The sequence below is a fragment of the Diceros bicornis genome, chromosome 5, assembly GCF_020826845.1.
Source record: "Diceros bicornis minor isolate mBicDic1 chromosome 5, mDicBic1.mat.cur, whole genome shotgun sequence".
In the NCBI taxonomy this organism is placed as follows: Eukaryota; Metazoa; Chordata; class Mammalia; order Perissodactyla; family Rhinocerotidae; genus Diceros; species Diceros bicornis.
In genome coordinates, this window is record NC_080744.1 from 56,967,464 (window position 1) to 57,544,179 (window position 576,716).

Sequence of the window (576,716 nt, forward strand, 5' to 3'; positions counted from 1 at the left end):
CAAGTCTCTGGCATCCAACTAACTTGGGTTCTAATCTAAACTCTCCAGCTGTGTGGTTTGGGCAATGTAATCTCTGAGAGTCTTCATTTCCTCTTCCATAAAATGAGACCACACATACTTGTAACATCCTCATGAGCAATTCAGAGATATAAAGACTTTAAAGCACCTCCTTTGGGGTCGGCAATAATGTCATTGTAGCAAGTGTGAATACCTTTCTCAGACCTAGTGTTTTAGGGAGCCTCAACACAATGAAGGCCCCCATCCCAGCCCCATTCCTATTTGCTTTGTGAACAGTGGCTTGACAAACACATATTGAGTGCCTTGGGTGAGCCAAGCAAATGAATGCATAACAGAGCCTTCTCTGGGACAGCTTCATTCAATAAGAGGTTCCTATGGAGTTCAATGATTCTGAGACGGTCAGATTTGACAAGTCATTAAAATTTCAAAAATAATTTAGGGCACTGATGTAGGGTTGCCAACTTTTTTTTTTCTTGCTACTGCTATGAAAATAGTTTTTAAAATTTCATTGTTTCTAAAAGAAAAACCTATTTTAACATCAAAAGATAGGACATTATGAAAAACAATCCTTTTACAGTGAATACGTTTAACTCTGAAAAATCTTGCATTGTCCTTTTGTTTTCACCTCACTATGAACAGCTGAAACCTCTGCATGGACCTGTAGTATTTGGTAACCACTCTGTTGTAAAACCCCAGAAGGCTAAGGGGATAGGTTTTGTCCCAAAGTTACTCAAAGTTGCCAGAAAATCCTGAGGTTTGCTGACCTTACTTGAAGCCCTACCTCCACCCCCTGGCCAATCACAGGATTGTACTTGAGGAGCACGTGACAGGATATGACAACTGAAAGGCTGGACTCTCACCATCCCAGGCATCCTCAATCCAAATGTTGTTTTACTTGCACGAAACAAAGCCTTCTCTGGGCCCTGGCTCTGGTTGGCTTTAGGAGGAGGCTGAAGTGGCTAAGAGATGGGAGTAGAAATGCAATTAGTTAATGCAATTGTGCGATTTAATGCACTTAGCAAATGTATGTGTTTTTAAAAGAGCTGAAAGGAACCACATCCAAATGTAGGCAGATGTTATCGCTAGTTGGCTGGAATTACAGATTATTTTTACATGCTTTGGACTTTCCAGTATTTTCCACATGCCCCCAAGAAGATATATTGTTTATATAATAAGGAAAAAGAGTTTATCCTGAAAAAATAAATACATAAAAATTTTAAACTATGGGAAAAGGCTTCCCTGGAGTTGTGCATATACTACCTGCATAGCCATATGCAGTGTGCTTATATGAATTACACTTGGCACCACTGTATATTCTTTTGTGCATTTTGAATTTTGTGCCTCATGTGTGTATTATCTATTCAAAAAATAATTAATTTTGAAAATGTTCAGAAAGCTAGAAGGGGATTTTCTACACAGTAAGGTTTATGTCATTTTCTAGCCCCGCTTCCCCGGACTGCTCCAACCCCACCCCACCCCTATCCCATCTTTGGGCCTTGGGAGGTGGGGGCGCCTCCTGTGACCATGTGACCAGTTAGCAGATGCCACCCAATTAGGTATGGTAGAAGATGTGATCATTCTCATCTGACAGCGTGGCATTGCCTGGCTTGATTGTTACAATAAGGATCACAAACCATGAATCAAAACAAAGATGACTTGGAAAATCCAGTACTTACCAGAACATGATGATGCTATATGAGAAATTTAAATGAAAAAGAAAAAGAAGAGCTTTGTGAAAGCAGACTTTGGGTGGACAGAACCTGTGGTCTTCTGGGGCCTGTCTCAGGTCTTTGAGCTAAGGTGAACATTCTTACTCATTAGTAAATATTTGAGATGGGAGGTTTTTTTGCTCATTTCCTAATTATTATTTTTCCAAAGCTGCCTTTGGAGAGAAGATTAATTAGTTGGCTATTCCTAAAGGATGGATTTGAGGAGATCAAAATGTAATGGAGAGAGAACTAAACTGTGGAAATTTTCTCTTTGGAAGAATAAAGATCAAAATTCGTTTGGGGAGTGTCACAGTGAACATGATTTGCTCTGTTTTTCCTTTTTTTCTTTCAGAAAATAAAAGATCCTGCCAGGATACAAATATTTAACTTATACTGCATTTCATTAGCCTTCTCTTTGAAGGGCTACCACTTAAAATTTTTCTCTCTCCTCCTCATTGGGTAAACACATCAAAGACATGTTTTATCTAAGACTATATGCGGAGACCTGTGAGAAAATTTGTAGTGAAAAATGGAGGTAAAGACTCAAGGATGGTTTCCTTATGTGCATCTTAGACATTTCTTCATATGATTTTTTTGTCTTATAGACTTAAACAAGTCAACCAAAAAATAGATATTGATAAATTGTGCAAGTTTATCTTATGTCTATACAAAGATACTTTGGCTTGGGGACTCGGCTTGCCAAAGTCCTTGTGCCCACCCCACATGAGACTGCTTCTCCAAAGCTTCTCCTTTCCTTTTTAAAAAGTCATTGTTATAAACTGAATGTTTGTGTCCTCTCCAAATTCACACATTGAAACCTGGCCCCCAGAGGTCATGGTATTAGGAGGTGGGGACTTTGGGGGGTGATTAAGTCATGAAGGCAGAGCCCTCATGAACGGGATTAGTGCCCTTATGAAAGAGACTCCAGAGAACTCCCTTGCCCCTACCACCATGTGAGGACACAGTGAGAAGACAGCCATCTATGAACCAGGAAGCTGGCTCTCACCAGGCGGTGAATCTGTGGGCACCTTGATTTTGGACTTCCCAGCCTCCAGAACTGTGAGAAATAAGTGTTTGTTTTATATAAGCGACCCAGTCTGTGGTATTCTGTTATAGCACAAGAACAGACTAAGACAGTCATCCTTCCTTTTGTGTTTTAATTTGACACTAAATATATTTGGAAGAAATTTTAGAAAATATAGATTAACAAAGAGGAAATTTTAAGTTATTCATAGGTCCCACAAAGATAACTGCTATTAGCATTTCATTATTTAATCTATCCATCCAGCCTTTTTCTAGTCATAAAAATACTTTTCTATACAAATGGAATCTTACAGTACATACTATTTTCTAATTTGTTTTTTTCCCCTCTTTGCTTTTCCACACACTGGTCCATGAGACAGAGAAGAAAACAATTCTATTCTGACTGAGGTGAGTGTTGAAATGGTTCTGATAACACATGCCAATCACATTTCATCCAAAAATTGCTCTACACTTAGTTGAGTGTTTTCATATACGTTGGCCTTCAAAATGACCAACTGAGCCCACCCTGTGGGTCTTCAGGACCCCTGGTGGTGAACTCCACTGTGGAGTTGCTTTGTTCTACACCCAACACAGACATGTGCCTAGAGGTGATCTGGACACTATATATAGGCCTCCACCTATAGGCCCGTGGGGCCATATCTGCAGCAGTCTCTGGCCTGGAATTGCCTTGGTGTAGTTAACTTGATCAATTTGGGCAACAATGTCTTTTGTCCCTTCCCCCACTAATGAATAAAGGCACAGCTGGGCTGTTGGCCTCTTGGATCAGAGGACTGAGATTGCCTCATCCTTCCCCTCCTCAGCCCTACCTCCGCGCCTCCCCCAAACAAGGTCATTTTCCAGCACTGCACTGTTGGTTGTTCAAGTCATCAGACCCTGTACCTAACCCTCAGCACTTGCAGTTAGGAACAAATGGGAGGCCCTGAAGAGCTGAAATCTGCTCTAACTCTTTCAACCTCAGGTTGTGGGCAAAGGCCACCACAGACATGTTTCCTTTAGTGAAGTGTGCACAGCCTGCAATTGTGAAAAGCTACAGGAATTTTGAAGTCAAAGGGACCTTGTGTCACCGACTAATTGCCCCGAGGAACTCAAAGGAGGTTTCGGAAGCATTTAACTGTTCCTCCAAATTGTTTTTTCTTTCTTGTTATATTAAGAGATGCAATCACCAGCCACCCTGAACCAGTCCAAACCCGCAAGAGTGATGCCTACACAGATGGGCTGAAAAGTGCCCAAGAGATGACTTTTGCCTCATTTTAATACTAAGATCTCTCCCCAGGAGGAGCTTAAGCCTTATTACCATAACATGCGATGTATGTGGAAGCATGTTTTCCAACTGAGCCTGTGCAAGCGAATACCCATCTCTCTCTTTTGAATATTCATTCACCATCTGAAATAAAAGGCTCCTGCTGTCTCGTGCTCGGGGAGCCACAGCTTTGTGAAATAATTTCCCTGTGGGCTCCTTATTTGCGGCAAATAAACCTTACTTTGTGTGACAACTACTTCTGGTAAAGCCTCCGATTTCAACTTACCAAGAAGCAGACCCACTTTGGTTCAGTCACACTTGGGCAAGCCTAGGGCTGATCTGCTGCAGAGATGCAGGGTGCGTTGGGAAGACGTATTCTAATAAAGCCTGGATGCAATATTAGGGTGAGTTAAGCCAAGATTGATATTAACATCAAGAAGAATTTTTGAAAAGTTAATGAATTCTACTTTACTTTCAGGGTATTCCACCCCAGCTGATCATCAGAATCACCTAGGTGCTTTTTAAAACTCCAGATTTCCAACCTGATTGCCAAGATTCTAATTCAGTAGATCTGGGGAAGGGCATTTAGTGTTTACTCACTTCTTACTTTGAGCTGTATTAGTAAGATGTTTCATCCTTTTTCTTCAGTTTTTTCCTTTTTCTTAAGTTAACAAAATTTACCCATTATCAACTATTTCTTTATTAAGCTGATCATTTTTTAAAAATTGAATTGATGTGTTAATTCAGATAACTCCCATTCGAGTTGATTTGTTTGTATAGACCAGCGGTTCTGAAACCTGGTTGCACCTCCGAATCACCTGGGGAACTTTTAGAAATCCTGATGCCCAGCCCTCCCACCCCCATCAATTGCATCAGAATCTCCAGGGATGGAGCTGGGCATCCCCAGCTCCCCTGGCAATTCCAATGTCAGCTCAGGCTGAGAATCACTGGGTGAGACCCAGACTAAGTGCTGACCCTGGCGAGACCTCCCAGTGAGGGAAATAGAGCAGCCCTTGCCCAGCAAGGGTGGCGGTGCTGAGGGAAGGAGGCTGGCACACTGGTCTGCCAGGTGTGCTCGCAGCCAAGCTCTCGGGGTATCCTGGAGAACCCATAACTGATACCCCTAGTCACCCTACTCAAAGAATGCTCAGCTTCGCCTCTGCTAGGTGCTAGGTAACCAATGTACCCAAAATGTGCAAACAAGATAGAATCACTATTCCCAGACTTAGGCAGTTTTTCCCCTTCTCCTATCCCCTCTCCTCTCCTCCACTCCCCTCCCCTCCTTTTCCTCCTCTCCCCTACCAACTGACTCATTCACACTTGAGTAAACAATTTGCATGTAAAATAAATGTCTTAATTATTCTTTGACACTGATTTCATTGCCATATGTCTTGACCTTAATGTGATTTATTAACAGTAAGCCAGCCAAAATGAGCACTGCTAATTGCCAGACACTGGGCTGAGCACTTTAGAGTCATTATCTCATTTAATCCTCATAACGAGCTTTTGAGGTAAGTACTCTTCTCATTTCTAATTCATTGTTGAAGAAGCTGAAGCTGAGAGAGGGAGGCAGGCTACACAGCCACCGTCTACACTGCTTTGTGACTCTGGGCCCTGGGACTCTGCAAACCTCATTTCTGCTGTGCCTTGTCAGGCTCTGCCAATGGGGCGCCAGCAGGAGGGAGAAGGGACTTGCCCCTTCCTTTGCTTTCTGCTCCCGTCAACATCCTCCCAGCAATGGCCCTTCACTTCAAAGATCTGGGGCTCCTGCTCCACAAGGCCCCTCCTCCCATCTTCTAGATTCTGAGAACCCCAGCTTCTTCTCTTTGCCCTGCAGCCTCCAGCCCTGGGGGTGGCAGCTGCTGCCTGCAGTTCTGTGCTGTGTTGCTTTTTTTGCCTTGCTCTCCTCCAGCACCCATTTAACCAATTCCCGCTATTAAATTCTCTCTGGTAAAATAGCCAGTGGGTTTCTATTTTCCTGACTGATAAAGAAATTAAGTAATTTACTCAAGGACACACAGCAAGAAATGGCAGAATTGGGATTCAAACCTACCCCATCTGACTCCAGAGCCTGCTCTCACCTACCCCTAATTGCTGCTCTGTACCCGGCTTACAGCCACTGAGGGAAGAGAGACTTGTATGACCCTAGCTTTCTTCAAAAATGCCAGTTTCAAAAAATAAAAAATATCCTTATACTCATTAAAAACAAATAACTTTAAAGAAAAAAATGACGACTGGCATGTGAAATGGAAAAATTTATGGTACATTCCAAAAGTGCTTGAGGGTGATTACTTTTAATGCTAATTAAAGTCCTGGATCCTTGACATAAGAGTATTTCTTATAGGCGAGTACAGTCATTAGCATGAAGTTAAATTTCAATATTTTAAGGGACAATTCATAATTTCATACTAATATATGTATTTGTAATATATACCAGGTTGTAATTAGTTGCCTGAAGGGGAAGTAGCTTCATGAAATATGTAATGGATATCATCCAGCTCATCCAGTCGACACCCAGTTTCCGCACTTTAGAATGTGGGGAAACTGGTGCAGCCCAAGCTTTATTATCATCTGGATCTGGACTGGGAGCCCAGTTCCCAGCAAGGCCAGAGCCTGTCTCCTCATCCGTAAATACCTGCTTCGTAGTATTAAAGTGAGGCCTAAGAATAAACAACAGTTAACACAGAAAAGGCACTTGGTATATTTTACTCTGTTTTTAATACACACACGCGTGCGCGAGCACACACACACACACATATACCAGGATAACCAAATGTTATTGGAAAGTATAAAAGTAACATTCAATAACATGTACTGGTTGAAGAGATGAACTATTCTAGAGCTGACAACTGTTTATCCAGTTAATATAGAGATTTAACGCAATTCAAATAAAAATTTCAAGGGGTTTCTGTAGTACTCAATAATATCATTTTTGTGATTATAAAAATAGGATAAGAATTTTTAAATCATTAACCAAGATGGAAATATACAAAATAGAAAGAGAAAGGTCCTCTCTAATCTCGTCTGCCAGAGGTCTCCACTGTTAAGAGATTGGCATATTCCCTTTTGGACTTTTCTCTGTGCGTGTACAAATATACCTGTAACCTCAGCACTCTGTGGCTAGTACTGTGGGAGGGAGAGTTTGTTTCATCTATAACCAAAGACTTACTGCTAGGCATTAAGCACATATGCAGCATCCAGAACTATGTGTGAAGAGTCTTGGATCTGAGCAGGGAACCCATGAACCTGGAAAAATCTGCACCCTCCCCTCCAACACACACACACAAACGGCACAGTGGCAGCTTTCTGGTCCCAGTGGGACACGCCTGGACACTGGGAATAAAGTAATGAGTCCCAGTGTAGGGCCAGGTTTCAGCCTTCCTGTTCTACTGATAAAAGCCAATTCTCACTAAGTCTACAGGTTCATTTGCACAGTCTCCAGGTAAGAAGTTTTGGGGGTAATATTTTCTCTAAATGCATTGGGTGCCAGTGTCACATGTGGTCCCAATAACCGTTAGCACTGTCTAGGTCAAGGTCCTGGCAAGGAACAAAAGGCATAGTGCAAAGGGTGACTAAAGAGCACTAATGAAAGGACTACTAATGAAAGGACTATCTTCAAAGGTGTGGCCGAGGTAAAGGACACAACAAGGGGTGGTGGAGCCCCCAGGTCTTTGTTTTCTTTTTCTCTCACACTGGCTCTTGCTCTCCCTCTCTTCTCCATCTCACTCCTCTTTGTCCCTCTGCCCTCTACTGCAGCCTCTGGCACAGAAATTGAATTTGTTGAGTTAAATACACACCTGATGTAACTCCAGTGCACCTTATGGCTACCTTATTGCTGTCCTTTTAACCTCTCCCTCCACTCCTTGGGTTCTGGAGAAGCTATGAATTTGAGCTATGTAGACTCAATTCCTTGACCCCTCCCTCACAGGGGAGATGACTAATGGTTGTCTGAAGCTGCCTCTCTTAGCCTCCTGGAACCCAAATGTGCCAGCACCTCTGACTCGGCTTAGGAACTTGATGCAATGTTGCTCTCGGCCTGCTGGACACAGTAACAAGCTAACACTTGGGCACCAGGCACGGTTGGCTAGGGTAAGAGCCTGGAGCTGCCTCTCAAGGTTTGAACCTAGTGAAGCCCGTAGACCATAGACTCTTGTCCCACCAGTCCCCTGCTCACCTGCATCTCCCCCAGCACCAAAAAAGGTTTCCTCAGGAAGGAGCCATGGGCTGTCACCTGCCTCTCCTGCCCACATCCATGCAGAAGGTTGGAGCAGCCTGGGAGTTTGGCCTGGATCTTCATGATCTCTGGTGCCTCAGTGCACGGCCAACATTTCATCTGTCCAATTACAGCCTCTTCTGGATTGGCTTTAGATATGTTATCCCAGGTCCAAGAGCAGCCAGCCTGCCTTTTATCATCCTCCAGCTGAGCTAACTAACTTGGCGGAGAGGATACCACTGGAGGAGAGGCAGCTGAGCAACCTGTACAGGCCTCCTGCCAACAGTCTAGGCCACAATCAGTTTTCCCCTCTGAGCCCCCCTCTCCCTTTCCTTGCTTGTTCACCTCTCTTTAAATAATTAGAAATTGTTCCATCCATTACTTGCCAAGTGATCAAGAACTTGGGACCCTCCTTCTTTGTTCTTTATCCTCCCAAACATCCCACTCAAAGCCATTCCCAGACACACACTATGTCAATGAACTCTCTTTTCTCAACCCAAACACCACTCAGCAGAAGCCTGTGAAATTTCCACAGTCCTCAGATCCATTCCATTTCTGTAACTTTTCCTTAATTAAATCTAATTCTTGCCACCTTCCCCTGCCCACCCCATGCCAACTCTGCATCAACCACAGAAGCTTTTCATTCCTGGGAGCATCTACCACGAGCCCCATCACCTATGCTATCCCCAATCTCGGTACCTCAAAGTGGCTGCCACTGTAGCTTTTGTCCATTTTGGCCCTCCTACCAGTTCTGACACATTGCTCACGGATCTGCCTCCCCTCTCTAAGAGCAAGCCAACTTTCCCATATAGCCTTTGCCTAGAGTCACCAATTGTCAACATTTTGTCTCATTTTGCGTAATTTATACATATGTAAATTTATGTTTCTATATATATAAACAAACTTTTTGCTGAACCACTTGAGAGTCAGTCGAAGACATCTCACTTCTTTACCTTGAAATACCTCTGTGTGTATCTTAACAACGAGGATATTTTCCTACATAATCACAATATAATTAACAAATCGAGGAAATTTAATATCGCTGTAATACCATTATATAATGTATAGAGAATATTCAAATTTTAACAATTGTCTCAATAATGTCCTTTGTAGCATCTTTTTTTCTGATCCTGATTCCAATTCAAGACCACCACTGCCTTTAGGTGTCATGTCTTTCTGAGTCTCCTTTACTCTGGAGCAGTGCCTGGCCTTTTTCCTTCATGGTAAGGACATTTTTGAAGAGCATAGACTTTTGTTTTGTAAACTGTTCCTCAATTTGCATTTGTATGATTGATTGTTTCTTGATGATTCAATTCAGATTAGGGCATATTGGCAGAAATGCTACTGAAGTGACTAGCTTATCAACGTTTTCATCTCTGGCAGGAGAATTTTTAAAGAAATTAATTTATATTTTTCTCCCTATTGTTCCCCTTATCCTCCCCCATTTGAGCAAGTAGGAGACTCTGATTCCTTACCTCAGTGGAGATGTGGGCAGGGCAGGAAAAGGTAGTTACTCAAGGCACCTCTTCCTGGCTTTTATTTCCAAAAGTATAGGCCTATTGGGAAAAGATAAAGAGATTTGAAGGAAGCAGCAAGCAAGAAGGAGAGAGGAATTGCCTCAGATCCAAAGGAAATTCAGGAGCAAGGGGTCCGGGATTCCCAGTAAGAGACAGGACCAGTGTCCTGCTCCCTGGCAGAGCCCAAGGGGGTGGCAGGACCTCAGAGGGAAGCATTGCATGGTGCCCAGCGAGGCTGGATCCTAGGCCTGAGCCTGGCTTGCCAGACTCCCATGCTCCAAGCAGCGAAAGGACCAGCAGAGCCAGCAGAATTGAAGGCACGATGCAGACAAAGAGAGCAAGTGCCTGCTGACAATACCTGGAGGGGCCTCACCCCAAGAATGACCCAGAACCTTTGTCCTACCCTGGGAAAGTGGCACAGCCCTAGGAATGGCTGCCCAGCAGGAGGTAGATTTGGAGGTACAATTAATTTTACTTAAGAAAAGCAAAGGAAATGCAGTATTTCTCCTACACCCAAGTTTGTGGATGAGATTCAGGCCTGACGAACACTCATCCCCACCCAACCCCTCTAACAGATGTGGCCCTAGCTCTCAGCTGAAGGACCTTTCCTCTTGAAAGTTTCCACCACCTCCCCCCTAACCGCCCCCGCTCCCTCTTAGTTTATTTATCACCTATGCTCCTCTTCCTTTCAAAGGATCCTGCCTCTCCTTTTAGGTCAGTCTCCAAGTGGGTCATTGGTCATTCATCTGTATCCATCCACTGAATGCGGCCCATGCTCTGGATCTGCAGATGGAGGGAGAAGGGGAAAGAAGCCCTCATCTTGGCTGGCTCAGGGTAGAGTATCTGTATTAGCTATCTATTCTGTGTAACAAATTACCCCCAAACTCAGAAGCTTACAACATTTATTATCTCACAGTTTCTATACATGAGGAATCTGGGTGTGCCTTGCTGGGTCCTCTGCAGTCAAGGTGTCAGCCAGGGCTGCAGACATCTCAAGACTCAACTGAGAAGGTATCTGCACCCCAGCTCACACATGAGGCTGTTGGCAAGATTCAGTTCCTCGTGGGCTGTTGACTGATGGCCACCTTCAGTTTCCTGCCATGTGGGCCTCTCCATAGGGCAGCTCACAGATGGTATCATCAGAGCCAGCCAGTGAGAAGAGTCAGAGAGAGGGCCCTAGCAAGACGCAAGTCACAGTTTTGTGTGACCTGTTCTTGGAAGTGACATCCCACCACTTTTACAGTATGCTATTTGCTAGAAGCAAGTCCAGCCTAGTGACTGAGAAAGAAAAGAACTTCTATTTGAGTAACACCAAACTTACAGCCCAAACAAAATCTGAATTTTTTAAAGTCTCATCAAATCCATCTTAACTCTAAGATATTTTCAAATTAGAGTGTATTATCAAATCCATCTTAATTCCAACATGCATTCTTAAGCTATAGCCTGAAATCCAGTTTTCTCATCCCTCCATGCTACAAGGCCAGCCCTAAGCCAAATAGTGACATGGTGGTGTGTCTTTGGGAATCTGGCCACTCCTTTGCATCTCAGTGGGCCCTCTCTTCCACCCACTGTCTCTGTATCCTCTCCATTCCTCCCTCCTCCTTCTGAACCTCATCTCAGGTTAGGCCCTGATACATTCCTTCACACTGGGGCTGACCTGACACCCTGCCTGGCCTCTTGCTGGCCCTCGTGTCTTCACTCATTGGCCTGTGAACAGCAGAGGAAATTTCCTGCAGGTGGCTGTCCTCCTGGTCCACCCTGCATTTCCTCACTTTTCTACCTAGATTGAATCTATACCTGGGCCCTTTGTTCTGTCCACAGCATCCAGGTTTAATCTGGCACCTGTATTAGTGAGGTCCAGTTAGGAAATCAGCACTCACTCTGCATATTTCATGCAGAGAGGGATTTAATGCAGAGAACTGGTTGCAAAGGTGTTGAGGGGGCTGGGGGAAGCACAGGAACAAGGGGATGACCCAGATGTCAGGATGCTGGAGCACGCCAGCCTCACTACACTGGCCTACCGGAGGCTTTGCCACTGTCACTGATGGGGCTTCTCACTGCCCTGGGCAGGAACCAAGACCCCATACTCCTGCGGCTGCTGCCACTGCCAGAGGCCTGCCAGGGGCAGGAGATGGTATAGGCTGGTTCTTTCTTCCTGCTTTTGGCTCCTGCCGGCGCCTCTCAGAGGCAGACTCCTACGAGAAGGAGCTGGCAGGAGAGTCTGGGGAATGGAGTCTGGACACTGGAGGCCTAGGACACTGTGGAAGGGCAGGACTGGAACTGACAGCCCCAAGCAAAACCACACAGCACCCCTCCAGACACAGGACCTGCTCTGGTCCCTGGCTCCTGGGAGAGCCCTCTCCAGTCAGCTTCTCACCTGCAGAGGGTTTAAATGTTAACAGAAACAAAACAAAGAATGGAATGAGAAGCCACATCTGCACAGGTATGGGCAGGCTCCAGGCTCATCTGGTGCTCCACACATGGAACAGCTGGCCTTACTCTGTGACTTGTCACCTGTTGGGGTCTACGGCTAGGACAGCTTGTGCTTTATTTTTGCTTCCTTAGCAGCCATTCAGTTTTTTTGCTGTACATTTTTCAATTTTGATTCATTCTATATTTCCTAGGAGATATGGTAGAAATATTTGACTCTGGCAATACACAAAACAGGAAATTGCATTTCACAAGGTTTTATTATTTCTGGTTCCCATTTGCTCCTGGTGCATTTCTAAGTCAAATGTCTGCCTTCGAAAAGGGGGCAAATTTAGCAGTGATTCAGAGATATTTATTGAAAGTCTGCTACTGGCCTGACCCTAATAAAAGAATTAAAAAAGAAAAGGAAAGAAAAATAATGGCCTAGTTCTCATCTTTAAGAAGCTTATGGTTTTATTAAGGAATGAGGCTTATGTACATGAATCCTCAGAAAACAAATAGAGAGTATTCTACAGAGTTAAGGTCTGCGGTGTAGATTCTGAGGATTACAGTTCAGAAAAGCAATGTTTCTCTGTGAAGAAGCAATCATATTTGGAAGGCAAAGGAGAAAGTGGGGTGAGGTCCTAGCATGGAGAACGGTGACAGCAAAAGCAAGACGTGAACAGGCGTACGTGGGTAGGCAGTAAGGTTGCTTAGCTGGATAGAAAAACACAGGTAATATTGAGAGTCTTGAACATTAGTTTGAGGAAATTGAACTCAATTCTATAATAGCCAAAATGTAGCCATGAAAACAATGACAATTGTAAACCATATTGTCACCATTCTGGTTTTATAGAATAAAACATGTAAGCAGCCTAAAAGATGCAATGTTTCAATAAACATGACTCTTAATAGATTGATTCTGTAAGCCTAATAATTATATTTTAATAAAATACTGACTCATGAGGTATAAGATAGAAAATATTTTATTATATTACATCTCAATGTATTTTTTTCTCCTAAAATATAAAGTATAAATATCTCTCACTGTCCTAGGCCATTTGGTTCCTGAGTTTGGAATGTGAGTTTAGATAGAGAGGGATACTGTGATATCTGAATCTACTTGGTTCCTGAGTTAGGAAAGCAAAGGATTTGAGCCCAACTCAAAAAATGTATTCCAATCTACTCAGTCCCTGAATTTGTGTAGAGAGTGTTAGGAGAGAAGGCAGGTCTGGACCAGATTTTCCAGTGCTCCCTCTCCTGTATCCACCCCTACTCTCCGCCGGCTCTCAGGGCCTCATCTAACCTGCCTGAGTAAACACCCAAGGCCCCAATTCAGGTCAGCATCTTCTACCACCTGCTCTTGGATGAGGAAGCTGGTAATTAAGCCTTGAAACTCACCTCCCTACCCAGACACACACACACACACACACACACACACACACACACACACACACACACACACTTTCTCTCTCCCTCTCTCTCTCCCTCCCTTCCTCTCTCTCTGTCTCTCTCTCTGTCTCTCTGTCTCTCTCTCTGTCTCTCTCTCTGTCTCTCTCTGTCTCTCTCTCTCTCTCTCTCTCGCTCGCTCGCTCTAGTTTTTAACTTTGAGAAGGGTCCCTCTAGTGGCCAACCCCACGATACCCTGTGGGAACAGGATGCCTCTGCAAGGCTGCCATCCACAGATACCTCGCGGTAGCTGCACTTTTGGTTTTCTGAGAAAGGTAGGAGAGGAAATGAAGAGATTGGCTTCAGCCACGTTGTGAAGGGGTTTGTGGCTGGACTTAGGATGTTGGTCTTTGCTTTCCAGAAAAAGTAAGATGTTGGGTAACAAAAGTTTTAAAGTAGAGGGGGAAGTGACCAGTTCTCAATTTTATGAAGGCAATGCTTGCCTTCAGTACTTGGGTAACCATCAGAGGATAAATGATGATGATACTGAAAATAGCTAGCTTAAGAAATAAAAAATAAAACTAGATTAAAACCTCTTCTTGTATGCCCAGCTTGGTGCTAAGCTGAGAGAAGGAACTGCCACCACTTTGCCAGGCTGAGGGACGCAAGAACAGAGATGGGCCTCAGTGCCCTCAGCAAGCCTGTGCTCCTCACTGCCCTCCGGCACCACCTCTTCAATCACCAAGGGTGGTGGTCCCTCCCACCCCAGCTCCCCCACATTTTGATACAGGGAAAGTCTATTAAAACAAAGGTCAAGGACAACTGGGGGGGAAGAAAAGAAGACATTATCACCAGAAGATGCCATGAGGACTCTATCAGTTAGGATTAAGTTTGACTCAGAATAAGAATTCCAAAATAACAGTGACTTCAACAGACAGAAGGGTTTTTTCTCTCTCTTTCTCGTGTAAAAGTCTGGAGGTAAGCAGTTCAGGCCTGGAGTAGTGGCTCTGTTCCTCAGAGTCCTTGGAATCCAGCCTACTTCCAGATCAGTGATCTGCCATCCCTAGGAAGTGGTTCTTATCTTCATGGTCCAAAGCGGATGCTAGAACTCCAGCCATCTTCCAGGCAACAGGGTAAAGGAGAAAGCCAAGACAGAGTGAAGAACACATGCTAGCTATTTCTAAGGAAGTGTTCTGGACGCTGGTGCAACTCTTCTTCTTACAGGTCTTTGTCCGGGACTTAATCACATGGCCCCACTAGATGCAAGGCAGGCTGGGAAGTTCTGGAAGCCAGGTGATGAAGTGCATCTGCTGGGAGAGGATGGTGGGTCTCTTTGAGTCCCAGCTAAGGACCTTATCTCTTTTTACCTTTTCTGCCCCAACTCCCTTTGTCTGCTGCCTCACTGTGTCCAAAACCCACACTGTGGCAACACTCCATAACCCACCCCTGCCAAGGAGGTCTGCAGTTACATGGGAACTTTGCTGCTCTCTTACTGCCAGGGGCTCAGGTTTAGAGGGTTCCTCATGACTTACAGCCCAGGCCAGGGCTGTGCAGAAGCCTTTAGAATAAGCCCTTTATGCCCTAGAACAGGGAATGGCAAACATTTTCTGTAAAGGATCAGATAGTAAATATTTTTGGCTTTGCCGGCCAGGCAGTCTCTGTTGCAATACTCAACTCTGCCGCTGTAAAGTGAAAGTAACCACAAACAATATGTAAATGAATGAGCATGGTGGACTTCAATAAGACTTTATTTTTGGACATCGAAATTTGAATTACATATAATTTTCACATGTCATGAAACATTATTCTTTTGATATTTTTTAAACCATTTAAAAATGTAAAAACTGTTCCCATCTCACTGGCCATACACAACATGTGGTGGGGCAGATTTGGCCCAGAGACTGTAGTTTACCAACTTCTGCCCTAAAAGATGAAGGTGTAGGATAATCATTATAAATTACTATATAGACGTCACATATAAATATCTAGTGCTGGCACTGAGCTGAGCCCTGTACATAATCCTCACAATGACCCCATGAGTAGGTTACATTATGAGTCTGATTCTATAGATGAGGAAACTGAGGCCCAGAGAGGTTAACTAACTTGCCCAAGATCACACAGCTAGCACGAGATTCAGCCTCACTCAGAGTCTGTGTCAAATCACAGTGCTATGTCAAACTGACAAGCCTGTGGCACCTGCATGAGGAGACATCCTGCAGCACAGCTCACTGGCCAGTTGCTTCAGGGGGACACAGAGACAGGTGGCTGCCCAGAGGACCATGGTGGTTACGAGTAGACTCTGGGGTCAGAAACACAGGTTCAGATCCTCACTATACCATCTGTTAGCTGTGTGGACTTAAGCAAGTGACAGGACTTCCCTGAACTTTATTTCTCTCAGCTGAAAATGGGGATAATGATCAGTTTCGTGGGGTTGCTGGGAGGACAAACATGAAGGGCTGAGCCTGTGCCAGGCACAGGGTCACATTATCATCAAATACAGGTCTGGGAGTTTACTGTGGGTTGAGGGATGAGCAGTGTCTGGACCATAAGGAGGCAGGAGAAAAGGGGCTTTGGGGATGGTGTTGCTACTTCAGAAAGTATTCAGATACTGAGAGAGAAACACTTTGGCCTGGGCTGGCTGGAAGGAAAGGGCCAGGGCATCTGAACTAGCTTTCTTGAGCTCCCACCCCACACCCTCTGCTAGGGGTCGGGACGGTGGCAGAGGAGCAGAGCAAGACCCTGCCCAGAGGAGCTGCCTGTCTGTAAAAGAATAAAATACATAGTTTTAAAAGCTTAGAGATAAGCATAAAGTGGTATTTCATCGCCTCCTGCCTCCAGCCCAGCTCAGCCACAATCACAAAGACCCTGTTCTGGAGATGGAACTCCCTAACCGTAGCAGGGAGGACCTGGGAGTCCTGCTCCACTAGTTGGGGGCTTGACAATAATTCTGTTAAGCACTTACTGTGTGAAGGCACTGTTCTAGAAGTGATTTGCACACGTTTCCTTGTTCATTCCTTTCAACAATCCCCCAGGGAGGTACTATCAGCTCAATTTACAGATGAGAAAACTGAGACAGAGTAATTAAGTAACTCTCCCAAAGTCATTCAGCAGAGCCAGAATTCTAGCCCAGGCTTCCTCCTCAGAGCCCACATTTTCCCCCTCTATAAGTCAATAGTTTGAGCTTGGTTACACAAGAGAGCCTCCTGGGGCTTGTTAAAAAGTATACACACCTGGAAATTTTGATTCAGCAGGTGTGGGGAGCAGCCCAGGAATATGTGTGTGTGACAAACACCCCAGGTGATTCTGGTGCATGTCAGAGTTTGAAGATTACCCTTCTAGAAACACTGTGGTGGTGGAGACCCCACAACCCTAGTGCAGACAGGAGCCAGCTGCAGCGGCTTAAACTGTGACCTGGCTACAGGAGAATCACAAAGCAGATGTTGACTTTATTTTTAAACATCCAAACCTTAGTTAAATTCAACGAAACGGAGAGTAAAAGCATCTATAACAGAAAGAAAACCTGATCTGAACAGGCTTTTGAGCCAGAGGCGGGTGCAAGGAGGCCAACAAGACAGCTGTTTGGGCAGGAAGAGGTGCTATTCATTTTCTGCTGTGGGTGCCCCAAAGCTCTGAAGATGTCACTGTCCTTATCTGCAGGGGAGAGGTGAGGCGAGGGCGTGGGACTACAGATGGCCCTGGGAGCCCCTGCCTCTGCAGGTGGGGGGTGACCGGAGCACAGCAGGCCCTTCACCCCCCGCAGGAGGACCTGATGAGGTTTCTCTTAACCAGCTCATTTTTCTATAGACGTGCTCACTACATCCGGACTGAAATTGTGAGGATCACCAGAGATTCTGAGCCACAGATCGCGATTCACTGGATGCCATCAGATTCCTCGCCCTTCCTCAGAAACAGCCCGCCCCCTTCCTCCTCCAGAATCTGCTCCAGGCCTGGGCTGAAAGAACCCCATTTGACTCCATCCCATGTGCCTCGTTTCTTAGACTCAGCCCTGACTCATCCATTCTTTTTTTTTGTGAGGAAGATTGGCCCTGAGCTAACATCTGCCAAGGCGGCAGCGGAGCGTGCGCACTTAACCACTTGCGCCACCGGGGCGGCCCCTGACTCAACTATTCTTTACCTCATATGTGCTGAAATATGATTTAAGAAAAAACATTTTAAAAAGTTGGCACCATAAGGAAAGTCAGCTTTCCTCTGAGGAAGATAGAGGTACTTGTCTTGATAAAGATTTATCTGACAAACTTCTGAAGTTTCTTATCTAGGAAGGCCAGCTTCCAGGGTGCTATATGACTGATATCCTGAAAAACCCTGGACTCTGTGTGGCATCCAGGCAGAGAACCGGGCAGTCCTGGTCTTTCTGGAACCGGGGTGGGGATGGAGAAGCAGGTGTGGTGGCTGAAGGTCCCCAAACGGGGGATGCTCAGGGGCAAAGGTCCTTTCAGCTGGTTTCAATGGGGCCAAGAGCCGCCTCAGGGTAACGTGAGAGCAGGGACACGGGTGATGGCTGCTCGGGGGGAGGACGTGGACTCCTGAAGATGAGAGGCCCAACTTATGGTGATGGATGAGCCTCAGGGCCAGTGGGCACTGGTCTGGGGGAGGTGGAGGTGGGGTCCCACCTGGATTTGCTTGCTTATCCCGAAAGACAGAGCAAGGGAAAGTCACAGTTGTTTTCCGCCCTCATGGAGGATCTGGTGGGGCCCTTCCCCTCCTGCCTCCTTCTTGAGCCCCTGAGATCCTATTCTCTCTGGGGGGAAGCAAGAAGGCAATTAAATGACTGAGACCAGAAAACAGTGACAGAAAAACAGAAGGGAAAACATGGAGGACGAAAGGCTACGAAGTAGGGAACGCAGAGGCAAGGGAGATGTGCAGAGATATAGAGAAAAGGAGAAGGGGCCAGCCGGGGTTAGGAAGAGAAAGAAGGGCGGTCCGAGTCAGGGAGAGACCACGGATCACAGGTCGATCCTGAATTCTTGGTAGAAGGGGCTTTGCCGCAGGCTCTCTGACCTCGCAAGGGCTTCCTTGGGGTCCAGGAAGGTTTGAAGTGGGCCTGCAGAAGGTGGAGGGATGTAGGCAGGTCTTTGGAACAAGGAAACAAGAAGGCAAGGGGAGGGAGCCATTGGGGGCAATGGATAAGGGGCTGAGGACATTCCTCGCCTCTCACAGTGGGGGTGGAGGCGAGGGGCACATGTATGATACGTGAAAGAACCCACCTCTAAGGGTACTGCGGATGACATGGGACAAGGCCCGTGCAGTAGTTCCCCAGCAGCAGTGCCCAAGGACTGTTGCAAGAATGGTGACGAGGGATGCACGCCCAGGGAGGCCCAGGGGACAGCACAGAGGAGTCCATCCTAGGGGCATTCATGAGGCAGAGTCCACGCAACTGGATGGACCAACTGTAGAGGGAAAGGGAAAAGGAAGAACCACAGTCTATTCCCGGGTTTCTAATTTGAGTAACTGGTGGATGATCATACCATCAACTAATAGGGAATAAAAGAAATGCAGATTTTGTGGGGAAAATCACTTCTGTTTTGTACTACTAACGTTTAAATCTGCACAGAAAATTATAACTGGCCAGTAAACATGAAAATATACTCAAACTCACTATTAACTAAAGAATAGAAGTTAAAACAAGATCATTTATTTATCAAGTTGACAAAGATATAAGATTGAAAATATCTGGTATTGGCAAGGACGTTGGTCAACAGGTGCTCTTATCCCTCATTGATGGGGGTATAATTTGTACAATCATTTTTGTGGGCAATTTGGAAAGATTTATTAAGATGTTTTATGTGCTTTCTGTTTGACCCCATCATTTCACTTCAAATAATTTATTTGACAGCTTATAAAAATAAAAGCACAAGGCTATGCACTGGAGCATTGTTTATATTAGCAAGAACACACCAGTTCCTCCATTTTCCAACTGTGTGATTAGGGGCAAATTACTTAACCAGCCTGTGCATCAGTTTCTTCACTTGTAAAATTGGTGATAATAGTACCTACATCATTAGTTTGTTGGGAGGATTAAATGAAATAATCCAAGCCAAGCACTTTGAGCATGGTCCCTGAGCTGTGGTCAGTGCCCAGCTAAGGTTAGCAGGAGTCTTCCCATTAGAGTGGGGATTCTGATGGCACATTAGTGGAAGGCCCCCTAGCATGGAAAGGAGTGTCTGGGCATTGGGAGAGCACTGCTGGGAGAAGCTGGAAGTCCAGAGCAGACAGGAAAGAAGATGAGTCTGTTTCTGAAGCGTACACTTCAATTACAGGAGAGAAGGAAGCCGGAGGCGCAGAGATGGTCTGGAAAGACATGTAACAGTGGTTGATGGAGAGGACAAGGAGTCTGAGGACTCTTAGTTTTGTGATTGGGGTAATATGTAAACCAACGAGCCCCAAGATTCCTGCTGAAAAGTTAGCAGCCTGGCTCGAGCCCCAGAGTCTCGGAGTGGATTCCCTAGTGCTCTCTTGCTGCAGAAGTGTTGCTGGGCTTCCAGAACAAGCAGGGCTTGGGAGTGGGAGCAGCAGAGGACAGGAGCGCAGACTCACCACCTTAGTTGGCACAGTCCTGGGAACATGGTTCTAGGATGACTCAGCAATGTGCAGAGCCTCAGGCTCATCAATAGAAACTGGTCTTCAGTGTCATGCACCTGACTTTGTTCTCAGCAACAGTGTCTCAGAGGTTAATTCATTGTCTGAACTTGAATCAGTCACAGCTCTTTTGCATCACTGCATCATTTTTGTACTATCATTGCTCGTGGGCTCAGAGCTTAAATAATGTCCTGGGCCTGAGAACCTCCTCTTCCCAGGCCCACCCAGGCATCCACACTGTGGGGCATCTAGAATGGAGTTTAAGCGGTAAGCAGACACCTTCCAATGTATTTTGTGTACCCAAAAATAGCTCTTGAAATTCCACCCTTCAAGAGGCCTATGTTTGGGGATTCCAAAGTACCCCTGACATGCACATTTAATAATTACTCATTAATTCATATCTGTATGCAAATACATTGAGTCCCATTATTTTCCCCTTTGAGCTGTGATCCGTTTAGAAAGACAGTGAGAGATTTGCTGCGGTGGATGGAGAACAGGGCAATTTCAGAACTCGTGCCTTTCACCAGGGGAAGACAAGTCTTAGCTTGATGAGGAGGTAGGGGTTTACTGGCTGGCTGCTGAAGTGCACTGGATCACCAAAAGGGCAGAGAAAGTCTCCAAGAGAAACCTGACCAGCTCTACACAGTGGTCTAAGGCTGATAGAATGTGCTGATCACAGGACCTGGTGTTGGGAGATCTGCATTCCCGTCTCTACTTTGCAACTTAATAGCTCCATGAACCCTGAGTGCCATCCCTCATCCTCCCTTCACTCAGTCATGCCTATCGCAACCTGATTGTTTGAGTCTGGCTGTGCTTTGAAAAATATTCCCACTGCTGTAAATAAAATACATCAAACAAGCACATTTTATTATTATTACTATTGGAAATGTCCCGAGGGGGCTGGCCTCAGGAGGGTCAGCACCTGGACTACCGAGGTGAGGGGCTGGCCCTGCAGCCTTGGCTGCATGTCTCTCAGAGCCACACACAGAAGCACTTAAAGCGACCCATTCATCTTTGCGGAGATCAAAACCTTAAAGAGAACAAGTTCAGCTGATAACAAGCTTCCTCTAGGGAGTTTCAAATGGACAATTCAGGGCCTGCTGATGCTGGGATAATGCAGACAAAGGACTCTGGGGTCCTGCTTCCGGCCTGGGGAACAGAGTTGCCAGGGCAGGCCCTAGGAAACAGGCAAGCAGGAGCATTTTTTAACTGCCTACTCTTAGGCCTGTCCACAGAGCCCTGATCCACCCAAGAGCTTCCCAGTCCAGCCAAACAGATATGGGACGTGGCCTGCACCAGAGCGAAGCAGATGTCTGCTGGGTGTGGACAGGATGTTGTGGGCACAATAGAGAAAACAAGAAGGACTCACCCTGCCTAGGAGGAAGGGAGGGAAGACTTGGACACACAGCAGGGACAATGCCCAACAGCATATCATAAGCGGGTGGTGGTGTGGGTGGAAAGAGCCCTCACCGGAAGTCAGACCTGGTTCAAGTCCCTGTTCTGCCACCTTAACATTTCTCAGCCCCAGTCTCCTTATCTGTAAAAATAGGGATGAGAGTACCAGTGCTCTCTGACCTGCAGTTGTTGCGCAGAGTTCTTGGTATTACGGAGTGCTGTACAAATAGCACATTGTTATTACTGATATGCTATTACTGTTAATGAACGTTGTTAATGATTCAAGTGCTAGAGGAAGCACTGTCAAGCGGATGGGATTTTGGTAGCAATTTGATCATCATGAAGGCTATTGATAAGTATTTCTGAAGAATTTTTGGTTGCAAATGATTGCTTGGTTTTACGTCAATATCACGGGACTCACAGAACCAGAGCTGGGAAAAGATGGATTAATCATCTAATTCAAGTATCTTATTTTACAGACAAGCTAACAGAGGCAGAGACTCCATCTGATTTCTCTGCTTTTTATGCAAGGCTGCTGGCACAGACTAGCTGCTCAGTAAGTACTTGAGAGATGGAACTGAATGCATTCTCCTGACTAAAGTTTTGTCAGTGCAGGGCTGGGACCCTACTGAGCCACATCGTGAGACAGAGGGAAAAAAATAATGGACCTGGGATTCAAGCCTGCAGGTGCTTTTTCACCAGTCCTCAAGTCTCTGAAATATTTAAAGTGCCTTTTAGATAACAAAATTCAATATTCTGTAAGTAAATTAATACATATATGAATATGTGTGTGTATATGTATATATATATATACACACATATATACTGTATACATATACAGTAGTCCCCCCTTATCTGCGGTTTCACTTTCCATGGTTTCAGTTACCCAAGTCAACCACAGTCCAAAAATATTAAATGGAAAATTCCAGAAATAAACAATTCATAAGTTTTAAATTGCATGCCATTCTGAGTATCATAAGGAAATCTCACACCATCCTGCTCCATCCCACTTGGGATGTGAATCATCCCTTTGTTGGATCCCCAACCATCTACTTCGTCTGCTCCTGACATCCAACCATCAACATCGTCATAACTTGGTGATTTTCCTTCTAACACTCTGTCAGAAGGTCAATAGTAGCCTAATGCTACATCACAATGCCTACATCCTTCACTTCACTTCATCTCATCACATAGGCATTGTATCATCTCACATCATCACAAGACAAAGAAGAGTGAGTACAGCACAATAAGATAATTTTGAGAGAGAGAGAGAGACCACATTCACATAACTTTTATTACAGTATGTTGTTATAATTGTTCTTTTTTATTATTGGTTATTTTTGTTAATTCTTACTGTGCCTAATTTATAAATTAAACTTTATCATAGGTATGTATGTAGAGGAAAAAACATAGCATATACAGGGTTTGGTACTATCTGTGGTTTCAGGCATCCATTGGGGTCTTGGAACGCATCCCCAGTTCCAAAATACATATATATATATTTTTTTTAGCAATGGGGTAGTGGTGAGGAAAGAGTAAGGCAATGATAAGTCTTGCTGGTTACATATCCTAACTCGGAATTTTCAGATATTTTGGTTTAGAGGTAGTTCCTTCTCTTGCTGTTGGGAAAAAAATCCCTCAATTGAAAATTAGATAATTTCTTTCTGAAATATGGCCTATATATGTAGGTATGTATGCATGAATGTATATATATATCCCATATAATTTGCATTTTTTAATGGTAAAATACCATCCTTATTAGCTACAAAATTAACATCATTTTATTGCAGTGCTTCAACATCCTCTTGCCCAGCTACTTCCTCAAATGACCTAGATACATTTTGCTTCCTGATAGGGATAGCATGCTGCCCTGGGGAAGATTCTGTATTAGAAATTATTCAGGAGGTCTGGGCTGCTTGTCGAGAGTCTGCTGTTCTTTACTTACAGACTTTGGTTTTCTCATTGGGGCTAGGGCAGGCAGGAGACATGTGAGTTAGGGTTGTTTCATGAACATGGATGTAAAGCTTGTTATTTGACAGAAACTTTTCTAACTGCTGGTAAATATTAACTTATTTAATCCTCACAACAACTGTATGAGTTACTGTTATTATCCACATTTTGTAGATGAGGCTGAATAATATGTGCAAATTCTACAAAAATTTAGGAACTCTTGGAAGAGTCCTCTGCCAAGATTAACATCACTCTTAAACAAAAATGAAACTTACCTGATAGCATCTCTGTTTTTGTGGGTGCCCCTAACTTTTAGGGGTCATACATCCTTTTGAGAATCTGATGAAAGCTACAGACCCCTTCCTTGGAAAATACACATATGTAGATAAATTAATCTGTGTTCCGAAGCCATCCACGGAGCCCAGGTTAAAAACCCTTAACATAGTAGAGGAATTCATTGGTACTCTCTGGTAGCTTCTCTTCCATAGGATCCCCAAACCGTAGACGGAGAGATTCTGGATCTACTGTCTGCTTTTTGTGCCAATATTCCTTCTTTTTCAGTTACTCTAGATTAGAAATCATCTGGGCAAACTAATAGTCATAGTGGTTATTTATGGAGGGTGGAATTCTTGGGTACTTTCACATTCTGCATGATGTATTTCTGCAATGTTTAACTATTTCCCTAGAAGCATTTATCACTTTTGTAATCAAAAATGATATGAAAAATTTTTTTAAAGAAAAAGACAAAAATTTGCATTACAGATATACTCAAAAATGTGCAAAATTATGTACATACAGGGATATTCATTGCTGCATTGCTTGCAATCCTCCCAAATGTCTTCAGGAAAGTGGTGCCTCCTTCAGTGGATTGCTGTGTGGCTACTAAAAAAAATACAAGGTAGCTCTAAATGTACTGGCAGAACCTCAAGATCTACCACTTGGAGAATAAAGCAAGATGCGGAATGGCGTATGGCATGCCACAATGTTGTGGAGGCAAGAAAAAGGAAGATTGATTGATGCATCTAATACCTGCAGAATAATCAGAAAACCCTGATGAGTTACTGTCTCTGGAAAGTCAGAGCAAAAAGGGAGACTAACTTTCACCCTGTGCCTGTTCATACCTTGGAATTTTGTTCCGTTTATATATTACCTATTCAATAAATAAATAAAATTTTTAAAAAGAAAAGGACCTTAAAGATCATTGAGAAACACTATTATCTGAGAGGTTTCTTCCCACCACAGGACCTTGGACTTTCTGTCCTTCTGCCTGGAGCGAACTTCTCTACCCCTGCTCATCCGTTGGATCTCAGCTCAGTTGAGCATTCCTCGTCAAAGTCTTCCCTGACCTTCCCAACAAGGTCAAAGCCCTTTTATCCGTTCTTGTAATACCATGTGCCTCTCCATCCAAACACTTTTCCCAGTTGCAGTTTTGCATATATTTCTGTGACTGTTCGATTCACGTTTGTCTCTTTCCACAAATCACAAGCTCCTTGAGAGAAGAGTCTTGGTTTTGCTCATAGTATGCCCACAAAATGGGGGACATAGTGGTGCACCTGGTGTGCTGGTACATGGTAGGGTAAATATGTGAGTATGTGAGTATGATGAGTATGTGAGTCTATGTCCCCATCACTACCTCCACTACCCCTGAATTCCTGCCAATGGGTCATCAGTCCTGTTCTTAAACATCTAAGAATCTGGACCTCACAATTCTTCAAGCTGTCTGTTTTACCTTTAGACACCTCTCACTGTTGGAAATTTCAACCTCATATTGTCATACTGAGCTACAATGAGTCTTGTGGCTTCCACCCATTGGATTTAATTCTACCCTTAGTAACACACAGAACAGGACTAATCTCTCTTCTATGTGATGATTTTTCAAGTATTTGAGCACCTAGAGTCTTCTTTTTACCCAGCTACGAATCTTCAGTTTTTTCAGCCAATGCTGGCTATGACCTCCTTGAGGGTAGGGAGGGTGTTATATTTATCTCTGCATCTCCAGCCCCCAGCTCAGGGCTTGTCTTAGCATATGTTATTTAAATAGAAGCAATTTTATATTTTATATTTATATTTTATATTTTATATGGCATCTCTTATATTATTCAATTCTGAACATGCTCCACTTTGTCTATGTACCTCTTACAGTACTTGCCAAAATTCTGGACAAATATCATAGCTTTGGTCTTTCCAGTGCACCTCCTTCCTTCCCTTGTTTATATCTCTAGTAATGCCAATTAAGATCCTATGAGCTTTGGGGGCAGCCATTGAGGACACATAATGAGTCCTGTTTATGTTGGTTTCCATTTTTTCTTCTTTGCAGAGCTCCTGTCTCTACTCTAGAGCATCACTGTATGTATGACATTATTTATTAAAACACTGCACCCAACTGCTAATGTTATAATGTTGATTTGTTTCTCAGACTTTCCAAAGTCAGACCAACAGCTTCATGAAACACCCTGAGTTCTACGCTAAGAAGAATAAAGCTTTTTAAAAGTAGGTCCATTTGTTATGGCAAATAGTATCTGAGGCAGACCTACAATGTTCCCCTCTGTACCACCTTTACTCAATGAGTGTCTTCAGGGAGGAAGGGGAGAGTGTTTCAGCTTCAGGTGAGAATTCTTTAAAAGGCCAACCTCTTTAATCATCAACTCTGATACTCAGAACTATCACCAGATCCATTCTTGAAGGCTGTCGCAGTGCTGAATCTAAGCTCTTAGCACTAGACAACTCCTGGGTGAATGTGAGCATGGGCACATCATTGCTAATGTGCACAATGCTTGGCAGAATGCCATAAAGCCAATACATTGAGTGTAGCTTCTCGGTCTTTTAGCCAAGATCAAGAGGAGAACCAGTCAATTTCTAACATCGTAATAATTCCTCTATGGGGAACATGTCCTGACCTGATAAAGGGATGGAGGCAATGATTTAGTTTCTTTTCTCCATATTCAGCTTTCATGAGCTATATGACAAATGGGTAAAGGATCAGAGCATGCTGAGAACTAATGAACCAGAGGGAGAATTCGTTTAATGACTTAAGTGTGCTTTAGCTAATGTGAAATGTAGGTCAATTCACTGTAAATTTATTCATGAGGATTATTTATCCTTAGCCTGATTACATGGCGTGTATTGTAAGATTTCAGCCCTGTGTAAAACAGAACAGACCCTGCTTGTCCCTCCACATCCCCACTCATCCCCACCCCCACCCCCGACACAGCGTGGCAGGAATCTAGCAACATCCATCAATGCTTGTCTCAATAGAAAAGATCTCGTTTCAAACTATTCAAAAAATTGATTTGGGGTTCTTTATTACATTTTTGGAGACACTCGGAAAAATCTAAAAGCTGAACACCTACTCAGAAATTCAGATCTATTGCTGAGTTAGCAGCCAAAACGAAGATCAGGCAAGAAGAGGGGTATTTCATCACTCTATGGGTCCAGCCACATATATGTCACCAGAGAGACAAATTTGTCAAATGTGGCAACCAGGGGACAAATTTTATGAAGTTTGGCTAGCAACTCTTTCTCAATTCTAATTTGAGAAACCTAAGACAGCATCTTATGGGGCTTATCATCAACATTATTTTGTAAAGTGGAAATCAGTAACTGAACAGGCCAACTTGTATTAGTGTCCATTAGCTTCTTTATCTCTTAGAATCAAAAAGAATGTTCAGTCCTTGGTCCTAAAAGATAGGCCAGTAAAGCAAGTTGATTGACGATTTGAACAAAGACTTAAGAAAAGACGTTTACTTGTTCAAAATAGATGCCCACGAGATCCATATTTTGAAAGAAATAAATTTGTGGGGGCTTAATTCACATGAAAATAATTTGTGGTTTAGTGCAGCAATGTGAATATCCTATGGTTGTCAAAAATCACCTTTCTGACTTGGAGAAGAAAAAAATGGAATTTAAACTTATTTTCCTTTTCTAACTTAAACTTAGGGTTGATTTTAGAAAGAAGATGTAGGGAAAGACCAAGAAACATTAACCTGACATGGAGCACTTAGCAAGTAAAGCCAAAAATGTCATACTTTCCCCTAAACCAATTTCATCTCCAAGACAAAGAACGATGTGGCCTTTTTATGATCCTGTAAATTCCAATGAATTTTATAGAAAAGAAAAGAACATCACGTTTTGTTTTTTTCTCTCTCTAGTAGAACAAAACTGTTAACTTAGGTTAAATGCTCTCTCTTTGTCTCCCTTATGGAACATTAGTATAAAACAATAGAGAATACTAGAAAAATCTCCAAAGTAACTTCTTAAGCCCCATAAAAAGATGATATTAAATTGCATTGTTCCTGGAAGACTTGGCCTTGGAAAATAAGTATTAATAATGCTCTATATTTATTTGAAACTTTACAGTTTATAATGTGCTTTTACTCATCCTATTTTATCTGATCCTCACATCGTCTTGTGATTCTCAGCAGAGCTTTCTCCTGCATGAGGGGTTGGGTTCTGTAGTCACCAGGAAAGGTCAAACCACATTTACTGAACATTTCCTGACCACAAAGAACAGAAAACATGGTTTGGTGTCTATGTAAATAAGTTAGGATGTCTTTAGAGACCTGGATATACCAAAACCCTCCACATGTTTAAGCCCAATGAGAAGCACTAAGACCTGAGACTAACTGAGGGTCTTGGGTCTCCCACTTCACCTTCACTCCAGAGCACAGGCTCATTGAGACGAATGGCTAGTGGAGTTGCCCAACCTGTTTAGATTCTTATTCTCTCCTTCTCTGTTTTGGCTGAGAGTTTAATTGCATCTGTCACAGTCTAACCAGGAAACAGAAACCACTCTAGGTATTCAAATCCAGGGGCTTTAATACAAGGAATTGGTTACATAGGTAACAGAAATGTTCAGAAGAAGAGAGTTGAGAAACCAAACAAAAGACAGTGAAGCAACCTACAGGTTCCCAATTTCTGGAAGCCTCTACTGTCCCTTGGCTGAAGAAAAACAGAAAAAGGAGGTGTAACCAGAACCCAGGGGCTGGGATCACTGGAGTTAAACTGGAACAAGGTGGGCCAGTTCATCAGGAAGTGGAGCCATAAAGGAGATGCCATCTAAGAAGAAGGGAGGGAGAAATACCTAGCCTCACCTTCTTCCTGCCCTCTAGTCTCCCTCTAGCGCCTCCCATTGGTGGAATACAGCTGGAAGCCAGTGGACAAGGGAGCCTGTTAGATGCAACCTGTGGGGGTCAGCCCCCTTGTCAGAGACACAGAGCAGGTAAGGGGTGAGGATTGGAGCTGAGAGCAAATACAACCAGGGCCAGCATCGTAACTAAATTTCTCTTCGTGCCAATCGTAGCCTTGAATTCCTGTATGTTAAATGTGAATATGATGTGACATCGTATACATTACCACTTCTAATTTACAGATGAGGAAAGCAAGATTCAGGTTAAATAATTTGCTCAAGATTACACAGGTAAAAAGTGTTAGAGCCAGGTCTTCTGATTCTTATGTCTAGTGCTTTTGCCACTACCCCTAGTTCCTTCCATATGAATATGTTGGAAAAGGGCTAGGATAGTCTGAGGTTTTAAAACCACTTTTATGGACTCTTAGAATGGAACTAGCCCAGGGCATTTCAAGCTGTGTACTCTAGAGCTCTGAGGCCCACAGAACATCCCCAGGACAGAGTCAACAGGATCCCAAACTCCACCTACCACATCATACTTTGTGGCAATTTACTCTGTTATGCATTGGGATTCTACTAAGATTTTATTTTAAGAAAATAACTCTGCTAAAAGAATAAAGTAAAAGTACTCTAGTCTATCTCCCTCAAATGAAGTAACTAAGGCTCAGAAAATGTCTAGCCACCAACAGACTCAAACCCGGACTTATACCCAGGTGTTCTGGCTTGTCACTCAGGGCTCATGCCAGTAAAGCATGCTGCGTGTCTTATGACCAGCTAAGAGGAGAGCGACAGTGAGGCAAGGAAAAGAGGGAGAAGTGACAGGGAAAGGTGGGAGAAAGATAGAGAACACACAAAGATGACCTAAGAAAAGAACAGAGAAAGAAATCCACACTCTCTTGAGGATGCTGCTGAAAGGCTGTAATGCCATTTTGTTTTTGCACTTGGGGCAAAAACAAGGATAACTCTGTTAGAAATCTGACCCATTCACAGACGGTCATAAGAGAAATCAAGGGTAATAGCCAAAAAGTGGAAACAATCCAAATGCCCACCAGCTGGTGAGTGGATAAAGTATGGAATAGCCATACAATGGAATACTATTCAGCAGTAAAGGTGCAGATCCACGCTACGACATGGATATACCTCAAAAACATTATGCCAAGGGAAAGAAGCCAGACACAAACAAACACATATTGTTTGATTCCTCTTATATGAAATGTCCAAAATAGGCAAATCTATCAAGATGGAAAATAGATTGGTCATTGCCTGGGGCTAAGGGTGGGAACAGGGAATGACTGCCAACGGGCATGAGGTTCCTTCTAGGGGTGATGGAAAATGTTCTCAAACTAGATTGTGGTGATGGTTGCACAACTCTATAAATTTACTAAAAATCATTGAATTGTACACTTAAAACGAGTGAATTTAATGGTGTGTGAATTTTACTTCAATAAGCTGATTTTTTTGTTTAAAAAAGGAAAATTGAAGGCTGACTCTAGTCTGTGGTCTTGAGGGCACAAAAACTAACTCCCAAAAATCTGATGAGTGAAAAAGATCTTGAGTGGCTGCACAGGTGTGTGCGGTGTGGCCATTCTACCATTCCTGGGTTGGGTCACAGAGGGCACCAACCATTACTTCGAGCCCAGTAACAGGTCTGCCATGTAGTACAGTCCTGCCCTGCGATTGCTCAGCACTTCCCTTTCATGGGTTTCCAGATTATGAAAGCTACATAGCTGCAGATTTGGGATGAATAGGATATAAGCATAAAAATTCTCACTGCATAGCACTTGGCACCCCTCATTATAACTACCTGCCTTCTAGTCTGTATTCCTCTCTAGACTGTAAACTCCAAAGAGTTTTTGAGAGCAAAGAGCACAACCATCTCTCCAGCACGGAGCACAGGCCTGGCTCATGGTCCGTTCTAAATAACCACTTGTTAAAAGAATTTGAAAATTATTGGGAAGCCTCTAAAAAAAATAGAGACACTGATTCAATGGCCATGAATTAATCCAACAACCATGTATTGGGAACATGCCAGGTACATTCCTGTATGTGATTGTAGTTAGTCCTCACAACATCCCTGTTAGGTAGATGTTATAATTCCATCTTTCAGTTGAGGAGATGAAGCTCAGAAAGGTCAAGTGCTAGTTCAAGGTGGCAGAGAGGGTTTTCACACCGAGGTTTCCTGATGCTAAGTCTAGGGCAGTTTCCTTACACCTGAGTTTCACAAGGGCAGAGTTGGGGCCCTAATTTTCCATCACATATTCCTTTAGATTTCTCTGATGATTTGTATCAGACATACACAAAAGGACTATGTGGGAAAAGTTCAATACTTTTTATCAAGAAATGCCCATAACTTCTTAGTGATAAAATGTGCATAGAGGGGATTGGCCCCGTGGCCTAATGGTTAAGTTCGTGCACTCCACATCAGCGGCCTGGGTTTGCGGGTTCAGATCCAGGGGCAGGGACCTACACCATTCGTCAGCCATGCTGAGGTGGCTACCCACATACAAAATGGAGGAAGATTGGCACAGATGTTGTCTCAGGGCTAATCTTCCTCAAGAAAAAAAGAGAAAGATTGGCAATGGATGTTAGCTCAGGGCAAGTCTTCCTCACAAAAAGAAAAAAAAAACGCATAGATAAATAGAGTCAAAAGGTGGAGTGTACCTCAAAGGTCTCAGGTGAGTACCTGTCAAATGAAAGATAGTTTTCATATGTCAGAAGTCTGTTCTAGAATAGATTGATCTAAGAATGACTGTATGTGAAAGCCTGAGCTTTTCTTAATACCCCCAAAGTCTTATTGAGTTCTCCTATGGAAAGAAAATAAACTACACTGGATACTTTACTGACCAACTTTTAGTAAAAGTATGTGATAAACCTTGCATTGACCACAGACACTGGTAAAGAAATGAAGGCTTCCAAAGGGAGCTGTAATTGCTTTGTACCTTATTCCTTATGATTGTCCCCTCTTGGTGTGTGATCATCACCATGCTGAGGGAGCAGAAGCGTCTTTCTTTAGCTCCTTCCAGATTCTCACTTCCCAGAGTTAGCTGCTTACTCACAGCCAGTGGCTGGAACATTTCTATAATCTCTTACTTTCCTCCCCACCACCTTCTTCTCTTTGTCTACTGATTCACTTAAGAGCCTAAAATGGGCCTATTCTTTAATCTCTGGGTAAGCTATTCAGCAATAATGGGACCCTTGGATATTATTACTCTTACTCGATACAGCAGAAGAGAAGTACAATTAACCATGTGTTCCCATGGGAAGAGCGAGGTCCAGGGTGTCATCCATAGTATTAGGGGCCACATCAGATTAGAGCTCAGGTCCAGGGTTTCATTTCCTGCCATGTTCATTCTTAGCTAAAGTGAACAGTTTATTAAAAGTCTACATGCCCAGGGTTGAGGAAAACTTACAAATATAGTTCGGATCCATTTCAAAATATATTTCCAATATGATAATCCCTACCTCCTGTGCCTCCAATCCCAAAAAGCCTCCAGGAAAATTACTCTGACAGCCAATCAATCTTGGACATGAAAACATTTAGGTAAGCCTGGGGGATAGTTTATCCAAACCCAGATATACTATATTGCATTTTTACATGTAATCTGTGTTTCTCTAGAGAAATCAAAAATTTTACTTTCCTCTTTTGCCATCAGCCTTCTGTCACAGAGTCAAAAAGGGAGGAAAAAAGAAGTAACTTTTCCTGATTTGACTTTCCTTTCTTTTTTCTTTTAAATATTCCCAATAGCTTTCTAGTGTGACTGTTTGTAAAAGGTTAAAACAACACTATAAATTACCTCAGACCAAGAAATGGAAAACAAGAGTCTGAGAAAACTTCCCAAAGCTCCTCCACGTCCCTGATGCTCCCTTCACACCTCTCTGAATGGGCCCTTCCTACTTGTTGCCTGGCCCAGCACCAACCCCACATAACAAAGGAGCCTTTCCCTTCTGATTCTTTTATTTCCAGTGTTCATACCCTCCCACACTGAATAGGGAGTTGAGGAAATGATGGAGTGTGACTTCAGAGGTTACACTATAAAAAGCACTGTGGCTTCTGTCTTTCTCTCACTCGCTCTGGGGGAAGCCAGCTGCCATTTTGTGAGGATGCTCAAGAAGTCCTTTGGAGAGGTCCACGTGGGATGGAACTGAGGTCTCCTGCCAACAACCAGCTCTAACTTGCCAGGAATATGAATGAACCACTTTGGAAGCAAATCCTTCAGCTACCATCAAGCCCTCTATAAGCCCTGCAGCTCTGACTGACATCTTAACAGCAGCCTCACAAGAGACCTTGAGCCAGACCACCCAGCTAAGCTGCTCCTGGATTCCTGACCCACAGAAACTGTGAGATAATATTTATTGTTTATTCCACTAAATTTAGGATAACTTGTTTATAACAATAGGTGACTAATAATAAGATAGATTCGGTCAGAAAATTAACCACGAGATTCTAGTTGCTAAACTCACCCAGAGTAGGGAGATGGGAGATTGGGGTGTGAGGGAAAAGACCTGTGTATTTTTTTTTTTTTTTTTTAAAGACTGTGAATCTGTTCTTTGACTTCAGGTATTATTCCTCTCTTTTCTCTCATCTGCTTTCTTTCCATAAATAGGATCTGAGCAGGCTGATGGTGGTGAGGGGCATACCTCATTTGGACTTACAGCTACTGAGACATCCCTGGAGAAGCACATGACTGTGAATGAGGGGCAGAGTCATTTTCTTTCTTTTGACATAAAAAAAGACATTCTAATTCCAGAAACTACAACAGAATAAAGTCAGCATTGTCTTCATAAGGACCATAGTGTCTTAAAAAAAAAGTTCAAATAGTAACAGTGGAGAGAAATGAGATCCTGTCATGGGATCCTCCTGGATAAAACTAGATACACACACAAACACACTCATAGAGGAAATTAATAGCCAATTTTCCAGGAGGAAAGGTTAATTGTGGAGACTATTTCAAAAATCAGTACTGGGAATTATGATATATTGGACAAAAAGGAAAATGGGGTTACAAGTGAGAAAATATTTGAGAGTAGCTAATTTTAATCATAAAATAATAAAGTTCAGGGGTTCTCAAATTTTAGTGCACATAAGAATCACTGGGTGGGGGAGGCTGGTCTAAAATTCAGATCCCAAGGCCTGAACCCCAGAGATTCTGATTTAGTAAGTCTAGGATTGAGTACAGGAATCTGTGTTTTTAATGCGTATAAAGATATGTTTCTACTCTCAAAGGTCTGCAGACTATACTTTTAGAAAAATTGAGTTAATATACATAAGATGCTGTGATCAAATATTGTATTGGTTAACATTTTGAATGGTCAAGAAGTCCAGAAATACTGGGCACAGGTTGGGCAACAAAGAAGCAAGTGAAATGTCACACTGACAAGCACCCATCAGACATTTCCGCCAGATATTTCAGTTGCTCTGAACTCCCCTGTGTACTGTCCACCTCCTAAAATGGAATGATATTTGATTTTTAACAGTTCAAAGTCTAATCATTGTACAGTGACAATCAGAAAAGGTGTTTTAAAATAATTTTATGATAAAGGAAGATGATAATAAATGTTTCTGTGGGTTTTAATGGAATAATATACCCTTACTTGGAAATAGCATTTGACTTGCTAAGTCTAAAATAAAAAGGAGGAACTTTAAAGTGTAGTTTTAGAAGAAAGTTAACGTTTTTAATAGGAAGAAAATGTGCGATATAACTATGAAAATCTCGACTGTTTGGTGTGTGATTGGCAGAATCACTATTTATTAAATCATTACTATTTATTAGTAACACGTAATTTGGAGAAGAAAACCCTAAGGACATACAGGTACGCACAGCTTCACTGTTCTCAGCATGGGCCGTCAAGTATTTCCAGTCATTTCCACAGGCGACACACTGACAATTGGATTCGTGGAGCAGTGACCCAATTCAGTCATTCAGAGAGTTAAAAAAAAAAACAAACGTGTCACAACACAGGCAAAAACAGGAAAACCACAGTATGTGGAATACAGTCATGAGAAAAGGAAGAACTTTAGGACAGAAGGAGATCGCCGGGGGCCCCAGTCCAATACCTTCATTTTACAGGTGGGAAATGGAGTCACGAACAGATGGAAGATTGTCTTTGACCTCACGATGTCCTAGCTGGAACTCAGACCTCCAACTCCCAGCTCAGCGGCCCGAGGATTACTTGGCTCATACTGATGGAGTCAGTGCTCACTTGCCCCAAGGACAGCAGCCTCTGGGCATCATTACTGTCTCCAAGGGTGGTCCTGCTGCTCCGCTGACAAAGTGCTGCCTTGAGTAATTATTTTTAAAAAATCATATCTGCTATTTTGTACTTAACTTGTAGGAAAACCTTTGCTATTTTTTGAATAACATTCTATGATTATAAATCTAAAAATAAAACACGTACATTGTAATAATCATGTTTTTTTCTAATAACCTGCTTTTATCATTTATTATATCATAAGTGTTCCCAGTGCATCAGGTATCATTGCTCACTGCTTTCCAGGATGAGACCTTGTCTATTTTGATCCTCCTTATATCCCCAGCCTGGCACATGGCAGGAACTCAATAAATATGTGTTGAATGAATGAATTAGTAGAATATATCATAGTTCAACTTATTCTCTATTGTGGCACATTGAGATTGATTTCAGTCTTTTCACAATTACAAATAATGCTGCAGTGAATATTCTTTGATGAATCTTTGCACCGCTCCTTATTATTGCCTCATGATACATTCCTAGAGGTGGAATTACTAGATCAAAGGCTTTGGTACATGTTGCCAAATGGCCCTTCAGAAAAATGGTTCATTCCCCCATCCTCCTGCCAACTGTCTTTTCTTTTCTTTGTTTAACAATGAAGATGTTTTTCTCTAGAGAACTGAAATTAGTGCTGGCAAACACTTTAAAAGCACTCTGCCCATTTTGATGGAATAAAAACAGCTTTTGAACACTTTCCGTCTGTATTGTATTAAATCATACCAGTAATTTATCTAGAGGTGAAAGGTTACCGCAGCCACTGCTAAATCGCTTATATTCCTTGGACTTGTTCTGCCATATAAGTTTAATAGGGGGAAAAATGTGGCTTTTTCTCGAGAGAGAGCAAGTGAGCCAAGATTGGCTATCATAGAACCACTGTGGGATGAAGTGACATGGAGGTAGAGTGACATGGTGGGAAAAGCTGTGGCCTTGGAGAACTCTGCTGTGGTCCCAGGCTGTGGGCTAGATGCATATACACATAACAACGTGGGAGGATTTCAAAGCATAGATTTCAAAGTCAAGGTTGGGGGTGGGGGAAATACATACGGTTCAAGATTCATAAAAATAAAAATGATGCACATTAAACACATGAATCGTTGCCCATATGGGAGGAAAGAATTAGTCCATGGGGATCCAATGGGAGAGGGACCACGCCCAGACCAACAACGCTGCTAACATTCCACAAACTGAGAAATATAAGGAAGCTGAGTCCATACAAAGAGAAGCAAGAAAGAAGGAAGGAAGTAGAAAGAGAGAGAATGGGGGGGAGGGAGTGAGGGTGGGCTGTATCACCCTCTGAGCCCTAACTCTGTCACTAACACTGGGTAAACTGCACTTGAGTCCCTCACCTCTTCTGGGCCTCAGTTTTACCATACTGGGGAAGGACTAGATGATTTCCAAGGTTTCAGCCATATCACGCTGTAATTCCAAGCAGAAGTAGGCCTCAAATGCTGTAGCCTAGACTCTTACATGTAAATACAGGTGTAGTGTTTCTCCTGCACGCCCTGACAAATCCCACAAACAGAAAGCATTGATCGATTTGTAAAATAAACCATGCGCTTTATGCAAGAAGTACTTTTAGCATAGACTTCCATAATATTATAAGCAGATGTGAGCTATTTATTAAATTTACAAACAGCAAAGTCCCATAATGATGGACCTCCCCAGGATGGCCAGCTATTCCTTGGCAGCATTCCAGCAGGAAATTTTCTAGTGTCAACTGTTCTTCTTCCCTCTTGGAACCACACAGTATCAGACAATGTTTGAATTATTGAAATATGCCCCAAGTCTGCAGTTCATTGTCTTATCATTTCAAAGGACTATGCTTCTATAAATCATATCAAATGTCTAATATTCTAACGAAAAAAACAAGGGAAAAAAATCAAGCACAGATACCCCTGGCTATCCAAGGAAAGTATACAGCGGAAAGGAAATGATATTGTGTAGGAAAAGCAAGTATCTGTTTGAAAGGTTTATGTGAACACAAGATGATATAATGCAGTCAATTGGCTCCAAAGGTAAAGAAGTGTGTGTGGCTGTGTGTGTAGATTCCAAATTAATCTAGTTAAAATGACACAAATGCTCATAAGAGCAACAACAAAGTAAATGTATTAGAACACGTGGGGAGCCAGGGGTTGCCTAAAGCAATTTCCTCCTTATTATGGAAGGGAATAACTTCAAGCTCTGCTGAACACCTTGACACCATCCATGCTGATGGATCCCAGACCATCACTGTGTGATTGGTTTCCTCCTGGTTTTCATTTGAAAGAGGAAGCAGTTTGAAAACCAAGATTTTTCTCTGGCTTTAGAAGCACAAGGAGATGGGCCAACTTTTAAATATTCTGTTGGTCTTATTCAAGTTATGTAGGACTCAGTCCCTCCACTCTAGCTGCTGCCAGGAATTAGGCATACACATGAAAAGAGATGAGCAGGAAGAAATCCCTCCTGGTGCCTTACCGATGGAGAACATTTCCTCTATTCTTGGCTCTGCTAGTGGAGACTTGGATCCCGGGAGAAACACTGTCAGTTTCAGTATTTGTGGAGACAAAGAACAGGGCTTCTCCCAGGATGGGCTTCTTGCCCAACCTGCTGCGGCCCCTACGCACTTCAGTTCATTTTAGCCCACTTTGTGCAGAGGGTGTGGTGCATATGTGGGAAGAGACAGGAAGGTATTGAGGAACAGTTACGACTCCCAGAAAACAGACTCTGAGATTTGCATGCAGGAGGCCAACTGGGGAATGCTCTCAGGAACCACACCTGGAGGGAGTGAGGAAAGCAGGATAAACAGAGGAAGAGGTTGGACTGCAATGCAGTCACAAACAGACCTCAGGGATCCCCAGGGAAGCGCTGCCATTGGAGCAGCTCTTCAGAGTTGTCCCCTCTCGGCCATTATTACCGGGACCCCCACGTCAACGATCTAGTCATGAGGTACTGGCTGTCTCCTAGCCTCCTCCACACATACACCTCCCTTACACTGGGAGGGTGGAGAGGGACTCAGATGAGAGCCATCAGCCACCAATACTCCCAGCAGCTGCGGGAAGGAGCACCTCAGTGGATGTGCCACAGCAACCACTACAAAGTATAATATGCATTTCAGCCACTAAGGGATGAATACTCGCATTGAGGGAAAAAGACATGTGCATTAACTACAGTACAAGGCAATAGATTATAAGTGTCAGATGAATGGCACTGATTATATGTTTTACAGATGTGTACAGAAATACAGAATGCTAGAAGTGGAATTATGGATTATTTGACTTAACCTGCTCAATGTACAAATGAGAACACTCTGATGTTAAAAGTGAAGGAACATGTCCAAGGTCACATATCTACTGTGGGAGCCACCTGGGTTTCCAGATTCTCATTTCAATCCTCATTCTTCTCCTCTGTAAATTACCCCCATTGGAAGTAATTACTTTTGCTAGGACTGATCTGTGTAATCTTGAATAGAACGAGGTAAGGTAGAAAACAGAGCCCTCAAAATAGGTCCTCACCTGCAGAAAAATTAAATTCAAATAACTTTGGTCTTAATTTTAAAAACTGTCAGTCAAAACATGGGACTAAAAAGATTCCCCTCAGCTTATAAGTAATTTCATGTTTTATCACTTGTCTGTTTGTGGTAATATGGGAGGCCACTATCTTTTCTGAAGGAACGGCCTGCCCACGCTATGCTCATTTTGTGGAAATGAGAAATGGTTTCTGAGTCTGTTCCCAAAAAACACCAAAGAACATATGCGTAAGAAACCACCAGAGTCAACAGCAGACCACACTGGTGACATCCAGCTTCTGTCAGGGTTATTTGGTAAACCATAACTGTAGTCTACAGTAGGGCTCACTGTCTTCCAAACTACAGCATGGCCTGTTAAGGGTCTCCTTTCCTTCTAGAACCTTCCAGTTCATTTTTTCCCCATCTGTATAAGTTACTTCTTCAAACATGTGGGGTGCATTGTGGGAGGGACAAAAAAGGCAGCTTAGATGACACGGAACTGAGTCAATACTAAAGATCTGAGTCCTTTGATAAGTTACTAGTTGTTCATTCCTTTAGTCATTCCTGCAACAGATATTTGCTCAGCACCTACTTTGTACTAAGTACTATTGTAAAAACTGAGGACTTGAAGTTGAGTGAGACATGACCCCCCGGGAACCAAGCCATCAGGAAGCTTGATCTTGTGGACAAGACAGATATGTGCATGTGAGTCAAGTATAAGTGCTATGATTAAAAACACGGAGGAAACATCGGTGGTGGGATGGTACTAGAGACGTCTGTGGTACAAAGAGTTCCAGTCATTATTTCATTTGGCATAACACATCATTTGGCTTGAACTCCAAACATCATTTTTTTATTCATTCAGGAATTTTATTGAGAACTGTCCACGTGCCTAACGCAATGCTGGATACTAGAAATACATCTAATTGAATGACCCAGCACTGTTTGCTAGGAATTTCTTAATATTGAAGAGTTTTAATTAATTAAAACATCTCTCTATCTGCTTTGTCTTACTTTGTTTCTGGAAGCATACATATGTCAAGGAAACCCAAGCATCCCACCCATTACATATCACGTTCCATTCTAGCTCACTCAAGTAGATTGGAGCTTGGCTTCTTCCTGATCTCAGGTCCCTGCATCTCTTGCTTCAACATTTCATCTGCCCCTTAACTCTTCTGAGTCAGAACACTCTCCCAGTTTTTTGCTATTGAGTCATTCTAGTGGTTCTTCTGAGTTCCTCAATACACCCTGGAAACAAACAAAAATATTCCATCCTGGACAGTTTTTCTCTCCAGCCCTCCTCCCTGGCTTAGTCACAAGTTTGGTCACCCTAGCCCACTCTAGGGGACACTGCTATTCCAAGCCCCTTCCGTGTTTCTGCCTGGTACCTGGTTTCTGCAGAGATCATGAAGGTAGCATGGATAGGCACACACACATACACACCTTCGACACTTTGGAGCTTTTTCCATCATAAATGGTTCATTCTGCAGCCCCAAGACCAATACAGGAGTAGGCTGTTGGGTGGAGAAACGGAGGTGAACTTGGATGAAGTTGTCTCACTAACTCAGCGCTGAATGAAGCTGTTATCACGGTCCCTGTGGAGATAGATGTTCCCAACCTCGTGCACTGGTGGGCGCTCCTCACTTCTCTTCTGATCTCCTCTGAAATCTCGGGCCGCCCCTCTAGTTTCTTGTTGAGCATCCATCCTGTTGCTATACCTCTCAATACCCTTCATCCTCCAGAAAGTCTCCCTCCACCAGTCTGTAATTTCCCACTGCTCTTTACCCTCCATTTTCTCAGCCACTTCCCAGGAGGCCCTTGAGCCCCTGGACAGCATGCATTCTCACGCCCACATTGGCTCTGCCTTTACTCCTCCATGATGGGTCTTGTGCTATCACTGGCACATTTTGTCAGCTACTAGGGGTCAAAACTTCTCCAGAACACAAAAAGAATGGCAGCAAGGCCGGCACAGTGGAGAATAAAGCAGTCATTGCAGGACACACTCTATTCAACAGCAGGGAGAGTGCTGTTTGGCATGGACCAGCCCTGCTGCATGGTGCACTGATGCTCACTGCCAAGAGGGTGCTCTCTTTGACTTGCATGAGGAGTGTGGAGAAATGCACACATCTTTACAGTGTAGCGTAATGGACTACAACTCTTAAGGCAACACTTCAGGGACAAACAGTGTTATAATGCATCAGCTCTACTAGGTATTGTTCAACAGGCACAGGTGTGAGACTCAGAAAGCATTTATGATGGGGTTTTCCCAAATGTGGTCTCTGGACCAACTGTATCATTCTCACCTGGGATGCTTTTGAAGGAAGAGACTTTCTAAATCTGGATCTCTTGGAGCAGGGCCCAGGCATTTGAATGAGCAGCTCAGCAAGTCTAGGTTTGAATGAGAGACACACCTCATTTTAGAGAAATGCCCAATGTTTAGAAAGCCTCCCTCTCTCTGGCCTCCCAGCCACACAGTTGTTCTCTGCTTGGCCTTATCTTCAATTCTGGGAATATTCATCTCCCTGGAGATTTCCTCCCCAGAGAGGATTTTTTTTTTTCATCTTTCTAGCATTCTATAAAGGGAATAAATCTATAATTAATTTCAGAATACTCTGAGAATATTTCCTCATATAGATATGATGGGCTCTATTATGTAAATGGGAAAAATTCCCAATAGATTATATTTGTAATGTTATATAAGTGTAGAACACCCTCCTTGCCCAAGTGACAATATCAGCTGCTCCTAAATGGACCTAGACTGTTTAAAACTTAAAAAATAAACAAACAAAGCTTTGAAACCACAAGTTTTCAATTTTCTTTCGAATGGAATTTAGAGGGACTTGGAGCCTTCTTAGTGCTAATTCTTATGAAGTATTTCCATGAACTTTTTTGTAAATATTCCAATTCAATGAATTCTAACATCTTGTGAACCTTTTCAGGGAAAGAAGGTGCTTGTCACCAAGTATATTCTTTTACACACTAGTTTTAGAACTAGAATACCCCCATTTTGCAGCCATTATGAATCATAAATTCAGGCAACAATCAATGGTGAACCCCCTTGATAAAAGGCTTATAGGAACTTTACAAAGTCAGGACCAGGCTGGCGCCTCCTGAACCCGCTGGTCAATCTCAGCTTCACTGAAGTGTGGACAACCTGACATTATGCGCCCCTGATGTGATGCAGTGTGAGACACACGGTACCAGCTATGAGCTATGCTTGTCCCAAAGTTAAACCCGAACCTAACGAAGTTGATAGAAACAGCTTCCAGTTTACAAGAAATTGGAGGATAGAGGACCAAGTTAAACAATGCCACAAAGGAGTAACAGATCCAGGGTGTGGAACATTCCATAGGACAGTTGAGCAGTTTTCTTCAATTCACTGCCATAGGAAAAATAAGGATGGGCCACTCTAGATGTCTAGGTGAAAAGAGACTTAAGAAACACAGAAAACAAATCTAATGTTTGTCATTTTAAAGACAATTAGGGAAATCTGAGTATAGACTGGGCACTGGGTGATACCAAGGAATTAATATTAATCTTATTAGGTGTGATAATGGCATTGTGTTTATGTAAGAAAATGTCTGCATGATTTAGAGAGTAGAATGTATTTAGGGAGTGGGGATGAAATGACATGATGTCTGAGATTTGCTTTAAAATATGCATATACAAATAAAGGATAGATGAAGCAAGTGGTAATATCTTGAGATTGTTGAAGTTCGGTGATGGAGTATATGGGGCTCATTATACAATTCTCTCTACTTTTATGTTTTAAAATTTTCACAACAGCATATTAAAATTAAAAAAAATTCTATCTACAAAGAATAACAAAGAAAGCAAGTAGCAGAATAGTATGCTAGTATTTGTGGACAAAAGCGAACATATGTTTATCCTTGTATAGACATAGAATATCCTGGAAAGATATTTTCTGGCAAACTGGCAAAAATGATTGCCTCTGGAGAGAGGAGCTGGGTGCCATTTTGCCAAGAAACTGGCAAAAATGATTGCCTCTGGAGAGAGGAGCTGAGTGACTGGGAGACAGAGATGAAAGAGAGACTATTCAAATAATTTTTTGAAGAGAGGATGCAGACATCACAAAAGGAGAGGAATTAGTTTTTACACACTTGGCCCTCATGAATTTGGTCCCAATGCCCTAGTCATCTGTTGGTTGTAAACTGGGCATTTGTGGGCCACATTCAGCTGAAAGAGTTAATTTATCTCAATGACAGTAGAGAAATTTATTTAATAAATATATATTCAGTGCCTGCTGCTATGGGTGCTGGGTTTTAGGGGACAAAAAGATGAGGCAGACACTTGTCATTGTCAAAATGATAGGGTTTAACACCAATTCATTAATGCTTTATTTTTTATTTTAAGCATAAAAAGAAGGAACCTCAGAATAATCAATTCTTTTATTTTGACTGTCTTTCTGATTCTTTAAGAAATCTATTTAGCCGTGTCAAGTGATATGGGTAATGAAGGAAAAGATTCGTCAGTCAGTAGTATGAATGAAGCCAGTGAATGTAGAAAGTTTATGTGTTGGGGTCTCTGTACTTAGGTACTATAGTAAAAAGGATCACTGAACAAAAGTTAGAATGGGATGGAGAACAACTAGAGAGCTAAGTGATATTCAAATACCACTTCATCCCACTGATTATTGTAAAGAGACCTATATTTTAATAGCAGCCTTGTGGTTCTGAGCTACATATGAATATGTTTATAAAAAAGATAAAAACCCTTTAATTTCATAGGAGACCAAAATGGTGTTTTTGCAAATAATCTTTCTGGTGTTAGGAAAGATGAAATGTTATCCCCTTATTTCTATTTTATCTGTGGATAGAAAAAATTAAGCTAATTGAGTTGCTGCTGGAGGTTTTTGTTTTGTTTTGATCTTATTCAGCTTGCACTGGGAAACTACTTAAAGAATAATGTTAAGAGCTGATGCATTACAAATCATCTGAATGGATATTTCCTTCTTTTTCCTTCTTTCCAGCTCCCTTCCAACTTATTTATCTTTTACATGACTCTGTGTCATGCCAACTTTACAGTCTTTGCAAAGGTGGTTCTGACTAATGCTGAAAAGTTTGAGTTTATTAAAATAAAGATAGAATAAAATGATAATGTCAAAAGTCTGACAAATCTCAATGGAATCACCTTTTAAGGCAAAGTGAGGACAATCAAAACGTCATAATCTGATGGAGCTCCAGGAGATGGATCTGGCAGGAAGTAAATGTATATTCAAAATGGCGAGACAAATCCTGTATGAGCCAGTCCATCAGAACTCCTGCATTGTTGTCGACCTTAAAGGTTCAACTGGGCACTTGATGACACCAAGCTGATATCCTAAAACACCTGCTTTGGACTGCTCTGGGCAGCAGAACATAGGGCTACAAGGACTACAGCTATTCCTCTGTGCCTAGGACTGGTCTTGTCAGGAAATAACATCTTTTTTGGTGCATTCTAAACCTCTGAAGCTTGTAACTCTGAGGGAGGTGACTAGATTAAAGGAGACCTTTAAAGACCTCTTATCAACAGAATCAATTTAAATATCTGGTGTGGCCTTTCTAATCTTTCCAACCCTCCTGAAAGGCAAGGGTTGTATTTTATTCAGTTGGATTCTGCACAGCTGGGAGGGAGAGTGTTTTGCTTATAATGGGTCCTGGCACTAACCCAACAAATATTTGTTACATTGATTTAAGAAACAGGCAAGTAACAATTGTGCTGGTTTTGTTTATTTTGTCTTTGATGTAGACCCAAAGTCATCACTTACCTCTCTGAAATTACATTAAAAATATATAAGTAATTTCTACCCACATTTACTTACACATGATCTAATCATCTTGTTTAGAACAAATCTATTCCATTTGAGGTAGATTTAGAATGATATTTCCTACATGACAATAAATATATTATTTTTAAATTAAAGTTGGTCTGATGCCTAAACAAAATGTTTTAAAAGAGTTTTGTGGCACCTATAAATAAATACACCTTCAGAGCCAAAGAAGCCAATCATGTTCAACATATGTTAATGATAGAGCGGCAATGTGCTATGATCACAGATTAAAAAACGAAGTTTTTTTTTTTTGGTTTAAAAGTCTTTCCAAAATACCTTGATATTATAGAACATTTCATGAAAACGTGTTTATATATATAACACTTTAAAAAATCCCAAATGAGTAGAGACTGAAAAGTTAGATAATAAGAGTTTTGATGGTCCACAATAAAAATATTTTAAAATGTTTTTAACCACAGTATCACAACCCCAAACATGTCTTAAATCAGTGAGCAACCAAAATAGAAACATCATGCCTCACATACTGTTTATATTAACCATTTGATTTGGATTAAAGATAAATCCAATTTAGCATAATAATTATTGGTATTCTTCTAGACAGCAAGTTTCTTCAGAGACATTTAAGGAACCTTCCACAGTGTGTTTTATATACCATAGGAAAAGAAAAATTAATCTCAAGCACATCCTGTGTTGGGTACAACAATAACCATTGTTTCCTGAATCTATGTGAGCAATTTCCTCTTTAAAAAAAAGACACTTAAATCTGCATCTATCACTCCATTCTGAATAGTCAGGAACGAGGTGAGGCCCCATGCTTAGAGATAGCTAAAAAACTAAAATATATTAATTCTTGCAAATTGCCAAATATCTATCTTTCAAATAAAATGAAAGTAACTTATCAACTATATGCTGTATTGAAATTCAGATAATATTCCCTCTATAATTATTAGGTAATATTCTTTCCTAGGATTTATAATTAGAAAAGAGAAGGAGAGATTTCTATAAACTTATTCTCAAGTGAGAATAGAAGTCTAAGTACCTTGTTTTCATTTCTGATTCTGAGTAATAGGCAATTTTTAGAAAATGTGGTTCCCAAGTCCATCTTGCTCCTGGGAGTGGATACAAACAATTTTGAAAGGGGGAAAAATATCATGAATTGTTGGTTATTGTATCAAGGAAGCCCCAGAAGATATCTTAACATAGCACAAAATATGATCTTATAAACAAAAGCACAACAAAATATTTGGTGGAACTTCTTTTTGCTCTTCAATATGGACACAGTTAGATTTGCTCAGGTATATACATGTGCAGACAGAAGTCAGGAGGTTAAGGCTAGTAATGCAATGGTGGGGGAGGGGAGCAATTGCTTAGCATCTGGCTCTTTAGCACTAAGGAACGTCTGGTTTGGTATTTACAGCTCTAGCTTGTGGAAAAAAATGAGTTTTAGTTCCAGGTGTATTTATAAGTGACTTGGAAGCTATCTCTTTGATTTACTTCCCCAAATGCTGTACCTTTTATTCACACAAATTAATATTTTTTCAGTTCCTAATGATTTGCTTAGCAGCGATCAGAACAATATGAAGGCTTGGTAAACTGCTTAAATGGAATGAGTTTTACTGCAGGTCCTAGATAGTCTAAGATAAACTGCTAGCATGTTTTCCTCTGCTGGGTGGAGACAAAGCCCAAGAAAGTGAACTTGTTAACTCAGATTTTTTGCTAGTCTACAATGAACTATGATCGCTGTGACTAGCAAAGAGAGAGACTCCTAATAGCTGACTCTAAATTTAGAAATGACCATCTTTTCAGGTCTAGAGGAGGAGTCTCAATTTCAGAGCAGTTACTAGAGGTTATTGGAAAAATCAATTTTACTTCTATTGGGGAAGCTGATGAAAAATATACTGCTATGCAATAGAACGGTTAGAGCCGGTTTTCCTCAAGAAACAGTAAATAGCTTTGAGGTCATAAGAGGTTAGGTAAACTGAGACACTATAAAAATAAGTGGTGTCCAAAGTCAGTTGGTTAGAAGCCAGGACTAAAGCAAAGAATTCTAGGATTGGTGTTCTCTCTCACTGGGGAAAGGGGTTTGATTGATCTCAGAGAGCCAGAAAATAGTGCTAATTGGATTAGTAATGTACAGATATTCAAACACCTGTACCTCATTGCTCTGAATGCCTTAGGACTTGGCTGCTATTTTGAAAAGAGTAAAATTACTGGACTAAATCAAGGGTATAACTCTAGAAGATGTTAGCATCCCAGGATAATAGGAGAGACAACTTTTCAAATCTCTCAGGAACTAGCCAAGCAGACAATGAACAAATAGCTACTTCCATGAAACAAGTCTTTATTGTGTATCCACTATATGCCAGGCCCTCTTTTAGGCACAGAGACGCAGACAAGATCCTTGCTCTCATAGAGCTCACCTTCTAATATTAAACGGCATCTCATTGGCAGGCAGTGGAAGAGCATGGGGATACTTTGAGAAGGGTGAATTAAGTGACAGAAAATCTTGAAATCCAAGTTGGGGGAAAAAACCTGAGTTTGAGACGCTTGATGGGGAGCCGTTGGGCCCTGTGAACCCAGGATTAAGTGGAAGGGAAAAATGACTGTTGCAATCAATTTTTCTCTTCATCTTGATGGGTTTCTTACATAAACCTGGCATTTGAGCTATGAAAATATGGTTGCTCTTTGTCAGTAAACCAAGAGACAATTTAGGTGGCATTAATTTAACGAGCTTATTACCAATCTCTCACAGAAATCAATAAACATTTACTTTTCAACCATCCCTGAGGTGGCTCGCTGCCACCACCAGTTACTCTGTTAGAGTGGTGAACGTTTAAAAAGATGTGAACAGAAACATTTTTCCTGTGCAATTAGAAACAGTGTGTGCCCTGCAACTTTTAGGACTTTCTCAAGTTGCCAATTAATTGGTTCTCTGACTGTGCTTGTTTTTTTTTTTTTTTTGCAAGGAGTACTAGCCCTGAGCTAACATCCGATGCCAATCCTCCCCTTTTTTCTTGAGGAAGACTGGCCCTGGGCTAACATCCGTGCCTGTCTTCCTCTACTTTATATGGGACGCCGCCACAGCATGGCTTAGCTAGCCGTGTGTCAGTACACGCCTGGGGTTCCAGGCCTGCGAACCCCGGGCCGCCGCAGCGGAGCGCGCGCACTTAACCGCTCTGCCACCAGGCCGGCCCCTCTGACTGTGCTTTTTGATTTATAAAGTTTATTCTCCGCAATAAGTCAGAAAGCTGTACTCTAAGGTTATAAACATCTCTGTGGTCATAATAAAATCAAGTTCATCAACTCGGACAAGGACATGCTATTGTTCTTACAGTGTCCAGCCTTATCCAATGTTCCAGTGATATCCTTCCAGTTTCAATTTACATAATCAACTCACTATCCAGTTTATAACGACAGCAGTTGCATGCTCTGGAAACACTAAAAGGTTGCAGTAGTTTCAATTATGCGTAATTGAAGAGATTTGCTACCTATTTCTTGGAAAAAGGGGTCTATCCTGGTCATTTTGTATTGGGATGGAAAAAAATTTCAGATCTTTTCTTAAAAAAAAATTTTTTTTTTGAAATTACAAAAGTAATGTGTCCCCTACAAAAAAATCAGAAATTAGAAGCAGAAAAAGAAGTCACCCACAATTCCACCAATCACCGAGACCTAGTTAACATCTTGGGGTTTATCTGTTCAGTCTTTTCTGCTTCTCTCTATACATCATAGTTTTTAAGATTGGGATCATATGGTACACAGCGTTTTGTGATTTGTCTCCTCACCTCCTTAATAACCGTCACATTGTCTCACATCATCCTACATTTCCTAATGACTGTAAATGTAAGAGGTATATAATTGACTTTAAAGGCGTAGTAGGCAGGAAAACATTTTTTTCTTAATAGAGTACGTCCCCCTATTCCTAAAGCTGTTCTCTAAATCCCCAAGTGACCTCTGACCAGCAGAGTTTCGGTGCCTGCGTGTGCAACGCGTGCAGAGAGGGACAGGCTGCCGCGGGTTCCCGCCGACGGCGCCGCAGCAGGACCCCACCCCCCGCCACGGTCCACTCATCGAAACCACACCTCGCTTCCTCCAGGGCCTGGCTGGCGGTCCGGGGGGAGCGTTCTGCGTTCGCTTCCACGAGACGCCGTGTCCCACCCTCCCATCTCCCTTACATTGCAGAACCCCAATTCTAGGCAGCCGGGGTTGCGCCCCCCTCTCTCCGCAACAGCTCGGCCGGCGTGTCGCCTTCCCTCGCGGACCCCTTCAGCACCGAGCCGCGGGGCACAGACCCAGGAGGGGCCGGCTGACGCCTGTGTTGGCCCAGCCCGGGTGCCGCGCCGCGCCGCTACCGGACCGGAGCCGCGCGGGGCCGCGCCGTCCCCGAGTGATGACGCGCTTCCTGCCCTCCCAGCGCTCGCGGGCCGTGCGCTCGCGCTCGCCCTCGGCTCTTGTTCCGCGCTCGGAGCCAGCGGCGGCGGCAGCGGCTGAGGCGGCTGCGGGAGCGGAGCGGTCGCCCGGCGCGCAGGGGGACGCCGGCTGCACTCCGAGGCAGGCGCTCTGCAATGAGACAGTAAATGCATCCCCCGGTAAGACGCACGGCTCACTCGGGTTGTCCTCTTTCTCCAGCTGCATGCACGTTGCATGAATTTCTCGTGTCTTTTCCCTCCCATCTACAGAAGGAAAATGTGGGTGGTTTTTTCCTTCCTTTTGCATCTCGTGAGTGATGCCAATGCAGGAAAAAACCCCGCAACGCTCCCAGATTTGATGTTCTAGGAAGGCTTTTTGCAGGAAAAAAAAAATAAAATAAAATTAATGCACCTGTCTATTGCATATGTATCTTTCACTGGACTCGACCCGGGCGCAGCGGTTTGCAAACAGCCTCGCAGCCGGCGCCCGAGAGCGGATTCCTGGCCGTGAGCAGCCGGTCCCCTCCGGGGCACCCGCTGGGTTTCCGGTAACTGGGCTTTGAAAAGCGGTCCCGCCTGCATGGAGTGTCCCCTCGGCCCCGGCCGGGCCCCCCGCGCCAGGAGAGTTGGCGCGGGCGGAGCGGCTTCATTCCAGCACTGGCCGCCCCGACTCCAGCGCCACTTTGCAAACAAGTCGCCGGCCGAGGCTCCGGGCAAAGACAGCCCGCCGGTGTGGAGCTCCTTCCCCAGTCCCGGACTCTCAGACCTGCCGATTCCACGACTCCCTTTACTTGGCAATCTCGCCCCCAGCAAACAGCGGCCGCTCAGGGATGGGGGCAGCGCCCGGCCGAGAGCGAGAGCAGGATTTGGGTTCAGTGCCGCTGGCCTCGCGCTAGACGAGCGGCGCCCTCTCCTTCCTCGGCCCCACGAGCTGCAATTTCGCGCCCACTGGGAGCCGGGGGTCCTGGAGACTGGCATTTCGGGATTCCCTGAGGGGACTGAGGAACGACGTTCGAGGGGCGCCATATTTTCAGTGGGTCTTGGCTGCGGAGGGGAGGGGGCGAACAGTTTCTGCGCCCCGGGGATAGCGCGGCGCCCCCGCAGGAGAGGCAGGAGCGGTTTTCCCCGAGAAAGTTTGCGCGTCGAGGCCGGCGCGGAGGCGGCCGCGCAGGGCGCGCACGGCGGCTGTCCCCGCAAGGGCGCGCGGGCTGCAGCGCGTCGGCAGGGCGGCCCCGCCGGGGTTGAGGGCCGAGAGCCGCCGTCAGGGACTGCGCGCTCGGCTCACCCCTTTCCCCTGTCCTGCCGAGACGCGGCGTTCCGGCTGGGAGGCGCAAGGAACACGCCCCTCTCCCCGCCGCCACGGCTGCCCGGGCGCTCCGCCGGAGCGGTTCGCTTGGCGGCGTCCCCCGGCCGGGCGCCGGTGCAGAGCGTTTTCCCGGCGCCAGGGTTCGCCTGGACGCCCCGCAAGGCGCGGGAGCTCACTCCCTGCGGCGAGGAGGCGCCCGGGGTAGCGGATCAGGGCCGAGGGCCTGGCTGTCGGTCGCCCCGGGGGCCGAAGACCAGTCGGAGCCTCCTGTCGCCTCCGTGGCTGCGGCGGCGGTAGCAGCAGCGCCGGCGGCTGCGTGGTCGGCTCTCGCCGAGTGCCAGCTCGTTGAGGCGAGGTAAGGGGGTGTTTAAAGAAGTTGGGGGTTCAGGTGACGCGTGGAGGAACTTGGATTTTTGCTGCCGGTGAAGAGCCGAGATGACTTGGGGAAAGGGAGTTGATTCAGAATCCCTGTGTCTCGTGGTGAAAACTAACCTCTGGATATTCCTGAAGATGAGAGGGGAATGAGCTGAAATGTTGGCGTTGTCCAAGACACGATTAAAGACGGGAGGGTAGGGACGATGTTCTGAGAAATGGACCCCAAAATATACGTAAAGCAAGCACTCTGGTGCTGTAAGTACCACTTACTTTGGCTTCTAATAGTACCTGGGTGTGCTGAGTTGTGGCACTCGTCAGGTTGCGCGCTGTCATCCTTTCTCCAGAGCTTGGAGGTGGCGACTTCTCAGGAGTGGGGCGGTGGGGAATCTTTACTTTTGAAATAGACTGGGATCTCTGCTTTGTGAAGGGGCAGGGGTAGGGCGTGTTTGCTGACCTACAATCAGCTGGCAGGAACGTGCCACCCTTTCTCCTTGGCGTTTTATTGAAATGATGCCATAAGTATTGAGGTCATGTCAGCACGTTGGGGCTTCATCATTGGAGAAGCTTCAAGGGATCACAGAGAGGGCGGGGGAGGAGGGAAGGCTTTCATCTTGGAGATGTGTCCTGTGATGTCAGGGATTAGGCTGCTCTTTCTGATGTCTGGTTCATTAAGTGCCCCCAGTGTGAATGTCAGCCATTGAGTTTCCAAGATTTTATCTTCCTTAATTGCTGATTTAGGATATCTATGCAAAAACCGAGGAGGGCTGGTGGATGTGACTAGACAAGTGGCCTTGAGAGAGAAGGAATATCTGTGTGAGTGCTATTTTTTTCATTGAGCCCTAGAATTGTGGAAAACACCCAGAGCCCAAGATAGATTTATCTAAAATTAGCATAACTAATTTAGGAGAAAATCAAATCAGTTGCAGAAAGCCTCCATCCGTTTTGTAAAGTTTCCAGTCTTAGAGGTGATACCATGAATCACAGAAACACGGGGCTCCTCAGATTGGAGAAGTCACTGGTTTCTCTCTGCCTTTGTACCCACTCAGGTTATCAGGTTATATTCCCTTATGCTTCTGCCTCCTAAGGGAAAGTGGATTTTTTGAACTTGACTCTGTTGAATGAGTTACTGGGGATATTCTTTACAGGCATAGGCTTATATGGGTGTCTTGAATTCACCTACTGCTAAACCCACTTGTTCAGGGTTTTGTAAACACTGTTCCCTAGAATATTTTTAAATGAAATCAAATTTTAGAGAGGGCTGTGTGTGTGTTATTTTCTAGTCCAGTTTTTCTTTTATATCTCACAATTATACTGATTCTCCCACTCACTCCCAGCAAATCATTAGTTCCCAAGAGCAGTTAAGGATGGGTTACAGGTGGTGAACAATCTAATTTTTTACCAGCTATGCTCAGGAAAAAAAAACTATATATCTAAGGATATATTTATTCATTTTAGTATTATGCTTTATAACTGCATTTATGTCAAATATTTTTCTGCCTGTGCTAAACATAATATAATAAAAATTTAAAAAGGGAAGTTTTCTCAAGAAAGCTGAAATAAAAAATTAAAAGAGAAAAGTTTTATTGCAAACCCTTCAATCTTCATTCCCAAGTTTACTACCCTAATATTTATCTATTTTTTATGCCTCTCTTAACAAAGTGTTATAAATTGTGCTTTGTGGCCTTTTGCCTGATTCTTATTATAACTTCATGGCTTGATCAAAGTCCCTGCATTTTTTTCCTATTAAGAAGATTTTGTAACTTCAAAAGGTTAGAAAACGCCTATGTGTGTTGCAGAGTTGCCTGTCAATTTGCCAGGCCGTGTGGTATGTGTGTTGTGGTGTGTGTGTGGCATGCCCAGACTCTGGGGACAGTGTCTTAAACTTGTGATCTGTGACATTATTGCTCCAGAACTCTTGAGTCATGATGTTTTCTTGGAGATTGGGTGGTGTTTGTCCAATACAGGAAGTACTAAAAAAGAGTTAAATAATTCAGTTATTTTTATTGGGTACGAAAAATTTTAAGGACAAGAAGGAAAACTTAATAAGCAGGGCTAGAATTACAGCTTAACATACCCAGCTGGTGCCTTTTTAATTACAGCACTTTCCCCAGAACTTTTTAATCCTATTATTTTTATATTTAATAAGAAGACTAGTTAACACATAAGCCAAACAAAACTATTACAAAGAATGAGGATAAATGGTGGGTATCACCAGATGTTTTGCCTAAAGTTAAAAGAGTTAAGGAATCTGAACTCTGTCAAACTCCCCCTGCAGGCCCTTCCCACACCCCCCTCCCCAATAAGCAGGAGATTTTGAAAGGCAAAAAAATCTCGGAGTGGGTGGAGACAAAAAAAGAAAAGAGAAAGAAAATGCTTAAGGTGGGCTTCCCCTGTTCCTTAACCATCGTAACAACCTGTGGCTCAGTGGCAGGTGCCATATGAATGACAAGGCTGTGTACAAAATGCTTTGATTATGAGAGCCTTTATTTATGTGTCACCCAGAGCTATGAATTAAGACTGGGCTCATTTGCCACCCATTTCACCGTGGATTGTCAGAGTCAGTGCCAGGACCACGGTTTTGTTTTTCCCTTAACCGACAATTTAATTTCAGCCAAAGTGATGCTGTTCTGAATATGTAGAACAAGTAATGAATATTTATATTTCCTTTTTACTCTTCTAGCTGCAATCTTAAATAAAATTCTCTAAGTCTGCTATCACTTATTCAGCAATTGTTTTCGAGGGCTTACCATGTACTTCATGCTAAGAAGGCATCCCCTGCCCTCATCCCACATGCTGAGTTCCTAGAGGGTGATTTTTTTTGTACTTTATGTATCTAGTTGATTGTCGGGGGGAGATGAAAGTGTGATTAAATAGTACTTGAAGGACAACACAGTAGAAAGATGAGCAAAGGATGTGAACAGGCAATTCCCCAAAGAAGAGATGCAAATGGTCAATAAATGTGAAAGAAGTCTCAACCTCCATAATGGTCGGGGAAATGCAAATTAAAAAACAAAGGGCCGGCCCGGTGGTGCAAGCGGTTAAGTGCTGGCGCTCCGCTGCGGTGGCCCGGGGTTCGCCGGTTCGGATCCCGGGTGCGCACCGACGCACTGCTTGGCAAGCCATGCTGTGGCGACGTCCCATATAAAGTGGAGGAAGATGGGCATGGATGTTAGCCCAGAGCCAGTCTTCCTCAGCAAAAAAAAGAGGAGGATTGGCAGATGTTAGCACAGGGCTGATCTCCTCACACACACAAAAAAACAAAACAGAGATATTAGTTTTCTGTCCATCCAGTTGCTTCACATTTAAAGGTTGATAACATCCCCTGTGAGATATGTGGGGGGCAATTATCAGACTCTTGGGAATATGAATTGCTGCAACCTTTTGGGAAAGCAGACAGTTTCCATGAAAATTTGGAACGTGTATGCCATGTAACCCAGCAATCCCATATTTGGAGTCCTGTCTTACAGAAATAAAAACCTCAGTATGTAAGGATCTGTGAGGATGTTTATTGCAGGATTATTACAGTAAATAAACTAGAAGCAACATGAATGTCCACCAGTAGGATGAATAAAATAGGGTACAGCCATACTGTGGATTGTTTTGTGAGGCATGTCCATGATATCCAGAGTATCATACGCAGTGTGATCCTATTTCTGATTTAAAAAAGAAGCTCTATTTGTATGACCTTGGAGAAAGATGTGGAAGGACACATAAAACTTAAATTGTTTAAAATTGGCAATTTAAAAGGATGCGGTGATTAACTTGCTCGGCATACACCTTGAATGGTTTACTTGCTCAAGCACTTGGGCTTTTCTGTATGAAAACACTTCAAAATGGTATTTGGTTAATGAATAGGAATCTCGTCTGGAACCGTTTTGTTAACGAAAGCTGGGCAATATCTTGCCTGTTTTCTCTGATGCCTTCTGCAGCAATCTCTTATCTCTTTGGAAACTTTCAGTTAATTATCTTCTAAAATCCTGAGATTTCCCAACTTTTAGTAAATTCCTTCAGTGTGAAGGATGACTTCAGGAAAAGCTGTTTACCTCGATACCCCGGGAGAGTAGTGAAAATAGGAGGTTGTGAAAGCTCTTAGCAAGCACTCCTTTTCCTTGACTTTCTCTGATCCCATTCTGAGGGATGGGATCGGTCCTTGAAGGGGATTCTCTGGCCAGCTGAAGAGTCTTCCTAGATAGCAGCAGCATCTCCTCAAAGCTGGTTTTCCTATCTGAGGCCCAGAGAGGTGCTGTTTAGTGGCTGTGCTGGTGTTTGAAGCTAGGTCCCCTTCCATACTATCCCTGGTTTAGCTGATTGCTCCACCTGTACCATTTTCAATCCTGCCTCTTAATGTGATTTTTTTTTTTTTTGCTTGTGTGTGTGTGTGTGTGTGAGTGTGTGAGAGAGAGGAAGATTAGCCCTGAGCTAACATCTGTTGCTAATCCTCCTCTTTTTGCTGAGGAATATTAGCCCTGGGCTAACATCTGTGCCCATCTTCCTCTGCTTTATATGGGATGCTGCCACAGCATGGCTTGACAAGCGGTGCGTAGGTCCGTGCCCAGGATCTGAACCTGTGAACCCCGGGCTGCCGAAGTGGAGCATGCGAACTTAACTGCTATGCCACTGGGCCAGGCCCCCTTAATGTGATTTTTGAAACTTGGCAGAATTTATGAGTTCTTGGTAGTTACTGCTAAAACCAGACTTTCAAAAGCGGTGGAACCTCCATCCACATTTTAAAAAGTACGTACCACGTGACGCTGTGAATCCTGGTGGGAAACTCAGAATCTCAAACCACTGGAGGCCAGGGCTCTGTCACACAATTTGAAAACCATGGTTTAGATTTGAGCACTGGTTCCCAAACTAGAATGCATCAGAATCACCTGGAGGGCTTGTTAAAACCCAGAGTTGGGCCAGAGTTTCAGATTCTGTAAGTCTTGGGTGGGGTCTGATAATTTGCATTTTTAACGAGTTCCTATATAATGCTGATCTTGTTGGTCACGGGACCGAACTTTGAGAACCAGTGGTGTAGAGTAGCAGCTTCCTCTGTTTTGCAGAGTGTGTTCTTGTCCAGCCAGTGCTCTCTCCTGTCATGGATGAAAGTTAGAAAGCCAAGAAGGCAAGTTAACTCAGTTTTATCAATTTCACCAACCTGGGAAAAATAAACATTTGGGTTATATTACTTAACTGTTGTCTGTTTCTTTTGTATGTGTTTGGGGATTTAGTGATGTTTTATAGATGGATGTTTGTGTTTAATCAACAGTTAAAGTCAGAGTTCACGGATATAGTTTTAAATATTCTATAATGGATTCTCATGGGAAAGCGGAGAGGACTGTTAGAGATTCTCTGGTTCCTGTTTTTTTGTTTTTCATCATACATATATACATATTTAAGATTTAATGTCATTGATTTCTGTTAATAAAAAGTTGGCTACATGTGAAGGGTATTGTGAAGAAAATGGTGACCAGATGATAAATGTTTCTTTCTTTTTCTTTTGCTGAGGAAGATTAGCCCTGAGCTAACATCTTCCTCTATTTTGTATATGGGACATTGCCACAGCATGGCTTGATGAGCGGTGCGTAGGGATGAGCGGTGCGTAAGTCTGTGCCCGGGATCCAAACCAGTGAACCCTGGGCTGCCGAAGTGGAGCGCGTGAACTTAATCACTATGCCACTGGGCTGGCCCCTAAATGTTTCTTAAATTGTGTTGTAATCTGATCAATGGTGCATTTTTTTTTGGAGGAAATTAAGTGCAATGGCCATTACAGTCATGCACCACTTAATGGTATTTTGGTCAACAACAGGCTGCACATATGATGGTGGTCCCATAAGATTAGTACCATATAGCCTAGGTGTGTAGTAGGCTATACCACCTAGGTGTTACATTCTATGGTGTTCACACAACGACGAAATCGCCTAACGACGCATTTCTCAGAACGTATCCCTGTCAAGTGACACATGACTGTAATTTCAACATATGTTTATTACAGTGTCGCCAAAGGGACACATTTCTAACGATGCATATCAGTAACATATGAAGTGCTTGGTTGCCCTCGGGGACCATCACTTGTCTGGACATCCTTGAGAGGCTTGGATGACTCGAAGCTCAAGAAGAAGTTTCCCTGAAAGGCTCCTCTCCTCACTGGTGGGTCCCCTAATCTAAAATTCTTTAGCAGATAAACATTTAAATTTTGTGCTTTTTATTCTTTTCTAATGATTTCACATGTAAGTTATAAGCAAAACAAAATTGGTAGTGCGGTATATGAAAAAAACAAAATGGGAGAGAAATTTTCATAAAGGAAGTCATACTTAAGCTGGGCCTTGTAGGATGGGTCTCTTCTATAGGATTCTCTACCCTGGCTGCACATTGGAATATCCTGGAGATTTTGATTTAGTTGCTTTGGGTGGGGCCTGAGATTGGTGGGCAAGTGCTCCAGGTAATTCTAATGTGTAGCCGGGGTAGAGAACACTCATGTGCAGTCCTCTGGGTCACTTTGCCTCATTCTTGGAAGATTTTGTTCATCTGGGCCACAGTCCTTCCTCTCATCAATACTTTTGGTGACTTGAACATCTATATCGATTGGTTCACCCAACTCAATCCCTTGACCAACTCTCTTTCGGTTATCTTCCTCTATCCTAGTTTAGCCATCCCTCTCATGGTTATCTCTGGACCACTGGTTCTCAGCAGTTTTGCCACCCAGAGGATATTTGGCAATGTCTAGAGACATTTTTGTCACAACTTGAGAGAAGGAAAGGATGCTACTGGTATTTAGTGACTAGAGGTCAGAGATGGTGCTAAACACTCTACATTGCACGGGAGAACCCCCACAACAAAGAATTCTGTGGTGTAAAATGCCAGCAGTGCTAAGATTGAGAATCCTTGTCCTAGTGTCCTGGAAGTTTATTTTAACCCCAATCTATGGGAGAAATACATCGTATGTGATGATCCAGTACACACACACTTGAATCAAGCTTCACAGAATGGTATTTACCTTTATTAGGTATAATGTACTCTCATACTTTTTATTCTTTTTCTTTAAAAAAATACCGGTAATGACCCACTAAATTGATTTTACTAATCCACAAAACTTGCAACCCATCATTTGAAAAACCCAGTTGTAGTCTGTATTACCAGTAACTGCACCTCCGCCAAAGTCTTGACAAGCATTCCAGGCTGACCCTTGTCTTTTTTCTTTCATCTTATTCCCTTTAGTACCCAATTCCATGTAGCCTTCACCCTAGGAGGGCCTCTGACCTGGTGACCCTTCTACTTTTTTCATTGTCCATCATCTCTCTCTCTTGTTCTCATCATCCCCCCACCCCCAGCTCAGGTGCTTGCCTACCCCTTCAACTCCCTTGACCCTTTCTCCCTTCGTCTTACTTTGTTGGGAAAACCCCACCCTCTGCTCACCCTGGTCCTGCCCCCCCGGCTGATGAACCTGGCTGGAGAAAACACGCAGCCATCTGCATTGTCTTGCTTTTGATTTATGACCACAAACCTCAAGAGGGACTCTTGGCACTGCTGAGTCCACTGTGTTTCTGTCCCCATCCCACTCTCAGCTGATGATCTGGCTTATTTCACTGAGAAAAAGGAAACAATCAGAAACTAGTTTCGTCATCTTCCCATGCTAATTCTACTAGCCTCCCTACACTGAACCACACAGCATGGTAACCATGTGTGCATTGGAGCCTGTTCTCTGTTGGCATTCAAGGCTTTCACTCATGCGTGTATCTGCTTTCTTTTCTGCATCCTCAGTTTTCCCTTGATGGATAATCCCCATGAGAGAAATATTGTAGGATCTCTCATCTTGAGGGAAAAAGCAGCAGCAACGACACACTCTTGACCTTAGATCCCAGTCAGCTGTTCTCCCATCCTCTCCCCTCCCTTATAGTAAATGTTTCCAGGAGAATTGTCATATATTCTGTTCCATTTCTTCCCCTCTGATTCTGTCTTGAACCCACTCCAATTGGGCTTCTGCTGCACCTCTTAGCCAAAACCATACTTCTTCAGGTACTGGTGATGTTCGGGGCCAACCCTTAGTTGCCATCTCTTGCAGCCTCTCAGCAGCACTTAGCTGCTGATCCCTCTCTCTTCGGGACCCTTTCTTCACCTGGCTTCCATGCCACGATCCTCACCTGGTTCTCCTTCGACTCCCTGGCCACTCCAACTCCACCTCTCCTGCTGGATCTTCTCACCCTGACTCCTGAAGGTTTGAGGTGCTCTCTTACACTTCACTTCATTTAGGAGTCTGCTCCCATGTCACCTCCTGCAGTCTCCCTGGCATCCCTTAGTCCCTGCTCTCAAACATCTTCCTCTTTTGTTTTCATATCATTTATCATTCCCTGGTATTACGTATGTGATTCATTTATTGTCTGTCTCGTGGCACTAGAATGTAAGCTCCATGAGAGAAGCCGTCTCTGGCACTGTGTCCCCTAGTGTCTAGAAACAATGCGCGGCACACAGTAGGTACTCAACCAAAAATGTTTTTGTGTGTGTGTGAGGAAGATTGGCCCTGAGCTAACATCTGTGCCAATCTTCCTCTGTTTTGTATGAGGGATGCTGCCATAGCAAGCCTTGATGAGCCCTGCATATGTCCGCACCCAGAATCCGAACTCACGAACCCCAGGCCGCTGAAGCAGAGCACACGAACTTAACTATGCCACTGGGCTGGTCCCAACAACCAAAAAATTTTTAATGAGTAATTGATGAAGAAAACTTACTGGTTACAGAGGTTAGCCTTGGTTAAGGAAAAAGAAATCTTTCCCAGATTCATGCTAAGGAAGAGAATATGTTGAGGTAGAAAAGCCGTGTCTCATGGGAGCAATATGTTTTAGGTCACTTGTTAGGAGTTAGGGGTTCAAGTGTTGAATGAATGAAGCACATCGTTGCTAAATACTTGAGTGATAGAAGGCATCTGCAGAGGACAGCTAGACAGAGACAAATGGTTGCCTCTCGTGTTGATCTCTGAAGAGGGGCACTTAAGCAGTCTACTAATGACTTTTGTCACTGGGTTGAAGATGGTAAATTCACTTGTCTCAAGTGTTTGTCATTGACCTCTGTGTTCCGGTGAGTTGTTTTGGTGCATCACTCATCCCCAGAGACCACTTGACCACATGGAGAGATGTCTCCTTTTTCTCATGGTGTTTGAGCCCATGGCGGAGTGAATTCCTTCTGATGAGTGGGGATGTTCTCTGGTTCCCTCAGTGCTGCTCTCTCAAGCACCCAGGTTAGAGACCCCCAAAGCTTTGTGGGTTTGAATTAAAACTGCTCTCTTCTCTTTCTGTTTGCATTGCTTCAAGACTGCCCCTTTAATTACTTGACACCCATGTCTAGGACCTAGTTTGATGTAAGTGAAGATACTTCCTGAGTGTGGCGTGAGGTCATGCGTGGCAAATCTTCCAAGGGGAGTGTGAATTATTCCTGGGTTTAAGAGATTACATTTAGGGCACTTTAAGAGGCTTAATTTTCTCTCTACTGGGCCTAGCACCTGTCACTCCTGGCCTTCCCTCCCCCCCACACACACACAGGGTTAAAGGGTAAGATGTCGGCCAAGGGCAGCCTGAGGTGCAGCCACAAAGGAGTTGGGTTTAGTACCTCCAAGAAGAAAGGGCAGGTGTCTTTGTGGGACATCTTAGAGTGATTTCAGGGAAGTTCTTTTTGAAAAAGAGAGGCCCGAGTGGTTCTAGGTTAGCCTCTCCTTTTGACAGGGAAAGAACTGAGGCCCAGGAGGATGAGACTTACTGGGGCCACTTGGCAAAGCTGGCAGTGGAATCCCACTGTCCTGACCACCAGTGGGGCTTTGGACTTTCTCCTTTTCTTGGGACATCCTGTTGGACCCTGACTTTAATTCACGGTTGTGGTGCTCAGCCCTGGGTGTGCATCAGAAGCACCAGGGAAGCTCCTTAAAATCGCTGGTTCCTAAACCCTACCTGGCTTGCTGAATTGGAATCTCTGAGAGAGGTTCCTGGACACCTGTTTTTTATAAATTACCTTAGGGAGGCTCTTAGGACAGGATGCTCAAGAAGGGTGTGTAGGGAGTAAAGGCAGCCAGGGCACTGGGGACATTCTCCCTGCAGGGGAAGGGCCTGCTGGCCTTGCACACTGGACAGACGCAGCTCCTGTCTGATGCAGGACGACCGTCTCAGTAGGGTTAGTCTGCTCCTCGGTCTCCCATACTCCTTCTGGTAACTGAACAAGACCCTGCGGGGTTCCAGTTTTAATGTTTATCGAAAGGACCTTTTAATTTTCTTTGGGGGCATTTTCCCAATGTGTTTTTTTCTACTTATGTGAGAATGAAAGCTGCATTCAGTTGGAGAAAATCATCTCCCTGAGGGCTTTTGTGGGCTCTTGATTAGGATCCCTAGGTGCCTGAGTGCTGAGGCTGGCTCACCAGTTCTCAGACCAGCTGGTGGCTGGAAGCTGACCGTGAATGCCACTCTGACAGGAGTAAAAAGGGAGTGTGAGTTAGCTGTGCAGGGATGGGTTTAGACAGTTTTATAAGGCTGGTAAATCACTTGCTGGTTCTTGCTGGTGAACTTGCAGAAGTTTTGGTGCTCTGATTTTGTGACAGTTGCGACAGGCTCAGGACTGCACAGCAGAGCCTGCAGTGATGCCCTGTCCCCCCCGAGCTGGCCTCTGACTAACCTGACAAGTAGTTTATACAGACCTTTATGACCGTACCTGGTGAAGATATTAGAACAAACCCTGTGGAATCCGAGAAGCATCAGGTGCCCAGGTGTCCCTCACAAAAGGAATAGGAGAAGGGCACTTTCCTATTGAATGGGAAGCTGACAGATTGTATGAGTTTGTTAGGGCTGCTGTAACACAGTACCACCAACTGGTGGCTTAAACAACAGAAAGTTATTGTCTCAGTCCGAGATCAAGGCAGCAGCAGGGTTGTTCTGAGGGCTGTGAGGGGAGCATCTGTGCCAGGCTTGTCTCCTTGGCATGTAGATGGCCGTCTTCTTCCTATATGTGTCTGTTTCTATGTCCAAATCTCTCCTTTTTATAAGGACACCAGTCCTAATGGATTAGGGCCCACCCTCAAGTCCTCATTTTAACTTGATTACCTCTGTAGACTGTATTTCCAAATAAGGTCACATTCTGAAGTACTGGGGAGTTAGAACTTCAAATATCATTTTTGAGGGGATATAATTCAACACATAACACAGATCGTCAAAGTAACTTGTGTCTCAGAATCTGAATCTGACATGGAATGCTTGTTAGTGAAGTTAGCTTTTAGGCTAAGGGGACCCTAGTTGGTAATAGTTGTGGTATTCTGCACCTGCCCGTTTTACTGACCTGTATTTGGCACTTAGCATTTTAGTAAGGCCTTGCATATATATTGCCGTCATCACAGTCCTTGAGGCAGGTAGTATTATTTTTACATTGAGGAAGCTGGGGTATACCAAGGTTTATACGCTAAATACTGGGTAAGTTTGACTCAAGTTCAGATTTTCTGCTCCATACCACGGGTTTCTCCCATAACACCAGTGATTCGCAAACCTAGATATGCATAAGAATCTCTTGGGAAATTTGTTAAAAATACAGATTTGGGAGACTCTGGAATATTACTGAATCAGAAGCTAAGGTTACAACCAAGCTAAGGTTACAAACTGTATTTTTATTAAGTTTCCCCTGGTATTTTGATGCACTCCAAAACATGAGAATGAGTGCACGCTACTGTGGACGTAGTATTTTAGGGAGAAAAACCCACCACCACCAAGTTCCCCTTTGATTTTTTGTCAGCTGGCTTGCCTGGAGGCCCTTGGAGGCGTTATGGAAGGTGCCCACTGGAATCAGGGCACTTAGAGCCTGAGAGGATTGCCTTCTTATACATAGTCCTGCCCCCAGACCGATGGGCAGGGTCTGAACTCTTTGGCTGCCCAGGCCATGCAAATTGTCTCTCAGCTAGTGAAAAATGAATCTGTCTTGGACTTTCTGTGCTACAAGTTGCAGTTTGCACCACCGTGGGGAGAGGGTAGAGATAAGTTGAGAGAGTGTGGTAGCAAATAAACATCCCATCCTTTATCAAAGCAAAAATAAAACCAGTAAGAGGACAAGGCAAGAAGAAACATTGTGATTATTATTGTCATAAAATGTATTTGCATTAACTAAAACATGTGAGAGCATGCACAGTGCAGAAGAATCACAGGGAGAAATTTTAAAACATGGATTCCTGGGCCCCACCCGCCAGAGATTTTCTTCTAAAGTAGGACTCAAAAGTTCTGAAGTGCTGGTCTGGGGATCACACTTAAAGCAGGCAACTGAACATTAATGAAAGATTGTAACTGTGGAGTTTTATCTGTTGATACTACAATGACAATGTCTCTGAATAGTGAAAATATTTCTAAGCCTTGGCCATTAGTTTATAGATTATAATCTATACTCGGGATCAATGTCCAAGTTACGTCACCGTCTTGACTTTATTTTAGTGATTATGTAACAAAACACGTGCTCTCTTAGCTAGGGCTGCGTTTCTTAGAGTGTGATCCTTAGTCACCACCATCAGAGTTACCTGGGATTCAGGTTAAACACTGTAGCTGCCCAATCCCCAGAGATTCTAATTTGGTAGGTCTGTGTGGATCCAAGAATGTGTAGTTTTCATAATCAGAAGATTCTTAGGAATACTAAAGTTTGAGTGCCACTGAGCTAGGGCTTGGAAAAATCTTTTTACCAGAAGCCAGCTACATAGTAAGGTTAGAAACACCATTAGGTTGATTGTTTACATTTGTTCCCATTTTCTGGCTTAGAATGCTGTTGTCTAGTCTGAAGTTACCAGGACCTCATTCTGCAGTGGAGATGTAATTTTAACAGATTGAGTTCTATTTGAATAATCATCCCCTCCTTTTTTTTACATAAGCTCATGCAATAGATTTTAAGATAAGTCTTAAAACAAAAGTTATATTCCTTGTCCAGGTAAATTCCTTTGGAGCATTGTTAGTATGTGAAATTTATTAGAGATTTTTGCAGTTAATTCAAGGAGGCTTTGTGGTTTTAAACTGTGCAAGTTGTTAAGGATGACCTTTGGTAGAAATATGTTTGTGCTCTTGGGCTCTGTGTGCATATTTAAAAAAAAATTGGTAAATGCTTTCATATGAGAGGGGGAGGGCTGGGATGAGGGGCTTTCTCCTATTAGTAAAGGAGATTCAATTGCGTTGACCAATAGATCTTGGTACTTATGCTCCATGCCTTGCAGATGTGTCTGCAAATTGATTTTTTTCCCCCTGGAGACAAGATTTTTGGTTCTGTGTTCTTCCTTCTGGCAGAATGACGACCCTCACTTTTAGAAAGAGGAGCTAAAATTAATTTTATGTCATTGGGCCATACATGCCCATGTCACTTTATGTAACCTGTTCCTGAAAAGTTAGATAAATAAACTATTGTTAACATTGCAGCAGGACTGCATGTGTTTGTCTAAATCGATAGAACTGTACACTTAAAAAGGATGAAATTTAATGTACATCATAATACTTCAATAAATCTGACTCAAAAAACGCATCAGGGGAGCTTGTCACTTTAGCCATCCTTTTGGTGGATGTTTGCTAAGTCAAGATTCCTTTTGTGATGCAAATGATCCCCCTAGGACCTTCTTTGTTTCCTACTTGTTTGAAAACTGTTCTGTGTGCTTTAGCTTGGCTGGTGCTCAGTGGGGTGGGAGGAGTGGAGTTGGCACAAGGCTACCGAGGGATGGAATTGGCCTCTCATCCATTTAGCACCACATCTAGTACGTCGTGGGAGTTCACAAAGGTTTGGGTGACGAATTAAACCATCATGTTGATGGAGAAACTGAGGTGCAGAGAGGCCAAGTGGCTTGTTCAGATCTCAGGGCAGCATGGCAGAAGTGTGAGAAGAATCCTTCAGGCCTTGTGACTCCCAGGCCACTGCCCTTTCACCCTCCTTTCTCCAACTTATGTCTTGTAAATTCATATCTAATCAGTTGGGAGTCTTTTAAACCACAGTGCATCTGTATGCTTGTTATGGTTTTGGAGGCAGCCTGTTTCCGTGGAGGAGCTGTGGCTTTGGAGTCATTCATCAGTTTGGCAAATCTTTTTCTGAGTGTCTGCGAGGTGCATGATGGATACAGCCTGGAACAAAACAGGTGCGTGGGCAGGAGGCATTACAACAAACCAGAAGAGGGATGGGTGTTGCAAAGGGTCGCATGTAGGAGCCTATCACACAGTGGCCACCCTTCATAGTGTGACCTTGGGCAAGTCACCTAACCTCTGTAAGCTTTGGGGTCCTCGTCAGTAAAATGGACAAATCATCCCTGTGTGGTGGAGTTGTTGCAAGGATTCAATGATAAGATGGATGTAAAGCAGACTGTGCATGCTCCTGGGCACATGGTAATTAGCTGTAATTTGTTAGAGAGGGCGAGTCAAGTGACGTATGTGTTTTTCACCTTTGTGCTGCATTAGCCCTTGTGGACAACCTCAGGACGGGAGTTGGGTATGTTTATTTTTTATTCTCTGGTTTGGATCATCTAAGAACAATGGGGAGATGTACTGGAGGGTTGTGCTGGTTGATTTTGCTCACCAACTAATGGGGCTGAGGTATGAGCAGGGCTGTCTAGCCATGGAGCTGGGTTATGGTTATAGGCGTGCTGAGATGGTGATGTTCCTGTCCGTTCTCAGGCCATCAGGGGCTGCCAGAGCTCAGGCCTTACATTTTCCAAGTGTGCCAGGACTTGGAAAAGTTTGGGAGAGCCTTCAGCTCTCTTCAGCTCTCTACTCTACAGGGCCCCCGAAACAGGAGCTAGGTTACTAGATTTTAAGTTAAAAAGAACATGGTAAGGAAGGTAACAAATCTTTAAGTTAAAGATTTAAAGCTAAAGAGAACAATGGTAAGGAAGTAAGAGTGCCCACAGGCTGTGTGGGAGCTTTGAATGAGAGATGTGGGTGAGTTGGACCAGGGTTCCCACACTTCTCTGATAATAAGACTCACCTGAATACTTGTTAGATTGACAGCTCACCAGGCCTGCCCTGGTCTGGGTTGCGGCCCTGGTATGAATGTATTTAACAGTTACCCCATGTGATTCTTACCAAGGATGTTTGGGAAACACTGAATTAGATCATAAATCTCTTTATCCTTGCTGTTTAAAGTTGGCCCATGGACCAGCAGCATCAGTATCACCTGGAACTTGTTGGGAATGCAGAACCTCGGGCTCTACCCAGACCTATTGACTCAGAGTCAGAATTTTAATAAGATCCTGAGGCGCATGTGTATGCACAGTAAATTTGGGGCAGGGCTTGCCAAGAAGGCAGGGACACCTGTCAATATTTTAAATCAGTGAGGTGGTAGTTACAAGGTCTGATAACCTCTTCTGAGGACCTGGAAGAGATGGTAGGCCACGGATTTGAACTCAGGTTTCAAAACTTGACTCCAAATTGAGTGCTCATCCCACATCCTCTTGACTGTGGTTCTTACTGACTCTCAGGGTCTCTCTCCAATCTGATGTGAGGCCCTCACCACTCTGTGAATGTTGCACCTGGGGACGGGGGAACACTGCTGGGACCATCCAAGTGTGTCATAATTCTTGTCATCCATTAACCCTGCCAGGACAACTCCTCTCTGTCCCTGGGAGAAGACTTTGGTCCAAATATACAAGTCGGCAATTTTGAGTTCTTGGAGACCTGTGGGGGTTCGCATCATACCAGTGGTGGGTCCTTGAAAAAGTGGTTTTATCTCCATCTGAGGAAAGGATCAGTTGGAGTGCGATTTTTCTGATGCTCCTCCAGACTCTTAAATCCTCCTTCTCCAAGCACAATGTCAGAGGAAATACCCTGGGAGGCACTTGCCAAATGGCTTGAAATAAGTGTCCACGCACATTTCCGAAAAGACAATTAGAAGCTTATTTGAGGAACTATAGGCCTGCTGTGCTAGACATTAGTCGGGAGAGCTCAGTGCCAATTTGGGAAGCTCTCCCAGGTGGCTCTTTCTCATCACAGCCTCTGCTGCAAGAAGCTGAACTGGGGAAGTGGAGAGACTGCCAGGCTTGGGAGGAGGAGAAAAGAGAGCAACATGCCCCAGAGAGAAAGGAACAATGGCTGTGTCTCCTCCCAGGAGAATTGGAATCTTTGCAGGTATAATCAAGCAGAAAAGTGAAAGTCATTATAAATTCATCAACACGTGAATCATATTACTAGTTAGCACTGGTGTTGTGGCCAGGAAGCCTCTTTAGGAAACTGAGCCCTACAGAGGTCAGGGACTCTGCCCAAGGTCACACGTCGGGCTAGTGGCAAAGCCTGGATCAGGGTACCAGGGATCTTAGTTCATCCTGTGCTCTGTCGCTGTGCTCTGCTGCCTTCCTTCCGGGAGGGAAGACGCTAAGAATGTGAAACTTTACAATGATCGGATCCAGATGTGTTGGCCCTCCCCCCCTTTAAAGCTAACATAGTGATTTTTTTTTTTAAATGAAATAGAATATTTTAATCTGCTGGTTTCATTTGCTAGTCTACCTTATGCATTCAAGGAATAAAGGTCGTGAAAGAAAAATCACAAGGCAGTAAATATCCCTGTTGTTGGGGATGCTACACCAGGCTATTTCTCCCGGTTTGAGGCACCAGATCGAGTGACCTGAGGCACATGGGACAGGGGAAGACTCTGCACTGGATGTGGGCAGAATGTTGGTGTTCGAAGTCAGGGTTTATATGTTCTTGCCAAGGTCCTCAGGGACAGATGTATATTAAATTTTTAAAATTAAATTGTGGGAAGGCTGGAACTTCACGATGATTCTTTTAGCTTGAGTAGGGGATCCTAAAGGGCTCCAGTGCCGAGGCGTGGGGAGGATGTAGCCGTTTCAGTGATGCCAAATTGCTTGTGTGGAAAATCTGAAGCCTGGAATGTTTATGCCGCACAATTTAGCAATAGATTACGCATTGCCTTGGTTAAAATGGCTTAACATGTGTGCCCGTTTTATTTTGTCCACTAGATTGAGTTTTGAGCACAACCAAGCCCTTCTTTTGTCCAGCGGTCCAGCGGCATGTTGTTAAATGATAAGAGCATCCGCTGTAGTGGTCAAAGGAGATGCCTTGGGGAAGTTGGACTTGAGCTGGAGGCCAAGTGCACTGAATTTTGGTGTCCTTCCATGTGGTATTGGCTGTGTCAGCCAAGCCATTAAAACTTCTTCTCAATTGTATGTCATATTGGTTGAAATCAATGAAGTATTAACAAAAAATGTATAATTTGTTGAGAAATTAAACCCTTTTAGATTATAATAGAAGGAAGTAGTCAGTGGTGCCAGAGGTTTAATTTGCTTTGAAAACTGGTAGGAAATCTGTTCTTTGATTTCAGTGGGAGAATACCAATCTGTTCTTTGACTTCAGTGGGAGAATACCAGTGTTGCAGGGGAACTGGGTTTGAGAACCACTATACTTGGCCTTGCCTCTAGGTCAGTCTGGGAAGAAGCCAGGATCTGGCTCTGCCGTTCAACTGGTGGCTGTGGTGCTGTGTTCGGCATGGCTGCTCAAAGTGTGGTCCTGGGTCCAGCAGCCTCAGCATCACCTGGGAACTTATTAAAAAGGCAGTCCTGTCCCTCCGACTGAACTATAACTCTGGGAGTGGGGCCCAGGAGCTTGTGTTTAACAAGTTCTCCAGGGTATTCTGATGCACACCAAGATTTGAGAACTGCTGCTGTATGGTTCTTAAGCAGCAAACGCTGTTTGGACGTGCAGTCTGGTGGGTTGTTTTCCAAAGCATTTCACGTTGGGTTGGTTTCTTGTTCTGGTAACCCAAGCCAAGTTGATGGGGTAAATAAAGTTAGATTTCCATTAGTGCTCAGTAATAATTAATGACAGCCCCACAGTCTAGATGGATAGGACAGTCCAGCTTACCTCAGACTGGGCTCTGCTAAAAGCACACTCTGGTTGTGACTTTAGAAGGAGTCAATTTAAGAACACTACTTCTCAAGGATGCCTTTTACAGTCATGTTCCTGTCAGGATAGACAGAGATGGATGGATCTCAGGGAGGAAAGGGTGGGAGAGGTGCCAGAACCGGCTGAGAGCCTTGCAGAGAGACAGATTTCCACGAGGAAATATCATAGCAAGTGGCAGGGCTAGGACGTGGATGTTTGTCACCTGTGTTTCTGCTGGCTGTGTGAGAGCAAAATGTTTAATGAGCGTGTTCTTCTCTTGAAAGGATTTTGTCGTTGCAACAGTAGAAACAGCGCTCTCTGAGAAACATTTCCTGGTGGAACAAATGTTTCCAAATGAAACAAACTGAATGTTGAGATAGTACAGTGGTTCCCCCTTATCTGCGGAGGATAGGTTCCAAGACCCCCAATGGATGCCTGAAACTGCACAATGTATATACTGTGTTTTTTCCTATACACACATACCTGTGATTAAGTTTAATTTATAAATTAGGACAGTAAGAGATTAACAACAATAACTCGTAATAAAATAGAATAATTATAACATTATGCTGTAATAAATGTTACCCTAGATCTTAGCAACCTCAGTATATGATTTTTTTCTTTCCTTATTAAGTTGAGAACTTTCACCTTTTCACTTGAAGGAAGCATTTGATGGCTTCTCTTTGGCACATCCAATTGCCAGCATCACTCCTATTGCACTTTGGGGCCATTATTAAGTAAAATAAGGGTTACTTGAACACAAGCACTGCCATACTGCAACAGTCAATGTGGTAATTGAGGCGGCTACTAAGTGACTAACAGGCAAGTAGCGTATACAGCGTGGATACGCAGGACAAAGGGATGATTCATGTCCAGGGCAGGACAGAGCAGGAAGCATGAGATTTCATCACACTACTTAGAACAGCACGCAATTTAAAACTTAGGAATTGTTTATTTCTGGAATTTTCCATTTAATATTTTCATACCACGGACCACGTCTGACCACAGGTAACTGAAACCTCAGAAGGTGAAACTGTGGATAAGGGGGAACTGTTGTATTGACTTGGAGAGAAAAGAGGAGGGTTAAAGGTTTCCATTCATTCACGCCTTGCTCTGTGCTGGGAACATACTGAGCAGAATAAGACAGGATTCCTGCTCTGATAGGGGTTATCCAGAGGCAGGGGCGGCTGCAAGGCTTTCCTTGCAGAGGGCACAGTGTGTACTAAGGGCTGGACCCAGCCAGCTGAGGGGCTATGTGACCCGCTTGGGAGTGTTTCCCTGGTGGGAATTTGTGGTCCTTGGGGGACGTGGGGACTGATCTGAGAGACTGTCCCCAAGTTACATTCAGAGGACCAAGTTCCATCTTTGAGGATCTCTGAGTGTTGTGGGGGTGCCCTTCCCCATCCATAGGGTAAATCACATCATAAAATCATAATTGTACCCCATTTAGTTGAGCATGTAATTGGCTTAAAAATAACTTCAAGGAGGTCAGGTCTGAGTGGAGGTTGGGGTAATTCTGTGAGGAGTGTTGGGGAAATACAATTAAAAACAAAATCTCCTCCCAACACAGAACACCTCTCCACAAAGGTAGAAAAGACAGAAAATTTTATTATTGAATAAACATTAAACCATGTGTGGTGCACATCACAGGCAGCCTGCTGCAAGGATTGCAAAACTAGAGATTGCAAAGATGGAAAGAAATCTTACTCTTTTATATAGCTAAGTGGATACAATGCATAATATTCATGTCTTCAAGATAAAATTGCTAAATTTATTATGTCTTTACCACTGGAGGTAGGGTTTGCAGTTTGTAGTCTAATGACAGCTGAAGTGAGGCCCACGTCCTCTCAGGAAACTGGCAAATAGAGTGTTCTCTTCCTTGATGATTACATTTCAGAGGTAACTCGCAGGTCATTGTGAGAGAGGCTTATTATCATTTGACCTTGCAGGAGCAGCCCTGCCCCTTTGCCCTGGTGAGGGTGCCTTAAGTATCCTGGAATCAGGACTTGCCCTTAGCTCCTAGGGCTCCTAGAAGATGGGGCTCTGCTTCCCATGTGGACATTGGCCTTAGACCAATTATCTCTCCTCTCTGGCCACAGGATCCTCGTCTGAAAAAAGAGGTCGGACTCGAGTTTTCTGATCCCATGACTTTGAGGCTCTGCTTCCCTCACCTGCCATTTCTTCTCACCGCACACCCAGAACACCCTGCCCAGGCAGCAATTGCAGCCTGGCTCAGAAATCTAACCAATCTATATATACACAGATCGAGTTACAAAACAGCTTTTGGAGTTCAAATTGGGAAATGTCTCGGAAATGGCCAGCAAGGTCACCTCCTTCTCCCCCAAAGCAGGAAGGTCTCAGGGGATAACTCTGCATCTGACAGTTGCTATCTAATCCTTGCTATTTGTATCTCTTTCACTCTGCCTGTATAAATTAATTAAAATCACTTATTTTGTCTCCCTCCTGACTTGCTTCCTTCAATACCTTTGTTTCTTCTTTCCCTTCCAGTCAAATCAGGAAGAACTTATAAGTTTCCTCATCAGCTTAGTTTCTGGGCTTTCTCTAGAGGAAGTGGTAAGGCTTTATGTGCCTTTTAGACCAAACATATTATGCTTGCTCTAATGCCCAAAGAAGCTTAGAAAATTGTTTTACCATGGTCTTATTAAGGACTCCCCAAGAAACTTTGAGTTCAATGACAGTATTCATATATAGATATTTCCTCTTGGATGTTGCTTCAATTACTTGATAACCCTTCAATTGCTGGATCAGAAAATTGTTTTCCCTGCCTGGGGACCTCAGACTTGGCATCTGTGTTCTGGAAGAACTGAATCAAGTCTGAATGGAGGTTTGTGAATTTAGAGCTAAGAAAAGCTTCTGAGGGCTCCAAGCCTTGGCAGTAGAAATTGAACACCTGACTCATGGCCACGATAGTTCGGTAGCCAGTGGGCAGTGAGGTGGCATCATTGGGAGAATTATGTATGTAGTGGGACAAAGATGTAAAAACTAAGGTTATCAGACCTTTCCCACCCTTTTAGCCTTCTGGTTCCCCTTCCCATCCACTTTCATTTTCAGACCAGTGTGTGGTTGACCAAGAGCCCTGGCTTTGTCATCTCTGATTACCTGCCTTCTGGCGTGTCTTGGATTCTACCTGGTATTAAATGTAGAGAGGCGAGAACATGCCTTTTTGTGTGTGTCTGTGTGAGGAAGATCAGCCCTGAGCTAACATCTGCCAATCCTCCTCTTTTTGCTGAGGAAGACTGGCCCTGGGCTAACATCTGTGCCCATCTTCCTCCACTTTATATGGGATGCCACCAGAGCATGGCTGGACAAGCGGTGCGTCGCTGTGCACCCGGGATCTGAACCGGCGAACCCCGGGCCCCCGCAGTGGAGCGTGCGCACTTAACCACTTGCGCCACCGGGCAGACCCCACAACATGTCTCTCTCTCTTTCATTCTTGGATCTTAATGTGGCATGATGAGAAAGGAAGGATCTCCCTGGGAAGTTACGGCGCCTTGGGCAGGTTCCCCATTGTGGCCAATCTTGGATTCCTTATCTGTTAATTCCACTTGATGATATGTCACCTACAAGATGATGGGGATCAAGTACAGCAGTGGCTCTTCTATACTCAGGCAGTGCTCGGCCTCCAGTAGGTGCTCCAGGAATCTGCTTCCATTCCCTTTCTCTGGGAGAGCCCTCTCCTCTCCTGGTTGTATCTAGCTGACTCCCACTCACCCTCACCCTTAAGGAAGGGCATTACAGTGATACACTGTTTGACAATCAAAAAGCCCTTCAGCTGTCACAGCAACAACAGATCCTTTATGCTTTTGTCCTTTGAGCAGCCTTCATACCCTCTGATGATTAAGAAAAGAAAGCTTTTGGTAGGTACTAATTTAGAAAGAAGGCACCTTAGACCTGGCCTGTCCGATTATGGTGGCCACTGGCCACCTGTGGCTGTTGAACACTTGAAATGTGGCTAGCGGGACTAAGGAACTGAATTTCTGATTTGATTTAATTCATTTAAATTTAAAACCAGGTCTCAGTTTGCTTGTTGGAAAACTTTTAAGTGCGTTTGGAATAACTTGGGTATGTGAATCAGCCTTTTCAGCTGTAAATGTTATGAAATCAAAATATAGATCAAGCATTTCCAATGAAAATTTAGCATCTAAATGGAGATGTGTGCTGTAAACACACCAGAGTTCACAGACTTGGCATAAAAAAGTAAACTATCTCATTAATGATTTTTTATATTGATTACATGTTGAAATGATAATATTTTGGATATATTGGATTAAATAAAATATATTACTAAAAGCAGGTTCACCTCTTTCTATTGACTTGTATGTGTGTGTGTGTGTGTGTGTGTGTGTGTGAGAGAGAGAGAGAGAGAGAGAGGAAGATTAGCCCTGAGCTAACATCTGTTGCCAATCTTCCTCTTTTTGCTGAGGAAGATTGGCTCTGGGCTAATATCCGTGCCCATCTTCCTCTACTTTGTATGGGGGATGCCTGCCACAACATGGCTTGATAAACGGTGCACTTGTCCGTGCCTGGGATCCGAGCCCACGAACCCCAGGCTGCTGGAGCAGAAAGCGTGGTCTTAACCACTATGCCACCGGGTCGGCCCCTCTATTGATTTTTTAGAATGTGGCTACTAGAAAATTTAAAATCACATATATGACTTGCACTGTATTTCTCTTGGGCGGCACTGACTTAGACCTTGGCGTATCTGAAACTAGCTTGAGGGCCACAAAGAACCTGCTGGTGCCAGAAGGTCCTGGAGAGAGTGATGCTTTCTGGAGTCTTCCTCAGTGGCTTGCCTACATAAGGAACAGAGCTGGCCATTCACAATACCAAACCATTGGAGCACTCCTGATCTTAGTATAGTGTCTGCCTGGGGCGAGTTGGAGAGAGCATCCTTTTCCTTAAAGGCTGCACTCTTCCAGGAGGAAGCCTGAATTCTTTATTTCCTGACAACTCCAGGGGCTCCTCATCTCCCAGGTCTACTTCCCAAAAGATGGGCCTCCACCAGGCCTCTTTGAGGTTCCTTGTTGATCCAACTTTGCTTCGTTCTGATTTTTTATGTTAGGCCCTCAGTTGAAGAACAGTAAAACCAATCAGTTTTATAAAACTGGGAATTCAGAAAGCTGACTCACTTTCTAGCAGACAAGCTGAAAGCCATGTGGTCCAGAATTTAATGTGTTCGTAGTCAAGTCTTGGGCCAGGGGAGTATCCTGCCAACTAGTTGAATTGTATTTAAAATTTTTTAAATGCTTAAGAGGTAATGAAGTTGGAGTTGAATAAATGTTTTCGATAGAATTTCATATCACTTTGGATGATAATGGTTAACCAGTCCTGACTTTTAACAGTCAGTTGAGTGTGTGTTAATTGATCATTCAGAAAGCATCCTTTGAGCACCCCTGTGTGTGGGAAATCCTGCTTGGTGTTTTCTGAGCATAAAGAGGGGTATAAAGTGTCACCTTGCTGGTTGGCAAGGTTAACACACTTATACCTATATCTGCACATGAAGGAAAGCAGCATAAAGTTGTATATAAAACATAAAATGAGTGTTACTCATTTTAGAGGTTTAGAAGAAGGAGTGATCACCGTGGTCAAGAAGGTTTTAGGAACTCATTCTTTGTATCAGACTTGCCCTCCGGGGGTTTGGGGTTTCTCAGAGTAGAGTCCAGGCATCTCCTGCATCAGAGGTGAGTCACCTGAGGTGATTGTTCAAAGTGCAGATGTCTGGGGTAGAGGTCTGGGAATGAGAATTTTTAAAACCTTCCTGTTCCCCAGATGTATGCACTAATGAGTACATGACTTCAGATTTTTTCTTGTCCATAAGATTGAAAGCAGTTAGTTGCTGTTAGTTTAAAATTGCAGTTTTCACTGTGTTGCAGTAATGGTCTCCTCTCAGATTATCTGAGCTGTAGGTCATTCACTCCACAGCTTTTCAGAGCATGATAACTGGAGTTAGGAGGAGCTCTGGAGGTCTCCAAATTGAAGGTACCGGGAATTCCTTCTCTTAAGCATTGCTGTTGCCCTCCCGCTGTTGTCTACCCATTGGGCCTCATCCTGTCCCCAGGCAGTAGCAATGTAGAAATGCCTTCCACAGGAAGCCCCCACGTCCCATTCCTATTCTTCATGCCGTCTTTTATCCAGGCTAAATGCAGTTGCTTTTATTCAACCCATCTTCAACAGTTCCTCATGTGTGTGGTGTCTGGATTTTTCACCTTCTTGGTTCCATCTTTTGGCCACTAGTTCTCAACCCAGCTGTAGAGACTTGTAAGCTGCAGGCAGTACCTGGACTCTCCTAGAGATTGATTTGGAGGGTCTAGAGTGGAGCATGGGCACTGTTCTTTAAAACCAATATCGAATAACCACACAGTCAGTCAGACAAGCCCACAAACAGCTGCTTTTGGAGGCCCCCCCATGTGATCTGTCCAGTGCAGAGCAGTGTAGGGCTGGCTTCTCCTGTGAGGAGGAGGTTGTCCTGACACAGCCTACGATCACATTAGCTGGCAGAAAGTCATCCAGAGGGTGTGGCCTGTGTCTCCATGTCCCCAGCACCTGACCTGTAATAGGTGCCCTGCAAAACAGATGGTCCCTGAAACCACAATCTTTTCCACACAAATTGTCAGTAAAAATCAGATTTTCCCCTTCTATACTGATGAAGTTGATTTTTAAGACATCAGATTCAGACCTTTAATGGACTCTCTGCTTTCACTTGGTACCTTTCCATCTCTGCCACAGCTGACCTTCTGTCATTTGTAAGTAGATGTTATCTGAGTAGCAGAATGGTTAGAAGCAAAGACTTAGAGCCCCACCACCTGGATTTGAATCCTACTGACACTACTTGCTGTGAGACATTGGGTAAGTTCTTAACTATCTGTGCCTCAATTTTCTCATCTGTAAAGTGGGGATAATAACAGTAATGGCCTCAGTGGGTTGTGGTGGGATTATGTGAGATGATGCATCTAAGGCACTTAGTGCTCGGCCTGGCATAGAATAAGTACCCACTGAATATCTCTTTTAAGTCTAAAGATGGTAGTGACAGGGTGGTTGTGGGGAGCCCACTTACGTTGTGATTTGCTGTGTGCTATACCTTCCAACTGGTGGCTGTGGATTGGGCTTGTCAGGGAGGCAGCTGGAATGGTGAGTGGCTGTAGGAAGGAGAGATGGATGGGAAGCTGAATGGTGAGGCCTCAGACGGGCTTTGTCCTGTCTTCCTTGAGGTCTGCAGGGGGTGGGAGGAGTGGACTCTGATGCTGGCAGAAGATGGCAGGAGAGCTGTCCTCGGACCAGCCACACCAGCTATCTTGGTCTACTCCTATGCTCCTCTAGCCGCAGAGCTGGCTTCCTCCTGGGGACTAGCCAGTGAGTCTCAAGTTTGACTGCTCATTAGGCTCACCTGGGAGCTTTTAAGCCACACTGTACCCTGCCCCACCTGAGAGTGGTTTAATCTGTAACACCGTGGCTGCAGCCCAGGCATCCCTGTTTGTCCTCAAACATCCCCAGGTGGTTCTGATGTGCAGCCAGGGATAAGTACTCGTGGGTCAGACTGAATGCTGATGATCTCCAGCATGGTCTCCTCGTGTGCTTTGAGCTCTCTCTTTTTTTTTTTTTTTATGAGGAAGATCAGCCCTGAGCTAACATCCATGCTAATCCTCCTCTTTTTGCTGAGGAAGACCGGCTCTGAGCTAACATCTATTGCCAATCCTCCGCCTTTTTTATTTTTTCCCCCCCAAATCCCCAGTAGATAGTTGTATGTCATAGTTGCACATCCTTCTAGTTGCTGTATGTGGGACGCGGCCTTAGCATGGCCGGAGAAGCGGTGCGTCGGTGCATGCCCAGGATCCGAACCCGTGCTGCCAGTAGTGGAGCGCGTGCACCCAACCGCTAAGCCACAGGGCCGGCCCTCTGAGCTCTCTGCCTGGGATGTGTGTCCACCCTGCAGCCTGGTAAGTCCCCTTCCCTCCTGGGGACCCTTGGCCTCACCTTATGGTGGAGCTAAGTGGTGTTGGCTTCAGTGGAATTCAGTCCTGAGACAGACCCTTAGCATCCCAGGGGCTGGGTGGATTTTTATAGGAGAGGATTGGATTTCACAAGAGACTTTTCCTAAGAGGACTGGGAAAAACTAGCATACAGTTGTATCAATTCTTTAGTACTGTGGTTTAGGGACTAAATCTTCCTGCTTTGGCATTCCTCTCCTTCTGTAGAAGGAAAAACATAACTGTGTTTTGTTGTATAAGAATATTTGGATAGGTTATGTCCTTCCTGGGTTTAATTAAACTTCGTGAAAGTGCTGGTAACCAAGGTTGGTGTCTCAGTATGCCTTCCTTCCTTCCTCCTGCAGGACCCACTTGGTGTGTAGCTTTTGCGTCGTTGCTTTTAGTACAGTTGCTGCAGGTAACTTGCCATCACCGTTTTTGGGGAGAACTTACACATAAAATAAATCATCGTTTGTAGAGATTCTTTAGCCCAGACTTGTGTTATAACTGTTTGGAGGCATTAAAACCGCCAGCTTTTTGTTTGTGGTCTTCAGTTTCTAAGTCCTCTTGACCAGTTAACTATATCTTTACTGGTGAGGGTGGGGAGAGTTGGTTATGGGTATTGCCTTTCTCCAGTGCTTGGAAGCCTCTACTAAAACATCACCCAGCCAGCTACGTTTACGTAAAAGTGTTTATCCTAGGGCCCTGCCTGGCTAAGGCCCTGGAGGAGCCTGTGGTGTGGTGTCTTAGAAGTGACTCCTGCGGCCACTTGCTCCTTCGACGCTTTTATGTGGGGCTGCTACATGCCCATGTCGTGGCTTAAAGTATGAGAAAGGTACAACCTGAGATGGTTCATCCTTCCCCTCCGCCACGTTTCTTTTGCCATTTTAGCAAATCTTTATTAGGCCCTGTACCAGTAACCTCAGGACATACAGAGGAACAAAGCGGTTGCTGCCCTCCTGGGCCTATGACCTGCTCTGGCAGCCTGGTATGTACTTCAGTGCCTTGGCTCTGTCTGGGACGGGAGGTGCGTGGGATCTGGGGGAGGGAGGGACACCCCTGTGGATGATGATGGGAGGAGAAGAGGGAATGTGGACAAGAGCCTTTCAGACCCGGATACACCTCAGCCTGGACTGGCTGCTGAATTCTTTCTGTGATAATGGGGACTGGGCCTCAAATGTGGAAATTTGTGTAAACTCACTCCTAGTCAGACCACTGGCCTCACTGGAGTTGGGTGCTGGGAGTGAGCTGGCCGTTCAGTCCTGTCTTTCTTCTGTGGTTGCCAGTTGGTCTGCAACTTCATTTTTTTTTTTTTTTTTTTTTTTTTAATTCCCTCAGTAAACATTTTTCTAGGAGGCGCCCTGCCTTGTGGTGAGTGCAGGGGACACAGAGCTGACCACAGTGCCAGCTCTCTAGGGACTGAAATTCCAAAGCCTCCTGGGCCGAGTGTGGTCTGGGAGCATCTGGGTTTAGAACCACCTTGTGTGCTTGGTAAAATGGCACATTCTTTTGCCCTATCTCGAGCTACTAAATCTGCGTTTTTAACAAGCCTCCTCAACACCTCCTCACCATTCATACTTGACCATAAAAGTTTGAAAAGCTTTCCTCTGGAGGTGTTGCCACCACTTGGGTGAGATAATGGGGACCTGGATTAGTGGTGGTGAAAGGGCTAGAGAGGGGAGAGAAGGGGCTGGTTGAGGGGGTTCTTTATGAGGCATAACCAATGGAATGTGTGAGTAATTGGAGGATCGGAGGCTCTTGGCTTGGGTGCTTCCGTGGGCAGTATCAGTGATGGGAGGGGAGGGTTCTGTGCATGTTGATCTTGAGGTTTGTGCATGATAGCCCACTGTTGTCCACAGGTGATAGGAATTATGAGTCTGAAGAGGAGGCCTGGGGTAGTGTGTATCTCCCATGAACTGTGTGTTGGGGAGTAATTTGTGGGCTTAGCTCAGATTTATGGCCAGGGGCATAAAGAAAGTCTATCCACATGGAGTTCTCTTGCTTTCATCTTCCTTGGCCAAGCTTCTAATTCCTCGGCCTTGCTGTAGCCTCCGTTCTGAGATGCCCTCCACTTCCTGAGTGACTTGAGGTGAGCCCTCAAAGTGGGACTTGAAGGTGGCAGAAAGAGGCAGCAAAGGGGGAAAGTAGGGGTGAGAGTTTGGCAGAACTTGGTCATGTCCAACATTGCCAGGTTGGAGGTGGGTGAGATCCGCCCGGCACACCTGCTCCCCTCTCCTCCGCTGCAGCAGGCCCAGCCCTCTGGGTGCCAAGGCCCAGCCTCCTGGGTGTCCCAGAGGTGCCTGCCCCGCTGCTCACACTGAGCCAGCTGCCACCAGTCTTCTTAATTTGATTTAACGTAGGGTTTTTCTTGGCCCCTTTGACATTTTGGGCTGACTAATTCTATTTGGAGGGGAGGGAGGCTATCCTGTGCATTGTAACAAGTTTAGCAGCATCCATGGCCTCCACTCACTAGATGCTAGTAGCACCCTCCTCCCTTAGTTGTGACAACCAAAAATATCTGCAGACATTGCCAAATGTCCCATGGGGGGCAAAATCACCTCACTTGAGAACCACTGATTTAAACAACAGTGACTCTGGGCACTAGGGGGAGAGCGGTGAGCAGACCCAGCCTTGCTTACTTGCTAGTGGAACGCGGAAGTCTGGTCTGCAGAGATATTGTCAGTGAGCCGAATTGTAGACTCCCAGGAGAGACGTGATGATTTGGGGGGGTCTTAGTATAATGGGTGTGGGTCTGTCTTCGCCATCTTGGAATTGGGAACGGTGTTGCTGTTGAGCTTGGGTGTTCTTTGCTGCCTATGCTAACTTTTCAGGGAACAGCCTTCTTGCTACACTCACAAAACAAGTCCTGCCTCCCTTCTTCACTGCTAGGTCCTATATTCTCCTCTCTCTCTTCTTTTGTAATGTGGCCAAACAAGTCTGCACCAAGCCTTTGGGGCTCTTTCCTGGCAGAATCCCACCCTCAGTGACCCCTCAGGTACAGCCTTTGTGTGCCTGAAGTACCCTGGCGCCTCCACTGGCTGCGCTGCTTCATTCCCCAGACCGTGATCAGAGACTCCTCTCTGCAGATTGGGTCAGACCATCCCTTTGAGACCTCCAGCCCCTCCTTTGCCTCTGGACAACTTGGGATCCGGATCCCTGGTGGACCCTGCCCTGCCTCCATGCCCACATCCTGGCAGTTTCCTTTCCCTACCCACTTCACCTGGCCAACGATCACGTAAATGGGATCTTGGCTTTGGGGCCTCTTCCTTGGGACGTCTTCCCGACTCCCTGTCTTGTTGATAACTCTCACTGTTGCCCTTGAAACACTGTTAAAATTGCCAGTTCCTCACCTCAAAGCTTTGAGAATTGTTCCCAGGGCCAGGCCTGGTGCTGCATACTTGTAAAGCATCAAATCCTTGTCAAATGATGTATGTTATTTCCTCACTGCAGCATGAGCTTGCCTCTCGGAAGGGAAAGTCCATGGGGCCCATAAGTGGGGGGACATGAGAACCCTCAGCCTCCCTTTCTTGGACTTTCATCACCTTCCCCTCCCCCCTTTCCATTCTGATGGACTCTGCTTTTCTCAGGCTCGTTTTCATAGCCTATTCCCAAGAAAGGATGGGAGATTTTTATTTATTAGAAGACAAATAATGTTTAATAATTCAAAACATTACCTTTCCTAGGGAGATTTGCATTTTTACAGAGCATTTCAAGAATTAGGTGGAGGAATGATGGGAGGGGGATAGAGGGAGTCACATCTGGCCGTGGTGGCTCGAGTGACGACTGACTTGCAGCATGAGTTAGGTTAATGGGAAGAGTCAAGGTTTACAACCAGAAACGTTTTTTATTTGTTTGTTTTCATGGATGCACAGACATTTCCTTCTTTTTTGGTTTTTGTGGTTGTCTAATATAGACATTTTTGTGTCTCTAGAATTTATTTTAAGAATAACAGTAGGAGGAGGCTTGTAAACTTGGTTCAAGGAAAAAAGGATGGGAAGCCGACCTGCCTTGACCACTGGCCATTTCAAGGGCAATTTCAGCCCTTGCCCATTATATCTCGACTGCACTGATTAAGTTTGGCTTTCCACATTCACAGGAGAATCTCTTAGGTTCTTTCCAATTGCTGAATGTGGGAAATGCTTCTGAGAAGAGAAAAGCTCTTTTTAAAAACGACTTATGCTTATTTCTCTAAAAGGACGGCATATGGAAGCTGGCAGGTACCTCTGGGAAAGGTGGTTACATATTGATGAACGTGCTAGATGTTATAGGTCCTGTGTTAAGTTGCAAATATGGGAATTCTGAGAGTGCTACTAACACTTGCTGTAGGTAAGGTTATAATGTGTCCTTGGGGTTGTTAGTAATATGAATTTGGTTAGTGCCATTGGGTCAATTCCAACTCATAGCAACCCTGTGTACAGCAGAGCAGAGCCCTGCCCAGTCTTTTTGCACCATCCTCTTACCTTCTGGTGCTATATCAGACAATGCTCTGCTGCTATTCATAGAGATTTCGTGGCTGATTCTTTTCAGAAGTGGGTAGCCAGGTCCTTCTTCCTAGTCTGTCTCAGTCGGGAAGCTCTGCTGAAAGCTGTCCACCATGGGGGTGACCCTGCTGGTATTTGAAATACTGGTGGCATAGTATTCAGCATTACAGCAACATGCAGCCACCGCAGTATGACAACCAACAGACGGGTGGTGTGGTTCCTTGACTGGGAAACGAACCCAGGCCACGGCAGTGAGAGCACTGAATCTTAACCACTAGACCACCAGGGCTGGCCATATATGAATTTAGGATTAGATTTCCTGATCCTGGCTGATCTTCAGAAATCACCTGGGGGAGGTTTGAAAATGGAGACTTCTGAAACCCACCGGGACTCACTGAATCAGAGCCTCTCAGGGTGGGACCTGGGGACCCTGTTTTTTTTAAAGCTTCCCAAGGAAGACTGATGCCTTCCCAGGGGAGACTTTTGTCTGAAGACTGGCACTGGAACAGCTTACTAATTTTGATGGGTCCCAGGCTACCTGCCCTTGTTGCTCTGCCTGAGGATCAGGGTGAATTCTAAGCATCCACTCTGGAGGCGTAGTGATCTCCTGATGGCGCTGTTTTAGGTGGGAGGTGGAGAGGATGCCTGGTAGCAGCCCTCTCCTCAGTGTGCTGTGTGGTTGTGGTGGTCTCACCTGGGATATCCCACCTGGCTGTACTGGGGAGCCAGGAGGATGAATTGAGTCATAGGCTTGTGAAAACGCCTGAATCTTTCCCTTGAGCTGCTTTAAAACCTAAAGTCTTATAGTTTATGAGAAGTACATGTATTACGATTGTGTATAGCCAACTCTGCGTTGTGGTTTCTGGCACGTGTGGCTTTATTAAGAACTTCCTCTTACCCCAACCCTACTCGAGACCTATCTGGACTGTCCAGGGCTTAGTTATCTTTTAATTTTTCTGGCTATGCCAGGTTCATAGTTCAGCGGGTAACTTGACTCTGGTCAGTGTATTGAATTACCGGTGATTTTCAGAGAAGATGCAGAAAGCAAGCAGCTTGGGTGTTTTCTGGAGGCACTCCAACAAATCTGGGTAAGTTTTTGGGGTGGAAGCTGGAAGGTGTTCTGGCTGCCTGCTGGTTAAGATGCACAGCATGTCTTGGTCACTTTTAACTGTGAATTCCTAAGACATTGGGCACAGCAATGCTAGAAACACTTGAAACAGACATAACTAAATGCAACAGACATAACTAAATGCTGGGGTATTTGCATCTCTGTCCATTTTCCCTGGCAAGGATGGTTCAGGCAATTAATTCTAATTTTTTCCTGAGAAGTATCATTTCATCCTAGAAGTGACTTATCTAAGATCACTGGTTAGGATATTTACTAATTAATATAAATGCAGAGATTTCCTGAAACCTGGTCCCAACTGATAAGAAAAAAGGCTTTTGGTTTCTAATTTAGTGACATTTTAAATTTACTCTAGTCTTTGAGCTTTTTTGGAATACATAGAAGTATACAAAGACCTAATATTTCTCTTTAAACATGTTTTCATATTCATCTACTTTTAGATTTCTAGCATAAGCAATGACTTATACTATTGGTGTTTCAGAGGGAGAAAATTTCATTACAGTTTGACTTTGGGGAACATACCATTGTCTGGAAAGTTAAGTAACTATTTTGTCTCTGAAGTGGAAAGCAAATTTGTATGCATCTGAAAATAGTATATCTGTCTTATTGGGTCATTCATGGTTCGATTTAAAACACAGAAAAAGTAACTGGCAAAACCAACTCTACAACTGCCCTTTCCTGTCCAAGCTCTCCCTGCTTAGAGGATGTGAGCCCCAATTAGGACTTGAGCTTCTCTCTTTATTCCTAGACTTTTATCTTCTAAATGGCACTTAATCTGGATAACTTGGGGTTTTGTCTTGGGGGAAGCTTAGCACTTGTTTGAGTTAATGACTTGTACCCACATTTTTGGGCACGGTGGCTTTGCTTCTGCAGGAGTTCTCATGTGTACTGGAAAGAACCCATCCCTGTTCTTTGAGACTTAGTCAACTGAAATAAGTATTTATTGAGCATCTAATGGTGCCCTGCGTTGTATTTAAACTCACGTGGATCATGAACAAAGTATAAAACATGGTTCAATACTTAAAATCAAGCAGTGAAGTAGTTAGAGGGGACAATTTCAAGGTAATGTAAGAACATGAATAATTCAGGGTAAATGGCTTGGGACAGTTATTGAGTGATATTCAGTTTTAGCCATTGGAGAGAGAAATTTGGTCTAGAAGTCTCAAAGGCTTCCTGGAGGATATGGGAAAGGTTCTAAGTCAGGAAAATCAAAACAAATTTAAATTTTCTTTTTTTAAACTCTTCCCAGGATGATGGTGGAAATTTGTAATATAGCACAAGGGAGGAGCTGAGAGACTGACTACTTTGCTCTGGATTCTTGTTGAGAAATAATGACCTTGAGCTGCCTGTTGGACTCCAGGCCCACCAAGTGAGGCTTGAGGGGACGCAACCTCTTCAATACGTAGAACGTCTCTCTGTGGGGCTCTCTGGGATTAAGCAGAGGACTGGGCCTATCCAGAGTCTCTCCAAGGCTCGGTCACAGCCTGGTGGGACGTGTGGCAGTGTGTGTGCAGCTTTCCTTCTTGGAGGAGGGAAGTATGTTTATTCGTATGTATATGTAGGTTAAAGTGAACATTAAAAAGACCTAGTTGAATAGCATTAGGTTTTTTTTTTTTTTTTTTTTTTTTTGTGAGGAGATCAGCCCTGAGCTAACATCCGCCAATCCTCCTCTTTTTTTGCTGAGGAAGACGGCCCTGGGCTAACATCTGTGCCTATCTTCCTCCACTTTATATGGGACGCCGCCACAGCATGGCTTACCAAGCAGTGCGTCGGTGCGCGCCCGGGATCCGAACCAGCGAACCCCGGGCCGCCGCAGCGGAGCGCGCACACTTAACCGCTTGCGCCACTGGGCCGGCCCCAGCATTAGGTTTTTGAATCTGAGATCAGAGCAGCACAGCCCTAGGGGCAAACACCTAATTAAGCCCCAACACTCTCATCTACATATTTGTTGATATAATTTGACTGCACACTGATGACATATTAAACATGAAACTAGATAATTACATAATTAGGCAATTGAAACGTGTCATATCCCCAGGACACCAGAACAGCCCCTCTGAGGTTGAGTAACTACAACTGTGACTGTACTTTTGTGTTTGGTTTCTTAGGGTTTGTGCCCAGAAGGACCACATGTAGTCGCAGACTCTGGAATTTGGAAACCAAATATCGACAAGTGGCTTGAGTTTGGTTTAAGTTTGGATGCTGAAGGAATCTTTAGAGCTCAGCAAATAAGGATTTGTACAGCTTTCTTTAGCTTTGCCCATTTGGAAAAATTTTCTGAGGGGAGAAAGGGAAAATTGCATCAGTTGGTCCTTAAGTAAATTTAAGTAAGAAATTTCTAGAAATGGAAGACCTAAAACTTGTGCGTATCCAATTTTATACCGTCACCAGCTTTGGTGTTAATGTTTTCTGGATTTGATCTTTACTGAACAAAATGCCAGGGATAGGAGTGTACAGAGGGTGAACTTACCCAGGCCTCATGCCTGTCCCTTGCTGTGGGTCAGCAGGACACATCGGGAGCACCTTCAGGAAGAGACACATTGCTCTTTTAGCTACGGATATGCTGATGACAAGTTCCCTTGTGATTGACAATCATAGCAGGCCTCATCCTGATATAATAGCTGCAGGGCTGTATTCACTCGGTGTCTATATGTGTATGGCTAATTGAAAATTCAAAAAATTTTTAATAATGTGTTTTTATTAGGTTTTTCATAAGAGAATCAGCATTATAGGAAAGTGATCCTCAATTTGAAGAGAAAATGATTGTGTGACAGTGGGGAAAATAAGTAACACCGAGTTAGAAGTTTCTAAGAGTCTCTAATGTTTCTGAGCTGTGGAGGGCTAGAATACACTCTGTGAATCTGTGAGTGAATTTTATAATCTAACCATCCTGTATGAAAACAGGTATGAGATGTTTATCTTTCTTGTCTTCTCATATTTCTGGAAAACTTGCATTTTTCAAAGAAATGTATTTTTTTATTTTATTCATCCACCATTTATGAGTATGAGCAACTATGTACCATGCACCATACTTCAGCCTCCCTTGTGTGGAGCTAGAAGTATACAGGGTACCATATACATGTACGGTATATGTATGAGATAAGGTGTGTAAGAGCACTTTGAAAAGATGCAGAGGCATGCTAATGTGTGTGTTTTAATTTAATTTGTTTTATTCTTCAATATTTGGAGCTTTAGGCTCTTAGATGCCAAGAAACTGCAGGAGTGTTTTATTGAGCTTTTACTCTGCTGGCAGCTTATTAGAAGTTGTTTAGCGAATTGAAATACTTGTATTTAAAATCATTACTTGGCCATGACTAATTGAAGTTCCTTTTGGTATATGCACTAGAAGGTGTGTTGACAGAATTCTTGAGCTTCTTGTGAAACTCGCTGACTCCAGAGATCCCTCACACTGCTGGCAGGGGAGAGAGAAGTGTCTGTGCTCTGTTTTACCAAGCGCTGAGGAGAAGCCCTTGCCAGGCAGGCATTTCGGAGTTCTCGTCCAGATGTTTGACATGATTTCTGAAATAGACCACAGCTTATGTCACTTGCTTTCTATTTTCAGATAGTTATGTCGAAAGAGGTGTCGGGAAACAGGCCCCAAATAAAGGGGCAGAAGTGGTGAGATGAGTACTCCTGGGGTGAGGAAGGCAGTGTCTCCACCTGGTCCTGTGAGTCTAAACTTCAAGGATGAATAGTGGGGTTTTCTGAGAAAAAGGCTGCAGCCCTGACAAGGCTCTGGCCTGGGCAGTTGGTTCAAAGGCTATCACCTGTAGATGTTGGCTGCAGGGCCCCAGGGGATACCCTAACACAGAAGCCTGAGGCTTTCTGCTTTGTAACTTCTTGTTATAATTTTATTAAACCAAATCCCAGGCTGTGGTAACCCTCTGGACTAATCTTTTTCTGTGCTCCAGGAGGAGCGACTCCTCAAAGTTGTAAAACTTGATAGGGCCTGTTGAGAAGCAGAGGACAAATTCCCTCTGCCAGGTGACGTCACCAGTGTGGATCTGTGGGGCATGACCTCTATTTCTAGTCGTGGTGTTAGCAGATCTCAGGTATTTGAATGTTACATTTAAGTCCTCTTATCTGTGGACTGTGAATGTGTTACCTGCTTGTTTGGGGTCTACTTATAGGGTGGGTTGTGTTCTGCTTTTGAGTCAAGGTTATCACCTAGGATCTTTCCTTACCAGTAGCCTCTGTATGTAAGGGCCCCTGTTCTGGTATAAGGGATATTTTCTCATCGTACCCTTCTCAGTTCTAGCCCTGGTTATTTGAAACTTCAGTGACTTAGGTCTCCTGTCTAGTTTCTCTTCTTTTCTCAGTAATTTGTACTTTAGGTTCATCTGTCCTGTTTGCCTGTTTTTAATATAATTTAAATTTTTTCAAAGACAAATTTCACACGTGGTAAAAATTTCAAACAATAGAAAGGGATGTGCACCGACAAGTAAGTCTACCTCAAACCCTTGTCCCCTAGAAGCCAGCATCTCTTCCTCAAGACAGCCACTGTTAGCAGTGTCTTGTGTATTTTTCCAGAAATAGTCCGTTTACATGAATATATATTTATATTCCTGCTCCCTTCCCTTCACCTCATCTTTCCATCTCCTGCATGAATGGAGTACTCTGTACACTGTTGGGACCTTACTTTTTTTTTAACTTAACATTGTAATTCATTTTTTATCAGATGATATAGATCAGCCACATTCTTTTTTAATAGCAGTATTTCATTTGGTTTCTTAACTGACTTTCTATTGATTGACATTAAGTTCATTTCTAGTCCTCCTGTTTTACACAGTGCTGTTGATGCAAACACACATTTATATACAAGATGAATACATCTGTGATAAATTCCTAGAAGTGCAATGGTTGAGTCGAAGAGTGTGCTCATGTTTGATATTGCCAAACTGTCCTCCAAAGAAGTTGTATAGATCTTAATTGTCTAACCAGCAATGTATGAGAATGGCTGTTTCCCTACGTACTTATCAACACAGTGTATTAAACTTTTTCATGTTTGCCTATCCTCTAGGTAAAAACGGTATCTTCTGTCATTTATTGTGTGTGAGGTTGAGCATCTTTTAATATGTTTAAGTCATTTGTATTTTTCTGTTAATTGTCTCTTCATGTCCTTTGCCCATTTGTCTATCATGTTGGGACTTTCTTATTGATTTTTATTGGCTTTTTATTTATTATGGAAATTAGCATTCTGTTACATGCTGCAAATACATTCCCCCTTTTGACTTTGCTTGTGTTAACTTTTTGCCTGTAGAAAATTTGATCTTTGTAGTCAAATTTATTTTCTTTTAACTTCTGGATTTTGTATCATGCTCCATGGTGTTGTTGTTGTCTGCCTTCTCCACTTTAATGGGATATTTCTTGTGCCTAGTTGTTTCAAACTCATGTCACAGACACACCTCTCTCCTGACTTCCCATCACCCTCTGCATCACAAATCTACTGAACTGCTGTTTGACCTTTAATTCTAATTCGTCTGCCTTGTCATTCATTCATCCATTGACCTATCAGTTCACTGCTTCCTACAAGTTCCAGGCACTGCGCCATGTATTGGGGGTGCAGTGGTGGACACAGCGGACGTCTGCTTTGCCCTCGCAGAGCTCATTGAAAGCATAGCAGGATGTGGGATTCACTCCGAGCGTCATTGAAAACTGGGGTGAGGACTGAAAGTCCTACCCTGGTCTGGGGTGGGTGGGTCATGAGGGTGATCAGGGAAGGCTTCCTTGAGAGAATGCATCTAAGTGGAAACCTGTAGCCTGAGTGGGAGTCGACCAGGCTGTAGGGAGTGGGCAGCAGGGTGTCAATGGAGAGGGACCAGGGAGCCTTCCATGTCAAGGAAGCTGCCTGGGGAAGGCCCTAGGGTGGGAAGGAGCTTGTTGAGAAATGAGCAAACGCCATGTGGGTAGAGCAAGCCCCTGAGAAGGAGGCTCGAGGGGCTTAGAGGAGCCAGCTTGTTTGGGGAGGGTCTCCTTGGCTGTGTTATGGGTTTGGTCGTTTGCTCCATGATTCTTTGATTCCACGACTTCTTTTATGTATATTCTGTAACATTTCAATAAAATCCCCAACACATTTGTTCAGCGGACTTTTATCACTTTTGGCTTTTTGTTATTTGTACAGTTCTGTTTCATCTCTTATTGATTGTAAACTGCTTTAGGAAAAATACCATCAAGACTTCTTAAAAGAGCATCTCCCATGTTAGTGTGCAGCCTGTCAGAGATCTCGGAATTGTTTCTGATGAGTACATTTGTCAATAGCAGCATTAGGAGTCAAGCAGGTAAACAAATGGGTTTTAGCTTCAGTTTTACCTCATGGTGATTAGAGTGGCTGCTGAGAGGATAGAAGTGAGAGAGATCAGGAGGCCAAATCAGCTTCTGTCGTGAAGAGTACAGTGATGGATTAGTAATGTCTGCCACAGCACTGGGAGTGGGAGTCATTGCCATGTTGCTATTTGCCATCTGTGACCTGGAATATTAATTATAAAGGTGCTCTTTTGCCCTGCCCCTATTTGTCTGTTGGTACAGACAAAGTAAACTTGGACAAATTCATGGTCGTGGCACTGTTGCTTTGTGGGTGTGTGGAGCCATCTCCTTACTGACATGAATTTTTAACCCTAGCCCCTGCCTAAGGATACTAATGCCTCTGTTTTAGGTCAGGTTCACTTTTTTCCCTGATATAATTGTCTACTTTCAAAAAGCACCAGGATTTGTACACATTTCTGTGGCCACCAACTTGGCGCAGTGATCTCTGCATCCCGAGCTATATTTCCCTCCTGAAATGATCAGAGTTAATAGCAGCGTCTGCAAAAATGTATTGATTAACACAGCTATGAATCATTTATGCTACAATTGGCAGTGCAACAAATTGATTTGCAGACTTTAGGGTGTAGGAGGAGCCCCAGATGCCTGTAGTCTATCGCCTTTCTCACCCCTGCTTCTGGCGGGAGCTGCCCCGCCCGACAGCTCATGGGGAAGGCACACATTAGAGAGGATGAGCTCTGGGCCAAAAAAGCATTCAGAGAGCCGTTGCAAGCAGCCTTGATCAGAAAGTCAAACTTACTCGCAGGATGTCTGGCGCTAAGCCATGTTTGCTGCTCTAGAAATAGTCGACAACATGACCTAATCCAGTAGTGGTTAATTCATGGAAAACAGGGGGCTCTGGGGAGCGGCCAGACCACCTCCTTGCTTTTTTGTGCATTTGGCAGGATATTTAAATGGAGGTTATTTTACTCTACCCTGTGGAAATATGTGTATCCTTGCAAGTTAAAGACAGACTTTGCTTTATAGTCAAGGTTATCTGAAAGATCCTTTCCTGTACAAATTCTGTTCAGCCTCATTCCCCTCTGTAGAAGGAAGCACAGCTTTATGTGCTAAAGTTTTGCTCTAAACACGTGCCATCCGTTTAAACATCGAGGAGCTGGTGATCTCCTCACCTCTGGGCTCTTGCAGCGTTTATTACTTGTCCCACACAGTTTGGCACATAATCGATCAGCCCCGTGTTGTTCACATTGTTTCGGAAGCAAGAGGGAAGTTGGGAGTTAGGTGGAGCCAGCATCCGCCCTCTTTAGGTCTGAGCCTGGAATAAGGCTCACTACAAGGCTAGTGAGACCACATAAAGCCCCCAGACAGTGCCGCGAGCAGTAAAGGGCTGCTCAGCAGGGTCAGTCCTCCTGGTCCTGCTGAGCTCCCCTGTGAAACTCTTGAGCCAAGAAAGGTGCTCAGGTGATCCTGAGGGCCAGGAACAGAAAGTGGCTCCCTGGAAAATCTTCTCTTCATCATGGGACTTTCCCCTCTAGGGAGGCAAGGGCCCCTGGCTGGCCAGGCCTGAACAGTCGGATCCTCCCACCAACAGCTGTGCTAGCACATGGTGGACTCAGATTGAAGTCGTGCTTCCTTCTCTCCATCGTCTCTTTTTTTTTTTGTTCTTTGTATATAGTAGAATTTAACAGTATGGTTGCAATGTAGATGTAGTTGTTTGTAATATGGCTTTTATTTTTTAAAGTTTAATTAGAGAAAAAGAATTATGGTATACAGTTCTGCGCCCTATAACGAAGTTTTGGTCACTGGCAGGCCACATGTATGACGATGGTCCCATCAGATTAGTACCGTACAGCCTAGATGTGTAGTAGGCTATACCGTCTAGGCTTGTGTAAATACACTCTATAGTGTTCACACAATGACAAAATCACCTAACGACACATTGGTCAGACCATATGCCTGTCATTAACTGATGCATGAGTGTATATTATGTGTATGCATATATGTACATATATTTATACATAAAATGTAAATGTACAACCTAATTGAATTATAATCAAGGATAGTAAATGCACTGCCCATGAACCATCACTTCGCCTTGTGCCCACAGCAGACATTGCTAGAAGATCATGACACTTTTCCACCTATCCTATGAGAGGCAGCCACTGCCAATCAATGGGAATTGCCATGTGTGATAAAATCTGTCTTTCATTCTGGACCCAGGTTACTTGACCTTTACTACCCAGTTTTTACAGATTGGGTCAGCATACCACCAGCCTCTGGAAGCCCCATAATGGGAGTAAAAATTTATTTTGGGTGAATGGCCAGAGTCAATGACTCTGATCGTAAAAGCCTCTAGCTAGTGTCGATCTTTTTCTCTTTGGGAGTGAGTTGTCCTGTGGGAATACTGAGATTTTGGCCTTGAGTCCAGAGAACTTGGAATCTCAAGTTGCTTTGGAATGAAGTCAGAAGCCATTAGTAAAGGGACAAGAAGGTATTTGGTGTCTCTCTCTTCCAGCTGTCTCAGGGTTAACCAGGGTCAAGGTTATTCTAGGGACAGGAACTCCCTGTGCTGGGACAGGTGCTCTGATACCATGCAAAGCAGGACTCCAGACGCAGTGGCTGGATTTGAGACCTGGGCAGGATAACCTGGATGGTCTTCATTCATTTGGTTGGGACAAATGCGTATTTCAGCAGATGCTCATAAAGAACCCACCATGTGCCATACATTGTGATATCCGTCCCAGGTTCACTGTCAATTTTGTGCCTTTGCTCACCTGTCTCCTCAATCTTGTGTGCTTTCTTGTCCTTCAAGTCTCAATTTGGGCCTCTCATGAACTTGATTCTTTCCCCCTATCAGAGGTAGTATGTAACTTAGATTTTAGCATCTAATTAATGCTGAATTAAAACATTAAATTTATGGTACACCTTGCATTTAAGCTTGAGATAGAGACCAAATTGTCCCAGATTCTTGCATATCTTCCTCTCTCCTTGTCACAGGCCTAAGCATATGGGTGGGTTCCCTTCTTTGGGTGAGGTGCCTCTTGAACTTGGCAAGAGCGTGTTCTATCTGTAGATCTGTAAAGACAACTAAATTGCAGAGCATTTTTTCTAGAGACGGACCCCTAACCTAGTGGTACAGTGATGCATGTGGCCAAGGAGGGAGAGGGCAGTGCTAGCTGTACTTCTCTGCTCTGGGGAGTGTTTCCAAGGCCATCGCTCTCGCTGTTGCTCTCTCTTTCTCACCCCCATCCCTGTCTTGCTCTTGGCTATGCCTCCTGGATCCCCATAGCAGAAGTTATTGACCACCCTGCTTCTACTTAGGATTGATAACTTCTCTTCTGAAGTGGAGCTGTTGTGCAAAGCAGCATGTGATAAGGGTACACATCTCTTATCCCTTCAGTGCTTTAGCTCCTTGAGGCTGTTTCAGCCATTCTTATGTCCTCCCCATGTGGTGCTCAGCAAATGTTGAAAGCACGAATGAATGACTATTACAGTGAATACTTGTCTGAAGGAAGCAGTCTATGAAACAAGACTATTTCTATCTTTTGGAAAGTGGCCCATGGAAACAAAGCCAGGTTCTGGATACAGTCACTCTGGTGTATAATAGATAGCTTGTTCGACAAGTACTTTCTTCTGTTTCCTGCCCCTTTCAGATTCATGCTCTAGGATAGCATTTCCTGATGTGTGCTGCGCTGAACTAGTGATGTGTCGGATGTTAAGCGCAAGAGAGTTCCAATACAAGCAAGGATGGATTTGCCATGAGCTGTGGAGTTTAAGTTTCAGGACCCCTCGCATAAGGTCCCTTCCAAGGCCCTGCACCTAATTTTGTATCCTTTTTTCCTAAAAAGGGCCTTCTAACTTGTGTGAGCTTCAAGTAGACCCACCCCTGAATACTAGTAAATATAAAATACTGAGCTAAATTATAATTAGGCTTTATAAGAAAAACAACTGCAGAGCTTGTCAGAGCCTTTGATGTCTGAATGTCTGGGAAGAGGGATCTAGTATTCTGTTTCCCAAACTTGTATTTATAGAATACTTTTTTTGCAAAAGAATCTCGTAGTACCCCATCATTTCTCAGAATGAGGCATATATTAAGTACTCTGTGAAACAGAAAATTATGGAATTAACTGCCCAGCTGACTTGTACTAGCTCATGTGAGCTGACCGCATCTCTTTGAAACTCGGTGTTCAGGGGCATCACGTCGGTAGCTTGAACTGGCTGTGGTGAGAGTATTTACAGCATGGAAACCTGTGCACTGGACTGCAGGCAGGGCCTGACTTCCGGCTTTATTTTATCTGCTCCTTGGCCGATTATCAGGAGGTGATGATGCGTGTTTACAATAAGGGTGTAAATGACCTTACAAATCTTGAAAACATTCACAGGAAAGGCTGACAAGGTAGGATTGTTATTTTATTAAAGTACTTCTGTTCTTCTGGTGCGTCCTACTTTCCAGAGGAAAAGTTATGTTTTTCTCATTGAAAATGAGCTTAAGTGTTTCAAAGATATGTGTTCAATGATACATTTTGCTACTGTAACAAATTACCGCAAACTTCGTAGTTTAAAGCAACATAAATTTATTCTCTCACAGTTCTGGAGATCAGAAGTCCTAAAATCAAGGTGTCAGTAGGGCTGTGCTCCTTCTGGAGGCTCTAGGGGAGAATCTGTTTCCTTGCCTTCTTGAGCTTCTAGAGGATGCTGGCATTCCTTGGCTTGTGGACCCATCTTCAGAGCCAGGAGCATAGCATCTTCCAAGCTTGCTCTCTGACCTCTGCTTCCATTGCCATATCTCCTTTCTTCTGGCCTTAACCCTTCTTTTAAGGACCCTGTAATTCCATTGGGCCCACTAATCCAGGATAGTCTCACGATTTCAAGGTCCTTAATTTAATCAGATCTGCAGAGTTCATTTTGCCATGTAATGTGTAACACATTCATAGGTTTGGGGGATTGGGATGTGGACATCTTTGGGGGGCCAATATTTCAGCCTACCACAGTTAATTTAATAACAATTTTGTTACATTTATTCTTTAAAAAGCCAGTTTAATAAAGGCCTTCTAACATTTCTTCTGATTGCAGAGTTTAGTCTTCGTCCACGCCCTTCCTGCTTCGTTAACTGATTCTAATATAAAGCTGCAGTTTTTTTAATCACTATTAACAATTTCTGTTGGACGAGTGACCTTTATTGGTAAAAGTTTTGCATCCTTTGTTAAAAAGTTAAAACTTAGACAGAAGGAAAATAGGTTGGGCTGTGAATGAGCTCTTTATTAAAGCTATAAAGGGGGATTTATTTTCCTTTTCAGCAATGTTTATTCCTAGCTACCTCAAAAGAGACCTAATCAAAATCCACTAAAATTTCTAAACCCAAAACACAAAGATTAAGGAGCATTGGGAAGAGAAGAGAGTCAGGTATGAACACATGGCCGTCATTTTCCCTGGGTTTACTTGCTGGTTGGAGAGTCTTGGGATCAGTCTATAGGGTGCCTGGAAAACGGGAGTCTGGTTTCTAGCAGTTCATCCATTGGTGTTAACAGAATTCACCATCCAGTCAAGAAACCTTTATTGAACACCTACTAATGTGAGCCTTGGAGGGACCTTACCAGTTAATGGTGTGGTGGAAAAGAGTGAACTTGCAGAGGAGGCTGATAAGACCAGAGATGGGGGAGGAAAGTGGGGGAGTGGGGAGCAGTGTGGAGGCAAGTGAGGTTAGGAATTCTAGGTGCTGCTGAGGGGACAGGACAAGGGCGTCTGAGAAATGGCCTTTGTCTGTAATACCATGAGGTCATTGGTTACCTTAGCTGTGTTTATGGAGGTGACAAATCCCATGTGGACCCAAATCCCGAGTCTTCAGTTGGCCTCGGCCCTGTGGATGGGGTGGTTCTTGACTATAATGTAAGAAGTTCTATAAAAGAAGCACAGTAGTCTTTTGATTATATAAGGCCTTTATCTTGGAGCTTTATGAATTCCCAAACTTGTGAATACTTTCATAGTGTATAGTTTACCCCATAAAATGCAGTAATGTAGACTCTGAAGATTTTGAATCAGTCGGTTTTTCTACTTTCTAAAGAACCATCATTTCTTAGTCTTCTCTACTTTGTTTCCATTTCCAACACCAGCATAAGGCTATTAGTAACTAGTTAAGTCAACAGTTCTTAATTGCAGCATCCTGACTCACTAATTCAGGACCAATTGTGAGGCATATTGAGGTGATTTACTACTTACTACTAGTTAAGTCACTAAACTTGGTGGATAACCTACAGGAAAATAGAAAGCAAGGTGATTCCTGTAATGAGATTGCTTTCCGCTTGCATGGCTTCCAATGTGCTTTGTTGAATGGGGCAGAAGGGGTAGAAACAGAGCTAGCTGCTGCTGGAGGTGCACTGGTGCCAGGTCCTGGCACAGGAACATGGGGTTTTACAGTGTTACCTGTCATCTGCAGTGTGTGTGCACGTAGGCTGAGAACTGCAGGGCCTGTGTGAGAAACTACAAAGAACCACAATTTATCCTTCAACAAAATTATAGTTACTATGTATCGTGGCCATGGAGTTACCAGGAGAATACTCAATGTGTACAGGTCAAGAGCTAGGGGAGTTCCGGGACAGGAGAGAGAATGCCAGGCTTAGGGGAGAAGCCTTGCTGGAGGAATTGACCTTTAGGAGTAGAGCTGGATCTGTTGAAATGCCTGTGAGGCGGCACCTGCAGGTGAGAAATAGGTAACCCCAGGCCTCTAGAGCAGTAGTTCCATCCCTACCTGTGGATCACAGTCACCTGTGGGCTTAGTGAAAGACCTTTGGAGGTTCTTGATTCTACATTAGCAGATAACGACTGCCCTCCCCACCCCAAGTGATTCTTATGTATATGCTGGGGTTGATTCCGTGTTACTTCTAGGCTAGTGGAGGAATAAGAGGTATCACGATTTCAACGCTGGGCCTCTTTAGGAACAAACAGAGATTCACATACGCACATGCACGCACACAGTCACAGGCCCACAGTCAAGGTAGGAACACACACACCCTTAAGTAGCATTTGTTTAAATATAATCAGGCCTTATATGTATAAATGCAGCTCTCTAAGAAGTAAGTCTTGTAATTTTTGCTGTTCTAGTAGACAGTCGAGTGTCTTACTCAGCTCCACAAATGACAAATGTCATAGTGTTTTCTTGTTCTTGATTCTGAGCTCTGAAGCCTTGAAAACTCCTAATAAGCACTCTTTGAAGACTCCACAATGCTTAGCTCCTGTTCAGCGAGCTCTGGTATTTCTTATATCTTTTTGTGTTTCAGTTCTTTGTACTTGGTGTGATTGTGTCATACTGTCTGTGGTATTCCAGTGGCTAGAATATCCTGTATTCCTTTACCTGCTGGAAGACCAGCTAGAGCTTGGAAGAATAAGGCTTATTTAAATTACAGAAGCAATACTAGCGAAGGAGTTGGAAGACCTGGGTTCTAGTCATGGTTCTGTTAACTTTTTGTGACTTTGACATCTCTGGGGTCAGTTTCCTTATAGGAAAAAACAAATGGAACCTTACTTGATGATCTAAGGTTTTTAAAACTATATTCTAAGACCCATGCTTGTTTTATACGATTACATCTAACATTTTCAAATTAAATAATTTCTTCTTGAGTCTCTACAGGGGCTGGACTAAGGGCTGCTGGGAATCCAAAGACATATGAGACATGCTTCTAGCTGCTTAAATGAATATTCTACTTAAGATAATATGCAAATTCACGGAGTTGAGTAACACAAGATTAAATAACTGTTCAAGTCAGTTAAGGAGCAAACTAAAGACGTGACATAATTAGTTGTTAGATGAGTGGGATAGATCAGCATTTCCCAAACTCTTCTGTGGATCATCAGTTCTGCAAGATGGTAATAGGTTTTCCTCCGCAAATAGGTTCCTGGGTCACTTGAGTCTAGAAAATGCTGGGTCAAACAAAATTAAACAGTTTATTTATTAAAGACCTTATCAGAATCTTTAATAAACTAATCTCCATAATGAATGCACATCTGCATAATCTTTGATCTCCCAGACTTTATTGTCCAAGAAGCCCTTGATTTTTTTTTTTAAAGATCATGGACTACTCACTATTTGAATGGAATGCAATTTGGGAAGTTGGTATTAACGAGTGTATTAGGAGTTTAAAGTGGGGAGAGGTGGCTTCCAGCTGGATCGCTGTGGAAAGTTTTAAGGAGATGGTGGGGTTTGGGCTGAGTTTTGACTGCTGGGGTGGATTTGCATAGCTGCAGAGGATAAGCGCATATATGGAAACAGCCTGTGGCTGAGTTGTCAAGATCAGTGAATGGAATGGTGCAAAGGACCCCTAACACTTTCTTCAGTCTCTGGGGCTCAGTCTTCCTTCTCTGAAGTGCTCCTCCTGGCAGAGTTAACCCCTTTCAAGTTCCAAATCCCCTGAGGGTATTAGGGGAACTCACTTCCCATTACTTCTCACTAAAGTGCTGTTCTGTTTTTGCGCCTGCTGTATCCAATAGCTACAAGCTGATTTCTAGCTTCATGCTTTCCTAATGTGCTACTGTGAGGTGCTCATGGCACCAAAATAGACCTTGGCTGCTACTCACCCACAGTAGGCCAGGCCTGAGCTGCTGAGGCTGGCTGCACTGAGTCACCTGGGGCTGCCCCACTCCCGGGCCACTGAAGCAGAATCTTCTCGAGAAGGACCCAGGCCTCTGTATTTTAACAAGCCCCAAGGCCATGGATTTAGGACATGAACTTGGAGCCAAACCAGCCTAGCTCTGGTTGGGCCCAGTGAGCCTGCATAGACTCACCTTTCAATAGATTCCATTGGATCCTGCCTTGGGTCTCGAGTTGCCCTGGGGAAGGCTTGGGAGATCCATGTGCTGTTAGACTCCAGGCCCACAGCAGTGAAGAATAACAGTGTTCTCAGTTGTTAGGGTCCTAATTCTATATAGCTGCCCTCAAACAAGTACATCCCAAGTCTTTATAGAATTAGGTAGCAGTTATTGAATTGAGTCACTCATTTGCAAATGTAGTTATAGAAATGCATGATCATATTAGAGTGATCGGAGAGGGAGGAATAGGGCTTGCATTGGGCAGGCTGGAAGGGGCCTCGTCTCTGGATTCAGTTTATTCTGTTGTGTGTCTGGCCTTCCCTTTGGTGCCCTCTCAGTCATGTTTCTTTTCTAAACCCCATGTGGAATTTGTTACAGAGAGATGATAGATTGATTATTTCTGATTAAGGACTAGAACGCTTGAAATCCATGGGAAGAAAAGACATTTTTGTTTCCATCATGTGGTACACCTTATTTTCAATCAGAGATACTTTTATTTTTCTTTTTGTCAAGGGCAGCAACCTAGTTAACTGAGATACGAAATATTCTCATACAAAATATTAGAAATAAGGTTTGGTTGTTACAAATAATAATCCAAGGAGGAGTCTCTAGATTCACCAATCTTTTTTCTCAAATATGAAGCAAGAAAGTACTTTAAAAGCCCAGCACCAGAACCCAAGTACTGACCTAGTTTGAAATGTTAAAATGCAACTTATCCTATTAGCAGATGGCTAAGATGGAGCGTTCTCTTCCAATTTCTTCTCCTTTGTTTGTCTAGGAGGCTTCTTTTTCCTTCAGGGAGAAGAGGGCATTATTTACATAATTTTGCAGGGCAACTGGCTTCTCATTCTTTTTGCATCACTTGGTGGTGTCTCAGCCTTGCAGTTTTAGGGGAAAATTGGCTTTTGATGTGTAGCAAAAATGATAACGGATTTTAATATAAAATACTGAATGCTGGGTGTTAAACTCTTTGGCAGTAGGAAAAATAGTGTGTCACAAAGCATTAGTTTTCAAGGCCTGAAATGAAGCAGCTTAACTTATCAAGAAAAGCATTGGAGATACATCACCTCTTAAAGAAGGGGGCCCAAATAGATGGTGGTTGATAAGTGGAGGGGTGTCTGGTACTGTAGTTTCTCATGAAGGGATGACTGGAAGCTTATGCATGACTCAAATCCTTTGCTTCTGAAGGATAGTCTGTGTCAGAGTTGGGTCCTGATGCTGGTGTTTTTCCTTCTCACTCCTCCCTCCCCTTCCAGGAGCCTTGGGACTGAAGTAGATGCTTGATAGGCCAAACGAAGGGGAGCTGGCAGAAGGCGGGGCAGCTTAGAAATCACAGCACCTGCTGTATCGGGACCAGTCCGGTGTCGAGTCACTGGCCCTGGAGTGCTAAGGTCCCTTCAGAAATAAAGACAAACAGAACCTCAGCCAAAGCTATGCATAGAAAGGACAAGAGAAAGTTGGGAAGTGGCTGTATCTCTGGGCTTAGTATTCATAATTGAAGGTAGGTGGTTCCATGATTTTTTGTCTTTATTTTCTGGTTTAATCACTATTCCTCCCTTTGCTTCCTTCTTGCTGTTTCTTCTCTGTCCTGGTTGTAAAAGGATTTGGGTTCCCTGTCCAATTCTGCCACATAATTAATTGTGTGCTGCTGCTGACAAACCTTCAGTGGCCCAGTGGCCTCTGTAGCTGGACCCCAGCTCACGTTTCTTTTTTTTTGTGAGGAAGATCGGCCCTGAGCTAACATCTGCCAATCCTCCTCTTTTTTTTGCTGAGGAAGACTGGCCCTGGGCTAACATCCATGCCCATCTTCCTCTACTTTATGTGGGACGCCACCACAGCATGGCTTGACAAGCGGTGCGTCGGTGCGCGCCCGAGATCTGAAACGGCGAACCGCGGGCTGCCGTGGTGGAGCATGCGCCCTTAACCACTGGGCCGGCCCCCCAGCTCACCTTTCTAATGTTGTTTCCCACTGTCTCCTGCAGAAGGTATGCTCTGGCCAGCCAGCTTCTCAGCTGACCTCTCAGTGTCTTTGGAGTCCTCACCCTCAGCTTTTACTCAGAAAAGACCCCTGGCCTGGAACCCTTTCTCCCCACCAACCACTCTCTTCCCTTAGATACCAGATCCTTGGAGAAAGCCTGGCATGTGACAAGTACAGCGGAGTGAGCAGGTGAATTCAGAAGTTGATGGTGTATCAATCGCCGTGTTTATAGAAGAAAGACTTATTCCTTACTTGGGAACAAGTTCAATTTGTGTCTAAATACATACACAGCTTAGATAGACCACTGCAGAATAGACAGTTGGGTATTCAGCTTTTTTTTTTTTTTTACCTAACAGTATCTTGTGAGCATTCCCCTGTCTTTAAAGAGTACTCATAACTTTTTTTTGAAAGCTCACATCTTGCCTTGGTGTGTTTTTTGTGTGGTCTGAGGATCCCTTCCTTTGGCATTGTCTGGGGTAACTTGCCAAACCTGATGATTCCTGAGCCCCATTGCAGGACGAGAGCGGAATCTGGGAGTACGTGTCGGGGATGGAGACAGAATGGAAATCAGTGGTGTGATTGGGAGGTGCAGGGAGGTTAGAGGACCTCTGCTTCAGACCCACTCGTGCGTGCCACTGGCTGCCCCATGAGTTTGGTGTGTGGTGTGAGGGGTAATTGTGGCCGTTTAGCATTCTAGCTGGGTCAGAGTTGAGTTGGGCAAGTAAAGGCTGAGGAGAATCGGGGCTCCTAAGAGGAGTTGTTTGCACAATCCTGATTGTCAGGCAGGGGCTGACCAGGGCTGAGCGAGAGAGCCTTCCCTGCTGCCTCCAACCAACCTTTGGACCCTTTCAGACGTTCATGGACTTCGAGAATTTCTACTTTCTAGCCCTTGATTCGGTCTGGGTTATATTTTCTGACTGTACGTGTGAAAACCGTATCTGAAGTCCCCAAATCTTGTTTTGTGTCTAACCCACTCCAAGGCAGGTAACCTGCAACTCCAGATCAGGTGTTTATTTGACATGACTGTGGTCTGGGGCCTCCAGAATCGGGGTGCACGCACGTGTGATATCACTGTGTGAGCAGATGGGGAAGAACTGTCTTTGTCCAAAAGGAATCAAACATGTTTCTCTCCCTTAGTTGTCTTTCACCCATTGCTTGGCTTTTTCATTTGTCTGAGGAAAGTCCAGAACCCTAAGGCCTGGTTGCTTCTTTCAGAAAAGGGAGTTAACTGCAGAGCCATTTGGGGCCTCTGAGCCTCGGCTTTCACCAGCCTGGAGGATCTCTGATGCCTGTGGAGGTTACCTTTTTTGATTCGCTTGAATTCTCTTGAAATGTTCCTAGAGCCTGTTGAGGGGTGAGCATAGGATGATGTTCCCTTGGAACACAGAGGGAGAAGGAAAAGTATGGTGGGAGGTGCTTCTGCAGGGAATTCTGAGACCTGGATGGATGGAGCCAGGTGGGTGCAACAACAGCCTCCCGAGTGGCAAATGGGCTCCTTCCTGGTCTTGCTTTTCATCTGTGTCTTGCTGCTATGATTTCCTCGTAAACTGTAAGATTCTTATCAGTGGATACCTATTCCATGAAGTTAGAGATGAATTAGACGTGAGAGCAGGAGAAACATAGCCAATTTTCTTCTCCTTTTCCAGTTTTGCTATTTAAAGAAATTTAATAAAGTATACATTGCATAAGATTTAGCATTTTAGCCATTTCTAAGTATACAGTTCAGCAGCATGAAGTACATTCGCACTGTCGCCATCATCCACCTCCAGAACTTTTTCGTCAAACTGGAACTCCGTACCCATTAAACACTAGCTCCTCATTCTCCTCCTCCCCTCAGCCCCTGGCAACCACCATTCTACTTTCCATCTCTATGAATTTGTGTACTTGATGTACCTCATATAAATGGGATTATAAAATATTTCTCCGCTTGTGTTTTTAAGTTCACGTTTTTCTATGTTGATATTTTGAGTAAGCCCTCTAAGTAAAGTAGAGGGGGATGGACTAGACTCGTCTCTCTGGTGGAGGCAGCCCTCTGCCTCTGCCTGTTCTTGTTGTCCAGAGTGGCAAGGCCAGTGTACTGCTTTAGCTAATCCTCTGTGTGGAATGAGCTGACAGCTGGGGGCTCCCAAAGTTTGCTTCCAGCTGTTCTCAGTCTTCACTGTTTTCTTTAGAATGTTGAACTGAGGTTGCCAGATAAAATACAGGCAATAAAATCTCAGATAAATAGTAAAAAAAATTTTTAGTATAAGTATGTCCCAAATATTACACAGGGTATGCTTATACTAAGGAATTATTTGTGGTTTCTCTGCCATTCAAAATTTAACTAGTTATCCTGTATCTTTGTTTGCTAACTCTAGGCAACCCACTGGTGAACATAAAAACATAAAGTGGCTCATGGGTAAGAGGCCATATAGTTGGCTAGAAAGATCTTGGAAGATGGGCGGATTTGATGGCTGGGAGAGAGGCGATTTGGCATTGTCAACTTACTTATGATGGAATATTAAACTCTTAGATCCTAAAAGTAGGATTTAAAGTAGTAGCATAGACTCCTGTCTATTGTGTGTGCAGATCAAGAGGCAGAAAGTACCTGCTGATCAAAATATGACCCACACATGGCAAGTGCCCAAAATAGCCTAATCCAAGGTGGTTTATTCCTGTGCAGGAGCTGGGATACCTGACTGCTAGCAGGGATCCAGGGAGAGAGTGTCTGAGGGCTTCCCCAGAGCCAGCTGGGTGTTTGCTCCCGTCATGGTTTCTTGTTGACTGACTGAGCCAGCTGAGGAGAGGTAGTTTTATGTAGTGTGAAAAATGGAAACTTGGCCCTAAACTGTCCTCTTGTCCCTGCCTGTTTAACATTCAACTGTCCTTGGATTTATTCTTTTTGGTGGTGCTTTGAATCAGCCTTCCGTGTGAGAATTCAACAAAAATGCAACTGCTGCTGGGTGTTTGCCCTAAGTCAGGCTGGCACTGAATCGTTCTTTCTCTGTGTTTTCTGAGGGGCTGTCTTCACTTACCTGCTTCCTCTTGAGTTTAGGTTCTAGGCGCTGGTTTGCTTTCGCGCCAGTGTTTTGGAGGACAGAAAATGATAGTTTTCAGGGTTTGCAAACAGCATGAGTCCTTCCTGAGCTGCTGGTGCGTAGGTGGAAAAAATGAGTGTTTGGTGCTATTCTCCATCCGCCAGGCCCACCCTCAGATGCGATCGCTGACCCCCAGCAGCCCGTGGGAGAGCTGAGGGGGCTGCCTGCTGAAGAGACCTCCTGAGACTCTGAGGACGTGGGGTACACGATACTGTTCACAGCAAAGGCACACGCACTTTATTTTGAGGTTTTGAAGCCCTAGCAATTTGTGGCTCATTTTGGCCTTTTTCTTCCCCAAGGGACTGTGTGATATTTAATGACTCAACTCTGATTGTACTCCGGATGTTTCCTTTCCACTGATGTCAGTTTATAGAGCAGTCCTCAAGCAAATGTTTGTGCGAGAGGAGGCAGAAATGGAAAGAAGAAGGGAAGCCTCCAGGACCCCAAGAGTGAGCTTCAGCTGCTGCCCCCCCACACCAGGGAGGCTAGGCCCTGACATTTTAATGCCCAGTGTTTCTAGCTTCTGGGCTTCCTGGAGGGGCCTAGTTGGCTGTGATGAATGGCACCTGGGAGCTTGTCTCCTGCAGGGCTGCTGGTTCTCTGGCCAGGAGCCTCAGTGAAAACTTGGGGACCCCAGGTGGGGACACCTTCATGGGGTATGGATCATTTTTAGGTCTAGTAGGGTGTCTGGCAGGAGCCTCAGAGCAAATGCTTCCAAAGTTGGGTGCTGTATCTGCCTCACCGCCTCTACTGGCCTCCTTCTGGCTCACCTCCACAGGACTTCAGCTTGACACTGGGTGGGCAGGGCTTGGACAGGAGAGGGGTTTAGTTCTGAGAACTTAGGTCCCAGCTCCTTAGTTTGGCTCAGACCCTGGAAGGCTTGTTACGTTTATTTAGCCCTTCAGAGAAAGAATGACCTAGGGTAGCCCAGTAAGGACTGAACTCCTTGGGGTAAAGGTCTGAGGAGAGCTTCTAGAGCATTCTTCCCAAGGCCCTGCTTTCCTTTGATCCTGTGGGATGTTGGTGGGGGGCAGGGGGAGAGGAGAGACACTCTGGCTTCTTGTGTTCACCCTCTCCTCACTACTCCAGTCCCTTTAGACAGATTCATTCCCCGCTCTAGTTCTTCCCGAGGGGCTGACAGAATCAAACATGCTGGGGAAATATTTGACATACGAGTGGTGTGTGAGCAGTTATCTCTTACCAAGCACAAAGAATTTGAGTGAAGGAGGGAGAAAAATAACTGTTTTTAAAGAAAACGGTCTTATTTACTGCTCTTTTGAGGGTCTGTCATGGGCAAAGCATTGTGGCACCTATTGGGAGAAATACAGAAACAGCGAGACCCTGACTCTGCCTACGGGAGTGCACGATGAGCAGGGGAGACAAAATTGCTGCAATTTGCATGTCAAGAGAGAGGTCCCCAACAGGGAGAGGAAGTGATGGGGGCCAGGAAGCTTGGGGGGCTCATGGAAATGCAGGGTGGGGTGAGCCTTGAGAATTCTGTAAGATGTCAGAAAACAGACATGAGGGCATTCTGGATGGGAGAGACTGAATGAACAAAGATGAGAAGGTGGGAAGGTACAGCAAGGAGAAAATCGGGTAGCACAAAGGTGGTTAAAAGACAGGGGCTGTGAACTGATGGGGTGTGATGATTTTTTACCACTAGCTTGGTGTCAAGTTAGATGTCAGTTGGCAAACTTTAAAAAAGAGTGACCTATATCTCTTGCCCCTACTCTCCAGCTTCCACAGCTCCCACTGCACCAGAACTCCATTCTGGAAGGCCTCCAACAACCCTTTGGTAGCCAAATCTCACAGCTTGGTCCCAGGCTGCCCTTCACATTTTGCTGTTTATCCTTCTTTTCTCTTAACACTCTCTCTCCCTTCTGCCTCTGGGATGTCTTATTGCCTTGACTCACCTTCTGGGACCATTCCTTCTTAGCCATCCCTCCTGTCTGCTGTGTGTGTCTACATTCCCCAGGCTTCTGTTCTCGGAGCCCAGTCCCCACCCCTGACCCCAGCTGCTCCTGTGCTGAGGGCTTTATTTCTCGCCCAGGTCTGGGGGTGTCCCAACTGGCTGGCTGCTTTTCAGCAAGCTCCCTTATCTGTATCAGTGTAGCCAGCCCAGCTCCTGGGGAGTAGGATTCTGCAGTTGTGAACCTTTGAAACCCAAAGAACTGAAGATCATTCCACAAACATCTGTTAAGCACCGTCTGGATGCAAGCTCCAGGGGAGACAACAGCCTGGGATCATGTAGTCAAGACCTGATGCCACTCCAGCCCTCTGTTTCCAAGGGCTTCATCCCTTGAAAGCACTGAATGAGATCTAAATATCTAAGAAGGCCAAAACCCTGCTTGTCTTTTTCTCTAACTGCAAAGTTTTTATGTCCCTTAGCCTCATACTTCCTAGCAATTTGACAACAGATGAAGAGCGTCTCATCGGATTTCTGTAGCCGTAACAGCTTTAGCCACGTGGGAGGCAGATGTGTTCTTGAGTGGATCCTCCCCATGGTGAGAATGCAGGGTGGGGCCTGAGGGATTTGTGTGTTCTCTGAGTCTGCGTCTTGTACCGGCGACTTTGAATTTGACACCCTTGTCACATAGCCAGTGCCTGGAAACCCTGAAACTATGCCTGGTATTCATAATTCACATTAGTAGGCTTAGGTGGTATTTATAGCACTCCCCAAGACAAGTTATTGCCAAAGGAGGTAGTGACACTTATCAGGTGCAATGTAGGAGACACAGGGCTGAGTACATGCTTCTTCTGGCTAATTTTAGATTCCCAGTGGTTAGGAATGGGAGGGAGGGTTTATTACATAGTCAGTATGCTTTCAGAGGCTCTAATTTCCCAGGGAGACTGGAAGTACAGACATTTATGGCCTTTTACTGTTCCTGGGGCTTGGCACAATCCTAAGGTATTGTCCTGTCCAGTGTCCCACTGCCCAGGTTCTCCCTAGCTCTGCCCCCTCCTGCTGCCGTCTGCAGGAAAGAGGGAGTTTGGGGCTCTTTGACATCCTAGCATTAGATCACAAAGCCGTGGGATGAGGTTTTGGGGTGGGAGAAGATTTGACAATAGAACAGCATACCTTACAAACTAAGTCTTACAACTGTGAATGTTAGCCATGCTGTTTAGCTTGCCCATGGCACTGTCTACCCTTGGTAAAGGGGGATCTCCTTGGGGTTTTGTGAAGGTTTTTGAACTACAAGTTCTTTAAGACAGGGGCGGATGACTGTGCAGAGGAGATAAGCCCTGTCTTTCTACAGGGTCAGGCCTCTGCTGGCAGAAAAGCATTTTCAAATGACCTGCCTCCCTGGGCGAGTGGCTCTGCTCAGGGAGAGTTTCTATTGGGACCCAGGGGTATGGTGCTGGGGTGGAGGGGCAGGAAGCTGGCTGGTTTGTGTTGGCACTTTGTACCGTCTCTAGATTATGAAGCCATGACAAGCTGAGGAACTTGACAGAGGGAAGATGTGTGGGAGTGTGCATAGGCAGATGATTGCCCACATGTTTGTGAGGGCCAGTTGCCAAGTGAAGGATCCCTGGATGGGTTGGAGGGAGGGTGGCTACGTTTCGCCCACTTCACTGCTTGGCTTCAGGCAGTCCTCTCTCATTTGTCACCTTCTGCTTTGAGCACCCAGGATGGACTCTCTGTGCTTTTCTCTTGTGTGGCTTATGGTGATTCGAGCTACCTATCTTGGCATAAATAGCCATAGTTTGGAAGCAGATCTGCCAGAAAATTAGAAAAAAAATGTTTCCTCAAATGATGGTGATGTGACAGTCAGGCCTGACCCACTGCTCCTCACCAACAGTTGTCAGGCCTTGGCTTCCCTTTCTTGAAATTTGGAAATGCTAATATGAGGCAACAATGGAGTCTTTATTGGCTGGCAGCTCCTGGAGCAGCTCTGCTGTGGCCGTGCTGGCATCGCCGTCTGAGCAAGTGCTTGCATAGAGATGGCGACTGGGGACAAAGCTTGCTCTTGTGCTTGGGCCTTTTTCCAATTTCTGTCTGTGCCGAGGATCAGGCAGGGTCATCCCTCAGCCTCTCGCCTGATTCCTTGAGATGGGTATTAGAAATAGCAAGTTTGCAGTCTCTGTCATCTTGGGCACCTGGGTCCTTCTGTGATTCTAATTTCTCCTTCTAAGCTGGGCCTAATGAGATAATGGTGTACTGATTAATCGTCACTAAAGAGATGTGTCTGGTCCTGGTTCTTCTGTACCATTCTTGGTGCATCTCCCAAACCTCTAGGTGGGGGAGGAGTTCTACACAATTAAGAAACGTGAGGTTGTTGCAAGGTTGGGTGGTCCTCTCACACGCCCAGACCTACTCAGCCAGTGCCACTTCTTTCCTGCTCTCCTCTCCTAGTCCTGCCCCCTCTCCGTGGTGACAAGTAGATGTGAGGGGAGGCTGTCATGATTAAACCACCATTCCAGAGGTCTGCTGACGCATGTGGCACAGGCAACGTTGGAAAAGCCGTGGGTCTGGTTTAAAAAAAAAAAAAAAGGTAAAATGGAGATCAATTCATCTGCTCTTTCTACCTTACAGGGCAGAAACATAAATAGAATGACAAAATATGTATGTACTTTATTAAAAAAGGTGAAGTGTTTTATAAATCAGTAACTATATGCCTTAACACTATTCCTCAATCCTTGAATACCCTATGAAACTAATTTACAACAAAGGGAAATTTATTAGAGTTTGAGGTGGTTGTGTGTACATGTGTGAATGTGTATGAATGAACGTGCACAGATATACTGGGCAAGTTGAGTTTGGACTTCTGTTTTGCGTGTTGACAGTAAGACAGTGATCCGACTAACACTTGTGGTTTGGGCCCTTGAGTGCGAAAGAACGTGTAAACCTGTCATTAACTCTGGTGAGTCTTAGATGTCCTGGGGCATGCACAGTTGTTTTCTTCTTTTCTCCCGCTCCCTCTGATTTTGTTCTAGGGCTATGTCCTCTAGATCATAGTTGGCCTGGGGCCATTTAGCTGTCTCTGGTCTTGGTCCTAAGCTTTGGACTGAACTGAGTGGCCACTGCTTTGTTACTCATTGGAGTTTTTTTCATGCCTGAGAGGAGTTTCCCCTTTAGTAATCAATTTTCATGAAATAATTTAAAAAGAAGAAATTATTAGAGACAGCAGATGACCCATGATTGTTGTTTTCTCCCTCGAGTGTGACCCAGGACCTGAGGTTGGTTGGCTTGGAGCAAAGTTGCAGCCTCCGATGCCTGCTCAAGTGCTGCATCGGCCTTGGGTAGTGTCTCAGTCTGTTTGGGCTGCTATAGCAGAATACCGTAGACCTGGTGGCTTATACACAACAGAAGTTTATGTCTCACAGTTCTGGAGGCTGGGAAGTCTAAGATCAAGCCATTGGCAGGCTTGGTGTCTGGTGAGAGGCTGCTTCCTGGTTCATAGAGGGATGGTCATCTTGCTGTGTCCTCACATGGCAGAAGGAGCTAGGGAGCTCTCTGGGGCCCCTTTTATAAGGTCACTCATCCTGTTCCTGAGGGCTCCATCCTCATGACCTACCTACCTCCCAAATGCTGCACCTCCTAATACTATCACATTGGGGGTTAGGATTTGAATGTATGAATTTTGGGGGAACACAAACATTCAGTCTATGGCAGGCAGTGATTCCTGCCTTCGGTTTCCATTTAAAGTCACTAATATTTGTTAGGACCCAGGCTTGCATTTCTGGGACTGTGAAGGGGAGGAAGATCGTAGCAGATATCCATGTGTCCTGGTGTGTTTCAGCCTTGGGAAGCATTAGATGTGTTCAAACCACACCTAGACACCAAGCCACACAGCAGTGTGTAAAGGAGTTGCTGTTATGTAACACGTTATCCGAGGAACGCTGTATTTAGGATCCAGGCCTTGTGACAAAGGAGTCTTAAGTTGACTCTTTTAAGAAAAAAAAAAATCTCATGTTTATTTCAAATGTTTTCTTTATGAAGTTTTTTTGAAATAGAACAGATAAAAGTACACAAACCATAAACAGAGCACACCTATAACCTGCGTCCAGATCAAGAAAGAGACCCTGGCCAGAACCTCAGACACTGCTGACAGTGACTATATCCTCTCCCCATAATCACTATCCTGACTTAATTTTGCCTGCCTTTGAACTTTATATAAACGGAATCAAGTGTGTCATCTTGTTTCTGGTTGTTGATGTTAGTGAGATTCATCTATGCTGTCATCTGAGTTGTAGGTCTGTCATTCTCACTGTTGTATGAGAATTATATTTATTCCTTTTATTCATATTTTCTACCCTTCTGTCTATGGACCTTTGGGTAGTTTCCAGACTTTGGTTCTTATAAATAAAGCTGATATGAGTATTCTTGTATGTGCCTTTTGACGTGCCTTTCATACCTAGGAGTAGTATTTCAGATATGTTTTGATTTACTTTTCCTAGCACGTTCATTCATTGAGTAAATAGTTACTGGGAATCCACTGTGGGCCAGGCTCTGCACCAGCAGCCCTGGAGTGACAGCAGGGAGCAAGGCCCAGTGCGGGGAGAGCACCAGAGGGCCGAGGGGGAGGTAGGGCACCTATTTTGGATGGGTCTCTAAAGAGGTGACTTTGAAGCAGAGACTTGAAGGGTAAAATCCAGTCAGCCAGGTGAGCTGCCTGGGGAAGAGTGCTCCGTGCAGAGAGAAGGGCCCACGCAGAAGCTCTGACGGAGATTGCTGCTGGCTCAAGAGTGGCCTGGTCAGCACAGAAAAGTCCAAGTGTTGGCTAGACCCTATCCTAGCTAATGAAGTAATGGCCTGGGACACTTTTCTTTGTAGGAGTCAGGAGGGCAGGTTTTTTTTTTTTTTAAACGAAACTAAATGATGGAAGAAGGAGCACTGCAGTGGATTGTTTCACAGAAGCCCCCAGGCTTATGGCACACACCGGGCTTATGCTCTGTGTTGGCCACAGCTGGCCCTCGGCCTGGGTCTCCTGAAAGGCCCATGGGCGGTCTAGTTAAGGAAGCCATGGAGTTGGTTGGTTGCTTCCTGTGTTGTTAGGCCATCTGTTTTGGAAACTGGCACTGCCCATTGGGTTCCTGGTGTTTAGCCAGTGACTCATCTTCCCTGACCCTCAAGATTCCCAGCCTGGGAGTTTGCCAGGCATGGGTGATAGAGAGGTGTCATGCCTCTGGGATGCAGGGAAGTCTGCTTAGCCTGAGAGGACACTGTGTTTTTAGGAGAAGAGTGGGGTAATGCTGTGGGTGGAATGAGAGATCCAACAGGAGGAAATGGCCCTGAGCTGTGGGTGTGGCTCTTGCCAGCTGGTCCAGGCCTCCCTTCCAGGACTATCAAATACAAAGCCAGCTTGGTGCAAGGCTCTGGTGGGAATGGGAACCACATGGAGGCTGTAGGCTGGACAAGCATCCTCTGATTATTTCTCTTTGCCTCTTGCATTGCTTTGTGTCTCGTCTTTAATTAAAATGCTTTTGTTAAGATATCTTCTAGCTCTGGTGAAAAGCATCCTGACTGCAGAGTAGGAGTAGGATGTGGGAGGAGACACTAAAACAACTCCAGACTCCCAAGAATTCCCTTTTTGTTGTACGTTTTGGCTAATGGCTGTGGCCACAAGAGCCCTATGGCTAGTTGGAGTGTTTATTCCCCTTAGAATAGGAGTGCCCCTTGCCTTTCCTCTAGCCTCATGGCTCTGGTAACCCTTTTCTGAACTTCTACTGATGTTTTCATAGTATTTCTTTCCACCCTCCAATGTTATTAGTGAGTAAAGATAAAAGGCTTTTCTGTATTTAAGAAATAACTTAAAACTGTCCCTCTTATGGAGCAAGACTAAAGCCACCCACTGTCTTCCCTCTTTCTGACCCCACCTCTGGTGGCTGAGGAATTGCGAGATGCTCTCTGATGTTCCCCTTCCTCCCTCTCTTAAAAAATCAAATTACAGTTCTGAATTTTGGATATGGATGCTGAGAACCAGGGTTAATAATTTATAGGTCCTGTGAGTATCAACGGTCGCTTTCCTGGCTGGGTGACCTCTCATGGATTTCCTTGCATTGGGCCCCGCTCCGTCAATCATGCTCCTGCACCCAGTGCTTCTCACGGCTGGTGCTCGGCACTTCATTGCTGAATTTCAAAAATGGTTTCAGCTTTTCTAATGGTTTTCTCTTCAGTTCTTGTACGAATCTTTATTTCCTGATACTTTCCTTGTTAGTGTGAAGTTACCTAGAAATTTTCGTAAAGTTTGATTCGTGGGGGGTTTAGTCACCAAGAAGGTTACTTTTTGTTAATGAGATTTGACTGCATTTTAAGAGTTGTCTATATTTGACCATACTCTAAGTTATACCTGACTTGGAAGATGTAATTAGTTAGAAGTGTTCTTCAGTCTACTAGGAACCCAGATACTTTTGTTACAAGTAAATAATTAGAAATCTGATGTTCTGGAGGATTACTTGTGTTCTTGTTAGCAGCCAAATATCAAGCATTCTCGGAAGGTCTGATGAAATGCTCATTTTAAATGCAAATTCTTTGCACAGTTAGAAATAAAATGAAATCGTTCTGGCTCCCAGCGCTCACTCTGCATTTTTGCCATTCCTTCTGATGGCCTAGGGGAGGGCTCATGACTAAATCCTTCAGCATCTTTATTATGATTTCAGATTTATACTTGCTGAGAGGAAGCCTTGCCCTGGGACATTAACCCTCTGTTGCCATCTGTAGAGTTTTCACTAGATAGTTTTTTTCCCTCTTAAATGATATTTGTATTTCCTCTCATTTGTTTTATGGATGGTAGATGTACTGGGAAACTTGTGGTGAGTGGTGTTTTGGTTTGGTTTGGTTTTTTTGAGGCATTGAAATGTGTTAAACCCTTTAGCTCATAGCTGGGGTGTTTGCTATTTTCAGCCTTATAAGTTCCAATTTCCTCTCTTCTTTCTTCTGGGTGTCTTCTCCCACTTTTCCCATCAGCTTCTGTACTCTGTCCCAGCTTGGCATCTGGAGAATCCTTGGCCTCGTGCGTAATGGAGAAATGGGATTCCTATGCAGCATGGCTGGGAAAGTGGTTCACTCTCTTGGACTCTTTGAGAGAGAGTGCGCGCTTGCATGTGTGTAGTGATGAACTTGTGGAGGCAGTTTAAGATGTTAATGTTCTCCCCCATCTGACATGTTACATTCCTTGTCCTGAAAGTGAGAATGTTACTTGTAAAACAACTCCTGTGTTCTGCGGTTCCAACAACCGTTGGGTTGTATATGGAGGGGTTCAGCCTCTCAACTAAGCTGGTTTCTTTCATGGGAGTTGTGTATACAGCTGGAGCCAGTAGAGAAGGTTTTGGGAAAGGCAAGGTGGTAGCGTTTTCTGTCCTCAAAACAATGGTTTCATACTCAGTCTACCCCCTAAGCTGGGGTGGTGGGCTGATTTATGGTTGCCAAATATTATGAAAATGTAAAAACCTTATACATCATTGAATGCAGTTCAGCCATGCAATTTTCTTTTAATTTTATTGTAGGGCTGCCTTTTTTCTTTTTTGCTTATGCATTTTTGCAAGGCAGAAAATAGAATTCAAAATGAAGTTTCTATGTCTGTTCTTAGTTTAATTGCATGGGATCATTTGAGTCGGAAGGACATAATTGAGTGTGGGGACTCGCTGCTTTTTATTTCTTTGAACTGGGAGATCACCAGGGTCTTTTTTGGTGGGCGGTGATACAGAGAAACAAGTCGCTTTCAGCATTGCTCCTCCTTCCAGTGGAAATGGGTTAGGGCTGAGAGAAGACCGGTGGGAAGTGCCCCTGATCAACGGTGTTAGGGTAAGAGACAGTAGCTCTAGGCTTAGAGAACCGTCATGCTGGAAGGCTTTGAGAAGTAATGGTTGAATCCAGTTTAGAGGTTGCAAAATCTCTGAAAAAGACCAGGCTCTCTGTTCAGTGACAATGAGCCAGAGACCCAGGAATGCAGGTGCTATGTCCAGACCAAGCAGCCCCCTAGGGGAAGAATTAGCACTCATAACTTTGCCCCAGTGTTCTTCCCGTTTCCTGTATTTTAAATAAAGGTTCTCAACCTTGGTTGAGAACCCACCATTGACATTTTGGGCTGGATGATTCTCTGTTGTGGAGGCTGTCCTGTGCATCATAGGATGTTTAACACCATCCGTGGCCTCTACCCACTAGATGCCAGTAGCACACCCCTCCCCCTTCAGTTGTGACAGCCAAGAAGGTCTCCAAACATTGCCAAATATCCCCTGAGGGGGGAAAATTGCTCCCTGTTGAGAATCACTGCTTTAGATATATATGATGCCCCTTGGGATTCATAAACACAACTTTTATATTAGCATGGCCCCTTTTCCCTTTCTCTCGCCTTTTGCCCTGAAATGTGAAATACTCAGCTAATGTTTACTCCAGTACTGTTTACTACAGCTCTTAAAGTAGATAACACTGGCCCAAAGGCTCTTTATAGGAAAGTGGTCAACACAGTTCTGAACTGAATTGCATTATGTTTGGGATGACAGTTTTCCCCTGAGTAGATTCGATTTTGGTTTTCTTTTTAGATTTTGGATGCTGATGACTTGTCTCCACTAAGCAGCTTGTACTTTGATTTTAGCCAATGGGTGTGGATGAGGACAATGTGCACAGTGAATGGGAGAGAAGTCAAAATATTCCAAAGGCCAAGGAGATTTTGGCAATCTGAGACCAGTGAAGAATCAGGCTTCCATTTTGTGAAACTTGGGGTGTGCTTAGGAGAAAACACTCACCAACTGAAAACTACCTAAATATAGAGCAGGTGTGTGGGCAGATTTTAAAGTAGACCATGACCTTATGAGTTAAGGAGTGGTTGTGCATGGCTGTGAATTGGTGGATGCAAAGGGGTAAAGAGCACCAGACTGAGGCCTGAGACCTGGGTTCTGTACCTGGGCCTGCTTCCAACTCGCTTAATCAAGTCACCAAACATTCGGGCAGTAGGTTCCTAGTCTGTAGGAGGAAGCGCAGAGCCAAGATTCCTGCTTCCTAGACAGGGATGAAATGCTGGGTGGTGAACCTGGGCATATGAAACCACAGGATAAACTCGAGACTCTTATTGAAGCCTTAATTTTACTGAGATAATTTGGAAGACAAAGGTTATTTTAGTATGAAAGTAAGCACGCACATATTGAATAAGTGCAAAATTTGCATGATATGAATTTAAGCTGCAACGTAGAACTTCGTAAATGAAGAAAATCTCATGTTTGCTGTGAATGGCTTCCCAGTGCAGGTGGTCCACCCCCTTCTGTCTTGTGGAATTGTGGCAGGAGAGTTTGGTAAGACATGGGCCCAGGGGTCTCCAAAGTTACTTCTACATCTGAAATTTCAGGTTGAAACAAAAAAGATACATCTTTGGTGTAGAATCTTGGATAAGTTCTCAAAAAACCCATCGCCAGAGAGGACCTTAGGAAGAATGGACAATAGTAAAGGTTGTCTAGCCTTTAAGAATTCAGGTACTTCGAGTTTTCCTTCCTTCATTTTGGCTTAAATGGGAAAGCTTTTGGCTTCCATTAGAGTGCAAGACTGTAACAAAAACCAAAAAGATGGGTCAAGTGCTATTGTGGGACTGTCAGGGCTTAAACATGTTACCTAAGAGTATCCTAATCTAAGAAATGTGCCAGAGGAGATAGAGGCATTTCAAAGAAATTTAAATCGGCATGCTAACAGAATGGTGACAAGGGGGTTGGCCTGTGGGGTCAATGTGAAAGCTAAAACTACTAACGTCCCTCTCCCAGCTGGGATTTACTTAGCTGTGGAAAGGTAGAATATTAAGACACTCCATCCAGTCAATTTTTGTTTCTGAAACTATTTAATGTTACAAAGGAGTTGTTTTTTGACGTTGACGTTCATGACAGTTCTTTAGAAACCAACATCAAAGACTTCAGATGGGACACACATCCCTGTGCTGTCTGGTTTCTGGAGAGAAATAAAGCCAGCGCCTGGCAGTCAAGCACAGGAACACCTACGAATAAAGCAGTTGTTGAGAAAACAGCTCCTGTAACCATTTGTCAGCATTACCTATGTGAGGAAACTTTACTATATGACGTAATAAATATAATTTATGATGTTTTCACGAAAGCAGGAGTGGGTGGTAGTGGGGTTTTTCTTTGTCTTTTCTTGGCATGTAGTTGAAACAGAGCTTGAACCAAATGAGAAACATTTGTTTTTGGGGAAAAGAGATTCCAGAGGCTTCTTGACTGGGGTCAAATACTGCTTCCTTATTTTATTTGGAGCATGCAAGCAGACTTCTCGTCTGAGACGAGCATTAAGAACACTGCCATTTCTATCTGTTCATAAGCAAATACATTTTCTGACCTAGGGAACTGTCTAAATTCTAGACCCGCATAACACACCCAATGCATCAGAAGAAAAAGCATATGGGTTGATTTGTCTCAAAAAATCTGGCTTTAGAGTAAACTTATAAATTTAGTTCCTTTAACAATGTTACTTATCCAGAAGATGTGTCCTTTATAAAGAAAAGTGTGCCTGTGCCTCCTGAAGTCATATGCTTTGTTAGTAGGTCCCAGAGGAACGCTGAGTTTGCCGAGGAAATCTAGTTGTTTGGCCCTTTGGGAAATAGAGCCTGAATGGATGGACTAATGTAATTGAATACTTGTGTTGGTAGAGTGTGTTGAGGGGGAACCTCCACCAAAAAACTACCCTCTTGTTGAGGCTGTTTGTGTGCGTGGTTTGATTCTAGAATTGGCATCCTGTGAGCCACCCACAGGAACCCTTGAAACACTAAGGCATATGCATTTCATAGGTATTTGAGTCCTTGCTCTTTGCCAAGGTTTATGTTGGATGCTATATAGAGCATATAGCTATATAGACTGGGAATACAGTCTAGGGAGGGTGAAAGGCACACAGAAGCTAACTCTCTAGTGTGAGGACGCTCTCTCACAGTGGGACAAAAGCCTTGGGCATGAAGGGGAAGGAAAGACTAATTTGGGAGGATCAGAGGAGTCGTCTTGGAGGCTGGGGGGATGTGATCTGCGTTTTGGGGGGAAGGTAGATTTATATCAGATGAGGGAGCTGGGCTTTCCTGGAAGGAATGACTTGGGCACAGACCCCAAAGTGGGTGAGTAGAAGGCAGGATGTGGTGGGGTGGGGAGAATCGCAGACAGCCTCTCAGGACTGGTTTGTGGTTCGTGGGTATGTGTGTGCGTGCGTGTCTATGGAAGGGGCTGAGTCAGGGGGAGTCAGGTGGGGGTCTAAGTGTGCAGGGCCTCGTATTCCAAGGTAAGAAATTTGAACTGTATCCTGAATGCGGTGGAGAACTTCAAGGACAGGAAGAAGGAAGAAATGAGGTAGAAAAGCCAGTACTGCAAGCAGAGCAGAGAGGCACAAGAAAGAAAAAAAGAAACACCATCCCTAGCCTGACCCCATCTCTTTGCTGCTGTCAGACTGATTTATGGGGAAGCTGGGCTGCTCACGTGGCTGGGCCTTGGGGAAGACTGTTGAATTTTTTTCTTGTATCTTTATAACAGTCTTGAGTTTTCAAACCTGAATGTGAAATCACTGAGTTTGCTGGGCTGAGGGGGAAAAGGTCCAGTTACATCCTTTCTCCTCCCCAAACTCGATTCTTCTTATTTACATGCAAAGTAAGTGTCTTTCTTCCTCTTCTCACCCTTTCCTTCCTATAAATCTATTGGGTGCCCTGTGAAAGGTGCTAGGGTACCAGCAGGAAAGGGCAGTCCTTGCCCTCAAGGAGCTCCAGGTTGACAGACAAGACAAGAGAGCATTCTAGAACAGTAAGAAAAGCGCAGGGGTGGGGTTTCCCTGTGAGGGAATTGCAGGAGAGCTGTCTAAGGGGCGCTGGTTGGGGTGGGGCGCTGGAGAAGACCGCCTAGCTACAGGAGGTGGTGCATATTACGGCTTATTTCAAAAATATTTCCTACCTTCACTTGTGACCTTTCAAATAGCATAGCCTCTGAGTGTGGCAAATATTTGGGAGCCTTTTTTGGTTGTTTTGTACCCCCCAGCCCCCACCCCAGCACCCGTTTGGGGCAGAATCCTAGCTGTTTGATTGTGTTGTGGAAGTTATTCAAGGGATCCTTAATCTGTGTGTATTAAGTATTTGCCTATAGGATAATAATGCCCTGGAATTATTTTTTGATATTTAAAAAACATATATAGGGGGTCTTGGGATTAATTAAAAATTCATTTAAGAGCATTTTTGTCTTGATCTCTTCTTTCTAAGGATACCAGAAGTAAAACTACTATCGTGTGTGTGTGTGTGTGTGTGTGTGTGTGTGTGTGTGTATTGGGGGGAGATCTGTGAAACTTTTTGACCTTAACAGTCACCACCTTCTTACTCTCCCAGCACTTAGCTTAGTGCCTGGCACCTTGGTATATAATAAATATATGAAATGGGACACGTGATCGGGGGCTGCAGGAGCTGAACTGTGCACCTGAGCTCATTCATGCATGCTACCCCCATGGCCCAGGGCTGCTGGTGTGATAATGGAGGGGAAAGGCACCATGAGGCCTGGAGCTTGTGGCCTTCTCCTGCCTGTGATCTCTGAGGCCTAGCACAGTCTAGTGTCCCAGATACGCAGGCCTGTTATTGGAGGTCCACTTTCAGTCTTGGCCCAGGCCCTTGATTTAAAGGAACTAGCTGTTGGATGTAGTGACTAATGCCCTTAAGATAAGCCAGGGTCTTGCTTCAGCCCCCTCTTTGGCTGAGGAGGCCCTGTCTGCGGATTGTCTGGGTTCAACATCAAAAAGCTACCTCTGGAATCCGTTTCCTGGCTTGGCCATCCTCCCTCCTGGGTCCCGTAGGGTGGAAAGAGTGACTGTGCTGTAAGTGAGAACTCCTAGTTTGAGAAGGATCCCACTCAGGCACAGTCTCAGTGGGAAAGGGGCATGAGATCATCTTGTTCCCGTGTTAGTTGCTGAAACCCTTTGTCCTTCTGGAATTGGCAGGCCTTGACTTTTCCTGAGCTCTTAGCCATGGTTTCCCTATAAGCTATTGTTTTGAGTCTGTCAAAAAGAATGTTGGGCTTGCATGCGTGTGTGTGCACTCTTGTGTGTGTTCACACATACAGTTACACTCACGCACCCACAGTCTGTCTCTGTCTCTGTCTGTCTCTTCTCTCTCTCTATCCCTCTCTCCCTCCCCCGCCTCTCCCTCTTTCTCTTACATGCATACATAGACACACACGCGCATGCATGCGGGAAAGCCGTGCCCGTCTTGAGCTCAGGAGAGATGGCAGAATCCAGTGGGATATTTTACTTTTGAAGACGGTGACACAATAGAGAGTGGGTTCTGTATTCTTAATTTGGCTTTTACGTTGCTTTTTTAAACTGCAGACTTGAGCTAGGAGAAGAGTTAGAAGACATATGGCAAGACATAAGGGATGACAATATTTCCTTTAGGCACATACTGCCTTGCACAGGGTATGGAGTGTAGGCTATCCAAAATCAGGTTAAAATGTTTGATGTTATGGTGTCAATTTTTGGCTAGTGTAAGTTAAAAAAAAAATAAAGACAGCTTTGTCTGCGAGGGAGATTACAAAATGGTGTCTTTTCTAGATGACGTGCTCTTGCTCAAATTACTAGGAAAGGAGCTTACTTTCCTTACTTGGTCAAGATAATATTGGGAATTGTGGGAAGGGCTAGGAATTGAGACATACTGGTTGTGTCCCCATACACTTCACCTACTTTTCTGGCCAGTGGATGACTTGACCATTCATTGAATAAGCAGAATTCTCCGGAGGAAGGTAAAGTAATGATGAGGCACCTGAAGGAGAAGATGTAAGGAACCCCCGCCTATGAATCCACTTGAGGAAGGAGGTGGCCAAACGTTCCTCTGGACTCTGCAGAAGTGTCTAGACCTTTGCTCCCTTCTCAGCTGTTCAGGAAGACTTATGAGATCGTTCATGGTAACAGAATGTGCCCCAGGAAACAGGCCTGCAGAGCGTGTGAGAGGAAAGACCACTGGGTTTGCAGAAACCCAACACCAGCTTTTCTCAGACTGATGGGCAGCATTGGAGGTCAGAGTAGCCTCAGCCTGGGGCACAGGACTGTCCCAGGGCGTGGACTTGTAAAAATGAAAATGTATTTATAGATGATGCCCCTGGAGCCAGAACTTGTAACTATTCCTTGTTGGGCTCTGCCCTTTGACAAGCACTGGGCTCCCTCCGCATGTTTATTGGGGTATCTTAAACTGGGGGAGAACTCCTGGAGGTCCCTGTCACTGACGTGAATCTGTCTCTTTTGTAATTGCTTTACCTTGTGACATACATATAGAAGAGTAGATAAAATGTATGGATGGAGTTTGAAGAGGGAAATGAACATCTGTGAAGCCAACAACCAGGTAAAGAAATCAACATTACGAGTATCTTAGAAGCTCCCCTGGCCACTCAGAGGTGACAAGTGTCTCAACTTTTTGTTTTAACCAATCCTTGCTTTTCTTATTTTTATCACCTATGTATGCATTCCTAAACAATACGTATTTCAGTTTGTTGGTGAAGGTTATTTTATTTATTTATTTTGCTGAGGAAGATTTGCCCTGAGGTAACATCTGTTGCCAATCTGCCTCATTTTTTGCTTGAGGAAGATTTGCCTTGAGCTATCATTTGTGCCAATCCTCCTCTATTTTGTATGTGGGTTGCCACCACAGCATGGCTGCCTGCCAGTGGTGTAGGTCTGCTCCTGGGAACTGAAGTGAAGTGCGCCAAACTTAACCACTAGGCCACAGGGCTGGCCCTGATGGTTATTTTTTTAGTTTTGAGAAATTGAGTACCAAGCACAAACATAGCTTTGGACATTTCCCTCTTCAAACTGTTAAGCAAAGGATCCCAGGAGCAGAGGGCTTTCAAACCGTTGTTTGCATTGCTAGCTGCAGAGGTGGACTTGCCCATAATAAATGCTACAAGAAGCCGATTTTCTCATTGGTACCTGCCCTTGGGTATCACTTTGCGAATGGGGTTGCCATTCACAACCCCATTTACAAAGGGGTTGTAGAAAGTTCAGAATTATAAAAGGGGACTCCTTATACCATTTTAACTTAGCAGGGTCCTTAACCTGAGGTACAGAGAGAAATTTCAGGGCACTCATGAACCGTTTGAAACTGAATGCATTATGTTCTCTTTTTGGGTGAAAGGGTCCCTCATATTTCCAGAGGAGTTTGTGGACCCTCCCTCTCCATAAGGATAAGGAATAATGGGGACATTATGGTAGGTTGCCTTTTTTCTTTTTAATGAATTCTGGGGTTGTTGAAGATTTCTTGAAATGTTTTTGGTCTGCCTGTGTGTGAGTCTGCATTGGCTTTTTACATTTGAGGGTGTCTAACTGTTGAAAGGGAAATGAGCGGTAAATTACACCATGGGTTGTCTGGGGCCAAATCCGTGACTGTGCGGTGGGTGGCCTAGCGGCTTTGCATTTTCTTTAAAATCTGCATCTCCTTTTCTTGACCCAGAGTAACTAGAATGCTAAAATGAGAAAAAAAAAATTGGAATGGTTGCTGTAGTTTCAAAACAAATGACCTCACTGCCTAAATTCCACTGTATGCAAAAGAAACCCTAACTTTTGCCTTATAAATAATAATGGACCTTTGGGAAAACAGATCCAAATACCCATGTAGTGAGGGGCAGATTTGTCACTGCTGGAGCTAACTCCCTAGAAACAGAATACAGCTATTATTACACCAACTTCATAGTTATTTCCTAAGAGATATGGCAATTTAAATTTATAATGACTGACATTCACTTCTTCAAAGTAGGCGAGTAATTATGCTTTGTATACGCTGACTTAATGGGAGGTGCTTTCAGCTTTGTGCCAGCAATGTGAGGGAATTTTAGAATTCTCAAGCTGAAGGACACCTGAGCTTTATCCCATCTGTGCTCTTTTTATGGATGAATTGACTGAAGGGTCTGCAAGGTTAGTTGTGATCTGCCCAAGGTTGCGTTGATTTGTCAGGGTCAGCTGGAACTAGAACCTCAGGGGAAGAGCTAACTATTTAGATGATTATGGCTTAAATATCTAATTAGATGAGGCTAATTAAAAACATTATCAGAAGACTCATTTCTTAGAGAATTAGCATTTTGATTATCCATTTCATTTTAGCAAGATGACTATTAACGATAGTCTTCGCCCACACATCTTGAAATGTACTACTACTTATGGTTCCAGTCATTTCCCTGGAGGGTTCTGGTCTCTTGGGTCCATAAACCTGATGTATGGAAAAGGAGCTTTCGTTTTGGTTCTGTGTTCTTTATATCTCATAAATTCAGAATTTTTAGGTCTTCAGGTTTTTCTCCAAAGTTCTTAGATTTTCTTCTCATACTCAATGTGAACAGTTCTGTTTTTTTTCTTTTAGTGTTGTTTTTGAAGAAAACCAGGAGTTTCAGTTTGGCTGTTGAAGGTCTTTGGGGATTCAGGAGAGAGAACTAGAGGAACGGTTAAGATTTGGAACTGCAGGCTACTTTGTCTCTTCTTCTCGGTTAAGAGCCAGACAGAATAAGAATAACATTTATTTAGAAACTGAGTTTTATTAAGGAAGGTAATTTACAGGTAAATTGAAGCTTTATAGGCTTGATTGTGCAATTCTATTTCTAGCCTCACCATTACTCACTGCTGCTTTTGGACAAGGCCTGTCTTCTTTCTGAGTCTTAGTTTTTCTCTTCTGGAAAGAGAGGGGTTGGTCCTGATTATCTCTAAGGACCCTTTGCAGCCATATGTCTGGACTCCATGTTGGGGGGATTTTCAGAGAGCGGCTGCTGGTGGTGGGATGTGCCTCTCCCAAGACTGAGGGCAGAGGGGTTGCCAGCTGTGTTACTGCACAGTCCTCTGAGACCATTTACCCTGTGTAGTGATTTCTTTTTCCTCCCTCTTTATAATCTGGACCCCACCAGTGCCATTCAATGTTGGGAGAACATTGCTCACCTAGTACGCAGCTGCCTGCACTGACACTTGTCATTTGTCTCTTTTTGCCAGTGTGCTGCTGCAGGGTAACATCTGGACTGGGTTCCTGGACCCTTGGATGCTTGGCTGTCCCACGAGTTCCTGGATTGACTTGTTGAAAACGGTGAGTAATCTCCATGTTTCTGCTTTGTAAGCAACTGTAGACCTGTGGAATCTGAGGCTGGAGGGGTCGTGGCCAGCAGTCACAAAGTCCAGCCGAGTCTGGCTGATGGACTGCCTCCCTTTATAGCCAGCCTCTCACACACTCAGCTCCAAGAGCCTTGGAGATGGCAGCTGTGACTCCAGACACGGCCTTTCTGCCCCCAACAGTCACAGTGGTCGTGGGGCCTTCTGATTCTGCCTTCCACCACCACAGCCAAACATTCAAGTCTTGATTCTCTATCTTGATTGGCCTACTAGAAAAGACTCTTTAGGTGGCAAATGCGGGTGCTGTTCCCTCTGCCTGACATCCTTTTACTCAGCTTGTTCCTCCTTATCCATCTCATCTTACGTAATGCCATTCACTTTCAGAAAGGACTTATCTGACTACCTCGTTTAAAGACCTTTTGCCCCCACCCCCAGGTATTCTCTCCCTCTTGCTCTCTCAGACCCTTGGTTGCATCTTTCTTTGCACTTATAACAGATAGGTCTCTTTAGTCGCTTGGTAGAACACCCATCCATACATTCATTCATTCAACAAATATTTATTCAGTATCTACTACGTGCCAGTGGCTAAGGTAGGAACAGTCTATGCTGTCATAGAACTTGGATGACGAAAGAAAAAGATAAAGTAAAAACCTGAGTAAACTATCACAACCCTATCTGGGTAGGCTACTTTGTTCTCAATACCCTAAAGCCATGTCACCTAGAGGATCGAGTTGAATGCAGATCCTGACTGAGTAGGTCTGGGTGGGGCCTCAGATGCTGCATTTCTAACAAGCTCCAGGTGGTGCTGCTGCTGCTGGTCTGTAGATCACACATGGAGAAGTGAGGTCTAAGGTTCTGGATGCAAGTCTCATACTTGTCCTCGAGTGTGACTCTTGGTGAACTGCCTGAGGTGTGTGTCTGTAAGGCCACCAGAGACCTGGCGGGATTCTATCTGGCCTGTCTGTCTCCTCCAGCCGCGCGAGGGTGAGTGGTCTGAAATAGAAGCCTGGCTGAAAAGTATGGGAGACTGTTACCTGCCCTGTGTCCTTGTGCTTGTAGCTCATTATTGTTATTGTAGGTTGTGGTTTTGTCAGTGAAATCCTCCCTTCACTATTGTGCTGCTCAGATTCATGAGATGAGATCCTATGGGGTCTCTGCACTGTGCCTACCCCGTAAGTCAGCATTTCTGGAAATACTGAGGGCGTTTTGTGTTAAGAGCAGGCTGTGTCAGCTGGGCTAACATGGCACGTAAGTGGGGCATTGAGAAGAGACCATATTGGAAGCTGCAAACTGGCAACAGAAACCTCAAAGCAGGCAGAGCGAGGGTGGGAGGGGAATGATAGGAGGGGTTCAGGGCTCTGCTGCTGAAGGGGGTGTCTTGAGTCCAGGCAGTGAATTGGCCCTGGGGTTGTTCTCCTGAGACCCTGGTGTGTTGTTGCAGGCTCAGCACTGCTGCAGCCAAACCTTTGAAAAGTTGTGTTTAGTTTTCATGAGAAGCCAAATTGATTGTCCGCTTGAGTAGTTAATAGTTCTAAGGGCCGTTTATGGAGTACTCACAAGGTACTAGGCGTCGAGCTACATGCCTGGCACATGGTCTTGTGTCTTAACCCTGCCAATAGCCCGTGAGGCAGGTAGTCGCCGTTTTACAGAGGACAAGACTGAGGTTGAGGGTGAAGGAGCTCGCCCGGGTCACACAGAAAGTGGGGTCGAGGTCCAGCCTGGTCTGTCAGACCTCAGGCAGGGCTTTTTCTCCTCTTGCTTTTACTGCCTGGACCACGACTGGAAATGGGATTTTACTGCTGGTGGCAAGACTGGGTTGCTGATTATTTGTATTATTTTCTTCCATCTTACCCACCCGCATGGTACCCCTGGATATGGCCCTCCCCTGTGTGTCAACTTTAAGAAGTTGCTTCTGTAGCACTGGGCCCCTTGAGTTAGGGGAGGAGCTTGGTCAACGTGGGGCAGAAATGAATAGGGAAGAGAAAAGTGTGTTCATCTTGGAGGCCGACTTCTCACTCCACCTCTGCCGGCCTCAGTCAGCCTCCATGGGGACAGTTCTCCAGGGGGACTGTGATTGCTGCTGGTGGTCCCGAAAGCCAGTGCTACAACTTAGTCCTCAATGGGTCAAGGCTGAGAGGCAGATGGTGGGGGGTCAGGGTGATTCACTGTGTTCTGAGGACCATTTTCTGGCCACTGTGTGGGATTTCTGTATCAGAGACAATCTCTGAATAACCTCACTCTGCTCAGGGTTATTTTGTTTGTATCAGAGATGCAATTCTAGTGCTTTATGGGTTTTAGGTTTTCAGTTAGACTCCTTGATTTTGGCTTCATGTATACGCTGAGTTCATGTGTATGCTGAGCCACTCACCAGATGCAGAATTAAGTTGAACACATGTAGCGAGGCTTCCATGCATGGCAAGGTGTGCACTCTGATTCTCATGTTTTAGGCAATGACAGGAACTGTACTATTACGCATCTTTTGCAAACTTTGTGTTGCTAAATCCATGCTTGCACCTCCCCTCTGGGGTGTTGGGGTGGGCCCATCCATGAAGAGATGGAATTGGATCTTGAAAACAGCTCCTTCTTGCTTCTTTAGGCTTAAGGGGTTAGTCTTGCTTTTCCACCCAGAGTCGAGTCTTTGGAGCTAGTGGGAGCTGGATTCACATCACAATTCCGTACTGTGATAACCTTGTGCCCAGGTGTGTTTACCTGGGCCTCAGTGTCTCATACAGGCACCAATGACTAGTAGCTACTCTTTTCTGGTCCTTTTTCCTCAACAGTGAAAGGAGGGAGATAACTCTTACTGGGCAGAGAGAGTCGTTTTAGATATGATGCTCTTAGAGTACCGTGTACTCATCTTGGCCACTCATTCTTCAAGGACTGCCTGAACTGTCCCTTTCCACCTGTGTCTGGCTCAGTTCCCTTCATTCGAGCTCTATTCCCATGTCTGAGGCCAATTTCTTTATCTGTAGACAATGTGCCCCTTGAGGACAGGGGATTATGCTTCATCCTTATATCCCAGGGCCCAGCACTCAGCCTTGAGCTCAATGAACATTTGTTAAGTGAACCCAACAAAGTGCTTTTCTTCTTCTGCTTGCGTATCTAAAGCCAACTTATCTGAAGAGCAATGAATTAGTAGGCACTGCTTGTGAATCCCTGAGCAAACACAGGAGTAATAACAGTGGTTATGTTGGTCTCCGGTAATTACAAGCTTTCACAGGTAAACACAACAGAAAGTGTCTCCTTGCCTTTTGTAGACTTCGGAAGTCTTCCTCTCTGGGGTCTTCAGTTATTTGCATGATAGGAGAGAGCAAATGGTGTGGAAAATGTTGAATGAGTATCTAAAAAAAGTACATTGTTTCCTATAACACAGATTTTGTTTGTATTTCTTTAAAATGTCTTTTTACTTTACAAAGTTACAAAAATAATTTACAACCCATTGATATTTTTAAAAAAACAAGAAAAAGAAATGATTTATTAAAAAAAAAAAAAAGACAGCAGCTTCCCCCATAATGATGTTCCTCACACTGGTAACCCCTGTCGAGGTTTCCAGCCTTTTGAACCTCTATTGCATACCTTAGGGTTGCTAGACTTGGAACTGTCTCCATTCTCTGTACCAGACTGTACTTTTTTTTAAAAATTACAATGTAACATAAATTTTAGGATGCCAGGGGACAGAGACACAGGCCCCTTCCTCCTTCAAATGCAGTGCTGAACAGTATTCAGATACTTACTTTATTGGCATTCTTGCTTCCTGCCTCTGCCTCAAGGCAGGATTCTGTCATTCTCTGTCATTCAAATTGTCCCAACCCTAGGGCCAGCATTGCTCGCAGGGCAGTTGGTGTAGGGGGCACAGAAGGATTTCACCTGCAGCCCGCAGCTGAGTCCCCATAGGTACCCCTATTCCTGCAAACTGGGATATTCTGATCCATTTTATTTTACTACGTTGGATATCACAGACAATCACAATACTTTTCCTCATTTAGGACTTTCAGAGGCAAATTTCTCTTTAAGGAAAAAAACCCCCCAAAACCTAAAAAGCATGATTTCTAATTAAAGGAATGATTAACTGGGGATTTGTAAGTTTTTATTCCTTCTCCTTTCTTGCAGACAGAGATCTTACCTGGCTTAAGAACAGTAAACGATATTGTTAACAGTTTGCTTTTTGTGAGAAGTAAAAATATTTTCAAGGTGGTGTCAGGACTCGCTCTTATATAAAGTCCTCATGACGCTGTGTGTGTGAGAGCATTTTTTTTTAAAGAAAAATAATGTAGGATGTTGTTTTGTGTAGTGTATTTTAAAAACTCGTATCATTTATTCTATGCTAATATAAATCCCATATTGAAAGACTGCATATTATTTCTTCATGTTAATTGTTACATGTATTTTACATGAAAAGACAAGTTATGTAACCTTTCATTCTTTTGCTGGCTGCCTCCCTCCCCCCACCCCCTTTTTTGGTAATATTGCAATGAGCCTTTTTGCAATACTTGTAGACCATTATGGGCATTTCTGTAGAATTCTGAGGTCAAAAGATATGCCCCTTTAAAATTCACCTTTCAGGGGCCGGCCCCGTGGCTTGGTGGTGGGGTGCCTGCGCTCTGCTGCTGGCGTCCCGGATTTGGATCCCGGGCGCACACCGACGCACTGCTTGTCCAGCCATGCTGGGGTGGCATCCGACATACAGCAACTAGAAGGATGTGCAACTATGACATGCAACTATCTACTGGGGCTTTGGGGAGAAAAAGGGAAAAAAAGGAGGAGGATTGGCAATAGATGTTAGCTCAGGGCGGGTCTTCCTCAGCAAAAAGAGGATTGGCATGGATGTTAGCTCAGGGCTGATCTTCTTCACAAAAAAAAAATCACCTTTCAAAAGATAATACAATTTATATTCCCAGCAACTGTGTGAGGGCCCTCACTAGCACGGAATGTTGTTAATCTTTAAAATTTTTGTCACCTTGAAAGCTAAATACATAGTCTTCCAAAAACTAGGGCTGTGCCAGGTCTGAAAGTTCATAGGGCTTCAAACAAAGTCTGTAACCAGCAGAGGTTGCCAGGATGTCCTTTCTGGTCCTGCAGCTCAGCACTCAAAGCCTCATGACGGAGCCTCGCTGGACTGGCCCGCCTGTCTCCGAGAGCTCCTTTTCTCTGCCTCCCTCTTCTTATTTATACCCAGTGCTGCTCACTGTTGACAGATGCTCCGGAGCGACTACTTCTGCTGAAGTGCGTATGAGAAGGAGGATGTGAGTCAGGCTGGAGGCTGCTGCTTGCTGCCCATGGCAGCCTTGGCCTCTCTCCCTTTCTCAGTCCCCTCCTGTTCTCGCTCAGAGGGAAGCTCCTTGGCACACTTGCTGCGGTTGTGCTGGGCTGTCTGCGGCCAGGGTCTCTCAGGCACCCGGAATTACTCTGTGACATTTGTCAGAAACAAATTTCTCCAAGGCAAAGTCACAGCCCCTCTGTCATTTGGCAGGCATCTGTGGCAGATCCCATATTTAATGTGAGTGGACGATGACAGGATGATAAAAGGCTGATAAAATTCCCTGTGGGGTGAGCTTTGCTGACCTGCCCACCCCGGAACAGGCTTCTTCCTTCTATGTGGCAGCCAGCGCCCTGTCTGGCCGATTCCTGCATGTGCGTGCTTAGAACAGACCTCTCCTGCGGGCCAGAACCATTTCTATATATGCTCTTTCCTTTAAAAGTCGTGTTCTCTATCTCTGGATGGATCTCCTGGGCAGCCTGTCTGGTGGCTTCAGTTTTGAGTAGATGCAACGAGATCATCAAAAGCAATTCCAGCTCTTTTCTCCTGGCTCTGCCTTAGGCTGCCTTGGCCTCCTTGCCCTAGAACTGCTCTTGCAGGAGGGGGTTACATGCTTTCTAGCTGTTGGTAGGATGAAGAAGTGGAAGCTCCAAATAGACTCTACTCTAAAATAAACCATCTTGACAACAGCCACGAGGCGTGGCATGGGCCTTATTAGTGAGACCGCATAGTAGTTAGGACGGTAGCTGTCTCCCCCAGATGTTTGCTCAATGGAAGTATTTCAATGATAAAATATACCGTCAGATGCCCTTCGGAGAGCAGAGGCAATCGGTTAAGTAGCTCTTGCTGTGTAGCTGGAGCACGTCGCTGCACCCATGGATTACATTTGGCAGTGTGTCCTTCGGCCAGCTGCATGGCTCCCAGAAGATGAAAGGGCAGTTGAGTGGAGAAGATGTTATGGAAAGTGATGAGGTGGGAGTACGGAGGGGGGTGACCCTTGTGCAGCAGCTGAATTTTCAGGTCTGGGTTTAGGCTTTGCTGCCTTGAGTTCATGTCCAGTTGCTGATGCTTGAGGCTGCAATGGTGAGGATGACTCAGAAATCTGGAAGGGGGCTGTGGTGACTTCACTGCTGGACTGGAGGCAGCGCAGAAGCCTTTGGGGGTGGGTGTGGCTGCTGGGGAGCGTTCACTGATGAAGTGGAGGATATTTGAATGCTAGTGCTCTGGGCCACTGGGTCTGCCAATTACTTAATAACATGGACGTTTTATTTTTTACTAAAAAAGAAAGAGCTTTGGTGGCAAAATATTGTACAAAACAAGGGCAGATGGTACCAAACAAGTTCAATCTGACGTGGAGGTCATTCATTTTGTGAATTAATTCCCTTTAGAGATCATTTGGTCAGGGGCCAGGGTTTCTCCAGGGACTTCTGGGAGGTCAAGAGGTGGACTCGAGGGTCCACTAACCCCGCTTCTTGAAAAGGATGAGAGCCCACTCACTTCCAGATAAGGGAATAAGGTCTGTGTTAGTTTTCTATTGCTGCTGTCACAACTGACCACAAACTTATTGACTTAAAACATCACAAATCTATTATCTTAATTCTGTAGATTAGAAGTCTGATAGGAATCTCACTGGGCTAGAACAAGGTGCTGGCAGGGCCGTTTTCCTCCTGGAGGCTCTAGGGGAGAATGAATTTCTTTGCCTTTTCCAGCTTCTAGAGGCCACCTGCGTTCCTTGGCCGGATGACCCCATTCCTCCCACTTCAAATCCAGCTACATTATCTCCCTCTGATCACAACTAGGAAAGGTTTTCTGCTTTTAAAGACCTTTGTGATTCCATTGGTTTCATCTGGATAATCCAAGAAAGTCTTCCCATCTCATGGTCCTTATTTAATCGCATCTGCAAAGTCCGTTTTGCCATGTAACATTCACAAGTTCTGGAGATTAGGACATAGAAGAATGGTCCCCAAAGATGTCTGCCACAGGGTCAGAGAAGTATTGTAGTTTACCGTACTTGTGGGGAGGTTGTAAGTAGGTCCAAGGATCCAGGTCTCCTGACTGGTCAGGGCCCAAGTCCTCTCCTTCCTGCTGTTCACTGCACTGCATGCCGCCTGATGAAGTGTTCTCTCTTACAGGCTGTACCCTTCCCTGCAACCAGTTTGTCCCTGGATAAGAGGCTGTGGGCATGAGGAGAACAGAAGGAGACATCCCTTCCTATGGGAAAAAGGGCAGAAGCGTGGGAGTGGGGGGTGAGTGGCTGTTCTCTGGGAGTTCCACCTTGCTGTGTAATAGTTTATGTTGACTGTTGATCCCATTGTATAGATAGAGCTCTGTTCTTTGTGACAAGGAAGAGACCCAGGCAAGCTAGCTTAAATGAAGTGGGTAGGGTCAGTGGGGTTGTTCAGTGCAGCTGCTGAGGGCGACTAACCTTGATTGAGCGCTTGCTGAGTGCCCAAGAGAGCACACTGGGGACCCACCAAGGCTCGCTCTCTAGCACCTCTCAGTTATTTCCATACAGCACCAACACTCCCTTGCTTATCTAAACCAGATCAGCTCCTTAGCCTACACTTCCTATGGAATCTTCACACCCGAAACTTCCCTCTGTTCTGCGCAGCGCCTCACAGCTTCCTGGCTCAGTCTCTCTCTCAATTTCTAATTCCTAGGAGGTGAATCTGAATGGCTCAGCTTAGGCCAGGTGTGCAGGTGGTGGAAGAGAGGCACAGTCGCCTGGGTCTGTGGTTGGGTAGATAGTGACACATGAATTTCATATGGGGCAAGGGGTCTTGCCTTATTCAACGGATGTTACCATGGAAATGCTTCAAAAATTAAATTTTAATTTGTGTTGTTTTAAAAGACTATTTTCAAATAACTTAAAATTTACAGAAAAGTTGCAAGAATACAAAGAACTTCTGTATAGCCTAACCTAAATTTGTCAGTTATAAACATTTTGCCACATTTGCTTTATCATTCTCCATGTTACATACTGTTTATTCTGAACAGTTTGATAGTTGTACACATCATGTCCCTTTGCCCCTAAATACTTCAGTATGTCTTTGCTAAGAACAAGGACATTGCTCTTCATAACTACAGTTCTATTAGTAAAAATAGGACATGTAACATTGATATACTGTTAAATCTATCCAAATTTTGCCACTTACTACAATACTGTCTTTTATAGCAGTTCTTCCCCCGACCTAGGATTCAATCCAGGATTATGCAAATTGTATTCAGTTGTCATGTCTCTTTAGTCTCTCTTAATCAGGAACAGTTCCTCTGCTTTTCTCTGTCTTTCAAGACATTGACGTTTTTGAAGAGTATAGGCGAGTTATTTTGTAGGAATTTGGATTTGTATAATAATTCCTCACTATTAGATTCCTCATGATTTGATGTAGTTTTGGCAGGAATGCTATATAAATGATGTTTTGCATCTTAGTACATCACGTCAGGAGGCACATGATGTCATTTTGTCCAACACTGGTGGTGGTAGGGTTGATCCCTTGGTTAATGTGTTGAATTTGCATAATTCAATCTATCTCTTCTGGAGGAGTTGGCATTTAAAGAGGGCATTCTCCTCCTCTAAAGTTATGTCTAGTTTGCAAGCGCTTTATGTACATAGAATTTTCTTGAAGTGGACACCCTCATTCTCTGCAAGGTGTGCTCTTGAATACAGGTAGAAGGGCTAATGTCCTCAGAGCCCACAGAGAACTCATTGTAAGGAAGAAATTGCCTGAGGTTGGAACAGAGCATTATCTCTGCCCTTATGGCAAGAGTATGGTCCATCCTGGAGATAGCAGTACAAATGCCTCATGAACTGTGGGTTCCCTTTGATTGCATCTGACTGTCCTGGCTGCTTCTGAATTACCTACGAGCGGAAAGGATAAAGACGTGGAGAAATCGCCTCCTTGCACACATTTGACTGTTCTGTAAATGCTAAAGATGATGGCTCAGGCTGCTGCCACTGCATTTCTCATTTGTAGATCTCTTCTCTTCTGACGTTGACTCATTGGGTTGATTCGGTTTGGTCAGCTTGCATGATGTTTGCATATCAGGCTTCTAGGACCCAGGATAGTTGCTTCTGTACCAATTACGGGATTCCTTCTAGATGTGACTCTCAGGACTCAGGAGGCTGCCACGTGGGAAGGATGTGGTTCTTACAGCTCTAGCAATTTTCAGTTTGATTATGGCCTGTATTATCCTGGATTAAACTTCTTCCATTTTATGCACTGTTGCATGTTAGACATTTGACCTTGCTGACCCCTAGAACTATTGTTCCCAATTGTTATTACAGAAGCAAACAAAATGACCACATGCCATCCACCTTAGGATCAATAGGGAAAATGGTGCTTTTTAAAATGAAATATAATAAATGATTACAAATACTCATTATGAGCAACAGTATATCTTGACTTTCCTATCTAGTGTACTACTAAAAAGGTTGGGGTACATATAAAGGCATATGACACAGTCCCTGACCTTAAGGATATGGCCTTTCTTGTAAAGGGACCTGTACTAAGATTAAATCGATTTATGGGTTCATTTGTTTCTCAAATATTTTTTTTACTTGTTCTGGGCAGTTGTAATACCTGAACTTATTTGTGGGAGTTATCTCTGCATGACGTGGGACACGTTTGTCCGTGTCCTCAGAAGAATCGGTGGTGACAGCAGACCTTCAGCACATCCCAAAGGCAGCTGGTTGGGAAACCTGAATATGCCTGGGCATATATTCCCAGAGGTGCTTGTGCCAGAATTGGAGTAAAAATTACAGACAGCCTTAGGAAAATGAGATGTGGAGATGTTCCATCTTCCCCAAAAGAATATTAATAATTTAATTCCTTATCCTGTGTCTTGGTATCAGCAAAAGCCACTCAGAGTTGTGTATGTTCTTAATTTGTAAAGATGCTGGTGTGTCACTTGCTTTCCTACCTATGGAATTTTTGCATGAGGAAGAGGCTTTGGCCGAGTACGCATCACTTTTTTACATCGAGTCCTCTGTGCCTAATACAGAAATGCTAGATAGGTGTGATCTGGTGGTGGTCATGGGGAATACGTGTTGGCAAGGGCGTGGGAAGGGAAGCAGAGGTTGATGGAATAGGACAAAGATGTCCAGGAAATGCAAAGAATAAGGTTTTGAGTAGAGTTAGAATAAAATAAAAGCAATATGATGAAAATGCAGTGGTGCCTCATTTACTTTGGTATCTTCCAGGAAGGAGGAATTCAGAATGAATTTTCTAAGTAATTGAATGTCCCCCAATTTCAGGTGAAACTGTTCTCAGTTTTTCTTTCTCATGTCTGATGTACATTATATACTTTCCCACTTTAAGAAGTATTAGGTAAGTATCATAATTTTACCTCTTCCTAGTGACTCAGAATTCTGTGCTGGGCTGAAATAGTAGCTAACTTCCAGACAGTTAGGGTATGTGGGTCGTTCCCCTCTCTGACATCTCATATCTCATTTGATCATCTTTGAGTCTGCCTCAGGAACCCCCATGCCTGTGCTGTTCGGAGAGTTCTATGGCTTCAGGCAGGACTGGAAGTTGCCAGGGTATACCAATACCCAAGTTGATAGACTCTGGCCTCTGAGAGGTTGCTCTTTTCTATGGTTTCAAGCACGTGGGCTTAGTGATGGCTGTTTACTTTCTGCTTGGAAGCCTTTTCTCATTGCTCTGGGTTGGTAGCTGTTCTGTGCCCAGGTCTTAACTTTTAGAGGAATGATGATATGGAGAGGCCAATACTATTGACAGATGATTTTTTTTTCCTAAGGAAGATTGGCCCTGAGCTAACATCTGCTGCCAATCTTCCTCTTTGTGTACGTGAGCCACCACCACAGCATGGCCACTGACAGATAAGTGGTGTAGGTCTGTGCGTGGGAGCTGAACCTGGGCCGCCGAAGCAGAGTGCACTGATTTTAACCACTAGGCCATGGGGCCAGACCCTGAAAGATGATTCTTGTCACGTACATTTTCCGAGAGGGGAGGCCTTGCTATGTAGGAAGCATAAGGGTGGTCAGAACGCAGGAGTGAGGAGAAAGTCTTGGCCAGAGCTTTTATTGGGGTTTCCACAGGAGACAAGGCAGGGCTGAGTAAACAGTTGAGGATTCTAGGTGCCTGGTACTTGGCCCTGGGGTGATTTAGGGCAGAGGAAATAGGGGCTTGATATGTGAAAGTTAGGTAAGGAGGTGATTGGCAGATGAAGACTTTGGATTGCTTGGCTTGCATATGAAAGGCATGCTCCTGGCTGAGCCCTTGGCTATTTCTAAGAATTGTCTAGTCCTGGAAGGGACAGTCTTTCCCTGGGTCTGTAAAGCCCCCAAATGCCAGAGCATCAAGAATACAGAAAATACAAAAACAGAGTTAATATAACTGGCTCTCTGATGAATGGATGCCACACATACAAATCCAGAATCTAAGACAACACGGTGAGAACAGTGGCCTTGTAACAGATGGGTTGAGGTTGCTGACTGTTCAACTTGTAGGTAACTGTCAGATCGCTTTGGGGTCATTACCACCCTTGGCTGTAACTCGGTGGTGCTTGGAGCCCTTATGGCAGTCAGAGCCCTACCTCATTACTGCTTTCTGCTCGAAAGACATATCTCCATCAGCAGTGGAGGGTGTTTCCTGTGTTCTGTTCCTTGTACAGGAATGTTCTTCAAGGCAGGTGAAACCTCACTTCACCAAGGGGAGAAGAAGCAAATAACCGGCCTCAGAATTAGGGAAAGGTAAAGCTGTGCTGGTGGGGAATGTGTTTTCCTCTCAGTTTCTGGTGTGTATGTACATATTTCAGTAATTTACTGAATGTCTGAAACATAGTCATTTTATGAGCAAACTAAGTTATTCAGATGCATCTTATAACTTCTATTATATAAGTAATATGTGCTATTACAGATACATTTGGAAATTCAGATCAGTTAATAAAAATTACCCTCATAATCCTGCCATCTGGAGATATCCTCTGTTTTTAAAACAATTCTTCAATATGTAAGTTTCCTTTTGTGATTTTTTTTTTTTAAAACATTCTCCCCTATACCTTCAAAATTTCCAAAACTTGTGAAATTCATAAATGAAAATGTGCAAACAAGGATTTATTTTGCCTTAATTCCGAATAATTGCCTTCTGTTATGGTTCTTTACAGAGAACTTTGTAAATTCTCAGGTCTCTAATAACCCTTGGGATGTGATTTGAGGTGGTGCTTTGGAAAGAGTATAAAAGCCCAGGACAATGTTCTGGCCACCTTCCCTCTGTGATACATTGGACAAGTCGGAGTGTTGGTGTGGCTTTCCTGTTAGGGGTTGAAGGATTGGAAATCTGGAAATAACTACTTGCATTTGATTCGTGTTCCCTTCTGCCTTCTTTGAGATGCCGAATAGAATGTTTGTAGTTTGTAGCTAGAGAGCCAGATAATGTGCATAAATCATGATCTGGGAAGTCTGGTCCCTAAACAGCTGTCAGCCAGCTGCTGCACTGGTAACTCAACCAACAGTGAACTTTCATCTGAGAATCTTGAATTGTGTCAGAAACAGCAGAGCCATACTGCCAGACAGTTGTCATACTGACCTGGGTTCAAATCTTGCCTCTACCCTCTCTTGCCTTTGTGAGTTCAGGCCAGTTACAAAGCTCCTGGGCTTCAGTTTCCTCACCTGTAAAATGCTGATAACCTACCCACGTCCGGTAGGATTGTTGTGAGAAGGGCATCAAACAAGATAATGGAGGTAAAGCACCCCCACCATATCTGGCTCATAATAACCTTGCAGTAAGTTACTGTCCCCCCCACCCACCCTCGCTATGATTTTTGAGTATAGGATGGGTTTGAGCAGGTTATTGTCAGAAGTAAATCTGTTCTCAGCTTGCCTTCAAAAGTGCACCAAATCTACACGGCCGCAGTCCCTTTTACTCTCCCACATAATAAGCTGGTCCAACACAGGGCAGGCTAAGTCTATGTAAACAACACTGCACCTCCTTGTCTCAAATAAGGGAGGATACTGGTGAAGAAGGTAGTTTTTAGATCTGTCTAAATCAGGGATGCAGCCCCCACCCCCACCCCTATCTGGGTGATACTGGGATTCCTTTATTCCTAAGAAGACAAATGGTAGAGGGCCAAAGGACAGGAAACGGGCCAATAGGTTTCATGTGCACTTTCATCCTCAATGCTTTTAGCATCTTCACTTACCCCAAGGGTCCCAACGCCCCTGAGCTGATGTGTTCCCTTGGAGTTTGGGTGGGTACAGCCAAGGGGGCGCCTGGCCGTACAGCCTTCCCCAGGGCTGAGGTCATGGCCCCTTGGTGAAATTTAATTACAACCTCTGTTTATGACTAGACCTCAGCTGGCAGGGTCTTGGTGGTTTTAAACAACAGCATGAGCCCCTCTAGAAGTAGATTAGGGAGATGGCCATTCAGGCAGGAGATTTGTACATGTTAATTCACTGAACAGATATCTGACTGAGAAAGGACTGTGTGACCTTATTTAGAAAAAACGCTACACTTTGTTAACCTTTATTCCCTTAAGAAGGAAAAATCATTAGATGGCAGAGGTTCAGGCCCCATGGGGGATTTTCTGGATGATTCTCCATTTTATCAGTAACTTCTCACTGCCCCCACCGCATATTGTTTTAGTTGAAAACAATACATCCATATTTGTTGCATATCCTAGGCTTCTGTCTCTTCCTTCGCAGCCCTAGCAGATGAAGATAAAGATGTTTTTTTTTTTTAAGGAAGAGGAAAAAAGACACTCATTTGAAAAAACATTGCCCTGTACCTTCCCCACCCCCATGCTTATTCAATACTGGTAAGAGGTGAGTTCTAAGCAGATTCACTCAGACAGCTGAACAAGTGATTGTGGGGTCCCTGACAGCCGGTCAGCTCAGCTCCTCCTCCAAGCCTGGCTCAGATGCTGCCTCCTCGTGAGGCCTTCCCCCGTCACCCACCCCCAGCTTAGCCCTCCTTCCTCTCTGTTCCTGTAAGGCCCTTCACGTCTAATACCAAGAAGGGAACATGGAGTAAATGAGGGCGTGCTGCTGTGGCATTGGAAGACCTGAGCCCAAATGCAGGCTTCACCACCACCTACCTGTGCAACTTGGGGCTTCTGAGCCTGAATTTCTTTCACTGCACTTGTAGTTATGCTGTGTGATGCCTTCTCAGTCTCCCAGCTAGAAAACTGAACTCTTGGAGAACAGGATGTTGTTTATCCTGTTATTTCCAGTCATTTATCTAGTCATTCATTTCTTTATACAATTACCCTCCTAGGACCCAAGAATAGAGAGATGAACATGATACACTGTGGCATGTGGTAGGAATTACAAGCTGCTGCTTCCTTTTATTTATTTATTTTTTGAGTGATCCACAGAAAGCTAGGAATCTTTGTCCCCAGAACATTCACTGGAGGGGAGCAGAACATGGCTGTCTGCCCGTTGACCCTGACTGCAACACTTCTGAAATCAGTCTTAGGAAAGCCTCTCATGGGAATGACTTTTCCAAGTTTAAGGGTAAAGTGAGAACTCTCTGTTGAAAATTTTCCTGCCCTCTGCCAGCTAAGACCAGGGTAAGCAAGGGAGAGAAGAGGGTCAGGGCATAGAACTTGCAATGAGACTAGTAGAAATGGGGGCAAGAGGCTGAATACATGGAACAGAATTTGAAGTGCCTTGTTAAACGGAGAGTGGATATAGAGAAATTGAAATGCTGGTATTTCAAATGGGCCCAGCTCTATCACCTATTGCACCTGGAGAGGGTAAACTATTATTACTCTTCCTTTTCCCAGAAGCAATTTTGTGTGTAAAAACCCTGAAGGACCACATTCCACTTGATCCCTTTTATTAACAAAATTGTACTTTGCAGTGAGGTGGGGTGTGGCTAGAGAGCCCTTTCAAGATTGGAGCCTGGAGCCATCAGGCTGGTTAATTGCATGTTTGCCTTTTGGCTTCTTTCCAGTCTTTCATCATGGATGACCCCTTATCTATAATTTTTAAGCAAAAAAAAAAAAATCTGCTTTTCCTCTTTGTGTGTTTTATGAAGCTAAACAGATTGATAATGATCTAAGCTCTTGTTTTGGAAAGCAATTATAGTGGATGAAAAGGGTCAAGATGGATTCTACTGCAGATGTCGTCATGGCAGTTGAGTTGACCAGTCTAGCCAGCTATGCTGGGCGTCCTCTTCCTGACTCGCTATCCCTATGGATCTCTTCTGAAGCTGCTGGCTCTGCCTACAGAGAAAACGGACCCATTTAAAAAGAAATTATAGGCAACGCTGTCTCCTAAGATGCTGGTTCACTAAGTTTCAGATGAGGATTGGAATTTTTATTGTTCAAAAGCCCTGTGTGTGACTAGCATCGTCAGTTAGGACGGAGCACCATTGGCCCTCCTCGCCCTCACTGCTCAGAGTGTGGTCCAGCTGCATCACCTGGGAGCTTATTTGAAATGTGGACTCTCGGGCGCCACCCTGGCTTCCTGCCTCAGAACCTGCTGTTAAACAAGGTCCCCAGGTGATTTGTATGCACTTTAAGGTTTGAGAAGCCCCACTCCCATATGGTATGTGGTATGATCGGTGCTTGATGGTTCCTGGAAATGGAATATTGACTCTATGCATTTACATATCTAGTTTACCAACGCCTTGCCTCTTAAGGATTGGGCTATAATTTGCATAGACCCAATTTTTAAAAATTGCGCTATGTGAATCATCTCTTTAATGAACTGTGAGTTTATTGTTAGTTGCTTTGCCTTCTATTGTCCAGTAGACACACACATTAATGTGTTTCATTTAAATATACTTCATCTGTAAGATGAACTGTGTTCTGTAGCCAAATAAGGAGGATTTTTTGTGTTCTACTTTTATCGTATTATCTCTACCTCTGTCCCTTGTGCTGTGAAGCAGCATTTGGCTGTGTCTTCCTCCCCCTAGATGGAGACAGTTTGCTCCTTCTTTGGGTTACGATTTTACCTTTTGTGTGTGGCTGTTGCTACACTTGTCCCAGTGTGTTGGAATTTTTGTTAACGTTTCTGACACCCGTGGGAATGAGGCCCCTGTTTTACTGGTAGCTGCGTTCTCTGTGTCTAGGGCATATTTGATACATAGTAGGGATTCAGTAAATATTCTTCAGGGGAATGAATGAATGAGTGACATTGATGATTGAAGGCTCCTCGTATACTTCTCTGAGTGTGGATGATATCCATGCACTTGTGTTTTCTGCATTGGTCCCTCCCCAAAATATCTGGGGGTGGGTAGTGTGGGTCACTTGATTTTCTATTAGAAATGGTATTACTTGATTTAAGAAGTTTAAGTCTATGGAGGTGAAACAAAACTAGGCTAAATGGATGGACCTTTAGTTAGATTGTTAGGATGGCCACTTAGAACACCTCTCGGTGACTTGTATTGGTGTTTTTTCTCGGCTGCTTCTGGAACTCACCCTCCTATGAATGCATGGCTCTTGCTTCCCCTAGATGGGAAGAAGTCTGTTTCCAGCAGTTTCTTTGGTTGATGACCTTTGGAAATGGTTCCTTAGAGTTCCACCCTTAAGTTGCAGCCACCCGGGACTGAACTAGCCTGTGAGTCACTCAGGGGTAGCAAGAGCCTCGTTATGATATGATTTTTTTTGTGGGGATTGTTCTATGCCAAGAGACTCCACAGTCAGCTTAACATAACTTGAAGCAATTCTTAATTGAGAAGATCCGTTTATCATTGAAAATGGTAGAAAAGGAATGCAGTCTAAGTTCTGTTCTTGGTGGTGGGGCTGTGAGTTCTTCTCTGCATTCCACAGCATACTGGCTCCTCTATGCTGATGCCCGAGCACTGGTGGTCTTTCACTCACTTCTTGAAAATTAAGGAAAGTCCCCAGCTTCCCGTCTAAATTGAGAAATTTAAAGTCTAGAACTTCATACTGGTTCAAAATGTAGATAAGAATTAGATTTTTGTCTTGAAAATAAATGCTCTGGTTCTTCTATCTACCTGAACTTTTCTAAATATATCTTGTGTGGCTTTCTGATTTTGTTTGAATTTCTTCTGCACAGTAGAGCAGCCCCTAGCGTCACCCACTGACCCTGTCTGTGAAATTGTTAACACTGTGTCTTTGAGGACATTAAAAAGCCCACAGACTATTTTCACATCTACAGTAATTATTTGAAATTTCTTAGAAGCCTGTGGACAAACCCTGCGTGGTTGAAGAGACTGAAAGTCATCTTTGGCTTTCCAAGAAGCTGAGATAATGTGAAGCAGTGATCCTGAGTAAAATTGCTGTGAAGAATAGGTACTATAGGGTAAAACCACAAAGCCGTCTCAAAAATACCTCCTTTATCCAGTTTCATTGTAGAATGAGGTATTCTACATTGAGTGAACTTTCTAGATAACAGGTTCTTACCTGTTAAGAGCTTGGAAGCTCTTAAATTAATTTTATTTAAACTACTTTGGAAATCTGTCTAAATATTTCTTGTGTTTCTTTCAAAGAGTGTAGTAGAACAGTGTTTTTCCTGATAATTTGAAATCACTGTCATTTTATACTACTGTTGTGCACAAACCATGGCCCCATGTCCCCTACTGGCTTTCGTAGGAAAGTGTGGGGGCAGTTGGGCAATCTCTTCATCTGCCAGAAGGAACTTTTAAAAATATGCTTCTGGGTTGGTAACTATGTCCTGTAGAGCTGGGATTGCCACAAATCTGACATGTATCTGAGTATCCATCACAGGCGTGCAAGGTACATCCAGGTATCAAATGATTCCTAACAACGGTGAGATGTTTTCCGCAAAACCTGCTTACTAGGAGGACTTTATTTTTTTCTTAAAGTTTAGTTCTTTTGATGAATAAACATTAATCAGTCACCAATCCGTGTGGAGGGCATGAAAAATTGTTAAAAGAAATTTAGCAAAATTATTAAAGAAATTGATACTCTGGAGATAGCTATGTAAGGGTTATTGTTAAATAGAGTAGAGATCTGTTGATGGAATGTAGTGGAGTCTAAAGTCATTGCTGATGAAATGACCAGTGAAAGAGAAGATTTAATCTTTGCCACTAGTACCTACTAAGACAGAATTACAGACGTGTCATGCTGACTTTATGGAAGATTCTAGGAATAAACTTGATGACAAGGAAATTTTTTTTTCTGGTCTTACCTTTATATTTGCAATCTGTTCTTATCCCTGGGAGATTATTTTTATTTATTATAAAAAATTGAATAGAGAAATGGCCTGGATATGACTTGAAACTAGGCTTCTCTTCTTCTTCTTCTTCTTCTGTTTTTTTTTTTTTTTTTTGGTGAGGAAGATCAGCCCTGAGCTAACATCCATGCTAATCCTCCTCTTTTTGCTGAGGAAGACCGGCTCTGAGCTAACATCTATTGCCAATCCTCCTCCTTTTTTTCCCCAAAGCCCCAGTAGGTAGTTGTATGTCATAGTCGCACATCCTTCTAGTTGCTGTATGTGGGAGAAGCGGTGCGTCGGTGCGCGCCCGGGATCCGAAGCTGGGCCGCCAGTAGCGGAGTGCACGCACCCCATCACTAAGCCACGGGGCCGGCCTGAAACTAGGCTTCCTTTAAGCAAACATACTTGAAATTGAGAAAAAGGTGGTGCAAATGTGCCTACTGATTAAGTACAGTTTGCTATTCCTTAAACATTTTTTTCTCAAATTCACAATCACAATTCAGGTGATAGAGAAGTGAATGTCCAAAATGGATGGTGGCCATTGGTGGTTTTTTCCTGTTTAAAATGAATGCAGCAGGTCTTTCCTGGCCGAAATGGCTCCACAGACCTTTAATTCCTAGGGAACAAATACTCATTGTCTCCAGTGTGCTCAGCGTATAGGGAGGCATTGTGGCCGGCCTCCATACCACAGAACAAGAGGACATCTTTGCTGTGGATTAAAATGCTTAAACTGGGTTCCGACTAGGCAAGGGCAGTCTGACATGCCTTTGGACTCCTGGTGCCTAAACAGAGCCAAGTGAGGCAAAGGAAGCAAGATTTCCTTACAAAATGGCTGAGAAAGATCTAGAATATCTGCTGTGACAATCTGAAGCTCCGTCAGCGTTCACTTGGTGTTGGGCTCAGTTTGAAACTCCTTCTTGAGGGAGTACTGCTGGGAAAGGAATTTTTGCCTCAATTGAGGAACTTTTCCCTGCTACTTAGTATGCATGCTCTTCTGGAGCGGTTAAAGATGCAGAAGAAAGATAGCATTGTTTCAAGACGGTTCTCACAGGCTGCTCTTGACCATCTTTTCTGAACGTGCTGGCCCTGCCACGGTCCATATGTCAATGTGATTTTGATGTTCAGAACTTGGTAACCTGAGGGGGCTTGCTGTCCTGCCAGAGCGCTTCTGTTCCTCACTAATAGTGCCTCTGAAAAAGGCGTTTTGTGCAGGTTTGGGAGATGAGAAATATTCTGCTTAAAGGTACAGTGTGCTATGGGGCATGTTATAGACCATCCCAGTGAGGACAAGACAAATGACCCTTTTTCAAAAGACTGAAAGAGCTTGGGACAGGTAAGCCTCCCTCCATGCATTGTTTAAGAAAAGGAGGAGCTTTCATGTCTACTCCTTGCTTCCATTTGGCGAAAGGAAGTGGGGTGGGCCGTCTATTGGCATACTCAGGGCTATACAAATCCCTTTTGTTCCTCTTCCTCCTCAGCAGGTCACATGTGTCTCTTGGCCTGGGTTTGTCAAATAAGCCTTCAACTGAGGCCAAGGAGAAGGCTGAGGTGGACATCCATGACTGTCCATCAATTCCACCCCCACTACGCTTGGGGGTTGGGCACCCTCCCTCGAGGTTGCTGAATACCACCCTTAGTTGTTTGGCTCTTCCAAAAATGGAGTTTACTCACGCTCCCCTGGCAAGACTTAATTCTTGGTTAGAGCTTTTCATGATTGTTACCTTTGGATCATAAGGCCACCTGCTGCGGTGCAGGACGTCTGAACTGCAGAACTGACTGCAAGTTATCCCTGGAAAGGAAGAGGCACAGTTAGAGGGATCTATCCATACTGATGTGAGTGGACCTCTGAAAGTGGTTGTTTTTTCTTTAATTGGACATAGTTATACCAGCAGGATTTTAAAGTGGTAAATGATTTTATGTTATGCCTAATGAAGACTCACTGATCTTTTTTTTTTTTTTTTGAGGAAGATAGCCCTGAGCTAACATCTGTTGCCAATCCTCCTCTTTTTTTGCTGAGGAAGATTGGCCCTGGGCTAACATCCATGCCCATCTTCCTCTGCTTTATATGGGACGCCACCACAGCATGGCTTGATACGCGGTGTGCAGGTCCGCATCAGGGATCTGAACCTGCAAACCCTGGGCCACCGCAGCAGAGCACATGAACTTAACCGCTAAGCCACTGGGCCGGCCCCTCACTGATCTTTTTAACATTAATTTTGTTTTTTTTTTTTGGTAAGATTGGCCCTGAGCTAACATCTGTGCCAGTCTTCCTCTATTTTGTATGTGGGTTGCCACCACAGCGTGGCTTGATGAGTGGTGTAGGTCCCTACCTAAGATCCGAACTGAAGTGGATGTGCCGACCTCAACCACTATGCCACTGGGCTGGCCCCAATATAACTTAATTTTTAAATATCTATTTTGAAGAATCTCATAAGCCTTATGACTGATTTTGAGATGATTATTTTTGAGATATAGGACTATGATGGGCATCATTTCTGTGGAGGCTCAAGTACTAAGACACTAGCTAAAAACCAATTAAGCATAGTTTCGGCACAGTAGGGTCAGTGGGATGCAGACAGAGTATGGCATGTGGCATGGCTTCTGCTCTTTATTGCTGTTTGTCCTATGCCTGTGATGGGCCCAGTGAGAGGCCTGGTGACAGGTGGCTCTGCCTTCAAGAATATCCTGGTCTAATGCATGAATTAGAAGGCATGTCCACAACTTTCCTCAGCTAAATGAAGCTTTATAGAATTTGGAAACCTATTCCCCTTGACAAGGCTGCTACTTCCTTCTTATTTTCTTTTTACAACAAAATAAGCACTCTTTTTCTAGGAAAAGACATTGTAGCTTGAATTTACTAACTTGGACAGCTTTTCTTAAATGCCCTCAAAACATGGAGTTGCCAAAAACAAATGCTTGAATTACTGGCTTCCTCTTGAGAGGATATGAATTGAGTTTTTAGGCTTTGAAGTTTCTGAGGAGGAAAGCTGTCTTTGTGACATAACGGGAAAAGCAGTGGGTAGGGAGTCAGCCAGGATGGCAAGTCTGTGCTGCCAACTGGTGCCTGACCTTGGACAAGTAGCTCTAGGTCTGGGCTTCGGATTCATCGCCAGAAAGCACTGGGCCTGGTGAATGTGGGCTCTCCTTAAACCGTGGATTTCAGAAAGGAAATCAACTGTACTCTTGACTCCAGAGTTGGTTATCACAACTCTGTTGATCCATAGAGAGTCACTTTGTATCATCTGTTGCTTGGCTTGTGGCCCAGCTGGAGGAGAAGAGAGAGAGGGACATCAACTGTGGCTCTGGATCCAGGTTTGGAGATGGAATTTGGAAACATGAACACACGGGCAGGCTGTGAGAACTGTCACTTGCAAAAATGCAAGTCGGTGTGAAATATAAAGGCCGGGTGATCAATGGTCTTAGATTTCTGTTTTCCTGTCACCCCTTCCTTACTCTTGGATATTTGGTAACAACGTTGAGGCTAATCTTTTCATTTTAGCTGTCATAGAGCCCAAAGATAGGTTGGAGGAAAACAATTTTGTGAAGCCTGGAAGGTTTTTACTTGACAGCTCTGTTTGCTCTGTTTTCAAATACTTCCATGTATTTGCCCACTCTTCCAAAGTTTCATACTTGATGACCTGCCACTCTGATACATATTGCCTGGATTTATGTGGCCAGTTTTTGAGCTCTGCTGCAATGGAGTTAACAAACTCCCTCAATAGCTATTAAAAAAGTTTTATTTATTTTAATTGCAGAAGTAATATGTGTACTGTAGATAATCGGTGAGATGTAGAAAAATATGGAGAAGAGAATAAAAATAACCCATTCACAGTGAAACAAACAGGCTGACTCTCATCAGAACTGACCCTGAATTGTGTCTGCAGCACTAAGATCTGAACTAACCATCCACAGACACCTGGAATCACAAAGGCCTTATCCGCGTATCTTGGTATGGTGTGTATGTATTCGACCCTGAACTTTGAATCCACCACTTACTGAAACTTTTAGCACTGACTTCTCTACTTAACCCAAATGTGCTTTTATGCGTTTAGAGATGTAAGTGATTAGTGGATTCACTCACTGCCACTGCCTTTTAAAGCTCTTTAGGCAAGTGATTTTCTTTCTGTGGAGTGAAAAGGAAATTACAATGCCTGCCCTCCTCCTTAGCCTTTCCCTTCTTGGAAATTCCCAGGCATCCTGGTGACCATGAGTGTACCCTTGGCTGTGCTCTGTGGACCTCCCATAATGTGCCATGCCGTGTTTCCTCTCCTGGCTCTTCTCCAGCGGGGGCCTTTCTAGAAGGATTTTTTCCTGCTCTGAATTTATTTGCCTCTGCTTTTATTAGTTCCCTGTCCTTTTCCTCTGAGCTTGTCTGAGAACAGGGAAGAGTAAGGAAGCCTTACTTAGCTTCTAGGAGCAGGTGGTCGTCTGGTAACCATGCTTACATGGTTTCTCTCTCTTGACAACCTCTCTTTGATTCTTAGTTTTCAGCAAGCTGTATAGTATCAAAGGCCCCAGGATTTGAATTGGGGAAGAGAGTACCTGCGTTTGGTTTCTACATCTGCCTGTTTCTTGATATGTGCATTTTTGAGCCTTTATTTATCCATCAGTAGAATCCATTGCATGTAAAACTCATGAAAGAACTGTGTAAAGTTGTAAATTAATTTGCAGCGATTTTGTTTTACAACTGTTCTTGGCATACAAGGTAGCAGCTCTAGATTTTGTTTTTGTTTAACTCTGGTAGGTCCCTCAAGTCAGTGGAGGTAGACACCATGTCTATGGATTGGAAGACTTAACATTGTTAAAATGTCCTTTCCCCAAATTGACGTAAAGGTTCAATGCAGTCTCAATCAAAATGATTCTAAAATTTGTTTGGAAATGCAAAGGACTCAGAGTAGCCAAAACAGTTTTGAAAAGAATGTAGTTGGAGGGCTCACACTACCTAATTTCAAGGTTTACTATGAAGCAACAGAGATCAAGGTAGTGTGGCATTGGTATAAGGATAGACATATTAGATCCATGGAATAGGCTCGAGAGTCCAGAAATAGACCCACATGTATACAGTCAACAGATTTTCATCAAAGGGGCCAAAGTAATTCAATGGAGAATGGATGGGCTTTTCAACAAGGAATGCTAGGACAATTGAGTATCTGTATGGAGAAAAGGAACCTTGACTCTTAGGTTACACCGTATAAAATAACTGGAGATAGATCATAGACTTAAAGTAAGAATTCTGATAGTTCCTTTAGGTTATTTATTGTGATCTGCATGAGGGAGGAACAGTGTGCTAAGTGCTGAGAGGGTAACAGAGGAAGTAGTAGTTTTCTCTTTTTTGACTCTGGGTCATTCTTAACACTGCCCTCTTTTTGTTAGGTAATAACAAAAACAAAAACAAAAAAAAAGCCATGTTTCTTGGTGACACCTTTAGAAGATAGATTTTTGTTCTTCTTGTCTTTCTCTTCCTCTCTTATTTTGCAAGTGAATCTTACTTTAGCTTATGTACGATGCTCATGAAATGTCATAAATCTGGTTTATGTTAATTGAAACAAACCTATTTTAAAATGTACTAGGACATCTGGCATTTAAACAAGCCCATGGTGTCATGTCAGCAAGCAAGGAATCCTGTTTAGCCGTGTCCTTCCGGCAGCTCTGTCCTGAGGTTTCACCCACTGGAGCTCACCTGCCCTCTAGTTGGGGTCTGGGGTGGGGAGCCCAGCTGGTGGGCGAGTCCTCAGTTCTGTAACTTATCTGGTGGCCCCAGGCTGGAGCACTTCCTGGACTTCTCAAACTACACTGTTGGCTCTGTTTCATTTTATGCACAAACATTAGATGTTAGGGGAAACTTCAGCTCTGTCTACCTCTTCTTCCACACGCTGGGTTAAGGATTGCTTTGTGACATCAGTAAGCAGCAAACGAAGGATTTCACAACTGATGTGAGGAGGGATGAAAAAAGTTCTCCCTAAACCCAGTCTGTGACATGGAGTTGGGCTTTGTTGGCCTCTGGAGGAGGGGAAATCTGCCTCTGTGGGTAGCCTGAACTGGGTCCTTAACCAAAAGTCAGTGAATGCCTTGAAGCTAGTTACATGATAGCTAAGTCAGTGACAGACCTAAGATCATTCTCTCCTTTATTCTTTTCTTTTTATTGAACAAATACTGAGTAAGCATTTACTTTTTGGCAGGCATTGTTGTAGACATGAGGGAAACAATTTTGAATAAGACCCGCAAAGATCTGGCCCTAATGGAGTCTACATTCCAGGAGTAAAAGCTTCCTGGTGCTTTCTCCCTTGTTTCTTTCTTTAAATGCTCAGCTCAAATCCAGCCAACCGTGATATCTCTAAGAGGAAGGGACCTCTCTGTCCTCTGAACAGGTTCAGGTTGTGTGTTGCAGGTTCTAAGAGTTTGGCAGTTGTAACAGCACATCATCTAGTGGCAGTTTGTGAAAGGGCGTAGGCTACCCTCTGGAAAACTGGACCTTGTCATACCTTTTTTAGGTGTGGTGGGAGAAGAGTGAGGAAACTCTCCAGTGGTGCCTTGTAAGTAGGAAATGTTCAGCAAATATTTATTGAACAAATTCATATCTGCATGGGATAATCACATGGCTTGTACTACAAACACCCGACTGGAATCCAACTCTTCAGACTAACATTTTGAATTCCTGGGAACTGTGCTGAACCTAGGAAAGATGAGAGCCCTCCTGCCAGGAGACCCTTGAGCATTCTTAATATGAAAGCTCTCCCAAAGGTTGGAGTTTTAAATTGCCATTGTGTTTGAAACAAGCGACATTGTCTTGTGACCTTTCCCCAGGGTCTTGCATACTTTGGTATGGCAGAAGCAGGCACTGCTCTGTAGTTATAAATAACTAGGCAACCTGAGAGTTACACTTGAGGGCCCCAAGTTAAAACAGCTGATTCCACTCCTATTGTAGAGCAGGAAAACATCTTTTTGAAATCATGTGTGAGCAGAATGGCATTCAGACAGGATATTAATCTTCCTAGAAATTATACCAGGAAAGCAGAATGCTTCCTTTTTATCCCCCTCCTCCTTTTTTTGGCTTGTGTATGCGTTTGTCATTTTAGCACCCATGAAACAAATGAACTACACATTATTGTTTGTATTTACTGGTGACAAATAATTATGTTCTTTTTAGCTTAGAAACACTTGCTGAGCTGTGTTTTAAGGGTTTAAGGGTTAGCAGGGACCTTAAAAACCATTTAATCCAATGCCTCCCAAAGAACTGATCCATGAATTGATCTAAAAGTCAACAGGAGAAAAAATAAAAGATGATATTTTCTATTAAGATAAATTTATTTGAAGAATTGCCTTTTATTGAAAGATATTATCCTTCCTACTTTTTGGGTTTTAAAATGGCTGTTTTTAATGAAGTAGTGGCTTGAGTTGATTTTCTCAAGGGAGGACATTGAAGACAAGGTTATGTCAGCCCAGTTGGGGAAGGAGTGGGGATTTTCTGCTATGGAGTACCAAAGTCTGGTAACCACTCATCTAGTCAAAAACCCCGCTTCATGCTTGAGTTGTCCTCCTCATTTTACCAAGCCCCGGTCAAGTAGGGATGTTTATGCTGCACGCGAGCCCCCTGCCCCAAGGCTGGTCTCTTTTGGGCAGCTATGGCTAAAGTTGGAGGAGAATTGGTATTCTGTGGAACTTTCATAATCATAACCCAGGCAAATGCCTGCGAGACAGAGCATAGGTAGGCGAGGAAGTGCAGGGTGGGCTTTGGGTCAACTGTTCGATGATGTCTGTGGCCAAAGCAGAAATGCCTGTGAGCTTGTGTTAGTGCCATGAATTAATTGCGTGGTAATTAAATGCTAACATGGTTCATCAGAGGAATTGTGTAATTGAAGCATAATAAGATGTGGCATGCTTAGTAAGCAATTGAGTTGTCTTCCCAAGGATATAGACAGCACTGAGCAAGAGAAGCACAAATGTCTTTAACAAGCTGTTTTTTGCACAAGTTTGCCCTTTTGTCTTCTGAAGAAGATATATAAGATGTTTTCTCTAAAAAAAAAAAAAAAAAGCCCAATCCCTTATCTAGCATTCCTGAAAACCAAATTTTGTATGAAATAGTCTTTATTTTATTGTACTCTATTTTTGACTTGCAGGATGTTTACTTTTATTCTTGGTAAAATGTCAAGTTTTTTTTGGTTATAGGTTTTTGGACTTTTCTAATTTTTTATACTTTTTATTCAATGGAGGTATCTCTAAGAGTAGGATTCCATATAACTTCTCCACAGTGGCTCTCTGAATAAGCCTTAAATGGTGTGTTTGGTAGAGATGAATGAATATACCATTTAATCATGGTGGTAAATTTAAATATATGATGTTGACTTCTAGATGAGTGAATATTTAAGCCTTATAAATAATCATTGAAGTAAATGTTCTTTTTTTTTTTTTTAAAAAAAATTGGGGCAATTTGAAATAAGGGTGACCAAATTTGTATCAACTTGAAAAGAAATTTAGGGAAATAAAATTTATTAAAACAAAGTAACTGTGATAAAGCAAAATTTTTATAACTTAGATTATCTTAAATTCTCCTTGAAAATATTAGTCCAATCTTTGAGGATGAATTTTTAGTTAGTGCAAAATTATTTTAGATTCATGTTTTCCTGTTCAGATTTTTTTCTGTAATACTACATTTAGACCAGTGAAGGTCTGTATATAGCTATTGTTTATCCCTTCCTTCTGTGAATAGAATAATTATCTATTACTTCTAATCAGTGTTGTTTACTTAGCGCTCTTGCGCATACATGTGATGGGTAAGAGTGAATACTTTTGTGGGTGGATTTACCATAAACCAGGCTCTAATCTCAGTGTTTTACTTATTTACTTACTTATCCTTCCTAACAAACCTGTGGGCTAGGTCCTGTTCTTATCTCCATTTTATAGATAAAAAACCTAAACTACAGAACAGAACACTTGAGTAACTTGTTTAGGATCCCATAACTATTCAGTGGTGGAGTCAGGATTTTGAACCAAGGAGGTCTGGCTTTAGGGTCTCGGATCTTAACCATTACCCTATACTTCATGCCTGCATTTACTGGTCATGCTGACAGTGATGGCTTTGGGTGGGTCAGGATCTTGGAATAGGTGCTTAATAAAGATTGGCTTCTTTTCTGTAAGAATTGCCTTTTTGAAAAAGGACTCTTGTATGTTAATACCTCAGTTTTGATAGTAGAACCTTTTGATAGCAGAACCTACTTTTTTAGCCCATCATGAATAATAGCATCTGTTGCATGTAAGTCCATTGATTGCACTCCATTTCTGTTATTTTATAAGTTTTTGTCTTGTGATAAAAACAAATACAAACATATCCAGTTGTCATCTCAAATCTGTGTGACTTAGCAAACTTTCAGGGGTCTTCTGATAGAATCTATATTCCAAAGAATGAGTTAGCCTTGGGATTCTACTTCTGACACAGCAATTGGGCGTTGAGTGTACGTCCCCACTGATATCCTTGGCTCCTTTTGCCTGGAAGGCACATGCTCTGCTAAGACTGGCTCCATCCGGCCCTCTGGGCCCCACCCAGTAGCATCTCATTAATCCCACGGAGCCAGGGAGGAAAGGGGTTGTGGGTGGGGGAGCTTGTCAGGTCTTGGCCTTCCACACGCCTCATTTACCAGGACCACTGATGTAGTAGGGGGGTCTGGCTTGCTGGGCCACCTCCCACCTTCCTGCCTGGAACTCCCTCCCTCCACTCTGCCTCTTACTGCTTGGGATCCCTTGAGAGAAAGAGAGAGAGAGAGAGAATCCAGTGGCTTTTGATTCAGTGTCCACATTCTGTTGTTTCCCAATCAGAAAAGGAAACATTAAGTCTGGGGCTTGGATAGGGATGTTAGTTTCAAATTATTTCTGTATTTAAAAGTCTTATTTTTGTAAGCCATGTGAAACAAAACGTTCTCAATACATAGGAAAAGTCTTAAGGTCGGAATCCTCCCAATAGTCTGTATTTTCTCCTTCTTTTTGGCATTGTCAATGGGAGCTTTAGTTAAGCATGTTACAAAACAAGTTGGTGAGATGTGGCCCCAGAGCCCCAGATGGCCCATTTCAACGTCCGTGCTCATGATAAGTGCTGCCAGCCCCTGGGGGTCAGCACTGGGGATCCACCAGAGCACGCCATCGTCTCAAGGGCGCAGGGGAGCAGGTTCAGAAGCACTGGCCTTGTGGTATCAGAGGGTGGGGACACTGGGCTTCAGGGTCGGTCAGACATAGGTGCTGCTTAGTAGCTTTGTGGTTTGAGGCAAGTCATGTAAGCTATGAGGTTCAGTTTTTTAAGCTGTAAAATGGGGGCATACTGATGCTTACCTTATGCAAGAATTGAAATAATTTAGGTAAGAAGATGCTATAGAAATGGGTATGTGGTGCTAATATATGGATCTTGCCTTAGACATAGTAAGACACACTACTACTTTGAGCTGGGCCTAGGACTTAGCATGTCATTGAATTTGTGAGTTATGGTTGGGGTAATTTGGGGCCCCACATGGAGCCTCTGTTCCCTTTTCCCCCGCTCATCTGTGCCTGGTGATGTCTTGCCCGCCCCAGGGTGATGCTGTGGTTGAGTGACTTGCAGCTGCAGGGTAGACGGTGAGTGCCTGGTCACCGAGCAGGGCCCTTTCTCTGCCCACTGGGTGTCTCCAGGCCCTTGGAACAACTCTCTGAGCATTAATAAAATGTGTTTTAGGGACGTGAAAGAAGATAACCTCTAGAGAGTCTAAATACCTGGTATGAAGTGATACCACACGCTCTTACCTCCAGAAAGGGTGTGTTTGGAATGAAGTGTAAAAGTTAAAATGCACAGATTGTCCCTTGGCTTCTTTGTCCCAACTATATAGTATTTACAATTCTAAAGCACCTTGAGAACAACTTCCTGCAATATTAGTGCAGTTGTTATTTACTTTGTGCTGTCTATATCCTGCTGAGTGCTAGACTCTGCCTAAGTCTTCCTTCTGTCCTCACTTTGGAGTGACCTCCAGCCGTTGACCCCTCCTTATGGTTGTACTGTTTCTAGGTCACACTGAAGGTGATTAGAGCATGAGGAGGCAGCTACTAGCAGCACTTGGTATCAATGCCATATGAACATGGTAAAAAATACGGGCATCTGAGGAGTCTGTTAGTCTGTTTTTCGTGGTTAGGAATGATTCTAAGTTAAAGAAGGGCTGATGAGAATATAGGAATTACTTTTCCACAAAATATCCAACACCTACCCCAGAAAGATTTGGCCCTAGCTCCAAATTGCCCACTGGAGGCTTGTGAAAATTTCCTTGAATTCTCCTGTTTTAATGTAAAAATGTTATTTTTCTTCCCAAATGTTTGAGGAGGATTGACTTGACTGGAAGAGATGCTGCGTTCACCCCGCAGCTCCACTACCTGCCGTGCACCCCTGGGGGAGCACCCCCCACCTTGTGAGAAGCAGCATCCTTTCTGCCCCTGACAGAAGGAGGTTTTGTGGGAGGATGTAGCCATGCTTTGTGGCATTCATCTGTGACCATGAAGGATTAATGCCAATTTCATTGATTTACATTTATGGAATTTCTAGAAATCAATAATATCTAACTCAGGTTGAGGCTATTTGTGTTTAAAACGTGCTTTTGAGCCAAGAAGGAATAAGCAACCTCGTTTTCCTAGATTTCTTGTCTTGAATTAAAACAAAAATAGATCTTTAGATGGTCTCTTTAGGGTGTCTTTCTGAGAAGCCACCATCATAGCCAGCACTTAGTCTGGTTGGTTTTTCACCTCTCTGTAGGGGGCAGTGACTTAAATACCCCCTCATGGTACCCTGGGTTTCAGTGTCTAGTCTTGACTGGTGCCCGCAGGAATACCCTTCCTATTGACTGCCAGGTTCTTGTCCTGGGTCAAAACTAGAGGCTGAGAAGTCTAGGGTTAGTACAGTTTGGATGACTTTTTTTTTTTTTTTTTTTTTTTTACACATTTGCCATGTCACAAATATAGCCCTTTGATGCCTCTGAGTGGTTTGGGTCTGTCATGGCAGTGAGAAATTTCTTTCGATGGTGAAACACCTACATTTCGCTGAAAGAATATCATTTCTAGGGCCTTCTGGCTGAGTTCTGTCTCTTCTCTTTGAGTGCATCATTTCTGGGCCTCTCTTGGTTTAGAAATGTCTCTTAGTCAAAAAATCTTTTTTGTTTTCTATGTTTAATCTTTTCTTATTCTTGATTACATATTGATCCTAAGTACCATGGTAACTCTTTCTAAAAAGACCTTATAAGTGCCACAGAAACAGATTGCTGTAGAGGCTTGTCATAACGAAATCATCCACTTTGACTTCCCTGTCAAGATGTTTATTGGTATACTTAACAAATACAGATGGTAATTGCTCAGAGACATGATTTTCCCTTTCAGAATTTATATTCTTTTTCTTCTAATGGGTGGTTCTTGAAGGTCTGTAATTGTGTTAGCTTGGTAGATATAGAGCCAACTATTGATTATTCTAGGGTTCCCTTGCATTAAGGTAAATAAACAAAATTAGGGGGTATTTCTTTACATGTGATTTGTCCACAGCATCTCAGTTTCTGGAAGGAGACACTGTTCTACCAAAATCCTCTCTACTGCACTGCTGGGTTGGGTCAGGATGTTTGGGAAAGGGCACTCTATGGACATGTGCAGACCTGCATTGCTGTTCTCTTCTGTGTGGATTGCTAACATCTGTTTCCCATTCACCTAGCCTGCAAAATTGAACATTCAGTCTTTCTTAAATCCTCCTCTTCTAGCCCTCATTTCAGGGGCCTCTGTTAGGGACTAAATGTTTGTTTTCCCCCAGGAATTTATGTTGGAATCCTAATACACCCCCCCCCCACCCGCCCCTCGATGGTATTAGGAGGTGGGGCCTTTGGGAGGTGATTATGTCCTGAGGATAGAGCCCTGATGAATGGGATTAGTGCCCTTATAAAAGAGACACCAGGGAGCTCTACTTCTTCCACAATGTGAGGACACAGCAAGAAGATGGCCATTTATGAGCCAGGAAGCCTAAACTCACAAGACACTGAATCTACTGGCACCTTGATCTTGGACTTCCCAGCCTCCAGAACTGTGAGATATAGACTGTTATTTTAAGCCACCCAGTCTATGGTATTTTTGTTACAGCAACTTGAATGGACTAAAACACCTTCTGAGATTTGTCTTTCCCAAATGGGTAACATACAAACCCAGTTGGCCATGTGAGTCCTCCTCATAAGGGGGACCTAAGTCCTCCTATCCTTTGCTTGTGTCCCCACACCAGCCCCTGTGCAGTCTAGGCAAAGCACCCTTTCCTTCTGCTCTGTTGGCCCTTGTGCCTTTGCCCGGTTTTTCCTTTGCTTGTCCACCTGTCACTAGGCATAGATATCTACCTTGCTCCCCAAAGCCCAGCTTCAGTGAACCCTCCTTTGTGGAGCCTTTTCTGATCCACTCACTACCTGCCTGTCAGGTGAGAGGTTGTATCTTGCTTGAGCCCCTGTGACACAGTGTCTCATCACACTGCTTGTGTCCTTTTGCTTTGTCTTAGGTGCTCCTTGCTCTGTTGTAAATGTTGGGTTTTCTTCATTTTTGGGGAAGGGGTGTCTGGTAGCCTGGGGTCAGTGTGGGCAGTGGAGGGAGTGCATCTGGTAGTCATGTAGACCTGAGTTTACTTCCTGTTCTGGCCCTGAGCTGTGTGCCCTTGGGCAAGTCATTTAACTTCCGGTTACCCTATCTGTGAAATGGCCCATCACTCTTACCCTGCAGGGTGATTGTGAGAAGGAAAAGTGAGGTGTGACAGACACTTTTGGGGCCTAGCAGAGTGTCTGGCACGTGGGAAGCACATGGTAAATGCCAGATCCTTTCCCAGTCCTCAATCCAAATAGGGTCTAGAAGAAGCTCTGTGTGAAATTGGTGCTCAATAAATACTCGTTGAATTGCAAACCCTACCAGAGCCTGTGTGGTATTTTGCAGCTACAGAAGAAATGGGTATAAGAACCTGTGGCCCAGCCTGTTGGAACTACAACTATGGCTCTATTCACTGATTTCTATCTTTACTAGGGACAGAGAATGTTCCAGATCTCGTAAATGTTAACGCTCTCACCCCTCCACCCCCCAAGCAAATGAAAGACAATTCCATGTTAGGGAGTGGGCAGAAACCCCAATATTACCTTTCCTATAATTTGGAGGGCGTATCTTTCCACTTTCTTGCTCAATCTATGTGCACAGCAGACAGTGACTTGCCGCTTTGCCTCTTGTCACAAATCTCTTGAAGGCTCCTAGCCTAATATGCTCACATCTCAAACTTTTTCTCGATTCTTTTCAATAATTAATTTCCCAGATATTCTCTTTTCATTGAGAGCAAAACTTTTTTTTTTATACTAAATATAGAATCTTCATTTTAATACTTTCAGATTAAAATCTTGATTTCACCAAGTAGTTACATTTTACAAGTACATTGTTGTCTTCTCACAGTGATAAATAACAATATAGTTTAGTCCAGGGGTAAGCAAACTTTTTCTATAAAGGGCCATATGGTATTTTAGTATGAGAGCAAAACTTTTGAATAGACTATGAATGAGATTTTGCCTGACTTCATTATGTCAGTAGTAGTATGAAAAAAATAACCATAAAACTTCCTCCATTGTGTCTGTGAAATATAATTCTGTTAAACAGGTCAAATGTGTGATGCTTTCCAGAAAACTCCCCAATGGTCTTCCTTTAAAAGTATGTACGATATGTTTGGAACAAAGTTTTAATGTGGCTTTTTTTCCCTCAAAGGTCTTTCATAAGTTATATGAGGCAGATGAAATTATTTAATTAAGAGTGGTAATTAATTCAGAGTAGTCATTAGCATGTAAAAGTAATCTGACCTTCAAGTGCAGTTGAAGAGATTTTAGCAGTTCATGGGCATCAACATTTGACAGAGGGAAGAAGACAAAAGCTCTGTCAGTCAGTTTGGTATATTATTTCAAAACATGGAAATTAATTTTGCATTAGGTTGTGATTATAATTGAAGTGTTCAAGACTTGAAGAGTCGCAAGTCGCATTTAATCTCTCAGCAGCCCTTGAGTGAGTATTCAACAGGTATCGTCACTAAATGGCATAGCTACTGAGAAGAGTTAAGTCAACTTCTATCTTTATCCTAGTGGGATGCAGAGGTGACAAACTGGGGAAGCAAAAACTTTCCCTAGAGAAAGTGAATAAGCATGATGTATTTTACTTACATATTTGATTTATACCAAGGAGAGTAGAAATGTAAGTTTGGAACGTTTTAGGGGGAGAAGCTGATATGGTGCACAGGGACAGACCTAGCATGTAAGAGCAGATGTGACTTTGAATTCCCCACCCACCTCTGTTTCCTATCTGTCAAATGGAGCTGCTGAGCTAGAGAAGATCTAAGGCCCATTCTAACACTAAGATTTTATCATTTCTATTTCTGATTTTTGTGATCTTCTCTTTAGATCTGTGTGGTAGATGGCTACCCAGTTATACACACTCCCCCCCAAATATAACTTTCACCCTTGAAAGAAGGAAATTTATTATATTAGTTGACTACTGCTGTTAGCTCAGCATTGTCTGTGAGGTTCATCCATGTCGTTGTGAGTATCACAAGTTTGTTCAGCTTGATTGCGGTAGAGTAACCCATTGTGTGAATAGACTACAGTTGATCCATTTTACTGTCAATGGAAATTCATGTAGTTCCCAGACTGGCTATGCCAAAGACCCCTGACTTGTGGTCTTATTTTCTGGTGTGCGTGCATGCACAAATGCAAGCTCTTTCCCCTTTTCTTTGAGAGAGAACTACTGCAGAGTCCTATTATTTGTCGAGTTTAGTAAACTTTCTGATGAGTAATCTCGCTTCAGGAAGGGATACTAGAAGGTTTACAGGAATGTGACTTACGTAGAAGTTATCCTTAGGCTTATCTGTGTAGACATGCTACCAATGACTAAGTCATCAGTGTTAGAGAAAACGCCCATGTGGTTTCTGATTTATCTTAATTTTAACTGCCCTGTATACATGTTTGTGTTTTTATATCAGACTCCCATGAATTCTTTTGGCAGTGGATAGACCCTAAAATATACATAACTCTAGCAGAACGTACTTGACCTTCCTCTTGTAGGCACTCTGTGAGTGTCGTTCTTGCCTTGTACCAGCTGCACTTGGACATGTCTGTCCATCCAGTGCCTTACCGGAACACATGCTGGTGAACTCCCTATTCAGCAAGATCTGGAGCGAGGAAGGGCGGCTCCCATAGGACCAGGCCATGACCCAGAGGATGCCAACAGCTGTGTAGGTAAATCCCCAAACTGAAGATATTTGAGAATTCAGCTCCACCTTGAGGAACATCCACTCCAACCGTCTCTTTTTACAGATGGAGACGTGGGTTTAGTGAAGTGTAGTGACGTGTCCAAGTAGAACCCATGTCTTTTTCTGCTATTCATGCAGTAGCTTGTCTTAAGTCATTATTTAGTGACTGAGGGTAAGGCAGTATTGAAAGAGGGCTTGATGTGCTCACAGTTTATTATTGATTTGGGGCAAGAGAGCCTTTAAATTAGGTCCAGAATAATGTGTGATTTTCTGTCCTCTCCTCTTGGCAAATGACACACAGCATCCCCCCTCCTTGGCTGATGTTCTCAGTGTTTTTATGTGGGTTGTAGGTTTATTTTGGTTCTAATCACATTACGCTGACATCTAGTTAGGATTTGTTCTGCTCTGCCTGAAGAATTCTAAATTTCACTCAAGATTTGTTTTGACTACAAATAAGACAAAATTAATCTGTCAGATGAGGGAACGCGTTCACTGTATGGAGTTGTCAGTGACCTATAATTATCTCAAGTCCTTTGATTTCAACTTTGGGTGCTTGCTTGCTTCTAGACAGCTGCTACAGCCTCGGTTTTCCCCTCTGCCCCATGTTTTGTTTCTTCCCGTGGGTGAAGATCTTTCTGCCTTCTGTGATATCAGTCTCTGCCTGCCTGGCCTAATTGGATGGAAGCTCTGGCAGGCAGGTGATCAATCCTGTCACTACTTATTTGCCTTATGCTATGCAATCATTATCGCTAGCTGTGCCTAGCATCATTTTGACAGCAGAAAGGTTTTTTTGAGCCATTGGTGTGAGATTTCAGGTAGGAGGTGAGGTAAGCAATTGATAAAGAGAAAGAACTGTATTTTCTTTTTTTGGTGAGGAAGATTGGCCCTGAGCTAACATCTGTTGCCAGTCTTCCTCTCTTTTGTATGTACGTTGTGGCCACAGCATGGCTTTATCAGTGGTGTATAGGTCTGTGCCCAGGACCCAAACCTGTGCCGCTGAAGTAGAGCTCACCGAACTTAACCACTATGCCACTGGGCCGTCCCTGGAAGAACTGTATTTTGATAAACTTGGTCCTGAATTTTATTGCAAAGGCATTGACTAGAGAGGAGGGAAACACGGGTTTCATTTGGAACATCAAGTGATGCTGTTGCTTGAACTGAGATGCTGGAGATTGGAAAGTAGTGCGGAACCATTCTCTCCCATCCACCATGTGGGCAGCTCCTCAGTGGTCCTGTTTCATGGGAGATCAGTGAATATGAGAGAATGAGCTAATCAGATTTCGGTGGAGGGTGGATGTTGGTGGTGCCAAGGACAGCAAGAGGTTATGTTACTAATTCGGAATATCTTGAACCCTCCCCTCATCCTGCTCTGCGTCTTCAGTGTTCTTGCTTTCTGTCCCTTTCCTCTTCTAGTCTGTCTGTCCAGCGTTTCTGCTCTGTAGGCTCATCCTCACCTACTCATTTGTCCTATTCCTTTTCCTTCATACCCCAAACTACTCTTAATAGAATGAATGCTTCAAACTTTATTGTGATTTCTATTTGGAATAAAATGGGAAGTTTCATGTTTTTGTTTGAAAAATGACTGTGAAACAGTACAGTCATTACAAAAACAAAGATGCCCCAAGCAAAATTGTTCCTGCTTTTCTTTTTCAATTTGTTAGGGGTTGTGGTTGTTTACCCCAGCCTCTTTCCTAGGGCACTGGAAAAAAATGAGGTGGTGATTGCCATTTTATAATGAATCTGAATAATTATTCCTCACTCCAGCATTTCAATTTTGTGCTATTAGTTTATTTTTTTTCAGCAAAAATAACTTTGTCCTGGAGACTATTTGGAGACTCTACTTATAGTCTAATTTTGTTAAAAAGTCACAGTAGAATACTGTGAATTTTATTATAGGAGAATTAGGAGCTTCTTGTCTTACTAAATATCCCACTGAAAAACAAACAAACATGTTAACTCCTCTATGGAACATACTGACTTGATGGTACAAAGGTTTACTGGACCTGTTGAGCAAATGTTTCCTCCTGCCTTTCTCCCTCCCTCTCTGTGTTACTGAAACAGTTACGAGAGACTCGATAGCCCTGTCCTAGCTCTCCTACTTACTTCATAGTACTTGAACTATTCAAGCCTCAGTTTTCTCATCTGAAAAATGGGAGCAATGATTTTCCCTATTCGTAAGGTTGCTCTGTGAATGAGAGTGTTGTATAAAGCACTCACATCGGGCCGAGCACACGGTGAATACTCATTAAATGGCAAGTGGCACTCCTTTTTAGTTCCTGTGGCTAAGGCACAGGAGGAGCACAGGGCTTGGGGAGGTAGGAGGAGCATAGCTTGAAGACAAGTCGACTTGGGTTCAGATTTCAGGTCACTAGCATAGGATGTTGGGTAGGATTTGAAACTTGTCTGAGCCTCAGGTTATTCATCAGAAAATTAAATTTCTATCTGCCTCGTCAGAGTGTTTTGAGGACTAAATGGGATAGTGCATGCAGAAGTAGGGTGCACAGTAGAGAGCCCTGTTAGTGTTGCTTTTTTAGTGTGGGATAGAGGTGTAATGCTAAAAGAATAGATAATAATAAAGATTTATTGAGCATGTACATGTGCCACACATTGTTCTAAGTGTGGTTAGAAGTATTAACTTATTTAAGCTTCATAACAATTGTAAGAGGTAGTTACTACTATTATTCTGTTTTACATATGAAGAAACTGAGGCACTACATGGTTAAGCAGCTTGGCCAAGGTCGTAGAGCGGTCAGTGGCAGAGCTGTGTAAACTCAGTCTGCAGACTCCGGAGCCCACAGTATTGACCACAGAGCTGGGGCTGTGAAGTCAGGCGAATCCTTTCCTCCTGACTGTGTTTTTTATGTAAAAAGCAGGCATCATGCCAATGCTCAAAGCTGGCTGGCCCAGCACCCTTGGGTGGGGGTGAAGTATTTCTCACTTATGTTGGTAAATATCTCATAAATATTAATGGAAACTAAGTCAAGGATGTCTTGGCCTGGACCCGGTTGGGTTTTCTGTTACTGCTCCCACCCTTATTTTAAGCTGCTTCCCGAGTGGCTCATAAATGAGACAGTGAGAGAATTTGCTTCCTGTGCCTTTTCAATTTAAATCATTAGCGGGAGGAGATGATAGCATATTTAATAAGCTTAACCTTGGAATTTCTGCCTCTCTGCAAAATGGAGAATTGGGAATTGATGACTCCAGTATTCTCCTACCTTCATAGGCTGATGCAGGGTACGGCAGGTGCTAGAATCAGGCTGGAAATCAAAAGTGATTGGAAAAAAGGAAAGAGGGTCTCATCAGTAGCACAGACAGAATATAATTTGTGGCAGCTAATTTCTGTTGGGTGGTTGAAGACTATAAAATTGGCTATACAGTTTTCAGTGAAGCATAGTCTCTAGAAAGGAGTGTATTATGTATATGTGAAATTGAAATTGTATTTCTAAAAAAATATTCCTGAAGTCCTTAAAAAGTCTTAGTGTCTAAAAAAGGAAACAAATGTTTGAGCCAAGAACTGAGGACTATGTGTCATCTTTCTTTGGGGATCTGAAATCTTTATCATTGTAGAGTTATATCCCTCCCAAAGCTGCATTCATTAATTATCCCTTCTGAAGAGAAATGGCATGTATCTCTCTCCTTGCTGTTGGAAGAACCTGAAATTTCCCTCTGAAGTTTGTTCAAGGCACAAGAGCTGAGAATGTTGCATGTGCATAAGGGTATGTATATACACAGTCCCACAAACTTCCTGGAGTGCCTAAAAAAGATAACCTTCACAGCTTCCATATTGAGAGCACGGGGAATATAGAATTGCGAATAGCTTTTATTTCTATCCTCTGTTGGCAGTGGAATGATAAATCAAGCTTTTCTTCTTTTGGAACATAAATTGCAGCTACAGTGCAGGGACCAAGGAGGTGGATGGAAAGATGACCATATGTGTTGTTAAGTAGGAAAAGGAGCATCAGATTGCAAATTTAAGAGGTTCAGTATTATTCAGTTAATAGTTTATTTACAAGTGTGTATATCTAGCTATTTTAGAAGTTGTACTTACAAGCAGGGGGTGTGAACCTGGCTAAATAACTTGCCATTCCCAGCCTGTCTCTTTTGTCTATAAAATGAGTTAGAAATAGCCTCCTGATAGGGAAGTTGTGAATAATAAGCCCGATGCCACAGGTGAAGTGTTAGAATTGTACCTGGCATACAGCAAGTATTAAATTAATGGTAGTTATAGTTTGCATAGAAAATGCTTGAAGTAACGTTTATCAGACTGTTCATGGGGTAATTTTGGTGAAGGTGGAGAAGGAGGATGGAATTAGATTTAAATTTGTTCCACCAGCATGTTATACCTTTGTTACCTGGAAAATAAAATCAAAAAGATTAAAAAAATTCTGAGGGAGACAGAATGAGTTATAAAGTAATCTTGGCTTTCTTTTCACTCTTACTAGATTGTTTTGCTAGAGCCATTTTAATTTTGTATGTAGTGTCTAATTTTTGAGGGGAGTATGTTTAAGGTATGTTTAATTTCTTAAGTACTTTGTCCTTGCAAAGGTGAAGGGTTAAATTAGAGGCCCTTGCCCTGGCGGCTTGCATGGAAGGAAGGAGAGTGCATTCCACTTTAAGCCCTCACCTTCTCTTTTTACTTACTGTCATTCCTTTGTCCTTCATATAGGTTGACAGTGAGATTTGCCTGGTCCTTTGAATTCTGGGCCAAAGGTGCTTAAACTGCACTCCTGAAGCTTGAAGGGAGGGGTGATCATAAATAGTTTTTGGACACTGTAGATCACATCCCAGCCTTGTCTGTCTGCCCCGTGGCTGAGTTTCCCATGTCTGTGCAGTGGTTTTGAGGAAACGAAAGAATGGCCAATGTGAGGTGAGGGGGCCCTGGAGTCAGGTTAGTGTGGCCCTTATGGATGTGCAACTGAAGTGGTTGATGCTGGGCTCTATGACAAGTGGTGGTGAGACTCTCAAGGATTAAAGAAAGCAGGATGTCTGAGTGGCTGACATCATCTCCCTTTTATTTTAGAGGAAAGAGAAGAAATAAGAGAATCTATGTCAGTAAATCCTAGAAAAAAATTTTTTTTCCTGGGTTTGACAAACTATGCACTTGGTCGGTTTCTACATTTCATCAAGGGATTGGTTTCTGAATAAGCTTTTAGGCTATGGTGGTCCACTTATGAAGTTCTTGCGAATGAGATACAGGTCAGCTTGTCAAGGCGCTGCCCAGCCAGTGTGGGCAGGTCTGTGCTGGATCCTCGCAGCCGGACCGAGCACCTTCCTGCACTCCCCGTGGGCTTTCTGCAGGTTCCTGTTCCTAATGAATGTGGAGGTGGAAACCTTTTCACAGGAGTTGCTTTTCAGCAGGGGTGGGTATTTTGTGTGTTAAAATTTTTTTTTTCCTTTTCCTTTTTTCCTTACAGCAAATCTGTGACTTGTCAACCCTTGAGGCTTTCTAAGAATGTTCTTCTGTTTGGCAGGTTTCTTTGCTAGTTTTTTCTGCCTTTTTTGTTGTATTTTTCCTGCAGCTGACATTTTCAGAACAGAATGACTCCCAAGCGTCAATTTCAGAGTTCAGAAGCCGGAGAAGAAAATTGCGTCTTCTCCCTCTGATGTGCAATTATATTTGACTTTGACAAAGACTTGCTCGCCCCGCTGGGATGTGGGAGAATGTTGTAGAGAATTTGGAAGCTGCTAATGAAATGAATGGTCTGCCCTGCCCACACACACGTCCCCCCGCCCCAAACACGTATACACACACACAATTCCATGGAACCTCTAAAGTTATCTACAGTTTAGATACTGACTCTTGCCTGCTTTAAATATGCCAAGTGTTTCTCAGAATGACAAGTTTATAAAGTGCATTGTGCAGCTGTTTCAACAGAGCCCTCAAGCCAGCAACAAAGGGAAGTAAATCCAAGAGAGAATAAGCTCAACTGGGCAGTTGCAGTTGCATTGGGGTGGATCGAGTGTTTAGCTGATATGTGACTTACCACTACCCCATCCAGACCTTGTTGAGAATGTTACCTTGTACTTCCCCACCTGTGAAGTCCTGGAATAAACCCTTGATACATCTGTCTCCTCCCACACGCCATCCTGCTGCCTAATTGACAAGAGGTCAGAGGGTTCTACTTCCATGCTAGTAAGTAGCTGCATGATCTTGTGCAAGTCACAGACCATTTTATTAGCAGCCAGCATCTTGAGAACGGGGCTCTATGCTAAGTGTATTACATGCACTTTCTCATTTAATCCCCAAGAACTCTATGAAGTTTGAGCTATATCGTGTTTTCATGGATGAGTTGACTGAGGCTTAGAGCAGGTTGTGGAGTTGGAACTCACACCCAAGTCTGTATAGACTCTGAAGCTACCTGTAAACCTAAATCTGCAACACTGTAAATCTGGAATGTATGACAATTCTAAACTCGTTTACCCTTAATATATAGGTTTTCATGTATGTATGTGTAAAGAGTAGTAATTGACTGGATCTCAAAAGAAGTTGACAAATCCATTGGCATTGTGGAAGAATTTAATACATCTTTCCTAGTAATTGAAATATCAAATGAGCAAACAATAAATAAAACAGTAAAGATACAACAGTTTAGTGGACATGCATAGAACACAGCTCCTGTATATCTAGAGCATACTTAAGCACACGTGGACCATTTATGTAAAGTGACCATGTGCACCCCTCAGTAAGTTGAGTCAGTATCATGCAGACTATTTAAAAAAAATCAAAACCATTTACGTTATAAATTAAAGATAAAAAGGCAAGTGAATTGCCCAGTGCTCTGATTGTGAGATCTTCAATTCCTTTCCCCCACTGACCATACAGACCCCAGCTGGGAAGAGCTCGCAGTCTCGGGGGGCCGACATGGAAGCAGAGCACTAGAGTAGTGTCTGCTGCGGACCACCCCAGGGTCACTGGGGAATGGATGCTGTTCCTGTTAGTTTTTGAGGGGCCTGGAGTGGAGGGTGGTTGACAAGGGAACTACTCCCTGCTTCCCAGTTAGGCGTTTTGTAAACATAAATCCCTACTATTCCACTGTCTGACGAGGGAGAGCCCTTAAAACCACCTGGGACTCTTATTTATGGGAATTCTGGGCTGTTCTGTCATTCCTGTGCCCTGATAACAGTCTTTTCAATGCTGGGAAGTTAAAATGTCTTGTTGCTGCATAAATGAAAATCATTGGCTTTCAAAAAGCTGTTACTAGGAGCTTTGTAAATGGAGGATTTTCTACTATCCGTTTTTGTCTTAATGTAGCAATTCCCATTCTCAGAGGGATATGTGTGTAGGAAGTGGTTTTGGCTTCCTTGTTGGAGCCCAATGGTGCTGAGAGAGTGTGCATAGAGAGAGAAACCCTAGGCCTGAGGGCCAGGGAGAGCTGTACCTCCTGTATCCCCTCGTGGGATAAAAGCTAGTGGCTTCTCCTCTCTGGGCCTCAGACAGGACTTCAGACACCTACCTCAAAGTAGACTCATTAGGAATAGATGAAATCATGTGTTTTAGACAGCACTATGCCTGGCGTAAAGTGTCAATAAATGATCCCTATTGAGATTATAGTCACCTACAACTTCACTAATTCAGACTCATAGCTTTAGAATTTGCAGTCAGCTGCGTTGTATTCAAACATGCATTATGTTTGCTTTTATTCATTCATCCTACAGATGTTCGAGAAACTGGTAGGATCTGGAAGTTCAAATTCGTTCCTACTGTCGATGATGAGTCTCCTAAGCAGGTAAATAGAGAGGAGCTTAGAATCAAAGGATTGTAGGTTAGCAAAGATCTTCCTTCATTTTGTACTCGAGGGGGCAAAAAGGCCCACAGAATGCAAATGATTGACCTCAAATCATAAAGTTGACTAGACAGGACAGGAATGAGGTTGTAGTCATTGCCATAGTCACCACCATCGTATCCGTGTGCATTAATTCATGTCACAACATCTTGATGAGAGTGCTGCTGCCATTCCAATTTTACATGTGAGGAATCGGAGGCTTAGGGAATCAAAGGCACTTGCTCAAGGTCACATGGCTCCTGCCCTGTTCCCTCTGGCTGTAGATCTCATCGTTCTACCCGGAGCCCTACACTGCCTCTTTGGTATGTTTAATCTGCTTATTAAAACCAAGTTGCTAAAGCCAGCCATGTGTCCTTAGGTGAGGGAACTTCTTGCACAAAATGAGAGGGATGTGTAAAATTCAGAACTCTCTGAAATGTACACCAGTCTCTTAGAGATGATTTAAAACCGACGTGGGATTAACTTGTGCATACAAATTTATGGGACTTGGTTCTACTAGAATTGATTGAATACATCCCCATGCTCACTTCTGAAATGGGGTCAGTCACTGGGTCCCTGGAGACCTCCTCATCCTCTTTCCCTCAGTCGTATTTTCTCAGGCCACTGACAGAACTGCACTTGAGGTTAGGACAATTTCTTTTCTGTAGAAATGTTAGAATGCAGTTTGATCTTTTTCTCAGGTATCAGAAATTAGTGAAAATATTCTGCAGTCTCCCCTTTTTTTGCCAATTTTGACTTCCTCTACTTGTTTCCTTACATTACACCTTCCGTAACAGTGTGTCAAATGCCTTGCAGAAAATGGGACATTGGCTTAGACTCGTGCGCTATTTTGTCTGGAAGGATCGCTCGGGTAGTTTAAGGGATGAGGAGACTATGTCCCAGTGAGATGATGTCCCTACAGATGCTGTTGGTTATCAGCAGAGCTGAGGCCTGCGCCACACCACCCTGCCTCTAGTTCAGGCCGCCTGTCTCAACGTCCCTCCCATGCCATCCTGCTGAGCGTTCTGATAGTCTGTCAGAACTCTGTGCAGTGTGGTGTTGGATCCATAACTCTGCTGCAAGAGGACCAAACTAAAGGCTTTAGTCATGCATTAATGATGAAGTGGGGCACGAAGGGGTGGTAGGAGTGGCAATGATGTGGTTGGTTGTGTAGGTTGTTTGTACATTTTTCCTTCTGTAAGTGATATACTCAATTTAACAAGCCCAGTAAGCAAAATATTTAAGGGAAAAAATCAGTATCTTTTCAAATGACTATGAAAACTTTGGTGCGTTTCCTTTAGACATGCACACGTGCATCATTCTTGGGCACCCCGGCTCATTGGCATGCACATATGCATCCCTGGGACTTTGCGTTTGCAGCTCCTCAGAGTCCCCTCTGAGGCCCAGTGAAGCCAACACCAGGACCCAGCACAGGCCTCTGCTCTGGGATGGCCTGGCTGGTCACAGTGGTCCCAGGGCCCATCCCTCAGTGGGTCAAGAGGCTTTTTCCTCTGCTGGCAGAATCCCTCAGAGATCTTAAAGGTATTCTGCCTCCAAACAGAAGTGAAAATTTAAAATCTCATGTTGTCTCTATCAACTTAGGATGCTGGCCCAAATGGATTCTCCCAGACCCTGTCCCAAGTGATCTTTTTGTTTGGAAGTTTGGAAATGTTCTGTTTCTGTGTGAGAGGTAATGGAGGGGTTACAGAAGCTGGCTCCTCTTCTCAGGGAGCTTACCCTCTGTGTGTACAGACAAACCATGAATAACTGAAAAGTTAGGCCATAGCGAGTTCACAAGACTTAAGTCTGTGTTGGGCATTGTTGTGTGTGTGTAGGTACACCAGTAGATGGTCTATCTATCGAGTCTGTTAGAGTGTATATGTATATCTACAGTAGACACACTTGCATACATGTACAGGTACATACACACATTTGGTACCAAAGAGACACTGAGCCATGAGCTTCCCTTTGATGCTTGAGAAGGCCTCAAGGGAAAATTTTAGGGACATAGGCCCTGGAGGGTGGCTTGGATTTTGGACTTGTGGGTGAGGAGTGCCAACTGCAGCTGGTGGAACTGGGGAAGCTATCAGGTGTTTGGTGTTAGAATCTGGAGTTTTCTTTGGATTCTCCAGAGTTCATTTTAGGTGATGATGATTATGAGCAAGGTTTCACCTTCTATGGGATGTATGCTGGATGTCAGCATCTTCCCATCATAGTATCCTGCCTGGTTGAACTGGGCGCTTTGACTTTGTATTGCTGGAATTGGAGATAAAATTCCCAGTGCTTCTGCCCCAGGAAACTGTTGACTGTATTGTGGTGCTAAAGCAAACTTTACTTAATGAAAAGTCACCTGGCTTATCACCTGTTTTGGGTAGAGGTGTTTGAGCACAGCAGGAGGGTCACTGGACTCTCCTATTAGTAATAGCAGCATGTCTGTCATGGGCAAAAATGACCTCACATCCTTGGGGAAATTGTGGTAAGTCAATCCCAAAGGTGAACACATGCCTTGGGAACTTGGCAGAGACCTTCTTCCATCTTATTCCTACAGTGAGACAGGAAGATTCTAACAGATTTTATTTTAACCTGGAGTTCATGGAGACCTACAGCTGAATACAGTAAGGCTTTAACTCAATTCCTGGGCTGGCTTTTAGCTGGTGGTTCTTATCCACTGCCAGCCTCTTAATGGGAAAAATGTTTTTTTGATTATAAAAATGCAAGGTGATCATTACTGAAAGTACTATGAAAGTAGAAGAATAAAATAGTTATTCCAAAATCCACAGCAACTGTTATCATTTTGATTTCCACCTAGTCTTTCTCTCTGTTCATATTTAAAAATTTGTAATTTTTCCAGATTATAAAAATAACACATGTGGAGAATATGAAAACATTAAAAAAATCACATGTATATATTTACCTTGGAGATAACTACTGCTAACATTTTAGTATATTTCCTTAAAGTTTTTCTGTTTTGTAGATGGCTATATGTATATATTTTTCTGTCAGTAAAAGGATATTTTTAATATAGTTTATATCTTCAATTTTATTTTATTTTTTAATTTTTTTGATGAGGAAGATTTGCTCTGAGCCAACATCTGTTGCCAATCTTCCTGTTTTTTTTGCTTGAGGAAGATTGGCCCTGAGCTAACATCTATGCCAGTCTTCCTCTAGTTTGTATGTGGGTCGCTGCCACAGCATGACTGATGTGTGGTGTAGGTCTGCGGCCGAGATCCGAACCTGCGAACCTCTGCCACCAAAGTGAAGTGCATCAGTCTTAACCACTATGCCACAGGGCTGGCCCCTAATTTTATATTTTTCAATTAATGTTGACAGTACTTATGTTATTTCAAACTGCATAAGTATAGTTTAAATTGATAATTTTAAAAATGGTCATATCAAAATTTACCTAATCATTTCCTGTATTCGTGGTGGTGGGAAACTATCTTGATGCCGTGGTAGCCTCCAAAGACAGTATCCTGTCTTTGCAGACAGGATAAGACCCACAGACCAAATTAAAACGTTTGAATTATTCAGTTTATTAAGTCAATTTAAACACATAATAAGAAGCAAGGGGAAGGAGACGGAGTAGTTAACACACTAAGGTCCATCAGGATAGATGGACCACGTTACTTGTATCCTGGCTTGAGCAATGTTCACATATCCTGTCTCTCTATCTGCCACCACACCCTTCCTGCTGCTGATGTGGTTATGAGGACCGAATCTGAGAATGAGTGAGGGAACTCAGGAGACAGAAGGTGCCTGAGGCCCAAACACACTTGCTCTGTTGCAGAAATGCAGGGGCAAGTGTGCATGACCACAGGTATCTCTTATCAAAGCCCCTCTTGAGCATCAAGAGCTTTTTTTCCCCCTGTCTCAGGGAGACAATTTGGGGGAGAGTGGGTATGATCAACAGGTGGCTGATGTTAGGTACTCATGAATACTGCATGACCACTTGGTTCTTCTGTTCTTTCCTGTCTATGTTTAGACCATATGTTTTCTGCTTCCTTTATAGGTAACGTGTCTCAAAGCTGCTTGCTTGTTTATTCTCTGTACTTCACATGTCTTATAAGTTTCATCCATCCATTTTTCTTGTTCTCTACAGCAGAACTGAATGTTATTAAATGGTGCAGTCAACATACATTATACTGGTTGTTTCCTGTTTTTCACGATTATAGGTAATACTTTGGACATCTTTGTACATAAAGCTTTTTCATTATTTCAGGGTGGATTACCGGAAGTGGAATTACATGGGCTGAAGCGACATTTTTTAGGGCTTTTTGCACATACTGTCAAATGACTATTGAAGAGAGATGTAGGAGAGAACTCGCACTACAACTTCATACTCAGTTGCTCTCTTCCCCTCTGTCCCATCCCCAATCTCTGACTCTCTTGGTTATTTCCTTATTTTACATATTAAACTTTTTTTTTGAATAGGCATTATGTGCACAGAGGGCAGGTATATGGGGAATGTAATTATCCTTCCTACCTCCATCTCTTGAGCACCAGGTTCCTTCCCCAGAAGGAACCTTCTCTCATGCTTTTCTGTGTCCATCCACAGTTACTCCATGCATAGACAAGCATGCACATGTGTGTGTATATATAAATATAACTACATCTTTTTTGAAGCACAAGTGATAGCATACCACATTTACTTTTTAGTATTTTGTTCTATATTTTTTAGGTCTTTGCACATGAGTACATATAGAACTGCCCATTTCTCCTTTTTTTTTTTAATGGCTGCTTAGTATTCTGTCAAGTGGATGCGCCGTAACTTACTTGCCTGGTCCCCTATTAACAGACATCTTTTGGTCTCTAATATTTTGTTATTCTTAATGAATATCCATGAACAAATAGCATTTGCATACATGTGTATTTATCTATAAGATAAATTCCTAAAAACAGAATTGTTGGGTCAATGAAATACAAATTTAAAAAATTGATAGACATTGCCAAATTTTTCCCTTTGGAGGAAAGATGTAAGAAGTCCCACTTCCCTGCTCCTGTGTCCACGTTGTTATACTTTTTGATCTTTGTCTTTCTGACAGATGAAAGACTGTCTTATTGTAGTTTTAATTTGCATTTCTCTTATAAGTGGGGTTGAGTATCTTTTACTTGTTGAAGAACTGGCATTTCTTTTTCTGACAATTGTTCATATTTTTGTGCCTTTTTTCCTAAGTTGGTCTATTTTTTACCCATTTGTTGACTTAATATATTAAGGCAGTTAGTCCTTTGTTTGAGTGGCAAGTAATTTTTCCTAGTTTATCATTTGTCTTTGGACTTATTTTATAGTGTATATTGCCACGTATATTTTTTAAAAAGTAGATTTACTTGAATTTATCCAGCTTTTCTTATATGGCTTCCAGTTTTTGTCTCATACTTGGGCCTTACCCACTCTACTTGAAAACATGGGAGTTTTTTCCCCCTAGGACTTTTAAGGATTTGCTTTTGATCCCTGATCAGAATCTCCAAGCTTGAAGGGTTCAGGAGGGTATTTTAGACAGAGCCTCATGTGGGTCTCCTGAAGCCAGTCCATTTGGGAGTCATTGCCTTAGAGTAAGTGTGGATGTCCCTCAGGCGATGAGTGACCCAGGTTTACATATTGGAAAGAAGAGTCTAAGCTACTATGAATAGTATCCACTGGGAGTAATTTAAAATTGAAGCTAAATGAACTTTCGTTAGGCCATTGGGATTATATTTGGTGGCCATACCCAGGCACCAGCCCCTTACAACACAGCCCCTTACAACATCGCCACTTACAACATGCTGCACAATTGTCCCTGTTGGCAGTCGTGGTCCGTTCTTGGGAAATGGGACCCAGAACAGCCCCTGAAATACTCCTGCAAAGGAGTATTTTTTTGGGAAAGCATTGCTCTTGCCTCACATGACAAATACTGATTTGGCACCAGGACAGTGCTTCCCTGTTCTTTGTGAATTTGATGCCTTGATCAAGTTGAAAGGGCCACGAATGTGGTGTTTTAGCCATGGTTGCTTACTGGCTGTATGACCTTGGGCAAACACTCAACTTCCCTGATTGGTTCTTCCTCAGAAAATTGGGAATTTCGATGCCTCACAGTTGTGAAGATAAGATTAAGTGATGAGTCTGATGGTTCTCATTTAACTGTATCTAGGTTAGGTGGGCAATTGCCCTCAAATTTTTATGTGTGTAGGAATCTGTGGGGAAGGGTTTGTTAATGTGTGGATTCTTGGGCTCAGGAATGTGCATTTTTATGCTTAAGTGATTCTGAAGCACATGGCCTGTGATCCACACTTTGAGCAACTCAAAACTACCTAAACTTTGAATTGGGTGAGCCCGGGAAAGCTGGTGGGGATGTATTCCTTTGTTTCCATCTCCTGTCCTCTCCCCCCAGTCCTAACAGTGATCCATTTGGATCCAGCTTACGTTTAGTTGTAAGAGCCTTAATCCAGGTTTTTAGACTCTAAGGACCATGAGAGAGAGAAAGAGAGACACTAAGATGATTAGCTGATTTTTGTTCTGAGAATAATAGTATTTTTCTTTCTCACCTCATTGGTTGTTTAACAGAGAAGTTTACCCCCGGTAGATAATGCCAGGAGGATTTGAATCATGACATTATTTATGTGTTTATGGGGTTTGCATATATTAGCACCAGGGCTATGGACCTCCCTGGCACTCACCTAGAGAGAGAAGTTGGTCTTTCTGTCCAGCAACTCCTGGGCAGCTGTTTAGAAAGACCCCATGGTAGCAAGCCCTGTGAATTACTGTGACCAGCACCCCATTTCAGTGGCTTCAAGGCTCAAGAGATTGGCTACTGTCTGCTTATGGCGTGCACCAAAGATGTTTGCTGATTGTCTTGATCAGCGAGAGCTGGGTCACTTTGCTTTGGGATAGCATGTACAGTACTTCCCTGATGACAGTGTGGACATCAATCACCAGGGATTAAAATGCAGATTCTGACTTAGCAGGTCCAGGCTGGAACCTGAGGGTCTGCATTTCCAGCAAGCTCTCAGGTGGGAGGTCCAGGGACTTCACTTTGGGTAGGAGGAATAAGGAGTCAGACAGACTTAGATGTAAAGGCTGGTTTTCCCACTTCAGCTGTGTAACCTGTGTCCTTTGTTTACTTGAGTTACCCTGCCCTTGCTCAGTTTTCTCTGTATGACAGAGACAATGCGATGGAATGGCATAATCTATGTCAGTACCTAGCTGGACAAATGTTAGCACGCCTCTGACTAGACAACGGTTTATAAGATTAGGAAGAAGTAAAGAATGCCAATAATGAGATCATCACCTAAATATATCAGAACAGTACATTTTGGACAAATCAAGAAGCTTACTAATTGAACAGACTTTTTTTTAAAGTACCAAAAGACTTTGAGTATTAGGTAGTGCTTGTGGTCAAGACGTTTTTCTTCTTAACACGTGTCTGTTGTTCTGAGACCTCTGAGAAAATCTACCAATATAAACACCGTGTGTTGGCCAGTATAATCTAGCCATGTTGGTTTGGTCAGGGAGTAGAGGTTTATGAGAATTAGATTTCTAATGCCCAGGTTTCCTAATTCAATATGTAGAAACTGACTTCTACTTGATTTTTTTGGTAACCTATTTTTTGGGAATTATATTTGATTTTGATAGAGGCAGTTGTGTGTATTCTTTGTACTACTCTACAGGGAATTAGGAGACATAGGTTCTAACCTTGTCTCTGCCACTAACTGGCTATGTGGACTTGGGCAAGTCCCACAGCTCTGGGCCTTCATTTCATCCTTTGCTCTGTGTACACTTCAAGAGGGCAGAGGTTTGTCCATCCTATTCACTGCTAGGTGTAGTGCACAGAGTAGGTGCTCAATAACTATCTGTTGCATGAATGAGGGAACTGGTCAAGACCCATGCTTCTTAAACTTCAATGTGCCTTTGAATCACCCAGGATCCTGTTGAGACACTTTCTGACCCAGGAGGTTTGGGATGGGGCCTGAGATTCTGCATTTCTATGCAGTTCTAGGTGGTGCCGAGGCTAGTTTGTGCATCACACTTCGAATAGCAAGTCTCTACATTAGATTATCTGTTCTGTGTTATGTAGAAAATGTTTTGTAATTCCTTTCACAAGGTCAGTTTTTAAATGTCATTGAAACTGACCAGTACCCTGAGGGCTCTTGCTATCTTGACCTAAGGATTATCTGGTTTCTGGCTTTCAGGTTTCTGACCATTTATTTAGTTCTGATTTCTTTAGAACATTGGTCCTCCAAGCAGCAGCAGCACCTGGGAACTTCTTAGAAATGTAGATTCTGAGGCCCAATCCCAGACTTCCTGACTTAGAAACTCCAGGGTGGGGTCAGCAATCTGTTACAACCAGTCACCCAGGGGATTCTGGTGTTTGAGAACCACGGCACTGATTTAAAACTTGTCAGCATGGGCCGGCTCTGGCTTAGCGGTTAAGTGCGCGCGCTCTGATGCTGGCGGCCCGGGTTCGGATCCCGGGCACGCCCCAAGGCACCACTTCTCCCTCCAACCCGAGGCCGAGTCCCACGTACAGCAACTAGAAGGATGTGAACCTATGACATACAACTATCTACTGGGGCTTTGGGGGGAAAAAAATGAATAAATAAAATCTTTAAAAAAAATTAAAAATAAATAAATAAATAAATAAAACTTGTCAGCAGCTTTTGAGGTAATTTAGTATGCTACTAGTTGGTATCAAGGCACCTCTTTTGTTTGGCTTATAGGTCATGCCAATGTCTTGAAATCAAACAAAAGTGGATAGAAAAAAAATATTTGGAAACTTGGGTAGATTTTAGTGAATTTCCCTGGATGAGGAGAAGGTAGGTGTAGATGTGGTTTCAGATGTGGTTCAGGGCCACGTTTCTATGGCTATGTGTTAAGAGCACCTGTGTTCTTTGTACTCTTCTACAGGGAATTAGGAGATATGGCTGCCCATTGGAATCACCTATGGGGCTTTTAAAAGTATTGATGCTCAGGTCCCACCGGAGATTCTGATGTAATTGATCTGAGGTGTAGCTGGGCAGCAGGATTTTTAACAGCTCCCCTAGGTGATTCTAGTATTCAGCTAAGAATGAGAATTACTGGATTAAATGAACAAATGCATAGTCATGAAATCACCACCACACTGAAGATTCCTGGCATTTGGTTTTCATAAATGCAGTTTTGGAGTTTTCCTCCTTAAAATGACAAACTGAAACACATGCCTTCTCTTGTTATTTTTTATTATTACTGCTATTGTTGTTGTGTTGTTATGGCTGTTACTGTCTGAAATTCCATCTCTTAAAATAAGCGTAAATTTCAAAACTGTTTCCTAGCCCTTATATGCTACGGAGTTTGGAGACCCTCTTAATCAGTGGATTGCAGTGTTGGGGAGCTTTTATATCTGCAAATGTCCAGACCATACCCCAGACCAGTCAAACCAGAATCTCTCGAGTGTGGCCCAGGCATTGGCCTTTTTAAAGGTGCCCAGGTATTACTAATGGGCAGCCTGGCCTGAGAACACTTCTGATTCTCCCATAAAGTATTTCCAGGTCAAAGGTCATGGTTCTTGTCAAGGCCCATATCTCTTTTCTTGGCCATAGCTTCTGCTACTTCATTTTTTTTCTCCTGAGGCCCAATTTGGGTGCACTTTTGAAAAGGATTCAAGAAAAATGACTTCTTGGTACATATCGATTATGGTGGATGGTTAAACGCTGTTAATAAATTTTGTATTTTTGCCCACTTGCGGTGAAATACTGTCGACCTATACAACACATTTGTCTTGTCTTTCCTCCGTGGGCCATCTGAGCAGTGTTGTAATTATGCAGATCATAATCATGCAGTCTGTGCAGCAGCACTGGGGAGGTTATCTTAGTGACGTCCCAGGCTCACTGGTGCTTTTATTGTGGAAGGGAGGGAAGTGAGGGATGGATGCTCCCTGCTAGGTCTTTGTCAAGTCGGTGGAATGCTTTCCTGACTTATGTTTCCAAGAAAAGAAGCTGTAATTGTAGTTTTAAAAAGTGTTTTCTAAGTAAGTAGAATTTGAGGAAAACCTACACTTCTAGGACTGACAGCACCTTGATATTCAGGGGTTTCAGGCTAATCTTCCATTTTATTTAGTCCAGAAGCTGAACCAGCTAACCCAGAGGTGCTCAACTCCTGGAAGGTGGAGTAATGCTATGCTTTATATAAAGTTTCTGAAATTCATTAACGAAGATTATCTCATTGGATGCTTAGAACAAACTCATTCTATGGATGAGAAAACTGAGCCTCAAGGGGAGAAGTGATTTACTTGCTCAGTCCCTCAGCTGCTTCTTACTCTCAGCCCACAGTCTTAGATGGTTTATCAGTGGTTAGGTTCATCCAAGAGGCTAGATGATGGATGAGAAGGTTACAAAGGATAGTTTTAAAGGTGTAGTTCCATCAAATTAAAGCCTGATGGATTGCCTGGCTCCTCTACTACAGTGATTTTTGGGTCTTAAGAGACCAGTTCAGACATTTAATCAGAACACTTTTTCCTTTTTATGGTATTCAGGAGGCTCTTAAACGTCTTAACCACTTTCTCTTGTCACAACAACTCTCCTTCTCCTAGGCCTTGAAGAACACCAGCCTTTTCTTTACCATTTTAATACTACATCCATTCTTTAATCAAGAGTTTAAGGATAATATAATGGCCATTTGGGACTGAATACCTATGAGCATTTCTGCCCCATTAACCTTAATTCTTACAGGACTGCTGCAAAATATTATCATCAATACTCTGCGTTACATGTAACATTACTTGTCCAAGGCCTGGGACCTCAAGGTGTTACATTGGAACTCAGCTGTGTCAGATGAATAAATTATTTCCAAATTGTGCAATAGAAAGGTCATTTCAGGGACATGTACTTATAGAAGCAAATTCTGTCCCCAGTGTGGGGGCTTGAGGGGCCCTTTAGGGCATTCTGCCTCCTTGGTGTTAGATTTGGGGTCTTAGTTTGATTTCTACATCCACAGGGTTCAATGTGTACTTTCTAGGAGACAAAAAGAGGTTAGTTCTATCTGTAAATTAGAAGGTTAAATCCTTCCCTCTAACTCCTTTCTGTGTGAAGAAAAATATACTGACTTGACAGACAGGCCATTTGTGAATCAATAAACCTAGGACCGTCACTCTGGAAAATTGTTACAAGTTCTAAGAACAAATGTAATACTTTAAAAAAAAAAAAAAAGACTAGGGAAAGATATATCTGATTTGATTTGCTTTGGAGACATGGTGAGTACTTTGTAACCTGCTGATTACCATAATAAAACATCATCATTCTTCAGGGGAGCATAAGATGACAATAGACCTTACAGTACAGTATCCTGTAGTTTGCTTCTTGTGGAGAATTTAGGGTGATTCAGTTGTGATTTGCAAAGGGAATACCAGTAGAATCTAAATTTGAAGGCTAACCTCAAAGCAAAAACCATAGCTTAGCTGCAGGGAAAGATTTGATGACTTCCTCTCCCTGGTGCCCCTCCCCCCCATGCAATCCTTAGTCAAATTATAAGTAGGTGAATTTCAAGGCAGTACTGATAGGAGACACACTTTCTCAGAAGTGTTTTGTTTTTATACACGTAGAATATCAGGCATGGAGAGGGTTGTCCTGTTACATATGTGCTAAGACTGGGTGGTGGGTGGGATTGGTAGGTACCTCAGCGCACTGTGCTTTGGATAATTCTCATGGTGGTGACGGTGCTATTTCTAACAAATTCATCTCGGGGTGGGCCCAGGTCCAGAAAAGGACATCTCACGTGATCGGGGTGATAGTGTACCTTCAGGGGGAGGGGGATGCTCTAGAGATTAGGAGTCTGCAGTCAGTTTTAGACAAGGGCCTGACAGAGCATGTGATTAAAGTCAGCATCGCTGTGAAGGGCATGAGCAGGGTGAGTGTGGGAGCTTGTCTATCAAATACCTGAGCACTAGGACTAGTAGGCACCTAGGAGCTGGAGGGAGGAAGTTCCTGTGCGTGGTGTGCAGTTAACCCATGGGGCCCTTACTTCAGGGGATCAGTTGGACATCTCAGCATCTACTGGCCATGAAGCACTCCAGAGAGATCTCTAAAAGTTTAAAGTTGCTCTCTGCTGTCCGTCTGATCATCATTTTGTCCTTTCACTAGCTCGTTGTATTCAATAAACATTACCTGAAGACCTACTATGTGCCAGGCCCTTTGATAGGCACTGGAGACTAAAAAACAAGCAAAAGTATATTTTGACTTAACTACTAGACCTCCCAAGTGTTCACTGTGCAGATACGATCTTCCTCAAACTCAGTCCAAATGAACTCACCATTGTGTCCCAGGTTTCCATTAAACATAAAAAATAAAAAAAGTAAAAAGTGAGTAAACATCCCAGCCCTCAAGGAGCACTCCATAAAACTGGGAGTGGGAGATGTAAGAACCAATCACTATAAGATGATAAGGTAGGTATGCAGAGAGAGAGATGTGCAAGGCATATGGGAATACAGAGGTGTGGTACCCAACCTGGTCTTGGGGTGGGATAAGTTTTCACAAAAGGCTTTCTGAAGGAGGTGAGGAAAGAAATGTTAGCCATACCAGGCTGCTTGGGGACCCTGGCAGGTGGTGTTCAGGAGGGAAGACATTTTAGTCAAAGAGTAGGAGGTGAGAAAATGCTTGCAGAAGGCCGGGAGCTGTACTTTGGAACTCCAAGATGTTCAGTGTTGTTGGGGTATTAGGAGTGGTGACAGACTTGAGAGATAAACGAGTGCCAGAATGTGACGGGCCTTTCTGCCTCGGGAAGCAGTTTGGATTTGATCCTGAAGGAGTTTAAGCTGTGGATTCACAGGGTCAGAATGCATGATCCAGTTGGAAAGACAAAATTAATATGCTCATGGGGGAAATCACCAAGGAGTTCAGGCAGTAACAGTGCCAAGATACATTTGTTTGCCCCTGATGGAATCTATGGCGGAAGGTGGGGATTTAGAGATCTTTTCCTAATCTTTAGATGTCGCAGTTCAACCCTGCTGTCCCGTTGATGTTGACCGCCGTCACGGTTGACTACAGAACAGAGATGGATGCTGCTCCTACCCGGGTGAAGGGAGGTTCACATGCTCTAGGAACTAGGCCATAAGCTTGTGAAGTCAAAATTAAGAGGTTGACTCAAATTTTCACCTGGGCTTGCTGACGTGACTTGCTGGTGCTTTTCTGGCACTGCTGGTGAGGGGCGGTGGTGAGGAGGAGGTAGTGGGAATACAGATAAATCGGGTCATGCTGAGTAGATTTTTGTAGCTGTGTTATAGGTAACGAGGTTTCATTGAACTATTCTTTCTACTTTTATGTATGTTTAAAATTTTCCATAAGAACTTTAAAAATGGGAAGAATAATAGCTTCACGGGTTTTTGTGATAATTAAATGAGATCTAACACAAGTGAAGATCTCACATAGTGCTGTGCTTGTTCAGTATTGACTGTTGCTATTATTGGCTACTTTCTTGGCTGAATTGCACTTTTCCTTCCCTAGTCTGTTATTTCTTGCTCTTCACATTCTTGGCCCTTTCCCCTGTTTCCAGCTTGGAATTTGCCCTGTGAATTTTGGACAATCCGGCTTTTCTGGTTTTGACCCTGGATGGGCCTTGCAAGGACACGCCTGTATCTCTTCTCTTCTCTGGCTCATGTTGCCCAGGGGACCACCTCTACTGACCACCCCAGTCCTAGGCCTTATGCCCAGGTCAGCCTGCTTGATTGAAACCTTATTTGCCCAGGTGTTCCCCCTGTGAATTGTGTGGGGGTAAAGAGGGAGGGGAGGTGGGGAGGGAATTGAGATTGGAAGAGAATGAGCCAAAGACAGGACAACTGATAACATCCCCCTACGTACAGTGGGTAGCTTCTTGAAATGTTCTGTAAACATTAGATTTTCGTTGTCCTATTTTTATTTGTTTATGCATGTGTATTTACAATGGTAAAGTCTGTGTGTGCCTATAGACATTATTATATAGATATTTATTTTAACTTCAAGGATGTTTGTTTCCATTTTGTATTGAGCCTCAATTATCAGTGACTTGCAACCTTTTTATGTCTTCACTTCTGGCTGCTCCAGATGCTTTCCTAAATTGCAGAACATTTGTAAACAATTTAATATACTAGGTGAAAAGACTATTCAAAGGAACTCTGTGGTGACTCCTTTCATAAGAAGCAAAGAATATTTAGGACTTAAGTGCCAGACATTGTGCTAGGCCCTTTCTTGTCCCTCGTTGATATGTAATAAGACATCCTTTTGAAGTAAATGTTATCTCCATTTTTACTTTTCCAACGTCATACACCTAATAAATACTAGAGGATTCTTTTGGTTATAAGCAAAAGAAAACCTACCCTAGATTGGTTTAAACAATAAAGGGAATTTAGTGATTCTTGTGACTGAGAAGTCCAGCCATGGGATGTGCTTCAGGTATGGTTTGATCCAGGGATTCATGCTGGTATTAGAGATCTAGTTCTATGTCTCTAGGACTCTCTTGGCTCTGCCCTCCTCTTGGTGTGGGCCTCACCCTCAAACTGTCTTCAACTCAAGGAAACGAAAATAGCCTCAGAAGTTCTAGGTCATATAAATGAGCACTATATCAACCATGGAAGAGCCAGCAACTTTGAACCAGCGTTACAAGCAGAAGTCTTGAAATTCATTAGGCCTGGACTCATTGAGGTTGTGTGTTTGCCCTAAACCAATTGTTGTGGCCAGAAGAATGGACTCTACTGCTTGGCTTGACCCTAGTACGTGTGTCCTGAAGCTGAGGAGTGAAGTCAGCTTCTTCAGAAGCACAAAGGAAAGCAGGTTGTTTGTTAGGAGGAAATGAGTGATGGGGTGGCCATTCACAGGTGTCCACTACAGGACAGGGCTGCGGTTTGAATGAAGTCACATTCCGGAGCCTTTTAACCCAAATGATACCTACTTTAAAGTTGCTTTGCCCAAAGCAGTGTTGAATAACCTTCACTATCAGTGTTGTTCCTCAGGAAGCCTTGGGCCTTAGTCTTTTGCACATCACTGTCTAGGAGCATAACTTTGCCCACATCATCTGGTTGTTTAGAAACTCAGTATGTTCAACTCTGAAATCAGGGGGTTGGATTATATTAATTCATCCTATTTTTATTGAGTGCCCATTATGCCAGGCTCGACGTTAGGGGCCAGAGATGCAACTATATGCAATGTAGACATGGCCTCTGCTCTTATGGCTTATTGACTGGTGGCAGAGATGGACATTAATTAAATGGTGAGACAGATGTCACATGGAGCTCTGACACATTCCTGGCCCTTAGCAAATAGTTATTGAACGAATGAAATAGTCACACAAATGTGTACTTTTAAGCTGGGTTCAGTGCTGCTATGGGGAGCTGAGGGCATCTATGGGAGAACCAAAGATGGAGGTTTGGGAAACGTCCACATTCAGAGCCTGGGGCTGGTGTGAAGGGCAGTGCAGGCTTTGAGATCCATCTAGCCCCAGGGAACTCTGATGTTATTCCAGCCCAAACGTTCTCAGAGTTAATGAGGGGTCACCTCAGGTCTCTTGATGCCCCTTCTCTCTCAGAAAGCCATAAAAGAAGTTACCGATAATACTCTGTATAGTAATTATGTGTGTTCTTAGTGTTGGTTAATCTCCATGTCAGCCTATTCTTTTATGTGTTACATAATCCAGACTTCAAATTTCTTTAAAATGTTCCTCGTTGGGGGGCCAGCCCGGTGGCACAAGCACTTAAGTGCGCATGCTCTGCTGCGGCGGCCCAGGGTTCACCGGTTCGGATCCTGGACGCGCACTGACGCACTGCTTGGGAAGCTGTGCTTTGGCAGCGTCCCATATAAAATAGAGGAAGATGGGCGCAGATGTTAGCCCAGGGCCAGTCTTCCTCAGCAAAAAAAAAAAAAAAAAAAGGATTGGCAGATGTTAGCACAGGGCTGATCGCCTCACCAAAAATAAATAAATAAATAAAATGTTCCTCCTTGAATGGATAAAGAAAATGTGGTGTGTATATATACAACAGAATATTATTCAGCAGCGAGAAAGAAGGAAATCCTGCTATTTGTGACAACATGGATGGATGAACCTTGAGGGTATTATGCTATGTAAAATAGTCAGGAAGACAAATACTGGGTTATCACTTACAGGAGGAATCGAAGAAAGCCGAACTCACAGTAACAGAGTGGAACGATGGTTATTAGGGGCTGGAGGATGCGTGAAATGGGGAGATGTTGGTCAAAGGGTACAAAGTTTCAGTTATAGGATGAATAAGTTTTGGGGATCTAATATACAGCATGATGATTATAGTTAGTACTGTATTATATACTTGAGAGTTGAAAAAGTAATGTTCCGTGTTTCTCTGGACTTTTTGAAAATTTTGTGAAAGGTTCTTCCTTGTAACAGGGGTGCACTGGGTCGTCCAAGCCCAGCCTGGTGCCTCTTCCCTAGTCCCCCCTCCCTCCTGGAGTTCACAGTGCCCGTTCCTTTGGACCCCCAGCACTTGTGGTCTCTGCCTCCCGTGGGGCATCTGTATCCTCAGCTATCTTTTCATGGATCTTTCCAAAAGATTATACGCGATAACTGGAAAGGAAGGCCTGTGGTGGGGTTTATCATGTATTCCTAGAACAGCATGTCACCACAGACACCTTGAAGAAAAACCTGCGCAGTATGGGCGGGAAGGGTCGTATTTTCCTGAAAAGGACAGACATGAATTCCATAGCCTTGCAAAGATTCTAGGCTCTGCTCTGCTTTGGAACGCTTTTCATTTCCTGGAGCACCCGTTCCTAACTTACCCGCCACCAAGCCATCCTACGCTTTGTCTTCTCTCCTTGCACCCTCTGATCATCTACTCTTTTTAGGCGAAAAACCTGTTAAAAGCAAGTTTGAGTAGAATTACCAAAAATATCATGGTGTGATGTTTCTACAGCCAGTTGTAATGGAAGTAAAGCAACAGTATCTTGATAAGTTAGCTTTATTCTGGTTTTCCTTGTTGCTTATCAATAGTGGTAACATAGTCATTGCAGTAATAGCCCTGGACTTGTGTTAAGTCAGTGGAGATTTGGGGATTACCTCAGGGAGCAGTTCACTATGTGTGTTATGGTTTTTCTTTTATCGACTGATGCGTATAGGAAAATTAGCGGGTAAAGAACAGAACATTTCTTTGCTCTTCCTTCTATGTATTGCTTGTTGTAATAATGAGTAAGGGACTAGAAAAAAAAGTGTACATTCTTCCATGGAAGAAGAAAGAAGGAAAGAGGGAAATGATGGAGAAAAGGTAGGTTAACAGGATAGGAAACATTTCTAGTGAGGCAACCTCTTTGTAACCTTGCATTTGCGTAGTATGTCTTATCCTACTGGATGTGTGTGCGTGTGTAGATGTATTCTTTGCTGAGTTTTCTGGCAGGATTTCAGGCATAGCAGAGGCTGCAAATCTTTTGCACATTTGCATATCCTTTTTGTGCTCAAGTGAATCAATAAGGAACAGTTGTTCCCTGTTCCTGGACAGAGGCCTGAAATCTATATTGCTCTGTTTGTGCTGGTGAAACTTAATCATCTCACAACGCTTGTGCAAGCCTAACCTGGCTGGGGTGTATTGACAACACCTTGTTCTGACTGGGTAGTCAGTAAATATTTGTTGAATGGATACTTAGAATATCAGCTCGAAGCTGTGGATGTTTGTGTCCCAGACTCACCCTGTCAGTTCTTTCAACATGTTTTGAAAAGAGGACCAAGGGATTTCTTGGCTGTCTGTATGAATCCCAGGTCTTTGGATTTCATTTCCTTTCTATATTCTGCTCGTTCTGTGAAGCAAGAGAGCTGGACATGGAGAACATTAGGTGGGGCCAAGACATTCTGGAAGACTGGAAACTTGATGAGGGGGGAACAGCTGTTTCTGCTTCTTGGAGGAAGAGCAGGTCCTCTGATTTGAGGTGTGGCTGGTCTGCCTGGCAGACAGAATGGGGAGGGAGGGAGGGAGGCACTGACTTCAGTCCTCGCCACCTCTGAAGGGGACTCTTTCCTGACCTGTTGGTGACAAAGAGAGGCAGTTGCTGCAAACCACATGGCTTTATTGAAATAGATTCTTGCTGGAGACTTCCCCTTTAAGACAAAGCTAGACAGTTGAGCTGGGACATGGCTGATTGGCCTCTGTGTTGGACTCATGGAATGGATTTAAAAGTGTGGACAGAGATTTTGTGGTGGTTGGTTTGTTTTTTCCCTTGATGGAACCACAGCTATTTGGATTCAACACTCTGCTTTTGCCGTATTAATTTTGGTTATTTCATTTCTTGCCCCACAGTTGTGAGGCAAGATGTTTAGTGAGATGTTTTTGAAAGGAGAAGCAGAAAAAGACATGGTGTTCCGGACAGCTTCTCAGGAGACAGCCTTCCTAATGGCACTTTGTCCTAAGGCTTGCTCTTTCTGTCCAGTCACAAGGACAGGATAGAGGGACCCTCTTAGCATACAGAGCCAGTGAGAGTTTGAGCCAGTGATGGCTTGTGAGGTCATCTTGGCACCATGGCCAGTGTGGATAGAAAAGCAAAACGAGGTTTGTCACTGGCCTCTGGGCCAAGGCAGAGTCCCTTAGAACAGGGGGTGCTTTGAGAACCATCTCTAGTAGCCACATGGCCAACGATAAAGTGCAGTTTTGAGAGCATTTACAGACTTGAGAAACTAGTAGAACTAAATTCCTTGTGGTAATGTGATAGCTGAGACCGTGAGAAGACATGTAACGTTTCAGTTGACAAGCCTTTGAACTGTAATATTGCAGTTCATTGGCCAGCCCTGCAGATGATCTGTGAACTTCTTCAGAACTTATTTAGGACCAAGGAAGAGGACTGTGTTTAACAGGGAAGAAAGAGGATGAAGAAGTAGTATTGAAAGGATGGATCTGGCCATTTATCAAAGAAACTGCTGGTCTCTGTGAGGGGAGGATTAACTGTATATAAGCGCTCAGTCATTATACGTCCATACATATTTATTAGGTATTGCTTTACTCTATAGATCATTTATAGTGGTGGTTTAAATTTTGTCGGGTAGCCCTTCCATTTCTGTAATCGGTTGAAAAACATGTTCAGATGTTGTTAATATAGACCCTACATGAGATATCAAAATCCTTGTACAGGTGGGGGACCTGTCATGCCACACACAAAAGGGCTGCACCTTGAGTGGCAGTAATGTCAATTCTGTGGCTGTATCAACATTTTTGCTGCTTGTGTGTTCTGACACACACACACACACACACACACACACACACACACTTACTTTCCCTTTTCCCATGTCCTTCTTGTACCAGTGAAAATGGTGCTGGGTCCTGACATCGTTTCTCAATTTACTTTCTCCTAACCATCTGTATGATGGGGATAAATCTCAATCTGTTTATTTCATATTCCTCATTTAAATCTTATAGATGTACCCCTGGGTGCTCTGAAGGGGCCTGGGACTACACGTATGAAAGAGGATATAAAAGGCTTGGAGGTGGTGGGAACCTATTGTCCTGTGGATGCCTTAGGCTGTGCTTTCATGTCTTCCTTGCTGGTGTTGAACCTAGGATGATTTTATACAGATGTTTGAAATGGATGGGACCTGACTTCTCAGAACTCATGGAGTTAGTCTGCATCTACATTGGAAGGACTTCAGTGATTTGCTGATGGGAAGACAGCCCGATAAATTTCTGATCTTCATCCAGCTGTTACTGCCAGTCTGGTTGTGAAATGTGACAGGACCATGGCCAACTGTGTAATGTTGAAATATGTTGCGTCTGAAATTCCTTTCTATCCTCTACATTGCTATGTGAATTAAGAGGGTAAGACTGCCAGTGATTAGGAGGTTTAAATCACATTTTGAATTTGCCTAAAGAAGATTTATTGGTTTTCTGCTAATCACAAGACATTGTTCAAGGGGCCATTTACAAGGGGTTACAAAAGTATACAGAACTTGCATTCCAGTTTGAGGCTATGCTTGCAAAAGGATAATTAAAAGTATAAGGTAGGATATGGAAGACAACTAGTATTGATAATGTACTCTAGGTTGGAGCTCAGAGGAGACAAGAGAACTATAGTCTTGGATGTCTGCCTTCAGGGGAATTAGGACTGCAGCCTGAGTCTAGAGGACCAGACAGGATTTGAATAACAGAGCAAGGGAAGAATATTTTGGGCAGGGTAATGACCCATGTAAGTGTGGAGGTGGGAATGGATGAGGTATGTTGGGGGATCATACACGTGGGAATGGATGAGGTATGTTGGGGGATCATACACAGGCTCTTGAAACAGTGGATTTATGTGTGTGAAAAGACAAAAGGGAAAGATCAGCTTGAAAGGTAGGAGTTGGCATGTATCATGATGCTTTGGATAATAGAAAGCCCGAATTAGCTGAAACAATAAAGGTAACGCATTGGCTCAATAATGGAAAAAATACGCTTTTCAAGTTGTAGACGTGGTTCTCTAGGGTCTGCTTTCCTCTCTCTAGATTTTCTCGTGTTCTTAAGATGACTGCCAGCAGTAACCAGGGCTATGTGCTTCTTTGTTCACATCCATAACCATCAAATAAAAGACCTGAGCTTTGCTCTGACTGGACCAGTCTTAACCATCATGGCAGCCAGGGGAATGTCACGGGCTTAGGCCTGGGTTTCTGCTCATCCTACAGTTAGTTAGAATGGGGATGAGACTGTGCTGATTGGCTTGTGCCAGTAGGGGTCAACCTTTGGAGCTCAGTTTGGGGCCAGCAGCACCCAAATCCTGTGACTGCTATATAGTGATTTCCCAAAGGGAAATCTAGAAAGGTGGAAAGGAATAAGAGGCTAGAGAATGGGTTAACAATGAAAAAATGTACATTCCCGCTTTAAATCATGGACAACTTTGAATCCTAGGGTAAATGATCTCCAGTGAGTCTACACTTCTCCTTATAGGCAGATCCACTGGGGCTGATTACAGTATTTGTCTTGGTCCTTGATAACAATATTTAACCTTGGCTTTAACTGTAATCTGCTCATGCCCAGAAAAGTTCTTTGGTGACCAATTTTCCTTCTCATTGTTATCATCTGTTTTTGCTCCTTACTAGGGCTGCACATGATCAGTCAATTAGCTGACTTTTTTGAGACGCTACAGAGTACCAAACTTGAATGGCTCTGGAGAACTACCTCTCTTCTTTGCTCCCTGAGAGACATACCCCACTCACTTAAGATTCCTCTGTTAGAGGTTACTCAACTAGTCTTCTTTTTTTTTTTCACATTAATATTAATCACAAATTAGGTAGAATTGCTAAAGTCCAATAGTGCCAATCAGAGGCAGGCCATCCATCCCCCCATCCTTCCATCTGTCTATTCATTCACTTATTCAACCAATGAGTTCCTATTTTGTGCCAGGAGCTGTGCTGGCCACTGAGAATGAACCCAGGTGTGGCACATGGTCCCTACCATTGAGCTCCCAGGGTGATTGGGAAGGCAATAAATTCACAGTTATGATTTTATGTGGTAGATATGGTATGTAGCATACTATGGAAGTTTAGAAAAGAGGCATTTCTCTCAACTGAAGTTGCTAGCAGATGACATTTCCTAGTTCAACTAGGATGCTTAAAATGGGCTTAGAGGATAGGGTTGGGCAATGGGTAGGTGTTTAGGGCAGAGGGAATCGTGATAAATGAATCAAAGATAAAGTGATGGCATTTTCAGGAAGCCACAGGTGTTATTCTATGGCTGGGACTATAGTTCCTAAATAACTGGAAGGTGGAATGGAAATGTGGATTCCCAACTCTTCCACCCAAGATTCCAATCAGTAGGTCAGGAATGTGGTCTGGGAATCACATTTTAATCTCCGGCTCCTTGGGTGGTTCTGATCCTGGTGGTCTGAAGAGTACTGGCCTGGAGTGCAGTGTGTGGAGCTGCAAATGTAGGCTGGGGTAGGGGAAGAGCGGGAGCCTGCGAGAGTGGCCAGAGAGGTTGCAGAAGGATGGAGGAGAGTTTCTAGGGCTGAGTGGTCAACAAGACCCTGTAGGAAGTTGAAGGCTTTGGGCAGCAGAGCCTACTTAGAACAGGAAATAATATCTTAGCTTTATTTTTGCACAATTGAGCTGAAACATTTTTCCAGAATAAAAGACTCTTGAAATAATCACTTGGCTCTAAACTCATGCAGCTGAGAATTCAGGTTTCAAACTCCGAGTGCAGTTCTTAGTCTACTAGTCTGCGTCCCAGTTGGGAATTATTCATCTTTGTTATGTTAGCACAGTGATTTTGGAGTGCTCTTGAGTAACCTTGGAGGCCACTCTACAAATTGCTTGATTCATTATTTAAAAATATGATTGATTCAAGACTGAATAAATGTGTAATTCAGAATCCACATGGGGGGCAGTGAAGGAGGTGTGCAGCATTTATACAGTTAAGGATATTTTGGAGGCCACTTAAATTGGGCCTCTTTTCATAGAATCATTAAGACTTAATTAGACATTTTAATTTTCTTCCTCAGACAGGGTAACCATAAGAACTTTCTCAAAGGTTCTTGACTTATGGGCTGGCCCTGTGGCGTAGCGGTTAAGTGCGTGCGCTCTGCTGCTGGCTGCCCAGGTTCAGATTCAGGTGCGCACCACGACACTGCTTGTCAAGCCATGCTGTGACAGCGGCCCATATAAAGTGGAGGAAGATGGGCATGGATGTTAGCCCAGGGCCAGTCTTCCTCAGCAAAAAAAAAACAAAAAGAGAGGACTGGCATGGATGTTAACTCAGGGCTGTTCTTCCTCACAAAAACAGAAAAAGGGGTTCTTGACTTACTCTGAAAGAGCTGAGTTCTCCATTTCATGGACAGTGTACTGTAGACTATACTTTTCACTTCCTGGGAAGTCATGATTTTTAATTACCTGGTGTTAAAACAGAAACTGGATTATCAGACTGGATCTATGTTTTACGTTGTTGTTGGAGTTACTGCATTCATCGTTACAAGTTCAGTGGAAATGATAGGAAAAGTTGCACTTTTCAGTATAGCTTATAACTGCTTTATGTCTTCAATGACATTTAATAAAAATTTTTAAGTTTGAAAATAAAAGGCCACTAAGAAATAAAGTATGTGAGCTGCTTCGTCTTTGACATTTAATTATTTATTGTTTTAGGCATTAAAGTGTATGGTGGTTTATAGAAGGTGCAGGAATATACACTTAAAAAAATATTGACTTAGCACAGGATTTCTCAGTCTTGGCAGTATCTCTCAGTATTGACATTTTGGGCTAGATAGTCTGGGGTGGTGTTGGATGTTTTGCAGCATCCCTGGCCTCAACCCTAGACCCAATCATGGCAATCAACGTTTGTCTCCAGATATTGCCAAATGTCCCCTGGGAGCAAAGTCACACCTGGGTGAGAACCACTGAGTTAGCAGAAGTGAGAAAGCTTTTAATGGATATCTCTTTACTCTGCTGTTTATCTTTTTGTGTATTTTGTTCTTTTAAACGTAAAGACATATGGTTGATTCTCATTACACGTGGGTTCCATGTTTGCAAATTTGTCTACTTGCTAAAATTTATTTGTAACCCTAAAATCAATATTCCTGGTGGTTTTATGGTCAGTCTTGGATACACATATGTGCAGAGAGATAAAAAATTTGTCATCTGATGCGTCTCCTCCCACTGAGGTCAAACGAGGTGATACTCTGCCTTCTTGTTTCGACTCTCAGGCTGTAAACAAGTATCCTTTTCATGGTCTACTTAGTGGCATGTTTTTCAGATTCTTGTGCTTTTTATTGGTGATTTCACTGTTTAAATGGCCCCTAAGTGTAGTGCTGAAGTGCTGTCTAGTGTTCGTTAAGTGCGAGAAGGCTGTAACGTGCCTTACAGAGAAAATACATGTTAGATAAGCTTTGTTCAGGCGTGAGTTATAGTGCAGCTGGCCGTGAGTTCAATGTTAATCATATCTATCTCATGTGTCTTTAAACAGAATCACACATAAAACAAGGTTATGTATTGAATTAGTTGATGAAAATGTTGTGACCAGAGGCTCACAGGAACCTAACCCTGTATTTCCCCTTGGAGCAATAGTTCAGAATTCACTAATTCAGTATTTATGGTGACTTGGTAGAACATAACTACTGCAAATAATGAGAATCAACTCGACTATTATTTTTCTAGCTTACGTTTCAAAAGCCTACATTTTAAAGATCTAATGTGATACATGTATTAAGCTAGATTGCTTTTCTTTATAAAAAATAATAACCACGTTATGGAAAACTTGAAAAATAAATATAATTGCTGAGTGAAGGGATATAAATATTTCTAAAGCTATTACATACATTGTGAAAATGGTTGTACCAATTTACAGTGCCACAAGCAATTTACTACAATGCTGTTTTCAATGCATCTTTGCCAGCATTATTTTGCGTTAATGACAGAATTGATACGTTAGAGAAGTCAAATTATACAGGTATTCTAAAAATACAATGTAAAAGTCTCCTTCTCATCTATTTCCACTTCTTCAAGAGTGTTAAGAACTTGGTATGTGTCATTTCAAGCCTTTTAACAAAATGCACATAAAAAGACATGCATTTTATACCCGTAATTTAGTATAGAAGGGACTGAATATTTGCCTGGTATATGCCCTTTATGTTATGCTTTGTATTACTTCATATAATTTCGTTAGAAAAATGCTTCCTTGTTATTTATAAAATACCTAAGTTGTCAGGAAAAATTACGGAAATGATGCGTCTGTTTAATAGCTATTGTTTAATTTTTGCGCCAAACGATTAGCTTCTCATAAATATCTTTTAATCTAATTATTTTTTGCCAGTAGCCTAAGCTACAGAACACAACACAGATTCAGTCTTGAAATTTTATTATTTTCTCTCACTAGGCTTGTCAGAGGATTTCAAAGAATTGAATTTTCTGATAGAAAACAACTTAATTTGCAGATGTAAATGGGTAAACATTATCCAGGATCAGTCAAGATGCTTAATATAAATAGGTACAACAGATGTTTGTGGAATGATTACAATGTGAGGAAGACTTTTGTGTCAGAGTGATTCTCTGTCGTCTCCCCTCACCATGGCTGGAGAAGAGGGGACCCTGAGGGGTGGCTGTTGCTTACTTGTGTGTTTCATGCACACAGGGACTACTTGGAGTGACTGAGATTCCCTTGATCTGGGGTGAGGAAGTGAGACTTCTTGTACCAGCTGTTGATGCTAGATATGGAATTTTGGTTGAGTTTTAAGCCCTACTTAAAAGAACATAGGCAAAGAAAGACTAAAACATTAGTAGCTTTGACTGATGGAAAAACCCAGGAGATTGGCAGACCTTTGAAATAAGTGGGATGTGCTATTTGTAGGGTGGTGGGAGAGAGAAATGGTAGAAGTTTAGAGTTACTTGTTTACTATTTAGAAAAAGGTAAAATAAAAAGTATGACTTAACCAAGGCCAAGAAGGACTATTTTCTGGAAAGAATGGAAAAGGCAAGGATCATGCTACTGGGTGAGCGTGAGTTTCTTCACCTAACTTTGAGACAGGCCTACAAGATTGGCCCATAGGATTCTATTTTGCAGTGAGGGAATGTGTGTCACTTATGTGATAACTTTGCACCTGGATCCGAAATTCAGCACTCTAGCAAGACGCCAGTAGGTCTCCTTGTAGATGGGGAGAAAACTTAAAGGTTTGGCAGAGATGTGGATTTTTAAAATCTTTTATAATGCATTTGCTATGAAAAATTCACAGAATTTTTGAATTTTGCAGATTCTATCCCATTTAAAAAGAAAAAAGAACACCCTTCTCATAGGTTAGGAATTATGACTTTTCTTCCTTATGAGATTCTTAGTTTACTTGTGGGATGATTTTTGTTTACTAGTGCAGGCATTCAGATAATCATCAAAAACCTAGAGGCACACCCTTTGAAGTGCATAGTTCCTTTTCCAGAACATCAATGGGAGAAGCACTAAGGAGAATGTCTAAAGGAAAATTCTTCAGATAGTTGTCCACATTCCTCTTATTTTTTTCTGAAAAATAGCAAGCAAACTTTCTTTACTAATTTTTAATTTGTGAATATTTATGAAAGGATTTAGTTGAAGTGTTCCTTTATTTTAACCTTTTTTGATTAAAAAATATATATTATCATTCACAATGTTTGAATTCTCACTTATGAAAGATTTAAACATTATAGAAAGCTTTAGAGTAAAAAGTAATAGATCAAATTAATCGTGTTCCCCCCTCAAAAAATCCTTTGTAAATAATCTCTTTGTTGCATATCTTTAACTTTGTTTATAAAACATGGAAGTTTTAACTGTTGTGTTGCCACATCTGAACTTTTCTTTGTCTTCTGCGCTTTGTAAATATAAATGATATTCTTATTTTTTTCTGGTTTTATGATTTTTTTTACATTTATATCTCTTATCTACCTGGAATCTGTTTTTGTGTCTGATCAAGGTAGAGCTATAACTTAATTTTTGTTTATGTGGATATTTACTTTTCCCATTATAACATATCAAATAGTTTGCTCTTCTGGTACTTATTTAAAATTATATGTTTATCGTATCCTAAATATCTATATACGTTTCCTGTACTCTATCCAGTTTAATGATCTAGTTGTCTATTTCTGTGATTATACCAGTTATTGTAGCTTTACAGTGTGTTTAGTTTTGTCAAGGTAAGTTTCTCTTCAGAATTATTCTTTTGTAAAAACACTTTTTAGTCACTGTGAAGCTTTCTCTTCCAGCTCCCCTCTCGAGTCAGCCTTATAAGTGCTACGGATTATCCTGTTGAGATGTTGGATCATGCTGACTTTATAAACTGATGGCGGGAGAACCCCTGTCTTACAATATTGAGTCTTCCTGTCTGGGAAATGGTAGTTCTCTCCACTATTGTATCTTCTTTTATGTCCTTCAATAAAATTTAAAATAAGATTGATTTGGCATATTTATGAGTTGGTTTATTTCTAGCTATTTTCTTTTCTTTTTTTTTTTTTTTTTTTTGGTTTTTCTCCTTTTCCTTCTTTTCTGCTATTATGAGTGGAATTTTTTTTCAATGACATTTTTTATGGTTTTTTTGGTGAGGAAGATTAGCCCTGAGCTAACGTCTGTTGCCAATCTTTCTCTTTTCGCTGAGAAAAATTGGCCCTGGGCTAACATCCGTGCCCATCTTCCTCTATTTTATATGTGGGAAGCCTGCCACAGCATGGCTTGATAAGTGGTGCGTAGGTCCGCGCCTGGGATCCAAAGCTGCAAACCCCGGGCTGCCGAAGTAGAGCGCACGAACTTAACCACTACGCCACCAGGCCAGCCCCTCAATGACATTTTTTAAATGGTTACTGTGGCTGACCATCTACAATCCACTAGATTCTAGGCAGACAGGCATTTCATTTGCAAAAAAGGAGAGTTTTATTGCTTTCTTCCTAATATTTTACCTTATTTCATTTCTCTGCATTGGTTAGAGGGCGAAGTAAAATGTTGAATAGTAATAGGCATCCTTGTCATCTTCGTGATTTTAATGAGACGTTATTTGTAATTCACCATGTGTTGGCTCATTTCCAACTTGTCTTTATAAGAAAGTATTTATTTATAAGAAAGGATCAAATTAACTATAATTGGGGGAAATGTTTAAGTCGCTGATTGTTTCCCTAAGGACTTGGCAGTGATGTGGGATCTGATTCATGAAGGTTCTCCCACCTGGTCTTCCTCTAAGGAATTCACAATGTAGAGGAGCTTGTTGAGGCACCTGAGGACTTCCTGTACCACAGGACCTCTGCAGGACTCCTAAGAACACATTGTGGGCAAGACTAACTTACGTGAATTTTCTGTCTGATTTTTCTGAAGGAGAGTGTGGGTGGAATGGAGGGGTCTGGCCAGTGGCAGTGACCCAGACTGAGGTGGAGTCTTGGGGTCTGGCAGTCATGTTCTCCTTAGGCAAATGGAGGCCGCATTCTAAGTGTGCCCTGAGAATAAATTAGTTGGGTTGAAATTCAGAAAATCCTTACTAACTGTCAGATCCAAGGGGACTTTGGGGGCTGCAAAGGAGCAGTGAATTTAGAGATGTCAAGAACCAGATGTAAAAGAGGAAAAGAAGGACGTACAAGATGTGCGATGTGATAGCCCAGGACTCTGGCACTTTCACGTGACTGGGGGGGTCCTTATCTGTGTTGCCTAAGGGTGGGCTGGCAGAGTTAGAGCCACAGGCTCAGAATGTAACCTCAGTCCTTACCTTGTAAACCATCATCCTTTTTTGTGAGTAGATTGTAGTATCTGGGAACACTGTCTTTAGGTAAATTTCAAATTACCGTGTGTGCCTGAAAGCCATAAGCTTTCGTTTAAAGGAAGCGTGTTGTTTTTTTTTTTTAAATTTTATTTACTTATTCTTTTTCCCCCAAAGCCCCAGTAGATAGTTGTATGTGATAGCTGCACATCCTTCTAGCTGCTGTATGTGGGACGCGGCCTCAGCATGGCCGGAGAAGCGGTGTGTCAGTGCACGCCCGGGATCCCAACCCGGGCCGCCAGCAGCAGAGCGCGTGCACTTAACCGGAAGCGTTTCCCACGGTGATTCCTGGAGCCCTTTGTGTTCGTGGGGCTCCTCCCTGTGGTGGTCCCTCTACGGCCTGCAGGACTGTGGGGCTCTAGGTCTTGTTCCCCCATTTCAACTACAGCAACTGTGCTTTTAGGAATCTACATTGCTTATTGGGCTTCTGAGTAAAATTACATTTGAAGACAGCACTTTGCTGCTGAAAAGGTTGAAAGCCATCGTTGTAACTTATTTTACTAATTCAAATCATGTTTCTACAGCAATATTGATCTTGCCTACATAACTATGGGCATTTATATTCCAACTCAATTACACTTCTCAAGGAAATTTCCTCACATACAGGATTTAGAAATGATTTCCTCATATGTTTTGTGTTGACCTTATAGCACTTAGGGGTTGTGCATGCATGTGATTGGATCAGTTGTATACATATCGTATTTCCTCTGATAAATGGTTAGCTTCTTATTTGTGTCTTATTTATTTTGTTTTCCATCTCCATTCCCACTCCTGTCCCTGAACACAAAATCAGGATGTAGTTTCTGATGCCATTGGGACTGCTGTGAATGAACATCCCCTTCCTCTTCAGCTAATGATGTGAACAAGAAGGCACGCCATGAGAAGTTCAGAGGCAGGACTTCTCCAGCAGCCTGACATGCCTCTTGTCTCTCAGCATGCAGGCAAGAGAGCTCTAAGTAGCTTCCTCTGGGGATTGCTGTATTTTACTAGGATCACCAAAAATTGAGGTGAGAGAGCTTGCCAGTAGAACCTCTCCCAGTTCTGTGTAGGCTACAGTCTAACTGAGGCCAGCGGATGTGGACTGAGCCCAGAGGAATTGTGGTAATGAAGCCTGGTTTCGTGGAGAGATTATCAACATTGTCTTCAATGTTTAGCTACACCCTTCCTGCTCTTCATGGGCAAATTGGAGTCCTTTCCCTCTGCTAAAGAGTGCTCTGGCAAATCTGGCGCAAAGTGAGCTGTGCTCTCCATTCTTTAGCCAGACTTTGTGTATTATATCACTAGCATTTTCTTGGAGCCGTGCTGCCATACTCTACATTTATTCAGTAAGGAGTTTTGTCTGCCTCACAGCTCTGAGACAGCACTGTTGTCACAGCACCAGACACACATTGGGTGCTTATTTTAGGCCAGGTCTTTGTGATAGAAACCTATTCATATCAGTTTGGTAGACAGAGAAGTTTTCTGTGTGTCTTTGGCGAATATCACAGGATGGGAAATGAAGTGCCCTGGGGCTCATGGGAACTGGACTGAGAGTGCTCTCCTGGGGTCCCACCACCCCGGTTCCTGTCTTGGGGTGTCCTTGATCCTCTTGTTATACAGATGAACTTGCAAGGTCATGATTCCTTACTTACCAGTTTGCTGTAGCCCTCTGTGCCTGCCCCAGCCCCAGTCTTTCTGATTTCCTAATCATCCAGAATTCCAAACTCCCAGCTAGAATTCCACCAAATGGAATGGTTCAGAGTTACTGGAGAGAATCCCATTGGCCAGAATTATGCTGTTTGAGCCAGGCCACCTAAGCATTAGGGCCCTGGCCTGACAATGGATTAGCTGCTTTAGGGTCAGAGCGCCACCCCTGCCCACACAGCTTTGGTGGAGGCGAGGCAGGTCCCGTGGAACCTGAGGCTGCCCCTTTAGGCTGGACAGACCACCGTACATGTCTCTTACATTGCTTAAGATTATGCTAAATAATGAAGTGATTCATCCTTTTTCTTATTTGTAATCTCACTGCTTTGAAATGAAATTTTCCTATAACCTCTATCTTTCGTTGTAAGAATTATCAACTAGACTGGAGTATGAGGCTTCCAACTGTCTGGATGGTGACCTCTGCCCTGCTCCTCAGCCCTTCTTTGGGGTTGGATCGAGCTGAATTGCATAAGAAGGCAGCCAGGTAGCATCTGAGGGCAGCACTGCCATTCCTGCCCGGAGGCAGTGAGGAGCAACTCTGCCAAGAGTGACGTTTGCAAAGATTCAGTGCAAAGATGGGGCTCTGAGGCCTCCTTCACTGCTTCCCACTAGCTGAGTGTGCAGAGCTGCAGCCGAGTGTCAGGGCCAGGAGGCAGTGAGAGGCTGTGTGCACAGCCTGGAGAGCGTTCCCCTGGGCTTGCATGGCTCTTTCCAGAGAGTAAAAATGACTTGCCTTTCCATTTGTACAAAATGTCTCTGCTTCCCACTCTTCCTCCACAGAGTAGGAAATGAGAAAGAAATCATCATTTTAAAACAAGAGAGAAGAAAAGGAGGAGCTAGCCTGATTCGTGGGAGTCAGTTTCTGACTGCGCCCCACATTGCGGCTTCATCAGACCCATGTGTTATTTTTGAGTGGCAGGGAATAATAGGGCTTACACCTAATCAAGGAAAAGAATTCCAAACAAAAGCTTGGGTGGGGTTTCCTGGGCAGGAGTGTGATATTGTAATAAATGGGAAGCAGAGTTCTGCAGTCCAATCTCTGGTCTGATTACACAAATTATAACAGGGGCTCTGTTTTCAAAGGAATGTAACACACCCCACGGAGGCCCATCCTCAGCGGGTGTGTCTGCATTTCCTGAAGCCCTTTCCTTAACAGTTAATGCTTTCACCAGAGGAGCTGAGAGCCTTGTGGGGAATAATTATCATGCTTCATTAGGGTCTCTGCCATGGGACCATTTTACAGGTGAGTTTACCTTATGTTCAAGTCCTTTAGGGAGTCTTATGGCTAAATTCTCCACCCTTCTCCTGCATTACTAAACAGAAAGTGCGTGCAGTGTTCTGACATTCCAGTAACAATTGCCAACATTTCCAAGCACTAATGAGCCAGGCACTTTATATGGAAGAAAATGTTGGGATAAAAAGTCTCTTTTCTTGCAAAAAGGGGCATTCTCTGCGACCATGCCCAGTGGCCTGTGACCATGCCCAGTGGCCTGCTGCTGTCCTCAGTCTTCAGATCACCATTCCTGCTTCATCTCCTTCCAGAACATTCCCGACCCCCTGGGCTCAGCCTTTCCAGTCACTTGAGGGTTCCCTGAAGTGCTACGTTCCTGCCCGCCTCAGGAATTCTGTCCTTACTGCTCCCTCTTGGTAGTATCCTGCCCCTTGCCCTCTCTCTCCTTCCTTCTCAGGTCTTCAGAGTTAAACATCCTCTCCCTGGAGAAAGTTCCCCCTACTCGTCCCTCTTGTCCTGACCCCAGTCTCTGTTAAATGCCCCAGAGCACCCTGTGTTCACCTTCTTAGGTCTTATCAACCACTGTTAAATGAAAGCTTCACTTCCCTTTCTTTTTAACTTAGAAGCTCCTTGAGGTCAAGGGCTGTCTTACTCATCTTCAGATTCCTGATACCTGGCACATAATAGGTGCACCTGAATGGTTTGGGGGAAATCCTCTTCTCTTGCACTAACTATATGTTCTAATTTTATTTTTCTCTAGAGCAAATTTATGCCATATCAGATAAATGTGTCTATTATAGCCTTGTCTACTTATGATATTAAAAAAAATTATTTTTCTTTAAACCATTTTGGTTTGTTCTTACCTGTGTGTCTTGCTGCCTTACCTCTTGTTTAACTTCACTGCACCCAGAGTGCAGTAACTGTGCAGCAAAGGGTGGCTGAAAGTCGCTTGATTCCTGGTGTCTGTGGGTTGTGGCCCTCACTTTTAACTTGGGATTTGTTATGGTTACAGCAGCAGAATGAGGGTGAAATGTAGTAACACAGGTGTGGTGCCCGCCCCTGCCTGCCCCCCTGACTGCGCCTCCCTCTGCTCCCTCCTGGTCCTGCCTTGTCTAGCCTTCCTGAAACGCTCCCATTCCTTTTCATGCCACTTCTTTACATTATGTTGTCCCTCTCCCGCATGAGGCACGGTTTCTGTCATCCATCCGGACTCAGCTCCCCTTGGCCTCCTGTGGGAAGCCTTCTGTGATTCCTTCAGGTTCCCCCACCAGCGTCCCTCGGAACAATTTGGATGAGCCTCCCCAGTGCGCATCACATTTTATTGTAGCCATTTGTTTGTGTGTCCTTCTTCCCCCTGGGCTAGGGGGGTGGTTCCGCAGCAGAGGCTTGGCCTTACTCCTTCCTGTGTTCCCCAGGGTCTAGCCTAGTGCCACACGCGCAATTCCTGCTCATTGAGCCAATAAATGAGTCCATAAGGGGCATTTAATTTTTTAAAAACATAACAGTATGCATATCCTTGGTGGTGGTATCTTAACTTTTAAAATTATTGCACATGTCCTCATATTGTCAAAGGTTGGGGCTAAAAGCAGTGCGTGTCCTATTTACAGATGAGGAATGGAGACTCAGAGGCTCAGAAAGCATAGCCACATAGCTTGTATGAGACAAGTCGGTGACTCAATCTTGGGCCTTCAGAGGCCTTGTCTGGTGGGCTTTTCCCCATTTAAGATGGACTCCTGTAGACTTGATGGAAGTCATATACTGCTAGGAGTCAGGCAGCCCAGGTTTCTGGTTTCCTTGTGGGGTTGAGAGGCTGGTCTCACAGGTAACAGGAGGGACCGTCAGAATCATCACTGGGACTGGCTGAGTCGGCCTTTTCCCATGGTGAGGGCAACTCTCATTTCAGTCTGCAAACTATGAAGATTTGAGAGATGGATGAGAAATTTCTGTGACCACTGAGGGTTATGCTAAGGTTAGCCCCCTCCTGGATTATTTACCTTATAGATTTTCTTACAGATCACACTTTTGCATTGTTTTTCCTGAGCACATTAATTTTCTCATGCTATGTAAGATCCTGCACTCCCCCAAATGACACACATGTTCTCAGAAATGTTTATAAATATCCCCTTGTCGCCTGTGCGATTAGCCCAAGGAGGAGAGGGACATGTAGGATCGGCTAATTTGTGCTAGAGATTCACCAGCAGCAATCCCAGACAAGCTGTTAAATAAGTGTTAAAACACTGTGGGTCTGCATGCAGGGTGATGTCCCAGCTACCACTCAGGGCACAAACTTCCCCTTGACTTGCCAGGGGTGAATAAAGTTTATAAATATCATTTTGAGAAGCGTTTACATTATTCTTTTGGTATAGTAAAAAATTTCAGCAATAAAGGAATAATGGAAAGTCCCGTAACTTAGAGAGTTATAGGGAAAATTTGAAAACATTCAAGTATATACATGATAAATTGCGCTAGACTGCCTATGAGAGCTTTTTGAAATACGATCTGTGACACAAATTTAAGACATTATTGCCCAATAGAGGGCTTTAAGGAATCTATGCTAACGCATATTTGAGAGGAACAATTAACATACCACTTCTTAATTAAGTGCTTCTGGATTGCTTGAGGGGCACTCTCTGGCAACAGCTGGACCCTTAAATTTCTTACATAACCATGTGTTAATCTGAATGAACTTAAACCCGTTTTGATTACCCTTGCTTTGCCAGGCAGACCCTTTAAACTTCCAGCTGTGTGGGTCTAGGGTTATCACACGTAATGAATCAGGGTAGTCTGCATTAACACCATCCTCCTGCGGTTCAAATCAGCAAGTGTTGGAATGTCGACTATGTGCAGCGGTGTTGGCCAGCTTTCAAAGAGTAGCAAAATGTATTTCCTGCCCACAAGAAGTTGACAGTCCACCACAGAGGAGATACAAACTGTGTTTTGGCCCCAGCATAGGATCATCAAGTCCCGGGCTTTGGACTTAGCCCTGCAGCTTCCTAGCTGTGGGAGTGAGCGTGTTCCTTGACATCTTTAAGCCTCAGTTTCTTCCTCTGTGAAACCAGGATGATGATAATAGCTACCTCTTAGGTTATCGTGAGGAAAAGGGAGATAACTCATGTAAACTCTCAAGCATCGGTGTTCATTGTGTATCTGCTGCTAATCTGGTCAAGAAGTAACTAAAATATAACATGTAAATGTTCTGTTAGACAAGATATGTGTCGTGTTCTGTGAAAACACGTGTAAACAGGTAACTCCTGGTGGGGCCTGGGGGACCAGGAGAGGCTGGCGGCCAGGGAAAATGTTAGGGAGGAGGCTACATATGAGCAGGTCATATGTACATAAGGCAGATGCTGGGAATGTGAAGGAATTCACTGTGGCCAGAAGGTGGGGTGTGTGGTGTGGAGGGGCAGTGGCTGTGGAAGCTGAGAAGGAAGAAAGCCATATTTGTCAAGGGTCCTATGTGTCATTCTAGAAAACTCTGGCAGCAATGGGCAGCCATTGCTGCCAGAGTTTTTTTTTTTTCTTAAATATGAAGTTCATTTTTCCTCTACTCTAAATGTAATATATATTCATTATAGAAAATGTATAAAAAATTATAAAGTAAAATAGAAATAAATACTCATAGCCCCACCACTCAGGAAAATTTAATATTTTGACTAATTTCCTGTCAGATTTTTCTCTCGTGGGGTTGGTTTCTGTGTTGATTTCTTGAGTTGACATAGTTGTGATCATGCTATAAGTACAATTTTGCTTTCTGTTTTTTCCACTTATTATAGAGTATTTCCTCAAGTTCTCATAAACATCATTTTTCCAGCCGTGTAATATCTAATCGAGAGAATGAAACACAGTTAACTTAGCCCATTGTTTTGGATCATCAAGTTGTTTCCAAGTTCTTATTAGCATAAAGATTGAATGTTTTGCATCTTTATATATGAAAGCATTTCTGCGTCTAAGATTATTCCTTGATGATAGATCGCCATCATTGTGATTACTGGTTCAAGGAACTGGGCATTTTAAAGACATTTGAAATGCATTGTGAGAGTGCTTCCCTAAAAGAAAGCACTGGCTGAAAGGTTGTAAAGCTTTCTGTTCTAGAGATGCCTGGAACCATGGTGGAGAGTGGATTTGAGCAGAAAGAGCTTGGGGTCAGAGCAGTCAGCCCATAAGGCCTCCCCTGGGGCGGTGGCATGTCTGACAAAGTGACAGGACCTTGCTTGAATGTGAGATGCGGGCCTTCATGGGAGATCCTTAACTTTGGCAAGAGCCAGAGCTGGTTTGTAGCTGAAGATGACACGTTTGGTTTAGGACCTCAGGATTTCGCTCTTCTCTTGTCCCCTATAGTGCTTACCATGCAAGTGTTTACTTAAATCTCACTGTCCCCTATTGAATTGAGTCCTCTGAGCCCCTGATCCAGAGCATGAGCATTTTATATACCCAATGATTGTTTAATTGAACTCCATAATGTCTGGGTGTCAGGGGAAAGGAGTGAGGCAGTGGCTGAGGCCTGGGCCAGGATCAAGGCCCTGGCTACCGTGGGGCTGAGGCAGGGAGGGCCTGGCAGGGAGCATGCTGGAGGGGAGAGGACAAACCTCCTGGCCTTGAGTAGAAGCTGAGTGGAGTGAGGGCCTGGGCTGGCGACGTGGGCCCTGGAGTCCCTCTCTATCATGGATGTGACTTCTCCACTGACTGGACTGGCCAGGTGACCTGGGACAAACTCCTCAAGATTTCTATGCTTCAGTGTCCTCAGGAGGCATACTGACAGGAGGAGTCCCTTTTTAGGTGCAACACTAAATGATTTTTTTTTCGGGCCTATATATTTTAGAGGTGGCAGTTTAAAGAAAAGGCAGAGAATGATGAAAACATGACTCAGATTAAGTAGTTACCTCTTAGCGCTGTTGAGAGCACAGTGTGTGGCCGTGGGAAGTCCTCAGTAAAGGTCAGCGAAGGAGGCTGGTGACGGCTGCCCCTTTTCAGAGGGCCCACAGGGTGTTGGGGTGGTTGTTCTTACAGACCTTGGGGAAGGGTTTGTTTCTTGGAGTGGGGCTCTGCCCGGTGACAGGCGGAAACACTTCCTTGACCTTGCCCCAGAGCTCATCCTTTGGAAAACCTCTTTGGCCTGGGCTTTCAGGTCTGGAGACATATGCCCAGCCCCACCCTCCTGAGCTCTTTAGAGGCTGTTGGAGGAAGCACGTGGAGGATGCCCAGGTGTCCCCTCACCTGGCCGATCTGAGATGCAGAAGCTGGGCAGGCCCAGTGTTAGACCATGTAGTAATATTCTAGGGTTGACTTAACAAATGACCACAAACCAGGTGGCTTATGGAGAGGAGGAAAAATAATATTTCCTCTACCCTTCTGAGTTCTTAGCTGAGACCCCTCTTTAACAAGAGAAGAGCAAGTTTATAAACATGTATGCTTCATGGGAGAAATAAATGGGGTAAAAATGAGTAATTCTCAGAAATAGCTTTAGAATTCAGGCTTAAATACCATCTTAATAGGGAAAAGGGAGGGAGATGTAGGCCTCTTAAGAGAGAGGGAGTGATTTTTAGGAGAGATGAATGGGCCCTTTGAAGAAAAGATGGGAGGAATGATAGTTTGTGACAAAGTTTGTCTGGATATGGTGTCCACTTCCACTTTCCTCTCCTGAGATGAGTCAGTCTTTCCTGGTTGATGAAACTCCTGGGGAGGGGATTAATGAAAATTGAGTTCCTTTTGGAGGATTTATCTTTAGCAGATAAGGGGAGTTCAGAGCCTTCCTTGCCTTTGCTGTTTTTCACTTGCCTACAGCTTAAAAGAATTATTATACCAAAGTGCATATTTTGGGCTGGCATATTTTGCTATCCTTTAGTCACAAGAACAGAAGTTTATTTTCTTGCAGTTCTTGAGGTTGGAAGTGCAAAATCAGAATGTTGGCAGAGCCACGCTCCTTCTGTAGGCTCTAGAGGAGAATCATTCCTACCTCTTCCAGCTTTTGGTGGCTCCACGTCTTCCTGGCCTTGTGGCTGCCTCACTCCAAACATACACCTCTGTCTTCATGTGGTCTTCTGTTCTCTCTGTGTCTTCCCTTCTGGCTCTTATAAGGACACTTCTCATTGGATTTAGGGCCTACCTGTGTAATCCAGAGTGATCTCATCTCAATACCCTCAATATCCAGGTATAAATCTGCAAACTCTTTTTCCAAATCAGGTCACATTCATAGGTTCCAGGGATTAAGACACGGATGTATCTTTCTGGGGGCTATTATTCAACCCTTGCAGGCCATAAATTGCATGTATGTTCTCATGGGAGGACCAAAGGATCTGGTCTGACATTGCTTTCTGTACCTCAAAGTCCTGGACACTTGGGACAGGGGGCCCCTGGCCTGACCTTCTGGGTCTAGCACCTTAGCTCCTTTCTAGGAGAAACCGACAAATTGAGAAGGTTCGCACTAGAGGCAGGCGTTAGCCCAAGGTTTTGTTGCCCAGGATTGCCAGGGCATTAAGATTGCCATCTCAAACACACTCTGGTGCCCAGACTTGCTTGAAGGGATAGCATCTGGAGTTGAGCATGTGAGGTTGGTACATGTCTTTAGTCAGAAATCTCTTTGCTTCATATGTAAGCAGGTGAACTTAGTGGTTGTAATTGTGGCTACAGTTGAATTTTTGTGATAAAGGGGAGGAATGGCTATGAAAAACAGCTCTGCGGCACGTGAGAGAAATTTTGTGATCATGCAGGATAGGTGTAGCTGAATTTCAGTTACCAGAATTATTTATTATATAGCATGCCACATATGTGAATGTGAACAGTAGAATTCAAATGAGAAGCTATTATTGGTTATTGTGGAGGTCGGTTGTGGGTTATATTTCAGGGTTAATAATTAAGCTCAAGATCGTCTCCCTTGGCTTTAAAACTACAGTTGATGGAGCAATAATTACGTGTGAGATTGTTTTCCTTTCTGTCTTCTTCAGGTCTAAGCACTGTTAAATCCTTTGGTGATAATTGTTCTCTCTCTTCTTTCTTCCCTACTTTCCTCCTCCATGTGGTTTTCCTTACACCACTGCCCTTTTCTTTCCTCTTCTCAAGACTTTTCAGTGCTGTTGAAAATGTTAACAGAATTGCTCTGTTGATATGAACTTGTTTCCAATGTGGTTTCAAAGTGGTTGCACCCAAAAGTTTAGGTGGTTTTTAGAGATTGATCTTTTGGGGCCAAATTCCCCCTTCACCACCCATGAGAAAGAGTGCCAGACTATTTCTTGGCTCTGTTCCAAGTGTGTCAATAGCCAGTTGGTTTCCAGTTCACCAAGAGTGGAATAATCTTGGGTAAACATGGCCGTTGGAAAAAAACAAATATTGGTCTTGGCAGTTGTAGTTTCTCAAGTGTCTGGCCCCTCTTATGTTAGTGGACAAAACAGGAGCTACACCAGAGGGCGTAGCATCAAATATCACATCTGGTTAAGGAATATTTGTAGAAATATATAAATAAAGGACTTATAAAAGACAATGTCATTTCTCTCCTTCTGAACAAGTCTGAATATTTCCTTAGTATTTAATTTTACTTGCTTAAGCCAAGTCTTCTCAACTGGTTAGGCCAGATAATTTTTTGTGTGGGGCAGTCCTGTGCATTCGAGCACGCTGAGCAGTGTCCTTGGCCTCTAACCATCAGGTGCCAGTAGCACTCTTCCCCACTTGTGGCAACCAAAAATGTCTCCAAACAATGCCAAATGTCCCCGGGAGGGCAAAATCACCCTTGGCTGAGAACCAGTGGCTTAAGCCAATCCTCCCCCGAGAGAGTGTATAAGATGTCCTGAGTGTGGTGATGGAAGGGGTGTGTGTGTTGTGTGTGTGTGTGTAGGAGTGGTGTAGTGTTTGGGTCTCTCAACTCTTTTGAGTCACTTTCCAACCCAGCTGTGCTCAATACGGTCATGATGTGGGTTTTACAGAAGTGAGGGCTGTTGGTGATGATCAAATCAACATTATTGGCTGTTAACTTTAGAGCAGGTATTACCTATTTTCTTTCCCTGGCTTATTGCCATTCCTCTGGTGGTTTTAAAACGGGGATGCCAGTCACACTGAGAGGGCTCGGGAGATGGGCCTGACACTTGGCACCTTTCCGTTGCTTGATTCCTCAACTGGGCAGCAAAGCATGACAGGCGTCTATTGCCCATCATGCCTGTGAATCAGTCAGACTTACTACATGTCATCAGAGGGGAAGGTGCCGAACTTTGACGTCAAGGTGACACACTGAGCAGATGTAGTTCCTGGAGCTTCTCAAGTATGACTGCGTGTATGTACAGCCAGCTAGTCTTGCTTCTTTAGAAAAGTTAGAGACTCTATCCTGACGGAACTGTCCTTTAAAGCCTTAAGCATTTTCATCATTTAAACACACTTGCAGAGTTTCGAGTTCGTTGTGGTGATGTCATCATACTAACTCAATTAAGTTAAAACAATGTACTATACCTTTACGTGTTGCCTCCCGTTTATTTGGTTTTGTTTTTTAATTGGAAATTGCAAATATCTGCAGAAACAGAAAAAACAGTATGAGCCCCCATGTACCCGCTACCCAGCTTCAATGATTATTAATATATGGCCCATTTTGTTTCCTCAAGAACCCCTCCTTCTTGTTTTGAAATAAATCCTCAACGCCATATTTCCTCTATGTATATTCCAGTATGCAACTTAAAAGATTGGGGTTCTTAAACGTAATCGTTCCTAAAAATAAATGAGTCAGTATTAAACCTAAAAAAGCCTTAATGCCAAATATCCATTGCATTTGGTTGACATAGCTCTTAGGTCTTGTTTAGTCTACTCTGTACTCCCCTTCATTTCATCACAATGTTCAAGGGCAGGACAGGCACCAAAACCTTATCTTTCATTCTCGGTGTCTAATGCGTTGATATGTGGAGGTGCTGTGCCTGTTGCCAGGCACCTGGTAGGAACATAATGGGTACCTGCTTTTCTTCTAATTCTGTAAGTTATGTTCGTCCTTCCAGGTTCTCTGGCTTGACACAGGGTACAGTTGTTTTCTCAAGAGAATTGGTCAGCTGGCAGGTGCCTCGGATTGCCTGGCAACCTCCTCCCCACATACCTGCCCTTAGGTGGACTGCTGTCAGCCTCTTTAACCTACTCTCTGCCAAACTTTTCTATGCCGGTAGGTGTGGTACCAGCCAGAGGTCTGGAGGCACATGAAAATGTAGTACCTAATGGCTAAGCGTTCTATCTGACGAAACTGAGCCCAGAATTCCGCTTCCCAACACTTTCATTCCAGGCTGCTTTCATGGCCTCTGCCTTTCCTTAGTCACTGTGCCATGGTGGGCCTCCCTGTGGAGCTGCTCGCTCTCCCACTCGCCCAGGGGCCCTGGGGTCTGGAGGAGGGATCTGTGGATGCCTGACTCCCCACTGCCATTTCACAATTGCCCTCCCTGCGTGTCCATCTCCGCCTTCTGCCATGCCCCTCCCTGTCTTGGCTCAGTGGCTCCTCACCAACCATGTGCCGTCCCTCCTGGCCAATGCCTGGCTTCACCAAGGAGCTGATCCTCTGCGCACGGGCCTCCCCACCTCCCCAGCCTCTCGCTTCATAGCTGTTAGCTGCACTGGCCTTGCAGGTGAACCCATTTACCACCCAGCCCCCAAATCGACCCTTGACTGGCTCTCTGGTAAGGCCTTGCCTTCCAGTTTTCATGACCACACCCTGAGCGAGGTGTGGTTTCCCCGAAATTGTACTCCTCTTGATATTTTTCTGTTCACCCTGATCACACCCCTGTTTGCACCCCCTCACCTGCTCTTTGACCTCACTGAAACCTCCCTATCGAAACTCCTCCTTGTCCTCCGCCTCTGGTAGGCTCCCCTGCTTTCACTTCCTCCTTTACTTGGCTCCTCTGAGGGACCTGAGCTCCCTGATGCCCTCGCCCTGAGACAGAGAATGGAGGCCACGTGGCCTCTGGGGACACCATTAGAGACCGGCAGCCACACGTTATGACCCACCACCTCGGCTCAGCCCTCTTCCCACATGGCCTCCTTTTAGGGGTCTTGGTCCATGCTCAGGTTCCTCCAGGAAGCACGCAGACTTGTCACCTTGCTTTATGTCCCCTTAGTCCACCTCCTCCTGAGCACCCACTTTTCACAGAAGCCAGTCCTTCTGTCTCACATGGAAAACAAGACGTCCCTGAGGTGCCCCCTACCTGGCTTCCCTCCTCTCTCGCTGCCAGTGTCCAGTCTTTGGGAAGAGCTCCTGGGTGGAAGCATCTCACCCAAGGTCTCTTTCTGTAGGAATCCCCTCCTCCTCTGGGAGTTGTTTCTCCTTCCTTTCAGTCTGCAACTTGCCTAAGTCCCTGAACCTTTTAATGACAAAACCAACCCTCCCCATAACCTGAGGGATGTGCATTATTAACCCTTTTTACAGATGAGGACACTGAGGCTTAGAGAAGTAGCTGCTTGGGCTCACAAACAGATGGTTACTGCTGGCAGCAGGGTGGGAGCACAGCTGCCTGACTCCTTGCTCAGGCTCCTAACCTTGAGTCAAAGGGTCAAACTGGGAAGGATGCAGCCTTCTTAGGAGCCCCTCTCTTGGCTGGTGCAGGGCCAAGGAAGGAATTTTGAGACACCTTCCTTGAATGTAACTGAATGACTGCCAATGTGAGTCATTTGATGCTTAAGCTGCTTAACACTCCACTCCTTGATATTTTGGGTACCATCTGTCTTCCCGTCTCGATTGTGAATTCTTCAGGGGCTGCCTCTTCATTTTTCTGTCCCTCAGAACACTTGGTACATGGTTGGTGCTTGCTAATGGGCTCCTTACTCACCTAGAAATTTTTAGCTTTTAACTTCAACTTGGAAGCCTTTTGAAAAACACTATTGTTTAATTTCCATGTGTGTGTATAATGGAACGCTTGACATTTTTGCTTAGTTGAGGTGTGATTATTCCACATATGAACTTTAGTTTGTATATAATTTAATATTTTTTGATCAGGACCCATCACCATTTTATTATATCACAATGTGGTTTATAATCGATGGCACTTTATAATTGAAGAAATATGGCATTGTAATTGTAGGTATAAAAATATAGTGTTATAGATCCTAATCCTGGCAATGTCATGGAAATAGTTCTGTTTTACCCAACTCGCCTAAGTAGTGGTTTTTTCCTTCCTAAAAACGTAGAGTCACAGCTCCCTTTTTCCTTTTTTGTTACCTTCTGCCCCTCAACTCCTATAAATGTAGAATGAGATGACAAAACAATTGAGGATTCTGTTGAGTTGATGTAGATTAGTGTTTCTGAAAGGAAGGATCAGCTTATTTAATTTATAATTTGTTTTGGGCTGACAAACTTTTGTAAGATTCAATAAAAATGAAATCTTTGAGGAAAAAAGATGTACAAAACATAAGCATTTTTATTTTTATTACATTCAACCAACAGAAATTACTTTGTCAAATTGCTATAAAAGTTTCCAAATGTTTCTTCTCCGTTTCTGTACTTGTATTATGATAGACCAGTTACAAAATGGTGGACAGACCACCCTTTGGGTAGCAGGGGGCTAGATAATGGAGTTTTTACCTAGTTCATGAATTTCCATGGAGTCACTTTTTTTTTTTTTTTTTTAAATCAAATGAGTCCAACTTATTCTGATCCCTGCTGACCATTATGAAAACACAGCTGGGAAGCATCTTAAAGTCCACCGACATTCAGAGGTCAAGTGTATTGTTTGTTTGTCTTTCCTTTAAAAAAAAAAAAGTGTTCAATCCTCAGTTTAATCAGATGTTCATTATTTCATCCATTGGAAACCAACAGAAGTTAAGTGAGTGGCCCTCCTCCTGGTTTATGGAGAATGCTCAGGCCTCTCTTGTCTTACAGTAGAAATGTGGGTTTGAATATTTTCTCAGCTGCATGGAGTGAAATTCTAATACCCAGGACCATAACAGCCAGAGGAAATATTATCTTCTGATAGTAAGATAAAAAATATGGATTGGGAATTGCTTTTTAAATAGCACAGCGGTTAAATGTTTTGACTCTGTCTGAAGAGGTCTATCTGGTGATTACGTGATACTTTATGCTCAAGGTAGCTGTGATTGTCTTACTGGAACACTTAAATATTTAAATCTTAATGCAAATTGGCAGGAACCGTTAGGAGAAGTATACAAAATAATTCAAAAAAGAAATCTAAGTGAATTAATTTTAGTTTTAGGGTAGTGTTCAGGTAACGCTAGTTATGGTTGGTTGACGTGAAACACAAGCTATTGTGAAAAGGAATTAGAATCTAGAGAAGAAATCTGTTAGAAATATAATGAGACATATAATTTTAACTTTTAGCCACATTTAAAAAAGGTGAAATTAATTTCAATATATTTTATGCAACCCACAGCACCCAAAATGTTAACATTTCAAAATATATAAAAAGTATTAGAGGTATTTTACTTTTTTTGTACTAAGTCTTCAAAATCTGTGGACTTTTCACTCATTGCACATCCCAATTTGGATTGGCCACACTTTAAGTGCTCACTAGCCACATATGGCTAGTAGCTGTAATATTGGGTAGTACGGATAGAGAGAATCAAAGTCCTCGGTAGATAATTTGCACAACTACCTGAGTAGTTTTATGTTTGAATTATGATTTGGTCCAAAATAATTTTTTTTATTGTGAAATTTTTGTTGTACATTATTGTTTGTCAGTCACCATATAAGTGCATCCCTCCACCACTTGTGCCCACGCCCCACTGCCCTAGCCCCTGGTAACCACCAAACAGTTCTATCTGTCCATATGTTGGTTTATCTTCCACATATGAGTGAAATCATGCACTGTTTGTCTGTCTCTTTCTAGCTTATTTCACTGAACATAATACCCTCAAGGTCCACCCATGTTGTTGCAAATGGGATGATTTTGTCTTTTTTTATGGCTGAGTAGTATTCCATGGTATATATAGACCACATCTTCTTTACCCAGTCATCAGTCGAGGGACACTTGGGTTGCTTCCCTGTCTTGGCTATAGTTAATAATGCTGCGATGAACATAGGGGTGCATAAGCCTCTTTGAATTGTTGATTTCAGGTTTGTTGGGTAGATACCCAGTAGTGAGATAGCTGGATCATAAGGTATTTCTATTTTTACTTTTTTTTTTTTTTTTTTTTTTTTTTGGCGAGGAAGAGCAGCCCTGAGCTAACATCTGATGCCAATCCTCCTCTTTTTGCTGAGGAAGATTGGCCCTGAGATAATATCTGTGCCCATCTTCCTCTACTTTATATGGGACGCCGCCACAGCATGGGTCGACAAGCAGTGCGTCAGTGCGCACCCGGGATCCGAACCGGCGAACCTTGGGCCACCACAGTGGAGCGCACGCACTTAACCACTTGTGCCACTGGGCTGGCCCCCTATTTTTAATTTTTGAGACATCTCCATACTGTTTTCTATAGAGGCTGCACCAGTTTGCATTCCCACCAGCAGTGGATTAGGGTTCCCATTTCTCCACAGCCTCTCCAGCATTTGTTGCTTTTTGTCTTGGTGATTATAGCCATTCTCATGGGTGTAAGGTGATATCTTAGTGTGGTTTTGATTTGCATTTCCCTGATGATTAGTGATGTTGAGCATCTTTTCATGTGCCTATTGGCCACCTGTATATCTTGTTTAGAGAAGTGTCTGTTCGTTTCCTCTGCCCATCTTTTGATTGGGTTGTTTTTCTGTTATTCAGTTGTGTGAGTTCTTTATATATTACGGAGATTAATCCCTTGTCAGATATGTGGTTTGCAAATATTTTTTCCCAGCTAGTGGGTTCTCTATTCATTTTGATCCTGGTTTCATTTGCCTTGTAGAAGCTCTTTAATCTGATGAAGTCCCACTTGTTTATTTTTTCTTTGGTTTCCCTTGTCTGAGTAGACATGGAATTCAAAAAGATCCTTTTATGGCTGATAATGAGTAGTGTACTACCTATATTTTCCTCCAGGAGTTGTATAGTTTCAGGTCTCACCTTCAGGTCTTTGATCCATTTTGAGTTAATTTTTGTGTATGGCGGAAGAAGATGGTCTACTTTCATTCTTTTGCAAGTGGCCGTCCAGTTTTCCCAGCAGCATTTATTGAAGAGACTTTCCTATTTCCACTGTATGTCCTTAGCTCCTTTGTCAAAGATTAGCTTCCCAAAGATATGAGATTTTATTTCTGGACTTTCAATTCTGTTCCATTGATCTGTGTGTCTGTTTTTGTACCAGCCCATGCTGTTTTAATTATTATCGCTTTGTAGTATGTTCAAAATAATTTTTAAATGATTTCACAGTTACCTTAGAGGAGACAGAAGTGGACCCTCTAGGGCGTTGTCCCCTCCCCCAAAGGCCTCTGGCCACCTGCATCAGTGATTTTTAGCAAGTCATTTCTGTGGGTGGACTGGTTATCTCACCCACGGGCAGAGAGGGAGTGCGAGAGTTGCTTTTATTCCACAAGAGCAGAGACTACGGGAGAGACTCAAGTGGGACACTGCTTCATATTTTTTATTTTGTATTTCAAGAGATTGAAGAAGAAAAAAAAGTAATGGAATGATTTTCTTTTAATACAAGGGCAATATGCGGAAGACTTTCTATGTGAGTATGTATTTATTCTGTTGTTGACAAAGAGCAAGTAGAGGCTAAGTTACTCTGGGTAGCGAAGCTGGTGCTGGGATAGAAACATAAAGGGGAAGTAGAAAGTCCTAGTTGTGCCCAAGCAGATGAGCTGAGAGCATCAGAGCCCTCACGTGCTGGTTTCCTCCTTGGGAGCAGAGGCTTGGATGAGGGTCACGCCCACAGTCACCCAGCCAGCTCTTGTGCTGCCAGGAATCATAACTCAGGTCTGCTGAGTCTGTCTTGGGTCATCTGTGTCTTGCTGTGTGCAGTGGGGAACAGAGAAGGAGATAGCAATAACTTTGTGATAAGCATAGAATTTTTATTTTTTCCTTCTCAGTGAAAACAGCTTTATTATGCATTTTCTGATTAAAAATACAAGTTTCGGGGCTGGCACGGTGGCGTAGTGGTTAAGTTCATGAGCTCTGCTTCGGCGGCCTGGGGTTTGCAGGTTCAGATCCTGGGCACGGACCTATGCACCACTTATCAAGCCATGCTGTGGCGGCGTCCCACATATGAGGTGGAGGAAGGTGGGCATGGATGTTAGCCCAGCGCCAATCTTCCTGAGCAAAAAGAGGAGAATTGGCAACAGATGTTACCTTAGGGCTAATCTTCCTCACCAAAAAAAAAAAAAAAAAAACTAAAAAGAAAAAACCAAAAACTAGTTTCATAAAATAGTTATATTGAAATGGCATGATATCTGGTATTTGCTTCAAAATAATCTTCAGCAAGGGAGATTTGCACAAGGAAGTAAAAGGGAGTCTAGATGAAATGAGTGACTATGAGTTGATAATTGTTGAAGCTGAGTGGTGAGTACTTAGGGATTCATTATAATATTCTCTTAATTTCATATATATTTGAATTTTTTTTTTTTTTTTTTTTGTGAGGAGATCAGCCCTGAGCTAACATCCGCCAATCCTCCTCTTTTTTTGATGAGGAAGACGGCCCTGGGCTCACATCTGTGCCTATCTTCCTCCACTTTATATGGGACGCCGCCACAGCATGGCTTACCAAGCAGTGTGTCGGTGCGCGCCCGGGATCCGAACCAGCGAACCCCGGGCCGCCGCAGCGGAGCGCGCGCACTTAACCGCTTGCGCCACTGGGCCGGCCCCTATATTTGAATTTTTTAATAGAAAGTTTTAAGTGTTTATATGGTGCATGAGTTGTAAAGAAAGGTCCTGAAATTCCGTTACCTGAAAATAACTTTCATTAACTTGAAAACATTTTAAAACTCTGTGCTGGATATTCCGTACTGTGAAAATGCTTTGAAAAAATACAGGAAAAGTGTGAGTCCTGATCTTGCTCAGAGATTTTGTTCAGGTTATAAAGCTGAGAGATGACACACGGAGAGGAGAAGAAAGTTGGTGTTTGTCGCTGGCGTGTGTTACCCGGGGCCTCATGCAGCCCTGTGTCGTCTCGTGAGGAAGGGTCTCCTCTCTGTCGCTTACAGAGGAGTGAAGTGAGGCTCAGACGACCCACATTGCCCATGTTCACTCAGCATGAGTATAAGGAACCAGGATACAACTGGCCTTGGGTGGCGTGGCACCAGGCTCCGTGCTGGGCACTTGCCTATGCCTTATCTGTCATAGTCGTAGAACCCTGTGGAACTGGTATTAGAAGTAATATAACATGATGTAATGAAATGTTATATTATTCAGAGAAATCTACAAGGCCCATGAAAATTCAGAGAACAGCAAGAATAGGGAGAGCCTCAGGGGAAGAAAGGTGTGCTGGAAAAGGGGGAGCTTGGAATGATGGGTCAGGATGGGAAGGAGGAGACATATAGCTAAGGAGAATTAATTTTTGAAATGTTCTGAGAGGAGGAGGAAGTTGCAATGACAAAATAACTGTTCGTTGAGGGGGAAGGGTTGGTTTTGAATGAAATGTACCATAACGACTATGTAAGGAATCATAAGGAATTCATCACCAGATGAGGAAAGATAAGAGGGATTTAGCCTTTTGGAAAATATATCAAGTAGCAATTTATGAAGACCAGATTGCGTGTCGTAAGAGAGATTAGGACAGCAGAATTGCTTTTGAAAGATGAATTTTGAGAGATACAATAGCTACTAATCAGAGCCAAGTGATGACAGATTCTTATTTATAGAAAATAAGTGTCCCTGATTTCCATATTATGTATACCTGAGTAGCTAATTTGTTCTTGATTAGCCAAACCATTCTCCCAAACGACCCCATGTTCTTGTTTGTGATATCTATTGTAGGTTGCCTGGAGGCTGATGAAATTTCACAGTGCACCTTGATTCTTCCTTGATTGCTTTTATATTATGTCATGTGTTGGCTCACAGCAACCGGGCTTTGAGGGCTGGGGGAACGAGCCATTATGCATATTCATAGGAGTTTAACATGTTGCCTAAATAGGATGCCCACTCCTTCTGGCTGCAGCCCTGGGATATTCCATTACAGTTGATGGGTTTTGCATTGGTAAGGAAAACCAGATGGTTTACCACTTGAGGAAGTCATGTTCTCTCTTCACGTTCTTCAGCTGGATTGTTCACTACAGAAGCAGTTCTCCAGGCACTAGTATGGAGGAGTAGCCCTCACATTAAAGGTTGAGGTGGCAGTGAGAATACAAGTGGGGGAGGATATGACTTCTTAGAGTCAGTTTGAGCAGACTGGAGCTCTGTGTGGGCAGCCCCATTCATCCTCACTATGCTGATATGTGCAGGTGATGTCCACTGCTGAGGCGGACCCCAGAGCCCCCATTGCTGCTTCTAAGGGTCAGACCCACCTTGTCTCACTCTAAACCCCTCCCCAGGCTCTGCCCTGCAGTGGCCAGTGCCCCCAGAGGAGTTTCCCTGCATTGGTGCCTGGGGGGCATCTGCAGTCCCTCTCCTCACCCTTCTCTTCTTGCTCTTTGTTCAATTTTTATTTATTTCTTTGTTCATAGACTATTTTTTTAAGAGCACTTTTAGATTCACAGCAAAATTGTGCAGAAAGTTTGCACACTTCCCACACACTTACTCCCCACGCACATATACAGCCTCCCCCACTATCAACATCCCTCCCCAGCAAGTACATTTGTTACAGTTGATGAACTACATTGACACATCATAATCACCCAGAGTACATACTTTGCGTTAGGGTTCGCTCTGGGTGTTGTACATTCTATGGGCTTTGATAAATGTGTGATGACATGTATCCACTATTACAGTATCATGCAGAATAGTTTCACTGCCCTAAAAATCCTCTGTGCTCCATCTATTCATCCTTCCCTCCCCACCTCTGGCAACCACTGATCTTTTTACTCCATAGTTTTGCTTTTTCCAGGGTGTCATATGGTTGGAATCATACAGTGTATAGCCTTTTCAGATTGACTTTCCACTTAATAATATACATTTAAGGTTCCTACATGCCTATTCATAGTTTGATAGCTCATTTCTTTTTAGTGCTGAATAATATTCCTCTGTGTGGGTATACTTTCTTGCCCTCTGTACTGCAGCCTCTCACCCTACCTAAAAGCTCAGGCAGCTGATGGATAACACTTGCCTATTCGTGTGCATCAGGTTCCACTATTGGTAGTCTATGTGACTTTGTGCTCCTGCACAGGGTCCAAGTTTTAGTGTGTGAGTAAGAATGACAGGCAGATGTGCTTTAGGAGTTAGGAATGGGGGAATATCTTAGAGAGGGATGTCTTTTTTGTCCCATTCTTTAATCATTAAACCTCATAAAGCCTTTGTTTGCTTTTGGGATGGGAAAGAAGGCATAATGATGAAATGGCATAGTTTCCTGATTGACAACAGGCCAAATAGGAGACAAGCTTAGTCAAAGACACTAGGTTTGTGGCAGAAGAGTGAGTAGTAGGCCAGACTCTGGGACCAAGACAGGAAAAGGGAGGCTTTAACTGGGTCCTTGACCTTGAGTACCAGGGAGAATGATCATAGAATGAACTAGCCCCTTCTCTTTGGGGTGTGTATGCATGTATACAGACAAACACACACACACCCCTGACCCTGTCCTGACCCTGCTACTGTATCCCAGCCTCTTGAAGCCCCCTACACCCATCCCCAGTGTCTTGGAGTTACTAATCATACATATCTTGTTTGTTTGTTTGTCAGTTCTTCAGATATTTATTGAGCACTTAATTCTGTGCTAGGAACTGTGCTCTGAGCTGAGGCTGGAACTATGGGGAAAGCCACAGTTCTTGCCCTCTAGGAGCTCACAGTCTAGTGGGGAATATATACACTTAAAGAGATTATTTCAACACAATATGTTAAGTGCAGAAATGAAGATGTGGTCAATGAAGTCTCTCTGGAGTAGGTGGAACTTGATGGACAGCCAGATGCATAGGGATGTGGGGAGGCCATTTTAGGCATGAAAGGTCAAAGTCCACTGCAGGGGCAGCAGCTCAGAGGGTGCAGGCTTCAAGGAGGAGCATTGATTCAGTGGTGCTGGAGCGCTGACTCGCAGAACAGGCGTGGCGGGAGGTGAGGAAGTGGGCCTGGAGATCCCTGCAACCTGGGAGCTGTCGACACAACTCAAATGACTGTCCTAGCCAGTTTACTCTGGTGGTGGAGGGGAGCTGGTATGCAGGTGGCACTGGGCAGGACTCTGGCAATAGATGGGAATATAGCCCAACCGAAAGATGGGAACTGCCAAATAGAAATACCATGGCCGTTAACTGCTTTGTAGGAAGAATGGGGACGGGGAAGAGTCTAATCAGCTTGGTATTCTGTATGACCAAGGAGGAACTAGAGCACTATTGACTTCTTCGTTCCTCAGCTCCCTTCTTAAAAAAAACAAAAGCACAGTTGTTACAAATTTTTTCTAAAATGCATTGCCTGATTTTGTCATAGTGAAGTGACTTTAGCAAAAGTATTTAAGGTTTTATTCATTTGAAGGTGTTGCAACATCTCAGGGTTATTGTAAACATTATGTGCAGAATATTGAAATTAATAGTAGAGGATATTTTTTGATGTCTATTCCTGCTCAGTTGCTGTTTTCAGCAAATTGGTGATAAAAGGTTTTTTTGGTGTAGTTACTGCCTTCTAAAAGATGAGTGTGTTTCTTCTTCCTTCCCCCAAAGGAAACTCTCTTCATTAATTGTAAAGAGTTTCAATTAATTGAAACTCTGATTAATTGAAAATCCTGGTCATTTGAATGTTAATTAATTGGGCTTTTATTGAAAACAGTTGGCTGTAATAATGTACTGACTATGGTAGTAGGTCTAGAGACAAAAGTTCCTTCTAACCCAAAAGTCATAAGGAAAAATATCTTTTTTTTTTTTTTTTTGGTGCAGGGTTGCAAAGGATGGGAGATTATGGTGGGAATGAAATGGGAAAAACAAAACTTTCTGAGAAAAAAGAGAAACAAGAAATTGTTCTAAAGTGAGCATTTCAAAGTCAATTTAAAATATAAAACCGTAGAATGTATATTTTGGCCAGTTCATAAAATAATGAGTTAATGATATACTTATATAAGCTTATTTATTCATTCCTCTGTTCATATAGTCAAATATTTGTGGAGCATCCTTATACCCGCACTACAAGGGCTGGGGATATGTATAGCCCTGTTCTCACGAAGCTTATATTCTAGTTACCCATATTACTAATTTAATCTTATTTTACATGTCTTTAAAATTTTGAGAGGAGAGCAGTGAGTTATAGAACAGCAAGGAATTCATGGCATCTCTCAGGTTTTTTCAGTTGTGAAAAGCAGATACAGACTAAGTGAGGCAAAGCAGTATAATTATAGGACTTCTCTTGTCCTAGTAAACATGTGTTTCGCACTATGCATTAGTATCATTTGCACCATCAACTGATCTTTTAGGGGCATTGTGCTTAGTCATGTAATTGTAAGTGTAGTGAGGCAGGGTGCGCCTTCAATAATCATTTGCATAAAAGAACTACTTAACATTATTTTCCAAACTGTTGCGTGGGACACTTGTCCCAAGACATAGACCACAAAAGTGAAGGAATCTGTGTACAAATAAGGTTAGAGCCACTTAGTCATACAACTTTAGCACATTGAAGTGTCCAAAATGTTCTGCATTAGAGAAACTCCTTCATTTTGTTTAAACCATCATTTGCCACATTTACACTGACAATCTTTTTTGCATGTAACACGTCTTACTTCTTAGTTTGCTGGAATGCTGCTTTTAGAGGAGTACAAAGGGATTTCTGGAGCTTTTCTCTTTGCCCTGCATGGGTTAGGGTAGCACATCATTTCTCATCTCTGGAGGCCTTGAGCGTGGATGCTTCCAGCTTGTGCTTCACTGAGTTGCCTTCGACCCCAGCACCCAGCGTCGAGCTATAAAGTCAGCAAGGAGAAGCCATGAAAAGAGAACTGGCCGTTTCCCCTTGGAGTCAGATACCTTCTGACAGCAGAGCTGGACTCGAATCGTCAAGCTGTACTTTAAATGAAAAAGTTCTCAAGGTTTCAGAAAAAATAAGATAAATCCTTGGCAAGTGGTGGAAGTTGGAAGAATTTTGTTTTTGAAATTTCTCCTCTTTTTGGCTTTTCCTGTATCTATTTTAGGACTATTGAAGAACTATTTGGTTTATTTCTTTACTTTTTGGATTTTGATTTCAAGCGATTAGTTATAAATGTGTCAAATGTTAGTGATAACTTCAAGCTAAGAGTAGTATACTCTGCTCATCTTCAACTAAGTTTAGTGGCTTTCTCTGCTTTGCTTGGTCTTATGTTAAAAAAGCACTTTTGTTAACTTTGGGCAGCAAAAACACTTGGGATGGTGCCCTTATGGGCCCGTCTTTTGGTTTTCATGCTCGTGCAGATGGTGTTAGGGCAAAGCTTAGTGTGGTTGTAACACAATTCCGTCTTTTAATGAGATGTTAGGACAAGTGTGTTCTTGGCCGCTTGGGATCTGTACCACATAGATTTCAGTCACATGCATCACGCAGGCCCTTCATGGCTTGAGACCCCTTTGCCTCCTCAGATGTTCATCAGCTTGGCCCCACATTCCTGTGGGGATTATGCCAAGTGAAATGTGGAAAACAAAAGTCCATAAAACCCTCACAGTGAAAAAGTGCCTTGTATGGTTTCAATCAGATTATTTAATATGTGTTTTGTGTCTTTAATGCTATTAAGATGATAATCAATAGTAGATGTACCATTTACTGGACACTTACTGGGCTCCAGGCACCGTGTTAAGAACTTTACCCGTACATTCTCATTTCATTTCTACATCTGAAGTATCTAAGTATTACCATCTCTGCTCTGGTGATGAGCGACCTGGGACTCCGAGAGGTGTGTTTAAGCTCCCGCAAGCAAGTAGGATGTGGGCCGGGATGTAAGGCAGTTAAGTCCTGCCCTAGAGTCCTGCTGTTAGTGATGAGCATTTTAGTCAGTAGCTTTTGCTGGCTTTTGGTCGCATCTATCTATGCCTCTCAAAATGCTACAGAAAAGGTACAACGTTGGGGCTGCCAAATGATTTATCAGATGATGATCTAGAGAAGGGTACTTTAATTTAAGCAAAGTTCCTTTAAATAACATCCTCCTGATGCCTTTAAAATAAGTATCTATTTAATTGGAAGGGTCTTATCCATGTTTAAAATAAGTATTTTAAATAGGGAATTGTCTTCTGTAGATTCATAGTCTGTCCCAGGGTTCTCTAGGGACCTTGTTAGGATCAGGCAACGAGTTTCTACCCTGGGCTGTTCCCTTTGCTGCTCCTACTGAGCTGGAGCTCAAGCAAGTCCACGTTTGACTCTTGAGCATTGCTGATTGCTTTAGGTATATCTCATTTAATCCTCACAACAGCGTTCCTGCTGGGCATTATTAAAGAGGAGGAAACTGAGGTGCAGAGAAGTTAAGGCACACTGGGGCCAAATGGCTAGTAAATGACAGAACCAGGATCAGTCACTTTGCTTTGAACCACTGTGCTCTTGCATCCCCTGAATGCACTGCGTTGTCTCATAAATCCTAGTGTGTCTCAGCCTCAGATGTGGACTTGCGTGGCTCCCAGTCCCCCTGCCCCTGCACTGAGGAGGGGTCAGAACAGAGAGGCCGGCGGTTGGCTCTGTGGCCTGTGAGTTTGTCTGAGTTCTGCCCTGGATACTGTTTTTTTTGTTTGTTTTGCCAATCCTCCTCCTTTTGCTGAGGAAGACTGGCTCTGAGCTAACATCTATTGCCAATCCTCCTCCTTTTTCTCCCCAAAGCCCAAGTAGATAGTTGTATGTCATAGTTGCACATCTTCTAGTTGCTGTATGTGGGACACGGCCTCAGCACGGCCGGAGAAGCGGTGCGTTGGTGCGCGCCCGGGATCCGAACCGGGCTGCCAGTAGCGGAGCGCGCACACTTAACCACTAAGCCACGGGGCTGGCCTCAAGACACAGATTCTTAAGTCTCGTGGTTGCTCATCTCTGAAATTGGACAGTGGTTCTTGTCCATGGTCTGCTTTCTAAAGACATTCTTTGGGGGAGAGGGAGCCTCCAGGAGATGAAGGAGGATTAATTAGATTTGTACTTTACATCCAACACACCTATAAAGGGATTTGTACATCTACAAGGGATTATGGCTTTTTAGCCAGGTTTATAATTATGGTATTATGAGGATTCATGTATTACATGGAACCTCTGAACCTTTAAAAATAGGGCAATGAGAAGAATAAATTTGCTTACTGGAGACAAATTGAACATAATGGGCCCATTATGGGAATACATTTCTGTATTTTATAGTCTAAATAGAAAAAAAAAGCTTTTCATATATAAATAGAATCGAATAAAAATAAATCTGTGAAGTGGTTAAAATACTATAATGGAGATATTTTAACCACAGAAATGGCCCATCTGGACAAACAGGTCTCTTTTGTTTTTATTCTTATTCAAATAGACTTTTCATGGGTTCTCTCATTAGTTAGGAAGGAATCAGCCTGTGTCTTGACATAGTTTTGTGCCTTTGTTACACTAGCTTTGAACGTCTTGCTTCAGCTACTTCAGCTGTAGGTCATAAACATGACCTGACATTGTGTGCGATAAATCTTCATTCATGTGATTATAGGATTTACTGTTCTGTTTTCAAATAGAATGGGGTGATTGAGAAGGTGGAAAATAACAAGCAGCACTGTATTGCATGGCACTTATTTGGTCACAAACTCACCTGAGCTAGCTTAAGTAAAAAGTTTTTTTTTTTTGTGTGTGTGAGGAAGATGAGCCCTGAGCTAACATCCGTGCCAATCCTCCTCTTTTTGCTGAGGAAGACTGGCCCTGGGCTAACATCGGTGCACATCTTTCTCTACTTTATATGGGACACCGCCACAGCATGGCCTGACAAGCGGTGCCTCAGTGTGCGCCCGGGATCCGAACCCCGGGCCGCCAGCAGCAGAACACGTGCACTTAACAGCTATGCCACGGGGCCGGCCCCAAGTAAAAAGTTTTCTAATAACGATATAGATGTGTTTTACAAACCCCAAAGCAAGGACGAATTGGCCCCGGGGAATGAACAGGAGCTGGAGATGAGGAAGGGAACTTGCTAATCTGTATTCACTACAAGCACACATGTGACACAAATATAAGTAAAGTGAGAGGAAAGCTGACAGAGAAGGAAAGTAGAAGTCTGTGTAGCATATCACTTTACACTCGAGCGTGAGATTAAAAAAATAGCTCCATTGTACTCTCTGGAAAAATCGTGCTCATTATATGAAATTCAAACAGTAGAAGAAAAGAAGTAAAAATCCTCTAAAATTCTGTTTTGATAAATATCCTTCTAGATATGTCTTAGGAACACACACATACACACTTGCACACACACGTGCAATCACACTGTGCATGGTTGTTTACCTGTTTTGTTCCCTCAAGTATATCATGGATATCTTTTTATATCAATAAATGCAAGCCTCCATTATTATTTTCAGTGTCTGTGTGGTTTTCTTAATACGTCTCCTATTTGTGGACCTTTAGGGCATTTACGTTTTTTCCCCTCCTAATTATAAATGATGCTATGTATATCCATATTTTCTGCCTACACAATTATCTACTTTGAGTAAATTCTTTGAGGTAGGATTGCTGGATCAAAGGGTGTGCCGTTTTACATGCTGACATAATTGCCTAAGTGACTATGAGTTCTGTCCATAATGTTGGCTGTTGTCAGTCTTGGACATCTTTACCAATCTGGCAGGTAAAAAACAAGATCTCTATTTTCTAAAGTTGTATTTTTTTTGTGTGTGTGAGAGGAAGATTAGCCCTGAGCTAACATCCATTGCCAGTCCTCCTCTTTTTGCTGGGGAAGACTGGCCCTGGGCTAACATCCATGCCCATCTTCCTCTGCTTTATGTGGGACGCTCCAAGGCTCCATAAGCGGTGCATCCGTCCCAGCCAGGGATCTGAGCCTGAGAACCCCAGGCCGCCAAAGTGGAGCACACGAACTTAACCATTGCACCACCGGGCTGGCCTCTAAAGTTGTATTTTTTCGTTGTTAGTATAGTTGAATATCTTTTCATGTGTTTATTGCTATTATATTTCTCCTCTTATGGAAAGTTGATTAATTTGCATTGTCCACTTTGAGGGGAATATGAATTTCCTTATTGATTTTCAAAACATTTTTGCTTAATAAGGATAGCATCCTTTATATGTCTCTTGTATAAATATTTTACCTAGTGCTTTATTTTATCTGTTGACCAAAATATCAATGTGTATTCTTTTTATTTTTGATTTGTTTTTGCCATTTAAAAATTTGAGATTTTTAAAAGCGTAGCCAGCCAAATTTCTCAATCTTTTATAGTTTGAGATTTTGATGTCATGTTTGAAAGGGCCCTTTTCTATCCCTATATTATAAAAACTATTTATCTGTATATTCTTCTAGTACTCATTTGATTCCATTTTGAGTTTATTTTTTCATAAGTAGAAAGGGAGAGATCTAGATTTTTCCCTTCCCCTAAATAACTAACCAACACCATTTATTAACTAGTCTCGCATACCTATGCAGATATGATTACATGTACTTGGTCTGTTTCATATGAATACTTGGTTCCATATCTGGATGTTTGTTCAGTTTTGTTGATTTATATGTATGCTCTCACTCCGACTCCTGTTTAACTGTGGCTGAGCCATTTTGATTTCTACAATTGATTATGGTGCTTTTCTGCTTCAAATTGGGTTTTCATGGTGTAAGATGCTAAATGGTCAGTTTTTAATGCCTCAGAGAAGTGGGAATGAGATGGGAACAGTTGAAGCAAGAAGGGACCACTGCACAGATGTGTTAGACAGCTAAGTAGGAAAAAAGTGAACAAGAAGAGTTCATGTAAGCTGATTTTAAAAAGAATCAGAGTGCCTGATTTTTGTTTTAAACATTGGTGGGGGCCAGAAGGGAGGATGTATATATTTGGTCTTTGTTTAAATTCAAAGCCATTAAGCATTCCTACCACAGGGAAGAAAAAGAAATGTGTTTTGCCTCTTTGCCAACAGTAACATAATTTTGTTCTCCGAAATAAGTGTCTTGGGATCTCAATTCCCTGTTGGTAAAGAAAATTCTCAGCCCATGTGTTGCAGCGGAAATTCATTGTTTCCTGAGTTATTTCCTTTCATGCTTAGTGTGGGGGAAATGACCAAATGTATAGATGGAAATTTTTTTCTGAAAACTGACATCTATAACTTTACTTGAATCTGACTGTTTTTATTATTGTTTTAGGTATAGCTGCTGAAGTCTTCTCAGATGCTTGAGGATATCTTCAGGGAAATCGACTCTACATAAACTGAGAATTTAGGTGAGTCCTTTAAAGAAGATACTTTATTTTTATCAATTCGCCACCTCCCTGCATTGGTAAAGTTTTATAAGGTGTTAAAACATTGTCACTTACAGTGTCTCGTTTGATTTTTCACCACCGCCTACGAGGCAGGTGTGTAGCTGCTTGGTTACTACTTACATTGCTATTTGATTTTTCGACCTGGCAGTGACGGTAGGGGCCTAGAAGAGGGGGTAAGGAGCTGGTGTTTTACCTTATTGCATGAATTCTCATTTATTCATGCCTGTTTGCTTCATAAACTTTTTTTTTGAAGTGTCAGATAAGGAATTAATGTAGAAACGTCTAGTAGTCTTTGCACTGAAACTGTTTGGTGGTTTCTGGAGCCCTCCAGGTGTGGCACACGATTACTCTAGCATGAGGTCAAGTTTGCTTATAGATTATTGGTTTTCCCCTTTGGTTGTCCTGGGTGGGGCTCCATGATCCCAAGTAGTGTGTATCAAGTACCCTGGGCAGGGACAAAAGCCCATCTTCTGCAGGTCTTGGGTATGCCTTGATTGACATTGGACAGGTCAAAAGGGTTGGTTTATGCTCCTACCTTCAAAAACTATATCATGGCACACCAGACTGATCACTTCTCTTCCTGACCAGCTGCACAACTGGGGACAGGTTAATCTCTGCTGGTCGTCTTGTCCTCATCCGTAAAATGTGTAGACTGGCCCAGCCTCGTCATTCCCACCCTTTTAGATTTTGTGGAATAGGAAAAGAAACTTCAGAACCAATTTCTAATATGTTTTTGGCTCTATATAAACAAAGTTGATAATTGTTAAAGCTGGATGAGTGCATGAGGGTTCACTATATACATATTTATATGCTATTCTATTTGTGTTTAGAGTTTTTCATAAAGATTTATTTTCAAAAAACTGCCATCTACTAACATCATTTCATGAAAGAAGAAATATTTTAATACTAAAAGAGTAGGAATGCCATAAATTTGTTTTTAGATTGCACATATTTAGCATTAGGAAAACACTATTTCTCGCCTCTTTCTCATTTCTCTGCTGACCAGTGACTATTAGCCATGAACTAGCCAGCACTGGCCTAAGGACTGGCATTTGGGAAATACTGGGGTGCATAACTACTAAGGGCTCTTCTGCCTCTAAAACTGTATCATTCCTCTGAGCAGGACAGAAATGTACTCTAGTTATACGTAGGCTATTTCCAGAAAATACTGAGACAGCTAGTGTGGTCCAACTAAGAGAGGTCAGAGGTCAAACAGAAGAGATTGTTCTGTTGGAAACCCAGATAAAAATGGCTCATTCATGTGAACATCAAATTTAGCTGTGAGCCACCTTGCAGTCAACATAAAAATGGAAACTTGACAGTGTTTTAAGTCATTGGATGCAAGTGTACAGAATCCTCACTCATTCTGGGCAGCCTCTGGCCCGGTGATATTTGACAGGTAGGTGTCCACCTGTGGTGTGGGGATGCTTAGAACGAGGGATGAGGCAGGATGAGGCAGGGAGACCAGTGCAAACACCCAGGATGAGGACCGCAGGGCTGGGTAGGGGCTAAGACCACAGCCAAGGGTTCTGAGCTGAGGGCAGTGGGATCAGATGTACACGGGATAGGGAAGAGTAAAGGAGCTGTTCTGCCCTGGGACCATTGGGTGTCCTGGTGTGGATGTTGTCCTTTGAGGACCTGCAGGGGCACTAGGTGGTCCTGTCTGTCTGAAGGGCCTGGGTACAGTGGACAGGAAGCCCATCAGACATAAGCCAGGTGGATGCTTTCTGTTTACTTCTCCTTGGGGTTTGGGGATGTGTGTGAGGGGTAGAGTAGGTGGAGGACAGAGGCAATAAGGGACTGAATTATTTAAGACAGTATAGTAATGTGAGGAATGAGCAACATTACCAGCTATTCCAAGATGCCTACATAGTCCTGGCTGCTTCTGAAAATTCCGTGAAGTTACACTGTGGTCTACGTTGATGGGAACATAGTGGTTCAGTCCTTTGGAATGCCTCCCCTGGTGATTTCTGGCTTTCGTTTGTTTTAACATTCCTTTTTTCTGGGAAACTTAAATGAAATTTGACAGACTTACCTGGTTGTTTTCCCTTCTGTCAACCCAGCTCTTGGGTTACTGCCTGATTTGCATGCTTCAGTTGGGTTACTTCTACTCCAAGGATATTTATTTCACTGCCCTTTTAAGGAAAAGCTATATCAAACAACAACAACAACAGAAACATTTGTCGTAAATGTATAGGAATATGAGAGATTACCTGAAATCTTGACACTTCTGAAAGTGTCTAAAGTAATAATAAATGCTAGTAGGAGCTTTATTTTGACATAAACCAGAGGAAGGAGAATTGCTTTAAGGGATCTTGGCCAGTCCAAGTCTGAAGAAAATTTAATAAATGAACAGTGTAATCAGTCAGTCATGTTCTGAGCTTTTCAGAAGGCCAGACCATGCTGGGGAGATCTTGTAGTGATGAGCAATTAAGAATTTGAGACAGCCACGCTTCACAGGAATAATAGGTGATGCTTTTAAAGGGTTGCATGTGTGAGAAAAGAGAGAGATTGATAGAGAGTAGATGGGGGGGACATATGATAAATGACTTGTTTAGTGTTTTGCTTAATGACTCGTGTTATATATTCTGGATTTGAGAATCAGTGCAATATTCTGAATTTATCTCCATTTTCCCTGCAGGCTTATAAGAAAAATATTTAAAAATGATTTTAAATGAAAAACATTATTTTTAGCTCTCTGGGAATTTTTAGTTCCCACTGCTGTCTAGGGCAGGGCATTGAATGTATAAAATTCGGAGCAGGATCCATGTAGCTATTTGTCATTCTGTATCAGTCGCTTAAAGACCATGACGTCAGTAAAGATAAGTTGTTCCTATGCTTATTTTTCTTCATTAAAAATGTAATCTGTTATGCACTTTTGTCTTCCTGCCATCCTCCATTAGCCGAATTCTTTGGATTACTCTGCTTGTTTACTGTAGGCACTGCCACTTGCTCTCCCCTGCTGGCTCCCTGAGTGGCTGGGAGTCCTAATTAGCATCATCCTAATTGGCATCATCTCCTTGATCAGGGTTCCAGGACATGTGCTGGGGTCCTTACTCTGCTGTCTGTGCTTAGTGTTTCAGAACAACACCAATAACAATTTCCAGATTGTTTTTCATAATTAAACTTACTAATCCAGGGGTGTAATAGAATGTGCTGTTTCCTTAAGCTTTTTGGCTAATTATGCTCATCAGTTAATTTCTTTCAAAGTTAAAAAGCCCTCCTGGAGAAGTCCAGATTTGAGCCTTTTCTGTCTAAGAATTGATTGGATTTCATGGACTCAAAGGCTCTAGAATATTTGTGCCTCCATTTGAATATTTTCCTATAGATAACATATACCTTTAAAAATCACTCTTCTTTTTTAGCTTTGAGGTCTCATTTTCTGAAGACCTAAAATGATCATCAAACCCATTCTATTCTGTTTACGACAAATCAGAGTTGGACAGCTTTCCAGAACCATTAAATGACCAGTTCACTTGTAGAGTTTAAACATGATTTTACTAAGATTAAAACAAAGTAAACACATGGTAAGGCCAGCTGCGGTGGTCGTAGCACACCACCGTAAGGCCTGGTAGAAGCCGAGCAAGATCCTACTGCTATAATACCAATAATGGTCTTTCCCTACCTCTTCCTTCTCGGTAGCAGCCATCTTTTTTTCCTGCAGATCATTTTCGCTTCTTTTGTGGTGATTTCCACATTTATATATATATTGTGCTCCCAGCGCTGTCTCTCACTTGATCAGTTTTCAAGGCTGTTTCTTGCTGTCGTGCTGTGATGGCTGATTAGTTCACTCTGACCATCCCGATCTCCCTTCCGCTGATTCATGCTTTTGGTCCTTCCGTTGCGCCCCTCTGCACCCTCAGATGACACACGCAGCCTCTTCCATTTCTTGCTCTGTCTCCTAGAGACACTATTTCTTGTCTACCATCCCCCCTCCCATTCAACCTCTCCATTTGGGACAGCTGTACTTTTAATTTCATATGCTCAGAGGTGGTAATACTTCTATTCTGTTGTTTTATCTCAGTAAGGGCTTCCATGATTTACCTATAACTTGATGCTGAATGTTAAAACCAGGAAGCAGCACTTAGCCCGTTACGGTTAGGGAGCAGCTGTTTTCAATGCAGCCAATGTCCTCACACCTAGGCACCTCCATGGAGCATGTTTGAATGGATTCTCCCTTTAACACAGCACTTGCCTTGGACGCAGCCTCAAGTTTTCCTAGGCTCTCTGTCTTCCCATCCCTTCTAGGAACCCACTTTGTTTTTGGAGGTCTCACTTCCACAGCCCCCCACCCTCCACCTTTAGCCACAACAGTTTGATCTCCAGGTGTGCCACCTGCCTCTGAGTGCTGATGGCCAGGAAAAGCTTGTTATTACTGTTGGAAAAATAGCTTCAGGCTCTGGTGTCTTCATAGGGGCAGTAGGCTCCGTTTTAAAATTAGCCTTTATTTACTAAAGACCTGATATGTTGGGCACCTCAGTACTTGAGGCCTGGTGTCTGTTGAAATCCTCACACCAGCCCTGTGGAACAGATACTATCGTTGACATTTTATACACTAAGAAGTTGAGATCTGGGTGAGTGAACTCTAAGGCTTCCACTGGAAAGTGCTTCCTTAGATCCTGGGGCAGGTGGGGGGCATGATACCAGCTGTTGTTTCATAGGTTAGAAAAGACTTCTGTCTCTGGAACGTCTTGCATACTTTTCCCAACAGACCTCCATCTTCCTCCTCGAAAATCACTGTTACCCTAGGAAAATCAGCACTCCTTGAATCTGAGCCTCATCCTTCTTGTTGATACACCATGTGGCCAGGAGCTCATTATACAGAATTCTGTAACTGGAGATGAGACTATCCTTATGTACTTAATGTTCCCTTTGTGAGTTTGAGGTGGGAAGCAGGGCTTCATACTCAGCTGGGCTGGTAAGTGGGAAAAGGTGCTTTGTCAATGGTTGTTAACGGATCTACATATTTTTCTTATAGCCTTAAATTTGTGTGTGTAAGTCAGGTACATTTGACTCCCTTCATAATACATGGTGTGTTTTTGGTGGTGGTTTTAAAAGAAAGGTTGGAAAGACAATCAAGTTTTACTTTTAACGCTTCGTTTTTCTCTCATGAATGCGTAGTCTGCATAAATCTTTCTGTATAACTGTATTTGGTGAATTACTATAATGATAGTGACTATATGGATCGCAAGTGGGTCTCTCACAGTCTTGGCTGCTTGCCCTCCTCACTGTGCAGACCTTGGGTGATGCCTTAGGGATGGAACTAGCAGTCTCTCCAGAATGGTTTATCATTGAGTTGGTCATCTGCTTTCTATGAGAATAGCCCATCCAGGAGAGGGGGTGCTGTGGATGGAGTTCCTCCTTGTTACCTCTATTAGGTCAAGGTGGCCGTATTAACATATGCTGCCTCTGTCAAGTAGTGATTATTTTCCAGACATCTTGACCTATTATGTTTATGCCCCCAAATAAGTATTGAATGAAAGGGAAATCATTAGAGCCAGGCCTCATTGACTTATGGAGAAGATACCTGGACTTAGTGAAGTCAAGCCTTAATGAATAGATAGGGGTCAATATTTACTTTGTTGTGGTGGTGACCAAGAGTGATTCCCCGCATTTAAAGTTGTTAGTGAGTTACACTACTATCATCTTGCAACATATAATTCTCACTTGGCAATTTTAAAAAAAATATTTATTGATTGATTGTATGGATAAAGTGATGAGCAGAGTTGTAATCTGTATGAGACATTTTTTTGGTTCCGTTATACAAAGATCACTAATCTCCACAGTTATACAAGTCCAGTGAAACTTGGGTCAGAGTGATTTAGAGGGACAAATCTATTTGGACAGTTTAAATCTTGGTCGAAGTTTTATCTCATACCTAGAAATGTAGCTTCTAGAAGACTGGGACAGAACCCAACCCTTCATCAAGAGAAGGAAATAAAGTTTACAAAGTCTTTTTATTACCTGATCCTAAATATTCCACAAATACATACTACGTTCGTCCATTTATTTCCCTCTAAGGAGTGAAGAGTGACTCAATCTCCCCTGCAGGAAAACTTCTGGCTCCAGGAGTCTGGGTTCTCCAGGATGCTCGGCTCCTTTTGCTGTCCCTTTGGGAAGTTTGATGCAGGCACGGGGGATGAGCCGTGTAAAAGGGAGGCTCTTGTCCTCTCTGTTGGCCACTCTTTGCAAAAATTTGGACCGAGGTAGTGTATTTAATACCCCGAACTAGGAAGGACAGAAATAAAAATCGGCACTGGAGCGTATAATGACGTGGGCTTTGTTCTGTTTTGTCTGCACGTTTCCAAAAAGAGTGTAGTGTAGAGGTGACTATGGTAAGTAACAAACGAGCAAGAAGAAAGTAAGTTCAGACGAAGAAAGGGATATTTCTAGCGGGTTAGAATAGATTTCTAAGAGAAAGTAGAATTTATTTCTGGGATAGTTGGTATAAGTTTTGCTGCTTGGAGTTGAAAAGACCGTAAACCACAATGAGTTAAACAAGATAGAAGTTTCTTTCCTCTCACCTAGAATGAGGTCCTGAGGTGGGCTGTTCAGGGCTGGTAGAGCAGCTCATGGCGCTTGGGCAGGGACTTGGGCTCCTTCCAGGATAAGTAAAATTTCACACCTTACTTGGAGGTGAACTTCTAAATTCAGCGCTTAAGACAAAAATCCCTTATAGACAAAGTAGCTCTTGAACATCCCCAAGAAAGATACCACATTAGATGTTGGTATTCTGTTTCACGGTGAATCTGAAATAGCAGGCTTTTCTTCCAGCTTTGGAATAGCTTGCTGCTAAATAGTTGGCTCCTGTGTTGAAGAGCCATGTTATAAACGATAGAATCACTCTCAGCATGCAGGTAGGATCCCAAGAGGCATGTTGAAACTGAGCAAGCACAGCTAACTATAAATTCATTCCTCCCACGGTCATTCAGGGGCTTACATGTACACTGAGAGGAATGCGAGTGGAACTGCCTGCCAGATTGATTTATTCATGACTTTTTATTATGGAAACTTTTGAACATATTCAAAAGTGAGGATAATTGTTTGGTGAACTATGTGCCCAACACCCGGGTTCAATGATGATTACTTCTTAGCCATCCATTATTTTGAAGCTCATCTTTGCTGTTTTATTTTTTCCTCGGTCCATATTTCAGTATATGTCTCTAAAAGATAGGACTTTAAAAAAAGCATATCTATGATACTTATCACACCAAAAACAAAATTACTAATACTTCCTTAATATCATTAAGTATCACATTAATGTTCAAATGTCTTCAATTGTCTTATAATTTTTTTAATTTCTTTGAATTGGGATCCAAATAAGGTTTGTACATTACAGTTGATAGGTCTCTAATTCTTTTTAAATCTATAGGTTTGCCCTCCATGCTTCTCCCCCCTTGCGGATTGTTTGTTGAAGAAACTGCGTTGTTTGTTCTTTAGAGCAGAGATTCTCAAATGGGGATGGTCTCCTTTCCCTATATCGGGACGTTTTGCAATGTCTGGAGACATTTTTGGTCGCCACAACTGGGAGGTGCTACTGGCGTCTATTGGGTAGAGGCCAGGGTTGCTGCTAAACATCCTGCGATGCACAGGACAGCCCCCAACAACAAGAATTTTCTGGCCCAAAATGTCAGTAGTGCCAAGGTTGAGAAACTGTGCTGTGGAGTTTCCCCAAGTCTGAATTCTGATGATTGCTTCCATATGGTACTGTTTAACATGTTCCTCTGTTCCTTGTGTTTTCTATGATTTGTTAGTTACATCTTGAGTTTCGACTGGATTCAGCTCTGAGTTTTTGTTTTTTAGGTTTTTTTGGCCAGACTACCTCATAGGTGGGCCGTGTATTCTCAAAGAAATACATAGTTGCTGGTGATTTCTCTTTCTGTGATACTGGTCATTAATAACATTTTTATCATTTACTTCATTAGTGATTGTAAAATAGTGATGTTCTAGTTCTATCATTCTGTCCTTGTTTATGTAAGAGAGTTCTTATATAGAGAGAAACTTAATCTCATCAGTTAGTTTACTGAGGGTCATAAAGGAAAGTCAGGATAAATGCTTGATACTTTCCCTTTAGTTTTGCAACAATGAGTTGATTCCCTAGTTGCATCCTCCAAAAGTTATCACTAAGGTTTTATTTTTATGGTTGATTTTTGCAATTTTCAGTGCAAATGTAATTGATATGTTTTGATTCAGTTTTCTTATTGATGTTCCAATTGGCCCGTATTTGGCCAGTGGAAACTAATTCAAGTTGGCTCCCAAGTCCTTTTGACATGACTCCTGTATTTTTTGTATTTTTGTATACTTTCTGGTGTGCCAAAATTTACAGGCTTGTCTTATCCATTTCTTGCTCCAGAATTGGATCCACCACTTCTCCAAGGAGCCTTGGTTCTGTCGAGTACTTAGAAGGCACAGTGTAAAAGCTAGGCATGTTTATTGCCACTGGATACATCATTGTTTCTGGATCTTACAGCGGACAAAACGAGGGAATATGCATGTATTATGTGTATATATGTGTGTTTGTATGCATATATAAAAAGATAAAACAGATTATTCATACTGATACTTCCGAGTGAAATTCAGGTATTTAGGGTTTTTACTCAGCTTCATCAACTTTATATATTTTTCGTCCATGGCCAGAATCCTCAATGATAGTCATATTTTTTTTCATATCTCATGCTACATACACAACAGTCTGTGTTTTAAAGGTATTTGGAATAGTTCTTCTCTGTGATTGTGCCACCAACTGGATAGATAGTCAGGTTCATTGGTTTCATTTTATCTGTTTTTAGAGATTCCTTTTTTCAATTTTTTTTTTTGTGTGAGGAAGATCAGCCCTGAATTAACATCCATGCCAATCCTCCTCCTTTTTTTTTTTTTTGCTGAGGAAGATCGGCCCTGAGCTAACATCTATTGCCAATCCTCCTCCCCCCTTTTTTTTTCCTTTTTTCTCCCCAAAGCCCCAGTAGATAGTTGTATGTCATAGCTGCACATCCTTCTAGTTTCTGTATGTGGGATGCCGCCACAGCATTGCCAGATAAGTGGTGTGTCGCGCGCCTGGATCTGAACCCGGGCCGCCAGTAGCGGAGCACACGCACTTAACTGCTAAGCCACGGGGCTGGCCCCCTCAATTTTTAATTTAAATAATTTTGCACAATATTGTCAAGGTTTCAAAGTCTCATCTATAACATAAGGCATATTCAGAGGTGTTGGCCGTTACCCTAGTCCCCTCCTCATCCTATTTCCTCCCTCTGCATAGCCAGCAAATGAAAAAAAATAAAGCTTATCCTTGCACCACTTTTTAAATATACAACCAAATGTATGCGAGCTTTCATATTTACATCTTCTTCCTTTCTTCCGTAAACAATACTATGCTGTACACATTTTTCTCCACCTTACTTTTTCACTTAATCTGTTCTGGCTCTTGTTCCATAGTGGTGCATAGAAATAATCCTTGCCCCTTCACACAGCTGCTTCGTCCTCTATTGTGTGGATTTGCTCTAATTTACTTAACCTGCCCTATGGATGGATGTTTGGATATTTTCAATCTTTTACTATTACAGATAGTGCTGTGGAGAGTAGCCTTGGGCACTCTTAAAATCAGTTTCCTTTTTTAACCTCATGGAAGTTAAATGTACATATGATATGATTTCTTTTATGAAGAGAGAGAAGGATGTCTATAAGCTGTTGGGATTGAATAGAGCTTCAGAGCAGGAAGGGGAGAGGGAGTTATGTTTAGGAGAAATGGAGAAGAGCATCTCAGTGAAGTAGACATTATGTCCTCAAGTGGAAGAAAATAAGGCTTAGGAAGGTTGGTTAGATCCAGGTTTCCGTGACCTGCATTATCAGGCCAAGGGCTATGGATTTTATACTGCAGACCAGAAGTTAGCAGTCTTCTTGGATGAAGTACCAGATTGTAAATATTTTAGGCTACCATCTCTGTTACAACTACTCTACTATACTGTTGGAATGCAACAGGCAGCCATAGACAATTCATAAATAGATGAGTGTGGCTATGTCCCAATAAAACTGGATTTATGGACACTGAAATTTGAATTTCATATAATTTTCATGTATCATGAAATATATTTCTTTTTGTTTATTTCTAATCCATTTAACTTACTTTATAGGGCATAATTTCCCAACCTCTGCTCTGGGCATTGGGGAACCATAGAAATTTCTTGAGCACAGGAAGGACCTGCTCAAAAGGGTTATCAACAGTGGATTAAAAAGGGCTTTGTCAGAGGAAAGGAGCCCAGGTTGTTCAGGAGGCTATAGATAGTCACAGTGTGGATGCAATTGGAAAGTGTCTGTGGAAGTGGGTTTCTTCTCTTTTTTCTTTATTACCTGAGATAGGAGAACTATTGAGAAAGTGTGGACCTCATTATATTATTTGATATGGAATTTATATTTATTTATTAAATTTATGCTCTGTAATTTTCCACAGGTTATATACAAAGAGAGACCCAAACCCGTCATCCCACATTGTGTGGACTGAGGGCAAAACTGTCTCCTTCTTTGCCTCCTCCTCCTCCCTCCACCGTCATCCCCTGTCAAGAAACCCAATACTGAACCCCATTCATTGGTGAACCTTTTGTATCAGCTGTCATGTACATCTTGTTTCCTACGACATTTGCCAGCTAACTGTTGAGAAAACAGTATTTTGTTTGTGAGAGGAAAATCAAAGATGATATAAATGAAAAATGCATTTTCATATAATGGAAATTATTAGAGCAACTTTTAAAATGTCATTGCAGATTAATACAGACAAGAAGGATCTGAATATATTAGAAAGTAGGTCAAGTTATCTCATGTGTATGAATGAGGTGAACTACAGTGTAGGTTTAGGTTTATAAAATTGTGTGGTACTATAGTTTATATGAATTGCCCTAGCCCAAATGATATTATTCCAAAATATAATTAAAATAAATTGAGTTTGTTTCTTTATCCTTTGTGGCTAAATATTTTATACCTAATATTTTATGCGTCTAATAAACTAGTAAAAGTGATGAGCTTCTCGTTATTGCTCGCGTTTCCTATATTAGACACAAAATCTACTCTAGGGAGTTAAAGCTGAAGTAGATTTAATCCAGGGGGTGAGTGCTTCCAGAATCCTTGGAAGGTTCAGAGGAGTCAGCTCTAGGCTGAGCCTCTAGGACACCACCTTCCCCTAGAACCTTTTTCTCCTACTAGAATCAGGAAAGCTGCTGTGGGAAGCTGTTGAATCGAGAACCCAGTACTTGAGCTGCTAGCTCCCGCGATATGCCTTCTCTGCCAGGAGACCTTGCTTCTTGTGGATGCCCTTGCACTCTGCCTGTTTGCCCTGTGACTCAGTTCCAAATCAAAGTCCCCATGAACCCGTGTGGTTGGTAAAGTCTAAGTTATATTGGGCACCATAGCAGCAAAGGAGTGTGGACAATATATAATGTTTAGTTCTCCAGCCTCTCCATGCTACGAGTGAGCCAGTCCCCTGTGTTTGCCAGAGTTTCCAATTCCAGTAAATGCCTCTTCGGATGCCACCACACCCAGGCTTTGTAGGACAGAACAGCAGAATTTTCCTTCCTTTGATACATTTTGATACACTTGTATAGTGGTGATAGTAACTGATATAACTGTTACACCAGTGTTACTAGTTAACTGGTATTACTTAATAGTGTTACTGATGACTTAGAGAAGCTAGCAAGGCAACATTTGCCATTTCAAAAAGATCTTTTTTTAGGTTGGAATTATCCTGAGTGCTACTAGGAAAGGAACACCTGTGGTTTAGCGGTAAAAAGTTCAGTGATGCATAGAATCCAGGCCTAGAGAACATATTTCATTTTTCCCGCGATGGTAGGTCAAAATATTGTCCTGATCATCCGTTAATTGAGCATTTATTGTGCTAACCCAAGCGTGAGGTAAGTGATAAAGAGTTTCTTCACCCCACAGTATTGCCGTCTAACGTCCTCACTAGTAGATTCTTCTATGAGTATTTAAGTGGACATTCCGTTTTTCCTTCTGGATGTGAACAGTCTCTCACAAGTAACTAGAAATGGTATTTCAAACAGAGGGTCATTGATTTTGAAATTAGGCAGGCCTGGGTTTAAGTCTTTTTTTTTTTTTTTTTTTTGTGAGGAAGATCAGCCCTGAGCTAACATCCGTGCCAATCCTCCTCTTTTTGCTCAGGAAGACTGGCTCTGAGCTAACATCTATTGCCAGTCCTCCTCCTTTTTTTCCCCAAAGCCCCAGTAGATAGTTGTATGTCATAGTTGCACATCCTTCTAGTTGCTGTATGTGGGACGCGGCCTCAGCATGGCGGGAGAAGCGGTGCCTCGGTGCGCGCCTGGGATCTGAACCCAGGCCGCCAGTAGCGGAGCGCTCGCACTCAACCGCTAAGCCACGGGGCCGGCCCCAGGGTTTAAGTCTTAATCCCACCACTTCCTACACTTACAAATTTTGGCAAAATTTACCTTTTTGTACCTATGTCTTCTGCTGTGTGGAATGGAGTTAATAGTACCCTCCTCATAGTATTTGTTGTAAGACAATGTTCAACACAGCCTGGCACATAGCCAGTGCTCCATGGTGGGCTGCAGCTGTTGGTGTGGTGACATCACCATCATCACCATAGTGACTTAGGATGTCCTCTGCTCTTTTCTCATCCCGTGATGAGTTTTCCATGTGGTTAGGCTGCTTGTGTTTCTTCACAGCAGTGTTTTTCTCACCTGTGGTCCTGTGTCCCTTGGATGTTGCTTTCTCTGTGTGCTTGTGGGCTTTCTCCTGCCCTTCAAGCACCCTTGGATTCCTCTTAGACTTTCTCTTTACTCCAAGGAAAAGGTCTCTTTTAATGCTTAATAGGCCTCAGAGCCGTCATGAGGTCACGGAAGTCGTGGTAGCTTTTTATTTGTCATCCAGACATCAAGAGCTTCTTCTGAGGCTTGAAAGGCTGATGGCGGCTCGCCTGCACCACCCCTCCTTCTTAATTAGATTACTGATTCCATTTCAGTGATGGTTTTTAAGCTAAAATGGCCTTAATTCTGTTGCCTTTGCATGTTTTTTCTTGGCTCCAGCTCTCCTTTGACTTCCCAGCAGTACCTAAAGGAGAGTGGGTGAGAGTAGTTGGGAGCATATTGGCCTCTATTCTTCAACAAACCTCCAGAATGGCCATATCTTGGTGGAGCTTTAGGGAAAATGTAAGGAATAATAAATAAAAGGTTCAAAAAGATCCTTTCATACCATCATGTGCCAACTGAGTTTCTAGGAATGTTCCTTATTTGATTTTTACCTGTAGTTTGGTCTTCATTCCTTAGGGTTTATTTGACCCCTGTGTAGAGCAGACCTGACTGCCCCTGGCCCCTGCTCTCTGTGTGTGTCCCTGGGTAGGCCCACTGCCCATCTCTTTATGAATCTACTATCAGCACACCATGGGCAGTGGGCCTCACACATTAACTACAGTGGAATTGAGTCATGCTGTGGCATGCTACAGCGAGAACCACTGCCTGCTTGACTGTGAGCAAGTATGTTTCCCTTCTTCCTCTTTAATGTCTACTCTCAGGGACCTTGCCCTTGCACTGCTGATAATTTTATATAAACCCTGTCTGACATTTTTGTTAAGCCTTTGCTAAGGATATGAATCACGTGTTTAATACTTCTGTATATTTGAAGATTTGAGTTTGTGTTAAGGTGGCCTACCCTCCTCCCATCTAACTGACTAATTCTGTCGTTCAGCAGACGTTTATTGAAACAAAGTGCCGGGCATTCTGCTGGATGTTGGAAGCATTGTTGTCAGCAAGATGGACATGGAAAATATTTTAGAGAGTTAGAGTTGATAAGAAATCTAGTAAGAGGTTTAGACTTTTTCCTAAGAACAGTGGGATCCATTAAAGAGGTTTAAGCTGAGTGGAATCTAGTCAGATGTGAACTTTAGGGAAGACCACTGACTGAGATATGGAGTGTGTAGTCAAGCGCAATAAGGATAGAAGTGGGGAGCACAGTTGGGAAGCTGTTGCAGTAATTTGAGCAGGAGTTGATGGTATCCTAGAATGGGAGAAAAGGACAGATTTGAGAGATATTTAGGAGTTGAATTTGTCAGGACTTGGGTGATGGGATGTGGGAGTGCAGGAGAAGATCTCATCCAGGATGATTCTCCCATTTCTGGCTTTGGTGACTGGGTGGATGTTGGTATCATTGAGATCAGGAAAGCAGGAAGGGGAACAAGTTTGGGAGAGGGGTAGGGGAGAAGTGATGAATTCATTTTTAAATGAGATGCATTTTATATGCTTGTGAAAGACCTTGGGGAGATATGGTGTAGACTTGGCTGAGGAGCACAGGAGAGAGGTCTGGCCTTTATCTGCAAATCTGACAAATGCAAGTCCTGAGAGCAGATGAGATCCACCAGGCAAGAGTGTGGAGTTGGAGGAGAAGAGGGACTGGGAAAGAACTCAAGGACCATGAAGTTTAAGCAAGAAAGGGAGACTGAGAAGGAGGAGGTCAGAGTGATGGGGGGAGCTTACTAGAGTGGCCACTGTTGTCCAGTGCTGTGGAGACAGGCAATGACTGGCAAGTATTCACTTGGCTTTCATGACCTTGACCCTTTTGAAGATGCTGCCAGTTACTTGGCAGCATATCCCTCAATTTGGCTTGTGTCTTGTTGCCTCATGATTAAATTCAAGTTTTGCATCTTTGGCAAGAATGTCACAGAAATGATGCTGTGTTGTTGCGTGCTGTCATGTGGTGCCCAATCTAGATGGGTCCTGTTACTGATGGTGTTTACCTCATCATGTGACTGAGGTGGTATCTGCCAGATTTCACCTCTGTAAAGGTTATTTTTTCTGCCTTCTAATAAATAACTATTTTGTAGGGAAGTACTTTGAAACTATGTAGCTATTCCATTCCTTATCAAACTTTCATTTGATTTATTTATTCATTTATTTATATTGGTATGGACTCATGTTTTCCTATTTTATTCAGCAAGCTATAATGTGTTACTATCATTTTGATGTTCAAATTGTTCTTGATGTGGCTACTGGAAGCCCTTTCAAACTGCTTCCTGTGTCCTTTTGACACATCTCCATCATTATTTGATCAATCCTTTACTTTCTGACACAAGAAGATGTGCCAGGCTCCTCTTATACTTCTCCTTCCCCAGCCCTAGAATCAGCCCTTTCGCCATGGAGCCCTGGTAGCTTTTATTAGAAAAAGGTCATATGAAGCCAAAATCTGGGTGCTAAGTGTGCTCTTTGCTATTGGGGTCTCATTCGTCCCAGGCCTTCTCAGTCTTCAGAGCTAGGAAATATATTAGATTCTTGTTGTTCACGGTAATTATGTTCTGTAAAGTTAGAGTGAACACTGAATTAGTGAATACCGAAGCATTGCTCCTTGGGGAAATACAGGGTTAGGTTTCTGCCAGACTCTGGTCACAACAATTTTGTTAACTAATCAGTACATAACCTTGTTTGATTTGCATTTCTATTCAAAGACAACATTTAATATATATTGTTGATTCATTAACATTGAACTCATGGCCAACAGTACTTAACTCCTGCCTGAATGAAGCTTATCAATCATATACATTTTCTCCATAAGGCCCATGGCAGCCTTTGTGCTTAGGAACACTAGACAGCACTTCAGCACTATACTTGGGGACATTTTAAACAGTGAAATCACAAAGAAAGCACAAAAATTTGAAAAGATGGTGCTAAATAGACCACAAAAAGGACACTTGTTTATAGTCTGAGAGCTGAAATGAGAAGACAGAACATTGCCTTCTTGTACTTCAGCTGGGAACGTGTGCCGGGTGACTCCACGTTTTCGCCACTGCACATGTCCATGGATAACCAGGAAAATGCTAGAAGTATTAAGTTTGGGGTTACAAGTAAATTTTAGTGAATAGGTGAGTTTGGAAATATGGAATCTTTCCATATTTATCTTTATCCTCCATAAATAACGAGGATTGTATATCTATATATATATACACATTACTACTACTTCATCTTTGTGTTTACATCTGTCGGCGTGTCTGTCTGCCTACCTATCTTGAAAATCATGAACTCACACCCATTCTTTAAATTCCAATTTAACGCTATGGAGTTTCTTCTAGTTTTTCCCTGTTCTGAGCCACCCGGGCACCGCCCCTGCCTCCCTCCCCCGTTTCTGGCACCTACCTTGTTCTGTCCCACCTAATGCCTTTAAGGCTGAATTTTAAGGGTGCGATTACATCTTATGATCACATTTATATTCTATATACCAATTTGATAGGTTGATATTAAAATATTTATAAAGCCTCCTTTTTTTCCCTCATAATATGAAATAATGCAAGTATCATCCAATTTAAGAAAAAATTAAAATTTCAAAGCTGATGGGTCCCAGGAATTGAAAACTGACTTGATGCTATTGACTTATGGCAGCGCGTGCCACCTGGTAAACAGAAACACCCACTGTTCTTTTTTAGGCTCAGACGTGAATGGTGGGGGTCACCATTTGTGCCAGACCCTCAGGAGTATGTCCCTGCCTGGGATACCCACTCTGAGGGAGGTGGCTGCCTCCCTCAGTAGACAGTGAGTCCCTGGAAGGCAGAGACTGTGTCTGACTTATTCATAACCGTGTTGCCAAAGCCTGGCATAGGAAGTGACTGGTGAACATTCGTGACTTGATTTGACCACGTCCCGCCACGTGGTTGCCCAGCCTGTGTCTTAAGGCCTTTCCTTGTCTTACAGTGCTCTTACTCTTTCCTTCAGTTTCTCTGCCATATCTCTCCTTCCTACAGGAAGCCTTCCAGGCCCTTACTAACCAGAGGAATCATTCTTGGAAGAGTTTGTGAAGGCTCTGGAGAGCTCTTCTAACCTAGTAGCTAAGCCTCAGCTTTGGAGTTGAACAGAGATGCACTGGATTCCCAGCTCTGCCCCTTACTAGCTACATGGTTAGGAGCAAGTCGTGGAACTTGTCCCAATCTGCTTAATAATCTGTAAAATGGAGATGAGCAGTGCCTGCCTCACATGATTTTGGGGAGGATTAAATAAGGCAGCATTTGGGGAGGACTTGGCGTAATGGCTGTAGTCAACATTAGCAAAAATGGTGGTGGTGAATAACTATGGATCTGGCACAGAGTGTGTCATAGTCATTTCTGGAACGTAGGCCCCTTCCCCAACTTGATGATAAACTCCAAATTGAGGTAGAGATCTTGTTTCCTACTCTTCATTTGTATCTAACCACCACATCCCGCCCCCCAGCCCCCAGCACAGTGTGGTGCACCCAGCGGGTGTTAAATATCTGTTGATTTGTCATTGAAAATCCTCTCTCACTCCATGACCCCTCTACCTGGACATAAAATCTAGCTGGTAGAACCATTTCCTTCCCTTTTGTCAATGCTGGGGAGATGCTGATTATTTTTCCAACATTTCCTCTTTTTTCTGATTATGAATCAATATTCTGTATAGCACAGTCGTTGCCACGGTCTGCTGCTGCTAGGAAGTGTTTTCCTTGCCTTCTCCTTAGTGCGACCACTGTCCTCAGTCCCTATTGGACGCTTAGGCTCTCCTTAGACAAAGAAGGGGCTGCACGACTACCCTCTGTTTTTACCCTTTACAATGATGGCAGCAGATGGCAAGAAGTTTTTAAAATACAACGTGTTGCTGATCTGGTTATCGTCCAGTCCTGGGTCTTGATGGCAAGGCCTTTAGTAACTGGACTGGGTTTGTAACACCGCAGTGGTCTGAGGGACAATGGATAATGAGTCTGCCTCCTAGGGAGATCTTTTTCTTTCTTCTTTCCACCAGAAAAGCACTCTGTTAAAAGTAAGCCATGTTCTTTGAAATAATATCTCCTCACTGCTTAGGACCAATTTTTGCACTTAATAGGTGACGTCTGCTGGACTGAATTAATCAATATCCATTCTGTCACTGCTGTGATGACTTTATATTATGTACAAATGTTGGTGTTGTAAGAATTCAGCACTTGCTCTCTTTAGCTCAAAATGGTATTCCAGGGCTTACTACCCAATCTCTTAAAGTGTTGAAATCAGTTGTCTCTGAGGTAGAACTTGAAAAGAACTACAGTTATATGCTGAATCAAGATGTTTTGGTCAACAAGGGACCAAATATATGACAGCCGTCCCATAAGATTAGTACCATATAGCCTAGGTGTGTAGTAGGCTATGCCATCTAGGTTTGTGTAAGTACACTCCATGATGTTGGCACAATGACGAAGTCACCTAATGACACGTTTCTCAGAGCGTATCCCTGTTGTTAAGTGATGTGGGACTATATTAGGGATTATTCATAGCTTTGTAAGAGAAATAAGCAGTATTCAGGAATATGTAGATGGTAGCAGGGGATACAGGTAGTAGTTAAGAGCTAAAACTTGAGGCTCAGACTTCTGAATTGGGATAATGCTCTGCCACTCATTGGTTCTGTGACTGCGGGTAATTTATTTGTCCTCTCTTTCTCTCAGTTTCTTCACTTATAAAATGGGTTTACCTTCATAGGATTGTTGTAGGGTATTTGCAAGATTGAATACATAGAATCAAGTCTATGGTAAACACTCAATAAGTGTACGTTGTTCTTATCAATGTACTTTGCTCCTTTTTGTTATAATTTATGTGACAAGGAAAGGGCAGGAATTAAAAATTCACCTTCGTGGTTATTTAGAATGGTCACTTTACACTGTAATTCCTTTAAAGTAGGCAAAGCTGTATATAGTGTGTATTGCATAGAGAAGGGATCCTGTGTCCTACAGAACATACATACAGCTGACACGGAGCAAATGGAACACATGCCCATTGCTGGTATGAATGTAAAATGATACAACCTTTTTGGAAAATAGCTGGGCAGTTTCTTCAACTTTTTGTTTCTTACAGTTTTATTTTTAATATCTAACTCTTTCAATTCATATAAATCTCATTATGGTATATAGTATGAATCATGATGTAACTTAATTTTTTTCACATAAGCAATTTGCCCAGCATCACTTTTTGAATAAACATAATACTTATCATATGTCCCAGACATTCTACTCCTTGGTATTTATTCAAGAGAAATGTAGGCTATGTCCTTACAAAGAGTTCTACACAGAAGTCACAGGCAGGACAGTAGATACATGCACCTGTTACTATGAGCTTTATTTATAATAGCCCCCCATTGGAAACTAGTCAAATGTCCATCCATATATGAAAGGATTAATAAATTATGCTGTATCCCTTCCAGGGAATAAGACTCAGCATTAAAAACAAATGAACTATTGGTATATGCAGCAACATGGGTGACTCTCAAAATAATTACTCGGAGTGAACAAAGCCAGAGAAAGATTTCTTTTATGTAAAATTCTTTGAAAATGCAAACTAATGTATAGTGACAGGAAACAGATTGGTTGTTGCCTCAGGATAGTGGGAGTGAGAATTAGGAGGGAGGGATTACAAAAGGGTATAGGAAAACTTTTGGGAGTAATGGATATGTTCATTATCTTGATTGTCATGGTTTCACAGGAATATACATATTTAAAATTTGTATACTTTTAGTATGTGTATTTTATTGTCTGTCAATTATACCTTAATAAAAGTGTTTTTTAAAAAAGTCAGATCTACTGTCTCAAAAAACCAGTACATTCACTCTGCTGCTATAGCATGGCCTTCATTGACTAGCTTAAATGAACATTTGCTAAATTGTTTTTTAGCAATTTTGTTTTATTTTGGAGTTCATAGTGCTTTATTAGAATTTTTTGGAACAATATGTCCAAGAAAATTTGAATTGACTTTTCTGTCTTTTTATCAAGTTCTGTGTGGCAGGTAGAGATATTTGTGTTATTGCATTGACCGTATAATAAGCCATTACAGCATCTGAATATTCTAAAATTTTTTACACAGACTTTGAATCTTGCTGCTTGGAAATCTAAATAACCTCTCTTCCTAATTTTCCTCACTCTTTCTTCCCTTTCCTTCACCCCACCCCAATACCCTACCACCTTTCTGCTCAAAAGAACATTTCCTCCTCCATTGTAAAAGGAATGCAAAGGAAGCCTTCTTATTGGACATGACCAGACTTAAAATTAGTTTGTCAAAATTAGTTTAATTAGACTTGTAATTAATTTTTCAAAAAAAATTCAATTAAAATTGAGGACCATAAAAAGTTTTAACCTAGGGGCTGGCCCGGTGGCGCAGTGGTTAAGTTCGCGTGTTCCACTTCGGTGGCTTGGGGTTCACCAGTTCAAATCCTGGGCGCGGACCTACTCACTGCTCATCAAGCCATGCTGAGGCAGTGTCCCACGTAGCAAACTAGAGGGACCTAAAACTAGGATATACAACTGTGTACGGGGGGCTTTGGGGGGAAAAAAGAAGAAAAGAGGAAGATTGGCAACAGCTCAGGGCCAATCTTCCTCAAAATAAATAAATTAATAAAAATAAAAAAAATAAATAAAAAGTTTTAACCTAAAACATACACATTTAAATTTTGATTTAAAATACATACAAGTCTGTAACAAACTTCTGTGAATATGACTTTAATTGGAGTTCTGCAACATCTTTCCACCGTGAACCACTCCCATGCTCTGGGTCTATAATTTCTGGTTTTGGGCTCTTTAAAGTAGAGTGGTGAATTCAAAAGATATTTGAGGAGTAATGTGAGTACAGACTCTCTATAATAAAAAAAATTCTTCTAATTCATTGACAATTGTCTGGCCCTCACCTAACTTGGCAGGAGTTTTTTTTTTTTTTTTTCCCCAGCAATTTATCAAAGTATTCTGAGTTTTTGTTCAAACGGCAATTCTCTCTTTTTGTCCTTGTATTTCTGTGGTCCGTGTGATATTTAACTATGTAAATACCCAGTAATACAACTGGCTTGAATGGGTTTAAGAAGCAACAGACTCTAGTAGGCATACCACTCAATGGTGGGTATAGCTCGCCCATTGAACTGTTGCTTTTAATTTGGCAAGTTGTTAAGAAGAGGTTGATTATGAGACTGTCTACTGTGTGTGCAGGTTGTAGGAAATCAAACCACAGCAAACTATAAATCATTTATGCAGCCAGAATTCAAAGATGATAAAATTCACTATTAACATGTAGGTGGATTTTCTTTTAGTCTTTCATGTGCACATGCATATGTGTGTGTAGCTTATATTATTTTGTATCCTGCTTATGGAAAAAGCATGATGAATATCTTCAAACCTAAATACTTTTGTTTATCTCTAATTATCTCCCCTAAACTCCTAGAAATAAAGTTATCAGTCTAAAGAATGTGACCATATTTAAGGCCCTTGAAGAATATTGCCATTTGGCTGTCAAAAAAACTGTACATCTTATGGAGGGAAGTGTGTATTTCACTGTATTTCTTGCCAATTCAACAAGTGTTCTGGTAGTTGCTAACATGATAGAGGATGTTGTATGGATTTGTATTTTAAGGGTGTTATTGAGGATGAACTGTTTTTTCATTTCCTTGCCATTTGTATTTGTTCTTTTGTGAAAATTTTACTATTCTTGAACCATTTTGTATTGGATATTTGGTTTGTTTTCTTCCTGATTTTTTTGTTTTTGTTTTGTTTTGTTTTTTGGTCAGCTCTAGCTAGTATCTCTCCGGTAGATCGTAACTTTTTGGCATATTCTGTAGATGTATTTTCAAAGCTCATCACTTATCTTCTGACTTTATTTTACAATGTTTTTACTTGTTATATTGTGAGATCTCTTTGTGATTTCTTCTCTTGCATTGTTTTTACTGAGAAAAACCTTTTCCAGTCTAACTGAAGTAAATTGCATAAATCTTGTGTTTTATGCTTTTAGTTTTAAAATCTAATTCTTTTAATTCATATAAATGTTATTGTGGTGTATAGTATGAAGTGTGATCTAAATTTTTTTTTAAGATAAACAATTTGTGTAGCACCACTTTTTGAATATTCTTTCATTTCCCTATGGAGTTTTGATGAAACTTTTATCACGTCTGAACACTGTATATGCACTAGATATCGTGTCTATTTCATTTATCTGTTTTTCCCATACCACCATGAGGATGTAATTATTTCAGCTTTATTGTGGTTTTACTGTCTGATGAGCAAGTTTCCCTTTTCTGCAATATTCCTTACTACTTTCAATATATTTTCTTCCAAAATAACTATTTCTGGATAGGTTGTAGCCCAGGCTTCTAGTGATGTTGCAGGTTTCTCCCCAGTTTTCATCTTCTGTGAGTAATTTCACGGGGAATCTCATGTGAGTTTGAGGGCCTTTGCTATCTCGCCTGAACATTTGTCTCCTTGATTCTTAACATCATTGTACTCAACCTTTACTAAACAAGGTGCTTTTTGCTATTGCTTTTTCATCTGGTCTGAGTTGTCTCATTAATCTTATTTTCTTAGAAAGCACTTGATGAATAATAATTTTTCAGAAGAGCATCACAGAGATGATGTGTTCCTAGGAGCTGTGTGATCCTTGCCATCTGGACTGGCTCTGGCAGGGTAGAAGTGTCACCTGAGTGTGCGTCTTCAGGCAGGATTTCTATCTGCTTAGAAAAGGAGAAATGGCTGTGCAGTGCCACATGCCCGTAAAATGTCCCCATTGGGGTTTGGAGTTGAATATAAGGCTTCTTGGGGCTCAGATTGTTTGGACTGTCAGTTTAAAAATCACAGTGCACAGGCATTATCAGGAGCGTGATCAGCTGCTTTATTTTCAGACTGTCTACTTTCTGCATTTGGAGAAAATTGTACAGCAGCTGAAATGTGTCTGAGCAGAAGTCAGAAGTTAGCCAGGACAAGTCTGTTTGCCACCTCTGTTACCAGTGAGTCCGGAGGGTCTGCCTGAAGATGATCGCAGTGACTTGAAGCCCATTCTTGGCATGGTCCTCTGGAGCCATCCCTTGGACTCCTCTTGGTGGTCACTCCTGGTTTTGGCTTCTGAGTTGGCCCTGGCTAAGTGATATTGACATTTTACCTTCCTGTCTAATATGCGGAGGTACCCACTTACCATGGAGTGCGTATTTATAAAAAGCTATTAGCAGACTTGAAGAAAGAAAAAAAACAACTATAACAGAAGCGGGGATGCCCCAGCCACTCTCTCCCCTTTGTCATGCCTCTGCAAGCAGCCCTGTGTTGACTGTCACACCTGAATCAGACAGGCCTCCTGACATGGTCACAGCCCCGGCTGCCACCTTGTGCCTCTGACTGCTGAACTGCCTGTTTGAAGTGTCTGTCACACTGAATGGCTCTCCACTGGGATTTCTGTTCATTTTGGTTTTCTGGAACTTCTAAATGAAATGTGTAGAGGAGGAGAGAGATTTTAGTGCTGAAGATGTAAAGGAATTTACACTTTCTACTGTCGAGGGGAACCATACTCTATAGCATTTGAAGTATGAGACTGGAAACAGAGTTTGTAGTCTTCCAGATGAGAAGTCCTTTCTGAAAAGAAAGGAGAATGTTGAAGGAGGTGAGTTATCCAAGCTGATGGTCTCAGGCGATTATTTAGATATGCATTTTGCTCCTTCCATAATAGCGAAGTGGGTCATAGTTGTCCAAGACCTTAGGAAACATTTTTAGAGTTACATTGGATTTGAAATTTAACTTGAAAGTTTTCCCCTATTCCTTCATCCACATTGTATTGAGATACTCTCATAGGCCTCTGTTGAACTTCGCTGACTATTTTCTGGTACAAGACTTGAAAACTTTTCTTTCTTTCTTCTCTTCCCACTCCCCAGTCTTCCCCACTTCCCCCAGGACAGAAAGGCAGGCCGGTGGACACAGGCGCCTGTTAACTGTAAGTTGATGACCTAGACCATGGACCCCTCGTGTTGACAGAAGCCTCACTAGGAGCTCCTGGTCTGAGGGCTTGAATGTCACCATTGTGAACTGGTTGTATGTTAAAACACTTCTGTGTGCATTATGGGGAGGTTCTCATGGAGGCATAGAGTTCCAGTGAAGCCTGGGGTACTGGCTGTGTGCTGCTTCTCATGACTAATGTGTTGAGGGAGCCCACATCTCCCTCCACCCACTGGAGGAACAACAGTGCAGCAAGCTGGGGAGTTAACATTCAGCGGTCTCCCTCTTGGAACCACTTTGTTATTATGAAGGTGGTCGTTCCTCAAGCCTAGAGAACTTGCGGATGTGTAACAGTTTTCTGAAGCTTTCTGGTTTGTTTCGTCTGATAGGTTAGATTTTAGAGTGAAATATTGTGCTCAAGATGTTGAAAACCTTTCCCAGCTTTATGTGTACACAAGAAAGGTTCTGGTAGAAAACATGAGTTGTTCAAATGGCTCTTCTTCTGGAGTTGCTATTAACCCTGCAAATTAAACTCACAGCCTATAAACTAGTTTAGAGGATTGAACAGTTGTGCTCTTAATTTTTGCAGAATATCTTGGAAAAGCAAAGTAGCATTTCTAGCTGCGACCTATACTATGCTGTGTTTTCTCAGTTTGGATTAAGTTATGTTGCCTGGATGCTGAAATGTTTGGTTTTTAACTGAGCATAACAATGAATCTAGGTAAAAATGTAGTCTGTGTTGTCTACAAATCTTTCTTGGATTGGAAGTGTGGGGAGGGAGGTAGTGCTGCATATTTTTCCTGAAAAATGTCATTTAATTTCCATGTTTGGCTCTGATAACACAGCTCTATTCCTTTAGAGAATGGTGAGAGAAAAATGGGGAAGCTGTTGGCGTGGGCTTATTCATAATTGTGGCTTTTCTTAGCTCATCTTCAGTTTATCTCCTTAGATGAGGTCACTCATGTGTCCCATTATCCAGTTATGATGGCTATGTATGTAATCTGTATTTTCATATTTCTACAAAAGGTATTATTTTTATAGCAAGGTAATTCTTGCCATAAGAGTTCAGCTTGACTTTTCATTAATAACTGTAGTGGTTTGAATAGTGTTGCCTCCAAATTCACGTCTACCTGAAACCACAGAATGTGACCTTATTTGGAAATAGTCTTTGCAGATGCAATTACTTAAGGATGGAGATGAGCTCATACTGGATTAATCCAGTGACTGGTGTCCTTATATGAAGAGGAGAGGACACAGAGAGGCGCACAGAAGAATGCCATCTGAAAACGGAGCCCAAAGGAAGCTCAAACAGTCAAGGACCGATTCTCCCTTAGAGTCTTCAGGGGAGAGAGTGACCCACCGGCAACTTGATTCTCGACTTCTGGCTTCTATAGCTATGAGAGAATAGATTCCTGTTGTTTTCAGACAGCCATTGTGTGGTAATTTTTTATGTCAGCTCTAGGGAACTGATATAACAACCAATACAAAATGGAGATTGAAGGTCAACCTCTTACTGACCTTCAGCTAAAGGTGCTCTGAGTTTAGCAAGGTTTTAAACTGCAGTGTTTATAATCAATGCACTAAAATGTTTCATATGCAAGAAGCTCCTGTGTCTGGTGCTCCTTCCATTTTAATTTGGTCAATATATTATAAAAGGCAATTTACCAGAATCCTGTACCTCTTGAAGAAGCTTCCATGGTCTTTTTAATCTTAACTTTTGGAAGTAGTCTGTGAGGAGAGATGCCTTTTGTTTTGGTTGTTCCATCAAAGTGAATTTTCAAATTCCTTAAACCTGCTTCATGTAGCACCTGAGACTTAAGAAATTGATTGTCTCTCTTAAGTATTGATTTGTTCGCGTTATCGGTGCTCAACGACTTAGGGTAGAGTGTCAGCAAACAAGTTGAAAACTGTGAAGGATGCAAGATGATAATACTGTGCAGCAGTGTCCTTTTCAATGTTCAGTGGGAAGCATGGCATTTGGGGCACAATGCTGCCCCACACTATTAGTATGAGGAGAAAGGAAGTCGATATGCAGTTACTGAGAGCAAGGAAAACCGTATCTTTAAAAGGGAAAATGACTCTTTTGGTCAGTAGAGAGAAAAATGCAGTATCTTGGTGATACTGATTCAGCCTTTCTGTGTGTCCCCAGCCCCATATTCTCAAATGTGCATTGGAAGCATAAATTGAGGTAGTTCAGCTCCCCATCCTGTGAAATTCAATTCTGCAGCAGTGATGTGTTCACCTGAAGCGGGGGTGCAGCTACTTAGATGGTTGAGAAATGTCACTGAGATCGGGCAGTCTTGCATTTCAACATGATCTTTGGCTAGATTTCTTGGAACAGGAGCCCTCTCATTTGCTGTGAAGATCTCCCTGACCACAGAGGAATTGGCTCAATAGAACAGAACCCCGTGTTTCCATTATCAGGTGCTCAAAAAGAATGGCAAAATCTGGAGATTTCGCCACACAGAATTTCTAGCTAATTCTTTCAAGGGGGCTTCCCGACACAGATGCGCTCAGCACATAAAATCAATTTGTAATAGAGAATCGCTTTGCTAGTTTTAGATGTCATACGTGCACATTCAGGAAAACCTTGCTGGTATCCAGAAGAACACATGCTACCATCCTTCCTGAGAGGTGCTGCATGTGAGCTGGGCTTTTCTTGTTAATTCTGAAGGTATTAAGCACTGGAGTGTGAGGGGAGCAAAGGGCAGGGCAGTAACATCTTTGAATGTGAACTCGATCAGGCATTACTTACTCGATTTAATTTAGTCTGCAGGGTGTTCCTATGATTTGTAGGCATTGGTGTTCTTAATGTGGAAATGATTATTAGTCTTAATTTGGAAACTGAGGATCAGAAAGTCAAAATGATTTACTCTAGGTTGTATAATTAAGTAAATTGTAGAGACTTTTTTGGGGGCACATAAGGAAAAAAATGGGAAGGGGTGTGAGTGAATGAGTATGCATGTGTCTGTAAGTGTAGGAGAATTTGTTTCTGATTTCAACCATTTAATTGCAACTTTGGAGGGATTCTTTCTGGTCCAGAGGGATGGGGAGTACCCAGCTTCCGGTCTCCATTCAGTCCAGCCTGTAGGTCGAGGGTCGATGTGTGATCTGTCATTCCCTTATGTACTAAGCCTGTGCCCCTTGATATGTGCAAAGGGGGTGCGGAGAAAGCCATGGCTCCCCTTTCTTCCCTTAAACAATGTAATTCTTAATTAACATATAACATAATTATATATAACATATATATAATAGTGTAGAATTAAATAGCTTTTGTATTTACTGAAGAATTTTATATATTCTGTTTTTCACTTACAACGCAAACAAGTAGTGTTTTGTAATCATCTTATACATACACTCACTGAGTTTTCTTTTTTTATTTACTATGTAAATTGATTTTTCTTTTTTTGCCTATGTCAGTGATAAAAGAGGCAAAAGCCTTCTTAGTCCTGTACTGTATCATGGACAATCCAACTTTATCTTAATAAAAGGAGATGGAGTTTGGGTTTCCCTTGGGCCAGTTCTATATCCTTAATAACCCCATAAGCTGTCCACGTAGCATCCATCACTGCCCAGACCAATCGCACAGAGGCTCTTGATGTTGCCCATTGTCTCTGCCTGTGTACCCTGCACAGCTGGCCCTGAGCGCCAGTCAGTCTTTCTTACTTCAGCTGATAGGGCTAATCAAGATGATCAGTATGGCCTCCCCTCTCATGGCACAATCACTAAGTGGATTTGCTTTACTTAATATCCATATGGAGTGACTGGGCAGTAGATTTTAACCAAGCCCTCTGCTGATAAACCTGTGCTGGAGTGGAAAAGAATTAAACATTATCGTACCAATGAAAGCAAAGCTTTTTGAGACAGGGTATCCCAAACCAGGTGAGTGTAGGTAAGTAGTATAGCACTATAGAATTATTTTCTAGATTCTCCGTGACTCAGCATGAAGGGGGGTATTGGTTTGAACACTTGTGGAAAATCATTTGTCTACTTTCGTTGAAAATCTCATAGCTCATAAATCAAAGGAAAAGGTAGCGTCTCTTATACAGTCCACCTAGTGATCTAGTGATGGTTCCAGTTATCAAAATCAAGTATAAATTTATGAATGAGCTTTTGCTGGTTGTGTTGTTAAGAGAATGTAAATGTATCTTACCTTGATTTTAAACCATAGCTAATCTGTGCCAACACCAAGATCACCATTTGGTGTAGACAGTCAGCTCTGGGGTTACTGTTAATACTAATGTGGACAAAAATTCAGAATATACATTTTCCTCTAATCCTTTGCTTTTTTAGCAAGTTGAGGGTCATCATTAGGTAGGTTTTTACTTGATGTAGAACCTTTAGTTTTTGCTTTTTCTTTTGGGTTCATGTGTTTCATTTGGGAATGAGAATAAGTCTGGTAAGAAAGTAAAATATGAAGGAAGGGCATATGGACTTAAAGTTTAGAAAGATTTTTTGTTTATTTGTTATTCCATTGAAGAGTGACCCATCATATTCATCACTAATGTGAGTTCTGCCCTTAGTTGGTTCTTTCCTTGGAATATTATTGTAATTTTTCCTTTACTGTTAACTAGATTGTGGCTGAGATCCAGAATTTCCACTGTTTCCCTAACTACAGAGGAGAATGAGGGATCTGATACCTCAATAGGGGCCTGCGGATGTACCTTAAGGGCCTGGCTCCAAATGATTTTATAAGAGAGCTGCATGGGAATTTTGTAATCCACTCAGAAATAATATATTGGTGTTGGTTTTAAATGGCCAGTGTAACTCGATCCAGGAAGACACACTGTCTGACCTGCAACTTTGCATGCTCTTTGCATATGGTTACATAATTCCATATTTATTCCCAAGTTTGAAAAACTTGGTCTTAGATGGCTTGCAATATTACTTTTCCGATGTATTTAAAAGTTTTTGTGACACTGCAGGAGGTTCCTTGCTTCTCACCTGGTAGAGTCAGCCATCTCTGCCTTTCTGAGCAAATCCTCCTTTCTGTGACCCCTACAGGAAGGGTGGAGTGTTTTGACCCAGGGAGAGCTTGAAGTGGGAATGTCTCAAATGAGATAGGATGGATGAGTGTGCTGTTTTGTAGCTTTGTTTCAGAAATTGGGCTGTTGAAAGGCGTAAGATTTTTCTCTTTGAGGGGTAGAGAGGAGAGAAAATATCACAGTTAAGAGGGAAAAGCAGACCAAAGAAATGGATAAGCTTTGACAGTTTTCCTCTGCTGCTTTGTCAGGTTGTCTTAAAGCACCAGAGTGCTGCCTTAATCCCTCAGCAGTTCTGCCTATTGTGTCAAAAGTGTGTGGGGTATATGCGTGTAAGATTATGTACATAAGCATATGATGGGAGTAAAGGCGAGAAGACATTTTTTTTAAGGTAAGTTTAAAGACTAAAAATAGCACGTTAATATGACATCTACTGACCAAACAGGAAAAAACAATGAGACAAAGACAGATCAAGCCCATCTTAATCAGAGACTGTTGCCTTGGACTGCTGGAGCATGGTGACCTGAAAGCTATTTGTACCAATAACATCTGAGTTGCTTTTTATTTTCCAGCCGCCTCAGGGGAGTGTTGTTGGGCTTTTGGGATAACTGGAAGATGAAGAGGTATGTATTGTCATTGTGCTGGTTGGTTATCAAGGCTGATGTTGGGGGCATTGTTGGGGGCAATAGCAGAAGGACCCCTCCACAAATGTCATTTCTTGCATCTTGCAAACCACACAGAACTGTGAGGCTTAGCGCTTCATTAGCAAATGGCATATCTGCCTTCAGACTGTGACTCGGGTCCCTGACCTACTTTTCTGGTTACTCATGCCTAAATGAACCCGTTAGGAGAGCTCTTCCAAGTTGGAGTCATCCTGATCACAACTGGAACCTTTCAAAATGCTGGCCTGTAGCAGCGTCCCCTACACTGGGATATGGTCAGTCTTTTGTGCCTGCAGTGTAAGCTGAGGATTTTTCACTATCAGAGACCACCTAATTATTCATCCATATAATTGAATTAAAGGTAAGAGGGCATATCTCTGATTAGGGCAAGGAGTATGAGGAAATGTCTTTTGCCATGAACTGGGCTTAGAGGTTTCAGCATCCCTTCCGTTAGAATGCAGTGGTGCTGGAGAGCCAGGAGGAAGCCAGCAGCTGCTGGGAACGGCTAGGCTCCTGTGTCCTGGCAAGGGCAGCGAGAGGACAGGAACTCCCACAGCATATGTTTTGGGGGTTGTGGGGAGAGCGTGGGCTGAAGCTGATGGGCAGGGAGGAATTTTAAATGGAGCCACCTGTCTTTTTAAAGAATGATTCTCTTTCAAATCCAGCCAATCTGGGCTTCCGTGTCACCAGCCCAGCTCTCACACTGCGCTCTGGTGATGTCATTTTGCTGGCGACTGCAGAGATCTGAGTGGGCAGATGGGAATGGATACTGGAGGAAGGCTTGCAGGCTGCTCATGTGTGAATGTGCAATAGAGGGAGGAAGGGGACATGGAGGCTATATGGAGGGTAGGCCTGAGTTCCCTATGAAGTCCATTTGCATTCTGTCCAGGACACTGGGCAGGTGCCACATTCTCCCATGTGCCAGAGGCGAGTTGGAGAGCATGTGTCTTCCTATAGCCCTTGACTTCAAACCATTCATCCTAATGGTTTTCAAACATTTGGGATGGTAGCACATAAGAGTACGTGTGAGGCATTAGCACATGTAAATACATATAAGACATTTTAACAGGAGCTGGTCATGGCTCCTGTTTAACAGGCTCTCAAATTTGTTGACACTCAACTTTTCAGAGCAACAATTCCATCTAATATCTGCTAGGATTGTGTTCTCTGTGGCTTAGGAAAATACAAACTATTATTTTTGTTGCTTTTCATCCGTTTGAACAAGCAAAATGAAAAATAGGTGTTTTGTTCTACTTTGCTGGAATAACAACATGAATAGCTTACTGACATCTGCCAAGATGGATCTCTTGCACCCTGGAAGTTTGCAGTCCAAGTCCCACGTAGGCCAAAGCACTATTGACTGGAGTGTGAGAAATAAAAGGCAGTAGTGAGCATGTTCGTTTATTTTTTTCCCTAATTCTAAAGTCCTAAATCACTTGAAACAACTGAACCCAAGAACCTGAGACGGAAGTTAGCTTTCTCCCCGCTATGGGCAAGGTGACAGCAAGGATGTGCACCCAGACATACAGCATTGGAGGCTGGCAGGCCACTCTGAGATCACCTGGTCCTCACCACTGATTTTACACAGGAGGAAAGTTGAGATTCAAATGATTGCCTTGTCCAAAGACACACAGCGCTTAGAGGCCCATGTATTGCTACAGGGGAAGTTACAAATGAGAGCTGTTAGTTGGATCAGGTATCTATGGCGGGTATGAAGTTGGCATATAGATGAAACTAAAGATGTCTTGGGTCATGTTTGATACTGGATGGTGGACAAAAAGGGTAAAGGTTTGAGGAGTGTGGGATTACTTTTAGCACAAGGACGAATATCAATGTTTTTCCTCTTGGCAGATATTCAATTATATTAACATAAGTATTTTAAACTCTACTAAAACAGGATTGTGGGCTTATTTTGAGGGTTGAAAGGAAGGACTAAGGTGAAAGAAGCAAGGAACATCGTGCTTTATGCTTGCTTAGGCTAGCCACGCCTTTATTACACAGGCCTTTTAAAATTTCATTATCACTGAAGGCTAATGCAGTTCTAGTACTTAGACCATTTTGTTTCTTGGCAAGAGAGAATTCTTAAGGGGATGATCCATCCTTTTGGACATGCAGGAAGGAAGGTTAGATATGAATTTTTCTGTATCCTTCTGCCTCTTGGTAGGGTGGATTTGTACTCCAAATACCTCAGTTGCTTTCATCATGCGCAGAATTTATAGGTATGCCATTTCTGTCTTGCTGTCTCTTTGTCTCTCCTGATGGAGTGAGTTGGTGAATTTTGGAAGCCAGCCAAGGAGGGAATTAGGTAAGCAAAGTCTATTTCTGCTTTTACCTTATATTAGTAGAATAGTAATATTTAATAGTTGCAATTATCCTTGAGGTAAGCGAAGAGCTTTGCCATGTACAGAATCATACTGTAAAACATTGATTTTTGCTTTTTAGAGGCTAACAGAAATTGAACTGCTGTGTGTGAGAGACATTATTTTAAAAATAGAAAGAGCCGCACTGAATGCATGCTAAGGGTTTTGTCTCTTAGCTATACCAGAATTACCTCTATTTATTTGAGTTTTAAAAATTGGTCATTATGCCATTACAATATCATTGTCAAGTATGTTAATTTTATTTGCCTTTTCTAAATTCACCAATTTTTTGTTCTTTAAGAAAGCATCTTGTTAAAACTTCCAGAAGGAATGATTTTTATTAGGCACTTTTCAGCTTGCTTGTTTTCCCGTCTCAATTCTTTCCAGTTAGGGATTGCCTTGTTTGCTGCACCTTGTGTCCTGTGGGGTTTTGAAGTATTTAGCATTGGAATTTAATCCATTAAGATTCTGATTGTGCTATGACTTTAGTTTTCAATAGAGAAAATTACAAAAAGGGTGGAGTACACATGACCTATCTACGTGGAAAGCGAACATTCTCCTCTTCTATAGCCCTGATATAGAAATCAATTTCATAATTATACTAGCATGCTAAGGCTCTTTACACCAAAAAATTTAAGATTAACAGTGATGCTAATTGATGGTCATTGCTCCCTTTAAATCTCATGTTGTAGTTAGTCTTGGTAACAAAGTGAGGACTATAATTTTCTTTCTCCTTTAATAATTCACTGTATAATTCTGGAGTAAGACTAAAATGATTGTAGTTTTGAAACTATTCACATACCTACTGAGGCTTCCTTGGTCTTTTAAAGCAATAGATTCAGGTTTTACTGCATAGTCATCCCTGGAGTGCCTTCTATAGGTAAAATCCCAATTAGACAATGCCATTGAAGCAGGAGCAAAAGTTGAAATAATATTGATACTTAGAACATTGTATACAGACCTTCAATAATTACTTGTTGAATTACATGGAATTATTATAAGTATGTGTGAATTATAGCAAAGACCATGTGCTTTCTTTGTCCTAAAAGAGACATTTTTTGAAAGAAGGTCTAGATATTAAGTAAAGTCTTCATAATTGATCCTCATAATTAAGATCTAGTATTAGAAGAAGAATTGGATGTTCCTGTGTACCAAGTATGGGGGAAGCAAGTCTGACAGCCAACATAAATGGGAAATTGAGTCTCCCTTCCATAAAGCCCTTCATAGTAGTTAAGTAGATGTTAAGTGACAGAGGTCTGCTGTTTCAGGGAGAGCTCTTGAGAAGAGTTTTTATTTGGAAGCCTCTTGAAGGGCAAGTGTACTCATAAAACCAAATAGAAGGTTACTCATTGCTTGTAGAAACAGAGCAAAGAGTCCTGGGTGGTCTTATGGGAATCGGTCGTAAAATAATCATATTCCACTGCACCTTGTTCTACTCCAGGAATTCCCTGATAATCTTCAAGTTCTCCCCAGACAATCCTAGTGACTGACATATTCGGTGGAGTAGCTCTCAATTTTCCATTTTTCATATCAGAAGTTTTGATGATGAACCAAGATTTAGGTAGACTTCATCTAGGCTCCGCCATTCCCTTAGTGTCACCAACTTCCTGTGGTCCCTGGATGGGCTAAATGGGATAAACATTATATACTTGGCACATAATGGATGATCAATAAGTGGTGTTGCCGTCTCTGTATGAGATGGTGCTTCCACATCAGCTATACGTGACACTTGTAGAGATTATACTGATTCGGAGGTGATTCTTCTCCTGAGAGACGAACCCTGAGCTGAGCTTCAAGAGATAGCTCAGTGTTACCAACTGTGATTTTTATTCCTCAAGCTTCATATTTTTGGCCTGCCTTTTGTATTGGTATCTATTAGTTTTGTGGTTTCTTTCTCCAAAATGAGGCCTTTTCCAAGGTTTTCCTAACATTCTGAGGTAGGTCCTTGTGAAGCTAAACCATGAACTCTCTAAGGGCAGCAGGTTTATTTTGATTGCAAGAGCCTAGCTCAGAGCAGGTCTTAATGAAATGTTTGTTCCCTTGAGAATAACGGTTATCCTGATTTTGCATATTTTTTATTCCTCTGCCCACATCTTCCTAAATGTGTTTTTGAGTACCTTTTCTCTGTTTTATAGTGTTTGGAGGACCCAATAAAAGGCAAATATAGTTTAAAATAGTTTGATAAAGTCACAGACAGTAGTTAAAACTGAGAGTTCTAATCCTTCTAAGACTTGGAAAAATCCCTTAGAAAATATGTGAACATTCTAAAGGTAATTGAGGATGCATAGGCCCCTTTAACACCTTCTTCCCATCATTCTTAATTCACAGATTCTCTTCTGTGTCTTTGAAGTCAGGAAATTTTCTTTAACTATTTTAACTATTTCACTCATTGAGATTGAACTACTTCCTGGGAAAACAACCTTATTTCCCAAGTTAGTAGATTAGCCCTTTAGGGTGAGGGACTGTGTTTATATTTATACTATACATTAAGGGCTAGCAGAGTGTAGGCTATATGGCTGGTATCTAGTAATTTTTTTATTTAAATGATTTTGTTGCTTTGAAGATTGTGTTCCTTAACATATGAAGTCTTCCTTTTTCTTGACTAGTAATTTGAAAATCACAGAGATCTACCACAATTAATGCTCAAAACACTAGATTTCTACAGTTATTGAAGGTAATTTCAGACCCATCAGGAAAAGTTCAGTTGCTGTCTTCTCTACTTGATTGTAAATTAATCTTGGGTTTGGAATTCTCTAGCCTTTCTCACCACCTCCACCATTAGATGAAAGGAGAAAGCTATTTCTTAGTTTTAAAAGCTGATAGAGAAGAATAAATTTGGACCCTTACTTCATACCATATATAAAAAATTAACACAAAATGGATCAAACATCAAAATATAAGAGCTAAAACTATAAAACTCTTAGAAGGAAACATAGGTTTAAATCATCATGACCTTGGTTTGGAAAATAGCTTTTAAAGTATGACACCAAAAGCACAAGCAATAAAAGAAAAAGATAAGTTGGACTTTTAATAAAAATGAAAACATTTGGGCATAAAAGGACACTATAAAGTGAAAAGACAGCCTACAGAATGGGAGAAACTATTTGTAAATCATATGTCTGTTAAGTGGCTAGTATCCAAAATATGTAAAGAACTCTCATAACCTAACAAGAAAAAGGCAAATAACCTAATTAAAATAAAGACAAAGCATTTGATTAAATACTTCTCCAAAGAAGATATACAGATGGCCAATAAGCACATGAAAAGATGCTCAACATCATTAGTCATGAGGGAGATGCAAATCAAAATCACAACAAGATATCACTTCAGGGCTGGCCCGGTGGCTTAGTGGTTAAGTGCACGCGCTCCGCTGCTGGCGGCCCGGGTTTGGATCCCGGGCGCGCACCGGCGCACTGCTTCTTCGGCCATGCTGAGGCCACGTCCCACATACAACAACTAGAAGGATGTGCAGCTATGACATACAACTATCTACTGGGGCTTTGGGGGGAAAAAAAAAGATATCGCTTCACCTACTAGGATGGCTATAAGTAAAAAGACAGTCAAAAACAAGTGTTGGGGGCCGGCCGGCCCGGTGGCGCAAGCGGTTAAGTGCGCGCGATCCGCTGCGGCGGCCCGGGGTTCGCTGGTTCGGATCCCGGGCGCGCACCGACGCACTGCTTGGTAAGCCATGCTGTGGCGGCGTCCCATATAAAGTGGAGGAAGATGGGCACGGATGTTAGCCCAGGGCCGTCTTCCTCAGCAAAAAAAGAGGAGGATTGGCGAATGTTAGCTCAGGGCTGATCTCCTCACAAAAAAAAAAAAAAAAACAAGTGTTGGGGAGAATGTGCAGAAATTGGAACCCTCATACACTTGTGGTGGGAATGTAAATGGTGCAGCTCTTAGGAAAAACAGTCTGGCAGTTCCTCAAAAGATTAAACATAGAATTGCCATATAACTCAGCAATTCCACTCCTAGGTATATACCCAAGAGAAGAGAATATTGAGAATTTTATCTCAAGTGAAAAAAAATGTAAGGACTTTATTTTTTGAGGAGTTTTGGGTTTGCAATAAAATTGAGAGGAAGGTACAAAGATATCCCATATACCCTCTGCTCCCACACATGCATAGCCTCCCCCATTATCAACGTCACTCATCAGAATGGTACTTTTTTTTTTTTTTTTTAAACCAAGGATGAACCTAAATGTACACATTATAATCACCCAAAATCCATAGTTTACCTAAGGGTTTACTCTTGGTACTTGACATTCTATGGGTTTGGTCATATGTATACTGACAAATATCCATCCTGATAGTATTGTACAGTGTAGTTTCACTGTCCTAAAAATATTCTGTGTTCTTATTCATCTCCCTCCCCCACCTCCACAACCACTGATCTTTATATTATATCCTTAGTTTTGCCTTTTCGGGAGTGTCTTATAGTTGGAATTATATAGTATGTAGCCTTCTCAGATTGACTTCCTTCACTTAATAATATGCATTAAAGGTTCCTCCGTGTCTTTTTGTGGCTTAATAGCTCATTTTTTTGGTGCTGAATAATATTCCATTGTCTGAATATACTGCAATTTATCCATTCACCTACTGAAGGGACATCTTGGTTGCTTCCAAGTTTTGGCAATTATGAATAAAGTTACTCTAAACATACACGTGCGTGTTTTTGTGTGGACATAAGTTTTCGATGCCTTTGGGCAAATACAAAGGAGCCTGATTGCTAGGTTGTATGGTACGAGTATGTTTAGTTTTGTAAGAAAACTGTCTTCTGCAGTGGCTGTACCAGTTTGCATTCCCACCAGCAATATATGCGAGTTCCCATTGCTACACATCCTCACCAGCATTTGATGTTGTGAGTGTCTGGATTTTGGCCATTCTTATAGGTATATATCTCATTTAAATTTACATTTCCCTGATGACATATCCTTATTTGCTATTTGTATATCTTGTTCTTTTTTTTTTTTTTTTGGTGAGAAAGATTGGCCCTGGGCTAACATCTTTGCCTATCTCCCTCTTTTTGCTTGAGGAAGATTGTCACTGAGCTAATATCTGTGCCAGTTCTTCCTCTATTTTGTATGTGGGATGCCACCACAGTATGGTCTGATGAACAGTGTGTAGGTCCATGCCCGGGATCTGAACCCATGAGCCCTGGGCCACCAAAGCGGAGTGTGTGAACTTAACCACTATGCCACTGGGCCGGCCTCTGTATATCTACTTTGATGACATGTCTGTTAAGGTCTTTAGCCCATTTTTTAATCAGATTGTTCATTTTCTTCCTAGATTTTAAGAGTTCTTTGTATATTTTGGATAATAGTCCTTTATCAGGTGTGTCTTTTGCAAATATTCTCTCCCAGTCTGTGGCTTGTCTTCTCATTCTCTTCACATTGTCTTTGCAGAGCAGAAGTTTTAGTCTTAATGAAGTTCAGCTTATCAATTATTTCTTTCATGGATAGTGTCTTTGGTGTTGTATCTAAAAAGTCATCACCATACCCAATGTCATCTAGGTTTTCTCCTATGTTATATTCTAGGAGTTTTATAGTTTTGTTTTACATTTAGGTCTACGATCCATTTTGAGTTAATTTTTGTGAAGGGTATATGGTCTGTGTCTAGATTCATTTTTTTCCATGAGATTGTCCGGTTGTTCCAGCACCATTTCTGGAAGAGACTGTCTTTGCCTCATTGTATTGCCTTTGCTATTTTGTCAAAGATCAGTTGATTATATCTACGGGGGTCTATTTCTGGCTGTTCCGTTGATCTATTTATTGTTCTTTCACCAATACCACACTGTCTTGATAACTGTAGCTTTATAGTAGGTATTAAAATCAGGTAGTGTCAATCTTCTAACTTTGTTCTTCTCCTTCAATATTGTGTTGGCTATTCTGAGTTTTTTACCACTCCATATAAACTTTAGAATCACTTTGTCGATATCCATAAAATAACTTGCTGGGATTTTTATTGGGATTGCATTGAATTGTAGATTAAGTTGGGAAGAACTGACATCTTGACAATATTGAGTCTTCCTATCCATGAACATGAATATTTCTCCATTTATTTAGTTCTTCTTTGATTTTGTTCGTTAGAGTTTTATAGTTTTCCTCATATAGATCTTGTACATATTTTGTTAGATTTATACCTAAGTATTTCATTTTTAGGGGGGGGGCTAATGTAAATGGTATTGTTTTTAATTTCAAATTCCACTTGTTCATTGTTGGTATATAGGAAAGCAGTTGATTTTATATATCAACCTTGTATCCTGCAACCTTGTTATAATCGCTTATTAGTTTCAGAAGTTTTTTTGCCTATTTTTTTGGATTTTCTACATAGAGGATCATATCATCTGCAAACAAAGGTAGTTTTATGTCTTCCTTCTCAATCTGTATACCTTTTATTTCCTTTTCTTGCCTCGTTACTTTACAAGACTTCTAGTGTGATGTTGAAAATGAGTGGTGAGAAGGGACATCCTTGCCTTGTACCTGATCTTAGTGGGAAAGCTTTCAGTTTCTTACCATTAAGTTGATATTAGCTGTAGGTTTTTTTGTAGACAATCTTTTTCAAGTTGAGCAAGTTCCCCTCTATTTCTAGTTTTCTGAGAGTTTCTACTATGAATGGATTTTAGATTTTGTCAAATACTTTTTCTGCATCTATTGATATGATTATGTGATTTTTCTTTTTTAGTTGATATGGTAGATTACATTAAATGATTTTCATAAAAATTTTAATAAAGCTGTTAGAGCTAGGTGGTAATACAATGTGATCTCTTTCGTAACTGTTGGAAGGGCCGTGCAGATATGGCACTGACTAATCACAGTTCTTGCGTATTCCCAGGTTGGCTATCACTTAGGAAGACGACAGTCCTTGAAGGTAGAGGCAGACTTTAGGTACCAGAAAACAGACCTGAATTTTAGACTGCATGACTTCTAAGTCCCTGTAAGTCTAAGAGAGGGCAGGAAAGTTGAGAAGGGCCACCCAAATATTTTTAGAGCTCAGTGACAACTTGACCCCCTGGGACTTTTGTTTTTATGATCATCACACTATATTTCCTCAGTTTCCCACTGACCTCACAGTTGGACTGGTGAAACTTAGCCCTAAGAGTGTATATCTCAGAAAAGGAATTCCACAGACTTAGAGGCTCTCATCACAGAAGAAGGAGCCCCTTGAGCAGCCACTCTCCAGTGGTCTGAGGCCGGGTTTATTTTGACATTGATTTCTTGTTTCTGTTACTGCTCTCTGGGGATGTATCACAAAGAGATTTAATGAATATATATATATATTTTTGGGGGGGATGGTCTATGTTCCTTTGATGCGTGACCTGGTGACTTGAGTTGAACAGTTACCTTTTTTTGCTTTCTGATTATTATGTACCATATAACTAAATCAATAAAGAAGAGAATGGAGAAATAGCTCTGTTTAACATTTCAGGGGTGATGGTGTCTATAAATATTTATATTTTCCTGAGAAGATGCCTTTTTCTTTTGACATTTAGACTGGCTCATGGAGAGATTTGCCACTGGGGAGAAAGAGAATGAAGAGATGTTTTTTCTCAGTAAGTTTTATACGTGTCTTTCAGAAGATAAACAGAAAAGAAGAAAACTCAGAAAAAGGAAAGGATTTTTCATTATAATAATAGTTTTTTTTCTGGAGCATTGAAATATTTAGCCAGCCTTTTTTCACCCAGGATAGTAGCAGTCAGGGGAAACATGGATATGTAATTGAATGCTCCCCAAAAGCCGGATAGACAAGTTTGGCTTGCAGTTTCCTATGTGTCCCACAGCTTCCCTCCCATGTAGCTTCCCATCCTTGTCTGGACCTGGTCTCTCTTGCTTCCTTTATGCCTCCTTCCTCCCAGTCTTGGCTTCAGCCCCTGCCTGCCTCACTCGGTGCCTCCCATGCTCCTGGCTTGACAGCCACGATGATGGATAGAGACCCTTGGAGCTGTCCAGAGCCCAGCCCCACTGAGTGCTCACCTGCCTTTCTTGGGGAGGGTGGGAGTCTTAGCAAGGAGCTTGGAAGCAAAACAATGCTTCCTTGCTTAGAAAGTCCTTCAGCATGCTTTCTGTGTTTCAGAAATCCTAGAGGCAGGCAAAGCGAAAGCTATGCTTTTTTACTTGACTTGCGTTCCTGCAGCTCGTGTGGAGAAAGTGGTTATACCTTCTGATCAGGGACAGGTCTTTGATGACTGGAAACTGGAAAGTTGATTATTAGAAATGTATGCAGTTTGGGGGTAAATAAAATCTTTTTGAAACATGGGGCCATGAAATTTAAAAAATTAAGACCAATCCTGAGTAAGTTGAAATCCACTGAAATAATGGAGCCAACTGAGCACCCTTATGTCGGTACCCTATTGACCTTCTTCAGTGGGGGACCCAGAGTTAAAGGTAGCAGTCCCCAGAGGGCTTGAAGACAAACAGTGGAACTCAAGAAAGGAATTCTTAAGAGGGCTTGCTCGGTGAATTCTTATATAAGTCAGAATGCCTTCTGTAGCACAAAAAATCATTCATCTATCTTTTCAAGTTTGATAGTTTTATAGTAAGATATTTTTTATATATAGTCATACACACAGACACAATGGTAATGATGATGAAACTTGTCAACTCCAGCTTCATCAGGAGCTATGATGGTGTGTGGATCATAGGGATGACAGTGGGTGCTGCCACTGGACCACCACTAAGACAGAGAGGTCACGAAGTCCCCACGAGTGCTGGTTCGAAGTTACTTATGCTCCACCTTCTTTCTTGGATACAAATTTAAATTTATCCTCAGAATTTTCTAGACAACCCCAGCAGTTGTTTTTAGGCCGTCAATTGTTATAGACAAATAATTAACAGGGCACAGTGTCAGTGCTGCTGTGTGGGTGGTGCTAAGGTTGAACAGATCCTGCTTGCTTGTGCCAGAGGCCATTCCTGTTCTGACTGAATCATGCCGACTTAGTTCTTACCTGAGAAGGTCCCGAAGGACTCAGACTAATCTTGGAACCCTTCAGGAGCCTCAAGGACTCCCAGCCACCTGAACCCTTAGAGCCCTGACTTCATCCTAAAATCACTTAGACGCTGGAAGGACTTTCATGATCAGAGCGATGTCGGCTTTTACTCCAGACTCATCACTCTGTATTGCTTGCTGAGGTCCTCTCCATATGAGGAGCAGCATCTGGGGTAGTAAATGGCACTCAGTGACTGTATGTGGTTAACTGAATGAATGAATGGGTGAATGCGTTCTTTAAGAAACAAGCATTTTGTACACAGTTTCAGTTGAAGTAGTTGGCTTCCTGCCATAGTGAGAAGCAGAGTCAAGACTGAAACCCAGTTGTCTGTCTGTCTGTCTGTCTCTCTTTTTTAATCAGTTCTATATAAGATTTTAGAACTAGAGCAGCCACAACACCTCCCTGGTTTAAAGTTTTTCTGCAGATAAAACCTGAGTTATAAATTATCCCACTGATCACCTTTTGGACAAGAAAAAGAAAAGATTTGCTCAGGCAGGGTATATTAAGTTGGTTCTTAGTAAAGAGGCATTACCTTTCCTAACCCCTCAACCAGTCTAAAAACTGACAATTATCTGTCTTTGTGTCTTTTTTTGGGAGGAAGAAATGCCTTTTAGAAGTCCATATTTTTTGTTTTAATCCAAACAGAGCATATTAGGTATTAATAATAGTAGCAGCTAACAGTGTGATTAGACTTTTCCAATGATAAGGTCTCTGCTGTTTGTTATGTTAACTGAGTTTTGTGTGAACTGAGGCTGAGAGTGTGTGTAACTCTGGAATTGAGAGGTCACACAGCTCCTAAGTGGTGGCACTGCCATTCAGACCCACGTGTTCTGACTCCAAGTCCAAATTTGTTTTCTCTGTAACATGGTTTGTCTCAAAAATAGTCTAGACAGTGGAAGGAATAGGCTTTAAACTTGCTGATAGATGGTAGCAGTATTGACTATAAATCTTCTCAATCTGAAGGAACTGGCCTAATTTTTTAACAGAGCTGCAATTTCTTTCTGTTGCTTGTTCCTCTATAATAAAATGGAGGAATTACATCCACCTGTTCATCAAAGAGTTGCTGAAAATCTGCCAATTACTAAGGATAATAAGAAATGATCCTTGACCCTCAAGGAGCTCACTGTTACATGTGGAAAGCAGGCTTAGAAACAGTTACTCATTCAGTGTTCAGTCTTTATGGAATGTCTACTCCTTTGCCAGGCTCTATACCAGGCCCTGGAGTCATGGTGATCACCAAGTCCTGGGTGGTGAATACTATCTGAGAGAGGAGTAGAGGACGTGACAAACTGAGTCTTCAACAAAGAGTAGAACTTCCCCAAGGTGGAAGGGTGACTTCACCTGAGGCTGGCTGGAATGCTACCCTTCTCCCCCATCTACCCAAATCCTGTCTGTTGTTTAAGACTGACCTTATATTTTGCTCTCAGCCTTACGTTATTCCCAGCTGACTCAGCCTAAAGTCATCTCTTCATCCTGTGGATAGTTCCGGTCCTCTTGTCATTGTGTCTCTTTTTTGTGGAACTCGTTGGTTACCTCCCAGGAATGTCCTCTCTCTGGGTGGGGTCATATGTGTGCGCTGAGAGAGTTTAAGTGCATTGAAGGCAGGACTAGTCTGACTTCGTCTCATTTATTCCCCTGAAGCACTCAGCGCAGTATCTTGTACATTATAAGTGATTGGTAAATAGTTACTGAATGACCAATTGTCAGCCCCTCTGTTGCTTTCACCGTAGACCTGGGATCTGAGTCTTGATTCTCACTGTGTCTAAGAGACACTTATGCCCTAGATAGTTATGTCTACAACTTAAGGTAGTTGTGTTGAACGCGGGGGAAGATTCCACAGAAGGTTGTGAAAATGACTCAATGGAGGAATAGAATATTTTATGGAATCGCCTGGCATAAAAAGGCCTGGGTCCTTCCTGTCCCTTTACACAATGGAGAGGATGATGTTAGAAGGAAGAGAGCCATTCAGTTTCATCAGAATTAGAGTAATTGAAAGTGGTTTTGTATTGTAGTTGAATTTATTTATTTTTTATTGATGTTTTAATAGCTTTTAACATTGTGAAATTTTGGGTTGTGCATTTTTGTTTGTCCATCACCATATACATGTCTCCCTTCACTCCTTGTGCCCACCCCCCACCCCCTTGCCCCTGGTAACCACAATACAGTTTTCTCTGTTCATGTGTTGGTTTATATTCCACATATGAGTGAGATCATACAGTGTTTGTCTTTCTCTTTCTGGCTTACTTCACTTAACATAATACCCTCCAGGCCCATCCATGTTGTTGTAAATGGGACGATTTTGTCTTTTTTTATGGCTGAGTAGTATTCCATTGTATATATATACACCACATTTTCTTGATCTGATCATCAGTCGAGGGACACTTAGGTTGCTTCCACTTCTTGGCTATAGTGAATAATGCTGCAATGAACATAGGGGTGCATAAGCCTCTTTGGATTGTTGATTTCACGTTCGTTGGATAGATTCCCAGTAGTGGGATGGCTGGATCATAGGGCATCTCTACTTTTAATTCTTTGAGGAAGCTCCATACCATTTTCCATAGAGGCTGCACCAGTTTGCATTCCCACCAGCTGTGTATGAGGGTTCCTGTTTCTCCACATCCTCTCCAACATTTGTTGTTTTTTGTCTTGGTGATTATAGCCATTCTAACGGGCGTGAGGTGATATCTTAGTGTTGTTTTGTCCCTGATGATTAATGATGTTGAACATCTTTTCATGTGCCTATTGGCCATCTGTATATCTTCTTTGGAGAAGTGTCTGTTCATTTCCTCTGCCCATTTTTTGATCGGGTTGTTTGTTTTTTTTGTTGTTCAGTTGTGTGGGTTCTTTATATATTACAGAGATCAACCCCTTGTCAGATGTATGTTTTGCAAATGTTCTCTCCCAGCTGGTGGGTTGTCTGTTCATCTTGATTCTGGTTTTGTTTGTCTTGTAGAAGCTCTTTAATCTGATAAAGTCCCACTTGTTTATTTTTTCTTTAGTTTCCCTAGTCTGGGTAGGCATGTCATCCGAAAAGATTCCTTTATGACCAATGTCAAATAGTGTGTTGCCTATATTTTCTTCTATGAGTTTTATAGTTTCATGTCTCACCTTCAGGTCTTTTGAATTCATTTATTTTAATTCCTGAAAAAAAAGTGTACACTGTATCTAAATAATAAACTAAACTATAACTAAAAATAAACCCAAAAAATATAGTTTTACCACTCCAATAAAATGCTTGCATAGTCTCTTCCATGTTTGCCTGTACTAACCCTACATTCTACATATCTTCAATCATACCATCCTACTATAACAAGTATTTTCCACATTGCAATTTTGTTTTGTTGGGTGGTATTGTAGCAAGGCCGTGGACCCTGGAGGTAGATATACCCAGGTTAGAGTCCCACCTCTATCACTTCCTAGCTTTGTGACTTGGGCGGAATATATCCGTACACATGTGGCTATGCCTTTGCCTACACCAACATCTGCTTCTATACCTACATTTACATATTCATAAACGCAATGTGTATATGATTTCCCCAAAGATTACTACATACATTTGACTCTACTGTTAGTCAATTCATGTTGAAATCATACTAATTTCCTCTATTTAGGAAAACTGTACTAATTAAAATCTGAATTAAACCATAATTGGCCTAAGTTTATTAGTTTGTTAAGGCTGCCATAACAAAGTAGCACAAACTGGATGGCTTAACCAACAGAAATTCATCATCTCACAGTTCTGGAGGCTAGAAGTCTGAGATCCAGGTTTTGGCAGGGTTGGATCCTTCTGAAGGCTATGAGAGAAGGATCTCTTCCAGGCCCCTCTTCTTGGCTTATAGATGGCCATCTTCACATTGCTTCTCTGCTCACATTTCCCCTTTTTATAAGGACACCAGTCATTTTGGATTAGAGTACACCCTAATGACCTCCTTTAATTTGATTATATCTGTAAATACCCCATCTCCAAATAAGGTCACGTTCTGAGGTTCTAGGGGTTAGGACTTCAACATATGAATTTTAGAAGGACACAATTCAACCCATAACACCACGATAGGTTTTATGATAGAGAATAAGACGAATATCAATTTTACAAGCCAACCTTGACAGATGACAGAATATTGTGACACAATTCTTATAGGTGAGGCCCTCACACTTTCAAAGTCAGAGAATTCTTCAGTTCTGCCATTTCTTTAGGAATCATTATGCTTTGGCTCTTTCTCTCTCGACTGGTCTCTGCACCTCTTCTGGTATTTTTCCAGCTTCATCTTAATATTTGTTTTTGAAATTATTTTCCAAGAGCAAGTCAGGTTGTGGAGACAGATAATAAATGTGCCACTATCTTAAAATAATCCTCTAAAATACTATGCTATACTCAATTATGCTGTTGAAAGTTCATCATTTCATGTCATCTCCCATGGGGACATGTTTGTTTCTTTCCTATGCTCTGGATAAAGTAATATTTATATATACAGACTTAAATTTGATTTGGTTTTGTCGTTTGGAAATGTAAATCTTATCCCTAACGCACTGATGAAATTGGCAAGACTTTTGATTTGGCTTTATTTTATTAAGTATAGGAAAATGGTACTCCATCAGAGCACTTCAATTTAGTTAATATCCTTTTTGTAATTCTGGTTTGTTCTGCTAGGCACTTCTAGAAACTGGGGCTTACAGAAAGCAGAGCGTTAATGTTTACCATGCACGTCCACACTATTTTCTTTAGTAAGGTCTAGTCCAATCCTTTTTTCTCCGGTCTGTCATTTCCACTGTTTGCAATTTATTTTAAAATTTATGTTATGCATCTATCTTATCCCTGCCTCTTTTCTGTAAATCTGTTTTATTGCCCATGCCAGATGTTTTCTTCCCTGTTCATGCCTCTGTGAACTCAGTTTTTTGATATGGTCCCTTGCAGCCTGAGCTCTTGCTAGCAAGATCGTTCTGTGGGGTAGATTGAACTATAAAATCTAGATTGATTATTGGCTTTCCCAGTTGTTAATGCATATTCATCTAGCTAACCCATAAATCAAACTGCTGATATCTGTACATTCAGATTTCATTTTTTGTTGTCTTAATAGCTTCTGGGTTGCTCTTTAAAAATATTGATGATTCCCTAAAAAAAATCTAGCTTAAGAAAATCTGAAATAAAGAAGAAAAGAGTTTTTACATAAAAAAAATACTGTTGCAGCCTTATTTATAGTAGTGAAAACTTACAAGTAGCTGATATACACAAAAATAAAGATACAGCTAAATTATGACACCTTGCATTGCAATATTATATAGCTATTAAAAACAATGTTGCTAAAAAGTTTGCAATCCTGTGGGAAATGATTATTATGTACTTAGAATGGAGGAAATATGAGGATATCTAATTAGCTGGCGCGTGTCATCTCAACTACATAAATGTATGCATAAACATTGGAAGGACATGTGTCAAAACGTTAGTTAGTGGTGCTTATCTTTGGTGGGCGGGTGGGGCAGACGTGGAAGTCTGGATTCTTGACAGACCTGGGTTTAAACCTCCCCTTCCTCCTGTGTTTCCGTGGTACTTAGGAGACATAACCTCTTAAGCCTGATTATCCAGGGTAAATAGGACCTTTCTCACACAGAATCATTAAGTAAAGTGCTTAGTACAGTGTATGACATCTATTAATGCAACACGTGGAAGTTAAATCATGAGACATTATTAATATATATTTCACCCATTTTACTGTGCTGACACAAGCACTACATTTACTTTTCCATATTTCTTCCTGTTTTAAACAGCACACAGTAGGAGACAGAGCTCCCAGCCCAGTGGCCTCTGTCAAGCCACATAACCACTGTGTCCTGGGTGCCTTGCCTGGGTGAAGTCTAAACTCCTGAGCAGGGATTATGTTGAAGATTCAGTGACTTGACCTATAAAAAGGGCTTCGAATCAGTGCCAGGCACATAATCGCTTATATGCTTACTGTGTCATTAATTTAAGAAATTTAAAAAATATATGTATTATTCTCACGTTCGGGAGAATGGGAAGGTTACAACCAAGATTTGCATATCCCCTGGAGAGCTGGCCTTGATGACATCTAATTCTGAGGTTGGGGATATCACAAGCTATATTTAGTTTAACTGAAACATTCCAAATTTTAGATATGAAATGAGGGTGGTCTTGTAATAAGTGGCCACAGAAAATGAAGAACCTTTGGAAAATCTAATCTGGTGTGTGAATGCTGGATTGGTGCTGTGATAATACATGGGCAGACTTTGAAATCTCTAGAAATGTAAATTTTGGTCAGGTTCCTTGGTTTGTTTTAGATCTCCACATAAATGACAGATTTTTAGGTCCGGCCTGTAACAGAAGTGCCCTTGTGATTTGTGGTTAATGGACTAACATAGATAAGCAGCAAGAATACATTTTTAATTTTCTCTTTTTTTCCTCAGGATTTGTCCTTGCCAAAACGATGCACTATGGTTTTTTTGAGTGATGTCTGATGTTGTGAGTTTGCAGCCTTTTATTCACTGGTCGGAGGTCTGGGTGAAGACCCTGTCAGTGAAAGGGAATGGAGCTAGGAAGTGGGAGATTTGTTCAGTTTCTTAAGTAAAACCAAACACGATAGTCTGCGTTGTCACTTCCCAATCTAAGTCCATGCTGCTTTGGCAGATCTTCTTCACTCAGATGTATGCTATTTTAGCATTAAATTAAACACAAGCATGAGAAATGTGACCCGAGAAGGAACTTGTGTGCCATTCTTTTCACACATTCTTCCAGGTTCAATCTGGAACACATTGAATTATTTTTTTCCAGATCATTGTAGAACAAAGCCCTCTATTTTTTCCAAGTGAAAGCTAGTCTGTCTGTACCCATCCCGATGGTGTGTGCCTTAGTGACAAAGCTTGTGTTTATCAGTGTCAGCAGTAGCCTAGAGAATCTGCTTTCCTGGATTTTACAGGCTTGTCACCAAAGGCCAGAAAAAACAAATAATGGGATTTATTCCGAGTTATTCAAATGAATGGTAAATAATTCACAGTTCTCCTGATCTTGACCTTCACTTTTATTTTTCTTCTGCTTTTTTCTTGGACCTGACCTTTTAATTTATATCGCATCTATTTTTGTAAACAGCCTCAAATCATTTGAATGAGTTAGAGTATAAAAGAATTCAATATCAGAGTTTAATTTGGAAGCTTCTTTCTTTAACTTGTAAGAGGAATAAAATAGCAGGACTGAAAGGTAGACTCCAAGAGGACTAAGACATATGGATCATATGTTCAGCTGTCTTGGCAACCGTAGGTGAACGGTGAGATTTTTGGAAGGCCGACAGCCTTCTTAGTGGTCTGCAAGTGCCGTGGAACTCTCCAGTGCCACATGAACGTTAGGTATAGCCTCTCCTTTGTTTCAGTGGGGACTTCTGCCCCAGAGGGCTGGTGCTGGAGGAGGGTCCCAGATGAGTGCTCAGAGAGCTTGGGGGAGGGGAGGATCCTGCTGGCTGGGATGGTTTGGAAAGACTAGTTTATAGAAGCAAAGCTCCATGCTGGGCTTGAAGGGTGAGTAACCACGAAGAACTGAAGAGCAGGGGGTGCGTTTCAGATAGAGGCAGGACACACAGGCTAAAATAATTGAGGCAGTTTTGTGGGGATTGAATACGCATCAGTTTCCTTAAGATAGAGAGTTCTGGGAGTGGGAGATGGGAAGTGGGTGGATGGGGGCCCTGATCCTTGGGCTAAGTCGTTTGACCCTTATTGCCCATGTATTTCAAAAATGTTCTGTGCATTAATAATCAGCTCTAAGCAAAATGATAATGCTATGAAAACACGTGTCTGCTCCCCTTCTTTCAAGCTGGTCGTCTTCCTGTGCTTCCCTGCTCACTGCCCTTACCAGCAGTGCCAGAGTTCTGGACTCGTCTGCAATACACTACTCCTCCCTTCTTAGAATTTCCTGGTAATTAGGGATCATCTTTAATAAAGGGTAGCTCTCGGCTAATTTGTCTGGACGGTTCTGAAACAACATTCTAAGACAGTAATAAGTGGTAAATGCAAATATCCACTTTCACAGTGAGATTTAATTGGGAACAAATCTTTATGACCAACAATATACTTGATGGAATTTCAGGTGCCAGTGCCAGGAGCTGACTGGGGGTGGGAGGGTAAGTTGGGGGAATCCTTGGAAGGCTCTAATCGTACCTCGTGCATAGCTGTCTCTGTTCGTTGTGGAAACGTGAGAAGGTCTGGTTGTGGTTTTCTAGCAGTGTGACCTTGGGAAGGTCTCTTGATCTCAAAATTTTAGTTTCTTCATCTGAAAATAGAAAACAATATCAAAGATCTTTTCTCATCATTCTGTATTCCATCTTGTGGGTACTCTCTTTGGCTCTCTTGGTGGAGGTAAAACTGCTGCCTTACCCCTCCATCCATGCATTAGTTGAATAAATACACATTGAGCCCTTCTCTGTGGCAGGTACTTTATGTCGAGCAATACTCATGGTCCCTGCCCTCGGGGAGCTTCCAAGTATTCCTGACTGATGTGGCCTTCATTCTTTTTTGAGTTTCTTGTTTGCCAAGCTGGAGAGCTTCATCTTGTAAGCCATGAGGGTAAGCTTCTGTGGTCTGTGGAACAGGCTGTTAATGGGTAGAAATAGTAGTGTCTGCTGGGTGTTTGCTTCCTGTTTGTCCTTCAGTCATGATGTTAGTGTGAATAATTCCTAATGACTAATTTAGAAAAAAATCTGTTTAAATCTTTCCGTGGAGTACACATTAATTCCACAAACATTTATTAAGCATCCACTGTGTGGTGGACACTGTGCTAGGGCCTCGAGAATGAAAGGTGGCTGTAATGAGAAAGTCCTTCCTCTCAGAGGACAGTAGGGGAAATGGACCTCTCATGACAAATGTATTCCTGATACTGTTGTGTGTGTGTGTGTGTGTGTGTGTGTGTGTGTGTATATATATATCTCTTACTGCTGGTGTACTGGGGACAGGCAAGAATACACAGTGGGAGCCCTGTGGGTTAAGGGGCATATATGGGGGTTGCAAAGCAGCCCTGGGTGCCAACCACTTGGCTCAAATTTTTATTGACTTGCCTGGCCTGCTGCTAAGTTCATGTCTGTGTGGATGGTTAGTCATTTCTCCTATGCTCCTTTACCACTTGACCCTTTAATGATGGTTATTTCTAGTTGAAGTCTTCAAAGTCAAACAATATTCCTGGTCTCCTATAGCTCCCTGAAGGAAAACTGAAGCGAGATTCTTATGTGAATGTTTTCTCTGGTTTTCTAGTCTCCCCGCTCTGGTTGCAAACGGGAGCATGATCATCCTGGTCTCTTTCTAAGTGGGCTGTTAGCCACATGGAAAAATTGTGTCAGCTGTGTTCACTTAGTGTTTCCCTGAGCTTATTATTAGCTGGAGCTCTCACAAATTGTGGATGTGGGGACTAGGGGAGCCTCTCCAGTCAGACTCTGACCTCTGGGTTTTCACTGGTTGGGAAGAGATGTGAGGGGCCCAGTGGGGAGACAAGATTATTAAGGAAGGCCCGTGGCTCCCTGATAAAGCTAGACTAGAGATAAGACCAAAATGGGAAATTCTAACTTCTTTCTTCCTAGGTCCTCTTTGAATTAAAGACACCTGGCACCCAGTGAATGGTTGGTGTGACTTACCTTCCTACGTGGTGACAGATAGGCACCTGTGTGTGCCTGGTGGGTTCAGTATATGGAGTCTGAGTGTTCAAGGTGAGCCCCAAGGTACCTGAGCACAGATAGCAGAGGAAAGCAAGGCAGAGGCCAAGACCCTGGCTTTTGATTTTGAGGCACCTCTGGGTAGCCGTGCCCCAGTCATGATGGGTTCATTCTTGTCAGATGAGCTATTCCTCTTTGTCCCTTACAGAGGAGCAGGTAAGGAGTGGAGAGAAGGGGAAGCTCCTTTCTGCGCATTTCTTTGAGAGAGCAGAATTGTTCACAGGGGATTGGGATATAAACACAGATGAATGATAGCTTTTATATGGGCCCACATTTTATGCTGACATTCAGTTATGTGATACATGCTGTTATCAAACAGGGCTGTACTTTGCCTGCTGAGAGGGGAACAGGTGTGAAGAAGCGGGTGGGTACAGCCCTGGTAATTGTTATTGTAGTGATCTTCCAGTGGGTCAGAATAGAGTCAGTGGCTGAAGGGAAAGGCTGGGCATGGTGGGCAGCTCTACTGTCTTGAAGATTCAGAGTCCCAGTGAAGCATGGTGGCCTGGCCCTGTGATCCTGCCAGCTGACCACAGCACACCTCTGCTCTATAGGGGAATGTGCAGAGACAATGGCGCCTCCCATAGGTTGCCCCAGAGCAGAGTTCATTGACAAGCCCTAGGGGCCTATTGTGATGCCAGCCCTGTCCCATAGGGGTGATTTTTTTCATTTGGACTCTTGAGTTGAGGGACTCTGACTCACCTGTGAGAGAACAGCCTAGGTGCTAGGAGTTACCTACTCCACAAATACACTCAGCTTCATGGCTTATCCTTAGATAGTTCTGCATCTAGAAAAAACATGTATGACTTGAATAAGGATGAATACAGGAACCGTATAGTGAATATGGTTACTAGAAGGATAGATCCATCTAGACAGGAATCTTGTCTGTCTTTGCTCCCTAATGCCTATAATAGTGTCTACTATAAAATAGATGCAAAATAAACAATAAAATGAATTTTGCAGCTCGGGTGGTGACTGAATACCATAAGCAGCTCCAGTGTTTATCCAACCCGCATAACTAATACTAACAAATGCTGACTTGGCACTTCCTGTGTGCCTTTGATGTGTATTAACTTATTTAATTCTCCAGCAACCTTATCTATTATTATCTCCCATTTTATAGAGGAGGACACCGAGGCAGATTGCAGTTAAGTAACCAGCTCAGGGTGGCAGCTGGTAAGGCAGGGGTGGGGTTGGAGCACCTTGTGGGCCTCGCTCATCAGGGCAGAGATCCAAGGGGTGGTTGCTCATCTTGACCAATGGTGGGCATTTCTTTAGGAGAGGAGGAGGCCTTGGCTGAGCCGGGCTTGTTTGTTCCAGGGTGGACTGGGGTGAGCCTGGGCAGCCAGCAATGTTGCCATCATACTGGGCTGTTTACAACTCCACGGGACAGAAAAGTGTTGACTTTAAAAGGAGAATGTCGGGGTTTCACCACTGATTCCATTGGCTCATCTTCCACAATGGATGGCACAGAAGAGTTTGTGTTGGTCCAGGCAACCTTCACACATACAGTCAAGGCAAAAATGGTCAGAGTGAGAAGAGTTGATGAAAAGGAGGGTACTGCATGTTTTATGAATTTATACCCTGTCTTTTAGCAAAAAACAAACCAAAAAAAGGACTTCAGGTCCAACAAGATAGTGTACATTCAAATTGAGGTAAAAGAAAAAATAACAAGGATAGGATCATAAAATAGAGACAGATTAGACTGTGACAATGGTGCAAGAAACAGTACACACGCTCAGCTCTGAGCCTTCTTGCAGCCAAACCAGAAAAGGAAACCTGGTCAGCTCCCCTAGGCCCCCAGCCTGGAGAGGCAGGAACGCGCAGAAGAGGTGAGGATACAGACAAGTAGACCTAGGGTCAGTTGCAGATTGTACCCGTGCTGTGCTGCCATGAAAATATCACAATGGAGAGGGAGTGTCAAGCCTAACCACAGCATTGAGCTGATATTGTCTGAGCTGCATGATTTTCTTAGGGCTTCAGTGGATATAGAGCGAGACTTCTCACAGGGGTTAAAATACATACTCATCTCTAGTTGACATTTCTAGGTTGCTGTATGCTTTAATCCTACTTTCTTTTTGCCATAAGTCAGGACACTTAATTCTAACAAGTGTCCATTTTGCAAGTATCTCATTCTGTTGTGAGTGGTGCTAGAAACAGCTCACCCCCGTGTTCCCTGTGGGATGATGATTAAATCACCATGCACTTCGATTTCAGACCTAGCTGAGGTTTTCGTATGTGGGTGATCCTCTTGCATGATAATAATAAAAATATGTTGTCTTTATACATAATTTTATAAAGCATTTTTATGTACATAATTTGTATTTTTTTAACATTCCCATGAAGGAAATGTTGGTCTTGTTTCATGCTTCATGCTTCATGCTTGGGAACACTGAGTCATAATAAAACTGAGAGCCAAGAGTAGGAAGAAGAAATTGGAGCCTTTTAGTCTTTGACCACTGTGCAGTGCTCTTTCAGAGTCACTGATTGGCTTGTTTGGCTTTTTTGTATGTGTTCCCACGGAGTGATGCTTTTTGCAGTAGTTGTTTTGAGGTGGTAGAAAAGTTGAGAACATGAACCTCGTAATGAATCTCTGATGTCCCTTGTTCTGTTGAACGACTACCCTGAACTAAGGATCGTCGCCTCCATTCTGTGGCCTCCCTTGTGAGATGTTAGGATAAGGAGACAAGGAGATCCCGTGGGAATAGTGGACCAAGCATCGAGTGTCTGCTGGGAAGCTCCTTTCATGGGAGCTTCTTGCTCTCTGAAGAGCAAAACGAGAAGTAACAGCCCAAAGGTCCAAGGCATCCACAGGCCTAGGATTGAACCTGGACCACAGAGTCCTAGTCTGGTGCCCTTAACCTGAACCAAGACTTGCCCACTCCTCTCCTCTCCTCTCTCACAGACCTAGGCAGCAGCATGGGCCGAGCCCAGAGTGGAGATCATGTGCAGTGAGGCACTTGCCTCCAGGAGGGGCACTTGTCTGTCCTGGGTTGGCCCCTAGGGCCATAATAAGGTAGAAACCATGTCTATCTAGATACTATGTAGATAAGGAGTTTGCAGCAGCCACGTGATGTGTACTTGTGGATAAAAAGCCTTAAAAGCATAAATCAGAGCTACCTCCAACCCTTCCAGCAGGCCTCCTCAGGAGAGGAGCGTGTTCCTGCTATGCCAGCCCCTCTCCTCATCTCTCTCCTGAATCACTCCTCTGGCCTCACCCCTGTGCGAAACTCCTCTTATCTCAGCTGCCAGAGACCTCCTGGTGGCCAGATCCAGTTGTTGTGTCTGAGTCCTCATCTTCCCTGAACTGCGGTCAGCATTTCGCACTGTTGATCTCTCCCTCCAGCTTGAGGCACCTTCTTCTGGCCCCACCTTCTCTCCATTCTCCTCCCTCACCTACCGCTAGGCCTCCTTGCAGTTTTCTTCTTGTCCTGATTTTAGAACATTGTTCCAGGACTCAGTCCTCAAGTCTCTCTCCCTTGCTCCCTCCTGTCTCCAGCTTTGTATTTGATCTGCTCCACCTCCCCACTGAATACATCCTAAAGAAACGCATTAGAGACTTTTCACCTCAAACTTGTGCCTCCAGCAGCTTCCCCAGCCTCAGTCAGTGGCTTCTTCATTTTCCACTTGTTTTAGATATTTTCCTTCATCGCAGTGTTTTTCTGCTTCTCTCCTTCCCTACAGCTTCTCAACCTCTGGCCTTCTCTCCTGTGTTGCTCGTTGATTCTGCACCCCAGGCTCTGTCCCGCAGGCTCCCCGCTTCTCCACTAGCCCCCTTCTCCTTGCTCCCCTGTGTGTCTTCGCTTCCTTCTGAGCTCCCATGTTTACTGTCCTGCTGTCACATTCTGCTCCCGGCCCCACATCATGGCTGTCTTTCCCTGTGATTGAATCTCTCTCGCTTGACTACAGGGACCTTTCATCTGCTTTTCAGAAAGCCCAATTATTAGCCTGGGATGGGTGACTTTCATGCAGGGACGCTTACACTACTTCCTATTCCCAGGGAATGGCAGAGCTTAACCATCGCATCCTTTCTGGTGCATCCCATGAATGTCATCCGTGACAACATGGAGTTCTGTGGCCTTCCCCAGTGACTGTCACCACCTGCCATGCTCATGGTTCTCAGTGGTTCAGGAAACCCCATAGTTGTCACCAGCCCCAGGGGACAAACTAAGCCATGGAGTGATCTACATCATAGAAAATTTGTCATTTTATCTCTAGAATTTTTTTCCCCAGATTGGGAAGTTGGTTGGTTAAATATGCCTGTAAAAACAGAGTTGAGTAGAGCCTTTTATTTGTGGCTTTAAAAGTCCTTGATATTGTAGATGGAAAATTATCAGATATTTTGATCTCTGCTGCTGTGTGAGCAATCCAGCCACTGCCCAGGCTGTAGTAAATTAATTTAGTTCAGGGCAGATTCCCAGTGAACACTGCTGTTGTTGAGAAGTGTATCTTGACATTTCTCAAATAACAAATATTTTCACAGACGTAATTCATTCAGAATGTAAGCAGAGGTCAGAATGACTTTACAGTTGGGCAGTCTTCATGAGAGTGTGTGTACACCCTGCCCATGGACACCAGGGCATCTATTTAAAAATGTTCTCTGTATCCAAGTGACCTAGTCACCTGTTGTCAGGAGGCCAGCAACCAGTCGAACGTGCTAAGAAGCAATGCCCTAGAGGCACCCGCTCCTGTGTCTGGGCCTGGCCAGCTGTTGTCCTCTCTGCCTGTGGGCCACCTCATTACTTCTCAGCACATGCATTCTTAAGTGGGAAGGAGGCCTAAAGGGAGCTGAGGTCCAGGTTTACCACCGGTAGATTCTCTAGTAAATGACAAGAAAGGAGTGTGAGCTTGAAATTCTCGTGGATTTATTCTACCCATGGATTCTAACAGCTACAAACTGTAAAGTGCCTTATCTTGTTTGCCAGGATGACAGTCAGGCAGGTATATCTGTGTTGGTTCCTCAGGTACAGGGAAGATGCCTCCGTCTTGTGCCCAAGGCATGCATTGATAGAGGCTGGCTTGGGGTGGGGGGGTTAAGTTTCTGGCCACAGAGTTGACCAGATGGTTGAAATAAACCAGAAGCCTCTAACTCAAAGGAAATGCAGTAAATTGTTGGACTTAAATTTTAAAAAGAAGTTATTTATGAAGTAATTCAAACCTAGCCTAAACCTGTGTATTTTCTAAAGCCATTCACCTGGATGAGAAGCAAAATGTCCCAGTAGTTTGTCTGAATGAAATCACAATTGAATTGGCACTTTCTTCACTTTGAGACCCCTGAAGAGTGTGAAGCTGTCTGGCACAATGAGGGTGTTTAAAATCGGCCGCTCTGGCCTCATTAGTGATGACTGTGCATTGGCCTGACATTGATGTCCCCTCAGGATTCAATTCTTCTGTCAATTGTGCAGGGCTGATATGAGCTACTTTATTTGTGGGGAAATTGAAGCAGAGTGGCCAAAGTGCCTCGCTCTGATTTACAGTCTCCTGGTGATGGGCTGGGCCTAGAAGCCAGGTCTTCTGGTACATGATGTGGTGGAACTTTTTTGCACCTGAGAGGATGTTGGTGATTCTTCCCTCTCCCCGGGAGCTGGTGGGGAGGGAGCCTGGGCACTGAGGATGCTGACAGAGGCATCTTCAGGAGACAGCTTTGGGTGCCTAAGGCTTTCTGCCTCTCATCTAGAGGACATTAACCCGGGAAATTCCACTCCCAAGGACCTCATTTAGGGAACATTAAGTAGGGAGCAGCCTTGACAAAGAGGTGTGGTGAGTTTCTGTGGTTCCCTCCTCCCAAGGGACTCTACTTGCCATGCTGTCGTAGTGTTAACTCTGAGACTATATGCTGCTGTCTGATTTTAAAATTTTCAAAATCTGTTTTTGAATTTGTGTTTTTATCCAAAGCATTCTCTTTAATTGCTGTCATACTCTCTTTTGATTTTTAAAGCCAATTGAGTCTCGCGTTTTTTCTCCAAAATAGACTGATGAATATCGGGGTGTGTCTTTCTGTGTTTTCCAGACATTCTAAGTGAGAGTTCAGATCATCTAAGAAGATGGTGGCCCTGTCCTTAAAGATTTGTGTCCGCCACTGCAATGTGGTGAAGACCATGCAGTTTGAGCCATCTACCGCCGTGTACGATGCATGTCGAGTCATTCGGGAACGGGTACCTGAGGCACAAACTGGCCAAGGTAGGCCATTAGTTATTTGCTGGCTTCTTGAAATGTGTTTATATGTTCTTCACTTAGTAGCTAGAGAAACGGAGGCTCTGAGTAGTACACAAGCCCACTAGTGTCTGTGTTTCAAATGGAATGTTTTCTTAGCCTGGATATTACTTGCCTCCTGTGTGAGGCTTGTGGTGACAATGACCACAACTGCCATTGAGTCGTCATAATCATCGTGCCCATCATCATGACCTTTCAGTATCTCAGCATCGCACTCTGCAGTTTACAAGTCGCTTTTTGATATGTCATCTCACTTCGCCCCTAACGTACAAATGAAGCTGCCCTAACAATTAATGCTTTTGTATGTCCTAAGCCCCGTTTCGCATGCATGGAAACTCTCCACTGCCAGCAGCCTGAAGAAGAGAGGAACTGCCATCAGGACCAAGGGCAAGCCTTACACTTCAAGTACTTTGAAGGAGCTTTATCTCAAACCTCAAAAAAAAACCATTTGTGATATGTTTTGTTTAATGTTTTGTTAAACCACTGACTAACATTAATCTGAGTTTCAACAAAAGCCATTCATACAGTTTTATTTTCCATTTCCCATTGTCTTCTCTCGACATTTCCTTCCTTTATTTAGTGTTTGACTGACACTTGAGAAATTGAGATTGCTCCCAAATTAATAAGCCGTTTGTGTGAAAATAGAATAAAACTTATCTTAAAAATTGGAAGCATAAAAATCAAACATTCAAAGATAATTATAGGTAGGCATGGGTCTTCTTGAAAAGATCTGTTACTCATAAAACTGCTAATTTTGGTCTACAAGCATTATTTATATTGTTTAAAACACTATGTTATTTCTGGATTACCCAAAAATAAAGTTTTCCCGTATCCCCAACCTTACTCCAAGATCTGGTTGTCCAATCATTTCTGGTATCTTTACTTTTATGTTACTGTTTTTCTCCCAGATTTTAAAAAATTTCTTTGGGTTGGTTTGCTATATAGCTCTGGTGTAGATATAAACCTTTATAAATCTTGAAATTGTTTTTCTAAGAAACAACGAGCTCTGACCCTCATCTGGATCTCGGAGGTTTCCTTGATTCACATTCAGAGAGGTCTTTAGACAGGAAATGATACTGCGTTCCTCCTGCCACCACCCGCTTGTACTTCCTGGGTCAGATTAAGAGATTTCTATGGAGAACACAGAGCTTAATTTTCCAACTTAATTTGTAATTTGGTGGTATGGGGACAGAGGCTTTGGTAATGCTATGTTGGGATGACAGAGGGATTATTTGAAGTGTAAAGGCTCCATTGGCCCCTGTTTGCCTAAGTGGATTTGGGTTGAAGTGGTCACTTGCTTAGTTTCTCACAACAGTCTTGTCATTCCCTCTGGGTTCTTGGCCTGGTTTTGATAGCAAGTGATAAGGAGCAAAGCCCCGTTCAGTTAGAAAGAAATTTGGACTGCTTTGTTCTTAGACACGACTAGTGCCCACTGGTTTTAAGAAATATTAACCTTGTTGGTGGGTATTGCTTTTGCTGCTCAGCTCTTACTCCTCCTCATCTGCCCTCGTCTCAGTGGCTGCTAATGTTGTCAAAACGAAACATTTCTCTGGTAAAGGAGAACACCCATATTCTTGCTAAGTCAGCAGACTCAGGGCCTGGAAGTCAGTGATGGCTTTATCACCACTTGGGCTCCTATTTTTCCTTCTCTTTGTCTTCCAGCTTCTGACTACGGGCTGTTTCTCTCGGATGAAGACCCCAGGAAAGGAATTTGGCTGGAAGCGGGCAGAACACTGGATTACTACATGTTGCGAAATGGGGTATGCTGTTGATCTCATTTTTGTTTTTTCATCCCTTTGTCCCTGGGCCTTCCATAGCAGCCAACAGTATTCTTCAAAAAAAAGAGAGAGAGACCCAATAATCTATTTGATTCAAGGGCATCTTATTAATAGTTTTGATATAATGTACTTTGTAAAGGCTGTCCAGGTAGTGATAGAAAATAATAGCAGTCCAAATTACTCCACAGAGTAATTAAAGCAGTTTGGGGTTAGTATTTTAAGCTGGTGCTACATGCTGTTGTTGGACTTGGTAGGTATAAAGTAAGATACAGCATCTTCCCCTGAGTATGAAGAAGTATCCTGGTGACTGGTGACAGAAAGTAAGGATAGATTAGAAGGAAAACAAAAATATAATCCTAAAGGTAGTCAGAAATTGAATTTGTTTTTGTAAAAGAAAGTTCATATTAGGTAAGTTTAATGACTATCAGTAATAGTAACAACAAAAATGGTTACGTTATGGAAGTAGAGAGAAGTAATGAGTAAAAAGGCGTTAAATGTTCTGTTCAACTTACCCTCTGAGATACTGGGTTTTGGTATATGGAATTCACGTATGAGATTGGTCAGGATTCCATAAAGCGAGAGCAAAGTATGTGGTGCCAATTAATTTTTATCTCCATAATTCTATTTTTTAAAAGTGTAGTAAAAAAAAAAAAAAAAAGTCTCTTATTTAATAAGAACTCCCAAACTTATTACCCCTGTTTGGTCTTGCCATTACTGTGAAAACCACTTCTACTGTGATACACCACTACTGTGAAGAATTATGGGGGTTTTATTTATGTCCTTCATAACATTGAATTGCTTATAACTCTTTAAGAGAAAATACACTATTGTCTTTTTAAAAGGCAAGTAGGAACTTGCCTCTGCTAATTCTCATTAGAGGATGTCATTCCTAGCCTTTCAGGAGGACATAGGGTACTTTCACTTTACATAGTTAGTTTTCAGTAATTGTGAGCTAGAAATAGTATTTCTTTGGGTGCAATTTCACTATCAGATTTTTAAGAAATCTTTATGAAAACAGTTGGTTAGCGCTGGAGCTTCTGTATTAGTGGCAAAAATCTCATGAACTTTGAAGGAGGAAATCAGTGTGTGCTAGGGAAAATTCATTTTTTACACAAGTGTCCGCGGTTATTATCTAGTTTCCCATGCAGTGTGAAAAGTTGGTGTGGTTTTGCTCTAGGATATTTTGGAATATAAAAAGAAACAGAGACCTCAGAAAATCCGGATGCTGGATGGATCTGTGAAAACAGTTATGGTGGATGACTCCAAGACCGTTGGGGAACTCCTGGTTACTATTTGCAGCAGGATAGGTGAGCATTCACGTGCCTAGGTTCCAGGTTTTGTTTTGTTTTGTTACTAATGACATGCCTCTTCTGTTCCTCACCCCTATTTGGTGTCTAGGCGATCTTGAATATGTCCTAGCACACTGATTTCTGCCCAGTCGCAAGAGAGTGTGATCACTCGCCCAATTTGCAAACTCACTAACTGGTATTGTAAAGTTGCAATACTTCTCACTAAGTCAAAATTGAGAGCTTTTATTTTCCTTTCAAAAACAAAAGGAATTTTCCAATTGAAAATAATGTTTTTGAATCATATAATTCAGTCTCCCACCCATTGCTGAGATTCTATGTGAGCATCACTGACATCTAGTATCTCCTTGAAGACACGTGGGGACAGCCTCTACGATTGATAGTTACAAAGCTTTTCTTCTCATAGCTTCTATTAATCTCCTCAGAAGAAGTCTGTCTCCTTTCTACATGAAGCCCTTCAAATATGTGAAGAAACTAGCCTGGTCTGTCTTAGTTTTCTCTTCATGCAAAGGAAGCTCAGTTCCTTCAGCCACTTCTTGTTTGACACTGTCTTGCTTTATTCTGCATGATCTCTACTTTGTACTTCTTTCTTAAAAATTAGACAGGAGAATTGAACATGACATATTGTATGTGACTTAACTAGCTGAAAATTCTTTCTGGCCAAAGTTATTTGATGTGTGCTCCGTGGGTGGCCCCCTGACCCTCACCTTTGTAAGGCCTCCTTCTGTCCTTCGCCACCAGGAACTCCTTGGAGTATTACAAGCCCCAGGCTGAAAAGGGGTGATAGCAATGTAATCACTGATAATTATAACATAATTTATATTTTTAGGAATAACAAACTATGAAGAATACTCTTTAATCCAAGAAACAATTGAAGAAAAGAAAGAGGAAGGGACGGGTACGCTAAAAAAAGACAGGACACTATTACGAGACGAGAGGAAAATGGAGAAGTTGAAGGCCAAGCTTCACACAGATGATGACCGTAAGTGTCTGAGAAGGAAATGTGACACAGGCGCATGGTTGTGCCTCCCTCGCCTCCCATCATCTATATGACCTGGGACAGGGTTTTTTTGTTTTTTCAATTCATCTGTAAATATTTTGGTCTGTGTCACTAAAAGATAAAGACTCTTAAGAGAAAAAAAAACTGACTATAATACCATTTCACGTCTAAAAAAGTGATCTCTTAATATCAAATACACAAACTGTCTTCACATTTTCCCATTGTCTTCTAAAAAAAATTAACAGTTTTTCTGAGCTGGGGTCCAAACAAGGTTGGATGATATGTTGCTTAACTCTTTTAGTCTCGAGGATTTCCCTCCATCTCTTTTATCTTTTCCTAGCAAGTTTTAGGGGGAAGACACCAGATTATTATTTGTATAGAGTTTTCTACAGTCTGGATTTTGTTGATTATATACCTATGGTGTCATCTAACGTGTTCTTCTGTCCCTTTTAATTCCTGAGATCTGGAGGCTTGATCAGATTCGTGGTATGTGTGTGTGTGTGCGTGCATTTTTTTTTTTAAATAAAGACTCCTTCTTATGTGGTATCATGTACTTCCATCAGGAAGTTGTATCCGGTTATGTCCTTTTTTGTGATGTTAACAGCCATTGATGACCATTGTCTAGATCCGTTATTTCCTTAGGGTTACAAAATGGTAGTATAATTCTATCATAGGAAAGTCCTTTTCTATGGCCACACAGTTAATATTTGGAAAAGCCGGTACCTACACTCCATGTGTCCCCAAAGCCTGTGCTGTGTGCATCTGGATGCCTGACCTGCCCCCACCTCCTCCACTGAGAGGATCTTACTTCGTGCACAGTTCTCTTAGACCTTCCCAGCCCCATTCTTTCTTTCATTGCATTTGCTGCTGCGTTCAGAAGATGTCACCATTGTCGTTACAACTATTGATCTTCAGTGGGGCCTTCATCTCCTCGGACCTTTTCTCCATTCTTTTTTTTCTGCCTCATTTGATTTCCAGTTGCATATTTCTGTCCAAGTGAGACTTTGGTAGACAAATCCTAAGGATTTTTATAATGTACTTGATACTCTCTCAGGTACTATGAGAGATGAGGTCAATCCAACACATTCCCTGTTGCTAAAGTTGCTTATAATTTAATGAGGCTTGTATAAATACTCACAGCATAGATGTTGAGCGTAGGGAGGAGGGTTGGAATGAGAGCTGTGGAAAGGGTAGAGGAGTGATCCATTTCTGTTTGATATCAGGCAAGCATTCTCAGAACAAGTGAGATTCCAGCTGGGCCATGGGCAGAGTTCTACCATCCCCCACCCCTGACAATCCTATCCTCGCCTCCCCCAAGTACTTTCATTTTTCTCTTCTTTCTACTGAGTATCAGAGTTTATAAATTATTATGCTCAGAGTTTATAAATTATTTCACCTGATGAGACTGACATCCACTCAGACTTAAAGGAAAACGCTAACTTGGTTGTCTTGGCATAAAGCACTGATTTCCTTATTTCCTTTTCTCCCTAGAGGGAAGGGGCATATTATAAATTCATTGTGGGGCTTTACTAACTTTAGGAATGACTGGGAATTTTCTCTCTCATTTTCTTTTTGGTGTGTCGTATGGTACATGAGGGTACATCTGAAGTTATCTTACAAAGTTAAAAACTTCAGTTCTAATGTAAGAAGTAATTATAACCAAACATCAGCATTACAGAAATCCGCATCTGTATCACACTACTGTTATGACAAATTCCCTTTAACTAAGAGGAGAAATAAGCAGTTCTTTCTTTTGTTTTGTTGTGTTACAGTAAATTGGCTGGATCACAGCCGGACGTTCAGAGAACAGGGAGTAGATGAAAATGAAACGTTGCTGCTGAGACGAAAGTTCTTTTACTCCGATCAGAATGTGGACTCGAGAGACCCTGTGCAGCTCAACTTGCTCTACGTTCAGGTCCGTATTGACTGCGCAGTCACTGAGGTTGGTGAGATTTGGGGGAGCTGCTGGCTGTGGCTTGTGGTGAGCTGCAGCTCGGCTCTGGCCTCCATCATGTTCGTGGCAGTTTCCAGTGGCCACTGCCCGTGGGTTCCTCTCACGTGTTTGGTTGTGGCACAGGTTGCTGTTCAACATGAGCTGCTGGCCATCCAGAGGAGGACCTTTCTTTGGCCTCCAGATTGGGCCCTGGTGCCTGGTACTGTCTCTCTGTCTGGCTTTGAGGCACTTAACTAGCTCACCACTTCAAATGCACTAAAGCTTTCCTAGTTAGCTAGCATCTTAGAATACAAGTGAATATTGGTCAGAAAATCAGTACTTCTCATTAACTGAAAGATATTCTTTCAATAACCTTTTATGTCTTGACCATTAACTAATTGTTTAAACTCAGACAAGTCATTTAACTTACCTGAGTTGCGGTTGCCGGGTATGTAAGATGTGGGCTTTACACTAGACAGTCCCCAGGGTTCTTTCAGCTCAAAGAAAATGTCCATCTTTCTCCCTCTCTCACGTCTTTCATTCTTTCTTTCCCTCCTTTTTTCCTCTTCTTCCGTTTATCTACCTATCTGCCCATAGAAATAATGTGGCGGTCTGCAAAATGCAGCCACGGTATCACCTGTGTTTGTTAATAAAGTTTTGTTGGAACACAGCTCATTCATAAATCCCCTTATGTATCACATAATTGTTTACATATTGTCTGTGGCCACTCTCGTGTGCCAATTGCAGAGTTCAGTAGTTGTGACAAACACCACATGGCCCACAAGGTCTAATATGTTTACTCTCTGGCCTTTTACAGGAAGAGTTTGCTGACCTCTGAGTTAGTGGATGGAAGAATGGCATGGAAGGAGGGCTGGGAGGACAGAGGCTGGAAGGCCAGAAGGAAGGGAGATGTCAGGGCAATAAGAAAGTGCTTGTGGGTTTAAGGCTCAGCCATAGCTTAGAGTGTCCATCTGAGCGTGGTCTGGGGATCATTTAACTAGAGAAAGTAAAGACAGAAAAGGAATAAACTGCAACAGCAGTGATGAGTCAAGTGGGAGAAGGACTTCAGACACATGGAGTTCTTGATTCTAGACTGTGCATTTGCTTATCAGTTCCCCTAACCGTCTGCAGTATTGAGTTCTTGTCTGTCTCTCTCTCTGTCTCCTTCTCTCCCCATCTCCCTCTCTCCCTCTTATATTACACTGGCCTTTATCTTGGAATGGGGATTGGATTGATTTTACCTCTAGATAATTTTTCTGTTAGTTTTATGAATTAGGGTCATAAAAAGTCTATTGTATTTCTGTTTCCCCTCTATATGAATCTGGTCATTTCACAAGGATTTCCCTTTATCTCTTTATTTTTCATGATCACTTCTCCTTCCTAGATTATACTCGAGCTTTGTGCTGGACCCTGCTGATGCTTCCATCTGTAGGAAATTTTGGGTGAAGACCTGTTTTCCTTTTGCCTTAATTCTCCTGTGCTACAATCATCTGCAGGGCCCTGAGTGCGTCACTGCAGCCGCTGGCATGTTTCCCTTGCTCCACAAAGAGGGCACGCTCAGGTGCAGGAACGTGTCAATGGGGAGAATGTGTCACTCCCCCAAGCTCCTGATGCTTTTTGCTTCCTCTTGTTTTTCAGGCTCGGGATGATATCCTGAACGGTTCCCACCCTGTCTCCTTCGAGAAAGCTTGTGAGTTTGGTGGATTTCAAGCCCAGATACAATTTGGACCTCATGTGGAGCATAAACACAAACCTGGATTCCTAGAGTAAATGACCTTTTGTTTTTCTTTTTTCTCTCTTCTCTCTCATTTTCTTTTCACTATTTATTTTTGAGCTGCTACGCAAAATACACACCCTAGTTTCAATCAATTGTGAGATTGTTAGCGTTACTCAGTTGAGTATATGATCAAGGTTGTGGACCTTGGGGAAAGCAAGAGGCCTGGGAATTCAGTGTTGAGAAGACTGAAACTTATCTGCTCCAAGTTCAGGCAGTGTGAGATTTCCTCTAGACCACAGAATCTGTAGCTGCCCTCCAAGCTATTGTCTAGCCTGTCTTAAGATATCTCTGGAGTTGAGGAACCACTTCCTCCATCTTCTGAAACTTCTGCCCATTAGAACATTCCTTCTTTATACTGGACCACATTTTGTCATCTTTCATTTCTTTTTAAGACTCCTATATTAGAAGAGCAGAGTATAAAACATTCTTTATTACAATCTTAAGAATTCTTTGTTGTTTTGAAAGTGTGATATATATATGAAATACTTGCTCCACTCTTTTCACCCATCTGGTCTTTGGTTCTCTTTATATTATAAAGTGGTGGGGGTATTTTTTTCTGGCTCAGTACTCAGAGATTCAAGAGAAAGCCAACCTGCAGATTCATCGTGGCCCCACAGAACATGGGCCTTAGGATTAGGTTTCCTAAAAATGCCCAGCAGGACAAGCCCAGCCATAACGTAGGCTGCTGTTTGAGGTGATCTTCCCCTTGTTTTGATTTGGGCTTCGCCAAGGGTTTCGTGGGTTTCTTCCTCTGGTAGCTTTCCTTTCCTTTATCTATCCCTCTTCTTCCTCTTAGGGCAGATGAAACATTTGACTGAGCCAAAAAAAAAAAGCACTCCAGAGAGTCCTGACATGATCAATATCATGCTGTCATCCATCTAGAGTGTAACCTGTAGAGGCTTTGGAACTGAGGACTGCTGCGAATGCCGACTGGGGGTGGGCAGACGTGTCAGCTTTTCTGTAGGATACACCAATATGAGATGTGTTCAGTAGGTCATCCATTGCATCATGTTCAAGTGTATTGAGGGGAGAGGATAGTGTAAATGCTTATTTGGCCCTTGACCCCACTTTCACTTTCGTGGAAATTGATTGGGACCAGCATATGCCCTACAGTAAGAAGGAAATCGGACTTCTTTCCTGGTGGCAGAGAATGCCTGGCCAACATACTGTTTGGTCTAAACTGAGTTGTTACAAAAAAAACTCTACTCTTGGGTTACTGAATTCCAAAGAGCCTTTCCAAAGTGATGCTTTGTCCTACACTATATCTTATGGTGACCTGGGTCTGAGAGTGACTCTGAGCAGGTCTTGTCACTTACCTTGTTCTATATTCTCCAGTCAAGTTGTATAGCCAGGTATTCCTCAGGGCCCATGTCTACCCAGTCAGTCTGGCTTCCTTCCTGTAAGACCCACAGGAAGGTTGCCTTTCTCTCTGCTCTCTGACACCCCAGATGCCTTATGAAAGACTGTATGCACACGATCTTTTAGTAGTCTGACATTCCCACATTCTAACCTCATAGCTGGTCCCTCAGATACATTTAGTGTCAAAAACCTGTGGATTATGGCCACAGAAATTGATAAACACCAAGAACTGCTTTAGCCTTGGAGGAAACAACATATTTTGTTTCTATTTCTTTGAGTGACTGATGAAGAACAGGAAAAAATGGAGAGAAGATTTATTAACCAAAAACTTTTTAAAACATTTACCTATTTTTAGGCCTTTATAACTGTAAACCTATGTGGCCCTGATGAGAAGATGATCCAAATGTAGCCACTCGTTGGGTTCCTAAAATGATGATGCTATCTTGGTCATTTCATTACTACTTTGGGACAGCTGATTCTCAAGGCCCTCTTTTGAAATGAGAAGCTAGTATATTTTATGTGATAGATGTGGAAGAAGAGGCACAGAGAGAAGTGGCTTGTTCACAATTCCATCGAGTTTTTCTGCAAGTAGCTTCTGACATTGCACACTGGGCCCTATCATTTACAAAGGGATTTCTACTTTTAGGGCAAAGTTGTACCTTTCACTCTTCTCCTAAAATGGAGCAAAATTAAGAAAGTACTTAAAAATGTGATTACAAGGTTCTTTGGTCTCTTTCCTAGCGTCCCTGGTTGTGCCAACCACATCACAATGAAGGTTACTGTACCACTGACTGCCTGTGTGGGGATTACGGACAGCATCAGAGCATTAGGATTGCTCTTACAGTCTCCTGCGAGTTATGGGCCTATCGAATGCTGCATACCTACACTCCGTTAAAGATGTCCTTTCTCTTAATAATCCAGGGTAGCCAAGATTACACAATTGCATTCAGTCAGTTTTCTTATTTCTGGGATTATAGAATGAAGCTCATCCATCTAGTGGTATGTGTATCCTTATTCAGATTCCAAATTAAAACAAGCTTATGATGCCTGGTGGCAATTATTTTCCTTTATGAATTTGATTTACATTTTAATTAGACCAAACCTAGGTAATGAGGTATTTTCATTTACTATAGATGTTGAATTGTGTACATTATTGCACATACCATACGGGTAAAACTTCCTGAGGGTGTTCGTCTCCTTTTAATCAAAACAAAGCAGCCAGGTCCCATTTCCTTGATTGTATGTTGAGTGGCTGGAGCCTGGGCTGTCCGCAGGGACTCACTGGACCATGTTTGCCAGCCATTATGTTTTTTCTCTATCCATCTTTTGTATGTACTGTTTGCTTGAACAGTTCAGAGTTTAAAAAAAATAGTGAGAAAGTTGGCTGTCACAGAGCCAGGTTGAAGATACAGCCAGGCAGAGATTTCAGCCACTTGGCTTCAGGGGGAGGTACATAGACATATGTTTTAGCAAGTACATTTTTAAAAATTTTTTGAAAATTTGTTTAGCACTTTTGCTCAAAGTCAGTATACTCTGGACCTTTTTATGCAATTCTTGTTCACCTTTCTTCAGACTCTTTAATGATTTCTGGACTGAACACCCCCTTGGTGAAGGTATTTAAAGAATAATGAAAATCAGAGACTAAAAGCTTTTCGACATTTTCAGAGATTTAAGGATTATTTAATGTCTCGTCTGCTGTGCAGATGAGAAAATAGGTGTAAGAGAGACAGAAATATGGCACGGAACAGGGAGAACTTGAAATAAGAAAACAGCCAGTTCTCCCAAATCCAGTCTGATATGCTTCAGCTACATGACACTTTTCTTCAGATCATCTCCAAAGAGTCTCAGGCACATTTTATTGGAGCATGAAATATAAACAATACAATCCAATAATCATGTATATGCTTTATGCTCTTCTGCGTACAGAAAATGGTTGCAGAAAGCATGCTGTGTGGTGGTCTTTAACTCATAGAGGCCTTCACATGTGTGTTCTGTTGTGCCAGGTATAGGGAAGGTACAAGGAGATGTTATATACTAATCCATTGCTGTTTTTGAGACTACAGTCTATTTCGTAAATAAACATTAAATAGTTATTATGCAGAGCTAAAACTTAGCTCTGATTTCAACAACGTCTAACCTTTAACTATGTTTTAAGTGCAAGATTGGTCTATTTAGGATTCTAAAAGTTGCAGTGCAGGCTATGGGGACTGCTATGAATTGTTTCTAGAAAGATGGCAAGAGTATGGTGCAAGAAACATTGTTGATCAAAGAATTTGGCAAAAGAGGAGGTAAATCTAAAGAAGAATTAGCTCTTAAACAGCAGCAACAACAAAACCTATTAAAATAATGACTAACTTCAGGCCCCTTAAAAACACGGTGGAAAACTTTAAGTGATTAGAGTCAAAGCCTTCTATGGACTTTATTATATTAAAGATTAGATGTACTGATAAATTTTAGACCTTAAATCAAGTATATGTGATAAAATTGAAGATAGCTCTACCTGATGGGTATAGAGTGTTAATTGTACAATTGTTTCAACGTTTTTGTATGTTTGCGATTTTTCATAATAAGATGTTGGGGAAAGATTGGTAGCCTAAAAGAATAGAAATAGATTGTATATCTTCCAAACCAGGGTGGAGGGGGGTGGGGAAGGGAGAGAAGAAATACAAAAAACTTGAACAATACCATAGGAATTGTGCGGGGTGGATTATGGAAACAAAGCCAGAAAAAGTATGGTAAATAGAATGTATAAAATAAGATATGAGACTATGTGGAAGATAAATACATGGACAAAGAGAACAGATTAGTGGTTACCAGAGGGCAAGGGGGTTGGGAGGATGGGCATAAGGGGTAAAGGGGCACATATGTGTGGTGACTGACAAATAATAATGTACAACTGAAATTTCACAATGTTATAAACTATCATGACCTCAATAAAATAAAAAAGGATATGAGAAATACTTCTAAATACAGTAGGCATCATAGCAAATATAAGTAAATCAGATTTACCAATTAATAGACAGAGGTTCTCATAATGGATGAAATTTTTTAAAAATCCAGCTCTGTACTGTATTTTTTTTTTTTTAAAGATTTTATTTATTTATTTTTTCCCTCCAAAGCTCCAGTAGATAGTTGTATGTCATAGCTGCACATCCTTCTAGTTGCTGTATGTGGGACGCGGCCTCAGCATGGCCGGAGAAGCGGTGCGTCGGTGCGCGCCCGGGATCCGAACCCGGGCCGCCAGCAGCGGAGCGCACGCACTTAACCGCTAAGCCACAGGGCCGGCCCTCTGTACTGTATTTCTAAAAGACACACTTAAAATTTAAGGACAGAGGAAAATTGAAAGGCATAGAAAATGATGTACCAGGAAGCTAGTTAAATCAGAGCTAGAGAAGATATATTTAAAGTCACACAAAATAGACTTTAAGGCAAATAAACCATAAGCAGAGATAAAGAAGACCATTATAAAGATAGAAGGACTGATTTACCAGCATGATATATTATGAACCTGTATGCACCTAACATTACCTTAAAATATAAAGACAGTGCTAACAGGAGAATTTTGGATACACAAATAATTTTAGTGGAATAATTTACCATACCTCCCTCACTGAGTGATAAGTAGAACAAAATCAAAATAGAAAATATTTTAGTCAAGAGGAAGTAATGAAATAGAAATTATAGAGAGAAGCAACAAAATCCAAAGCTGCTGCTTTGAAAAAATTATGTAAATCTCTGGTAAGTTTCAAGAAAAACAAAAGAAAGGCAAAATAAACATTATAAGTAATGAAAATGGGGCAGAACTTCAGAGAAAGAGATTTTAAAAATTAGAATGAAATGAAAACTAGAAGCCAAAGAAATTGAAAATCTAGACAGAATGGATAATTAGAAAATCTAGATAGATCTATGACCTTGAAAGAAATTGCCTTATCAGTTTAAAATACACTAATCAAAAAAACGAGAAAATGAGGCCAGCCTAGTTGCTAAGTTTAGTGCGCTCCACTCGGCAGCCCAGGTTCTGTTCCCAGGCGGGGACCTGCACCACTCATCAGCCATGCTGTGGCGGCATCCCACATACAAAATAGAGGAAGATTGGCAACAGATGTTAGCTCAGGATCTTCCTCAGGAAAAAAAACAAAAAACTAAGCCCATGTTATTTCAGAGAATAGAAAGGAAAAAAAAAAAAAACACATGAATTTGGAACTAGCAGAATCACAATACCAAAGTTGAACACAGACTGAACACAGTTGAACATGTAAAACTTTTAAACTGAATATAGATGCCCTCCCCAAAGTTGACAAAACATTAACCAAGTCCAACATGGTGTGTATTTATATAGAAGTGCAAGTTATAACTAAATAGTTTCTTCCAGGGATGCAAAACTCGTTTATTCAACAAATAATTTATTGAATGCCTTCTGTGTGGAAGGCATTAGGCGTTGAGGATACAGCAGTGTAAAAACACAATTAAATATTCCTGCCATCGTGGAACTTATTTTCTAGTGGAGAGAGGCAGATAACAAGTAATAATAAATAAGTAAAATACACGATAAGTAAAATATACAATAAGGAAAGAAAGAGATCAGTGATTTCAGGATTAGAAAAATGAAACTCATTAATTGCAGGTGATATGATTATCTACAAAGATAATCCACTCAATCTACAGGGAAACTTACTGGAACTAATAAGAGTGAGCAAAGTCCTTGGAAAAAAAGACCAATATATAGCAGCAGCTTATCACCACCTAGGTCCAAACAACAGTAGTATTCACCTGCAGGACTACAAATATATATATAAATATAAATATATATATATAGCAAGTAGTATTCCCATGCATAATCAACAAAAAGAAAATGTAATTGAAAAACTGAGATACTGTTTATAACAAAAAGTATAATTTACCTATGAAAATCTCCAAAAATCTCCAAGATCTACCCAATAAGATGATAAAAGTTCATTGAAGAGCATAAAAGAAGGTCTGAATAAATGGAGTGATTTGCTAGATTAATGTATAGGAAGACTTAATGTCATAAAAGCAGTTGTATCCAAATTTATCTATAAATTCAGTCCAGTCAAAATCCCATTTTAAGTAATGAGAAAAACTAGTATTAAATTTCATATGGATATCTAAATAAAACTATTAAATTAATATGGACTAGTCAAGGCTCAAAAATGACCAAGGCTAATTGAAGATACATGGAGGACTTGCACAACTATCCCAATTTCTTAGAAAGCTATAGTAATTAAAACACCTATATACCCTATAGATGTAGAGTGTATAAGAGTTCTAAAGGTTGAAAAGCTACCTTTATTAAAATTAAAATATTAAGCAAAAGACATTACCAAATTAAGAGTGAATGTCCAGACTGAAAGAAGATATTTGCATAATTGCAATGCATACTACCAAAACAAATTAACATCCGGAAAACACTAAAAAGAAAAAAAAAATCTAAGAAAAAGATCACCCAAGATAGCAATAGGCACTTTAGAGTAAAGGAAATTCAACTGGCTTATAAAGATATGGAAAAATATTCAGCCTCATAAGTAATCGAGGAGGCAAAATCAGTAGAATATACCTTTTCATGTCTATCAGATGGACACACATTTAAATATGTGAAAACACCAAAGTACTTTGTAGAGGAAACAAGACATTTCGGAATATGAATCTATTCCGAATCTATTGTATTTAAAAACACTCACAAAGAGAAACAGAATATATTGTCTTATAGATACAAGGAGATGTAGAAACATAATAAAATATGCATAGAAACTAACTTCAAGATCGAGACTACCATTAGGGAGAGAAAGAAGGATGATATGGGACATCAGCTAAATCTGTCATTGCTCTTTTTTTAAAAAAAAAAAGGTAGCAATCATAAAGCAAATATAGCAACGTGTTAATATGTATTTATCCTGGGTGATAGGTGTATAAATTATGAGATATATACTTTTCTATATAGTTCAAATGTTTCCATGCAATATTTCTTTTAAAAAGACTGTTGCAATAGCCTGGGTGTGATAAAAGCTTGTATTCACTGAAGTTGGATATATAACATGTGGCAAAGGCAAGATTAACAGGCATTGGAAGTCAGACCATTTCCGAGAAAGAAATGGTCAATGGCCAGGTGCAAGCAGGTAGGTAGCGGGCTGAGGAACCTCTCATCCTTGATGACCATAGCCTCTTCATACTGTTTGCACGTTCCTCGGAAGTATTTTATTGAGAAAACAAAGCAACCCAGAGTGTGAATCTCTGTTGAGGAAGAATTTAGAGTGGACTTGGTATATTTTTCTCCACAGACTCAAGATAATTCTACTGCCAACAAGCAAAGTTTTTGACACAGTAGGAGGTCTTAAGTCAGTTTTTCTCTTGGCATCTGTTCAAACACATATTCTTCCTTTAGAGTTGGTCTTCTGTGTGCCTTTTTCAGAATAATTTGGCTGTAAATTCTGTTTTCAAACTAACAATGAAGGAAGCATTTCAGCTTCTGTTTTTCACCAGCTCTGGCTTACCTCCTATTCCTCACCACTACCCACCCACTGGTTTCTTGATTGTTCGCTTCCGTCTTGTGTTCCTCACAGCCCCGGGCTCTCCAGGGGATGACCATTCAGTGGTGCCTTCACTGTGTCTTCCTAGCAGCAGCATCCTAGGGTTGATGCCTACCTCCCTAACTACTTTCAAACCAGGGTCCTCTGAATTTATCCAGCCCTCAGCTGTCCCTGAGCCTCTGGGTGGATTCCTGTCCTTACACTAGGGGCACTAGGCACAGAACTGCTGTGTGCCTGAGACAGGTCCTCAGACCCTTTCCCGGGCTTTTCTCTTGCCCTCTTCGCTCCCCACTTCTTCTTCCCACCCTGTTTCGCAACTCAACCAATGCTTTCTTCCACCTCTGTCATCACCTCAGTTAACCAGGACCTAACCGATACTCTCAGTCACACAGACATTTTCATCTTTGAATCTGAATTCAAATCCAAGTGTGTCTGGTTCCATCCTTTGAGCTTTCAGGCCCTGTGCCAGTGGTTCTCCAACTTGAGCGTGCATCAGAATCATCTAGAGGGCTTGTTAAAGCACTCACTGCCAGGCCTCCCTCCCAGAGCATCTTGTTCAGCAGGTTTGGGGCGAAGCCTGAAAATTGGCACTTCTAACATGTTCCCAGGTGGTGCTGATACTGCTGGTCCTGGGACCACACTTTGAGAAGCTTATATGATGTCAAATTTGAGATGTTACTGTTAGTCATTTGGTGATTCAACATGAAGGTTGAAGTCAGGAAGCCTGAGTGTTGTAGAGTCCTTAGGGTGACACCATCCCTGCCGCACCTCCCTCGCTTCCCTCCCCTCCATTCCTCCACCCTGTCCTGGGTACACACTTCACTGCTTTGTGTGTGTGTTCATATTGATGCCCTCACCCCTCACGAATGAGGGGACATCATTGTTTTCAGTTCATATGAGCAATAACCGTCCTAGGTAGGAATCCTGTCTCCTTTTCAGGTGTTAAAACCAGTTTAGAGAGGTGGTGACTTGCCCATGGTCATGCAACTATTGGTGGCAGCTTGCTCCAGGACAGATGAGAAGGAGTGAACATTTCCCAAAGTCAAAGCTGCCTCCTGTGTGCTTGTATACTGACTGCCAGACCAGAAGACATCTTTGGAACTCCTCTTTTTGGAATTACTTGTAGAGGCAGCTTAAATTATATATGAGAAAATGAGGTCTTGGTGAACACCTGGATTTGAATCCAAACCTCACTCCCCCAAATATGTTTATTAAATTCCCTTTCCCTGACTCAGTGGCTTCTGGGCATTTCTAAAATATTGACTGCTGCCACCAGGGTCATTATTATTATCCAACTGGGTGTTTCTGTTATTTTATTCCTCTCTGTCTAGAGGTTCTGAAATAGTGATAACGTGATGTCTTTTGACTAAAGAGTAAGTTGGAAGGACCAGGGTTTTTAGTGCTGAAAGCGTGGTCTCTGGAGCCTACAGATGAGGCTTAAGTTGTCGGCTATGATTGCGGGCGACTGACTTAGTATCACTGAGCCTCACATTCCATGTATAAAATGGGATTTTTCCTTCCAAGGGCTTTTGTCGGAATTTAATTAATTTATGCATTAAAGCACCTGAAACAGTGTTTGACTTTCAATAGACAGCAGCTGTTAATGGTAGAAACCCTCTATCAACATGGTTTAACTGTTGGTTCAATAATCCAGAAAGTCATTTAAAGTACAGAAGCTATGATATCTATCTCTCTGAAACCCTATATTTTAATTTTCCACTTATGCACTCATTTGCCAATCTTTTGATGCAGGACCAAGGTTTTCTCTTTGTGTGGATCCTCTGGATGGGGTTCTACATTGTCTGTCTTGTATGAACCACATCATCCAGGAGAGAATTTAAAGACAATCATGAAGCAATCTGAAGGCCGAATATTTTTAGATTTTTATGATTTTTCTTTTCAGTATTTTACAATTGTCTCAGCTATATCTAATTTAATAACTTTTTGTAAATATTTACCTTTAGGAATCACTCAGTAGCTCCCTTTTTGTACTATTTTAATAGTTTAAGGGCTGTGTTGGTTTATTACATAATCATGTGAGATGTATAGTCAGCAGCAATATTGGAGAACAAATACAGATAAATACAGATTGGAGAACAAATACAGCTGACTTGGCCAGAGCAGAAGTGGGGCTCATGAGAGAAGAGTCTATTGGCTGCATACTTTGAACCTCCAATGGATCTTAGAGAGTCAGAAGAGCTTTGACTGATCTTCCATCTTAGTGAAGTGGAGCATCTATTATGATTGCACTCAGAAAAGGTGGTACTTAAAGGGCTGACAGTAGGGTTTAGAGGAGAAGTAAGATCTAAATGCATGCCTTGTAGACTGCTGCCCTTTTAAGGTGGGAATATTTAAGGAGGCAGTGGGAGAGACTTTGCTTGGCCAGAGCTTGCTTAATTAGGAGAAAAATTTCCAATCAGGTTTGACAATCTGACTCATTTTCTCAGAGAAGGCTGACAGATTTCACTTGCATGCAAGTCCCAGATGCTTAGGAGCCTTCCAAACCCGGGTTTGGTAATCAAAACAAGGACTGGGCTGGAACGGTGCACCGCTGGCTGGCAGGCAATGATGACAGGCTGCCTGCTCCTTCCAGCTTTGTGCTGACACCGTGCACTGTGCTGATTTACTGGGGAAAGATACACACATGTGCACACACACTCACTTCATATTTAAAATACGTTAAATTCCCCCCAAATCGACTCTTGAAACATCAGAGATAATACCTCTAGTGCCAGCTTCTGGAAGTAGTTTTCTGTACCTACTGAAGAACGAGAGATTCAGCACCTACTGAAGAATAAGAGGGTTAGTTTGCAGAGTTTGAATCGAGGGCAGCTTGTTGCAGCACAGAACTTTCTTGCCATAAAGGCCCAACGTATTCTACCCCTGCCTGGCTACTAGACCCCACCATCTAGCACTCTTGTAGTAACAGTCATTGTTCCGAGGGGGTTTGGCATGGGGCCCTTTTTGGGTGCTTTTGGTAATCTTAGCCAGGTCTCTCTTTTTTGATGGCGTGGGAGCTACTGTCCAGAGACCCACAGCAATGGCCCACTCATGCTGCTGCTTCACTGTCGTTGTAAATGTGCTCCTGGGGAAAGCCTGAAACAGCTGTGTGTTCAGGGGGATCCACTCTTGATCTGGGAGGTCAGAGGCTCTCGGAACTAACAAGTCCTGTGACCTTAGCTAAGTCACTTTGCTTCTCTGTGACTCAGCTGCCTCTTCTGTGACATTGGCGCCTTCCAGTTCTATCTCAACCATATGTTTTTGTCCATGAAGTTACTTAATTGATAGTCATAACATCTAAGGCGCTGCTGCTTAGATATTTCTTAGATTATTCCTGCTGACCGATTTGGGGTCTCTTGTTAAGGCCGGAGTGTTCTGCTGGTGCTCAGACCTAGATCCCTGAAATTCCAAAGAATGTACTTACAACTTTTGTCTACAGAAGTAGTTTACAGATTGACGAGGTATCATTATTCAAATCTTAATGTGGCCAGAACCTGGACCTGCCCAAACCCCTCCCCCGCTACTTTTTGCTGGAGTATTTTAAAGCAAATCCCAGACACCATATCATTTCATCTATAAGTACTTTAGTATGTTTTTCTGACAAATAAAAATTTTTAAAATAATTTTTAAAAACCCACACAACTGCAAATTCATCCTAACACCCTGCAAAATTAGAACTAATTCTTTAATATCATCTTCTACCTAGTCTGTGTTCAATTTCTCCCATTCGCTCAAAATGTCATTTTATATTAGTCATATCAGGATCTAAACAAGGCCTACAGATTATATTTGGTTGATATGTTTTTTTAAAAGAACAACTTCATTGAGATATAGTTTATATTTATAAAGTGTGCAATTCACTGTTTTTTTAATGTAGTCACAGGATTGTGCAACCATCACTACAATCTAATTTTAGAACATTTTTATCCCTCCTAAAATAAACCCCGTTTCTATTAGCACTCACTCCCCAGTTCCACCACTCCCATCCCCAGCCTTGGCAACCACTAATCCTATCTCTCTCTATAGATTTGCCTATTCTGACATTTCATATAAATGGAATCATATAATTTGTGGTCTATTGTGATGGGCTTCTTTCAATTAGCATAGTGTTTCTGTGTTATAGCATGTTTCTTACTTAATTCATTTTTATTGCCAAATAATGTTCCATTGTATGGATAAGCCGTATTTTACTCATCCATTCATCAGTTCATGGACATTTCAGTTGTTTCCACCTTTTGGCTCTTATGAATAATACCACTGTGACCATTCCTGTATAAATGTTTGTGTGGACATATGTTTTCATTTCTCCTGGATATATGCCTAGGAGTAGAATTGGTTTAATATTTTGAGGAACTACCAAATTGTTTTCCACAGCAGCTGCACCATTTTACATTCCCACCAGCACAGTATGAGGATTCCAATTTCTCCATACTCGCCAACACTTGTTATTGTCCATCATTTTTATGGTAATCATCCAGTGGTTATCATATTGTTGTTTTTCTTTACATTTCCCTGATGGCTTCTGGTGTTGAGCCTATTTTCATGTGCTTTTTGCCATTTGAATATGTTCTTTGGAGAAATGTCTCTTTAGATCCTCTGCCCATTTTTTAATTGGGTTGTCTTTTTATTATTAAGAGTTCTTATATATTCTAGATACAAGTCCCTTATCAGATATATAATTTGCAAATGTTTCCCCCCATTCTGTGGGTTGCCTCTTCACTTTTCCTGATGGTACCATTTGCAGTTCAAAATTTTTTATTTTGAGTAGTCCAATTTATCAATATTTTCTTTTGCTGCATGTGCTTTTGGTGTTGTATCTTAAAAGCCTTTGCCTAATCCAAGGTCATAAAGATTTACTCCCATATTTTCTAAGAGTTTCGTAGTTGTAGCTTTTACATATAGGTCTATGATCCATTTTTTGTGTTTGATGTGAGGTAGGCAAAGGCAAAACAATGATGCATGTGGATATCCAGTTGTCTCAGCACTGTTTGTTAAAAAGACTGTTCTTTTCCCATTGAAATATCTTGGCACCCTTGTTGAAAATCAATTGACTTCAAAGGTCAGGGTTAATTTCTGAACTCTCAATCCTATTCCATTGACCTATATGTCTATTCTTATGTTAGTACTACACCATCTTTATTACTTTGTAGTAAATATGTTTCTTGAAACTCTATCAATCTGTTATTGTGTCCTCTTTTTCACCACCACCACCAAGCCATTTATTTGTGAGGACCCTGGGTGGTTGTTATAGAATTTCCCATATTGGGATTTGGCTGATTGTATCTCGGTGATGTCACTTACCCTGTTCCTCTCTCTTTTTTAAAACGAATCTTTAGATGTAGAGTCTTAATTAAATTCAAGATCAATTATATGTTTACTTATTCTTTATTGCCGAAAATACTTCCTAAGTGGTGCTGTATACTTCTTGTTGCTTCAGTCAGAAGGGATATGTTGTCTGATTATCTCACTTTTGTTAATATTAAAATTGACCAGTGGGTTTGGATCAGACAAATCTATCTGTTATAAAGTTCTCCATTAACTTGTCACTTAGTAATTTTAGAAGCCACTTACGGTTGTTTTGATCTATTGCTTAGTCCATTAAAAGTTGTAAAATGATGACTTTGGACTTCCATTATTATTCCTGCATTTGTTAGTTTTGTTTCTTTCCCGTTATCAGTTTTCAGTATGATTTGGTACCCCAGCAACGTCTTAAGGCGACCAGTGATTATTTAAAGGATCTTTATGGAATTTTACATATCTGTGTTTTTGCCCGTTGTAGTCATCATTCTTTCTGATGCTCAAATTGCTCCATCACATGAGATTAATTATGTGATATCTGAGATTTACTTGGAAATAATCCCAGGGAGAAGATGTGAGTGAGGGAGTAGATGAGTCGTGAATGCCTGTGAATTGTAATTGTTGAAGCTGGGTGGTAGGTTCATTACTCTGTTCTCTCTTCTTTTGTGTAAGGTTTTAAAAAATGTCCCATTTTAGGCCAGTGTTTATCCCTTGATGTCACACCAGTGTCGTTTGCTTCCTTGATCTCAGGGACAAGAAGCCCCAGGAACATTTTATTCTTTTCCTGCCCCAGAGCAAGAATCAGTCATTTCTCTAGGGATCCTTGATTGCTTTTAGAGGGAAATGGTATTTAAACACTACCTGGCCGAGGCACTGGGGGTGCTTGTTGCCACCAGGTTGTCCTTGCCCTTAGCCTCCTCAGTGGGCACAATTAGAAAATATGTTTTTCAGAAAAATGAATCAGACATTCAGGCCAATATTTCAAATGAAGGTTGCAGGGTTTTTATTTAACTTTTTCTGCTTTATATTTATTTTTATCTATTTTATGTTAAAAATCGTGGTTTCTAACAACAAACAATTTCTCGTTTGCTTTATCCTAATTATATATGACATAATACTTATACATAATGTAATATCCTAATTTTATTGTAGGATAAATTTTATTGTTTGTGTATATAGACTGGGGTTAGTTTTAAAATAATGATATCAATATTTAACAAGTCTGTGGTTCATTTTATCTTTAAGATATATCGCACTAGAGATATATAGTCAAAAGACTGTTTCTCAGAGTTACTTGAAATCATTTTTCTTCCTGTAGTTATGCTGTCAACTTGATAGACTGTTAAGTTCATTTGTTTCACTTTGCTTTAGATTTTTAGGTTTTGAGTTTTTTCCGCTCTTTGTGGTTTCATGTGATTCTGAAGGGAAAACTATAATACAAAGAATATTCAGAGAGGTTTAGTTTCTGTCCTTGTTCCCTTCTCCCTGTTTTCCCTTCTTCCTATAGAGAATCATTTTTATTAGTACTAGATATATCCTTCTATTGTTTTAAAAATACATACTAACAATGCAAAATGAAAAATATTTCCCTCCCTTTCTTACAAAGGATAGCATACGGTACACTCTTGTGCCCTTCGCTTTGTCACTTTACAATATATCCTGGAAATTCTTTCTTCTTTAACTATGTTAGTTTGACCCTATTTATCAGACTGGTTTTATATTTGTGTTCTATTTAAGTGCATTATGGGATATGGCAGTCAGTTATTAATTATACCATAAAATACTGAGAGAGATAGTGACTTAACTGTGAGTTTTATAAAAAGTCTCTTTTCTTTCCTTCTCATCATAGAACATGATAAATGCCTTACTTTTTTAAATTCTCTCTCTCAGTCTAAAGGAATTCCTGCCCAAAGAATACATCAAGCAGAGAGGAGCAGAAAAGAGAATATTTCAGGTACGTATTGTTAATGTACAGAACTTGATTATTCTCCTCACTCCCTATCCTCATTCATTAGTAGTGAGGGGCCTCTGCAGATGATAGTTTCATACCCCATGCCTGTGCTCTGCTTATATAATAAATGATTAGTGGCTCAAGAGTAAAGAAGCTGACAGTTCTACTTTGGGCAGATTTATTATCTTAATCCATACCTTCTTGCTAAAGGTTACTTAGCCCTTCAGAGAAAAACGTGCGTACATTTAATTGCAAAGGCATTATCTTGGTAGCATTGAAACAAGGTGATTTACCATTAAAATGCACTGGGGATGAAGCTACAAGTAGCTTCTTTGTCCCGATATTTGTTTTTGGGAGCTAGAATTTGGGAACCTTTTGAAAATCCAGGTTTACTCTAAAAGTCAGAGAGTTGTCTATTCTAGGCAACCAGTAAGAAAAGCCCTATTATCAACTTTGCCCTGAAACAGTCACCCTAGTGAATTCAAAATATCGAGGTCTTCTTTGTTATTGAAATGTAAATATAAGTTGAAATATAAATTTCACATGTATGAAACATGTTTTTTACCCAGTATTATTTCCAAGCACTGTGATGTATAGGCATTTATATATCCTGCTCTCTGGGAAACTGTATATTTTGGGTGGATGTTACAATGATACCCCTCTTGGACAAGAACATTTTTCTAGCTCTCATTTAAAGTGTTGGTTCTGAAACTTTTGGGACATGGAGTTCTTTGAAAATCAGATTACAATTATGGACCCTGTTCCTGCCACGCTGCACATGTGTGAATTTTTGAATATAGTTGTGAAATCTGTAGGGAGTCGGGTCTCAAATTCTACCTAAGAAGCCCTACATCAGAGCTTTCTGTGTGCTCTGACCCTTGGTCAGCAGGAACATGTGTCATGGAGGGGTCTCGGACACAAACGTCGCTTACTGATCATTCATAGCCACTCTCTGCACATATATAGTAACTACCTCTACTAAGTCCACCTGCGGGCAGAACTGCAGTAACTATCCCTGCTACTATCACTTTTGTAGGAGCACAAGAACTGTGGAGAGATGAGTGAAATAGAAGCCAAAGTCAAGTATGTCAAACTTGCACGGTCCCTCCGGACATATGGTGTGTCCTTTTTCCTGGTGAAGGTGAGTTGGGCAGGGTGGAGAGGCTGTTTGCCCCTGCCACCTCTTTTTCGTAAAGTGTTTGCTGTTAAGCTTGGTTTGTCATCTCTAGATCCCTAGCGTTTGCAGATTATACCATCTGGTCAGTTGTGACCTGAGTTTAGCTGCGGGACAGACATGAAGTATATGAGCTACGAGGCTGGTGCATGAGCCTGGCTGTCCATAGGCCTCTGGGCAGCTGTGTCACTGCTATCAAGTCACTGAAGGAGTGTGTTTACTTTTACTTGTTATCACTTTTTCCCCTGAGAATGTTTCATTCTTATCAAGAGCGTCCTGGACTAAGTGAAGGTTGTTGACTGCTGCAGACCAAATTGAATTCATGTAGTAAATACAATACTTAATTTGTATACTTTTAGATGGATCTTGGGATTGTCTGTGGCCTTCAGATCTGTTTTCATGGGAATTGTTTGCCTTCCTACTAGAAGGAAAGAGGTGGGTCTTTGAAATTTAACCTGTGAACAAGCAGATGGAGGCCCTTGATGGGTGTGTTCTTAAGTTGACTGATCAGCCCTCCCATTAGCTTCCTTCCCCCTTTGCACATCCTGACCTCACATACTCTATTTTAGTCGTGTATCTACTGTGTGTGCCGCATAACGACATCTTGGTCAACAACAGGCCGCATGTACGACAGTGATCCCATAAGATTAGTACCATGTAGTCCAGGTGTATAGTAGGCTATACCATCTAGGTTTGTGTAAGTACACTCTGTGATATTTGCGCAAAGACGAAATCACCTAACGAAACTTTCTTGGAACATATTCCCATCGCTAAGCGATACATTACTGTAATAAGTTCCATTGATTTCCACTTATTTTGCTGTGGCTCTGGGCCTTCTGCCTCTTGCCCTTGCCCTAGAGAAAGTTCCACCATGTGGTGAGGTGTCTTATGTTGCTTAAGGCAAAAGGGAGTGTTAACCAGCTGTGTTGCAGCTGTTTCCAGGGACTAAAGTCAGAAGGCCAGTGACAGGGTGCTTTAAGGAGGTTCCTCTCCCCACAACGAAACAGAACTAGAAAAGAAGGAAATTATGCTGTCTGCTAGTATGTTTGGGGATATAGATGCTTTTCTTGACTTCACTCCTCATTGGAGGAAGCTGCTTCCTTTAGGATAAGAAATAAAGATGTTATACTGTGGAAAGGCATATGCTTCATGCTGATTAGTTACTTGAGACAGCTCTCGGTTTTATACCAGAAGATGCTGGGGCACTTGCAAATGAAGAAAGCATAGGTGAATCACTTTGTTTTTAAGAAAAATAATTTAGAAGTTGAATCTTTCATATTTAGTGTGAATTTTAAACTATCAATATTTTAATAGCACTGATGCCTTCTAGGTAACAATGCCATTTCCGAATATTAATAATAAAAGCATTAATAAACAATTATATGCCACGCATATCTTCTTCAAATCTATCAGCAACCCAATGGCAGAACCACTACTATTATCTTCTTTTGATAAATGAGAAAAGAGACCCAGAGAGGTTAAATGACTCAGCTGGGGCCATAAGGCTAGTAACTGAAAGAGGCAGCACTTGAATTCAGGTCTCTTTGACTTCAACATCCATGTTCCCAACCACTGGGCTATGCTGTCTTAGCTAGGGTGACCCCATTGGAGGTGTAGTCACCTGCTTTCATCATCCCAGCTCCCCCACCCCCACCATGAGCACATGGTGAGATCTGCTTGTTTTAGAAGAAAAAGCTGTTTTTCATTTATTATTCTGAAGAGCAAGAGGTGGCAAATGAGTTCCAACACCTCATAGGGACAAAGATGAAACGAATTTCTAGCATGTCCGATGATAGTGGCATCAGTTTCCATGTTTTCTTGAGTTTTTCTGTAGTTCTTCATGTATGAAATTCATCTCACGTTCGAATTGTGAATTTCCATTAATATCATCAGACTTAACACAGAGTCAGTTTCAGTGACATGCATAAAGGTCAGTCACTTGGGGAAAATACATAGCACACAGCAAACTACATGTAATCAGGAAGAGAAATTGAACAGCAAGTTCCAGAAAAGAGAAATTGGTTCGCCAAAGATAATTTAGGGCCTGAGAAAAATCTGTCCATAGCTAGTAGGATAATTAGAGGAAGAGCACAGATATTCTGGTTATTGCAAGGTCTTGCAGATTTGATCAAATGAAAACTTTTCTTTTACAAAAGTATTTAAGGCAAAATAAGAAAATGGTGGAAATTTTCTTCCTTGCTCCTCTCCCCTCCCCTTCCTTCTTACCTTCCTTTGTTCTCTTTTTATTTTTTTAAAAATTATATCTCTTTGGGGCCAGCCTGGTGGCGCAGCAAAGTGCGTGCTCCGCTTCAGCGGCCGGGGGTTCGCACGTTTGGATCCCAGGCGTGCACCGCCGCATCACTTGTTAAGCCATGCTGTGGCGGCATCCCATATAAAGTAGAGGAAGATGAGTATGGATGTTAGCCCAGGGCAATCTTCCTCAGCAAAAAAGAGGAGGCTTGGCATTGGATGTTAGCTCAGGGCTGATCTTCCTCACCAAAAAAAAAAAAAAAAAAATGATATCTCTTTGAAGAAAGGCCAGGGTCACAGAGGTAGGCAGCACTGACAACTTTCATATACATATTAGATATTCAAATTGTGGTTTTTATTAGTTTTAATTTTTGTCACTTTATAAAAGTAAGCACATTGCCCACTTTAATTTTTTGCTCAGTGGTCCTGTTTAGTATACGTTTTGTTTTAAAATTGATTTTGATAAATAGAGTTGGCCATAGTTTGCCCTATTTTAAAAGTAGTACAACTGATAATTCAGTGATAATGCAATATTATGAATTAATGAACCTAGTAAATCAGATCAACAGATCAAATAAGATGACATCATATACAATGAACTATCTGGAAAAGAAAAACAGAAATAAGCCCATTTAAAATAGCATCAAAAACAATAAAAAACTTAGGAATAAATTTAGCCAAGGAAGTAAAAGATCTATACACTGAAAATTTTAAGATACTGATGAAAGAAATTGAAGAAGACACAAATAAATGGAAAGATATCCCATGTTCATGGATTGGAAGAGTTAATATTATTAAAATGTCCATACTACTCAAAGCAATCTACAGATTCAATGTAATCCCTATCAAGAGTCCAATCACATTTTTCACAGAAATAGAACAAAGAATTCTAAAAATGTATTGAACCACAAAAGACCCCAAACAGCCAGAGCAATCTTGAGAAACAATAAAACTGGAGGCATCAAACTTACTGATTTCAAAATATGCTACAAAGCTAATCAAAACAATATGCTATTGGCATTAAAACAGACAGATAGGGCCAATGGAACAGAATTGACAGCCCAGAAATAAACCCACACATATGCAGTTAACTAATATTTGACAAAGGAGCCAAGAATACTCAAGGGGGAAGGGATAGTCTCTTCAATAAATGATGTTGGGAAAACTGGATTTTCACATGCAAAAGAACGAAACTGGACACCTTACACCACTCACAAAAATTAACTCAAAATGTGTTAAGGACTTGAACGTAAGACCTAAAACCATAAAACTCCTAGAAGGAAATAGGCAGTAAGCTCATTGACATGGGTCTTGACAATGATTTTCTGGATATGACATCAAGAGCGCAAGCAGCAAAAAAATAAGTGGGACTACATCAAACTTAAGCTTGTGCACATCAAAAGAAACAATCAATAAAAAGAAAAGGCAGCCTACAGAATTGGAGAAAATATTTGCAAACCATATATCTGGTAGGGGTTAATATCCAAAATATGTAAGCAACTCTTACAACTCAATAGCAAAAAAAAAATAATCCAATTAAAAATAGGCAAAGGACATGAGTAGACATTATTCCAAAGAGGATATTCACATGGCCAACAGATACATGAAAAGGTGCTCAACATCACTAAACATGAGGGAAATGCAAATCAAAACCACAATGAGATACCACCTCATACCTGTTAATGCCTATTATCAAAAAGACAAGATAACAAATGCTGGTGAGGATGTGGAGAAAAGGGAACCCGTGTTCACTGTTGGTAGAAATGTAAATTGGTACAGCCACTAAGTAAAACAATGTAGAAGTTCCTCAAAAAATTAAAAAGAGAACTATCACATGATCCAACAATCCCACTTTCTGGATATATATCTGAAGGAAATGAAATCACGTTCTTGAAGAGATATCTGTACTGTCATGTTCATTGCAGCATTATTTACAATAGCCAAGATATGAAAACAATCTGTGTGTCCATCGACAGATGAATAGATTTAAAAAATGTGAGAGAGATATATATATAGTAGAATATTATTCAGCTATAAAAAAGAAGACATTCCTGTCATTTGTGACAACATGGGTGGACCTTGAGGGCATTATGGTAAGGGAAATAAGACAGAGAAAGACAAATACTCTATGATCTGACTTATGTGGAATTTTAAAAAACCAAACTCATAGAAGCAGAGTAGATTGATGGTTGCCAGGGGATGAGGTGGGGAAAACGAAGAGATGTTGGTCAAAGAGTGTAAACTTGAAATTATAAGAGAAGTAAGTTCTGGAGATATAATGTACAGCGTGGTGACTATAGTTAACAATATTGTATTACATACTTGAAAGTTGCTAAGAGAGTAGATCTTAAATGTTCTTATCATAGCAACAAAAAAAATGGTAATTATGTGAGGTGAAGGATGTGTTATCTAACTTTAATGTGGTAACCATTTCTCAATATATTATGTCTATCAGATCATCACATTGTACACCTTAAACTTACACATTGTTATGTCAATTACATCTCAATAAAGCTGGAAAAGAAAAGATGGCATAATATGATCATTTTATACAAAGCCACTGAGATGTTTGATAAAATTCAGCACCTACTCCTTATAAAAATTTCTTTAAAACGCTGGAATATACGTGTACTTCCTCAACCTGATAGTGTTTCAAACCTATTATCAGTATCCTACTAATAGAGAAATGCTAGAGAGAAATCTATAAAAATTGAGATCAGAACAAGTTACTCTTTAACATCTCATTACTCTTTAATATCATTTTGGAAGTTCTGGAGAAGATGTAAAAATGTTTTTAAAAAGCATGACTTCATGGGGCCAGCCCCATGGCGTAGTGGTTAAAGTTTGGTGTGTTCCACTTCAGCGACCCAGGTTCACAGGTTTGGATCCCGGGTGCAGCCCTACACCACTCCTCAGCCACGCTGTAGCAGCGACCCACATATAAAGTAGAGGAAGATTGGAACAGATGTTAGCTCAGGGCTAATCATCCTCAGCAAAAAAAAAAAAAAAAAAAAAACATAACTTTAGGAAATGAGCAGAATTATTATTCCTTTTTGCTATGATTATTTGTCTTATAACAATACATACAGAATCATTTTTTAACTATTTACTTTGAAGTAATCATAGATTCACAGGAAGTTGTAAAAATAATACAGAGAATCAAAAAGTCAGATACTAACAAGTGTGGGTGAGAATGTAGAGAAATTGGAGCCCTCATACATGCTGGTGGGAATGGAAAATGGTGCAGCCCCTTTAGAAAACAGTCTGGTGGTTCCTCAAACAATTAAACATAGAGATACCATGTGACCCAGCAATTCCACTCCCAGGGATATATGCCGAAGAGAATTCAAAGCATATGTCCGCAGAAAAACTTGTACATGAATGTGTATAGCAGCGTTTAGACAAAAGGTGGAAACAACCCAAATGTCCATCAGCTGGTGAATGGATGAACAAAATGTGCTGTATCCATACAGTGCAATATTATTTGGCCATAAAAAGAAATGAAGGGTACTGCTACGTGTTATAGCACAGATGAACTTTGGAAATATTAGGCTAGGTGAAAGAAGCCTGTCACAAAAGTCTACATATTGTATGATTCCATTGATAGGAAATGTCCAGAATACACAAATCTATAGAGACAGAAAGTAGATTAGTGGTTGCTGAAGAGTGGGGTGGGGTGGTGGGGGGTAGAAGAATGATAGGTAAAGGTACAGGATTTCTTTTTGAGGTGATGAAAATGCTTTAAAATTGACTGTGGTGATAGTTGCCCATATCTGTAAATATATCAAAATCCATTGAATGTATACTTTAAATGGGTAAATTATATGATTATGTGAATTATATCTCAATAAAGATGTTAAAAACATAATGCAGAGAGGTCTCCTGTACCTTTCATCAAGTTTCTCCCGGTGGTAACTATAGTACAGTATCACAACCAGAAAATTAACATTGGTGCAATTCACAGACCTTACTCAGATTTCATGTTCTATATGTACTCATTTGTGTATGTGTTTAGTTCATGCAGCTTTATGACTTGTGTAGATTCACGTAGCCCCCACCATAGTTAAGATGTAGAACTCTATTTCATCACCACAAAGAACCCCTGTGCTACCCTTTTATGGCCATATACACCTCCCGCCCCTTCCTGCTCCTCCCCACCCCTGACTCTCATACCCTGGTCCTTAAACCCTGGCAACCACTAATCTGTTGTCCATCTCAGTTTTGTTACTTCAAGAATGCTATATACATGGAATCAAACAATATATAACCTTTTGAAATTTTTTTCATTTAGCATAATTCCCTTGAGATCCATCCAAGTTGTCACATATATCAATAGTCCATCATTTTTATTGCTGAATAGTATTCCATGGCATGGATGTACCGTAGTTTGTTTAGTTATTCATCACTGAGGGACATTTGGGTTGTCTCCAGTCTTTGCCTGTTATGAATAAAGCTGCTATGAACATTCATGTATAAGTTTTTGTGTGAATGTAAGTGTTCATTTCTTTGAAATAAGTGCCCAAGAGTGCATTTGCTGGACCATATGGTAAGAACATGTTTAGCACTACAACAAACTCCCAAACTATTTTCCAGAATGACTGTACCATTTTACATTCTTACCAGTTATGTATGATTAACCCAGTTTCTTTTGATTCTCTCCAGAATTTGGTATTATCGTTTTTTTTTTATTTTAGCCTTTCTGGTAGGTGTTTAATGATATCTTATTGTGATTTTAATTTGCATTTCCCTAATGGCTAATGATTTTGAACATCTTTCATGTGCTTATTTGCCATCTGTATATCCTCTTCAGTGAAATGTCTGTTCATCTTTTTTGCCAATTTTCTAATTAGATCTTTTTTTTTTTTTACTGTTTTGAGAGTTCTTTATGTATTGTAGATTCAAGTCCTTTGTTAGATGTGGTTTGCAAATATTTTCTCTTAGTCCATAGCTTATCTTTTCTTCCTCATAACAAGGTCTTTCACAGAGCAAATGTTCTTAATTTTGATGAAGGGTATTTTATCACTTTTTCCTTGTATGATGTTGCTTTAGGTGTTATGTCTAAGAACGTAGCTCATAGCTCTGGTGTAAGTCTAGGCTCTGAAGATTTTCTCCTATGTTTTCTTCCAAATGTTTTATAGTTGCACATTGAAAGGTGTATGATCCATTTGAGTTAGTTTTATATAAGACGTGAGGTTTAGGTCGAGGGTTTTTTTGGCCTATGGATGTCGAGTTGCCCACCACTGTTTGTTGAAAGAGCTGTCTTTCCTCCATTGGACTGCTTTTGTATCGTTATCAAAATTCATTTGAACGCATTTCTGTGGCTCTCTTTCTGGGTTCTCTGCTCCGTTCCAATGATCTGTGTGTCTGTTTCTCCACTAGTATCAGAATATCTTGATCGCTTTAGCTATATATAGGAAGCCTTAAAATCAAGTTGAGTGTTTCTCTTTTTCCTTCTTTTTCAAAATCATTTTAGCCATTGTAGGTCCTTTTCCTTTTCATAGACATTTTAGGATAAGCTTGTCTGTATTTACAAAAAACTTTGCTGGGATTTTGATAGGAATTGCGTTAAATTTATAGATCAATTTGGGAAGAATTGATAACTGTACTTTGTTGCATTTTTCAGTCCATGAACATGGTATTAGATCCTCTTTTATTTCTTTCATTAACAATTTGTAGTCTTCAGCCGACAGATCCCTGTACATGTTCTAACAATATATGCAGTTACATTAATTTTTAGACAATTCAGTAAAGTTACGAGACGTGAACAGTATGAAATAACCCGTGTGTGTGTTAATAAGCACAACCGTTTAGAATATATAATAAACAGATCATATGCAGAAGAGAACACACAAAAAATTGTGTGGCTAAGGGATAGTAAGTTTTTTTCTTTTTTATTTTTATTTATTTATTTTTTGTGAGGAGGACTAGCCCTGAGCTAACATCCGATGACAGTCCTCCCCTTTTTCCCTTGAGGAAGACTGGCCCTGGGCTAACATCTGTGCCCATCTTCCGTCTACTTTAAATGGGATGCCACCACAGCATGGCTTAACAAGCAGCACGCCGGTGCACGCCCGGCATCTGAGCCTGCGAACCCTGGGCCGCCAAAGCGGAGCATGTGCACTTAACAGGTATGCCACCAGGCGGCCCCTAGTAAGTTTTTTTAAAGGCATAAATAACAGATTTCTCTAGACCCCCAACCTGAGTATACTGTTAAATTATAAAGGAGGTTTATTGGCATAATTTAGGAAGTAAGTTAAAAGTGAGTGATTCTAGTTTCTCATTTACTACTTATATGGACTATTAAAAATTCTAAGTTAAATAAGTCAATGAAATTATAATTTGAGACATTTAAATATTGATATTGAGCACACTTAATCATACAGCATGGCCTTGAAATTAGTCAGAGATATTCTGAGAGAACTAGTTTGATGTGTTTGTAGGTGCTTCCATCATATTTTCTTCTATGTCTATGAACCTTTTGTCCTAATATTCAGAGCATTATACTTTGTGCTGTTAAATAGAAAGTTCTTGGGTGCTGGAATCAGGAAGATTAGCCTAGAATCCAGTATGCCAATATACACCTGTGTGAGAAATAGCAGAAACTCCTATGGCTTTGAGAGACATCCCTAACCTCCCTAAACCTCAGTTTCTTCATCTGACAAATGGGAAGGATCATTCCTTACAGAGCTCTAATGAAGATTAAGTAAGCTAATGTATGCAAACAAATGTATCAAGGACTTAAACATAATGTAAGTAAGGATATTTGATAAATTTTAGATTATCCCAGCCCCTTAACCCTTCCCACATCTCCCTAATCCCTGGCCCTTGGGTCGTCCAACTTTTAATTGGCTTTTAGCCTCCATGATGTAGAGCCAGGGGTTGGCACACTTTCTCAGTAAAGGGCCAGATCGTCAATATCTTAGGCTTTGCTAGCCATACTACTCATCTCTGCCCTCGTAGCTTGAAAGCAGCTGTAGGCAATATGTACATGAATAAGCATGGTTATGTTCCTGTAAAGCTTTATTTATGGACTCTGAATTTCTTTAATTATGGACTCTGAAAATTTCATATAATTTTCATATGTCATGAAGTATTATTCCTCTTTTGATTTTTTTCAACCATTTAAAAATGGATAATTTGCGGGCCAGCCTGGTGACGTAGTGGTTAAGTTCGCTCGCTCCACTTCGGTAGCCCGAGCTTTGTGGATTCACATCCCAGGTGCGAACCTACACACCACTCATCAAGCCATGCTGTGACAGTGTCCCACATACAAAATAGAGGAGGATTGGCACAGATGTTAGCTCAGGACCAATCTTCCTCACCCAAAAAAGTAGATAATTGACTCTTAGCTCTCAGGCCATAAAAACACAGGCAAAAAGCTGAGTTTAGCATCAGCCGTAGCTTGCTGACCCCGATATAGAAAATGTCTGGAGGCTGTATGATGAGTCCACAGGGAACAGCATTATGTGGCATTATCATCAGTGGCTAAGAACATATGCTTTGAAAAGAAAGACCAGGGTTTGAATTCTGGCTTTGCCACTTAGTTTGACCTTAGAAAAGTTACTTTACCTTCCATTTCTAAGCCTCAGTTTGCTCACCTATAAAATTGTGACTTTTTATAAGGTTTAAATGAGATAATATAGAAAAGGGAACTGTCCCATATACGATCTCAATAAATGAAAGTTATAAATGTCTACCGTCTTCTTCTTTCATTGACTTTTTTAAAAATTTTATCTTGATATGCTAATCAAAACCCCATAAGCAATGGTAAGGCATTTCCCATGAACTGCAAAGGATCTTATTTCATGCCAGAAAAATCATTGTGTAAATCTTCTGCCTTCTAAATTTGCCTATGAACTTACTCTGCAGTCATACCACAGCCGTGAGGTGGGATACCTGTGGAACTGATCCTCTTCTCTCCTGAGCTGTAAAAGGATCACAGAGGGCATTCAGAGCATCTCAGAATCACGAGTTAAATCAAAATGGATTGCCAATTGTTTTTAGAGAGAGAAACGGCTAATAAACTGAGTCTTTACATCCAGTTTTGCTGTTGAGCAGCCATCCCTTTTTGCCATGCCACTAAGAGAAAGAAGTGAATGATGACACAGCCAAGCACAGGAGCCAGCACTTTGGCACCAAGCCAACATAGAACTCTGGTGAGCACAGCTGGATCGTGGGCTTAGGCCATGTTCAAGTCGGGGACATACAGCCAAAGCATGCCAAAAGCTCAGCCCACTTACATCCCTCTACCCAATTCTGAATCTCAGATAGAAGGCACAGGTGATGTAAGAATCAGCCGATCTCCACACCTGTAAGAGCCTGAGGCAGAGAAGGCTTGATCACAGCCAGCCGCCAGGGCTCAACCCGCACAGGTTGAGATGTGCTTGAAAGAGGAGGGACAGGGCTTATTAATGGATCCCTGCCTCTCCTAGGTAGAATGCACACATTCTCCTGCCTCTAAATCTTGCAAGCTAGAGACATCTTCTAAACAAAACCAACCTAATGAGGACCACCTCGAGAGAGAAGTTTCTGTGTAGCTGGCAAAATCGCAGATACAGTGTCTGCGTGTGTGTGTGCATGAGCGAGACAGGTCTTCACTGGAGGCTGCCCAGCCTGCTTTTTTCTCCTGCAGATGAAAATGATGCTGATCTATGTAGTTGAAGGTTGGAAAGGAGAGATGTGGTGTGGACTGAGATGAGATAAATGGAGGAAGAGGGAGTTTTATTACCTCGAGACCCTCTCCTAACATGTGCACTCAGCCACTGAGGGTCTAAGGCAGGTAGGGAAGACCCTACATGGCTAGCACAGAGCTAAGCCGTTTGCTCTTTTAACTTTCTCCAGCTGCTTTGTGTTTTGTGGGTAGGTGCCGAAATAATTTTATCCCTTGATGGTGGTCTCTGCTGCTGAGTTTCAGCATTTTCTGGGTTCCTTATATCTGTTTCCCCCAGTTGTGACCTGATGGAATGCCTGCTGCAAGTCGTTTGCTGGTTCACTGTGGCTTCCTCTCCTGGGCCAGAATGATCTCGACAAGAGTCAGGGCAATCTGTCACAATCCTGTGTTCCCTCGCCACAAAGCCCCTCACTGAGGAGGTGCAGATGGGAAAGGATGAAGGCAGCAGCTGCAAACCATATTTTATTTCTGATCCCTGTTCTGGTCCCAGCAGCTGGGTGGGTGTCAACCCTGTGTAACTAAATTAGCTGCCTAGAGCCTCTCCACCTAAATATCTGTGTGGCTACTGAAGCCGAATTAGACTAACTGACATCGTCTACCCTGCACTGATTTTACCTCTTGTGGAACCAGCCTCTTGTTCCAAGAATCTGAGTCTCCTCAGTGTTGTTTATGGACTGAGAGGTTCTTACAGTGCCATATTCCCCTCCTTAGACACCCACACTGAGTGCTAATGCGGTTATCTCTGCCTCCTGGGAGGACGCTGGAGCTGAGCTGTGACCCTCACCTTCTCACGGTTATGAAAGGCCCTCAGGGGCTGCAGGGGTATTTTTGCTTTTTCTCTGCTTCCACCAGAAGTATACTGTAGTAGACAGTCTGTGCTTTTGAAGTCAAATATTTTTGACCTAATCAAATTTATGTTCGAATAGTGGCTTTACCACTCACTGCTGTCTGTCAGGAGCGAGTTGCTGGTCCCTTCATTTACAAAATGGGGGTGGTGGTGATGATACCAACTTTTGAGGGATGTTCTGAAAATGCATAAATAATATTTAAATATCTAGCATACTCCTGCCTCTGTTTTTAAATCCCTTTGTACACACACCCACATATACATACATACTTGATTTGTGCAAATTTGTATGTGTATTCCTCTTACAATAGTGATTTAGGTATTGGTAGGTTTCACCAAGTATTATTTGCAAAGCATTTTTTTCTTGGCAAGAATAGAAATACGTCTGCATTAAGTGAAATTTGGGGAATAAGGAAAAACACAAGAAAATAATACAAATCACTTGAGATAATCATTGCCACCATTTTTTCATGTAGTGAAATTTTATTTTAAATTTTTTTTTTAATTTTTGTTATTTCGGTAACACTGGTTTATAACATTGTATAATTTTCAGGTGTACATCATTATACTTCTATTTCTGCATAGATTACATCATGTTGACCACCCAAACACTAATTACAATCCATCACCGCACACATGTGCCTAATCATCCCCTTTAACCTCCTCCCTCCCCCCTTCCCCTCTGGTAACCATCAGTCTACTCTCTGACTCTGTGTGTTTGTTTGTTGTTGTTTTTATCTTCTACTTATGAGCGAGATCATATGGTATTTGACCTTCTCCCTCTGACTTATTTCACTTAGCATGATACCCTCAGTGTCCATCCCTGTTGTCAGAAATGGCTGGATTTCATCGTGTCTTATGGCTGAGTAGTATTCCATTGTATATATATGCCGCATCTTCATCATCCCTTCATCCCTTGATGGGCACTTAGGTTGCTTCCAAGTCTTGGCTATTGTGAATAACACTGCAATGAACACAGGGGTGCATGTATCTTTATGCATTGGTGTTTTCATGTTCTTTGGATAAATACCCAGCAGTGGAATAACTGGATTGTAGGGTAGTTCTATCCTTAATTTTTTGAGGAATCTCTATAGTGTTTTCCATAGCGGCTGCACCAGTTTGCACTCCCACCAGCAGTGTATGAGAGTTCCCTTCTCTCCACATCCTCTCCAACACTTGTTTCCTGTCTTGTTAATTATACCCATTCTGATGGATGTGGTGATATCTCATTGTGGTTTTGATTTGCATTTCCCTGATAGTTAATGATGTTGGACATCTTTTCATGTGCCCATTGGCCATCTGTATATCTTCTTTGGAGAAACGTCTGTTCAGATCTTTTGTCCATTTTTTAATTGGGTTGTTGGTTTTTTTGTTTTTGAGATGTATGTGTTCTTTATATATTTTGGAGATTAAGCCCTTCTCAGATATATGGTTTGCAAATATCTTCTCCCAATTGTTAGGCTGTCCTTTCGTTTTGTTGATGGTTTCCTTTGCTGTGCAGAGGCTTTTTAGTTTGATGTAGTCCCATTCATTTATTTTTTCTATTGTTTCTCTTGCCCAGTCAGACGTGGTCCTTGCAAATATGTTGCTAAAACCGATGTCAAAGAGTGTACTTCCTGTGTTTTATTCTAGAATTTTCATGGTTTCAGGTCTTAGATTCAAGTCTTTAAACCATTTTGAGACAATTTTTGTGTATGGTATAAGATAATGGTCTATTTTCATTTTTTTGCATGTGGCTGTCCAGTTTTCGCAACACCATTTGTTGAAGAGACTTTCCTTTCTCCATTGTATGTTCTTGGCTCCTTTGTTGAAAATTAGCTGTCCATAGATGTGTGGGTTTATTTCTGGGCTCTCGATTCCATTGAATTGTGTGTCTGTTTTTGTGCCAGTACCATGCTATTTGGGTTACTGTAGCTTTGTAGTATATTTTGAAATCAGGGAATGTGGTACCTCTAGCTTTGTTCTTTTTTCTCAGGATTCCTTTGGCTATTCGGGGTCTTTTGTTGTTCTGTATAAATTTTAGGATTCTTTGTTCTATTTTTGTGAAGAATGGCATTGAAACTTTGATAGGGATTGCGTTGAATCTATAGATTGCTGTAGGAAGCATGGATATCTTAACTATGTTAATTCTTCCAATCCAAGAACACGGAATATCTTTGCATTTCTTTGTGTCTTCTTCAATTACTTGCAGCAATGTTTTATAGTTTTCAGTGTACAGCTCTTTCACCTCTTTGGTTAAGTTTATTCCTAGGTATTTTATTCTTTTTGTTGCAATTGTAAATGAGATTGTTTTCTTAATTTCTCTCTCTCCTGCTTTGTTGTTAGTGTGTAGAAATGCAACTGATTTTTGTATGTTGGTTTTGTATCCTGCAACTTTACTGTGTTTGTTTATTACTTCTAAAAGTTTTTTGGTGGATTCTTTAGGATTTTCTATATATAAAATCATGTCATCTGCAAATAGTGACAGTTTCACTTCTTCCTTTCCAATTTGGATCCCTGTTATTTCTTTTTCTTGCCTGATTGCTCTGGCTAGGACTTCCAATACTGTGTTAAATAGGAGTGGTGAGAGTGGGCATCCTTGTCTGGTTCCTATTCTTAGAGGGATAGCTTTCAGTTGTTCACCATTGAGGATAATATTAGCTGTGGGTTTGTCATATATGGCCTTTATTATGTTGAGGTACTTTCCTTCTATACCCATTTTATTCAGAATTTTTATCGTAAATGGATGCTGTATCTTGTCAAATGCTTTCTCTGCATCTATTGAGATGATCATGTGATTTTTATTCTTCATTTTATTAATGTGGGGTGTCACATTGATTGATTTGCAGATGTTGAACCATCCCTGCATCCTTGGAATAAATCCCACCTGATCGTGGTGTATAATCTTTTTAATGTATTGTTGTATGCTATTTGCTAGTATTTTGTTGAGGATTTTTGCATCGATGTTCATCAGTGATATTGGCCTGTAATTTTCTTTTTTTTGTGTTGTCCTAGTCTGGTTTTGGTATCAGGGTAATGTTGGCTTTGTACGATGAGTTAGGGAGCTTCCCCTCCTCTTCAGTTTTTTGGAAGAGTTTGTGAAGGATGGGTAGTCAGTCTTCTTTGAATGTTTGGTAGAATTCACCAGGGAAGCCATCTGTCCTGGACTTTTATTTTGGGGGAGGTTTTTGATTACTGTTTGGACCCCCTTACTGGTGATTGGTCTATTCAAATTCTCTCTCTCTTCTTGATTCAGTTTTGGAAGGTTGTATGATTCTAAGAATTTATCTATTTCTTCTAGATTATCCAATTCGTTGGCATATAGCTCTTCATAGTATTCTCTTATAATCTTTTGTATTTCTGAGGTGTCTGTTGTAATTTCTCCTCTTTCATTTCTGATTTTACTTATTTGAGCCTTCTTTCTTTTTTTCTTGGTGAGTCTAGCTAAAGGTTTATAAATTTTGTTTATCTTTTCAAAGAATCAGCTCTTGGTTTTATTAATTTTTTTCTATTTTTTTTTAGTCTGTATTTCATTTATTTCTGCTCCGATTTTTATTATCTCCTTCTTCTACTGATTTGGGGCTTTGTTTGTTCTTCTTTTTCCGGTTCCTTTAGGTGCACTGTTAGATTGTTTATTTGAGATTTTTCTTATTTAAAATTTTTTAATTAAAAAATTATTTTTAGGGGCTGGCCTGGTAGCATAGTGGTTAAGTTCGCGTGCTCTGCTTTGGCAGCCCAGGGTTCACAGGTTAAGATCCCTGGTGCAGACCTACGCACGGCTCATGAAGCTGTGCTGTGGCAGCATCCCATATATAAAAATAGAGCAAGATTGGCACAGATGTTAGTCCAGGGCCAATCTTCCTCACCAAAAAAAATATATATGTATGTATGTATGTGTGTGTGTGTGTATGTATGTATATATATATTTAAAATTATATTTCATGTGGGATCATGCTGTACAAGCTTTTATTTTTTATTTATATATTGTGAATAATTTATTTCCATGAATGCAAATGTTTTCCTATAATATTATTTTTAATAGTTATAGTCTATTATTTTGATACACCATAATTTATTTATCAAATCTTCTGTTCTTGAAAATTTTGGTTGTTTCTAGTTTTTCACTATAATAATCTCTAATTGAGCTGCCTTGTAGCATAATCTTACATACATTTATAACTTTTGTTTTAATAGGTTTCTAAAAGCAAGTTGTGTCAAAAGTAGGAACATTTTGAAGCTTTGGATCAACACATTTTCTTCCATAAAAGCTTTGCCATTTTAAACAGCTGTCAGTAGTGGTCCCCCTTCATACCTTCTTCAATTCTGATTATTAATTAAAAAAAAAAACAACTTTGCTATTTTGTATAAACAAAAATTTATCTAATTGCTTGTGTATTTTATTTTAAGCACATTTTCTGTTCACTTTCTTTGCTAGTTATTTTTGTTGATTTATGATAACCTTTCACATATACAATATATGAAGTCTTTTATTATCATATTTGTTGTAAATATTTATTCCTCAGTCATTTGCTTTTTAATTTTGTTTATAACAAGGTTTTTTTTTCTTTGTCTCCTACTTCTCTCTCTCTGTTTTTTTTAGATGTGTCAAAGTCTGTATATTTTGCAGTTAAAGGTATTAACCTTTTCCTTTATGGTTTTTAATTTGGGTGTTTTTCCCACCCAGGAAGTCATTTACCACCCTGGAATCAGAAAAATATCCACCTATATGTTCTTCCTAAATTATTAATCCATCTTGAATTTGTTTTGGCGTGAGTGTGAGGTAGGAATAATAATTAATAAGCAGGATTACTATTTTTTAAAAAAATTAGTAAAACTAATCATAACAGATTGTTTAAGAGTCAATAGATATACAAATGAAATACCAAAACAGAGAATCCAAATGGAAATACATTTCAGGGATTTTTTTAAAAGGGTCTGTGTCTCTTTGTACTGAGAAAAGTCTTCTTTGGCAGAGTTTTAGTTAATTCTAAATAGCTAAAGTAGTAAAACTTAAATAGCCATATTTAAGTTCCACATCAACCCTCTTTTGTTATTCACTGAGTTGACTGCTGGGAGTGAGGATAATTTGGAATTCACCTTAACTTCTTTTTCTCTGGGAATCTTCTCAGTTCTATCCCTTTTTTCTGTTACAGTCTCTATTTCTGGAGCAACCTGCCCTCCTGAACAGCTTCTCTCCAGGATGCATGCATCTTGCCTGTCTTCTGATGTCTCTGTTTTAGGTTCCATCCATTTAATTTAATGAGTCATTCACCTAGCCTCAAAGCCCCGGTTTTCCAATAGCTCTGTCTGTTTTGAAACACAGTGTATGTAGGTTGACCGCAAGTAAAACATTGCAAAATCATTGATTACTTGCCAAAATTAGATGTATTCAGAGGAAGGGCTCTGACTCTTGGTACTCCCGTTTCAGGAAAAGATGAAAGGCAAGAACAAGCTGGTGCCTCGCCTGCTGGGGATCACCAAGGACTCAGTGATGCGTGTGGACGAGAAGACCAAGGAGGTGCTGCAGGAGTGGCCACTCACCACGGTCAAGCGCTGGGCAGCCTCGCCCAAGAGCTTCACACTGGTAGGGACTGGCAGAAGACAACAAGGGGACCAACATGGCCTTGGGTGATGTTGTGGGGCAGGAGAGAAAATATAAGCCCATTGGGTTTCCCTTGCCATGGAGAACAACATGGAGAGGGAAAGATGGTGTGAGCCGGTGGGGGGAAACGGGTCCAGAAGTGCGGGAGACGTCAGCAAGCTGGGTGTCTTCAGCCACCACCTTCTCTCTGGTGCCCTAAGTAAGTCTGTCTAAGTTCCTTAACTAGAAGGAGCTGGTCACAGGATGTCTCAGTTTTCTCTGTTCCTGATGACATCCCTAGCATACCGTAGAAGAAAACTTACAGCTTTCATCTAGGCAAAATCTCATAATAGGACATCAGAAGGAAAAAACAAAAAAAAAAGGTGTATTGATTGATAGGCTTGTGCCAGTTGGAAGGAATCTTCAGAAAACATACCTTCTTCTTCCTGTAGTCAGTTACAACTGTACCTGCATGGCCCTTAAAAAATGGGTGTGCATACTTAGAGAACTACATCCTCATCTTCCATTGTAGGAAGTTGTGGATAATTTCTGAAATAGAAAAATCAAGAAATCAATATAAACATGTTACTTCGAAATACTAAAGGTAACTGCTAAAAGGGTTGAACGTGGTTGCCTTTGTATGGGGGATGGAAAGTGAAGGTGCGAATGGATCAGGCAGGGGACAGCTTTTTTTTGTTCTATACCTTTTAAAACTATTGGTCTTTTTAAACTAGATCCAAGTACTACTTTGTTAAAAACAAAATATTATTTAAAAAATAAATAAATAATTATAAATATCAGTAACTACCTCAAGCAAAAGAATGAATATCAATATTTTCATTCAAGTATAAAGTTGGATTAAAGCTTGTAACATGTAATATTTTCTTCCTTCCTATTCCTAACCTTTATTTAATTTCCAAGTGTCTGGAGATTTTCCTGTCATCTTTCTGTTACTGATTTTTAGTTTGATTCTGTTATGGTCAAAGAACATCCTCTGTATGATTTCAATTCTCTTAGAATTTTGATATTGGTTTTATATGCCAGGATATGATCATTCTTGGAGAATGTTCCATGAGTGCTTGAAAAGAATGTTCTATAAATGCCAACTAGATCCTGTTGATGGTGTGTTCCAGTCTTCTATATCCTTGTTAATTTTCTGTTAAGTAATTCTGTCAATTCCTGAGAGTGAAGTTAACAATAATTGTGGATTTTTTTGTTTCTCCTTTCATCTCTATCTGTTTTTACTTCATATATTTTGAAGTTCTCTTGTTTGGTGCCTATACATTTAAGATTTCTCTATGTTCTTAAAGGAGAAATTGCTTTATTGTTATGTTCTTCTGTTCCTAATAAATTTTCTTGCTCTGAAGTCTGCTTGATCTTATATTGATATAGCCACTCATGCTTTTTAAAATTACTGTTTACATGTTATATCTTCTTCCATTCTTTTGCTCTCAGCCTAGCTATATTGTTATATTTGAAATGAGTTTCATGTAGAGATCTTAGAGTTGGGTTGTGCTTTTTATTAAAATCTGCTCTGCCAATCTGTCTTTTAATTGGTGTATTTAGACCATTTATATTTTAAGCTAATTATTGATATGGTAGGGCTTAAGTCTACCATTTTATAATTGTTTTCCGTTTATCCCCTCTGTTTGTTTTTTCCTCTGTTTTTCTTGCCTTCCTGTGGGTTACTTGAACATTTTTTAGAGTTCCATTTTGATCTATTTATGTTTTTTACCATATTTCTTTGTGCAGTGTTATCACTGATTTTTCTAGATATTACCATATACATATGAAATTAATTATAGCCTACTGGTGTCAGTGTTGCACCACTTCAGGTAAAGTATAGAAACCTTACTTCCTTTTAGGTCTCTTTACACTTCCCGCTTTTTGAGTATGATTGTTTAAATATTTCTTCTATATGCATTGAACACCATGTGACATGGTATTATTAGTTTTGCTTCAATCATAAAATATGATTAACGAAAACTCATGAGGTGAAGGATCCTGTTACATTTACTTCTATTTTTATCCATTCCATTGTTCTTTCCTTTTTAAAGCTCTTAGCCTTCTTTTATTACCATTTTCTCTATGTTTGGAGAACTTCCTTTAGCCATTCTTTAAAGGTAGATCTGCTAGCAACAAATTCTCCTAGTTTTCCCTCATCTGAGTATATTCTTATTTCCCTTTCATTCATGAAGGATAATTTTGCCAGATACAGGATTTGAGGTTAACAGTTCTTTTTTTTTTTTTTTTAATCACTTGAAAAATATCATGACACTTCTTTCAGGTCTCTGTGGTTTCAGAATAGAAATTTTCTGTCATTCAAATTGTTGTTCATTTATAGATAATATGTTGCTTTTCTATGGCTGTTTTTAAGATTTTTCTTTGTGTCTAATTTTCAAAAGTTCTTGGTGTGGATTTCTTAGATTTATTCTATTTGGGGTTTGCTCAGCTTCTTGAATTTGTAGGATCATGTATTTCACTAATTTGGGGAAGTTTTCAGCCAGTTTCAAATACTTTTTTTTTTTTTTGGTCCCACACTCTCCTCTTCTTCTGGGTCTCTGAAGATATAGATGTTAGGTCTTTTTCTGTTGTCCCACAGATCCCTGAGGCTGTTTTGTTTTGTCTTGTCTATTTTCTATTGTTCTGATTGACTAAAATCTATTGATCTGTTTTGAAGTTTACTGATTCTTTCCTCTGCCATCTCCAGACCGCTATTTAATCTAGCCTGTGAGGTTTTTTTTACTTTGGTTATTGCATTTTTCAGTTCCAAAATTTCTGTTTGGTTCTTATTTATGACGTATGTTTCTTTGTTGAAATTTTCTGTTTTTTATTTGTTTCAGAAGGATTTATAGTTGATTGTTGAAACATTTTTTGTGATGGTTGCTTTAAAATCCTTATCAGATAATTCCCACATTTGATTCATCTCAGTATTGTCATCAGTTGATTATCTTTTCTTATTCATATTGTAGTTGTCCTGGTTCTTGACGTGAATAGTGATTTTCAATTATACCCTAGACATTTCAGTTATTATATTAGGAGACTCTTGATCTTATATATATCTTCTATTTTAGCAGACAGTCACCATGTTTACATTTAGTGTGTCATGTTCTGGCCTACTTTTGTGGGCTTTAGTTGCAATGATAATGTATTTTCTGAGCCCTTGCAATGCTATTCTGGACTGATACTTTTTCTTGGCGTTGCTGGGGTTCCTGCCCAAACTGTTGGTGCTGTCTTTGAGGGAAGAAGGCACTTCCCTAGGCCACCTGTTATTGCTGGGCGACCTTTGTTGAGGGAGACAGAAGCCACTGGGCCTGAGTCTCTTTATGCCACTGAGTGGAGGGCAGAGAGACACAGGGCTTCACTGTGGCCACTGCTGCTAAATGATCAGACCACCTGTTTGCCTGGTTGTGGAGAAGGGGCTGGGATGGTCCAGGCTTTCACTGCTCTGCAGCTGCCAGTGAGCACCAACTTAGGCTGTGGCGCTGGGTTGGGGCTCCCAACTAGGTCTCTGTTGGGCTTTATCTCTTCTGCTCGTATGGCCAGAGGGAACAGACTTCTCAGGAACTGCCTATTTGAAGTTCCAAGTTTCAGGCCTCTCCAGCACCCAGCCTTGGGGGTGATGGGATCTAAAATAAAACCCAAGAACTCACCAAATTGTGGTTCCTCAAATCCTGACCTCCCCAACCAGTCCACCTTTCCAGCCTTTGGAGCCTTTTTGCCATTGTTTGTTGAAGAATTTTAGAGTGTTCAGTTTTATTTAGCGGGGGAAAAGTGAGTCTATGCCATCTTGTTCCAGAACTGGAGCTCCTCACCTTTAAAACTGCCAATGTAGCTATATTTCTCCTAATGCTGTTTCTTTCAGGATTTTGGGGAGTATCAGGAAAGCTACTATTCGGTACAAACCACTGAGGGAGAGCAAATATCCCAGCTGATTGCAGGCTACATTGACATCATCCTCAAGAAGGTATTTCATACTGATGCAATAGAAAAGCAGGACTCCTTTAGTAAAAGACTCGGTTTAGATGATGTAGCTATGTGAAAATAAAAAAACCCCTTTAAGTGAGGTACTTGATTTACTAATTTAATTTTTAACATTAAGATTGCTTGAAGTGTGCAGTCTTTGACTTCAATATCTAGGAGAATTTCTGATTTTGCTGCAGCTCATGTTTGTATCATTGACTGCCAGGTAATGAGCAATAGTGTATCACTTAGCTAATGAATGAGCCTAGCTAACCCCTCGCATCTTCCTCTCTGGGTAGTTATATGCTTTCCAGCCTCTACAGAAACTGGGTTGAGTGTCTGAAAGGGTTCTTTGCATTTTTCATGTTTTTTTTTTGTTTGTTTGTTTTGTTTTTTACCAAATTTAATGGGGTGATATGTTATAGAGGTATATAGCCAGATTTCCTAAGGCTTTAAGATCTAGCCCACTGAAATAACTAAGTTCTACTATAATGTTAATATCTGTGTCTTGATTTTAACTATACAAAATGGTGCAATAATACATACAGAAGACATTATATATATCTATATACTAAATAATGTATTTCTTTTTCATTGTTAGTATTGCTTTTGTTCACCCATGACTTATTAAATATCCAAAACAAGAAATTTTGGTTTAACCTCAATATTTTTCTTATGTGGCTCCTCTTAAAAGGTTCTTGCGTCAAGACCTGTTGACTTGCCTTTTTGTCTTGTTTGCCCTCAGAAACAAAGTAAAGATAGATTTGGACTAGAGGGTGATGAAGAGTCAACTATGTTAGAAGAGTCTGTTTCCCCAAAAAAGTAAGTCTTGTTAAGAGCTCTGGAGAACTGCCTTCTCCCTAGATGGGCAGGTGTCCTCATGCCAGCTCTGGGGCCTGCTGCCCTGACGTCCATTTCATGGAGGAGATGACAGTGGATGATATAGATGAGTCCTGCTTCTCAAAGTCTGGTCCCCAGACCATCATCATCAGTGTTGAGGGTGTCTTGTGTGAGGGCGGCTGGGGATTTCAAGGAGACAGTGAACAAGATGTGGTGTTTAACTCTATCTTTAAACACAGTGAGCATTCATGAATCCTGTTTTGCATTTCTGATTTAGATCTCATAAACTGTGCCGTTTTTGTCAAAGGCTGGAGAATGAGCTTCTGTTTAATTCTGTACCTTTGGGGGAGGAGTCTAGCCAGTGGAGGAGTTATTGTTTATGGAACGCTTACTATATGCCACACTTGATACACATGTCATGAGGCAGAGGAGGGAAGTGGTTCAGAACATGGACTCTGGAGTCACAGTTACTGGGTTCAAATCTGAGGTCTGTTTTTTAATGTGTGGCCTTGGGGATATGACAAATGTTTTCCACCCCCTTCATTTCATCTGTAAAATGAGAATAATGATAGTACCACCTTGTAAGTTTTATTTTGATGATTGAATTACAAATAAAGCACATAAAACAATGCATGACACATAATAAGTGTTTGCTATTATCATCGTCATCATTTTAAATTCAGAACAGTCTCAATTTAGCCTCATTTTATAGGTGAAGAAACAGAGATTTATTAAAAGTAAATAACAGCTAGTAAGTGATATTTGTTGAGAAACCTGTTCAGCTACTCCGTTTATGTTCAGTAGAGCGTTCTAATAACAACTCTTCTTGTCTGCACTTTACTGTGTGTGTCCAACATGCTGTCTCATTTGATTCAACAACAACCCCCTATGGAAGAGATAGGCCGATACGATCATCCCCAATCCAGGGATGAGGAAACTGAAGCTCAAGGAAGTTAATTGAGATGCACACATATGGCAGAGCTAGGACTCCGATTCAGATCTTGTGATGTTTCCTATAGTACACTGCCCCAAAGTTCTAGCATGTTCCAGCATATTGAACTTGCTTAGCCATACTGTTTCTCTAACATTGCCACTCTGCACAACTTTTTCAAAATTTGCTTCATAATCACCTTGAAATGTGGTTTTCCACTTTTCTCTATTAGTACACATGTTGGAACCCAACTTGATTAGTACACAAGTTGGAAGCAAACTTCAAGTACTTGCTACCCTCTCGCAAAACACCTTCAGTTCTTGGAATTGTTAATGACCATTAGATGGAAATTAGCAAGCTAGTGCTTTCTGACAGGGTGAGCTATTCACTGCCCTTATACTTTGCCTAGGAGCAGCTCAGTAAGTGTCTGAGCCCAGAGTGCTGGGACCCTCCTCTGCCTGGGGCCACTGTAGCCCTTTCCCACTACCTAAGGTGTCATGGTGGAGTCTGATCAAGGCAAGCAGGAGAAATGGTCCAGGGTGCTTCCCATCCCTAGACCTTCCACTTCTCCCTGTGTTAGACAGTGGCTGAGATCTTGGAATGCAGCTGACTTCCTAGAGGAGCCGTGGATCCATCCTCCCTAGTGTGAACCCCTCCACAGACATTGTTTCTCCATGGATGCCTTGCTTGATATCCTAGCATGGCTCATGAGCTTTGCCCTGGGCAACAAGGAGTGATCTGTGATGGTTCAAAGACCCTGGGACAGAGGCCCCACTGCATTAGCGCCGCTGCTTACCAACCCCGCCCCCCCCCCACCGCCCCCATGCACACAGATTCCCCAGACTCTCCCTGTGGGTTTGTCCACTGGGCTACTGAGGCAGATGTGCCAACCTCGGACTTATTACCTTCATGTGCTCAAAGTCCTTTGCACTCAGCACTCATTCTAAGAAAAAAACAAGAATTAAGAAATTGATAATTTGTTCACATAGTTGCCCTAGGAATCTTCCCAGACTTAGGTTGAAATCATCTGGAACAGGTGCCAAAGTCTGTCACATCATCAAGGCTCCAAAGGTGTTTAAATATACTCTGTGGTCATTGGCCTTGGACCTGGGGAGGGGACCCAAGCTGTGGGAGATTGTCTTTAAGTTCATTTCCACACCTCTCCCTTCAAGCTAAGGATAAGTGATCTGTGCCCCCAATGCCTAGAATATAACCTGGCATGCGGTAGATATTTGTTGAATGAATGCTATTTCAGGTAGAATTTACAAATAATAGATCAGTGTATCCAAAACTTTCACTAATGCCTGGAACATTATTGTTGTAGGAATATCTGTCTTTTTTAAGAACAACTAATTGCATAATACCATGAACCTATTAAGTAGATAAATTGGGAGTAGTTATTTATATTACAGATGATAGAAGGATTCATTCATCTCAGGGGTCTCCTTCTGAGCATTTTAGTGCTGCTGCTTCTTGCTCAGTTCTGTCTATATATGCCTCTTTTAAATTGGTCTCCGTAGCCTAAAGCAACAAACATTCATGACACCTGTGGTAGCTTATCATTACGCTCAATGTGAGTGGCAAACTCACAGTGACCAAACCGCCTGTCCCCCACAGGTCCACTATCTTGCAGCAGCAGTTCAATCGGACCGGAAAGGTGGAGCACGGCTCAGTGGCGCTGCCAGCCGTGATGCGCTCAGGCTCCAGTGGCCCCGAGACCTTCAATGTTGGCAGCATGCCCTCACCGCAGCAGCAGGTCATGGTTGGGCAGATGCACCGGGGCCACATGCCCCCACTGGTGAGGCGCCCTGGGCACTTGCCCTGCCTGTCAGTACGCTGCCTCCAGCGTATGGGAGAGGGGGGAAGGGGACACCAGCTATGGTGATAGGTTGTGTGTATATCATCCACACTCTTGCTGTTGCCTGTCTGAACCATGGTTCTTCAGCTGTGCGGTCCCAGTGCCTAATTCCTAGCGTGCTTTCAAGTGAGTGGCTCTGGTAATGCTCTGTCTAGGATCACAGGTGTCCTCGGGGTCTGGAAGAGAAGCAGTGACCTCTCCACGTGACTGGTAATATAGAGATAGGACCCCGCTCCCCTGCCTTAGCAGCATCAAGCTGCTAATCGGCCCAGATACACCTCAGAGAGTCTTAGAAATAGACTAGGTCTGTAGTGATCCATGCATTTTCCCCCAAGCAGATCTTTGGTTCCTTCCACTGTGTTGGTCTGCCTGCTCTAGAATCCCATGCTATTGGGCAAGAACTTTTTTTGTGTGTGAGGAAGATTAGCCCTGAGCTAACATCCGTTGCCAATCCTCTTCTTTTTGCTGAGGAAGATTGGCCCTGGGCTAACATCTGTGCCCGTCTTCCTCCACTTTATATGTGGGACACCTGCCACAGCATGGCTTGATAAGCAGTGCGTCCGAACCCGTGAACCCCGGGCGACCGAAGTGGAACATGCAAACTTAACCACTATGCAACCGGGCCAGCCCCTGGGCAAGAACTTTTTGAAAGCTGGAGAGCCTGAAAGCTCAGAAGTGATTTGAGTCTGAAGAAGCGTGTGGACTATTGGTTTGGGTGGAATCCTTACTCATTTACCAAGAAGAGTTCTGATATAACACACTCCTGTTGCCTATGCATGAGATCTTTTGTCCTCAGTACTCAAGGATTGGACCCCCTTAACTCACCCTGCAAGGACTCTTTCTGAGCCTTCTTGTCAGCTGATTAAGCTCCCCACACTCTTCTGATTATAATCCCTCTATTGCAAAGACCCATATTTAGTATTCTATTAACATAATACAATATCCGTTTCCGGCCCCCAGATTGAAATGGAAGGTGGTTCAGGCAGTTGTTGAGATGTACCCTGGGCTGCTTTATCATGAGCCCAGAGTTCAATTTCACCTTATTCTTGTAGAAGCCTGTCATTCCCAGGAGCATGGTATGACCGCCTTGTATTCCTCTGCCTTTGCAGACTTCGGCCCAGCAGGCCCTCATGGGGACCATCAACACAAGCATGCACGCTGTCCAGCAGGCCCAGGACGACCTCAGCGAGCTCGACTCGCTGCCGCCTCTCGGCCAGGATATGGTAAATATTGCTTGTGGTTTTCATTTGATTTCTCTGCCCTGGCAGAAAACAGGGTTATACTCTCTGGCTGGATTCAGTGAGGTGAATCTCTGTCTCTAGCTAGATGAAGTGGAAATCCATCTTTATCTGGTTTGTTTTTGTTTTTTTTTTGTCAAGATATTGAGTCTTTGTCTCTAGGTTGTACCCGCAGAAGGAGAGAATCATAGGGTGCTACTGGCTGTTGGCAGTACCTCGCGAGGGCTAAGAACATAGACTCTAGAGTCACATAATCTGGGCTCAAATCCCAGCTTACTCGCTCTAAGCCTCTGTTTTGTCATCCATGAATAGGGTTGTTGTGAAGACTCATTCTAATCATGTGCGGAGTTCTTTTCTTAGCAGAGTACCTAACATAGTGAGAGCTCAGTGAGGTTGTGCCTGTTTTTGTTGTTATTACCAGTGGTTCTCAAACTTTAGCCCATGCATCAGAATCACCCAGAGGGCTTGTTGAAACAGATTGCTGAGCCCCTCCCCAGTTTTTTCTGACTCAGTAGGTCTGAGGTGGGGCCTGAGAATTTGCATTTCCAACAAGTTATCAGGTGCTGCTTTTTGTCGGGGGACCATGCTTTGAGAACCACTGGATACTCCTGTTGAGCTTTTCAGGGTTGTTAGCTGCTTTCCTGTAGCTGCTGCTGCATGAAATCATCTAGCTCCTTGCTACTCAAATTGTGGTCCGTGGGCCAGCAGCATCGGCAACAACTAGGATCTTGTGAGAGGTGCAGAACCTTAGGCCTTACCCTAACCTTCTGAATCAGAATCTGCATTTTAGTAAAATTCCCAGCTGCTTTGTGTGCACATTCAAGTTTCCGAAGCCCTGGCTAGCGCTATCATTCTCAGCCCTGCTTTGCACATTAGAATCACCTGGGGAGCTTTCCGGCCGAAACCTAAGGCCTGGGTCAGACCAGACAAATCCGTGTCTCTGGGGGTGGGGCCTGGGTATCAGTGGTTTTTCATCTCCCCATGTGATTCTAATGGGCAGCCAGGGTGGAAAACCACTGTTCCAGGACTGATGAGCCATCATTTGTAGCCTCGTCTTGTCTAGCCAGGATAACTGCCTCCGAGTTCTCCCTGGATGCTGCATTGTTCATTTGCACACTCATACACACGGGCACTGCTGTCCTCAGGGCTGTTTCTCCCAAGCTCCTGAAGTCATTAAACACTTTGCTTTGGGGAACTTCAGAGTGAAAATACATATGGCAAGATTCTCGTATCAAGCACAGTTGTGAGATAAGTGTTTTAAAATATTTGGATTTAACCATCCTGCTTCACCAATTTTCAAAGAACTGGTATACAAAAAAATATTATTAGTGCTAGACACATCCTGAATCTAGATTGTTTTGGGGATATTTTGGGAAGCAGATCAGCGCCTTGTACTACCACAAGGTCGTTATTATCAATGTAAATGATCATTTATTGGCCAAGTCCAGAAATGCCAGAAAATAGAGAATTTGCTATTTGGGGCTCAAATGAACATAAAGTCTAAGAGCCGGAAAGGTTTTTAAAGACTGCTGAATTCCTATGGGGGAGGAAATATAAGGCACAGGACTGGGATATAATTTGCCCAAGGTAATGTCACTTGTTAGTGGCAGAGCTGGATCGGGAACAGGAGTCTTGACCCCTCCCCCCAAATCGTACCAGGAAAGGTGCCGCATCTACACGACATGTGTGTTGCAAACAAAAGACACTTCCTGCCCTGACTGAGAACACTTGTGAGCTAGAACACCCTAATTCTGACTTCATTCTCCAAAAGACAAGGCGAAAATTAGCAACAATTATTGGTGCTAATGTGTAGTATTATTTATGAGACATTAATTTTTCTCGTTTTTAAATTGAATTTACCTATATAAAACCACATAGAATTTGTCTGTATAAGATCTTAAAAGGGTAAAAAAAAAAAGGTAACTAGAGTAAGAAACATTGAGAATTTACCTGCCATTCAGCATCTGGGAATGAGCAAGAGGCCTGTTAAGGACGTTGTTTCAGATGACTTAAGGCCTTGTTGGTGCTGACCCAGGAAGAGTGTAGCCAAATGCTGGTCTCATTCTATGGCGCGACTTCTCTGGTTTCCTGGGTAATTCTGTGCAGTGATTGTGTCATGCAATTGTCTGGTTTTGCAGGCATCTAGGGTATGGGTTCAGAATAAAGTCGACGAATCCAAGCATGAAATCCACTCTCAAGTCGATGCCATCACAGCTGGAACAGCTTCAGTTGTTAACCTCACAGCCGGTAAGTCCCTGAGGGATTTGTGGTGTATTGTGGTTTTGTTAAAAAAAAAAAAAGTTCTTATTCTTTGATTGAAACAACAGATTTTCATATTCTGAGAAGATAGTCTATTTTTAGGCACTCAGAATGCTTCAGGCATTTTCTCCCACTGACCCAGGAGAAATGTGGGGAATATCTCATTCCTTTTTGTCTATATCATGTGTTATCATTAAAAAGCACTTACATGGCTCTTCTCGTTGTTTGTCAATATGCTGGACGTACTTTAAAGTATATTGAGGCCAGTTTCGCCCTTCTGGGAGCTTACAGTCTGAAAATGGTTTTCAATGCCTAGATCCGTCATATGTGCCTTCTTCTATCTCGTCCAGCAGTAGTCTCTTCTGGCGTAGCATGACTTCCCGCCTTGCACGGTCAAATGAGAGCCAGGAAACATCTTGGCTTCACCATGCAGCGTTTCAGTGTTCCAGGAGCAGAGTTGACCCCTCCAAGCTGCAGACAGGGGCCTGGTGAAAAGGGCTGTGAGATGCTGAGACTTCCTTTGGAATTTTAAAGGTGTTCTTGCTCAGTGTTTCGATGTATGAGGCCTGAGGGTGAAAGGACCTTGTGAAGAGCAGCACTTTGGAGACAGGGAGCCGTCTATCCCACTGTGCACAGGCTTCGCTTGTGTCCGACTCCTGCAGGCTTGTGGGTGACAGGCGCCACGATGTGGCCACTTACCTCCTGCCAAGCCTGGGCTGTCTTCACCCTTCACCACCCTCCTTTGATGGGGTTGCTCCCTCTCTGTCCCAGGTGACCCTGCAGACACCGACTACACAGCTGTGGGATGTGCAATCACCACCATTTCTTCCAACCTGACGGAGATGTCCAAGGGCGTGAAGCTATTGGCAGCCCTCATGGACGATGAGGTGGGCAGTGGGGAAGACTTGCTCAGAGCTGCAAGGACTCTCGCTGGGGCAGTGTCAGACTTGCTGAAAGCTGTGCAGCCTACTTCTGGAGAGGTGAGCTCTGGGGCAAGCAGTCACTCAGGTTCTGATGAGACAGGTGCAGCCTTTGGGTACCATGGGGCTCTTGCTTCCTGAGCCGTTCCTTCCATCCTGATGGAGTATGCTGCCACACTGTAGGGTTTGGAGTTATTGAACTGGGTGCAGAAGCTATAGCTCAACCTTTGGGACTGGGTGAGCTCTTAGTAGGAAGCCTCTCTTCTCCCCCTCTCCCCTCAATCTCACCAGGGTACTTGATTAGATGTAACCTCAGAAATGAACACACATGACAAATACACATTTAGAGGGGATACGAGTTTGCACCCTAATTTCCATAAAGTACATATCCCCTTCCTACCAGCTGAACAAGACTCATTAATTGAACATTTCAAATCTGTCCACCTATTGCTGGTTTGTGAGACATCAGGCATTTCCTTGCACAAATTTCACCAGGACATTTATGTCTCCTGTCTTACACACAGTCCAAGACCCTCATTTACGTGCAGGAGGAGCCAACCCCGCAATAGTCCTCTTCCTGCACTGCCTTGTCTGATGGCACTGTGAGGAAATGCATTTTCTTTCCAATCAATGTGTGTTCTTTGTTCATAGCCTCGACAGACAGTTTTGACTGCTGCTGGGAGCATTGGACAAGCCAGTGGGGATCTTCTGAGACAGATCGGAGAGAATGAGACTGATGAGCGATTCCAAGTAAGATATTTCCAGCCCACATTCTTGGAAGGAAGTCTCAGTGCTGGTCTAGATCCAAGCAGGGAGAATGTAACGAAAAACCAAAATCTTCCTTTAGCTGTCAAGAATAAGAATGAGGTGGATTTTCTTGGGGGGTGTGGTTTTTGTGTGTTAATTAAAAAAAATTTTAATTGAAAAACTCACGTCATGCATCATTGTCGTCAAGCACTTTTTTAGCTGTTCTTACTGGTCAATATGCTCGACTTTTTTTCTTTTTTTCTTTTTTGTTTTGGTGAAGAAGGTTGGCCCTGAGTTAACATCTTTTGCCAGTCTTCCTCTATTTTATATGTGGGACACTGCCACAGCATGGCTTGATGAGTGGTGTGTAGGTCCACACCTGGAATCCAAACCCACAAACCCCAGGCCACCAAAGTAGAGCATGCGAACTTAAACACTATGCCACCAGGCCAGCCTCCTGGACATTCTTTAAACACAAAAGTGAAGGGCATACTATCATGAACCACCTTGTATTTACCACCCAACCTCTACAATTATCAACTCATGGCCAATCTTGTTTTATCTATTTGGGGACAGTGTTTAATTGCATCATTCTAGAGTCCTCATGTAAGTGAAAACATGAACACTCCCATACACTCACTCACACATAGCATGGGTTTTCTTTGCATTCAGAGGTGTCTCTATTGTCCGCATCATATCCCAAACCACAAGGATGGTGCAGTCTTTTTTTTGGTCACCCTTCTTTTTCAATACCAGGGACATGTGCTGTTTGTCCTTGGTGAACAGCTGTGGCCACTGTTTGCAGCTGGCTTGATGCATTGCCAGCTCAGACAAGATCCTGACTGGCCTGCCTCTGTTCCTGGCCACCACAGATGAGGTGCAGAGGCCTGCTTTTGGGAGCTTCCGGCTAAGATGAGCTTCTCTTCTTATATACTTGTGAGCAGATGCCCTTCATTCCTCTTCCTCCTCCTCTCAAGTCTTAATTTTGCAACTAATATATAAATACATTCTAATTAAACTGTTACAGTTTGAGCCCATGTTCTCTGGAAGATGCCCTTTTCCAAATCTTATGTCAAGTGCACTGTTTGGGAATTCTCTAGAATTCAGAATAGAAAGATCATTCAGCTTTCCTCTAGCATTCAAGTTCCTTGCTTCATGGGTGGCAATTTTGCATGCCATTTTATCTAGAACTACCAAACTTCATCAACACAAGATGCGTCAGTTACACTAAGACATGATCATAGGTGTTGTGATACATGAAACGTGCACCTTCGTCCTTAGATGTGTTTGTTTATCCTCTGCTTTCCACATACCTGTGGTACTGGGGCCGTAGGACTCACTCATATCCTGCAGTGCAGTAAGACATTCAGTGCTTGAACATTCATGTCATGATGGAGGGTGAGACCCAAAATTGGTAGTAGGAGTATTCCTGAAGCCATTTCTATGCTGGGATGGCCAACAATAACTTAACTATAAGGAGAATTAACTGCAGACCACATAAATATATCCCACTAAATCCAAGCTACTCTTGGCCCCATCTGGACATCCTGTTAGCCCCATCCCCTAACTACTCTTGTATTGGCCTTTGCTTTTTGTATTTGAGCAGGTAATTCTTTGTAGGCAGGTACCCACTTAGGAATTGGGTAAATATGTGATTCAACTCTTGGTTTACTAGGCTTCATTATTTGAAGTGGTCAACTTACTTTCCTCAGAAATATGATTGCTGTCCCCAGAGTGTTTGGAAAGGTTGAGGGGAAAGTCACAGTTCCTTAGGACATCTCATGCATCCTTGTATTTTGGAAGACTTTGCCTTTTTTTTTTTCCTTTGACAGACTGTATTCATCATGTATAAATGCAAACTCTGCTTCCTAATGTTTGTTTCTATTTAGACATGCTAGGGAAGCAGGTTCAGGTTCAGGGTATGGTCCTGTGGAGGCCTTCTTACCAGAGAAAGGCCTGACTTGAACGTGTTCTGCTTCTGTAAGGTCTCTAGGTACACACGAGTGCAGGAAGGTGATCCTGCAGCCTCCAGTTGTGGGTAGCCTCTGGCTTACTGACACTGGGTTTCTTATTCTCTGTTTTTCTGATTTTTGAGATCCTATCTCAGAGCTTTTCTTGGGTTCTCAATGTACTGCATGTTCCCAGAGTTAACAAAGATTTATTTTACACAGGCTACATAATAGTGGTCTTGTTGAAAAGTTTGACAAAGGCCTTGTCAGCAAGTATAGTTATAGTATCACGTTCTTTTTCTAACTGTATTTTTTTTGGACAAAATTAATAGGAGGAACAGGATTTCTTTAAATGAGTCTAACAAAGCCCTTTAGAACAACCATGAGTCTACATGACCTAATCTTGATCCCTGTGTAAAAAAAGATGGATTCATATCAAGTGAAGGAATACTATGACCTGTTTTAGAAAGTATTTTTTTTTAAATCTTGTTAGTAATTTGTGACATTCAAATTATGTTTTCATAGAGCATCGAGATAGGTGTCCAAGAACTTTAACTTTGTAGGCCATGTTGGGAGCAGTTTCTAAAAGCTGTGTGACAAACGAGTGCCAGTCAGATTCCAAAGGCGTCTTCTACTTTTGGCACTGCAGTCTTTGGTTTTTCCTTGGATATCCAGTAAACATCAGAAACCTAAAAAAGACTGGACTAAACTGTTCCTGTAAGACTGCTTCGTTGTTGTCCATTTGAAAATCCGCTTACTTGGTGGATTCATGGGTTTCTGATTTGGCTGCATAGCATATAGTCTTTGCTCTGTGTAAAATTGTGCAAGATGAACATTCTTTCTAATATAGCGTCTCATAAAATATCTTGGTGTAAAGACTGTGGGTGCCCTTTGCATTCAGAATCAAAAGTGCTTTTCATTATCTGATGAATTAATAAAGACTTCTGACCGCATTTCCTCTGAGAGAAATCTTTGACATGTTGGTTCAAAGTAAAAATGGCTCGTATGTTTGGGAAGGCATTTCCAAACCAAATAATCTACCTTCAATATTAAAAGCCAAGAAGTAAATTAAATATAACAGTGGTTATTCTTCAGGTCACACAGACAAGTGACAAATCTGGGGGGGTTAAGTCAAAGGAGGCTCCATCCTGCAGGCAGAGTACCTTTTTGTTGAGTTGAAGCATAAAGTGAACTTTGAAGGCTCAGAGCTCCTTGCATCTTCAGTGAGGTCGACTTGTAGCTAGTTTATTTAAGTAGGCTCCCTTTCCACCTTTCATAATAATTTAATCTCTATCCAGAAGGCTACAGAACACTGAGAATAACTTATGTGCAGAGCTCTCCTTGGCTCTTGAGCTGTAGGTGTTGTCTGTGCATGTCCAACGTTGCCCTCTGGAGGCAGAGAGATGGCTAAATTTCTGATAACTTGGATCCTTGTGTGAGGTAGAAATCCAAAAGATGAATTTTCATGTTACAGTGAGGCATGATGACTTGGAGGCCATGAATTATATGCTTCCTACAGCACATAGTATTTGTGGCATCTGGATATATTTTCAGCTTCTGATCTACCACATTGACCATGTATACAAGAGACGTGATCAAGGCTCTTAGCGTTGGACAAGTGCTTGAATGTGAATAAGTGGTTAAGATAAAAACCCTTCCCTCAAATTAACCTATTTTAGATTTAGATCTTTGTTGTTTAATGAATGTATAGGAGATTATGTTATTAGGATATGAGTCTCCTTCCGTAATTAGCTCTAAGGATAAGTTGACATTTCAGAAAAATGGGTGGAAAAAATATTATTAAGTCCTGAAGGAAAGAGGTCAAATGGAATTTTAATAAAGTGTTTAAGTGGACACCACATTTTATTTTCAGGCTGTGAAGGGTAATTAGAAAAAAATAAATGACTAGTTTTTGATTCCTCTTTCTTAGGACGTTTTAATGAGTTTGGCCAAAGCCGTGGCCAATGCCGCCGCCATGTTGGTACTAAAGGCGAAGAATGTTGCCCAAGTGGCTGAAGACACGGTCCTACAGAACAGGGTGATTGCTGCTGCCACCCAGTGCGCCCTCTCCACCTCCCAGCTTGTGGCGTGTGCCAAGGTAAGCCAGCTGGCACCCCCCAGCCCTTTTTACAAAGTGTCACATGCTCTTATGTGCGTCCAGTCATTGGGGCGAAGCAGGGGCAGAATTTGTTAAAATTATCTGAGACTTAGAGCTTGCTTCAGGTGACACAACAAGATTTTAGCATAAACTGCTGAATTCTGCTTTTATGATTTGTTCTTTGCTCAAGTCCTCAGGCAGAGATACTTTTCTGTCTAATTGCCATTGCTATATGCAAATGGCCATGTCTCCCCTTTGGATTTCTCAATATGTCTTATCCACACCTGCACACAAAGAGTTCTTGCATTGTGACGTATGGCGTTATAAGTGGGTTCAGAAATAATGCGCAGAGTTTTGGGGGAGCCCCTTCTACACTGTACAGTGTTAGAGTGAGGGTAACGAGGATGAAGTTCATTGTTGCCAGTTATATGTGCACACTCTGTGTGTCAAGTTTCACCTCGTTAAGCACCATCATCCCTAGTTTACTGAAGAGGAAACAGAGGCCCCTAGATGTTAGTAAGTAGCTTAGCGCCACGGAAGTAGTATGTGGCAGAACTGGTTTTAATGCAGGCCCGTCTGACTTTAAATACCCTTTCCACTCCACCCTGTGCGTCTTCACTGAGAAGGTGCATCAGAAGATGGGTCATGTCCGTTTCTCAACTTGATGACATAACGTATTGTACAGATCCGTGACCTGGCTCAGCTTGGCATTTCCCATCCTCTGGGAGGATTTGCAGCATCAATCAGAGGTGTCCTTGATGGTCTCCCTCCTGCTTTACTTTTTCACCCTCCTAGTATACGCATAACTGACAGAATCCCCCTGTTCTTTAAAGTGCTGTGAGGCAGAGTTCCAGATGTCTCTAGAAAAAGAAATACAATTCTTTTAGACGGTCTTTTTTTCTTTTTGAGAAAGATTTACCCTAAGCTAACATCTGTTGCCAGTCTTCCTCCTTTTTTCCTTTTTCCTCCCCAAAGCCCCAGTAGATTGTTGTATGTCATAGATGTACATCCTTCTAGTTGCTCTATGCGGGACGCGCCTCAGCATGGCTTGATGAGCAGTGCGTATGTCCGCGCCCAGGATCCAAACTGGCAAACCCCGGGCTGCCAAAGCGGAGCGCATGAACTCAACTGCTAACCCACTGGGCCGGCCCTAGATAGTCTTTTTATCTTAGCTCAGAAGACTCAATTCAGAAAGTTCCTAAAAGGAGAAGGCATAATTGATAAATATTTGTAATTTCTCTCTATAGAAGTCGTTTTTTTTTTTTTTGTGAGGAAGATCAGCCCTGAGCTAACATCCGTGCTAATCCTCCTCTTTTTGCTGAGGAAGACTGGCTCTAAGCTAACATCTATTGCCAATCCTCCTCCTTTTTTTCCCCAAAGCCCCAGTAGATAGTTGTATGTCATAGTTGTACATCCTAGTTGCTGTATGTGGGACGCGGCCTCAGCATGGCCGGAGAAGCGGTGCATCGGTGCATGCCCGGGATCCGAACCCAGGCCGCCAGTAGCGGAGAATGCGCACTTAACCGCTAAGCCACGGGGCCAGCCCTCTATAGAAGTCTTCAGTAGTATAGATTGTGTATTGCTAATAATGATAAAAATTAGCAGACATTTAAAATCACAAAGATAAAGTGAAATAGTGAAGTATGAGAAACCTCAGTGATGGTTTAGTTGAATCCCTGGTCTTATAAGTAAGGAACTGAGGCCCAGAGCATGAAAGGACTGGGTGGAAATGCTCATGCACACCAAGAGTTGACCTGCAGTGCCCAAGACCTGCCTCTGCCTCTCTTCAGGTGGTGAGCCCCACCATCAGCTCCCCCGTGTGCCAGGAGCAGCTGATTGAAGCGGGAAAGCTCGTGGACCGCTCAGTGGAGAACTGCGTCCGCGCCTGCCAGGCAGCCACTGACGACAGTGAGCTGCTGAAGCAGGTCAGCGCGGCGGCCAGCGTCGTCAGCCAAGCCCTGCACGATCTGCTGCAGCATGTGCGACAGTTTGCCAGCCGAGGCGAGCCCATCGGCCGCTACGACCAGGCCACCGACACCATCATGTGTGTCACCGAGAGCATCTTCAGCTCCATGGGCGATGCTGGTGAGGGGCTGAGCTGTGGGTGGGCGGGTCGGTTTGGAGTTCCCTGATGGTGATGATTGCAAGAAAGGTGATGGTTGCCAGGGTGCCTCAAGGGCAAGTGCTCATCAGCCTCAGTTAGGGGTTCCTCACTGAGGCTGGGAAAAAGATGGAAGACTCCTAATGTGCCCATCCTCAGCAACACTTAAAGACTTCGTTAACTAGGTTTTTTTTAATACCTAGATTCACAGTAAATCTCTTTTGTTTTAAGAATGTCCATGTTGGACATGGTGTGGTAAGTCAGTGCAGCCACAGGAGGAGACAAGAATTGAGGCTTGGAAGCAAGAAGTTTATCTACTCACAGATCCAAGGGGGGGGCAGTCACCACATGCCGTGCAGTGTCACAGGGAAAGTGTCAGGTTTTGGTCAGGTTGCAGAAGACAGGTGTGAGGACAGAGCTTAGGCCATGGCCTTTATTGGGATTTCCATGGGAAAGGCAAGGCAGAGCAGGGTGAACAGCTAGTGTGAATGATTTCAGTAGGCTCTGTGCTGTACTGGTGATCCCTAGTTGCCTGGTACCTGCCCTGGGGTGATTAAGGCAGAGGGAACATATTGCCTCCTGGGCTGTACTGGCCAGATAGAGGAGGTGTGGCTCTGTGTTGGTTAGTTTGCATGTCAAAGGCATGCTCCTCGCTGGACCCTTTGCTTTCTCTAAGAATTGGCTAGCCCCAGGAAGGGCATCTCTCCAGCTGGAAAGGTTTTTTTAAGATGTTAAACATCATGATATACAGAAAAGAAAATATATATATGTACAATGCACCTATCTATTAGTTGAAAAGTAAGTCTGCCCAGACCCAGCCCATCACTATCCCATCTAAATCTCCAGGATTGACCACTTTGTTTAACTGTCCAGAAATTTTCAGTCTTGCTACAGTCATGTACAAATGGAATTGCATTATGCATCCTCTTTTGCAACCTTTTTCACTTAATGTGTCTGAGAGACTTTTCATGATGACCTATACACTAATCTTTTTAATGGCAGCATGATGTTCTATTCAGTGGATGTATCATATTTACTTAACTAATTATCTTTTAATGGACATTCAGGGGGCTTCCAAATTTTTTCATTTGCTTGTTAGTTTGTTTTGCTTTTACAAAAATAATACTACAGTAATCATTCTTGTAAAAATATCTTGGTTTACTTTTAGGGGTATATGTAGGGTAAATTCCTATCAATGGAATTTCTGAGCCAATAGGTAAGTACAATTTTTTTTAATGGGTCCATGAAATTTCTCTCCGGAAAAGTTCCACAATCTGCAACACTACTAGTAGTTTGTAAGAGGTCTGTTTTCCTTCTTCCTTGTCAGCGCAGAGCAGTACTTTATAACAAGTATTTTTTAAAGAAAATTACCTTGTGCTTTTCTTGTATCCTTCTTAAATGACTTAAGAAGATAATGCTCCACACATTCATATTTTTTTGTTGTTGTCCTTTTGTTTTTTTATTAAATGTCTTATTTTGGAATACTTTTAGATTTACAGAAAAGCTGCAGAGGTAATACAGAGAGTTCTCGTATACCCTTCCCGGTTTCATCTGTAACATCCTCACTAACCCATGGCACGTGTGTCAGAACTAGGATACTAGCACTGATACATTACTGTTAACTGAACTACAGACATGATTCAGATTTCACCACTGTTCCACTGATGTGCTTTTACTGTCCCAGGATCCAATCCATGATACCTTGAATTTAGCACATTTTGATTTTTATGAAAGCTTTTTTTCCCCCCTTAATGTTACAGTGCTTTGGGTTTTCTTCGCGAATGACCTTTGGGAGAGGAAGAAATCCCTTACGTTTGACTAGTTTTATTTTTAATGTTGACTGTTACACCCCTCCCAGTTCCAAAAGGAAGTTGAAATAGATTTCAATAACATCACAAGTACAGTAAAACCCAACAATTAAACCCAACAATTATGAATAACAAGATCCAAGCCAGTGCTGGGAAGAAAGGGGTGAGCAAAGAAAACTGATGGGAAAACTCGGCCAAGGCAAACCTTAGCATTTGAGCATCAAACTGGGGTCTGTGCTTCCTATAAGCTAGAGCCAAATGACCCGAATACAGTGGATTGTGTGATATTACTCATCTGGTGTTAGGTGGCATACAAATTCATTTAAAACTTTTTTTTTTTTTTTTTTTGGTGAGGAAGATCAGCCCTGAGCTAACATCCAATGCCAATCCTCCTCTTTTTGCCAAGGAAGATTGTCCGTGGGCTAATATCTGTGCCCGTCTTCCTCAACTTTATATGGGATGCCCCCACAGCATGGCTTGACAGGTGGTGCATTGGTGCGCGCCCGGGATCCGAACCTGCGAAACCCTGGGCCACCGAAGTGGAGCGCGTGCACTTAACCGCTGCACCACCAGGCCGGCCCCCATTTAAAACTTCTAAAATAGTTTTTTCTATGCCCATCATGCAAAGAATTTATTATAGGAACTTTTGTGTAAGTGTTCTTGAAATAAGGTAAATACTATTTTGTTAAGTAAATATTTACTAAAAGTAAGTGCACATAATAAATCCACATAATTTTGTTCCCTGCTTTCTCTTTATAAAGAGCTCCTCTTTGGTTCCTTGTGTCACGTTTATCCCTCATAAAGATTGAACTTGGATGTGTTCGAGGCATGCAGTCCTGGCCGCCATAGGGACTATTTTCAGTTCTAGGTCTAACTCGGCTGCATTGCTTAGGAATCGAGCATGGAGTCCCACTTCTCTCTGTCCCTCTTGCCAGAGGAGTAGAGACAAGACTGTGCTGGCTCCTGAGGTTTCACCCGAGCTTTAGAGAGCAGACAGACTGCATCCTCAATCCTGTCCTCTAGGTGAAATGGTGCGCCAGGCCCGGGTCCTGGCCCAGGCCACCTCAGACCTCGTCAACGCCATGAGGTCAGATGCGGAAGCTGAAATCGACATGGAGAATTCAAAGAAGCTCCTGGCAGCAGCAAAACTCTTGGCTGACTCCACTGCTCGCATGGTGGAAGCTGCAAAGGTATTACATTGGATTCGCTCGATTGAAAAGTGACCATTATTAAGAGTTAGGATCTGGAAGAGACCTTCACGATAGAGAATGGTCAGCCAAGTGTGCATTTTTGTTTGTATAAAACCTATAGCGCTTTGTAATGTTTAACCTTGGTGGAGTGGGAAAGGAGAAGGTCTTGTAACTATGAATGAAACCCTTGAGGGGAGCGGTGCTGACTCAGCCGCAGACAACGAAATCCCTGCTTAGCGAGTGCTCTTTTTCCACTGGATCATCACCATTGGCTTTATTGAAAATGGTGATTAATTTAAACTTGAGATTTTCAACAGTAAATTCACTTAACATCTGTTTTCTTCCTGCGGTCTTAATGTTGCTTTGCACTCCGTGTGATTTCTCAACTAAACTCTTATCAAGATTTTGCTTCCTGTTTCGCTGTTCAAATCTCAGTAGTAATTTTAAATATTAGGGAAGAGTTTGAATAGTTAAGAGTCAGCTTTGTGCTTTTTCACAGCTATTTTATATCATGATGCTTCTAAAACCCAGTGATTGTTAACCCAAGGCCCTGTTTCAGAGCCCTCATGAGACATTAAAACTCATATACCTCAATTCCACCCCCAAAGATCCTAATTCACGAGGTCACTGGTGGGACCTTGTGTGTGTGTGTTTAACCATCCCTTTTAGCAAAAATATATCTTAGAGTTTTGTAGAGTAGTTAATTTTTTAATGGTTTTTACTAGTTATATTTCTTTTTTCCCCCCACTTCTAAGTCCAAACATAGCTATTTCAAGTAAACCCTCATGTTCACAAAAATTACTTGATAAACTGGAAAGAACCTTAGTGAAAAATCTCATCAATCCCTTATTTTACAAATGAGAAAATTAAAACTCAAAAAGATTAAGCCTACCATCACATAACCAGGACCAATGTGCACATTTGTATCGAGATGTGCAGTGCTTTCCACGCCAACCCACTGAATGTACCAAGTTACCAAGAACTTGTTGAAGTATTTGTTATTTTTTTGATTATTTATATTAGATGGGACAGCATTAAGTGTTTTTGCAAATTCTTTTAACTTTTAAAGTTGTCACTTTGTCTTCATAGCAATATTTTAATTTGCTGAATTTTGTTGAAAGCTGAAGAATGCACAATGATTAGACTTCCAAAGAGTATATTTAATGTGCAGAAAAAATATATGTTTCCTGATCAGTAACTAAGATTTCAGGCCAAGATTAGTACCCTGCATCTAATACACATTTGTCATAAAAAAGACATTGCTCAGGAAGGCTCTAAACACCCACATTAGTGTGAAGTGTAGAAGAGTTGGTTTCCTGCTGCTCAAAATATAAAATTCAGGTTGGTGTACCGCTTGAGGAGTTGATAAAGGAGTGGCTTGAAAAAGACCTGATGGCCAGAACAAATAAAATGACTTGCATGAACTTGCAAAAGAATACGAAAGTAGGTCGAACAATCCTTTCACACATGAAATGCAAAAGTATAATTTTTTAGTGGCTGGAAACACAAAATCAAGACAATTAAAAGTGGTTAAAGTTTGAAAGAATAGAAGATTACATTCAAGAGGATTGCCAAAACATTTCTGTCGCAGGTGTTAAAACTGTCCATCCAGTAGGAATTCGTATAACTTTTACAAATAGTTCAAAAAAATAGGTTCTTGTAAACTAGTAAGTCTGGCAAGCTGGCCATTAGGAAAATGTAGACATTCAGAAAATTGGTTTTCAATAATCGATGTATTTGTTTCTGCCATCTTCTCTGCCTCGTGAGCTATATTATTGCCCTAAAGTATTCACTGAAAAAAACTTGTTTGTCTATATACAAGCACTGGTCACAAAACATCCAGGCCCAGTGAGAAAAATCTTCATTGCTGCTTTTATTGCAGGTGGGAGTGGAAGGCTGGATGAGCTTTCAGTCTTTGTTGAATTACTGTGCAGTAGAATTATATCCTCTCCTTACATTACCTTTAGCCTTTCCCTACCTCAGAATCCCACTCATCTAAATAAAATCCACTTGGATTCCTAAGACACTTGAACCTACAGCAACACAATAAAAGGGCCGTGGAGTTACACAAGGGAAGTGTGGCCATGGGCTGTGCACGGCATCTTTCTCTTTCCCTCCCAGGATAAGGGCATCAATTGCTCTCGTTAATTCAGTACAGTAAGGTCCCAGCTTCACTTTGCTGTACTTTCCAACTCAGGCTCTCTAAGAACAAAATTTCTAGGCATGGTCTGTCTTGAACATTTCCTTACAGTGTTTTGGATGACATTCCCCTCCTCCCACTCCCTCTACCCCTGCCCATGTGTTTATACCATGATCCTAGCCCATTCTCATATACCAGTACTGCAGGACAGCAGAATCTTTCAGCAGTGATGTGTCTGTCATGCCAATTAAAATAAAATTCTCCCTGAGAGATTTAGGCAGGGGAGCTTTATCTTAACATCTTCTAACCATGGATTTTTGACCACAGGTTAATTTATATGGACGACCAAGGCTATGATCTCAAGTGTTTAATTTATTACCAGTGAATTTCTACTATTTAGCCATGCAGTTTTGAAACATCCCCTGGTAGATATCTTTTTTTGTAAGAGAAAACATCTTTATCATAAAGATATTGCTCGAAGCATTTCGCTCTCTTTCTTCCAGATACTTTGTATTACTAGGAAAAAGTAAAATTGAAGGCATGAATGCAGTGTCTGTGGCATGCTGCCCCCTGGACCTCTTGAAATCTTTATTTTCACCTTCTCAGGGGGCTGCAGCCAACCCTGAGAATGAGGACCAGCAGCAAAGACTGAGAGAAGCTGCAGAAGGTCTCCGGGTGGCAACCAACGCTGCTGCCCAGAATGCTATTAAGAAGAAAATTGTCAACCGATTGGAGGTCAGTAAAGAGCCTGCTTTTCTAGGATGTCCGTTTTAGATTGCAAAGAGTTATTTGAAAAAATAATAAAATTAACAAGGCAATGCCTATATAAAGGAAGCTAAATCAAGATTAATGATATACTTGAATGGTTTAGGTACTATGAATAATTTGAAAGATCGGTTAGGTACATTGTACTTTTAGGTACAATGGTTTAGGTACCTTGACATAATTTGAAAAATTGCTTCAATTCATGGTTTCAGAAAGCCAAAATCTCTTCTGAGTTTAACATTCTTGAATAGAATTCAATTTTTTTTTTCAGGAGGAACCAGGTTTTTTTTTTTTTCTGGCATTAAGGGATGTACATGTTCAGGAAGGACTGTTAGCTAAAAATGTGTATATTTTGTTGAAGGCAATGACTCTTTCAGGGCTCCCAATAGAAAATATGGACTTGGGGAGATTGGAAATGGGGATCAGGCTTGGATGGAGAAGTATGGGGAGGGATTAATAAGAAATATTTTTGTCATTTTTCCGAACATTTATTCTGGAAAAAAATAGTCATCGGCACAAACTATGTAAGAGAATAAATTCCTCTCACAAATGTATACAAGAGATTCTTACACTGAAATCTGGGAAGGCAGAGGCTGAGAACCTGCCTGTCTGAGGAGTCCCTCCATGGGTAGACTACTGGATTGTGGGAGAAAACGGGCCTCCTTGTTCTTGGCAGGAGACTAGAGAGTAAACGTGATTAAGCACTCTGGTGGGGAAGCTGAGCCTTTCTGAACCGAGGCTTCCCATGGGTTGCGAGAGGTCGTGAGCACCAGTGTTTGACACAGAGAGCAGCCTGTGCTGCCTGTGGGAGACATTTTTTTCCCTAAAACATTTAGACTTGGTGCTGCTTATCAGTGCCATCACTGTTTTGGAATTGTCCCTTGTCTTTTTGAGAAAGACAAATGAACATCTGAACTTGAGCTTACAGGCGTGCCTGTCTTTATCACTTGTCCCAGAGAATGTAAACCAAATCAGGATAAGAGGGCTGTGTTAGGATCATCAGTGGTGTTTAAAGAGCAAGTCTGTACCTGGAGTTCCCTTTCTCGAACGTGCAGCTATCCAATGCCACCCTTTTAGTAAAAGGGACGTATATAAATGTGCACGTGTGTGTTTGTACGTTTGAACCCTGGCCACCTCCTCTCACTCTCCTCTCCAGGTTGCAGCTAAGCAGGCTGCAGCTGCAGCCACACAGACCATCGCTGCCTCCCAGAACGCAGCCGTGTCCAACAAGAACCCCGCGGCCCAGCAGCAGCTGGTCCAGAGCTGCAAGGTGAGGTTCTGCCTGCCAGAGAGCCAGGTCTGCTGTAGATGACCCTGATAGCATTAGAACGCCAAGTACCCTGGTAATTCGGTTAAGACTGATCATCCAGACCCCTAATCCAGTTTTTTCCGGCTCCCATGTTCCAGGTGTACACATACTCTTGTGTCTGGTTTTTGTCTGTTAAGTGGATGGCCTGTGTTTGGAAGGAGAGTGTGATGTTTTTTCCAGAATTGTCTTTCCTTTGTCTAGATTCTTTCCTTTGTTTTCAAGAGACCAAATCAAGGAGGATCAATGACCAGGCCATTTTCAGGCTCTGAAATAGTAATAAAGTGTTGAATTTCCAGAGTGCCCTTCTCCCTTTGAGGTGGGGCCTTCGCATCCAGTCTTACTCGCCGTAGCAGGGTTGATTTCCTGCTTTGCTCTGATTGCACCTTATGGATTTATTTCATCCTGTCTGGCCTCAGTGACTTTGCGCCTTAGTACTTTCTCTTGTTGCCTGTTCTTCTGCGACCTGGGCCTTGATGCTGTGGTGAGGCCAATGTACTACGATGAGTGCAGTAAACACCTTTGTTGCCTTCTCTGAGGGCCCAGATAGTTGACTTTCCCAGGAGACCCCTGAATGGTGCCAGACACAAAATGTAATTGTGCAGCCATTGCCTCCATGTTGGCAGTGAGTCTGACTGAAGGCTTTTGAAAGTATTTGCAGTTGACAGTGGGAGCTGGGTGGAGAGGCCTGTTTGCTTGTGCTTGGGTTCTGAGAGCTAACGGCCCTCTCTCTCCTTTTTGAAATCTCCTCTGTGAAATGATTCACATGTGAGGAGTGTTGCTGCTGCTTCTTCGGAAATGGCTTTGCTTCTGAGAGGAACCACCCAGAGCCTTCCAAGTCCTGATTCCAGGTTCCTCGAGGCCCCATGTTGAGAAGCAAGTATGCTCTAGTATAAAAACCTCAGCGATGCAGTGAGGCCCTGTCCTCGGGACTCTACACATAAAGTAGGGGTTTTTCTTAGAGGCAGGCCCTTGCTGCAGGGGGCGTTTGTTTCCTGTCAGAGCCTCCATTCAGCTGCCAGCAGGGGTAGAAAAATAGCATTTCCGCTTCTCAGGGGGCACATGCTACTTGTGTCCAGGAAAATACTACAGTATGAGCCCGCTCCTCCACATTTTGTGAGGAAACTGAAGATACTCGGCCTCTGGTGTCACTGTCAGGAAATGAGAGCATTACTATTTATCGGGTTGTGGTGCAGAGGGGAATGAGGACCAAATTACTGCAGCCAGCAGTCCTGAAGAGGACCTAAGGAAAGTCTTATGGAAATATATTGTTTTAATCCTTGCTGGAGTGGGCTCCTGAAAAAAACATGTCACCAGGGTGGGATGCCCTTGGGACCTTCATCAGCTGTGTTGGCCGCTGTGCTATGACTTTGACGGCCTGGTCAGTCACTTGGGGTATGGGCACAGAGGGGAAATGCGGGAGGACATAGAGGGTAAAAGGTCATGTCCTAAGGCGTTGGCAGACTGTCACTTTATAGTGGCTCAGCTTGGGGATGCTACGCCTCCCTCCTCTGCTCTGGGCATTGGTTTTCCAGTTTGAGAAATGGGGAGGGCTACTTAGAGGAAGAAGAGCCATGACAATATGCAAGCTGATGGACAGAATGTGTTCCTGCAGAGTAAGAAATTGAAGTGAAAAAAGCTGGTGGTTGAGAACTTCTTTCTTCTGATCATGAGACCATATAACTTGAGTTTAGCCACCTGTGAATTGATATATTCTTTGATTCTAAGGTTTTCAACCCTCATGAGCCAGGATGGTGTGAGTTGCAAGTAGAGAAGTTCTTTTAAGGCCTCGTTATGGAGAATTGTTCTGTACTGAATGTATTGGGACCTTTGGGACCACAGAGTAGAGCGTGTGTGGGAGAACTACCCAGAGGTACTATGTTAGGATTCAGAGCTGGGGAGGACCCAGCTGGCTGTGTAAATCCAAGGTCTGGCACAGGCATCCCCCAGGAGTGATAGCACATCCAAAAAAAAAAACATTGATCGCTTGGGTCATTTTCCACCTGTTTTTGATAATTCACCATACTAGGTGTACTCAGTTTTAATTTTCCTTGCTTCCTGTAGGTGGTGGCTGATCACATCCCTCAGCTGGTCCAGGGGGTCAGAGGGAGCCAAGCCCAAACAGAAGACCTCAGTGCCCAGCTGGCTCTCATCATCTCCAGCCAGAACTTCCTCCAGGTAACACAGAAGCATTCACCTTGGTTGTCCCAGAGCCCCACACTGGGTAGGGGGTGCCCTTTATCCTTAAGGGGAGGAATAAATGAATTCCAGAGCCAAAGCAAAGTCTTTGCAGTAAGCAGACCTTGAAGCAGTTTCAGAAGAGGTAGATTTAGCTTGGCGAAGCGAAATGCTGATATGCAGGGAAATTGCCCCGGGAGATGGCACATAATCGGTTTTCTCAAGAGTATCATCTTTATTTCTCTTCTATGAGAGAAAACATATAATAAGTTGCAACTTGTGATGAACAGCCCTGTACTAGGTATTGCTTTAGGTTTCCTGGTTTCCGGAGTCCCTAATGCTGTTATTCATAACCTGGGAAACAAACAATGGTGAGTGCATCTTCTCCAAAGGTGTGACGGTTTCTTGTGGCAATTGTAGAATTCCTAAGTATTGTCAGTCTTTGTGGGGTGAGAGGTAGATTCATTTTAAGGAAAATTAAATAAGATGAGAATATTTATTTGTAGGAAAACTCCCTTTTTAACCTACTTCCTGTTTCCAAATTTCTCAGGACTTGGTGTCTACTTGTATCTCATCAACAGTTCATGTGGTTGGGCTAGTCTCTTCCTCGTCTCTGTCTAGTTGAAGCTGTAGTTACAGGACCCAGTGATACAACTATCTGGTTAGTTTTTCAAGTGCCGTAGCTCCAACATGCAGAGATAGGACATGAAAAAGTTGATGTATTTCCTCACATTTTAACTACACACACAAACACACATATGTATGTACATATTCTTTTAAATTTGGATTCATTGTGTATAGACTGTTTTTCATGTTAACATTCATATTATGAACATCCGTGATTTTGAATAATCTATCATGTGGCTATACTGTTGTGTTTAGTTTTTCTCCCGTCATTGGACGTACAAGTTATTTTCAATTATTTGCCATCATAAACAATGATAAAAAACATAATAAATATAAACAATAAATGTAAACGATAAAACATAAACAATGATAAAAAAATGGTAAAAGTCTTTGTGGGTGCTCAAATCTTTGTACCCCTCTTGAATTATTTCCTTAGGCTAAATTCCTAGAAATAGAATTGCATGCAGCTTATTTTTCTCTTGGGGACATTGAGAATTGTGGCTTGGACAAAGTGTTTCTCTTTTTCTTTAGGTGGTCAGAGGGCCTGCAGCCAGCCGTGTTGTCCCCACTGCCGGCAGGCTTGCAGGGTATGATGACAGAGCAGTGTAGACGTGTTCCAGGGTCCACTCTGTGCCTGCCTTTGTCTGTCCTTTGTCTTTTGTTCTTTTAATTTTGCTATTGTAGACACATCAGATCTTTACAAGAGTAAGGCAAAGTTAGAAATAAATAGAAATGCAATCAACAGACCAAAAAGTGTGTATTTTAAACTTTTTTCATACATGTTGTAAAACTGCCCTCCGACAAAGTTGAATGAACTTACATTCATTCAATGAATAATGAATGAAATAATAATGAAATAAAATATAAATAAATATATAAAATATATATAAAAATATTTTTTAAATATAAATAAAATAAAAATGAAATAAATTTACAACTAGTACATGGAGCACACTTTTTAATATATCTTTTCCAAGGGGAATCAATTATTTAAAATATATATTTTTGAATAGTTTTGGATATATTTGAGGCACAGATTAACGAACTACTCTAAGAAACGCAAAGAAAAGTGTTTAATAAGAAACTCGCTTTGAAATCTGTTTTAAATGAGCATTTCAAGCCGCTATCGCAATTTTGACCCTCCCTCAATGACACATACTATTTTTTTTTTTTTTAAGACTGTTAGAATGTACTGCCCTGGAGTATCTGATTTGGGGTGGCAATTTTCGTGTGGAATCTAGATGGTTTTACTATTCCTTGTTTTAGGGCAAGGTGAGTTCTGGCTGATTCACAGCATTGCTGTTTGGGTCTCTACTCTGTCTCTTGCTGCCCAGGAAATGTCTTATTTTCTGTTTATCTCGCTACAGCCCGGAAGCAAGATGGTGTCCTCTGCCAAAGCCGCAGTGCCCACCGTGAGCGACCAGGCTGCAGCCATGCAGCTGAGCCAGTGTGCCAAGAACCTCGCCACCAGTCTGGCGGAGCTACGTACCGCCTCGCAGAAGGCAAGCGGACCCTTGTCCCAGCCATTAGCTTGCCTCAATGGAGCTTTTAATTCCTTACTGCTGGTGTGACCTGGGTGTTAGCTGGGGCTTGGACCTTGCTGGAAATATTTTTTGGCAGAGTTGTCCATTCGTTTGCATGACCATTAAGGATGCCCGTGTGGATTGGCTTTTATCACTTGCAGCCACTCTCTCCTAGACTTAGTTATCACCTTCTGGTTACAGATGACTTTTGTTAAACTAGGTTAGGTTGCCTGCCTCCCCCTCCTCCCATACCCTGGGACAAGCAATGGTCTACTTTTCACAATCTTAGGGGAGACTGGTAGTTATCAGTTTCTTGGGTGCCAGGTAAATTGTGAGCCAAAATAAGTGATTGTATCTTCTAGGTATCATCTTGTGAACTTAATAACAAATTATTTAGGCAGTAAATCTATTTCAGGAGTTATTTATTTAATCTTTTTTGCCCTGAAAGGTTTTCACATTTACATGGGAGCTTTCACCTGAACAAGGTCCTCAATAGCATAGAATTGGGGATTAATGAGTTTCTGTCTCTGGAGCTTATTAATTACCAGAGGGCCTCATTACTACACTGTTTGATGTGATATTAGCATGAAGTTCTGGTGTGAATTCGTTTCTCATCCTTGTAACAATCCCTTTATAGAAACAAGCAGACTCATTCATACATGAGCCAGGGAAGAAGGTTGGAAGCTGACTTGAATTCTTAATATGAACAGTGCACTCCATAGCCAAAGAAAAATATCCATAGCTTTAGGTTATCTCCAGTAATACTCTAATAATAGAGTATTTTGAGCTGGGTTTCTCAAAGGGAGGTCCAGGGACCATCTGCCCTGGAATCACCTGGGGGCACGTAGAGTGCAGGTTCCTGGGCCTTGCCTCTGAGCAACCAAATCAGAATCTCTGGTCACAGAGCCTGAACATCTGCATTTCAACAAGTTTCCTCAGTGAGTCCTAGACACAGCCAGCTCAAACAGCTGCTCTGGAGCAGTGAGTTCCAAAGTGGGGCTCAAGCAAGACTGTCCAGTGGGTTCAGAAAGACACTGGGAGAGCTTTTAAGTATTTTTTTATATAGTGTAAGGATTAAGAGCATAGACTCTGGAATCAGATAGCCCACACTCAAACTCTGGCCTTGCCATTCACTAATTTTGTGACCTGGGCAAGTTACTTAACCTTTCTGTGCCTAGTTTCCTCACCTGGTAATACTGGCACATAGAAATCAATCAGTTAGTATTTACTGCTGCTGTTGTTACTGTTACCTAAAAAAGGAAAGAAATTAAGATTTACCAGTATTTAATATACTGATCAAGAATTATACATGCTTATAATTCGTTAACATACGTGTGCTGGGGGTGTACGAACAAAGCATTTGGAGACCAGTGTTCTAAATGATCAAGAGAGTGAAGTTTTTTTAAAACAAAATTTTTTACTAAGTAAAAAAATCTATCGTAATCTTCAGTGTAGAAAGATAATGGTTTATAATCTAGAAATTCGTAAACAGAATCATTAAGGTTGCTATAGACTTATCCCCAGAGTCCCGGGTTTGTTTGTCCATTCATTCATCCATTCATTCTTCACCACATGATTTCCAGGCTTCCAGGTGCACACATACTGTGCCAGCTGCCCCATCTCTAGAACCCAGACACAGTGAATAAGGATTCTGTTTTCTGAGAGGCAAATGCATTTCAGATAAAAATAGCTTCAAGGAGACTTTAAGTATATCCAGTGATGAGACACACGTAATTGATTATTTAGGGAACTTAGAACAAAGTCCTGATTAAGCATGATTTTGCTTTCTCAGGAAATGCTTGCTACCCTTGTTCCTATTGCTAGATTTGGAGAATCATTGGTTATGTCCAGAAAGGCATTTCCCATGTTGCAAAGTAGTGGGGACACTTTTCCCAAGAAGACTGTGTACACACGTTCCCAACTCTGTTGACAGGCCCATGAAGCCTGTGGTCCTATGGAAATCGATTCGGCTCTGAGCACTGTGCAGACACTCAAGAATGAACTGCAGGATGCCAAGATGGCGGCTGTGGAGAGTCAGCTGAAACCACTTCCAGGGGAAACGGTAAGAGATGTTAGAGCCAGCTGCATGGTGGGGCTCTACCTTTTGTTATGATATGTTGAAGCATTTTTAGAAGTTGTGGTTAGTGTGCCTAAATTTCAAGCATTTTTAATGCAGAGCCCTAGAATAGCCACATTTCTTTAGAACTGCATTAAGATAGAGATCACCCTAAGGGGGCCTCTGGTAATGGTTCTGTGTGTGCTTTCCTGGGGTTTGGCTGGGGATGAACAGGCATCTGTTAATATTCATCCCTCTTTTTCTTAAACAAGACACATGCTAGTGTTTGAGGCCAGTGTTCTAATCCTGCGGCCTTTTCCTGTAAAGAATATACAGTGCAGCTGGAGGAACTAGGTTTGGGTCTAGGAGTTCTGGCTTCTAGATCCAGCCTGTGTCATCAACTAAGCTATAGACGAGTCCTGTATCTCCTCTCTGTTCCAGGTATTGTATCTCTGAAATGGGTGACAATGAGGTTATAAAGATAAACACAGAAAATATTTTCAACAGTCAAGTTTTAAAAAAAACGTTTACTTAGTGCAAGGCACTGGGATGGACAACAGCAAAGGACTTCAATACAGTAAAACCACATTGCAAGTGGGATGATGGTGCCAGGGATCTAATTTGGTCACGTTATGATGCCTCCTGATGCTTATGTCAGGGTTTTCTTGGCTGAAATTTATCAGTCCTTCTCATTTGTGTATACCTCCTTTCTCATATTACTGAACATTGCTAATAAAATATCACCATTTATTAAGTACCTGTTAAGCATCATATACACACGCACACTCAATCTAGTTTATCCTCATGGTAACCTTAATGAGCAAGTTTTATTAATCCCATTTCACAGCTGAGGAAACAGAGGTGCAGAGGTTGTCACTAATCTGTCCAGTGTTTATCTGCCAGCTAGTGGCAGAACCAAGGTTTGAATCTAGATCTACAGGACTCAAAAACCCGTGCTCTTGATCCCTCATGTTGAGAGCTTCTGCTCTTAAGTACTGCTGCTCTTTGGATGTACTGAAGACGACTTATAGAATATAAAGGGACTTCAGAGCCTCTAACTTACCATAGAACGATGCCTGGTACATAGAAAGCACTCAGAAAATATTTGTTAAATCAAGCTACCCCTAATTATAAAGACAAGGAAACTCAGGTTCAGAGAGCTTAAGTCACTTAACTAAGATCACCCAGCTAATGATAAAGTCAGGACTAGCTCCAAGGCCAGCAACTTTGCAATGTGGTCCACGTGTCCCTTTGAAAGCTCTTATACTCCAGGAAGTCCAAGAGAGGCTGGCATGACTTGAATTCTGCTTTTATGTAAAACAACTGGTCAGTTAGAATGCAAGAAACACCATGTAATTTTTAAAGAAATTGTTTGCCCTAGAGGAATGTGTGTGCTGCATTATAACTGTTGGCTACAATGGACCAGGCTCTATTTCTTATTTGAAGGTATTGCCTCTCTTGGGGAAACATATTGCGGGTTTAAAAATGTGCACCTTCTCTGATGCCTTTCTGCACTCTCGCAGTATGCCTAGAAGTTTTCTTCCAAAATGTTGTCCTCATCTAGTAATCAAATAATTATCCATACCCTAGGCCTTTACTGACTTTGTTCTCTGAATTATTTATTCAGTTTACAAAGCAAGGTGACATGCTATTCGTGGGAAGCAAGCACTTTGCCCATTTTCATAATCTCATTTACCACTCCAAGCCTCTATTTCTATTGCATTTCCTTCTCGTTAGAACTCCTCAAAGTATAATGATCAAATTGAACAATGTTAATGGTCCCACATGCCAGGAAGGTGGTACAGCTGGCTGTCTGCCCACTTCCTGCCAAGGCATAATTAATTCTCGACAAGGATTTGTTGCAGACTTTCTAAATTAGCTTCTAAAGGCATAATACTAATAGCTACCATTTGTTGAGTACCTGCATTAATTCTCTGAAAACTTTCTGAGCTAAGAATTATGAGCTCCTCAGGAAACCAAGGCTTGGAGAGGTTCAGTAACCTACCCCAGAGCTAGCAACTGGGGGAAGGGAGCGGAAGGGCAGGGGTGCAAACCCAGATTTGTTTATTCTGAAGCTCAGGCTCTTTCCCCTCTATCACCCTACTTCTTAGCACCACAGGTTTAATAAGGTGGGAAAGAACTAGGGTCTAAGGTTTGTTCTGCAGCATTTTTATGCTAAGACTTCAGTGGATGTTTCTTTTCTTCTAAGCACTCTTCCTCATTGAATATTCTTATAGCTGGAAAAATGTGCTCAAGACCTGGGAAGTACCTCTAAAGCAGTGGGCTCCTCCATGGCGCAGCTCCTGACCTGTGCTGCTCAAGGCAATGAGCACTACACAGGTGAGACTCACACCCTTTGTGATGCCATGTGGCCAGGTGCAGACCATGGGGGTGGAGGTTAGCGGTCGGTGGCTGGGGTTCATTGATTTGACAATGAACCTGACTTTTTTTTTTTTTCCGGCAGTTCAACACAGATTTTTCAGGCACTTTCCACATGCTTGTTAGTAGGCTTGATAATAAGCATACAAAGGCTAATGACCCACTATTTGTGGGTCACCCCTATTAGACTGTAAGAAAACAGTAATTATAGACTTCTGGGACTATCTCTGTGTGACTCTTGAAATCCCACTAAAGTAAAGGAATAAAAAAAGGTCAAAGAATAAAAGAGAAGATGACAACAAATAAGAAGTCAATGAAATTTGCAAAAATGGAGGGAGACAGATGATTGGTAACTGGTGGAGCCGATAAACAAAAACCTGAGAGTCTCCAGGGACAGGGCAGCCAACAAGAAACAGACTGATTTGTGCTGCAGAATCCTGGCGAGTTTGAGTGTTGGAGACACCAGGTTCCTGAAGGCAGGGGACACCTTAAACAGGAGTCTATATAAGAAACAGATGGTGTAATTATCAACTCTAGGAAAAATATCAGGCTATATAAGAAAGGATATATTATCCTAGTAGGAAGTAGACATAATAGGAAGGCTATAGCTGTCTAAAATGGAAACATCAGGAAGTTTCATTATAAGCCCATTACTCGGAAATATGAAATATGTCAGAAAAAAGCTTAAAGAACTGAGTGGCTCTAGGAGTAGGAATCGGGTGGGAAGGAGTGGTTATGGATTGTTGCTTTTGTTTTATAGTAGTACTACTTGACTCCTATTTTTTAATTGAAATATACATTATTATTGAAGTGTAATATACATCCAGAAGAGAACCTAAGTCCTGAATGTATGCCTTCATGAATTGAATGCATCCCAAAAACTACCACCAAGATCAAGTAATGGAACATTTTCAGCATCCCAAATGTACCCTTGTGCCTGCTCCCAATCACTATTCCCCTCTCCTCCTCCCCTGGAGGTAAACACCCATGACTTGTAACGGTAGAGGGTAATTTTGCCTGTTTTAGAACTATGAATAAATGGAATTATGCAATATGTGTCCATTGTGTCTTAGCTTCTTTTGCTAGCATTATGTTTGTGTGATTCATCTATGTTAGAAGCAGCAGGAGTTCTTCATTTCTTTTGCTTCCTATAGTATTTCCTTGTATGAATGTATCTCTTTGTTATTCTTTATACCGTTGATGGATATCTGGGTTGTTTCCAATAATGCTGCTATGAACAATTCTAGTACATGCTGTTTAGTGAACATAAGTAAGCATTTTCTAGATACATAGCTAGAAATGGAATTGCCAGGTCATAGGCTGTGCAGTATGTGAAAGTTCCAGTTGTTCATATCCTTGTCACTGCTTTGTATTGTCAGCTAATGTTAGCTATTCTGGTGAGCGTGTAGTAATATCACATTATGGTTTTAATTTGCATTTTCCTGATGAACAGTGCAGTTGAGGATCCTTCTCATATATTTATCGGCCATTTGGATATCTTCTTTTGTCAAGTGCCTATTCATTTTTTTTTTTTTTTTGGTGAGGAAGATCGGCCCTGAGCTAAACTCTGCCAATCCTCCTCTTTTTGCTGAGGAAGACTGGCCCTGGGCTAACATCCGTGCCAATCTTCCTCAACTTTATATGGGACACTGCCACAGCATGGCCTGACAAGTGGTGCGTCGGTGCACGCCCGGGATCCGAACCAGCGAACCCTGGGCTGCCGCAGCGGAGTGCTTGCACTTAACTGCTTGCGCCACGGGGCCAGCCCCCCTGTTCATTTTTTTAAACTTGAGTTATCAGTCTTTTTCTTATTTATTTGTAGAAATTCTTTGTCACTTATTTGTATTTTATTTTGTGGGTTACCTTTTCACTCTCTTAAAGATGTTTATTGATGAACAGATTTTTTAGAATTTTAATATAGTTCAGATTACAATTCTTTTCCTTTACGGTTAGTACTTTTTGTGTCCTTATAAAAATTTTGCCTCTCCAAGAGCTTGAAGATATTCTCCTCTGTTACATTCTAAAAGCTTTATTGTTTTACTTTTCTTATTTAGAGCTACGATCCATCTGAAATTGAGTGTTGTACATGTGCAAATAGGGTCCTTGTTTAGTTGTTTTTCCACCTGGATATCTTTTTGACTCAGCACCACTCATTAAGCGACCATCCTTTCCCCAATGGTCTTTGGTGCCACTTTGTCATCCATTAAGTGAACATACATGTGCTAGTCAGTTTCTGATCTTTTGACTCTTCCATTGAATTAATTCTCTGTCTCTACCTTAGTACCACTCTTTCCTAATTACTGCAGTTTTATACTAAGAGTTAATATCTGGTGATATAAGTCCTTCTTGTTCTTCCTCAAGTATTCTTGACTATTCTTGGCCCATGGCATTTCCACGTAAAGTCTAGAATCAGTCTGTCAGTTTCTACCCTCAAAAAAACTGTTCATTTTTTCTTTTCTTTTTTTAAATTGGAGTTACATTGAATCAATTTGGAGATAATTGACATTTTTACATTATTGAGTCTTCTAATTTTGAGTACAGTATGTCCCTCTTACTTAGCTTTCCCTGTCTGTCAATATTATTTTATAGTTTTCTGCATAGAAACCTTTGTTTTCATTATAGTGTGCATGATATATCTTTTCCCATTTTCAACTTTTCTGCATACTTATATTTAATTTGTATCTTGTGAGTATCATGAAGTTGTTATTTTGCAGAGAGGGGTTGTTGGCATGACAATCATTTCTTTCAATTGGAGTATTTGGTCTATTTACATATAGTGTAATTACTGATATATTGGGGTTTGAATTTATCATCTTACTATTGTTTTCTTTATGTCCTACCTGTTCTAGGTTCCTTTTCCTCCACTTTTGCCTTTTTTCAGATTCATATGTATTTGTTAAACTCTGTTTCTGTCCCTTTGATTAACTTGTTAGTTGTATATTCATTGACTAGTCTTTTATAATTTTTTTAAGTCTAATATACATTAGTATGTTTACTTCTTCCTAGACAGTACAAGAATCTTGGGACACTTGAATTTCATTTACCTTTCTTCCAACTCATTCACTGTTGTTGTTGTGTATTTTAATTTTACATATATTTTAATCTCCTCTCTATAGTCTCAAAGTTTCATAGCATCAGTATTCATTTAGATTCACCTTCATATTAACCCTTTACATTGTTCTTCATTCCTTCCTGCATCTCCATGTGCTGCCACCTGGGATTATTTCCTTTCTGCCTAAAGACCTCTTTTATTTCCTTTAGTGTGAGTCTACTGGTGACAAATTCTTTCAATGTTTGTCTAAAAATGCCTTTATTTAACTTTTATTTTTGGTGGATAATTTCGCTTATTATTAAATTATAGGTTGGCAGTAATTTTCTTCCAGCACTTTGAAGATGTTATTCCATTGTCTTCTGGCTTCCTTTATTTCTGTTGTGAAGTCAGCCATCAGCTGACTCTTCTAAAGGGTATATAGTTTTATTTTTCCCCTCTACTTCCTTTTTGAATTTTCTCAGTCTTTTTGCAAGCAGTGTGTCTAGAGGAATTTTCTTGTGTATTTATTTTACTTCGGGTTGTATACTCACTGAAAATGGGATTTGTTCTCTTAAGTCAATTTTGGAAAACTCTCAACCATTGTATCTTCAAATATTGCTCCTGCCCATCTTTTCTCTTCCTTTTTGTAGACTCCAGTTATCCCATATGTTAGACATTTTCACTGTTTTGTGTGTCTCCTCTGCTCTTTTCTATATTTGTTGTAATTTTTCTTCTCCATACTTTATTCTTAATATTTTCTTTTGATCCTCTGCAACACACAACTCTTTAGTTGTCTATTCTGCTTTCAACCCCTTCTACTGAGTTTATAATTTTAAATGTCATATTTTTCAATTTTATAATAGCCATTTGATTTCTTATGGTTTCCATTTCTTTGCTGAGATTCTTTATCTTGTCACCTAATTTCTTCAGCATATTTATCACAGTTATTTAAAGTCCAGGTCCAATAACTTCGATATCAGAATCACCTATGGGCCTGTTTTTATTGTCTGTTTTTTTCCTCAATTTTTAGCCATTGGCCTTATCTCCTGGTGTTTCTGATTTTTTTTTTTTATGTAATGCTAATTATTGGTATTTACATTGTAGAGATAATTTGAGGCTCTAGATTGTGTTTTCTTTCCTACAGAGGATTATTCTTTTATGCTAGCAGGTTGTTAAGATAGGGGCAGATCAGCATAATATGAGCAGGGACCAAACTGATTGGAAATAGTGAAGTCTATTTTCAGTTTACCTTTCAGGGTGTAGCCCTTTGTGCCTCTCATCCAAACATCTGTGGTGTTTCCCAGGGCCATTGTGTTTCCTGAGCTCAGAACTATGCTTTTTTACCTTCCCAGTCCAGTGAGATTTCAGGAAGCTTTGCTCAGCTTCTCAGTTTCTGGGCAACAGTTTACAAATTAGGAAATGCCTTGAGGGGAAAAGCAGCCTTGTATTTGCTTCTCTGTGCTTTCTTTCTCTTCCAGATCTTGGCCCTCTTTACTTTGGTGCCTTCATATCTCTCTAGTGCCTTCAAATAGATTTTTCATATATTTTTTCCCAGTATTTCTAGTTGTTTCTCTGAAGGAGAGTTCATCTGCAATAAATTATTCTGCCATTACTACAAGCAAAATCCTCTTTGATTTTTTAAAAACTGTGTATATTCATTACTTTGATAATAAGAACATAATAGGAGCATAAAAAGAGTTATGGCATAGTATAATATCATACCTGCAATAATATGAATGTACAATTCTGACTTATGGGAGAGTAAGGGAAATTTTCAGAGGGTGATTGACACCTGATCTTGGTTTTAAGGATTGTTTAACACTCATTTAGCATTCAAGGAGAAGGAAAAATATATATAAGTTCTTAAATCTCTCATATGCCTCATGCTTTTAAGTTTCAAGAATTGCTACACATTCCTCAAATCTTGCCACATTTTGTGTAGATGATGAAATGCATCTTTAATGGAGGGAAGAGTACTTTACAAGTTGCGTCATCTGATCCTGATAACATCCCGGATGACAGACTGTCTAGTTGGTGTCTGAAAAGCAGCCTAGAAGCAGCACCATTTAGTTTTAGCGGCTGGTGGTAGAAGTGGGAACAGCATCTGTGAAGTCCCAAAGGTGAGAGAAAAGAAGGGTGACCAAATGAACTGAGAAAGGCTCAAGTCAAAAGCAAGGAGGTGAGGAGTCAGAAGATAAGGCTGGAGAGGTGGGCTGGGGGCAGATCCTAAAGGGCCTCATAAGCCAATTTAAATCATTTGAAATTCAACCTAAGAGCAGGTGAAGATATTGAAGAGTTTTCATCTGTAGGTAGTTTAGATTGCCTTTTATATAGGTTGCCCTTCCTCTCATGCGCAGATAAGTTGGAAGCAAAGTTGGAGGCAAGGAGACCAGTGAGAAGGCTGTTGAGTTCATCCACATAAGAGATGGGAGTGGCCTGTAATGGAGATGAAGGAATGGATTAAAAAAATAGAGACCTGGCAGTTGTTGGTGACTGGTTAGAAATGGGCAGGGGTGGGAGTAAGGAAAGTAACATAGACAGCTCTCAACATTTGACCTGATAGCTGAACAAGGAGTTGTATACATCACTGTGATGGAAACACAGGATCTTTGGCAGCTGTGTTGGGGGCTAGAGTTTAGGGATGCCAGGTTCAACTTTAAATGTATTCAATTTGAAGTGCCTGCAGGATATCTAAGCAGAGGTGCCCATTAGACAGCTAGATATTTGCCTCGAGTTCAGTGGAGAAGGCTGGGCTGGAGATAAAGATTTGAAAATGTGTAATAAAAGGATAATGATTGAGACTGTGGAGGCAGATAAGTTTGCCTAGGAGGAGTGGTAGAGTGAGAAAAACCTTATCAGCTGTAACCCTGAGGAACCCAACTATTTAAGGAGAAGGCTGAGCAATAGAAATCTTTGAAAGAAATGAGAACATGTAGCCTTGGAGAGAGCAAGGAAACTAGGAGAAATGAATGTCTCTAGAGCCAGAGAGGTAGTTGCTGCCCAGAAAGTCATCTAAGAGAGGGACTTAAGAAACATCCGTTGGCTGTAGGAAAAACAAGGTCACTGCTCTCCTTGTTGAAGGCAATTTCAGGAAAGTGGAAGCAAGGAGAGAGCACAAGTATGGACATCTTTCTGGGTCTCAGTTCCCTTGTTCACAGTGGAAGTGTGTGGGATATTCAGAAGTTACACATTATGGGCCACAGGGCTGGATTCTAACACAGATGTGTTTTTGTTTGGCCAGTACAGTATTCAAAATACATTTGTGCTTGGCTGAATCCAGTTGCATAGAACTCTTTCAGATCCTTTGGGACATTAAAAATGTATCATACCTGGTTTTTACCATATGAGTTTGCTATGTGGTCTAATGCTGTCTACACACAATCTACATGAATTCTACCAAGAATAACTACCATTACAAAGAATTCCACTATATTTCATATTACTGATGTGTCCTTTTAAGACTCTGTTACTGAATATAATTTAAGATCCAGATGGCAAGAATACTGTGAAAGTAATCGGTGTCTTCAAAGGATTGTGGTTATTGAAACAGTAGTCTATTTTAGTATTTCCACTGGCAGTTCTGACATTGTACTGCACACTTGACTATAGGAATAGTTTCATTTGACAGGTGGTATTTGCTTGGAGACCTGACCCTGATGATTGTCGTCATTACCATTGAGAATGTTGCTGTGAATTCAGCCATGTACACCCTGAGATCTTCATTGGGCTCCCCGGCCTCTGGTGGCCTGTTTCATCCTTCTGATGGTCTGGCTTCCTCTTTCTGGGAAACTCAAAGCCTCCAAAAAGGATCTTTGATGTGCCTTGAGATTTCATATTGAGTCCTTGGCAGAAAATACATGGGATGTACAAGCCTAGGCTTTTGGAATTCAGCTCTTCTGGTTTTTGCCTTTTTAAACATTGAGTTTATACAAGGTTTTTCAATAAATGATTTTTGCATAAACATGACTTTGCTAATTGCATATAATAAATGTTTATTCTTTCAAAGTCATATAAAACTCAAAAGCAAATGGATTCAGGAGTTCATATGATAATGGGAAGACAAGAGGAGAGGTCTAGAAAACACAGCCTAGAATTTTCAACAGTCAGAGCTGTGATCTCAGCCTCTCCTAAAATCTGTGGGAAACTGAGGCCCAGAGGGAAAAGGAGACAGTCTGGGCTGCACAGCTAATCAGCAGCAGAGCCAGAGCTACATGAGGTCCTAACCACATTGGATGCTCTGCTGAGCAAGGACATCCTTCAACCCTGTGCCAGAAGCTTCAACATAAAATGGAATGGCTGTTCTACTCAGCTTGTTTCTCTCCTTCACCTTAGCTTTATTTATCTTCGTGTTTTCTCTTCTGGGCTTCTCCTCTGCCATAAAAAACACTGTTTAAAATTCTTTCATTCTGCATGCTGCACTCAGAAGTGCCGTGTGATAAACAGTAGATTGGCAGCTTTGTAATTTGCCTTGATTAGATTGTAGAGTTATTTCCCAGCTGTTCGACTTACTAAATATTTACAGATTAGCAAGTCTGCAGCGCTGCAAAGTTGTCTTGTTTTATGGATCTGGGGCTTTCACACTCTTTATGTTATTACGGTGCCTCATCCGCAATAAGGGGAGGACCACCTGCTGCATCTCGGCTGACTCAGCTGAAGCAACGGCTGGTAAAGGCCACCCTCAGTGGAGCCCAGACACCATCCAGCTGAAGCCTTTAGAAAATAGTCACCTCAGAGTTTAGTGCGAGAGAAATTGATTGGTGTATTTTTCATGCGGATGTTATATCTTCTAATGAGACTCCTTCATAGTTCTCTATCCCAAAGAGCACTATGCAGAGAGTGTGACCTGGAAGTTAAAGAAACCTTAAGTCTTACCCTGTTCCTGCCTCTACAGGCATGTTCATGGACAAGGTACTTCTCAGCACCGGGCCTCATCTGTGAAATGTTTCTATGAGATGAGCTTTGAGGCCGGCTATTCTGGAGTTCTCAGATTCTTTTGTTGTGTGCTCTGGCATTTCCAGTCTTCATCCTCTCCTTGGGTGTGCCGTATAGGAAGGCTTATTTTCATTCTATGGGAGCTGGCACTATAGTTTTTAAGGACTAGTTTATATTTGTAGTTTATTACCAAATCCCATCATCTTTAGAAGTGAATTTGAAGATGAACAGGCACTTCACAAAAGAGGATATCCAAATGGCCATAAAGTGTATGAAAAAGTGCTCAACATCATTACTTATTGGGGATAGAAAAATTAAACCTCAGTAAGATACAACTGCACACCCCCCAGAATGGCTAAAATAAAAAATCTGACAATAGCAAGTTTTGACTAGGATGTGGAGCAACTGGAATTCTCATACAATGCTGGTGGAGTGTATAATGGCAAAGCCATCCTGAGAAATGGTGGTATCCTCTAAAGCTAAATATACACTTACTTTATGACCCAACAATTCACCTCCTAGGTTTATATCCAAGAGAAACAATTCCATATGTCCACCTAAATGCATGTACAACAACTTTCTTGGTAGCTTTTTTATAATGGCCCAAACAGGAAACAATCCAAATGTCCATCAACAGAAGAATTGATAAACAAATGTTGACATACTCCTATATTGGAATACTACACAGCAAGAAAAAGGAATGAACTGCTATGTGTAACAACATGGGTGACTCTCACAGCATTATGGTCAGAGAAAGAAACCAGACACAAAAAAATACATACTGTGTGATTCCATGAACGTGGAGTTTAAAAATAGGTAAAACTAGTCTATAGTGATAAAAGCTTGAATAGTGATTACTTCTGGTGTGAGAGGTTATTGACTGATAAAGGGTACAGGTGATGGGAATGTCGTCTCCATCTGAGTGGTAGCTATGTGGAAGTATTCATATGTAAAAATGCACTGACCTGTACATGTAGACTTCACTTTGTTGTATGTAAGTTATGCCCAGATAAAAACAATTGGGAAGAAAAGTGGATTCGAATGATTCATCTATGTATTGGATCCCATGCGCTTGGTGTTTTAGGTCAATGAACATGTGAGGCAGTGGGAGTGAGGGGAGCCAGAGAGAAATTGTTTTTTAGCATGGCATTTGTGATAACATCTGTCTTGGATCGGCCCAGGGCCAGAGCTATGGGCGACTTCTTTGAGAAGCACAGTAATTCAAATTTTATGTAGAGTAATTTGGAGCCCAGCTATGCCAGACACCGTCAGAGGGCTCTCTCCTTTCTAGGAGGCTCTAGTCTAGAGGCTTACTCCCAAGTAAAAGTATGACTTTTAGGTGGAACCTTATAGAAAGTCTGGTGGGCTTTTATCCCCAGGGGTGGCTGCTAGAGAGACGGCCCAAGCTCTGAAAACACTGGCGCAGGCTGCCCGTGGAGTAGCTGCATCTGCGAGTGACCCCGTGGCTGCGCACGCCATGTTAGATTCCGCTCGAGATGTGATGGAAGGCTCAGCAATGCTCATCCAAGAAGCCAAGCAGGCCCTCGTTGCACCTGGAGATGCAGAGAGGCAGCAGCGACTAGCCCAGGTGAGGCCTGGAATTGGTAACTGTAGTCATCATTAAGGGAGACTGTTGGCAGGCTGTCTCCTGGGCACTTTTTTCTTGGTGTGAATACTTTTACTCAGTGGATGTTTTCAGAATCTTCCAAACTGCCATAACAACGCTGGCCATACACACTACCACTTTTGTAAGTATTGTCTAGTAGCCCCCATAATGTGAGATCTGCTTAATTCAGTCAACAGAGAGCATGGGGGGCTTTGTTGAGATTTATCCTTGGACCTTAGGACCTAGGACACATGTTTGTTTGGGGCCTATGTGTGCTTAAGTATATTCCCCTTCCTAGCCTAGGAGGTGAGGTAGACATACTTGGTCTAGCCTCTCAAAGTTTTAAGCTTTGACTCTCTATTGCCTCTTAGGATGAGTCTTCAACTGACTAATGAAACTAGTTGGCTAGAGACCATCTAGGTGAAGTTCTAGACAGGGAGCTGGGAAGGAGATGGTTTAGATTAAAGAGAATGGCACAGCCCACTTTTAAAGACCTTACCCTTTAACTGAGTATACCAAAGAGTGCAAACAGGGAGACCTCACACATCCTTAAAAGCCAGCATGTGAGCAACTCCAAGTTGGTCTGGAAGTGCTCAGAGCATCCCTCTTCCCCTTGGGCAGAGTGAGGTGTCGGGGTGATGGCGCCAGAGGGTTGCTTAGCAGAAGTCAACCAGAGGCCTAGCTAACTGTGATCCAAAGAACTCAAGGCCAACTTCCACCTCGGTGACCTCAGCAGGACTGTCACTAAGGGAGCTATTTCCATTTCTCACAGTATTAGATATCTTTGTTTTAGAACCTGACATAATATTGGAGAGTTCTGTGTTTGAATCAGAGTCATGACTTCGCCTGGCGTTGGGGAGCAGGTAGAGTGTACTATGTCACTATACCAGACTCTTTGCCAAGACAGGATGTTAACCCCAGTGAGAGGCCTAGATGAGGTGATTTAACAGTAAACAGTGTCAGGGAGATGCTGCAGATAATTTCCTGATCATTTTCAGCTCTGCATACTGTCGTTGCTCATTCCCAACACATGTGCGAAAACGTTTGCACTGAAAGCTGCTTGCTTATGGAGGTTTTCTCGCTCCGTGTATTCAGGTGGCCAAAGCCGTCTCGCACTCCTTGAATAACTGTGTGAACTGCCTCCCCGGGCAGAAGGATGTGGACGTGGCCTTGAAGAGCATCGGGGAGTCCAGCAAGAAGCTGCTTGTGGACTCGGTGAGTGGTTTTGGAATAGGAAGGGGCATCTGGGGACTGGGCTCACCTTAGGTGTGAGTGGAGTCCTCTCCTCTCCACAGGATCTCTGAGCAGCTAACCTTTTTTAGGAGTCCTGTCTTTCCTCCCAATTTGCCTTGCCTTGTTTTGCTTTCTGGTCAGCAAAGTTCCCTGGTAGAGTTTGCAAAGTTGCTTTTTCTTTGAGCCCACGTTGCTGCTTGCTCTCTGCTCATCCCAGTGAGCCAGGAAAGGGGGGTATGTGATCATCTGTCTTATCAGGACATCTCAGGCAGTGACAATCAGGTGACAGACACGTGTCCAAGACTCATTGAGAGAACGAGTACTCTGAGGAATGAGCCCCCTTCGGGGGGCTTGTGCTCATTCGTCTTTGTGTCTTCTCTGCCTGGTGCCTGGCACGTACCAGGTATGCAAGCAGTGTGTGTGGTGTGTCTAAGATAGTCTAGCTTAACCCGCTGGAGCTTTTCACAAACTGTTATAGTTCTGCTAGCGACAGTTCTGTAGAAAAGCTATATTATTAGCAAAGACCACTAATAAGCAAAATTGATGGCTATTAGTTTGGAAGAACAGGATTTGAAGTTTAATAGTATCTGCCTTTTAGTTTTAGAAAGCTAAACCTTTGAGAGTTTCCATCTGAGAGAGCCAAAATAAAGTGGTGTTTCAGAGACTGGATCCTGGAGTCAGATTGCCCAGGTGTGAATCCTGGCTCTGCCACTTAGGAGACCATAGCCCCTGAGGATAGCTTCTTTACCATTTTTAGATCCTTTGTGTCTAGAACTGAATAAGTGTTCAGTAAATTTAAGTGAATGAATGAATGTATATATGTTGAAGGTCAAACTTAACATGGGCTCAGCCACACAGAGCCTTTCAGTCTAGATGACTCAGAAATGCATCCCTGGAGAGTCTTTCTTCCCTCTGCCATACCTTCCTTTATTTGTCCCACGCAAACTGAATCTTCTCATGGAGTGTGCCCTCTGTTCCCCATAGTTACCTCCAAGCACGAAGCCTTTCCAGGAAGCCCAGAGTGAACTGAACCAAGCAGCAGCTGATCTGAACCAGTCTGCTGGGGAAGTGGTCCATGCCACCCGGGGCCAGAGCGGTGAGCTGGCTGCAGCATCTGGAAAGTTCAGTGATGATTTCGACGAATTCCTTGATGCTGGCATTGAGATGGCCGGCCAAGCTCAGGTGAGTCTGGAGGGGTGACTGGAGTTGACCCTTGCCTCTCTACTCTGGTGGACCATCCACCCTTGAGGCCAACTGGGCAAATAGGAATAGGGAGCCTGTCAACAGCCCACGCCATTGCATTCTCTTTGCTGCTTAGGAAGCTTCATGATCTCACAGGAGTGGCATTCCCAAAGACGCTGTTAGCTTATGTGTGAAGTGCTTCTTGGAGATGAAGGATAACTTTTCCCACGATCCTCCAGCAGAATCCATCTTTTTACTTACACTTTTTGGAGGGAGAGCAGTTCCGTGTCCTATACTTAAAATGTGGTATAATGTAGTAAAAAATCATGTATTTGAGGTTCAGTGGGCCCATTTGAAGGGACTGTGTCTAATACTGAGTGTCAAATGATTAAAAATTACCTCTTCAAATGAACAGATAATCCCCTGTTTAGAACAAGGGAGCATGACTGGTCTGGTGTCAGCTTGCAGAGCTGTTTTTTTTGTGTGAGCTCCAGTGAACTCCCTAAAAGAGATACCCAGGGTGTTTCTTCCTCTGTTATCTACAAGGGGTTGTTTCTCAGATGGCAAGCCAGGTGAGAAATGTGTCCAGAAGTCAGGAACTTCTGGGATGCAGTCAGCTCTGAATATCGAGACTGTGCCGGCCATTTGTGCCAGGCTGAGATGTGTGAGCTACTTGACAACTCCAGCATTGTTGAGCAAGATGCTGGAATTGTGTCCTGGTCTGTGCACTGGCGTATGTGTGCACGCGCTCGCTCGCTCGCTTGCTCTCTCTCTCTCTCTCTGTCCCCTCTCTCTTCTCTCTCTGTCCCCCTCTCCCCCCTTTTAAGGCCTGCCCTCGTGAGACAGCACAGCTCTTGGCTGACCCACTTGGGGATGGATTTCTGTCCTGTTGCTTGCGTCTGGGTATCTGGGGAAGGGTAGACACCAGGCAGTCTCTCAACAAGTTAGGCATCTGCAGACTAATTGGGCTTAATGCAATCCATACAGATAGCTTGCTTCCATTTCAGGATGCTGCTCCTAGCTCTCTGAATGCTGCCTAGGAGACATGGACAGCCCCTAATTACTCTGGCTCCTTTTGACCTTCCAGACGAAAGAAGACCAGATCCAAGTGATAGGGAACCTCAAGAATATCTCAATGGCATCCAGCAAGCTGCTGTTAGCTGCCAAGTCTCTCTCGGTAGACCCAGGAGCCCCCAATGCGAAAAATCTCCTGGCTGCAGCTGCAAGGTAAGAGTGGAACAAAATGTGCTTTCACGTGTGCTTAAATAGTGTCAGTGTTGGAAAGACGTGCTTGGCGTCCTGCTGCTTTTCCTGAGCAGAGAAGTGGTGCTGTCCTGGTCGTCAGAGGTGGGGTCGAGAAAGACTGGTGTTTTACTAAACTGGCTCATTTTCATGTGCCGTCCCCGCTGAAGACGTCTTCTGTTTTCTCTTACAGCCTCTTCAAGAGGACTTGCTTAGACTCAGGCCCCCATTGATTTATAAACATGACGGTTTCAATAGATTTTTTTAAAGTCGTGTTATGTCTTTCAGGTTATAAAAGTAATATAGGCTCCATGGAAAAGAAATCAGAAAATACTGAAAAGTATAAAAAAGAAAATGATACTCCACTAGCCATTCAGCATTTCTTGGGCGCTTACTACATGCCTGGCATCAATCTTAATTAGATGGGTTTAAACATGTTCAATTTGTCACCTGCAGAAGGGCTCTACTTCAGGATGAATGGGGGGTGATGGGAGTAAATTGTTTTTGGAAATATATTAAAACATGAATCTGAGTTTTGGATGATGTCAATGTCTGTCTTTCCTGTTGTTTTCAGCCAAGGAAGTGGGTAATATAATACACTTTCTGCTCCAGGGCCACTGTGGCAATTTAGTTCAATAACTAGTGATTGAGTGCTGGTGTGGGGAGCAACTGCACTGACAGCCCAGGACAACCCTCTATTAGTAATCCCACATGCGTTTTCCTGAAACGTTGGGGGAGGGTATTTTATGTTTCTGTGTGGTGTGGGCATGTTTTCTGAGCATTACTCAACATCACTTTATATATAAGAAAGCTGACAACAGGGAGAGAGTAAATGCAGGGCAATTAGGATATATAGCATAATTGGAAACCTTTTCAAAATGTGCAGATTAGTGCTTTTTTTAAAAAGCATGACTTCAATTTTTTATTTTTTTTAAACTTGGTTTCGTTTGTTTGCTTATTTGTTTTCTTGTGTCTTTATCTCTCCTGGGAGCTCAATGGCTGTTTTTAAAGTTGTTGGAGTCAGGAGACCTGAACCTAGTCCACGCTTTAATGATTGACTCACTTGTTTCCATTGGTCAGGTCGCTCAACCTGTCTAAATGTTGCTATCTGCAAAATGAAGGGGTGTACTACATCATCCTTAAGCTCTTTTCAGTTCTCATTATGTAAGTTATCATGGTACTAATGGTGAAACCTGTCTCTGGTCCCCTCCTGGCTTGTGGTGTTATTTATTTTTTTTGGTGGCATTAGACAATTTCAGGACAGTTCCCTTAAACTCGTGAGTTTCTTCATTTATTCCCAGATATATACTCTAGCTTCAGACCGTAGCTAGAGCCACTAAGAGACTGGAAAAATATTCTCACATCTCCCCACCTCCATCATTTGCTTTGTTTATGATTATTCCAGTGAGTGCCCTCCCTGGGTGGGGGTGGGGATGTGGGGTGAGGAGAGAGGGGTCATGTCTTCTCTGTTGAGCAGCTGTTTCTGATATAAAACCCTCTCTTGATCACTCTTTTTTCTTAAAAAGAGCTTTTGTGTAAGGCAGCTGATGTTTCCAGGTATCTGAACTCAGTGTTTTTCATTATCTTCAATTTTTTGCATCATTTCAAAATTACAGTTTCCAACTTAGAACGTGTTGTTCACTCTCTTAAATTGTGGGAAGAAGGGGAGGGTATAAATTGGCCTTTTGAAAGCCAGATAAGGAAGGAAACACAGGCCCCAAGGAATGTTGCTGGTGTCATGTCTCTGTGGGTGTCTGAACGCCCCCTGGTGGTGACATTGAGGAAAGGACCTGGAGGCCTGGTGAAAAAGCTTTCTTTGCCTCTGTCCTGGCTTTCAGTAGTCGACAGGAAGTTCCCAGCCTGATGGTTTCATAGCCAGCTAAGCACTTAAAAATCATCACATGAAATGATTATCTCGGGATGAAACTGTTGCAAGAACATGCCGGCACCTTCTCCTTGGCTTCTTGGCACATGTTGGCAAGCTCTGCTCCCTGGGGTGGTTTCCCAGTGGAAGCTCTAGCCAGGTCAAGTGAGTCAGGTAAGCTCCTCTTGGGAGGTAAAGATCTGCCCAGCTGGGGTGTGTGCATTCATTCTCTTGTTATTTCATTTGTTCATTAGACAGATTTTTACCACATGGCTGTTATGGGCTGGGCCCAGCACCCAGTGCTGGGCACACACCGTGAATGAGACAGGGATGGCCCTGGTGGTGTTACGGCAGGAGGCACACACACAGCATGCTTCCCTCATTCCATCTGGGCCTTCAAACACTCCTGCGCATAAATGCCCCTGGAGTTGAGCAACGGGGATTTGATCGCCATTGCCCTCATCTTCAGTCCTCCCTGTTCTTGAGACAGCCAAGCCCTGCCTGTCCTTCATGTGGGTGTCCCCAAAGGCCCCGGGATGCCACTGTGCGGACCCAGGCATGGACCAACTCAGCCCTGCCCTGCTCCTGTGTCAGCAGACTTGAATCTTTTGTTCTTTATGGCCTCTGTGATTCTTCCTGCTTTGGGACAAAAAGCTTCCCTTCTGGAAAAGTAATCAAGTATGACTTTTTCTTCTGCTCTTCCTTCTGCGTCTCAGCCCAGGTACATTTGAGGAAGTGGGTCCCTTGGTTTCTGATGCCTAGTGGGGAGGAAGACATCTTCTGTTGAGTTTCTGGCTTGTTCGTCTTGTTCCCATGTAACTGGTGGGCTCTGGCTCTCTTCTGATGAGTTGGGTGGAGCTGGAGACCTTTTGTCAACTGTTCATCAGCCTTTTCCCTGACCAGGGGCTGGTCTGATGCTCCCTGAACTTAGTCAAGGAAATGGAAAACTAGTTTGCAGTTGCATAAAGGAAGGAATGTCCTACCTCTGAGCACCTCCCCTGAGCTGCTGCTCACACCACAGTCATCCTGGCCAGAAGGCCAGAGGCCTGAAGACCTCACACCGACAGCTGTCGGCGTCGGGACCAGCACACGCTAGGTTTTCAGCTGCTTTTCAGTCTCCTGAGGGCTCCCTAGGACCTTGCAGGTGGCTCCTGTTCCCTAGCTGCCCTTTGCTTTGAAGTTCCTGTCTCTAGAGATGGTAAAAACGATGACCCGGCGAGCAGCACTTTCACCCCATAAAACAGAAATATGTAAACTGGGCCTTCTGTCTCTGGGTCTCCTCTAGAATGTTCTCTTCCCTTCGTCCAAATAAGGATCTCACTCAGGCTTGACTTTTCCAATTGCTCCTGTCCATGTCAAGGGCTCCCTTCCATGCAGAACCCAGGCCCATGGTCCAGGCTTTAATTTTCTTCCATGTTCCCTGTGAGTCCCGCATGTATCTGGCCTCTCAGGTTTAGGGTCCTGTCCAGTGTCATACCCCCATCACTGCTTCTTTTGGCTCACTTTCTTTGTGTCGTGTCTGTTCATCGTCTTGCCTCTCCAGCTGGGTTGCAAGCATCTTGCTTTCCTGGAGAGACTTAAGCTATATTATTTTTTAATCCCTGTGCCTTGTGTGTAGCAGAACCCAGGGAAAAGACATATGAGTGCATTTCGGTTTGCTCTTTCCTGTCTTCCTAAGCACCACCTCCCTTGAGGGAGGGATATGTCTGATGTTGCTTTTTTCCCCCTCCAAGCTCCTTATCGAATGATTTGTGCTTAATAGATCATCAGAAGCACAAATTGGTTGATTTCCTTCTCTCACCCCTGCCCCAATTCCATATCTATTTAAAATTGCCCTCCAGGGCTCCCAACCTCCAGTTGAATCAATTCAGTATCTCTGAACACAAAACAACTTGTAGGTTAGAAAGCCTTTTTTTAACGTCTGAGGTTGCAGATCCCAATTTTTTTAAAACTGAGAGTGACTAGATAAGCCAAGATAAAGAATAAAATGCAAGAAAACACTGTCTCTAGATGGTGGAATTATTAACTTTTTTGTATTTTTAAAAAATAAACTTGTATAGCTTTGATCATTAAAAAAAATTGTGGAAAAAATAAAAACTATGGTTCAGGTCTGTTTGGATTTAGATAGAATAGAGGGAGGACACTGCTAATTTTGGCCATATTTTTATGACAATGTAAGTTGGTTAATTCATAATTTTTTTAGTAGATTTACTGAAATTTTTTTCTTTAAAAATAACATACAATCACTGTTAACATTTTGATATTGTCATTTTTCTATGTGTATATATTTATTTTCACAATTGTGGGTTCACACTGTTGATACTGTTTTGTAAATTTTACTTAATTGTGTATCGTGAATATTCTCCTGTAATGTTAGAAATATGCTATACGTTATGACTTTTAATGGACTCCCAGAATTCTGTTGTGGACCATACATTTATTTCGTTAATCCTTTATCGTTGCATATTTGGGATGCCCCCCATCCTTCACTCTTGTGAATAACTGCTATAATTTGAAACATAAAAATATTACTTTTCATTATGAAATCTACATAACCATTTGCCTCTAGGCTCTTCGTTTATTATTTGGCTATGTAATACAAACTCTAAAATGAGTTATGGGGATGAATGATACCTAAATAATGCTCCTTAGTCATGGATCGGTATTACCCAAGTGACTCATTCAGACATGTAGTGCTGTGCTGGCACTTTTAGGGATTATCCAACCACAAACCCTTAGCTTGTTGAGTTTTCTTTTTTTTTTTACCCCAAGTTTTTATTTGAAAAATTTTCACATCTACAAAATAGTTAGAAGAATAGGACAATGAACAGCTATGTATTCTCTGGATTCACCAGTTGTAAACACTCGGTTTTTAGTGGAAAAATCTTTATATAAAATATATGTTTTTAAAAAATGCAGATAAACAGGAAACGTTGAAAGAAATAAGCTAGATGGGAAGCTTGTGTGATATGTGGAAATACTCTCCAAATCACGATTGAGGGCATTCTGCATCCTTTGTTATGCTGAAATACACCAGCCTGTCCCCTCAGAAGTGTGTCTTGAAGGCTACCCCACAGAACACCGTGTTGGACTCGCTGAGGGACCTTCTAATGAATGCATCATGGGCTGCAACCCCCAAGGTGGTCAGAACTAGAGATTGTCCTGCTATCTCAGTTCTTGTTTTGCTTGGCACCATGGGGAACACAGTGCTTCCCCAGGATACCTTAATTAAGCACTTTTCCCCAAATAAATGAATCACTAGAGTCAATCTTACAAAAACTATTTTGGGATTCTTTCTTGGGTTCAGGAATGTTTTTCTTCTTCCCATCACCCTAGCTAAATTTAAAATTCAAAGCAATATCTCATCAAATAATTAAGCTGATTGCCCTTGTTCATTGGCAACTTCATTTTCCATCTAATTTGATATTCTGTGGGAAGCTGCAAAGCCAATTTAATAAAATGAGGCATCTTTTATATTAGGCAGTGTTAATAATTAAGAGCTTTATGTGCCCCATTTTTGTTTCTGTTTGTTTTGTTTTAAGCTGACCATTAGCTGCAGTGGTTAGTAACTGTGAATAAAATCCAGGGCCCTGCCATAAGTCTGGACCAGTTATGACCCTACCAAAAAGTGGTTATGGATCTGGCTTTGGAGTCAGATAGGCAAGGGTTTAAGTCTTGTTTCTGCTCCTTACTCATAGCATCCCTAATTCTCCTTAGGGAATTATCTCCTCTCTCTCTTTTTTCATTTAAAAATGCAAGGGTATTCAATTTTAAGACTTAGTATAAAGCTATAGTAATCAAAATAGTGTGGTATTGGCAAAGGGTTAGAGACATGGATTAATGGAATAGAATAGAATCCAGAAGTAAACTCACACAAATATGGCCAATTGAGGGGCCGGCCCGGTGGCGCAAGCGGTTAAGTGCGCGCGCTCCGCTGCGGCGGCCCGGGGTTCGCTGGTTCGGATCCCGGGCGCGCACCGACGCACTGCTTGGTAAGCCATGCTGTGGCGGCGTCCCATGTGAAGTGGAGGAAGATAGGCACCGATGTTAGCCCAGGGCCGTCTTCCTCAGCAAAAAAAGAGGAGGATTGGCGGATGTTAGCTCAGGGCTGATCTCCTCACAAATAAAAAAAAAAAAAAAAAATATGGCCAATTGATTGTCAACAAAGTTGCAGAGCAATTCAATGGAGAAAGGATAGCCTTTTAGACAAATGGTGCTGGAATAATTGGACTTAACGATCATTGGAAAAAATCTAGGCTGCCTTTTAAGTTCTAAGAAGAATAAAGACACGTGTAAAATCATACAAGAGTCTCTAATTAATTCCTATTAATGTTAATAAGAAAATAGCTATTTTAAAGAATAATTTTGGGATAGCTTCTAGGAACTAGTCAGTCATGTAGAATTTAATGGAAAGTAGAGATTTTTACTATATGTCTACTGTGTTTTAAAATATACAAAATATTCCAAAATGTACAAAGGCTATCCAAAATAGCCTAACTCAGATAATCTTATTCCTTATGGGCTGCTGATAAAGGATCTTGAAGACAGTGTTAATATGATCTCTTTGCTATTTACAACTTTGTCGTGAATTCTCTTATGAATATATTAAAAGATAATGATACTTTCTTAAGAGAACTATTAGTATCCTTTAGGGGTAAATCAAATGAATAATCAGAAGCAGGGTAGGGATTCTCATTCTGTCTTCCCTAGGTATGATTTATTTTTGATTGTTTAGAGCCTTGTGGAAGAACTCTGACTGGGACCCCAGCCTCTATAGTGAATTAATTGTATTTCTAATGAACCTGCAAAGCATTGTTGGGGAAATGACTGTTGATCTTAAAAAAACAAAACACTTTTTCTGTTTCTGTCACAGAGCTGTGACAGAGAGCATCAATCAACTCATCACTCTGTGCACCCAACAAGCTCCTGGCCAGAAAGAGTGTGATAATGCCCTGCGGGAGCTGGAGGTAAGTCCCTGGGAAGGCTGCTGAGGATAAGAGTGTGTGTCTGTCTGCCCTTTCCCTGTGGGGTCTGTTTTTCCTCCTCTGTCCTTGCCCTTTATCTTTCCTGGGAGCCTATTGGGGCCAAAGTTCCAATCCAAGTGGGAAGGAACTGAAGAAGCATTAGGTTTGGGGGGATTATCATCCCTGCTTCCCCTTTTTCCAGGAGAATGAGAGTTATTTTGTTAAAGAATTCTTTATTTCAACAGAAAGAATTCTGTGGTATTGGGTATAGGCTGAAGACGAGCAATTTCTACCTGAAAAGTTTTGGAGTGATTGTTTGGGGGCAATTGGGAGAAGCTGAGATGGGTGTGCTTTTCCAGTAAAAATGGTTTCCTCATACATTTTATTTTGTAACTTGTAGGCGGCATATAAGAGGAGACCCAGGAGTAACACTAATTACTATGCGATCAAGGTGGCTGTGGGGTCCCTCGTGGTCCACAACACAGTGTGGGTGCTTTTCGATTTATATTCACGCTTAAGGTTTGTTTGTAATTGAAAATTCATTTATGCCCATAGAATGTATGTGGGTGAACATAAAACGAATGTCCCTACTTGTATGTAAAGCATTCCTAACCAGTGTAGCTTATATTGAAACAGTCAAATGGATATCTCAGTAGATATGGGTTGCTTGTACCCATTGTACCTTTAGTTTCTGGATTATTAGCACGGGTCTGCATGGTGGGAATAGCCTCTGTGCCAGAAGGTGGATTTGACTGCAGCCTCTGAAGGGTTTGACTGAGGCCCAGCCTGACAATGGCAATAGGCTATTGTGCGCAGCTGGAAGTGAGCAGAGGCTTGTTACCACGGGACTGAAGCATTCTGAAAACAGTGGAGGATGTTTCCTACGTGGGGTGAATTACTGCCCTATTCCAGTCTGTTCACATATGCAAATATAAATGATATGTGAACTATTGATCTAAATGAGATCTGTTGGCTCAGGTGCAAATATTCTGACCCTTAATGGTATTCTTCATGCCAATATTGTGACTATTTCAGGATTTTTGTTACTAAAACAACTTTGACTATCCAAGGAGTAGGAGGTGGTTATTCAATAAAATGAACTCCTTTAGGTTGCCCCCTTTCCCTCACATCTTTAACTAACTCAGCAGTTTCCTCCATTACTTTCTTCCAACCCTTGGTATCTCAAATAACCTTGTCTTTTTGTTCGCTGTGCCCCAAAGGCTGCTGGGGCCTCAGGTACATTCTCATTCAGTGAGGAGGAGGTTGAATGGCTATCTCCCCAGATTTTCCTCCCCTGGAAAAGTCCCTCATCGGTGATGATCAAAGGTCATCACAACACAAAAGCTAGTGATGATTTTCAATGGCCTGAAGATAAAGAGGGAAGAGGCAAGCCCCATACCCAATTCCTTGATGGGGACCTAAACAATAGTGAACATTTTCTATGCTTTTTAAATTGAAAACAAATGAACCATCCCAGTGGGCAATTTGAGGGAGTTACCTTCTTTCATGTCTACCCATTAAAGTTTCCAGAATTGAAGAGGATTCTACTAATCATGAAGAAATGAGTTAACCTGTCCTTGAAATTTAAACTCCTTGGAGTTATCCAGCAGAGAAATTGTACTAATTTACCATGAATATGTTGCCTTGCATTAACTTTCAGATTTCTATAAGAAAAAAAATCTCCCTCTTCTGTGGATACTGTGCTTCTACGAAATTGAAAACAGGCTTCAATTCTCCTCTCTGTCAAAGCTAACCTGAGACACCCCCTCCTCCCATCAGTATTGTGTTGCTAGCAAGAAATCGGAAGTCATGGATACCATGATTTAAATTCTTCTCAAGAATCGGGGTAGTTAGGTGATCATGACCAGAATCCTGTACGTGAATGGGAAGTTGATTGGTATTTTATGTTCAGTTTCTCTTGTTCTATAACACTTGCTTTTTAAGTTGTGTTCTCCTTCTGTAGACTGTCAAGGGGATGTTGGATAATCCTAATGAACCTGTTAGTGACCTCTCTTACTTTGACTGCATCGAGAGTGTGATGGAAAACTCCAAGGTAAGCATCTCTGTACTGTGAACAGTCCTCCTGACTGTGGGGAAAAATCTAGACGTGCTTTGTGTGCATCTGCCTGTGGCCGCTCTGTATGGCTACATGCATCATGAAGCCTTGTTGTGGAGCCCTCTGCTCAGGTGCTTCTCAGACTTGCCTGTGCATCAGAATCACCTGGGGGGCTTGTTAACCAAAGGTTGCTAGGCCCCACCCCCCAGTTTCTGATTCAGTATATCTGAGGTGGGGCTGATACTCTGCCGTTCTGACCAATTCCCAGATCCTGCCCATGTGGTCAGGAGCCACACTTTAAGAACTACTGCTTATACCGTGTCACAGATGGGTCTTACTATGAATTGAATTGTGTATTTCTGTCACCTGGGATTGAACTGCTGGGGAAAGCCCTTCAGTATCTCGGCTTATAGGAAACGCTCTTGTGTATTCTTTTTGCCATCCATCCATGCCATGCATTCTCAAGGAGAGTGAAAAATTGGTGTCTTTTTTTTTTGGAGGAGGTAGAACAATCTAAGATAATACAGTGGTTTGTGTCCCAAGCCCCCAGTTTTAACCTTACTCAACAAAATCTTATTTTCCAGTATTTAATCTGATGTGGGTGGCAATTAGGGGGGAGAGAGTCTAAAAAGGCTTCTTAGTGGAGCGATAATAACTTCTAAAAAGGCTGAGAAGCACTGACCTATGGTAATAATATCATTGTTTTTGAAAATGCCTCAACATGAGATTAAAATGAAATGCAGTGAGCTGAATGGCTACTGAGCAGCTGCAGTCTGGCTCTGTACTTGGAGCACGAGGGCATGCTTGTCTATATCACTTGTACGTTAGCTTTGGGGAGACATCTGTATTGATGATGTCAGGAGGCTCGCTTTGCAGTGGGCTAAGACAAGAGTTTGCTCTGTTCAGCATCCTTTATGGAATGTGGATTGTCTAAGGGAAGAATGGATACATTTTACATACTTAAAGCCAAAGAAACGGTTCCTTCTTGAAGAGGGATGCAGGGTTAGGAAGAGAAAAATGAAAATACTATACATAAAAATACCCTCTAACTGCTTTGCTTTGCAAGTCCTTATATAAACTGGATTGTTTTGTATATCTAAGCAGTTGTAGGGAATTTATTTCATTTGTCCATCTAAGATGGCTTGTTGACAAATGGAGAGCTCTGTGTTGGGTTCTAGATTTGTCAATGCCATAGTCTCTCCCAAGGGCTGTGTTGAGCAGCCTTCAGTCCACCATCTGCAGCCCTGGAATGTAGGACCTGCCCTCTGGGAGTGTGTTGAGGCCCATACAAGACAGAACACCAGTTATGGGGCAGGCGCCCTGCCTCTCCCAGTGTGACTGTCGATGTGACCTTGCGCAGGGTGCTGGACCTCTCTGGGTTGGGATTCTAAACCAACCTTGGATTCTAAAATCCCTTTTAGCTGTTATTTTAAAGGCCTCTGAAGAAAGAATACACCAATGATTTTCAAAATAAGGGGAAATACTTACAAAATTTAGGAAACATCCTTAGTTCATGTTCCGATTGTCATTGTAAATATATATATACACACCTCTTAACAAAGACGTACTTAAATTTTTCTGTCAAGTAAATGGTATCAGGAGGGGTGTGTCTTCTGCCTTCTGCCTCTGACTTCACGTAGGGTCTGACAGCTCAGTGGATGTGTCCGATTGTTATATTCTTGGAACTAACAGTTCTCAGTTTAGACCATTCACCCATGAGATGCCCCGTATAGATTTTACTTTATTGATCCGTGTATATTAACTATCTCCTTGAGATATAGATAATTTTTGAATGAAAGGTTCATACTTTGATTATTCATTTCTCTTTATGGAAACTCTTTATGGAAGAGAAATATAATTCTCTTGAATCTCTTCTTAATGCAAATAAAGGAAAATAATGGCAAATACTGTAAATTAAGTTGCTTTGAATGTCAAAGTTGGAAGTGTTGCCCCCTCTACCCCCTGTTTTAAAGGAATGCTGGCCAGAGAATATCACTGGTTGTTTTGCAGGTTCTGGGCGAGTCGATGGCAGGGATTTCACAGAATGCCAAGACCGGGGACCTCCCTGCCTTTGGGGAGTGTGTGGGGATTGCGTCCAAGGCTCTCTGTGGGCTTACGGAAGCAGCGGCTCAGGTAAGGGCCTGGTTGGTCTCCCCACCCTGAAATGCAGGCCTTCCAGCCTGTGTCCTATGTCAGATTGTGGAGACCAGGAGTGCCAGATCCTTGTGGGAGGTGTGGGGAAGCTCCAGCTTCAGCTCCTTCTCCAACCACCACCGCAGAAACCATGGGAAAGGCAGTGGCTACCGGCATGGCTGGGGCGTTTAGACAGAACATCAGCCAGTTGCCCCCAGGAGCAGAGCAGCCTGGGGAGGACAGTGAGACGCACTGAACACTGCAGACCCAGCATGAGGTTCAGAGGCCAGCCCTTTTTTTTTTTTTATGGTCATTGTTACAAGTGAGTTGTTTTGGGGAAAAAAACAGGCATTATATAACTCATATTCTCTCTGAGGCTTGAGCATTGCAAAAATCTTAGTCATGCTCTTTTTAGGATCAGAGGGAGAAAAAAATTAGACGCCATCATGCAGAGACATGATTGGGTGTGTTCCTTGCTCTTCTTTGACTGTCCTGTGCATTTCCAATAATTATTGGGCTCATGTGATTAGAGCTTCAAAAATGTCAGCATTTACCTTGAAGGATTTATCATTTGACACTTGCCTTGAGCCTAGTAAATTTTGCTGAACCAGAGGGTTCAGTTTGGGGGATGAAATAGTCTACCCTTATCCTGTCCCTCAAATCTCAGGGGAAATGAATTAAGGTTAAAATCCCTGCTCACAGATTCATTTTCTCCCTGTTATTTGGCTAATGCATCCAAGGGATTTAAAGAGAAGACTTTCTCTTGTAGCCTCTAGTCCTCTTGGAGACCAAATATTGCCTTATTTTTTCCTCCGGGCCATCTTATTCCTTCTTCTTACTTATTATTGGAAATACTGGTGTAAACAATAAGGATACATAAGGCTACAAGACAAGAAACGCTGTTGTAGGGCAGGCTCCAGGGCTGGCTGACCCAGCAGCTCCACGCCATCAGGCCGCACCCACTTTTTTCTGCCTCTTCCATCTGCCAGCCAGGGTGTCAGCTTCATGCTGAGGCTAGGTACCCTCATGGCCATGAGATAACTGCCAGAAGCCATCAAGCTGCACCCATCCTTGTTCATGCCCCACAGAAGAGCTTCCTGAGGTTTTCTTAAGAACGAGGAGACTTGGGGCCGGCCCAGTGGTGCAAGCAGCTGAGTGCACGCGCTCTGCTGCAGCAGCCTGGGGTTCGGGGGTTCAGATCCCGGGTGTGCACCAATGCACTGCTTGTCAAGCCATGCTGTGGTGGCGTCCCATATAAAATGGAGGAAGATGGGCATGGATGTTAGCCCAGGGCCAGTCTTCCTCAGCAAAAAAAAAAGAGGAGGATTGGCAGATGTTAGCTCAGGGCCGATCTTCCTCACACACACAAAAAAAGAAAGAACAAGGAGACTTTATTCCCAGAAGCCTGCAGCAGACTCCTGCTGGTGTGATCCAGGCCTAAGTTGGCATTGGCCTGTCGATCCCTAAAACCTTATTGACGAGATTATACCCTGACCAACTTGTACCAAGGAGCTCCTGAGCATGACTGCTGCGTGTACCTTGCAGGACCGTTGTCCCCCATGGCCTCATCTAGGGGCACAGAGAGCATGAGCTGTGTTTTTGCTCCTCCCTTTCCAGGCTGCATACCTGGTTGGCATCTCTGATCCAAACAGCCAGGCAGGCCACCAGGGCCTTGTGGACCCCATCCAGTTTGCCAGGGCTAACCAGGCTATCCAGATGGCATGCCAGAACCTGGTGGACCCCGGCAGCAGCCCGTCACAGGTAACCATGGGGTGAGGATATGAGATCTGTTAGTCCTTAAGCTCTTGTAGGTGAATTGTGAGAAATTAGTAAAGAATACTGTTCTTTCAGAGTTTGCAAAGCCAGCTAAATGCAGCACTGTAGGTAATGAGTGGGGGGATATTGCAAAATATGGTGAAAGTGGAAATGTGTAGGTGCTTTGAAATGGGATGCTGGAAGGCAGTAGGAGTGAAATTATGACCGTGAGATTCATCATTTCAGGGGACATACATTGAGGGTTTGTTCTATATCAGCACTTAGGGTCAACATGAGTAAGACCCTGTTCCCTATGCCCGTGGCTCTTAGTCTGTTGGATAAAGTTTGGAAGATGCAATAATTGGGCTATGATGACAATGCCAGGGATGCACAGAGGAAGGTGTGATGAATTCTCTGAGGGGCTGTCAGTTGTTACTTCACAGAGATGGTGGCACTGAGCCAGGACTCAAAGTTGGGTCACAATCCACAATGCGTAAAGGAGCCACCAAGACATTTTAGGACTAGACAGTATGGTGACATTCCATGACTCTTCTAATGGAGACCCATTCACTTATTAAAACAGTTTGTGCTGAAAGGAACGAGAAAGTAGCCTATTTGGGGTAGCAGAGGCAGCCTGTGAATGTCACGTCCCCTATGGACCCTTGGGACGGCATTCTTGAGGCAAGAGAAGGAGCCAAGTAAAGGAGGCAACACAGGGACCATCTGGACCTAAGGCAGACCTGAGAGTTGCCATGTAAGGCGTCAGCACACCTGAGCTTCCTTACCTGTCCAGTTAAGGCCAAAGGGGTGTTAGCAGCCTCAGCAAAGTGGATCAGGTGGATTCAGAAGAGCAATTGGGGGGTGGAGCCTGGGAGATTCCTGAGCCAGACCCTTTAAAAAGATGCCTACACCTTTGGATCCACACCTGTGGATGAGGAAGGAGCTGTTGCACCCTGGTGTATATTTTACTCATCTATACCTGGACTCTCCAATATGGTGGCCACTAGCTACATGTGGTTAGTAAGCACTTGAAATGCAGTTAGTCCAAATCGTGGTGGACTTATAAGTGTAAAATACACACTGGATTTCAAAGACTTGGTATGATAAGAAAAGGTTGTAAAATGTCATTAATAATCCTAAATTGATTACATGGTGAAACGAAATATTTTGGATATATTGAGTTAAATAAAATATATTATTTAAATTAATTTCTCTTGTTTCTGTACTTATTTTAATGTGGCTACTCGAAAATTTAAAATTACATATGTGGTTCACACTATATTTCTGTTGAGCAGTGCTAGCCTAGACCTTGGACTGTACACCTCCTGGCTGGGAGTTCTAGGGATGACTGACTGCATCCCTTTTAATACTACCTGGAGCCCAGTCCATTCCCACCACTACATCAATACCTCCTTTCCTTTTTTTATTCTCTCTTGCTTAATAATTCTTGGCCTCTCCTTCCTTGAAGTAACTTTGGGGGTGGCAGAGCTGGACACACATGTAATTACATGGGCTCTGGACTTGTGAGTTGAAGAAGAATCCAGGGCTCGGGACCAGGGTGGACTCTTGAACTGACCCCCTCTGCACTGAAGTGTGGGATGCCCTCAACCCAGCTCCGTGCTTTATAGGTTCTGTCAGCTGCCACGATCGTTGCCAAGCACACCTCGGCCTTGTGCAACGCCTGCCGCATTGCCTCGTCCAAGACGGCCAACCCAGTGGCCAAGAGGCACTTTGTCCAATCAGCCAAGGAAGTTGCCAACAGCACCGCCAACCTGGTGAAGACCATCAAGGTAGGTCACATAACTGAGGCCTTAGTAGTACTTTTCATACCTGCTGCAGAGGGGAAAGAGGTACAGGATTTAAGCTCTGCTCTCCTAAGACTTATGTCTAGTGAAGTTTAACTTCTAATTTGATCTCATGATTTAAGTCACTGAGGGAGGAGTCCCTTACTAATGGAGGTATTCATCATGAAAAACCAGCAGCCTCAGTCTCTACTAACCTTCTGGATAGTGGGGAGGGGGATCTCTAAATTCTGGACATGAAAAGCTTAGGGGCAGAGATCTGGTGGAAGAGGTTGGCAATGGGACATCTCATGGCACATGCTTGGGTAGCGAACACCTGTGTTTACTTAAACTGTGTGTTTACATGGAGTGGTTTTTAGGGGGCTGGTAGAGGGCTCTGCCATTGTTGGTAGATATATATGGACCAAGAGAGTAGGTGGAGGGAAAAGGAATGGGAAATTGTGAGAAAAATCACTTGAATCTAAAAAAGAAAAATCAATTTAATCTCTTCTATGATATCTATTCTGTTTAGGGGGTTAAATGTTATAATGGAGTATCAACTTTTTAAAATAGAGCATTCCATTTTATAACAAGTTCATCTTTGTGTCAAAGGCCATGGACAGGTTGGGGAGAGGCGGGGGCAGGGTGCCCTTGTGAGGAGGGAATTGCAATACCTGGGCTGTAATATTTGCAGGTGAGTGATAAGACCAGAAACATAGTCTGCCCTAAGCTGGGGACCACTCAGGCAGCTGACTTTGTGGGAAAATAGTCACAACCTGGACAGCAGACAAAGAGCCTACCACCCCCACCAAGCTACTGAAAGAGATTGTCATGGAAGGCAAGCTACCACTTCTGTGTAGACCCAGATACGCAGAAGGGAAAGACATCGGAGTGTTAACACTTTTTATTTAAGAATTTTCACATTGGTTGAGGCAGGATGATCGATCTGCTTCGTTTCTGGGACAAGTCCTGGAGTAAGGGACTTTTCCTTGTTCTCTCTAGAAGATACGACACTACCCACCTCATTTTCCTTTCACTATACAAAGCCAGTTTAATCTTGTGGAGAAATTAGTCAACAGGCTGAGCCAGGCAGAAGCATAGGAGAGAACATGTAGCTGAGCAGCAGTGAAGCTGGCGGGGGAGAGCCCAGGGCAGTTACCCCAGCCAGCAATTTCTCTGCTCTTTAAACAAAGTTAAAAAAAAAAAAAAAAAAAAAAAATTTAAAACTTGCCTATTTGAAGACAATAATATTAGGTTGAAAATAAATTAAAAAATTAAAACCAGCGCCCAGGTGCCCCTAGGATCCTGGTAGCAGCTTACCTCAATTGCCATCATAATTTATGGTATTAGAAATTAATAAAGCCTACATTTTCAAATGTTGATTTTGTGCAAAGCCTATTCCAAGTGTTTCGTGTATATGATTCATTCAGTCCACGCAACCACCCTGTGCTTATCATCCCCATTTTATAGACAGGACACCGAGACGCAAGAAAGTTAAATAACTTTCCCAAGGTGACCTGGCCAGTAAGTGATGGGTCAGAATTCAAACCCAGATCCCAGAGCCACTGCTGTTTCCGCTCTCTGTCCTGCTCTCGGCCCTGGCATGCTGCTCCAATCTTCGGCATGGAGAGACTAATTCATCTCACCAACCTAGGAAGAAAAACCTTGATGTGTTTGAGGGTGGCGGGGTGGAAAGACAGCAATAAAGTTGAAAGTAGTGACATCAATGGTGGTGGTTGTATAATTAACTTATTTCAGTTAAACTTAGCCATTTTCTAATCATTAAAAAACAGACTATATTTAGATGGGCCAAGGGAGAAAAAAAGGAAAGAAACTATCCTATAGAAATTCCTGGAAACCTTTCTTTTCTGCCTCCTCCTCGGTTTTAAATCCTGACCTGTCTGTATAAAGCATCTCTGTTAAGACCTCATCTTCTTTTCAAGTTCTCCTCACAGTGTCAAACCCGCTTTGCAAGTCACTGCAGCAGATGAGCTCTTGTGATGACCTAAAGATAGGCCAGTGCAGAAACATCAGAGGAGGGATGCAGGGTGCTTGTAATGTGGAGAAGATGGAGGCCTCATCGCCCGTGAACACCCTGGGATTCAGTAACAATGCCCAAGAACAGAAATGAAACTATTGTCCCTCAACTTGCCGAAATGTGCTTGGTTTTTCATTTCCCATCTGGTAGCAGTGTTTCCAGGGGCAATGAGCTATGTTTTTACTAATAGGAAACTGGTAAAGGTCATTTCACTGTAGCACACTGTACTATATACTGAATAGATTTCTTGTTTTAAGGAATGGTTAAGAATCCTGTCAAATAGCAAAAAAAAATGAATATTTAATTCCCTAAATGCTTATGACAGCTGCCCTCATAGCTGCATTTTGCTCTAAGTTTTACGCTTCTTGTTGCTTTTTTGTTTTTCTTTTAACCACGAGGATGTGCCCAAGCATAAATCCCAGCTGCCACACCTTTATGGTCACAAAGAAAGGAGGGGAACCCTGCCCAAGGAGCGTTGGAGAGCAGGGGGCAGATGACCTGCAGTGGGTTATCAGCACCCATTAGAATGTGTGCCTCCAGGCGTCTTAAATCTCTCCTGATGGCATTCTTTAAAATCCCAAGGCATGGCTCCATAGGAATAAATATCTGCAGCCTACTGCCTGTTGGGCATTGCTCTAAATGCTGGCAAGTTATAAGCACACGGACCCCTTACCATGGTTGCTGTCTTTCTACTGGTCACCACATAAGGCAGTTCTGCCTGCTTTTCTCTCTTCAGTCAGCGTATTACCTAGTCTCGAATCAGATGTGTGGAATGGAATGTTATTTTAAATGTGCAGTCGCTCAGGTTTAGGTGCCAAGTAGAAATTGTGCAACAGCAGCTTTTGTTTTTCTGAAAAGTTGGAGCTTGGCTTTGCCTCTCACAGCAGAGTTGAAGCTCGGGGTTTTGAGATTAAGCATTTCCAGTGTGTACCAAAGACACGAGATCCAGCTCTCATTCATCCATTTTGACTTGGCTGTAAGTATGTTTTCTTGATCATCCTTGTTTGGATTGGTAGAGTAGATTTCTTCAGAAGAAAAAGAAGGAAAAAACCTGTTGGGCTCCTCTTCCTCCTTCTTCTTGTTGCCTTTGTCTAAGATCAGTAGGAGAGAAGGGAGCTGGGGGTCTTGGGTTTTGGTTTGAGGCATGACCTTGGCGTAGCTTGTCACTTCCTGGGTGTTGGTTTTATCATCTGGAGCATTGGAGATTTGAAATTAAATGATCTTTAAGGTCCCTCCTAACCCCGGAAGTCCATGGATTCTTTGATTCAGTTCATATGCAGAGATTGTGTCTCTTGGATCCCTGTGAGATTTTGCTAAGTGAGAACATTCAGAGGAGCTGAAACCAGGGGTCGAGAGGGCCGTTTTCCTGAGGGGGCCTGGGCATTTGGCGAAGTGAATTTACCCTTTCCTTGTTATGGCTGGTGTACTATACATTCTGTGACATGGAATGTCTACATGAAAACTGGCACAGCTGCTTAAAATTTAACCAGCGGGCAGATTTGCATGTTCAGTTTACTTGGGTGGCTCAGCCATCCCCAGAGTGGAAGCCGCATTCAGAAGTGAAATAGCATCTGTGCAAGCCAGCGTTTCTGATGCTAAACGCTTCCTTCAGAGGCAGTAGCTTTTCCTTTTTGAAGGTGACAAAAAGTGGTTGATGTAACTTGGCATTGGCATTCGTTTCCATGTTATTCAAGGTCCTGCCCTGTGAATAGCAGTGGGCTGTGATATGTGACTTTAGGCCTCGTGCTCAAAAAAAAAAAAGTCCTTTCTTCCTCCTATTGGTGCGGTTTATGGAACTGCACAATTAGAAAACCATTCCTTGGGATTTACCTAGGGTAATCATCTTTTCAGTTTGAGTAAGTTCAACTAAGGGTTGGTGGCTCCATCAGATGCCTGCCTTCCCAAAAGACCGGGAGCGTTGTAGACAGTAGAGAAGGGGATGGGAAGGGTGTGGAGAGGTGAGAAGCAGATAACTGAGCCTGAGCTGCACCAAGTGGAGGTTTAGCATCTCCCATTGGGCTAGGAGCCATATCATCCCAACCGGAGGGGGTGTGATTGGCCACTGGTGCAGCTGGGACACAAGTTCATTTGACACCGAAGTCCGCTCCTGCCGTCTGCTGCCTTCACTGGTTTGCCTGTGCTGGGGCCACTCCTGTCAGGCTCCTGCTATGTGGCCTAGAAGAATGATAGAATGAGTGAGGTTAGGGAGAGGTCAGTGCCTATCTGGTGGGAAGAGCATGAGCAGAGGCAAGCCATGCACAGTATTTGAGAAGACAGTAAATTAGCGAGGCTCATGGGAATTCCTTTCAAAATATTAGTGTGGTGGAGTGTAATGATTGTCCTAAGCTGCCAAGGCTTGATTGGAATGTACTTGTTATTTAGAAATAGCCTTTAAGCTGACCTGCCTGCCTGCTCTTACCTTATTGAAAAACAGAAATGCTCCCATCTCAGATCCGGTTTGTTTCATAATGCTGATGCCTCTGGTTATTAGTGCACTAATTGTCCAAATTGGCTTTTATGTATTGCTTATAACAGTTAAATTAAAAGTTTAATTGGTCATTTAACAAGGAAATTTACATTCTTCTGCAAACATAACTGCCTTCTCAAATGTAGCCCTTTGCTGGGAGGCTGGGGTGCCGTTGCTAGGTCAAAGGCTGTTGGTTCTAACAGTCTTGTTCTCGGGGAGGTGGAGTCCAGGGTTGGGGAACCTTGAATCCAAGTGTTAATCATTTGTAAGGCAGCCTGGCATGGATCACAGGCCACATTCCTGGATTCTCATGCATCTAGGTCATTAATCAGCATTGTGACTGATCATTCAATGCCAGTGTTACCTGCTGATAATTTGAAAAAGAAAAAAAACTGTTGAAGAATAAGATACATAGACAAAAAAACACACATCATTTGTGTAGAGCTCAGTGAATTTTCTCAAGCTGAACACACCTAGGTAACTACAACCAGATCAAGAAACAGAAAATGGCCAGCCCCCAAAAGCCCCCTTTCTGCTCCTTCAGCCTCAGCTGCTCCAAGGGGTGACCTAACTGCTAACTCTCAATTAGTTTTACCTGTTTTTGTACTTTGCACAAATGGTATCATACAGCAGGTGCCCTTTGGTGTCTGGCCTCTATCAATATTATGTTTGTAAGATTTGTCCACGTTGTTGGGTGTAGTTCTAGTCTGTTCCTTCTCATTGGATTCCATTTTGCTCATTTCAAAATGGCGGATATGCAAGCCCTACCTCCGTCACTCATTCCTGGACATCCAGGTAAAACATGGAAAAGGTTGAAAGTGCTACACAATATAAAGTGTTTTTATAGTTTGGGAGGGAATAGCCTTAATCAGAATGAAAATGGAGGGGAAGAGCCCAAGGATTATAGTCTTAAAAGTGAGTCTTAAAAGAAAGTGGTTCAGCTACAGGATTTGGGGACATAGCTCCTAGGGGGTGAAAAGCCAGATGCTATTTGAATCTATGTTTCTGCCTCATGTGAGTGGGAAGTTGACATACCATGAGGTCAGCTCTCCTGTGAGCCACATGTTCAGCTTTATTTCTTAACATTGCTGTCTGGGCCCCTTTGCTTGATGGCAGCGATCTCTCCAATCCAATTCTTATTTATTGTTTATGAATTCACCAAACATTTTCAGTATTCCCATTAAACCACCTTCTTTCACTGGGAGGTGATTACTGTGGTGCAGGAGTAATTTGTACTTCTCGGTGGTGTGAGGTCTCCCATGTTTTCTCCCATCAGGCCCTGGATGGAGATTTCTCTGAAGACAACCGCAACAAGTGTCGCATTGCCACTGCCCCCTTGATCGAGGCCGTGGAGAACCTGACAGCATTTGCATCCAACCCTGAGTTTGTCAGCGTTCCCGCCCAGATCAGCTCTGAGGTAGGGAGTCTTTGCAGCAAAGGTAATATTGGAGTCTTTGGCTAGTTTTGTGTGGCACTGAATGAGCATGAACAGTTAAGAACTCCAAAAGCTCTGTCAACCTGTAGGGTACTATTTCTGTTGTTGATGATACATGCACAGAGTTAATGAAACTCAATGTCTACACATCTTTTAAGAGGTAATGCCTTAGCTTTATATGTTGAGAACAATCTCTGTGCATAGGTTTGGGGCTAAATCTTTGTCGGTGTGTTTCACACTGGAAAATATTTAAGGAGCAAACATGGATCCATGTTCTTACCATCCAGGCCCTGTATGAGTCAGCCTCCATGGTTCCCTGCCCTCACTACCCCCTTCCAAAGGGCAGAGGTAATGACTTGGTAAAGAACAGGACCTTCCAGGGCCCAACTCATTCACTCAGTCTGTGTGCCCTGCCCTTGACCCTTCTGCTGTTTGATTCCAGGGCTCCCAGGCACAGGAACCGATCCTGGTCTCAGCCAAGACCATGCTGGAGAGCTCATCATACCTCATCCGCACTGCACGCTCGTTGGCCATCAACCCCAAAGACCCGCCCACATGGTCTGTGCTAGCCGGACATTCCCACACTGTGTCTGACTCTATCAAGAGTCTCATCACATCTATCAGGTTGGTTTCTCCCTCAGAAATTGCTAGGGGCTTGCATCTGAATGGGGCAGTAGAGGGATAAACCCATCAGGACTTTCATTTAATAGCACTGTGGTTGATCACTGTCATCCTCTTTTTCTTTATCTCTTTTGGACCAGTGGTAGCACTGGTCACAACAATAATAGCAAACTTAAGCACTTATTATATGTCAGATACTGTTGCAAGCATTTCACCTACATTACCTTATTTGCTCATCACAACAACCTTGTAAGGTAGATACTGCCATTGTCTCCATTTTACTGATGAGAGAATTCAGGCAGAAAGGATTTAGTTAACATTCCCAAGGTCATCCTCAAGCCTGATGGCTCTATTCCTAGTCCTTCTTAGCATTGTACCACATTGTCTATACCTAGGAGCTTAGACAGAGAGCACCCCTGTTTATTTAACAGGATTTGAGGTTACTTTATTTTGCTAATAAGACAAAAGGAATATTTTAGGTCCCACAGTAACTCTGGGCATCTCTCATCTCCTTGGTGATGGTAGAAGGCTGAAAAAACATCCCCTGTGTAGATATAATATTTCTGAAGTTGACCAAACTTGATACCCCACAACATGGAATGCATCCCTTTCCTTAGTTATGTTTTGTTTTTCAATTGCTTTTGAAACTCAGGACCACAGTTAATTTCCTTAATACCTTGCAAAGAAAAATCCACTAAATATTTTAACTCTTACCACAGTGTAGGACTTTGTAAATAGTATACAACATAGAGGGCGTACAATGTTTGTGCTGGAAATAGCACTGACCTTTTTTTTTTTTTTAAATAAAGGTCCTATGCTTAAGCCAGTGAATGGAGAATCCAAATCCAAATTGTTTCGTTTGCAGTTGCCTGGCATCAGCCTGCGACGGAGGGCAGCACCATATCCTTCCCACCAGAAATAAGTAGAGTTAGCGCAAGTGTTAAATTAAGAAACGCATGGGCTATGCAGAGAGGCATTGCCAAGCAAAGGTCAGAGATTCACTCCTTAAATAAAGCAATCGAGTCGGATAGAGAGTAGACAGGCTTCTGGCCCACCAATGCTGGAGTCGGTTTTGGGACTTGAGCCCCATGGAGCCTGTATTTGACTCCCCCTGTTCCTTCCAGAGACAAGGCCCCTGGACAGAGGGAGTGTGACTACTCCATTGATGGCATCAATCGTTGCATCCGGGACATCGAGCAGGCCTCGCTGGCGGCTGTCAGCCAGAGCTTGGCCACGAGGGATGACATCTCTGTGGAGGTATGCTGGGGCTCTGTGGCCATCTCAGAAGCCTCTGGAAGTGCTGAAGAATCTCAGCATCAGGCTTTGGGGAATGGGGGATGGAACCAACACGTTTTTGATGCTCGAGTTTCATCATTGGACCACCTTCCCCTGGAACCAGCATGGGAAGTTTTTGGATGGGATAGGGCAAATACTAATTAGAGAATGATAATTTGGTTAAGGGACACATGTACTGGTGGAGGTGGAAAGTTCAAACATGGCTGAAATTTGGGGGAAAGATGATCAGTGTCAGATAAGAGTGGGTCAATAAGGTGGGATTACCATATTCAGTTTAACACATCAGTAGAGCAGACCTAAGGGTGTAAATTTTGAATGTTTCTCTGTCATATTTCATCAATGCACTTTTTGACTAATGGGCAAATTAGCATTAAATTCTATGCATTTTTTCTATTCAGAGATAAAGAATTCTGCCCTGAGTTACTCAATATCTACTTCTGGGGGACCTTGTGCATTCTGTTATTAATTCAGAGCCACTTTGCCCTCTCTTGCCAATTTTTCAAAGTTGAGAATAGAATTTTCCTACTCTGCTCCTTTGAGTTTTTTTCTATTACCTGTCCAAAGGCCCCGGATTCATACTTCATTCTCTCTGTTGAAAGTGCCTGAGACTCAGAAGGTGCTTAATAAATGTGGATGGTCTGGTTTTACTGGTGTTTCCCATACTGCCACTGAATTCATCAACGGTGGACTTTGGCCCCAGTCTCGAAGCAGTGGGCCCAGAATTGGTGTTGCTCATTTTTATTAATAGAGCTGTCTATTTCACCCCAGCTTCACCTCCCTCCCCCATTTCCAAGGAAAGAAAAAAGGAATAAGCATTCTCATCCTGTGCGGAATGTTAGAATTATTGTTAACCTGTTATTAAAGTAGAATATGTAGACAGAAAATTGTGCCGCTTAATGAATTACCACCAACTGAGCATGCTCTTTAACTAGCACCCTGATCAGAAAACAGAGATGACCAGCACCTCGGACTCCCCCCTGGCACCCTATCCTTGTACCACCCCTCCTAAAGCATATCTTCTGTCTCGACTTCCTCCTTAGGAAGAAAAGCCCTCCCTTTTAGCTGCGTGTGCTCCCTAATTATACGATATTTAATTTAACAAGCCATCTGTAATAAGATAACTTTGCTGGAATATTTTTGCATTTTTTACTATAATTGCATTATAAGTAGTAAGATAATAATTAGCAAAATAAGAACCTTGGAAGTTGAAGGTTTCTCTCTACCTGCCTCCATCTCTCTGTCTCTGTCTCTTGTTTCCTTTTCTTCCCAGGGTTTCGTTTTCAAGTTTGCATTTTAGGCTGCTCATTTCATTGACTAAACTCGTTCAAAGCCCTCCAGCCTGTGTGCAGCATTGCCCAATGGGAAAGCAGCATAGTCCAGAGTCTCGCTTCTGATGAGCAGGACATCGTCACTTTGCCAGGAATCGTCCTGTTCCATGCTGGCATGTGCAGACCTAAAATGTCCAGTGTTCTGATCTATTAATCCTGAATCTATCAAATGAAGCTCTTAAAAAGATTCCTATAAAGGGATCTGATCTTTCCTGCTACCAGCCAATAATCTCCATCTTGGAATTCCCCATCTCCTTCATACTTCAGCATCATCAAGATACCTTGCCCCCTCTCTTTACAGCGTGAATTCACTTCCTTGGGATGGAGAGACTAAACTGTCTCTCAAACCTGAGAAGAAGTGCCTTGAGGCTGCTATTTTCAATGTTAGCATCCACATCATCAAATGCAGTGAACTGAGAGCCTGAGCTGAGCTCAGTGGGTATCTCCTCGGACATTTTCACAGTGCACTGTCTGGGAAATGGTGCTGCTTTCAGAGAGCTGATCCCATTTTTACATCACTCTCATCTACCCTCCCCCCTTAAGGGGTTTTTAGTTCTGAGGACACAGCAACCTGGATGTCCCTTCAAACCCTACCATTAGCTCTCTCCATTTAGGCAAAGTTGTCTTCCCTTCTTGGAATGCCACAGCTGTTCCACATTTCCAGTAATTATGCTGAATAACCCAAAGCAAAGATACCAGTAGCATCACTTGTCACTGTGGTTGGCAGGAGTGAGAGGCCAGTAGGAAGTACCTTGCATCACTCATGGGTGGAGCTGTGGGGTCTAGCCCAGGGGAGCTGAGGGTGCCTGGGAAGGGCCAGGTGGAGCGGTGACTTGATGGCACACCCAGACATTTTGATATCCATCTCTTGTGGCCTCCGTTGTCTTTCGCACAGGCCTTTTTAAATCGGTGCAGCTATGTGGCAAACCATTGTGGAGTGAGTTTGACAGCTCTCTCTCCTTATCAGGCCCTGCAGGAGCAGCTGACTTCGGTGGTCCAGGAAATCGGGCACCTTATTGATCCCATTGCCACGGCAGCTCGGGGAGAAGCAGCTCAGCTGGGACATAAGGTAATGTGCACTGAGGGGATCCTGCTGAGAGTGTATGAGAGAGAGATGGCGGGGGGTATTGATTTTGTTGTTATTCCTAGAAGCCCGGTGCCAGGTATTGTGCCTGCATTTAATGCTGGCTCAAACTGCAGAAAATAGCAGTTTTCAACTCCCTCTGGCATCTTCTCCAAAAATGACCACTTCAGGATCTCTTTTCATCTGGAGTTGAGATGAAAACTAGAGTGAAGTTATGGCCAGACTTTTCAGCCAACAAGGCATTTACAGTCACCTGTCGCTCTTGACCTTGGCTGGGGTAAGCCAGAGGCTGGAGTTGATGTTCCTAGCCTGATGTCTGCCATCTTGTGTCTCTGGCTGGCCAGCCTCCTTCTAGTGTGTTTAGGGGCTCATCATTCTTCCGTGGCTTCTAATATAGTGTCTATTTGCACACATGAGGAAGCAAAGCACACTTACAAACTTCACTCTGGATAATTACAGCCTCCCTCTGTGGCCCCTCCAGAGGAGCCCTTCACTGTGGGTTCAGGCCCACATGTTGTAAGTGCTGAGTGATGTTTTGCCTGTTTGGGGTTCACTTTGCAAATCCTTCAAGGATAGTTGCCTTGGCAAGCAGCCTGTGCCTCAGCGGAGAGAGGGCAAAAATTGGATTTATAACAACCTTCAGGGTTTCCCAGCATTTATCAGTGCAGCCGTCAGTATCGATGTGGATATCAAGAAATCCAGTAACCAAAATCTTCTCTGCAGGTGTCGATTTTAGAAAATCAATATTCTTGCTTTTTCAAATTACAGAACAGCTTAAGGGCGTACTAAGCTTCCTGCTGGTTCTAAGGAGAAGTTTTTGAGATTGAAAATGGCCAGTTTCTCTCTGCCTTTTCAAGTGTGGCAAACTTCATTTCTCAACTGAGTTCCTTTATCATAAGAAAAGGGCTCATTCACCTGTATGAAGAGGTTTGGGAGGCTGGGGGACTGGCCTGGAGGCTGGAGCTGCTGCCTGTGTGCCCACTGTGGGGAAACTGAGTTTGGCAGAGAAGCCAGACTTCGTTTTAGCAGTTACTTTTGATTCCAGTAGGAATTTCGTGAGAAAATATTTCTAGACTTCTAGGACAGCATCCTTGTCTCTGCAGATATGCTGTTAGGGTGGAAGATTAATACCTGTGTCAGAGGGTGGCATCAAAAGAAAAATAATATCGTTATGTCACTTGAGTTATCCGTTTACTCTTGGCCCTTTGGCTAAACCAGTCTCACTTCCTAAAAGGGACTTCTGGACAAAGGCAGCCTAGGAGCCCTCTCTCCAGAGGTGTTGTGGACTGAGTTGATACCCACATGGTCCCAGTGCTTTGTTACGGTGCTCAGGGGGGCCCAGGTCAGCCGCTCCAGCATCACTGGGAGGGATGAATGCAGATTCTCAGACCCCACCTGTGTCAGTTTCCCCACAGCTGCTGTGACAGATTCCTACAACTCGGTGGTTTAAAGCAATAAAAATCTAATCTCTCTGAGTTCTGGAGGCCAAAAGTCCAAAATCAAGGCGTTGGCAGGGTGAGACTCTTTCTGGAGACTCTAGGGGAGAATCTTTGCCTCTTCCAGCTCCTGGTGACTCTGGGCATTCCTCGACTGTTTCCTGCCAATCCCTGCCTCCTTAGTCACATGGTCTCCTGCTTTTCTGTCCCTCTTCCCTTCTTCTGTCTCTTATAAGGATACTTGTTATCAGATTTGGGGCCCACCTGAGTAATCTAGGATGATCTCATCATAAGATCCTTAAATACATCTGCAAAGACCCCTTTTTCCCAGTAGGATCACAGTCACAGGGTCCAGGGATTTGGACATGGACATAGCTTTTTTGCAGCCAGCATTCAACCCACTCTGCCACCCTAGGCCTAGGGAATCAACATCGTGCACCAACTACTCGAAATTCTATGTTATTTTAACTTCTCTGCTAACCCAGGCGAGCGTGTTTCCTGACCTGTCGTGTCTCTCAAGAACAGAAGGTGTTAGAGTCCTTGCTGAGCTCCCTAAATGCAGGAAAAAGCACATCCCTTCAAAGCCCTTTGCCCACAATATGTGAAGAATAACGGCAGCCAGCATTTATTGAGTGCCTACACATGGCAGGCATGTGCTCAGGGCTTTTCTGTGCGCTAATTTAATCCTCTTAACAGTCTCTAAGAGCTTAGTGCTATTATTACTCCCCACTTGACAGAGGAGGAAACTTAAGTTTAGTAATAGGAAGCAACTTGCCTATGATTTCTCAAGAAGGAATTGGCAGGATTCCAATCCAGTAGCTCTGCAGCTAGAGCTCGCTCTCTCTGTCACCCAGCCATCCTGCCTCCGTGAGGCAGTCGGACGCCAGGTTAGTTGTGCTTCATTGTTGTCGGCACACAGCAGCCTTTGACGTTTTACAGTAGCATTGGCGAAATGTACTTTTAAAGATAATAAAACTCATCCAGAAAACATGTCAGATTCTAATGCATTAAACATTTGGACTCCTTTAGTAGATACAGGACCCATCCTGAGCCCTGAGCCCTGACTGCTGACGGCCCATCAGTGCACTGTTCCCTTTGGTAGCGACACCAGTGCCCTTCGTCGGGGAGAGGATGAAATCCAATACAAATGTGTAGGGCCGCCACCTGGGATTGTGCAGGCTGGGCCTTACACAAAGGTGTTTTGCCCAAATCCACCCAAGTCATGTGCCTTAGCATCAAGCGTATCTGCCCAGAAGATGGGGAGCCCCATTAAAATTCACACAAAGCATCATGAGGGCCAGCAGCAGCCCTGTTCAAGTGCTTTGGAACCTATCTGTAAGATAACTGTAATCGGGGATAAAAAAGTAAAACTGTCTATTGCTGGCTGATACTTTTGTCTCACTATTAGCTCTTAATAATCTTGGATATTTTGGAGCCCCACTTTGCCCCAACCACCACCCCCTCCACAAACCCCTGCCCCCAGCTTTGTTTCTGACCCAGTGACTGCCGCTGCACATGTGAAGGGGCTTCCTGCCTACGTCCCCCTCACACTCATTCTTCCTCCACATGACGGGGAAGAGGCATCAAGGGACTTGCTGGCTAAAGGTTTGAACTTAAAGACACTTGTTGGACATAATTTAGCCATTAATTGCCACACAAAATGAGGAGCTGAATGGAAAAGTGTGATCATGTCACCGTGTTTTATCTGGGTGGGAGTAGGTGATGGCACCTGAAGCAAGTACAGCAAAATGTCAAAATTTGATATTCTGGGTGCTAGGTAGATGGGTATCACTGTATTATTCTCGGACTATATTTTAAATACTTTACAAAGCAACATACAAATGCCAAACAATAAACTTCTAAAATCCAATATTACAACCATAGCAGAACTGGAATAAAAACGCAAAGTAGCAGACAGTCGAGTGTAGTTGAAAGCCTGGGCTGTGCAGTGGGACGTCCGGTTCCTGTCTCAGCTCCACCTCTCAGCTGCACGAGGTTGAGCCGGCTACTTCCCCTGCCTAAGCCTCAGTGTCTTCATTTGGATCTGCCTCATACATGGTGTAGAGATTAGATGAGGAAATGCATAGTCAGCATTTAGCAGAAATCCTGGCCTCTGGGAGGCACCCAATAAACGTTTGTGACATGCAGCCCTGCGGCACCAGCTGGTGAACGTACGTGTGCCTTCGATGGTGTTACCCTACTGGAGGTGGGCCTGTTCTGGAACAGTGCTTAGCTGTCTCGATAGGCTTTTTTGTTCTCCCAGGTTGGGCTAAACATAAAAAGAACATCTAGGCTGATGTGAAATCATTTTTGCTTTTATTTCAAATCCACAGTTTGGTCAAAATGTTCAGGGCAGAGGGGAGCTTTCCTAAAAAGCTTTTGAGGGGGACTTTACTCTCAGGCTGCTTTTCTCAACTGCCCTGCTCCCTTGCCTCTCTCCTATCCCCCTTCCTTCTGAGTTTGTGAGACACTTGTCTTTGGTTCTTTCAAAAGCTTTTCTATTTGTGAAATTAACATTTGTAAAGTTCTCATGCCTTACTCTGGATGAGTGGATTTCTTAGCACTTCTGCCATGATGAGAGAGGAGGGGAAGAGCTCCCTAGAGGAAGTAAAATCCAGGCAAGAGTTCATTAATTAGCAAGTACTTTCAAATGTGAAGTTGAGCAATGAATAAGGTCTGAGGATCTGATGTGTAACATGGTGACTACAATTCCTGATCCTGGATTGTATAATAGAATAAGACAGACAAAAGTAAAGTTCAGCAGATCTGCCTCTCCCTGTGAGTCATCCCATCCCTGTCCTGGCCCCCTCCCCACCAGCGGGCTCCCTAAAGCAGACACAGGTATTTACATGATGCATTGGTGGCTTTTTTGTCTTGAAAGGTGACACAGCTGGCGAGCTACTTTGAGCCCTTGATCTTAGCTGCCGTTGGTGTCGCCTCCAAGATTCTGGACCATCAGCAACAGATGACGGTGCTGGACCAGACCAAGACGCTCGCAGAGTCTGCCCTGCAGATGTTGTATGCAGCCAAAGAAGGTGGAGGGAACCCCAAGGTACAGTTAAGGATGCTGGGGACTCCTTAGGACCACTGAGAAGCCGTCACGCATTCCTCAGTATCGAGTCCCTCCAGGGAAGACACCTCCAGTTCTTAGTTGGTGGCATTTGATTTCCCACTGAAAGATGGGAAATAATCTTCTGTTGGCCTTCCCAGGGATCTTTAAGAGGAAAAACAAGAAATATATATAATTAAGGCACATTTATAGGTTATTTTTTCCATGACAGAATGTGTAGGCAAGTATCCTTGGGAAAGAAAAACATATTGTGTGTTATTACAGAAATGAAAACTAATACCTGCCGGCAGCTGCTCAGTGTTGACGCCCGGCTTGCAGAAAGCAAAGCTCTATTGTTTCCCAGTGAATGTCGTTTCCATTCCTGGTACTCAAGTTCAAAGCAAAACACAGTGCCAGGTCACCCATGGCATGTGTTACTATTGCCTTGGGGACGGTAGTTTAATATGAAAATCTCCCTTACTAATTTGCAAGTGGAACATTTCTTCCACCTAATGTGTCACTCAGCTACTGAAAGTGGCCAAAAAGGACAACAGCGTGTCGTTTTCTCTCAGGGATGGAATTTGTGTCAGGTTGATTGTTTACTTGTGAAACCATCATGGGCCTTAAGTTTCCTCGGGGTTCTGGTACCTGGAAAGGAGACTGGAGGCTCCTCCTGTTACTGGTACCTTCTAGCAGATGCTGCCACGTGATCAATCTGATCTTAATGGGTCCTCACCTAATCCGGACTGACTGGAGGGAACAGAGACTGGGAAGATTTGTGTAGGATACTTACCTATAAGCTGTAGAAATCCATATTATATATATATATATATATTTTAATCATGTTTTGTTGTATTTCTAAGGTCTTCAAATTGGTAGCATGGTACAGCAGAAGAGACTCTAGATTAAGTCAGAATCACAAAGTAGTAATCTCAGACTAACAGTTACTGAGTGCGGATTCATCTATTATACTTTATTATCTTCGTCTTATTTAATATTCATAAAAATTCTGTGGTATACAAAGGTTCCCATTGTACAGATGTGGAAACAGACTGCTTAGGTAAGTTGTCCAAGATCACAGGAAAGGTGTATGTGGACTGAGCCTGAGCCCTATGGCAACACAGGCCCACCGCCCAAAGCAAGGGCTGGAGAGGGGTCAAGGAAAGCTGCAGAGAAGAGGGGATGTCTGTCTGGTTGGTCTCAAAAAAGGAAATTAACCAGCACACAAGTGTGACTAGAGGCATGCTAGGAATAGGGGACAGCATATGCATATCGTTATAAAAGGCTTGTGATATCTTTCGAAAAGAGCTCTCAGGCTGATGTATGTGGAACATGCAGAGTGTGGGGACAACGGGACAGGAGGATAGACTGGGCTCTGTCGTGACAGGTCTCCTCTTCCACACTGAGTTTGGGCTTTATTGTAAGCTGTGGGGAATGACACAACCCACCCATAGTTTAGAAACACCATTCTGGTAGCAGCATGAATAATGTCTTAGACTTGCATTTTCTATGTTGAAGTTTTCATTCATATTTCTGGCAACTATTAAGAGCCTAATTCTGGGGATGCTAAAAATATTGAGAGCCAGCCGCTGTCCTCAAGTTGTTCTGAGTCTTCTAGAAAAAAAAAGGTCTAGTTGCTGAAGTGGTGGGATAGAACAAGAAGAACAAGGACGCCCTTTTGACTGTGACAAATTAGTGATAGGTGCCCCAGATTGGGGCCAGCCCCCTTTGCACCCTCCCCAAACTGGAGCAGGCAGGACTCACCTTTGGACCCAGTTCTGCGTTGTCTTTTCTCCAGGGCTATTTACTTCCACGTGTCTTCACCCCTACCTCAGAGGGTTTCATTCCCAGCAGAATAATTCAAATTAGGAGTTCTCTAGATTTTTAAGATATTAACACATCTACTTGGACTATAAGTTCAGAGCTCCTCCTAGAATTGTATTTTATACCAAGGAACATCATGGTTGGGAGCATTTGTAGTCAACACTGACTTTATAAGCTTTGTAATGACTTGCTTTGCTTCGAAGTGGTGGCTGGAGAGCAGTGTGGAATAGTTTTCAGTGAATGACTTAAAGCGTTGGGCGATGAACTAAGACCTGTGATGAGTGAAGGCAAGACAGTGTTTACATCTGTCCCCCCACTGATATCGTTCAACCTGTGCTCTGTTTGCACACTCTGACAGGCTTGTCACAAAGGATGCCTGGGACATTCCAGGTTGACCTCTAGGCCCTTTCCTCAGAGGCCTAATACATAGACTTAATCACCTCAGGTGCTATTCTTTCAGCAGATATTTACTAGGTGTTATTTGCTATGTGTTAGATGATGTACATATGTGTATGTTAGATGTTGTATATCACTGCAGAAGAAGTATTATTAAAATGTGGTTAAATGGTTATCAGTGGCTTTGATTTGGTGAAAAATAGGACAAGCTTTGGGGTCCAACATAATTGGATTCAAATCCCAGCTCTGCCTCTTGCTAGCAAATTACTTCACTTCTTTGTTTCCTCATCTAAATGATGGGGTTAATAATGGATACCTTTCTGGGGTAGTTTAGAGATTAAATGAGAAAAGCACCTGACACAGTAAGTGTTCAAAAAAAAAAAAAATGTGACAGCCCTAGAGCCTGATGTTAATGAATCATGTGGTTACAAGGCATTTGCTGTGTAGCTTCACCCTCACCCCACTGAGCCCCGTCTATGCTCACTCTGTACCCCCCGAGCTCCCTTCTGCACTCACCCCTACCCCACCCAGGTCCCTCCTCCATCCCCCTTGAAGGGGCCCTCTGCAGCCTCTGCCTGCAACACTCCCGCAAATACATAGCCCTGTCCACTGTCGGGCAGTTCTCATTATTAGTTGGTTTTTTCCCTTCTACTGAAGTTGAAAGCTGCCCCCCGTAGCCTTCTTCCATTTTCCAAACTCCTGTGATGTCTATGCCTGTGTTACTGGGCTTTGTAGTTGAAGCACTGTAATGAAGAAATGAGGCTCCCTTGGAAATAAGCTTCAGACATGTTTCCAAAAAAAGAACGGAGTCTGATTTTTCTCCCATGTTGTGCTGTGAGGAGCAGTAACAAGGAGCCCCTAAAATGACCTCATGTTTGAGCCTGCTGACTCCTCACCGGATTGCTGTTGCTTGTTGAAGCCTGTCTTAATTGAGAGCCTCCTGTGTCTCTGGGTATCTGAAACTGGTGTGCTCAGGAGCCTACACATGTGATTTGGGTGAGGCTGTGTGAGAAAGACGAAGTTTGCCTTTGGAGTTAGAGGAGAGGGCCCTGGGTGAGGCCTGGAGTAAGTGGAGGAGGCCTCACAGGCTCTGAGCTGACCCTTTAAGGATCTGTAAAACTTAAACATGTGGAGCGAAGGAGAGTAGGCCTTCTAGAGAATTCCTCAGTGTGAACAGATGGAAAGGTAATTCATTTCTGGGACAGGCAAGAGCAAGGTTGTGTTTTTGGAGCTTTTGGTGCCCCGGTGTGGAGAAAATGTCCTTTACGTTTTCCCAGGAGTTCAGAGAGCAGTTTTGTGATTTACTGCTGCCGCCCCCCGAATTTGCTTCTTAGGCCTTCCTCTGCCCGTGTGGGAGAGCAGATACTTGGCAAGCAGCTCTCACTTCTCCCCAAAAATGTGTACTTTATTTTCATTTCATATGAATGTACAGAATTGCTGACATTTTTGTGCCACCAAGAGTCACCTCATTCTAAGTGAGATTTAGAGAAATACGTCACATTTTACCTTTTTTATAAATGAGAGCATGTTTTTATGAGATGCTCTCTCTGGAGGGTTATGTACAGAGACGTCGCCTTTCAGACTTCCATCATCAAAATAAAGCAATCTGCACATTTTGTGTTTTACCTTCTCTGTGCCGTGAAATGAGCAATCAACCTAAATTACCAGCTTACTCCTTCGCGTCCCTAAGAGAGAGAGCTGTGCATCCTGACACAGTTGCCTCAGGGCAACCGTCTGTGGTCAACATATTTCACGTCTCATCAGATGTCATTTTGGAAGAACGCTTCTTGATTCCTAGGGCTTTTCAATTCCACAGACAGAGCCAGTACCTATGGCTCACACAGCCTCTTCTTGGAATTCTTCTCTTTCATGTAATCACTCAAAAGGAATTATCGTTTACCATCTCTCACTGCCTTCCTTACCTTCTCATCTACCAAAGTAAAGGTGCAATTCCTTGGGCCCTTTGGAAGGGTCATCTCCTGAGGTGCACCAGGGCACTCATGGCCACTGCATGGGTGCACCCAGCGCCTGGTGCGATGCGATTCTGACACTAACTGCCTGGCATTAGGTCAGATTTCCCAGGTAAGGGCACAGGCCCCTTCCAGACTGCCCTCAATTCAGGCATCAGCCATAAGCTCCAGGGTTATGAGTGAGGCCACCCTCACTCTAACCAACTGGCTACAAATTCAAGGGCTCTCACTACCCTTCAGGTTCGATAATTTGCTAGAACAGCTCACGAAACTCGGGAAATTGTTCTATTTACCTTTATAGTTTTATTATAAAGGAAACAAACCAGCCAAAAGCAGAGACCTAGAGGGTGAGGTTTGGAGAGTCCCAAACATGAAACATCATGTCCTCAGGACGTGTCACGGTCCCAGCTTATTCCTGTGCATCACCAACCAGGGAAGCTCTTCAGCTTCTCTATCCAGAGTCTTTACTGGGATTTCATTATGTTGGCTTGATTGATTGAGTTCAGTCATATGACCAACGATTCAATCTCTAACCCCCTCATCTCCCCAGAGGTCGGAGGTCAGGCTGATATTATGTTTCTCAAAGCCCTAACCCTCTAATCACACGGTTGGTCTTTCCAGTATCCTGAAACTACCTACGGGCCACGATAAGTCACCTTGTTAGCATAAACTAATGTGTGGTCCAAAGGGCCCACCATGAATAAGAGAGAGACACTCCTGTGATCACAGGGAATGCTAAAGGCTTAAAAGCTCCCTCCCAGGAACCTGAGACATAGATCAGCCAAATATTGGACTGTTCATCACTGGGTGAGATTCCAGGGTTGCAGCTCCTCTGGTGGCAAACTACCAGGAGTTGGAAGACATATGCAAGCTAGGCCTTGGGGTGCTCCAAGGAGCAAATTTGGGAGCTGTGAACTGGCAACAAGTTCACGGGCAAGTGTAGAGCTCACAATGACAGATATTGCTGAGAGAGCCAGGACCAGGTTGATGCTGAAATGCAGAGGAGGGCATTGAGTGAGGGGCCTGGCCAACTTTACGAGTGGTAGCAGGTCCTGGGGCCCCTCGCCTTTGCTGCGTGGTACCTGGGTGGCTTCACCTTGTTTAAAGAGCTCTGTTTGGGGGGACAAGCTGAAACCTCCCCTTGTAGATGGCATATTCCCTACATCAACGTTTATTTTTTCAGCAGTGCTGATAAATTTGACCTGATCTGGTCATATGCTCATTTTCCTTTTGACCAGTGGCATAGATTCAGCAGATGGCCGGCTGGTTGGGGGCAGTTGTCATCCATCAGGTCTGTAAGCTCTAGTGCATAAGCTTCTGTTTTCAGGTTGCGACTGTCAGAGGGGTCCCTGGCAGGACGATCATCCAATTCCCACCTTCCAGTGGGCCATGAGGGTGAGAGGAGAGGTGCACAAGGGCGATGAGTGCAGTTCCTGGCGCAGAGGAGTCCCTCAGAAATGCTAGTAGCTCTCTTGGCTGTTGTTGGTGTTATGTGGTTTGATATTTATTGTTATTCCTGGTTCCCTGTCTGTCACCTAGGATGAAGGGTTGTCTGTAAAATGCTAAAATACCTTACCCGAGATACTGGAACAGAGAGTTTAAAACTGGTATGAAAGTCACATTGAGCCCACAGGTTGGCTCTTGTGTTGTATAAAGTACACGCTAGCCCCTGATATTTGCCAGCATCCGCATGAATGTCATCAGGTGTCCTTGGTCCAGTCAGAAGAGCTAGAGCCTGTCATCGCAGCCTGAGTGAGCCCAGTCAATGGCTCTGGGGCGGGGAGGGACGGCGGGCCAGGTCCTGTTCTGACTCCCCCTAGGCCACATCTCTGCCCTCAGCTCTGCCACCCATGCCTGTTTCACTGCATAAAAACAGATGGTTCCATTTATTTCTAAATGAGCCTCCCCAGAGGAGAAATTGGCACCAACAGCCTGTGAAGGTTATCCTTGTAAAAAATATCCCTGAAGATAAAAATTACTGAGTCTCACCATTACCTTAGCTCCACCTGGTGTCTTTATTGAACCCTTGATTTCCTGTGAACACCGTGCTTCCAGAGGGAAACAGAATAAATTGTTTGTGGAGCACACAGTCTAGTTGGAGAGACGGGACTGGGGTTGGTTGAGAGAGAACGGCAGGGGGCAGGAGCTGTGTCCCAGGCACCGTACCAGACACTTGACATACAGTGTTTCACCTAATCTTCACAGTCCGTATTCCTTCTTGCCTCTGGCCCTTTGTACAGGCTGTGTCCTCTGCCTGGAAGGCTCCCTCTTTTCCCCCTTCCTCACCCATCAGCTCTGCTAGAGACTTGGTTTTTCCTCCAGGTCTCAGCTTCAGCCTGGACATCTCCTCTGAGAAGTCTTCTCTGAGCCCAGGGCTGGGTTAGGAGCCCTTCTTAGGTGCTGTTCTGGTTAGCTCTTGCCACAAACAAGCCATTGTAAAACTTAGTGAGGTAAAACAACACCATTTGTATTTTCTCTGGTGGATCTGCAGGTCCACTGAGCTCAGCCGGGTAAGTTCTCACTCAGTTCCTCCTGCCGTTGCCGCCAGATGGTGGCTGGGCCTTGAATGACCTGAGGGCTAGTCACTCCCGGGTCTGGTGCCTGAGCTGAAATCACTCAGACATTTGGGGGCTGGAACAGCTAGGGCTCCATGGGCACCCCTTTCTGCCTCTGTGTGGTCTCACCATTCAGTCTGCCCAGCATACAGCCTCAAGATACCAGCCTTCTTACCTGGAGGCTGAGAACTTCAAAGCACATGTCCTGAGAGAGAACCAGGAGAAGCTGTATCATTCTCCGTTACCTAACCTCAGAAGTCAGGTGGTGGCGCTTCCCCCACATTCTTTCTTTGAGGCCTTCACCTCTTGATGACTCTCTGACTCCAGAGTTGCTTTTCAGCACTGTGGGAGTCCAAAGGGAAGTCGATGACAGGATGAGGACAAAATCATCCAAGGAAGGCTTCTCAGAGGAGTTGGTATTTAGGCTGGGCCTTGAAAGAGGGCTAGGATTTGGATGGAGGGGATAAGGGAGGAGGTGAACAGAACCGGTCTGCAGGCAGAGGGTCAGAGGGTGGAGCTGTGATGAGGCCAGCCGGGTGGCAGCCAGGACTCTGCTGGGGAGGAGAAGAAATAAGTCTAGAGAGGGAGGCTGCCTCCCTGCCCCATGGAGGGCCTGAGAAATAGAGAAGGTGGTCACTGGTCTGGTAGAGTCAAGAAATCTTTGTTCCTCTAGCTTATTTGTCGTTGTTATCTACTGAAGTAATTTTAGTAGTAATGGGTTAGGGTTGGGGTTGGGGTTTGCATCTGACGCAGTTGCCTCAAAGATAACCATCCGTGATCAACATATTTCACATCTTGTCAGATGTCATTTTGGAAGACCTCTTCTTGGTTCCTGTGGTTTTTCAATTCCACAGACAGAGCCAGTACCTCTGGCTCACATAGCCACTTCTTGGAATTACTCTCTTGCATTTAATCACTCAAAAGAATTATCGTTTACCATCTCTCACTAGCTTCCTTACCTTCTCATCTACTAAAGTAAAGATGCAATTCCTTGGGCCTTTTGGAAGGGTCATCTCCCCCTGAGGTGTCTCGGGGCAACCATGACCAGTGCATGGGTGCACCCAGCGCCTGGTGCAATGCGATTCTGACACTGACTACCTGGCATTAGGTCAGATTTCCCAGGTAAGGGCACAGGCCCCTACTAGACTGCTCTTATTATAAATGATAAGGAGCCTGCACCCCCATCATCTCATCAAAATTCTACTGCATAGCGTTGTTATAATTTTTCCCATCTTGCTTAGGAAGCCAAGCCCAGGACCATATAGCTAATTAGCAGTGGAGCCAGAACTAGAACCCAGCTTCTTCTGACCCCAGGACCTTGGCTATTTCCCCTGCATCTTGCTACCACTTGAGGTGTTTTTTAGGGAGCCCGGCACTGCCATTGTTTCATCCTTTCATTCATTCCTTTAGTCAGCGCCTACTCTGTGCTTGACACAGGTGTGAAACGCCTGCAGTCACTAAAGCATCTCCAAGGTCCTGTCTAGGGGGGCTCGTGAGAGCTGGGGCTTTGCCTGCAAGAGCGTCTGTCCCTGGAGAACTTCCCTCATTCATCGCTCTAACCTCATGGCAGTGTAATCAAAGCCTGTTAGGCCTTCTGCAGACTTCTCCCTCCTCTATGTACCTATATTTCCATAATCCAATCTTATTTGTAGAAAGGGAACTGTAGGGTGTTGGGCAACTTTGAAAAGAAGTGCATTTGTTGTGAATACATTTTTCCTTTTTATTAGTTTTTTTTAATTAAATCCGTCAACTTGTATATTTGGGAATTTGTGGCGTTCTCTTTCTATCACCCAAAACATAGTAATATAAAATTAGTCATGTCGTAAGATGCTGTTTGGTATTTTAGTTTTATTTTCTCTTTTGATTGTAAAAAGAGATCTTTTTTCTCTTTCTGTTTGTCTTTCTGATTTTATTTATTTTGCAAACACATGTACACACATAATAAAGGAGAGGAAAAATATAGAATTCATTGCTCTGCTCCATAATGGGGATATAGTTTTGTATTCTGTTTTTTAAGGTTATTCTTAAAAGTAGTGAAGGGATTCTTGAGACACTGAGCACCCTTTTCTTCTGCTGATGGAAACATTTCACACTTCTCTTTCCCCATTCCCGCCCTAGGCGCAGCACACCCACGATGCCATCACAGAGGCCGCCCAGCTCATGAAGGAGGCCGTGGATGACATCATGGTGACGCTGAATGAAGCTGCCAGTGAAGTGGGGTTAGTGGGAGGCATGGTGGACGCCATCGCAGAAGCCATGAGCAAGGTGGGCCTGGGTTCCCCGACGCTCTCCTTCACTCCTCGACCCCATTTCCTCCTCCGTTCCCCTCAGACTCGGTCCCCCAGTGCTTTGCTCTAAGGAGCTGTTGGTCAAGGCTGATACCGACAAGCCTCCTCTTTTCTTGAGGGTTCTGGTTAACGTACAGATGTGCTATCACATGTCCAACATATTATTCATTCATTACTCTTGTAAGCCAGTTGCACACCCTTCCTTCCATTTTAACACAGGGGAAGCAGTGGAGATGGAGGAGGTAATGTCGGTTCCCTCACTTATAAAATGGAAGTAATTATTGAGCTCCCGTGTCTACCTCATAAAGTTGTTGTGGGGAGCAAACTCCAAGATGAAATAATGAAGTGCTTCCCAAACACTGGTCTTTGGAATAGCTACTTTGGAATCACTGGGAGCATTTTAGAATGCACATTCCTAGGCCCTATCCCAGCCCTGATCAATTGAAATCTCTGCAGTGGAGCTAGGAATCTCTGTTGTTATTTTTAAAATCTCCCCATGGTTCAGATTTCTAGCCAGATGCAGAAACCACTGAAATAGTATGTGTAAAAGCCCTTAAGGAACCCTGGTAGGCAATGGACATAGAAGATAACATATGAGTCGTTTCTCCTCTAGTGACCCATCAGTTGAGCGGGATCAGTAGGGAAGTATGACTGGAGAGGATCCTGCTCTTTCCCCAGGGAATCCTTCACTAGTCATGACAGTTTGATATTCGTTAGAATTAACAGTTGTTCATCAACATCTAATTGCCATCCTGTGATAGCATAGGCGAGAATTTTAGACTTCGTCTGTGTTTTGAAATGTCCATTGTCTGGTTGTGAATACATTAATATGGTTTTTCAGGATAATAAGCGGTCTTTAATTGCTAATTTAGAAAAGATCTGTTGGTTTGTATCTCCATAAAGAGATGATAGCCTGAAACTATAATTAGGATAATTCCCCTTAAACATTATACAGTCATTATCAGACTGAGAAAGTCACAAGCTGGGCTGGGATGCTGGGGTTCCTTTAGACCCCCAGGCTTGCCTCGTCAAAGCACTGTAGTAATTTCTGCTGTGGGCTTCTCATGCTTCAAATCTGGTCAGTTTGGTAGAAAATGAGTGAGATTCCCCACTTTCTCAAGGCCCTTGGATAAGTCTCAGTGGGTTTTTTGGGTTTTCAGGACATCAGAACACTAGAGCTTTGAAATTTAGCCACGTGTCTACCAAGGATATTAAATAATGGAACCCAAGGTTTCTCAGTACAAATTAGAAATTCAAATGATAATTTTTTTCTTCTTAGGAGAAGGTGTTTTTCCTGATCACTCTAATGATAGGGAAGAGTTCCACAAATCCCTGGAAGGTGGAAGTCAGATTCCTGAAGTCTTTCTTTGATAGACTTTGAGCCTTGCATATTGTGATGGATTTTCGATAAGGAAGCAGCTCTTGTCCTGTCTGACGTCAGTGGTGTGACAGCTGCTCTGTCAGCCCAGGACACACTTGATTCTTGGAAGGGCTGGGAAAGAAGTCTGGTATTATCCGATAGCAATGATTAGGAACTGCTAACAACATGAGCACAGAGGCCGGGAACAATGGGGTTTTTTTCCCTCAGTTCTGCAAAGTATACAGTTGGGGTTTCATTGGTACCCCTAAACTCGTATCTGTCTTGACCTGACACCCAAGGTACTACACAACGCCTCTTCCCTGTTTTCCCTTTGCTCAGCCCACCTGGCCTGCCCATCACTGGACACTTTGTATTAAGTGATATTTCAGGTCCTTTGAGCCCCCAAGCAGCAATGCATTAGAAATCTGTCATTTTCTATCTGCATTTAGGTTATTTGGTTAAAACGCTGATACAGTGTTAGAATCACTGTCTGAAATTCTCAAAGGCAGTGACTAGCAGAAAAAAATGTGAGTGTACCTAAAGCTGATTCTAACTTGGATGTAATTCTTGCCGCTTTTGGAGCTCCTGCTATGGAGATTCTCCTTGAGATTTCCTCTCTATCTAAGCATCAGAAGGTTTGGGAATTAATGGGTTAATATGAAGTAATCAGGTTTCTGAGTGACATTGGACAAATCTCTGAACCTTGGTTTCCTTGTTCAGTGAGGTGAGTAGTTCTCAATCTTTGGGATTTTGTGACCCACTACCCTTTCTTTATTTGCTTTTTTGTTTGGGGGGCTTTTTTTTTTTCTTTTTGGCCAAAGAAGGAAATTAAAGAAACAAAGCAAAGAAAAACCCTGCTCTCTACATCACTACTATTTCATAAAAGAAAGGTCACGTTAACACCAAAAAAAAAGTAGGAAGACCATAATCTCAAGATAATGGATAGTTCTTTCAACTAAATACGTTTTAAATCCTAAAAATTCACCACTTTGTTCTGACTTTTCTCAGTGTCTTCAAACTGGTAGGTTTGTCATGGTGGCTGGTGGCCACTGTGTTCTCTAGATCCAGCATCCCGGCGTGTTTGCGGTTAGTTACACCACATCTCACATGGAGGCTCCCAGCACAGCGTCTGGCACTTAGAAGATGCCCAGTCAATTTGCACTGAGTGTATGAGTCCGTAACTCAATCTTCATTTGACCAGCAGGGCCCCCATCATGTCATGGAGATATTTAGCGACATCTATCTCCCTGATAAAGAAACGGAAAAAAAGTCCAGCCTGGAGTTTGTGTTGATGGTTTGATGAAAATTACATCCTGGATGTGCAGCCATATCACACGTTAGGCCACAATGATACCTTCCTTCCTTCAAGTCACGTTGTAGCTTGTGCCTGCTCACGATGGGTTGATCTTACTGTCAACTCCATCTAACACTTTCCTCATTGTCCTCTTGGCCCCCAGTCTCTTCCTAGACTGCAGACTGTCAGAGAGCTGCCAGGGAAATCTTCTCAAATATGTCCTTGCCTACCCCACATCCCACCATTTCTTTATGATTCCAAGGTTCTTTGTCAAACAGATCCAGCTTCATTTCCACCACTCTCAACAGCCCCCTGCTGTTCACTATACTCACTCTTCCTGTGTTCACTTCTATTCACCTTGTCTCCCCAACTGGAATATCATTCAGCAACCAATGGTGACAGTAACGATGATGATGGTGGTGAAGATGGGTTGCCTTTTTCTTCATCATAATCATCATTGACATTATCATCATTATTATCATCATCATCTTCATTATCGTGGTCATCATCTCCTCTCTTGACCAGGTATAGGCTCAGTTGATCTTTACTACAACTTTCTGATGCTTGGAAGTTTCCAGTGAAGGACGTGAGACTCAGAGAGTTTAAGCAACCAGCTTGAGCCCCATCCACAAGCCCTGGAACCAGGTCTCGAATACAAGTCTTCTGAACCAATATGTCCCCAACCCTTCAAGGGACAGAGCCACTGTCCCACTTGCTCCAACTCTTCTACCCCACAGTGATCTCACCCTTCTCTCAATTCCTATTGCATTTGGAGTCAGGCCAGTGACAAATTATTCATAGTACTTCCAATTCCTTCTCTTCCCCAACTTAGATCAGAAATGAGGGTCTGGGGTATAGAAGTCTGTGGGCTATATCATTTCTAGGGAAGCCCTTTGTGATATAAATTCTGCCTCCACTCCCAGCTCATCTTGTGCCATTCTGTGCTTCCCTAGAAGTGTCCAGCTCATGCCAACCTCCACATGCTTAAACGCTATTCCCTCTCCTTGGGACACCTTCCTCACCTTTTATATGTAGCAAACTCCCCCTGGTCAGACTTGGCTGAAACATCATTCCTCTGGAAAGCCTTCCTCCTCCTCTCAGACAAGGCAGGGGGTCTCCCCTTGCCTGTGTACCCCGAGTGCCCCGAGTACGCCTCTATGGAAGTTCTTATCGCAGAAGATGGGGGATTCTGTTGGCTCTGGACCAAAGAAACTCTGAGGCCTTCTCCATTTTTCAAAGTTCCCAATTCTAATAAATACAGTCCATGCTTCAACAGGCCTCTGATGATATTTGGGTTCTTTTCCTCTCTTCTGTAGCTGGATGAAGGCACGCCTCCAGAACCAAAGGGAACATTTGTCGACTATCAGACGACTGTGGTTAAATACTCCAAAGCCATTGCGGTAACAGCTCAGGAAATGGTAAGAAGAAAAAGAGCCGCCCCACCCACTGTTGGTTGCCCTTTTACCCACCGCCTCCCCTGAGTCTTCAAATCCAGGGTCTCTGGTGGAGAGAGACTAGTGCACGTTTCTAGTTCCTTCTGGGCTCCAGTTCCTGTTGTTCATCTGTGGTCTCTGGCTGCCCATGGTCCAGACACCCCAGTCCACTGGAGTTCTCTTCTCATGAAGAAGCTGCGAGAGGCTCAGATGACTGAGACGTGGGCGTGAGGACAGGGGAGGAAAGGAGAAAGAAAAAATCCTGTTCATCTCACACAGGACTTGAGGAGTTTTTATAGATTAAAGTTACGGTACAAGAGAAGACATTTAAGGATAGAACAGAGATTGTCTAATAGAATCAAATTATAATACTTGGACAATAAGACATTACCAGTCTTGCAGGCAAAATGAAACACCATGGTTATATATAAAAAAAAAATTGCCCTGACAGCAGAAGGCATGTAACTTTTGGAGATAATTGGGTTTTTTTGCTAAAACGTAATGCAATCAGAATTGTATTATATGGATCTTTAGATATAAATGGCATCGAGAGATAGTGCATGGTATCTTCATATGTTACCAAGTTACCAAGATGACAATGTCCTCAAAGAACAAATAGGAGTACATAGTAAGAAAGTTCCTCTTAACTTTTGAAGGCTCAGATGTCACGGAATAAAATTTTGAAAGATGCCTCTTTCATGCTGCCATATAAGCCTGAGAGATCAAGTGGCTTTTCCAGCTGGAGGGACCAGACTGAGCCACTGCGTGGTTCCTGCCCCATCAGGCCCGGCGCCTCTGGATGGTTTTGTCATGTAGTCGTGTGTCCACTAGAGGTTGAGCTTGGACCACAAAGCCTTCCCTGGCTGCTGCCGCTCATTCTTAGAAACTCTGTGATTGTGCCAGGCTTGTTGTTGTTTAAAAGGATTTGGGCCAGGGAGGGAGGCAGGAACAGTGCCCATCTCAGTGACAGTGAAAAGCTGGAGTCAGGCCCGAGCTGGTCCTACTCAGAGGCAGGTCACGGGTCAAATCAGGCAGCCCTCCAGTGCCGATTCCTCTGAGCAGGGAGCACAGCATAGCAGGGGGTGAAAACATTTTGAGTGGCCTCGTGGTGTTTCTGGAATATCTCTTGGGCGAGGTTCTTGGTCACCCCGTCTTGACCCTTGGTGTCCATGCTCTTAAGGAGCTCAGCCTCTGGCTGCATCGCCACTCCCGGGATAGCTGGCCTGGGCCCTGAGTTGGCGCAAGTCCCACTTCACCACTTCAGATCGCCCCCGAATTGTTGGGCTCTGCGTGGTAGGGCTCAAATGAAGCATTCTTGGTACAACCTTGCTCTCTTGGGGTTCAGCATTTGTTCCTGGGGAACCCACGCCTTGGCCTGAAAGCCTGTGACATTTCCTGGTAAACATGCCTTAGACGGCTGCACTTTCCCATCCAGCCTCAGTGAATGTGGAGTCATTTAAAATGTCTTGTTTTTAAGCCCTGTAAAATCGAGGTCTTCAGATGCCACAAAGAGAGAGAAAGTATTGTTATCCAGAGTGAGAGAAGAGGTGGGCAGGAGGGAAGCCTCTTACCCAAGAGGAACAAGGATATCGGTGGCAAGTTAAAACTGCTGTTGTGAGAATTGAGGCATTTTTGTCAGAGGAAGAGGAACAACGAGAAATTAGCATGTTAGCTAGGTAGCATAAATCGAGGTAAGTTTTTCTATGAAGCAGGAGGTAAAAAGGTAGAACTTGACCATTTAGGCTACAGAATACTCTCAACTACATTTGTGGCTGAAACCTTGTCATTCTTTGGCGCAAATTTACTACAAATCTCTCTAAATTTCTTCCTCCAAAACATTTGGCTTATCCATCATTTCTCAGTCATGATTTCCTTAACAGCCCTGTCCTCATGCCCTCTCTTGCCGGTGTGGGACCTGCTTCTGGGTTCCCAGCCACCAGACCAGCTCTTTGCAGAAGTGTGTGACCAGAGGTGTACACTGCACGGGGCTTGCGCCCCCTTGTGGTTCCCTGGGGAACTCTTCTGGTGACCCACAGGATAGGGCTGGCTGTGGCTGCCACTCTCACCTCCCAGAGTGGACCCTGAGGGCCCAGCCTCCACGCTGCACGGCCTGAACCTAGCATGTTCCCCACTGGCCTGGCCAGGACCTTCTGGCCTGAGGGGGGGGGCCTGGCCTGTTGTGCGTGATGCAGCATGGGCTTCGCTTGAACTGCCCTCTCTAGTGTCCAGCCCCAAATGCAAGTCAAGAGCTTCAAAGTGAATGAAACCCTTTGGCTTCCAGTGGTATTAACACATGGTTCTCATGCTTTTCTCTGTGTGTGTTTGTGTCTTGCTTGTTTTCTTTTTCCAGATGACTAAGTCGGTTACTAACCCGGAGGAGTTGGGAGGACTGGCTTCACAAATGACCAGTGACTATGGGCACCTGGCTCTCCAGGGCCAAATGGCAGCAGCCACGGCGGAACCAGAGGAGGTCTGCCACCTTAAGCCCCTGTTTTATGAAGCCAACCCCCACTGGTGCCCACTCCCAGGGGATTCTCCGTAGCTTAGGGCCACTCTAGAAGACCCAGCACCTGAGAGCCAGAACCCGGCTTAGTTCCCGCGACTGTGCTGCCAGCCCCCCAGGCTCAGATCCAGTAGCCCCAGGCTGTGCTCAAGGCTCACTGCCCTTTCTGAGGCCAACTGGCTGATATCTGGGCCATCTGGGGAGGTGGGCCTTCAGACAGAAGGACACCTATCCCACAGCCCATCACCTAATTCCAAGGGCCAAACACGCACTGCCATCTTCCTCTCGCTTCCTGCTCCACTTAGCACATCCCCTCAATTATTTTTCTGCTTTCCCTTGGCTCACAGAAGTGTTGGAAGAGCCAAGTATGGGGTTTAGCTGCCCCTCTCTTGAGAAAGGGCTGTGTAGCCTGCTTTTGTGAAACAAAGTCTTGCCCAGATATTGTTGGGGCTTTCTGAGAACTGGCCCAGATCCCTGCCACCATATCTCCTGCGGTCTCCTCTCCATTACCTAGCTGCCTTCCCTAAACTCACTTTCCTCCGTGGCCAACACAGGCTTTGCTTCAGAATGCCTGCACCCTAAGAGTTTTAAAATGGCAAAAGTTTGGTCCCAAAGTCTGCTTTCTAAGAGCTTCCATCTCTAACACTTCTGAGAAATAAAGTGGTCCATTGGGAAGCAAACAGGATGGCTGGAGCTCCGGGGTCCCTGGTTGCACCTGTATCAGTGTTAGCACGCAGAAGGTGCCCGGTCCCAAGCGACTACATTCATCCTTCGAAAAAGTAAGCTCAGTGTGAAATAACAGTGGAGTGGATCGCAGGGACGCTGGGCAGATGAAGGTGCCTACATCCCGTGAAATTCAGCAAGCCGTTTATTGAGCACAAACCCTGTTCATGACGACATTCCTAAATGAACCAAGCTGTCAGGCAGAAGGTTGTGACTGATCTTCCCTTCTCTTTGCAATGGGTCAATGTCCCTGAGTTAGTCAGTGCTCTTTCTCCTGGGAGTCAGGTCTAAGTGTGTCTCCACAAAGACATACTCCCAGAGACAATACAGAAATGAAGATTCAAAACAAAATCACTTTCTAATGTGTGTTGTAACAATGCATGTAAAGAGGAGTATCATATATATGTACTTGCTTACATATATATCTAGCATGGATGACTTAAGTTTCTAACAGTGCCTGAGTTTTAAGATTTTACAATGATTGAGTATTTAGGCTGCAGCATGCATGACTGTTAAGTCTAAGTGACTACCAAAAAAGAAAAATGATCAGAGACCCGCATCAGGATTCTGTTGATTCTTTACACAGGCCCATCGTTTTTTAAAATAGACTCGTTGTTTTGGTAAGATTATCTGGACTCATAATTCATTTCATTTACATGTAATTTTGAATTTCATAAACAAGTGTAAGGGAACTTATGTAACAAGGAGGAAAAGTTTAGTTGTACAAAAGGAAGAAGTGTTTCGCTTTGCGAGGAGATTGAAAACTAAGAGACTGATTGTGAGGGAGGTTTGGATCTCTGTCTCCAGAAATCTTTAAAAACGGAATCTACATCCACCTCCCTTGGTTAGTTTAGATATTGACCTGCCTGAGTTATTGAGTGAAGACCCAGTGATCTATGGAGCCCTTTCCACTCTGAGTTCTTATGAGCTACCCACCTCATGCATGAAGCACGCAGATTTTTTTTTATTGCAATCCAGACCATTGAAGCAAAATATAAAATAATGCCAAAGCAGCCAGGAAAGAAAATATATTTCTAAAAGCACACCGACAAGTGACTTTCATTCCTGGCCCTGCATTTGTAGCAGCTGATGTTTTCATTAAGGTTTTCCCTTTGCCCTGTTGCATCTTGAGATGTATTTTACATTCCAGACACAAGAGCAGCATGACCTGGAGCGGAAAAGGGCAGAAAGAATATAAAATTACCAGTGGCTTGCTAAGGAAAATTCTTTGTATGCGTTAGCCAGACAGCTATTTGGGGGAAAACTGAGAAGGTTAGGAGATCCCTAAAGCAATGTAGTTTTTTATTCCAAGACTGTGGAATTATTTGTGTACCCAAGAGGGCCCCGCATCACAGCGTGTGAAAATATTTATATCCAGAGCAAATAAGAACTGCTCCCTTCGCTGCAGTCTGCTGTGCGGAGTCAGCGTTTGGGTCTTTTCCAGAATGTGACCATTACAGGACAAGTCATGGCTCTGCCCTCGGAACATCATGCAGGAGCTTTATCTGCTTGTTTCCCATGGAAAATTCAAACTTTTGTTAACATCACTGTGAAAACTACTCTCTTCAGGAAAGTTTAAACCCTCAGGCAACTTTGCGGTGTAAGATTAGTTTCCTCTTTAAAAAAAGAAGAAAGAAATGTAGATCCTGTGAGCCACAACTCCTAGATGTAAATGCTGGGAAAAGATTTAGTGACTCCAGCCTTGTCTCTGAGGAAACTCTGCTGTAACTGCTTGTAATACCGCATGTCTTCAAAGCTGGCCGGAACGTCTGTCAGGAGCCTGTGGTGAGAACCACAGCCCTTTCCCCCAGATGAGGTGGGTGTCTGCTCCAGAATTCTCTAAAACTTTCCACTCCAAGACACACTTTCTCTAGGAGGAAAAGTGATGCCCTGCTTCTGTTGTACCCTCTTTATTTTTTCCTTCCATTGTTTTCTATCTAAGGAGAAACTGTAAAGTTTGTCAGACAACATCCATTACGGCCTTTTCAACTTTCACAAGCTCTCCCAGGCAAATTAGATTTGACCTGGTTGCAGATGTGATTGTTTTTAAAGGCTGAGAAAACTCTATGTTTTGTTTAGTTTTAGGCAGTAGAGTATGAGTATATAACGAGTACCAGTGTTTCTTAGACCCCCCTCTGACTGAAATTTGTTCCAAAACTTCACAAAGGCCAGGCTTCTAATTTCTCTCAAGGCTCAAAACCAGAAGACAATCTTCTCCACTTTACTTTTATTTGGGCAAGAAGGGATGGAGGGTTTTTCTTGAGGTTCAAGTAATGCTTTACTACAGTTGCCAATTTAAAACCCCAAGTTTAATGCCTTTAGCAACATTCCTTTATAATACACACTGGTGGTAAGTTGTATCACCCTGGGGGCTGGTCGTATTTGCTGAAAAGTTTAGTGTTGCTTTGAGAAGTTAGCATTTTTAAACTGTCATCTGTTTGAGTACAGTTCTTAAAAAGGCATTCCCTTCCTCCATGTTCCTCCAGCAGTACAAGCTGATCTGTGAAATTGCAGTCGAATATGTTAATTCTGTTGTCCTCTTTCATTTAAGTGCCTGCCCTAGCTATCCCACGTGGAAAAGAATAAGAACGTGCGAGTTGTCCATCAAGTCCATACACATGTCAGATGCTGTGCTGGGCGCTGTCCAGTTGACCCTCACAAGTGCAGTGTGAGAGGAGGACTGTTTGTTCTCCCCCTTCACAGATAAGCAGACTGAGGCTCAGGGAGCTTAGTTACATTGTCCAAGACCACACAGCTACAATAGTTAATGTCGAAGCCACTTTAAAGAACTTTTTGGAATAAGTGAAGTTTCAAGTAAGTGAATAAGAAGTAAATATGTGGAAAAGTCAGGATTCGAACCCAGGTTTGTTGGGCATCACAACCCTTGCTCTTTCCCCTGCAGCAAGCTGCCTCTTTGCACAACATGAACAGTCTCGTGGCACTTTCTGTTTTCTGAGGTGTTTTCACACGTGCCTTTCATTGGTCGTCCGTCAGCCCTGGGAAGAGGGCAGGGCAGGTTCTGTCCCGTGTCACAGGTGAGGGAACAAGGGCCCCGGAAGGTTAGCAGGCCTAACCTCAGGTCTGGAAGCAAGGCCCATGGTCCTTTATGCTGCCCACAGGGGTGGAGGGTTGAGAGCAGGAGTGGGGCTGGGATCCTGAGATCCCTTCCTTCCTGTTACATTCATCCCTCTTAGCCTGTGAAAATAGGTGGGCGAAGCCTATTTCAACTTGTTCTTCTTAGTACTACATTCCTCCTGCATGCTGTCCAAATAGGATCTTGCAGCCAAGTATATAGGAGGTTTGCATGGCCAAACCTCAAGGGGGCCTCCAGGCACCTAGAAGATAATTGTGTGACCTGGCACAGACCTGACCACCAGGACCAAACCCTGGGTTGACCAAGAACCCCAAGGGCTTTTGCAACTCTTGCCTTATTTTAGTCTCATCCCTTTGCTTTCTGGTGCTGGTCTTCCTCAGTGCTTCCTAACTGGAATTTCATCCCGAATGACCACTGTGCCAGTTCCGCGGTTGCATTTACAGGATCCTTGCTACATGCATGATGTCACCTCCAAAAAAGGGGCTGAGCATCAGGTCGTTGGGGTGTGTTTTAACAGCATGGCCTTTTGAGAGGGGCTGAGGGAGCCTGAGAGTGTTATTGAGGGTGTATTCTCACCATTGATCATGTTTCAGATCTGAGACAGGTCAGGAGCAGGTCCTCTCTCCTTCCCACCCCCAGGGTAATTGGGGAGTGATTTAAGAGGCCAGTGCTTGTCCCAGTGCACCATCATTTTGCAGACAGAAAGCCCAGGTGTGGCTCCGTGCAGGGAGCAGGGGTGGTGCACCGAGAATGCTCTTTCAGAGCCCGGGTCCTTTCCAGCACAATGGTTTCACACCTTATTCCTCAGAACCCTGACCCAGGGAGGTGCTTTGGAAGTTCTGCACGTTTGACTCAAGTCTCACTTTTTAAGCATAATTGAACTATTTTTAAAACTGTTAGGAAAAGCTGCATGTGCTCTTGAATGTATTCTAGGCCAAATGGGAACCCGTTGGGGCCCCCAGTGCCTCACCCTGGGCCGCTGAGGGGTTTTGGGCAGCCCTCAGGCTGATGCAGCATCTGCCCTGCCTGTACGGTCGGGGAACTGCCCGGAAACCGCTCCTGTTTGCTTCGTTTACTCATGTAACAGGATTTTCTCAACACTGTGCAACCAGAGCAAAATGCAGAAATGAGTTGGTGGCTGAGGCTGTAACTGGCCTTCGTAACCCCAACTTTTAAACTCTGGTTCACTCAGTCTCATTGTTGACTTATTGTCAAGGATATAAATTTTAACTCAAAGGAAGAGTATATTAATAAATTCTATCAATTTTATGTGTTGAGGTTCCACGAGAGATTTTATTTGGGGGAGCGGGTGGGGGTCTGTGCTAAGTGGAAAAAAAGTGGAAAAACGCTCGTCTAATGGATAGAGCACTGTGCTGGGACTAGAGACCTGGATTCTCATTTGGCTTTGCCAGGGACAAGCTGTGTGATCTTGGTCCAATCACGTCACTTCTCTGGGCCTCAGTCTCTTCATCTGTAAATGGAGAGGTTGAACTGGTAAGGTTGATTTTAGTTTGAAATTCTATAAATGTTTTTTCCTCCATTTGCCCTTATCTGACTTTCCCGGCAGCACCGATCATGTAGAGATCTGTGCTCATCCTTCACAGCCGACCTCTTGCCTTTGGATTAGCTCTGACCCTTCAGACTTAGGGTTAAACTACAGTCATGCATCACTTAACAATGGGGTGGCATTCTGAGAAATGGGTCATTAAGCGATTTCATCATTGTGCGAACAGAGTGTACTTACACAAACCGAGACGGTATAGCCCACTGCACACCTAGGCTGTATGGTACTAATCTGATGGGACTACTGTCCTATGTGTGGTCTGTCACTGATTGAAATGTTATGTGGCACATGACTGCACGTGGGTCTGAGAAGCCTCGAGAGCCAGGTTGAGTTTAAAACTTGAATGGGGCATCCCTCTGCTTCAGCTTGGCCTTGTGTTTAAACCAACAAAGATGCCCAGCAACCAGCTACATTTAAATGGCTTTACTGCTGTGTGGGCCAAATTAGAGTGTCTCTCCCCCTCTCAGTGGTAGCTTTGTTGCTGCACTAGTCCAGACCTGTTTGCAGAGCTGCCAGGTTGTATCATCCTAGGGTGCCACTCATGTATTCTACGTGGAGAAGGTCAGCAAGAGGCCCTGTGTGACTGTGAAGCTGTTTGAGCTTCACAATGTACAATAGAAGACAGCCAGAAGAGCAGAAGGTCAACTTTCTGGATCAGGAGAGTGTTCTATTAAATGGACTTAAACATCCTTTGGGCCTTAAGAGGTTAAAGTAATTCCCTTTTTCCCTAAAAGCGGTGTGTGTTTCAATAATAGGAGAGTTAACATTTGCAGCCCCCCGCACTCCCCAAAGTCACTTTACCTTAAACTGACTAATGGGGTGATATTGGAAGATAGCATCGAGGTGGCCCAGATCGCCCAGGTTTTATTCACAATACCTGAGATCTTTCAGTTACTATTTTGACAGATGCTGAAAGATAAGTCACAGCTTCTTGCTATTGTGGATTCTTGAAAATAAGACATTAACTAAAGCTTAAGGATTGTTTTGTTTTGTTTTTAGTTGCTTACCTGGGCTGGAGGGCAGATTATTTATGGCAGCTGTATTGATCAGACCAAAATGAAAACGGGTGTGCCACAGAGCCAGAGGGATGCAAACTTTGGAAGGTGGAGGTGGAATGTATTACACCTTAAAGAGACAGCTGGCAGTTTGTCCACAGTGGAGCTCATTTGGCTTCTTTTAGCAAAGTCCCTTTTATAATCACACAACCAGGGGTCGTTAAAAGAATGCGTGCCTGCTGAGCCTTTGCCTCTAAAAAGGTGCTTTTTAAAGGAAACCTCAACCTGGCCTGATAAAAAGGAAGCCTGGGCCCAGCATGCTTGCTCTCACTATGGGGTACAGCTGAGGAAGGGGGTGTTCTGGTTGGTAAACATACCAATTTTGCAAGGATCTGAACACTTTAAAATATGCTTCATACTAAAGCTAATATTTTGAACTTCTAATTACCTTCCAGGGCTGTTGTGAGGAATCAATGAAATTCAATGCATTACCTGCTTAGAAGAGGCCTTGACACACAGTAGGGGCTCAATAAACGCTTGTTGAATGAACCACAGAATTATCTCACAGAGTTCATCTAATTAACATTCCTATCAGGTGGCTCAGGATACAGACAAGCAATACAGAGGAAAGATAACCAAGATCCGGAAGGCATGCTAGGATGATGAGGTGCAGGCTTGCTTATGAGGGACTGTGGGCATTTTACAGTCTCTAAAAAGGGAAACGAAATCAACCAAATTCCATACTTCACCAAGCACAGGCTCCTAATAGCAGTGGAATTTTCCTAGCCAGGCTCCCATGGGACGCAGGAGAAATTTTCCACGTAAGGAAGACCTCAATGGCAGGGGCCATAATGCTTCTCCTTCCCCACCCCGGGCTTGCTTCCACAGATCGGCTTCCAGATTCGCACTCGTGTGCAGGACCTGGGCCACGGCTGCATCTTCCTCGTGCAGAAGGCAGGGGCCCTCCAGGTGTGCCCCACAGACAGCTACACCAAGAGGGAGCTCATCGAGTGTGCCCGTGCGGTCACGGAGAAGGTAAGGGACAGCCGTCGCTCACAGCCATGTAACCCGCACTGGCTCTCTGTGACCCTCTGTGACCAGAGACATAAGTGGGAAACAGCCAAAAACACTCCAGCTGAGTCGTGTCTGGTCATTTTCTCTCTCCCCCAGGGTCTCCCCAGGGACGGGGCACATCAGGGAATTGGGGGTGACCCATGGGCCCTGAGAAATTGAGAGTGTGAGGGGACTGTCCCACGCAGGACAGGGCCCCAGCGTCCACCCTTTGGAGGGCTCTCCTGCGGACAGACTGGACAGACAGTATCCGAGTCGTGAGCAGCACCAGGAGCCCTCCCTGCAGCCTCCTTTGACGCTTTTGCGCCCTGGGCTTCCTTTTCAGGGAGGCTCCTAGGTGCTGTGGGCTGAGGAAGGACCTGCACTCCTTCCAGACGAGACTGGCGTGGGGGCGGGTCATGCGCCCTGCCCGCAGGCGTGTGGCACCTTGCTGGAGAGCAGGAATCTGCACATTTTCTGACTTGAAGGCAGCTGTTTGTCGAGAGAATCGTGTAGTGTAGTGAATGGGGCTCTAGGATCTCAGCTATGTGACTTCATCCTTCCAAGCCTCGATTTCCTCTGTGCAGTGAGGATAAAGAAAGCTCATTCCTGGCCCATAGGGTTGTGAAGATTAAATGCAGTGATTCGTGTAAAAGTGCTTGCTCTGTGCCAGACATATTATTCAACATTTAATAAATACGAGCTGCTGTTCTCCGTGAACTCTCCTCCAACACTCTCTTCTCGAAGTTTTCCCTGGTTAACAGTGCGCCGCTCTAAACATCCCTTCATTCCCAGGAGCTCCTTGATCCTCCCATGGTATGCTGATCTTTTGCTTTGCTTCTTTCTCTGAGTCATTTTTCAGGACAGCTGTTTTGCAGGCTGCTCCCTCTCCTTCACTTGGGTTCCTAGGACATAGAGCTTGGCACTGGTTAGAAGCTTGGCAACAAGACTTGAGGGTGGCAGGGGACCCCTCATCTGGAAGCTGCCACTACAGAAGCTGTTCTGTACGTGGCCCCTCGCCGAGGCCAAGCAGCGGTCTAGCCGTCTCCCGCCGCCCACAGGACTGCCCAGGCCTCCCTGGACTCCACAGGATGAGGAAATAAATCTCTCAGCTCGAGGAAGGCTTTCTCCTTTCAAAGCCCTTCCTTGTTGTTGAAGTTACTCTTGCCAAGTTTCCCCGTAGAAGACCTTGTAACTGAAGCATGTGAGAGAGGGAAGGAGCGGGTCCGAGCTTCACAGTGTTGGTGAGCGTGGCCAAGCAACACGGTCTTCCTGAGCTGGCCCTGGGCTTACTGCTTCTCCCAGCAGAGGCTCCATGATTTGGGCCCCTGGGGAAGGATCAAAGGCAGGGGTCAGCTCCTTCAGAGCAACTGACTTTTTCAGCAGTTTCTTGCTACATGTCCCTGCTCTTCTTCTGCGCTCCTATTTCCACCTGCTGTGTCTGTCTTAGATGTCTTGATTGTGCCTGTGTACCATCCCCCCAGCCATGAGCCCCCTTGACTTGTTCACCTTTGTGTACTCATCCCCTAGTAGATGCTCAGTTAACACCTGCTGACATACACACCTTTCACAGTGGGCAGGACACTTTCTGGACTCTTTTCTTTCATCCTGGCTGGGAACGTCCCTCCCAGCCTTCTGATTACTTGATCTTTGTCACCCGTCCTGTGGGAGTTCTTTCCAGAAACTGGATACCTCATTTCCAGGCCAGCTCTGCGCCAGTCTGACTCATCTTTTCTTGGTGGGACATAGTGGCATTTAACTCAGGAAAGGAGGAGCAGGCAAATGAGGAAGAGAAACAGTTCCTTGTGGGCTGGTCTTGGGATGTGACAGGTACGCAGGAAATGGGGCCTTTGCCCCTCCTGCCAGGCTGTGTCACGGCGTCTGCTAAGATCTGAGCGGCTCAGGAGGGAGACGGCACTCACACTCTGTGCCTCTCACTGATGCTGTAGCTCCTCTGTCCTGGTCAGCATGTTTTAAAAAATGCATTCACAAGACATTTTCAGACTCCTCTTTGGGTCAGCCATAGTCAAGGATGGCTGATGATGGGCACACAGAGATTAATAGAAAGCTCCTGGCCTCAAAGAGCCTTCAGCCGCTAGCCGGATGCGTGTTTTAACCTGCGGTTGATAGGCCATCCTGAGAGCAGGGACGGTGTGCTGTGGAATTCTTCAGAGGTGCAGCCGTCTGTTTGGAAGAGGAGAGTTGAGAAGGCGTCTCAATGGCGGCTTTAAGCTGTCTCTTGCAGGCTGTGTAGCTCAGTGGCTGGAGAAGAAGAGGGAGGGGGCATTGCAGGCAGAGAGCAGACGCATAGCAGGGAAGGTGGGGAGTTTGGGGAAGTGAGGAGCTGGCTGATGTGGCAAGAATGTGGTGGAGACCAGAGAAGTTGAACCTAGTTGTAAAGAAAGCGCAGCTCCTCCCCACAGCCAGGGGAGGATTGTACCCAGGGATGTGGTGGGTCAGGTTTGTGTTGTAGGAAAGTGTCTTTAGGAACAATGAGAGTATACTGGAGAGGTAGCAGGTAGCAGTGGAAGGTTTCCACCTTAGCTTACTTGCTAGACCCTCAGGTCACTGGAGTTATTACCTAGTGGTGGGTGACGGCTCAAGGGAGTGTTAGAGGTGGAGAGGTTACATATGTAGACCCCTCTGGGCTCCAGCTCCTCCAGGCTCCACTATGAAGGATTTCCAATCAAGAGGCAGACAAGGGAAGGAGTGATGAGCGTTAGCAGAGGGCTATTCTATAGAAAACCTGATCAGAGGGGACAGAAATGGCCACACTTTTCACAGGAGCCTATTCCTTTATCCCTCGTTGTGGTTTCAGAAATATAATAATTAAATAAATAATAGTATCTTCCCTTTACTGAACCCTTATATGCCAAGTCCCATGCTAATCACTTTACATATATATTTTTCCCCACTTATTCTTCCCATCAACCTGATAGGCTAGAAGTCATAGCCCCATTTTACAGATGAGGAAACTGAGACTTCAGTGAACCAGCTTGCCCAAGGTCGTATTGCCAGCAAATGGCAGTGCTGGTATCCAGACTCAGGCTGTTGACTCCAAAGTGTGCTGTTAACCCCTCAGCTGCATTGACTCCCAGAGAGAGAGTTCAGTGTTGTGGGTGTGTGTGTTTACTTTTTTCCCCCAGTTTTATTGAGATATAATTGACATTCAGCACTGTATAAGTTTAGATTGTACAGCATAATGATTCATTTTAGATATATCATGAAATGATTACTACAGTAAGTTTAGTTAACATCCATCATCTCGTGTAGGTACAAAAGATATATATGTATATATGTTTTTTTTCCTTGTGACGAGAACTCTTAGGATCTACTCTTAACTTTTATAAAAGCCATAGAGCAGTGTTAACTATAGTCATCATCTTGTACATTACATCCCTAGGACTTATTTATTTATAACTGGAAGTTTGTGCCTTTTGACCCCCTTCACCTAATGCCCCCGCCCCCCACCCCATAACCACAAACCTGATCTCTTTTTCTATGAGTTGGGTTGTTTTTATTTTGTCTTTAATTTTTATTCAATTTATTTAAACTAAAAGCAAAAAATAAAAACAGTTCACCAGTTTCTCCCATCCCCCACCACCTGCCACTGACAACCACCGTTTGTTCTCTGTATTTATGAGCTTGTTTTTTTTTTTAATTTATTTTATTTTTTAGATTCCGCATATGAGAGACATCATACGGTATTTCTTTGTCTTATTTCACTTAGCTTAATACCCTCGAGGTACACCCATGTTGTCGCAAATGGCAAGATTTCATTCTTTTTTTATGGCTAAATAATATTCCTGTGTGCACGGTTTTTTAATCCATCCATGGACACTTAGATTGTTTTCATGTCTTGGCTATTGTAAATAATGCTACAATGAACGTGGGGGTGCATATGTCTTTTCGAGTTAGTGATTTTGTTTTCCTCAGATAAATACACAGAAGTGGAACTGCTGGATCATATGGCAGTTCTATTTTTAATGTTTTGAGGAAGCTCCATACTGTTTTCCATAGTGGCTGCACCAATTTACATTCCCACCGACAGTGTACGAGGGTTCTCTCTTCTCCACATCCTTGCCAACACTTGTTGTTTCTTTTTGATAATAGCCATTCTAACAGGTGTGAGGTGATATCTCATTGTGGTTTTGATTTGTTTTTCCCTGAATATTAATGATGTAGAGCGTCTTTTCATGTACCGGTTGGCTGTCTATATGTCTCCTTTGGAAAAATGTCTATTCAGATCCTCTGCCCATTTTTTAATAAGATTGGGGTTTTTTTGCTACCGAGTTGTATGAGTTCTTTATATTTTTTGGATATTAGCCTCTTATCAGATACATGATTTGCAAATATTTTCTCCCATTCAATAGGCTGCCTTTTCATTTTGTTGATGGTTTCCTTTGCTGTGCAGAAGCTTTTTAGTTTAAGTCCCACTTCTTTATTTTTGCTTTTGTTGCTTTTGCTTTTGGTGTCAGATTCAAAAAATCATCATGAAGACTCAGGTCAAGGAGCTTACTGCCTATGTTTTCTTCTAGGATTTTTATGGTTTCAGGTCTTATATTCGAGTTTTTAATCCATTTTGAGTTAATTTTTGTGTATGGTGTAAGACAGTGGTCCAGTTTCATTCTCTTGCATGTGGCTGTCCAGTTTTACAAACACCATTTATTGAAGACTGTCCTTTCCCCATTGTATACTCTTGGCTCCTTTGTGATAAATTAATTGACCGTATATGTGTGGGTTTATTTCTGGGCTCTCTATTGTGTTCTGTTGATCTGTGTGTCTGTTTTTATGCCAATGCGATACCATTTTAATTACTATAGCTTTGTGATATAGTTTGGAATCAAGGAGCATGATGTTTCCAGCTTTGTTCTTCTTTTTCAAGATTGTTTTGGCTATTTGGAGTCTTTTATGATTCCATACAAACTTAAGGATTGTTTTATTTCTGTGAAAAATACCATTGGAATTTTGGTAGGGATTGCATTGAATCTGTAGATTGCTTTGGGTAGTATGGACATTTTAACAAGAGTAATTCTTCCAGTCCATGAGCATGGAATATCTTTCCATTTATTTGTGTCATCTTCAATTTCTTTCATTAATATCTTGTAGTTTTCAATATACGGGTCTTTCACCTCCTTGGTTAAATTTATTCCTAAGTATTTTATTCTTTTTGCTGCAAATGTAAATGGGATTATTTTAATTTTTCTGAGAATTCATTGTTAGTGTATAGAAATACAACAGATTTTTGTGTATTAATTTTATGTATTAATCCTGCAACCTTACTGAATTCATTTATTAGTTCCAACAGTTTTTTGATGGAGTCTTCAGGTTTTTCTGTATAAAATGTCATGTCATCTGCAAATAGTGACAGTTTTTCTTGTTCCTTTCCAATTTGGATGCCTTTTCTTTCTTTTTCTTGCCTAATTGCTCTGGCTAGAACTTCAAATTCTATGTTGAATAAAAGTAGCAAGAGTGGGCATCCTTGTCTTGTTCCTAATCTTGGAGGAAAGGCTTTCAACTTTTCATCGTTGAATATGACGTTAGCTGTGGACTTGTCATATATAGCCTTTATTATGTTGAGGTGCATTCCCTCTATACCCACTTCGTTGAGAGTTTTTATCATAAGTGGATGTTGAATTTTGTCAAATGCTTTTTCTGCATCTATTAAGATGATCATGTGATTTTTATCCTTCATTTTATTAATGTGGTACATCACGTTGACTGATTTGTGGTTGTTGAACCATCCCTGCATCCCTGGAATAAATCCCACTTGATCATGGGGTATGATCCTTGTAATGTATTGTTGAATTTCGCTTGCTAATATTTTTTTGAGGATTTTTGTATCTATGTTCATCAGGGATATTGGCCTGTCATTTGCTTTTTCTTGTGTTGTCCTTGTCTGGTTCTGGTGTCAGGGTGATGCTGGCCTTGTAAAATGAGTTGAGAAGAGTTTCCTTCTCTTTTATTTTTTAAGCGTCTTTTTCAGTGTTTTTTGAGTCCACACACCTTTGGGTTACATTTTTTCCATTTCTCTGCTCCCCCTGACATTCCCTGTCTGCCTACAGGTGTCCTTGGTGCTGTCAGCTCTCCAGGCTGGGAACAAGGGGACCCAGGCATGTATCACAGCTGCCACTGCCGTGTCTGGAATCATCGCCGACCTGGACACCACCATCATGTTTGCGACTGCAGGGACCCTGAACGCAGAGAACAATGAGACTTTTGCAGACCACAGGTGCAGGAACAGAGGCAGTCCTGGGGGCTCCTGCGTGGGGAGAGGTTCGGGCTGGCCTGATGGACTTTGGAGATGCTTCCCAAGAGCCAGAAATGTGGTTATCCATTTTGATTTCAATAAGATGCTCAAGTAGGGAAAGTGAACCACATAATCGAAATAAGCCCCTTTTGCCAACTGTAAACACAGAGTCATGTTCCAGCTTTGCCTTTCATAGCCTAAATCCAGCCTGCTCCAGCAGGGGACGGCTTTTTGATCTTTCATCTTCCAAGCTAGAAGGCTATGCCTCTGATTTGCTCACCAACCCAGGAGGACTGGGAGCGGCTGGGGCAGCACATTTAGCTCTTCACCTAAATGGGGACTAGAGGTCCAAGCCTGCTGTCTCTCTCGGACTGGCTCTTCAAGCCCCACTTGGGAGACTGGTGCTGGGGTCTCCATTTGCTGCTCGAGACCCCCCATGTTCTTACCATGTGTCTGGCACCTTTCTTCCTCTCTCTTCAGTCCCAAGGCTGAGCTAGGGAGGAGATTCCCAATACTCTGTCACCCCTTCCAGAACCTAGGCCCTTGGCCTCTGATGTGTCCTAGGCAAGGTCCCCTGACGCATGAGTCCTCACAGCTCCCTGTAGCTATGAAGTATTTCAGGGATAGTGGCAATTGGAGGAAAGAAGCTGACCTGTCATTTAGCTACAGGGCTGGGGGAAGGGAGCCAAACTTGTGGGCCTGAATTTGTAATTGAAGTTTTATTACTAATCTATGTGAATTCTGGGCTGGCTTTCTTTCCCAATTTTCCTGCACTGAAGGTAAGAGCCCACTAATGAGGGAGGGGAAATACATCACCTCTCTTCTTCAAAGCCCTTTAACAGAAGCCCTCTATGAAGGGTTTCTTTCCTTCCTAACTACCAGTAACAAAGCTTTGCCCTTTGTCTCTCCTCATCCTCTCTTCCCTCCCCCCTTTCTCAGGGAGAACATTCTGAAGACAGCCAAAGCCTTGGTGGAAGACACAAAACTGCTGGTGTCGGGGGCCGCGTCCACTCCAGACAAGCTGGCTCAGGCAGCCCAATCCTCGGCAGCCACCATCACCCAGCTTGCTGAGGTGGTCAAGCTGGGGGCCGCCAGCCTGGGCTCTGATGACCCTGAGACTCAGGTACGGGTGGGCCTGGGAGGAGTGGGTTCCCCTCATGTTCCCACAAACACTGTGCACCGGGCCTCAGGAGAAGCCAAAGGCAAAATAGGAACTCTTGAGGTAAACATTATGTGTGTGAGTGTGTCCGTGGTTTGGGGATTGGTAGGAAGCAGTTATTGAGGCAAGATAGTGGCATGGACTGTGGTGGCTGCCATGTGGACAGAGTCAAGCTGATAGATTTGAGAGGAAGCTGTAAAGAAGACTCAGCTGGGCTTGGTGAACAATTGAATGCAGTAAGCCTTTGGAGATAAGCGAGAGGGAGGAGGCCAGGATGACTCCACGTTTCAGGCTAGAGCAGTGAGCCGATGGTGGCCCCATGTACCAAGCTGGAGCTCCCTGAAGGGAGAGCTGGCTTGGGTGGAGAGCTGAAGGTGAGTTGAGTTTAGGGCATGTGGAACTGGAATGCCAGAGAGACATGCAGGTGGAACTAGCGAGTGGGCATAAGCCTGCTCAAGTATGGGGACGTGGACGGGGGGTTGTTGGTGTATAGACAGTGACTGTGGCCACAGGAGAGGAAGAGCATGGAGTGAGAGAAGAAGGGGTTTCAAGGCAGAGCTGAGGAGTTCATCATTTAGGACCATATTAAGGAGAAAGAGGTGCCTAAGGAGATTGAGATGCAGCAGCAGCTGGTAGGAGGAAAGCCAGGGAGCCTGATGTTAAGAGGAGGGAGTATTTCAACCCACCAGAAACATGGCCAAGGAGTCAAGAAAGATGAAGGTCTGAGAGCTGGCCATGGGCCCTAGTGCCATGGAGGGCAGTGGCGTCCCCAGCAAGGGCTGTGTGTGTGGACTGGCCAGATGAGGATGGCTAAAGGAAGCCAGCATGTATAGACACCTGCCTTGAGAAGTTTGCTTCTGAAGGGGAGGAGAGAGAGGAACTGCGGGGTATGGAAGGACTCTGTTCTCCTGTGACTCAGTGCTTCGATTTAGCAATTTCATTGAAGTTATCCACCTGTTCCTTGGTCCCCAGCCTAGACCATCAGCTCTTCAAGGACAGTAACCACAGTTTATTAATCTTTGAAACCTAAGTACTCAACATAGCTCCCAGCATGTAGTGGATACCCAATAAGTACATGTTCAGCTAACCAAGGCCATCAATAATGGATTCTGCCCATTCCCAAGCGCAAACTTAAAAGTCCCTCTGTTTTCTCTATCTCAGCACTATCAAATGGTAAACACTTCAGTTTTCACTGCTTAAACCTTATGCAGTAAACTATTTTTTGTCCCATTTGGACAAAACTGGATAGAAAGCCCCCTACCATCCAGTACCCGGGTTGATGACAGCTACTGTTCTGGTTAACATAAGGCTACCAGCTTTGCTCCCACACGGCCATGACCCTTGCCTTCCCGAAGTCCTCCAGTGGAGCAGAGCTCTGTGAGGAAACGTTCCGTATATTGCCGTTTTACTGCTTCTGCTGGATTTCTCTTTGATAACATCAGAGCTCAGATTGGCTGCCCTCTGGAATTCGAAGCATTCACAGAAATCCCTCCCTGTAGTAGTAGTCTTACCCCCATAGAGGAAGGAAAAGCTTGAAAACACATCAGTGGGGTCAGAACTCACGCTCTCTGAGCCTGGCTCAACTTAAGAAGTGAATCAGCTGGGGAGGCTTTAAATCTTTGAACACAGAGAAATGTATCAAATTGCTTAGAGCCTTAACTCCCAAAAGATGTGGATGTCCTAAAGCCCCAACTTCTAATGAGACCTCTAGTGCAAAATATCCCCTCAGAAAAATGTCTGCACTCGCCAGTCAGTAGTCCAGTGTCTGCTGGGTGTTGACAGCACACCTTTGCTTGCTGTGCCTCCGTCTCCTCTCTCCGCCCCTCCTCACTGTGATTTCGGGAATCAGTGTGAGGTCCGCACACATTAGCCGTTCCTCACGAGCCCCGTCACGGCCCCACCTGCCCTGTGGTTTCAGAGGTTGGCAGAGGTTCCGTGCACCTGTGGGCGAGAAGGCACAGGATGGAGTTGGGGGGGGTGGGTTGGGGCAGGAGGCTGTGAAAGTGTTGCTGTGTTTGCACCTGTCTGGGACACTAGAGCTTCTAGTAGGTTTTCACGTACGTTATCCAGTTCATCCTCACATCAGGGCAGTGAGAGAGACAGGGCTGGCACTGCTGAAGAGCATAATACAGTGTGGAGGTTAAGACCATAGCCCCTGGGATCACACTGACCAGAGTCTGCATCCCAACCCTCCACTCCTGGGCTCTGGGAGAGTGGACCCGAGCGTCACAGTTCCCACCTGAAATGGCAGGATTAAACGAGATAACATGTAGCGTGCTTGACTCACACCTGGAACACTGCCCTTAATAAAGGGAAGTGGTGATTGTTGTTATAGAAGTAGAGGTTGTTACTGTAGCCACTGGACCGAGGAGACTTAAGTGTAATGCCTAATATCATGTAATTCCTAAGTGTGGCTGGTACGTCTGATTCCAGGTCCGGCATACTGAAAAGATGGCCTGTGGTCTCTGTTCAGTTAGAAAATTGAAGATACTGTATTATATCCAGTGTTGTGTGGGTACACACCTATGTATCCATTAATTCATTCCATGATTATTTGCTGAGTGCCCACCACATGCCAGGCCCTGTTCTGCTTGCGAAACACAACAGACAGAAGTCCAGGCTGGCCCTCCTGGAACCTACATCCAGGTTGGGGGAGAAGAGAGACAATGTATAAGTGAATGAATAATAAAGTAATTCCACAAACTGTTAAGTGCTATAAATAAGGCAAAAATCAGGGATTTTGGCGGGGGGTGCTATAACTAGGGTGGTCAGGAAAGGTCTCTGAGGACATGACATTTGAGCTGAGACCTGAATAATGAAAAGAGCTGGGTTGCAGGGTGAGACAAGAGCAAGAGCGGAGGCCCTGAAGCAGGAATGAGTTGGGATTTCCAGTGGGGAAGAAAGGCCCATGTGCCTATAGCATGTTGTGAGTCCGAGAATCCTGTGAACCAGAGCTGGCAGTGCAGGCAGGATGCCATGGATGCCTTGCAGGCCAGGGTACGAGGCTTGCATTTTGTTCTCAGTGTTTTGGTTACCAGTTCAGGGCACAGGTGAGTGGTGTTGCCTCTCAGGTGTCTGCTTAGCTGCTTTCATCCTTTCATAGGCAACTTGTCAGCAGAACTGCCAGCTAGGAGGTGTTTGAGCATGCTAAATATACCTGGATTCTGCATTCTGGCTCAGCGTCAGCCTCCCTTGGGGAGCTTCTTAAAGTCTTGATGCTGGGTCTTCACCCAGACTCCTGCATCAGACTCTCCGGGGTTGGCTCCTGGGCACTGTACCTTGCTGCAGGCTTGAGAGCTGCTGATGCAGAAACTTGCCCCCCAAACACCCCTACCTGCCCCCAGGCTGTGTGCTCTTGGTGAAGCAGCAGGTGACTGCTCGGGTGGGCTCACCTGGGCTCCGTGCTCTCTTCCAGGTGGTATTAATCAACGCCATCAAAGATGTGGCCAAAGCCCTTTCAGATCTCATTGGTGCTACCAAGGGAGCAGCCAGCAAGCCTGCCGACGACCCCTCCATGTACCAGCTCAAGGGGGCCGCCAAGGTAGAGTGGAGCCCCAACTAGGGGCAAGCGTGCAGGGGGCGTGCTGGAGTGAGAGAAGCACCCACGAGAATATCAGGAGAATACGCATCTGAGCCTGTTTCTCACTTAAAGAGAGGTGTTGGTGCTCATGGCACTAGATCTGGAACTAAAAGCAGATTGGACTTCAGTGCACTCCGTTTTCTCTCCGCCTCTCTTCCTCTGCAGGTGATGGTGACCAATGTCACCTCCCTCCTCAAGACTGTGAAGGCGGTGGAGGACGAGGCCACCCGGGGCACACGGGCGCTGGAGGCCACGATTGAGTACATGAAGCAGGAGCTCACGGTAAGGAGCCAACAGTCCAACCTCCCTCGGGCGCCCGTGTCCAACAGCTGACCCCAGTGCAGACTTCCCAGAGATTTTTAGCATAAAGAGGTTTTTCACCTGGAGCACCTGAGCTGGGGAGGCCCACTCACTTGCCTGCTGGTAACTTTGTATAATGACACCCCATGTGTAACTGACACCTCGGAGTTTGGCCAGGATCAATTTGTAACTAATTAAGAAATTAATAGAAATGTATCACTTATGACTATCCAGGTTTAATTTCACTAAAATTGCAGCGTGAAAGGAAAGCATTACAAAAGATTCTTGGCAAAGAGAAAACTCAGTATGGCTATTTGCACTCACCTTGTTTAAATGGCGTGTATAATGTGTAGCCACACACAGCCCCCATCGATTGCCATTGCTTTCGGCAACAGCTCACGCTGCTGCACACGTGGATTTTGGAGTCTGAGGTTCGCAATTAGAAAAACCTGGAGGCCTCTACCCATGACACTTCCCTTTCAAATCCACCTTCCTTCTGTTTGAGGTGTCTGATCTCAGAGAAATTGACCCTGTGTTCCTTCTTGCTGGGTTCCAACATCATAGCATGTGGGTGTCCTGGTGTTAACGAGATATGGATGTTATCTACTGCTCTTTTTATCCCATGACAGTTGTGGGTTGACTCATCCTCATCCTTCGAAATAGAAATATGCTGAAAATGAATGGTTTCAGACTGAGATTTCCTTTTAATAAGATGTCTGGTCACAGATTCAACCTCTTTTTTGGAGGGAGGAATGGGGGACCTGCCTTTGCTGCCAGTTGTTCTGCATCTTTAGAGAGTCATCTGTGAAGGCCACAAGCCCCTCAAGGTCAGCAGTAGAAGTGAGCAATTCTATTGGTTTTGGTTATGGAGCCTTGGGGTCTATTGTCCTGTTTTTAACGACTCCAGCCTTGGTGTTGGGCTTAGTTCTCACAGAAAGGAGAAACTTAAAAATACAAGTGGCTTCCTTGAGCACTGCTGCCTGGCTTTCTCCTGCCTACATGGGCTGGGTGTTTCCTACCAAAAGTCTAGACATGTTCTGACAGGTGTGGGTGGGCTGGGTGTTTCCTACCAAAAGTCTAGACATGTTCTGACAGGTGTGGGTGGGCCAAATGTTGGCAATGGAAGGAGATTTGAAATTTGGATCTTTCCTGGGAAATTACAGACACATGGTCAACCTTAGTATACCAATGTGGTTTAGAATTGACCCAGATTGTGTTTTTCCATGGACATAGGAGGTTTCCAAAGGAGCATGTGCCCCGAGGGCCATGTGAGTGTGGAGGGCTCTGGACATGTGGCGTTCACCCCACTGTAGCATTCAGGGGTGGTTCTGGGCAGCTTAATTCCAGCTGTCGATTTTGAGGGGGAGTGTGATGTTTGACACTGGTTGGCGCATGGCAGGGATGCTGGCTAGGTCCTCCCTTCTGCCTCGGGGAAAACTTCCCTACTGAAACGTGGCTGAGGACAGAGCAGCCCCAACTGGTTTGGGAGTCCTCATGTGCAGGCACACATGCACATTCAGCACACAGCAGGGCACCAATCACTCATGTTACAGACACAAGACAGATGGGCTTGAAGCAGTCACAGCTAGCTTGACTAACAGGTAGAACTTTAAAGTAGGATTTTCACTTACCATGGTTAATTTATTTCAGCTTCTGTAAAGGGGTGTGTGTGTGTATGTGTGTTGGTAAATAATTCACAGTGTCACCGTGGTGCACTCAACATGAACGCCTCTGTACAATTATGCAGTTATATTTGTGAGACAGGCTAAGAATAGAAGAAACTGAATTTCCCCAGCCCCACAGCCCCTTAGAAAAAGAGAGGTAAGTCCAGAGTAAAGGGTCCAGATCAGTCCTGCCCGAGAACCAGCACTGGGACTGCAGAGTTTCTGGGAACTGCTGAAGCACCAGCAGGGATGGGCAAAAGGACCAGGAAGTGGCACAACCACCTCCCCAGGATAGTTCTCAAATACCGAGTATCAGTTTCTGCAGAGAAACGGGTTAATGCCGTAGATATGTCTCCCTCACCATATTGTTCCTGTGAATGCCGGGTACAGGTGTGCGAGGCTTATCCATGCTAGAGTCTTGAAAGCAAGAATGATATTACAGTGCTCTAATTAGAAATTTAATTTCCTGCCATTTGACAGTTTCTTCCCATTGCTAGCTCGATTTTCAGACACTGAGCTGTAGCCTGGTCGGAGAAGAATGAATTATTTTTGTCCTTCCCTTTTTGATTTTTTTTTTTCACCTATTTCTAACTTCCAGGTGTTCCAGTCAAAAGAGGTACCTGAAAAGACATCATCACCTGAAGAATCGATAAGGATGACGAAAGGCATCACCATGGCAACAGCCAAAGCCGTGGCTGCTGGGAACTCCTGTAGGCAGGAGGATGTGATCGCCACTGCCAATCTGAGCCGCAAAGCTGTGGCCGATATGTTGACGGCTTGCAAGGTAAAGGTCTTGGCGTTGTTTTGGTTGGAGAGATAGTGCTCTGTCATGACTGAGTGTGCGGTTTAGCCTGGACAAGGGGCGGGGCCGGCCCTGTGTAGAAGGGCGCAGCCCAATACCTTAGACTTTGTATAAAATGTATGCTGAGGGCATGTACGCATCAGCCGGTGGGAAATGACTCTCTAGGGTAGTTTTGCGTTTGAGAGACGATGGAGTTGGCCTGCTGACTTAACCCTCCCACTTCTCCTCTCAGTTCTTCCTAAATAGGCAGGCCACCTTACGGAGGGTGTGGTGGAGGCCAGGGTGATGGTAGTAGAGGGACTGTGGCTTTTGTTCCAGGCCCTCTAAATGAAAACTGCATCTCCCTTCTGCCTGCACCCTTTCCTGCCTCCGGAGGCCAGCCATACTGTGCTAGGAAGGGTGTTGCCGTAACTGAGTGAGGAAGTGAGTTAGAGGAACAGGACGGAACACTGGGGCACTGCCTTTTTGCTCTCTGTGCCAGAGTCTTGGAGAAGCTCTTCTGATCCTTGGGTGGCCACCTGAGCAGCTGCCCTGAGCCCATGCTTGGTGAGGGAGCTGGGGAAACCTAAGCTTTACAACCTTTATTTTTTGTCCAATAAGAAAGGGAGCCCTAAGAGCACCCTATCCCCCTACCTCCCATTGAGCACCCCCACCCCAGCCCTTCACCCTGCTAGGAACAGCCTTGCCCCAGGGCCTCTGACTTCTGCTCGGTGGTCAATTGGTAACCCCTCGCCATGGTGAGCAGGCAGGGATGAACCACAGGAGTTGGGGTCTGAGGGGACAGGGCCATTCTTTGTAGTGAAGTGAGTTGTGGGGGCAGCTGGTGCCAGGTCCAAGCGATGGCTTCTCCGGGGTTCCTCAGATGGGGTAGAATGAGTTGGAGGTAACTGGGTAGAGGGAGGGCGAGGCAACCAGGCTGAAGGAATGGGTGTGCAAGGGCCTGGTGTGGGAGACAACACCACATTTACTGCTCTCCTGGGTGTGACGGAGGGTAGAGCACAGGGGGTAGGTGGGGAGAAGAAGGTGGCAAGGTGATAGGGCCACTTTCATGAAGGACCTGTGTTCTGGGCCAGGCAGTGTAGACTATCTTCTGAGGCCACAGTATTTGCTATTTTTCTGTGCTTGATGGAATCTCCCGCCAGAAGTGATAACTCCCAAAGGAGGAGCAAAATACGGCCAAATGCCATCAGGGCGTCCATGCAGGGCGCCCATAGTTTGGGAAGGGCTGTCATGTATATTCTGTCGTTTGATCCTAGATAAGAAAGGCAAGGGGAATTACCCTAATTTGATGGATGATGAGACAGGCTTGGAGAGATTAAGTGGCATGACCAAGGTCACACAGCTATTCACTATCAGTTCTTTCAGAACTGAAACCAAGTCTTCTGATTTCACGGCCAATCTGTGTCTGCTGCCCCTGGCCTCCCAGCCATACTACTCAAGGTCACTGTGGTACTTTGTCTCCATGTTACAGACGTGAAATGAAAGGGGAAGTTAAACAGAAGAAAAGACAATGATTCAAGTGGAAATGAAAGGCAGCTCAGATTTTCAAGTCTCTTTCTAACACACATCCCCCTGTTTTCAGGGGAGGGGGTTAAGGATTGAAGTACAGGTGCTGTTTGTCCAGCCTCAGGTCCTCGCTGTTATCTCGCTTTTGGATCAGACCATCCTGATTTTGCAGGAAAAATAACAGCCAGAGCTTCACACACAGAAGCTAGACTTGACGACAGGTGTCACCACTGAGCCCTGAGACTCCTGTTAGGACTGGACTTATTTAACAGACTTATTGACATTTGCATTTCCTTTGTTCTCCCATATTCCCCACCCCTTTGCAGAAAAGAAATGAGGCAGCTTGCCAGAAACAGCATGCTTGCGATAAGGAATATATAGAATGCCAGGGAGGCCGAGTGGTGGATCCAGAAGGAACACTTACATACCAAGCAGAGGGCCAAGTTGCCATGTCCGAGCACTGCCTTTGGGGCTGAGCAGGGTAGCCGGGGCAAAATGAAAGGGCAGTAAGTTCCATACTGGCTCATTTTATCAGAAAGGGAGGATTACACTAATTCCTCAGGTGGGGACAGAGGACTTCCCTACAACCTAAGTTAATTCTAGTGTCTGTTTCTTTCTGGTCTTACCTTCATGTGTGTATGTCTACATTAGATACAGTTTTATGTCTATTATTACAGTTAGTGTTATATGGCTGTTTCTTTGTTACTATGAGTCATTATAATTGACTCTTTAATGACCACAAAATACTCTGTTAATGAATATAATCTTTTCTCCATTACCAGATATTTAGATTTTCTGCACTTTTTTTAATCATTAACTTTACTGCAATGAACATCTTTGGGCATATCTGTTTTTGCTATGCTTTGGATAATTTCCTTAGGCAAGACTCCCAGAAATAGAATTAGAGGATCAAATAGTATGACATTTTAATTGTTGGCAAATTGCTCTCCTAAGAGGTTCTACCAAGTTACAGAACCACCAGCCGTGGAGAAGAGTGCCTCACCCTCAGCTCCCACACAGCTCTCAATGAGGGCCTTGCACATCACCTATGGAGTAGTGACAATGAGTAGCCTCATAGCCCATGTGTCCCCGTGGTGGTGTTTCATCAAACCAGACGTAGGATCTGTCCTCACACTTGCAGAGACATGAGTGAGGATGAGTAAAACATGATAGTGGTTAAAGGCATGGCCCATTCGTTAGTCTTCAGATGAGTAAAACTGGGCTCTTAAATGACAGATGCTGGCCACTGGAATTATCCCCACTCCTTCTGGGTGATGTTAGGGGGAAGGTGAGGGGAGAGCCCACAGGTGTTCCCACCAGTACCCCTAGGGATTAGGAAGGAGCGTGGAGGCTGGTCACTTGCTCCTTCTGCCTTGACCTTTTATCCTAATGTGTGATTTGTATTTGTCTTGATTTGTGATTTATTTGCAGTTTTCTATTTTATGTATTCTCATAAGCCCCTCAAGTTCTTTCCAGAGTGAGGCTATAGAAGGAAGAAAGGCTAAATGGGTAGGGTTGCCAGATTTAGCAAATAAAAAATAGAGTGTCCCATACTTATGCTAAAAATTTTTCATTGTTTATCCAGAATTCAAATGTAACTACGTGTTCTGTAGTTAATCTGGCAACCCCGTGAGTGGGTGTGTCATCTGAAATGATATATTATGAATGACTCAAGTCGGCAGGTCACAAGAGCAAGAAAAAAAGCACAGGATGCTGTGTTAACCATATGTCCTGGTTTGCTTATCTCGACATGTGTAATGTGGGATGAGTTATTTATGGTGCCTCTGAGGGTACTGGGGAGCTCCTTATCTGAAGTTTCCCAGGAGCCTAGGGGCTCTGGTCGGGAGACTCACTGTGACTGCAGTGTGGTCAGGCCACGGAGTGAGGACCTGGGCATGATGAGCTTGTGAGCAGACAGGGGTCTCCAGGACTCCTCACGCTGCTGGAGAAAGGTGGGCTGGCCCTGGGGCAGCACATCTCCTGCTGTAAGCCCAGATCACGAATCTTTCCTGGACTTTCTAGTGCATGTGGAATTTCTTACATTTCAGTAAAAGGGGGCAGGGAGAAAGGAAGGAAAGCAGGACCAGCTTCACTTGCTTTGTCCGGCCCCAGGACACTAAAAAAGGCAAGACCCAAAGTATCAGAGAACCCTCTGTGGGGACAGGTGGGAGGTGGCAGGAGAGTGTGGAGGGGCCACCACCTCTATCCAGGGAGCTAGGGAAGGTTTCTGATGAGGGAGGTCACTGAGGGTAAGGGAGAGGGAGTTCCAGAATCGAGGTTTCCTGCCTCTGAGTCCAGGGCTGCACAACACTGCTGGGCAGGTGACAACCCCCTCACCACCTAGTACACTCACCAGCTGGCTCTTCCTGTGTTGAGACGTCAACATTCCTTTCTCTCTCCAGCAAGCATCCTTCCACCCTGACGTCAGCGAGGAGGTGCGCACCAGAGCCTTGCGGTACGGGACGGAGTGCACCCTCGGCTACCTGGACCTTCTCGAGCATGTCTTAGTGGTGAGGAGGGGCGTGGGGCGGGCCAGGGCTGGGGAAGAGCTGATTCTGGTGCAGACCATCCTTTCCTCGGGAAAACTCCTCTTAGAGCACTGTGCAGGCTCCACTTGAGAGGCTGGGACTGGATTGAGCTGCAAAGTCTCCTGCATTGCACTGCTCTGGCGCTCTGACATAAAAGCATAGCCTGGAGGAAGTTGCAGTTAGAATCCAGGAGAGCCCAGCCCTCCCATTACACCAAAGAGGTGAGGCTAGTATTAGCATGGAAGAGAGTGGGATAGGCAGAGCCACCACTGACAAAATCGGGAGGTCCTGTTAGGAAGACACCAGTCCATCCAGTGAGGACAGGGAAGGCTGCTGAAACAGCCACACCAGCCTCCGTGGCAAGTTAGGGAGAAACAGCGCCAGTGCCACAGGTGACCTGCGAGCCTCTTGTGACTTCTTCCAGTCCTTGAATGAATGGCTTAGACCACATTGAGTGACACTTCCCTTCCTCTGATGACTTTCTGCCAGCCTGGCGTGCCCACGTGGAGCTGGGCAAGGAGGCTGATACAGAAGACACTGGCGGGGGATGCGGTGGTCATGGCCAGGCGGACGGCCTACACGGGAGCCTCAGGCCTGCACCGACTCCCAGTTCCTAGGGTGGCTTGGCTCCCCCCAGACCCTAAGGGCCAAACCATGGGCAACCAAAAAGTATATTTGGTGTGTCTCTGTCTCTGTCTCTGTCTAATCTTGGGAGATCTGGGGCAGGCCCCGGGAGAGTTTGTTCAGGAGTCAGAGACTCGGCCAGAAGAGAATTGATGGTGTCTCCCCTCCCATCACTGCCCTTGATCCTTCTCAAACCTAAAAAAAAAACAAAAAGGTCCCACAGACCACAGAGGGCTGTCAAGCCTTTCATTTGCTGGGCATTGAAATTATTCTCATTTTGTCCTTGCACAGCCACCTGAGGCTTGCAGGGCAAAGGAATGATCCAGAGAAGTTTGACCCCTTGGTTGAGGTCACCCAGCTACTGGGACAGACCTGAGACCAAATCCTAATTCTTATTATTCCCAGCTCTGTGCTCATTCTCACATTTCGCTGCCTTCTCCTTAAAATTAAATTAACTTACCTTCTGATGTTAAGCATTTTAGGTCTTTCAAGGGAACATGACTTATTCTTCACCTAGGTGACTTTTCTGAGAGTAGCCAGTCTGGGGTTACTAACACTGGGCTCCAAAAGCCTGAACTCTTGTGAATAGAAACCAGTGTATTGCACGTAGGCCAGAAAAAAGAACATCTTGGCCACTCAGTGTTCACAGGCATGAGCTGCTCCAGCCAAACCAGCTCTCTATGTTAGGATATAGTTAAGTGTTCAGTCCGTGAGCATGCCTAGCAGAAAATTCAGAGTAAAAAATGAAGCCAGCAAGGTTTCCAAAAGACATCTTTTTCTTCATGGAACGATATATTCTTAGTCACATGGAACCTTGTTATATCTGAACATTTGAGAGTATAGGCTTAGGTTTAGAAGCCTTGGGTTCAAATCCTGACTCTGCCACATAAATAGCTGCATGGCCCCTGTCTTATCTGGGCCCGTTTCCTTGGGTGTTAAACCAGCATTTTATTAAGTATTAAATGAGAATGTTGGGAACCCCGGGGCTGTGGCTGAGCTCACATTTGCTGCCTGCTTCATTAAATCCACCTGGAAGGTCCCGCTCCCAGCTGAGTGGTGGTGCCGGGCTTGCAGCAATGGCCCCCTTGCAGCTTCCTAAGTGGGGGCTCTCTCCCAACACTCCATTTCTCCTCCTTGTTTTCTGTCTCTCACGCTTTTGTTTTTGTCTTGTTCATTTGTTGGAAGGGAGGTGATACTGGGGTCCTATTATTATTCAAATGAGGAATCCTCATTTCTCCCTTTTCCCTCAGTTCCACTTCTGGGTTAAACTGTATTTCTTCCAGCACCTGTGCCTGTATCTGTACACCATTGATAACTTACCCAGCATCCATAGGTCCAGGCCCCTGCACGTGGCCTCCAGGTTGGCGCCTTCCACCTTTGCTCTTGATGAGCCATGTAACAAGAATGTCACTGTGTAGGGGTCCACCTCCAGCTGTGTCTTTGACAAATCCACAAACCTGGATGAAAAGGCAACAGGCTTTAAGGTGTTTAATGGAATGAAGATCTCTGGTTTCACTCTCCAGCAAAAAAGACAGCTTATACTGGAGAGAGTGCTTGCTTCATGAGGAAGGGTGGGTGCCAGCGCTGGTCTTGAGAAAATGGAACCCTCACAGGGTCCCCTCCTTGGCCAACTTCAGACCCATTCCCAGTACCTGGGAACCAGGTGCCACCTCCACTAGAGTACTTTCTCTCTCTTTCTCACCTCTCCTCTCCATGCCCACCTCGTTTTGGTGAGCAAAAGAAGACAAGGCCTCCCAAGGGGGAGAGTGGATGGTTGGCCTCTTTGCCCAAGAGGCCAAGGGGTCCAAGGCTCCCGTGAAGATTAGAGAAGATCTAGGTGCCGTTCCCAGGCCACACGTTCGGACACCCCAGCTTTACAGCCACTTAATTACTATGTCAGGCATCAGCCCTAATGATAATCAGCAGCTTTTTCTGGAACAGAAAGAAAGGCACTTGCTGCAGGGAGACCTGACATCACATGTAATTCAGGAGGTTTCATTGTGGGGCCGGAGGTTGGCGAGAGGGGAAGCAACCACTCCCTCCTTTTCCTGGGCCCAGGTGAGAGCAATGCACTTTACAGCCAGGTCTGCTTCCCTTGGGGCTGCTCACGTTAGCTGATTCATTTTCTGTTATGAATTGTTCCTTGTATTTACTAGAGAAACAAGACTCTTAAACCTTATATTTTGCAAACTTGGGTGCTTGATGTGTCTGTTAAAAGCCTGCCACCTGAGTTTCTTTTCATCTTTCCATATAGTTATCATCATTGTAACCTGTAATTATGGTAGAGAAATAAATGTCTTGTTTCTCCATAGCTGTTTTGAGGTTTATGGTGTGAAGGTAGCTGGTGCTAAAATGAAATCATTAATAGGAAGAAAAGCTAAATGACATTAAAACTACTTTTATATAAGATACAGAATTTGTCTCATCTTTTGCAGGAAGGGTGTTTTTCCCTCTTATTGGTGACAAGTGCTGATGGTTCTGACTGCCAAGGAAATATGAATGAAATAGCATCATGTATTTATTCATATATTTTTGCCTATTTAGAAAGCTAGACATACTCTTTGAAGGGTGTTTTCTAATAAAAATACTGGAAGAAAACAAACCTCCATTTTCAGGGAATTATCATAAACATATGAAAACTACTGGTACCTGACTGAAAATTGCAGAACCCCTGTGACAGCATTTTGTCACCTAAGCTGTGGACGTTTGTAGTCTTCTTGAGCCTGCAGCTAAAGATAAGTTCATGTTTCACATTATTAGCCCTAACTCCTTCTCCAGAGCAGGCTTGGGAGAAATCTGCACTAAAATGAGGCTAAGAACAAGGAAGATTGTTCCACACTGAGAGGCCCATGAGCCACAAGACTGCTGAGGCCAGTGCCGGTAGAGACCGAACAAGGGATGAGGAAAAGAGAGATGCATGAACGTGGAAACTCGTGTCCATTTCTGAGGGAACTTGGAGACAAAATCAGAAAATGAAAGCCAAGTTGCCAGTTTAGAGAAGACATCAGATTTGTGTTGAGATTATCTTTAGGGTAGAAGAATATTAAGATTAGCTATTTGGAGGTGGTGAATAACAAAGCAATTAAAAACCAGAGATTTTCGCACACGCACACACCCCCCCACATACACCCCATCCTGCCCTCTTCCTCATTCTCTGGTATTTATGGGAAGACCACATGTAATCAGATGACCACAGCATCTCTGTTCTGAAAAGACAGTCAACCTAAGTTGGCACTGTAACAGGAGATCTTAGGATAGTCCTCCTGGATCACTTGGATAGGTGACCTCTTGTTTTGATTGATTAAAGAGAATTAGTAAGATTCCTGAAAGCGGAAGAAAGGCCACAGGGTTGTCCAGTTTTTACAAAAGGGGAAAGAGAAAAGTAGAAATTAAGGTTTGGAGAATGTCCAATAATTTACAGAAATAAATTGAGGTCACTTTCAGGCGGTACAAGGAGGAGGTTCGGGGCTCTTTCGTGAACTGCTTTTCTTAAGTTTAGGCCACTAAATTTGGGAGAAAATTACACTGCTTTAGCCTTGTTTGGTTCCAATATCTTAGGGCCAAGGATTCTTAACCTTTTTTGACTGACTTGTATATTTTAGTTATACTTTAGAAAAGGTTTAAAAGTACAGAAAACCATATCAACATCCTTGTGCCCACCATCTATAATTAACTAATTTTGTTAATGTTTTGTCCTATTTGGTTCAGATCCTTACTTGTTGTTTATCCCTTACCAATCCATTCTCCTTTTTTCTCTATCTAGGCACAAATAACTATCATGATTTTAGAGTTCGTAACCTGTTATGGATCTTGTCCCCCTCGAGCTGAAAGCCCATCTCCTGCCTCCCTCTACCCTCATCAAAGAGACGTCAGCACATACACACAAAATGTTCTTAAAGTGTTAAGAGGGGTCCCAGACCCAGCTGGATCCTTTTGGAATTGAGAGACTCCAAATTGAGAACCCCTGTTTGGGGAATCTTTTCCTTTGGCGAATCCAATTAGCAATCATTGAACAACGGGATCTAAGTTAGGCGAAGCCCTCTCTCAGCTGCCCCAGGAGCTGCTCTATGAAGCTTTCAACATGCCCATGTGAGCAGCGTGGGCCTCCCGCATTTGCTCTTTGCTGGTTGTCATAGAGCATTTGTGTTGCAGGTCAAGAGGCAGCCGCTTTGCCTCTGCAGCAATCACAGTTCAAGATTGCTGCTAAAACACAATAGGAGATCTTTGACGGGGTTAAAATTACCCTTGCTTCCACTAGCAAAACCGTAATTTGGTTCTACTGCCTACTGTTAGAAATCACATTGACTTAATGGCAGAATAAAAATAGAACTCCTTTCCTCCTGCCTTATCTGAATAGGATACTTTACCATAGGGCCATTCTCTTTCCTAGAGCCATAGTGTGTTCAGAAGTACCTCTCTCTCTCCATCAAGGCTCTTTTAAAGACAAGAGTCTTTCATCACTCCACTTTGATGATTTAAGTGAATCTCCCACCACACCCTTAACTTTTCTTTCAGCTTTATTGAGGCATAACTAACATACAAAGACACATATTTAAAGTATACAGTAGAATACATCTGTGAAAGCACCCCCACAATCAAAATAATGAATATATCCATTACTCTTCAGTATTTCCAGGCAACCACCAATCTACTCTTTATTACAGATTTGTTTGCATTTTCTAGACTTTTATATAAATGGACTCATAAAGCACGTACTCCTTTTTGTCTGGCTTCTTTCACTCAGCATCAGTATTTTCAGTTCCATTCATGTTATGTGTATAAATAATTTGTCCCCCTTTATTGCCAAGTAGTATTCTGTCATCCGGATATGCCATAATTGTTTATCTGTTCACCTGTTGATGGACATTTGGGTCATTTTCAGGTTTTGATTATTACAAATAAAACTACTAAGAACATTCCGTATACAAGTCTTTGTACCTATATGTGTTCATTTCTCTTGAATAAATACGTGGAAGTGGACTATTTATATTATAGGGTAGTTATATTTTTAACTTTTTAAGAAACTAATAAACTGTTTTTTAAAGTGGTTATACTTATACTATTTTACATTTCCACCAGCAGTGTATGAGAGTTCAGATTGCTCCACATCCTTGTCAACACTTGGAATGGTCAGTCTTTTTAATTTTAGCCATTCTAGTGGCTGTGTAGTGGTATCTTAATGTGGTTCATTTACATTGTTGAGTATCTTTTTTATGTATTTGTTTGCCTTCTGTATGTTTTCTTTGATGAATTGTCTGTTCAGATCTTTTGCCCATTATTTATTAGGGTATTTGTCTTATTATTGAACTTTGAGTTCTTTATATTTTCTAGATACGAGTTCTTTGTCAGATGTATTTTCTGCAAATAGTTTCTCTTAGGGTGTGGCTTGTCTTTTCATTTTCATAACAATGTCTTGGGGGGAGGGGAGAGAAATGTATATTATTAAAAAAGAAAGAACAGCACTGCAGAGCATTGAGAAAACAAAGAAGAAAATAATGTGCAGAAAGATCTTGGATAAATATGAAAGTAAAACCAAAATATATCTTATATCTCAAATATTAAACATTTAGGATGAACTGAATGTTTCTGTTTACAAAGGTCAAGTTATTTGTATTCCAGTGTAGGGGAGGAAAAGCAATTTTCCTTCTACCCTTCTGAGTTCTTGCCTGAGACCCCGTGTAATAAGACAGATTAACAAGTGAAAGGCAAACAGAAATTTACTAACATGTGTACATGGGAGGTACCCAGGGACAAAATGAGTACCTCCCCAGGTGGCCTAACCCACCAGCTTAAATACCATCTTCAGCTAAAGAAACGCGTAGGTGGTGGGGGAGGCCAGTTATGGGTGGTGACCAGGAAAAGCCTAGAGAACAGGTGGGTAAGGTTGTTGTTAGGTTTAAGTCAGTGCTTCTCCATGGATAAGATTCTCTTGGGATTTGGAGTCAACCTTCTCTTCCTGGTACAGAGAGGGAGACACTCTTACAAGTGGAGATTTCTTTTATAAATGTAAATTTCCCTTTCAAAGGGGAAACTTCTACTCTGTTTTCAGAGCTTCTTCTGTGTCTGCTGTTTCTCAAAATCAGCTCAAAACAGTCTTTACGCCAAAGAGGCATGTTTTGGGGTGGCATATTCTGCTACCCTTCACCAGCTTTCTGTTGTTCTTTTGTTTGCTTGCCAGGTTGAGTCTCTTCTTTTTAACAGCCTTTTTGAGCTATAACTGGCATATGACAAAATTCACCTGTTTAAGGCATACAATTCATTGGTTTTTACTATATTTACAGAGTTGTGCAACTATTATGATAATGTAATTTCAGAACATTTTCATCACCCCAAAAGGAAACCCCATGCCCCTTATCCCCACTCCAAGCCCTTGGCAAACTAATCTCTTCTCTGTCTCTATAGATTTGCCTATTCTGGACTTCTCATATAAATGGAATCATATAGCATGTGGTCTTTTGTGATTGCCTTCTTTCACTTAGCATAATGTTTTTCAAGTTCTAAAGCATAAGTTTATGCTTTGTAAGGTTTTAAAGCGTAATTTACATGTTTTGCCCTCTATTTGAGAATCTTTATCAAATCTAAAATCATTAAGATTATTTTCCTGTGTTTTCTTCTATATAGTTTTAATTCTTACATTTAGGTTTATGCTCCATGTCTAGTTAATTTATGCATATGGTGTGGGGAAAGGGTCAAGGTACATTTTGTTTATAAAGGACTGTCCAATTGTTACAGCAGCATCTGTTGAAAAAATTACCTTGTCCCCATTGAATTAAAAGTGCCTTAGCACCTTTGATGAAAATCATTTGACCATATGTGTGAATCTGATTCTAGACTCTTTGTTGCTCCATTGATCTGTATGTCTGTGTACCAATATCATGTTGTCTTGATTACTACTACAATTTTATAAAGTCTCTAAATCAGGTATTTTAAGACTTTCAACTTTGTTCTTTTTCAAAATGGTTTTATCTATTCTAGATCCTTTGCATTTTATCTACATTTTAGGATTCTTGTCAATATCTAAAAAAAAAAAATAAAGCTTGTTAGGATTTTGACTGGGATTGTGGGGGAAATTTGGGGATAACTGACATCTTATTAGTCATCTAATCCATGAACATGGTATATCTCTCTATTTCAGTCTTCTTTAATATTTTCAACAATGTTTATAGTTTTTAGCATTCAGATCTTGCACATTTGTTGTCAAACTTAACCCTAGGTGTCTCATAATTTTTTATGCTATTATAAATAGTATTACATTTTTAAAACTGAATTCCCAATTTTTTATTGCTAGTATATAGAAGTATAACTGATGTTAGTATATTGACCTTATATCCTGTGTCTTCACTAAACTCGTTGTTCTAGAAGTTTTTCTTTTTACAGATGCCTTAGAATTTTCTACTTAGATATTCATGTTATTTATGAACAAAGACAATTTTATTTCTCTCTTTCCATCTGTGTGCCATTTATTTGTTTTTCTTGCCTCATTGCACTGGCTAGGAATTCTAATACAATATTGATAGATGTGGGAGAACAAACATACTTACCTTATTCTTGATCTTAAGGTGAGAACATTCAGTCTTCCACTGTTTACTATGAGTCTCCCTACCATGCCTTTAACTCTGCTTATTCGTGTTGTGTTGACTACTGTAGAGAAACCAGTTAACAAAACCTATGGACTACTTAGCTATTCAGACCCTGAGCCATAACCATTATTCACCTGATGGCCTTACAGCATGTATTGTTTCAGACAAATACGGTACAAGCCTTTTACAATTAAGTGGTAGCAAATGCCACTATTTAAGTCTACAGCAGTGGTTCACAACTTTGGCTGCATAAGAGAATCACTTGGGGAACTTTTAAAAATCCTGGTCGGGGCCAGCCTGGTGGCACAAGTGGTTAAGTGTGTGTGCTCTGCTGCGGCGGCCCGGGGTTCACCAGTTTGGATCCCCGGCACGCACTGATGCACGACTTGTCAAGCCATGCTGTGGCGGCGTCCCAGATAACATAGAGGAAGATGGGCATGGATGTTAGCCCAGGGCCAGTCTTCCTCAGCAAAAAAAAAAAAAAACGAGTATTGGCAGATGTTAGCTCAGGGCCGATCTTCCTCACAAAAATAAATAAATAAAATAAAATAAAATAAAAAATCCTGGTCCCAGGCTGTACATCAAACCAATTCTATTAATAGCCCTGATAGAATTATACGTTATATGCTAATTTATACAATCTTACCACAACTATATAACGAAAAGACTGTTGTTATGCCTATTTAATAGATAAGTAAACTGAGGGTTAAAGAGAGGTACATTGGTACAGGTACGTTGACTCTAGAACCTACACTTAACTAAATTGCCTGCCCACTGGCTGGCTGTGTTAGAAAGCAAAAGGCACTTAACCCATTCCCTCCACCTCTCCATGATTCTAGTGTTGTTTTGGAACAGGTCTGGGAAGCCATTGTATTAGGACTTGTCCCAATAGTGTGTTGATCTGTTTTTTACTCATCCATTCATTTGTTCACTCATTCACAGGTTTGTACTGAGTTCCTAATATCTGCGTAGTGATACGTGTGGTTCCTAGGGTAAAAGAATGAGAATAACAGAGCAGCTGAAATCGTAGAACAGTAGCAAATATAAAATAAATTTAAAAGATTACAGGAGGAAGGAGGACGGGGACAGATGCATGTGAAGTGATGCTCAAAAATCTTTGCCTAATCAGTTGAAGTGCATAACATAATGTCTCCTGTGCACTGGTGTGTCTGGGGCTGGTCAAAATGTAACCCCATTAACTCCCCCAACTCCAGGTTTTTTACTAAGCTTCTCTTATAGTTTTGGGGTCCAAAAGACACCTTTCCCAGACTCATGAGAAAGAGTACAACACCTGACCAGGTGAAAAAGGGTGTGGGACACCCAGAAGGGAATTAACATTTAATGAATATCTACTGTGTTCCAGGCATCGCGCAAGATACTTGTCATGTGTTACTCCATTTGATCTTGATACCAGTCCTGAGAGGCATTATCCCAGTTTTACAGATGAGAAAACAGGTTCTGAGGGGCTCCGTAATCTGCCCTGTGTCACAAACCAGTGAGAGGTGAAGCCAGGTTTGATCACAGGTTTGTCTAGTTCCAAAGCCCGTGCTTTGTCCCCTGCTCAGAGGCTCCAAAATTGTCCATATAGGGAGACAGCAGTTGTGCTTTCCTCCTGAATGTCTTTGCATTTCTAAATCTGAAGATTGCCACTGGGAAGCAGAGAGAAGAGATGATAAAAGAATGTTGGAAGAGGAATTTCAAAATTAGGCAGAAACAAGATGGTGTAAGTCAGAATGTAAATCCATGGTGGAGAAGAGTAAGGAGCTCTCATCTCATTTCTTAGTTCCATTCTTGAATGGATTTGAGAAGAAATCGGCTGGGGATGTCCTTTAAGTTGGATTGGAGGTTAGATTTCCAACATCTTTTTTAAGACCATAAAAAAAAGAAATTTAGAAAATCTTTGAACTAGTTCAAAAGAAGGAAAATCCTCAGGACTACTCCTAGGAGAGCTTGCAGTGAAAACCTGGGAAATGGGTTGTTATTTCTGGAACAATCCTCCTGATCAGTAGATTGTTGTTCTCTTGGGAATTTTGTCTCCAAGACCCCACCTGAGTCACACATTTCTTCTGGTCCCACCTTTGGTTTTGTCACAAGCTGACCTGTAGCCTCGGGCTTTTGTGTTCACTCAGAGTGTTCTTACACTTTGGGTAATTTTTGTGTGCGTATATTTGTTTTATGTACAAATAAAAGGACAAATAAGGACTTAATCTCCCTTACAATCTCAGGGAAATATGTCAGAAGGGACCTTAAAGAAATCCCTGGTTCCCAACTTTTCATTTCTCACATGAGGAAACTGAAGGCCAATGAGTCTTTCATGCTTTTCCCCAAGTTTCTGAAGTCACTTGGTGATAGAGTTACAACTTAAAACCAGGATGTCCAACTCGGTATCCGTCAACAAGAGTGTGCTTCCTGTCACAATGGCTACCATCTTCCTTATGCGTTTGACTTGTTCTTCACCCATAGATTCTTCAGAAACCCACCCCAGAACTCAAGCACCAGCTGGCTGCTTTCTCCAAGCGAGTTGCCGGCGCCGTGACTGAGCTCATCCAGGCAGCGGAAGCCATGAAAGGTAGGCTGGATTCTCTCGTGTCATCTTGTGGGGCACCACTCAGAGGCAGTGCTAGTACAGCGAACTGAGCAGAGAAAACACACAGCTAATAGGCTTTTTCTGGCAAACGCAGTCAGAAGGAATACAGTGAAGTACTCTCTTTTAAAGCAAATGGGAATAGAGTTAGATTTAAAAAGTAGTATTCTCCTGAAGCAAGTCTTTCCTCCAGTCTTTGTATTGATCATGTCTATTTAAATGGCATAATCCATCTAGAAGTGCTCACTTCTCTTTTAAGAGTTGGACCATTTATTTTTATCTGCATTTTCTACATCAGAATATTTATTTTCGTTCAAATAACGTACTTCATGTTTAGAACACGGTGCCGAGTCCATTGTTTGCACACTCCTTCATGGTTCCATAGAAGCAGTCAACTCACCAGGGAGAGGTTTTTTTCACCAATTTCCCTTTGGGTTGAGGGGAATGGCTATTCCTCATGAGTTCCCAGGAGAAGAGGATGGCAGATCTCTGTGTGGTCAGCGTAGTCTCAAGTCTCCTGAGGATGCTTACTTGCGTTTGTGAGCTTTAAGTTAGTAGTCAGAGTGAGGCTCAAGCTGGCCTTGATCCATGAGATCTTGAGTTTTCAAACTGTTGTTGATGACTGCTCCTATGGTGGGGATGTGCATACACACAACTGATTTAGAAAACCAGGATTAGACAGGAGCCCTCCCGCACCCGGCTGATCTCAGTGAGGGCTAGAAAGAAGATCCCTTAGGACAATGCAGCCAGTAGGCTTATGGAGCTTCCTTGCATGTAAATCCAGATAAACTGTTTGTAATTAAGCCAGTGCCCTGCGGTCTGCAGCTACCAAGAATGACCCTCTTTGGCCTGCTTTTAGGAACAGAGTGGGTGGATCCAGAAGACCCAACCGTCATTGCAGAAACAGAATTACTGGGGGCTGCAGCATCCATTGAGGCTGCTGCTAAGAAGTTAGAGCAACTGAAGCCAAGAGCAAAACCAAAAGTGAGTGTCCACGTGTGGCTGCTTGTCTCTCAATAGGTCTGCTAGGTGTGCTGCAGCGAGCTTGTCTCCTTCCCTGTGGTTAGACTAGCAAGCTGCAAACCTGCGCTACCTGCCCAGCATCTTTTTACAGGATATGTAAAAAGCCCATGGGTGAGTCTTGCAGGTTAACCACCCGGAAAAATACCTTTGGGTATCCAAAGGAAGAACCTGGGCCTTTATAGTCTTGATTTAGTTCCATTATATATAAAGCAGGCATTGGATGCTTCCTATAGAAAGTCCATGTTACTGAATGTGAGATTGTCACCCTGCAATTTTCTGGTTTCCATATGGTTTTTGTAGAAAAAGAGTATTGTTCAGTCTCTCCTTTTCTTAAAATCAATAGAGGGCAACGTGAACCTCAAAAGGGGACCCAATAACACTTTTTCAGTATATGCTGGAGACTGATTGGCTGGTGTGTGTTCTCCATCTATGTTTGTCATCTAGATAAATGTTTAGAACGTAAGATCATGAGTACATGTTAAGAAAAACAGCCATTTAAAGGAAAGAGATACTTGAAGATTGAGCAGTAGGGAGGACAATTATTACATAAAAGGACGTGAGCTGGTGCTGTCCAGGGGCAAAGTCCAACCCTGTTAAGCTGTAACCTCTTGCCCTGCCCGCCTTGGCTGTTTTCAACAGGAAGATGGTGGAACCAGAGGAGGCCTCTTTTTCTTTCTATTTCAAGCAAGTCCCTGCTGGTACCTGTTACCTCGCCTCTCTTCCAAGGACCCAAATGCATTAGGAAGTATAATCTAGCTCTTCTCCTCAAAAAAAGTTGAGTCCCTCAGTTTAAGTATACCTAAAGTTCTACCTTTTTTTATAAGACCAAAGGATGGGGTCTGAGCACTGGAATACACCACATCACTCAAAAGCAGTGCCTGGACCAATGTTTTGTGTAAAATAGACATGAGCTTATAGTGAATCTATTCAGCTTGGGAACATTCTTAAAACCATGGAATTCTTAGAACCCATCTCCTAATAATCACTCTAGACTTGGTAAAGGCATTTTTTAAATTTCTCGTTAAGATGTAATTTAAGAGTTTTGGCTTCTGATTTTGGGGTTTACCAGGTTCCTCTCTACTGGCCTATAACCTGAGGGTCTTGAGTTGTCTAAGATTGAATTTTTCTTAACAAACTTAAGAACTAAGTGTGGCTATAGGGCAACTCATTTTCTGGTTATGTCTTTGTTTCTGCGTTATAAATCAAGTTAATCGTGAATGGAAAATGTGCCATAAACTAAGAAGCAAGCAACCATTGACTGAGATGCAGAGGCTTTGTGCTTAATTTGTTTTTCCTTTTCCGTATCTGATTTACCACAAGTAGCCTCTCTTCGGAAATCTTCTGTCTGCTGGTACTGAAGTCATGACAGCTGACGCTCTTTCTCCTGGAGAAGTAGCCTGGTGCTAAGTTAACATGGACACTTCACCATATTCTAGGCGCTCCTGTTCCAATGCCTTTCCCTCTGTTCTTTCGCAGGGTCCTTCTGAGCTATGTCTATCTCTGAATCCTGGTTTCCCTCTGTCCAGCCATTTGCTTACCTCATGATTCTTATTCTGAAAAATAAAGTTATTAGAGTTACTACTCCATAGGATTGTTGTTATGACAATTATGTGAGATAATTTAAGAGCACAGTGCCTGACATACAATGAGACTTAGTAGGCAGTAATTATCTCACCATTACCAAAAATATGCTTCTGGGACTTTTATCTACTACCTCCTAGAAAAATGCCTGAAATAAAAATTATTCCATAGACCCATGAGCTGATGGCCTTAGCAAAAAGCTCACCTTAATTGAGTGCTGAGCATATGGCAGGCAGTCTTCTAGATGCTTTACATGGATTAACTTATCTGGTCCTTGGAACACGTCCACAAGGCAGCACTGTTATCATCCCTGCTCTGCTGATGCGGAATCAGGGGCGAATGACCTCTCCAGGGTCAGATGGCCACGACTAAGCTGGAAGCAATGTGTGTGGGCTCTGGGTGACAGTTTCGGTCCATTCCAGTCCTTTGGGCCTAGCCAGTGTCAGAGCGGCTGGTGCAGTCCCACTGGGGAAGTTTTTGGTTTTTATGTACCCTTTGAGCCATTAATCCCACCTCTGGGAAGCTGCCCTAAGGAGAAAATCCAGAGAGGAGGAAAGTTCTATGTGTAAGAAGGTTGTTCCTTGCAGCCTCGTTTGTAGTAGCAAGAGGTTGGATGTGCCCTGAGTGTCTCCTTGAAGGAAAAGTACACAGCTATTAAAAATAATGGTTGACAGGGCTGTGTAGCATGAAGAAGGTGCTCGTGGCACACTGTAAAGTAAAAAAAGAAAAAAGATGCAGAATTATGTACTCATTGTATTTACAACTCTTTAAAAATACTTGCATATGAAGGAGACAGGTGGGGAATGTCCAAGAATGATGATGGAATTGGGGTGGTGGGAGAGTCTGTGTTTTAAAATTTTATAAAATAATGTTTTAAAATTAGCACTTAAAAAATTAGTGATGACCACTGAAGTGGGCCAGTGGGCACGCCCTACACTGCCCTAGGATCCTCTAGCCTTTGTACTTACAGTGTGAGTTTCTGTAGAAAGCCAAAGAATCCTTTGGTTAAGATCAAAGTTGACATAACAGTTGATTTGAGTCCCTTCCTTGGGGGTACTTACTTTAGGTTGCTCCCATCTTCATATTAGGAAGAGTGCTTGGTACTTCTAGACTGAAGTATGATCTTTAGAATGATCTGAAGTCTTACTCTACCCAATGACCAGAGGCTCCTACCACATGGATTATATTATCTATAAAACTGTTTTGAAGAAACCATCAACCCAAACCACAATTTTTGTGCCTGTCTAGGAGTGCCATTTGTGGTACTATCCGCATGAAATAAAATATCTTTCTTATCTTTATAAAGGAGTTTATTTCTGCAGCAAAAAAAAAAATTCCCAATCTGACACAAAAATCAGCCAGTCTTTCGAGGTTACTTGGTTCTCTCCACCCTCTTCCATAACTTAATTAATTAATTAATAAAACAAAATTTCTCAGGGTACTGTGAATAAGCAGTTGCTATTACATCTCTGCCCCTATAACTACACATAACACACAGGCCCTCAGTATAGAGTGAATATGCTTTCCCTCCATAGCAGGGGAGCATTCGCATTGCTTTGAGGAATAGTTTTGGGGATGGGCAATGTTTTTGTTTAAATTGTTTTGTTTCGCACATTCTCAGGTTGCTGTTTTAGAAGTAGAACGGTCCGTGGTTTATGAAGATGATTCCTGATATATTCCCACTGTAGGCCCTTAAAATTTAAGCACCTCTTTTTGCCTGGACTCTCCCAGACATGAATAACAAAGAAAATGGCACTGTTGAATCCACCGTTTGCTTGGGAAGGTGGTATAAAGGCAGAAGGAAACTGTCAGTGAGCTCTGGTGCATGGGCCTGCAATATCTCTGATGGCGCCGTTTCCACACTTGCAGACTGTGCTCGGCAGACAGGTAGAGGAGTTGCTGCGGGGGTGAGCGCACCCTGCCGCTGTAGCCTGCAGTACTGTGCCTATTCTTGAGCTCAGTCAGACCTGGATGCCTTTTCTGCAGGCCTCTGTGTGATATGTTTGATATATTAGGTTGTTATTTAATCCAACTATATATCAAACATATTCCTACAGTGTCTTGCCCTGTCTCCGGGGGTTCCTAATGTAGTTTATAAGGCAACAGGAAAGAACATCACAAGTAGATTTAGAAGATGGAGTGCTCATTACATTTCATTATATTATATTCCATTTCTTCTTGTAGCGCTTAAGCCCTATATCAGTATTGCTAGGTTATTTTATTTTAGAAGCAAATCATCATTATTGATGTTTCATGAGAGCTTGAGATATTATGTACAGCTTAGTTTTGTGCAGTGACGAATCTTTAAGGGATATGCTCGGCGGAAAAAAAAAGGAAGTTCCAACCCATGTTTATGACATGGGATAAAGGTCAGGATTATAATCTCCAAACACATCAAGATTTATATTTCATTTTAGTTCATTTTTATCCTCATCATTCTTTAATTTAGAAATTATTAATTTTCATAATCAAGGTTTCAGCAAAAATTCAAGCACAGCTTAACTATCTGTAACTTTCCTTTCCCCCCATAATAATAAAATGTATAAACCAAATTGGCCATACCAGCTGTATGGATGGTGAGTCATTGAGCTTTATACAAACCTTGGTCAGGGCTGAATATATCTAATAAAGATAATGTAGACTACAGTCTGTCTGTTGAATTTCCTGTTATAGGTTAACTTGTCAGTAGAGGTTGATAATATTTAGAATAAGCCAACAATCAGAAAGTAATTCCATAGCCTAATTGGGTACAACAGGAAGTTGGGGATTATGAAATATTTTTCCTGGCATAAAGCAGCCTTCTTTAGTTGGCTTTGGTCTCTTCCTCACAGAAGAGCTTATGAAATGTGTCTAAGTTCATTCTGATCTCTTCTCTCTCAACTAAAGACTATGAGCACTGCTTTCTGGAAAGAGAACTGTTGTGCTAACAGCTCAGTTTTTTGGAGCAGAAGAGAAGTGTTCTTTTAAAGAGCACTCCTGAGCATGTATAGGTAAGCAATACCCCACAGGCGTGGTGACCCGGTGGTCTGAACAGGTGGCCAGGAAAGCTTTACCTTGTTATATCCAGGAGCCGTCTTCAAGTTGCTTGCAGTGACTGCACAGTGACAGGTCACAGCAGCACCAGAGAAGTATGACACGGGAGGGAAATGCAGTGTTGGAGGACTGGCTTCCAGAGTTGTAAAGTGGAACCTGTCCCTGGGATCCTTTTCCACTGAGAAGTGACCAGTAGTGTGTGTCAGCAGGAGCTCTTTCAGATGGTTTTAAAGATGCTGCCAAAATCATTGCCACCTTCACGCAGCTAGAGAACGTTGCTTTGGGTTTTGAGTCCAGTTTAAGTTGTTTAATGAAAACAACAGATTTTCATGGAAAAGAGACAGCAAGTTATTAAGAATAAAGACAAACACAATTTAAAAGGACCTTAAGGTAAAGCCCATTCATTAAAATTGATATGATTTTCTTGTTTCTTTTGGTAATTTTGCTGTTGACAAGCATGCTATACTGATTAGTTGGGTGAATGGGAAAAAGCAGCCAGATGTTCAGAGAGGAAGAGGAGGAGCAGATACAGCATTTTCTATCTGGCTGAACTGTGGGCTTTGAGCTCATCTGCCACTAGTTGGGTCCAGGCCAGGTGATTAAGGGGTGTGAAAAGCGAGGTGTGGGGAACTCAGCCAGCACGTGTTTCTAGGTGCCTCCCCATCAGCCGAGAACAGTAGGTCTCAGCAGGCCCTCCTCAGACACGTAGAGGATTCCTATCAAAGGAGCTTATGATGTAGCAAATTTATCTGATTAAATCTTTGAAAATTCTGTTACCTTTTCTTATCGATGCTTCCTAGATAGACTTTCAAGTGCATTATTTTTTGAGAGCAGGACAAAATCTTCAGAATTTTTCTGTCAAATAGAAATTGCAATTAAAAAATCATTTCAGTGGTATTATTTTTCATTGAAAAAAAATAAAGTAATAAAGCAGTGGTTAACCACTGCTGGGAAAACCCTCCCAAGATACTCATCATGCAAAGCTCAGACCCTTTCCAATGGACGCTGCATGGACATGCATTTATTCCACATCTGGACGCAGAGGGTGGTCCCTCCCCAGGTTGCAGGCATACCCGTTTGGCAGTGCTTTCTCTCTGTCACCCATCTCGTCTGTCTGCTGTTTCCCTGAGACCAGGCCAACCTGGGGGGCACCAAGCCAGCTGTCCAGGTCTGGGCTCTTGGCAATTCCAGCTGTTCTAAGAGGTTTTCCTTTTACTAGAACTAGTAAAGGCGGTGGTCCTAGAGACAACCCAGCCATGGGTCCTCCAAAACAGAAGCTGATCTGGCTCTTACACAATTTGGGTCTTTGAGTACAGGCTGAGGTCTCCGCCAAGCACCTCTCAATTCAATACCAGAAGCAAACTGGTTGCAGCCAAACTCGCTACAAAAAAAGGAGAAATGTGGCTGCCTGTTCCACTCAGGCTTCCAACTGGCAGGAAAGTGCCTCACTCGTGTTATGGGAGTTCTTGGTGTTGGCCTGCTTTTTTCCCTCAAGGACATTTAAATTATATGCAAAATGTCCACACTTAAACAAAATTCTTTGGATATAATTTTTTTTAAAGTTTCTGATGTGATATGACCTTGTTTTTAATAGCAAGCATTCTGTAAGACTTGCAGTAACGCTGAACAAAGCCCAATCCTAGCTGGAAAGATGACACCATGAGTTGTAATCTGGTTTTTGTAACCAGTTATGAGAAAAGTGACCATTGTGTTTATCAGCTCTCAGCAAGGCAGTCCCTCAAGGGAGGGTTTCAGGGAAGGAGGCAGAAATCAGAGCAGTGACCTTCTGGCCATCTCCTGTGGTGCCTTCAGCTCCTTCACCTTCGAGTTCATTGTAGAAGGGGCTGCAGGGGTGTAATTCACAAAGAGAAAGGACCGTGGGTGGAAACTGTCTTCCTCTGCCCAACACGTGCCCAGGGACCTGTGAGCGAGGAGGCTGGTAAACATGCTGCCGGAAGGAGGCAGGGGTCTTCCATGTAGGAGGCCAAAAGAGAGGAAGGAAGAGAAAGTGTAGTGCCTACTTACATTAGTCAGCACCTTCCAAGAAAGGTTTAATTTGGGACTATAACATGTCGAAGCTAACGGACCAGGAGAGTTGAGTTTGCTCCTCAAGTTACAAACAGAAAACTGATTAACTGATACCTAAAGAAGAGCAGCGAATCCCCCAAAGTCATGCGGTCAGAAAGTGCAGAGCAGTGACTAAAGCCCGGATTGTCCATGTCCTGCTTGGGTGTCAAGGGAGAAGCTGGAAGCAGTGCCATCTGTACACTTGGTTTCTCTTTAATTTGTGTCTTTTATATAATTATTTTAGGTTGTAATCAGAAGTGGCAGCTAGAACCTTTATTAGAAATATGGGTGGATGAGGCCGGCCCTGTGGCTTAGCGGTTGGGTGTGCGCGCTCTGCTACTGGCAGCCCGGGTTCGGATCCTGGGCGCGCACCGACGCACCGCTTCTCTGGCCATGCTGAGGCCGCGTCCCACATACAGCAACTAGAAGGATGTGCAGCTATGACATACAACTATCTACTGGGGCTTTGGGGAAATAAAGGAGGAGGATTGGCAGTGGATGTTAGCTCAGAGCTGGTCTTCCTCAGCAAAAAGAGGAGGATTAGCATGGATGTTAGCTCAGGGCTGATCTTCCTCACAAAAAAAGAAAGAAAAAGAAATATGGGTGGAAAACAGGGTTCAGAGAGAAAAACAGACTAGCTTAGCCCAAAATCTAAAGAACAATATTTTGAACCACAAAAAATTTATGTAGTAATAGAAATAATAATGAAATTAATTGCTAATAGGGAGCATTTACTATGAGTCAGTTATGCTCTATGTATATTTATAGTTCACTTATAGCAACCTCATCAGATAGAATTGCTGCAAAGATGTTCTCAGAATCCCTGAAAGGCCAAAAGACAATAAAAATGAGAAAAGGCCTTCCCTTTTCCCCCATGCGTTTCACCCTCCTTTCCCCTCTCCTACCCCAGTGGAATCTCAAGCTCCTGAAACGTGAGACATAGTGGAGCAAAACAGGAGTTTCAAATGTTCTCCCAAGCGGGGGCAGCAAGGGAGCCAACACCAAGTGTGGTCTTCCTCAAGACAGATCTCACCAGACCTCCAACTTTTTAAAAGGGGAGCTCTGCAGAAGATCACCAAACAGGAAAAATATCAGCAAAAGAATGCTTAGACCTTTCTTGAAGCTGCCAAAAACCCAAGGTGAGGATAAATACCTCCTTGGCTAGAGTCTACTTGATGGTCCGGGAAAGGCAATTGCTAAGAGCTAGTGGTGACCTGGCCAATAGCCTTTTCCAGTAGAGGGGAACGGGGAAAAGAACATCGTACAAAGGATGAGAAGATAGATTCAGTGCTCAGAGGCTGTGGTTGACACTTTCATTAAGCAGAGTAGATTCTTAGTTTGCACACGTTACTCTTTTTCCCGGCACTGTTTTGTTAAGCGAGTCTCTTTGTAAAATGCTGAAAATGCTGCTGTTTACATTTGTATATGCGTGACTAAATGTCACAAACTATGAATGCCAGTGGAGGGATGCAGGCAGAGTGTACAGTTAACAACCCACAGGCGTGAACGGGGCAGGAGCCAATGCATAGATGTGTGTGCCTTCGTCCCCCAGGAGTCAGGAATGGACAGTTATTAAAGTGGACGCTTACTCTATGCATTTTTCCATCTCTAACTATGTAAACTGTCCTCTGGCTGAACTCTAGAACTTGGGAGACTAATTTTTAATGGATACATTCATTCAAATAACGTTTATCACGTGGGCTTCTCTGCTTGATTTTGTGCTCAGGAGACCTAAGTTGGATAAAACACAGTCTGTGCCCTGGAGGAGATCACAGGCTGGTGGGATTCAGTTAACTGGTGTCTGCTGTCCTTAGCCCAAGCCAGCAATTCCCATGGAGTAGCCTGTACCACCTCCATTAGAAATGAAGACTCCTGGCCCCGCCCCAGACCTGCTGAAACAGAATCTGCATCTTTAACTAGATCCTCAGGTGATTCTGAACAAGGGCCGTCAGTTAATTAGCCCATTTAATGAAAGCATTTCCTTAAGTTCATGGTGTCCTGTGCCTCCAGATTCCTCACGGGGTCCCCCTGCAGCAGCTCCACATTATTGTTCTTATTCTCCTCAATCTCCCAGCTACAGTGGGTTTTGTTCTGTTAACAAATCCTGCATTTTAATGGTGATCTTCTTATATAGGAATGTCCTTTGAAGACCAAGCCAATTCCATTTCTCTCCTTTTTTTCCCGTGTGCTTAAGCATGTGTCCTCCCCCCTTCTGTAGCTCTCAGCATCCTTCTCCCAGATTCCATCCTGGGGGAGCTAAAGCTAATGGGGACACTGACTGGGGTACTTTGGCTTTTCACCAAGTCTCCTTGGCTTGGGGAGATGCCATTTTCTCTTAGGCTACAAGTGGTGTGGTATAAGGAAATATCGAGTGTTGATGTCTGTTTTCAGCAGGAGAGATAGAATGGGCGTTTGGTCTTAATGACCTGGCCTACAGAAAGATACTGATCCAGCCGATAGAAGGCAGGTCTCCTCGTGGAACTCTGCCCAGACTGCAGCATCTAAACATTTGCCCTTCATCCCTGTTGTCATGCCATTCAGCTTTATCAAGCCTTCTTGGGCAGCTCTCCACGTCTCCCAGAGATAAGGCTTTCTGCAGTGTCCATTTTAAAGCATAGAGATGTTATGGAAAGAAAAATAAAAATTCATCAGAGGGCATTACAACAGTTACCATTGCAAGAAAAATCTGTGGGTGTCAAAAATATTTCCAAGTTGAATATCTATTTCAAGCATGTATTTTACAAAACAACTCTGGGGCAACGGAAGACGTGGGAGAGGGCTTTCAGATCACTTGTAATAAGATGATTCTATCAGATCTATCGATGCTTGGCGTTAGCGCTTAATTTTAAGGAAATTCCATTTTTGCGAATCCTAAAATTTGGAGAATCATAAATCTGCTGATGGAGTACTCCACACTGTGAAGTGGACTCAGTCTTAGAACCCATAGCTGAGGCTGCCTGAGAGGAGTCTGGGAGACTTGGAGAAGCCACCATGGGTTTCCGTTTCCTCATGAGCAAAATGAGGAGGGGCTCCCTTTGGACTCAACAGTTCTGTGATTTCCCCAGCGCCTTAATCTGTTATATGCTTGACTTTCTTTTACAGAATGAATTTCCAGAAAAGCTCTTAATTCAAGGTCATTGAATATATAGATCTATATAGATATCAGAGCCTAATGCAGTTTCTTTGGGGCCTATGTATAATAGTTCCTTTTATGCCAGAGTGTCTCATAATGAGTCAGTTTTGCATTTCAGTAAACAAATTTTATACTCCATCACTACGATAGGCTCCCTTACCCAATAACAAAGGAATCCAAACTGAATCCACTAGAACTGAATCCATTTCTGTCCTGAATGCTCCTAGAGCAAGACTTTGTCAGAAATAAGAAAGAATATACAGCTTCTGTCTCAGAACTTCTAAAATGATGCCATTGTTCTTCAGATCCACTAGATGTGCCTTGAAATGATATCTTGATAATATGGGTTGTAAAAATGAAAATGAGATTAGCATCTCTCTTGGTTCAAGATGTGGCCATAAAGAATAGGGAACTGGAAAAGAATTGTATCCATGTATCCCTCCTGTCTGATGTTTCATTTGGAGCCATTAGCAAGCTGACTTTGACCCTCTGACACAAAGTTGTTCCTCAGCGATGCCCTAAGTGGCCTAGGCTGGTAAAAACATATCGTTATGGAGTCAGATTTAGGTTTAGATCTGGTGTCGATTCTCATGCTGCCACATGACCGTGGGCCCAATACTCTACCTCCCTGAGCCTCAATTTTCTCACTGTAAATATAAGGATAAATATAACTACAGTATAAGATTTTCCTCTTTTTGGTGAGGATTAAGTTAATGTACATGGAAGTGCCTAACAAAATGCTTGGCACATAGTAGACACTCTTAAAAATGTATTGCTGTTGCACAACATTGCAAATGTACTTGATGCCACTGAATTATACACTTAAAATTGGTTAAAAGGGTAAATTTTATGTTATGTATATTGTACCACACACACAAAGAAAAGTATTGCTATACTTCAGCACAATCTTTTAATGTCTAAAAGGTACTAGCCACATCTTCAACATTCTGCGACTGAAGGGGAACTTAACCACATTGACTTCGATTCACAGAACATTAGTGCTGGAGGGGACCTTGGAGGTCGTCTAGTCTGACCACCAAAAATTGTGATGTTCCATCCTGCCCCACCCAGGATTAGGGTCTTCACACTTACCCCACTTCCTGAAAGCTTCTCGTCAACTTTCCAGGTTGTTTTGGCAGTGTGGGGTGTGGTGGTGGTGAATTTAGAGCAGAGCCCTAAGGGCCTGACAACACCGATGCAGTGGTGGCCAGTGTTCCTCCCCAGCTGGAGCCGTGCTTCGGGTTTCCAGGGGACTAAGCAACCTCCACCTTGATGTCATGTAGCCTCAATTTCTTCCCCACCACTGGTGATCTGTGGTTGATATGGAACTCTCTCTGTGCTCAGCCACAGAAATATGAATGCTCTTTTACTTTTTTTACCCAAGAAAAATAAGGCTTTTCACAACTAATAGCCATCTTTCCTTTTTCAACCCATTTTTGAGCCTTAAACTCTGGGAGAGTATGCCACTCTTTGGATTATTGATTACTTTGATTTTGGTTGTGATGCTGATGGGACCATCTGAGTATATTTTATTCACGATGAATTTGTCTCTTTAAAGATTCTGGTCTGGAAAAAGTCTGTCTTGGAATTTGCTGATTTAAAATTTGTGTAGGATGTCAGTGCCGGCAGCCTGTCCCTTTTGGAGTGGGGGCAGGGGGAGGCAGCAGATGGAGAGGCATCCTGCCAGCTCAGGCCTTTCTGCCCTGGGTGTGGTCTGTCCACAAAAAGCAGTAGGCAGATGAAGAGCCAGGTTCCCAAGCAGTAAGTAGTTTGGCAGAAAGTGCCCTCTGTGGGTATGAACTGCATGTGATGCTGTTTTCTTTTGGTTATAGCAAGCAGATGAGACCCTCGATTTTGAAGAACAGATCTTGGAAGCTGCTAAGTCCATTGCTGCTGCCACAAGTGCCCTGGTCAAATCGGCCTCAGCAGCCCAGAGGGAGCTGGTAGCCCAAGGAAAGGTGGGTAAACCCCGCTGGGCAAGTGGTGGAACGTTCACGCAGCGGGAGCCTCTGAGGGCCGAGGAAAAGGTGGGAACGCTTGTGGCCTGACCAGGGAAACCCGTGCTGTGCCTGTGCCTTCCCTCACTGAATTACCCATCTTTGCCCCATCTGACTGAGAACTCTGTTTGCTTAAACCTGACAAACACAATGAAGGGTTTGGCTTCCAGGCCTCTCATCTGCTTCTCGTTAAGGAAAGCATTCCACTGCAGGCAGCGCTCCGGGCCTGAACAAGACGTTTATATTCCCACTGTACATTAGGCTATTTAAAGACATAAACTGTCATATTTTCCTGGTGGATGGCTATATAAGCACCGTAGTCAGGGACTTTGTAATACCATTTTCCAAGTCCAATTGCTCCATTCATTTTTTAGGATTGTCGAGCTGAATGCTGTCCAGCTCTGCAGTTAGCATTTTCCCGAGCCTGTTGGTTAAAAGGCCAGTCTGGTTTTAAGTCTGAGATTTCTTAGATCTGCTTCATCTCCAGTCACCTATTCCATCTGCATTAGCGTGAAAACATAGTTCTTTTTCAGTGATCCAAAGGATTAATAGTACATTAGACTAATCCTGGGTATAGGAGGGTCTTCCAGTTTAAAATACTCCCTGTGTCCTGTTATTCCCATACAACCTAGAACCGCCGCATCCAAATTGTGTCTTGCAAAGAGCCTTTCAAATGCAGAGGCACTGCAGAAATCCTCTCAAGTTGTGGGTTCAGGAAATTTGGTCACCGGAATTGTCAATCACTTCTGTTTGATATTAAAAGGACTTTGCTGTCACTGTACATATAGACAGATATGATTGTGTCTTGACCTAAGAACTTGGAATACAGGCAGGAAGTTATACCCGACCAGTGGGCGTCCATCTTCCTCCAGGATGTCTCTTGTGAGCTTAGCCATGTCTTAATCCAACCCACATGCTTTGGCTCCTCGCTCTAAGCCATCATGTGGTGTCTTATTTAATATTAATGTATGCACGTCTCCCTAACTGGTGCACAGTCTGTCCCTGTATGCCTCACTTACGCCCTATAGATGGAGCAGAGGCTGACCTTACTTATCAAGCACTTGTTGACCGATCAATACGTAAAGACCAAAAAGGGATCACTGAGAAGAACATCCTACCTAAAAATTTCAGTACTGATAGGGCTGACTGTGTGCCAGACACGTTGCTGGATACTAGAGAATCTGACTTGAACATGGCGGAGCCTCCGTCCTTCAAGGAACTTGTATGTTCAAGCTTTAAAAAGTTGGTAAAGGAGGTTCAGCTGGATTTGGGTGAACTATGGGCTTATATGCAAGACCTCGGCATTTCACCTGACGTTCACCAAGCCCTGAGGTGGTGCCCGGAATTGGGACGGATCCTCAATTTCGTATTCAAACTGAGATACTCATCTCCTACCTCTCCAGGCGCCTCCTGCAAGTGTAAAGGCACTTCCTCCCATAGCTACTCCCTCTACATCTGGACAGAAAACGTCTCACTTGTGGCCATAATTTCTAACTAGAGACAGAGATGCTCTTACTTCTCTCCCCACCCCACTCAAAATGATGTGTATTTCTGTAAGACACGGATCTGCACTCAATTATGCTGAAGGAAATGCACCAGCCTTTTTTGCATCATCTCCCAGAAAATCGCAGCGTGGCTTTAGGGTCAATAATCAGGAGAGATTTAAGTTTCCCTTGGCCTTTGAAAGAAGACACCTCAGTGGCTCCCACATTTGAAATGGAGAAAGATCGGCAGAGGAAATAAGCCCGGATCCATCATTCCTGAGCCGTTTTCCCAGAAACACAATACCTAGCAATTAAATGGAGGCCATTCTGAGCATTTCAGATTGACTTCTTGTGGCCCAGGTGGACCAGCCAGGATGTGCTGGTGCAGTCTTGGAGTGGCCAGGGTCCCACATAAGAGGGGGTGCTCCATTCTCACACCAGTGCTGTTGGAGGGAGTCCCCGGGGGGTGCTGCGTGTCTGATGAGATGTTTCTCTCTCTAGTTCCAGGGCAAGGTAGGGTCTGAGGGGCTGCAGGCCCCCCTGAGCCTTCCAGCTCTCATTGCAGATTTCTAAACTCCACTCTAGGTGGGCTCCATCCCCGCCAATGCTGCGGACGACGGACAGTGGTCACAGGGGCTGATTTCTGCTGTGAGTCGCCTTCTCTTCCTCCCTATTTGCCTTTTGGATCCCCTGAGGGAGGTTTGGGCTTTGGGTCACTTCTTTATTGACTGTCCCCAGGCCCGGATGGTGGCAGCTGCGACCAGCAGTCTCTGTGAGGCGGCCAATGCCTCTGTTCAGGGACATGCCAGTGAGGAGAAGCTCATCTCATCTGCCAAGCAGGTCGCAGCTTCCACGGCTCAGCTGCTTGTGGCCTGCAAGGTGAAGGCCGATCAGGATTCGGAGGCCATGAGGCGGCTACAGGTAATGGTCACTGATGCTGGTGGGAAAATACTCCTGTTGGAGCGGGTAAGTGTCGCCAAAGGGGACAGTCTCACTTCCTTGGCATGACCCACCAGGCCTTCCATCAGCCAACTCTGTCACACTTTTCTCATCTTCTGCCACGTGTGGCCATGCATCCTTCTGCCACCTGCTGCCCCACCAAACTGACAATCTCTACGTGTGCCTTCTGGTCTCATGCCTTGGGGCCCTCACTCACCCAGAGTGTCCTGGCCCTCCTCCCCACCAGCCCAACCTGATGAACTCCTGCTCATCCTTTATGACTCATCTCCAAAATCACCTCCTCTGGGAAGTCCTCCCTGACTCCTGGGCCTCAGGCAGTTAGTCTGTCCTCTGTCCTGCCAGAGCCCCTAGCCAGATCACTCTTAACGGTTCCTGTTACCTGGTACCACCACATTAGCTTTATATCTGTCTTTGACAAGGCTACAAGCTTCTTAGGTACAGGCACGCGTCTTTATCTCTGCATCTCTCAGACCTAAGATGGTGCCTGTTTCAATGGAGGCCCTTATTAACTGTTTGCTACAGACTGGATGAAAGGACTGAGGAATTTATATGAGGCTGTTGCTAAGGTTTCCCAGATCCCAAAGAACATGCTCATGAAGGTGACCATCGAGTCCTTCCCAATACATATATGTTTTCATGATTGTTCTAATTATAGAAATATCTTAAACACAATGAAGGAAATGTCTGAATGAAAAAAATCACACAGCCTCAACATCTTCACATGTTAAGCGTTACCGTGTTTTTCTCTTCCTGTTTTTATCTGTATACAAAATAATTTTGTGTAGTTGTAATCATAGCAAGAGACATTCTGCTTTTTTTCACTTAACATTTTATCATGATTATCTTTTTCTTTGAAGAAAAGCCTTCATAGTTTCTCTGTGCAAATCTAACTGGTCCATTCTTCATGAGTCTCATTTTTAATGATTGCATGATATTACATCAACTGATTATGCAAGAATTCCCTATACTTTGAACATTTCATTTACAATTTTCTAGATTTTCATTATTATAAATTTTATAAGGCAGATTATGTTGCTAAAAAAATGTTTATATAAGTCATGAATAAAATCATAAATGGCAGAAATATTTGAACGATTGAACCAAAACTCAGAACTCTCGTTTTGTTTTGCAAGTCCAAAACTGCATTTCTGTTTGGTCCTCATGAGCCTCTTTCTCACCCACCTCCCTCACCCTCATTTGACTCCTGGGATAAACCCAGGGGGACAATGGGGAGCTGCATGTTTGTGAACGTGTGGTTCATGGTTTTAGGAGAACACTTTTGAGGAAAACATCCTGAGTTGAGAGAGACCTGGGTTCAAGTCCTGCCTCTGCCATGTACTAAGTGCATGATCTTATACAAGTCACTCAAAACTTTTCAGGCCCTAGTTTGCCTCCTCTGGAAAATGTGGATGGAGATACCTGCATTGGCTCTTATGAGAGTCACGAAATGTGAATGTGCTTCTGTAAGCCCTAAGGATTTACACAGCTACAGCACAGCACCACTCCTGTTATCACCATTAGTGCTGGAACTGGACACTGCAGTATCACATCTGAGTCCCTTCCAGTGACCCAGAGTTTCTCTGGGGCTAGGCAGATCTATGTTCAAATCCCAGCTCTATCACTTACTAGCTGCAGGATCTTAGATAAATGACTCAACCTCAGTTTCTGCATCAGGAAAGTGGACTAATGATTTCTGACCTCATAAAGCTATTTGGAGAATAAGCACATGATGACTACTTGTCAAATATTAATTGGCTTCCCCTTCCCTTCTTATGCAACCCCTGATAGTCCCCATTGGTCACTTTAGATCACCAACCAGATGAGCCAGTTAACTTTGAATGAGAAAAACTCAACTTTCTGATGACTAACCCACAAGCACCAGTCCTTGACTCTGAGGGGCCTGGGCAAGGAATAATGGAGGGTTAATGAATCCTTGATCACCATTAGAAGAAAATCCCAAATCACAGGGGGCAGAGGACAAGTCTCCGGGGCCATGCTTCGTGAGCATTAAGAGTAAGCCAGTATAGGCTGTAGCCCTTACGGAAGATCTAGTCTTCACATTGAAAAACTTTTCTTTTCCTTCCTCTAGTGATCGTCCCATCCTTGAGCACTGAGTATAAAGCCCAGCTGTGACTCTAAAAGTACGTCTATAAAGGCCCTAGTTACTGTGGGGCTCCTGCCCTCCCAGGCAGGGATATGCTGTGCTTTCATAGCCTTTCAGTCCCCCAAAGAGCATTCAGTGAGTGCCAACCCAGGTGGCCACTGTGCCGGGTGCTAGGCATGCAAAGATTCGGGTCACAGCCCTACCCTCAAGTTACTCACTGTCCAGGAGGGAGAGAGGCAGCCCCAAGTGTGGTGAGGGCTATAAAGAAGCCAGCACACAGCACTCCAGGAGCATTGGGGGAGGGTATGGGTGATGTCTGAGCCAAGTCTTCTAGTATGTCTGAATTGGCTGGGGAGAGGGAGGTGGTTTTCTAGACCAAGGAAGCAGTCCCTGAGTGTGCTTCTGTTAACACACATATCACATTACTACAATCATTTATTTACAGAATTATAATTCCCCTCAAAAGTATGTGTTCCTTGGGAGCCAGAACTGTATCTCATTCATCTGTGAATGACCTAAGGTTAGGTAGGTGCCAATGTTGGTAGAATCAATGGATGGGTGAATGGACAGACAGATGGATAGAATTAATGGATGGATGAATGGACAGACAGATGGATACTAACTAGAGAGAACTTCTATGTTACAATTGGATGATAAATTGATTCATAGTCTCATATCTGTTCTTGCTGGATCCAAATAGCTGTTTCTAATGATGTAATATGTGTTTTGTTCCCTCTCCAGGCAGCAGGAAATGCTGTGAAAAGAGCTTCAGACAATCTTGTTCGTGCAGCCCAGAAGGCAGCTTTTGGCAAAGCTGATGATGACGATGTCGTAGTGAAAACAAAGTTTGTAGGGGGCATTGCTCAGGTTTGTGATTAAATCCAGACAGTGTTTACTCCCAAGATGGGCCTTGTGTTATAACAGAGACACAAAATAACAGTGACTTAAACAAGATGGAAGTTTCTCTCTCCCTCACATAACAGTCTGGGTGTAAGCAGTCTGATGTGGTAGTTCCTTTGTGTCTGAGACCCAGACTTCATCTGCCTTATTGCTTCACCATCCCTGAGATGTTGCCCTTGGCCACTTGGACCAAGATGGCTCATAACCATCTTGGCTTTCCAGCCAGCAGGAAGAGAGAAAGGAGGGCCAGGCATGAGCCTGAAGTTAACATACATCACTTCTTCTCACATACCATTGGTCAGCACTTAGTCACATGGGCAACCTAGCTGCACAGGAGGCTGGGAAATATAGTGTTCTTTTCTGAGTAGCCATGTGCCTAGCTGAAAATCAGGGATTCTATTATAGAAAGGGGGAAGAAGAGAAATTGGAGGACAGCAATATTATCATTTAAATAAAATGATGCATTTTATTTGGAGCGGCTACCTACTCCAGATATTTGCCCCTACAGACAGAATGAATGACGACCCCTTCCCAGAACTTTTATAAGAGTAGATGGAATTCTGACTTAGGCAGGATTGCATTCTTGTGCGTGAGAGTGAGGAGGAAGCTTCAGGAAATCAGGCCTGCAGCTTTGGGTGTGTGTTGATGTAAATCCATTATAGAAGATTGGTTTTCTTATCAGCGCCAAGAGCACTGAGGCCCCATTACTGAGATTACTCATTCCCATGCCTTCTTTAGTGCTTCCTGAACCACTCCCTGTGTTTGGAAATACACAAGATGCATTTTTACCAGAATCTTTCTTGGTATACTAGTTCCAAGAGAAGTGCCATGAAGAAGGGTCCCTGATCAATTAAGTCTGGGAAATACTGCACTCTATACCCCACTTCCAAGTCTCACAGTGATCATTAGCCTAGTAGAGGCTCTGAAAAGGCCTAGAGGAAAGAAATCTATTTTGCTTTCTTGAACACAAACTTACCTGCTTCACACAATAGCTATTAACTGATACTCCTCGGATCATACCTTAGAAGCATGAAATAAATATATGAAACCCTTCTAGTGGTTAAGGATTCCAGCTTTTGTTTCAAGAATGCCTGACCCAGGTCCTGCTCCACTAGCTAAGGGACTTCTGGGAAGTGGACCCACATGTGTCAGCTTCAGGTTCCTCATTGGAAAAATGCGACATTCAATAGGGCATACTTCACAGTGCTTCCACAACAGCGATGGGGCACTCCATGTAAAGTGCTTACACCCAGAGCCTGGTGCATAGTAGGGATGCAGTAGATGTTTGCTATTAAATCTGTGGCCAGAAGTCAGCTTATTTTCTTGAGTCAATTGGGTCATTTGTCTCAAATCCCAAACTGGCCTGAAGGCCAGTCTCCAGAGCCAGGAATACATATTACCAGTACACGCTGTATCCCATCATAGCGGAGGCTGTGGGAGCTCATGAGGCAAGCAGTGGAGGGGAAGGACAATTTCCTAGCAAGTTTTAGATCCATCCAGCTTGTTGCTTTCCTTCTAGATCATTGCTGCCCAGGAGGAAATGCTGAAGAAAGAGCGAGAACTGGAAGAAGCAAGGAAAAAACTGGCACAGATCCGCCAACAGCAGTATAAATTCCTACCCACTGAGCTGAGGGAGGATGAAGGCTAAGGCCAGAGTCAAGATGTCAAGCCCCAGGGGACGGCTCTGCACGAACTGGTCAGACAGTGTTCCTGAGAGGCTGGGCACTTACCTGGAAACTGCCTTCCTCCCCCTGGGGCCAGCCCAGAGCCCTGAGTGCTCATTCTCACGTCTCTGTCCTGTTGGGCACCAGCTGCATGATCGTGATGTCACACGGTACAGTGTCCCACCCACAGCTCCTCCGCCACCTCCCCTCGTGCCTCACCATATCTCAGGAGAGAGGGGCGCACGTTTCGTGGACTGTTACCAAAAAAAAGAAGTCAGTATTATGTCGTTCTCAGACACTTGTGCTTTTGTTGGTCCTTCTCTAGGCCTGCTTCTGGGCCTTTTGTGAAATCTTAATAGGAAAAAAAATAATGGCTTGAGGAGATCATTGATGTCATAGATATTCAAAGACATTCTTCTTCTCAAGAGAAGATGGAAGTTGGAGTTGGACACGGTTAATAAAAGCCAGAAACATAAACCAGTGTGGACTCCAGGAGGGCAACATGGGTCATCCTTCTGTGTCTCGAGCACTGGCTCACCCAGAGGGTGAAGAATTCCTGCTCCTGTTTGCACGCTTTCTTGCCTCAATGTGTAAGCCCCTTGTACAATCTAGACACGTCTTGTATTCTGTGGCCCAGAAAATTGAACGATTATTTTTTTCCTCCATGATCCAAAGGGCAGAGGTATGGGGGACTGTCCGGGCTTGGTGAGTAGGGGCTGTAATAAAATGTGTGGGCTCCTTACTCTGCAGAGGCTGTTTCAGTTCATACAAATTCACCTACACGAACCCACGTCCCCGAGATGACAGTCAATACAACATCCCCTCTTAATCATTCGAGGTGGGGATTCAGCTGGAATAAAGCAATTCCTTGGTGACTCCATCTTCCAGGTTCCACACTGGCTCCTCTGCTCTCAAAATGGTCAGAATTCAGAATTAGAAGACATCTATTTAAAAATCTGTCACCTGTCCTCCACCCCAAGATGGACATTTTCCCTATATCTTAATATTCTTAAAATCTAGATACATCCTGAAATCAATATGAACCTTTGACAAGATAGTTTTGTTTATTATTGCATCTTATAAGTGAAGATGTATGGTATTTTCAGAGTCCATCTTCTGGATGCCACACTTCCAGAATTTCGTGTTTTTCCCCCCCTCTCTTTTCTCTTCCCAGAGACCTCTCCTTGGAAGGGCATTTTTAAGACCTTGAATTTACCTTAAATCTGAGCCTTTACCCACGACAGTACATGAAGGCTGAATGGCTTGTGGGATAGATCCTAATGCCAAGTAGCAAGTGTCTGTGAAAGAATTCATGGGGGGAAACAATGGTAATGGAGGTACATGGTTTTCAAAGCTGGTAACTGTTGAGGGCTTATCCTCTGCTGCTCTGCAGTGATGTGGTATCACGTCTAATAGTTCATCCACAGGGTAGTTTCAAAATTCCATCTTGGGGAGAAGTTGATGCTTTGGTCCTCCAAAGACGTCACCTTAGGTCTTGCTTTAGCATACTCTAGCCTATGTCATGGTTTTAAAATATAATTGAACTTTTGACGGTTTCCCATATTTATAAGAGACTTGTAAGTGCTAAACATAGTAGAATTTTTTTCCAGACAAGTAGAAAGCCAGTGGAAATAGTGTAGATGAAAAGCAAGAGGAGATAGTGGGGCGGGGGGAGGGGGCGGGTGTAGGCACCAACTCTGAAGAGGAGGAGCTGGCGGATCCCTGGCCTCTCAGGGAAAAGCGCACACGCTTGGCTCACCCTCTTTGAGTGTAGCTAGTACAACACTCCGCCCCTGCCCTTGGCTGCATCCCCTCAGACCTCAGGATGAAAACTGAGGGCACGTGGACTGGGGGTTCTCCCCGATACCCCGCGGACGGGTGCAGGGTGCTTTCTGAAACTCTTAAGAATCAGACCGAAAGGCTCATAGTCAAGGTGTGTGAATGGCCTTGTGCTGGTACCCCGGGAGCCAGGCAGGTGCAGGCGGTGAGTTCTTTGTCCCTGCTCAGGGTCATTTAAACCTCCACTGCATTTGATACCAGAAAAACCTCCACAGACGAGCCAGACGGAAAGGCCTGTCCTTTACAACTTGAAAGAACAGGCACGGAACCAAGTTTATTTATGTAGGACCTGTATAAATATCCTCCTGTCTGGCCTGTTCTGCTGCTAGGAGCTTTGGGGAGGTTGGTTCCCAGTTATCCCTTGGTGTGGTGCTGGTTTTTCATCTGTCCCTTCCTCATCCGCCCTGCATACATGAACATGAATGGCCTCGTGGCTGAGTTGGTCTCTCCTCACTTCGTAAAATGGTTGAAAGGCTGTGCTTTCAGCGTTGATAGGCGCTACTACAGGTGTCCCCAGATGACACTGAGGGGAGCTTCTGGTTCTTCAAGGGAAAGAACGCAGGTATGAATTGCATTTTGGGGTGTGAGTTTTCATTTGAGCGCATCTAACGAGGATGGTTTCAGGGTAAAAACGGTCCCAGGCCTGGGGCACAGAACTGCATCTCTGTGTGAAGGGGAGCAAGTGGGGGGTGCGGTATCCCATGAGAGGACTGACACTGCTCTTTGAAGCCTTGGGCTGACCTCTGCACCCAGAAACTACTGTCTGAAGGTCAAAAAAGGAACCTGAACTGGACTTCAGAACAGCCTAGTGACTTGGGAGTTTGGGGTTTGCTTCGTCCTGCCTTTCAAAAGTCTGTGGACGAGGATGCTAAAGCCACCTGCAGTTAAACAACCAGTTCTTGTGTAAACTGCTGGTGTCCAGTCAGGTGTGGCCCTGGTAATCAGTGCAGGCAGGTTCCTTGAGTCTGGGGCAGCCTTCCAGTCGGTGTCGTGGGCCCCCAGGCGGCCCACAGAGGAGCCACGCAGCCTTGAAGGATGAGCCACCTGAGCCGTGTGCTTTATCACAGAAACCCCTGAGGGGCTCTCCTAGCATATCAAAATTCACCACCCTCCAGAGTGAACCCCACCACTGAAGCGACCCCAAGGCCAAAGCCTCACATGGAAACCAGGCAGCAGGGTGATGGTGGTGAACAAGCTGTGGTCTCCACTCTTAGGGGACTCAGGGACCTCCCACCGACAAGCCTGTTTCCTGCTCGGCAGTGAACCCCCAAACCTCCCCCAGCTCTGAGGTTCTGGGCTCAGGCAGGGCCTCTGGGGATACTGGCCTTCAGACCCCAGCACAGACTATCAGCGTGTCTGGCTCTCAGACTCCTGGAAGCAGCGTCCCCTCTGCTGCCCTAGGGAATGGCTGCCTCTGAGAGCCTTATGGGGACCCAAGGAATTGGGAGAAATGTTCACTTCAGGCTAAGAAGCAGTAGGGTTCAGAAACCCAAAGACCCTGACAGCTGTGCTCGCGGCTCGGGTCCCAGCTCTCCACAGTCTCCTCCAAGTGGTGGCCTCTCGGGGAAGGTGTCTTCCCTCACAGCATCCCCAAGTACCATGTTTAAAAGTCCCTGAGATTACTGCTCCATCTTTCTGAGCATCTGCTTAGTATGTTTATGGACCTTAGGAACAGGCCTGTGACAGAGCTGCTATTGACTGATTTAAAAAACAAGCATACCAAGAAACATTTCTTTTTTTGTAAAAGAGGTTTGGGTTTGGCCTTCCTCTGAGCCCACCTCCCAGCCCTCCAATGAGCACCCACGTGTGAGTCACCCTGTCGGTATCTCCTGGTTCCACAAAGCTCCAGGCTGGGTTTCACTCAGCTGCTTTCTCACCAAGCTGCAAAATCCAGAAGCAAACAGGAAAGTTAAGCTCTGCCCCATGTCGTAATGTCTGTATTGATCTGGTCATATAAATTATTTTTTTTAATTCACCAGAAATAAACTTTGAAAGGAATGAACCTGTGTGAAAGTCTCATAGGAATGGGAGAAAGGTGGGGGAGAGAGGGAAGAGAACGTATCTCTATCACGTGAAAGAAATTCCGCCTTCAGAACCAGCTCCATAGTTACCAGACGTGTGTTAAAGGAGGAGAGTGGAGGGGGTGTATGTGTGTGTGACAGAGGCAAAGCCGCAGGCTACCACTGAATTCCATGCAGCTTTGCCGACTCTAGAGAAAATTGAGAGAAGAAATAGACCTTGAGTAGGAAGATGCAATTACTTTCCTCTGAAAGAAGCAGGCTTCCTGGATGCGTGTTACCTAATTGGAAGGTTGCCCAGCTAAATACAGAATGCGGATGCTCCTCTCCAACTTGACCTGGAGCCTGACCCAGGACCATTAGCTTCACCACTGACAACGGAGGCAGAAATGCAACTTCCAGGAATGGCCGCCCCCCTCCTTCCCATAGGGGGCCCCGATTGCTTGGCCAGAGTCCTTGTATGGGGGAAATCAGACTCAGAAAAATGTGAGGCGTTTTTAATCTGCAACAGGGCAATGTCAGAGTCACCACAGCAACGGAGAGTGTGTCACTGGTATGTCTAACAACTAAGAGGATTATTTTCCCTCTTAAAATGGTGATTTAGGGTCTCTAAGCCAATTGGTAATGTCTTTCTGTCTTTGACTTCACAAAAATGGGGATGGGACTGACTATCACCGACACGAAGGTGGGGAGCCTGAGGTGCAGTCCAGGAAGAAGTGAGGGAGCTAACGTAGATGGAGTCTCCTAGGCGCACTGGGCTGGACACATGCTCCCTCAGCCCTCGGCAGCCAGGAGAAGGGGTTACGGCCATTTTGCAGAGGGGCAAACCAAGACTCAGCAGGGCACGGAAGTGATGGGCGTGGGATTGGAAGCTGCGGGAATTCACATCCTCTGTGCATCTAAATCAAGCTGACCCATGGTCCGAGACCTTACCGAGGCTCCCATCACCTACTGTGTGCAGGACACTGGGGATGCTGAAGGAGGTCACAGCCCAGGGAGAACAGATACCTGTGCCAGGGCCGTGGGAGCAGAGGACAGAGCCCTGGGGTTGGGAAAAGCTTTTGAGAACTCAGAGGGCGTTTGGCCTAACTCCTAATGAACAGGAGTTTTCCAGACAGAGGGGATGGCATTCCAGGCAGTGGGAACCGCATGTACCAAGGCCTGGATTTACGACGGGTGGATTGCTCAGGGAAACAGGAGCAATGCAGTGACGGCAGGGCGTCAGGCTTGGGGCGTGTGGCATGGAGAGGAGGGCAGCCAGGAGCACACCGTGAGCGGCTGTGTCCAGCCAGGGCACTTGGAACTGTTATCAGATGAATCGCTCTGCAGGCAGATCAGAAGAGATCTGTCCTCGGAGAACTCACACTCGAAGTGTGGAGATGTACTAACAAAGGTCCACAACGGGAGAGTGAGTTAGGTCCCAAGCTGTTTTGCAAGGAAGAGGATGTGAGTCGAGCCACAGAACCCCTCCAGTGGGAGATGCCGCAGCGGGAGGGACGGCTGCCAGGAGTCAGGACAGGCTTTATGTACAGGGGAGCAGATGTCTCATCTCTAGATAGCTAACACTTATTGTACACTTACCATGTACAAGCACTGACCTTTATTACCCCCATTGAATCCCCACAACCACCATATAAAGCACGACACATAGGCACTCTTATTAGCCTCATTTTATAGATGACAAGGTTGAGGCACAGAGAGGTTAGGTAACTTGCCCAAGGCCACACAGCTAGCAGTGCTGGGATCTCCCAACCACCATGTTAAGATCACCCAGCTAGTGAGTGGCAAAGCAGATTCAAAGTCCAGTTTGTTACCGAAGCTCATGTTTTTAACCAACAGTCTATGGAGAACCTGTCTGAGCCTGGCAGATAGGTTAGAAATAGAAATTAGGCAGAGGTAGGGAGAAGGACCCTGGAACACAGGGAGCAGCGTGTGCATGTGGCAGAGCCTGGGACATGCTGGGGGCTGGGGGGCAGTTGGGGACAGGGAGGACGGCAGGGCTGCAGGAGAGGATGGCGACTGCACGTGTACATGGGCGGTAGGCGTCCTGAGGGTTACTACAGCTCAGCCGAGGGGCATGTTCTTTAACATGCAGGTGGCTGAGAGCCTGGCTTGGCTTTATCCTCACCTGTCGTCTCCAAAATCCTGGTTTAGGGTCTTTTTCTTTCAGACCGCAGCTCTACCCTGAGTCTAAAACTCCAGTGCTCAAGAGTAACTCCAGTGGTTCAGAGAACTTCAACCACGTGTTTATTTGAACTTTCTCCACCCTGGACAGGACGAGATTGCAGCTTGAACTCCCCAGGTGAGAAGCCCCCGCCCAGCCCTCTGTGCTGGCCCAGGGGTGGGGACAGAAATGCCCCAGGGGGCTGCCACCTGGGAGTGGGGTAACAGGCCCCAGCACTTGCGCCCGTATTAGGAGCTTCCCATCTGCTTGGGCCTCTGTCTCGGGAGACTCGACGACTTAATTTTAGAAAGAGGAGTTTGATTCAATTAAGCCCAGAACTGAATGTTGAAGTAATGCTTTCTGGACTCGCCAGAAGGCTGGCCGTGTTCTAGCTGTGGTCCGAGTCTTGGGGCGGCCCAGAGTGAGAAGGGGCCCTGAGCCAGGCCCTCAGTCCTGTGTTCCCAGCACCTTGATATGGCAGGGGCATTCAGGGGGCAGCAGGAAGGGAGAGGCAGACTGGACTCTGTGGGCATGAGGGAAGACGGAAAGAGAATAAAAGGCACAGTCCTTCCCTTCAAAGACCTTAGACCTTCCTGAAGAATGCAGTCTCCTGCAAGGGAAGTGAGGACAATGCAAGTTGCCCTACCGTTGGGCTGAGGGCTGAGAGGGCTCAGGGCATCCTGGAGGGCGCAGTGACTGGGGGCGGTTCTCGGGGAGGAGGTGGGCTGGGGCAGACCCTCCAAGAACGGGAAGCAGATAGGCAGGGGCTAGCCGATAGGAGCAGGGAGAACATTTGCTGCCTAGGCATGCAGGCAGGAAGGAGAGGGTGGAGAGGGGACCGCGCAGAGGCCTGAAAGTGGAGGAACAAGTAGAGGCAGAGGTGGCAGGCAGGGCCTGTGGCGCTCTGCAGAATCAGGACTTCATCCAAAAGGAAGGAGGGGCCAGGAAGCAGAGGAGGATGCAGCAAATCCTTCGGGCTGGCGGCCACTCTTCCTCAGGGCCAGGTTCTTCATGCCAGCGAGCTCACATCAGCTCACCCAACAGATGGGGCGTGTTGTTTGGGCACCATGAAGCAACCTGACAGCCCCACTCTCAGTTTTGCATCCTGGAGGGACCGTGTTTGCTGAGTAGATGGATCCTGACAAAGCAGTTCTGCCACTCATAGGCTGTTCTTGGGTTCCAGGGAGGAAGGCCTCTCGTACCCAAGTTTGTGGTCCTCATTGTTATGCATCCTGGCTGGTTTTGACCACAGGGGGCAGTGTGGTTCCGTGGGACACTAATAGATAGGGCATTGCTGTTTTCCTTGAGGGGAGAAAGGGGGTGTTTCATGAGCAAATAAATTTAAGAATCATAGTATTCAAGTTAAACAAGTTAATATCTTAAGAAGTCTCTATGAGGTGTCTTAGGGCCTGTAAGATAACTCATATACATTGGATATCCCCAAAAGGAGCATATAGTATATGGTGTTGCCCCAATTTTTTTTGCCCTTAGAGCACTTTTTTTTTATTCCAGAATATTTTGAGGGACAAATGTTCCAAGGATCATCCCTTGGGAAACCTTGTTCTAAAATCCTATTGGAATTACTGTCTGTCCCCTCTCCCCGCTTAGCACATGCAGCACGCTGTGTCCAGCATTACCAGGTAATATTTCGTCTGTGCAGCACCTGATGCTGCACAAGATCACAGGCAGGGATCACATCTTGTCACGTGTAGCTTCCCCAGCACCTAAAACCAAGCCGTGGACGTATGAGATATTTGATAAAGATTGATGGCCTGGATGATAAACTTTAGACCATGCAGTTTGCAACCAGTGTTTATGACTTGGGAATCAGCTGTTTTGGACTCTGGCTGATTTGAACTTCAATGGGCAAAAAAAAAAAAAAGTTTGTTCCCAAACAGTCACCACACACCACAGCTGCCCCTTTCCTTCCCACCCTGTCATGTGGCCCCACCATGTGCCACCTCAGGGCAACACTATTGCTAAAATAGTTTCTCTGAAAACTACTTTCCTGGGGTTCCCTTCCTAAGACAGCTGCAAGGAAACACACTTGATCCTAAATATCCTGAAACCTCCTGGTAACACTTACCGTTGTTCAGCAAAATCCAGAAGATGAGCCCCAGCCGAAGGGGGTTGTTAATGAAATATTGAAAGCACCTCAGATGCTGTGAGCTGATCCCTGTAAAATGGTGCCCATGGCCCCAATCCCGGTGGAATGTGAAGGCCGTCTGGAAGAAGAGGGAAAGGCTGAGGGGGGAAGCTTCTTCAATAAACCCAGAGTTTCCTCCTGCAGCTTCGTTGCCTCAAAGGGCACCTGAAATTCGACTCTCCATTCCTTCTTCCTTCCCTTTTCTTGCCTCATAAGGCAGCACAATGAAGTGAAAAGAGGGGACAGGGAGGCAGAGGAAGGCTGCTCACATACCCCCACACACACAGGGGCTTTGGACTTCAGATAGACATAGCTTTGAGCAAGTCCTTTCGCTTCCAAGCCTGTGGTTATATCTACAGGACATTGCACTTCTCTCCCCAACACCTACTTCCCCTCCCCTACGGAGACACAGCAATATTTGGGAGGAGTTGACTTCAAGTCAAGGGCGGGTCTGATTGGTCCAAGGACAACACCGTTCTCCCTGCCAGTGATTGGTTCTGGAATAGGCATACAACCTGTTCTGGCCAAGGAGCTGGGAGGAATGTCTGCTGGAGGCATCAGCCTTTCTGTCCCACATCAGTGGTGAATGAAGAAGGCTCTTCTGACCACAAGCAGAGCCTCAGGATGGAGCCTACCCCAAGGACGGCAGAGTGAAGACAATCAAAGAATCTGTGTCTTTGGTGACATTGGTGATCAGCCTGTCTAACCCTCTTTCTTTCAGACTTTGCAAACCCTAGCCAAATATATTCCTGCCATGTTTAAGCCAGCCTGAGTTGGACTTTCTCCCAACACACAGTAACTGATCCCAGACAGCAGTCAGACAGGGAAAGGCCAGCAAGCATTTGGCCACATGTTGGGTGCTCAGCAAAATTTTGTTTCCCTTTTCCCTCACACCTACACAAAAGCAGGCTTGAAAATGTGGCCCAAAGAAAACCCCATTTCTTCAACTTTCAAGACTTAACTCAAGTGTTCTCCTGGGGGCCTAACATGGTGCCAGACTCATAGTAGGTCTTCAGTAAATGTTCAAATGACTCAGCCTGTGACACACCTCGAGAGAGCGAGGCTGGCAATGCCTGGATTCTAGTTCATGGCTTCCTTGATGGGGATGGAAAATGATAACAGACGTACTTGCAGGCGGCAGAGACCTCAGTCCTGTTTCTAGACCCTGGACAGCAAGTGAAGCACAGGTCCCCCTCCACTTCCTCCGCCCCCGGTCTCCACCCTGCCCTCTCAGATAGACATCTGCCCCTGGTAAGCTAGAAAAGTCTGTGGCCAATCACCTACAAAGCAAACCATCCGAGGAATGTCTGGTATGTAGGGTATGTGGTCTGGCGTGGGTTTGTTTTTTCTGTTCATCACTTGGCAAGGAAATCCTTAACTATTTTGTCTGAAGGCATTAGCCTGGAGCTGAGGACCACCCCCCCCCCAGAAGTGCAAGGTAGAGGGAGGAAGTAGGACAGTCCTGCCCTTGTCCCGCTCCTGGGGCTGCATGGTACCATCCCTGACCTGGTGTATTTTGCTCAGGCTCTGGCTTTTTCGTCTGGCCCCGCAACAGAAGTTGAGTTGAAACAGAAGCAGCAGTGGCAGCAGGAAGATATTTCCTTGGGGATGGGACTCCCTGAAAGCTAAGGGGAGACAAGGGCAGGGAGGATGCTGAGCCGCTGGATGACATGGATCATTGTACCTCGCCTTCAGCCTCTAGCTCCTTAGATTTGCGCAGGGGACAGAATCTGGCCTGGGAGTCAGGAGACCTGGGTTCTCGATCTGGGTGGGTGATCTTGGGCACATTTCTTGACTTCTCGCAGACTCTTTGTTCTCATGAGTAAACAGGCCATGATTCCAATGGGGTCTGAATGGTGGACATCCTTGATGTTTGACAGCCACCAATATTTTTGAGTATTAATTATATACTTGGAGCTCTGCTAGGTACTTTATAAGTACTGTTATTTTATTCAACAACCGCTAACATTCATTAGGTGCTTACAATATGCCAGTCACAGTTCTAAGAACTTTATTTATGTTGACTCATTTAATCCTCACAACAAGCCTACAAGGTGGATATTAACCCCTTTTTATAGGTGAAGAAGTTGACACACAATAAAGTCAAACACTTTCCCCAAGTTCACACAGCTAGAAAAGAGCAGCTCCAAGAAGTGAACCCAGGCAGCCTGGCTCAGAATTGTATCCTTAACCACTGTGCTCCACTGTTGTATGTTACTTATTTTTCATAAAACAAATGGAGGTATTAACTTCTTTGTATGGATGATGAAACTGAGACTGAGAAAAGTTGTATAATTTGGCTAAAGTTACACAGCTTTTAAGTAGTGGAGCCAAGAGCTAAACCTAGCTGTGTCATCCAAAGGTTTTCTACCCCTTGAACCACCTCTCGTTGGATTGATACACCCAAAGAGAGAAGACTCTTCAAACTCCCGGGGTGATCCCTGGAGCTCAAGGATTTGACCTTGAGGGTTCCCATCTGTAACCATGGTGAGGGTGTCAAAATATAATTTTCAAAAAAGCTAAAAACGTGACCCTCATACAAATATATACTGAATATGTGTCAAAGATTTATTTAACTCATTAATGAAGGAACCAGCTGAATGGCAAGATTCATTCAAAAAATGATAGAGAAATATTAATCACCACGGAAAGAGAGAATACGAGGATAAGACTGCTAAATTGATTACGCTATAAGCCAGCAAAACTATAATCTTTGGGTTGTAATCTATTCTACCAGACAAATCCATGGCACCTCTATAAGGCAAGAATTATTTGCATCACTATGGGTCTCCCACAATTTCACGTCTACTTGGAGCAATCCAATGTCCCAATCACCGGTAAACAGAAGATCAAAAAAGGAATATAGCCTTAGAAGACTAAGCCTCAAACTGGTCTATTATCTTTACAGACATTCTTTTGCCTAACTCCGAGTTTTGGATACTTTTTCTAAATACTGGACACTAAGCTGATGACCACCCAAGGCCGTTGTAACCTAGGAGAGCATGTTTTAGGATGAGGAGGCCCCCAGGTTCATATTGTGGCCCTGCCATTTTTATGCTTGTGCAGATCTTTATACTCTCTGAGCCATAGTTTCAGCATCTATAAAGAAGTTTTTTTTAAATTAGGATAACAATACCCTCTCTTCAACCTCAGAATTGTTGTGAGGATCAAGTAAGAGTGGATATAACAGGACTGGGTCAGTCACTGCTCTGGCTTCTGACCCCAGCCTCTGGATGTTCAGGGAGGTCCTTGATGGAAAACTCTTAACATGGCAGCAAAAGCAAAGCCCATAGCTCTCTGTGATGCTCCGGCAAACACTGGCACATCCACATGAGCGTGTGCCATCTGCTGGCCAAGCCAGCCAAACAAGGATTGCAGAAGATTTCGAAGACCTAAGTCACACGAAGGGTTCAGAACTGCTGTGAAGGGTGTTTTTGACAATGAAGCTTTGGAGGCACACGTTGACCCCGAGTCATCTCACTGGCCATCCCAGTGTGAGTTCAGAAGCAAACATATGTCACCATCTTGACCAGGGGTTGGCAAACTTTTCCTGTAAAGGGCCAGATGGTAGATATTTTTGGCTTGGCAGGCCACATATAGCATCTGTTGTTGCGTATTCTCTGTTTTTTGTTTTTTGTTTTTGTCTTTTATAACCTTTTAAAAATGTAAAGATCATTCTTGGCTCCCTGGCTGTACAAAAATAGGCAGCAGGCTGAATTTGGATCATGGGCTGTAGATTGCCAACCCAGATGTTACTGGCTTTGGAGTCAAGAGAACTGCTCTTGTATCCTGTTTTCTTCATTTTCCGGCTCTGTGAGCTTGGGCAAGCTTCCTTACCTCTCTGAGCCTGAGTGTCCTCATTGGTGAAATTCTTTCACAAAATGCTTGCTGCTCACCTACTACCTTGCCAAGCACAAAAGAATGTTTATGAGGCTGAAATACAATGAGAAAGTCCTGGCATGTGAAAGGAATGCAGCATAAGGCACATCAGCTATTACTTGAACCCTAAAGTGGTTTAGGCTGCTCTGGGCAGGGGACCACAAAAGTGGGGCTTCAGTTCCTTGACGATGGCCTAGAATCAGGCAGGACTATGTGACAACAGCTCAAGCACTTGGATTCAGGTTGTCCACGGTGGTCCTGAGCACCTGTATTTTTTAAAAGCTTCCTCTGTGAGTCTGACCTACAGCCAAGGTTGAGAAATCCCCCAAGGAGTATCCCACTCCTTGCAGGTGCCCAGGTATCTGCTCCAGGTGGTCTGAAAACTGTCATCCACACAGATGGCACAGTGCCTCTAGAGGCCTCATTCCCACCCATGCCCAGCTAAGCCTAGTGTCCTTTGCCCCAGTCCACTAAGGGGGAAACTCGTGCTCAACACACAGCTTGGAAGCCTTTTTCACATGAAAATCAATAACAAGCGTTTTCCTGAGAGCACAGACGTGGTAGCAGTAGTGGTGGCCAGACCATCTGCTGTGACCACCAAAGGGAAGGAAGCTGGCGTTTCGGAGCAAGGTCTCATGTGTGCCTGTTGTCTGGCACATGCATTAGCCCCTGGCCCTATTTACAGACGCAGAGAGTGAAGGTCAGAGAGGTCCCCCAGCTGGCTCAAGGCCACAGAGTTAACCGACAATTTTAAGAAAGAGAGAAGTACAGTGAGTCTCCAGTGAGGATGGTTTCTCCTGTGAACTACACTCTTCTTGTCTTATTAACACTTCCCATTATGGTGTTAAGATCAGAGCAGTGGAACGGTTATACTGAGAATTTCCAAGGGGAATTTTTTTTTAATCTCAAAGGCTCATGGTTAACTCTTCTTTAAGAAGCAAATTCCTCCTCCCATCGTGAGGATTCAAACCTGGGGCAATTCCAAAATGGGGCTGGTCAAGTTGTCACTAGCTTTTTGCTTTATCCAATAAATATGTTCCTGAAAAGACTAGATAAATAAAATCATTACATTATTTAAAGAGAATTTCACTATGCGCTTTAGTTTTTTTTTTTTTTTTTTGTAAACAGGAGAATCCTTCTGCAAAAAGCATAATTTACCTTTATTTATTTGGTTTGCAAATTTGGAGTTTGGCATATTGGGTTTTCTTAATTATGTCTGTAATTTTGGCTATTGTTTCTTTAGTCACAGTTCCTAAATTCCCACAGATGGAGTTTGTCCTGTGTGAAAACAGACCCTTTAGTACCAAAGATGAAAGCAGCAAATAGTTCTTCAGTACTTCTGTGCCAGCCACTGCTAGAGCAGATCACATACGCTATCTCACATACTCTTCTCAAAAATTCTCTGACATGAGTTTTATTGTCCCCATTTTATAGATAAAGAAACTGAGGCACAAGCTCTTTACATGCCAAGGGGTAGAAATGGCATTCCAACCCAGCTTTGTCTGACTCCAGGGCAGAAAGCATGAGGTTTTTCTCATCATTGTAAAACCGAGACAGAGAAACTCCATCCTCCACCTGCGCATTCCCTCACCCCAAATGCCTTTAGTAAGTCCAGGTTCTAGGTTGACATGAAAACATTTTACATTAACCCAGTACTCTTTTTTTACAGTGAGAGAAGGAGCTGGGTTGGACGCATAGAGACCACCAATGTGGCTGCCTTCCCCTAAGCAACTGGAAGCCCTGACCAGTCTGGGCCAAACAGGTCAGCACCCAAGCCCAGGCAAGCTGCAGAAAAGAGTGTGTGTGGTCTGGGTGTCAAAACTCCCTGCTGAGCCCTGCACTGCCCCCTGCCAGCTGAGTCTGTTTCCTGTCTATAGAGTGGAACTGCTCCTGCTGCCTAAACACTCTCGTTGGTCTGAGCTGAGTTTCTGTTGCTTGTCACCAAATGAATCCTGAGGAATGTAGCAAGTATAATGCTTGGCACAGAGGCTTGCCTTGCGAATGATAAGTCTGCGATAGTTGTCAGCATTTGTGATTCTGAATATTGTCTTCATCTGTTTCCTGGAGTCAGTGCAGTGCCTTGCTCAGGGTAGGTGGCTGTAAAAGTTGACCAAATGACTAGCGGAGGTGGCCTGGAAAGTCACCTGCTGCTCTGATGCCCTGTGATGTAACAATGTTGTAGCACTGCTCCAGTCTGGGTGTTAAATTTAGCTCTCAACTGGTACCGTGGGCCTGATAAACAGGGCCATCATGATACTAGAGACCGCAGCGACTAACTGATGGAGGACACGCTCTGTGCTTAGAACCAACCCTGGAATCAGTGAGCTCTCAGGGTGAAGGAAGTTTGGTTGGGGCAGGGAAAATCGTGGAGGATTTCCCAGGGAAGTTTACATATTCACTTAACAAATATTTACTCAACACTTGCCATGTAGCTAGGAGATTGGGGGAACTGGAAAAAGCATGGACTCGGAGTCAGGGGACCTGTCTTCACGATCCTGGCTCTGACACCCTTGCAGAGTCCATGAGTAACTCACCTCCCCTCTCTGAGTCTTAGCCAGAAAGGAGAATTTGAACTAGACTGGTAGTTTTTGCACTGAATTTTCTTGGAGTCCAAGGTTTTCAGCAGGTTCCCAGGGGTGTGCTGGATGAGAGCGTGTGAAGGGGAAGCTAAAGGTCAGGACCCTGTACCTGCTTCCACAGAGCTGCTTTTTGTATTGGGTTCCATGTATAATTCCATTTGGAAAAGAGTTCTGATGCTTTAAAAAGGCTTAAAAACCAGACAATCTCCAGCTCTCTTCTAGCCCTGTCCACCTGGGAATATCTGTGCTGGGCACTGTATTCTCTGCTGGGGAAGCACAGAGCTGGAGACCCCGCCCACTGGGAGTGTGACAGGCAGAGAGGTGGGGCAGGGGAGAGGATCCCTGGACAAGTAGGAGCTTTCTGTCCCAGGAGATCCCTGCACGCCCTCACTCTCCTGGCAGAGGGCATGTCCCTGGGGAGGCTGCACGACCCAGTAAAAGAGCAGTGGTGGGCTGGGAGTCAGGAGACCCAACTTCTGGTCCCTGCTGTGTCCCTTCCTCTGTGTGGTCTTGGGCAGGTTTTCAAACCTCTCTGAGCCTCGTTCCCTTGAGTCACAGGCTCCTTTTGAGAATAAAATGAGATGGTGGACATGAGACTTGACACACAAATGTTAATATCATTGTAAAAGGAAAGTCAAGGTAGAAGAATCCATTTGAAGCCAACCAACTCCAAGCTACAGACCTGCACTTCTCGGCCCAGCCAAGAGACACCATCTGGTAAAGCAGTGGCTGCAGGCGTGCCCCAGTCTGGGCTCTGAAGTGCTTCCTTTACGTGTGTTAAGTATCTTTTCCTCCTAACTAGGTTATGTGCCATGACTAGTAATGCCCTGGGGCAGACTCTGATCATCTTGGTCCTGCTAGAGCCTGTTTTGCATGATTTTAGGGGGTGGTAGCAAAATGGTTAGGAACCAGGCTGCCTGTTCAAATCCTTCTCTGCCCCTAATAGTCTTTGTGTCTTGGTTTCCCCACTTGCAAGAGAGGACTAGAGATAGTACCTGTGTCAGGGGGTTAGGGTGAGCCTCAAATGCCCAAGTCCATATAAAAGGCCTAGAATGGTAGAAAGGGCTTGGTAGGTGTTAACCATGATTGTGCTATTTGTACTCTTGTCTATCTTTGGCTCCTGGAGCAGGACATATGAGAGCTCAAAAATATCTCTGCAATAAATGAATAACAGCTGATGATGTTTTTGTCATCTCTGTTGTAAGCTCTTTATTCATATTAGCTTATGCAATCCTCATACAACCCTATGAGGTACAACTTACTATTCCCATTTTTCCAAATGAGAGACTGAGGCACAGAAAAGTTAAGTATGTTACCCAAAGGGACACAGCTACAAAGTGGCAGGCAGGATTTGAGCCCAGGCAGTCTGACGCTGCAACCTTTACTCTTTCTTCTGATAAATGTTTATTTAGCAGAATATTTACCAGATTCTACAGCTCATATATGTTCAAGGTAAAAATTTTAAAACTACAAGAAAGCATACTAATAAAAAATCAACTTAAATTCTATTGCCCAGAGATGAACATTTGGTCGACCATCTTTTTCTATATGTGCTGTGTCTGTGTTTTTGTGTAAGCATAGTATGTACATAATGAGATAATAACATAGATGCATTTTTTTCTTTATCATAAGCACTGTTATGGGTTGAATTGTGTTTCCCCAAATTCATATGTTGAAGTCGTAACCCCCAGCACCACAGAATATGACCTTATTTGGAAATGGGGTCCTCGCAGGGGTAATCAAGTTAAAATGAAGTCATTAGGGTGGACCGTAATCCAATATGACTGGTATTATTACTAGGAGGGGAAATGTGGGCACAGAGACACACACAGGGAAGACAATGTGAAGAGACAGAGGGAGAAGACGGCCATCTACGAGCCAAGGAGGGAGGCCTTGAACAAATCCTTCCTTCACAGCCCTCAGAAGGAACCAATCCTGCCAATATCTTCGTCTTGGACATCTGGCTTCCAGAACCATGAGAGGATATATTTCTGTTGTTAAGCCACGCAGTCTCTGGTGCTTTGTTAAGGCAGCCCTAGAAAACTAAGACAAGCACCTTAAGTATTTTTTTGATCTCTGCTTCCTTTCTTTCACCTTATCTCCAACCCCTATTCCTTCCCCTACCCCTGGAATCCATCCTCAGATTAACCTCTGTTTATCTTTCATCCCTTTCCTAGAGGGTGTCCTCACTCTTAATCACTACACAGATGGACAACTAAAGCCACTCCTATTGCACAGCCTTTCCATTGAACCTGACTTGGTGCAGGACCCCTAGAAATTTTTTAAATGGATCCAAATCATCTCTGATTCCTACCATGTTCTGCTTTGGGCCATGGGACCAGAAAGCCTTTCAGAAACTCCTAGGGTATATCTCGATGTGGTCCACGTCTGGCCCCCACCAAGGCCTCAACTTTCCTGAGAAAAGGTGAGGATTGTGGAGAAGCTGGTAGGGAAGTGTTTCCCAGCTGGGTAGTTATGGAGAAGGGATGTCCACAAGCTATTGTCAGCATGTCAAAAAAGCCTAACAGACATTATCGCTTTTATTCTTAACAGAATCGAATTAGGTACTAGGCCAGCTGTCCAGGTTGCCAATCTGTGAAGGCACCAAAACATCACTGAACTAAGTCTTAGAGATGGGGCCACTTAACTCCAGTCTCCAACTACAACTCCCTATTTAGCTAGTTAAAGGTAAGTCAAGTTGACAGCCTTCTCTAGGAAAAATGAGGCAAGAAGATCCCTCTGTCCAGCCTCTTGGTTGCCCACATGAAGAGCCTGCGCCGTGCACTGGGGGGGCACCAGCAGCCCCAAGCCCAGCCAGTACAGGGCCCTACAGGCCAGTGTCAGCCGGCTGGACTCGAGAAAACAAGAGGTGCCTGTCATGGTGCCGATTACTGGAATGTTGTTATCCAAGTTTTCAATCCTTTAAGTTGCCTCCCAGGAAGTTATCAGCTCAGAACATCACATAAGACAACAAAAGAGAAAACGAAAACTATGTGAGTCAGTTTATAAAAAGAGAAAACATTTAAAACTGCACAAATAGAGTTGGTAACTACAACCACGTTAACACCTCTGTCCTTGGTGAGCGTGTGAGGCTCAGGCCGTCCAGTTACAAATGACAGAAACACGGGCTGGCCTGGTGGGCGTTCATGGATACAGTTTTATGCGCTATGAGAAAAGGAACCATTACCAAGGCATCGGGCTGAGTAGTTAGAATCTTTCAATGTGTGAAGGTTCAAGTTGGCGCTGGAAAGAAATGGGCAATAAAATGCATCCTTGATGGTGCAAAAGATGGGACCTACTGAATGTGGACACGGGGTGAGGAGGACAGCCAGGGGCAATAGAAAGAAAGCCTCCCATGTACCTGCTGTCGTGCTGGGCCAGCGATTCTCAAGCTTTTTGGTCTTGGGACCCTTTTACACTCTTAAAAATTATTAATGACCCCAGAGAGCTTTTGTTTATGTAAGTTTTATCTATTGACATTTATCATTTTGTGAATTAAAACTGAGAAAAATTTAAAAACAAGAATACACACATTCCATTAGCTGTTAGAGCTGGTAGCCTGGAAAACTCGACTGTACCCTTGTGAGAAAATGAGAATGAAAAGACAAATAATATCTTAGTATTTTCATGAATATAGTTTTGACCTCACAGGACTGAAAGGGTTATGGGGACTCTCTAAGGCCCCTGGACCACACTTTGAGAGCTCCTGAGCTAGGCCGTTCTATTTAGGCTACTCATTTACTTCTCTTACCCTGAAATGGGTATGATTACTACTCTCATTTTATCTTTTTTTGTGTGTGAGGAAGATCAGCACTGAGCTAACATCTGATGCCAATCCTCCTCTTTTTGCTGAGGAAGATTGGCCCTGAGCTAACATCCATGCCCATCTTCCTCTACTTTATATGGGACGCAGCCACAGCATGGCTGTACAAGCAGTGCATCAGTGTGCGCCCGGGATCTGAACCGACGAATCCTGGACCACCGCAGCGGAGCACACGCACTTAACCGCTTACACCACTGGGCTGGCCCCTACTCCCATTTTACAGATGAGGAAACAGGAGGAGAAAGGTCTAGTAACTTGCCCTAGGTGACACAGCTACTAAACAGCAGACCAAGATTCAACCCTGCTCTCTCTGACTCAGAGCCTCCATGGGAACAGGACTTGACCACCCGTAGCACCCACAGGGCCCGGGAGGGAAGTTGAGGGAGAGTCTTCAGGCTGCAAAGAGGGACCCACAGTGGGAAGAAGGGATCTTCCCGTCAGAGGGCTGACAGGCCATGAGGAGGAGCTGGGTATCCAGGCTTCACCCCTCTCTGTGAACATGCAAAATGAGCACAAACCTCTGACAGTCTGGTCCAGGGGAGAGAGGCACCTGGAGTGGTGGCAAAATAGCCAAGTGGACAGCTGGCTGCCAGTCCAGGCTTTGCCATCCCCCCACGTTGAGTGCTGGCAAGACATACCCTGGGGGGCTGGGCTAGAGGAGGCCTTGGGCAAATCATCCTGTGAGCCCTCCCCAGCTCTGGGCTCTTGGTCCTGGATCCAGATGGGAACCTCAGGGTCAGTCAGCCAAGGATGGAAGATGGGTCTGCGCAGCCAGAGAGGAAAATAGCTCTATTCTCACTAACTCACACGAATGAAAGAGCAGCCTAGGGAATCTGGGGCCTTTTCCAGGACCATAATAGGTGATTTCACTCCAGAGCCTGACAGTGGGAGTATCAGTTGAAATCCACCGAGAGGGAGAGTTTTATATTAGAACAGCATTCCATAGCTACTGCCGGCCTTCCGCTGGGGAGCTCTGTTTCCAATCTCAAAGATGTCACACAATTTTAAAGGCACAGAGGTTCAATGTTACCCAGCAAGGCAGCAAGGGCAGAGGGATGTGTCCGCCAGCATATTCCCACAGCAAATGCTTAAGGCAGCTCCTCGGCAGCCCCCACCCAGACCCGGACCATAACCTCAGACTCTGGTCCCTCGATCTGCTTCCCAGCTGCAAGGTGGGCTAGAGAAACAACGGGTCCTGAAATTGGGGGTGCACACGGCTACCCACTCAGACACTTTTGTGGAGTGTGTGTGTCCATGCCTTCAGGCGTGCCCCTGCCCCCTTTTTCAGACACATAGCTCCTGGGCGCACTGTCTGGAATCACAGGCCAAAGCCAGGTCCCCTGTGGCCCACAGTCCCTGCCAGCCAGGCATACTCTGCGTGCCACCTCCCAGGCAGAGATGGCCACACTTGGCAATCAAAAACAACACCTACAATAGCTCTCATTATGCAGCTCTTCACACTTCACGGCACACGCCCTGTCTCCCTGGAGCTTCACAACTCGCAGGAGGTTTTCAGGTATTGGCGTTGTCCTCCTGTAGAGGTGAGGAAGCTGAGACCTGGGGGGGGGGGGTCAGTGGGAGTGTTTGAGGTCACTCTGGGGAGAGCTGGCACTAGGTCCCAGGTCTCTCCTTCTCAGCCCAGGGTTCTCTCTGCTCTATGGCATTTTGGGGGGGGTGGGGAGCAGGAGAGGTACAGGGCATTGGAGCTGCAGCTGTGGGTAGCTGGGGGACCCCTCCTCACCTTTGTCTGATGTCTGGTGGCCCATCAGCTGTGAGTCCTCACAGAATCATTCTTTGAGGTTAGAAACATGCAAGTTAGAGGTTTCAATCAGCTGAGCAGTCTGTTTGATTTTAATTCTCTCCTAAAGAGCCCCCCCTGTTTAAGTGATTGTCCTGTACCTTCTGCCTCCTGGTTTCTGGGAGTGAGGAGCCTGTTCTTGGTAATCTCGGGAGATTTGTTGGGCGAAGCTAGCCTTTGAAATCCTTCTTGTGGTGTAATCATGGCCACTCCGAGGGTTCTTTATTAACACCCCCCATGGGAAGGAAGCCCTCTGACCTTTCACCCGTGATGTGAATAGCCCTGCGTCTGCCTTCCCTGGTCGGGTCATGACAAGGAAGGGAACTAACCTCACTTTGGGGGCTCAAAGGGAATGCTTTCCCTGGTAAAGCCCCCTCTGGGAAACAGCTCTTTGCCCAGACCAGGGATGGGAGAACTTTGGGGTAGCCCTGCCAGGTACAGGCCTGGATGACCTCTGGGAGCCCCTCCAATTCTGCAGCCGTGGGAGGCCAGCCGGGGACTATCCAGAACCTTTGCACTGAACAGGCCCTTCTGCTGTTTCCTGGCAAATGAGGCCCAGAGCAGGCTGCAGCGGCAGGCCAGGCAGCCCCAGGGGGCCACACAAGCCTCGAGAGCAGGGTCCCAGGTGTGATCCAGCCGCTGCATCTCTGACGCTTTCCTCAGAGGGACCACATGCAGGTAAGGGAAGCTCAGCTGAAGCTGGCTGGGACACTGGCCTCAATGTTGAGTTTAAGTTGTCGGAAAAGACCTGATACAAGTGTGTCATGTAGCAGAGAGGGCCCTCAAACCACCATCACTGTCACTCCTTGCTGGACTCACTGGCTTTCCCCATAAGTTACAGAATTCTGGGGTAGACTGTGGTGTGGAAATGCTTACACACAGGGACTCAGGGCTTCTTGCCTCTAAGAAAATATATTTCACTCCACCCAGCTGGCTTCCTCAGTCCAGAGAGGTTCCACTAAGGGGCCCCTGGAGTCACTCTTTCCAGCTAGACATAGAGCTAGTAGATGACTCCAACCTCACAGCTCCCCTACTAGGAAAAGTCTCTGAGAATCTAAGAAAGACCATCTACCAAGCAAACCCCTAAAGTTTGCTCTGGGAAAGCCAACCTTCCGCTTCTAAAGTGCCTCCTCTTTGTAGAACTGTGTTCCTCAGGCCTTGGCTCCTCACAAGAGTGTGAGAAGAGCACATTTTGTCCTTCACTCTTGGTCATTTTGGTGCTGGGGTCAGCTAAGGTGTAAACTGCTTCCTGGGTCACCGTTCATGAATCAGTCACTGATGGCCCACAGCTCTGAGGAGAACAGAGGCAGGTGGGACAGCAGATGGGTAAACAAACAGCTGTGAGAGAATGTCATTTGTCCCGCATCGGAGGTAAAGACAAGGTGCTGGGAGAGTGGTGGCCATGACTAATGCCTGTGGGAGCAAAAGAGTCTTTGAGGGCATAATGCCACCTTAGTTGGCCATGGGGCACTGCCTGGTCAGAAAGTGTGCCCAGGTGAGGACTAGAGGGGTAATGGGAAGGTGGTGGATGAAAGTGAGGAGTGAAATAGCTGACCCAACATGGTGGTGATTCCTAAGACGGCTGCCTGGGGGCAGGCCTGGCCTTTACCTTCCCTGAGAGAGAATTCTCAGAATAGGCTTCTGATGAAGGAGAGGACTGAGTCAGGGTCTTGGGTGCAAGTAACAGAAACACATGGGCCAACTTAAGCAAACAAGAAATCTATAGGGGTGTTCACAGAATAGCAGGAAATCTGGAGAAACGGGGCTTGCAAAATAGATAGGAACCAGAGAGGCAAGACAGCTGCCAACAGGTGAAGCACATGTTACAGAAACACCTACTGTTGCCAGAAACGATCTCTCAACTGTGCTTGCGTCTCAGCGTCTTTCCGTCAAGGGTCTCAGTCCCCAGTGGTAGAGACTCAGATCCCATCTCTCATGCTGGCTGCCAGAGGGCAGCGAGCAGGACCCTCTGGCTCCCCGTGTCTGAGGAACAGATGGCTGGGGGCCTCAAGGACAGACATCAGCTGTTCTCCAAGCTTCCTTTTCTTGGCCGGAAAGCTTCCTCCCGTGGGGAGTGGGCAGCAGTTCTCCAGGTGTTTTATCCCTGCCCCTAAGCTACGGAAAATCTCAGGAACATCCTGGGGGACCAGCGTGAGGGAAGGGAAGAGGTTAATTTTCTGGTTTCTGCCTTTTCCAATGTGACTAATTCATTTCTTTCCATGGCTTTTTGAGAGAATGTCTTGTCATCATCTGTAAGCATAGACATCCCACTGTGTGCTATATGGGATAGGGGAGGGGGATCCTAAACAGAACATAGTGAGGACATCTCTGTTAAGGAATTTTAATGATCATAATTTATGAACTGTCTACCGGACGTCAGGTACTGGGTTAAGTACATTTTTTTATGTAGCAAGGAGAAAAAATTATTTAAAAAGCTTGATACACACTATTTGCAATAGCCTCAAACTGGAAACTACCCCAATGTCCACCAACATTGGAATAAATAAATTAAACCGTAGTACGTTCACATGTTGGAATACCACGCAGCAGTATTCTCAGGTTGTGGTCTGCCCCCGAGGGTCCCTGAGGTCCTTTCAGAGAATCGGCAGAGTCACAACTATTTTCATAATATTCTGTTATTTGCCTTTACACTTTATTGATATTTGCACTGATGGTGCAAAAGCAGTAGTGGGTAAAACCACAGGTAACTTAGCACAAATCAAGGCAGTAACACTCAACTGTACTAGCAGTCAATGTATTCTAAATTATCAAACATTGTCCACAAAAATTTGGCAGTTTCACTTAAGGTTATATCTTGACGAAACAGTAAAAGTTATTAATTTTGTTAAACCTCAACCCTTGAGTCCATGTCTCTCATATTCTGTGGCACAAAATAGGAAGCACACATAAAGTACTTCTGCTGCATAATGAAGTACAATAGATGTCTTGAGAAACAGCATCCGTGTGATTGTTTGAGTTGCAAGCTGCACTAGCCAGTCCCTGGTACCAGAATTTTGGTGCACATGTGCAAGAGACCTGAACTAGGAATGGAATTGCCAGGTCACAGAGTAGGTGCATGTCCAACTTTATCAGAAAATATCAAACTGCTTTCCAATGTAGTTGTACTACATTACATTCCTACAGGGAATGTAAAAGAGATCTTGCAAATCCACATTCTCTCCCAACACTTGATATTGTCAGACTTTTGCATTTTTTTGCCCAAACAAATGGTTCTAAAATGGTATCTCATTGTGATCTTTATTTGTGTTTTCCTAATCATTAATGAGGTTGGATGTGTTCACTGGCCATATATTTTGCCTGCCACTACTAATTTTGAATCAGCCTAGTCAGCAAAGTCACAGAAAACATCAACATGAGCATGTGTGGTGCCAGCCAGGGACGGGAGAGGTGGCTTAGTATTACCATATTTAATATATTATAAGATGCCATCAATTGCAAGATGTATCATCAGTTTAATACACAGTTTCAGAAAAAAAGAAATGTCACATCAAATTATACAATTTTTTAAAACTAATAATAGTGTACGTTCGTATATCTATATAATCACATACCATTTTCTTCTTTAACATCGCCATTTATAATTGATTCTGAGTTTTCTTCACATTTGGGGTCTAAAGATTCTTCCCAGTTGAAGCAAATACTGTCAAAGAAATGTAGATTTATGGAACCTGGGCCCAAGAACTTGACCTCCTGGGCACTCTTAGTAAAGAGAGATAATATGCCAGGTTTTGCATGCATTTCCTATTTGGTTAAACTCATGGTTTCATTTTCTCTCTGTAATTAAATTACGTATCACTGGAAATCTGAAAGTCAGCCAGACACTTTTGAAGGATGGATGTGTAGTGTCTAGTGATAACCTTCCACAAGGCACAGATTAGCAACAGCAGCCTCTCAGAGCTCTCAATTCCACGATCTCCTTGGAGAGATTGGCTAAGTTTGCACAGCCCCGTAATCACAACCATGTCATGACCCGCTCCTTTGTTTGCTGCTAGCAAATTTTGGTTGACATCAATTAAAAGACACAAGCCAATTTCAGAAACGTTCAAAAGTGAAAGAGTGTGCATCTTATTTTTCTTCTAATTATTTATCAATTAAATTTTAAATATATATGTATATATGGATATGTGTGTGTGTGTGTGTGTGTGTGTGTGTGTAGTCAACATTTATTGAGCATCTACTAGGTTGGTAAGTTCCATGTCAGGGACTCTTCATTTATTATCTTTAATCTTTTTAGCAATTTTGTGAGGTAGGTAATATTATCCTCATTTTAAAGAAAACTGAGGTTCAAAGAGGCAAGATAACTTGACCATGTCTCATAAGTGGCAGAATCAGGATTCAAATCCAGCTCTATCTGCCTTCAAAGTCCATAAACTTCCTACCATGCCATAAAGGGCACAAATGTCAAAGATGATGAATCTCTTTTTTAGGTACCAAACTCCATGGTCCACGACTGGGTAAGATCCCACACAAATTGTTGGCCAGTCTTGCCTGTTATGTCTCTAAAGGTGGATGCCTCCCCTTACGAATAGGTTACTGGCAGGGACAATGGAGAGATTTACTAGAGAGTTGAGCTATGTTAAAAATAACAAGGTATTTACTCCTAATCCTGTTAAGCTCCCTTGAGTTGTGTGCAAGCTAAGCAGGGGAGGGCATGTTAATTGGCCCCAGGACAGGTGAGTCTAAGGTTGCTGTTATAATGTCCCACACTTTCCCACGTCAGCCAGGGCTCAGTGTCACTTTTTCTAGTGTTGGTTGGTGCAAAACCCTAACTATTTTGTTATGATGAACAATCATAAAACTGTTGTCAACAAAGGGGCTGAGATTCTCCCTAGAAATGTACTTCCTTCACTGGGAGTGTCCTAGAGCAGAGGGAGAAAGTGCTCCAGGTCGGGGCCTGATACGTGGCATCAGAACTCAAGGGTTTGTGTCTTTGCCAGTCTCCAGTGTGCACACAGGTCTGGTTTAGAGCTCCTACAGGCCTGAAGAGATCCGGGGTGGGATGGGATGGGCCATTCCCTGCCTTTAGAGAGAACGCCCTAAGCTATCTTGGGCAAGTAAAAGCTTGTTTAGGTTTTCAGACCTTCCCAAAGGAGTGTGTTCCTTCATCTCCCTCCCTCAAATGTATGGCTTAGTCTGGACGTTCACAAAATTTTCACCACCAAAAATCCATTTTATTATTTTTCCCGTGGGCCTCTTGTTTTGAAGGACTTTTATCCACCAAGCTGTAGGTTGGCTTTTTAAATTCTCTCTGAAGTATATGATCAGCAGAAAAGAGAATTCCAGCCAAAAGCAAAAGAACCTGAGATTTTACTCAGCCTGTCTGGGCAAACTTATATCAGGTAAAATGTGATTTTCCTTAGGCCTTTTTCTTGAAATGTGGAAAATCACTCCATGGTCCCAGTCACTACAGTTTTTAGACAAATCCCCAGGGCTCCGATGACCTGGATTTGAAACCACTGGTCTAATTCACTCAACACAGTTCATTTAACTCTGTGGTTGACTTTGGGGTGGAATCACTCCCACAACTCCTACCTTTGGACCAAGCCAATCTACATATAAAATAAGATACTCTGGGCCGGCCCGGTGGCTTAGCGGTTAAGTGCACGTGCTCCGCTGCTGGCGGCCCGGGTTCGGATCCCGGGCGCGCACCGACGCACCGCTTCTCCGGCCATGCTGAGGCCGCGTCCCACATACAGCAACTAGAGGGATGTGCAGCTATGACATACAACTATCTGCTGGGGCTTTGGGGGAAAAAAATAAATAAATAAAATCTTTAAAAAAAAAAAAAAGATACTCTGTTTCTTCAATTCAGAGATGCCTCAACATTTTTTTTGTTTTTTCCCTGAGGAAGATTCGCTCTGAGCTAACATCTGTGCCAATCTTCCTCTATTTTGTATATGTCTCACCACCACAGCGTGGCCGCTGCCAAGTGGTATAGGTTCGTGCCCAGAAACCAAACCCGAGCCACAGAAGCGGAGTGCACTGAACTTAACCACTAGGCCACGGGGCCAACCCCCCAACAATTTTTTAAATTAAGGTATAATTTATATACAGCAAAATTTACACTTTTTGATGTACAATTCTATGAGTTTTGACAAATACATACACTCATATTACCACCACTACAATCAAGATATAGAACACTTCCATTACCCCCAAAACTTCCCTGTGCCAATATGTAGTCATCCTTTCTCTCCCCTTCTAGCCCCGGGGCAACTACTGATCTGTTCTTTGTCCCTAAAGGTGCCCCTCTTACAGAATGTCACATAAATAGAATCATACAGATTGTGGCCTTTTGTGTCTGGCTTCTTTCACTTAGTAAAACGCATCTGAGATTTATCCGTGTTGTTTTGTGTATCGGTAGTTTTCTTTTTCCTTTTTTATTGCTGAGTAGTATTCTGTTGCATAGCTATACTACAGTTTGTTTATTCATTCATCAGTAAGCAGACATGTGGGTTGTTCCACATTTGGTGATTTTGAATAAAATCACTATAAACATTTGTGTACAGTTTTCTATATGAAAATAAGTTTCCATTTCTCTTGGATAAATACCTGCATGTGGAATGGCCAGGTCATATGATAAGTACTTATATAACTTTATAAGCTAACAAATTGTCTTCCAAAGTAGGTGTACCACTTTGCATTCCCACCAGTGACGTATGAGAATGGTAGTTGCTCCCCATCTGCACCAGGACTTGATATTGTCCCTTTTTTAAATTTTAGCCATTCTAATAGGCGTGTAGTGGTTTTCATTTGAATTTCCCTAGTACCTACTGATGCTGAACATATTTACATATGCTTATTTGCTATTTGTGTGTATTCTTTGGTGAGCTGCTTATTCAAATCTTTTGCCCATTTTTAAAAATTGGATTCTTTGTTTTCTTATTGAGTTTAAAGAGTCCTTTATGTATTCTGGATATAATTAAGTCCTTTGTCAGATGAGTTTTGCAATAACGTTCTCCTAGACTGTAGCTTGTCTTTTTTGTGTGTGTGTCTGTGTGTGTGTGTGTGTGAGGAAGATCAGCCCTGAGCTAACATCCATGCTAATCTTCCTCTTTTTGCTGAGGAAGACCTGCTCTGAGCTAACATCTATTGCCAATCCTCCTCCTTTCCCCCCCCCCCAAAGCCCCAATAGATAGTTGTATGTCATAGTTGCACACCCTTCTAGTTGCTGTATGTGGGACACGGCCTCAGCATGGCTGGAGAAGCGGTGCGTCGTTGCGCACCTAGGATCCAAACCGGGGCCGCCAGTAGCAGAGAATGCGTACTTAACCGCTAAGCCATGAGGCCGGCCCTGTAGCTTATCTTTTCATTTTCTTAGCTGTATTTTTTGCAGAGCAGAAGTTTTTTATTTTGAAGTCTGATTTATCCATTTTCTTTTATGTATTGTGCTTTCCCTGTCTTATCTAAGAAATTTTTGTCTAACCCAATGTCACAAAAATTTTTCTTCTATGCTTTCTTCCGGGAGTTTCATAGTTTTACCTTTAGGTCTATGGTGCATTTTGAGTTAATTTTTGTACAAAGTATGGAATATGGATCAAGGGTCTTTTTTTACATAGGTATCCAGTTGTTTCAACACAATTTGTTGAAAAAACTCTCTTTTCTCCATTGAATTCTTTTTGCACCTTTGTCAAAAATCAATTGACCATATATGTGTGGTGCTATTTCTGGGCCCCCTTCTTGTTCCATTCACTGATCCCATTTGGTCTTGATTACTCTGGTTCCATAGTAAGTATTGAAATAAGATCGTGTGAACCTGCCAACTTCATTTTTCTTTTCTTTCTTTTTTTTTTTTTTGTGAGGAAGTTTGGCCCTGGGCTAACATCTGTTGCCAATCTTCCTCTTTCTGTTGAGGAAGATTGGCTCTGAGCTAACATCTGTGCCCATCTTCCTCTATTTTGTGTGTGGGATGCTGCCACAGCATGGCTTGATGAGTTGTGCATTGGTCCACGCCCAGGATTCAAACCTGAGACCCCCCAGGCTGCTGAAGTGGAGCACACAAACTTAACCACTATGCCACCAGGCCGGCCCCCCACTTCATTTTTCTTTGTCAGAGTTTTTTTGACTATTCTAGGTCCTTTGCCCTTCCATATAAATTTTAGAATCAGCTTGTTGATTTCTTCAAAATTCTGCTGGAATTTTGATTGGGATTATGTTGAATCTATCGATCAATTTGGGGAAAATTGATACCTTAACAATATCTAGTCCTCCAATCTGCATATTATTTCACTTGTTTAGGTTTTCTTTGATTTCTTTTGTTAGTGATTTTTAGTTTTTAGCATATAAGTCCTACATGTATTTTGTAAAATTTCTACTTAAGTATGTCATGGACTTAGTTGCTTTGCTCTAAATGGTGCTGCTTTTTAAGTTTAAATTTTCAATTGTTCATTGCTAGCATGTAGAAACACAGCTGGTTTTTGTATATTGGCCTTGTGTCCTCCAACCTTGGTAAACTTATTAGTTCCAATAGCATTCTTTAAGACTTCTTGGATTTTCTATGTAGACATTCACGCCATCTGCAAATCAAGACAGTTTTATATTTCCTTTGCAATCTGTGCATTTTATTTCTTCTTCTGGCTCTGTTACATTGGCTAAGATCTCTAGTACAATGTTGAACCAACCTTTATATGATAGGCACTTTGTTTTGAGGAAAAGCTTTGTTATTCCCACAAGATGGTGGTGGAATTACTATATTCTCCTAAGGAACCTTGGTTCTAAGGAAATAGCTGTTGTTGTTGACATTCAGCTCATTAATAGCAATACTTAACACCTATTGATCAACTGCTGTGTCTAAGACCCAGTATGCTGCAGTTTACATATATTGTTGCATTTGATCCTTACATCAGCCTTATGAGATAGATATTATTAACCCTATTTTTGAAATGAAGAAACTGAGGCTCAAAAGATTTTGAGAAACTTGCCTAAGATAACACAGTATATCCTTTTCAGATGGTGAATTAAATCTATTACTTCCTATCTCCAAAGCCCATGTTCTTCCCGCTGCTCTATACTGCTTATGGTCCAGATTATTTTTAGCAGATCTCAATCTTGTCTGTGTATGGGGTGCCTTTGGGGAGCTGTTAAAAATTATGGCTAGCTGGGTCCCCCCCAGACCAACGAAATCTGAATCTCTGGGGCTGGGACTTAGGGCTGGGTATTTTTTAGAAAGCTCCCCAGTGGTTGCTGAGCTACAGTCAGGACTGAGAACACTGGACCTACCAATCCAAAAGAGAGAGGTCCTCCTGCCCGTACAGCACAGTGACCGGAGGTGCCTAGTCCTTGGATCTGGAAGCAACGGGTAATGAATGCTTAGCGGGAGGCAACTGCTACGTCTGCTTTGGGCCTGGGAGGCTCAGGGCTATAAAAGGCAAAGCTTTCTCCTTCATTTATTGAATGCTAGTAAATCCTGGGAGTGTGTCATGGTATTTTAGCATCAACTTATCACACATGTTTGTGCTGGCTTACAGTTGAAATCCTGATGGAAAACAGGTGGGACTCCTCAAGGCCGCTGTTAAGGACTTAATGGGTTACAAAAGGATGCTAATGAAAAAGTTGGATGAGAGGAATGCTGCCATTTCCGAAGATGGAGGGAGACTCGCATCTCTCAGAGTGATTTGGCCTGCTGGGGCATCTTTCAAAGCAGAAAGCAAAGTTCTTTGCATCACTGTGGGAGGCAGTGGTACCCCTGACATGTGCTGCCTGGAGTAGTATGGTTACGAAGAAATGGAACCTTGTCTCCAACATGGCAGATTGAGGTCTGAGGTTAGGTTACTGGCAGGATAAAATGATTGCATTTTTAGGCCAGTTATTACTAAAGCTTTAGGCTGCCTTTAGAACTTTTCCCACCCTAGATATGACATCCAATCTGGGTAACATTACTTTGTTGAAATGTCCCTATAATATGGACCATATTGCTGTTGCCATTATTTAAAGCTTACTTTTTCCCATGATAAGGGTAAAATGCACATCTTGGAAAATCTAGAAAATGCAGAACAGTAACCAACATAAGCCCGAGGAAAGTTGTTGCATGTACTGTGTTAGAACTTTCAAATACATCACCTCATTTAATCCTCTGGATAACCCTCTGAGAGAAGCATTATTCCTCGTTTCAGATGAGAACACTAAAGCTCATGGACACTCAGTGATTTGCTCAGAGCTCCCACATGGAGGCGGGTGGCCTGGCCCCAAAGCTCCTTCTCCTCCCACTACCCTCACAGCCATAGCACATTTTGGAATATTTTCTTCCAGACTTTTTTTTTTTTTGCGAGGAAGATCAGCCCTGAGCTAACATCCATGCTAATCCTCCTCTTTTTGCTGAGGAAGACCAGCTCTGAGCTAACATCTATTGCCAATCTTCCTTCTTTTTTTTTTCCCCAAAGCCCCAGTAGATAGTTGTGTGTCATAGTTGCACATCCTTATAGTTGATGTATGTGGGACGCTGCCTCAGCATGGTTGGAGAAACGGTGCGTCGGTGTGCGCCCAGGATCCGAACCCGGGCCGCCAGTAGCGGAGCGCATGCACTTAACCGCTGAGCCACGGGGCTGGCCCCAGCCTTTCTTTTTTTAAGCAAGTATTTTTATTTTTGATAAGATGTTTGGGTTCCATACTTTGGACACATGAAAAATCCAGTTTTGCTTCCAGCTTATTTTTTTCATGTAACCTCATCACAGAAATGGTTTTCCAGGCAGTTTTAGCCTTTGAGCCTTCATTTGGCAGATGGCACACAATTTGAACACCAGGCTTGCGGGGGAGTTCCTCCCAGAGAAAAAGTTTGTCTTGGCAAACTTGGCTGTTGATGAAATCCAGTTCAAAGAGCACATCACTCTCGTAGAAAGGAGTGGGGTGCAGTAGGGGTGAATGCTGGGGTGGCAGAGCCGAAGGGGAAGTAAAGAACTGGATTTTCCCACTTCTTAGACTGATTTCAGCTCAAATCATATTTTAGGAAACCACTATCCTGATTGGCCATAAGGAGGGAAGATTTTTAAAAAATAAGGATTTTTTTTTTTTTAAGAGACAGGATGACGTGGGAAATAGAAAAGAAGGATCTTTGCATGATTACATGTAAACCCAGAAAAAGGGAGCCGAGGGTTTGTGCTGGCTTCATGGGGGGAGTGCCTTGCAGATCCCCATCCTCGCTCTGCAGCCCTAGCAGGAGAAGGCTGTGGGAAGCAGCGCAAACAGGACAGGTAGAAACAGGCCGCAGGGAGACAAGGACAGGCCATGAAGAAGAGGCAGCCTGGATTCCTAGCCAAAAAGGCAAGAGCGGAGACCACGTTTGTCTTAGAACCCTATGCAGTTATGAAAATTCCCAATCCAAGATGGTAGAAGTTGTCAAATCTCTTTTATAACCTCTGTCACAGGTTAAGGAGACAAAAACCACTTTGACATTTTTCTGGCTAAGGTCTTGCCTTGACTTTTTTTTTTCCACAATAGGTTCATTGACCAAGCTGGAGTCTATGGGAGGGTGCATGGGACCAGAAACGTGGACATTCACATGACAGAGTAAACATTTCTCCCTGCAAACGGGGATCCCTCTGCTTTCTTTCAACTTAAGGGCTTTGCTAATTAACTACCAGGGCTGCCGGTGGGCAACTAGCCCCAACCTGCCACCAAATGTCCTGGGTTTGCTCCCTTTCGTATTTCAACACTGTGCTTTTTGGCTGAAGCATAAAGTAAGGGAAAATCTGAAATGTTTTCTCTGACTTGCAAAGCCCTGATCCCTACAGGGGAGAATTGAAAACAAACCACTCTTGGACTGTTAATAGAAGTGGCAGCAATATCTCTGCTTAGAAATCTGCAGGTGAAGGATAGAGAGAGAGAGAGAGAGAGAGAGAGAGAGAGAGAGAAAGAGAGAGTCTGTTTCTCATTAGAATTCTTGGCAAAGCAATTTGAGGCGCATCTGGAAAAGAAGGGAGAAGGCCTGTCAGTGAGGTTTGTTTAATAAGCCCCTTTCTCCCATCACACGTCGGCTGGCTTTTCCATCTCCGGGTCATCCGGGACCAGGTTTTCCAATCCCTCTGTATCCCCCTCATGTGTCTGTACATAATCTGGATATATTGCTTATAAAGTGGAGAATCCAAATAAGGAAAACCCATTTCACTCTCATTTTTCTAAATGTCCATTGAAGTTCTCCCACAGACCTCTCTTTCACAGATGCAGTGAATTTCAAGGGCGAGAATCAATAATAGGGATCCCTTATATTTATTCATGGAGAATTACAGTTTTTGCCATTGCTTTCATCTAAGCATCACATTTGCTTGAAGTAGCAGATCTCCATTTTACAGATGGGGTAAAAACAAAACAAACAAAAAAACTCTGAGGCCCAGAGAGGGTAGGTGACTCACACAAACTTTCACAGCCAGTGAGAAACTGAGCTGGGACTAGGAAACTGACCCCTACCGACCACAGCATGTTGTAGATCAGACCACACATCATCCTTGCTTGGAGCAACCTCTCCTCAACTCCCACTCCCTCCCCTTTACTGGGTGTTTCAGGTCTTAGCTTAAATGCCACTTCCTCCAGTAAGCCCTCCCTGATCCAACCTGATCCTCAGGTTAAGATAGGTCTCCTTGTTAGCACCCTGTGTATTTTTTCTTTATGGCGCTTATCACAAATTTTATTCATAGTTTTGTGTGATTATTTGTTTAATATTTCCCTCACTGATGAGACTATAAGGCCCCTGTGGGTAAGAACTGTGTCTAGTCTTGTTCATCATGGTAGGCACACTCAGCACTGTGCCTAGGACATGAAGGGCTCACAAAAATTTTTTTTGGTGAAATAAATGAGCAAATGCATGAAAAATTGCTCAACACAGTGGTGAAGGATGAATCCAGACCAGCTCCCTAACTTCCTTGGTGAGCTAGCCAGTGAGGGATTTCCCAGGGAAATTGCTGGGGATTCTCATTGATGCTGTGTGAAACCCTTTTGCTGAATATTGAGAAAGGACCTAAAAGGTTAGAGGCTGGAAGACTGAATCGTGCAGGATTTCTGCTTGTTGCCAGCCTAGGGAGCATAATGGACAAATAGACCAGGGGGACCTACAGAAGTTAGTTCATGCCCCATGGGTTCTATCCAGCTCCCTGAGCCAGCTGTGTGTTCTGGGGGACCATCACTGCTTCCTGGGTGGGTGCCTGAGGCCGTGATTCAGTCTGAGTGATGAGATCATTCTCCCTGGCCTTGCCACCAGTCCTGTGCCTGGGAGAGCTCCAGCACTTAGCTAGCCAGAACCCACGGGCGGTTGCGGCATACATCATCCAGTTCACAGGGGACACTGAGGCCAGAGAGCGGGGAAGGACTGGTCTGGTAGTGGCAGATCTGGAACTCGAATCCGGGACTCCTGACTCTGTCTTATATTCTCTTCACCACCAATCAATCCATCAGAGAGTTGCGCTCAGCACTCAGCATGTGCTCAGTGCTGTCTATACTGGATTCCAAAAGGAAAACGAGAAGTCCTGAAAACTAAATACACAAAGATTAAACATACAAAATAAGTGTAAGGTATAGTCCCACCTTCCAAGAACTTATAGTTTCATTGGAGAGTGAAACTAAATTCTTGACATAGTGACCAACCAACACTTGCAAGTTTAGACGATTACATGCTACTTTGTGTTTAGAACAGACCCAGAGCACTGAGACTTCTAAGAGGAAACTTGACAATTGCACGCAACTCTACAACTCTACCTTGAGTGCAGCTATGGCACGGTAAGAAATTTCTGTACTTCAGGATGTCCTCAAGGCTGCCGTGCAGGGGCAAAGGGCACAGTCTTTGGAGTTAGACATCCAGGCTCTGCCAGTTCCTAGCTCTGTGAACTTGGGCAGGTCATTGGGCCTCCCTCAGATTTCATCTCCTCTCCTGTAAAAAGAGGTAAAATAATAAAGATACTCCCCTCAGAGAGCTGTTGTGAGAATTACATCTTGTGACAGTCGTCAGGCATAAGTTGACACCCAATAAATGGTATATATTATTATTAATAAAAATAAAGCCATGTGGAGCTAGAATGGCTTATCTCAGGCAGGCAGTGAGTCCCCAGTTACTAATGGTGTTCAAAGTCTGGCTCATTATAATTACAGAAGGAATTCAGTTTTAGAAGAGAATAAATGATAGAACTAGGTGATATTTAGGGTCCTTCCCAGATTGATCCCAAGATTAATTTTCAGGACTTTAGCTGGCCCTTGAGAATGTCTAGGTGTTGGCCAAGTGGAAAGAGGGGAAGGATGGCGTCCTAGAAGATGAGAACAGCAAGAGGTGAGGTTTGGAGGTGGCATGGAGCTTGAAGACGTTGTTCTGATATACAAAACTTCATCCTACCTGGGTTTTCTGAGCTTCTAGCGAAGAGGTCTTGATCTACAGCTTCCAGAGGTGCACCCAGGGTTGGCAGTAACTCTGAGGTCTTCCACTTATGTGTATCTGAGTTTCGTGAACAATTGAGGGGAGAGAAGTTTGTGGTATGATTTCCACATTAGTACAAATGGGTTTTAACCACGATGCCCTCATCAGGGCAGTTTCCCAATGGGCCTCACTGATTTCCTTATGATCTGCTTATGAATTCAACTGAAAAATGAGGTCATTTACCATCTTGTCCAGCCTCTGCACAAACCTCCATGTGGGGCAGCATTATTGGAGAGGGAGCTGGTGCAGGAGAGAGCTTCACCAGCAAGAGCTTGCTTTGACATGAATTTATAAAGTGTTTTTGTTTTTTTTTCAGTAGATGTCATAAAAGAAAAGTCAGCTGTCACATTCAGTTACCTGAAGATCTAATGATGTACAACTTTTATCAGCAAAATTAACAGAGGAGGATGATGGTTCTGTATTACCCCAAAATGGCGACTTCCGAATTCCTGCCTAGGCACCCAAGAGAATGTGCTCTGGACACTCTGCTCAGAGAGGCTGAAAGTGATTATTACAATGTGCAGAGTAGCACTTAAAAAAACCTGACCCCCTCTGTAGGACTGCTTAAAAAACTAATTGGAAACAACCTCGGATATTTTATACTCTCTCATTTCAGTTACAACTGGCTGCTTTAGCTATAGTTCAGACAGAGCTGGTGGCTGGGAGGGGACGGGGAGTGGGAAGGTTGCTCCTGGAGGCCCTGATGGGGCCCTTTGCAGATGGCTGACTATTTCCCAACTGTCTCACAGGCTGTGAAGTACAGTGATGTTTGGGATCCCCACTCCTTGCCTTCCTTGATGCCCAGGGATGCCCTGAATGAGGAGGAAAATGGTCCCTGTGGCATCATACACCTTTCCAACCCCGGTTTTAGTGACGATTCTCTCCTGTGCTGGGCTTGGTCTTTTGAAGCCACTGATAGAAGAAACCAGCTGTGTTGCTGCTCCACAGGGGAAGCCAGACAGAAGTTCCTTACATCCTGGCTGCTTACCGTGGCCCGTTCTCCACAGAAATGTGAGTCCTCCTGCAATAAGGGCAGGCCCAGTCTTGGCTTTCAGCAATGATGTGTGTCTATCTCATTCATCATGGCATCCCCAGTCCCAAGCACAGTACTGAGTCCCTAGTGGCACTTAGGAAATATGTGCAGTGTGGTTGCATGCTCTGTGCTGTGTGTAGGTTCGCTGCATGACTGCCAAGAAGGAGCACCGGGTGTTGCAGGTATCTGGGAGCAGGGAGGGTTGGGATGGGTTATGTTCATTTATCCCACAGAGAAGCCGGTTTCCTCAGAGAGGGGGTACAGGAGAAGGGGGAGCGAGGGCCCTGAGAACCAAGCATCCTCTTCCACAAGTCTTCCTCCCTCATCAGTGAGCAAAGTCTCCTTTCCTGTCATTAATCTGGGCCTGTGGAGTTTCCTCACCTGTCCAAAGGGAGCAGCAGAACATTCCCCTCCTGCTCCGAAGGGTGTTGGAGAGGTAAATGACAAGGACAAGTTGCTGCACAGATGCTGGGCTTCACCCTGAGGACAGTAACAACCCCTCCCAAGAACTCATGCCCCAGAGCTGCCCAGCGTCCTCAGGGCCTTAGTCGGCTCAGGCTGCTGTAACAAAATACCACTGGGGGGCTTAAACAACAGACATTGATCTCTCATAGTTCTGGAGGCTGAGAATCTGCCAGCAGATTCAACTCCTTATGACAGCCCTCTGTCTGGCTTGCGGATGACTGCCTTCTCACTGTGTCCTCCAATGGCGGAGAGAGAAAGCTCTGGCCGCTTCTTCTTCACGTAGGGGCACTAATCTCCCCACCCTCATGACCTCATCTAAACCTAATTACCTCCCAAAGACCTCACCTCCTAATATCATCACATTGGGAGTTAGGGCTTCAACATGTGAGTTTGGGGAGGGAACACATTCGGTCCAGAGCTCTTAGGAGCTCTTCTTAGGAAGAGCCAGGCCATTAACTGCTTGTGGGTCAGTGAAGGCAATGGTTCTAAGCTCCCTCATGTCCCCAGTGTGCTCAGGTTCCTGGGGACTAAGACCAGGCCCATCCAAAGAGGCACAAAGAAAGCAAGTCTAAGTGACGTCCGTTACCTTCTGCACAGGTGGGCTTGCTTGTTTGCCTGGAAGGTCAGGGACCTCATCACCTTATTTTCTTTTGCAGATATACTGCATGTGCCTAAGTAAAAGTCAATCCTGAACTCTACGCTTCATTTCTTTCTTTTTCCAAATGAAAGACTAAATAAAAAAAGTTTAGGGGCCAACTAGAATATATAAACTTTTAGGAATACAGATGGAAAAATCAAATACTACTAATGATATTTAATTTATCATTTATAACACACTGAAAAACTACATGTGATATAAAATAACAGAGAAAGATTGCTTTTTCCTCTCTTGCATTTCATGAGACGCTATTGTTCAAACTTCTCATGCTCATCTTCAACCTCATGGTCCTCCTCACTGGACCTGGTGCCTGAGTGCTCTCACAAAGGCTTCCAGAGCCCACCATCTTTAATTCCTACATTGTTTGAAATCCGGCACTTTTTGAATTTATGTTTCTTGTTGTCACTGGAAATTTATTCCAAGCCACAAGTACCACTTGCATAATCCACTGTAAGACAGACTTTCTAAGCTTCTTTTATAAGTATATATGTGATTTCTATAACATAACCAGTTATAGTACTCTTTTGATTAATGATTTTTAAAAGGCTTGTTGGCCATGAGATCCAGTGCTCAAATTTGTGAAGGCCTTGCCCCAGGAATAATTAGTACATTTCTATTAATTTCTTTGCCTCCTTTTTAACAAATTCCATCAAGTGATCTCCTTACCAATCTAAAAATAGCATTGACGGAGTTCTTTTGAGGATCTCGGATATTCTCCAAATAGTATTTTGTCATTCAAGAATACAATTATTAGAGAACACCCTGTAAATAAGAGCTTGTCAAAGGCCATCCCCTCTTTTCTGAAGGACAATTTTAGGGAAGTGGTCCATCAACAGGACCTTTAGGAAAGGTGATCCTCTCTAATTGTTTAAGTCCTTGTTTCCTTCCAAGAGGAGGATTGATGATGGAACTCCCTGGATACTGTTAAGGTCTTTCAGAGGGCAGCTTCCATCAGGCTCTAGCCCATTCAATGGCCAAAGAATGTGTTTACATTTAATAGAGGCAGAGGAGACCAACCTGGATTATAGAATTTTTCTTTCTGAAATATTATTGGACTGTGCAAAACTGTATAAAAATTAATTTCTGAAGTTCTAGGCACAGAGATATCTCTGTCTTGGTGTGCTGTAGTTGTAAGATTCTGACACCAATTCCAATGTGTAGGTTTTTTTCCCCCAGCTGGGTGTCCTAGAATTCAGCTCAATTCTGACACTATCTACCTGGAGATAGCATCAGTTTCCACAGGTTAAGGGCTCAGTCCCGTAAGATTGTTCTCCCACCCCCACTTCAGATGCCAATTGCAAGTCTAGGTTGTCACTTGTGCTTCTGACCAACAGGCTATAGATTGGGGGTTCCATCTTTACCAGTTTATTATAAAAGGATATAATTCAGGAAGAGCCATATGGAAGAGATGCATGGGGCAGGGTATGTGGGAAAGGGCTCAGAGCTTCCATGCCCTCTCCAAGCTCGCCACTTTCCCAGCACCTCCATGTGCTCACCAACTCGGAAGCTCTCCAAATCCCATCCTTTTGGGTTTTTATGGAGGTTTCCTTACATAGGCATGATTGATTAAATCATTGGCCTTTGGCCATTGAACTTGACCTCGAGCCCCTTTCTCCTCCCTAGACGTCGGGGTGCGACTGAAAGTTCTAACCCTCTAATCACATGGTTGGTTCCTCCGGTGACCAGTCCCCGTCCTTAGGTGAACCAGGGGCTTCCCAAAATTCACCTCATTCACGTAACAAAAGACACCTTTATTGCTCTCATTACAGGAAATTCCAAGGGTTTTAGGAGCTCTGTGCCAGGAACAAGGAAAAGATCAAATATATATTTATTATAAATTACAATATCACAAGTTACTTGTAAAACTTTTACTTAATCCTGGAAAGGAAAGCTCTGTTAATTGGAAGGTCATGGGTGGAATAATGACAACTACAATTTCCATTTATTAAGTACTTCTCTCTATTGAGTACTTGCGTGACAAGCATTATGTGAAAGACTTTAAATGCAATATCTCATTCATTTTCTTTTTCTACCTTCTTGTATCAAAATTTTAATTAATTTATTTTCAGTCTTGTTTCTCCAGTAAGGTATTTTAAAGCTATAAATTTACCTCTAGGTAAGTTTTGTTATGTAGTTCTTTCATAGTTGTTCAAGTCTAAATATTTTGTAATTTTTATTAAGACTTTCTGTTTAATCCACAATATGTTTAGGGATATGTTTGTTTCTAATTTAACAGTATTGTGGATAGAAAATATGATTTACATACTATAAACTATTTAAAATTTGTTGAGACTTTCTTTGCTAAAATGGTCAACATGGAGCCAGCCCTGATGGCCTAGCAGTTAAATTTCGGCACGCTCTGCTTCAGCGGCCCATGTTCGGTTCCCGGGCGTGGAACCACACCGCTCGTCTGTCAGTAGCCATGCTGTGGTGGTAGCTCACATAGAAGAACTAGAAGGATCTACAACTAGAATATACAACTACGTGCTGGGGCTTTGGGGAAGAAAAAAAAAAAGAAGAGAGGAAGATTGGCAACAGATGTTAGCTCAGGGCAAATCTTTCCCAGCAGAAAAAAAAAAAAGAAAAAGAAATACTTTAAAAATAAATAAATAAAATTATAAAATGGTCAACATGTGCCTAAAAAGGATGTGTATTCTCTATTCAGATGCAGGTTTCCATACATCCTTAGTGGATCAGGATGACTAAAGGAGCTCTTCACATCTTACATATCTTTCCTCTTTTTTTATCTGCTTGATCTATCAGGTCCTGATAAAAGCATACTAAAAATATTCTACTGTGAATATGAATTTTGAACTTCTCTTTATAATTTAGTCGTGTTAAGTGCATACAAATTCATAATCATTATATATTCTTGATGGGATGTTGCTTTTATGATTATATATTATCTTTGTTTATTCCTAATAATACTTTGGTCTTAACTTTTATTTGGTCTGATATAAATATTACTAGACATGTGTATTAGTTTCCTAGGGCTGCCATAACCAGTTACCACCAACTGGGTGGCTTAAACCAATAGAGATTTATTTGTTCACAATTCTGGAGGCTAACTGTCACAGTGTTGGCAGGGCCGTGTTCCCTCCAAATCCTCTAGGAGAGGAGTCTCCTTGCCTCTTCCAGTTTCTGGTGGTCCTAGGCACTCTTTGGCTTATGGTAGCATAATTCCAATCTCTGCCTCTACTGCCACATGGCCATCTTCCTGTGTGTCTGTGTGTCTCTCCTCCTCTTATAAGGACACCAGTCATATAGGATTAAGGGCCCATCCTACACCAGTATGACCTCATCTTAACTAATTACATCTGCACAGACTCTATTTCCAAATAAGGTCACCTTCTGAGGTACGAGGGGTTAGGACTTCAACATATTGTTTTGGGGACACAATTCAACCTGTAACAATATGTTTATTTTTGGTTTGCATTGGGCAGATGTATCTTTTTCTAACTTTTTATTTTCAATCTTTCTTTGTGGTTTTGCTTTAGGTGTACCTCTTATAAACTTTGTTCATTTGTTTTATCTAATCTGATAGTCTGTCTTTTAATAGGTAATATGTTTGCATTTATTATAATGATGAATACATTTTGACTTATTTCTGCCGTATTTTGTTTTCTATTTACCGCTCTTTTTCTTTGCTTCATTGTTCGTCTCCTTTCCAGCCCTCTTGGCCTAGACTCCCCCAAAAAGCAGAGTCTGAGATACGGGCTTGTCTGCAGCTTGTTTGTTTTAGGAAATGATTCAAGGAATAGGAGTGGAGGAGGGGGCTGGGAAGAATGAACTGGAGACGAAGAGAAAGCTGGTCACCACCATGGGCAAGCAGGGCTCCGTGCCAGCCGGGACCCTCGGAGGAGACACGTAGAATGCATCTCAGCCTTGTCCACAGAGACGTTAATAGTGTTTCTTGGATGCAACTATGTCATTTTAATTTTCTCTTTCTATATTATATATCATTGTGGGTTTTTTTTTTGTAATTTATTTTTTTGATGAGGAAGATTGTCCCTGAGCTAACATCTGTGCCAATCTTCCTCTACTTTGTATATGGGATGCCACCACAGCATGGCTTGATGAGCAGTGTGTAGGTCCATGCCCAGGATCTGAACCTGCTAACCCCGGGCCACCAAAGAGGAGTGTATGAACTTAACCACTACACCACGGGGCTGGCCCCTGTGTATCATTGTTATGTGTTTGAAGCAGAGGGTATTCCTCACAGCGTGAACTTACACCACCATCTTGGCAACCGTCATTTAACTTTCACCTAATCCTGTGAGGCACTTTATCTCCATTTCAGCAATGAAGAAATTGAGGCTCAGAGAGGTGAAGTAACTTGCCTGAAGTCACACAGCTAAAAAGCAATGGAGCCAGAACCCAAACTCTGGTCTACTTGATTCCACAGCTATTCCTCTTTTTTTTTTAATTTTTTTTTTTTGTGTGTGAGGAAGATTACCCCTGAGCTAACATCTGGTGCCAATCCTCCTCTTTTTGCTGAGGAAGATTGGCCCTGGGCTAACATCTGTGCCCATCTTCCTCTACTTTATATGTGGGGCGCCTGCCACAGGATGGCTTGATAAGCAGTGTGCATGTCCACACCTGGGATCTGAACCCGCAAACCCTGGGCTGCTGAAGTGGAGCGCGTAAACTTAACGACTACACCACCAGCCTGGCCCCCACAGCTTTTCCTCTTAACCGTAAGCTCTACTGCCTGATGTGATGTTGGGTGTGAGCTGAAGCTAGCTTGTGTTTACTTGAGTTTCAGTGTCACCTCTTATCTCAACCTCATCTGTCCTCAAACGGGGTACATTTCTCCCATGAAGAACAACAAGACCAAGCTGCTAGACACCAAGCTACTAAATGTTCTCTGCATGGGTGCGAACCCATATCTGTCTAAACAGGGATCTTCTAAAGAGACTCTGAAAATTACTGAAGCCAAGGGATTTCATAGCCTTTATTCAAAGAAGGGTTTTTGTTTTTGTTTTTTGTTTTTGACCCACAGCTCTATCTACTCCCCAAAGAGTGTGGATTACTAAGTAAATCGGGTAATTACTGACTAAGTCAGGGGCTACTGTGATTGAGAAATCAACCATGTCTGGTTTCTTCTGCAGACTCACTGGAAAAGAATGTGAGGTATTTTCTCCTCTTCTTCTCCAGGGGCGTGTGTGTCTGAGGGCTGGGCTTCTCCTGCCCCAGGGGAAAGTTAGAGGCCTTTCTTAGATTTTCTAAGGATCTGGAGACTTAACACCAATTGTTAGAAATGGAGTGGGGCTGGGGAGCGGCCCAGGGCCCAGAGGTCATTAAGGGCTGGCAGGACCCTTGAGTGCTGGGAGCCTAAGAGGGGGAAGGGATATCTGAGGACTGAAAACTCGCCCTGTGCTCTCGGATTTGGAGAGGATACTATGAGCAGCAGCAGCCTCCAACTGGTCCACCGGGGTGTGGACAATGGGCAACTCAGCAGTGACCATCATGGACCTGATGCCCTTCCTCAAGTCCTTGGAATCCTGAAGGCCTCAGAGTTCTGCATGGAAGGAGAGTGAGGGGCCATGAAAAGTGGCTGGGATTGAATTTTCTGAGGTCCTGGTAGGTGGGGTCTCAGTATGTTTTCATTTGATTTAGAAAACTTGTGAAATGTGTCATGGAACACAATCCCAAGTGTTGTGGAAGAATTTATATCGGTTACGCTAATAATGACCAAATCCTGAAGAGAATTTTTCTAACATATTTGGTAAAACAGGTCTTACTTTTTTTTTTTAAACCTTTGGATATGGTTGATCAATAACTGACAGGATATCACTACTCTAGCCCTTCTTCTGGTAAAAATATCCTCTATCCTGGTAATTCAAATTCCAAATTACCTCCAGATGAGCCTTTAAAAATACCCTGTGACTAAATCCACACTGAATGGAGTATCTTTGGGAAGCTTCAACGACCTGTGTGACCTGTGAGTTTTTGAAAGGCCCCGGATCTGGACTAGGCTAGAAATGCGACTTGAGGCCGTGGACCTCTCCATACATGTGACTCAGCCTCAGGGCCCACGAGCCCTGGATGCTTGCCCAGAGCTGAAGGCTCAACTGGAAGCGCCTCAGGAGGAGAGCACTGGGAATATCTGTGGACTCTCAGGGCCCCTTCTCACCTACCCTGATTAGACCAAAGAGGCACAGTCTTAGGGGTGGGGGCTGCTGGGCGGGAGGCTGGGCCCCAGGGTTGGGAGGGAGCCAGTGTGTGTGTCTGTGTATGTCTATGTGTGTGTCTCTGCGTGTCTGCCTGTCTTTGTGTGTCTGTGTCTCTGAGTCTGTGTGTGTGTCTCTGCATATGTTTGTGTGTGTCTGCGTGTTTGTCAACAGTGGGGAGAGGGGATCAGGAATGCACTTGATTCAAGTTTTGGTTTTCCAGGAGAAGGTGGCTCACACACAGGTGGTCCATATTCTCAGACCAGAAGCCCCTCTGGGACTTGCAGACCACCTGCCACCCAGCCCATATGGCTGTGGCCTGTGATGTGGACAAGGAACAGGAACTTCTGTTTAGCTGAGAGAGGCAGGGAAAGAAGGAGCAGGGAGGAGGGTGTGTGGTGAGCTGGCCAGCACCCTCGGCAAGGGGCCGGGGAAACCAAGGAGTGGTGGGGAGGCCAAACTCGACTCCAGAGCTCTCAAGATACAACCGGTCAACTTCCAGCGGAGGAGTTGTCCCCCTGCCCTGCATGGTGTGCGCACACGCCAACACCGGCACTGCTTGCCCCCTCACACTTTCCTCTCTTCATCCCAGTCCAGTGCAGTCCCACTGTAGGACTCTCCCTCCCCCACCAGGGACTGCGGGAAGGACCACCTTAATTTTCCAGTGCCTGCTTTGGTTAGGCACTCTGCTGGGTGCTTTCCACTCGGCATCTCATTAATGTGCTTGCTAACTGTGGCCTAGGTTTTCTTATTCCTGTTTTACAGATGAGGAAACTGAGGCCCAGAGAGGGGAAGTGGGTTACTCAAGAAAACAGGCTGACGAGTGTCAGAGCTGAGGCAGACACCCGTGTGTGCTGAAGGCCAGAGTCCATGTCTTGCCAGATAGTCCTCTACCTCTGGATTGCTCTTTCTCTACATTTACGTGCATGTTCTCTCTCTGTCTCTCTCTCTCTCTCTCTCTCTCTCTCTCACTCTCTCACACACACACACACACACCCACCCCATAGGGCCCTTTATGAAAGACCACAGCCCAGACAGCAAGGGTTTCCACACTATGGTAGTCTCTGATTATGATACACAGACACACAACAGCAATAAAACTATAGGCCTAGTGAGAGTTAGCCGTTCTTTTACACCCCTATCCCCTTTCTGCAGATGGAAAAAGAGTCTCTGATTAGCATAGTGTTATGAGCTTTGGAATCAGCCTGGAGTTTGTCTCCATTTATTAGCTCTGTGACCCTGGATGAGTCACTCAACCTCTGTAAGCATCAGTTTCTTCATCTGAAAAATGGGTTAATAGTATTTACCTCACTGCCTGTGGTGTGGATTAAATAAGGCAATGCCTATGGGTGCACAACGTTTGTCACTCAAGCATCACTCAGTACTTGGAAGCTGTAATTATTCATAATAATAATGGTGGTAGCAACAAAACCAGCCAAAGCATCTGGATGATCAGAAAAAGCCAGCTGAACTCGGTCCTGTGAAGCATTGAGGATGTGGCATCTGTGCGGTTGCCAAAAGTCTGGAAGGGTGCCAAAACCAGAGAGAAATAGGGGATGAGCTGCTCGCTGACTGGCCTGGAAGAGGGAGGGGACAGACGTCAGGGACCCCTAACCTTGAGGCAGAATGTTCTGTGATTGTTCCTGGCGGATGTCTCTCACCTCCGCCTCTTCCGTTCTCAGAGTTTTAGTGGGGACACCAAGTGCTGGACATTGACATAGGTAGGACAAGTGTGACCCAGAATAGGGCTGGAAGCCAATACTGGGAGAGGAAGCAAAGGAAGGGGGCAGCCTGGCACCAGGTGCCCGAGCGTGTCTGCTCTTTGTCCCCATCGCCTGTCAGCTGGGAATTCTGCATGTCGCAGTGCAGTGGAGTCTGACCAGCCCAGGGTGAAGACCCTGATATGACCAGCCATGGCTTCTGTCAACACCAGTGTGCCTCAAGGGGGAGGCATTTTCCATGGTTTTATTGTCTTGATCAACAAAAAAAAGATTCTTGAACATTGTAAAAAACTATATTAAAACAATGCAGGGGCCGGCCCCATGGCTTAGCGGTTAAGTGCGTGCACTCCGCTACTGGCAGCCCAGGTTCGGATCTCGGGCACGCACCGACGCACCGCTTGTCCGGCCATGCTATGGTTATGTCCCACATACAGCAACTAGAAGGATGTGCAACTATGACATACAACTATCTACTGGGACTTTGGGGAGAAAAAGGGGGGAAAAAAGGAGGAGCATTGACAATAGATGTTAGCTCAGGGCCGGTATTCCTCAGCAAAAAGAGGAGGATTGGCATGGATGTTAGCTCAGGGCTGATCTTCCTCACAAAAAAAAAAAAATGCAGAAAAAGTACAAAAGTAAAAGAGAGTGATGTGGATTTTTCAGGATATATATATATTATATACACACATACATATACACACACTGTATGTATAAACTTTCATTACAGAAGTTTTCAAACACACAAGAGTAGTATGAACAGCATGGTGAACACCCATGTACTCGTGACCCACCCTCACCAACTGGAGTCGAATGTGCGCGAGAGTCCCAATTAAAGCTTTTAACATCTTTCTAATATGTTAACGAGCTCCAGTGACGCCATAATGCAAATGTGTCAAATCTCCTGATGTCCAAGCTCCTGAAATTGCTTCAGGAAATGAGATACTCCCCATGTCATTCTCCAGCTGCCCTGAGCACCTCTCTGAATGAAGTAAGAAAGAGAAAAGTTAATTAACTTGCCCCCAAATCATACAGGAAGCTCAAGTAGTGCCTGCAACATAGGAGGTGTTCCATCGAGTTGGAAGAACAGTAATAGTAGCAGAATAAGAGCTAATGTTCATCGAGCAGTTACTACGTGCTAGCCACTCTTCCAACTGCTCTCCCTGTTGTAGCTCGCTGAATTCTCACACCAGGCCTGTAACGTGGATCCTAGCTTCACCCTTCTTTTACAAATGAGGAAATTCAACACAAAGAAAGTGAGCCACTTGCCCAACTTCACACAGTTATTTAGAGGCAAGGCAAGGGTTTAGACCCAAGCCCCCTCACTTCAGAGCCTGTCTTCTTAACCAGTACACCAGGGGTGTGCTGAATCAGGTGACCCCGAAACAAAGTCTGGCGTGGGCAAAATGTTTCCTGCCGGGAAAGATGAGGCTGGAGAGGAAAGTCGGCCATGCTGAGCGCTGCTGTGGGACCAGGCACTGTGCTAAAAGGTTTCCCGGTAATGTCCTAACAACCCTGTCCCAGAGCCCATAGACCTCCTCGGGAAATAACACAGCATTCTTCCTGAATGAGGAGCCGTCCTGGTTTCCTCAGTGCCAGGCCTTGGGTGGGAATCCGTGTTTTGAAAAAATAAATACCTTATGTGTAAGTATTCGCAGAAAAAAGTCAGGGAAAATATCTGCCATATATTAACAAGTGCAGGTCCTCAGCTACCCACAGTGGGATGGGGTCAGGGAGGTATAGAGATTTTTATTTTTTTTTCTTATCTCAATTTTCTAATTTTTCTACAATGAATATGAATTATTTGTGTTACAGAGAGTAAAGGAAGGAAAGAAGAGGGAAGAGGAAAAAAGAAAAGAAGGAAAAATGATACTCTAAGTGGCCTTCAGCAGTTTGGGGCTGGGGAGGGGACGAGGGTGGTAGGTGGAGAGTTTGGGAGCATCGAGCAACGTGAGGTGGGTGCCCTGGGGACGGCTGCACCGGCTCAGGTTAGGGCCCGACTGGCTTTAAAGGTCACAGTGCATGCGGCTCCCACCCCGTCCTCACAGGACTAGGTGGCACTCAGAGGGCACAGCAAGTCAGCTTGTGTAAAAATACTCACTACCGCCCAGCTCTGGTGTCTGGGGGGCCTGGGGATGCCGAGGGGGCGCAGCCGCAGTCTGACACCTCCGGGCCCACACTCATGTGGCAAGGCCAAGGCTGTTTGTTCTCAAATGCTGCATCTTTGGGATTAAAAATAACCCTCCTTTTGGCTTGGCTGTGCTCTCCCTGCCTTGGGGGCAGAGATGGGTGATGCTCGCAGCCAGGGTATTTTCAGCCTGGACAGCATTTCACCCACCATGTTCCCCTGCCCAGCTAGCTACCCTCCCTCATAAGCCCTTGATAAAAAACAAAAGAGGAAGGGGAAGGAATTTGCAGTGTCTACCAGGTAGGAAAGTTACAAAGCCTCACTGGAATAACAACGCTGATGCCACTAAAATAGCAGGAGTGCTCTTAAGAGAAAGTGACAAGCCATTTATCAACTATTAAGCATCACACAAATGTAAGATTTGCTGCAGCGTGAGGTAGGATTTGAAGGGTGCCACAAGGCCTGACTTGCCCCCAGATATCGATACAAGTTAAAAATTCCATTAGAATTATTCCTTTCAGACTAAAAAGTCGTGCCTTCAAAGTCCCCTGTTAAATCATCTGGGAGCATTGGTGCTGGTGATTAAAAGTAAGATTTTCTTAGGTTGGTAGAGATTATTGCAATTTAAAAATACAAATACAGGGCCTGACTTCCATTCTGATCCTTAGTCCGGTGGCTAGGATCCACAGGTGGGCATAATTAGTCTCCTTTACAGAGAAGAAGACAGCCTCAGAGAGAGGAAGTGGGTTGTGGAGGTGCAGCTGTGATTAGAACCCACTGATCCTCCCATTATCACCAATCAATGATCAGTTAGGTGCTTAGCTCCCCAGGACCCTGAGGAGGAGAGTGGGCGAGACAGAGCACGAATGACTGTTGGGAGAGAGCCTACTTCTGGAGATCTATAGGAGGGGGTTGGGGGGAAAGGGGCTTAGTGGCCAAAGACACAGCTCACCCCTTCACAGTTTTGCCTGGGGCCATCCTGCTGCCCAGACTCTAGGGGAAATGGTGCTGGAGCTACAGACCCTACATTTGGGATGACACAAAGGATCCACCTGGAGTTCCAGCTACACTTGTTTTATGATGCTGCCTGGAGCACTGTGTTGAGAAACATGGCGTGATAGATTATTGATGTCCACCCTCGGCGCCAGATTAGGGCATGATGAAACGTGTGTTTCAAGCGTTTGCCATCCCTGCCCCGTCCCCACCTGGAACCCCAGAGTAAGGTTAATGATGGGAGAGGCCCTGCAGGGTCAGGACTGGGGAGCCACAGACCACAAACCAGACACTTCTTGTCTTGATATCAAGACAACTGCTCAGACGGGCTGATACCTCTAGCAGATGATGCAGAACCCGATATAGTCAACTTTCCCACCTGGAAAATGAAGTCACCAGGCTCATCCAATGCCCACTAGAGGCCTGTGAGATAACTAGGAAATGCTTTAGAAGCGAGGTGTCACATCGATCGAAGAAAGCAGTCTGGACTCCACACCACGCCCTCTTTGCTCACTGATGTTTTCCCGAGTCAGTGTGGAGAAGGAACGGGACACGAGATGGGCAGAGAGTGCTCCAAACATTTAAGCCCAAGGAGCGCTTTGGGGCCAGCGGGAGGGCTGCACGTGCTCTTGGGATGTGGCTTTCATGGCCCCTGAGAGTTTCTGGAAGGCTGGACAAGGAGAAAGAATTACTCTCAGGTGGACAGGACAGCTCCGATGGCCCCCAGAACTTGGAGTTCTCATGGGAAACCAGGGGCTGATTAGCAGGGTGAGTGGCCTAGCAGTCACCTCCCCTACGTACTAATAACTGTCTTCTGTGCATCCCTGGCCGGCCTGACTTCCTGCCCTCCTTCCCCGGCAGGGTCTCCTGTGACTCAGACAGACTTCTTTGCCCCTCTTGCTCTCCTAGCACACCCCACTCAAGCTAATTCCAAACTTTGCCTTCTCAAGCCTCCAAACTCACTCCCTCCTGCCCGTAACTTGTGATCTCAGCTCCTTTTTTATTGTTAAAGACAAAGCCAGAACCCGCTCGGCTTTCCGCTTTGCCTCTAAATATGTCTCTACATTCATCTCCTCTATCCTGCTACTGCTGTGGAAAGCTTGTCCCCTCTGTTCCAAGAAAAGCCCCTCACCTATATCTTCCATCCCATCTAGCTGCTGTTCCCTCCTCCAGGATTTTCCAGCTCTTTCTCTCCAGGAACTCTGTCCTGCTTCGGAGAGTTCCCCTGACAGGCTGAGACATTGCTTTGCATCTGGGGCCTTAGGAGCCACCTGCCAATACCTCCCTTCCCTTCACTGCCAAATACAGTGTGTCTCTGGCTTGGTGGGTGGGCGGGTTGGTTGATTAATTGATTGATTGCAGCAAAAGCCGCCTCCACCTTTCCGCCCCCACCGCCCTTACTCTGCCTTTGGGCCCCAGCACAAAGGATTCCGTATCACTGAGCCCAGGGCTCTGGGCAGCCCTGGAGCCTCTTCCCTCCAGCCCACAGACTGCTCACCTCTTTTCCCCAAGGTTCCCATGCCCCGCATGACCTTAGGCGCCAGGTGTTCCCAGAATTCTGAGCATGACTCACCCCAGAGTAGACAGCTCCATTACTCCACGCTGAGGGACCTCAGCTCATCACAAAGCCTCTGTTTCCTGTGTCAATAATAATGCCTGCCTCACAGGGTTAGTGCAGAGACAAAATAGGATAACAAATGTCAAGTGCTTAGCATAGTGCTGGACAACATTAAGTGCTCAATAGATAACGGTTATTATTAATTGTCTTCAAGAGCTCACGCATGCTCCCATGCTTCTGGTGCAGGCAGCTCAGTACCTCGTTAGGTAGCCAGCTCACTGTTGGACATCACTCCAGTTTTTAGCAAGTTTTCTCTTATTTCTTTAACAAACACTGACAGTGCAAAGTGTGTGCAAGGCACTCTCTTAAGTGCTTTACAAGTTTTAATTATTTTGACCTTCTTGACAACACTATGAGGTATCCCTATTTACAGAAGAGGAAAGTCAGGCACAGAGGGATTAAGGAACTTGGCTGAGGTCACAGAGTCGGTAAGTGGCAGAGCCAGGAATTGTACCCAGGCACTGTGACTCCAGAATTCTTGTGTTTAACACTATACACAGCTGCCTGGTAGGTTGAGCTTAATTAAAAAGACAAATTAGTTCCTGCTCATGGGAGTGCTCTGAAGTAACACAGTACAGTCCCCACACTGCATTTTATTTATCTTTGTCTCTTCAATCATTCATTAAAAAACACTTATGGATCATATCTAGTATGTGCAGGCAACAGGATGTGCTGAGGTCCAATGGTGAACAAGAGAGGCATGACCCCTGCTCTCACGTTGCTGCCAGTAACTCACAGCAGCCAATAGTGCCTGGCACACAGTAGGATCTCTAGATCCAGGACTAGAGTGGATGCTGTCTCCACAGAAAAGCCCCCAATCCTGGGTGGCCCCAGCGATCCCTTCCCCTTGAGGGGTTAGGGCAGGAACACAAAGTTCCACTAGAGGGCGCTGTTCAGTAGCCCCTTCTGTGCAGAGGGGGCGATTTGAAGGGCAGGTTGGGGTTGTTCAGGGAGCCCTGGAAGATTTTAGAGCTGAAAGAAAGTACTAGCATTTCACCAGAGAGGTCCTTGAGCAAGGACCACGGCCAAGTCCCCTGAGTCCAACAGACTGTTGGCCACAGCCAAATGCTGGGCCTTGGGGGAATTTCCTGGGAGGCCCGGGACTCTTCCTTTGGGTTCCCAACCAGCCAGCCCAGCGCGGGCCCCTCCCTCTCCAGGCCTGTCCTGAGGGCACACCCTCCTCTGTCCCCAAAGTCTCAACGCCAGTGCTGAGACAAAGGTCTGGTGGAAGAAACAACTGGCTTCAGGCTTGGAGCAGTTTGAGGTAAACGGGCAAGATGAACCAGTGTCAGTTGGCCTCGCTGAGCTAAACACAGGTGGGAGAGGGATCCAATGAGGTAGGAAGTTTGACTCCCGAGGGCATTACTTCTTGTTATGAGGACAGAGCATATTCCTCAACACCACTTTCAGGTTGGGCCTGATCCTTTGTCATGGCTACAGGGCTCTTCAGGGTCTGACCTGGAGCTTTCCAGACCTCATCTAGGCCCACTCTCTCCTTGCCTACTGCCCCTGGTCACACTGGTCTACTTGAGGTCCCAGGAGCACACCAGCCCTTCCTGTCTGTTCCCCCTGCTGGGAAGATGCTGCTCCCAGATCTTGGGGTATCTGATTCCTTCTCATCACCCAAGTTCCTCCTCAGATTTCAGCCCCTCGAAGAGGTCCTCCCTGAACACACTGTCTAAAATACTACCAGCTCCAGCCACTCTAGCCCCTTGTCCTGGTTTAGGTTCTTCATAGTGTCAAAGTATAATTTTCAAAAGTTAAAAACATGGCTTTCACACAGAAAACACATGTCAAAGGTTTGTTAACTCATTAATAAAGCAACCAGTAAGATTACTTAATGCTGGTTCCAAGAGCATTTGAGGAATTCAGTGTCTATGGGCATTAAAAAGAAAAAAATACTGAAGCCAGCCCCATGGCCTAGTGGTTAAGTTCGGCGCACTCCACTTCTGCAGCCCGGGTTCGGTTCCTGGGCATAGACCTACACCACCATGTGTGGCCATGCTGTGGCTGCGACCCACGTACAAAATAGAGGAAGATAGACACAGATGTTAGGTCAGGGCAACTCTTCCTCAAGCAAAAAGAGGAGGATTGGCAACAGATGTTAGCTCAGGGTGAATCTTCCACAGCAAAAAAAAAAAAAAGAAAAACTACTGTGAGATTTCTAGGTTAGATACAAATGTGGTTACTGTCCTACAGGATAATAAACCATAATCTTTGGGATAATCCTTTCTACTGGCTAGAAATCTACAAGTGAACACAGAACTTCCCAGTGGCTGGGCTCACATCACAGAGTAAATAGGTAAGTCAGACACAGGTCCCTCCTCTGGAGCATGAAATAATCTGAGGGTGGTGCTGTTAAATGAAGCCCACAGATGACTTTGAAAGGACATACTGTACTCTCTTTTGCCTATTTCTAAGTTCTGGATAATTTTTCTCAACAATAGCCTGCATCTCTGTCTGAGATTGTCTTGTGTATTTATTTGCTTATTGCCAGTCTCAACCTACTAGAATAAAAGCTTCGTGAAGACATAAACTCTGTCAATCTTGATAACTGCCATGTCTCCAAATTCTCCTTCAGTTGCAGGTGCAAAGTAAGGGTTCAATAAATATTTGTTGACTAAAGAAAATAAGATATTATATAATTAAACATTATGATTGGAGACAGAAAGTAAAGTAGAGGGTACCAAGGGCTGGGGAGAGGGAGGACGGGGAGTTATTGTTTAATGGGATAGAGTTTCAGTTTGGGATGATGAAAAAGTTTGGGAGATGGATGATGGTGATGATTGCACACCAATGTGAATGTACTTAATGCCACCGAACTTCACACTTAAAAATGGTTAAAATGGTAAATTTCATGTTATGTATACTTTACTACAAAGAAGTTATATGATTATAATAGCAGCCTCTTGTCCAGGGCTTGTTCTACACTAGACACTGCTCTAAGCACTTTATGTCTATTAAATCATGTGCTTCCCCACAACAACTCTATGCAGCAGGCATTTTCACTATTCTCATATTACAAGAAAAGGAATGAGGTAGAGAGAAGTTAAGTAACTTGCCCAAAGTCACACATCTAGTGAATGGTAGAGGTGGGGTTTGGAGCCAGGCAGACTGTGTTCCTAACCCTAGGTACGTTTATGATCCAGGTTATCCGTACTGTGTGACTTTCCAAGAAGGAGTAATCCACCTTCTCTGAAGAAGTCAAGGAAGACTTCCTGGAGGAGCTGGAGTGAATCAGACACCCTGTCACACAGGGGTGCCAGATCTATTTGCCCTCTGCTGTGGTTGCTACACTTGCCGCATTCCTGACTCCGACTGGTTGAAGCCAGTGTCCCTCCCCTCTAACCCCAGAACCTACCAAAAGAAATGTGTGTGTTGTGGGTGGGGTCAGCAGGGGCCAGGATGCAGGCGCAGCCTGCCCCTCCTTCCTTGCCTCTGTTTTAGGGGTAATAAGTGAGCCTTCCTGCCCTTGAGTGGCCATCAACTGTAAGGAAAGGAGATTTTGCAGGCTGCACCTGTGCTCAAAATGTGCCCACCACATCCCGCTCCTCACAGCTGCTTGCTGAGAGAGCCCTGCGTGCTGCCGGGCCCCAAGAGGCAGGGTTGGGCAGGCAGCACTTAAACACTTTATTGGACGGACAATGCTCTGCACCTGGCCCAGCCCAGCAGCCCACCAGCGCCACACATGCTTCCAGGGCCTGAGCAAGAGATGTGGACGTGTGCTCATGAGAGTGGGGTTTTTCTTCTCTTACTTTCTTACCCAAGCCAGAGAGGCGATTTCACTGTAGATGGTTCCAAACTGGAGCTCTCAGAGTATTTATTCTGCTACTGCAACAGTTGGACTGCACAGACTTGCCCCTGGAGCATTGCGCAGGTCCAGCCCATGGAGAATGCAGGATACTCTGGGCCCAGGCACACGTCTTAGAACCAAAGGAAAGGAACGTGGGAGCGTGGCTTTAATTGCCAGGTACTGCATATGGTATTTCCATGTGGGCAGAGGAGGGTGTTTATTAGGTGCCCCTAATCCTCAAAGGTGATGCACCAGGTGCCTCGTCCGCCCTCCCACCCCCACCCCAGCTGCTACTCTCCTCCCACTGGGCCCCTTGACCAACAACGATGTACTGCAGGCCCAGAAAGGGCTTGTTGCTGCCAGGCAGACAGAGGCTCTCCAGGGACTGAAGGAGAAGCCCTCAGAGCTCCCACGAGCTTTTAAAGGAGAAGGGTGTTGACCAAGTTTTCCTGAGGCAGAGCTGGTAAAATGGAATATTTGTGGGTCAAATCTTACTTCCTGTTCTCTGATACAGTGGCTCCTTCTTTCAAGTAAAAATATTCAAACTGGTGAAGACAAAGGTTATTGTCTCTATCGATTCTGTTTGCTTAAAAGAAGGCAAATCTGCTTTTCAGGAGCTTTTGAAACCCTTTTATGACAATAGCAAGAATGCAGTACCTCCATTTATGGGGGCCTGCCTCGGCACTCCACACTCTGTGTTACCACAGTCCTCACAGGAGGCTGCAGGCCGCAGACACCCATTTTACAGATGCAGGAGCAGAGGCTGGTGCAGGGCAGCACAGGTCATGTGGTAGAGCTGGGGATGTCAAAGGGCATTATGGCCATTACAGGTTAGTCTCCCCATTTTAGTCCTCTCTCTCCTTCCTCTGAAAATGTAAAGCATCATTCAATTTTGCAAATAAGAAACTGAGTCACAAAATCAATGTCCTTATTGGCTTCTTTGGAAGAGAAAACCATCTGAGTCCTCTTCACTCTCTTTCCTTTAAGGTTGATAAAGAAATGGCTATGTGCTCTGCCTGCCACATCCTCCCACCCCCATTCAGGGGCCTGCTGGTCACTCCAGCAGAAAACACAGGTGAACTCACTTCTGGTGAGTCTGGCTAGCAGGCTCACCAGAAAACACAGGGCTGGGTTGCCAGTCAAGTCCCCAGGAAGCATCAGGTAAGGTGGAGATTTGTGAGGAGGAGGAGAGTCTCCTCGCATCACTGGAAATCTCAAGGAGGGGGGGGGAGGGGGAGGGAGGGAGGGGTGTCCAGAACTGGCCTACAGGGCGTGGGCGGGACCCCAGCTGAGTCACTCTGAGCTGACAGAGCCGTGGGCCTGATGCTCTAAGAGACATGGCAGCTCAGCCCACAGAGCTGGAGGGGGTGCTCCTGGAGAGGAGGGGCCAGCTGGCAGGGCACCCGGCTCTGCTCTGGACCCAAGACCACGCCCTGTGGGTGCTTAATATTTCCTGGAGAGCTCATCTTGGAAGTCACCTGCAGCCCAGAGGCCCGGGAAGTGGCTACCCATGGGATGCCTATCCTTTCCACCCCTCAGTCTCTTGCTGGGTAAACTGAGCAAATACATCTGAGATTTCCACTCAGAGAATGAGGATTCTGGCTGCAGTCCTGTCTTTCCCTCACCATACTCTGCTTGGTATGAAGGCTACGGCTCATGAGGGAGTACTCTGGTCCTGTACCCCAGTCCCTATGACCCCACACCCTGTGCAAAGAGGTTGCTGGGCACACATTCCTCCACCTGCTTGGCTTCCCCTTAGCCCAGGGTTCCCTTAGCTCTTGAATGCTTAGTGGCTGAACTCAGGGTTTCTCTTATAGAGAAAAAAGCAAACCCAACTGAGAAAGAGGCCTATTGACTCTTGGGGCCAGGGGGTACATGTTTTCTAAAAGCCAAGGCTCTGAGGTCAGAGGCAAGCAGGGCTAGTTCAGAACGGCCCCACCCTTGGGTTAATGCTCTGCTGTCACTGTCCTGAAATTCTTAATTTTATCTTTCAATGTGTGTTTTCCAAGTGAAGTCTGAAGGACAATGGGGAATGTGTAAGCACAGGAGATACCAGCAATATGCGTGTCAACTGCTCCTTGCTGCTCCGTGTGCATAGAGCGTTCCAGGTGCCCCATGAACACAGAATTCCGGGGGACCCAGGATGCATGGGAATTCAACGAGACTCAACATGAGTGCAAGGTAAGTGTGTCATGTCTATGGCACTGAAAACCCCAAGAGGCCACACTTTCCAGTCGAATCAGAACTTGCTTCAAAGCAGAAAGAAGGTAATGATGTTCTAAGAATCATAAACATCCAAGGAACTCTATCACATCCTTTCTTACTCATGTTACTTCCCTATATTAGCCAATCACTTATGCTAAGAATGATTTGGTGATTTGGTGATTCCACATACAAGTTAAATGCTCTTATTTGCCTTTAAAACTGATACTGCATCATATAAAGATCAGTAAAATTACTGCCAATAATTTAAATTTTTAATTTTTCTTTACTTAGAATGACATTAAATAGCAATAAATACACCAAGACTCAAGAGAGTGACACTGGAAGAAAGGAAAAAGCTTAATATTTTAGCTCTTTTGATGGTATTTTTCCTGCTTTTTGAACAAGGGGTCCTTCGCTTTCATTTTGCACAGGGCTTTGCGGTGTATGTAGCCGGCCCTGCAGATGGTGCTGGGTCAGAGTCTTGCTTGGCACTTAGGCAACCTCGGGCAACTGTTTCACCAGTTCAAGTCCTGGTCTCCCATCTGGAGAAAGTGGGAGATACTTCCTGGAGTTGTTGAGGATTAAGAGAAGTGATAGGGCACCTGACACCGCTGACGCCTGAGAAGGGATGGGGCACTGTGCCGAGTGCTTTACTGTTTGGTCCCGTTTCTCCTCACAGCTGCCCTGTCAGTGGTGTCCACTACATCGGATCTTGCTGACGTTTTTGGCCCCAGCAGGATTCACACTTTCTTCTGGTTCTGCACCCAGCTCTGTTCTGGGGAACGATCTCTGTCCTACTCTGGTGGTTTCATGGGACTGTCTCACATCCTCTCTTACCGCAAGGGTGGCCACATGACCCAAAAGGCCGGTTGGGCTCTATCCCCAGGATCTGGATTCCTGAGAGGGTCTGATTCATCACCGCCCTGGGTGCGACCTTCAGTTCTGGCTTCCAGGATCCCTGAGGTAACTCTGAGTCTTGATGTTTCCGAGCCCCCCTTGCTGCAGCTGTTCCCCTCATTCTGTGAGCTTCCTCCACCCAGTCCCTAAGTCCCACTTTGCTTAAGCGAACCCGAGTCTGTTTCTGATGCCCACAACCCGAAATCCCCAACCGCTCCTCCTCAGGTTTCAGAGGAGGAAACCAGGCCCAGAGAGGTAAAGTAATTTGCTCAATACCCCACAGCAAGTGAGTAGCAGAGCCAGCATTTGAACCCAGGTCCTCTAAGGATGCATAACCCTTACCCTCTTCTGGCCCTAATGTAAGATGCTTGATGCACTGTCACTCAAATATTAGCGCCCTTCTTTTTGATTTCTATCCATCCATGACACACTCGCTGCTGTTCCGGGCTGGTTGCCTCTCAGCAGGCTCTATCTCTGGCACCCTCGGATCTCAGGTCCTCGCCCCATGGGTCCCTAACAGAAGAGGCAGAAGGGGAGTGGGGCGGGAGGCTCCAGGCCTGCACTTAGCGTGGGAAGCTGACCCCGCCTGGCATGGAAGGCCTTAGCCCAACTGTCTCAAAGTTGTGTTATAGGCTCAGCCCTCCTTTAGGATGCCAGGAGCCCTGGAGGAAGACAGAGCCTCCATGCTACCCCACCCCAGGCTGGCCTTGTGGCTCCTCGGGCCCCAGTGTCTAAGGAGAGCCAGTCCTGGCGACAACCTTGGATGATGAAAAGCAGAGACATCTGTCCTCCAGGCCTCCCTGGCTGGATGCAAATATGCACTCTCACCCCAGCCAGGCTAGACTGACTTCTGGCCTGACTGGCCTCGCCTCATTCCTGCGGGAGGCAGTCTGATGGAGCAAAGTCCGCATGTGTGCTTTCTCCTCCTCCCCACACCTATTTCCTTTGTCTCCCTCCACTCTCCTTGTCTTTATCGTTGCAAATGCAACTGGCTCAATTCTGGTCCAGAGATACGGCTTTTAGGTTCTATTTTCTCTACCAAGGAAAACTAATGGTTCAGGAAAAGTCACCCTAAAGAGGATAATGTGATATCAACATATAGACGGTGAGATGGTCCTGAAATGACATCATTTTTGTTCTTGTTAAATATTGTGTTTGTGTGTGTGTGTGTTTATTCAAGGAACCCTGTTGTTACTTTGTTTGGTCCTCATAAAAATCCCGCAGTCAGTGGAGCCAATGACAGTCTCACTGGAACATGATGCCACTGAGGTGCAGAGAGCTGGGATGACCCAACGTCACAGGGCCAACTCGCAGCAGAATCAAATGGAAACCCAGCTCTTCGCTGCACCGCCGTGTCCTACCTCAGGGTCCAGCAGTGCCGCTTGGCTCCGGGTGAAGCGGATGGCCCGGCCCCTCCCTGCGTGGCTCCACAAGAACCCGTGGGCAATGCGCTACTTAATTCTCCGGTGCTGGCAGCTGCAGATGAGACACGTTCCATGTCAGATGCCCCTTCTGTCTGTGGGACCCTCACAGTCACCCTATTTGGGGCAACTTGAGATCAACATTTCATTTGGAAAGCAACCCTGGGAAAGATTAAGATCTAAATCATGGCTTAATTCTTTCCCAGATGTCAGACAGCAATTAGAATAAGGCAATGTTTGCAAAATAAAGCCCAACCAACTATTCCATATCAGAAGAACAGGGCCAATCAATATGCTTGTTTGGGATTTCAAGGTCCCTTGCGTCCTTGGGAAGAGTTCTGTGATAAAGAAGCACCAAGGCTGGGATATGAGCTCCACGAGAGCAGGGGCCCTGCTGGTTTGCTGTTGCTACCTTCCACATCTGAACAGTGCCTGGCTCCTAGAAGGTGGTCAATAAACACTGGTGGAATGAATGAATGATTGACTTACACTATTTAAAGCAACATTAATAAGATGCCCAGGCAGAGGGAGAAGGGATCTGCACTGGGGCACTCCTCCTCTGTCTTGCACTCTGCCATTGGAATCTAATTTAATTCTCAGGAGAGCGCTCTGAGGTGAGGGAGACTTTATAGACAGAGAATCTGGGGCTCAGTCTTGCTGAAGGTAACACAATCAATAAAATCAATAACTGGCAAGGCCAGTTATCAATAAGCCAGGTCTGACTGATGCCAGGCTTTCTCCTTCCCCCACTGAACCACGTCAGTAACGCTATAAGGCCCTTCAAGTTTCACATGTTGACAGCACTGAACTCTCTTTTATCTGCAAGGCAGTCTTCTGCATGTCAAACGTGCGGTCTGAGGTGGCCTCTCTGCCCCACTCCAGTACACCTCAGCTGCAGGCAAGAGAGCAATAACCAGAGAGTCACCGTTCTGGAAAGGAGTGAGGACAAGTGCATGTGCCTGTGCATGCATATGTGTGTGTTTGTGTCAAATCTGGATTCCAAAGGCAGATGGAAGTGAAATGTCCGTTTGTTAACTCATGTATATACAGCCCATAAGTACATACAAAACACTTCAAATTTGAAAATAGAAATCATGTAATATTCATCTTTATATTCTCAGTGGCTAATACAATTCCTGGCACATGTGGATTCTTAATATACATGAATTTATTGGGCTTTTCACATGTGTCATGTTGACTAGTATTAGGGCTCGTAAGAAAGAATAATCCAGGGCCAGCCCCGTGGCTTAGCAGTTAAGTGTGCGCGCTCCGCTACTGGTGGCCCGGGTTCAGATCCCAGGTGCGCACCGACGCACCGCTTGTCCGGCCATGCTGAGGCCGCGTCCCACGTACAGCAACAAAAAGGATGTGCAGCTATGACATACAACTATCTACTGGGGCTTTGGAGGAAAAAATAAATAAAAAATTAAAAAAAAAAAAAGAATAATCCAACATTGAATATACAGCAAAATCACAAAAATCCTATTGTACTTTTAGCTTTCAAAGTACCCTCAGGTACTTTGAATCTTTTTTATCTTGATCCCAAGGGGTAGGCAGACATCAATCCCATGTTAACAGACAAAAAAGCTAAAGCAGAGAAGTTATGTGATCTGGCTGAGGACCTCAGAGCTATTAACAGTAGAAGCAGAACTAAAACCAGACGCTGGCATTGGCCTCCTTTCCAGCACCCCAAACTTTGCCCCCACTCTCCTCTCCCATTTGTGTTTGGTCAGGCAGACCTCTGTATACCTACAGTGGAAAAGCTTTGAACAGATCCAAAAGAGGTCTCCTTTTTGCGTCCCCACAGCAAACACCACGCCTACACTCCCAGCATACCTCTCTAGAGACACATGGGCACTACTTTTAAAAACACCACCGGAAAGAGAGGCTTCACAGAGAGAAGGATTAGAACCCCAGGGACATTTCTTTTCTTTCTCTTTTTTTTTTTTTTTAAAGCAAGCAGCAGTTTGTTCTATAAGCACTGACTATTCTGTGGTGCTGAAAAAACCTGCTTCTCAAAGGCATTCCTAGCAGAAGGTGGCTCGCAGATCTCAGGAGTGTAGCGGCGGAGAGCCTGCAGCTATTAATCTGCTGCCCCGCTAGAATGTGAACTGGCAGCTCCAGAGGACAGGATGAGAGCGGCTCCCTCTCCAGCTTATTCCCCAGGCAGCTAATGTTACTGGGGACAACTTTGATTGCTCTGCCGCCTGTAATGGCCTGGCCCCAGCCCCACTTCCAGGTATGTGTGAGCCGCGGTGGAGCGGTCCTTCAGCATTAAATGTCTTTCTAAACTAAGCTCACTCAGATTTTATGTGCAAAGCAGCTGGGAAGAGCAGGCTGGCCCAGCCATTCTCCCAGCATGGAGGTGCAAAGGCTTCCTGTCAATGGCGTGAAACCCATTCACAGGCATAAAAGGCTGCTGTCCATCACATCTCCCCAAGGGAGGAGAGGTTCCTAGCTTGGATACTTTGGACTGATGTAATTATGTCCCAGTTACTCCCCCCTCCCCCACTCCCACCTTGCTGCCCACCATTGAAAGCACAGGTTTCAATCATTGCAAGATTTTTATAAAATGACCTCATTTTCCTATGAGTCTGCCAAGTCTTATGCATGTCAAAGAATTATGAGGCCAAGAATCATTCTAGAAATTATGATGCTGTCAAAAAGTGGGAATTTTTGCCAAAGAAAAAGAGGAAGGAGGTGCAGAATGGAGGTCTAGAAGAGATACTGATGGAAAAAATACTGCGATGGATCTCCCCCATGCCACACACACACAGAGCCAGAAAAATGGCCATCTCATGTGTGTCTAGATCCCTTTGTGTATATTTCAGTCACAGCACTTATCCAAGGGCTACTGAATAGCCCAACTTCAGTACCCACCGCTCACAGTCCAGTGGTCTAGGTGATTGGAACCTGGAGTTGTGGAGTGGACAGCCGACACGGTCATACCCAGTGGCCTCAGTCTTAGCTCATCGTACTATTAACTGTTATCCTCCCTGACCCCAGCCCCCTACGCCCTGCCCTCATCCAAGACTGAGCACAGGGACTAGACAATATGTCTATTCATTTTGGAGGTCCACAGGATGTCGAACGGTGCCTCTCCACAGTAGATGCTCCACGAGTCTGCCTTTGTCTCTCCTATAACCAAGCGTGTTGCTGCATGTCCTTCAGGTGTTGCTTGAATAATCCAGGCTACTCTGTGTCAACAGGGTCGGACTCAGCTGCCTTAGCAAAGGTTGCAGCAGAAGAGTGGGTGCTGCTTGAGGGAAGACGGGGTCCTGCCTACTTGAGCCAGAAGTGTTTCTCCCCAACACACAAATCCTGACTTCCTGCCTCCTACACTATCTATCTGTCTGGCTTTTCCTTCCACTAGTAATGCTTAGATGCTTAAGCTCAGTGGAGCAGGATGGATGGTGAGATGTAAGAACCCTCTGGGAGACCAAGGGCACATATCTAGAGGCCACGGGGTCTTGCTCCAGATTCTGCTGCACCTGCTTTTCATCTGGACTGCTCTGTGCAAGACCCATAAGTATAAATGACCGTGGAAAGAGGAAATCCATACATATTTATTTTTTAAGAAGGCAATATTGACTTAATATTAAATACTGAAATGCATGTATAATTCAGTGCTAAATTTTATGGTTCAAAGAGGTCACAAAGAAACCTCTCAGGAGGGGAGGACTAGACTGGAGATGGAAGGTTTCCTTTGCAGTTTGTGCTTGAAATACACAATAATATTTAAGAATCTCCATTTTGGACTAGGCCCTAGACTAGACACTTTGAATATGTTTTTTTATTTTGTCCTCATCACAACCCTATAGGAGTGGAAATTATTATCCTTATTTTATGGATGAGAAAAAGTGAGGCTCAGACCATTCTGAAACTTGCCCAGGAGCACACAGCCAGTAGGTAAGGGAGCAAGAAATCAACCCCAGATCCTCTTGCTCTAGAGCCCAGCCTCCTTCCATCCCCTGGTTCTCATGCTGTACCCCTCCCTGCACACCTGTGGGGCAGGACACAGGCCCGTGGAGGACCTCAGACCACCTCAGCACTGAGGCTGTGGTCAGGTGCTTGGGTCTCACCCGAGCTCGATTATCAGCTGCTCAGAGTGGGGGATGAGAGACCAATGTGCCTCCCTAGAGTGAAACCCCCCAGTGAGGATCTCGGCACCAAGCTGCCCCTTCAGGCTGCAGGATGGGAAAGAGCCCATTGGACCGAAGGGAGAGGAAAGCAGGATTCTCCGTGGAGAGAGAGAGAACAAGGTGATGGAGGTGGAGAGGCAGGAACACTGCGCCCAAGCCCTCCATGGGAGGACCCATACCTGGGAGCCCCCTGGTGAGCCACTCAGGGTCTTACCCTACCCTGGACCTGGCTCCTTCCCTTCCCCCAGCCTGGCTCTGGCCAGGGGCCTGAATGCATTCCCTTCCTGTCCTGGGTCTGCCCTGTGCCTCCTGCCCGCTCTCTTCCAAGACACATATGGAACAGGCGGGCGCCATGACAGACGGCTGTGGCCTCTGTGGCCAGGCCCTGCTGGCACAAGCTTTCCTGTGCCTCTTATTTCCCGTCACTTGGAGAGAGCCAGTCTCCCACCCTCCTTCCCTACTGCTGTCCTTGGCCCCAACCCTTTCAAGACGTGGACTGTCTTCCAGGCCCCTGTTGTCTGAGGTGACCTGTTCATTTTATTCCCCTCATCATCCTGGTCTTTATATTATTATTTACTGTTATTATTCCTTAAAGCACTTCACGATCTTAGAGACCCTTTGCTGAGACCCCCAGAACAGTTAGGAAACAGGTTTTGTTATTCTCTAGACGCAGTGTCTTCTAGTTGAACGAGCCCTTAAAGGTCATCAGGCCCTTCATTTCTCAGAGGAGGGAACTGAGCCCAGAGGGGTGGGTGGCTTTCCAAGGGCCCCGCAGTACGATCAGAGAAGCTCAGGACCTGCGATGGGAAATTGTCAGGGATGATTTCTCTCAAAGAAGATAATTTCCATAAAATACTTAGCAACTCTTTTATTCCTGTCCCTGACGTCTCTGCGGGGTCAGGCGTCATGGGGCAGGCGAAGGCATTCCCTTCCCACCAGCTCCGCCTCTATTGGCTGGAGGCAGACTCACAGCCAGCATTTGCAGGACCCGGCTGGAGCACAAATGAAGGCCCTCATGCCATATGTCTCAATAGTGAAGAGTTATAAAGTATGTATATAACAAGCTTAATATATGAGTTCTAGCCTCCCGCCTTCACAAACATACCTTCCTAACAATCAGCGAGGCCAGCTTTGATTTAGAATTCTCAGACCCCTTGGCATTCTGCTCTGATAGGATGGAATGAGAAGACCTGGTCTCCAGCCTCCTCTCCTGTCCATGCCTGACCCTCCCTTCTCTTCCCACCCCCTCCTCCCAGCCCTGTCCTGCGTCACGAGAGGCCTCACATGCGTGTGTGCAGATAACTAGCCCACACACCCCTGCCAACAGCACCCCCTTGGTCACCCCGAGGCCTGGGAGTATGCACATCAGCATCCCAGCACCCCCTCAGGAGTATGGACCCAGGAAAGAGGCCTATGTGGGCCTGACGGTTTGGGGCCATTTAGACAGGGAATTCTGGGGTTCCCGGTACCTGGAGCATCATCTAGTAGGGGGCACACAGGGTCTGGGTGGGCACATCCCCTCGTCCCTGGGACTCTTTTACAGAGCAGTGTGGCCAGAGGAGGGCCAAAGCAAAGCCCTCTCTAGCATCGGGCCCACAACAGGGGCCCCACTTGCCCAGGGGGCAGGGGAACTGGCTGTGTAATTTTAGGTAAGAATTAATTTCCTTCCCATAAAAATAAGAATAACATTACCTATGTTGTAGGGTTGCATTGAGGATCAAATGAGATACTTTATATTAGAAACCTGGTGCAGAGTAGGTTCTCAATACACATTCATTTTCTTCTTTGCCTCTGACCTCTCTGACCTTCCTAGCCCTTCCCTAGTCTTCTCTTCCTTTCTCTCCACTACCCCTCCCACCTCGTGTCCCCAGCCTTGTCCCCTTTCGTTTCTCTCTAAAGCCCAAGTGGGACTGGGCTTGGCACACCTGACTGCAGTGGCCCTGAGGAGGGGTCACTCTCCCCTTTCCTGCAGGAGAGCTGTGATCCTCCACCTTGAGCTCTTTCTCCATTTAGAAAGCATTCCTGGGTTTTTCTAATTTAAGGAAGGGGGGATACTGCGGTTCACAGAGTGGGTTAGAAACCTCGGCTTACTCTTTTGCTTGCTAATGAGAAGTTTAAGAAAGCCCTTTGGGTCCCTACCAGAAACTCTTGGCTTTTCCTTGGCAGACGTTTGATTTTCTGTGAGATGTCAAAGCATGCCACTGAGCATAACTCGCAGAGTTTATATTTCATTCTAGCTGGTTTTGAAATGGACGAAAGATGCTTCCCTTGTGTTGCCCTCAGCAGAAATGCACATGTCTGTGTAATTTGCTCTCAGTCTGCTTGGGCCTGAGGGTTTATCGAGGGACTCAAGACACTGTCAAGTTCAGATATCTGTTCAAAACTCTCCTTTTCTCCAAAAATCACTTTCAGGAAAAGCCTCAGCATCTCATCTTTGTTCCTGTGACATAAGCCTGTCTTTATGAATGTTGTTACTGCACACACAGAGAAGCTCAGCCTTAATTCCTAGAAACTGGAGCCTGCATCAGAGGCCAGACCCTCCATCTCCTGTGTCCTCACCACCACCCCAGGTCTTCCCTGGAGCCTCTGCGGTCAGGGTATCTTAGTGAGATACAGTTGGCTTTGGTGTTAATGAAACCTCTCAAATCTTGGGTCTCCCACTGTACCTAGTTATTGAGGAGTCAAGTTTAACCTCCAGCCCCTCAGACTTGTCTATTCTTCAGTTTTACATTGTTTAGGATCGGGGCGAGAGATCTAGGATTTCTCTGTCTGGGAGGAGTGGCCAAAAAATTAATAAAACACTTAAGTTGCTTTCCTTATTTGAGATGTTTTCCACGAGCTGGATTGATGCATGTTTTTCTCCAACTTTCACCCAATTCTATATTCATCTTGTTTCTCCATCTCAAAATGCACTCATCCTTGAGCTGTAGGTGATACAAGCAATTCAGGATCATTCCTACCTTGATTCCATTCATTTGGCAAATATTTATTGAGCACCTACTATGTGTAAGGCACTGAGTTAGATATTGAGAGGGATACAAGATTTATGAACCATGATCTCTACTTTCAAGTTTGTAAACCAGTCTTGGCTTAGTTATTCTTTCCACTGAGACGTTTTGTGTCTTTACATGTGTGTCTGAGTCAGTGACTCTTTCGTGGAAGCAGAACCATGTCTATGCAGTTCTTTGTACATTTGAATAAGAAAGTACTTACATAACAGCAACTCTGACCCAGCACCAAGTACCCAGACCATGGACAGGCAAGGGAAGTTCAAATCATGAGCCTCTCCTCAGTGATCTAGTGGAGAAGAGAAGACAATTATTCAGCAATGGAAGACAGATACCCAGATATAAGCAAACTCAAAATTTTATAGTCAAGTGATTTGTAAACTTTGAGAGCCAAAATTTAAATTTGACAATTATGGTATCTGCTAAAACTTAACATATATGTACCCTAAGACTCAGCAATTCCAGTCCTAAATATATATCCAACAGAACTGTGTACATATATTCATCAAAAGACACCTAAAAGCATTTTCACGACAGCATTCTTTGTAATAGCTTCATACTGGAAACTACCCAAATGCCCTTGGCATTTGGGAGAAGGAATAAATAAATTGTGGTATAGTCCCAAAATGGGATACTAAACAGCAACGAGAATGAACAATCTATCTAAACATGCAATGATATGGATGAACTTCACAAAAATAATGCTTAGCTAAAGCCACCAGAGCCATATATACATTTTTCTTTTCATTTCTAGAAAGTACAAAAACAGGCAAAAGTTTTCTATGCTTTTATAAATCAGGATAGTGGTTTTCTTTGGGGGATAGTGACTGGAAAGGGGCAGGAGCGGACTTCTGGAGCTGAGAATATTCTCTTTCTTGATCTGGGTGCTAGTTATGTTGGTGTGTTCAGTTTCTGATCCTTTATTTGTTCACTTTTCTCCCCAGATATTATACTTCATTAAAAAGTTTCAAAGATCCACCAATTTAAAAATAGAACTCTGAATCGCAAATCAGCAAGCCTGCATCTTAGATCTGATTCTGATTGTTGATATTACCTTGGGCAAATTACTCTGTGTGCCTTGGATTTTTTCATCAGTGAGATGGAGGTGAGGCTTTCTTCCTGTGCTCCCAGCTAGACGCTTCATGGTAGAAACCCCGCATACCAAGAGGTGGTTGTGGGCTTCTTTGTGTTATTTCACTGTGTGTTTAGGGACCTGCTCTTGACTAAAATTTATTTCATTAAATATGGCCTTTTCAATGTAGACTCTGTCTTGGTCTTTGAATCATGCCTTCCTTTCACTGTGTTTAATCTCAACAGCTTGTCGGTCTCACAGAACAATTCCTCAATTTGAATGTCTTACTTTATGACATCATGGTATTTGACCTCAAAAATATCAAATGGAATATGGCATCCTCTGGGAATATGGAAGCTTCTTTGGTTATGTTCTGGAATAATACACATGAATGCTAAAGGTAGAGCCTGTAGGGAATTCTGAAAAGGACCCCTTGCCACTCTTAAATTCCGTTCTGAGTCTTAGAAACTGTGGCTTGTTCAAGACTGGTTCTGGCCTCCTCCCTCTTCCCCTTGCCCTGCAGTGCTGCCCAGCCAGGGGGGTGGTATCCACCTCCTGCCCAGGTCCCTTCCAAGCAGCTCTTATCTCGGATGCACCTGACCTGTATCTTTCCATTCCCATCTGTTCTTCTCTAACAGGCCCAACAGAAAGCACACAGTACACTCTTGAACTTATCACATCTACCTGCAAGTGGAATGCTCCACTTCAGCTATAGTATGAGAACTTTACAACAGAATGGCTCCATTTCTCCCTTCCTGGCCTTTGTGCTATCATTGTCATACATTTTACTTCTATGTATTTTATAAACTCCACAACACTACATTGTTATTTTTTCTCAGTCAAATGTCTTTTAAAGAGATTTAAATAACTTAAAAATCTTACTAGAGCCCTGAAGTTAACATTTCTCATACTATTTACTCCTTTGCTTAGATCCATTTTTCCATCTTGCGTCATTTTCCTCCTGTCCAAAGAACTTCCTTTAACATCGCTTACGCTGTGGTTCTGCTGGTGATGGAGTCTTTCAGCTTTTGTATGTCTGAAAATGTTTTTATTTCACCTTCAGTTTTGAAAAATATTTTTGCTAGGTATAGAATTCTGGGTTGACAAACTTTTTTGTTTTGTTGTTTTTAAGCTGGGCAGATCCCCTGAGGCCCCAGCAGTGAGAAGTGGCCACTCCCTGCGGATGAGGTCGTCCCAGAGCAGCCTGAGGAAAACCCGACTCTGACTTGAGTGGCCCTCGGGATTCCCACAAGCCTCTATCACAGGTTTGTTTTTTAACTTCAATCCTTTAAAGATTGCATTGTTTCAAAGAAAAATAACTGCTGTCACTCTTATCTTTGTTCCTCTGTACATAACTTGTCTTCTTTCTCTAGTTGCTTTTAAGAGTTTCTCTTTGTCATTGGTTTTGAGCAATTTGATTATGGCATGCCTTGGTGTAGCTTTCTTCATGTTTCTTGTGTTCAGGGTTTGTTGAATTTCTTGGATATGTGGTTTATAGTTTTAATCAAATTTGGAACATTTTTGGCCATTAGTTCTTCAAATAATTTTTCCATTTCCAGGCTTTCTCCCCTTTGCCTTCAGAGACTCCTATTACAGGGCATAGCAGTTAAGTGTGCATGCTCTGCTGTGGCGGCAAGGGGTCCGGATCCCAGGCGCGCACCCAAGCACTGCTTGTCCAGCCATGCTGTGGTGGCATCCCATATAAAGTAGAGGAAGATGGGCACAGATGTTAGCCCAGGGCCAATCTTCCTCAGCAAAAAGAGGAGGATTGATGACAGATGTTAGCTCAGGGCTAATCTTCCTTACAAAAAAAAAAAGAGAGAGAGAGAGAGAGACTCCTATTACACATATATGAGTCTATTTGAAATTGTCTCACAGTACACTGATGCTCTTTTCATTTTTTTTCCCAGTCTTTTTTCTCTCTTCTAGTTTCTATTGGATAGTTTTAGATAGTTTCTATTGCCATGTCTTCAAGTTCACTAGTCTTTCTTCTGCAATGTCTAATCTTCCATTAATTCAACCTCAGACATGGTAGTTTTCATCTCTAGAAGTTTGACTTGAGTCTTGTTTATATCTTCTATGTTACCATTTAACATGTTCAGTCTTTCCTTCAGCTTCTTGACCATATGGAATACAGCTGTAACTGTTTTAATGTCCTTCTCTGCTAATCTAGCATCTGTGTCAGTTCTGGGTCGGTTTCAATGGAGCAATTTATCTCCTCAGTGTGGGTCTTATTTTGCTACTTCTTTGCATGCCTGAGAATTTTTTTATTTGATGCCATATGTTTTTGGGCACTGGAAATTTTTGTATTCCTATAAATATTCTTGAGCTTCATTCCAGGACATGGTTAAGTTACTTGGAAACAGCTTGATGCTTTTGGGTCTTGCTTTTATGATTTGTTAGGTGGATCTGGAGCAGGACTCCACCTAGGGTAAGTTATTCCCCACTACTGAGGCAAAACTTTCCTGAGTATTCTACCCATGCCCTGTGAATTATGAGTTTTTCATTCTGGCTTGTGAGAACGGGCGCTATTTTCCGCTCTGCGTGACCTCCAAGGATTGTTCTTTCTAATCCTTTAGGGTGGTTTTTTTTCTGGCCTTAGGTAGTTTCTTCATATGAATGTTCTGTTCAGTACTCAGCTGACTGCTTTATAGATCTCTGGGATTTTCCCCTCTCCCTGTGCTGCAGCCTGGAAACTTTCTCTGCAGTAAACTGGGGTAATTGTAGGGCTCACCTCTACAGCAGTTTCCCAGCACTCAGAGATCACTGACTTTCATTGCCTGTTGTCCAATGTCTTGAAAACCATTGTTTCATATATTTTATCCAGTTTTTAGTTATTTCATGTTGGTGGTTAATTTGGTCCCTGCTACTCCATCTCAGCTAGGACAGAAAGCATATGTAAACCCAATTTACCTGAAGATGTTTATGACATCAGATGTTCTCCCGATCATCTTACAGTGTTTTCAAGGCTAGTATATTTTAAACTTTTTATTTTGAAATAATTTAAAAGTTACAGAAAAGTTGCAAATATAGTACAGAGTTTTGTACCCCCTACACTCAGCTTCTGGTAATATTAGTATTTTTATTTTATTTTATTTTTTTTATTACACAAGTAGTGAATGCTAATGGTAAAAAGAAAAGAGAAAACATAAAGAACACATATTTAAAATATGTTAGGGGCCGGCCCCGTGGCTTAGTGGTTAAGTGCGCGCGCTACGCTGCTGGCGGCCCGGGTTCGGATCCCGGGTGCGCACCAATGCACCGCTTCTCCGGCCATGCTGAGGCCGTGTCCCACATACAGCAACTAGAAGGATGTGCAGCTATGACATACAACTATCTACTGGGGCTTTGGGGGGAAAAATAAACAAATAAAATCTTTAAAAAATAATATGTTATATTTTATATACAAGAATATAAATAACACAATAATCACACATCATGGATATTCTTTTCATGTTAATATGTATTGGGGAATGGGGGACACTGTTCTCCTTCTTTCCATATTCCTACCACAGCAAATAGAGGGGGAACGTCCACTCTCCTCTCCCTCGGAGAGTGTGGAAGGGAACACATCCTTCTGCTTCCCTTCTTCACATTCACCCACCTTTCTCAAGTGGGCAGAAGTAGCTGTTGCGGTGAGGCCCAACGTTGAGCCATATTTTGCTCGTGGGCAGGGTAAAAGTGTTAAAGCTCAGCTCCTGTGGGGGGGGCTCACTTAACTTCTCCTTAGCTTCCTGTCTCCACGTGGTAAACTCACCCAGGGCAAGGCCCAGTGCCGGCTTCTTTCATCCTCTCCCTTCCACAGTGATTAGGCAAGTGACAGAGGCCAGTAGTCCATCAACCTGGCTGGAGAGCTGGACTCAGGTCAGTTCTGTAGGCTCAGCTCTCCCCACAGTCAAGTCTTTAGGTCTCTATCCAGGGGAAGAAGGAGGCTCTACTGTGGCTTCAACTCCAAGTCCTGTTCTCCCAGCCAGCTGATACAGGAGATCACTGCACTGGGGGTTATTGGTGCTTGTCTGGTTAGTACTAAAGCTATTATTTTGACACCCATTTGCCGAGTGATTTTCTGTTGGCCAGAATCCTAAGAAAAGAAGGGCAAGTGGTAAGATTTGTGTACCAACTTCACACCCAAATCCCCAGAAATATACTTTACATCATCATTTTTAGTGGTAATGTAGAACTACTTTGTATAGTTACACTTATGATGAATTTGCTCAATTCCCTGTTGTGGCACATTTAGCTTATTTCCAAATTCTCACGATTATACATAGTATTGTGATAATCATTTTTATACATATTTGTTTTCATAGTTATTTAATTATTTTCTTATTCCTGTCATTTAGATAAGCTTCTGCCAGCTGAATAAAGGTGTCTACACCTAGAAATCTCACAGATAGGTTTCCCTTAGCCTAGATAAACAATCCAAAGATTCTACTCGGTTATGTTTTTGTAGAAAGATCATTTTAAATATCAAAATAGCAGAAAGTAAACAATTAAAAATCAGTTTTTACTCTACTATATAAAAATACACAATTTTAAATAAGACAAATACATATGAATTTATGGCAAATTGAAAGAAACATAAATTCTTTGGTTCGATGTGGGAAGTTTCATGTTTAACTTTTGATTCTCCTCCTTTATTGCAATATTTAATATAGGTTTTTTCTCAAACCCAAACAGAAACAAAGCTTCTGATTTATCTCATATTAGTCTAAAAAAGGCTTGCTGGAGATGTTCCTCTTTTTAAGGTGTGAAAATTGAGGATTTTAGGGAAGGTTGACAGCCAAACTTCTTTCATATGGTGTTCTTTTTTGCTATTTTCTTTCTCTGTAGTGAATTTGCCTCCTTAACTGCCTACTTAGGACTTATCTAAGATGGGATACACTTGCCTTTACAGACCCCAAGACTCTATCTTTCCTGTCCTTGGAGCAAACAGAAAGAGAATGGTGGCCAGGCCATTTCCCGTCCCCAGGGCCTAGCACAGCACCTGACACAGAGCAGACTCGTGCAAACATTTGTTCAAATTCTTATAGTGAATACCATGAACCCAGCCACAGGCTGAGACCTGGACAATATGCTCTTCTAGCGAAGGCTGTTCTCTGTTAACTAGATCCTGAGCATTATCCTGGCTTTGTTCCCACGAGGAGCTTGGTCTTGAGTTCTGAGGCCACATCACAGGAACAGTGTGAAAATGTCTTCCAAAGTATATTTTTGTTTAACCAAGAGAGAGTCACAAGGCAATATTTCAGAGGAGGGCTCTTATGGGAAACCATGCCCCAAGTTGACTACTTTGAGGCTCTGGAAACTACAGGTTCCCATGAGGGGGGCTCTTTCTTTAGAGCTAAAAGTAGCTGGGTAGGGCACAGGGGTCATTCAGGGGGTTACTCCATTCTGTCCAGCCCTTGAGCCGAGAATCACTGCTGGCCTGGCCTGTGTGTACAGCAAGAGAAGGAGGCCCAGAGCTAACGTCCCCACCAGAGCAGGAGTCCACAGTGAACACCAGGGCAGCATGGGAAAGGACACAGAAAGGTCAGCAATGCAGAGAGGGGGTAAAGAAAAGAGGTCACATGGGCTAAGATAAGGGAAATTGTTTTCATTGCTGAGATTATAAGAAAGAACAGCCTTACTAGGCTAACTAATCTCTCTGCATCTCCTCCACTGTCTTCTTCTTCCTCTGCCCTCTCTAAGTGCTCCTTCTTGCTCCACGATTTCTCCCTGAGTAATCCCTTTGATGTTTCCATAAGAACCCCAACATGCCCAATATTGAATCCATCTCAGCCCTGGCCCTCAGTCTGCGACCTCTACTGCCCTGGCCTCACTCTCACCAGAATCATGGTCCTATCTGGCTCTCCTTCTCCATCACCCAAATGACACCAAGGTCTGTCGGCTCTGTGCCTAACATGCTTCTCAGACTGGCTCTTCTCTTCATCCCACTGCCCCTTGGTGCAGACTCACCCTGTCTCCCTGGACTATTATGGTCTTCTCTAGCCTGGCCTGAATCCAGCCTCACTCTTCTCTGAACTGCCGTGGTCACTTAGAAAATCCCAGGTCTGACAGTACCCACCCTGGCTTCCAAATCTGCTGTGGCCCAAGTCCAAAATCTTGAGCAGCCATTCACAATGTATTCCCCAGTGCAGAGCTCACCGTCATAACATGAATATTCTGTGTTAAAGTTTTCTACGTTGGTTACAGTTTATATGCAGCAATAGTCACATCTGGTATTTCTGTGTTTTTGTATTAGTCTCACAGTATTTCAATCCTCTCAATTCCAATGGTTATTCTCTTTCTTCAAAGTTCTTTGTCCATCTTCTTTATTATAGAGTTTCAAATCTGTCCTGCGGTGTATCTGCTCTCCCCTTTAATGTTTAGTTAATATTTCTTCCATGATTTCTCAAAGCTCTTACCATAGTTTATTTTTATGCTTCTTAAAACTTTCAAATCCATGATTAAACAAATAAGAGTTCAGAATGCGTAAAATTCCTTGATTAAGTAAATATACACTCAGAAATACCAGCATTTCACACAAACACTTTTGTGTACTGTTCAAAAAAAATTACATGGAGTGGGAATTCTAAGTTTAAACTCAAGAAGGTTAATTACATAAATGATCATAAATGCACACGATTCTTATAAACAGCTCCATACTTGCCTGTCACCTCTCAGTGTCAACATTTATAAATTAACTGACATGCTTCTCACATGACCACTGAATATTTTGTATTCTTTGGCAAAAGTCATCACGTAAAAAAATGTGCCCAGATGAACTCGGAGAACAAGGACACTGTTTCATGCAGCCACATCACAGCGTGGAGCCCATTGTATTATAATGATTAGTGGCCCAGCCTGTATCCTACCACCCAGGTACAGTTTGGGCATTAGGGTGTGCTCCACAAATGCTGTGGGGCCATGGAGAGGGGCAGTGCTGATGTTTTCACAGCCAAGCGTGCTGTCTCTAACAGTGATACCAAGGGACAGCTCTTTAAAATGAGCATGTGCTCTTCTTGACATAACTTCAAAAGTTGGGAGTCTTTCCCAAACATCTGTGTCTCCCTTTATAGTTCAGTTACCCAAAAATTTATCTCGTATGCGTTTACATTCCCCAGCCTGTTCCAGTATTTGCCCGGAGAAATTTGGCAATGTGATCAGGTGCTTCCTTTCCTTGATCCTAAAACCACCTCTTTCTATCCTCGAGGAGAATGCTCTAGAACTAATATCTTGAGACGGCTGATCAGTTCCACCATATCTGCTCTTTCTTGAACAACACCTACACCAGTCTAGTCTGAAGAGGTGACATGACTTTCCCCTGCTAGACACTCTCCCTGGTGCCTGGCACAGTGCCTGTGCACTCTCAGCACTCAATGCGTGCCTGTTGAGTAAATGACTGAACACCAAGTGCATACCCTTGCAAATCAGTGCAGACTGTTTCATGTGTGAGCCCCAGTTTTCTGGGAATTTTCTTCATGACTTGACCATGGCTGAGTTAACTTGACTCGGCTTAGTCAATAACCAGATTCCAAGCCTTTGGAAGCAGGAAGGCAAAAATGCAGACTTCCTGCCTGAACCACTAGACCACAACTTGCCTTTGCAACAGAAGACTGTCTGACCCCCTGACCTCTCTCGTCCTTATCCCTCTATCCTCGGGGGCCCATGTAGGAGAGACAAGCTGTTATCATCTTCCAGGAAACTGCGTTCAGCAGCTTGATGTTGGGTCATAAGCAAGGAACCATAAATAGGACACAAACCCCAGGGCTGTTGTCATTGTTTAAAGTTTCTACAGGAACCTCTCTAGACAGGAGCTGACTCCATTTAGGCACATTTCCCTGACAGCTCCTGCCAAAGACCATCCCACTGAGAGAATCAGTATGTTGAATGTTCTAAATGGTTGAGTTGCTCAACCACGAGGCGCCATCCAGCTGAGCTGTAATTTCTGACCACGAGTTGTCTAATGTAATGTAACATGTTAAGATGAGGCCTAGCAGAGTCAACTGGATGTGTCCATTGTCTCTGCTCAATTCTCTGCTTCCCTCTAATCACAGTCCCCGCATGCAGGTAAAGATTCCTGGTTGAGTCCTGCTCTATCATTCCTGAGCAAAAGCTTAAATTAGGCTGTAAAATCGGATGTCATTTCATAGCCCAGGCTTAACTTTAAATAGTAGCAGGTCACTATTGACTCACTGAACAGTTGTCATGCACCTACAAAGTGTTCAGCAAGGCTGCGAGGATACACTAGACATGGCTCCTGCTCTCACGTGTCTTACATTGTAATGTAATCTACAGGTTGATTACATCAGGTGATTAATGCTGTGATGGGAGAAATGTAGAGTGGTATATGCTCTACTTTTTCCGTCTTTCATTGGGAGATATTCATATGGTAAAGTCCATCTATCATATATACAAACTAACAAATAATTCTGAAGTGGACACAATAAAACCCTGACCTAGGTCTAGATTGAGAATATTTGCCAATTCCCCAGAGCCCTCTGTCTGCTCCTCCCTGATCAAAAGCAAATCCCACCCACCCTCACCCCCCATGGTAACCACTCTCCTGCCTTTTGAACTAATCATTTTCTTGCTTTTCTTTTTGTTTTACCTCCTACGTATGCATCACTAAAGAGTATAGTTTAATTTGGCCTGTTTTAGAAATGGAGTCATCCTTTACATATTCCTTAGCTTCTGGCTTCTTTCGTTCAACTTCTATTTATGAGATTCATTCATTTTGTTTTGTAGAGTTATGGTTTGTTCGTTTTAACTGCTGTTTAGTATTCCCTCACATGAATATACCACAACGTACCTATTCAACTATTGATGGATGTTTGTACTGTTTCCAGTTTTTGCCCATCACCGACACTGCTGGGTCGTGTGATACATGTATGTTCAGCTTTAGCAGCTATTGCCAAACAGTTTTCCACAGTGGATGTACCAATTTTTTTTTTCTTTTCTTTTCTTTTTTTTTTTTTTGGTGAGGAAGAGTGGTCCTGAGCTAACATCTGTGCCAATCTTCCTTTGTTTTGTATATGGGACTCCACCACAGCATGGCTTGATGAGCAGTATGTAGGTCTGCGCCCACGATCTGAACTCATGAACCCCGGGCTGCCGAAGCCGAGTGCGCAAACTTAACCAATACGCCACCAGGCCAGCCCCTGGATGTACCGATTTTATGCTTCCATCCTCAGTATATGTGAGTTTCTGTTGCTCTACATCCTACCTACACTTGATACTGTCTGACTTTTTAATTTTCGCTGATCTGTTGGGTATAAAATATTTCCTTGGGGCCGGCCCCGTGGCTTAGAGGTTAAGTGCGTGCGCTCCGCTGCTGGCGGCCCTGGTTCGGATCCTGGGCACACACCGACTCACCGCTTCTCCGGCCATGCTGAGGCCACGTCCCACGTACAGCAACTAGAAGGATGTGCGTCTATGACATACAACTATCTACCGGGGCTTTGGGGGAAAAATTAAATTAAACTAAAAAAAAAAAAAGAAAGAAAAACAAAGAGAAGAATGTGCCCATTGGCTCGTTAGTCTTCTAAAAAAAAAAATTTCCTTGGAATTTTATTTAACACATCCCTGATTACTAATTAGATTGAGGGAATTTTTTTTCATATGCTTCTGGGCTGTTTGTATTTCTTCTATGAAAATGTCTGTCATACATTTTGCCCATTTTTCTATAGAGTTGTTTTTCTCTTTCTTGATAATGCATAGTTATTTTTGTATTCAGGATGCTAATTGTTTGGTGATTATATATATGACACATGTCTTCGCTTGTATTTTCATCCCCTTTATGGTGTCATTTCATAGAGAAGTTCCTAACTTTAATCATATTTATTAATCTTTTTCTTTGTGGTTTCTGCATCTTCTGTCTTGGCTAAGAACTTCTTTTCCACCTTGAGGTCATAAATATATTCTATATTGTCTTCTAAACATTTTATAGCTTTTTCTTTCCCTTTTTTTTTTTTTTACTTTTAATTGTGAAATAACTATGGACTCACAGGAAGTTGCAAAAATGGTGCATAGAGTTCTGTAAACCTTTTCCTCAGCTTTTCCCAAAGGTAATATCTTACGTAACTGTAATACAATATAAAAACCTAGAAAGTGACATCATAAATATTGTTAACTAGTCTATAGACCTTATTCAGTCTTCACCCGCTTTTACATGCACTCTCATGTGTGTGTGTGTGTGTGTGTGTGGTTTTTATGCAATGATCCTATGTATAGATTTGCCTTTCGTTTTTTAGTGCTTAATCCAGACGGAATTGCTTTTTTTCATGGTGTGGGGTAGAAATTCCAGGTTTTCCCCCCGTGGATGACCAATTGTTCTAGCATCATTTATTCAATAGTTCATCCTTTTTCCCACTGATGTGCAATGGCTGTTTTGTATAAATCGAGTTTCCACATATGTTGAGGTCTGTTTCTGATCCCTCTATTCTCCTCATCTATTTATCCATCCCTGCTCCAACACCGCCTGATCTTAATGACTTTATATTCATTTCATATATATACTTTATATATATACTGTAATATATATTTATATTGTCTTGCTCTATAGCAGGATAATTCCCAAGACTTTGCTCTTCTTCAAGAGTATCTTAGCTACTCTTGGCCTTTTTCTTTTCAGTATAAATTTTGGAATAGGTTTTCCAAGTTTTGCAAATGATCTTATTAGAATTTTTATTGAAACTGCATCGTGGAGAAGTAACATCTTTACAACAGTTAAGTCTTCCTAGCCAAGAATATGATTTAGCTCTTAATGTATCCAAATTTTCTTTAATGTCTTTCAGGAAAGTATTGCAATTTTCTTCATAAAAAGCTTGCACATATTTGGTTAGATTTACTTCTAAGTAAATCTTTACTCTGAATTTTTTGTTTCCCTTGTAAATTTTATCCTTTCAATTATATTTTCAAACTGATTGTTGGTAGTATGTCAAAATATAATTGAACTTCACATATTGATTTTTTATCTGTTAACTTTGCTAAAATCTCTTATTAATTATAATTATTTATTTATAAATTCTTTTGGGTTTTCTGAGAATACAATCATGCAATCTGCAAAAACGATGGTTTTATTTCTTCCTTTCCAATCCTTATTCCTTTTATATCTTCTACTTGTTTTACTACTGGCCCAGACAAAATTGAAAAGCAGTGGTGATGGTACACATCCTTGCTTGAACTTGTTTGTAAAGAGAAAACCTCTGACATTTCTCCATTAAATACGCTATTTGCCATAAGCTTTGCTAGGATCAGATTAGTAAATTTCTTTCCCTTCCTAGTTTGTTTGTTATTTGCTCATCATTTCTTCTAACATCCCCAACTTTCCTCCTCACGTTATTTTTCTTCTTTCTAACGTATGGCCTTTAGAAACTCCTTTAATAAAAAATCTGTTGATGATAATCTCTCTTGATTTTTGTTTATCTGAAAATATTTTTATTTTTGCTCTTGTTCTTGAAAGAAAGTTTAATGGTATAAAATTCTGTGTTCTTTAACTTTATTGAAATATAATTTATAGATCATAAATTCACCCATTTTAAGCATGCAATTCAATGGTTTTTAGTGAGTTTACCAAATTGCGTAACCATTACCATAATCCAATTTTAGAACTTTTATATCATCCCAGTAAGACCTCTTGTGCCCATTTATAGTTAATTCCAGTTCCTTCTCCCAGGCCCAGGCAACCACTAGTCTACGTTCTGTCTCCAAAAATTTGCCTTTTCTGGACATTTCATATAAATGGAATTATATAACATGTGGCCTTTTCTGTCTGGCTTCTTTCACTTAGCATTCCACTTAGTATTCCACTGTATGCATATAGCTCATTTGGTTTATCTATTCAGTAATTGGTTATTTCCACTTTTGGCTACTGTGATTAATGACCCTATGAACATTATCCAAGTCTTTGTGTGGACATACATTTTCATTTCTCTTGGGTATGTATCTAAGAGTGAAATTCCTGGGTCATATGGTAAATTTATGTTTAAGAAACTGTAGAACTATTTTCCAAAGTGGCTTCCCACCGGTAGTAGTATTTGAGGATTTTGATTTCTCTACATCTTTGCCAGTGTTTGTTATTATCTGTCTTTGATTGTAGCCATTGTAGTAGGTGGGAAGTGGTATCTCATTGTGGTTTTAATTTGCATTTCCTTAATGATTACGAGCATCTTTTCATGTGCTCGTTAGTTATTTAGTTATCATCTTTGGTGAAATGTCTGTTCAAATCTTTTACCCACTTTTTAATTAGGTTGTTTATCTTATTATTAAGCTGTAAGAGTTCTTTGTATGTTCTGGATACAAGTCTGTTATGGACCGAATGTTTGTGTCCCCTCAAGATTCATATGTTGAAATCCTAACCCGCAGTGCAATGATATTAGGAGGCGGGACCTTTGGGAGGTGATTAGGTCATGAGGGTAGAGTGGTCATGAATGGAATTAGTGCCCTTATAAAAGAGACCCCGGAGAGCTTTCTAGCCCTCTCTCTGCCATGTGAAGATGCAAGAAAACAACCATCACCAGAACCTAATCATGCCATCCTCCTGATCTCAGACTTCTAGCCTCCAGAACTGTGAGAAATAAATTTCAGTTGTTTGTAAGCCACCCAGTCTATGGTACTGGGTACTTTGTTATGGCAGCCTGAACTAAGACAAAGTCCTTTGTCAGATATGTGATTTGCAAATATTTTTTTTGACCTGTGTCTTGTCTTTTACTGTGTGCATATGTGCCCTGGCACTTTATCTGTAGAATTCTTTGAGGCCTGGACAGGAATTGCATTGCTCGAGAGATGAATTGTGTTTGCTCCTACCGGTCACCTGGGGCACTTGCAAGATCCAAGGTCACTCCCCCACCAAGTTTACTTTCCAGATAATAGGGAAGGGCAAGAGGGAGAAGGGCAGAACACACTTCTTCACTTTCAGGGCAGATGAGAAAGTTACACACTCACTCCCACTCACAATCCCAGAACCTAGTCATGTGGTCATATACAGCTATAAGGTAGGCTGGGAAATGTAGCTTCTACCTTGGTGGCTATGTGCCCAGCTAAAATCCTATGCAAAAATGGTATCACAGGGCCGGCTCTATGGCATTGTGGTTAAGTTCAACGTGCTCCACTTCGGCGGCCCAGGTTCGTGGGTTTGGATCCTGGGCGCAGACCTACACCACTTGTCAGCCATGCTGTGGCCACGACCCACATATAAAGTAGAGGAAAATTGGCATGGATGTTAGCTCAGGGCAAATCTTCCTCAAATAAAAAGAGGAAGATTGGCGTCAGATGTTGGCTTAGGGCAAATCTCCCTCACCAAAGGAAAAAAAAAATGGTATCACACATTCTAGTAAATAAGAGACCCACACTCAAACTCAGAGCTATATGATTCCAACGCCATGCCCTTTCCACTATGTTATGCTGCCTTCCTAGGAAGAAGACAAACAGGAAATTATTTTTTAATAGACTCCTAAGAACCCTCAGGTCCCCCAGCCAGTAAGTGGCAGAGCCAGGGCTTGAACATGGGTCTTCTCAAAGGATCATCTTCTCCCTATACCTCTCTGCCCTCTGGACTATTCCTTGAAGGGGATTTTCACCGTAATCTGGGGGGCGTTGTGCTCATTCCGTATTTTTCTAAAGAGCCGATAGTTATCCTCCCAAACTTCATCCCTTCTTCTCTTTCCAGAGAACCAACTTTGCCCTGTGGCCCAGCATCCGGAATTTTTTTAGCCTGCTTTGTGGCACTCATCCCAATTCTGTAGCCTCCTGAGCATCCTCTGGGCCATCAGGCAGGAAGGCTGGGATTAAGCCCAGAGCCTCTCTGCCAGGGATGATATTTGGAGGACGATGCCCCTGATGGAATGCTCATTGTAGTGGCCAGTCAGGAAATGCCACTTGTCTCTCGGCTGCACACAGAAGCATCTATTTCTGCTGAGAGGGTGACTGAATATGAAAATTATTGTTTCTTTTTCTTTCCTTTGAAGATTTTTGCAGGAGTTTGAGAACCAGCTAAGTGGGAGAAAGGTCTGATAGTTTCAAAAGCAGGTTTCTCCTCTTGACTGAGTCCTCATTAGCTGTAATATATATATGCTTTGGGTTCACTCCATTTCACTCTTTTGTCTTATGTGTGGTCTGTCAGGTCTGTTTCTTGGGTGGTTGATGTCTCCCTAACCAGACACAAGCCCCATTCAGTGCTGAGCAAAAAGATTAGAGAGTTTGACTTTATGTGGCGTAGAAGCCATAGGAAAAATGAAAGAATTGATGCTCCTTAAAACTGTGAGGGAATCACTTCACATCTGTACAAAAGAGGCATTCATACTTTTTCTTCTCCCCTTCACCAGGTTGTTTGCATATTCCTAAAATCTGAGGCCATGGTGAACTTGACTTATCTCAGAAGGAAACTCTAAACTTTTTTTTTCTTTCTTTTTATTTTATTTTATTTATTTAATTTTTTGCAGGGAGGGATTCACTAAAATCTCTTGCCAATCTTCCTCTTTTTTTCTCTCTCTTTCCCCCCAAAGCCCCAGTGCATGGTTGTATACCCTAGATGTAAGTCCTTCTAGTTCTTCTGTGTGAACCACCGCCACAGCATAGAAACTGACAGATGGATAGCATGGTTCTGCAACCGGGAAATGAATCTGGGCCACTGAAACGGTGAGAGCGCTGAACTTTAACCACTAGCCCATCAGTGCTGGCTCTTAAATTTGAAATTATTCATCACTCACTCACATGCTAAAATCCATCCTCTGAGCCAGTAGACAGCTTTGGGGTTGGGCTAGTGGGATGGGGTGGGAGAAACAAGAAAGAATTAGAGGACACTGTTCAGTTCAGCAAATATTTATGGGGCACCTACCGTGTAACAGGTGCTGTTCCAGGCTCTGTGAATAAAACAGCCATTCCTCTCCAGGGAAACGTGGTTTCCTGTCAAAGGGATAGTCATGCCAACAAATAATTACAGCAAAATATGCTAATGCTCTGCCAGAAGAATGAAACGCCTATTGTGGGAGATCCCCTCCCCTTGGGGATGTCTGAGCAAAGGTTGAAGGCAGGAAAAAAAATTGCATCCCAGACTCAGGCACCAGCTTGTACAAGGCAAGAGAGCATCAGAGTTCATGGCATGGGGAAAGGCTTCGGAGTACTTCAGTGTGACTGAGTGCACAGTGCTAGAGGAGGGGAGGGGAGAGGGAGGACACGTTTGGAACAGTGGGGTGCTGGCTTGTCTCCCTCTAGACCAATTCTCAGCCTTTCTCTGCTCTGCCCCTGCCCTGGCTGACCTCTGTGGACTGTATCACCTGGGTTCCCACACTGCTGCCGTCCAACTGGCTTCAGCCAATAAAAGGTGCCAGTAGAAGATCAGATGGAGGACAGAGAATAAGGTTGGGATATTGATTCCTGCCGCCTACCAGCACCCTCCCTGCCTGGCCATGGTGGCTACATTCTCTACCAGGCCACAATTCCCCTCAGGTGGTGCCTCCTTTGTGGCTACAGCTGTCTCCAGTTTCCAGTAACACTGCTCTTCCCTCTGTCCCTTTGGGTCTAGAGGTGGGCACAGCTTCTCTCTGAGGCTAGGCCTTGGACACCGCATCGTTGGTTCCCTTAACTTTACCAACGCCTCTGTAAACAGTGCCTTCATTAGACTCTTCATTTGACCTTCATGAATGGTCATCTGTTTCCTGCCGGGACTCTGGATATTACTAGTAGAAAGCATGAAAATGTAAAGAACAACCATGCTAAGTTGTTTTTTGTTTTGTTTTATTAAGATATAATTTATGTAGAAAATTGTATAAGTTTAAGGTGTACAACATGTTGATTTGATACATTTATATATTGCAATATGATTACCACCACAGCTTTAGCTAACACCTCTATCATGTCACATAATTACATTTTTTTTTTTTTGGTGAGGAAGATTGGCCCTGAGCTAATATCTGTGCCAATCTTCCTCTATTTTGTATGTGAGTCACCACCACAGCATGGCTTTAATGAGTGGTGTAGGTCCGCGCCTGGGATCTGAACCTGTGAACCCTGGGCCTCCGAAGTGGAACATGCCGAACTCAACAACTATGCCACTGGGCCAGCCCCACAATTTCTTTTTTGCGGTGAGAATACTTTGTTTTTGTTTTACAATGGCAGTGGCAAAGTATTTTTTTAACTCCTAACAATTACAAATTTAAATAAGCCAGACATAAAAGACCTCATATATTGTATAATTCTATTTATATGAAAAGTCCAGAAAAGGGAAATCTATAGAGGAAGAAAAGCAGATTATTTGTTGCCTGGGGCTGGAGTGTAAACAGAGAGAGACCACAGATGCGCACGAGGGATCTTTTTAGGTGGTGGATTGTGGTGATGGTTGCACAACTCTGTGAATACATTAAAAATCATTGAATTGTGTACTTAAAATGGGTAAATTTTATGAGATATAAATTATACCTCAATAAAGCCGATAAGGTTATAAACAAAATGTATCACCAATATAAAAGTTTGGAAAATAAAGAAAAACATCACCTGTAATCCCACCACTCTAACACAACTGTTACCATTTTTTCATATTCTATTCTAGATATTTGTTATCTGCATTTGACAATTATGAAAATGATGACATTAACTAACATTTATTGCATGCTTACTGTAGTCCAGAGGCTGGATTAAACACATAGCACACATGATCTCATTCAGTCCCCACAACACCTTATGAGGAAGGTACTATTTTTATCACATTTTATTAATAAGAAATCTGAAGCTCAGAGACATTCACTGACTTGCTACGTAAACATAATTTTCCACCTTGCTGCAGTCTTGATTCTTTTAATGTCTGCAAAATAGTTTATTGGGTCAGGATACCACACGATACTTAACTCTTCCCTCTCTGTAACAGTGTTTCCATAAAAAATTTGGTGATGGACATTTTTATTAGAAATAAATATCTGTATTTATCTTTATCTATATTTACCATTGCCTTCTAAGGATGCTTTTCTAGAAGTTGGGTCAAACAGTAATTTTAAAATTTCTTGAGGTTAGTTTCCAAAGAATTGGGATTAATATTCCCACCTGGCAATTTTGTCCTATCCTCACCAGCACTGTGTGCCAAGTTTCTAATGTTCTGCATAATTTAGTGGATTCCTTGTTCTTATTTTAATTTTCATTCATTTAACTACTAGAAAGGTTGGAGTTTTTACCATACCAGTTGAATTTCCTCTTCTGTAATTTATCTATGTTTTATCCATTTGTTTATTGATATCTTACTGGTTTTCTTACCAATGTATATGAGTTCTATATAAATATATTAATCCTTCATGTTTTGTCTTAGCTGAAAATATCTCCCCTGTTTGCCTATTTCTTTATTTTACAAACTGATATTGCCTATTTTTACATAGTGAAACCAATTATTCTTTTCCTTTGTGAATTTATTCATTGCTTCTAGACTTTCAGAGACATCTCTCTCCAAGGCTTTGATGGCATTGTTATATTTTCTCCTTATTTTTCTGTAGTAGAATTTGTTTTACATTTAAGAATAATCCACAGTTTATTTTCTTAATTGAGGTATAATTGACATACAACATTATATTAGTTTCAGGTGTACAACATAATGATTCCATATTTGTATATATTGTGAAATGGTCATCACAATATGCCTAGTTAACATCCATCACCATACATAGTCACAGGATTTTTTTTCTTGTGATGAGGACTTTTACGATCTACTCTTTCAGCAACTTTCAAATATGCAGTAGAGTATTATTAACTATAGTTATCATGCTGTACATTATATCTCCATTATAACTGGAAGTTTGTACCTTTTGACTCCCTTCACTCACTTCGCCCACCCTCACCCCTACCTCTGGCAACCACCAATCTGTTCTCTGTATCTAGAGCTTGGGTTTGTTCTGTTTTGTTTTTTTAGATTCCACATGTAAGTGAGATCATACAGTATTTGTCTTTGTCTGACTTATTTTCCTTAGCATAATGCCCTCAAAGTCCATCTATGTTGCTGTAAATGGCAAAATTTCATTCTTTTTTATGGGTGAATAATATTCTATGGTGTATATATACCACATTTTCTTTATTCATTCACCCATCCATGGACACTTAGGTTGTTTTCATATCTCGGCTATTGTAAATAATGCTGCAATGAACATGGGTATGTGTATATCTTTTCAAGTTAGTGTTTTTGTTTTCTTCAGATACATACCTAGAAGTGGAATTACTGGATCATATGGTAGTTCTTTTTTGAATCTTTTGAGGAACCTCCATACTCTTTTCCATAGTGGCTGTGCCAATTTACATTCCCACCAATAGTGCATAAGGGTTCCCTTTTCTCCACATCCTCACCAACACTTATTTCTTGTCTTTTTGATAATAGCCGTTCTAATAGGTGTGAGATGGTATCTCACTGTGGTTTTGATTTGCATTTCCCCAATGATTAGTGATGTTGAGCATCTTTTTGTGTACCTGTTGGTCATCTGTATGTCTTCCTTGGAAAAATGCCTATCAGATCTTCTGTCCATTTTTTAATCAGGTTGTTTGGTTTTTTGCTATTGATGTGTATGAGTTCTTTATATATTTTAAATATTAACCCCTTATCAGATATATGATTTGCAAATATTTTCTCCCATTCAGTAGGTAGCCTTTTCATTTTGTTGATGTTTCCTTTGCTGTGCAGAAGCTTTTTAGTTTGATGTGGTCTCACGTGTTTATTTTTGCTTTTGTTGCCTTTGCTTTTGGTGTCAAATCCAGAAAATTGTTGCCGAGACCCATGTCAAGGAGCTTACTGCCTATGTTTTTTTCTAGGACTTTTATTGTTTGAGGTCTTACATTCAAGTCTTTAATCCATTTTGAGTTAATTTTTGTGTATAGTGTGAGATAGGGTCCAGTTTCATTCTTTTGTGTATGTCTGTCCAGTTTCCCATCACCATTTATTGAAAAGACAGTCCTTTCCTCATTGTATATTATTGGCTCCTTTGTCATAAATTAATTAACATATATGTGTGGGTTTATTTCTGGGCTGTCTATTCTGTTCCACTGATCTACGAGTATGTTTTTATGCCAATGCCATACTATTTTAATTACTATAGCTTTATAATGTAGTTTGAAATCAGTGAGCATGATGCTTGCAGCTTTGTTCTTTTTTCTCTGGATTACTTTGGCTATTTGGGGTCTTTTGGGGTTCCATACAAATTTTAAGATTATTTGTTCTATTTCTGTGAAAAATGCCATTGGAATTTTGATAGGGATTGCATTGAATCTGTAGATTGCTTTGGGTAGTGTGGACATTTTAACAATATTAATTCTTCCACTCCATGATCATGGAATATCTTTCCATTTATTTGTGTCTTCTTCAGTTTCTTTCATCAATGTCTTATAGTTTTCAGTGTAGAGGTCTTTCACTTCCTTGGTTAAATTTATTCCTAGGTATTTTATTCTTTTTGATGCAATTTTCAATGGGATTGTGTTCTTAATTTCTCTTTCTGATAGTTTGTTATTAATGTATAGAAATGCAACAGATTTTTATATATTGATTTTTGTATCCTGCAACTTTACTGAATTCATTTATTGGTTTTAACAGTTTTTTGGTGGAGTCTTTAGGATTTTCTATGTATAATATCATGTCTTCTGTAAATAGTGACAGTTTTACTTCTTCCTTTCCAATTCAGATGCCTTTATTCCTTTTTCTTGACTAATTGCTCTGGCTAGGACTTCCAATACTATATTAAATAAAAGTGGCAAGAGTGGGCATCCTTGTCTTGTTCCTGATCTTAGAGGAAAAGATTTCCGCTTTTCACCGTTGAGTATGATGTTAGATGTGGGCTTGTCATATATATATGGCCTTTGTTATGTTGAGGCACACATCATTTATTTTAGTGTATCGTTTGAGAAATGAGTCTAGATGATTTTTTCCCAAACTGTTACCCAGCTTTTCCAATACCAAACATTACTGCTTTTCCCCACCATTTTGTGATACTTCCTTTATCATATATTATATTCTTATAAGAGAGTCCGTTTTGCTCCAGAACCACACTATCTTAGTAATTGTTGTTTGATAATATGCTTTTGTATTTAGTAGGTCTAAAAAGGCTCCCCTGTTCATCCTACTTGTAGGGCACCCAGGTAAGCAGCAGGAAATATGGGTCTGGTTCTCAATGTAGGACACAGGGGAGCGTTTTGATGTATTTGGGCTGGGGCATGCTATCACCGTGGGGGTACCTGAGACCCCCAAGGAGAAGAGTAAGAAAGAAACCTGGCCCTGCTTTGCTCAGAACTAATAGGACCAGAAGAGCCTTTCAGGACAATTTCACCCAATCCCTTCAGTTTATAGAGAAGAAAACCTAGATGAGGAGATTAAGCCTTTTGCCCAAATCCACAGAGGCAGTTAGTGGCAGAGCTGGGACTAGATCTAGGCCTCTTGACCGCTGGTCAGGGACTTTCCGATGTTCCCCAGGAAAGAAAAGTTCATAACAGGGAGAGGTCCATGTGGGGTGCAGCATCAGGGAAAGCTTAGCAATCATGAAGACGCTTATATATAAATGCCACTTTGCTAAATCATTTCTCACCCAGTATTTACAGTCGATCCTCACCTCAACCCTTCTGTCAAGTCCCGTGCAAAGGCTCTTAACCAACCTCCCCTTACCTGACTGGTCAGATTAACCAGCCGCCTCTCTGTGTTTTAAATACACCAACTGAGGCTCCCAGCTAGGAACTTATCTATAATGCACCTCCATACTTCTGCTCCCACCAAATGTTTACCAAGAATCAATTATTTTTCTTCCCAGATCTATTTATACCACTTATACTCGCCACTGTAATTATGTAATTTATGTAATTATGTAATTTAACCAAAAGAGAGGAATTTTGAACAAAAGAAACTCTTGCTGTTTTATGAAAAACACGTTGCTTTGGAGAAACTTGACAAAAGTGAATCACTAAAAAATCTTGTCGAATGAAATGTGGATGAGATAACTGCAAAAAAAAGACAACGGGAGCCTTGTGTAAATCTAGAAGGATGCTGCCCCCAAACTGTTTCACAAGTAAGGTTAGGTTCTCTCTTCTTTTTATGAGAAACAGAAACTGGAAATTATGAGTGTGGCTTATGCAAGACAGACAGAATTGTCATCAGAGAGCTCTTTTTTAAAGGCAAGATCTTGGATCCACATCAAAATAAGATTATGTGTGTCCTGTTTTATGATTTCCCAGCTCAACCAAATTTTTTGATTAATCAACCAACTACCAGTCGCAATCACATAGGATAAGGCTTCCACTTGCTGTTAATATAAAATAATCCCCGTTTTCAGATGAGTTGTCCATGCCCCGAGCACCGTGGTCAGACTCTGAGAGGGAGGCCCGTGGATGTGATACTGGGGGCCATGCCACAGAAGGCGTTGGGTCCAATTCCAGCTCCACCCTCACCAACTGTGTGGCCTTGGGCAAAGCTTCTATGCTCTGTGAGCTCAGTTTTCTCACCAGCTAATGATGTCTTGGGTTTATTGTCTAGATGAAAGGAAATGATGTTGATAGCACTCAGCATGGTACCAGACCCACTTTTAAATGTGAGCTTCCTTTGCTGACTCTCAATGGAAGAGGTGGGGATGAAATGAGCCTCTGTGGGTGGATTGGATGTGGATAAGTGGGAAAGCTGGGTTGCATCCCTCTTTGTCAGCAAATTCCAGCTCACAAAATGAGGCACTCTGGAGAGGGGCAACTGGTAAGCTGTTCTTTTAGATGCATGCTCAGACCCTGCACCCAAGGGCCGAGACAAGAGGATCCTGGAACAGAATATACAGGACCATACTGGACCTAAGTAAAGGGGAGCTTCGGGAGCCTGCAAGAGTTGGGAGCTGTCATGCTAACTAGCGCCGGGAGGAGTCTATTTGCAGGGGATCGTACCACCTTGCAAGTGTGTTCCGCAGTACCTTATAGGGCTAAGTCCTGGGGCTTATAAACTGTTGTCCCTGATAGTCGATGCCCTGTGACTTCCCCAGCTGCTGAGCCAAGAGCTAAGGAACGCCCTGGCCTCAGTGCTACAAGAAGCCCCCTCGGTTCCTCAGAACATTTCTCTCTCTCTGTGTCTCCCTCTGTGTCTCTGTCTCTGTCTGTCTCTGTCTCTCTGTCTCTTTCTGTCTTTCTTCATCTTTCTGTCTCTGTCAACTCTGTCTCTCTGTCTCTCGGTTTGTGTTTCTCTGTCTCTGTGTGTCTCTCTCTTTCTCTGTCTCTCTTTGTCTGTCTGTCTCTCTCTGGGTCTGTCTCTCTGTGTCTCTCTCTTTCTGTCTCACTCTCTCTGTCTCTGTCTCTCTTTCTCTCTCTTTCTCTCTTGGTGGCTGAGTCAGATGGAGGAGTCCTCACGTTTCACTGGTTGGCAGTTTTTGCCCTTTCCAGTATACTCGCTCCCAGCCCACAAGATGCAGCAAGAGCAGCTGCTAGCATGAGTTATTTTGATCAGCTGAGTCACCACGCCAGATAACAAGATATGACCCCGCTTCATGTCTGGTCTGAGGGATTGGAACTGGTTAGGACCTCAGGACCACCGAGAGCCCTAACTGAGACATGACCCATTTGAGCCCAGGGTCCAGCCCCTGTTCCTGTGGCCCAGGCCCTAGCTGGAGAGGGGCAGCCGACCCTCCGCCCTGGTGATGAGGACTCCCAGGGACCAGCGGTGCTCATCCATCGCAACCTTTCTGCAGCCTCCCGGCTTTGCTTGGGTCCACTGCTCCCTGATGCCCCCTAACTTGTATTGTGGTTAATGGTACCCCAGGACTTGGCTGCCTGCCCAACTAGACCCTGTGCCCCCTCAGGTGAGGGACCATACCTGTTTCTGTCCCTCCGGCACATGTCACAGTGAGTAGAACATAGGAGGTGTTCAGTAAACATTAGCTTCTTTCCCTTTATTTAAGCAAGCCAGCTGAATCTCAGCTCCTTTACCTTCGAGCATCTCTCCTGCCTACAAGGACTTCTCATTTCCTCTCTGTAGCCAAGTCCAAGCGAGGGTCCAGGCCCCAGTCCACTCAGCCTGACTCACCCAGTGCCCTAGGCTTGCTGCCCCTCTGGCCTCCTCCAGCCCTGTCTGCCTTGTATCTGCTGCCCTTCACTCCCCTGCATCTCCTGAAATCAGAGGCAGAAATGATCTGCTTGTGGGCACAGACATATTCCTCTGGGAAGTCTCAAAGGAATCCTGGATCTCCAAAAGGTTTAACTACTGTGAGGGGATGAGGAGGCCTAGAAAGGTTTTGAATAAAACACTGGCCTGGCAGTGTGTGGGTGGGTTCCCTTCCGTCCCTTTCATAAGGTTCCCTTCTGGGGTGGGGAACCTTGGAGGAGGCTCCAGCATGGTGGCACGTCACTGTGTGTGCCTTCCCTGTGATGGCGTTCAAACATGATGAGTAATGGTGGCTGTCAGAATAGCCACTTGGTAGGCTTGTCATCTTTATAGTTTTTCATTTTTTCACATTCTGAACATTTTTAAAGCAGAAATCATTTTAGCTTGGCCAGAGTTGAAACTAGAGATGGAGTGACTCGCCCTGGTCTCATCTAAAATGGATGAGGAGGCCAAGTTTGTGAATGCTGTAGTCTGCCGTTTGCGTGGACGCCATGCACAACTGCAGGAAACGATACCCCTTATAAATAAATCAGCCGCTGGCGGCCGCACCTTGGAATATTTATAAGGAAACAGACCTGGGTAAGGAGAACTGTACGTCTAGGCTGCAAAGATTATTGGAAGGAGGGCTTTATGGTGTTTCTAGACGTTTGATTCTTGGGTGCCTATAGGAAGACAGGGGAGAAGGGAAGGAAAGATGCCAATCCTACTAGGAGGGAAGTGGTGTGTGAAATTTTATTTTGTTGTCAGCGGTGTCCTGTCCTTGTGTATGTCTGCAAGTCTTTCTCACTACAAGAGAGTGGAACTTAGGGGGAAGTCCACTTCTCTTCCTCCCTAACCTCCGAGCTTTGGCAGAGCAACCAGGGTAGGTTACCCTCAGGTGTCGGAGGGGAGTAAGTCGCTGAGTTTGTTCCCAAATTATGCCAAAGCCCCGTCTGCGCCATGGGCCACAGGGAAGCCGGCCTGACCCCGCTTCTCTGGTTCTAATGTTGATGAAGCACTTTGGGTGAAAGGGGATCTGCCATTGAGAAGAGATATGGCTGGAGCTGGTGAAGTATCAGTGTGCGCTTATCTCAGTGTACGCTTATCTCCACGCAGAGCCAGATGCTGCAAGGGGACCCCCAGGTTCAACAAGCACAGCGTAACCCTAGGCAAGCTGCCTCGTCTCTAGATGTCTTCCCACCTCCACCCCTCCCACCATTTGGTTTGTCTCATCTATTAAATTTCTCCAGGGACAATGGGGAATCACACCCTTCCCCCCAGGAAAGCCTCAGAGAACCCCAGGAAAGGAATACCGTGGTGTAGTGGAAGGACCACCCAGCAAGGAGCGAGGAGCACTGAGCTGCGTGGCCTTGGGCCGTTGATTTAGATCTCTCTGAGTCCTCGTCAGCAACAGTTGATTCAACCATTCGTGTACTGCATCTGGGACCTAGGTGCACTGCTGTTCTAGGTAATGGGGTAAAAAGATGCAAAAGGCAAGATCCCATGGCTCCCAGGCGTCAGAGATGTGAAAGAGAGCTGGCACACAAGTTACAGTACAATAATGTGAACTACTGACAGAGATACATGGAAGGTTCTGGGGATGGGGTGGGGGCTCATCTCCCAGCCTCAGGGGAGGGGTTGTAACAGGAGGTAGCATCTGAGCCGAGTGCTGGAGGTGAGTAGAGGTGAGCCAGGTGAAAGAGGAGTGGCCTTCCAGGCAGAGGGCATGGCGGAGGCCGAGTCCCAGGGGTGGGACACATCCCGGCACAGGGAGAAATGAGAGCATTTTGGTGTTGCTGATGGAAGCAGCAAGAAATGAGTCTGGATCTGTAGAGAGGACCAAAATATAAAGGGCCTTGAACTTCAGCCTAAGGAGTTTGAATCCTATAGATGGTCTTTTTAAAATGTCTCTGAGAGCATCACTACTCCACTCAAAGCCCTGCAATGGCTCCCATTTCCCCCCCAGTAAAAGTCAAAGTCCTTGCAGTAGCTGCAGGCCCAACATGGCCTGGCTTCCCAGTGCCTCCCTGACCTCATCTCCTTCCAATGCCCCCCCTACACACTCTCACAACCCCCTCCCTAGTCCTCAAACAAGCCAGGCAGCTCCTGCTCCAGGACCTTTGCACTGCCTGTTCCCTCTGCCCTAAGTGCTCTTTTCTCAGGTATCTACATGGCTCACTCCCTTATTCCCTTTAAGTCTTGTTGAAATGTTACTCCTTGGTGAAGCCTCCCTGACCATTCATTCCACATTCCTAAACCCTCTTACTCTGTTGGATTTTTTTTCTTTCAGAGCACTTATCACCTTTTAGCACACTATATAATTTTCTTATTTATTGTGTCTCCCCCAACTAGACTACAAAGTGGACCAAGGCAGGTGTTTTTGTCTGCTTCTTTATTGCTGTATCCCCAGCACCTAGAACAGTGACTACACATAGTAGGTTCTCCATAAATATTTCTTAATTAATGAGGGACTAGGCTAGGGAGCCACTGACAGGCATTAGGTGGGGGAGTGACATACTCAGATTTACGATTTAAATCACTCGAGCTACACAGTGTAGACTCACGGTGCTTTCCCCACTCCACTTTTTTATCATGACCCACAGCAAGAAATTCGTTTAAATTACGTGACCCAGAACCCACATTGTGGATACAAAAATATACAAAAACATCTGACTGAAACAGAAGCTGTATGAAACAATAGTTACCCTTTTCACCTCTTGTGATCCTCTGTGGTCCATTCTATTCTATTCTATTCTATCTATTCTATGGCTACTTCATTTTAAAAAATACATAAACTATTAAATTCATTTCACAACCCACCAATAGATCAAGGCTTTCAGTTAAAAAAACTCTGGTGTAATATTCTGGAATTAGATAGTGATGATGGTTGTACAACATTGTAAATATACTAAAAACTACTAAATTGTATACTTTAAATTGGTTAAAATGGTGGATTTTATGTTATATGAATTTTATCTCTTAAAAAAATTTTTTTTAAGAGTGTAGAGGCTTAATTTAAAAGATGCTGACCTGGAGATAAGAAGACCAGTTAGAAAATGATTGTAGGGCCGGCCCTGTGGCTTAGCAGTTAAGTGTGCGCTCCGCTACTGGCGGCCCGGGTTCGGATCCCGGGCGTGCACTGACGCACCGCTTCTCCAGCCATGCTGAGGCCGCGTCCCACATACAGCAACTAGAAGGATGTGCAGCTATGACATACAACTATCTATTGGGGCCTTGGGGAGAAAAAGGGAAAAAAGGAGGAGTATTGGCAATAGATGTTAGCTCAGGGCTGATCTTCTTCAGCAAAAAGAGCAGGATTGGCACGGATGTTAGCTCAGGGCCGGTCTTCCTCAGCGAAAAAGAAAAATGATTATAATAATCCGGGTAAGAGGTGATGAGTGGACAGAGATCATTAAGATAAAGAAGATGGACAATTCCAGAACTATTTAGGAAGTTAAATTGGAAAGCAAGAGAAATAGAAAGAGTCAAGGATGCTTCTAGACTTCTGCCTCAGGTACTAGGATATGATGGTGCTCTCGTTTGAAATCAAGAACACAGCCGGTACACAGAGTAGCCTACCATTTCTATTTTAAAAAAATAATAATAACCTATGTTTGTGCACTCATACACTTTTCAGTGCATAGAAGAGCTATGGGGCTACACGTCATACTGTTGGCCAGCCGGGGAAGCCACAGAGTGAGAGCAGAGGTCCACCGGCAATCAAGGGGTGGGCAGCAGGACAGGAAAGCACGAAGGAGGCCCAGGAGGGAAGGGACAGAGAGACGGGGGGTGTACATGTTGTGGAAGCCGGAAGAGCAGACTTTTAGAAGGAAAGTGACCAGCCAAGATGTCCAGAGATAGGGGGCCTGGACAGTGAGGAGGCAGCAATCATAAAGGGGGAAGGGCAGGAGCCTGGAAGGTTGGGGCCCACCTGATCAGTCTCAGATATTTTCAGGAACAGCTCCCTCGAGTGCTGCATGGCTCAGAACTAGCCAGGCCGTGGACCGTGACAGGCCAGCTTCTCCTTCATTGTCTTCCCCCACCTCCCTTCCTTCTCTCCTACCCCCAAGCACAGCCAGGCTGTCCCTTGCTCCCTTGAGTGGCTTTCCTCCATGGAGATCCCAGTGGCCTCTGGACACCTCTGAAGGAAATTTCCTGTTAACACGTTCTGTCCCTCTGGGCTGGGCACAGTGGCTTGTTGTGACAATGCTGAGAGCTGAATTGGATGGAAACAGGAAAATGGACAGTTTTCACTCTGGGTGAAAGAAATGCACAATTATTTATTCAGCTAGACCCAGTCCTCCCATGATTCTGGTAATAAAGAGTCTTCCACTAGCTACCCAGAGATGTGGCCCAGCTCTGAGACCCCACCTGAGAATAGACAGAGGCAGACTGCTGTCCAGGAGGGAGGGGCTGAGATCTTTCCAGATAGGGGTCACGATGTTGGACAGATCCCAAATCCTTTCAGAGAAGCATGCAGCCTCTTCAGAATAACAAAGTCAATCATTCACGGGGTCCGCAGAGACAGAGCCAGGAAAGAGGGCATGAGGGCATGATCAGCTTCTGTTCATCAATAGCCTCGAATCGCTATTGAGCACTTATGTTCAAGAACGGGACTGCATCGATCTCATAAACCTTCATGAAGCCCCTACCATCTGCGAAGCAAAATGCTGAGGTGCTGAGGGGAGTACAGACTAGGCCCCTTCTTGCCTATATAGCATCTTTGTGTGAAATAGAAAAAGCCATCTCTTCCTCGGGCCAATGCAGGCCCTTGCCAGGGTCCACAGTTGGGTGAGCAACCCTCAGGCTACATCAGATCTCAGTACCTCCCTGCCCCAAGCTAGGTGCGCTTGTGCCGTGTCCAACTTGCACAACCATATGCAGCAGCCCCAGATACAGAGATGAATATGGCAGAGTCTTCAATCCCCAGAAGCTCATAAACCGTTTGGCAAAAACAGACACCATAACCAGCCAACTAACAAAAGCAGCCTCTGGGAAATGCTAAAACAGAAGTGCAAACGATGGTAGGGGGGTCCTGCAGGCAGGAGGGATTCACTCTGACAGGGAAGTCTGAGAAGGGCCTCCTGAGGTGACGGAAAGTGAGCCAGGCCTTGAAATGTTGGCAGATAAGGGAGTGGAGAAAGGAGGCACAAGATTTCAAGGTGTCTTCTAGGAAGAGGAGTAGATTGTTATGGCTGGAGGAGAGGAGAGCCAGGGGGTGGAATGGGAGACTAGGGAAGATGTTGTGGGAGATGAGAATAAGACTCAGGATTGTGGAGAGCTGCGAGTGATGTATTGAGGAATGTGCACTTGAGGGGAACCAGAGAGGTTGGGGAACGGGAGTTCCCCCTCCAGCCCAGCTATCCTGGGTCTTTCTAAGAAGTGGTGCTGTCTTGTAAGAGGAATCACATACTGAGGCCTTCCAAAGGATGCCCCAGCTGCCCTTTACAACAGCCGGGGAAGTCCCTGAGTCAGGTGTCAGCGTGACCTCCTCCTGCAGAGGGGCAGCTTGAAACATTTGTGCAGACTCATCAACAGGACAGGGAGAGTCTGGAGAATGCCCATCGGGCTGCATCTGTTAGAGGTCATCTCAGACAGCCCTGGCTCTGCTCAAACGGTGGAGGGGATGCTCCTGCTCTGCTTGAGGGCCCCAAGGACATGCACGTTCCACTGGAAGGCCACCTGGAGAAAGCATGCCTTTCAAAATCGATACGATGGAGCCCAGAACCCCTGACATCTCCTGGTCCAGGTAAATCTGGTTACTATGAGCAGGGTCTTCCTGGCCCGGATTTCCTAAATCCAGGATGGTTCCGTCCTCCCCACTCTCTGCTCTGACATTAGACAGGCAAGCATTGAAGAGAAAAATCTCATGGCCAACCACTTTATCATTCTCTTCCTTGATTTCTCCTACACCCTTGCTTCTCCAAGTGTAGTCTGCAGACCAGTAACATCAGCATCACCTGGGAGCCTTATGGAAATGCAGAATCTTGTGCTTCATCCCAGACTTACTGAGCCAGGACTGCATTTTTACAAAATCCTCCAGTGATTTGTGTGTAATTTGAAGTCTGAGAAACCTGTCCTGTGCCATTCTTTCCTGCTCTTTGCCTAGCTCCCTGGCCGCTCTTTTTCAGTCTCCTTTTTCTGTACCCTCACCTGACCTTTGTAATTCTGGGAGATCCTCCGCCCACTTCCTTCTCCCTCTGCCCTCTCCCTGGGTGATCTCAGCCACTCCCACGGCATCAAATACCATCTGCCTTTCACGGACTCCCCAGTCCGTACCACCAGCATGGACCACTCTTCTGGGTGCCTGACCCCCAGTTACAAATACCCATGAGATGGCTCCATAAACAGACACCTCAGATTTCACATGTGCCATACTGAATTCATCATCTCTCCCCCAGCCCTGCAGCCCCACCTCCTGTATTCCCTGTGGCACCCAGGCACCCACCCAGGGACTCATCCCAGACTCCTGTAAATTCATCCCATATCCTGGGGAGTCTACTTCCTGAACAGTTTCTGCTCCTGGCCCCACCCTCATCATCCACATTGCCACTGCCTCAGGTCAGATCCTTATCATCTGGGTCTAAAGTTCTGCTGTATATCTGGCCAATTTGCCAGCATAACTGTCCTCCAAGTGGCAACTCTGCCATCCGGGCTGAAGGAGGCTCTGCCGTCTTATAGCTACTGGAACTGGAACACTTAGCCTCCTTGGCTGTTGCTGCAGGGGCAGCGAGTGCTGGAAGACCCCCACCAACAAATGCTTTAGCCCCACACTAACGCTCACATCATAACGCTCACAACCCATTGGTCAGAACTAGTCACGTGGCCCCACCTAACAGGGAGAAGGAGGTGAGGGGGCTGCTGTCTCATACCCTGGAAGGAGAGGGCAGTTGGATGTGAGTGAGCACCAGAAACCTTCACCAACCACTTTCCTATGTGCTTTCTTCTCCACAGCCCTTATCATCATCTCACATACTGTGTATTTGCCTGTTTACATGTTTTTGTCCTACTTCCCCCCACAAACTATAGGATGTAAGCTTTCTGAGGGCAGACCATTTGTTTTGTTCATTACTGTATTCCCGGTGCTTGGAACAGGGTCTGGCACACGGTAAGCACTCAGTACGTATTTGATTAATGAGTTTGATAAAATGAACTATTGAATGGGCTGGATGATATGTTAGGGAGGTTTGGGGGGAGTGGTAAAAGAAGAGCCTGGAAAGTAAGAAGGGGTTCTATCACAAAAGGCATTATAAGCCATATAAAGGAGATTTTACTTTATTCTGCAGAGCGTAGAGAACCACTGGGAGCATTTTAAAAGGGGAGTGATGTTCTGGAAGATCTCTTGGGATGCAGGTTGGAGGATGAATTGGAGGGGGCCTCACGGGAGGCCCGTCACCACACGGGAGCCAGGGAGACCAGCTAGAAGACAATGGGCACACACAGCCTCCTTGGTTTAGACCTGGATGGAATTCCTGAAGGTGGAAAAATAAGACTTGCTGAGAGATTGAATGTGGGGTTTGAGAGGAGAAGAAGAATCAAGATGACTTTAAAGGGTTTGGCTTGAGTTACTACAAGGCTAGAAGGATGGTGTTCCCTTTATTCATCATCAAGGGAGGAGGACTGAAGAGTAGAGCAGATCTGGGGAGAGGGTGGAAATGAGGAATTTGTTTGAGATGTGAACTTTGACATGCCCAGGCCTTGCTAAACTACACACAACTGCCCACATAGACGATGCTTTTCCTCCCCACTGAAATTTTGCACACGCTGTTTCCTGCTGGTGAACGGTGTTCCCTTCCAATCTGTCAACGCTCCTAGCTCTGACCTCAGAAAACAAATTAGAAAGAAAATCCTGAGAATATGGGTCATTCTGTGTCTGACCGAGAGCTCCCACCTGCCCTGAGGGCACAGAACTGCTCCCTCAACCCTCCAGGTAGGTGTAGAGGTCTCCAGGAAGAGTTGTCAGCTGGGCCCCATGCGGCCCAGGATGGGTGGATGGACAGCTCCAGGCAGCTGCCCTGTTCAGAGGCGGTCCCTGCAGCTGGCTCGTTAGCATAGTTACTTCTTGGTGAAATGCAGCTCTCCTTGACATGGCTGCTGCCTCACCTCCCTTCCTGGGCTCTGGTCCCCAACCTTGGGCAAAAACAGTGTCCCTATCAGTCCTGTTCTTGTCCTGGCCCGGTTCCTCGTGCCTGACTTCTCTCCCGTATGCCAGCCTTTTCTAAACCCATGTAGAATTGAAAGTGATATCCCCTGCTGTCATTCAGGGCCACGAGACAGAAGCCCGGCAGCCCTGCTGCCACTCCTTCTGCTTGAGGGAAGAATGTGGGCTTGCTTAACCCAGTCCCTAGGAAATCTTCTCTGGCCACCATCGGAAATAACGTACTGGGAACCAGTCCAGGGCCACCGTTCAGCTACAGCCTGACTCCAGCGGTCTTTAGAGTGGGAATTGGGTGCGTAGTTAGCTGCTCTCCTGCTCCCAAAGGCTGCACTGGGAGGTGATTAAATATCGCCTCATGCATTAACCGTACACAGGAGAGGGCTGCCAGAGCTTCCTTACCCACTCATCTACCTTGGCCCCCGTCCCGTCATCACAGGCCATCTGGATTGACACCTTGATTGATTACAAGGGACCCATTGTGTGTGGAGCTGCTGCAAGCATTATGGGGTGGGGGTGGGGGGCAGTGTTGTAGCCAGCCTGTCAGTCTATGCTTGGTGTCCCCTCTTGTGGGACTTGGGCACACCACGCTGGCAAGTTCATCGGAGCCCTTGTTTCATAGGTGGGTGTCTCCTGGTAGGAGAGCATCTGCCAACCCACCATCTGCTCCAAATCCTAGAGAAGGGGCTTTGGCCAAAAGAGTCAGAATTCAGCAGTTTTGGTAAACCCCCAGTGAAGAACATCCCTAGGCCATTTCCAAGGGTGGGAAATACCCACATCAACTTGTGCGTTACAAGACTCAGCCACAAAATGAAGGGTTGGTAGTTTGCAAAGAAATTGGCACAGCTGGGAAAGAGATGCAGCTGCAGATGATAAACCAGTGGGTGAATAGAAGAAATGGCAAGCCGCTGCATTCCAAGGCTTTGGAGGAAGAAGAAAATAATTCAAACTTCTGATTTTTGGTTGAAGTGCAAAGGGCTGTTGCCTTGAGTTCAGCAGGAGAGGAGTCAGAGGAGGGAGGCTAAGATTTGTTGAGCTCCTGTTATGCGTCAGATGTTGTGCCCGCAATTTCACAAAACTTATTGCCTCCTTGAGTCTTTACCACAGCGTCGTGAGGCCAGTACTCCTGCACTCATCTGTCAGGTGAGACAGTGAGTTCAGAGAGGTGACACAGCTTCTGTATGGCAAAGCAATGATTCACCCACACTAATTCTGAAGTCTACCCTCTCTCTACTGTGACACATGTTCTTCCAGGACATTCAAGGAAAGTGGGAAACCAGAAAGGATCTCAACTCAGGTTAAAACAAAATCAGAAGAAGAAACTTGAGAGCAAAGGTCATTGAATAAAACTAGTTTGAATAATATATATTGAATTAAGGGTCCCATATGGTACCCATCAGGAGGGAACAGCTATTGTGGCTAAATACACACTATGTTGAATAAACCAGTTCCCCTCAAGTGCAAGAGGTGTTGTTATTGAACACTCCTCAACAGCTGTTGTACTGGAGGGGAATTGAGCAGGGTCTAAAAGAAACATGCCATTGGCCAGGAGAAAGGCAGAGGAGCTGAACCCTTGCCTCGTGGCCTTATCACTCAGCTGTGAGACCCTGAGGTGAGGTAACGTACGGCCTCCTTACCAAGATCTGGATGTGGGAAGGGCAAGTAGGGAATGATTTGGGGGACCTCGTGCCCAGGGCTATCTTAAACCCTCACTTTCAATTCCACTGTTTTGAAGAATTACAACTATTATGGTTAGTATTAGGAATGACCATTGCAATGGACTGAATGTTTGTGTTCCCCCAAAATTCGTATGTTGAGATCCTAACCCCCAGTGTGATGGAATCAGGAAATGGGGCCTTTGGGTGGTAATTAGGTGATGAGGGTGGAGCCCTCATGAATGGGGTTAGTGCCCTTATCAAAGAGACCCAGAGAGCTCTCTTGACCTCTTTCCACCACGTGAGGATACAATGAGAAGTCTGCAACCTGGAAGCGGGCCCTCAGCAGACCCCAACCATGTTGGTATCCTGATCTCAGACTCCAGCTCCCAGAACTGTGAGAAATAAATTTCTAGTGTTCATAAGCTGTGCAGTCTATGGTACTTTGTTATAGCAGCTCATACAGACTGAGACAACCATGCAGCTGCTCTGAAAGCAATTCTGAGGCCATGTCTGGGATTTCAGCACAGTGGTGGAAGGTAGATAGCTTGGTTATCTGTGGTAGTGAGAGGCCAGGAAGGGAGGGGTACAGAGATCCCCAGAGCCAGAGTGGTCAGAGAACAGCAGATGGTATCTGAAGGCAAAGAGTGAAATGTGGGCTTGCCAAAGGAGGGGACTTGTGGAGGGAGAACCGGGAAGGCATTGTGAAGACTCCCCCTCCTGCATGCTCATATACTGGCCAGATATATTTCCAAGTGAATAAAGCCCAGGAGTAGTTTAGAGCAGCCTTGTCCAATAGAACTTTTTGTGATGATGGAAATGTTCTTTATCTGCACTGTCCAATATGGTGGCCACTAGCCATACATGGCTATTGAGCACTGGAAATATGGCTAGAGTGACTGAGGAACCATATTTTTTACTTAATTTTAATTAATTGAAATTTAAGATTTAAATAGCCACATGTGACTAGCAGCCCCCAAATTGGATGGCACAAGAGATGAAACTAACCTAAAAGTTGGGAACATTCTGGAACATAGGCCATGTCTATAGGGGATTGGCCTTGATCAGGCACCACGTTGGGGGTTCCTAAGCAGCTCTGGGAATCTGAGGCAAGGAAGGGAAATTCCAAAGGAGAGAGGGAGGCTGAGAAGGGTCTAAAGGCAGCCTCACAGCTCAAGTTTGTCCAGAAACAGTCCGAATCATTCAGCGTCTGGAATTTGACCAGGTGGATGTGGTTCCAAGGTGTGCGACTGACTCTCTAAGCTTCATGAAAGCTCTGGGAGGCACCCCGCTGTGCTGGAGGCAATGGGACTTGACACTGCATCTTCTTTGATATCCCACCCATTCTGTCCATGCCACTTGACCCCACAAGCTGGAGAATTGCTGCCCGCTCCATTATTCACCATGATCCCTGTGTGTACCTCCCAGAGAATCTCCACACTGTGATTTCAACCTTTCTTTCTTTTTTCTTTGTCTGTCTTGCCCTTTTTTCCTTTTGTAAAAAAGTATTGATGCAATGAAATGGGATTTATTCACAGGCCCTAAATTTGCCCTGTGGATCCCATTATCCTAGCAACTGTCTCTCTCAATTACTGTACCTGTCATCTTTGCCTGAGGGCTGTGATGGCAATTATAGAGGCCATTTTGTTTTTTCTTCTTGGACCCATACAGGGTGCAATCTGCGGGGCATCTGAGAAGTCAACGTGTCCAGATCCCTTATGTTATATATGGAAAGACAGAAGCTCAGAGAGCAGAGAGACTCACTCCAGGCCATCCTCCTTGCCTAGGATGAGTCATCAATTTTTGTCAGCTCCTCATGTGTTTCCACTGTCTCTAGTCTCCTCAAAAAGGTATTCTCCACCCTGTCTGCAAGGATGAAGCTCAAATACTTGGAACTGCTAACACAGTCTTCCCTTTTTATCCAATCTCCCAGACTCCAGTGGAAGTCAGACCAAAGAAGAATTCCTTCCCCCACTGTGCTCCATTCAGAGCTCTCTTTCTCTCTTTCTCTCCTCCGACACTGATAGTCTGGGCCAGCCTTCTCAAACTTGAATGTGCATACAGATCTCCTTGGCATCTTGTTAAATTGCAGATGCAGAACTCAGTATGTCTGGCATGAGGCCTGAGACTCTGCATTGCTAACAAGATCCCAAGTGATGCTGAGGCTGCCTGTCCATGGACCACGCTTTGAGTAGCGAGGCTCTAGGCTCATGCTTTGGTCCTACAGGGTGAGAGCTGAAAGGGACTGTCAGAGGTCAGGTTCTCTAGAAGGAGAACTTGAGCCAGCAACTCCTATAGAAGTACTCTCCAGAGAAACTTGTAAGACAGTGTAGGATGAGGCAGAGAAGAAGCTAAGCACAGAGGTGGTTCACAAAGCTGTTCCCCCCTGAGGCAAGGGAGCCAGGTTTTTGCATCCAGTATCAGTCAGTCATTGACCGTGGGCTGCCCTGGGAGAAGGGCATAACCCCCCTGGATGACCTCCCAGGCATTTTTAGGGTTAGTGGCTCCCCTTTGGTCAAGGACAAGTCTCCACAGAAGTATTCAACTGTGAGCCATCAGCATCCAACACTCACAGCAGCTGGGGTTGGGTACCCCCACAGTATAGGGGATCTGGGCAGGCTACTAGGCCACCACAGAGCCCTAAAACTCTTCCAGGCCAACTGCCCCATCTCTACTTATTTTCATATCAGAGATTTTATCTTTGAAATCTATGTATATGTACACAGAAAAAGAGACCTAGAAATATGTACACAAAGCTGTTCATCATGGTGATCTCAAGTTAACTTCCTTGTGTTTTTCTACATGTTTTGAACTTGGTACAGTGAACATGCATTAATGTAAAGCAACAAAGTAAACCACTGATACCCCAGCTCAGGATCATAGAAACATTTTTATTTATTTCATAACTATTTATTGAGTGCCTCTTATTACCATTTACACTACTATGGGATTCTGATTAATGTTCATAATGCAACACTAATGACAGGACACAAGTCTGAAATGCAATTTGCAACAAAGAGAAATTACAGACTATTCAGTGTGGTTTTAAGTTTGAGCCTATTATATTTTTTTCCAAATCTTTGAAAATCTCTCATTTACATAGCAAATGCCCTGTAACTGGAGCAGCCCATTCATCAACCCCTGCTTTAGCAATGTGAAACCCCGGGTTCAACGCAGGTCTTGGCAAAAGGGCAAACAGAACTCAGACCTCCCGACTCCTGTTGGTTCTCAAGGACCACACAGCCTGTCTGGGTGCCATGAGCAATTTTCATTTCAACGGGCTTCCTTGTTTTTTTTGCACTGTCTAATTAAACAATCAAGTTAATTGAGATTAATGGCTGGCTATTTAATAGGGATTAATAACTTGCCAAAAATCCCCTGGGTTTGGGAACCCAGCTCAGAGCAGCAAAAATGATCCTTGGGGAAAGCTGGAGATGTGATAGCCCAGCAGAGCCTCAGCCCTCAGGCCTCTCTGCTCACTTCTCAGGCCTTCTGGAGGCAGGAGGATTCTGAGGGCAGGGAGGGGCAAAGGGAAAACTGCTGGATTAGCCTGGCCTTCAATGCTGCCAGCCCCCTCTGCTGAGCAAGGTACTCTCCCCCTCTCCCCCACTTATCCAGGTGCCGGGTCTCAATGAGCACTAAGGAGCCTCCCAGTCCTAAGAGTCTCTGGGTCTCCTGGTTTCAACCCTGGCTCCCTCTTAGAATCCCCTTGGGGGAGCTTTTTAAAAATGCTGATGCCCCAGCCACACCCCAGAGATTTTGATTTAATTGGTCTGGAGATTGGGGCATCCTTTTTGTAAAAATTCCCCAGGTGAGTCTAATATACATTGATAATGAGAACAAGGAGTATTTTGAAGCCCAGTCCTGTTGGGGCGAAGTGAAAGGCAGAAATTGACCCACAACCACTGATAAACCACCGACACTGAGGGGTTATCAATTAAGGGGAAACAGCAATCAGAGCTGGACAGAGATATACCGAATGGCACTGCCCCTCTCTCCTGGTCTGTCGGCCGTAAAAGGATGGTACTTGTTATTTCGCATCCCCAGCGGAAAAAGAATCAATGATTTGGATTTCTCTGTCTTTTTTTTATCTTGACTGATCCCCTTGAGTCTCTGAGCAGAGGCCTCACAGAGGTGGGGACATTCGTCTGCTGGAAACCTCAGCCAGCCTGCACACTTTGATGAAGGGAAGGCGACACCAGCTGCACCTGCCTCCCGTCCCCAGGTGGGAGGGCTCTGTCCCCTCCCTTCACAGTCACTCAGCCTGCTGGTATGATGTGGACACAAGAGCAAGACTCCAGGGGTACCTGGGCCTGCCAGCCAGGTGATGATTCTAATGTTGCAAGGCCCTGGCCTATTCTACCTCCTCCCTCCTCCCAAATATCAAAAGCTTCACAAACTTAATCGTGTAGCTCTGGGGTCAGAGCCCTTTGGAAAGAGGTGGGAGGCTTTGCCTATAGAATTGAGTGGGGCAGCCAAGGCTAGATAGATGGTTGGTGGGAGGAGCAAAGAACTATCCTGAAAGGGAGAGGCAAGAGGGGAGAGGGACGTTCCCTGAGACTGGGGGGAGTTGAGAGGGGTGATGAGAGATCTTGGAGCAGCCGCCCTACTCTAATGAGGAGGATGGGGGCAGGCATGCGTGAGCACACAATTCTGAACGTTTTGTTATGCTTCGTGGATAAATAATCCCCTTAGATGTTTTTCAAGAGACAACAGAAAAAATTTAAATTGTTTCTCAATTATATTAGGATATAGGACCAGTGTTACTTCTGAATACAACTCTTGTGAATGAAAGCTAAAGCTCAATCCAGGAGTCCCCAGTTTATTCTGGACACGAATATCCTCCAGGAGCAGATAAGGACTGAATTGATGACGTGTCTGCAAATGCCCAGCAGCGCAGCGCTTGGCACAAAACGGGTGGGTGTTCGATCTCACTACACCATCCCACAGCCATCCCTCCCCAAGTTGGTCCCAGTGTTTTAGCCTAACTACCACACAGGATGTGTCTCTTTAAGGGGTGACACTGGTAGTGGCCATTCAGGCCTTGGAAGCTGCGGGAGATTTTGTGTCCTCCTAGGAAATGGCGTAAAAGCAGTTGTGACCTGGTGGTGGGGGTACACTCACACCCAGCCGACATTGTAGTGGGAGGCTTAGGGGCAATTTATGTGGGGTGGCAACATTCGCTGGCACGATCAGACCCCTGACAGCCTCCTCTGAGGTGTAATCACTCAGGTCACCTCTGTGGCCGCCATCCTGCAGCCCACACCCCTGTCCCTGTCCCTGGCTCGCTCTGACTCTCCTTTCAGGCCGGACCCTGGCCGAGCCCACAGGGTTGGTGTAGTGGGAGAAAGACACTCCAAGAACAGTGTCTGCAATGTGGCCTGGAGAGAGTGGCCATCCAGATGTGGGCAATTTTTACTTTGATGTGAGCAGAATTCAAAGAATCGTAAAAAGAGCCTATGGTTTGGGCTGAAACCCTGCCAAAGCAGTCTGGTCCCAGCCCTGGGTCTTTCCAAAAAGAAACACTTGAGAAGTGAAAATCTGTAACACTAGCTGGCAACGGCCTGTGGGACAGGCCCCTGCAGAGCACCCCAGCCTCATCCTCTGCCCCGCTGCCCACACCCGGGCCCCCACGTTATCCTTCCTCAGCCTCAGCCTGGTGGGGCTCCTCGCCACCTCCCAGCCTTTGCCACGCAGAGCTTATTCCACCTGGAATCACGCCGCCCAGCACCCACCTTTGCGTGACCAGCTCATGCTGTTGTCCACAGTTTCAATGAAACGTCACTTCTCCAAGGAAGCCCCCCAACCACCACCCTGCTGTCCTTGCTCACAGCACCCACCCACCCCTTCATTGTGCTCACCACCCATTTAGTTACATCTCCATTTGGGTAATGACTTCACTCCCTTCTCCCCTGTTAGACTGAATATTCCCTGAGACAGAGAGCACAGCTGTCATGCTCACCCCTGCATTCGAGAGCTGGCCCAGGGCCGGCACGTGGCAGGCACGCAGAGCACATTTGTTGAATATACGAATGAATGAACACAAGCTGGTTTTTCAGTGGGACTTTTTGTGTTACATGAAGGGTGTGGTCACACAGTCCCAGACAGGGATCCAGGTGGGAAACTTCCTTACCAGAGGAGGATCCAGATTATGCAAACCCCAAAATTTATATAATTTGGGAGCCCCTTTGAAGAAAAATAATATAATTATACCATAAAGTTTTACAAAAACATGACATGAGAGCACATATCTAGGCCACTCCCAGGACTTGTCGGTGAGGGACCCTACAGCTTAAGCTTCATTCGCTTCCTGGTAAATCCATCCCCCTCTGGCTCTAAGTGAGGACGACCCAGAGTGACTTCTGGAACTCTTCTGCCCATGCTTAGCTTTGGGGTGTAAGGAGCAGGCAGAGAGGCCTCCTTTGCCCGCAAACCCTCTCCCTCGCCCCTCCCTTTCCTGACCCTCGGCCCTGCCGGTTCATCTGGACCCTGAGAGGTTAGAGGTGTGGAGGTGAAGGACACAAACACATAGAGAGTCATTTCAGGGGCCCTAAACTCCCCTCGAAACCTCGCCTACCTATGTCACTGCTGCCTCAAATCCTTGAATGGAGACAGAGATGTTCTGCACAGGCCTTGCGGGCCTAGCCCAGAGCTCAGCCTGAGACTCGAGAAGAACCCTCTGCAGCTCTCTGGAGCTGTCTGTGCAGTCTCGGCTCTCCTGTGCTCTGCACTGGGAATTCTAGCCACGTTGGCCTCTCTGAATTTTCAGCTCTGTTTTTTCAACTCAGAGAGACCGCTGGCTCTGTTTGGGTGCCCTCCCTGCATGGTGGCCTGGAACCTCTCCAGACAGAGACCCTGCTCTCCAGAATCACGGTCCTGAGCTGCCTATTGTCCGGTATCTGAAGACCATAGTTTCCTATATTTTGTGTGGCTTTTTTTTTTTTTTTTAGTTGTTTAAGGTGAGAGGATAAATTCAGTTCCTGTTGCTCCATTTTGGCCAACAGTGAAAATCCACTTCATCCATTTTCAGGAAATTGTCTGCCAAATACAAGTGTGAAAAACCAGAATTTGTCTGTCAATCACTCTGGGCAGTAAAAATGGTGTTCCATAAAAAAGCGGCTAGTTCAACTTGCGACTCGAATAGTCTCAGGGTGCTGTTCCTTGAGAGGACCGTTGTCCTTCCGGATGCAGCAGAAGCACTTTATGTGTACGTCTTATTTCATCAGAGTATTAAAAAGACATCTACTCGAGGGCTGAGATTTAACAAAGTGATAATTTTACTGCTTCATCAAGGACATTCCTAACTGTAACTGGCGTTTTCTTTCTTTTTTTCCTGTGAGCGCACAGCAATGAAGAAGTGACGGCTGGTGGCGCTGTTTGGGCCTCAGGCTCGGTTCATGCTACGGCGCGAGGCGTTTTAAACCCACCTTGCTTTTGCACCAGCAGTGCACATGTCAGCGCAGCCCTGGTATCCTGATGAAAATAGTTTTGGCCTCTCAGACTCCTGAAAGAGTCTCAGGAACCGCCCCAGGCTCTGTGGAACATTCTGTGAGAACTGCTGAGTTGGGCTACCCTGACTAACACCCAAACTGCTGGCTTGTCAGGCCTGAGACCCCCAGAGAAGCAGCCTCGCAGTGAATGTGTTACAGCTTTCTTGGTCTGTTTCTCGTTTGTAAAAATGAGTTTCCCCAGCACTCTGAGCTTGGTGGCGTTTCTCTTCTCCCTGCTCTCCATTTCCGCCTCTGGAGCCAGGTCTTGGGGTCCTGAGTCAGCTGCTTTCACCATCCCTGAGGATGAAGATCCCAGCTCCTTCCAATGCTTTTACTTCATTCCAACTGAGTGGATTTATGGAGATAATAATAACAGTCAACTCGTCTCAATTCCTTACTCTGTGCTAAGAAATGGCCAACATTACCTCACACGCTCTGTGTTATTCTTGACTGGCAGCCGGCTGAGCCTGTCACAGTCTCTACTGAGACAGGGTCCATCCCTGGGAAAACAATCCAGAAATTACCCCTTTCTTTCATGCTATGCCTGAGAAATGAGTGAGTATGTGTGTTTTAGTTTATTGGGTTTTTTAAATTACAAAGTAATTCATTCGAGGAAGTAACAAATGTATTTATTTTCTTCTCTGCATTTTAATTTCCTCTCTCAATTTGTTCAATAACAAAGAAAATAATAAAATGAAAATTTTGTAAGGTGTATTCTCAGAGCTGGTAGCTATTTTGCACTCTTTTTGAGGAAGAAATGGTCATATGCTACCTGTTACACCTCTCAGATCCTTGTTGGAATGGCGTCGTGTGTGTACCGAATGAATGAATAAATCCAGACTCTCATTTAGTCAGTGCCTCACAAGCCACTAAAAGTGCCTGAAAAGAGCCCTCTTCGTAGATGAGGAGAGAGGGCGAGAAGGCAGAGAAACAGGTATGACCACTGTGCATCCATTTCAAAGACGGTCCAATGAAGGTTTCCAGATGCAAAAGGACCTGGGAGTATTGGGAAGCCCCTGGAAAGCCAGGACTAGGTTTCTTATCAACCTTCTCCTCTCAATTCCAGTCTACTTTTCTTGCATTTTTCCATTAGTCACACGGATATGTCCTGGAGCCATCAGAAGGAAAAGCACTCTCCCAGCCTCCCCGCGCCTCCAAAAGGCAGTGCTGAGGTTGGAGTGATACTGTGGCTAAGATAGTGGGTGCTTGAATCACATAAACCTAGATTCAAATCCAGCCTCTGCACTTCCTTGCTGAGTGCCCCCAAGAAAGTTACTTAACCTCTCTGAGCCTCAATTCCTCACTTACAAAAGGTATAATAATGTACCTAGCTCACCAGGTTGTTGTGAGAATTATGTCTGATAATGTAGGTAAAGTACATAGCATATGCCCGCACACTAACCCAGGGGCTAAGTCATTACCGTTGTTCCTCATAATGATGCCAAGCTTCTGATAATTCTCTAGACCAGTGGTTGGCAAACTACTGCTACAGGCGAAATCCAGCCCTTGGCCTGTTTTTGTCAGGCCTGAGAGCTAAGAATGGCTGTTAGATTTTAAAAGAGTTGTAAAAAGAAGGAGGAAGAGGAGGAGGAGGAAAGACCACATTTACTATCTAGCCCTTTATAGAAGTTTGCCAGCCCCTGCTCTAGAAGCCCAAAATGACGAGCTCACTTCCAGATTATTGCTACCCCACCACCACCAATGTCCTCTCAAATGATCCCAAATGTAGTGCTTCCATCTAAGAAAGAAGGATGAAACCAGACCAGGGCACCTCCCCAGAGGGGCTCTCCCTAAATTCCCCAGGCTGGGTGGTCCCCTCCTCCTGCAAACTTCTCCAGCTTCTGCTATCCTGGGTGCCTTCTCCCATCCCTCCAAACAGGCATTCAGCTCCCTGAGGACAGGGACCATCTCTTGGACCTCTGTGCCTGTGCAGCCCCTTGTAACACATTATCCTGAGCATGTAGGCGCTCAATAAATGTCTGCAGGGTGGTTGGATGGATGATTTAGCAGACGCTCATTGTCTGCTCACTTTCCTGATTCTCCTGAACATTTAAAGTCTCTGTGTGGGGCAGGCAGGCAGCGATTCAGTCCAAATGTTGACTCCTGGGGTCTCGAGGCAGCATGTCAGAAACAGGTGTTTCAGTGGTCTCTGATGAACGCTGTGCCCAGCCCCTACCAAACAGCTGACACCCTGAACTGGCTTTTCCCTGGGGCATCCCATATCCCAGCCTGCCTCCGAGCACCTCCTCAGTCACCCATAAACCACATCTGGGATGCAGCCCTTCCTAGAAGACGGGGGCAGGCTGAGGTGCCCTCAAAGTGAAACAACCAAGGAAAATTGGGGCTCCTGGAGGCAGCAAGCATTCGGGCCCCGACCGTCCCTGGTTACCACTGGGGATGGACGACCATGGACTGAGGGCTTTCAACAGATGGGCATCAAGTCTGCAAAAACATGATAAACAATTTATCGATGTTGCATTACAGTACATGACAGACTAACATAACCTGTTTCCAGACGTGGTGCCAGCTTGTACATGTCTGGCACTGAGCTATAAGCAGTCACATGTATTATTTTATTTAACCCTCACAACTGCCCTAAAAAATTTTTATCACCAATTGACAGGTGAGGAAACTGAGGCTCAGAGAATGCCTCGGGCTCACAGGCGTACAGCCGATTGGAGGCAGAGGCAGGATTTGCATCTAGGCCTATCTGACCTCAAAACTGGTTCTCAAATCTTCCCTGAGAACTCACCTGTGTAGAAGACACCTTGCCAAGTGCTTGGGAGACCAGGAAAGGGATGGATGCCAGGCCCTACCCAGAAACGCTTACTCTGGGTCACAAAGACAAGCTGCACAGAGATCTGCAGGTCAGGGGGCTCCCTGTCCCTAGGGAGCCCAGAAGGCTTCTTGGA

At 43.5% G+C, this 576,716-nt stretch overlaps 1 protein-coding gene across 6 annotated transcripts; it reads left to right on the forward strand.

The window, feature by feature from the left end:
- Positions 1–48,625: 48,625 nt before the first annotated feature.
- Positions 48,626–468,237, forward strand: TLN2 (talin 2). Of its 6 annotated transcripts, XM_058541740.1 has the most exons (60): positions 48,626–48,716; positions 120,660–120,750; positions 220,362–220,437; positions 249,725–249,775; positions 276,862–277,031; positions 278,727–278,824; positions 280,020–280,149; positions 280,979–281,131; positions 282,922–283,064; positions 284,721–284,848; positions 299,952–300,015; positions 301,049–301,153; positions 318,362–318,517; positions 322,380–322,481; positions 323,223–323,299; positions 325,866–326,046; positions 327,216–327,329; positions 329,483–329,591; positions 330,375–330,583; positions 331,175–331,273; positions 335,150–335,317; positions 337,108–337,402; positions 340,250–340,416; positions 343,163–343,291; positions 344,478–344,591; positions 346,692–346,805; positions 348,800–348,934; positions 350,889–351,017; positions 353,249–353,351; positions 362,733–362,941; positions 364,055–364,174; positions 365,177–365,374; positions 366,462–366,601; positions 373,354–373,447; positions 375,408–375,497; positions 377,511–377,633; positions 379,251–379,394; positions 381,017–381,178; positions 386,951–387,091; positions 387,552–387,733; positions 388,855–388,987; positions 391,322–391,423; positions 395,756–395,926; positions 404,787–404,933; positions 408,927–409,028; positions 411,394–411,513; positions 418,811–418,957; positions 425,038–425,204; positions 426,162–426,345; positions 429,797–429,922; positions 430,127–430,243; positions 432,524–432,709; positions 436,636–436,743; positions 447,429–447,534; positions 448,409–448,533; positions 460,219–460,344; positions 462,453–462,515; positions 462,606–462,788; positions 465,673–465,798; positions 467,351–468,237. In XM_058541740.1, exons 5-60 carry the CDS (start codon positions 276,896–276,898, stop codon positions 467,477–467,479), a joined length of 7,629 nt encoding a protein of 2,542 aa, XP_058397723.1. In that variant the 5' UTR covers positions 48,626–48,716; positions 120,660–120,750; positions 220,362–220,437; positions 249,725–249,775; positions 276,862–276,895; the 3' UTR covers positions 467,480–468,237. The 6 variants fall into 6 exon arrangements, with proteins under 6 accessions (XP_058397723.1, XP_058397719.1, XP_058397725.1 ...); XM_058541736.1 differs by lacking the exon at positions 249,725–249,775; XM_058541737.1 differs by lacking the exons at positions 48,626–48,716; positions 249,725–249,775 and adding an exon at positions 50,093–50,197.
- Positions 468,238–576,716: the final 108,479 nt, after the last annotated feature.

What these genes read in the sequence shown, in the direction of transcription:
- TLN2 (XM_058541740.1), top strand. Translation starts at nt 276,896, where the DNA reads ATGGTGGCCCTGTCCTTAAAGATTTGTGTCCGCCACTGCAATGTGGTG. An exon ending in AGATGGCCGGCCAAGCTCAG is followed by an intron (nt 365,375 to 366,461) that starts GTGAGTCTGGAG and finishes TTGACCTTCCAG; the next exon opens with ACGAAAGAAGACCAGATCCA. An exon ending in CCGCCCAGATCAGCTCTGAG is followed by an intron (nt 387,092 to 387,551) that starts GTAGGGAGTCTT and finishes GTTTGATTCCAG; the next exon opens with GGCTCCCAGGCACAGGAACC.